Consider the following 520,183-nt stretch of genomic DNA (forward strand, 5'->3'; position numbering starts at 1 on the left):
ACGAGCCGTAGGCACTAAAGCCTTCACGACTAACACCAGTGAAAAGAACACAGTCACATGTGTGTTTTGTAAGAAAATAGGACATGGCTTACACAAATGTCACAAATTCATTGAAGAGCCAGTCGAAGACAGATTCAAATATATCAAGAGTGAGAAGTTGTGCTTCGGCTGCTTGAAGCCTGGCCATCTATCCAAGAACTGTACAAAGCGAATGGCCTGTGATATCTGCTCAAAATGTCACCCCACATGCTTACAGGCAGATCGCTCAAAGAAAGAACAAGAACTACTAGGACAACAAGAATCAAAGAAAGAACAATCTAAGGAAGTGAATAATAAGGAAAGAAAGTCACAATCAACACAACTACAAAACGACATCATGGAAGCTACGTCCCACAGAGTCGTACAAGATGGCAATAGCACTCAGCAATAATACCGGTCTGTGTCTCAACGGCAAGTGATTCAAACAAGTGCTTGTCTATGCTCTGCTAGACTCACAAAGTGACTCTTCATTCATTCTAGAGGAAGTAGCAGATGTTCTAGATGTGAACACAGAACAAGTAAAGCTGAAACTATCTATAATGTTGGCAAAGAAGACAATTGTACCCTGCAAAAGACTCAGAGACCTGCAAATAAGAGGGTTATTCTCAGCTAAGAAGATCATAGTGCCAACAAAGTACACTCATGAATTCATCCCTGCTAATCGGATGCACATCCCAACTCCGGAGACCGCCAAGGCATGGTCTCATCTGGAGCATCTTGCAGAGAGTATTGCTCCACCTATGGAATGTGAGATCGGTCTACTGATCGGTTACAACTGCCCACAGGCTCTTATGCCTAGAGAAGTTGTATGTGGGAAGGAGAACCAGCCATTTGCTCAGAAAACAGACCTTGGTTGGAGCATAGTGAGCTACGGTGACCCCGGCGAGCATGAAGGTGATGCTATAGGAGTGAGTCATCGCATCATTGTAAGACAAGTGACACTTGAGTCCAACCCAACAGTCAAGCTCAAAAGTGAAGTGCACTATGTTTGCAACACTCGGATCAAGGAAGTTGTCACTCCAGGTGATGTACTGAAAGTGCTGGAGTGTGACTTCAGTGAAAGAGTTGGAGAAGAGGCACCTGTCTCTCAAGAGGATCTCCACTTCCTGACCAAGCTGAAAGGTGGAATCAAACACAAATAAGACGGTCATTATGAGATGCCCTTACCTTTCAAACAATCTAGACCAAATCTTCCCAACAACATGTCATGTGCTGTTCAGCGCCTGAAGGGTTTAGAAAGGAAGCTCAAGAGAGAACAGAAGTACTGCTCAGACTATGTGAACTTCATGCAAGACATTATCACTCGTGGTGATGCAGAGCGAGTCCCAGTAGAAGAACTTGACAATCAGCCAGTGTGGTATATTCCCCACCATAGGGTTTATCACCCTCAAAAACCTGGCAAAATATGTGTGGTCTTCGATTGCTCAGCAAGGTTCCAGGACACAGCATTGAATGACCACCTTCTCACTGGGCCAGAACTCACAAACACCTTGGTGGGAGTTCTTTGTAGGTTTCGCAAGGGCCCAGTCGCTGTCATGTGCGATGTGGAACAAATGTTTCATCAGTTCCACGTAAGGCCTGAAGACTAAGACTACCTGAGGTTCTTATGGTGGGAGAACGGGGATCTAGAGTCACCACCATCAATTTTTCGGATGCGAGTCCATCTGTTTGGCGCAGCCTCCTCCCCCGGCTGTGCCAATTTTGGTCTTAAACATCTAGCCACTGAAGGTCAAGAGGAATTTAGCCAAGACGCTGTTAAATTCATCCAGCGGAACTTTTATGTTGATGACGGGCTGGTGAGTGTCGCGTCTGACACTGAAGCAGCTCGGCTAGTCAAAGAGGCTAGACAGCTATGCAGCACAGGTAAACTCAGACTGCACAAGTTTTTCTGCAACAGTAAGAAGGTACTGGAATCAATACCAGACGAAGAGTGTGCAGAAAGTGTCAAAGATCAGGATATGGCCTTGGGAGAGCCACTCATGGAAAGAGCTCTTGGCGTTCAATGGTGTGTATCCTCTGATGATTTCCAGTTTAGAGTTACTGTCAAGGAGCACCCACTGACCAGAAGAGGAGTTCTATCCACTGTCGCTTCCATCTACGACCCATTGGGGTTTGTGGCACCTTTCATTTTGTTGGGGAAACAGATCTTACAACAAATGTGTCGAGATAACATCGGTTGGGATGAGCCACTCCCAGAAGAGCTCAGAATACAATGGGAAGCGTGGATACAAGATCTACAAAACCTGTGTAGAGTAAAGATCAGAAGGTGCTATATCCCAGCGCACTTCTCAGATGTGCAGACGTATGAGCTCCATCACTTCTCAGATGCTAGCGTCACAGGTTGTGGAGAGTGTAGTTATCTTAGAGTAGTCAACACAAATGGAGAGGTCCATTGCGCGCTAGTCATGGGCAAAGCGCGTGTTGCACCCACCAAAGTAACCACTATACCACGGCTGAAGTTATCTGCAGCAGTGGTAGCGACAAGGATAAGCGCCATGCTCAGAAATGAACTCGACATCGATAGTCTCCAAGAATATTTCTGGATAGACTCGAAGGTTGTCCTGGGATATATAAACAATGACGCCAGACGGTTTGATGTGTTAGTGGCGAACAGAATCCAAAGAATCAAATCTGCTACAGAACCCGAGCGGTGGCGATATGTGAAGTCCGAAAATAATCCTGCAGATCATGCTTCGAAGGGCCTTGGGGCAGACCAGCTCGTTGCCTCAAACTGGTTTACTGGACCAGCCTTTCTGTGGCAGAGGGAGCTGCCCACAAAGGATATTAAGGTGGGAGAGATCATTGACAATGATCCAGAGCTACGAAAGGTCCAGGTGCTCAACACCAAAGCAAATGAGGAGAGAACTTTACTAGACCATCTATCAAGGTTTTCTGATTGGAAAAGAGCAGTCAAAGCCATAGCTTGTCGGAAGCTTCATGCTAGGCAAATCAAGGGCCTCAAACCTAAAACAAGTGAAGCCACAAGTGTTGAGGAAAGACAAGAAGCAGAGCTTTTCATCATCAAACTCGTCCAAGAAGAAGCATTCAGTCATGAAATCAAGTGTGTCAAGCAAGGCAAGGAAGTAAGACCCAAAGACAAAGCAAACAAGCTCCACAAACTAAGTCCCTTTGTAGATGAGCACGGTGTACTCAGGGTTGGAGGACGTTTGACAAGATCCAGTCTCCACCCTCACGTCAAGCATCCTGCCATTGTACCTAAAGCAAGCCATGTGTCTTCCTTACTTATAAAGCATTATCATGAGAAGGTGCAACATCAAGGAAGTGGTATAACTGTCAATGAGTTGCGATCCAATGGTATATGGGTCACAGGCTGTAGCAGTGCAGTTGCCTCTCAAATCTACAAGTGCACAACCTGCAGAAGGTATAGAAGGAACACACAGGATCCAAAGATGGCAGACTTACCTGAGGACATAATGGAAATTACACCTCCATTTACATATTGCAGCATAGATTGCTTTGGGCCCTTTTATGTAAAGGAAGCCAGGAAGGAACTGAAGAAGTATGGTCTTATCTTCACATGTATGTGCTTGAGAGCTATACATATAGAGATGCTTGATGATCTCTCTACAGACGCTTTCATCAATGCCTTGCGTGCATTCATTGCAATACGTGGCAATGTAAGGCAGTTGAGGTGTGATCAAGGCAACAACTTTGTAGGTGCACGGAGAGAGTTCCTGAATGCAATGAAGGAGCTGGATCAGGAACAGATGAAGGAATATGGATGTGAGTTCATAATGAATACCCCATCATCGAGCCACATGGGAGGTGTATGGGAGAGACAAATCAGGACAATAAGAAGTGTCCTAACAGCAATCCTTGATCAGTCTGCTAAGAGACTCGACAGTGCCTCGCTTAGAACCTTTCTGTACAAAGTGATGGCTATCATAAATAGCAGACCCTTGACAACAGAGCACTTGAATGATCCAAACATGGAATCTCTTACTCCGAACCACATCCTGATGATGAAGTCCAGCATCATCTCGCCGCCTCCTGGTGAATTTGTGAGTCAGGATTTGTACTTACGCAAGAGATGGCGTCAAGTGCAGTTCTTGACCAATGAGTTTTGGAGAAGGTGGAAGAAAGAGTATTTACTCAGTCTACAGCAAAGACAAATCTGGCAAAAGGACAAGAGAGATACAAAGGTTAATGACGTAGTTATTCTTTGTGAGGACAGTTCTCCTAGAAATCAGTGGAAGATTGCTACTCTTGCTGAGGTGCACAGATGGAAGAGTCAGAAAGGTAACTATTACTTAGTAACTCCTCTCTGGACAATCAGGGTAAACGCACCACTAAGCCAACCTATCTTGATAGGCCTGTACAAAAGACTGTTCTATTGCTTGAAGCAGAGTAGTTGTCGTTTAATTTCTTTTCATAAATATGGAGCTCTCTAAGTGAAAGGAAGTGAGTGATATGGGGAAGTGAAATCACTATAGCTGTGATTTGGTGGGAGTTTGACTGCCAAATTATTATTTGTCATTATTTTAGTTATTTTATTCTGGTTAAGCCTAATTAGAGTATTTGAATTTTTGGTTGTTATACATATTAATATGCAGACTTTTTTTTCTGAATAGTGATTTGGTACATTATATGTGACATTACTGATTTGTGACATTTGTTGCATGGAGAGATTTTTTGTTGTTGTAACACTTCCGGTTAACCATGTGTTGCGCAATTTTGGAAGACGAAAAACATCCATGCGACAAACTGACGTTACCAAAGAAGCAGACAAGCTGCGTTAATAATTGTGTCATCGTCAGCCTAAGTTTAATGTCTCATCTTAAGTTTGAGTGATCGTTTATTGCTCATTTGGTGACAAGGTTTATGTTTCACATTGATGTTGTGAGTTTTGACGTGGAAGACGGATTTCTGTGATTCTTTGAAGTGGACTCATTCCCCCGCGGTTGTATGCAGCCAGTGAGGTACGTTGCAAGCAAGCATGCTAGCAAGCATTTGTGTTTCGTTGTACATTTTATGTTATTGTTTTGTGTATATTTATTCTGTACTTATGAATATTTGTGTATGTATTTGTAGTTTGACGGTGGATTTGTGGACGGTGAAAAAGGGACAATAAATTAATCTGTATGAAAAACCATGGTGCCGTTTATATCCCGGAGGGAGTGATAGTCATGACTAGGACAGGAACAGGCAGTCTAGCTGAGGGACCATCAGATAGTACAGCTGTGCAGGATGAAGAGAAGGTTGTTCATATTTGTCAATACCTTAATCTGCATACAGCACCGCCTAACAACCCAATTATATATTTTTTTATGTTTATGTTAAATATCTCATGGTTATAGTTTTCAGGTGCACATTCATCAGTTTGGAGTGTTTTCTGAGTGTTTTTTACAGACAACTGTCGTTCCGGGAGTGACGGATGAATGCCGAACCTGTCGGAACCAGGAGACGCACGGGACCGGAGGTGGAGATGGAGGTTACCGGCCTGCTTCCCTATAGATGGGTGACACCTGTGGGTCGTGGGATGCAGGGCCAACGCCATGTCACCCGACTCACCGTGGGCGACAGATAAGTATGACATAGGGAAGATTGTCAAACCCAAGAGACCATTTCGTCCGAAGCGTGCCCAATACTCTGTCCTCAAATGCAGAAGAGGGAAGTTTTAGATAATTGATATTTTGTTAATTGTAAATGAAGCGATTTAATTTTAGTGTTATTTTATTTGAGTAATGCATTTTTTCCCCCATCTGTTTCACCCTGACTTCAGGGAATTTTCGTTTTCACCCTTAGGGGGCATTGTTTTGTTGAGACTGAGAATGTTTTTTATTTTTTATTTCATGAAATGGCCACAGAAATTCTAAGAGCAAAATCCAATTGGTGCGTTAACAGGTCAATTACCTTGATCACGACTGGGGACTGGGTGTGTTAAAGTAATTCTTACACTGGCCCTGATGTCACTGCAGGCTACTGCAGAGCCTAGATCCCTGCTACTGTCCGATTCGGTAAATGAACAAAAGCTAGGTCCCCACTGACAAACTACATGGACTGACGAGCCCGAGTGGCTCTAACGACACTTAAACAGAGACTGACCAACGCATCCTGTTAATTTTTCCTGACTATGACTAACACCGTTTTCCCCAAAGCAGGATTAGTCTCCTGCCAGGAAGAGGAGATGATAGAATATGACTTGCACTTAACAATGTTTCTGAGAATATCTTCAACAGACTGCTGATAACCATTCCTGACGAAAGAGGGGTTCCTGCATCACATCAAACCTGGGGATTGGGTCCTGTTCCGCGACCTGGGGCCATACCAGATTCAACTCACCACGCAGATGGCTGCCAGAGTAGCTGAGAGAACTTCATGGGTCCATGAGAGCCGTTGCCGGGGCGTCCCAGACCAAGGAGCAGACGAGCAGCCTGAGAAGAAGAGGCCAGAAGACATGGAAGAGAAGTAGAAGTAGCGGGGTGAACCTACCCGTAGACAATGGAACAATCAGGACCATGGCATTCAGACCTGTGTGGAATAGCTGTCAAAGTAGCTGAGAGGATTTTGTGGGTCCATGCGAGCCATTGTTGGCGGGTCCAAGCAGCAGAGGACGGTCCATGCAGCCGAACCAGAGATCTCAAGGGCACACACTGGAACCAACATTGAACATTCAGAGACGCAAACATGGAGAGGAGTCGCCTTGTTTCCCCCAATGACATTCGATTGTTCACAACAGGAGTGAATGAACTTTGAAATTATCTTGAAGAAGTGTATGATGATGTTTTAGAAGAGTTACAATGGTTGAAACATGAGCTGATAAATGAGTTTTAAGGGTTATTTCTTTGGGTTTATCCTCTAAATTGACCAAGAGGTTTTTTGCCCTTTTCAGAACTTCAACTGTTTTACACTGGTAACCATGTCATCTTTTTACCTTGTTTCTGTCAAGCTTTAAATCAAGGTTTTTTGGTGAATGGTTGTCCCTTTTTTAGACTAGTAATCATGTAATCTTTTTGACCTTGTTTCCTGTCAAATTTCTGAATCAAGGAGTTTTGGTGCATGATTTGCATGTGGAGAGAAGACATTGTAGTCTCATCACCTCCCTCAACCTTTCACATAGCTGTGCTAATCTAATTCATGACAGGATGACCTCCAGGAGGTCAACACACCTAGACGTTGTCTACTCCAAAATAACCATCCTTTGTCCCATTGTCCCTGCAAGAATTACCGCCTTTTCTTATGTCAAGTGTCTCTATTCTCGACCACTGTTGATGACGCCTGCCATTTAATATGATGTGTACAATGGGTTAGCCAATCACATCCTGGAAGCAGTATACCTGTGTATTGCTTGAATATAAGCCCACACAAGACCAGACTGGGGGACTTCTCTTGGATGAACCACTCATGTGCGTTGTCCTGAAGTCCTTGCGCTTGTATGTTTTCTCAATAAACCAGACTTAACCTCGTTGAGCGAATCTTGGCAAATCCTTTTTGACTAGATCAGTTAAAAAATCTTCTACAATAGGCCCAACTGTCCATTGGGGTACTGTTTTGACATGTGAGACTCTACAGGGGGGTGTCCATTTGGGAATCTTTTGACATTTCAGATTCAAAAGATAGGGAATGACAGTTGGTGACTTTTGCATGATTCTAAACATTGTCATGGCTTCATGACCCTTTCACTAAAGCTAGACACTTGCAACCACTTGTATGTTAAAGTGGACATTACAAAGAACGTGTGATCAGATTTTTGTGCACATTGGTCAATGGTAAGACCTTCAAAATGAGTTCCAAAGTTTGAATTTTCGTCCAGGATTCCCAAATGTCAGTGGTGTACATTTGGGACTCTATCATGGGTAAATGACTCTTGATAATAGAGCTAGACATTGGTAAACGTGGACTTTACAAACAATGTGTGATCTGATTTTTGTGCACATTGGTCAATGGTAATACCCCCAAAATTCACAATGTAGGCCACTTCCCTTACCCCCCGAAAGTGTGACCCCTGACTACAAGGTGACCACAAGGCTCCCCACGGCTCTTGGAACAATGGGGGATCCAATGGGGATTCCCAAATGTCAAGAGTCCCAAATGGACGATTCACAAATGTCAAGAGTCCCATATGGACGATTCCCAAATGTCAAAAAGATACCCCAGTGGACAAGATGCCCAAATGTCAAAAGGATCCCAAATGTGAGTGTGAGTCCCATGTGTCAAAATGATCCCCAAGTGTTCCCCATTCGAATCCAATGGGGATTCTCAAATGGCCAAATCATACCCCAGTGTAAGATTCCTAAGTGTCAGAAAGATTCCCAAGTGTACGGCCCCGTTCGGCCCCGGTACACCCTCTGGTGGCCGAGCCCGGTAGTAAAGATTCCCAAGTGTCAGAAAACGAAATCCTCCACGAAAGTCCTAACCCGAAGTCAGGGACAGTACAGTGACCTCCGGGTAATTTCCATGCATCCACCATTAAAGACTGTGTCTCTAGCCCACTCAGGGGCTGAAAAGTGAGTTCTGTGGCGTGAATAGTGGCGTGGTGGCGAGGCTCCACCCCTTTTGGTCATAACCAGTCAGGGACGGTGTACTCCTCTCCGGGCTACCTACCGGCCCCCACCAGTGAAGATCATGTGTCTCTATTCCACTTTGGCTGAGTTCTGTGCTACCACATTAGTTATAAAAGGGTGCCTGTACCTTTAAGAGAGGCTGCACATGCACACAAATTCAAAAAAAGCAACAGCTGCCACCACTCTAATCCCAACTGACACTCTGATCCTAGACATGGTCCGCTTCAGACAGCTCTATCGCGAAAACTATAAATGTTACAGCTTATATATTAACACCATCGGAATCCTGAGAACTTGCAGAACATTTTTATGTATTATGTCCGTATAGTTTAAGGGGAGACACCCCAGGTGAATAGGAAAAAAAAAAAGCATTAATAGGTATCACCATCAAACTCCCCCAGTTTGTTAGGTACATTAAGGAGCATCTTTTTTGTATTACAAGTTTTCTGAAATCTTATGTATTAATATGCAAATGAGGCATTATATGCGCTAAATATGCGCTAATTTGCATAATTTCGGGACATACATTTTTTAAATTGGTTCAAGCCAGATTCAAAATTCTTGTTTCATTTGGTTCACATATCCCTATTCAAAACTTTGGCCAGGGGGATTTTTGATATCTCTTTTCTTCACTTCAGAAATCAGAAAATACTGTCAACAGTCATAAAAAGACCAATTTTCGCCATGTTTTAGGGATAAACTGTCATATAAATCACCCTTCAGAACATGGATTGGAACAAAACTGGAAAGTTAGGTGTATGTAGGTGCTACTCAAGTGGTGGTTTTGATGTCCCTAAGATAAGAAATAACTCATTTTGAGAAAACGGGCTTTGAAAATTTGTATTGTAAAAAAACATACATTTGCATTGTAAACCAATATTTACAAACACAATATCCAATCACATCATTAGTAACAACATTACACAACATCTGAAAACACATAGAAACTGAAAACTGAATAACACAACATGTTGTGGATTCAAAATAGTCCAGGAGTAGACATTTTGTATAGAGAAGCAAGACCTGTTTAGTTGGGAGCCCACTCACCACGTCAAGGTACAGCCCACGAGTGGGGTGTTGGTAAGACGAGACTAGAGACGAGACAATGTTAGTAGGGAAGAGAACATTCCCTTTTAGAAAGCTTGTATTATTTTGTTAAACAGATCATGGACAAAGATAGACACATTTGACGAGGACATGCATGAGAAAACAGATTATCTAACTTTTTGTGTTTTTTTAAGCGTTTTACATGGAGAAAACATGAATGAATGAATGAATGAACATGAAGAGTAAGCTGATTCATAAATACACAGGACAAGATGTGGTAAACAACGCAGGGTAAACACCAATAGAAGCTAAATATAGATTGCCAAACAAACAAGTGATATAACCATCGTCAAAAGCAACACCATAGGAGACATCAGGCTACGCCGTCATAGGTCTACAGAGTCACTCCTCAGATGGCACCACACTAGCTATCCACAAAACTGTTCTAGGCAGCTGGTTTGTAGAACCCACTCAGCTGCAGTTCACAAAACTGTTCTAAGCAGCTGGTCTGTAGAACCCACTCAGCTGCAGTCCACAAAACTGTCCTAAAACCACAATATGTTCCTGGTGCGCATGGGGTTGTCATCAGTGAAGCAGACTACCCCATATTGCCGCCTTCATGTTGTCCACTGAACGCTGGTTATTGAGAATTATTGTAATAATTCTAAATAACTGTAATAAATTTTTAACATTTTGCATTTATTGGCAGTCAGCTTACCTACCTCTGGGTCCACATCTGCATATGCCTGCCTAATCTGCTCTCTGCTTCTGTGCAAGGACTCCAGACCTCTCTCTATTTCAGCAACTGAAATTAAAAGTTTATTTGGTCAGTTTATGGATGCATGTAGAAATGCCACAGGTAGAGAGAGGGAGACTACTGTGCATATGTATAGGCTTCTGATATTGGCTAGAGAGAGAGAGAGAGAGAGAGAGAGAGAGGGAACACGTTTCAATAGCCTACCTGTCACCCTCTTGTCATGTTTCTGATACGTTTTCAGATGAAGCCCTGGGATCCAACACTTTACTAATCTTTTGGAGAGCTGCATACCCCAACCCTAACTCGTGCGCTAAGAGGACCATCCTCACATTGACATCAAATGCGACATCATTCCTAGTTGTATCATGAAGCCGAGTCGATGTGTAGACACTTTTGCGATAGCCATTTCTCACAAAGACTGCACTCTAAGAGCAAAGTACTACAGAACCCACTATTCTGAGGATCTATGTTAATTTTAAGACCAGTCCCTGCACAATTAGGACAAATCAACCCAGTTATCAGCTCATTCAAATGCGCCGCATCTCTCTGCTGCTCACTGGACATGCTAACGCTAGCCTCAGCTCCCTGCTGCTCACTGGACATGCTAGCACCGGCTAATGACAACTTGCGCGAATAGGCACTTTATATCTCATAAATGTAAACCTTTCCATTGAGTTTCTCTTGTTTTCTGTTCAACCTTGCGGGCAAACACTTGTCGTTGTTGCTTATTACGTTTAGAACGCTTTACAGACGGCATTGTTTGGATTAGATATAAGGAAGTGGAAACGTGTCACATGACGCGCTGAACCAATCACGTTTTCAGAAATCAACAACAGCCAATGAGATTTCATTACGTTTAGCATCAAACCCGCCTTTGTATTTCCACGATTGGTTGCTGATACAAATGAAACTATCAGGTTTGGTTGCGATAACATCGCGCTCAAGAGCCAGATCTTTCAAATGATATATCACATGACCGGGTCCAAATAACGCCCGCGGTTCGGCTCGTTTCGAAAGAATGCTAACTTTTGGTGATTTCAGGAAGAATCTACAGACGCAAACAGACTAAATGAAGTAAAATAAACATCTAAATGCGTATTTTTGATGTTTTATTTCCACTAGTATGAAAGAAGACATGTTATGGAAGCAAACTAGCACAAAATCTCAAATTTGACCAGGGCGTTGAAAAACGATGTTTTCACCTACCGTGTCTCCCCTTAAACACTGTAGGCATGGCGACAAGTTAGAAAAAAGGTAAAAATGCAAAATTAGCAGCTCAAAAGTTAGTGTGGCACCATATGTTTCAATGGGGAGCGCAGTTGCCGAACAAATCGTCATAACTCAAAAACGGTAGGTCACACAGCTTAGATACTTACATTGTATGAATCAGCACAGTTGTGTGAACGTTTTGATGTCTATGTATATGAGCTGTTAAAACTGTAGGCATGATGACAAGTTAGAAAAAGGGTAAAAATGCAAAATTAGCAGCTCAAAAGTTAGTGCGGCACCATACCAATACCAATGGGGAGCGCAGTTGCCGAACAAATCGTCATACCGTGAAAACTAAGTCACACAGCTTAGATACTTACATTGTACGAATCAGCACAGTTATGTGAACGTTTTAAAGTATAATGTGTGTGAGCTTTCAAAACTGTAGGAGTGCCAGCAGTTTACAAAATGTGTGAATATTTTCAAAGCAACAGCTGCCGCCACTAAAAACATAATGATACTGAACATTCCACCAGCAGTTTCAATAGCACAAAAAATAGTTTTAAAAGTTACATTTCTAAAAAACTATAAAAAATCTGAATGGATCCGTTAAAGAGCTAAATATGATGAACATTTTAAAGTTTGAATGAAGTTTCTAGCACAAAGTATGAAGAAGTAGTTAAGGGCCAAAAAACTGGGGAGAACTAGAATAATAACTAGAAAATTGCATTTCCTGCAGAAAATGCGTGTGAATGCTGAGCAGCTGAATGGAATAGCAAAAGCATTGCTGAAAATGCATGAATGTAAAAGAAATCTGAAATGTCAAATGCATCACAACTGAACAGCCCTGAACAATCCTGGAAGCTGAAAATCCTGGAAGCTGAAAATCCTGGAAGCTGAAAAACCTTGAAGCTTAGCTGAACTGTGAAACTGGCAGAATTGGAAGCTGAAGTGCATTACATACAGAAGCTAAGAACTTAAATACATTGCTACAAAAGCTGGAAGATAAACTGTTATACTGTAATGATGGAATGTATAGCTAAAAAGATTGGAAGCTGAAAACCTGGAAGCTAAGCTGAAATATGAAACTGGGAGAGTTGGAATATGAACTGCATTGCCTAAAGAAGCTAAAAATGTAAATACATTGCTACAAAAGCTGGAAGATAAACTGTAATACTGTCAAAGCTGAAACATGGAATAAATGGTGGAATGTATTGCTAAAAAACTTGTAGGCTGGAAAACCTGGAAGCTTAGCTGAAATGTGAAACTGGCAGAATTGGAACTGCATTACCTAAAGAAGCTAAGAACTTAAATACTTTTAAACTTTTCAGCCTGAGTAGTTTAAACCTTGAACTGAGTCTTTAGCTTGAAAGATGAGCAATAGAGTAATACTGTCAAAGCTGATGGAATACATGATGGAATGTATAGCTTAAAAGCTTGGAAGCCTGTCAAGGACATTACAGTGACCTGTGGGCAATCTCTATGCACCAGATGGTGAAGACCATGTGTCTCTAGCCCACATGGGCTGAGTTCTGTGGTTCATGGCGTGGTGTAGACTCCGCCCCCTTGGGTCAGAGCTGGTCGGGGACAGTGCATTGACTCTGGGCAGTCTCCTTGCACCCACTGGTGAAGACCGTGTGTCTTAAGCTCACTCGGGGGCTGAGTTGTGGGGTCTGTGGCGTGGATAGTGGCGTGGTGGCGAGACTCCGCCTCCTTGGGTCACAACCCTTCGGGGACAGTACAGTGACCTCTTGGCAATCTCCATGCACCAACCTATGAAGACCATGTGTCTCTAGCCCACTCAAGGGCTGAGTTGTGGTGTCAGTGGCGTGGTCAATGGCGTGGTGGCGAGTCTCTGCCCCCATGGACAGTATAGGCCGCGCCGGGCTACCCACCTGCCTTCACCAGTGAAGACCATGTGTCTCTAGCCGCCTCAGAGGCTGTGTTGTGAGGTCCGTGGCGTGTTAGTGGCGTGATGGCGAGACTCCGCCCCTTTGAGTCAGAGCCGGTCTTGGATAGTGTACGCCGCTCTGGGCCTCCCACCTGCCCCCACCGGCGATGACCCTGTATCCTTAGTCCACTCAGGGTCAGAGTTGTGGGGTGCATGGTTTGGTGGCGTGGCTCCGCCCCCTTGGGTCAGAGCCGGTGTGGCGAGACTCCGCCCCCTTGGGTCAGAGCCGGTCGTGAACAGTGTAGGCCGCGCTGGGCTACCCACTTGCCTTCACCAGTGAAGACCATGTGTCTCTAGCCGCCTCAGAGGCTGTGTTGTGAGGTCCGTGGCGTGATAGTGTTGTGGTGGCGAGACTCCGCCCCCTTGGGTCAGAGCCGGTGTGGCGAGACTCCGCCCCCTTGGGTCAGAGCCGGTCGTGAACAGTGTAGGCCACGCCGGGCTACCCACCTGCCTTCACCAGTGAAGACCGTGTGTCTCTAGCCACCTCAGAGGCTATGTTGTGAGGTATGTGGCGTGGTGGCGAGACTCCGCCCCCTTGGGTCAGAGCCGGTAGTGAACAGTGTAGGGTCCGTGGCGTGGTAGTAGCATGGTGGCGAGACTCCGCCCCCTTGGGTCTGAGCCAGTAGTGAAAAGTGTAGGCCGCGCCGGGCTACCCACCTGCCTTCACCAGTGAAGACCATGTGTCTCTAGCTGCCTCAGAGGCTGTGTTGTGAGGTCCGTGGCGTGTTAGTGGCGTGATGGCGAGACACTGCCCCCTTGGATAAGACCCGATCTTGGATAGTGTACGCCGCTCTGGGCCTCCCACCTGCCCCCACCTGTGAAGACCATGTGTCTCTAGCCCACTCAAGGGCTGAGTTGTGGTGTCCGTGGCGTGGTGGCAAGAATCCGCCCCCTTGGGTCAGAGCCGGTCATGTACAGTGTAGGCCGCACCGGGCTACCTACCTGCCTTCACCAGTGAAGACCCTGTGTCTCTAGCCACCTCAGAAGCTGTGTTGTGAGGTCCGTGGCGTGTTAGTGGCGTGGTGGCGAGACTCCGCCCCCTGGGGTCAGAGCCGGTCGGGGGCAGTGCACTGACATCCGGGCAATCTCCATGCACCCACCACTGAAGACCGTGTGTCTGTAGTTCAGTCAGGGGCTCAGATGTGGGGACAGTGGCATGGATAGTGGTGTGGTGACAAGACTTCACCCACTCGGGTCAGAGTCAGTCGAGGACAGTGTACTGCTCCCTGGGCCACCTACATGCAACTGTGAAAACTGTGTCTTTAGCCAACTCAGGGTCTGAGAGGTGGGGACCGTGGCGTGGATAGTGGCGTGGTGGCGAGACTCCGCCCCCTCAGGTCACAGGTTGTGGGGGGCAGGCATTCATGTATTAATAGAACCAAGCCATCCCCATGCACCCCTCATTGGAGACCGTGTGGCTATAGCCCACTCCGGAGCCGAGCAGTAGCTGTGGAAGTGTTGTATGGAAGTTGAGGTGAGAAGCAGTAGCAGTGAGAAGCAGAAGGTTTGTTATAAGTACTGCTAGTACTACACTCAAAAATAGATTAGACCACTCATCATAACTCATAGTTTTATTGAGTTCAATAGCTGAAAGAGTAGAAATGAGTTTACAGCCTGAAAAAGTGTCATTCTGAATATTTATTTGAATATAAGGAAGGTAGGAAGGAAGCTAGGAAGGAAGGAAGGAAGGAAGGAAGGAAGGAAGGAAGGAAGGAAGGAAGGAAGGAAGGAAGGAAGGAAAGAAAGAAAGATGGATGGAAGGAATATGAATGCTACCACAGTAGTCATAAAAGGGTGCCTGTACAGAGAGCCTGCATGTGTCCCCAAATTCCAACTGCCAAGTGACAGCTTGAGCTGCTCTTCATTCACTTCAATGTAAAGGCATGCCGGCTTCAGACAGCTCTCTCTCAAAAAGTATAAAGGCTACAGCTTAGCTATTGACATCGGAGGAATCCTGAGAACTTGCTGAACCTATGTATAATTGTCCGTGTAGGTTAAAAACTGTAGGCATGGCTACGAGTTAGAAAAAGGGTAAAAATGCAAAATGAGCAGCTCAAAAGTGTGTGGGCCCATACGTTTCAATGGAGAGCGCAGTTGCCGAACAAATCGTCATACAGCGAAAACTATAAGTCACACGGCTTTGATACTTACATTGCACGCACAGTTGTGTGGACGTTTTAATGTATAATATGTGTATGAGCTGTTAAAACTGTAGGAGCGACAGCAGTTTACAAAACGTGTAGATGTTTTCAAAAAACAGGCTGCCACACTAAAAACTCAACATTCTCTTCAATGTTAAAAAAGGTCCAAAACAACTTAAATTACATAAAAACTAAGGAATTTTAAAAATCTGAATAGATCGTTTACTCAGCTAAAGGTCCTGAACATTTTAAACTTTGAAGGAGGTTTCTAGCACAATAAATGGAGGAGATAGGTTTCAAAGCTGAAGAGGATTTCAAGGTCCGCCCATAGACTGCCATTGTAAAAAATTTTGGAAAAAAGCTGAATAAGTATAAAAGATATTAAAAATCTGAAAAGTACCCCATAATGACCTTAAAGAGTTGAACATTTTGATAGTTGAATGGTTGCTGTAGCTCAAAGTATGAAGGAGTTGAAGGCTGAAGGAGGTTTCAAAACTCCCCCATTGACTTCCATTCAAAAAAATTGTTGAAAAAGTTGAATATTTTAAAAAGTATAAAAGGTATAAAAAATCTGAAGTCCGCACATGTCCTTAACAACCTGAACATTTTGATACTTGAATGGTTTAAGTAGCTCAAAGTATGTAGGAGCTACAGAGCCAAAAAACGTACGGAAGAAGAAGTAAAAATAAAGAACTGGATAACAATAGTGTGAATGCTCTAAAGCATTCACACTAATAAAGAAAGAAATAGTGGGAATATCACAAGTTGGGCTAGCTTCTGCAAGCTAGCCCACCTAATAATAAAGAAATAGTGGGAATATTACAAGTTGGGCTAGCTTCTACAAGCTAGCCCACCTAATGAAGCGATATGGCGGAATACAAGACGCATTTAAGTCAAAAACAGTCAAAGTCTATTTCAGGCTTCCTCTTATGGTGTCAGAACGATGGCTTATGATCAAGTTTTCAAATCAAGTTTTATTTGGATTTGTATGGGTAAACCAGGATTACCCTGGTTTATAGGAGCAATCGCCACTGGTAGGGGTACCAATAATTTGCAACACTTGGGACAATTTAATTGTTCCTATAAAAACGTAAACAACTATAATTCCGCACCAAAACAAAGTCCATTAGGCTACGACAACTCGTGCTCAAACACCACAATGCCTTTTATCAAACTGAAATAGCCCTGCCAGTGCTAACCATCTCTGGGCTACTGTATTTAACATAATAATAGCATTTATAAGCCATCGTTCTGACACCATAAGGGGAAGCTTGTCAAAGACATGTAACAACAGGTCCTTATCTCGCACATAGCAGCAAATTCACACACATTGCCAACATGATCAATCTGAAATGCATACGGTTGCGTGTCCACCGACAAGCTGTATTTTAGGGCGCTATAGGGACGAGAAAATAACTTACCTGATATAAAATGGGCACCGCAAACGCGGGCATTTCTGATTATGTCCTCAGTCCAGTCCGTAGGCTATGCTTAGCCACAGGCGACTCCAGTTCTGAAAAGGCCGGTTTCCTCTTGAAACGAATAAAGTTTGTCACTAGAGTGCCGATTTGTGGCCTACACCTGTAGACGCAACAGCCATACATATTGATGGTATATAAAATACTAGTCTTTGCACTAAAATACGGCTCGCTCTGAACTCGTCTGTCTCCCCCTGCTTCCGTTTCAAAAATGCGCACGCATACATAGCTGGGTCTATAATGAATAACCCACGCTCTTTTTTAACAAATGTTGGATTGAAGCCTCGGCGCTACCAATAAATAACTTATTTAGACGCGTTCTGTCCGAGTGAAATTATTTTTCTGAGGTAGTCTTCTTCTGTGGTGGTGGCAGTGCTTTGAAGCTTCAACCCAGCATTTGTTAAAATAGACCCTTTTGCTTAGGTAAGTGAAGTTACATGTTTATCTGACACTTGTAGACTAAATATGAGCGCCTCTCCTAACTAGGCCGACACCGATTTATTTTGACGGAAAAGTGAATGGACCAGCAAAGGACTGCTGTCTGGCATGAGCGAGCGGAATGCGACAACGGGACTGAGAAGGGCTACATTTCAACCAGACATTCCAGTGAAACCGGGTAGTCAAAATAACTTACTTGATATAAAATGGGCACCGCAAACGCAGGCATTTCTGATGATTCTCAGTCCAGTCCGTACGCTTAATAATGGCGATTTTGTCTGTCTTCCTCTGCTACTGTTTTAAGAATGCGCGCGCATACTTGTGCTGACTAGGCTGTAAAAGGGTCTATAATTAACAAATATGACCCACGCTCGTAACATAACTTCTACAACATCCAGTGACAAAATATGTCATGGTACCTTGGTATGTACACACCAAGGATTAAAGTCACAACCTTTGCGGTGATAGGTAGCGCCAGGCCCGCATTAAGGCACCCATGGGCCCCGGGGTTAGGCATTTTCCTAGCCCCCCCTCCCCCCCTCCCCCAGTAACAGTACCCTCACCACCACCAGCAACACCACCCCCGCCACTGCTACCAACACACACACAATTTCACTATATTGTAACAATCTCTGCAACTCAGCATATTGTATTATTAATTTGCTTATTATTTGAGCCAAGTTTCATATTTATAAGTCAAAATTTACAATTATACTCTTAAGCCTGGCGCACACACTCATATCAATAGAAACGCGTAGGTAGGCTAATAATGCCTTAGGTTTAAATTTGATTTGCATTCAATGCATTCTTACCTTTAAAAAGGCTTCTTCCTGGCTTTACGCCTGGCAAAGTTCTTAATTAAGGCGGTAAAGTGCTCTAAGAATGTCATTTTCCAAAGACATCAATGTCAAGTGGTTGAGTCTTTCTTGTCCCATTGTAGAGCCCAGTCTGTTTTTGAGGTCTGAGTTTTGAAAAGGAGCGCTCTCGAGAGGCATTGGATACAGGCAGAGTTAAGTAAATCCTTAAGGCTATATCCATGTTTGGAAATACTGAAGACAGGTCCATCTTTCTTATTAATCTGAATGGTATTTCTTATGAAGCATTGCAGCAGCTGAATTTAGCTAAAGCTTTCGCTACATTTTCAAAAACGAGTAAAGCTATGCTAGCTATAGAGCATAGCCCTGTTGCACAGCCAGGCAGGTACTTTGCATCGGTGTAATTAATAGCTTTGATTACGGCCCTGTTACAATGGAGTAGAACGTTAATCAACCTTATTAATTAAACTTGTCATTCTCGTTTACAAGCTCAAAATATCTGGTGTGCAAAAGGCCTAGCCTGCTTGTGGCTGATGTTGCCCGTCTCCTCAGCTCTAACTGCCGGCGACTCATCGGCCAATGTTGACGCAGGGTCTCGTCCTCAGGCCCAGCACTTGCAGCTACTTTGAAATACCCCGTTAACTTTGGGATTTTTGTCAGTAAATGTGTTTCCATTTCTAATTTATCTCTTTGTTTTTTTACGTTTAGTCGACCCACTTTCACTTTTCTTTGAGTTTCCATTGACATCTTTGGCTATATTATGTTGTCTCTCAAGTCGAAGTCGCTCACAAAACTTCACTCAAGCAGCCAGTCAAATCACTAGCTAATCAAATCACGGTATGTAAATACTCCAGTCACAGAGCCAATCAAATCACGGTATGTAAATACTCCAGTGACAGAGCCAATCAAATCGGCAATCGAATCGCGCTTATATTAGCGGAGCTTTGAACTTGAGCCACTTCGAGTCCGCTCCAAGGAACGCAGGACGCCCCTAGCGGGCTGTGGGGCCCTTTACGCCGTCGGGCCCCGGGGCTCAAGCCCCGGTAAGCCCGTGCATTAAATCGGGCTTGGGCAGCGCACTATCCACTCGGCCACCGCTGACCTGGGAATTCTGTGGAGTTTTTTGGTTTTGACGTTCTGGGACCACTGCCTCTTATGGTAGCAACAATAGAACTGCAGGTCAACAACAAGAAGAAAGGAAGGGAGCGACAAATAGGATTCCCTCTTCTTGGGATCAAAAATTAGCAATGCTTCCTGCAGTTGAGTCGGATCGAGGTGCTGGGTCAACATTCTGTGGAGCAGATGCCACTGCAGTGATGATTAGGCTTGCACAACTTTCAGAATGTTTTGGAGAATTCCAATTCTTTGGCGTTGTAAATTATGAAAGGAAAATAACTTGACTTAATATCTCCACCCACCCCAAAATGTAGTCATAATTTTAGCACAATAGCCTCTATATGCGCAGCACAACGCTGCAATACAAGACCTTGGGACAAACGATTGAGTACAGTTGTGTTTGATCAAGTCAAGATCTCATTGTGAGAATAGGCCGTTTTTTCTAGAATAAATACATGACAAAAAACTGCATGGGTACTGTAGGCTTACGTCTTTATTTTCCGAGGTAATTGTTGCGCATACAACATGACCTTAAATTAAGACATAGGCTGCTTTCTCATAAAACAGGGGGGTGTTGTAACATATGTATGATAATATAATTAGGAGACATTGGCTGCAACCTGCCCTCCAGGACCTGCACACCTCCAGAGCCCTGAAACGCGGGACCTGGACCTTCCAAGTCCCAGTATTGGAAATGTAGTTAGTGAATGTTAGTTAAAAACTGTTGCCAATTACAGCTAACGTTATGGTTCGTTTATCTAACATTATCTAGGTTGGCGACTAATCAGACATGGATATCATGGTAAAAACTTCCCAATTTGTATGACAACCACAAATACAGTTATAAAACATATGTATAAATTAAATCAAAATTAGAGGTGGGCATCATTGAGTGCAACTATTCTCAAGATGAGGAGAAAATGTTCAGGACTGGGTTGCACCAGCTGATCGTAAGTTCAAACTTAGCCTAGTTCGAACTTAAATTCTAACTGAGGGTGGAGTTTACGTCCTACTTAGATTTTTGGGTTGCACCAGCTGAAATAAGTCCAATGTAGGCCTAAGTTATAACTTACATGTTACACCTAGCCCTAGGTGTAAGTATTCAGTTGGTATAATTTTAACGGTAGCCATGGCACTTCGTCGAGAGAGATATTTTGAGGAGGATCATGAACAAAACGCTATTTTGCCACGGTAGCGTTTTGCGCGATAGGCTACACCCCTTAGACACTTTTGATGACATTAATTTGTACTCGCGTTTTCGGTTCCCAAGAACCCTTATATTAAGGATCACTGACCTGCTAGCAGTTGACATCCAGCATCTAACGGACAATAACGGGGCACTCAGTCCATCCCTTCAAGTCTGTCTGGCACTTCGATATTTTGCTACGGGATCCTTCCAAAACCTTGTTGGCGATTCAATTCAAGTCCACAAATCAACCGCCTGCAGAACCATCCGAGCAGTCGCTCTGGCATTGTGTAGATCCTTTGACGAGTATGTAAGGTTCCCAACAGACCCCGAGCAGCAAGCCACAACACGGCAGAAACAACCACCGAATAGCCCTGACATTCTAGGCTGCATCGACGGCACTCATTTCCGCATCAAAGGGCCCAAGGAGCATGAAAATGCATTTGTCAATCGAAAGGGATACCACTCCATAAATGCACAGATAGTCTGCGATGCCGACCTCCAAATAACAAACGCTGTCATCAAGTGGCCCGGAGCGAAACATGACAGCTTCATTATCAAACAGTCTGCCCTGTGGAGGGATTTTGAGGCAGGCAGGTATCCTGGGAGGCTTCTGGGGGATTCGGGGTATCCTCTGAAAACGTGGCTCATGACCCCGTACCTTAACCCGACCACTGTGGGGGAGCAGCGCTACAATACAGCTCACACAAGGACAAGGAATGCGGTGGAGCGGTGTATAGGCGTCCTAAAAAATCGTTGGGCTTGTTTACAGAGAGGTATTAGATTATAGCCTTTTCATTCAAACATAATCAAACATCGTTAACCCAATAACCAGGATAAGTATCCTACTATGGCACTGTCCAGATTTGTGGTGCTGAATGTCAGAGCAGTGCAAAAAAAACAAAAAACACCAACACGTATAGAGTCCGAAGTAGGCCTAAAGACATCTTTGGAAAGATGAAAGCCTTTTCTCCGAGTGGCTACACTTGCACCTGCATTTGATATATATATATATTTTTTTTTAAACACACGTCTTGCACTTAAATAGTGTCATACAGTAGGCCTATCCATCTAACCTTGCTGCACACTATTGTAAGCCTGGTGCTATAATAGGTTACACTAGAGGACACCACTAACGTTATTGTCCCCAAGCTAATATACATGTCATCCTTTGGTCATAGGCATCTTAATGGAGCCAGATAGAGCTGCGGTGGTCGCTGGCGCCTGTGTGGTTCTCCACAACATGGCCATGCAGTGGAAAGTGCCACCAGTGGAAGGAGAGGAAGCGGAGAGAGAGGTTGCGTTCAATAACCCGTTCCAGGACCACGAGATGCAGGCTGCCACCGTCAGGGCCTACCTCACTGCAACTTACTTCAATTAAACATAGTGATTTAAAGTTATAATAACATTCAAATATGCTGTAAATACCAAATACTAATAATTAGGCCCGATCGCAATAAATTCATCCATAAACAAAAGTTTCATTTTCATTCTTTAGGCTATCTAGCCTACATGTCATTAGTAACAATAGGCCTAGCGTAGTCGATTATTGTAGTAGCCTAGACCATCTTAACTGTCAGTAAAAACATATAATTTGTATAGGCTAGTGTCTTGCATTCGTTTTGCATACAATGTTGCCGGTCGTAACAGTCCTTGAAACAGTAGGCTAAACAGACAGAAAATGCTGCATTTTTGTATTTAAATGTTTTATTAAGTAGCCTGGTCAAATATGTAGTATGTATATGAATATTATGATATAATAAAAATACAATAATTAAAATAGGCCTAATAATAATCTTGCATGAATTTACAATTTTAGACTTCCTTTAGTATGACCGTGTATCTTGCTGCTTTCAACTCCTCTTGTAATTTATATATCTCTATGTGTAATTTGGTCTTTTCTAGCTCAATTTTCTCTTTCAGCTTGATTTTTTTTTGTTTCTTCTTTTACTTTCTCGATTTCTGCCGCATACAGTCGGCGCCGTAGTGAGTCTACATCTTCAGGGGGGCTTCTAGCTTTTGCACGCTTGACTGGTGGTGGCTGGCTGCTGGACTGGTGAGGCTGGTTGCTGGTTGTCAGTCCAGTGAGCTCTGGAGGCTGGTCAAGTTCAAGCAGCAGGAGGGCTGGTGTTGGTGGGAGGACTGGTGCTGGTGGGAGTGCTGATGTTGATGGAATGGCTGGTGTTGGTGGTAGGGCTGATGTTGATGGCATGGCTGGTGTTGGTGGGAGGGCTGATGTAGATGGGAGGACTGTGGCCGGTGAAAAGGGCTGGTGTTGGTGGGAGAGGTGCTGGTAGGAGGGCTGTTGCCGGTGGAAGGGCTGATGTTGGTGGCATAGCTGGTGTAGGCCTAGATGCCGAGACTGCTGTTCCACTCTCAACCCCACCTACAATACCAATGACAGAGGGGGAATCTTCTCCAACAATGTCCAAAACCAGTGATGAATACGGCCCCATATCTGGCTTTGGACCACCTCCTGTTGGGACAGTTTTGTGACAAGTCCTCCACCGCCTGCATCTTCAGGTCACTCCACTTCTTTCTCACATCTTTGATGTCCCTGTGCTCCACTCCCTTTGCGCTGATAGCCTCTGCCATGTCTTCCCATATTTCTTGTTTTTTTTTGTTTATATTGAAGTTGTTGAATTTGGATTCTAATTGCTCTTTGTTTTCTTTGTATTTCGCCAATAAGATAATTCTCATCATGTGTGAATTTTTTTTTTCTTGGCCTACGATCAGACATGTCGACCAAATCCCTGAAACAGTAACGTTATACAGTTAAAGTCCCAGTTAACCAAAATCAGAGATTTGCTTGAAAACACATTCTGTGTGTTAGTGATGCATTGCTGATAACATGTAAAAATGGGATGAACCATGTGTAGTACTGAATTGTGAAGTTAGACCAGTTTTGTGTTTTTGACCAGTTTTGATTTCTGGATTTTCTGGGCGGGCTTAAAACGGTACCGGATGACGTAGAGCGGTGTTCTTAGCATATCCCCGCCCTAACACTATATAAAGCTAGAACGGATTTGAAATCTTCGGTTCTCCTGCTCAATCTTGAGTCTAGAATTAGCTAGTTTTAACCAGCAGTCTAGAATTAGCTAGTTTTTCTTAGTTAGCAATGCCTATGCATAAAACTAAACGAAAATGCATCCTTCCTGGATGCCAGCAGGAATGGGATGATAAGGTCTCCTTCTTTCAACTCCCGAGTAAAGCTGAAATGAGAAGCAAATGGTTAGCATTTTTGAAGAGCCATGGTGTTACAGAGGAGTCTGTCACCGCTAGCGCCCGCCTCTGCAGCAAACATTTCACTCCCGAAAGCTTCTGCAATTATAATATGAGGCTTTTGGGTTTCACGGACTCACGACTGGTCCTGGTGAATTCAGCGGAGCCAACCATCTCCCTCCCCGGCCTCCATTCTCCTCCTGTCGCATCAACCTTTGGTGCCGACACCGCTGCCTTGTGTGCTTATAGCTAATTAACGTTATAACGTTAGCTAGGTAACGTAAGCAATAGGAAAATACACTGCTACGTTAATCTACAAAATATGTGTCTTGACATTTATGTGGTAATGTCAGCTATGATGAATTATATGTAATCTTAGGAGGAATTATAGCTAACATTAGCTATGTAGTTTGTTGCAGATGGGAGTGTGTAATAACCTTAGTCTAGCTAACATAGCTAGCAGCACCGACCAGGCGACCACCCACCAAATAACGTTACGGATGATATATTATGACTATAAGCGTTAACTATACAGAAACTGCCTGCCATATTTGTGGCACCTGATGTGCGTATGGGTTCACCGGTAATGGTTACAGTATATTTCTCCAGCGGGAGGCGGGAGCGAGGGGGATGGTTAGGTAGACCAGCTGCAGCTGGAGAAAGACGCAGCCTCTCCCAGTGAAGCGGTGCTCGGCGGCTACTGGCTGAACATTCCAGTTCTGTTGGATATGTTGCAGGAAAGTTGAAGCCGAGTGCTTGTTATTCTCACACACAACATTGCCAACGAGAGTGGATGAGTCTGTCCCGATTATCAACTCCGGTAGTGTACGCTTCTTCGCGCTATCAGCGCTGTTCAAGCCAGTGACTAAAAGGTACATTTTAAACAACTTTTTCCATTGATCCCAAGGGACGACAGGATCGCCTGGGAGGGATAAGAATGGGTCCGGAGGTGGCAGGGAGAAAATAGGGACAGACTCATACATTCCTCGTTGCCTGTTTTTGTATTTTGCATCTAAGGGCAGTAACACTGGCGCGTTGGTATAGCTACAGTTTTACCTGTGTTGTTTGTCAGGAGGTAGGTTAGGAGGAAGCATCTGTGCGTTTGACTCATTAGACAAGTGTAATTTCAACTCCTCTGTTTTCACAAAGCTGTGCCTTCCTACCACAAAAGAGACGGCATGCCAGTGTGACAATATGCAGACCAGAGAATGGTACTATTTGACAGGTTCTTCGCTTCACAACCCCTCCCCACGCAATTGGGTGTGGCTTCGGTGCCTTCAGCAGACACGCCCCCACAGTCTCAGACCAGAGAATGCTGCTGACTTTTAACCGATTTTGAAGCCTTATTTTATATACTTAGCGACATTTTTAATCACTCAGATTTGGCTGGGTGGTTAATGACATGTTTTCCTGTGGTGTGTAATGCTCATAACAAAAATTTGAACTGGGTTAACCTGGACTTTAAGAATTATACGACCTATAGACCTACATTTTGGGGCTATAAAAAGTGACTACAGTTGATTGATTGGACATTATAGTTAACGTTGGGCCTCTCTGATTTTTATTAGCCTTATAGCCTACCTTTCGTTTCGGTTGCTACGTTGTTGTAGTAAGCTTATGTTGACCGTTAATTAGTGTTCAAAGGCATGGGGCACGAGACATGTTATTGATAATCGTTTATAGTGTTCAAATTGCTATACTGACACGAGACATATGTACACAATCATGACATGTTGAACTTACATCCTATAGCCAACGTTAACATGTTACTGTACATTAAAAATGACTATAACGTTAGCCTACACAGCGATTGATTAGGCTAGCCTACTTGAATTTCCGAAAGGATCACATCGTTATTGTGGTTAATTATAATGCAAATAGGACAAGTATGCCATCGTCCACTCGCTACAAGTAGGTTAATCAATAGGATATAATAAACCATAGCCTTTTAAAACAATTTGGTAAATAGGGGAAAAGGATTATCAAACGTATCGTCTTCTTGCTTGCTTCGTGCTTGCTTCACTCCGGAGCGACTGCAACGTTGACAGCGCAGCCGGCCTGAGCCGGGTGGCGATGATTGGCTAAGACGGCGAAAACAATACCATTCTGCGACAATATTTTGGTTAGTGTGGACTTTATGCCAGTGTAACTAAGATGAAACTTACGTCTCCGTGGTGCAACCAAAGATAAGCACAACCTTAAGATCAAACTGACTAGTTTGAACGTAGGGTTTAGTATGGACTTTAGGACGGAACTTAAGGTGGAACTTAAGATCAGCTGGTGCAACCGGCTCCAGAGCTGCCTTACCATGTTGGATAGATGGTGAAATGGCGCAAAGACAGCAGGTGTGCGAGCCAGACATTTTTCTGTTGGGGGCGGGTGTAGGGGAGTGGAGGCGGGTTTTTCAAACTTTAGGGTGACGTCAACAATGTGAAAAACGTCACGAATTGGGAGCATTTTCAACCCGAGTCGAATTGGACTGAAAATGTTAAGCTTCCAGTGTCTCCAAAACTACAAAGCCTATATATTTAATGTTTTTCTTATGTTTCTTCAATGTCCTCTTGTGCAAATAGCACTTAAAAAAAAAAAAAAATAGTGAAAATGACCATGGTATACTTTTAATGCCGGGTGCAGACTAGAGGATTTTAAGCCCGATTTTACCTACGATTATCCCCTCCCGACAATTGAAGGGGCGTTCCCGAATCAAGGCTTGTCGGAACCGATTATCTGCCCAAATTATCCTGTAGTGTGAGGTGTTTACTGACCTAAAGCCTTCTGTACACTGTACGACTGAAAATCTTAGATCGGGGATCCCTTCCCACTGTACGACCGGGACTCGGTTTGTATTCACACTATACGATTTCTGATTTCTATGTGATCTGCGATCAACGACAAAAATATCTGACATGCCATATATTTTGTCAGGAGGTCGTAGCCTCGTCGTAGCAATGAATCGCAGATTGTACACCTCAGACTGTGCGACTTGCGAGTCCCGATTTTGCATACGATGAGCTATGATCGTCTGTGACAAACCATGACCACCTTACGACTTCAGAATCGTGGGTTTTATTGCAGTTTACATGCGGCTTAATCTTAACGTTCCCGACTGATCGGAGTCTCTCCGATTTTTAATCGTAAATATCAAACGTTTGATATTTATCCTTGGGACAGCGATGGAATGCTGAGCGGAAACCCACAATGGCCAATGAGATCGCATTTCCCTGGTATGAATCACCACTCAAATCGTGTAGTGTGCTGTCCTGTGTCTTGACTGAATCGTGGTGTGCGTTCTTACGATTAAAATATAAAAAAATCCATTAAGATGATCGTTATGTCTGTGGTCTCCCACGTTTATAAAATCGGTTACGATTTGAAAATCCTCTAGTCTGCAACCGGCATAAGGTGATCCTAGGGAGGTGGGCAGTCGTCACTGCTGGAGGGTGTCGTTCCAGAGTCCGCATCTACCGCCTTGATCATGCCCAGGGGATAGGAGGTGGCCAATCGTTTTAAAGTCAGACAATGCAGATATAATCAGTCTGAAAATGTAGTCACAGCGAAAATGACATTAATGAAACTAACTCATCAATAGGCATAGGATAAATCTTTATTGATAAATGTACATGACTTTAAAATGTCCAGTGTTCAGTGTTTTAACAATGAGCACTTGCATAATGAGACATGATCAATAGACAAATACAGAGGGCCACCTACCCAGCTGAGTCTTTGTGGAAAAAGTGGTTAGTACAGTAAATCAGCATTCATGTTAGTTATACATCATACTGTTTTGAGAAGAGTACAGTTAACAATTCACTGTGGAGAGCCTTGCACATAAATTATTACTTTATGGAGCACTGGGTGTTTTCATACAAGTCTTCATATTTGACCTAGAGGATAACAGAAAGAACAATATAGGGCAATATCATTATTTTCACATCTCTCTAGAACAAGATTGTAGAATAGAGCGTTAAAAAAGATCTTCCTTATTTTACTGATGCGACAGAGAATAGAAGGGTGAAGAAAAGATTGCAAAAAGAGAAAGAAATACACAAAAACCACAATCTACCCCTGTAAGAACCAGCAATGGCTTTTGGCCAAATAGACCACGTATACTGTACATTCGGAGAACAAAGCATTAAGACAAACTGGCATAGGTCTGAATCAAGCTTTGGTGTGGAGAGGACAGGGCAGAACTACACAGAAAGCAGCAGGGAGATGTGCGTATGGTCACTGATGTGGTGGAGAAACATTTGTTTTATTCTGTCAGCGAATATATGTCAAAAAAAATTTGGGACTCTGAGAATCTTTGAGACAACAACACTGCAACATTGGTCACCACATGAAGCCATTGTCATTCGGATTATATTGATAAACAAGTGTGTACAACTATGCACCAGCCAGCGTTCCCATGATCCTATCCCCATGCAGTGTCTCAGAGAAGCCAGAAAATTCCAGAAAGTAATTCCAAGATCTTCTCCACAAAACACAATGTGACCACAGCAACAGAATTTCAGATCCTTTCTTCACTCACAGATATTTGGAGGAGTACATCTCTCTGGATCAAGCTACATGGTAAAGTGCCTTGTGTAGTCGTATTCTATCGTGGGAATGACTGCTTGGACAAATTTCAAAAAAATTAATAGATACCTGGAATTTGAAGTTAAGAAAGGATGACATGCTGAAGACAGACTCATGTCAGTAGCATAGCTCTACTGCAAGTTAATACAGTATAATCAATATCCATTGGCTGCTCAAATTTGAGATATTAACATAGAAGTGATTATCTGCAATCATTGATTTTATTCACATTGTCAAAACTAAATAAAACCACCTGATATCATTGTTTCACTGAGCCATAGTGTCCTAATGGTGTCCTATTTCAATGACTCATCCCTACTGATCTCCTGTCTGTTGTTGCCCCAGTTGTCAATAGCTGGCCTGTGCCTTTGCTCTGCTCCCCATGCCTTATATGGCTCTGGCCATTCATTTTAGCCATTCGCTGATAAACAAGTCTCTTACTGACATCTAGTGGTATTTATTTGTAAAATAAAACCACTGATATCTGATCAAACTACATCAACTCAAAGGATACATATGCACCCCGAGTTCTCCTCCTCCTTCTGCCACTGTCTCAATAATTTTCTTCATCACTTCAGCATGTCTGGGAAAAAAAGGGATTGTTAAAATGATCTCGCAAGCTTAATTAAATTATATTAAGAAATGTAATGTCTGTAATTAAACAATGATACACTTTGTTTTTGGCTATTAATGGCTCAGTGGTGGCGTGGTCACTTTGCCTCAGCATTCACGAAAGTCAATCATGGCCATAATTAACTCCTTTAAGTGTATTTTGTGTCCACTTTCCAAAAGAAAATGGTAATAATAAAGAATAAATTCAACAACCACAATAGAAACTGAATTCAATGTCCATCAACATTAAGGTGACTGATAGGGAGTGCTACAATTGGTAAACAATCCTAATATGGCTTAGATTATTAACCTACTGTATAAAGGGTTTAAAGCTGGCTTCATCATTTAAGAATGATATGATATAAACAAGCCCCCTGCATGTTCATGATTCACCCACTCTTGTGAGGAGTCTGGAGTCAAGCGCCACAAAACATGGGCAGAGGGGAGGATACATCGCCTACCTTTCAAATCCAGCAGCATTTGAACATTATTTTATCGGGAGCATAAAGTCGGGACTAAATGAAAAACTCATTTAGGTAATACATTTTGCCGTTTGTGTAATAAAAACCTCTGTGAAGCTAGACTTAATGTGGAAGAAAGTCCAAGTAAATCGCACCTTGCGTGCCAGATATGCTACAGTACTGTCAGCTCACTAGAGTGCAGGACTCGTTATTTGGAAAGTGGAAAGCTGTGGGCTAATCAGAGGCCAATCAGCCTCTCCACACAGCCCACTATCTGCGCCAGCCAACCAGCCTCTGATACAAAATCCGATCGTATTCTCGTTGGTGTCTATGAATATCATTGCTTGTTCCTAGAAGTTCTCGCCGCGGAGACTCAGACTACCGTGTGAGTAAATGTAAAAGGGGAGCCTCTTGCAATTTTGGTTCAGAGGAAAACAAACTGAAGTTTATACACTAAATCCACTTTGAACATTGCAGCTTAACATAGTGACTGCGTGCTGAAGGTGAAGTTTCCAGACCTGTGCTCAGGAGATGTACGGAGCTGGCTTTTACACCGTCCCTCTCACCTGCAGGGGTGGACAGAGCACATAGCAGGTGGCGGCAGGTGGGGGTGGTTCTCTATGGTGACTGTCTTCTTCACATGGTCCTGGCTGATGTCTTCATACATTTGATCAACTGTCAGCGGCTGTCTATCCTGGGGGGTAAGACGGAAAATACACACACAGAATCAATAAACCAGTTTAGCACAACACTTAAATATGGCTGTTAAAAGAGTGGCATGCAAAGTACAAAAGGTTGGAGAGTTCTTTTAAGAGATATACAAGTACTACCTCATCATATCCAAATAGCCACAGTCGAGGGGTCTGGTAATATTTGTCGTATGTGATGTAGAGGTCATAGGTTCGGGTCTGGAGAATGGCATCTTCACTCCCAGCCTCAGGTTTAGATTTGGTGGATTCCACCATTTTACTGGTGTCCAAGGTTGCCTGAGCACAAGACAAGGCCAAGGGTCATATTTACCTCCGCCCCAGCGACAGCGCAGGGTAAGAGGTAGTGTTTTCGGTGGCGTGCGTGTTTGTCAGCACGATTACGCAAAAACTACTTTCAGAAAAACACAGTGGAAGGGTGTAGCATGGTCCAACTTAGAACCCATTACATTGTGTAGCAGATCCAAGCACGGTTTGGGTCCACGGGCCGCCTAAACACGGCCAGCCATTCACCTCGATAATTTTTGTTGAATCCTTTACTTTGTGTGGACCTATTTTCTCTGTGGAGTATAGCAGCGTAGCGATACCTGCTCGAGTGGTATAGCTGTATGTATAGGACAAGGAATGTTAAAAATAATTAAATGAAAAAAAGCTATTTTTTCTCCCCAAGTACTGTAGCCTATAGTGCAGGAATACGGCAAAATATTGGTGCCACCAAATCACGTGTTCATGCCACTAAATTAAAAGGTTAGTGGCACTAGTGCCACCAGAGGAGCAGTTAGCCTGGAGCCCTGCATTAGTGGGTTGCATGTTCTCAATCTAGTTGTTCAATATCATTAAAATAAACAATCTCTTCTAGTTCAAAGTTAGTTAGTTCATGTTTAGCCTTGTTTTAAGGTTACTTATGATCATATACAATGGTTCAGATCAAAAAGTTGATAAAACTAGCACTTTTGATAAAGTTGATAATTGCTCTACCACCGTTTAGGTCATACAATGGATGTGGGTGGGCACCGTGAAATCATTCAAAAACATGTTAAACTCTCGATTTCAAAGACAAGAAGCTCAACGAGGGGGTAATTGGTGTCCGTTGGTGTTCTGACATAAAATTTGCCGCAAAGTATGAATCCTGTAGGGTTTTATTGATCATTTTATGAAATCCATTGACTTGTATTGACGCGATCATTGTAGATGTGTAGATCAATCCGCAGAGGCGATTCAGGAAGCGGAACTACTTACGGTAGCTATTGTTATTGTTTCTGTTGCTAGGCTACCTAGTTTGCGGAAGTTTACACATGTATATGCTGCGACTAAACAGTTCTATGCTAAATATTTTAAAAAGTCTTTCCAGATGAACTAGAATCTTACTTTATGGCGAATTATGTCAGAACGCTAACTAACACCTCGGTGAGATTCTTGTCTTTGAAATTGAGAGTTTAACATGTTTTTTGAAAGATTTTTCACAGTGCCCACCCACATCCATTGTATGACCAAAACGGTGGTAGAGCAATTATCAAACTTTCTCAAAAGTGCTAGTTTTGTCAACTTTTTGATCTGAACCATTGTATATGATCATAAGTAACCTTAAAACAGGGCTAAACATGATTTTTCCCTTTACTACTCCTTTAATGATTAAGTCTGTTTATATATAAACAGACTCCATCTATCCATCTATGCTTAGGGATTTTTGGGAGTTTGATCATTGCTCAGCAGCAGGAGAGTAGAGCATAAAGACAGGATGTATAACATGGATACTTTTTATGCCCCCCTAAGACCATTCAATTGTATCAAGACTCAATTTTACCTCATCTGTTTCCAAAAGACCACTTTCCTCATATTCTGAAAGGGAAGTACAGGAGACACTTTCATTCAACTACAAGCATCTTGAATATTTTGTGCGGTAATAAAGGACAAACTTCAAATTTCTAGTACATTATGAGAACAGTACTTTTCTTTGGAATTAAGGAGGTACGGTAGATTCAATATTTGTTTATTAGCCATGTATATGGTTCACATACAGTCATCCGAACTTCATTCGAAAACATTATTAAATTGCCACTTGTTTTAGAGGACTGTTCGGACCACTCCAGACCACCTCCTTATTCAGCGTCGCCAGGAGGCGTAGTTGAGCAAGCAAACTCAATTCTCCTGGCAGTAACTGCCTATATTTTAAACCAGTAGGCTATATTCTTTGCATTATATTATGTATATTGTACATCGTATTGTATATTCTGTAGGCTATATTGACAGTCAATAAGCAGGACGAAGGCAACACATTATTATTGAAGTTGCTACTGGGACTTTTGGGAATTTTGACCCTCAAGATCCAGAGTAACTGTAGCAAATCACTTCCTCTTTTTTTGCTGTCACTTCTAAGGAAGCATAGAAACAAGAGATGGTTTGTAGATGCGATCTATTGAAATGTAGCTAAACATTGTAGCCTATCAGCGCTGTTTCCAGCTAAAGTTAGTCAGCTATCCCCGCTGTAAAAACAGCCTTGATCGCGCCTCAGATTTAGGTGCTAATAAAACATTTGCTTTCATAATCTGTGGGAATCGGTTCTAATTCCAACTGGGAAATATAGTTAGAGAGGTGGATTTGTAGATGCAATCTATTGAAATGAGGCTCATATACGTAGCTAATAATTGACTTAATCCACTTAAACAATATCTTGGCTATCATCTGTGTGTTATTGTCCAATTCAAATCGTATTTTAAAAGCGTATAAGCGTAGCGTATAAACGTGATTCGGTCACTGACTGAATGAATGAATGAATGGCCTTTCAGTCTCTGGGGCTGCGACGGTCTATAGATGCACTGTAGGCTATGTAATTGCCCAATCGTGTTTGATGGTTATTGTAATAGGCTATCATGTTCATCAACCGTGGCCATGTCCGGTATAAAAAGTTCACAAAATTGTTACATCAGCATCTTTTTTATAACAAGCCTAATAATGTGCAGAGAAAATTGCGAGGCTGCTAAACATGAATGCATTGGGATCTTCGAGGGAATGCAGCTGATCGGTGATTACTACACCCGTCAGTCCTTCGACTGATCAATGTTGTCGGACAGACTCTGACTTGGAAGAGGTGCCTGAGGTGATGGGAAATGTAGGTCATGAGTGCTGCAACGTGGGTATAGCGCAGTATTTCAGTATACTGTGGTGTACCTTATTGTATCTATCATACATTGCCGCTATGAAAATCAAAATTTCCCCCACACTGGGGAATAATAAAAGCTATCCTATCTGAAAACCAGCAATATTCCTACTGCTGCGAGGTAACGCCCACTCGCATTTGTTATTCAAACACTTCTGCAATGAATGGACTAATATTCATTCATGAATATCACAAACTGGTCCATAGCCTATGTGAATGAGTGTGAATAGGCTGTCGTCAATAGAGCAATTATCAAACATTTGAATAGATTTCCTCCCCTTCGTTCTGTGACGTTCGCCTATCCGACCATACAAAATGGATTGTGGGGGGAGAGGGTGCTTCTAGTTCCAGCCAGGGTTGGATGCGCTCAGTTTCTCCATCTATTGCACACTGACCATTTGAAACATAATCAAATAATTAAGTTAGGATTTCTTAAGCAAAAGATACAATTGCCTATGATATCTGAGATAGACTATACTAACACATAGATAGACAACAACCATGAGTTTGACTACTGCAATAAAAAAAACGATTTAATGGAATTCTAAAGGTAGGCTACTACCTACTCAAACATCAAATGGTAGGTCTGGGAGTTGAACTCGCGAGCCTTATGTTACAAGTCTGCTGTACTAACGGTTGTAAGTAAGTAAGTAAGCAAGCTTTATTTCTATAGCGCTCTTCACAGCACAGGTGCACAGAGTGTTTTACAGTAATAAATTAAAATCAAAGGCAATACAACATGAGACAAAATTAAAACAGAACAGGAAAAAACAGAACATTGCGACCAGCAAGGTGTTATAGATGGCCGAAGGCCTGTCTGAACATGTGTCTTAAGAAGTTTTCGGACATAAGTTCAGTGGGTGGCTCTCTCAGGGCCCGGGGAAGAGCATTCCAGAGTCTTGTCTGTCACCCTGGGTTTTTAGTCTGGTCCGGGGCACCACCAGGAGACCCTGGTCGGATGACCGCAGCGACCGACTCAGAGTGAGGGTGTAAACGTTCTGAGATGTAGGCCGGGGTCCGTCCGTGAAGAGCTCTGTGGGTCTTTGAACTGGATCCAGAGGTAAACTAGGAGCCAGTGCAGGGAGGCCAGGATGGGGGTGATGTGGCATGTCTTCTATGACCTAGTGAGTAGTCTTGCAGCGGCATTTTGGACAAGCTGAAGTTGTCCCACAGAGGATTTGTTGAGGCAGGTAAACAGTGAATTACAGTAGTCAAGTCGTGATGAAATAAATGCATGGACAGACTTTTCTAATTCAGTATATGATACAATTGACCGGAGTTTGGCAATATTTCGGAGGTGAAAAAAACAGGAACGCGTTAGGGATTTGACATGTTTGTCCAAGTGCATAGCTTGATCAAAGAAGGCACCCAGGTTTCTAACAGAGGGACTAACATTTCCCTTAAGGGACCCCATGTGGTTTACCACTGTAGCGGCAATCTTGTCATTCGCAACAACCAGCACTTCAGTCTTGGAGGCGTTCAATTGCAGGAAGTTATGCGCCATCCATTGGTCGATGGCCGACACTCATGTAGGATGCTGAGTCCCTCGACTTTACCGGGTTTAAGAGAGAACTGGAGTTGGATGTCGTCAGCATACAGATGATATTTGACACCCTTGAATGTGCTGATGAGAAGACCGAGGGGGAGCATGTACAGTATAGGGCAAACAGAGTTGGTGCCAGAACGGATCCCTGTGGCACACCACACGACAAGTGATGGGGGTCAGATTTAAAGGGATCAACAGCCACAGAGAAACTTCCCTCTCTGAGGTACGAGGCAAGCCAACTAAGAGCACTACCTGTGATGCCCACCAACTCCCTGAGCCTATCCAGCAGGATGCCATAGTCCACCGTGTCGAATGTTGCGCTGAGGTCTAGCAGGACCAAGACAGAGCATTCGCCGACGTCAGATGACATCATAATGTCATTGGAGACCTTGAGGAGGGCAGTTTCCGTGGAATGTTGCTTGCGGAAACCGGATTGAAATTTGTCTGAGATGTTATGGTTGGTTAGGTGGTGAGCTGGTTTGCCACCACTTTCTCCAGCACATTCGAGACAAAGGACAGCTTAGAGATGGGCCTGTAGTTGGTTGGTAGGGAGGGGTCCAGATTGGGTTTCTTGAGCAGCGGCTGAACAACCGCCTGCTTAAAAAGGGCTGGAACCGTACCTGAGGCTAGGGACCTATTTATGATGGTGAGAAGGCTGAGGCCCACAGAGGTCATAAGTAGTTCAGTACTTCAGCATCGAAAATGTCTAGAGGGCTTGAGGAAGATTTCATGGAAATCACCAAGTCTGTTAGGTCCTTAAAGGAGATACAAGAAAAGCTGCTCAGAGCCGAATCCCTGACTTGACAGAGAGGGATGGAGGAGGGGGAGGAGGGAGGGGCGATGCTAGCCATCACATCAGCAACTTTGTTTATAAAGAACTGGAGAAAAAGATTGCAGTCTTCATTAGAAAGGATAGGTGCAGATGGGAGAGGGGGGCTAACAATACTATTTATAGTACTAAACAGCACTCTAGGGTTGTGCTTGGTGGAGGATATTAGGTTGGCCAAATATGCGGCTCTAGTACTCTTGACCAGTTCATTAAAATCAACTAAAAGCTCTGAGATAGAGACGATGCACTTGGAGGTTGGTAGCTTTCCACAGAGGAGATCACAAATCTCATCATTCAGCCACGGGGATGACAGGACTTTGCGAGTCACAATGGGTGCTACGTCATCTAAAACAGCCGTGCAGCGCGAGTTAAAAACATGGAGCAGGCGGTCTACGTCATCGCCAGGCGACGTTAGAACATTACAGTCAAAGTTAGCAGTGAAATTCTCTACAGCTAAGCTATTCACAATGCGTGAGCTTTTCATGCGCTTCTCCGGCACAAAATCGGTCAAAGGACAGACTAAACAGAATACATTTGTGGTCAGTCATCAGCATCTCTTCAGTGCAAACGTCACTGACTGTTAGACCTAACGTGAACACAAGGTCCAAAGTATTGACCTTGATGTGCGTAGGACCAGCAACATGTTGGCTAAAGTGGAACCACTCAGTAACGTTAAGGAAATTCACAGCAAATGTGTCTGAGCTATTTTTTATATGAACGTTAAAGTCGCTGATCATAAGGATTCTCTCCAGGCGAGTGATGGAAGCTAGGAAGTCACTGAAGAATGAACTATTTCTGCCTGGGGGGGCGATAGATTAAAACACAGCAGAAGGGATTCAAGCGTCCGATCTTATTCGTAAGAACTTCAAAGGATGAGTAGGATCTAGAGCTCTCCATCCATGAGGAAAAAACGGTCCCTGTAGACCATAGCCAGTCCTCCTCATCGGCCTGAAGATCTGGGGGTGCAGGAAAAAGCGCAGCTGGGGGGGCAGAGTTCAATTTTGCCAGGTTTCTGAAATCAGCAGAGAGTCCTGGGGCCTCATTTATAAACGTTGCGTAAGTACAAAAGCGTGCGTAACCCATGCTGAGCAACTTTCTACGCAACTTTCGGTATTTATAAAAAACGAGCTGAGCGATAAGTTGGCGGAAGGTGTGCGTAACTCCTTTAACAACGATAAGCACGTTTCTGGAGAGAGGGGAAAACGCGACTCCGATGGCAGAGAGATGAAACTCGGGAAAGTCTGCGAAACACATGACATATTGAATAATAAATACATCGGTCGCTGCAAGAAACCCTCCAATGTGTCACACAGTTTAAACGGAATCAATCGCCACCGTAGCCTAATCACGAAATAATGTCGGCATTGCTTTGGATGTGTCTGTGAATTGACCCATTTGTGTATAATGTTATGTTGTAGGCCTATTCATTTATAGGCTATCCCGAGAAGCATCACGGGCAGTAGCCTATGAATAAAAGCCACATATTACGTTGATAACACAACACGACACGAGCCTATAGGCTTATCATAGTAATGATTCCGTATGTCGATAGCCTACAACTATAAGGACTACGCACCAAACAAATGTTGCATTCGGCGTTGAAGTATATTTATTCAGTTAATCATTTATTTAGTTAATTATTCGTATGTTTAATATCCACCTATTCATTCGTTAATGTATTTATGTATTTATAGCCTATATTTGATTAGGCTTTTATGTAAACCCGAATGACCACTGAGGCAAGCCGCAACAATGATGTTGAGCGGTGAATGGAAATGTCCTACTTGAGGCAACTGTAGGCTACATTAGGCTATATTGTACATCATATATCCTCATATTGTCGTATGATTGTCATGTAGCAGGCATACGAGGAATGTGGGCCTAAAAACGCATGTCATCCCAATGCTCACATGCCGCTTTGGTAGAATTAGCTGTGCGCAAAACAGCGCATGGAGTTGATGCGTCTCCAAGTTGTAAGAACACAAGGGAGCAAGTTAGATTATAAATTTGCCGAATCGTCATGTGTGTAGCAATAATTACCCTTTATAGAATCACATGAAACTCATCCATGGACCCCATATATTTACAAGACCTCGATACAGGCACTGATATAGCTGGATTATAGTAGGCCATGACGCACGGGGCCTTGGATATGCCGGGACTTGGCACAGATGTTCTAATATGTGCTTGGCTATCCCGCAACATCCATTAGAACACGCAGCTTCTATATGCCTACAGAATGTTTTGAGAAAGTATGTGAAATGCATGATATCCCGGAAAATACACAAATTGGCTGCTGCAAAGAACCCTCAGATCTGTCGTACAGTTAAATTGGGGATACTTGCCTTAAGTAGTCACTATAGGCCTACATGTTTGCATTGTTATGGATGTCATTGTAAATTGACCCGTTTATACATTGATAAGTTAGGCATTTTATTCATGGGCCACCCTGTGAAGCATTAGATTACGTGCAATATAGATCCAAACTCCATTACCCATGCAACAACACTATAGGCTTATAATGATTATCAGTTTGGATATAAGCAGCCACCTAATAAGGCCTACCGCACTAAAGGAATGCCAATATAGCCTGCATGATAGATAATTCATTATCTAACAGACCACTCAGGCCTAACAGGTGCTCTTATCAGTCGTGCACATGTGAAATCATCGTTCCGAAAAGATACTTTTGCGGCGTCTCTACCTCGTTGACCAATACCTCCACCTCGCATCGGTAAAATGTATCTTTCTCTTTCTGCCTTTTGCACTCGGCTCCATTGTCGTTGCATATATATAGGCGTATCACTGACCATTTATAGGCAATTGTGGGCGTTAATTGGGGTGTGATCAGAACGCGCGTTCACGTGCGCCAAGTTAAGTGTTGATTGTGATTTATAAAGGGCAGCTGGCGTAGGCGTGCCTGAGTGAACACGGGTTGTGATACGCAGCGTTTTATAAATCGGAGATTTTTTGTGCGTATATTTTAGTAATCACTTAGCTAAGCTAACTTAGTTACGTGGATTCTACGCAATGTTTATAAATGAGGCCCCAGGTCTTTAGTTGTAAAGAGGTCATTCAAGTAGAACGATTTGTTCGCTATGGATCGAGCATTTAGTAATCCGAAGGAGATGGCGTCGGAGCCGGCTCTACAGAACGTTGAGGCTCGAGGCAGCGGCCACAGGCACCCAGGCCGGTTCCTAGCTCACCTACACGCAGGCACAAGCCACACTTGTGTGTTGTTGGAGGCGAGTTTCTGGATCGCTGGCGCAGGACCGTGGACATGCAGGTACCCAAGCCACACTGTGCCACTTGTGCTGCTGTGTTTGGATGTGCCTTGAATCAAATAAGTATCATGCGTTGGTAGCCTCCCTCCGCCCACTGCAGCTGGAGCAAACTGACTAGGCTACTGCCGTTTCTCTCGTTCTACTAGGTTACTCGCTTTAAAAATGGCTGAATGACTTGTGCAACAGCTGTTTCATTGTGAAAACATAACTGCGGTCACTCCATCCCCGCTTCACAGAAACGCAGTCGCGCTATCCCTGGTTTAAATCCGAGTGAGCATCTACATCGCGTTCTACGATAAAGCGTGTTAGAGCCGACAGGGATTTCGTGGTGCATTTCAAAACTTTATTTGGGGAGGCTGTAGCTCAGTTGGTAGAGCGGGTCATTCAGTGATCGAAGGGTCAGTGGTTCGAATCCCAGCTCCGACTGTCCACATGTCGAAGTGTCCTTGAGCAAGACACCTAACCCCAAATTGCTCCCAATGAGCAGGTTAGCACCTTGCATGGCAGCTACCGCCATTGGTGTGTGAATGTGTGAGAATGGGTGAATGAGAGGCCATTGTAAAGCGCTTTGAGTGTCGCTAAGGTGGAAAAGCACTATATAAGTGCAGTCCATTTACCATTTATTTTAAACAGGAAATGTTTTGTGTGCATGCGTGTGTGCGCGCGTGCGTGCGCACGAGGGCATGTAGTGCTGCAAAAACTATGACTTTTTTCTAACACAACCAGGCAGATTTCAATTAGAATCGGAGGAGGGGTGTAGCATGGCATGGGCCAACTGAAGTTATACATTTTACTACTCTCTCTCTCTATAAAATGGACCCATAGACTAAGTCTGTGTTATACAGGCCACACCCCCTCAATTCTGATTGGTCCTTGTTTTACGGCAATAACTTTGGTTCTACAGGTCCTACAACAATAGGGACTTTAAGCAACGACGGTTTTCAGGACTGCTATGGTGGCCGGAAATAGATCTGCTATGACGCCATTGCTGTAGCGGTCAAAATCGTTAAAGGAGTAGTAAAGGGAAAATGCATGTTTAGCCCTGTTTTAAGGTTACTTATGATCATATACAATGGTTCAGATCAAAAAGTTGACAAAACTAGCACTTTTGAGAGAGTCTGATAATTGCTCTACCACTGTTTTGGTCATACAATGGATGTGGGTGGGCACCTTGAAAAATCATTCAAAAAACATGTTAAACTCTCAATTTCAAAGACTTAAGTCTCATTAAATTGGAAAATCTAATTGTTTTAAGCACACACCACCATATCCCTTTTCTACAAGGTATCAAGTATATCTGTGAGCATTTTCAAATATTTTTACTGTAGCATTTTTAGGGCCCGAGCACTGGCGGTGTGAGGCCCTATTGAAGTTGTAAGGATTATTATTCTCCTACCTTCTCCCTTCTACCTTCTTCTCCCCAAACAAATGCCATTTTGGCGGCCTAAACAAAGATGAAAACGCATGACACTTTGCAGATATGTCGGTCCCGGTGAAAATTTTTATATTTCATGGGTGACGGAAATGGGCGTGGCAAAACGGCTCAAGAGCGCCCCCTGGAAATTTTAAAATGGCGAGCCCCACCTTTCAGATTGATGTAGGCGAACGAAATTCGGTGGGCATATGTAGTTTGAGACACACTAAAATGTCTCTTGGAGCTATACCCAACATCCAACAGGAAGTCAGCCATTTTGCTTTTAATGTGACATTTTGTCCTTGTTTTTACCATTTCCATGCCTCGTACTTCAACGAACTCCTCCTACAGATTTCATCCGATCAACTTCATATTCGGTCAGCTTCATCTTAAGACCTTTGTGATCAAAAGTTATCAAAAGTAAATTTTTCTCACCACACCCTTGCCGTGGCGCCCCGCCAAAATTTGACATTTCGCCATAAAACAGGTAAGTTCTCATATCTCCTCCATACATTATCCAATTTGTCCGATATTTCTCATGCTTCATGAAGGTTCTGTCCTGAACACAGCTATGTGTCAGTATTGCGACACACTTACAGCGCCACCTACCGGTGAAAGAGGAAGTACTCATAACTCCTACATACGTTATCCGATTTACTCCAAATTGCTCATGCTTGATGAAGGTCGCATCTTGAACACATCTGTAAATCAGTATTGCATCATACGTACAGCGCCACCTACTGGTGAAAAAGGAAGTCCTCATAACTCCTACATACATTATCCGATTTACACCAAATTGCTCACGCTTGATGAAGGTTGCATCCTGAACACATCTATGAGTCAGCATTGAGTCATACTTATAGCGCCACCTATTGCTTACAGGAAGTCCTCATAACTCCTACATACGTTATCCGATTTACTCCAAATCGCTCATGCTTGATGAAGGTCGCATCTTGAACACATATGTAAGTCAGTATTGCATCATACCTACAGCACCACCTACTGGTGAAACAGGAAGTCCTCATAACTCCTACATACGTTATCCGATTTACTCCAAATTGCTCAGGGTTGATGAAGGTTGCATCCTGAACACGTGTGTCAGCATTGAGTCATACTTATAGCGCCACCTACTGCTTACAGGAAGTCCTCATAACTCCTACATTCATTATCCAATATATCCAAAATTGCTCACGCTTGATGAAGGTCCCGTCCTGAACACATCTGTAGGTCAGTATTGAGTCATACAGGTCAAGCAGGAAGTCATCATAACTCCTACATACATTGTCCGATTTACACATTTCTCACTTTCATCAAGGTACCATCCTGAACACATCTATGCGTCGGTATTGAGTCATGCTTAGAGCGCCACCTACTGGTGACAGAAAGTTTCTCTCAGTACTGGACACCGAAATAGCACACCCTTTAACGGCGCCGCACCCCGACACGCGTGGGGTGCGAAGGCCCGCTCACTGCTGCTCGCAGCCCTAGTTTATTCATTGGATTTTAAATTTAAATTAATTTTAAGATTTTAAAGTCTCACTAAATGAGAAAATCAAATTGTTTTCCAACACACACCACCATATCCCTTTTCTAAAAGCTCAAGTATATCTGAGCATTTTCTAATATTTTTACTGTAGCATTTTTAATTAATTGGATTTTAAAGATTTTAAAGTATCACTAAATGAAAAAGTCAATTTTTTCTCAGCACACAACACCATATTCTTTTTCTACAAGGTATCAAGTATATCTGTGGGCATTTTCAAATATTTTTACTGTAGCATTTTCAATTAATTACATTTCAAAGATTTTAAAGTCTCATTTAGTGAGAAAATCAAATTGTTTTCAGCACACACCACCATATCCCTTTTCTACAAGGTATCAAGTATATCTGTGAGCATTTTCAAATATTTTTACTGTAGCATTTTTAATTTATTGGATTTCAATGATTTTAAAGTCTCACTAAATGAAAAATTCAAATTGTTTTCAAAACACACCACCATAGCGTTTTTTTTACAAGGTCTCAAGTTTATCTGTGAGCATTTTCAAATATTTTTACTGTAGCATTTGAAGTGGGCAAAACTTCACCTTCTGCTGTTTTAGACACAAATCACTATTGATAACGTAAACTTCAACAGCTGACCTGCCTAGGCCGCAGTGACTGGCCGACTGTGTATGAATAGCCACACAGCTTTAAGTCCAAATAGGGAACTTTCCTGGCAGCATTTATACTGACCAGTCGTTTCACTAAGTAGTAACAGCAGGTGCAATTGCACAACCAGACACTGGACAGTCCATAGCCTAGAAGGTTCCGGTCGCCTAGGCAACGGAGTTTAATCTTGACCTAGATACATTTCAATACATGATCGCTGTCTGCTACATAACTTGATATCTTTGAAATCCAATTACTTAAAAATGCTACTGTAAAAATGTTTGAAAATGCTCCGATATACTTGACTTTTTAGAAAAGGGATATGGTGGTGTGTGTTGAAAACAATTGGATTTTCTCATTTGTGAGACTTTCAAATCTTTGAAATCTAATTGAAAGGTATGTAATATGTGGATTAAAATAAACATTTTTTTCATCATCCATAGGGCTTTGTGAAGGCTGCAGAGTAAAAGTATTGCTTTTCCATAAAAAATGATATTGTCTGAAATTATTACATGAAATTTTGATGGCCCGACAATGACACAGTTGATATCATACCAGCCAATAGTATTACAGTGTTGGTACTGCGCGCTGGGTTGCCAGGTACTATTCTAGCTTCACCACTGTGAGATTAGCAGTAGTCAGCTAACGTTATACTTCCATTATAGATGTTGGTTAGTGTGTGTGCGACTATAAAACGGCAGCTTTTCTGTCCGCTTCCGCTCACTCTTTTCAGCTAAATATTTGGTAAAATGGCCGAGTTTTGTCGTCCTGCTTCTCCGCCTGAGCCCTGGCGAACTGTGAGATACGAATCTCAAAAGCTCAGTGACCAAAGAGGGAGCACAAGTCAGATAGATATCAAGCCAGCCTTTGCTCGTTGGACGGAGTTTACAGAGTTTCATGGGATAAAGTCACATGGTGACATGGCTACTTTTCTACTAGACCGGTAAGCTAGCTAACTAGCTATTGTCATCTTTCTTGGAATCTGCATAGCCAGACCTAACGTTATCTCCACACTACAGCATCTAACGTAACTTATTACATGGCACTCTGAAATACTTGATTGTGATTACTGATTAGTGTAACGTTATGTTCCTCTTGGAGTGAAGATGTTATCACAGTATGACTGAAACAGTGCATTCTCTGGCATTTTGGCAACCAATATTTGTGTTGTTGCAGTTCTTATCTTTAGACACTAGATGGGGGAAATAATCCACATATAACATATTATACCTTTAATTAAATATGCTACAGTAAAAATATTTGAAAATTCTCACAGATATACTTGAGACCTTGTAGAAAAGGGATATGGTGGTGTGTGCTGAAATCAATTCGATTTTCTCATTTAGTGAGACTTTAAAATCATTGAAATCCAATTACTTAAAAATGCTACAGTAAAAATATTTGAAAATGCTCACAGATATACTAGAGGCCTTGTAGAAAGGGGATATGGTGGTGTGTGTTGAAAACAATTAGATTCTCATTTAATGAGACTAAAATCTTTTAAATCCAATTAATTAGAATTGCTACAATAAAAATATTTGAAAATGCTCACAGATATACTTGAGGCCTTGTAGAAAAAGGATATGGTGGTGTGCTGAAAACAATTTGATTTTAGCTAGGAGGCCTGTAGTTCCAAAGTTAGACAAAAACCAAGACCCAATCAACATTTAGGGGCGTGGCCTGTGTATCATGGATTGATCTATAGGCTTCGCATATCACTCACCGTGTTATTGTTGTAGGACCTGTAGAACCAAAGTTATTGCCATAAAACAAGGACCAATCAGAATTGAGGGGGTGTGGCCTGTATAACACGGACTTGGTCTTTAGGTCCATTTTATAGAGAGAGAGAGGTAAAATGTATAACTTCAGTTGGCCCATGCCATGCTACACCCTGCACGCGCGCGCACACACACACACGTGCACAAAACATTTCCTATTTAAAATAAGGTTTTAAAATGCACCACAAAATCCCTGCCGGCTCTAACACGCTTTACCGTAAAACGAGATGTAGATGCTCACTCGGATTTAAAGCGGGGATAGTGAGACTGCGTTACTGTGGAGCGGGGTTGGCGTGACTGCAGTCAAAAATAGGGCCTATATTTTGATAGGATTATTTTTTGGACTTTTGAATTAGAACATAATTATTTCGATAAGACTGACTTGACTCAGAAGAAATGCAACCGCTTGACTATCAATTGCGACTGGATGGCTGCCCTGCAATACTGTTACCTGTTCATATTCAAATTACCTGGATGGGTGTGTTTCATACCCAGTGGGCTAATGGATTGTGGGGGAGGGGGTTGCTACAAATTTTCAAGCCACGGCTTCGACCGCTCCATTCCATTTCAAATTTTTGCCCGTCTGCCGCAGGTATTGGGCTGAATTCGATAGTTTGATTGATAGAGGCCAGTCCAGATTTCGATAGCAACTAGCCATGAATGGAATGTACTGCATTTACTGTGCAACATCAACTGTTCAGTTGTCAAAACGAATTGCCAACAAACTGATTATGCTGGCCAGCTATTTTTCCACTCAACCTCCCTCTGTCCACTGCAGCTGGAGCAAACTAACCAGGCTACTGATGTTTCTTTCATTCTATTAGGATTGGGACGGTTTGAAATTTTCATATCACGGTTATAGTGACCAAAATTATCACGGTTCACGGTTTTATTACGGTTAGGGATGGGTCTCGTTAATTTTTATCGATAGGCCTACTGATACCATTATTGAGACTGCTTAACTATTCAAGTCTTTAAAGATCCCACTATCGATACCCTACTTTTCTACAATTTGATGGAAAGACAAGACAACTATAAATTCTTAAAATAACTGAATTGGAATTGTTAATTTGTGACACTACTTCTGCACAGGGCATAACGTGAAAAGACAAAAAATAAACTAGGGCTGCGAGCAGCATTGAGCGGGCCCTCGCACCCCACGCGTGTCGGGGTGCGCCGTCGTTAAAGGCTGTGCTATTGCGGTGTCCAGTACTGAGAGAAACATCCTGTCACCAGTAGGTGACGCTCTAAGCGTGACTCAATACCGATGCATAGATGTGTTCAGGACGGTACCTTGATGAAGTGTGAGAAATGTTGAGTAAATCGGACAATGTATGTAGGAGTTATGATGACTTCCTGCTTGACATGTAGGCGGCGCTATAAGTATGACTCAATACTGACCTACAGATGTGTTCAGGACGCGACCTTCATCAACCCTGATCAATTTAGAGTAAATCAGATAACGTATGTAGGAGTTATGACTACTTCCTGTTTCACCAGTAGGTGGCGCTGTAGGTATAATGCAATACTGACTTACAGATGTGTTCAAGATGCGACCTTCATCAAGCATGAGCAATTTGGAGTAAATCGGATAACGTATGTAGGAGTTATGAGTACTTCCTGTTTCACCAGTAGGTGGCGCTGTAAGTGTGACTCAATACCGACTCATAGATGTGTTCAGAATGCGACCTTCATGAATCCTCAGCAATTTGGTGCAAATCGGATAACGTATGTAGGAGTTATGAGGACTTCCTGTTTCACCAATAGGTGGCGCTATAAGTATGACGCAATACTGACACATAGATGTGTTCAGGACAGAACCGTCATGAAGCGTGAGATATATCGGACAAATTGGATAATGTATGGAGGAGTTATGAGGACTTTGTGTTTTATGGCGAAATGTCAAACTTTGGCGGGGTGTCACGGCAAGGGTGTTTGGTGAAAACTAAATTTTATGATAACTTTTGATCACAAAGGTCTTAAGATGAAGCAGACCGAATATGAAGTTGATCAGATGAAATTTGTAGTAGGAGTTCGTTGAAGTACGAGGTATGGAAATGGTAAAAACAAGGACAAAATGTCACATTAAAAGCTAAATGGCTGACTTCCTGTTGGATGTTGGGTATAGGTCCAAGAGACATTTTAGTGTGTCTCGAACTACATATGCCCACCGAATTTCGTTCGCCTGAAAGTTCAAACTGAAAGGTGGGGCTCGCCATTTTTAAATTTTCCAGGGGGCACTCTTGAGCCGTTTTGCCACGCCCATTTCCTTCACCCATGAATTATCAGTTTTTTCACTGGGACTGACGTATCTGCAAAGTTTCATCCGTTTTCATTGATGTTTATACCGCCAAAAAGGCATTTGTTTTTCAATAGGAAAAATGACGCCAGTGCTCGGGCCCTAATAATCCTTCGAATTTCAATAGGGCCTCGCACCACCAGTGCTCGGGCCCTAATAATAATCCTTCGAATTTCAATAGGGCCTCGCACCGCCAGTGCTCAGGCCCTAATAATAATCCTTTGAATTTCAATAGGGCCTCGCACCGCCAGTGCTCGGGCCCTAATAATCCTTCACATTTCAATAGGGCTTCACACCGCCAGTGCTCGGGCCCTAATAATCCTTCGAATTTCAATAGGGCCTCGCACCGCCAGTGCTCGGGCCCTCATAATCCTTCGAATTTCAATAGGGCCTCGCACCGCCAGTGCTCGGGCCCTAATAATAATCCTTCGAATTTCAATAGGGCCTCGCACCGCCAGTGCTCGGGCCCTAATAATAACCCTTCGAATTTCAATAGGGCCTCGCACCGCCAGTGCTCGGGCCCTAATAATCCTTCAAATTTCAATAGGGCCTCACACCGCCAGTGCTCGGGCCCTAATAATCCTTCGAATTTCAATAGGACCTCACACCGCCAGTGCTCGGGCCCTAATGATCCTTCGGATTTCAATAGGGCCTCGCACCGCCAGTGCTCGGGCCCTAATTATACTGCATATAAATTAAATAAAGTAGCCTATAGGCTATGCTTTACATAACAACATAACACGCCATTACATAACAGCTCTTAACTAAACAGTATTAGAGAAAGACAATCTCCCTCCCTCTTTCCATCCCCTTCTTCCCTCTCTCCCTCCCTCTCCATCTCCCTCTCTCCCACTCTGTCCCACTCACTACAGTACACTTTACACAAACATAACAACAATGTCAAGACCAGCACTGCAGCTTGCTAACGTTAACCAGCTAGTGCTATAGCATTGTACATGCAAGTGCTATACTATACACTATTAGGCTATTTTACGTTGACATTGACAGTCCTTAAATCTAGATGTCTTCTTTGCAAGTTAGATTCACTGTCATCTGCTTGCTAAAGGCTACAAAAATGTCATAGTATAACTAAGACTACAGTGGGTCATTCATTCATTCACTAGTTGTGCCCAGTAACGTCACTGCACTGAGCTAGCAAGCTAACGGTAGCTAACTTTGGGTATAGCTGGCTAGCTGCAGTACGTTACTACTAGTCTAATGAATGAACCACTGTAAGTTATAGCGTTAGCAAGCCGATGACAGAGGGAATCTAGCTAGCAAAGAAGACATCTAGCACTAGATTTAAGTACTGTCAATGTCAACGAATGGGACTTATTGAGGTGCGCACAGCATGCATACCTGGGGTGGTAGAAGAGGACGAGTGAGTTGGTCTGTCTCGCACTTTGAGACTATCAAATGTAGTGCAAGTCCCAATTCTAATCTGATGGGCACCATTTAAGTTCTTTAGCATAGACGTATTTCCCCCCTTGCAGGAAAATATCTTAGAGCACAGGTTGCATTTCGCCTCCTCCTTTTCTTTCACTTTTGCGAAATGTAACCACGCCTTAGATCGCTTTGTGCGCTCAGCCATTCTCCCCGCCAAAATACATCTCACTTTCGGCCATGCCGCTAGTGTTGTTGTTTTCACCTGAAGTCAAAACTCTACATACGCGCTGCTACCTGTGTGGCTTTTCCTCAGAAAGTGAACGGGGATGAGGGTCAGAAAGCATTTAGCATGTTTTTCAAAGTCAGACAGCATTTAGTATGATTTTTCAGTGACGTAGTCATGCACGGTTATCTTTTTTGTATTTTTATGCACGGTTATCTTGATAAATGAAAATTTAACCGGTTGTCCTGTTTTCACCGCGGTTCACCGTGACACCAGTAACCGTCCCATCCCTAATTAGGATACTCAGTTCAAAATTCATTACACCTAGGCTACAGAACCACCAGACCGATTTTAAGTGTTGATCAGACAATCTGCCCCAAATATTCCAGCCCAGTAAAATAGAGAAACTATCAATTCAAATGCAGACCGACCGTTTGAGATAGAATTGAGTTCTAGCTCAATTGTAGTTGAACCCGTGACCCTTGTTTTACAAGTCTGCTGCACCAACGAATGTGCCATTTGGGCAGCCGTATTTGTGTGCCTTGAATCGAATAAATGCATCATGGGTTGGTAAATACGGGTTGAAATGAATAGTCTTCACTTGTTTAGTGGTATTTATTGATTGTATATTTAATGTCGTTACTCTGACTGCATCGCTGAAAACAGGGATTGAAAATGTGGGATTTCTGAGTTTCCGTGTTTGAATCTAAAGAATGAATGAAGTCCGATCAGTTGGTAAAATGATAGCCCCTCAACCAATTTTATGTAAGCTACTGTCTCTGCTGTAGCCAATTTAAAAAAGCAGTTTGCAATTCAGACTGGTCAAACTGAGTAACGTAGCCTACATTACGGCTATAAGCAATGGCAACCAGATTGTCAGAGAAGCCTAGTAGCCTACTACACTGTAGCAGTGCTTTACTGCCCCTCGTGGTAGCGTGTTGTAATAATTATTTTAGCACCGCTGCCACTGTCGTTGTTGCTTTCGCCATGAGGTGTGGCGAAGTATTGAAGTTCAGACGACTGTATAGGAATTTGACTAGGGTTAAGGAATATGCTGTTGCAGACGACATAGGACATGGTGCAGAACATTGCACAGACATGACGGTGCAGCATAGTACAAAAACAGTGCAAAAACAAAACAGTACAGTGTACCTTCCATATCTGCTGCTTCCCCATCTTCGTCATCATCATCATCGTCACCTCCGTTCCCACAAGCACCGGAGTTGACATTCATGTTCATGTTGTCCTTAGAAACAAAGAGGTCCAGTGTCCCAAACATGGCTGCAGTGATATTTGTCATGAAATTTAAAGATACTGTATGTAACAAGCCTGCTACAAGTTAGCAATTAGCGTAAATTCTGTCTGACGAGTAAATTTCATCTGCTTCACACTCACAATTTGTGGGTCTGGTTACGCCCACACTCCCACATAAGGCCATAGAAGAATGCCTCTGTTGCTGACTGAATTTCAGCACACGTACACGCTTTGAAACTGGTGTGGGTACACTTCTATAGGAGGCACCCTCAGCTCCAAGGTTCTTTTTTATGCTCTAGTATAACAGTTCCCTGACGCCACATTGTAGAACTGCTGTAGTGGAGCCAATTAGCGGCCTACAAAGAGTTTTCACAGCGGAGCTCATCCACTGATCCCTCTCATTTCGTCACTGCAATACAGCAATATTTTAATGTTTAAAATCTTACATGCTGTAGCTTTAACACTCATCAAGATGACAAGTTTATGATGACATAAGTAATCTACCTTGTTGTCCAATGCTATTTCTCGCACAGCTTCTGTTACTCCTGTTACCCCTAAAAATGAAGAGAAATGTTTTACAGAGCAATATTTCATATGTTGCATATTGCTCAACTTAAAACAACAAAACAAGAATCATCACAGGAACGTTACACTGAGAAGTTGAGAAGGGAACCTGAATTGTGGTAGGTGTCAACCCAGCCTCCATCTCCATCGTCCTCCTCTATGATGGCCTCCAGCTCGTCAGAATACTCCATCTGTTTACAACGCTTGTAGCAGGGGACTGCAGGGACATGCATAAGATCATATAAAAACATAAGAACAGAGTTATAATATACAGTTTTCTGTATATGGATCCCTAGTTTCGCACTGTGCTCCACTCACCATTACGAGTCAGGAGAAACTGCTTGTCTTGGGGCAGGTATGGTTTCACCTTGGTCTCTTCCCCCGATGCCCTACAGACAGGGGTGAAAATTAACTTTTTGGCTCACGTTGAGTCACCTGCCAAGGGGACTGTAGATGAAAATCTACCAGCCAAGTATATATTTTTTTCAGATAGCCTTCCGAAATCTAGTCGCCAATTGGAAATTTTACCTGCATTTGGCCGGTGGCAGGTGTTAATTTTCAGCCCTGCCTACAGAGAATAGATATTAAGTGACTTGATTCCAGGGCTGTCAGGACATACACAAGACCTCAGATGTCATTTTATTGGCCACACGGCAATTACACACCAACACACGGAAGTGAGCGGTGACACGGAAAACACAACGCCCAAACACATGCATTTCAGTGGTAGCCAGTGGAATTTGTCCTCTGCATTTCACCCATCCAAGCTGTCTTCCTCCAGGGCAGCCTCGTCAGTGGTGCCCAGAGTATTCCAAGTGCTCAGTCCAGGTCCTGGTCAGGACTGAAGAGCATAGTCTTTTGCATGTTTTTCATACTGGGTTCTTGGGAGATAACCCTTGTGAACACGGAGAGAACATGCAAACTCTGCACAGAAAGGCCCAGGTGATACCCCACCTGAGTACCTGACAACCCTGGAAAGAACATCCTTAGTGCCGACATTGTCGTGAACGGGAATCGAACCCATGACCTTCTCGTTGTGAGGCAACGGTGTTAAGCACTGTGCCACTATGGCTTAAAGCAAAAATTACTAATTGATGTAGCACTTGATTCTAAAGATGCAGTAAGTAATAACATACAAATAATCTCACCATTTCCATGTAGGACAGTGGTGAACGAGGTGATCTCCCGCAGCTACAAACTAGAGGGGGTTAAAATTAGGTTCTGAAAATCAATAAATCATCAAGGGCTAGGATTGCTACCATTCAATGTTTTGCAGATGTTTGCCTCAACTTCAATTAGAGACCACTCACCTCCTCCGGTGTGATCACCCCTGTCTCTTTGAATTTTGATTCCTATAAGACACAACAAACGCAACAGATATAATTTAACGAAGAGAGCAGCTACCTGCAATACTCTATGGAATATGGACTCAGCTCGACTATGAATGTGACCGGGTGAATTTGTGCTTCCAGACTAACGTCAATGTCAGAAACGCCAGCAATGTGACTGACTTGAATAATTCATGGAGGCTAGACATTCCATTCCATTCCTTCTACAGCGTTCACAGTTGTGTGGTGGCTATAGCACGTATCTAGCTGCTTATCTAGCTACGCAATCCAGCACTAGCTGGCCAGCACTATCATGAAAGTGCTTGTGACGCTAGCGGCCAGTCAACACGGCCAAAATACAGGCTACGTTAGTCTACATTATACAATATAAAACATTATCACCCTAGAAAGAACGAAAACCGCCAAACTTAATAGTTAGGAAATCGGCATATAAAAACGAGTGTAACTTGACAGTCCTTCGACGCCTGGATACCGTTAGCTCGTTTTAGTCTGGGACTGGATAACGTTAGCTAACTTTTAGGAACCACGAGTATAGCTGCTAACGTTACAGAGCTAGCTGACTGGCTGGCTTTTAATTCAATTCCAACACGACTTCCCCATGTATCAAGCTCAGCTAGATGGCTGTTAGGGCTAACTGTTCGTTAGCTAGCTAGCCAGCCAGACAGTTAGCTTACCTTAAGAACCGGAGTGAGAAACTCGGCCACACCGAGGGCCGTGCCTTTCACAGAATTTATGACGTTCTGCATGCTATAATAGAACGCCTCGCTGACAGTATTAGACGTATACTAAGACAGATGAAGGCTCGAGGTGTGTTTGTCTGAATCAGACGTCGACTGCAGTTGACAGCACCAGGTCACATGACTTGTTTATATCCCTTCCGTTGTCCTTCTTCTCCTCTCAGTTTATTGGCGGATTGCGCACCAACGTTAAAAGTGCATACCGCCACCTACCATACCGGAGTGTGCAACATCACGGCAAATAAAACATCAGCTGCGTTCCGAATCGCTTACTTCTACTTCTTACTACCAGTACCTACTCTAGACCTGGTCCAGGGCGATATCTATACAGATAACGCCCTGTTACTCTCAATGCAATTTGCCTATGAAAGCGCTTCATCGGCCCGGTCGTCCGAGTGTACAGACAAAACCGTTTCGCTACTCACCAAAGTAAACACATCGTTGGAAAGATGAAAGCCTTTTCTCCTAAAGCGCTACAGTTTGTAGTCCCCCACCTTTCAAATAAAGGCAAATTTGTACACTTAAATGTTTTATATCCACAGCGCATCGGCTGTCTTCTTCTACCGGCGAATCAGCGCTCTCAGCTTTGTTTAGCCTACTCACTGCTGCCGCCCATGTCGGGGATGATGCATTACATCTTAAAGTCTCAACACCATTTAAGATGTAATGCATCATCCCCGACATGGGCGGCAGCAGTGAGTAGGCTAAACAAAGCGGAGAGCGCCAATTCGCCGGTAGAAGAAGACAGTCGATGCGCTGTGGATATAAAACATTTAAAGGACAATGCTCGTTTTTGACAACCTGGACCTTATTTACGACATATTATAAGACGTTTGACTCACCGAGATCACTTTGGTGTAGTTCGGAGGCCTGTAGAAGAAATGTAAAATCCAGCGCGAGCCAGTATATCCATGTAATGGCGGTGATCGGGGCAACGAGAATGCAGCTTCCCTACTAACACACGCAGGTTGCGCAAACGTTCTACATACGGCCGCTATAGGTGACGATTCGTCTGCGCCGCGTGCGGAAATTACGCGGCCATTTACGGAAACGTGAGATCTGCCGTTTAGTAGACGCTACGTTAGAACGACACGTCATTCCGAAGTTGCGGCCGCGTGCAAAGAACGCACGTGATCACGTGGGCAGGAACCTCCGTTATAAACTCACTTGGCTGACACTAGATTTACAGGTATTTATATGACTTGGTCTGCACGTCTTTTTCGCACGGTGCAAATATGGTGCGGCCGCGTGCAAAAAACGTGGGCAGGAACTTCCGTAATAAACTCACTTGGCTGACACTAGATTTACAGGTATTTATATGACTTGGTCTGCACGTCTTTTTCGCACGGTGCAAATATGGTCACTTACTGACCACTGGCTATATTTAGCATTTGCAGTACCACTGGCTATATTTAGCATTTGCAGTACCACTGGCTATATTTAGCATTTACCAGTACAAAAACGAATTAATGCTATATGGGGATATAGCAGCAAGCATTATGATACAAACCAATATAAGACTGAACAGTTTAGAACATTTTATTACACAAAGTACATTACAAATTAAAAGTATACATATTTACAAGGATGAGGTTTAAGGTCTGTCACATTACGCATAGCCAGAAAAGCAAAAAAAAGCATGTACAAGCTCTGGCTAGCAACCCATTATCTGACAATTGCAAAAGTTCTAAAAACAAAAATGAAACAAAGTGCGCATTCTGTGGCAGGCAGACCGGGAACAGACCGTTGTATCCCACAAAAAAAAAAGAGTTAAAATTTACAAAAACTATTTACAAAAAAGGCATCCATCCTGGCAGGCTGGAAAGGCAGGTTTAGGGAGACGGGCTGGGCTGGAGGTCACCCACATCTGAATCGAGGGTCTGGGCTGAAGAGGTCATCCTCATCTGAATACTCCACTGTGGTCAGGGCTGGAGCTGCGGTCAGGGGCTGGGCTGGGGAGGTCAGCTGGGCTGGAGCAGATGCCTAAGGACATAATGAAATGGCTGTAAAAGCAAGTCGCATACGTTCATTGGAAGCGTGCCATGTCACTGGATACGAGAAAATTAACTGCCTGACATCACATACCTTTTTGCATCGAGCAGGGGCATGTTTCAGCATCTCCTGCAGCTGGGCAGACACCTCCGTCACAGTGGTGCTTGGCTAACAGGCCATAACTGCACCTTTTAACCAAAAAGGGAATGGTTTCAATGCACATGGCATGAAGCAAAGACAATGTATTATTTTGCGAAAATATGAACAATCCCTTACGTAATATGACATTGTAGAGGGTCATATTCTTCAGAGGCTTCTTCCCCCTCTTCCCATGGACGCTGTAGACACACCACACTCTGTGTATGGCAATGGCTGACAGCACCCGCCGGACCACATCTGGCAGATCTTTGCCGCCAATGGAACTCAGATATCGTGTCTGCAAAACATAAAGACAATCATTTACTTTTACATTTCCTTAACACTTCCCTGCAAAAATAAGGAACAAAGTTCTGCCCTGAAGTTACTCACCATCTTCCTTTGATGATCCTTGTCCTTCAGCTGCTCCTCCAAGACCAGCGCAGGTCATCCAGTACTGCTCCCCGATAGCTGTCTTCAGACTCGCCGGACAGTCTCTGCTCCAGCCTCTGCTCCAGCCTCATCATTGTCTGTGCCATCTCCCTCAGACTCTGCATGACGCTGGAGAACTGCTGACACATCATCCTCTGGAAGTCTGGATATTAAACACAGATGTGGCTATAAGTAATTGTACGGTCCCATAATGGATATTCAACTCAAAGTATATCCCTACATGCAGCATGAAGTAGTTCACAAAATTCAGCATACCAGCATCTGCAGAGCTTGATGGCAACACTGCTGGAGCTGTTGGTCTCACAGGCGATGGCATCAGAGAACTACCTGAAAACCAGAGGATAAAGGGATGAGCAGGAAACTATGGTGCTGGCGGCGTAGTGATTCTGGCATAAGGGGAAGAATCAACTCGACATGAGACATGTCAGACCCTGACCTGGTCTGGCCGGGGTGCTAATCGCTGATGCATGCTGCTCGTGCCTGGACGTCTGAAGGGCTGAAGGGCCTGGGCTCACAGCGCCTTGGCTCAAAGGACCCGGGCGATGAACATCTACTGCCGAGTAGTGAGATGTGAGATGAGCGAATTAGTGAACTGAGTACATGAGTCTTCAGAAAGTCCTGAGTTAACTGTCAGTGTGCAAATATGCATAGACATTTCACCAACACAAACATGCATGGATACCTGCATTGATAACTGGCAGAGCAGGCCTTCCGGCTCTGGCACCTGGCATAGCTGGTCTGGTCTGAGTTCTGCCGACCGGCTGCCTGGGCACTGGAACATATAGTAGAGGTAAATTAGCTCAGATTAGTCAACTCAAGTAGTACTCTTTTGGGACTGTTGAATGCACTTTATTATATTATCTTCGTCACTGGAGTCATAGCGCGTGTTGCGCTGTCTCTTCCTTGTGTCTTGGGAGTTAATCCATTGATGACTGCTGCTCAAACACCTTCGCCAAGGCACTGGCTACTTCATAATGCTCTGTGTGTTCCTCAGCAGAGACAGAGGTTGTCATGGCTCCTCTTGATGTGCTTGTGGAGGTAGATCTGGGAGGTATAGGAGAATGGGCACTCAGAGCAGGAGAACACCCAAGTCTTGCACAACTCTAACATCACAGCTAGGAGAGCGAATGAGAGAGACCATTAAAAAGGATTATCTCACCTGTAGTACAAGTTCAAATATAGTGATTATACGTCATTGTAAATGAGAGCTTACTCTCAATTGATTCACGAGGCTAAATAAAGATTGAATGAATATGTAGCTAGTGGGGGGTAACAACCACACAACTGTGGAGAGAGAATGAGACACTTGGTTCCCTCCTCTACTGGTGTTCATGGCCATGGCATGGATATTCCCATTTGTTAATCCGGTCTATGGAAACGTATGTGCATTTGTACTTACGTGTGCCTGCCTATATTGATGATCAGGTGTTTCTCCACCTAAGGGCTGGCCAGACAGAACCATCAGAGACCATTGGGCTGAGCTGAGGAGAGAGCGACATGTTAGAGTGTATGTGTGCTCTTCTGTTAATACTCATGAGGGCATTCAACTGAACAAGACTCACAGAGCCTGTGGTGCTGTCCCAGGACTGCCCCTGGCCACGCCTGTCCCCGTCTTAGCGCCTCTTCCTGTCCCGCTCACCTGCTTCTTGCTCAGTTCAAACAAGAACTGGGAGGTTGGCAACTGAGAGCATGGGAGGGGAGAGAGGGAGAGAGAGAGAGAGTGGGTGAGTGACCCTCTCGTTGGCTGACATGCACACTCCACAGGACCACGTGATTTCTGACACGTTTAGAGGAACAGGGCAACATGTCTACCACCCTTCACACTAAGTAATTAAATAGATTTTGCAAGACACTATATTAGTAGTCCACATCATGAGTACCTATTATGCCAAATTTGGATTTGTATGTGAGTGAAAACGTAGTACACAATTCTTTACCCGTTTGACAGCATGAGCAACCATTTCAACAGTTAAGAGTAACATGAAATCACATCCCAAAATCACCAAGATGGTTGTGTAACCAAAAAAGCCAAGATGGCTGCTATAACAAATCCTGCTAGCTAGCCTAGCTCCGTTGTTGGGGCTTCTAGTATTCTGTTAACGTTAACTTCGGAAAAATGAATGCCTAAAAACAAACACATACTAACGGTGTCGTGGGTTAATACGAAATCAATGAGTAAGCTAATTATCGCATTTTATTCCAAGCGATGAAACAGTACGAACGTGCAGGAGCTCGCGCGAGCCTGCTAGACTCGAGAAGACTCCACCATTGCCCGTAATTAGGAAACAATGGCCCACGACAACACTTCATAAAAGTTATAGTGTACACAACTGAAATATTCTCAAGTTGCCAAGCCAACATTATAATTTAAGCTACAAAACACAAAAGCGAAAGTTATAACAATAATTGCGACAGAGTAATTTTCCGTAGGCTACTTAGCTAGCCATGATGTACAGAAAAAGGCTAATCACGTTAGCTGGCTAGCTAGTTAGCTAACATTGGAAAGAGAGCATCTGCATATAGATAATCATTACAAAAGGGTAGCTTGCACATAACGTTGGTGTTTTATCTGGGACGATACCAAAATACATAGCTAGCTATGTATACATTGAAATTGAGATACTTACAGGATCTGTGTTGTCGCGGGGACAAAGACAGCGTGTTGGTCTTTCTCAATCGTTTCTGTTTCAAACGGAAAGGAAGTGTAACCCGTCGTCGTTTTCTTCTTCTTCGCTGGGTTTAGTGGCGGATCGCAAACAACTTTAATGTGCATAAAGCCACCTACTGTACCAGAGTGTGTAACTTGTTTGTCTAGTTCTTCAATTGTGTCACCTAAGAAAGTAGCCCAATGCCTTGCATTCTTTGTTTTACGTTCACTGCTCAGCGTTCATTGCTCACATTTAGGTTGCAAAATTAGGACTTTATTCATAGGCATATTTTTTATCATTATTTTCATTAGGCCTAGACTGCAAATCTTTAGTGTTAATATTAACTGTAAATGAGAAATTACACACAAAACAGACATGCAGGATTTCTCCTCATTATTACAATTCTGTAACTGTATGACTTCAAAATTTATTTTAAAACCTAAGTAATTTACAAATGTTCTGACCCACTGTGACACATTTCCAATAAAGTCAGATTGGGACTGTGATGTAACCACATTGTCACGTTATTTAATTACATCGTAGTTACGGATTTAAGCAGCAGTGGCGGCTACGTTCCCTTACAGTGTCCTTGAGGACGGCTATTTTGGTTATTTTGCGACTGAAAAGGCAAGTGTCAGCTAGGTGTCAGCTAGGTCCGCTGCTGGTACCGTCGCAAAGTTACCACAATACCACCAATGTGTCCCGTCAGTTTTACGTACTGTGTTAGTAGGGCTGAACCGGCCAAATATGACCGGAACAGGTGGCTGTGTGATTACTAAAAAGAATGGTGCAATAATGTGTATGCATTAGGGCTGTCTTCAACTCAGGATTTTGTGATTCGACTCAGACTTGGTGTTCAAAGCGATGCGTCGAATCGTCAATGTGTTTTTTCTCTTTCTCCTGGCTATTAGAAAATCACTTGACATCAAGTTTCCGTGATTATTTTGGTTAGGCCTATATTGGTAGCCTATAGAAAGAACCAATTGTTGCCGAGGCACATTTCTGAGTAGGCTAGGCAATTTAAAATCAACGAGAATGACAGTTACATAATTACAGCATTTTTAAATAGCTAGAATAGCCTGGCTATTGGTTTGTGGAATAAGATGGAGGGATGCTTCATTTTGTTAAATCTTTTTCTGAACGAACTTTCGTCCATTTAGGTTATGCTTGAATAGCCTTTATTGGGCCATTTTACCTTGATTGGTGTTTATTATTTTCCTTTGAACAAAAAACTAGAATAAAGTTTCAAAATAAATTATTAGGCTTGCTCATATTTCCGCTCCGCTAAAATCCTCTCCGCTGCCTCCGAATGTGTTTGATAGCTTGTTTCAAGTGCAGCCCATCCCTCTTTCTTGCATTGTCCATGGTTTGGACCACTAATAATCGAGATAATTAATAGACAGGTTTTCAATATCTTAAACATTTTGTCTTCATATCCATTTTGTGTCATGTCGGGAGATTCGTTGCTCCCCCCCCCCCATATGTCTAGGCTGAGGGGAGACCGCCGGAGTCGGGAGAGCTGTTAAACTTTAAACTCAAAATTGCAGGCTCCACAATAAAATACACCTGTTTTCTTGTTATTAAACATGAATCATCTAGCATTGTCCATCTACTTCGGATGCCCCCATGTTTTTATACAGTTTTCCATATCCTAGAGTTGGGCAATTTGACGATAATCTCCTCAACTGCGCATTTGCGCGAATAGGCTCATACGTTGGGCAGCAGTCAACAAGGAAATGTTTTGGCTGTGACTAAAGCATTTTCACAGACGTTAGAGCTCAAGCTGTCTATGGGAAACCCTATTTTTACCATTGGATATACAAGATGATTGATCTGGGAAAGCGTGATATTCCATTTGGGAAATGCAGGTGATTGCTGGCGCATAGTAGGCTAGGCTAGGCTAGACGCTTAGCGGAGGGGAGAGGGGCTCCCTGCCTTCTTCCCTTTGCTATATCAGTCTTAACTCTCCTTTTACAGCCCAACAAATAGCTACGCTAATAGCCTAGGTCTAAAACGAATGATTGGCCTGTCCTATAGAAATCACAAGGCAGGTGAGTGATCTTAGTCCACCTCCTAGTCCTTGACAGTGAAGCAGAAAACGACTGCTCGACTTAAAGAATCTCAGTCGACTTAAGGGTCTCCGACTGATGATTCGACGCGTCGACTTTCAAGGGGCAGCCCTAGTATGCATGTCATAAAAATAGCTGTAACAATGCTTGAAATGCCTGTCCCCGTCTTAGCGCCTCTTCCTGTCCCGCTCACCTGCTTCTTGCTCAGTTCAAACAAGAACTGGGAGGTTGGCAACTGAGAGCATGGGAGGGGAGAGAGGGAGAGAGAGAGAGAGTGGGTGGGTGACCCTCTCGTTGGCTGACATGCACACTCCACAGGACCACGTGATTTCTGACACGTTTAGAGGAACAGGGCAACATGTCTACCACCCTTCACACTAAGTAATTAAATAGATTTTGCAAGACACTATATTAGTAGTCCACATCATGAGTACCTATTATGCCAAATTTGGATTTGTATGTGAGTGAAAACGTAGTACACAATTCTTTACCCGTTTGACAGCATGAGCAACCATTTCAACAGTTAAGAGTAACATGAAATCACATCCCAAAATCACCAAGATGGTTGTGTAACCAAAAAAGCCAAGATGGCTGCTATAACAAATCCTGCTAGCTAGCCTAGCTCCGTTGTTGGGGCTTCTAGTATTCTGTTAACGTTAACTTCGGAAAAATGAATGCCTAAAAACAAACACATACTAACGGTGTCGTGGGTTAATACGAAATCAATGAGTAAGCTAATTATCGCATTTTATTCCAAGCGATGAAACAGTACGAACGTGCAGGAGCTCGCGCGAGCCTGCTAGACTCGAGAAGACTCCACCATTGCCCGTAATTAGGAAACAATGGCCCACGACAACACTTCATAAAAGTTATAGTGTACACAACTGAAATATTCTCAAGTTGCCAAGCCAACATTATAATTTAAGCTACAAAACACAAAAGCGAAAGTTATAACAATAATTGCGACAGAGTAATTTTCCGTAGGCTACTTAGCTAGAAATGCCAGGCGCTACAGCTATGCTAACGTGCTAAAACTTAATCATGAACTAAAGGCCAGCTGATTTGAGGAAAGGGCTATTATAACACTTTTGAGAATCGTTCGAGAATCGCTCTTGACGGTACAAGAGATGAGAGGCTGGGAAGAGCAGAAATCTGCCTGTTGGGTGTGTGCGTAGATGTGCGTTAGCCTTGGTTGTGTGTGAAAGCATGACGAGCAGTTGTCTGTCTGCCAAGGCACCGAGAAACTATTAACAGCACAGGCTCAGGCGGGCAACCCCCACCTCTGCTGCTCCCTCTCTGTCTCTCCCTCTCTCTCTCAAACTACTGTAACCCAAAGAAGATCACAGAAGAGTAATATTGGATTAAGCCAAAACTATGATTAGTTGTTAGCTAATTATGATATTAAACTATTAAAACTGCAATTTGAAATACCCTGAATATATATATATATATATATTATTTAAAATAATGGGAACTTGCTAATGATGACTGAGTACTGCCTGCAATAATGGGCCTTGTCTCCCCAGACGCTTGGGACACCTATTGTCCTGAGAAACAAAGGGAGGACAGTTCACCCATGGTGTTCTGCAGGACATGTTGTAGATGGCTCGGTTGTCATGAACCAAGAAGGAAAAAGTATAGCCCCCCCAGCACAGCCGGAAGACACTCAGCGGCCACAACAGGTATACAGTACTGTTTTAAGAATTGGCACTGTAACGTGTGTGGAGTAACGTAACAATACCAACGTTATAAGAATCTACAGAACAATAGACTACTTGAGGAAATATTGCTGTAATGTGTGTACAACATAACGATAATATGACTTCCTAGGAGTATTGTTCCAGAGTAAGGAGAGATGAAGTCGTGAAGAGTAAGGAGAGACGAAGTCGTGAAGGAGAATCGACACTTTAGGGAGGGGGATTGGGCACCCCTGGACCTAGGGTGTAGCAGACGGGGACGGAACCGTAAGGTCCCAAGGGCACGTTAAATAGATTTATAGTGCTGGGCTGAAGGCCCCCGTGTCTGGTGAAGTATGAATCAACATACTGTTCTGGTACCGTCTAGTCAGCACTGTGTCGCTGTTAAGGGTGGTTGGCACTGTGTGGTACGTGGATGACAGTCCACACCTAGCAGAGGGGCGTGATAGACGACCTCTGTGAATAGGCAAGGCTGGTGAAAACGGTCAAAGTTCTAATGTCCATAGCCAAGTGGAATTAGGATCAGTGCGTCGGTTCTGAACTGGGTGACTAACAATCACTACAGTGTCCGGGATCGCTATTGACTGGGTCACCGGCCGGTCGGGTCGCAGATGGCAGTAAGACCACGAGATGGCCGCCGCGCTCGGCTCAATGTACAGTCAGGCCACTACAAGCCAAAAACGAATGTGTTAGTAGGCAAGTAGTGCTTCTGTGATCGGTGGGCTTTGAAAAGAAGACACCGGGAAGCAGAAGGTTGAGTGCTCAATCTGGGGGAGCCCGGGCTGAGGCCTCAAAAGGGAAAGGGGTCTAGCCCAGGACTGCGCCCTGGGTGGGAGGTCCGAAAGACTCAAGCGGTGCGTCTACCAACGTCGTTTGATTGGGCTAACGCCGTCACCGGTGGTGAATGGCGCGCAGATTAAGACAAATCACTGACCCAGTGATTAATTGTTTAACTGCTTGGGTGCCACCGCTCCACGTCTTCCATCTTGCAGGCTCGTAGGAAGGCACGTGATTAAGGTTTCTGATCAAAACTTTAGTAATACCGCAACGCTGTTTAACATCTGTGAAGTGTATTTTTACCTGCAGGATGGACAGAGCGGCCGTGGTGAACCAGGCATTGGGTCAAGCGAATACTACATGATACCGTAAGAAATGTTATCTCCACTGGAGAGAAATATTTCTATTGACATACAATCTAATAAATGACTGAACTAACTTGTGAGGTGCTCTGGAGCCAAGGTCCGTTCTACGATGGGATTGTATTGTCCATCGTGGCCTGACGTCCGAGAGCTGGAGACTAACCATCATGACTACACTGAAGTAAGAGAGGATCAGGTGAGCTTTGAGTGAGTAGCCAATTAACCAAGTAACACGCTTAACCTGACTGGAATTTACTATTAAAGAGTAATAGGGGAAGCGTAGTGACTATAGTGACGACTATAGTGACTATTAGCATATCCCTGATGGAAAGGTAGGCACTGACTATTATTTGAGTTATAGGGAAAGCAAGAAGCAGTAATCAAGTGAACTATTTAAACTCAGTAGTATAGGAGGGACAAAGAAAAGACTAGTGTGTACATCAGGGCAAGGAAGAGAGAGTAAATACTATTTGCTAAATTATATTCTAGACTAAACATCCCACGTGAGAGACTCATTGGAAGTCTAGTGCCCTGCAGGGGAAGAAATTAGTAATATTTTATTTTCAGTAAAGTCATTTAGCAAAGAGAATTATAAAATCATTCTTTTAATAAAAACATTGTCCCAATTAGTGTTTGCTCTTAGCCAGTGTAGTGTTAAAGAGCAGGGCAAGACATTGTTTAGTATAATTTAAATTTTTATTAGGAAATAGATGTAAAATATTAGAAATAAGTATAGAATGTTTTTTAGAATGATAGCGATAGTTTTTATAAGCTGAATTTTTGCTAGACTAATTTATATTTTTGAATTTTTTATTTGAACTGTCCAAATCATAATCATTTTATTTTTACTTACTATTATCACCATGAAACAATGAGAGAAAGGTACGCTGAGAGAAAATCAATGACTATATGATAAATTGAACAAATTGTTATATTTCACTGTTGTTATACAATTGTACTATTGAATAAGGAATTTGTTAATCTGTTGTTAAAGTCTCTGTGTGCAGATGAAATAAAATTGGAACCAGATCAGTCGCGCAGCAATGGAGGTCAGGACCGTCTGTATGGTAATTAAGATTTAAGCGCAATCAATTATCATCATTATCATTACCATTGAGATTGTTGTATTTTTACTTTCATCTTAGCGCTGTACTAACAAAGTACTATACTGTGGTGTTAATTTGTGTGTTTTTTAATTCAATCCAAAGGAAGATAGAGCAACATGGCAGAACCAAACCAGAGCAATACACCAATGCCCAGACTAGTGTTGAGCACACATGCGGAAATTGTCCTGGAAGAAAGGAAATTAGATGTCACTCATGACGCCTGCATTTACCACTGTGTAAAAGACAAGTGGGGGAGGTGATTGACGGGTGAGCCCGGCGGCTGGACTGTGGGGTTCCGGCAGCTGGACGATAGGGTTCCGAAAGGAGGTCTATAGTTCAGGTGCGTGGAACATGGAATGTGATCCTGCAAGGGGCAAGGAGAAAGGAGAATGGCGCCTTACCCCCAGCCAGACCTCAGGGAGGGACACAAAGGGAAAGCCAGGGGATGACTCCACGCGTCAGACTGTGAGGGGGTCTACTACCACTGAGTAGCATAGAACCTGTGGCATCTTGTGTAGTTTTCTTTTAATCCTGATTTAATCCTGTTTTAAGCAGTTTTTGATACTTTAAAAGGCTTTTATTTTGAAATGGCACATCAGAATCTCGTGAAACTCCACAGGTCAGACCCAGAGGGGGTCTACTACCACTTTTTAGCATAGAACCTGTGGCATCTTGGTAGTTTTCTTTTAATCCTGATTTAAGCGGTTTGTGACTTTAGAAGTCTTTTATTTGAAATGGCACATCAGAATCTCTTGAAACTCCACCAGTCAGACCATGAGGGGGTCTAATGGCACTGTGTAGCATAGAACCCGTGGCATCTTGGGTAGTTTTCTTTTAATCCTGATTTAATCCTGATTTAAGCAGTTTCTGAGACTTTAGAAGTCTTTTATTTTGAAATGGCACATCAGAATATCTTGAAACTCCAGGCATCAGACTGTGAGGGGGTCTACTACCACTGAGTAGCATAGAACCTGTGGCATCTTGTGTAGTTTTCTTTTAATCCTGATTTAATCCTGTTTTAAGCAGTTTTTGATACTTTAGAAGGCTTTTATTTTGAAATGGCACATCAGAATCTCGTGAAACTCCACAGGTCAGACCCAGAGGGGGTCTACTGGCACTGTGGTGCATAGAACCCGTGGCATGTTGGGTAGTTTCCTTTTAATCCTAATTTAATCCTGATTTGAGCAGTTTTTGATAATTTAGAAGGCTTTTATTTTGAAATGGCACATCAGAATGTCGTGAAACTCCACAGGTCAGACCCAGAGGGGGTCTGTTACTACTATGTAGCATAGAACCCGTTGCATCTTGTGTAGTTTTCTTTTAATCCTGATTTAATCCTGTTTTAAGCAGTTTTTGATATTTTAGAAGGCTTTTATTTTGAATTGGCACATCAGAATCTCTTGACACTGCACGAGTCAGACTGTGAGGGGGTTTCCTACCACTGTGTAGCATATAACCCATGGCATCTTGGGTAGTTTTCTTTTAATCCTAATTTAATCCTGTTTTAAGATGGTTTTTATACTTTAGAAGGCTTTTATTTTGAAATGGCACATCAGAATCTCTTGAAACTCCACGAGTCAGACCAAGAGGGGGTCTACTGTCACTGTGTAGCATAGAACCCGTGGCATCTTGGGTAGTTTTCTTTTAATCCTGATTTAAGCAGTTTGAGACTTGCGCACGGGTGAGACCCATAGGGGGTCTACTACCACTGGGTATCATGGAACCCGTGGCATCTTGGTTAGTTTTCTTTTAATCCTAATTTAATCCTGTTTTAAGCAGTTTTTGATACTTTAGAAGGCTTTTATTTTGAAATGGCACATCAGAATCTCGTGAAACTCCACAGGTCAGACCCAGAGGGGGTCTACTGGCACTGTGTCGCATATAACCCGTGGCATCTTGGGTAGTTTCCCTTTAATCCTAATTTAATCCTGATTTAAACAGTTTTTGATAATTTAGAAGGCTTTTATTTTGAAATTGCACATCAGAATCTCGTGAAACTCCACAGGTCAGACCCAGAGGGGGTCTATTACCACTATGTAGCATAGAACCCGTGGCATCTTGTGTAGTTTTCTTTTAATCCTGATTTAATCCTGTTTTAAGCAGTTTTTTATATTTTAGAAGGCTTTTATTTTGAAATGGCACATCAGAATCTCTTGAAACTGCACGAGTCAGACTGTGAGGGGGTTTACTACCACTGTGTATCATATAACCCATGGCATCTTGGGTAGTTTTCTTTTAATCCTGATTTAATCCTGATTTAAGCAGTTTGAGAATTTAGAAGGCTTTTATTTTGAAATGGCACATCAGAATCTCGTGCAACTCCACAGGTTAGACCCAGAGGGGGTCTATTACCACTGTGTGGCATAGAACCCGTGGCATCGTGGGTAGTTTTCTTTTAATCCTGTTTTAAGCAGTTTTTGATACTTTAGAAGGCTTTTATTTGAAATGGCACATCAGAATCTCGTGAAACTCCACCAGTCAGACCAAGAGGCGGTCTACTGGCACTGTGTAGCATAGAACCCGTGGCATCTTGGGTAGTTTTTTTTTAATCCTAGATTCAACCCTGATTTAAGCAGTTTCTGAGAATGTAGAAGGCTTTTATTTTGAAATGGCACATCAGAATCTCTTGAATGTGCACACGTCAGACTGTGAGGGGGTCTACTACCACTGAGTAGCATAGAACCTGTGGCATCTTGTGTAGTTTTCTTTTAATCCTGATGTAATCCTGTTTTAAGCAGTTTTTGATACTTTAGAAGGCTTTTATTTTGAAATGGCACATCAGAATCTCGTGAAACTCCACAGGTCAGACCCAGAGGGGGTCTACTGGCACTGTGTCGCATAGAACCCGTGGCATGTTGGGTAGTTTCCTTTTAATCGTAATTTAATCCTGATTTAAGCAGTTTTTGATAATTTAGAAGGCTTTTATTTTGAAATGGCACATCAGAATGTCGTGAAACTCCACAGGTCAGACCCAGAGGGGGTCTTTTACTACTATGTAGCATAGAACCCGTTGCATCTTGTGTAGTTTTCTTTTAATCCTGATTTAATCCTGTTTTAAGCAGTTTTTGATATTTTAGAAGGCTTTTATTTTGAAATGGCACATCAGAATCTCTTGACACTGCACGAGTCAGACTGTGAGGGGGTTTCCTACCACTGTGTAGCATATAACCCGTGGCATCTTGGGTAGTTTTTTTTTAATCCTAGATTCAATTCTGATTTAAGCAGTTTCTGAGAATGTAGAAGGCTTTTATTTTGAAATGGCACATCAGAATCTCTTGAATGTGCACGCGTCAGACTGTGAGGGGGTCTACTACCACTGAGTAGCATAGAACCTGTGGCATCTTGTGTAGTTTTCTTTTAATCCTGATTTAATCCGGTTTTAAGCAGTTTTTGATACTTTAGAAGGCTTTTATTTTGAAATGGCACATCAGAATCTCGTGAAACTCCACAGGTCAGACCCAGAGGGGGTCTACTGGCACTGTGTCGCATAGAACCCGTGGCATGTTGGGTAGTTTCCTTTTAATCCTAATTTAATCCTGATTTAAGCAGTTTTTGATAATTTAGAAGGCTTTTATTTTGAAATGGCACATCAGAATGTCGTGAAACTCCACAGGTCAGACCCAGAGGGGGTCTGTTACTACTATGTAGCATAGAACCCGTTGCATCTTGTGTAGTTTTCTTTTAATCCTGATGTAATCCTGTTTTAAGCAGTTTTTGATATTTTAGAAGGCTTTTATTTTGAAATGGCACATCAGAATCTCTTGACACTGCACGAGTCAGACTGTGAGGGGGTTTCCTACCACTGTGTAGCATATAACCCATGGCATCTTGGGTAGTTTTCTTTTAATCCTTATTTAATCCTGTTTTAAGATGGTTTTTATACTTTAGAAGGCTTTTATTTTGAAATAGCACATCAGAATCTCTTGAAACTCCACGAGTCAGACCAAGAGGGGGTCTACTGTCACTGTGTAGCATAGAACCCGTGGCATCTTGGGTAGTTTTCTTTTAATCCTGATTTAAGCAGTTTGAGACTTGCGCACGGGTAAGACCCATAGGGGGTCTACTACCACTGGGTATCATGGAACCTGTGGCATCTTGGTTAGTTTTCTTTTAATCCTAATTTAATCCTGTTTTAAGCAGTTTTTGATACTTTAGAAAGCTTTTATTTGAAATGGCACATCAGAATCTCGTGAAACTCCAGAGGTCATACCCAGAGGGGGTATACTACCACTGTGTAGCATAGAACCCGTGGCATCTTGGGTAGTTTTCTTTTAATCCGGATTTAAGCGGTTTGAGACTTTATAAGTCTTTTATTTGAAATGGCGCATCAGAATCTCTTGAAACTCCACCAGTCAGACCAAGAGGCGGTCTACTAGCACTGTGTAGCATAGAACCCGTGGCATCTTGGGTAGTTTTCTTTTAATCCTAGATTTAATCCTGATTTAAGCAGTTTCTGAGAATGTAGAAGGCTTTTATTTTGAAATGGCACATCAGAATCTCTTGAAACTGCACGCGTCAGTCTGTGAGGGGGTCTACTACCACTGAGTAGCATAGAACCTGTGGCATCTTGTGTAGTTTTCTTTTAATCCTGATTTAATCCTGTTTTAAGCAGTTTTTGATACTTTAGAAGGCTTTTATTTTGAAATGGCACATCAGAATCTCGTGAAACTCCACAGGTCAGACCCAGAGGGGGTCTACTGGCACTGTGTCGCATAGAACCGTGGCATCTTGGGTAGTTTTCTTTTAATCCTTATTTAATCCTGTTTTAAGATGGTTTTTATACTTTAGAAGGCTTTTATTTTGAAATGGCACATCAGAATCTCTTGAAACTCCACGAGTCAGACCAAGAGGGGGTCTACTGTCACTGTGTAGCATAGAACCCGTGGCATCTTGGGTAGTTTTCTTTAATTCCGGATTTAAGCGGTTTGAGACTTTATAAGTCTTTTATTTGAAATGGCGCATCAGAATCTCTTGAAACTCCACCAGTCAGACCAAGAGGCGGTCTACTAGCACTGTGTAGCATAGAACCCGTGGCATCTTGGGTAGTTTTCTTTTAATCCTAGATTTAATCCTGATTTAAGCAGTTTCTGAGAATGTAGGAGGCTTTTATTTTGAAATGGCACATCAGAATCTCTTGAAACTGCACGCGTCAGTCTGTGAGGGGGTCTACTACCACTGAGTAGCATAGAACCTGTGGCATCTTGTGTAGTTTTCTTTTAATCCTGATTTAATCCTGTTTTAAGCAGTTTTTGATACTTTAGAAGGCTTTTATTTTGAAATGGCACATCAGAATCTCGTGAAACTCCACAGGTCAGACCCAGAGGGGGTCTACTGGCACTGTGTCGCATAGAACCGTGGCATCTTGGGTAGTTTTCTTTTAATCCTTATTTAATCCTGTTTTAAGATGGTTTTTATACTTTAGAAGGCTTTTATTTTGAAATGGCACATCAGAATCTCTTGAAACTCCACGAGTCAGACCAAGAGGGGGTCTACTGTCACTGTGTAGCATAGAACCCGTGGCATCTTGGGTAGTTTTCTTTAATTCCGGATTTAAGCGGTTTGAGACTTTATAAGTCTTTTATTTGAAATGGCGCATCAGAATCTCTTGAAACTCCACCAGTCAGACCAAGAGGCGGTCTACTAGCACTGTGTAGCATAGAACCCGTGGCATCTTGGGTAGTTTTCTTTTAATCCTAGATTTAATCCTGATTTAAGCAGTTTCTGAGAATGTAGGAGGCTTTTATTTTGAAATGGCACATCAGAATCTCTTGAAACTGCACGCGTCAGTCTGTGAGGGGGTCTACTACCACTGAGTAGCATAGAACCTGTGGCATCTTGTGTAGTTTTCTTTTAATCCTGATTTAATCCTGTTTTAAGCAGTTTTTGATACTTTAGAAGGCTTTTATTTTGAAATGGCACATCAGAATCTCGTGAAACTCCACAGGTCAGACCCAGAGGGGGTCTACTGGCACTGTGTCGCATAGAACCGTGGCATCTTGGGTAGTTTCCTTTTAATCCTAATTTAATCCTGATTTAAGCAGTTTTTGATAATTTAGAAGTCTTTTATTTTGAAATGGCACATCAGAATCTCGTGAAACTCCACAAGTGAGACACAGAGGGGGTCTTTTACTACTATGTTGCATAGAACACGTGGCATCTTGGGTAGTTTTCTTTTAATCCTGATTTAATCCTGTTTTAAGCAGTTTTTGGTATTTTAGAAGGCTTTTATTTTGAAATGGCACATCAGAATCTCTTGAAACTGCACGAGTCAGACTGTGAGGGGGTTAACTACCACTGTGTAGCATATAACCCATGGCATCTTGGGTAGTTTTCTTTTAATCCTTATTTAATCCTGTTTTAAGATGGTTTTTATACTTTAGAAGGCTTTTATTTTGAAATGGCACATCAGAATCTCTTGAAACCCCACGAGTCAGACCAAGAGGGGGTCTACTGTCACTGTGTAGCATAGAACCCATGGCATCTTGGGTAGTTTTCTTTTAATCCTTATTTAATCCTGTTTTAAGATGTTTTTTATACTTTAGAAGGCTTTTATTTTGAAATAGCACATCAGAATCTCTTGAAACTCCACGAGTCAGACCAAGAGGGGGTCTACTGTCACTGTGTAGCATAGAACCCGTGGCATCTTGGGTAGTTTTCTTTTAATCCTGATTTAAGCAGTTTGAGACTTGCGCACGGGTAAGACCCATAGGGGGTCTACTACCACTGGGTATCATGGAACCCGTGGCATCTTGGTTAGTTTTCTTTTAATCCTAATTTAATCCTGTTTTAAGCAGTTTTTGATACTTTAGAAAGCTTTTATTTGAAATGGCACATCAGAATCTCGTGAAACTCCAGAGGTCATACCCAGAGGGGGTATACTACCACGGTATCATGGAACCCGTGGCATCTTGGTTAGTTTTCTTTTAATCCTAATTTAATCCTGTTTTAAGCAGTTTTTGATACTTTAGAAAGCTTTTATTTGAAATGGCACATCAGAATCTCGTGAAACTCCAGAGGTCATACCCAGAGGGGGTATACTACCACTGTGTAGCATAGAACCCGTGGCATCTTGGGTAGTTTTCTTTTAATCCGGATTTAAGCGGTTTGAGACTTTATAAGTCTTTTATTTGAAATGGCGCATCAGAATCTCTTGAAACTCCACCAGTCAGACCAAGAGGCGGTCTACTAGCACTGTGTAGCATAGAACCCGTGGCATCTTGGGTAGTTTTCTTTTAATCCGGATTTAAGCGGTTTGAGACTTTATAAGTCTTTTATTTGAAATGGCGCATCAGAATCTCTTGAAACTCCACCAGTCAGACCAAGAGGCGGTCTACTAGCACTGTGTAGCATAGAACCCGTGGCATCTTGGGTAGTTTTCTTTTAATCCTAGATTTAATCCTGATTTAAGCAGTTTCTGAGAATGTAGAAGGCTTTTATTTTGAAATGGCACATCAGAATCTCTTGAAACTGCACGCGTCAGACTGTGAGGGGGTCTACTACCACTGAGTAGCATAGAACCTGTGGCATTTTGTGTAGTTTTCTTTTAATCCTGATTTAATCCTGTTTTAAGCAGTTTTTTGTGAGGGTTTGGTTAGGGACCCAGGCGCAACAGGAAAGGAGGAGGCAAGGGACGGTAAAGCCCGGAGGGGCGATTTAATGAGATAACACAAAGGGGGACGTGGTAGTCGTACAGCCGATGGTCAGGCAGGAGCGTGGTAGTCGTACAGGCGATGGTCAGGCAGGAGCGGGGTTGTCGTACAGGCGATGGTCAGGCAGGAGCGTGGTTGTCGTACAGGCGTGGGTCAGGCAGGAGCAGGGTTGTCGTACAGGCGTGGGTCAGGCAGGAACTGGAGAGACGAGGAGGAGAGGTAGGGTGAGTGATAGTAATCACAAACGGGGAACGGGAAAAAACACTACAAAATACGGGTAAGGAGATTGTAGGCTAGGCTATACTTTACCACATGTGGGTTATGGTAAGATCTGGCGATGAGTGGAGTGTAGACCAGGTTCTTGTAGAGGTTGAAGGTGATTGCAGAACGAGGGACAGGTGTGGTGATGATAAATGGAAACCGGTGAGTAGAGCCGCGTCATCGTCGGAGACGAGCGCGCCGTTCTTGTCTTTGCGCACCGGCCGATGTGCTGGGCATGTCGGGATCCGACTCTTCGTCACCGGAGAGGGAGGAGACTGCCGAGTCCGCGGAGCTGGCCGGAGACGGGGAACGCCCGGCAGTGGGGGGAAACTCCGGAGAGTCATAGCGTTGTATGCCCGGGCCGATGCGACGTGCGGTAGAGCGCGTAGGACGCCCCGAGCGCGCAGCGGGCCCAGAGGGGAGAGAGGGAGGCGGTTGTGGAGGCGAGGGCATGCGAGCCGTAACATTTTTGATACTTTAGAAGGCTTTTATTTTGAAATGGCACATCAGAATCTCTTGAAACTCCACAGGTCAGACCCAGAGGGGGTCTACTGGCACTGTGTCGCATAGAACCGTGGCATCTTGGGTAGTTTCCTTTTAATCCTAATTTAATCCTGATTTAAGCAGTTTTTGATAATTTAGAAGTCTTTTATTTTGAAATGGCACATCAGAATCTCGTGAAACTCCACAAGTCAGACCCAGAGGGGGTCTATTACTACTATGTTGCATAGAACACGTGGCATCTTGGGTAGTTTTCTTTTAATCCTGATTTAATCCTGTTTTAAGCAGTTTTTGGTATTTTAGAAGGCTTTTATTTTGAAATGGCACATCAGAATCTCTTGAAACTGCACGAGTCAGACTGTAAGGGGGTTTACTACCACTGTGTAGCATATAACCCATGGCATCTTGGGTAGTTTTCTTTTAATCCTTATTTAATCCTGTTTTAATATGGTTTTTATACTTTAGAAGGCTTTTATTTTGAAATGGCACATCAAAATCTCTTGAGACTCCACAAGTCAGACCAAGAGGGGGTCTACTGTCACTGTGTAGCATAGAACCCGTGGCATCTTGGGTAGTTTTCTTTTAATCCTGATTTAAGCAGTTTGAGACTTGCGCACGGGTAAGACCCATAGGGGGTCGACTACCACTGGGTATCATGGAACCCATGGCATCTTGTTTAGTTTTCTTTTAATCCTGATTTAATCTTGTTTTAAGCAGTTTTTGATACTTTAGAAGGCTTTTATTTTGAAATGGCACATCAGAATCTCTTGAAACTGCACGCGTCAGACTGTGAGGGGGTCTACTACCACTGAGTAGCATAGAACATGTGGCATCTTGTGTAGTTTTCTTTTAATCCTGATTTAATCCTGTTTTAAGCAGTTTTTGATACTTTAGAAGGCTTTTATTTTGAAATGGCACATCAGAATCTCGTGAAACTCCACAGGTCAGACCCAGAGGGGGTCTACTGGCACTGTGTCGCATAGAACCGTGGCATCTTGGGTAGTTTCCTTTTAATCCTAATTTAATCCTGATTTAAGCAGTTTTTGATAATTTAGAAGTCTTTTATTTTGAAATGGCACATCAGAATCTCGTGAAACTCCACAAGTCAGACCCAGAGGGGGTCTATTACTACTATGTTGCATAGAACACGTGGCATCTTGGGTAGTTTTCTTTTAATCCTGATTTAATCCTGTTTTAAGCAGTTTTTGGTATTTTAGAAGGCTTTTATTTTGAAATGGCACATCAGAATCTCTTGAAACTGCACGAGTCAGACTGTGAGGGGGTTTACTACCACTGTGTAGCATATAACCCATGGCATCTTGGGTAGTTTTCTTTTAATCCTTATTTAATCCTGTTTTAAGATGGTTTTTATACTTTAGAAGGCTTTTATTTTGAAATGGCACATCAAAATCTCTTGAAACTCCACAAGTCAGACCAAGAGGGGGTCTACTGTCACTGTGTAGCATAGAACCCGTTGCATCTTGGGTAGTTTTCTTTTAATCCTAATTTAAGCAGTTTGAGACTTGCACACGGGTAAGACCCATAGGGGGTCGACTACCACTGGGTATCATGGAACCCGTGGCATCTTGTTTAGTTTTCTTTTAATCCTGATTTAATCTTGTTTTAAGCAGTTTTTGATACTTTAGAAGGCTTTTATTTTGAAATGGCACATCAGAATCTCGTGAAACTCCACAGGTCAGACCCAGAGGGGGTCTACTGGCACTGTGTCACATAGAACCCGTGGCATCTTGGGTAGTTTCCCTTTAATCCTAATTTAATCCTGATTTAAACAGTTTTTGATAATTTAGAAGGCTTTTATTTTGAAATTTCAAATCAGAATCTCGTGAAACTCCACAGGTCAGACCCAGAGGGGGTCTATTACCACTGTGTATCATAGAACCCGTGGCATCGTGGGTAGTTTTCTTTTAATCCTAATTTAATCCTGTTTTAAGCAGTTTTTGATACTTTAGAAGGCTTTTATTTGAAATGGCACATCAGAATCTCGTGAAACTCCACCAGTCAGACCAAGAGGCGGTCTACTGGCACTGTGTAGCATAGAACCCGTGGCATCTTGGGTAGTTTTTTTTAAGCCTAGATTCAACCCTGATTTAAGCAGTTTCTGAGAATGTAGAAGGCTTTTATTTTGAAATGGCACATCAGAATCTCTTGAAACTGCACCCGTCAGACTGTGAGGGGGTCTACTACCACTGAGTTTCATAGAACCTGTGGCATCTTGGGTAGTTTTCTTTTAATCCTGATTTAATCCTGTTTTAAGCAGTTTTTGATACTTTAGAAGGCTTTTATTTGAAATGGCACATCAGAATCTCGTGAAACTCCACCAGTCAGACCAAGAGGCGGTCTACTGGCACTGTGTAGCATAGAACCCGTGGCATCTTGGGTAGTTTTTTTTAATCCTAGATTCAATCCTGATTTAAGCAGTTTCTGAGAATGTAGAAGGCTTTTATTTTGAAATGGCACATCAGAATCTCTTGAAACTGCACCCGTCAGACTGTGAGGGGGTCTACTACCACTGAGTAGCATAGAACCTGTGGCATCTTGTGTAGTTTTCTTTTAATCCTGATTTAATCCTGTTTTAAGCAGTTTTTTATACTTTAGAAGGCTTTTATTTTGAAATGGCACATCCGAATCTCGTGAAACTCCACAAGTCAGACCCAGAGGGGGTCTACTGGCACTGTGTCACATAAAACCCGTGGCATCTTGGGTAGTTTCCTTTTAATCCTAATTTAATCCTGATTTAAGCAGTTTTTGATAATTTAGAAGGCTTTTATTTTTAAATGGCACATCAGAATCTCGTGAAACTCCACAGGTCAGACCCAGAGGGGGTCTATTACCACTATGTAGCATAGAACCCGTGGCATCTTGTGTAGTTTTCTTTTAATCCTGATTTAATCCTGTTTTAAGCAGTTTTTGATATTTTAGAAGGCTTTTATTTTGAAATGGCACATCCGAATCTCGTGAAACTCCACAGGTCAGACCCAGAGGGGGTCTACTGGCACTGTGTCACATAGAACCCGTGGCATCTTGGGTAGTTTCCTTTTAATCCTAATTTAATCCTGATTTAAGCAGTTTTTGATCATTTAGAAGGCTTTTATTTTGAAATGGCACATCAGAATCTCTTGAAACTCCACGAGTCAGACTGTGAGGGGGTTTACTACCACTGTGTAGCATATAACCCATGGCATCTTGGTAGTTTTCTTTTAATCATGATTTAATCCTGATTTAAGCAGTTTGAGAATTTAGAAGGCTTTTATTTTGAAATGGCACATCAGAATCTCGTGCAACTCCACAGGTAAGGCATCTTGGGTAGTTTTCTTTTAATCCTGATTTAAGCAGTTTGAGACTTGCGCACGGGTAAGACCCATAGGGGGTCTACTACCACTGGGTATCATGGAACCCGTGGCATCTTGGTTAGTTTTCTTTTAATCCTAATTTAATCCTGTTTTAAGCAGTTTTTGATACTTTAGAAGGCTTTTATTTTGAAATGGCACATCAGGATCTCGTGAATCTCAAGAGGTCGTACCCAGAGGGGGTATACTACCACTGTGTAGCATAGAACCCGTGGCATCTTGGGTAGTTTTCTTTTAATCCGAAATTTAATCCTGATTTAAGCAGTTTCTGAGAATTTAGAAGGCTTTTATTTTGAAATGGCACATCAGAATCTCTTGAAACTGCACGGGTCAGACTGTGAGGGGGTCTACTACCACTGAGTAGCATAGAACATGTGGCATCTTGTGTAGTTTTCTTTTAATCCTGATTTAATCCTGTTTTAAGCAGTTTTTGATACTTTAGAAGGCTTTTATTTTGAAATGGCACATCAGAATCTCGTGAAACTCCACAGGTCAGACCCAGAGGGGGTCTACTGGCACTGTGTCGCATAGAACCGTGGCATCTTGGGTAGTTTCCTTTTAATCCTAATTTAATCCTGATTTAAGCAGTTTTTGATAATTTAGAAGTCTTTTATTTTGAAATGGCACATCAGAATCTCGTGAAACTCCACAAGTCAGACCCAGAGGGGGTCTATTACTACTATGTTGCATAGAACACGTGGCATCTTGGGTAGTTTTCTTTTAATCCTGATTTAATCCTGTTTTAAGCAGTTTTTGGTATTTTAGAAGGCTTTTATTTTGAAATGGCACATCAGAATCTCTTGAAACTGCACGAGTCAGACTGTGAGGGGGTTTACTACCACTGTGTAGCATATAACCCATGGCATCTTGGGTAGTTTTCTTTTAATCCTTATTTAATCCTGTTTTAAGATGGTTTTTATACTTTAGAAGGCTTTTATTTTGAAATGGCACATCAAAATCTCTTGAAACTCCACAAGTCAGACCAAGAGGGGGTCTACTGTCACTGTGTAGCATAGAACCCGTTGCATCTTGGGTAGTTTTCTTTTAATCCTAATTTAAGCAGTTTGAGACTTGCACACGGGTAAGACCCATAGGGGGTCGACTACCACTGGGTATCATGGAACCCGTGGCATCTTGTTTAGTTTTCTTTTAATCCTGATTTAATCTTGTTTTAAGCAGTTTTTGATACTTTAGAAGGCTTTTATTTTGAAATGGCACATCAGAATCTCGTGAAACTCCACAGGTCAGACCCAGAGGGGGTCTACTGGCACTGTGTCACATAGAACCCGTGGCATCTTGGGTAGTTTCCCTTTAATCCTAATTTAATCCTGATTTAAACAGTTTTTGATAATTTAGAAGGCTTTTATTTTGAAATTTCAAATCAGAATCTCGTGAAACTCCACAGGTCAGACCCAGAGGGGGTCTATTACCACTGTGTATCATAGAACCCGTGGCATCGTGGGTAGTTTTCTTTTAATCCTAATTTAATCCTGTTTTAAGCAGTTTTTGATACTTTAGAAGGCTTTTATTTGAAATGGCACATCAGAATCTCGTGAAACTCCACCAGTCAGACCAAGAGGCGGTCTACTGGCACTGTGTAGCATAGAACCCGTGGCATCTTGGGTAGTTTTTTTTAAGCCTAGATTCAACCCTGATTTAAGCAGTTTCTGAGAATGTAGAAGGCTTTTATTTTGAAATGGCACATCAGAATCTCTTGAAACTGCACCCGTCAGACTGTGAGGGGGTCTACTACCACTGAGTTTCATAGAACCTGTGGCATCTTGGGTAGTTTTCTTTTAATCCTGATTTAATCCTGTTTTAAGCAGTTTTTGATACTTTAGAAGGCTTTTATTTGAAATGGCACATCAGAATCTCGTGAAACTCCACCAGTCAGACCAAGAGGCGGTCTACTGGCACTGTGTAGCATAGAACCCGTGGCATCTTGGGTAGTTTTTTTTAATCCTAGATTCAATCCTGATTTAAGCAGTTTCTGAGAATGTAGAAGGCTTTTATTTTGAAATGGCACATCAGAATCTCTTGAAACTGCACCCGTCAGACTGTGAGGGGGTCTACTACCACTGAGTAGCATAGAACCTGTGGCATCTTGTGTAGTTTTCTTTTAATCCTGATTTAATCCTGTTTTAAGCAGTTTTTTATACTTTAGAAGGCTTTTATTTTGAAATGGCACATCCGAATCTCGTGAAACTCCACAAGTCAGACCCAGAGGGGGTCTACTGGCACTGTGTCACATAAAACCCGTGGCATCTTGGGTAGTTTCCTTTTAATCCTAATTTAATCCTGATTTAAGCAGTTTTTGATAATTTAGAAGGCTTTTATTTTTAAATGGCACATCAGAATCTCGTGAAACTCCACAGGTCAGACCCAGAGGGGGTCTATTACCACTATGTAGCATAGAACCCGTGGCATCTTGTGTAGTTTTCTTTTAATCCTGATTTAATCCTGTTTTAAGCAGTTTTTGATATTTTAGAAGGCTTTTATTTTGAAATGGCACATCCGAATCTCGTGAAACTCCACAGGTCAGACCCAGAGGGGGTCTACTGGCACTGTGTCACATAGAACCCGTGGCATCTTGGGTAGTTTCCTTTTAATCCTAATTTAATCCTGATTTAAGCAGTTTTTGATCATTTAGAAGGCTTTTATTTTGAAATGGCACATCAGAATCTCTTGAAACTCCACGAGTCAGACTGTGAGGGGGTTTACTACCACTGTGTAGCATATAACCCATGGCATCTTGGTAGTTTTCTTTTAATCATGATTTAATCCTGATTTAAGCAGTTTGAGAATTTAGAAGGCTTTTATTTTGAAATGGCACATCAGAATCTCGTGCAACTCCACAGGTAAGGCATCTTGGGTAGTTTTCTTTTAATCCTGATTTAAGCAGTTTGAGACTTGCGCACGGGTAAGACCCATAGGGGGTCTACTACCACTGGGTATCATGGAACCCGTGGCATCTTGGTTAGTTTTCTTTTAATCCTAATTTAATCCTGTTTTAAGCAGTTTTTGATACTTTAGAAGGCTTTTATTTTGAAATGGCACATCAGGATCTCGTGAATCTCAAGAGGTCGTACCCAGAGGGGGTATACTACCACTGTGTAGCATAGAACCCGTGGCATCTTGGGTAGTTTTCTTTTAATCCGAAATTTAATCCTGATTTAAGCAGTTTCTGAGAATTTAGAAGGCTTTTATTTTGAAATGGCACATCAGAATCTCTTGAAACTGCACGCGTCAGACTGGGAGGGGGTCTACAACCACTCTGTACTAAGAATCCGTTGCATCTTGTGTAGTTGTCTTTTAATCCTGATTTAATCCTGTTTTAAGCAGTTTTTGATATTTTAGAAGGCTTTTATTTTGAAATGGCACATCAGAACCTCTTGAAACTGCACGAGTCAGACTGTGAGGGGGTTTACTACCACTGTGTAGCATATAACCCATGGCATCTTGGGTAGTTTTCTTTTAATCCTGATTTAATCCTGATTTAAGCAGTTTGAGAATTTAGAAGGCTTTTATTTTGAAATGGCACATCAGAATCTCGTGCAACTCCACAGGTTAGACCCAGAGGGGGTCTATTACCACTGTGTAGCATAGAACCCGTGGCATATTGGGTAGTTTTCTTTTAATCCTGACTTAAGCAGTTTGAGACTTGCGCACGGGTAAGACCCATAGGGGGTCTACTACAACTGGGTATCATGGAACCCGTGGCATCTTGGTTAGTTTTCTTTTAATCCTAATTTAATCCTGTTTTAAGCAGTTTTTGATACTTTAGAAGGCTTTTATTTTGAAATGGCACATCAGAATCTCGTGAAACTCCAAAAATTATACCCAGAGGGGTCTACTGGCACTGTGTCGCATAGAACCCATGGCATCTTGGGTAGTTTCCTTTTAATCCTAATTTAATCCTGTTTTAAGCAGTTTTTGATACTTTAGAAGGCTTTTATTTTGAAATGACACATCAGAATCTCGTGAAACTCCAGAGGTCATACCCAGAGGGGGTATACTACCACTGTGTAGCATAGAACCCGTGGCACCTTGGGTAGTTTTCTTTTAATCCTAAATTTAATCCTGATTTAAGCAGTTTCTGAGAATTTAGAAGGCTTTTATTTTGAAATGGCACATCAGAATCTCTTGAAACTGCACCCGTCAGACTGTGAGGGGGTCTACTACCACTCTGTAGCATAGAATCCGTTGCATCTTGTGTAGTTGTCTTTTAATCCTGATTTAATCCTGTTTTAAGCAGTTTTTGATATTTTAGAAGGCTTTTATTTTGAAATGGCAGATCCGAATCTCGTGAAACTCCACAGGTCAGACCCAGAGGGGGTCTACTGGCACTGTGTCACATAGAACCCGTGGCATCTTGGGTAGTTTCCTTTTAATCCTAATTTAATCCTGATTTAAGCAGTTTTTGATCATTTAGAAGGCTTTTATTTTGAAATGGCATATCAGAATCTCTTGAAACTCCAGAGGTCATACCCAGAGGGGGTCTATTACCACTATGTAGCATATAACCCATGGCATCTTGGTAGTTTTCTTTTAATCATGATTTAATCCTGATTTAAGCAGTTTGAGAATTTAGAAGGCTTTTATTTTGAAATGGCACATCAGAATCTCGTGCAACTCCACAGGTAAGGCATCTTGGGTAGTTTTCTTTTAATCCTGATTTAAGCAGTTTGAGACTTGCGCACGGGTAAGACCCATAGGGGGTCTACTACCACTGGGTATCATGGAACCCGTGGCATCTTGGTTAGTTTTCTTTTAATCCTAATTTAATCCTGTTTTAAGCAGTTTTTGATACTTTAGAAGGCTTTTATTTTGAAATGGCACATCAGAATCTCGTGAATCTCAAGAGGTCATACCCAGAGGGGGTATACTACCACTGTGTAGCATAGAACCCGTGGCATCTTGGGTAGTTTTCTTTTAATCCTAAATTGAATCCTGATTTAAGCAGTTTCTGAGAATTTAGAAGGCTTTTATTTTGAAATGGCACATCAGAATCTCTTGAAACTGCACGCGTTAGACTGGGAGGGGGTCTACAACCACTCTGTACTAAGAATCCGTTGCATCTTGTGTAGTTTCCTTTTAATCCTGATTTAATCCTGTTTTAAGCAGTTTTTGATATTTTAGAAGGCTTTTATTTTGAAATGGCACATCAGAATCTCTTGAAACTGCACGAGTCAGACTGTGAGGGGGTTTACTACCACTGTGTAGCATATAACCCATGGCATCTTGGGTAGTTTTCTTTTAATCCTGATTTAATCCTGATTTAAGCAGTTTGAGAATTTAGAAGGCTTTTATTTTGAAATGGCACATCAGAATCTCGTGCAACTCCACAGGTTAGACCCAGAGGGGGTCTATTACCACTGTGTAGCATAGAACCTGTGGCATATTGGGTAGTTTTCTTTTAATCCTGACTTAAGCAGTTTGAGACTTGCGCACGGGTAAGACCCATAGGGGGTCTACTACCACTGGGTATCATGGAACCCGTGGCATCTTGGTTAGTTTTCTTTTAATCCTAATTTAATCCTGTTTTAAGCAGTTTTTGATACTTTAGAAGGCTTTTATTTTGAAATGGCACATCAGAATCTCGTGAAACTCCAGAGGTCATACCCAGAGGGGTTATACTACCACTGTGTAGCATAGAACCCGTGGCATATTGGGTAGTTTTCTTTTAATCCTGACTTAAGCAGTTTGAGACTTGCGCACGGGTAAGACCCATAGGGGGTCTACTACCACTGGGTATCATGGAACCCGTGGCATCTTGGTTAGTTTTCTTTTAATCCTAATTTAATCCTGTTTTAAGCAGTTTTTGATATTTTAGAAGGCTTTTATTTTGAAATGGCACATCAGAATCTCGTGAAACTCCAGAGGTCATACCCAGAGGGGGTATACTACCACTGTGTAGCATAGAACCCGTGGCATCTTGGGTAGTTTTCTTTTAATCCTAAATTTAATCCTTATTTAAGCAGTTTCTGAGAATTTAGAAGGCTTTTATTTTGAAATGGCACATCAGAATGTCTTGAAACTGCACGCGTCAGACTGTGAGGGGGTCTATTATCACTGTGTAGCATAGAACCTGTGGCATCTGGGTTAGTTTTCTTTTAATCCTAATTTAATCCTGCTTTAAGCAGTTTTTGATACTTTAGAAGGCTTTTATTTTGAAATTGCACATCAGAATCTCGTGAAACTCCAAAAATTATACCCAGAGGGGTCTACTGGCACTGTGTCGCATAGAACCCGTGGCATCTTGGGTAGTTTCCTTTTAATCCTAATTTAATCCTGTTTTAAGCAGTTTTTGATACTTTAGAAGGCTTTTATTTTGAAATGACACATCAGAATCTCGTGAAACTCCAGAGGTCATACCCAGAGGGGGTATACTACCACTGTGTAGCATAGAACCCGTGGCACCTTGGGTAGTTTTCTTTTAATCCTAAATTTAATCCTGATTTAAGCAGTTTCTGAGAATTTAGAAGGCTTTTATTTTGAAATGGCACATCAGAATCTCTTGAAACTGCACGCGTCAGACTGTGAGGGGGTCTACTACCACTCTGTAGCATAGAATCCGTTGCATCTTGTGTAGTTGTCTTTTAATCCTGATTTAATCCTGTTTTAAGCAGTTTTTGATATTTTAGAAGGCTTTTATTTTGAAATGGCAGATCCGAATCTCGTGAAACTCCACAGGTCAGACCCAGAGGGGGTCTACTGGCACTGTGTTACATAGAACCCGTGGCATCTTGGGTAGTTTCCTTTTAATCCTAATTTAATCCTGATTTAAGCAGTTTTTGATCATTTAGAAGGCTTTTATTTTGAAATGGCACATCAGAATCTCTTGAAACTCCACGAGTCAGACTGTGAGGGGTTTACTACCACTGTGTAGCATATAACCCATGGCATCTTGGTAGTTTTCTTTTAATCATGATTTAATCCTGATTTAAGCAGTTTGAGAATTTAGAAGGCTTTTATTTTGAAATGGCACATCAGAATCTCGTGCAACTCCACAGGTAAGGCATCTTGGGTAGTTTTCTTTTAATCCTGATTTAAGCAGTTTGAGACTTGCGCACGGGTAAGACCCATAGGGGGTCTACTACCACTGGGTATCATGGAACCCGTGGCATCTTGGTTAGTTTTCTTTTAATCCTAATTTAATCCTGTTTTAAGCAGTTTTTGATACTTTAGAAGGCTTTTATTTTGAAATGGCACATCAGAATCTCGTGAATCTCAAGAGGTCATACCCAGAGGGGGTATACTACCACTGTGTAGCATAGAACCCGTGGCATCTTGGGTAGTTTTCTTTTAATCCTAAATTGAATCCTGATTTAAGCAGTTTCTGAGAATTTAGAAGGCTTTTATTTTGAAATGGCACATCAGAATCTCTTGAAACTGCACGCGTCAGACTGGGAGGGGGTCTACAACCACTCTGTACTAAGAATCCGTTGCATCTTGTGTAGTTGTCTTTTAATCCTGATTTAATCCTGTTTTAAGCAGTTTTTGATATTTTAGAAGGCTTTTATTTTGAAATGGCACATCAGAATCTCTTGAAACTGCACGAGTCAGACTGTGAGGGGGTTTACTACCACTGTGTAGCATATAACCCATGGCATCTTGGGTAGTTTTCTTTTAATCCTGATTTAATCCTGATTTAAGCAGTTTGAGAATTTAGAAGGCTTTTATTTTGAAATGGCACATCAGAATCTCGTGCAACTCCACAGGTTAGACCCAGAGGGGGTCTATTACCACCGTGTAGCATAGAACCCGTGGCATATTGGGTAGTTTTCTTTTAATCCTGACTTAAGCAGTTTGAGACTTGCGCACGGGTAAGACCCATAGGGGGTCTACTACCACTGGGTATCATGGAACCCGTGGCATCTTGGTTAGTTTTCTTTTAATCCTAATTTAATCCTGTTTTAAGCAGTTTTTGATACTTTAGAAGGCTTTTATTTTGAAATGGCACATCAGAATCTCGTGAAACTCCAGAGGTCATACCCAGAGGGGGTATACTACCACTGTGTAGCATAGAACCCGTGGCATATTGGGTAGTTTTCTTTTAATCCTGACTTAAGCAGTTTGAGACTTGCGCACGGGTAAGACCCATAGGGGGTCTACTACCACTGGGTATCATGGAACCCGTGGCATCTTGGTTAGTTTTCTTTTAATCCTAATTTAATCCTGTTTTAAGCAGTTTTTGATATTTTAGAAGGCTTTTATTTTGAAATGGCACATCAGAATCTCGTGAAACTCCAGAGGTCATACCCAGAGGGGGTATACTACCACTGTGTAGCATAGAACCCGTGGCATCTTGGGTAGTTTTCTTTTAATCCTAAATTTAATCCTTATTTAAGCAGTTTCTGAGAATTTAGAAGGCTTTTATTTTGAAATGGCACATCAGAATGTCTTGAAACTGCACGCGTCAGACTGTGAGGGGGTCTATTATCACTGTGTAGCATAGAACCTGTGGCATCTGGGTTAGTTTTCTTTTAATCCTAATTTAATCCTGCTTTAAGCAGTTTTTGATACTTTAGAAGGCTTTTATTTTGAAATTGCACATCAGAATCTCGTGAAACTCCAAAAATTATACCCAGAGGGGTCTACTGGCACTGTGTCGCATAGAACCCGTGGCATCTTGGGTAGTTTCCTTTTAATCCTAATTTAATCCTGTTTTAAGCAGTTTTTGATACTTTAGAACAGGGGTGTCAAACATACGGCCCGCGGGCCAAAACCGGCCCGCCAGATGGTTCAAACCGGCCCACGAGACGACGTCCAAAATTAATAAAAAGGAACAGATATTCCAAATTTGTCCAGCAGAGGTCGCACTGACATAACGAGAGATCCGGAAATAAACAGCACGTGACAGCAACGCGCCCAGAATCATCTGGCAATCTTGCCTTATCGTTATTAAGCTCTTGTTGTCAAAATTACCCACGGTTGCACCGTCATTACCAAAATGTCTGTCAAAACGGAGAAAAGTTGACACAGAGTGCAGAGTTTTCCAAGAAAAATGGACTGATTCTTATTTATTCACAGAAGTGAAAGGGAAACCTGTGTGCTTGGTGTGTAATCAGCAAGTTTCAGTGCTCAAGGAATATAATATTCGACGCCACTATGAGACTCATCATGGTGAAAAATACAACCATTTGCGAGGACAACTGAGAATAGAGAAGATAAATGAATTGTTAGTAGGTCTGAAGAAACAGCAGTCTGTTTTTACCCGTAGCCGAGAGGTCAGTGATGCAGCGGTGAAAGCTAGCTACCTTATTGCTAACGAGTTAATGTTAGGATCCAAGCCATTTTCTGAGGGCGAGTTCGTGAAAACATGCTGAAGGCTGCAGAAACCGTGTGCCCTGAAAAGCGACAGGCCTTTGCCAACATTAGCCTAACGAGGAACACTGTCGCAGATAGAATTTCAGATCTCTCGGCAGACTTGGACAGCCAAATGAATCACAAAGTCAAGTCATTTGTTGCATTTTCGGTTGCAATTGATGAGAGCACTCTGAAGAATACAGTTCTGTTAAAAATAACATTTACTGTGGTAATGTAATATTTAAAGACCATGAACATTGTGCAGTATAATATCAGTCAGCAGCTTCAGCACAAAATAGTTTGGTCTGGTGTAACTCTATTGCTCATGCACTGCTATCACTTTTATGGGTTTTTGAAATGTACAAATTTAATACATTTACAAGGCAGGGTGATAACGTTCTTCATAGCTCCCACTTTAGTTTGTGCATAGTGTGGTGAGTCAGTTCAGGTGGTCAGATGTGAAAATGTATCTACTGTACATTAAAATAAACAAGTTGTTTTAATCAAAGTGAAATGCCATTTTTTCAGTTCCATAGGCCTATCTGTGAATAAATGTTTTGTGCCTTTGTAGATCCACTGTGATCTGTGAGTTATAATGCACATATATAGGCTAAATGATAAATTAAGGCATAATATTGAAATATTGAAAAACAAAGGTAAAGATTTGGAGTTGACGTTATTTCTAGGTTATTTTGCTATTATTTTACTGGCCCGGCCCACTTGAGATCAGATTGGGCTCTATGTGGCCCCTGAAGCAAAATGAGTTTGACACCCCTGCTTTAGAAGGCTTTTATTTTGAAATGACACATCAGAATCTCGTGAAACTCCAGAGGTCATACCCAGAGGGGGTATACTACCACTGTGTAGCATAGAACCCGTGGCACCTTGGGTAGTTTTCTTTTAATCCTAAATTTAATCCTGATTTAAGCAGTTTCTGAGAATTTAGAAGGCTTTTATTTTGAAATGGCACATCAGAATCTCTTGAAACTGCACGCGTCAGACTGTGAGGGGGTCTACTACCACTCTGTAGCATAGAATCCGTTGCATCTTGTGTAGTTGTCTTTTAATCCTGATTTAATCCTGTTTTAAGCAGTTTTTGATATTTTAGAAGGCTTTTATTTTGAAATGGCAGATCCGAATCTCGTGAAACTCCACAGGTCAGACCCAGAGGGGGTCTACTGGCACTGTGTTACATAGAACCCGTGGCATCTTGGGTAGTTTCCTTTTAATCCTAATTTAATCCTGATTTAAGCAGTTTTTGATAATTTAGAAGGCTTTTATTTTGAAATGGCACATCAGAATCTCTTGAAACTGCACGAGTCAGACTGTGAGGGGGTTTACTACCACTGTGTAGCATATAACCCATGGCATCTTAGTCGTTTTGTTTTAATCATGATTTAATCCTGATTTAAGCAGTTTGAGAATTTAGAAGGCTTTTATTTTGAAATGGCACATCAGAATCTCGTGCAACTCCCCAGGTTAGGCATCTTGGGTAGTTTTCTTTTAATCCTGATTCAAGCAGTTTGAGACTTGCGCACGGGTAAGACCCATAGGGGGTCTACTACCACTGGGTATCATGGAACCCGTGGCATCTTGGTTAGTTTTCTTTTAATCCTAATTTAATACTGTTTTAAGCAGTTTTTGATACTTTAGAAGGCTTTTATTTTGAAATGGCACATCAGAATCTCGTGAATCTCAAGAGGACATACCCAGAGGGGGTATACTACCACTGTGTAGCATAGAACCCGTGGCATCTTGGGTAGTTTTCTTTTAATCCTAAATGTAATCCTGATTTAAGCAGTTTCTGAGAATGTAGAAGGCTTTTATTTTGAAATGGCACATCAGAATGTCTTGAAACTGCACGTGTCAGACTGTGAGGGGGTCTATTATCACTGTGTAGCATAGAACCTGTGGCATCTGGGTTAGTTTTCTTTTAATCCTAATTTAATCCTGCTTTAAGCAGTTTTTGATACTTTAGAAGGCTTTTATTTTGAAATTGCACATCAGAATCTCGTGAAACTCCAAAAATTATACCCAGAGGGGGTATACTACCACTGTGTCGCATAGAACCCGTGGCATCTTGGGTAGTTTCCTTTTAATCCTAATTTAATCCTGTTTTAAGCAGTTTTTGATACTTTAGAAGGCTTTTATTTTGAAATGACACATCAGAATCTCGTGAAACTCCAGAGGTCATACCCAGAGGGGGTATACTACCACTGTGTAGCATAGAACCCGTGGCACCTTGGGTAGTTTTCTTTTAATCCTAAATTTAATCCTGATTTAAGCAGTTTCTGAGAATTTAGACGGCTTTTATTTTGAAATGGCACATCAGAATCTCTTGAAACTGCACGCGTCAGACTGTGAGGGGGTCTACTACCACTCTGTAGCATAGAATCCGTTGCATCTTGTGTAGTTGTCTTTTAATCCTGATTTAATCCTGTTTTAAGCAGTTTTTGATATTTTAGAAGGCTTTTATTTTGAAATGGCAGATCCGAATCTCGTGAAACTCCACAGGTCAGACCCAGAGGGGGTCTACTGGCACTGTGTTACATAGAACCCGTGGCATCTTGGGTAGTTTCCTTTTAATCCTAATTTAATCCTGATTTAAGCAGTTTTTGATAATTTAGAAGGCTTTTATTTTGAAATGGCATATCAGAATCTCTTGAAACTGCACGAGTCAGACTGTGAGGGGGTTTACTACCACTGTGTAGCATATAACCCATGGCATCTTGGTAGTTTTCTTTTAATCATGATTTAATCCTGATTTAAGCAGTTTGAGAATTTAGAAGGCTTTTATTTTGAAATGGCACATCAGAATCTCGTGCAACTCCACAGGTTAGGCATCTTGGGTAGTTTTCTTTTAATCCTGATTCAAGCAGTTTGAGACTTGCGCACGGCTAAGACCCATAGGGGGTCTACTACCACTGGGTATCATGGAACCCGTGGCATCTTGGTTAGTTTTCTTTTAATCCTAATTTAATACTGTTTTAAGCAGTTTTTGATACTTTAGAAGGCTTTTATTTTGAAATGGCACATCAGAATCTCGTGAATCTCAAGAGGTCATACCCAGAGGGGGTATACTACCACTGTGTAGCATAGAACCCGTGGCATCTTGGGTAGTTTTCTTTTAATCCTAAATTGAATCCTGATTTAAGCAGTTTCTGAGAATTTAGAAGGCTTTTATTTTGAAATGGCACATCAGAATCTCTTGAAACTGCACGCGTCAGACTGGGAGGGGGTCTACAACCACTCTGTACTAAGAATCCGTTGCATCTTGTGTAGTTGTCTTTTAATCCTGATTTAATCCTGTTTTAAGCAGTTTTTGATATTTTAGAAGGCTTTTATTTTGAAATGGCACATCAGAATCTCTTGAAACTGCACGAGTCAGACTGTGAGGGGGTTTACTACCACTGTGTAGCATATAACCCATGGCATCTTGGGTAGTTTTCTTTTAATCCTGATTTAATCCTGATTTAAGCAGTTTGAGAATTTAGAAGGCTTTTATTTTGAAATGGCACATCAGAATCTCGTGCAACTCCACAGGTTAGACCCAGAGGGGGTCTATTACCACTGTGTAGCATAGAACCCGTGGCATATTGGGTAGTTTTCTTTTAATCCTGACTTAAGCAGTTTGAGACTTGCGCACGGGTAAGACCCATAGGGGGTCTACTACCACTGGGTATCATGGAACCCGTGGCATCTTGGTTAGTTTTCTTTTAATCCTAATTTAATCCTGTTTTAAGCAGTTTTTGATACTTTAGAAGGCTTTTATTTTGAAATGGCACATCAGAATCTCGTGAAACTCCAGAGGTCATACCCAGAGGGGGTATACTACCACTGTGTAGCATAGAACCCGTGGCATATTGGGTAGTTTTCTTTTAATCCTGACTTAAGCAGTTTGAGACTTGCGCACGGGTAAGACCCATAGGGGGTCTACTACCACTGGGTATCATGGAACCCGTGGCATCTTGGTTAGTTTTCTTTTAATCCTAATTTAATCCTGTTTTAAGCAGTTTTTGATATTTTAGAAGGCTTTTATTTTGAAATGGCACATCAGAATCTCGTGAAACTCCAGAGGTCATACCCAGAGGGGGTATACTACCACTGTGTAGCATAGAACCCGTGGCATCTTGGGTAGTTTTCTTTTAATCCTAAATTTAATCCTTATTTAAGCAGTTTCTGAGAATTTAGAAGGCTTTTATTTTGAAATGGCACATCAGAATGTCTTGAAACTGCACGCGTCAGACTGTGAGGGGGTCTATTATCACTGTGTAGCATAGAACCTGTGGCATCTGGGTTAGTTTTCTTTTAATCCTAATTTAATCCTGCTTTAAGCAGTTTTTGATACTTTAGAAGGCTTTTATTTTGAAATTGCACATCAGAATCTCGTGAAACTCCAAAAATTATACCCAGAGGGGTCTACTGGCACTGTGTCGCATAGAACCCGTGGCATCTTGGGTAGTTTCCTTTTAATCCTAATTTAATCCTGTTTTAAGCAGTTTTTGATACTTTAGAAGGCTTTTATTTTGAAATGACACATCAGAATCTCGTGAAACTCCAGAGGTCATACCCAGAGGGGGTATACTACCACTGTGTAGCATAGAACCCGTGGCACCTTGGGTAGTTTTCTTTTAATCCTAAATTTAATCCTGATTTAAGCAGTTTCTGAGAATTTAGAAGGCTTTTATTTTGAAATGGCACATCAGAATCTCTTGAAACTGCACGCGTCAGACTGTGAGGGGGTCTACTACCACTCTGTAGCATAGAATCCGTTGCATCTTGTGTAGTTGTCTTTTAATCCTGATTTAATCCTGTTTTAAGCAGTTTTTGATATTTTAGAAGGCTTTTATTTTGAAATGGCAGATCCGAATCTCGTGAAACTCCACAGGTCAGACCCAGAGGGGGTCTACTGGCACTGTGTTACATAGAACCCGTGGCATCTTGGGTAGTTTCCTTTTAATCCTAATTTAATCCTGATTTAAGCAGTTTTTGATAATTTAGAAGGCTTTTATTTTGAAATGGCACATCAGAATCTCTTGAAACTGCACGAGTCAGACTGTGAGGGGGTTTACTACCACTGTGTAGCATATAACCCATGGCATCTTAGTCGTTTTGTTTTAATCATGATTTAATCCTGATTTAAGCAGTTTGAGAATTTAGAAGGCTTTTATTTTGAAATGGCACATCAGAATCTCGTGCAACTCCCCAGGTTAGGCATCTTGGGTAGTTTTCTTTTAATCCTGATTCAAGCAGTTTGAGACTTGCGCACGGGTAAGACCCATAGGGGGTCTACTACCACTGGGTATCATGGAACCCGTGGCATCTTGGTTAGTTTTCTTTTAATCCTAATTTAATACTGTTTTAAGCAGTTTTTGATACTTTAGAAGGCTTTTATTTTGAAATGGCACATCAGAATCTCGTGAATCTCAAGAGGACATACCCAGAGGGGGTATACTACCACTGTGTAGCATAGAACCCGTGGCATCTTGGGTAGTTTTCTTTTAATCCTAAATGTAATCCTGATTTAAGCAGTTTCTGAGAATGTAGAAGGCTTTTATTTTGAAATGGCACATCAGAATGTCTTGAAACTGCACGTGTCAGACTGTGAGGGGGTCTATTATCACTGTGTAGCATAGAACCTGTGGCATCTGGGTTAGTTTTCTTTTAATCCTAATTTAATCCTGCTTTAAGCAGTTTTTGATACTTTAGAAGGCTTTTATTTTGAAATTGCACATCAGAATCTCGTGAAACTCCAAAAATTATACCCAGAGGGGTCTACTGGCACTGTGTCGCATAGAACCCGTGGCATCTTGGGTAGTTTCCTTTTAATCCTAATTTAATCCTGTTTTAAGCAGTTTTTGATACTTTAGAAGGCTTTTATTTTGAAATGACACATCAGAATCTCGTGAAACTCCAGAGGTCATACCCAGAGGGGGTATACTACCACTGTGTAGCATAGAACCCGTGGCACCTTGGGTAGTTTTCTTTTAATCCTAAATTTAATCCTGATTTAAGCAGTTTCTGAGAATTTAGACGGCTTTTATTTTGAAATGGCACATCAGAATCTCTTGAAACTGCACGCGTCAGACTGTGAGGGGGTCTACTACCACTCTGTAGCATAGAATCCGTTGCATCTTGTGTAGTTGTCTTTTAATCCTGATTTAATCCTGTTTTAAGCAGTTTTTGATATTTTAGAAGGCTTTTATTTTGAAATGGCAGATCCGAATCTCGTGAAACTCCACAGGTCAGACCCAGAGGGGGTCTACTGGCACTGTGTTACATAGAACCCGTGGCATCTTGGGTAGTTTCCTTTTAATCCTAATTTAATCCTGATTTAAGCAGTTTTTGATAATTTAGAAGGCTTTTATTTTGAAATGGCGTATCAGAATCTCTTGAAACTGCACGAGTCAGACTGTGAGGGGGTTTACTACCACTGTGTAGCATATAACCCATGGCATCTTGGTAGTTTTCTTTTAATCATGATTTAATCCTGATTTAAGCAGTTTGAGAATTTAGAAGGCTTTTATTTTGAAATGGCACATCAGAATCTCGTGCAACTCCACAGGTTAGGCATCTTGGGTAGTTTTCTTTTAATCCTGATTCAAGCAGTTTGAGACTTGCGCACGGCTAAGACCCATAGGGGGTCTACTACCACTGGGTATCATGGAACCCGTGGCATCTTGGTTAGTTTTCTTTTAATCCTAATTTAATACTGTTTTAAGCAGTTTTTGATACTTTAGAAGGCTTTTATTTTGAAATGGCACATCAGAATCTCGTGAAACTCCAGAGGTCATACCCAGAGGGGGTATACTACCACTGTGTAGCATAGAACCCGTGGCATCTTGGGTAGTTTTCTTTTAATCCTAAATTTAATCCTTATTTAAGCAGTTTCTGAGAATTTAGAAGGCTTTTATTTTGAAATGGCACATCAGAATGTCTTGAAACTGCACGCGTCAGACTGTGAGGGGGTCTATTATCACTGTGTAGCATAGAACCTGTGGCATCTGGGTTAGTTTTCTTTTAATCCTAATTTAATCCTGCTTTAAGCAGTTTTTGATACTTTAGAAGGCTTTTATTTTGAAATTGCACATCAGAATCTCGTGAAACTCCAAAAATTATACCCAGAGGGGTCTACTGGCACTGTGTCGCATAGAACCCGTGGCATCTTGGGTAGTTTCCTTTTAATCCTAATTTAATCCTGTTTTAAGCAGTTTTTGATACTTTAGAAGGCTTTTATTTTGAAATGACACATCAGAATCTCGTGAAACTCCAGAGGTCATACCCAGAGGGGGTATACTACCACTGTGTAGCATAGAACCCGTGGCACCTTGGGTAGTTTTCTTTTAATCCTAAATTTAATCCTGATTTAAGCAGTTTCTGAGAATTTAGAAGGCTTTTATTTTGAAATGGCACATCAGAATCTCTTGAAACTGCACGCGTCAGACTGTGAGGGGGTCTACTACCACTCTGTAGCATAGAATCCGTTGCATCTTGTGTAGTTGTCTTTTAATCCTGATTTAATCCTGTTTTAAGCAGTTTTTGATATTTTAGAAGGCTTTTATTTTGAAATGGCAGATCCGAATCTCGTGAAACTCCACAGGTCAGACCCAGAGGGGGTCTACTGGCACTGTGTTACATAGAACCCGTGGCATCTTGGGTAGTTTCCTTTTAATCCTAATTTAATCCTGATTTAAGCAGTTTTTGATAATTTAGAAGGCTTTTATTTTGAAATGGCATATCAGAATCTCTTGAAACTGCACGAGTCAGACTGTGAGGGGGTTTACTACCACTGTGTAGCATATAACCCATGGCATCTTGGTAGTTTTCTTTTAATCATGATTTAATCCTGATTTAAGCAGTTTGAGAATTTAGAAGGCTTTTATTTTGAAATGGCACATCAGAATCTCGTGCAACTCCACAGGTTAGGCATCTTGGGTAGTTTTCTTTTAATCCTGATTCAAGCAGTTTGAGACTTGCGCACGGCTAAGACCCATAGGGGGTCTACTACCACTGGGTATCATGGAACCCGTGGCATCTTGGTTAGTTTTCTTTTAATCCTAATTTAATACTGTTTTAAGCAGTTTTTGATACTTTAGAAGGCTTTTATTTTGAAATGGCACATCAGAATCTCGTGAATCTCAAGAGGTCATACCCAGAGGGGGTATACTACCACTGTGTAGCATAGAACCCGTGGCATCTTGGGTAGTTTTCTTTTAATCCTAAATGTAATCCTGATTTAAGCAGTTTCTGAGAATGTAGAAGGCTTTTATTTTGAAATGGCACATCAGAATCTCTTGAAACTGCACCCGTCAGACTGTGAGGGGGTCTACTACCACTGAGTAGCATAGAACCTGTGGCATCTTGTGTAGTTTTCTTTTAATCCTGATTTAATCCTGTTTTAAGCAGTTTTTGATACTTTAGAAGGCTTTTATTTTGAAATGGCACATCCGAATCTCGTGAAACTCCACAAGTCAGACCCAAAGGGGGTCTACTGGCACTGTGTCACATAAAACCCGTGGCATCTTGGGTAGTTTCCTTTTAATCCTAATTTAATCCTGATTTAAGCAGTTTTTGATCATTTAGAAGGCTTTTATTTTGAAATGGCACATCAGAATCTCGTGAAACTCCACAGGTCAGACCCAGAGGGGGTCTTTTACCACTATGTAGCATAGAACCCGTGGCATCTTGTGTAGTTTTCTTTTAATCCTGATTTAATCCTGTTTTAAGCAGTTTTTGATATTTTAGAAGGCTTTTATTTTGAAATGGCACATCCGAATCTCGTGAAACTCCACAGGTCAGACCCAGAGGGGGTCTACTGGCACTGTGTCACATAGAACCCATGGCATTTTGGGTAGTTTCCTTTTAATCCTAATTTAATCCTGATTTAAGCAGTTTTTGATAATTTAGAAGGCTTTTATTTTGAAATGGCACATCAGAATCTCTTGAAACTGCACGAGTCAGACTGTGAGGGGGTTTACTACCACTGTGTAGCATATAACCCATGGCATCTTGGTAGTTTTCTTTTAATCATGATTTAATCCTGATTTAAGCAGTTTGAGAATTTAGAAGGCTTTTATTTTGAAATGGCACATCAGAATCTCGTGCAACTCCACAGGTTAGGCATCTTGGGTAGTTTTCTTTTAATCCTGATTCAAGCAGTTTGAGACTTGCGCACGGGTAAGACCCATAGGGGGTCTACTACCACTGGGTATCATGGAACCCGTGGCATCTTGGTTAGTTTTCTTTTAATCCTAATTTAATACTGTTTTAAGCAGTTTTTGATACTTTAGAAGGCTTTTATTTTGAAATGGCACATCAGAATCTCGTGAATCTCAAGAGGTCATACCCAGAGGGGGTATACTACCACTGTGTAGCATAGAACCCGTGGCATCTTGGGTAGTTTTCTTTTAATCCTAAATGTAATCCTGATTTAAGCAGTTTCTGAGAATGTAGAAGGCTTTTATTTTGAAATGGCACATCAGAATCTCTTGAAACTGCACCCGTCAGACTGTGAGGGGGTCTACTACCACTGAGTAGCATAGAACCTGTGGCATCTTGTGTAGTTTTCTTTTAATCCTGATTTAATCCTGTTTTAAGCAGTTTTTGATACTTTAGAAGGCTTTTATTTTGAAATGGCACATCCGAATCTCGTGAAACTCCACAAGTCAGACCCAAAGGGGGTCTACTGGCACTGTGTCACATAAAACCCGTGGCATATTGGGTAGTTTCCTTTTAATCCTAATTTAATCCTGATTTAAGCAGTTTTTGATCATTTAGAAGGCTTTTATTTTGAAATGGCACATCAGAATCTCGTGAAACTCCACAGGTCAGACCCAGAGGGGGTCTTTTACCACTATGTAGCATAGAACCCGTGGCATCTTGTGTAGTTTTCTTTTAATCCTGATTTAATCCTGTTTTAAGCAGTTTTTGATATTTTAGAAGGCTTTTATTTTGAAATGGCACATCCGAATCTCGTGAAACTCCACAGGTCAGACCCAGAGGGGGTCTACTGGCACTGTGTCACATAGAACCCGTGGCATTTTGGGTAGTTTCCTTTTAATCCTAATTTAATCCTGATTTAAGCAGTTTTTGATAATTTAGAAGGCTTTTATTTTGAAATGGCACATCAGAATCTCTTGAAACTGCACGAGTCAGACTGTGAGGGGGTTTACTACCACTGTGTAGCATATAACCCATGGCATCTTGGTAGTTTTCTTTTAATCATGATTTAATCCTGATTTAAGCAGTTTGAGAATTTAGAAGGCTTTTATTTTGAAATGGCACATCAGAATCTCGTGCAACTCAACAGGTTAGACCCAGAGGGGGTCTATTACCACTGTGTAGCATAGAACCCGTGGCATATTGGGTAGTTTTCTTTTAATCCTGACTTAAGCAGTTTGAGACTTGCGCACGGGTAAGACCCATAGGGGGTCTACTACCACTGGGTATCATGGAACCCGTGGCATCTTGGTTAGTTTTCTTTTAATCCTAATTTAATCCTGTTTTAAGCAGTTTTTGATACTTTAGAAGGCTTTTATTTTGAAATGGCACATCAGAATCTCGTGAAACTCCAGAGGTCATACCCAGAGGGGGTATACTACCACTGTGTAGCATAGAACCCGTGGCATATTGGGTAGTTTTCTTTTAATCCTGACTTAAGCAGTTTGAGACTTGCGCACGGGTAAGACCCATAGGGGGTCTACTACCACTGGGTATCATGGAACCCGTGGCATCTTGGTTAGTTTTCTTTTAATCCTAATTTAATCCTGTTTTAAGCAGTTTTTGATATTTTAGAAGGCTTTTATTTTGAAATGGCACATCAGAATCTCGTGAAACTCCAGAGGTCATACCCAGAGGGGGTATACTACCACTGTGTAGCATAGAACCCGTGGCATCTTGGGTAGTTTTCTTTTAATCCTAAATTTAATCCTTATTTAAGCAGTTTCTGAGAATTTAGAAGGCTTTTATTTTGAAATGGCACATCAGAATGTCTTGAAACTGCACGCGTCAGACTGTGAGGGGGTCTATTATCACTGTGTAGCATAGAACCTGTGGCATCTGGGTTAGTTTTCTTTTAATCCTAATTTAATCGTGCTTTAAGCAGTTTTTGATACTTTAGAAGGCTTTTATTTTGAAATTGCACATCAGAATCTCGTGAAACTCCAAAAATTATACCCAGAGGGGTCTACTGGCACTGTGTTGCATAGAACCCGTGGCATCTTGGGTAGTTTCCTTTTAATCCTAATTTAATCCTGTTTTAAGCAGTTTTTGATACTTTAGAAGGCTTTTATTTTGAAATGACACATCAGAATCTCGTGAAACTCCAGAGGTCATACCCAGAGGGGGTATACTACCACTGTGTAGCATAGAACCCGTGGCACCTTGGGTAGTTTTCTTTTAATCCTAATTTAATCCTGATTTAAGCAGTTTTTGATAATTTAGAAGGCTTTTATTTTGAAATGGCACATCAGAATCTCTTGAAACTGCACGAGTCAGACTGTGAGGGGGTTTACTACCACTGTGTAGCATATAACCCATGGCATCTTAGTCGTTTTGTTTTAATCCTGATTTAAGCAGTTTGAGAATTTAGAAGGCTTTTATTTTGAAATGGCACATCAGAATCTCGTGCAACTCCCCAGGTTAGGCATCTTGGGTAGTTTTCTTTTAATCCTGATTCAAGCAGTTTGAGACTTGCGCACGGGTAAGACCCATAGGGGGTCTACTACCACTGGGTATCATGGAACCCGTGGCATCTTGGTTAGTTTTCTTTTAATCCTAATTTAATACTGTTTTAAGCAGTTTTTGATACTTTAGAAGGCTTTTATTTTGAAATGGCACATCAGAATCTCGTGAATCTCAAGAGGACATACCCAGAGGGGGTATACTACCACTGTGTAGCATAGAACCCGTGGCATCTTGGGTAGTTTTCTTTTAATCCTAAATGTAATCCTGATTTAAGCAGTTTCTGAGAATGTAGAAGGCTTTTATTTTGAAATGGCACATCAGAAGTCTTGAAACTGCACGTGTCAGACTGTGAGGGGGTCTATTATCACTGTGTAGCATAGAACCTGTGGCATCTGGGTTAGTTTTCTTTTAATCCTAATTTAATCCTGCTTTAAGCAGTTTTTGATACTTTAGAAGGCTTTTATTTTGAAATTGCACATCAGAATCTCGTGAAACTCCAAAAATTATACCCAGAGGGGTCTACTGGCACTGTGTCGCATAGAACCCGTGGCATCTTGGGTAGTTTCCTTTTAATCCTAATTTAATCCTGTTTTAAGCAGTTTTTGATACTTTAGAAGGCTTTTATTTTGAAACGACACATCAGAATCTCGTGAAACTCCAGAGGTCATACCCAGAGGGGGTATACTACCACTGTGTAACATAGAACCTGTGGCACCTTGGGTAGTTTTCTTTTAATCCTAAATTTAATCCTGATTTAAGCAGTTTCTGAGAATTTAGAAGGCTTTTATTTTGAAATGGCACATCAGAATCTCTTGAAACTGCACGCGTCAGACTGTGAGGGGGTCTACTACCACTCTGTAGCATAGAATCCGTTGCATCTTGTGTAGTTGTCTTTTAATCCTGATTTAATCCTGTTTTAAGCAGTTTTTGATATTTTAGAAGGCTTTTATTTTGAAATGGCAGATCCGAATCTCGTGAAACTCCACAGGTCAGACCCAGAGGGGGTCTACTGGCACTGTGTTACATAGAACCCGTGGCATCTTGGGTAGTTTCCTTTTAATCCTAATTTAATCCTGATTTAAGCAGTTTTTGATAATTTAGAAGGCTTTTATTTTGAAATGGCACATCAGAATCTCTTGAAACTGCACGAGTCAGACTGTGAGGGGGTTTACTACCACTGTGTAGCATATAACCCATGGCATCTTGGTAGTTTTCTTTTAATCATGATTTAATCCTGATTTAAGCAGTTTGAGAATTTAGAAGGCTTTTATTTTGAAATGGCACATCAGAATCTCGTGCAACTCCACAGGTTAGGCATCTTGGGTAGTTTTCTTTTAATCCTGATTCAAGCAGTTTGAGACTTGCGCACGGGTAAGACCCATAGGGGGTCTACTACCACTGGGTATCATGGAACCCGTGGCATCTTGGTTAGTTTTCTTTTAATCCTAATTTAATACTGTTTTAAGCAGTTTTTGATACTTTAGAAGGCTTTTATTTTGAAATGGCACATCAGAATCTCGTGAATCTCAAGAGGTCATACCCAGAGGGGGTATACTACCACTGTGTAGCATAGAACCCGTGGCATCTTGGGTAGTTTTCTTTTAATCCTAAATGTAATCCTGATTTAAGCAGTTTCTGAGAATGTAGAAGGCTTTTATTTTGAAATGGCACATCAGAATCTCTTGAAACTGCACCCGTCAGACTGTGAGGGGGTCTACTACCACTGAGTAGCATAGAACCTGTGGCATCTTGTGTAGTTTTCTTTTAATCCTGATTTAATCCTGTTTTAAGCAGTTTTTGATACTTTAGAAGGCTTTTATTTTGAAATGGCACATCCGAATCTCGTGAAACTCCACAAGTCAGACCCAAAGGGGGTCTACTGGCACTGTGTCACATAAAACCCGTGGCATCTTGGGTAGTTTCCTTTTAATCCTAATTTAATCCTGATTTAAGCAGTTTTTGATCATTTAGAAGGCTTTTATTTTGAAATGGCACATCAGAATCTCGTGAAACTCCACAGGTCAGACCCAGAGGGGGTCTTTTACCACTATGTAGCATAGAACCCGTGGCATCTTGTGTAGTTTTCTTTTAATCCTGATTTAATCCTGTTTTAAGCAGTTTTTGATATTTTAGAAGGCTTTTATTTTGAAATGGCACATCCGAATCTCGTGAAACTCCACAGGTCAGACCCAGAGGGGGTCTACTGGCACTGTGTCACATAGAACCCGTGGCATTTTGGATAGTTTCCTTTTAATCCTAATTTAATCCTGATTTAAGCAGTTTTTGATAATTTAGAAGGCTTTTATTTTGAAATGGCACATCAGAATCTCTTGAAACTGCACGAGTCAGACTGTGAGGGGGTTTACTACCACTGTGTAGCATATAACCCATGGCATCTTGGTAGTTTTCTTTTAATCATGATTTAATCCTGATTTAAGCAGTTTGAGAATTTAGAAGGCTTTTATTTTGAAATGGCACATCAGAATCTCGTGCAACTCCACAGGTTAGGCATCTTGGGTAGTTTTCTTTTAATCCTGATTCAAGCAGTTTGAGACTTGCGCACGGGTAAGACCCATAGGGGGTTTACTACCACTGGGTATCATGGAACCCGTGGCATCTTGGTTAGTTTTCTTTTAATCCTAATTTAATACTGTTTTAAGCAGTTTTTGATACTTTAGAAGGCTTTTATTTTGAAATGGCACATCAGAATCTCGTGAATCTCAAGAGGTCATACCCAGAGGGGGTATACTACCACTGTGTAGCATAGAACCCGTGGCATCTTGGGTAGTTTTCTTTTCATCCGAAATTTAATCCTGATTTAAGCAGTTTCTGAGAATGTAGAAGGCTTTTATTTTGAAATGGCACATCAAAATCTCTTGAAACTGCACCCGTCAGACTGTGAGGGGGTCTACTACCACTGAGTAGCATAGAACCTGTGGCATCTTGTGTAGTTTTCTTTTAATCCTGATTTAATCCTGTTTTAAGCAGTTTTTGATACTTTAGAAGGCTTTTATTTTGAAATGGCACATCCGAATCTCGTGAAACTCCACAAGTCAGACCCAAAGGGGGTCTACTGGCACTGTGTCACATAAAACCCGTGGCATCTTGGGTAGTTTCCTTTTAATCCTAATTTAATCCTGATTTAAGCAGTTTTTGATAATTTAGAAGGCTTTTATTTTGAAATGGCACATCAGAATCTCGTGAAACTCCACAGGTCAGACCCAGAGGGGGTCTATTACCACTATGTAGCATAGAACCCGTGGCATCTTGTGTAGTTTTCTTTTAATCCTGATTTAATCCTGTTTTAAGCAGTTTTTGATATTTTAGAAGGCTTTTATTTTGAAATGGCACATCCGAATCTCGTGAAACTCCACAAGTCAGACCCAGAGGGGGTCTACTGGCACTGTGTCACATAGAACCCGTGGCATCTTGGGTAGTTTCCTTTAAATCCTAATTTAATCCTGATATAAGCAGTTTTTGATCATTTAGAAGGCTTTTATTTTGAAATGGCACATCAGAATCTCTTGAAACTGCACGAGTCAGACTGTGAGGGGGTTTACTACCACTGTGTAGCATATAACCCATGGCATCTTGGTAGTTTTCTTTTAATCATGATTTAATCCTGATTTAAGCAGTTTGAGAATTTAGAAGGCTTTTATTTTGAAATGGCACATCAGAATCTCGTGCAACTCCACAGGTTAGGCATCTTGGGTAGTTTTCTTTTAATCCTGATTCAAGCAGTTTGAGACTTGCGCACGGGTAAGACCCATAGGGGGTCTACTACCACTGGGTATCATGGAACCCGTGGCATCTTGGTTAGTTTTCTTTTAATCCTAATTTAATACTGTTTTAAGCAGTTTTTGATACTTTAGAAGGCTTTTATTTTGAAATGGCACATCAGAATCTCGTGAATCTCAAGAGGTCATACCCAGAGGGGGTATACTACCACTGTGTAGCATAGAACCCGTGGCATCTTGGGTAGTTTTCTTTTAATCCGAAATTTAATCCTGATTTAAGCAGTTTCTGAGAATGTAGAAGGCTTTTATTTTGAAATGGCACATCAGAATCTCTTGAAACTGCACCCGTCAGACTGTGAGGGGGTCTACTACCACTGAGTAGCATAGAACCTGTGGCATCTTGTGTAGTTTTCTTTTAATCCTGATTTAATCCTGTTTTAAGCAGTTTTTGATACTTTAGAAGGCTTTTATTTTGAAATGGCACATCCGAATCTCGTGAAACTCCACAAGTCAGACCCAAAGGGGGTCTACTGGCACTGTGTCACATAAAACCCGTGGCATCTTGGGTAGTTTCCTTTTAATCCTAATTTAATCCTGATTTAAGCAGTTTTTGATCATTTAGAAGGCTTTTATTTTGAAATGGCACATCAGAATCTCGTGAAACTCCACAGGTCAGACCCAGAGGGGGTCTATTACCACTATGTAGCATGGAACCCGTGGCATCTTGTGTAGTTTTCTTTTAATCCTGATTTAATCCTGTTTTAAGCAGTTTTTGATATTTTAGAAGGCTTTTATTTTGAAATGGCACATCCGAATCTCGTGAAACTCCACAAGTCAGACCCAGAGGGGGTCTACTGGCACTGTGTCACATAGAACCCGTGGCATCTTGGGTAGTTTCCTTTAAATCCTAATTTAATCCTGATATAAGCAGTTTTTGATCATTTAGAAGGCTTTTATTTTGAAATGGCACATCAGAATCTCTTGAAACTGCACGAGTCAGACTGTGAGGGGGTTTACTACCACTGTGTAGCATATAACCCATGGCATCTTGGTAGTTTTCTTTTAATCATGATTTAATCCTGATTTAAGCAGTTTGAGAATTTAGAAGGCTTTTATTTTGAAATGGCACATCAGAATCTCGTGCAACTCCACAGGTTAGGCATCTTGGGTAGTTTTCTTTTAATCCTGATTCAAGCAGTTTGAGACTTGCGCACGGGTAACACCCATAGGGGGTCTACTACCACTGGGTATCATGGAACCCGTGGCATCTTGGTTAGTTTTCTTTTAATCCTAATTTAATACTGTTTTAAGCAGTTTTTGATACTTTAGAAGGCTTTTATTTTGAAATGGCACATCAGAATCTCGTGAATCTCAAGAGGTCATACCCAGAGGGGGTATACTACCACTGTGTAGCATAGAACCCGTGGCATCTTGGGTAGTTTTCTTTTAATCCTAAATTGAATCCTGATTTAAGCAGTTTCTGAGAATTTAGAAGGCTTTTATTTTGAAATGGCACATCAGAATCTCTTGAAACTGCACGCGTCAGACTGGGAGGGGGTCTACAACCACTCTGTACTAAGAATCCGTTGCATCTTGTGTAGTTGTCTTTTAATCCTGATTTAATCCTGTTTTAAGCAGTTTTTGATATTTTAGAAGGCTTTTATTTTGAAATGGCACATCAGAATCTCTTGAAACTGCACGAGTCAGACTGTGAGGGGGTTTACTACCACTGTGTAGCATATAACCCATGGCATCTTGGGTAGTTTTCTTTTAATCCTGATTTAATCCTGATTTAAGCAGTTTGAGAATTTAGAAGGCTTTTATTTTGAAATGGCACATCAGAATCTCGTGCAACTCCACAGGTTAGACCCAGAGGGGGTCTATTACCACTGTGTAGCATAGAACCCGTGGCATCTTGGGTAGTTTTCTTTTAATCCTGACTTAAGCAGTTTGAGACTTGCGCACGGGTAAGACCCATAGGGGGTCTACTACCACTGGGTATCATGGAACCCGTGGCATCTTGGTTAGTTTTCTTTTAATCCTAATTTAATCCAGATTAAAGCGGTTTTAGACTTTATAAGTCTTTTATTTGAAATGGCGCATCAGAATATCTTGAAACTCCACCAGTCAGACCAAGAGGCGGTCTACTGGCACTGTGTAGCATAGAACCCGTGGCATCTTGGGTAGTTTTCTTTTAATCCTAGATTTAATCCTGATTTAAGCAGTTTCTGAGAATGTAGAAGGCTTTTATTTTGAAATGGCACATCAGAATCTCTTGAAACTGCACGCGTCAGACTGTGAGGGGGTCTACTACCACTGAGTAGCATAGAACCTGTGGCATCTTGTGTAGTCTTCTTTTAATCCTGATTTAATCCTGTTTTAAGCAGTTTTTGATACTTTAGAAGGCTTTTATTTTGAAATGGCATATCCGAATCTCGTGAAACTCCACAGGTCAGACCCAGAGGGGGTCTACTACCACTGTGTAGCATATAACCTATGGCATCTTGGGTAGTTTTCTTTTAATCCTGATTTAATCCTGATTTAACACTAGCAGAGCCAAGCATTTGAAACTTACCAGCTTAGCTGGGGGGTGGGTCAAATGCCCCCGCAGTCTTTAGAATGGGAGGCTGTTATTGACACACAATGGCCGCTAGATGGCGCTCGTGTGTGTGTTTGTGACACCAAATGCGGCTGTATCGGCTTGGGCTACAAATAGATACACCTGTCTAGAAATAAGATGGTCGTGTCTGGGACTACGTTTTCCCAAGCCCTATTATCAAATAGAAAGCATATCACTGATAACACTTGAAAAATAAGAACACATTGGCGCAGTATGATGTAGGACTATTCACCTATTGAGCAATTTATGGATAGATTTATGGATGAATTCTATGTTTACTCAGGCCCGGTCGGATTTCTGGCTAAGCCGCTGGGTCCGTGTACGTTTTAACCGTTTGTTTTCGGTCAAAATCCAAATAGGGAAAAAAGCGGAATTGGGTGGTGTTTTTGCATTATTCATTTTAAGCCAAAATCGAATAAACAGAAATACCGACTCGTTTCCCATTTTTCCAATGGTCATGACCATTGAAAATCGAGTGGAACAAAGTAGGAAAAACGGGCGGTTGGTATTTCCATTTCTCAATTCTCCCTTTCAGACGAAAGAATGATCTGTGACTGAACGCAAAGAACCGAAAGTAAGATGAACCCTTCGACATAAAAGTCTCATGCGTGCGCACTTCACTGTCAGGAGAACCAGGCACTTTGCGAAGGAATTGGTTGCCTGTAGCTTCAGATTAAAAGTTAGTTAGCTAGTTAGTGTGATATAAAAAGATAGGCTACTACTATTTTAATTGAGTGGCATTCATTCATGCTGTTAATTAATTGATACTGTAGGTTACCCCAGAACATCTACAAAGTCACCAGCAGAGGTCGCCTTTACAGACCGTGAAGGCATTGGTATGATATGGTTTATAATAATTATAATAATAACCATATTCCTCTCTCATTAAATGTGGTAATACAAGCTAGTAAAATAAATGATGATCAAAGGGCTCAGAGCATTATCTTTTTTTATTGCAAGTCACATTTATCTCCCATTGAACATTTGAATGTTTAAATCGAGTGTCTTGCAGACAAACGTGGGCCACATTGCAAATCTCTGTAGCATATTAGGCCTAGTGAAATAGCTGCCATGTGTCTTTCAGCTTGGTTCAGTTTCCTCCTCGCTGCCCTGTGCGTTGAGGCCCTCCAGACTGGCCCGCTGTGGGCCTGACCAGTTCACGGTGAGGGGCCTGTGCCTGGATTACCCGTCTCATTAGCTTCAGTGTTGATAACCTTCAACTGCGCCCTCCATCCCATGTCTGATGTCTTGGGGGTGGGTGTTCTCTGCCGAGTCAGTGGCCCTAGCTGAGGTACATACTACCCACGTAAACAGACACATACAGGGTTACCGTCACATGCAGACTAGGCTATTCGTACTGCATGCAACTACGCATTAAGAAGAATTCTTTATTTGTCGTGTGGCATTTGACACACACACAACTCGACACAGGTGCAGTGGGCACACACATGCATTAGGGTCGCTGATGAAATGCTTCTCTTGCTCTTCACCCATCCTATCGTCCTTCCCCCCAAGGGCAGCCGGGAGCAGACAGTAGGCAGCATGCACGGGCCACGCCCAGGGACCAAGTGCTCCTGTCCGTCTTCATCAGGGAGAACGACGCGGTGTTGTTTCTGTGGGCTCACTCCAGCTCACAGCCAGAATACTGCCCTCCCAGAGTACCTTTATGTAAATTGTAACAGCATGTGTGCACTACTAGTCCCGGTTTTGTATTTTACCATACATTTGACATTGTAACAAATGTTTTCCACTCCCTGTGCGCATAAAGGTTCCTCATACAAATGTAAACAAACGGAAAATGTATATTAAATTATGAAATGATAAGTCATGGATAATGCCTCATTATACTGCTATGGTCTGTGTCCTCTCTCGCTGCTGTGACAACCCTAGTTTCCCCAAGTGCAGCGTTGACTGACCGTGAGTTTACACTTTTTTTCCAACTTGAAAGCAAAACATGGCTGGTGATATGGATAACAAGTGCTAGAGACACTGAAAACATTTCATTGCATTGTTTTAAAGCAGATGCACACCAAGATTGCCATGGAGACAGTCCCTTATTCAAAACTAGTCTAAGCTGAGAATCGCACTCAAGAATAATCATTAAAAACATATCCACCAAGCAGAGCAGACAACTTTATTTTCAGTGATAACAGCAAACCTTAAAACTTTTAAGTGGGCAAGGGGATACAAAAACACCTGAACCTACACACTCTACCCCTCACCCCCTATATCCTTAAATCCTCTACACCTCACCCCTATATCCTTAAACCCTCTACACCTCACCCCCTATATCCTTAAACCATCTCCACCTCACCCCCTATATCCTTAAACCCTCTACACCTCACCCCCTATACTCCTACCCCTCACCCCCTATATCCTTAAACCATCTCCACCTCACCCCCTATATCCTTAAACCCTCTACCCCTCACCCTGTATACTCCTACACCTCACCCCCTATATCCTTAAACCCTCTACCCCTCACCCCCTATACTCCTACACCTCACCCCCTATATCCTTAAACCCTCTACCCCTCACCCTGTATACTCCTACAACCTCTACCCCTCACCTCCTATATCCTTAAACCCTCTACCCCTCACTCCCTACATCCTTAAACCCTCTACCCCTCACCCCCTATAACCTTAAACCCTCTACCCCTCACCCCCTATATCCTTAAACCCTCTACCCCTCACCCCCTATAACCTTAAACCCTCTACACCTCACCCCCTATAACCTTAAACCCTCTACACCTCACCCCCTATATCCTTAAACCCTCTACCCCTATAACCTTAAACCCTCTACACGTCACCCCCTATAACCTTAAACCCTCTACAACTCACCCCCTATATCCTTAAACCCTCTACCCCTCACCCCCTATAACCTTAAACCCCCTACACATCACCCCCTATAACTTTAAATCCTCTACCCCTCACCCCCTATAACCTTAAACACTCTACACATCACCCCCTATAACCTTAAACCCTCTACACCTCACCTAAAATATAAAAAAAAAGTGAGTGTGTGTGCTAGGGATGTGCATGGAAAAAATAATTGTGGCATCTACAACTCTGTGCCCCCATAAAGCCTTCCAGCTTACCCCAAAAATGTACAAATAAAATAATACATCAAATAAAAAAACAAGGCTGTCAACGCTGAGAATGTCTTCTTGTGATGTCAATCAGGCCACTAAGCTCATATTTAAAATGTTCTGGCTGATTATTTACAGCATTGTTCAACAGTATGCTCACATCTGGGCACCGCAGAGCAAATTCTCTCTCTGCAGCTTCCTGGTCCTGGGCACTCTGAAAAGGGTTGGTGCCAAAGTGTGAAGCACGTGTCAGCGATCCCCCCTCTTGCTCATACCAGTCTGCAGCCACTGATGCATCTGGCAAAAGGTCTGAGGACACTCGATTTGGGCATCCCTCTCTGGCCAAGGAACTGGGGATCCCCCTCCCTAAAATAAGTTGAACAAAAAAGGATACATTAAACATGTTTCAGAAACACTCAACAAAACCACCAATATGTAAAAAAAGGGGAAAAATAGATTTTTTAAAAGGGGGTGCACTCAACACATCATGACTTGACAAATTTGATGACTTTAGACTTTTACTCAAAGTGTATGCAATCAGACTCGACTTTATTACACCTTTGCTTGAGAGACAAACCCCAACACAAACCTGGAATCCTGTGTGCATTCCATGCTTCAACCACACGGTCAACCCCAAGCTGTGCCAACTGGCAAGTCAAGGATGACACGCAGAATTTGGTCAGGCTGTCCTCCATATCCAGTGCCTCCTGATCGACCAGATGGACCAACGCTGTTTTCAGTGGGTAGTTAACCCTGTTGTTCATCTCCGGCCAAATTCGTTCAATTCTGTGATTCTGTCAATGTAAAATAAAGATGTTTTTCAGATTCTTTACATTGCATTAGTCATTTAGCAGACGCTTTCATCCAAAGTGTCTTCTAATAATTGCATTTAACGTAGGTAGTCAGTGTACTACTAGGACTGTATGTTGTGAGTCAGCCTGGTTCGCACTCCCCTGACCTCCACCTCAGCACGCAAACCGAGACCGCGGCACTGGCAGCGGCGCACCGGTGAACAATCTGCTATCAGCACACCTGGCGCTGATGAGCCGGCGCCTTACTTAACCCAGCCAGACCTGCAGCTCGGTGCCAGAATGTAGCTTTGCCCTCGGTACGCACATATCCAGCCTTGGTTTGTTTCAGTACTCTAGCTGTGTTTTTTCCCAGTCGTTTTTTCCCTGTCTTATTCTCGTCTCCCCTGAAGGTCCTCATCGTTCGTTTCCTACGCTCCCACCGTTCCTCCCTGTGTCCCTCAAGCTTCCTGGCTACCTCCTGTGTCTCCTCGCCTCCTCTCGTCTGTTCCGATTTCCTTCCCGGTCTCGACCCTCACCTCCCAGTGGACTATTCTCTCTCGGACCTGGACTGTTGCAGATACACGCACTCTCAACACTCCCACCTAACATTTCCTGCACTCACAATAGTGACATGGCCTACATTCCGCACACACATAGCTTAGATACACATCCCACAACCATTCCACTAAACACACCACGCACTTCCGCATTTCCCCTACCCTGATCTCAAACGCGCCCACGGGCTTCTTGCATACGCTGTCTCAGTCACCTCCTTGGGCCCATTGCCAACCAGCCTAACATTGTAGGGCTTACACACATTTTAGAATGATCTCATTCTCAAAGCATGAATTACATGTTGATTAACTTAGCTTCACTATATATATATATATATATATAAATATATATATATATCTCAAGTTGGAGAATCACCCTTGTTGATGGTGTTTGCAGATATGGTGGTCTCTCCGTGTTGTGGCGGTGGTTGGCCAACTTCTCCTGCATAAAAAGTGTTAGATAGAACTCTTTCCCATGATCGACTCTGACCTGGTCCCACATGCCATGCTCCAGTACCGCACTTCTGCAAGAAAACAGAATAACATTGACAAGCTGGAGACAGCAGTATGGAGGGTGAGGGTATCCGTAGACCTGTTCCTCTATAGACAAATTATAGTGGGGTCTTTGATATCCACAAGGTGGTAGTTATTGAGATGAGTATTTTGGGTATTTTGGGTAGGGACAAAGGTGAACGATTACTTGTTCATTACCTGTAAACATCACTGTATATGGTGAGGTTGTTTTTCACAGGCATGGTAGATCGTCCAACAATTTTGCTGGAGAAGCCATCGATCGCCAGCACATGAGTTACACCAAACATCGCCAGTTTTTCATTTTGGTCCATATGTATTTTGTGACCCACATAGGCAGCAGTATATGGAACTGGATTCAGGTTCCTGGCTCCCTTAAAGACACAAAAAGAACATCAAGACCTTATTACATAGTAAACCATACTCAAAGTTGAGAAAACAGCACAGGTAGATATAAAGCACACCCACCTCACTTTAATGAAGTGGGGGTGCTGCTTAGGTGCCTAGGCATAACCACCTGTAGCAACTACATAGAAGAAACTCTCCAGCAAGTGCAACCACCTGTTACAGCCGAGCAACCACATAACACTAGTCAGCATGATACCCTACTGATTGAAACCATTACTGCTAAACAAAACACTACTACGATTATTACTAGTACTATTAGGCCTCCCTAAAACGGCTACGATTGATGGTGATGGTACTCACCACTACTGCTGCTGCTACCATTTATTCTACTGCTGCAACAACTGAAACAGCCACTACTTCTAATGTTAAAATCAAAGCAGGGTAAACAGGTGTAATTGATCAAATTAATTATGTACCATTCTATTTAGTGTGTCACAGCCATTCCATTGAGCCAGCATGCACAATATCCTGCGTCCTAATACCCTGCATATCACGCTATGAATCGAGATATGTCAACCTCCTGTCCGGCTAATCGGGTGATTTATGTTGATTTTCCCCGATTAAATCGGCTGATTCATGATGTATCAGGCATTTTTTTGTTCCTCTGCTCCAAGGACCTCTCAAACTGTGGAAAAAGAATAATTAGGCTACATTTGATAAAACCTACCTGACACCGTGCCTCATGATAAGGCTGATGAATGTTGCGCAACACGTGTCCCACACGACCCTCTGATGCACAGGTTCCCGCGGCTGCAAGATACCCAGTCATCATCTTCCTCCCATACGTAGGACCAGTCTTAAGGTAAAGATAAAATGGTAATTATTAGTCATTTAAATTCTGAAATAAAACAGACAGACATCCAAGTTTCCAATATCATACTGTGCGGTCCAAATGTCCAGCAGGTGCGACGTTGCCAGACTTTCGGTGCGACGCGATGTTGGCTGCTCTAAAATATTTGTGCCAGAAGGTGTAAGTAGTGTACAAAGCATTATACGAGTTCTCGAGTAATGAATCTATTTGCTATACAATGTGCCTAGAAGCCTCAGTGTTTCAGAAAGCCTCATTTCGCCATCACTAGGCCTACTAGGTTCCCCAAACACTATAACACTCGTGTTATTTGGTTAAACTGATCACAAAATGGTAATGTAGCCTACATGGTTACTTGAAACTTAAACTTAATAAAGTGACATATTAACAGTCGTAGAGGCAATGGTTTGATTGGCTGCCTGGATCAGTGAGCAGTGCAACGCGCGTCTTGAGTTGAGAATTTCAACTTTTAACGCGCATCTAAAAACCGCTAGAAAAACGCGCCTGGCGAAAGAAGAGAGGAGTGTGCGCTAGGCGCGCCGCACCAGAGGAAAACCATGGTTATGCTGGCGGTGCGTTTCTAGCGACGCGTCTCGGTGTGGCGCCCCTCAGGCTAATGTAGGCCTACTTTCCCATGAAGATAGGCCTATTATTTTCAAACATTAGGACGCAGAACAATGCCGCGGTCCAGTAGAATGTGGTGAAAAGGGGGTCTAAAACAGGTCTAAAAAATATACAACAACACGAGAGGGAGTGCTGGTTATTAGCACAGCTTGGCTACTTGGAATAATTGCATCAAATAAAAAGTTATCTGTCGCCATCCAACCAGGGGCACTAAAAAAACGTTGTCTCATTTGTAAACTGGCCCCTACAGCTCAGTTCCTTTATACAAAGGGTGGCTAATCTAGGGGTTTACTGGGGCTTACTGGGGCAACAAAACGTTTCAGCCTAGCCTACCTCTTGGACTGCATCGAAGACTGCGGCTTCAAGTTGGTGGTCCGTCACTCGCAATCTTTCAATCCCATGATCTTTACAAAAACGGCGAATGTTCGTAATAGATGCTCCTCTTTGTAGCCCACATTCCAATACCAAGTAGTTTTTTATGTTTTCATCACTACAGCCACTTTTTATCATATTATCTATGACCGCCAAGTAGGGCAACAGGCTGGAGTCCATTTTGCTAATTTAACTCAGTGCGTTTCCAGTTGGCGCCATGGGTTTGCGCAATAAAAATCCAGCGCTCACCGCAGTAGGCTACCTACGAAAGCCGAAATGGCTCAATTGTGTAGCTGGCAAAACTAAAAAGGGAACTTTTTTGGGGGGAAAGAGGATAGCCTACCTGAACCAAAAAACAAACGCATACATCATAACAAGCATAGCCTATAACTAATCAACAAACATCACTAATCAGAAACAACGTAGCCTATTGAGGGCAGTTAAAAAAACGTCCCCCATCCCACTCAACAAAAATACCATGCCCCAAAAGTTTCATCCCGGCATTTGGGGCAGGTTTCCGAGGTCTGGAGCGCCTCTCTGATGCACTGGCCCAGGGCTGGACTGGGTGAATATTTCCTACCGGGAAATGTAGCCCCAGTCAGGCCACTAGCCGAGCCGACGCGGTGAGATGGAACACCTTCAGTTTCGATTTGTTGAGGGGGGGGACAGGGGGGACAGGCCATTCACTGCGGGCCAGGCCAGTTGGCTCTCTAACGGCCCACGCAAATGACACCTGAAACTAACAGAGGGAGGGGTGGGGCCTGCATATGATTGGGCCAGCCCAGTGTCAGTATAGAAAATGGACCAATGGGCCGCTGTCCCTGCTCTATGGGCCGTTCGTTAGCTCTTTTTTTTTTTTAGATCGGCCCACAAGTAGGTCCGGCCCACCGGGCATTTGCCCGGTACGCCACATGGCCAGTCCAGCCCTGCACTGGCCGCATCCCACCAGGCTCCTACAGCAGGCTGCGACAACAATGCCATTCATACGTCCTGCAAGGAAATGTATAAATGATCAGAACAACCGCTTTCGGTCATAATAAACCAGCCCGGAACGGGCTCTGTCTGAATCCAGAGAACACACATCAACGACTGTTTAGAAAAATAAGCCTCTTTATTTGTTACGGGCCATCAGCAGGTCAGGACAGGAATAGTAGGTCATATGGCTAGCTTGTAGACAGGGCAGTTTTCCCGAGCACCGTGAGCTTAAACCAGTGTACAAAAAAAAAAGCACGCTCCTTAGAGCCACGGCACACACAATGGGCCAACGCAGGGCGCACGCTCCTTAGAGCCACGGCACACACAATGGGCCAACGCAGGGCGCACGCTCATTAGAGCCAGGCACACACAATGGGCCAACGCAGGGCCTGACACACACCACCTCAATTTCACCGCAATCGTTAGCCAACACAGGACCAGGTAATCCCACTACACTAATAAATAGGCTACGCTATACGGTGACCTGGGTCATGCTACACAATCCCCCAGCATAGCCTATCTATCCCCTTTGGTCCTGCCCCACAACTGATAATTAAAATACATAAATTAATAAATGCATAGGCCTATACAATAATAACATTTAAATGTGAGAAGTTAAAAGGCACTTAACTTTCCAAATGTTCGAGACCCCCCCCTGGGGTCTGAGCGGTTGACTGCGCCGTCCGATCGGCTCAATGTAGCAGGTGAGTGTTTGGCCTGTTATATATTTGTCCTGTATAGAGCTTACTGTTTGCTTGTGGTGTTAAAAGCAGTCAATAAACAGCAATCTCACATAAATCCCCCTCCCTTTGTCCAGGTGGGATAGGGGGGCAGTGTGGAGGATGTGGGCCATGGCGTTTTCTGGCAAACTAGAGGGTCTAGTGTGCTGGGCAATTGGGCGAAGATGTAGGTCTTGACCAACATCTCAAAACACTTCATCACCACAGAGGTGAGCGCTACTGGGCAATATTAGGTACGGGCATAATAATGGACTCCATGAAGCACGTGGGGATAACAGACTGGGCTAGAGACATGTTGAATATCACTGTAGACACTGGTGCCAGTTGGCCAGCTCATGACTTGACCAAAAGGGATTTAAGATTCAAGATTACTTGATTTGTCACATGCTAAAGTAACATTGTAGCCTACAGTTGCAGTGAAATGTTGCTACGTTGCTAAGTTTACACATTTATAGTCTAATTTAGGCTACATACATACATACATACACACACACACACGCACACATAAATACGTACGTACCTGCATACATACATACAACCATACCTACATGCATGCACCCATCTCTAACACTCGGGAACACAGGAAAAAAAAAACAGGCACTGTTATAGAGTCTGATGGCCGCTGGCACGAAGAAGCGCCTGAAACATTCTGTCTCAGTCTAAATTTCAGTCTAAGTCTAAGTCTAGTGTACTACAAATGCTACGGACGATAGATAGATAGATAGATAGATAGATAGATAGATAGATAGATAGATAGATAGATAGATAGATAGATAGATAGATAGATAGATAGATAGATAGATAGATAGATAGATAGATAGATAGATAGATAGACCCCCATCCTATCTAAAACCAGAGGATTGTGAGTTTGCAGACAGCCTCTACTGGTTTGATATGCTCAACTTCACACAGGTAAGACTAACCACCAACCTCCTTTCAGATGCACTCATACAGTAGGGCCTATAGCCTAACAGTTGTATCACTATCAGGTTTATCAATTTGAATGTTTTGTGTTTAATGTGTAATGTCTTTGTATTCTGTATTTGTATTTTATTTAGTTTGAATGTATGATGTTATTGTAGCCTATTTATTTTTAGAAAATCTACGCAGAGTATTCTTAAATTTGAATTTACAAAAGGGCCAATAATGTCACCCTTTTGCGCGCTCATTAGCCTTAAAGCCTATATACGCCATTGCCCGTCATACCTTTCTCACATGTTCGCTATTGCAAGTGCTGTCTTAACCTAAAGTGAAGTGAATCTATCTATCTATCTAACCTTGTGCCATAATGAGAGTAGGACTGAAGCGCGGCGAGAGGATTCTTAAGGTCAGGGAGGAAGACCTTACTGTCGCAAACTTGGCAAGAATATTTAAGGTTGGTGATTATAGAAAATGTAGGCTAATAGACAATTAGCAACAACCCGTTTAGGCCCAGTAGACTAGTGGTAGGCCTATAGTAGCTTCCCACCGAGCTCTCACGCCCTTTGACTGCAGGCCTACAGTGCATGGTTATAGTGTCTCGTTCGTCTAGAATATTTAGTTGGTGCAAATGTAAGGAATAGGCATATTAGGTAAGTTATATATAGGCCTAGATGTTTAACAATGACTGTTTATATGCGTCTTACAGAAACACAAATATTTGCTAGCCGAATTGTAGGCCTATCTCCACGCACATCAAACCACAAACCGCCATGATGGAGTAGGCTAGTTCAGACACGTGGAGAAAGGACGGTGCTGCAGATGCGACCACCGACTTAAATGCGGATAATTTGTGGATTTGTATCATCACTCTCTGTAGACATGGTTATTAGCCTAAATTGCCTATTACGTTTCTGTCAGTTAAACCTGTTCATGCTTGTCCAATCCTTTAAGTAAAATGTAAAGACAAAGCCTAATCTTTATTCATAATTAGCCTATAGCCTATATTTTACTCAACTTAGTAGGCCTAGCCTATATTTTTTTCGTTTGATGAAAAAAGAGGTTGATTGTCCATGATGGGTGATGCTGCACATTTTTAAAGGTCTGGTGAAATGGGTGTAATTCTTACCTGGTTCCAAGTCTTTGAATTATATTAGGCTACATACAGTAATTTAGCTGACGCTTTTATCCAAAGCGACTTACAATAATTGCATGTTAACATAGGAAGAGTCAGTGCCACTAGTTGCCATAACTCACAAGTGCATCTCCTTTCCAAAACAAGTTACTAAGAGCATAATCTAGCAATTGGGTTTATTCTAATTTATTTGAAGATCTCAACAGAGTGTAACAAGTTGAGAAGATCTCTTCAGACATCAGACAAGTATGCAGTAATTCCTCATATTATATTTATGACGTGACAAGAGTAAGGAGAGGGAGAAATGGCTCTAGTTTACAGATTGCCTCATTAATAATGTTATCAGGGTCCCTATTACCTGTAGCCTTGGGTTTAAATCCGAAATATTGCCAAATAGGTGCTTTTGCTTTTGGAAATCCTCCGCCACCGTCTAGTGTAACCAATTTGAGCAGCGCTTGCAACTCGAGACTCACTTTTACTTTCACTCGCGAACGTTCTTTGCAAACTATTTTAATATTTTTTTTTCCGTTAAGGTTTGTTTTCGCAAACTTGTAGAGTGCGGTGCTACAGGTGAAAAGGTGCATGGGGATTCACACAACATGAGCCGGCAGGAATCACTTGTGGAGTCATTCCAGCAGACAACGTGAAAGCACACACACGGCACGTGGATCAGAAATTTTCCGCAGGTGCATCGGAAATTTCCGATTCGTGGATTACGTTAGTATCGGCACCCGATACTGGATCGGATCGGTCCCATCCCTAATAATGTCGTCATCCTTGTATTTTCAGTTTAGGCCAGAAACAATCCACCTTCAGACGGTGGACCATGATGTCATCATGCCCAGCGAGGACGGCGGGTATATTGACGTCCACGGGACCATAGGACCCAATTATGAGGTGTTTGGCGAGGAGGCAGATGCTGCCACTGCCTCACAGAAAACACCTCAACCTCATCCCCACCAGGGGACAGGGAGGGGCTTCTCCTTTGCAAGCCAGCCCTCTGCTTCTGCTAGCAGTGCTGCAAGCCGCCCACCAGCTCCAGGCCCAGTGGAGAAGACGTACACCAAGTATGGAACCAAAGAACATTGGAAAAAATGGTTCACCCAAATACCAGATGAAATAGACCTTTATGGTCCATTGCAGTGCACGCCTTGTACAAAAGCTTTTGAGTATTCATGATTTAAGAACTTAAATTATACTTGTTTGTGATATGAATCCAAATGCACTGGCATTTAGTTTGTTGTCTAAATTAAGTTGATGTCATTTTCAATATAAAAACTAAAAGAACTCTGGAACTCTCTCCCTCCCCCTCCCCTGTCTCTCTCTGTTTCAAGGAACATCGCTCTAGGAACGGTAGAGGGAGGACAGCTGATTACTGATGACACAATGGTCATCAGCTTCACAGAGAGGGAGGCGACCGTTGCAAGTATAGTGGCAAAAGTAAAGGCTGACCTCCATAGCGAAGACAACTTCTTCATCCTCGATGTGCAGGGGAACCGTGTACTCATGGGGGCTGTGACATCAGGTACGATAGTCTAAAGAGTATTTAGAAAATCAGTTCCAAAATTATTTGGTCAATTACAGTGGCTAGGCTGAATGCTTGGTAGCTCAGAAGCTTTGTTTGTTTCAGCCGGTCGTGCCTGCCACTTGTTTACAAATCAGAGGAAAAGGGGTTGGGAGTAAGGTTTGAATGGAGATTGAGAATCTCCATTTAAAATTCAATTTGGTCAGTACTGTACTATACTTAATCTGTGTCTACGAAATCGGGCCGAAGGTTCTAAGAGATCGATCAATTCTCAAACCATTATCCTTCTTATTGAGGTTTCTATTAGGTATAGATGCTTGTAGAGGTAAGTAACTTTGTAAAAAGAACACTTCACTGTCCATATATATATTTGTTGTTGTTGTTTCTCTAGGGGTGCTCTACTGGAAGCAAAGTGCCCGCAAATTTATTGCCATTAGGGAAGAGGACTATCTGGAGCTGCAGAGGAGGAAGAGGAAGAGGTCTAGGGGGTAATGTATTGGTAGAGTGTTACATTGATCATAAGGTCAAGCAGAATTGGAAATATACAGTAGATCAAATTATTGTTTTCTTGTGCGTTTTGCTTGTTCGCCTAGTCGAATCCAAGATGACACTGAGGTCTTGGACAGGGTGGAGGAGCTGGTGCTGGCAGCGCAGGAGCTGCCAGCAATTTCCCAAACAATGCGGGAGATGGCTGCGGTTGCTGAGGGGAACCGAAGAAGGACTGTGACCTTGACCGAGGCCCAAGCCAGGGCGGTCAAGGCCACATTCCAGTGTCTCATTTGCAGAGGTTTGTAACCTACATGTTAATCTACTCACCCCTGGAAAAAATCGCAAGCCGCCACTGTTTGTAAGGCTGGTTTATCCAAACACAGAACAATTATGAGCAAATACCATGTGAAGTAAGCTCTATAGATTTAGGGACAAAGAAGCTATTGCTATTATTGGGTGAGCCTAATGTGTGATTTCCTTCTGCAAGTTCAGTGGGTTTGAGTGAAACTTTTTATAAACCATGTATTGAGCTTATTGAGCTCTGTTCTGGGATGTAGTGGGGCAAAAAAGTATTTAGTCAGCCACCAATTGTGCAAGTTCTCCCACTTAAAAAGATGAGAGAGGCCTGTAATTTTCATCATAGGTATACCTCAACTATGAGAGACAAAATTAGAAAAATAAATCCAGAAAATCACATTGTCGGATTTTTAAAGAATTTATTTGCAAATTATGGTGGACAATAAGTATTTGGTCACCTACAAACAAGCAAGATTTCTGGCTCTCACAGACCTGTAACTTCTTCTTTAAGAGGCTCCTCTGTCCTCCACTCGTTACCTGTATTAATGGCACCTGTTTGAACTCGTTATCAGTATAAAAGACACCTGTCAACAGCCTCAAACAGTCACACTCCAAACTCCACTATGGCCAAGACCAAAGAGCTGTCAAAGGACACCAGAAACAAAATTGTAGACCTGCACCAGGCTGGGAAGACTGAATCTGCAATAGGTAAGCAGCTTGGTGTGAAGAAATCAACTGTGGGAGCAATTATTAGAAAACGGAAGACATACAAGACCACTGATAATCTCCCTCGATCTGGGGCTCCACGCAAGATCTCACCCCGTGGGGTCAAAATGATCGCAAGAACGGTGAGCAAAAATCCCAGAACCACACGGGGGGACCTAGTGAATGACCTGCAGAGAGCTGGGACCAAAGTAACAAAGGCTACCATCAGTAACACACTACGCCGCCAGGGACTCAAATCCTGCAGTGCCAGACGTGTCCCCCTGCTTAAGCCAGTACATGTCCAGGCCCGTATGAGGTTTGCTAGAGAGCATTTGGATGATCCAGAAGAGGATTGGGAGAATGTCATATGGTCAGATGAAACCAAAATAGAACTTTTTGGTAAAAACTCAACTCGTCGTGTTTGGAGGAGAAAGAATGCTGAGTTGCATCCAAAGAACACCATACCTACTGTGAAGCATGGGGGTGGAAACATCATGCTTTGGGGCTGTTTTTCTGCAAAGGGACCAGGACGACTGATCCGTGTAAAGGAAAGAATGAATGGGGCCATGTATCGTGAGATTTTGAGTGAAAACCTCCTTCCATCAGCAAGGGCATTGAAGATGAAACGCGGCTGGGTCTTTCAGCATGACAATGATCCCAAACACACCGCCCGGGCAACGAAGGAGTGGCTTCGTAAGAAGCATTTCAAGGTCCTGGAGTGGCCTAGCCAGTCTCCAGATCTCAACCCCATAGAAAATCTTTGGAGGGAGTTGAAAGTCTGTGTTGCCCAGCGACAGCCCCAAAACATCACTGCTCTAGAGGAGATCTGCATGGAGGAATGGGCCAACATACCAGCAACAGTGTTTGAAAACCTTGTGAAGACTTACAGAAAACGTTTGACCCCTGTCATTGCCAACAAAGGGTATATAACAAAGTATTGAGATTAACTTTTGTTATTGACCAAATACTTATTGTCCACCATAATTTGCCAATAAATTCTTTAAAAATCAGACAATGTGATTTTCTGGATTTTTTTTTCTTCTCATTTTGTCTCTCATAGTTGAGGTATACCTATGATGAAAATAACAAGGCCTCTCTCATCTTTTTAAGTGGGTGAACTTGCACAATTGGTGGCTGACTAAATACTTTTTTGCCCCACTGTATAGCAGGTACAGCAAAAGCACAGAGATGCAAACTGCAGCTTGAAATTGACATGAAAATTATGACCGAAAGCAGTTTTTCTGATCATTTATATATTTCCTTGCAGAACGTATGGATGGCATTGTTGTCGCACCCTGCTGTAGGAGCCTGGTGGGATGCGACCAGTGCATCAGAGAGGCGCTCCAGACCTCGGAAAACTGCCCCAAATGCCGGGACCGAACTTTTGGTGCTAATTATTTTGTGTTGAGCGGGATGGAGGAGGTCATGATGGGCCTCCACAACATTATTTCTGATTAGTTCTCTCTAGGGATTTTGTTTGTTTGTTTGTAGGGGGTGAGGGGTATAGGGGTGAGGTGTGAGGGGTGTGGTGTAGATGGTGTAGGGATATAGGGGGTGAGGTATAAGAGGGGTATATAGAGGGTGAGGGGTATAGGGTGTAGGAGTATAGGGGGTGAGGCGTAGGTATAGGGGTGAGGTGTAGGGGGTTTAAGGATATAGGGGGTGAGGGGTAGAGGGTTTAAGGATATAGGGGGTGTGGAGTATAGGGTGTGAGGGGTAGGTATAGGGGTGAGGGGTAGAGGTATAGGGGTGAGGTGTAGGAGTATAGGGGGTGAGGGGTGTAGGAGTATAGGGGTGAGGTGTAGGAGTATAGGGGGTGAGGTGTAGGAGTATAGGGGTGAGGTGTAGGAGTATAGGGGTGAGGTGTAGGAGTATAGGGGGTGAGGTGTAGGAGTATAGGGGGTGAGGGGTAGAGGTATAGGGGTGAGGTGTAGGGGTATAGGGGGTGAGGTGTAGGTATAGGGGTGAGGTGTAGGAGTATAGGGGGTGAGGTGTAGGTATAGGGGTGAGGTGTAGAGGGTTTAAGGTTATAGGGGGTGAGGTGTAGGAGTATAGAGGGTGAGGTGTAGGAGTATAGAGGGTGAGGTGTAGAGGGTTTAAGGTTATAGGGGGTGAGGGGTAGAGGGTTTAAGGATATAGGGGGTGAGGTGGAGATGGTTTAAGGATATAGGGGGTGAGGTGTAGAGGGTTTAAGGATATAGGGGTGAGGTGTAGAGGATTTAAGGATATAGGGGGTGAGGGGTAGAGTGTGTAGGTTCAGGTGTTTTTGTATCCCCTTGCCCACTTAAAAGTTAAGGTTTGCTGTTATTACTGTGAAAATAAAGTTGTCTGCTCTGCTTGGTGGATATGTTTTTAATGATTATTCTTGAGTGCGATTCTCAGCTTAGACTAGTTGTAAGTAGACTAAGTGACTGTCTCCATGGCAATCTTGGTGTGCACCATCTGCTTTAAAACACTGCAATGAAATGTTTTCAGTGTCTCTAGCACTTGTTATCCATATCACCAGCCATGTTTTGCTTTCAAGTTGTCACAGCAGCGAGAGAGGACACAGACCATAGCAGTATAATGAGGCATTATCAATGACTTATCATTTCATAATTTAATATACATTTTCCGTTTGTTTATATTTGTATGAGGAACCTTTATGCGCACAGGGAGTGGAAAACATTTGTTACAATGTCAAATGTATGGTAAAATACAAAACCGGGATTAGTAGTGCACACATGCTGTTACAATTTACATAAAGGTACTCTGGGAGGGCAGTATTCTGGCTGTGAGCTGGAGTGAGCCCACAGAAACAACACCGCGTCGTTCTCCCTGATGAAGACGGACAGGAGCACTTGGTCCCTGGGCGTGGCCCGTGCATGCTGCCTACTGTCTGCTCCCGGCTGCCCTTAGGGGGAAGGACGATAGGATGGGTGAAGAGCAAGAGAAGCATTTCATCAGCGACCCTAATGCATGTGTGTGCCCACTGCACCTGTGTCGAGTTGTGTGTGTGTCAAATGCCACACGACAAATAAAGAATTCTTCTTAATGCGTAGTTGCATGCAGTACGAATAGCCTAGTCTGCATGTGACGGTAACCCTGTATGTGTCTGTTTACGTGGGTAGTATGTACCTCAGCTAGGGCCACTGACTCGGCAGAGAACACCCACCCCCAAGACATCAGACATGGGATAGAGGGCGCAGTTGAAGGTTATCAACACTGAAGCTAATGAGACGGGTAATCCAGGCACAGGCCCCTCACCGTGAACTGGTCAGGCCCACAGCGGGCCAGTCTGGAGGGCCTCAACGCACAGGGCAGCGAGGAGGAAACTGAACCAAGCTGAAAGACACATGGCAGCTATTTCACTAGGCCTAATATGCTACAGAGATTTGCAATGTGGCCCACGTTTGTCTGCAAGACACTCGATTTAAACATTCAAATGTTCAATGGGAGATAAATGTGACTTGCAATAAAAAAAGATAATGCTCTGAGCCCTTTGATCATCATTTATTTTACTAGCTTGTATTACCACATTTAATGAGAGAGGAATATGGTTATTATTATAATTATTATAAACCATATCATACCAATGCCTTCACGGTCTGTAAAGGCGACCTCTGCTGGTGACTTTGTAGATGTTCTGGGGTAACCTACAGTATCAATTAATTAACAGCATGAATGAATGCCACTCAATTAAAATAGTAGTAGCCTATCTTTTTATATCACACTAACTAGCTAACTAACTTTTAATCTGAAGCTACAGGCAACCAATTCCTTCGCAAAGTGCCTGGTTCTCCTGACAGTGAAGTGCGCACGCATGAGACTTTTATGTCGAAGGGTTCATCTTACTTTCGGTTCTTTGCGTTCAGTCACAGATCATTCTTTCGTTTGAAAGGGAGAATTGAGAAATGGAAATACCAACCGCCCGTTTTTCCTACTTTGTTCCACTCGATTTTCAATGGTCATGACCATTGGAAAAATGGGAAACGAGTCGGTATTTCTGTTTATTCGATTTTGGCTTAAAATGAATAATGCAAAAACACCACCCAATTCCGCTTTTTTCCCTATTTGGATTTTGACCGAAAACAAACGGTTAAAACGTACACGGACCCCGCTGGGGTAGGCTTGTGTTGCAGTTTTATTTTCGGAATTTGAGCTGAAAGGCATTTTTCTTAACATGTATTATGATATATAGATATATATTATACTAAATAAATATATAATATTTGGGCGGGTTTTTATCGCATTGGGGGGATTTGGAGCACTCGTTGGGGCTGCAGCACCAATCTGGCAATCCGGCTTGTTTACATCCGGACGTGAAGTATGTAGCAACATTCTGTGGAGGGCAGTAATAGTTGCATCGACACTGGCCGTAAGAAGAAGTGATTGAATACATTTTCCGCATGTTTGTTGTATTCTATTTGACATGTTCCTTTGCCTCATTTAGCACCAGCTGCAACAATCTCCTCAAAATCCGTTCTCTCCGTTAGCAGGGCTAACGTTGCACTCAGTAGCTTGTGCTTATTAGCTAGGTTTGGTAAAAAGCTTGTGTAGTGGAGGGGTTCTTTTGGGGGAATTATTGGATTATGCAGCTAACGTTAGTTCCCAAGCTTGTTTGATAACTATTTGATGCAGTCTGCCAGGCTAGTGCCTGTCGCCGTCATGAATGAGACAGCCCCACTTTAGAGACGGCCCCAGCTTTTGTTAGCTTTTAACTTCAAATGAACGTTTTTGTGTTTTGGGGCAAACTCTTAAAATAATATAATACGGCATGCATAGCTAGCGAGAGATATGCCCCCGCATCATTTTACAACCTGTATTGTTCGACTTTGCAACTGCTTGCTTGCTAGCTAGCTTAGCTAGCCTAACGTTGGGTGTATGAAGCTGGATAGTGGCCATGATTGCACCACCCTCATCCCACGATGGAGGCTATCAACTGGGCTTGGGACTTTGCCTCTCATCGCTAACTGGCAACTGTCCCGGTTGAGCTAATGGTAGGTAACGTTAGCTAGCTCAAACGTAGTTTTTTATTAGGCTATTATTAGCCTATCCAACCAATGTTATGTAGTTGTAGGTGCTGCTGTATGGGTGGGGTTGGTATTTGCAGAGGGCTACAAACACAGCGTGACACATGAGCACAGTTTTCTATGCAATATAAAGGCTACTGAAAAATAAATTGACTCCAACAATAATCTGATTCAGTTAACACTTTATTTTTGAATAAGTGGCTCTTGTGGCTTAGAATAAGGGTCTGCAAGTGCAATGGGAAAATATCGACTATTCTAGTAGGCTAGAGTTTGTCCATGTTGCACATTAAAATTCAGGTATTGCTTAGCCTATATTCACATTTACTGTAGCTTCCTCAATGGGTCAAGACAATATACAATGTAAACATTTACTCGGTACAATAAATATCACAGCCAAGAATAGATGTGAAAGTTGTGATCAAGATGCATTGGACTTGGCCGGCTTGTGGATTTATAGATCTTTCAAACCTTTATTTATGCTCGAGAGGCACTGAGGTTGCCCTCATTTACAGTGACGACGAGCGATCTTGCACCCAGCCACTGCAAAACTGTCAGCTAGCAGTCTAAAACTGGCAGCTAGCAGCCTAGCCTATTTGCAAAACTGCTGCAAAAGTGTCACCTACCATCCTAGGCTATTTGCATGTCAATGTAGGCTCATTGAGAATTCTGTGAATGGTGGGGGTTGTAGTGAGCCTGCCCACTGACTGTGCAAAACGTTGGGTTAGTGGACGAGTGTGCCTGACAAATGTGAAATTAGCAGAATCGTATTGTCTAACTCAGTAGTGGCGACCGCCCATGACTGTTGCTCTCGATGTAATTTTGTGTGTGGAAAAACGAGACAGTGCCAGTTTCCAGTGCAATGTTGTTGTTTTTTTGTTGTTGTTGTTTTAGGCTTAGCCTAGCCTAATGTGTGGCTGAACAGCCAGTCAGCCCCGTTGTGATTTCAGATTATTTTCAATCTCACGCACCGTTTCTTCATGGATCACGAGGGTAGCCTACCTACACCGAAACCAATTCAATTGGGTGATAAGTGATATATATTATAGTGATATAAAAACATACATGTTCCAATAAAATGCCACATCAGATGCCACAAAGTAAACATCATCTCATCACTTAGGAGAGTTGGCTGAAATAAAAGGTTGCTCCCTGTCCTTTGACATTCGCTACCAGCAAACAGACAGCTAGGCCTATTTGCATGTCAATGTAAACCAGTGGGTGTTGGGGAGGGCTACAAGGTATGGCTTGGTTAGGGCATGCTGTGGCTGAGGAGATGGATGAGATCATGGAGGACTTCAGCATCCAAGAGAAGGTTGTGGCAGCCACAGTTGACAATGCCTCCAACATGGATGTTGCTATAAAGAAGCTCCACCTTGTCAAATTTGGGTGTATATATATATAAATGAAATAGCATAGAAAAGTTAGTTAAAATAGCCAAATTCATCTTTAATCAAAGCCTAAAATACAATTATGTAAAATACATTTTTTTGTAAATTGTTGTTTTTCACTTTACTTTCCCCAAATGTAATACTGGGATGTAATAATACTGAATAATGACTACACACCACATAAACCTTCATGGAATGTCTGGAAATAAAAAGACCAAGGAAACAGGTTCTCTTTCTCCAAACGTATCATTTACTTGTAATTTTTCACTAGAATTAACAAACAAACAATGGACTTGTTACTCCATAAATTAATAAAATCAATAAATAAACCATCTCATGAGTGTATCAAGCTATGAACAAGATATCTGATAGCAAAGCCGGTGGTCTTGAACGCATCTCAGCAGAACCAACTAGGATGGAAACTGGCGTGGATAACGTGGCTGGTGTGTGCTTCTCTTTTCTGAAAAATACAAAACAGAGAAACAACATTAATGATAAATTAGATTTATAAAGCGCTTTTCAATACACCCAAGGACGCTTTACAAGAACAGAGAAGACCAATGAGACAAAACAACAGGCAGGACTAACAACACAGGGTAAGCTAACCGAGTAGGTAAACTGGCCAACTAAGGCCTGGGCCTGGGCGCGCGCACACACACACACACACACACACACACACACACACACACATTCAACTCCATGTTGGCGGAAGTAGAATGCGGAAGTAGTCTAAGTTTGCTGCGCTCGCCAGCTCTCCCAAAGTGTATTGTTTTATCCAGTTTTCTAAACTTGTATACCATATCTCCGTGTTTAAAACCGCGCACTAACATTGGTGGTACACAATAATTCGATTTTTTGGATCCGACGCTTGGACATCGAGCCCCAAGTCTAGATCAAAACAGCTACGCTGCCGCAGCTAGCCGCGGCTCGCCAGCCCTAACCAGCTCCTGACTGGGCTAGCCCATTAGCCAACAGGGGACAGCCGTCCCCTGCCTTCCCAGTACCAACCCAACACACCGGAGGCCGTGCCTTGCTCCCAGTAGATCGCGTGAGTATTACCAGCACTACTAGGTAAGTAGCCCCACTCTCCCGGCTAGCACTGCTAGCTAGCAGCCCCCACTCCCCCTGCTAGCACGGCTAAGTAAGTAGCCCTACCTCCCCGTTAGCATTACTACATAAATAGCACTCCCTCTCCCCGCTAGCATCGCCTTTAGCAAATAGATTGGCGGTTTTATCTTAATTCCGCAATTATTTTAACGAGTCTCGCGATGGCTCCACACCCTCCCGCCCCTAACTGCTCGGGTTGCCTCCAGCGTAGCCAAAAAATCTCAGAGTTGGAAGGAAGGATCTCTACTCTACACTCTATACATCAATCCGAAAATTACCTGGACTCAATGCTACCCGACCCAGATGTCGACGTCCAGCCTCCCACTGCTCCACCGTCGGCGGCATCCGAGGGTGGGAATGTGGATTTAGATCTCCCCCTGAGTGAGAAATCCTGGCCCAGACTCGGAGCAGAACCCAAGCATTTAAGCTCCACCCCTTGGACCACTGTTAGGAGGAAACGAGGAAGGGAAACCTCCAGGGTCCCCTCCCAACACTCCGACGACGACACCCTCCAACTGAGGAATAGCTTTACTTTACTGGCCGAGCCTGAATCCAAGAGGTCCAAGGATACTAGCATCAGCTCCTCGTCCTGGCTCCCTGCAACTGAGGCTCATTTCACACCCAGCCCTCCTCAATACCATACCCATACTCCGCAGCCCACCCACACCTCTCCGGTTAGTGAGCGGCATTATAGCCAGGCTAATAAGCCTGCTCCCCGGCCTAAGCATAGCCCAGTCCACCGAGGGGACCCCCGGCCCCCACCCTCTACCACTTGGCCTTCAGGTGTGAGGCAGCAAAGGAAGTCCCCTAAGCCCAGTGGGCCCGCCACTGAGCCCGCCCCCCCATCTGTGCTCGTCATCGGATCATCCATGGTGCGCAATGTAGTGGTCCCGAAAGCCCGGACGTGCTGCTTCCCAGGAGCTAAGGTCTCGGACATCAGGACTGTTCTGCCATCTCTCCTCGCAGATTATCCCCTGGCCTCATCCATTATCATCCATGTCGGAACAAATGACATCAAGCTCCAGCAGTCTGAGCGGCTGAAGGAGGATTTCAAGGACCTGATCTCCACTGCTCAGGCACCAGGAAAGACCTGCATCATCTCTGGCCCTTTCTCCTCCCCCCGGTATGGTGATGCCAAATATAGTAGGATCCGTCAGCTCCACATCTGGCTGAAAGGCTACTGCTGCCAGTTGAAGCTTCCCTTCATAGATAATTTTACCACGTTTTGGAACCACTCGGACCTCTTCGCCAGGGACGGCCTCCATCCTAGTAGGTCAGGTGCCCGTCTGCTCAGTATGAATATGGACCTGACGCTGAGATCCTCCAGCGTCTGATGTGGGGTTAGCCTGACCCGTCTCAACCACCCTACTGCCAAACATAAACCTCCTGTACCCGCGGGTCGGGCTACACCAGCTCCATCTCACCAGCGCCCCATCACCATAGACCTGGACTCCCTGCCCCTCACTGAGACCTGGCATAGCGACGTTTATATTTCTATAAACAAATTCTGCCCACCTGAATATGCCATTCAGCGAATTATCTCCCACCGCACCCCTATTACCATAATGAAAGTCAGGTGGATCTAATATAAAAAACCTGATATCCGTTCCAGTGAATATACTATCCAGGCCTACTAGACAGGCGAGCCAGCCCTTTTCTCCGGAAGCTATTTCAATGGCGATTCTAAATGTCAGGTCCCTACCAAGCAAAACCTTTCTCATTAATGATCTTATATGTGAACGTAAATTAGACTGTATGTTCCTAACTGAAACCTGGCTAAATATAAATGGACCAGCAGCCCTCATTGAAGCCTCTCCTCCTAACTATAGCTTTTTTCAATCTATCAGAAGTGGGAAAAAAGGTGGAGGTACAGCCACCATAGCTACAGATGCCCTCAGCTGCAGGACCATCTCCTTTGATGATTTCGCCTCTTTTGAATACCACGCTATTGTCCTAAAATGCCAGCCCCCAGTTCTGGCAGTAACCGTGTATAGGCCTCCCAAACAATGCTCTGCCTTCTCTACAGAATTTTCAGAACTCCTGTCCATCATCCATACAAATTATGATAAGATTATCATCACTGGAGATTTCAACATACACGTAGACACTGAGGCGGACTCGAAAGCTAGGGACTTTATCAACCTCCTAAACTCCATGGATTTTACCCAACATATCTCTGAGCCAACCCACAACCGCGGCCACACCCTTGATCTAGTTATTACTAAGGGCCTGACTATCACTGTTTCCTCTATTAGTGACCTCGCTCTCTCCGACCACTTCTGTATCTTCTTCACTGCATTGGTTCCTAAAGTCAAAAGTAGTACTGAGCGCTTTATCAAGAAACGTTATCTTACCTCCGCAGTAGCCGATAGCTTTAGAGAAATAATGACCACAAACAATTTATCAACCCCAGAAGTGGGGCCCTTAGGACATATTGAAGACTTGGCAACCACCTTTAACACCAGAGTAAGGGCAGCCTTGGATTCTGTAGCACCTATTAAACTGAAAAGGATCACAACCAATAATAAAGCTCCATGGCGAAATAAGGAAACATATCAACTAAAGAGAACCTGCAGAAGCTCTGAGCGTATATGGCGAAAAACCAAGCTACAGGTCCACCATAATATTCTCAAAGAACATCTCTCTGCTTTTAATAAAGCAATAAGAAATGCAAGGAAAGACCACTTCTCAAAATTGATATCTATCAATCGAAATAATTCAAGAGTGCTCTTCTCAACAATTGATAGCCTAATAAACCCTGCCGTAAAAACACCTGATAACCTGCTCTCTACCTCCAAATGTGAGGAATTTGCAGCTTACTTCAGAGATAAGATTATGAATATTAGGAGAAATATCACCCAGGAAAGGCCATGCATCCCGTTTACAGATCCTCTCCCTCCATGCAATGAACATATGAGCCTGTTTACACTGATTGACACAGAAATGTTGAGGAAAGTAGTATCCAAACTCAAAACCTCCACATGCCTGCTGGATCCCATCCCCACCGATTTTTTCAAAACAATTTTTGACTCTGTATCCCATGACATTTTATCCATTGTTAATGACTCCCTATCTACAGGTGTCTTCCCACCAATACTTAAAACTGCTCTGGTGAGACCCGTACTGAAGAAAAACAACTTAGACACTTCAGTTTTTAGCAATTTTAGACCAATCTCCAACCTTCCCTTTTTGAGTAAAATTCTGGAAAAAATAGTTTTCAAACAGATTAATGATTTCCTAGCTACAAGTTGTACCCTTGACCTTTTCCAGTCCGGCTTTCGCGCCCACCATAGCACAGAGACGGCATTAGTCAAAGTTGTAAATGACCTCAGAATTAATGCTGACTCCAAAGAGCTTTCTGTTCTCGTCCTCCTGGACCTGAGTGCAGCCTTTGATACTATAGATCATGCAATCCTCATCGAAAGACTGGAAAAGTGGGTTGGCCTCTCTGGTCCAGTCCTAAATTGGCTTAAGACCTATCTAACCGGTCGGGATTTCTTCATCGCCCTCGGTGATTATAGCTCAGGAAAGATCCCAATGACCTGTGGGGTGCCCCAAGGATCGATCCTAGGACCTCTACTCTTCAGCCTGCACATGCTGCCCCTTGGCAGTGTCATCAGGAGGCACAACATTAGCTACCATAGCGACGCAGATGATACCCAACTCTATATTTCTGTAACACCCAGTAACTACAGCTTGGTTGACTGCCTTGTCAAGTGTACTACATATATAAATGTATGGATGTCACATAATTTCCTCCAACTAAACCAGGACAAAACAGAAGTACTGATCATTGGAGAAAAAGCTGAAAGAGAGAAACTAGCTGCACACTTAAAAACTCTGGAAATTGACACCAATTGCCAGGCTAAAAACCTAGGTGTCATACTTGACTCAGATCTTAATTTTGAAAACCACATAAAGAATATTACAAAGACATCTTTCTACCACCTAAGGAACATTGCCATTGTGCAACCCTTTCTCTCTCAGGCTGACACCGAAAGATTAATGCATGCTTTCATCACAAGCAGGCTGGACTACTGCAATGCTCTACTATCAGGCCTACCAAAGAAAGCAATCTCTAAGCTACAAATGATACAGAATGCTGCAGCACGAGTCCTCACTAAGACTAGACGAAGGGCACACATCACACCAGCCTTAAAATCACTACACTGGTTACCAGTCAACTCTAGAATAGACTTTAAAATACTACTACTAGTCTATAAATCTCTCCACAATCACTCACCAGAATATATTTCAAACATGCTTGTTAAGTACATGCCCAACAGACCACTCAGATCCTCAGGTACTGAACTTTTAACAGTTCCAAAAGCCAGGACCAAGAAACACGGAGAGGCAGCTTTTAGTTTCTATGCCCCCAACCTCTGGAACACCCTACCGGAGTGCCTAAGAAGGGCCGAAACAACGGCTTCAAGCGAGACCTCAAGACATACCTTTTCGACCTAGCCTACAATCACTAGCTAGGAACTTGAGACACAGAAAGGCAGCCTCAAACCTACCTGTGAATCCTCTGTATACATTGGTCCAGTAGATGCCCCACTGTCGCCCGCAGACAATAGATACCCCCGTGTCAGCTGTGGATGTTGTAGTACTTAGTTAACACACACACGTACACATAGACACACACCAGTCCACATCCAGCTTAGGCCTGGACCTGGGCCCAGTTCCCTTTCCCCTCACCCTACCCCGGGTCCGTATCCTTTTCCCACCCCCAACCCTACCCCCGACCCCTGCCTCTAACTGGACCCAGGCACACCTACACTCACGCTCACACACATACAGACATACACCAGTCCTGGGCTCAGATCCCCTCACCCTAACCCGGGTCCGTATCCTTTTCCTACCCCAACCCTACCCTGACCCCTGCCTCTACCTGGACCCAGGCACACTCACACACACACTGACATACACCAGTCCTGGGCTCAGATCCCCTTCCCCTCACCCTAACCCGGGTCCGTATCCTTTTCCTACCCCCCACCCTACCCCAACCCCTGCCTCTATCGGGGCCCAGGCACGCACACACACACACAATTAGTGTTTGCCACACCTCTCCCATGATGCTCTTAGCCTTTCTTGCTCTGAAAATGTAGTTTGACGTAATGTATTGCTCTATATATGGCTCCGTGTGCTACTAACCCTGTTCTGCCTCCCCTCTCCCTAGTGCCTCTCTCTCTCCCTCCTATCTTCTAACCAGGTCCAGTGGATGCCCCACTGTCACCAGTAGACCACCCTGAGTCCGATAGATACCCCTGTGTCTGCTGCAGATGTCGTAGCAAATTAGTTACACACACACACGTACACACAGACATACAACAGCCCACTTCCGGCCTTAGGCCTGGGTCCAGTACCCCCTTCCCCTCACCCTACCCCGGGTCCGTATCCTCTTCCTACCCCCACCCTACCCCTGACCCCTGCCTCTACCTGGACCCAGGCACACTCACACACACACTGACAGACACCAGTCCTGGGCTCAGATCCCCTTCCCCTCACCCTAACCCGGGTCTGTATCCTTTTCCTACCCCCCACCCTACCCCAACCCCTGCCTCTATCTGGGCCCAGGCGCGCACACACACACACACACACACACACACATTAGTGTTTGCCACACCTCTCCCATGATGCTCTTAGCCTTTCTTGCTCTGAAAATGTAGTTCGGCGTAATGTATTGCTCTATATATGGCTCCGTGTGCTACTAACCCTGTTCTGCCTCCCCTCTCCCTAGTGCCTCTCTCTCTCCCTCCTATCTTCTAACCAGGTCCAGTGGATGCCCCACCGTCACCAGTAGACCACCCTGAGTCCGATAGATACCCCTATGTCTGCTGCAGATGTCGTAGCAAATTAGTTAACACACACACACACGTACACACAGACATACAACAGTCCACTTCCGGCTTTAGGCCTGGGTCCAGTACCCCCTTCCCCTCACCCTACCCCGGGTCCGTATCCTCTTCCTACCCCCACCCTACCCCTGACCCCTGCCTCTACCTGGACCCAGGCACACCCACACACACACTGACAGACACCAGTCCTGGGCTCAGATCCCCTTCCCCTCACCCTAACCCGGGTCCGTATCCTTTTCCTACCCCCCACCCTACCCCAACCCCTGCCTCTATCTGGGCCCAGGCACATTTATGCACACACAGACATACACCAATGTTTGCCATGTCTCTCCTATGATGTTATTAGCCTCTCTTACTTTGAAAATGTAATTTAATGTTATTTATTGCTCTATAAATGTTCTTAGCCGGTAGACAAACATACTCCAGGAGCTTGCTCGATCGCCTCGTTGAGAGGGGTCAGGGAAGAATTTTTACAGCTCACTTATCTGGCCCCCGGGTGATTACTGTTTTTTTGCTTCCCTCTGGAATATGTAGGGGTGGGATGTCTGCCCACCTCCCTTGTTCTCTGTAAAGCGCATTGTGTTGCCTCTGGGTATGAAATGCGCTATATAAATAAAGCTTTGATTGATTGATTGATGTAGTGCGCACCAATGATGTTTCCATGACGACGGCTGTAAACAGGAGTAGACCGGCTTGAGATGTAAACAAGACGTAAACATGGAGATGTTACAACGCCTGTTGCTCATAGCACTAGTGCTTATTTATGTCTCTTGTCCTCTTATTTCGGTTATTAAAGTTATAATATTTCAGTTATTCAGTCCCTCATCACCTTTGCGCTAGCTCGATAGCTAGCTCGATAGCTAGCTCGCACTCCACTGGAGAGTCAAGTAAACAAACAGTGCGCCCCACAATGCACAGCGCATCTGACTACGGGGTCTTTTTAGGTCAAACATCCGAGAACGGGCAGTTTCACACAACTGGAGCGCCCTAGAAATCGGTTGCGACCCATGGATGTAGGTTGTGACCGCTCCGAAAACACCTCTTCAGGAGGGTCTCGGGGCGGCTGTTTTAGTGCACACTTGTCTGCGATTGTTGTGTTCACACAGGCCCATACAGAGCGCTCTCGGGCCCAAAGCTCGTTTGGTGCGCACAAAACTATATGTGTGAAACCACCCTAAGTTACTCCCTTTACGCACAAATATAATGAGCGGATATTTATTCTTGATAAGTTCATGAGGTAACTTACAGTAGGATTGATAATTTTGTGTGCATAAACAGTGGCTAAGCATAAAACATAAACAAACAGAGCTAGCTAACATAAGCAGTCGGCAACATTACAGTAACGTCAACATTACGGGTAAGAATGGGCTAACGTTAGCGAAGCTAGCCAAACTTACATCATCGACGAGATCCAAATTGTTGTCACGTCTCCAAATCCCCCCAAGCTCCTCTTCTGATGAGCTGGACTCAAAGACAGCCTCTAAACCCTCAGCACATCTCCTGTTTTTGTGTTTGTTTGCTCATTTTATCTTCTCCGGTAGCCTAAATTCATTCATGTAACGTTAGCCCAGCCGGATTCAAAACATCCTCCCTAGTTGTTTGCAAACCACATGGCCCAGGTTTATCCAATGGGGGGCTCTGTTGATAGAAAGTGGTGAATAATGTGGATGGTCATTGGTTTATTATGTCTGAGACTGATAGACAGCTGAATCCATGGGGAAAGCTCCAACCAATGGATTCAGAGAAGGCGGCGTATGATGCCTTCAGGAACCAATCATAAACGCTGTAAATCTCAAGACACGAAACAGACGTCTTATACACAAAACAACGGTGTAAAATTTTGTATATGATTTCTGTGCGTGTTGATATGGCTGAAAAATCTATAAGAACGTACGACGCCGCGCCACCGCGGGCGCAGACTCCAGAGGGATAAAGCACAGTTCTTTTTACTCACACCAATGCTCCTATATAATTATAATTATATTATACTCCCAGTTATATTATATATTTGCTTTGTCCAGATTGCCAGTTGAACAAAAACGACCCAAGTGCCAAGTGCAACATTGTAACATATTATTCCCTGAACCAATGCAAACGATCTAGAGGGTTGAATAGCCTGCACCCCTAGTAATTTTGCATGCATTCAATAGCCTACATAAGCATTCACATCCATAAACATAAGGCTGTGTTTTCAAGACATTTACAGCATTTCAAAATTCAACATTTGCATCATAGACTATTGAGTGCTATTCGTTTGAAGACATTTGACCTGTGTTGAGCTGATAGCATACGTTTTGAGATTAAACATAGTTTTATCTAAATGAGCCATTGTGTGAGTGTAACCTTTTGCATTCATTGTTGAAGTCACATATAGTCTACCACAAAAATATTATTGCTGTGCACATTCTTATATCCATATGTAAGGATGGATTATTCATTCAACCTTGATTCCTATAAAAAAAAAATATATTGATGAACCTAGGCGACATCTGCTGGGAGAAAGTAGCATTGCAGCCTAAAAGTCAGGTAAAAAAAGATGGCTGACCGGCTTTTAGCCAGAATACACTAAAAAAATGACCAAACTACCTTTTCCTGGTGGGATTTCGAAGTTTCAAAAACACTGACACGTCAAACGCACATATCTAGGAAAAGTCATGAAAGCAGGGCGCTGTAACTTGAACGGTTGCAGAGAATTATTTTTTAATGTAGTTGTATGGGTCACCTTGACCCACCCTCAGCTATTCTAGTGTTAAGATCCATTCATTTTCCATCTAAGATATTTAACATTATCGTTATACAGTATATAACATTATATATATATATATATATATATATATATATATATACACTTGAACTTCAAAATTAGATCAAAAATAGTCTAGGCACATTCAATAGTATCTCCATTGACATGTGGTCTTGGACTAGGCATAGGCATGATAGGGAAAAATGAAGTATGGAATGGAATGTACTGTATAGGATTATTGGGAGAAAAACCAAGCCTCATATTGAGGAATGTTCCTTTATCAAAATGAATGTTTTCAATGTCAGTTCTTTCAACCTGCATTATTAATGCCATCCCCATGAAAAGCACTGCTGATTACGAGGGTCCTCCCATGCGGTGGCACATGGTTTTCATTAGTGTGCAAGACCAGCATGAGTTGTTCAACACATTTTCTTCTAAACAATTTTCAAAACCCAAATACCAAACATTCTGCTGAGTCTCCAGAGACGTTTCTCTCGGCAGGCCTGTGAGTGTTCTCTCTCTTAGCTCTTAGCTGCAGGCATGTCTCAACCTAACCCTACAAAACCCCTACTACAGCAACAAATAATCACAATGGAACTGCTTTCAAATATCACTTCAACCACAAAATACTATATATCACTAAATAAATATGGATAAAATGGTCAATTGTTAAAGATTTAGTACCCAGAGAGAGAAATGTAACAATATGGAAGGGTCCCGCCTAACATCTGAAAAGGATACATTGTTGAGTAAATGTGAATCATGCTTCTTTGGACCTCAACTATGATCCAGAGTGTTCAGAGCTAATGGATGCCTAAGTAATTAATGAGAGACATTTGGGAGTGGAATATTCCCTGGGGTAATACTGTCAACTTTGAAGAAGGATTTCTAGATGTGATGGTCTGCTTGGTGTCCGTGTTGTTGATATTCTATGTTTGTCTTCAGTGGTGTACAGGCCTGCACCTGGCCGGCTGTCTGGCAGCTGGGCTAATCAGTCTGGATAGCCCACATCTGACCAGATGGCTTCAAGAGCAGGCTCTCCGGATCCACTGGGAGATCTTTCTCAATGCTGACCCTGTTGTTTAGTTGTGGCATTTCTGACCGTATGGCAGTTTCGTTTCACACCTTACAACACCTCTCATTCATACTATCCATGCGCCCACTCACTTACACCACTGATTACTGATGGACACACCTCATCCTTAGTTTCTGTAGCTTTGTTAGTTTGACTTTAGTTTATAAATATCATTTGTTATCCCTGCAGCCTGGCACTGGTCTCCCCTGCTTGTCAGGGCCTCTGTGCCAGGTGTGGACAATTAAGATTCTCCCAAAAGTACAGTTGGGTTCGAGACTAAAGCTGCCCATAGTGTGGCAACACATTCTCCACAATTGAGTGCAAAGACAAACACTCGAAGGGCCCTGTCAGATCATCATGAAACGGACCATTCAGGCTTGAGACAACATTGTGAACTCACCCAGATTGCAGGCCTGACTTGTAAGGGCATGGAGCTGCTGCTGATAGGCCCACTCCTCCTCCTTGGGTGCTGAGATCACAAAGAACCTACGCCTCCAGCGGAACCTATGACACAGCAAACAGAAAGGGACAAAGAGAAATACTTTAGATTTTTTTTTTTCTAAATCTTAACAATCAAAACAAAGATGGATAAGGATCACAAGGCACTACTGAATTTGCTAATTTCAGACGCTGTACAAATAAAGCAATTTTTACGCAGTGTCTTTGTTTAGAAATCATTGTCTAAGCGCTCATATGTCCAAGTTTTTAACACAAGAAAATAATGTGATTGATTTCATTTGACCAAAGGTGCAAGAGAATCAAAACCACAATGTTCATATGAATGAATACAACCCAGAATTCCAGTACCTTGAAAGGAAGTGTTACGGCTCGCATGCCCTCGCCTCCACTCCCGTCTCCCTCTCTCCCCTCTGGGCCCGCTGCGCGCTCGGGGCGTCCTACGCGCTCTACCGCACGTCGCATCGGCCCGGGCATACAACGCTCTGGCTCTCCGGAGTTTCCCCCCACTACCGGGCGTTCCCCGTCTCCGGCCAGCTCCGCGGACTCGGCAGTCTCCTCCCTCTCCGGTGACGAAGAATCGGATCCCGACATGCCCAGCACATCGGCCCGTGCGCAAAGACAAGAACGGCGCGCTCGTCTCCGACGATGACGCTGGCGCGGCTCTACTCACCGGTTCCCAATTATCATCACCACACCTGTCCCTCGTTCTGCAATCACCTTCAACCTCTACAAGAACCTGGTCTACACTCCACTCATCGCCAGATCTTACCATAATACTCTTGTGGTAAAGTATAGCCTAGCCTACAATCTCCTTACCCGTATTTTGTAGTGTTTTTTCCCGTTCCCCGTTTGTGATTACTCTCACTCACCCTGCCTCCCCTCCTCATCTCTCCAGTTCCTGCCTGACCCACGTCTGTACGATTACCCCGCTCCTGCCTGACCACCGCCTGTACGACCCCGCTCCTGCCTGACCATCGCCTGTACGACAACCCCGCTCCTGCCTGAACATCGCCTGTACGACAACGCTCCTGCCTGACCATCGCCTGTACGACAACCCCGCTCCTGCCTGAACATCGCCTGTACGACAACCCCGCTCCTGCCTGACCATCGCCTGTACGACAACCCCGCTCCTGCCTGACCATCGCCTGTACGACAACCCCGCTCCTGCCTGACCATCGCCTGTACGACTACCACGCTCCTGCCTGACCATCGGCTGTACGACTACCACATCCCCCTTTTTGATCTTATTAAATCGCCCCTCCGGGCTTTACCGTTCCTTGCCTCCTCCTTTCCTGTTGCGCCTGGGTCCCAAAACCAAACCCTCACAGTAAGATCTGGCCCGTTTGGACCCAGCCAACATGGAGGAGAGACCTGCACCTCCCGGACTACTCCAAGCCCTCCCACGGACCCAAGCTGAGCAACGGCAGCAGGTATCCGCCCAACAGCACGCCCAGGACGAGCGACTGAGGGGCCTCGCTACTCTGGTCTGCACCCTGTCCGACCAGGTCACCGCGGTCAGTGCCCGCCTGGCTCCGTTCCTGAACCCCACCGCTCCACCAAACCGGGAGCCCCATCTCGCCTCCCCGGCCCTCTACGACGGGACGTTCACCCTCTGCCGGGAGTTCCTCATGCAGTGTGAGTACGTATTTGACCTCCAGCCAAGCATGTACTCCACTGCGTCGGCTCGGATAGCCTACATTGCCAACCTGACCACGGGACGGGCTCGCCGTTGGGTCATGGCGGGTCGCGAGGGCGCAGCTGCCTACATGCAGGACTACACTGCCTTCGTGGCAGAATTCAGGACTGTGTTCGACCACGACGTCCACGGACAGGACGCGGACGCTGCTCTCTCCGCCCTCACCCAGGGTTCCAGCTCAGTAGCGGACTACGCCACGGAGTTCCGCATCCTCGCTGCCCGTTGCTCCTGGAACGAGTCTGCCCTATACAGCGCCTTCCGACGGGGTCTGGGGGACGCCATGAAGGACAGCCTGGCTGGAGGAGACAGACCAGCGACCCTGAACCAACTCGTCTCCCTCTCCATAGCCATAGACGAGCGCCACCGGGAACGCAGGCGCGAGCGGGCGCACCAACACCACAGCGCACCCAGACCGTCTCCGCCTCCCTCTGCCGGTCTCTCTCGGCCTGCCCCGGCCTCCCTCGCCCCCCCAAACACCGCTGGAGAGGAACCCATGCAACTGGGTTGGACCCGACTGACCCCTGCAGAGCGTGAGCACCGGGAACAGAACGGACTATGCATATACTGCGCTAGCCCAGCGCACGCCGTCGACTCCTGTTCCTCTGCACCTCCCAGGGCGGCAAAAAGAGTAGGCTCACTCGCCAGGGGGTACCGAGTAAGCCGGCTCATCCATCCTCTATCCCGGACCCGTGCCGCCAGGTTCACTGTCACCCTCGCCTGGCAGGGGCACACGCTCTCCGTCCCTGTCCTCATCGACTCCGGTGCCGACGAGAACTTCGTGGACGTCAAGTTCGCCCACAAAGCGGCGCTCCCTCTCTCCCCTCTGGAGAGGCCCCTCTCGGCTTTCGCCCTGGATGGCCATCCCATGGGTCCCATCACGCACCGGACCCTGCCCCTCACTCTCACAGTCTCGGGTAACCACGTGGAGAACGTCCGCCCCTTCGTCATCCACTCTCCCGACGCTCCGTTCATCTTAGGGAGGCCCTGGCTGGAACTCCATACCCCTCATGTCTGCTGGAGCTCGGGGCGCATCCTCAGCTGGAGCACCACCTGCCACGCCCGCTGCCTCCGAGCTGCTCAGACCTCCACTCGGGTTGACCGGCCCCGTCCCGCTCCTCCTGACCTCTCCACGGTCCCTTTGATGTACCACGACCTCGGGGAGGCCTTCAGTAAGGAGCGCGCCCGCACACTTCCCCCTCATCGACCCTACGACTGCGCCATCGAGCTCCACCCTGGCGCCCCTCTCCCAGCCAGTCGTCTCTACAACCTCTCCCTCCCGGAGAAAGCTGCCATGGACACCTACATCTCCGAGTGCTTGGCCGAGGGCCTCATCCGACCATCTCGTTCCCAGGTGGCAGCGGGGTTCTTCTTTGTAAAGAAGAAGGGAGGAGACCTGAGGCCGTGCATCGACTACAGGCTGCTCAACAACATCACGGTGAAGAATAAATACCCACTCCCCCTCATGAGCTCCAATTTTGAACCCCTCACCGGTGCCACCATCTTCACCAAGTTGGACCTCAGAAACGCTTATCACCTGGTGCGTATCCGTGAGGGGGACGAATGGAAGACCGCCTTCAAGACCTCCCGTGGCCACTACGAATACCTCGTCCAGCATGTCTACCGGCTCCACGGTCTCCCCGGAGACATTGTCTCGGACCGTGGGCCTCAATTCACCTCCCAAGTCTGGAGGGCCTTCTGCAAGGAGATAGGCGCCACCATCAGCCTCTCCTCTGGCTACCACCCGCAGACCAACGGCCAGGCCGAACGGGCCAACCAGAGCCTGGAGTCCGCTCTCCGCTGTGTGTCGGCTCTCCACCCCACCTCCTGGAGCAAGGACCTGCCCTGGGTCGAATACTCCCTCAATGCCCTGACCAGCGCTGCCACTGGCAGGTCTCCGTTCGAGTCATCCCTCGGGTACCAGCCCCCGCTGTTCTCTCTCCAGGAGTCGGAGGCCTCCGTCCCCTCCGTCCAGGCCCACCTCAGCCGCTGTCGCCGTGTCTGGAGGGAGGTCCGCAGGGCCCTGCTCCGCTCCAACGAACGCTCCTGCCGCGGTGCCAACCGCCGCCGCACTCCTGCTCCGGCGTATCGGCCCGGTCAACGTGTCTACCTCTCCACTGCTGATCTTCCGCTCCAGGTCCCCTCCAAGAAGCTGGCTCCGCGCTTCGTTGGGCCCTTCGAGATCGACCGTGTCCTGAACCCGGCTGCGGTACGTCTTAAGCTCCCTGCTTCCATGCGGGTACACCCTGTATTCCATGTGTCCAAGATCAAACCTGTCTCCTCGAGTCCTCTCATGCCTTCTGCCCCAGCTCCTCCGCCTCCCCAGATGGTCGACGGGCATCCCCAGTGGACGGTTCGGCGGCTGCTGAAGGTGCGCCGCCGGGGTCGGGGGTTCCAATACCTGGCGGATTGGGAGGGGTACGGCCCCGAGGAGTGCAGCTGGATCTCCAGGCAGCTCATTATGGACCCGTCTCTCCTCCGGGACTTCTACCGGGCCCATCCTGACGCCCCCGGTCGGTCGCCAGGTGGCTCCCCTCGGGGGGGGGGTCCTGTTACGGCTCGCATGCCCTCGCCTCCACTCCCGTCTCCCTCTCTCCCCTCTGGGCCCGCTGCGCGCTCGGGGCGTCCTACGCGCTCTACCGCACGTCGCATCGGCCCGGGCATACAACGCTCTGGCTCTCCGGAGTTTCCCCCCACTACCGGGCGTTCCCCGTCTCCGGCCAGCTCCGCGGACTCGGCAGTCTCCTCCCTCTCCGGTGACGAAGAATCGGATCCCGACATGCCCAGCACATCGGCCCGTGCGCAAAGACAAGAACGGCGCGCTCGTCTCCGACGATGACGCTGGCGCGGCTCTACTCACCGGTTCCCAATTATCATCACCACACCTGTCCCTCGTTCTGCAATCACCTTCAACCTCTACAAGAACCTGGTCTACACTCCACTCATCGCCAGATCTTACCATAATACTCTTGTGGTAAAGTATAGCCTAGCCTACAATCTCCTTAACCGTATTTTGTAGTGTTTTTTCCCGTTCCCCGTTTGTGATTACTCTCACTCACCCTGCCTCCCCTCCTCATCTCTCCAGTTCCTGCCTGACCCACGTCTGTACGATTACCCCGCTCCTGCCTGACCACCGCCTGTACGACCCCGCTCCTGCCTGACCATCGCCTGTACGACAACCCCGCTCCTGCCTGAACATCGCCTGTACGACAACGCTCCTGCCTGACCATCGCCTGTACGACAACCCCGCTCCTGCCTGAACATCGCCTGTACGACAACCCCGCTCCTGCCTGACCATCGCCTGTACGACAACCCCGCTCCTGCCTGACCATCGCCTGTACGACAACCCCGCTCCTGCCTGACCATCGCCTGTACGACTACCACGCTCCTGCCTGACCATCGGCTGTACGACTACCACATCCCCCTTTTTGATCTTATTAAATCGCCCCTCCGGGCTTTACCGTTCCTTGCCTCCTCCTTTCCTGTTGCGCCTGGGTCCCAAAACCAAACCCTCACAGGAAGTTCTCTAACGATCTAGAATTGTCTTCTCTTTTGCAGGTCAAACCTTGTTTTTTCTGTTGCTCCATTTCCTTGATCTGTGAGGGAAATGTGTCTATGTAGTCAAACACAGCTTTCATGGCAATGGGCACTTCATATTCTTGCTATAAGAGACCAGACATAATACATATATTACATGTTTGTTGATGACAAAGTGGGCGGCAGTACACAGTGCAAAGAAAATTTCGAAATAAATAAAAATGTTTTTAATGCTATTAATAAACATTCATTTTCAGTCAAGTGTAGTAGGTTTTGTTTGTGGTGTTGGTTTTGTTGTCGATAGTTTCATACATGGCCTCCAGCCTGACAGGGTATGGGTACCTCTCCTCCACGTGGAGGTTCTTTTTGAGGAGAACCATGTCGAACTTCCCCTCCTCCAGCTTGAGGAAGTTCATTAGCCTGGGGACCAGGGTCGGGTCCAAGGGCTGCTCCAAGACCTGCCCCCTGCTGTTGACCTGACGCACCCTCCCACCCATCTCTCCTTCCTGGTGGAACATGATGATCTGCTGCATGTGACGCTCTGCCATCTCACAGTGCACATCCTGTCTGAGCAGGGTCATCATCAAGCGGTAGTAGCCGTCATTGCTGCGCGGGGCCGAGATGACCAGGACACGGTTCTTCCCTGCAAAGCTGGCCAAGACGTTGAGGGAGCTGAGGGAAGCTGAGAGTGCTCTGGTTGGAGGGTTTGGTTTACCTGGTTGGTTTTCCTGTGTACTGGACAGGCTTGCAGCGGTCTCTGGTATGGTTCTTTTTCTCCCTTGCATCATATTTCTGATCAGTCCAGTTCCTCTTCTTGTAGAGTTAGATCTCTGATCTTCCTGCATATTGTCATGATGGCCTGTCAAATGAAATGTCCTTGTACTGCCATCGCCAGTGGAAGAGGCAATATCGTCCCCATCCCCATTGGTCACAATTTGTTGTGAACTCTGTGCTGTTGAGTTTGATATTACTCCTTGGAGAGAAGTGCGTTTAAGAATGGTTCTTCTGTAGACTTTATCATAAGCTCCTGCACTCCATGCCAACAACAATATCAATACTCCAAAATGTAGTGTCCACTTCATGATTGCAGCGTCAATGAAAAACAATCGATGAGATTACAGGATGGAGGACCATTGGCTGCTGTAGTTCTGTTATTCTAATGTCAAACTTTCAAACACAAATGACGTCATTACTCCATGCAATTTGCTGTTAAATTCGCAGTTTGTGTTGTTTTGTTGTCATAACTGTACACAAAAAGAAAATGATGCAAAATACGCTATTATGTAATACAAACCCTTTAGACATAAGGAAAATGCCCAAAAAAAGTCCTCAAACTAAAATATTAATCTCAAAACGACCATCTGATAGCCTACTTCAGTTACGAGATCTAGGCTATTTGACATTCCTTAAATTTCGTATCAGAAGCCGATACTAGATTCTCTGTGGATTTAGGCTACATAAATTGTCCGTTTTTTAACGACTGAAGCTTATTTCCACGTATCCAACGACTTGAAAAACGAATATTTTTGAGTTTCGAGTTTTGACTAGGCTACTATAAAACCTCCTTGGTCTGATTACCTTGCAAGGTATGGCGAACCTCTGCGTCCCCCACCAACGCTTCTAGTAACCGGAGAAATTACTCACCCTCTGGACCATGAAGACGTCTTAGATCTCACAGCCCTCTCAAGATTCGACACCGCCCACCTATAATCTCCTGGAAAACAAAACAAAACACGATCCATGAACCCAGGTAGAGAATATAGGATTATATGGCTGTCATGTGATTGAATAATGTGATTTATTTTGGACTGAATATGATAAATAATGATAATTTGAGAAATAAACATAATAAAGTTATCCTACATGATTGTTTACAGTGAGATAGCCTACTATATCAAAATATGTGTAGGTCGATGTGATCTCTAGGCCTGTTTAATTTAAACTATTTGAAGGTGTGTTGCATTAGCATTCTGCAAAATGTGGGTTATAAAAGAGAAGGTACTACCATCTACTGGCTGGATCTTGAATTCTCGTTTCATATTCACTACATGATAGAGAATATGTATTCGGTAGTAGGCTATAGTCAGTAACTGAAAACTCAAGGACAATCCTCAGTCAAATTTGTGATGACAAATATATATTGAAAACATATCAATGAAATGAGCTGGAACAATGTTCTTCTGAGAATTCAAGTAGGTAAGGCCTACACTACTTTTGTATGTGTGTATTTAAAGATATTGGGAGTAATTTGTGTAATGTCATCCAAAGGAAGAGGGATCTTCACTCTTCTAAAAAGAGACTCATAAAGAGCACCCTAATTGCTGGTGGCAGTAACTGCAAAGAGAACCCGCTTGTACCAATAAGCCTCTTACCCTAATGCTCTTGTTGCTGAGCAGACACCCAGAGCAGAGAGGGACAGAGGGGCACTCACACTAACATTGCATACCAAGAAGAGACTTGTCTTCGGCTAGGAAATTTATATGAGCTTTCAGATATCTTGTGTCTTGGTCTACTAGAAATACCGAGTTGACATGTGTGGGGACGTGGTGGGTGTCTGGGAAGTGGCGCTAAGTGATGGTGTTTACAGAATTGAGTTTGTTCATGGCACAACGACGGGGAGGCGGGTTGTTTACATTAATGGAAAGGTAGGCCCTGGCATGTTTCTTGTTATCTGCAATGCTTTTCAGTCTGTGTCATACAGTTGTTTGTAGCTTATACACAATGAACATTATTTAAGAGAACAGGCTGGCTGCATGTACTGTATTTCTCTCTCAACAGGAGGTCATTAGAAAAGATTGGATGTTTAAGCTCGTTGGAAAGGAAACCTTCACGGTCGGAGGCATGGACACCAAAGCAACGATACAGATCGAGGCTGTTAGTGGCTTTGCCTACGAGTACTCCTTGGAAGTCAGTGGCAAGAGTCTGGAGAAATTTGTTGATGACAAATCCAAAGTCACCAAGACATGGGTAATGCAAGTGGATGGTGTTGACTGCAGAATTGTCTTTGGTAAGCATCAACAAAATGTGTTATACTGTAGTCCAACTGACAGGCTTGGTTACATATCATATGGGTTTTGTACAATACATGCTACATTTTCTGTATTTTTAATGGCTACCGATATGTAGCTTACCTAACAGTAGCCTGTGCCCATGTAGGCCAGATACTACAGTACAATAATCAACTATTAAGCTTGAAAATGTGCCGATATATGTAACTCAAAAGTTTCAGGTAGAACATTCGTGATTATCTTTCCCATATATGACAGGTATTAAGTAATGTGATATGTCGATAGAACAAGTCTGTTTCCTAGCTCTCCTCCCTTTTTCATGGAGTGTGCATTTGTGGCCTCTGTCACAGATAAAGCATAGGGATGGTCCACAGAAGAGCTTACATTCCCTTGCTTTTGAATCACTGTGGGAGAGGGTCAATGTGGAGGAGTGGAGGAGTGCACAAGTGCACAATCAAAGGATATAAGTGGATCCAAGTGCCCTAGTGTGCAGGAAAACAGGTTAATGCTGTACTTACACGTAACAGTAGCATAATCTACTCAGGTTATGAGAGGGTATTACAACATCTCTGTACTGTCATAGTTCAGGAAACGTGATATCTCTCTTTGTACAGAAAAGGATACGATGGATGTATGGTGCAATGGGCAGAAGATGGAAACCATGGTAAGTGAGATCACAACAAGAGACTATACACTACGTATATCTGACATTCATTGTGTTCATGTGTAAAATAACTACAGCCAAAGTACATCTAGGCTACAGTTCACATACATTAGCCATTATAATCACTATTCCAATAGCATATTGAAATGTGATGTGAAATCTCTAGGGAGAATTTGTGGATGGTGGCACAGAGACACACTTCATGCTAGGAGAGCACGAATGCTGCATCCAGACCATGAGCAGTGGGAAGAAACAAGGAGGCATCGTCCACAATTTGATAGTCGACGGAGAGAGGGTCGCAGCATTGAGGCCTGCATAGAGCTGAAGGAATAGGCCTGGATGAACGATCATTCTGTAAAATTGAGGACTGTTTGATGACAAGAATTGTTTGAAAATATCAATCAACCAATAAACATATACTTGCTTGTTAATGGAGTTAATCAATTAACCAGACCAGACCAACATTGCAATGAATAAACTGAAAGCAATAATAGCCTTTACTTTGCAATTGTATGTTTTCTGCAATTATATGCGCACACCCTACGCAATAAGTACCCTCATGAGTTCAAAACCAAGGGACGTATTCCAGGAGGAAACATTCAGGAATGACAAGGATACAGACGGGATGGAACTCTGCACAGGAGGAAGGGAAAATGCCCCTGTGTTTGTGGATAGCAGAGAGCACTTTGTAAATATTGATTGATCTCATCACACACAATTATTTTGATCGCACAGACTTTTTTTTTCTCGCGAACCATTGTAGTTTTGAGCCAGCTGTGGTCTGAGCGCGCGGTCCGTGTGCTGCTGCACGCGAAACAAACCAACGGACGGTTGGGACTGCGCAGAAAATACACATCCAGCCACGATTAGTAGCTAGCTAACTGATTTAGCTGTGTTATTAGCGTGGGCAAATGATTTCTGCTTTTAGTACCAGTGTGATAATACTGCCCCGGTGGTTTGATCTTCTTTAAGAATAACTGCTATCGTTGCTCTATCGGTCTGTTATTGGAAGCGGACTGGGTCCGATAAATTCGCGAGTTTTGTGTCCGGCTTGGACGTCGCTAGCCTAGCCAGCTAGCAGGAGGGCCTTTCTAGGCAGTGTTTCTGAACCTGGCCAGGTTTGTTCGCTATGTGACTATTCGTCAATTTCTGGATGAGATTAACCAAGCAAATGTGAATCATAGTAGCTAACGTTAGCTTGCTGCCTCCCCATTTTTGTACAAATCTCTAATCCGCAAAGGACGGAGAAAGGATATGGGGAAGTATTGCCCATCCGACCACACAACTGTCACTCCTTTAGGATTCCAAGTCTGGAGAGCTCGGGTCGTTTTGTTGGAAACACTAGTGGGAACGTTCGCTAGCTAGCTAACAGTTAGTTACATGGGCATTTTTTCTCTTAAGCTTTCTACAGACAATGTTTCTTATATATGTTAACTTTACCCGTTAAATTAAAATTGACAAGATAAAATACCATTAACAAGCTTAGTTGTGGCATAAGAGGACTAAAGGCTAGCTTCACTTTGCAACTGTGAGCAATCCAACCTGCTTGCTTGCTAGCTAACGTTACTATTTTGGAAACCTGGATCTGAGGCTGAGCTGAAAAGGCGACAACCAGCTTGCACCATGAACTATCAGCAGCACCTTGCGAATTCTGCAGCGATTCGATCTGAGATCCAGCGGTTCGAGTCCGTCCATCCGAACATCTACTCCATCTATGAGCTGCTGGAACGCGTGGAGGAACCGCTTCTACAGAATCAAATACGAGAGCATGTCATCGCCATTGAAGGTAATAGCCGACAGATATGAACGCATTGACTGCATTAGTATTATGCAAAGCCTGTATTTCAGTGCTGTTTGCTATGGCACTGATATAGGTTTCTGAATGTATTTGTGAAACATTTGCAGTTGTGCTTTGCTGTTGTAGGCTATTCTTTAAACAAACCTACATTTCATTCACTGATATATTAAATGTATACTATATGTAGAAGAATTATTGTAGCTAATCGTAATGAGGTTTATTCTACGATCACGCAGCTGGCCCAATGTGTGGCTAGATATTAAGAGTAATCTGACATGCATTCTGTCATAACCTTTGAGGGTTTCATTTGTTTTGGTAGTGTATTTATCGTCATGCATTGCTTGAAATGATCTTGAACAGCGAGTAGGCCTGTGGTACTCAATTCAAACCTCACTGAGCATTCATATGTGCTGCTACCATACAAGCATTGTCATGCAGGGCACGTTGTTGACATGAATTAGGCTACAACCCCACAACCAATTCCCTGACTGCATTCATTTTGCACAGAGGCTGGGTGATGTGTGTGCTGGGGGACTTGCTCAGGTGCAGTTGACCCACTTACCCCGGTTAGAGGGAGCCTCAGCAAAGTCAAGTGAATCCACTTTCTCCACTGAGTTTGTAACCTTCTCACAGCAGATTCATACCTGCCTACACACAGTAACTGGTATCCAATCGTGTGGCCACTGTGATGGAAGTCGGCTTGCAGAGGCTATTTGGACACTACCTGGCAGAGACAGGACAGATCATGGTGGCCTTTGTAAGGGGTTTTGGTCTGGGGCAGGTTTTGGCCTAGGTAAACTTGGTCCCTGCTAGTACCCTAAATGGCTATTCTTCTAATAACTGTTGGATCAAACCAATAATTGTTACAGACCTGATATCATCCAACAGTAGCCCGTAACACTTAATGCCCGGCCTTTCTCTGGCTCTTCATCAAAGGTGGCTTTTTGTTATCAGTTGCATAGTTGCATTATAGTAGGCCTAGATTGAGTTTTGGCCCTGTCCAATAGGACATTTGTACATTTGAGCATGTTTGAGTGATGCATGTTCATTATGTCATCTTACAGTAGCTCTCATGTTTCGTCCGACTGTACTATTCAAATGCCGAGCTTCTACGTGCCCCTTACATGTCCAATGAGCTTGCTTATCTAACTCTCCCATCATAATTAAGTAGCCAATATATGGATTATAGATCAAATTGGGATTAAGGATTTCGTTTTACAGTCACCTTGAATGAGTGTACCTCCCCGGCCTCTCTTCTGGCCAATCTGCTTGGAAAACTGATATGCCAGCCACACCCCTTGAATTCTATCCCAGGACTGTGTGATTCCCATTGAAATGGCTGATATTTCGTGAAATAGAGGGGGGGGGGGTGCGTCCTGTAACAGTTAACAATAAACATGAGATGCTTTTACATACATAAGGCTGTTCAACTTGACCTGTTGCCCTGATCTCTCGGCACCCTTTGTTCCATGCTTAAAGGAGTAGTAAAGGGAAAATGTTTAGCCCTGTTTTAAGGTTACTTATGATCATATTAGTGTTGCACGGTGTATCGATACTAGGAAAGTACCGCGATACTCGGTACAAAAACGTTACAATACTCAACTTTAAAGTATCGATACTTTAAGAAAGACAGTGTTTTAATAAGAGCCGTATATATTGAGTCGCGTTCATGCGACAGTGAAGCCGTTTTTGTTTGTAGGCTATAGCGCTCTGCTTCTCTCTCCCAAGACCCCCGAGTCGCGGGGCAGTATGTGTGTGTGTGCGCGTGCTCTCTCTCTCTCTTGCTCTCTCACTCTGCAGCGAGCAGCGCAACAGTTTTCCCCCCTCATATGCACGCAGCATGTTCGAGAGGACGGTAGCTAATCTGAGATGGCTACAAGTACAAATGTCGACTGTCCACAGCTTGTCGATAAAGCTGATGCGCGCAGAGAAATCTGGCATATTTTGCTTACAGAGCGGACAGTGAGGGCAAGCCCACGGACATTACAAGGCCCATCTGTAAACAATGCTACAAATGGGAGCCAATACGACCAACCTAGCAAAGCATCTTGCAGACAGACATGCCAACTTACACAAACAATTCAAAGAGCAACAGGTTAGTGAATGTGATAGAAGATAAGATGCACACAACAGCAACACCAGTACTGAATACAACCGAAGGATATTTTTACGCTACCTTATGTTTAGTTTCATTTTATTTGTCAGGGGGAATGCACCTTACATTTACCTTATGTTTGATGTATGAATGCTAGGGCTGTCTTCGACTCAGGATTTTGTGATTCGACTCAGACTTGGTGTTCAAAGCGACGCGTCGAATCGTCAATGTGTTTTTTCTCTTTCTCCTGGCTATCAGAAAATCACTTGACATCAAGTTTCCGTGATTATTTTGGTTAGGCCTATATTGGTAGCCTATAGAAACAATCAATTGTTGCCAAGGCACATTTCTGAGTAGGTTAGGGTATTTGAAATCAACGAGAATGACAGTTACATAATTACAGCATTTTAAATAGCTAGAATAGCCTGGCTATCGGTTTGTGGAATAAGATGGAGGGATGCTTCATTTTGTTCAATCTTTTTCTGAACGAACTTTCGTCCATTTAGGTTATGCTTGAATAGCCTTTATTGGGCTATTTTACCTTGATTGGTGTTTATTATTTTCCGTTGAACAAAAAAGTAGAATAAGTTTCAAAATAAATTATTAGCCTTGCTCATATTTCCGCTCCGCTAAAATCCTCTCCGCTGCCTCCGAATGTGTTTGATAGCTTGTTTCAAGTGCAGCCCATCCCTCTTTCTTGCATTGTCCATAGTTTGGACCACTAATAATTGAGATAATTAATAGACAGGTTATCAATATCTTAAACATTTTGTCTTCATATCCATTTTGTGACATGTCGGGAGATTCGTTCCTCCCCCCCCCCCATATGTCTAGGCTGAGGGGAGACCGCCGGAGTCGGGAGAGCTGTGAAACTTTCAACTCAAAATTGCAGGCTGCACAATAAAATTAGGGATGCACCGATCCACATTTTTTCACTTCCGATCCGATCCCGATACCTGAATTTGGATGTCGGCCGATACCGATACTATTCCGATACCAGAGCTCTTTTTGCTTGAATATTATTATTATTATTGTTTATTTTATGAGGCTGTAATAAACTCCTCTCTACAGGCAAGTATGACATGTACTTGAGGGAAGTATAAGCTCAGAAAAGCAGGTCAGAAAAGCTTAAAATTGATTATCAATATTTATTAAATTCCATAAAAGTGCAACAAATACACTCTCCAGCAGCCACAAGGGTTTACTTGTCTGACTTGAAATAAAATGTGTAACAAGGCAGCGTTTACTAGTGCAAATATATACACAATCAAAAAGCAAAGAATAGCCTACCTGTCATATAAATGTGAACAGCACAAACACAAATCAAGTAGAGACTACTATGCAGCAATGCGGTTTTCAAGTGTCAAATATGAAATAAAGTGTAAACATCTCTACACTGCTCTCCCTCCCAATAAAAGAAAATGCATACAATGGGCTGCTTCATCTGATCAGCACAAAGTACACTGGCTGAAGCACCGCACTCTGTAGGATGTGTGCGCCAGAGTCAACCCAGTGCACTGTGAGGCTGATTAGTGACATTGGGCACACATCCGAGGTCCAAATATCTGTGGTAAAGCTCAGGGCTGGAACTCCTTTTAACTTATCAGCTAACTTGGACGACACTCGGCTGTATAGTTTGGGTAGCGCAGTCTCTGATATATATTTTCTGGATGGTAGACTATACCTTGGCTGCAAGTGCTCCATCAGGCTGCGAAACCCCTCGTTTTCCACCACACTTAATGGTTGGTCGTCGACTATGATAAAGTTGAGCAACTTCTCTGTAATCATTTTGGCTTTTACGTTGTCTGCTGGAAGTTTAGCCTGCTTTTGGAATGACTCCAGGAGTGATTCTTGACGTTTCGTTTCATCTTTCTGCCCCCTGGCTAAATATTCGCTGTGCTCTTTTGGGTGGTGCTTTTTCAAATGTTTGATTAGATTAGTAGTATTGTACGTTGCGACAGAGCTTCCACCTCTCGGAACGACGGCTTTGCAAACATTACATGTTGCTGTCTTGCTTTGCGGTGTTTCAAGAGTAAAATAACTCCATACAGCGGACATGTTGTGAAGTTTAGCCTACAGGCTAGCTCGCTGCAAACTGTGGAATGGACCTTCCTGAATGGAGGCGTGTCTCATAACTCCCATTGTTTTTCATTGAGACACGCCTCCGTTCTAGGAAGTCCCATTCCACAGTTTGCAGCCAGCCAGCAGGTTAGCGTGTAGCAGCAAAATTAAGCCGGCAGGAATCACTTGTGGAATCATTCCAGCAGACAACGTGAAAGCGCGCACACAGCAGGCGGATCGGAAATCTCCGCACGTGGATCGGAAATTTCCGATCCATGAATTACATGAGTATCGGCACCCGATACCGATATTGGATCGGATCGGTCCCATCCCTAAATAAAATACACCTGTTTTCTTGTTAAACATGAATCATCTAGCATTGTCCATCTACTTCGGATGCCCCATGTTTTTATACAGTTTCACATATCCTACATTAGGGTTGGGCAATTTGACGATAGTCTCCTCAACTGCGCATTTGAAAGCTTGCGCGAATAGGCTCATATGTTGGGCAGCAGTCAACAAGGAAATGTTTTGGCTGCCACTAAAGCATTTTCACAGACGTTAGAGCTCAAGCTGTCTATGGGAGACCCTATTTTTACCATTGGATATACAAGAAGATTGATTTAGGAAAGCAGTGTGATATTCCATTTGGGAAATGCACGTGATTGCTGGCGCATAGTAGGCTTGGCTAGGCTAGACGCTTAGCGGAGGGGAGAGGGGCTCCCTGCCTTCTTCCCTCTGCTATTTCAGTCTTAACTCTTCTTTTACAGCCCAACAAATAGCTACGGTAATAGCCTAGGTCTAAAACGAATGATTGGCCTGTCCTTGATCTTAGTCCACCTCCTAGTCCTTGACAGTGGAGCAGAAATCGACTTAAAGAATCTCTGTCGACTTAAGGGTCTCCGACTGATGATTCGATGCGTCGACTTTCAGGGGGCAGCCCTAATGAATGCACAATACATTTATTGCACCAGATGATAGCTAGAGAAGCTAATTTTCATCCGTAGCATGATACTTTTAGCTAGCATAGCTGCAGCCTAGCTGCAAGCCTAGCTCTCTGCCTAGCGCATGTGACAAAAAAAGTCAATACCTGCTCCAACCTCCTAGGGCGAGAGAACTGTGAGACAATTATCTCTTCTGATAATCTGGAATAGCAAAAATGCTTCAAAAGGCCTGGGTTAATTAATTAATAATAATAATAATAATAATAATAAAAATAAGGTTTTCAAGTTCTTCTGATTATCTCACAGTTTGCAACAACATAGGCATAATTTATTGATTTCTCCCCATACAGATTTCAGATACCAACACAATCCCAAATCACCCAGTCAAGGCAGCCTTCCCTTCCAGCTGTGTTTGAAAGCTACAGGAAATATGATAAAGACTCAAAAGATGCAAAAAGACTGAACAGAGCACTAAAAAAAAAGTTCCATGTTCTGTCATCTATTATTCCATCACTTTTCCCTATGCTTTAGATTTTCACCGTGGTATCGTTTCGGTATCGATATCGAGATATTTTGGGCAGGTATCGTATCGAAGTCATAATTTTGGTATTGTGACAACACTAGATCATATACAATGGTTCAGATCAAAACGTTCACAAAACTAGCACTTTTGAGAAAGTCAGAAAATTGCTCTACCACTGTTTTGGTCATACAATGGATGTGGGTGGGCACCTTGAATTTTTTTTCAAAAACATGTTAAACTCTCGATTTCAAAGACAAGAAGCTCACCGAGGGGGTAATTGGTGTCTGTTGGTGTTCTGGCATCAAATTCGCCGCAAAGTATGAATCCTGTAGGGTTTTATTGATCATTTTATGAAATCCATTGACTTGTATTGACACGACCGTTGTAGATGTGTAGATCAGTCCGCAGAGGGGATTCACGAAGTGGAACTACTTACGGTAGCTATTGTTATTGTTTATGTTGCTAGGCTACCTAGTAGGGATGGGAATTTCGACTAATTTTGAAATCGAGTAACCTAAGCTGATCCTACTCGAGTAACCGATTACTCAAAAAAGATACTGTCCAGACAGAGCGCATTTAACCCCGGCCCCCTCGGAGGGGAAAACGTTTTTTCCATCGACATTAACATGGCGGTGCTTTCATGTCTCTTCCATGTCCTTGCAAATAAACATCTTCAAAAGCTGATGTGTGGTTGTATGCATTAGGGTACTTACCATCAGATTGAATAACCCACAACCAAGTTTTCATGAAGCTATCGGAATCGAAAAACGCAGCCTTTTAATGTGGATGCACTGCCCAGCTCATAGCCTAAGCCTAACGTTAGGCTACTCTGAAAACTCAAAAATGTAAATTATTGTCATCAACCTTTTCCCACTCTAAGCCTACAATATGCAACCAGAACTCTAATTTACTAATCAAAATTAAGTATTAAACCAAGCCTTTACTGCTGATGCCGGATAACAAGTGAATTAATTTTTAGTGTTATCTAAAAAAGCAGAAGAACCGCGACACTCACTGTCTATTTCCAATTTATTGGACAATAATGGATGTTTCAGCGTCAAGCCTTCATCAGAGAAATGTCCATGCAAAACTAAATAGATTTATTGAACAATAGGCCTATTCATTCAATATTTATTTATACCAGGCTGGAAAACTATAGGAGTAGGCTATACGCACATGGACCTGTGCTGGTACTCGCTGTCTTTTTCAGCACCACCTCAGGGCTGAAATGATTAGCCTACCACAAAATGATGGGAGTGCTGCGAGTACAAAGTCCACTCACACCACTGCCTACTATGCACAGTATGCAGATAAAATCAGAGACCCGGTACCAGCGTTTAATTGTCAAAACAAAACAAATGAAGTGGTGTGTATATATATATAGGCTATACTCACTAGTTCTCTCACAGGCTACTACGCTGTAACAGATTTGAAAGTCTGAGGCTCGATCCATAAAATGCTTTAACACTATGCAAAACCACAGTGTAGTTTGATCCTAAAATTCTTAACAGTACGGAAAACCGAACCATGGACAGCTAGCATTAGCAAGCCCATGGGCTAATTATTGCTTGTTTCGTGACCACTTAACTTTGCACCCAAGAACTGTGTCCATGTAAATAAATATAGCTTTTAAAACGTAACCAGATAGCTTGCTAGACAATAGTCAGCTATTAATCAGTCATCACTGCCCCTGACAGCTGGCTGCATTGATTATTTCTACGACTATTTCCACTTTCAGATATTCCTTTTAATAGCCAGGCAGGCTATTAAATATTTTTAATTAATAGTTAGGATTGTTAGAGGATAGAGCGTTGGCGGCTGCCTGGAGAAAAACGCTGTATACAGTCTTTTTTCGAGCGCTCCGGCTTTTTGAAAACATTGCCATCTCAACTTTTCAGAAAGGCGCTGCCAACGTCACTGCGGCTCTTTCAGGGCATGACTCGTCAGCTGTCTGGGGATCCCGGGGGACCCCCAGACAGCTGACGAGTCATGCCCTGAAAGAGCCGCAGTGACGTTGGCAGCGCCTTTCTGAAAAGTTGAGATGGCAATGTTTTCAAAAAGCCGGAGCGCTCGGAAAAAGACTGTATACAGCGTTTTTCTCCAGGCAGCCGCCAACGCTCTATCCTCTAACAATCCTAACAATTGAAAAAGGGCACAGGCGCTCAGAAATGCGCGCTTTCACGGCCAAACAATTAGGATGTAATCCATTTTGTAGAGAATGATCTCTGTTATATATTGAAATAATATACAACAAAACAACTACTCGTCCTCTCTCTGTATATGAATGTTATCCTATCACCACCACAGATATACTCAAAACATATCTTCATTATTTTCGCTATTATTGCCATCTAGGTGTCAAATAGACTAGCCTAGAGCCTAGCTATGCATCGTAACGTCTGATCAGCTGTTTTGTGCAAACTACTTAGAGGCCACTAGCCTCCTAAAGCAGGTCACTAGCTATAGATAAAAATGTCCAATATTTGATATGACATCAATGAGCTAGCTAGCTCATCAGCAATCAATAACCTTTATTTATCCAGACAAGTAGTTAAGAACTTCTTATTTATAACAACAGCCTGGCAGGAGGCAAGATAACAGACTGGCAGGAGGCAAGATAGGCTCCTGCATGTGGGAGAAAAATAGTTCCATTCTTAAACCCAGTCATTAAACGTATCATTTCAAATTAATTTGAGTATTCGCTTCCCGCACATGTCCCACTGTTATTGACACTATAGCTGCCGAATCAGATTCAACAAGTAGTAAATCCCTTTCCGGTTGACACATTTCTAATGTGATTTCTGGTTATTGTCGTGTTTTTGGGAGTTGCAATCGTGGTTTCCAATTTGCGATTGTGTTTTCTCTCTTGCTGTTGTGTATTCTGTATTGCATTTGTGTTTCCGACTTGCAGTTGTGTTTTCTGACTTCCTGTTGTGTTTTTTAACTTTGTTGTTGTGTTTGAACTTTATGGTTGTGTTTTTTGAACTTGCCGTTGTGTTCCGGATTTGCAGTTGTGATTTGCACGCGTCGGCCACCGTAGTCTTCACATAGGCTAACGGCGTAATGCTGTTTTCACATCCTAACAACAAACAGGTGATTTACGAGTTTGAGCTATAGCAATCAGCTTCATAGTCTAGCTATATTAGCCAGTTCAAGTTTAGACACGACAAGGCCACGTCTTCATCAGTTAGATCGTCATGACACAAAACTGGATATGATTCGGTCATAAACGCCCTTGTTTAGAGGAGCATTAGGCTAGCCTATTTCAAAACAGATTTTGCTATAGTAACCACTATGACAAACTACAGTGTTGTGATGTGACCCATTAGGTGTAGGCCTACTCTGTCAAATGAATTGAATGGTCAAATGATCGAATTACCCTATGAACATTTCATGTTTTTGTTTGTTTTATTTATTCATGCTTAAAACACAAGGTAGAGCATTTGTGTTATAGTCGGCTCTAGGCTAATGAGCAGTTTTGACTATAGCCTACTGTAGTGGCCTATAGCGGGACTATAACGATGAATAGAAACCTGATATGGACAACAGTGACCTATGCAAAGGTGAGCCTGTAGCCTACTCTATATGGTTTTGTAAATAAATAGATATAAAATGATATCACCGAATCGAAAGAGACCGGCCATACGGGGGAGCTTGGTCAGACTTAGCCCCCTCAGTTTTAATTTCAGCCCCTCAGTTTATTGTAGGCTAAATTTTATGTGACGTTACACTTATTCCACCGCAAATTATCTACCATATTTCGCCAAACGCAGGTCATCTGATAATATGAATCCCGTGCGAATGGACACCCTGTGATTTGCGATTAAAATCAGCTGTTTTTCTGTTTTCCAAGGTATTTGTTTCCCCCCATTCGTTCATAGCCATGCGCCCAGGGTGCATGCACATGCTGGGCCGTACCGTGCGCTGCAGGAACGAATAGCGGAACGCTCCCTGACACATGTCTGTAGCTTACATTTCCACGCACCATCTGCCAAATGTTTACTTCAGCTGTTATCAGCCAAATACAGACAGATAATTAGTTTGAGTCTGTGGTTTGGTGCGCCTCTGTAGCCTACATTTCCAAATGCCTGCGCTGCAGTTGAGTAGGCCTAACTTGAGGCTCACAATCTCATCTTTTTTGTACATACGGAAGCCAAAATGATAATAAATAACATCTGATAGGCTTAATGATGTGTAGATAATGTGTAGATTTTTATTTAATAAAAAGATTGGGCAGTGACATAACCGGGAGATAATGAGAGGGAGAGAGCTGCATGAATGAATTTCATTTTGGGAGTCAGTGTTCCGTCTGTGCTATTTGGCGATTCATTAAACCAGACCTTTCTGAGTTTTAAGCTACGCCTCAGTCTACCTTATTGATGACATTGATATTTGTTGTAGCCTATATGTAGGCTATATGATGCTTGCTGGCTGTTATATTTTGTTGATTAGTCATCTCTCTGTGTGGATAGAATGATCGTTCATAAATCTGTCTGTGTCTTTTTGTAGACACTCCGCTGTTAGGCTAGATAGCCTAATGTGGCTTATTTCATCTTCAAACAACTAGTCTTGTGTTGTTGTTTAGCCACTGTATTGCCACCCACACAATGAACAAATGCACCAATAGGAATATAATGATGACAATCTACTGATTTACTATAGAAAAATATAAGCCCCCTCACTATTTTTGTTAGCACCCTCAGTCATTTCATCCTGGGGCCGGGCCTCGTGTAGCCTATTACGCGCCCAAAGGCTAAGGCTTCGCCTCTGCTGCATGGTCGAATTTGTTTAAAGTCACTTGAAATTGTTAATGAATGTAGCTTACTGTTTCTCTTCCTTATATTTCCTTCCATTGTTAATATAAATGGTCAATGTATAAAATGTATTATCAATGGCCCTTATGGCCGTTCTCGGGAGCGCTCTATTGGTTTTCTAGGAAGTGCGCAGAACGGGGAGAGGCCGGAAAAAAAGACGCTCTAGAATGTCGCGCCAGTTTTAAATACTGCAGCAATGAAGATCCACATTACCAGCTTTAATGTAGCCTACCTGTAAAAGCATTGAGTTGAATATTGAGTTGGGTAGGCCTATTATGTTGTCCGCGGAGAGCGGAACATACAGCATACGGCATGGGGAAACGGGAACGTTCGGATTAAAAACAGCTCTTTTTTTCATCTCCCCACCACTGACCACCCGGACCAAAACAGGGGGAGCAGGTCACGATTCCTCACTCTGACCATTCATGATTCCCCACTCTGACCTTGTAACCAATCACGATTCCCCACCCTGACCTAACTAATCAAACCCCTCGGATATGGAGAGAAATCTGAGACCGGACAAAGAGGAGGAGATGGAGAGGTTTGATTGGAGGAATGTGGCCCGAAGATGGAGGGAGGATGATATAGACGAGAGTGCTCTTGCTTTACAGACAGATAAGGTATGGATCTGTCTATTGAAGGAAGGGGAATATTGATGCTGCCGAGACTGAAGCTACTGCATGAGAGAAGCTGCACTAGCAGTAAAAGGTTGTTTCTAACCCGCCCCCCCCCCCCGTGCAATGCATCATGGAGCTGTCTCCCTGCTCTCTCACTGGATGCAGCAGTGGAGGTAAGGTCACCTATGAGCACCTATGAGAGTGCTAAATATAGCCCCTCCTCATGCTGATGGAGATGAGTGGCTGGGTGAAAGTGGCCCATCCCACCCTAGCCTGCCTCCAGGGCCCCGTTAGGAAGATGCAGTTATCATGTGTTTGTTAGCTGTGCTCCACTAAGTTACACGGATGATTCACGCCGGCATTGGGGTTCAGCTACGGCCTGTACTTAGGCCAAGCAGCATCCTCGGGGGTAAGGTTGAGGCTGGAAGCCATCCCATCCACACCAGTACAACTGCTCACATTTTACAGGATAGCCTGTATCCTCTCTCTCACTTTTTTGCTGACGTGTTATTTTGTTGCCTTTTTGGTCCAAATTGTATTGAGCAGTTGGCAATTGCTGGTGCTGGCATGAAAAGCTCTTCAGATTTGATGATCAGGCCCTGGAGTGGTGCCATACTGGGTCAAGCCAAGCTGGGTAGCAGGGGCAGGGCGTATGGGGGTCCATATGCTAAAGTGACTCCACTCTCTAGACCGAATTGAGGGATTATCAAACTGGGAGGAGGACAATACAGTTGCATGACTGTGGCCACAGTGGGGTATTTGCAGCAATGCATGAAGAGAGGGCATCATGGTCGCTGGTCGATTGCCATTCAAAGGTACTGGTCTGGACTGAGTGGGATATAAACACAAAACAGCAGGAAACAAATCAAAAGCTTAATCTCTTTTTGTGCATGGCTGTAAGCCAGCGCGCCTAGAATAGCAAATGTCCAGCAGTGGTCACTCCCTGGCTTCCTCCCTGGTTCCCTCCCTGTGTGCCTCCGTCCCGTTGTTGACCTGCAGTTCTATGTTGCTACCACAAGAGACGGTGGTCCTAGAACATCAAAAGATCTGACACTTCAGGTTTCCCAGATATTCAGTGGCTTGGTGGTTAGGGAGTTCGCCTCTCAAACTCAACGTCGCGGGTTCAAACCCCGACGGGACAGTATTTTGTCACTGGATGTTATAGAAGCTATATAAAAATGCGGTTACCTGGTGGTTCTATGTCAGTTATTGAATTTATGTGGTAGAACCACCGCCCATAAATAAACGAGCGTGGGTCATATTTGTTAATTATAAACCCTTTTACAGCCTACATCAGCACAAGTATGCGCGTGCATTCTTGAAACAGTAGCAGGGGGAGACAGACAAATTCAGAGCAAGGAGCAGTAAAGAGCAGGATTTTAGTGCAAAGACTAGTATTTTATATACCATCAAGATGTCTGGCTAAGGGTGTACAAATCGGCGCTCTAGTGGATTCAAACTTTATTCGAACTTTATTCGTTTCAAGAGGAAACCGGCCGCCTGTGGCTACAAGCCATTAAGCATACAGACTGGACTGAGGACATCATCATTACATTACATTACATTACAGTCATTTAGCAGACGCTTTTATCCAAAGCGACTAACAATAATTGCATTTAACGTAGGAAGAGCCAATGTACTACTACTTGCCAGAACTCACAAGTGCATCTTCTTTCTAAAACAAGTGACTAAGAGCATAATCTAGTGCTGAAGGCAAAGTGCAAGAATCGCAATCTAAAGTACAGTGCAATATAATATAATACAATAAGTGCTTAGGTGGGAGGATTGTTGTAGTACTTCTTGAAGAGATGAGTTTTGAGCCTGCGATGAAAGATGGGCAGCGACTCTGCTGTCATGACATCAGTGGGCAGTTCATTCCACCACTGCGGGGCCAGGACAGAGAAGAGCCGTGACAGTGTCGATCGACCGCAGGAGCCTCGGAGTGACGGGGCATCCAGTCGCCCTGAGGTAGCAGAGCGTAGCGGTCTGGAGGGGGTGTAGGGTTTGACCATGGCCTAGAGGTAGGAGGGGGCTGTTCCTTTCATTGCCCTGTAGGTTAGCGCCAGAGTTTTAAACTGGATGCGAGCCGCTACAGGGAGCCAGTGTAGGGAACGGAGGAGGGAAGTTGTGTGGGAGAATGTCTGCGTTTGCGGTGCCCATTTTATATCAGGTAAGTTATTTTGACTACCTGGTTTCACTGGAATGTCTGGTTGAAATGTAGAGTAATAGGCTATCTGAAGTAAACAGTGACCCATAACCTGGCGGCACGCTAAGCTAAAGCTAAGTTCAGGAATTGAAGCCTAATGATAGCTAGCTAAAGTTAGCTAGTGCTAGCTAACATGCTAGCTAGTGTTAGCTAGCTAACTCAAGGCCCGGGGAGTCAGAGATACTGTGCACTTTTCTCTCAAAGTGCTTTAGCTAAGGTTGGCTACTACAAGCTAGCTAGTCCTTGTTCTCAACCCTTGCCTCCCAACGTATGTAGCTAAACTATTCACAGCAAGCAAACTTGTCATCTAAAGCTATGCTACGTCAGCTGACTGGGACTGTCTTGTGACTAGCTAACGTTAGCTAGCTAATGTAGCTAACCGTATTGTGCCAGACAGCCAAAAGAAGCGTCACATATAAAGGGTTTTCACGGCCGGCCATTTTGGAGGTTTAAGCTTAGGTTTAGCAGGTGTAAGCTCAGGTTTAGGCTAACGACTAGATAGATAGGTAGATAGGTCTATCTATCTATCTAACGCCCTTTGCAATCTTCATTGGCTCATAGTTTCTGTTTTATTCAACTTTTAAAAAATGTGCCGAGATGGAACTGTATATATTGTTCCTTACATTATGTTTACCGAGCATGATGTGAATCGGTTAAACTTTCTAGGAGGAGATAGATTTTAAGCGTTTTTCAAAAAATGCAAAATAGAAGAAAATTACCATAACCGGAAGTTATAGGTTATTGAGGCAAATTTGTTCATTGTGAGGAGAGACATATGTGGGCAAAGTCTCATGACTCTAGGTCAAACGGCGCATGAGATATGTCTGTCATATACCTTTGAAAGCGTGATGGTATAAGCAAAAATGCTTATATCGATATCAAATTTTAATCTGGTAATTTCGAGTCCAATGAGTAAGTTGTAGAACATGAGATGACCTACCAATACAACCAGTAGGAAACCCATTTGGCCACAGGGGGCGCCACAGCAATCGATTGCGTTTTGGCCACTTTTAAGCATTTTGGCTTCTTATAGCGCCACCTTGTGGCTAATCTGCTTCATATTTCTCAAGGTACCTTACATTATGCTGTCGTATAACTGTATTAAGTTTCTGAAGAATCGGCTTGGCGGTAAGGCCAAAACAGGAAATGAGCTCTCTAGCGCCCCCATTGGGTTTGATTGGGCCAATAATGCATGGCTAGCTATATTGGGTTATAGGTACGCACATGCGTGCACAATTTCATGGTGTTCTGGATAACCCTTCAGAAATTATATTCCTTTACGTGAAAAGCCATGCAAAGCCATGCCCTCTGCAATCTTCATTGGCTCATAGTTTGTTTTATTCAACTTTTCAAAAATGTGCCGAGATGGAACTTTAGATATTGGTCCCTAGATTCTGTCTACTGAGCTTCATGTGAATCGGTGAAACTTTCTAGGAGGAGATAGGAGATTTTAAGCGTTTTTCAAAAAATGCAAAATAGCTGAAAATCTACATAACCGGAAGTTATAGGTTCTTAAGGCAAATTTGTTCATTGTGAGGAGATACATATGTGTGCAAAGTTTCATGACTCTACGTCAAACGGGGCATGAGCTATGCCTGTTCAAAGTTCGCAATTTCAGTGGGCTGCTATTGCGCCCCCTATTGGCCAATCGATCTGGGACTTGCTCCATTGGCTCATCGCATGATCCTCTACCATCATGCAAATTTTCATAAAAAGCGACCAATCGGTTCTATAGGCTGCCATTGACTTCAATGGCAGAAGAATAATAATAATAATAAAACTACCAATAACAATAGGGGCTACGCACTTCGTGCTTGGCCCCTAAAAAACCTCTGGCTATCAAGGCGACAATAACGACAATTAAATTTGTTGGTGACTATTTTAATTGTCGATTTTTGTCAACAATGTCGACTAATCGTTGCACCCTTACTGTGCTGTGGCACCAGGAATCTGCTCTGACCACTGTTTTTATTCACCACCATATCATTTTATTATGCAGATTAAATGTGCTCTACGCGACACAAAAAAGGCTTTATAGGTCATTGACAAATAAGGGTGGGAAAGATGGAAAACACTTTTGGGGGAAATACTGTTTTAAAAGCATGCATCAGGTGTGTTAATATGTGGATTTTGTATTTATGTTAGTTTTATGTCATTTGAAATAGGGCTGTCCCTAACGACTATTTTTCTAACGATTAATCTAGCGATTATTTTTCCGATTAGTCGATTAATCTAACGACTAATTTAACGATTATTCTAACGATTATTTTTTTACTGTTCGATTAATATATCACTTAATTTTCCCCAAATAAATCTCAAAAACTTCTCTTATTAACATTTCAGTATTTTATTCAATTATTCTTGTACAAATTAAAATAAAATTATGCTTCTGCACTGCAGGGCAATATTCCACAACAAAAAAAATCCTCTCTGTCTTACAGTCCAACATAAAATATAATATTATAAAATATAAAAGTTAACTTCAAATAAAAGGAAAAGTGCAAGTAATGCAGTAGGCAAGTTCAAGTCATTTTCAGTAACAATAACGATCTCAGTAACAATATAAAATGCTCCCCCTCTCTCTGCTCTCCCCCTCCCACGCTCCTCTCTCTCCCCCCCCCCTCTCTCCCTCCCCTTCTCTCTCTCCTCCCCTCTCCCCTTCTCTCTCCTCCTGCGCTCCTCTCTCCCCCTCCCCCTCTCGTGCGCTCCCCCCTTCGCTCTCTCCCCCCCCCCTCTCCCTTCTCCCCCCTCCACCTTAGGCATTACTGTGGAGGAATGTGAGCATGTCCACATCTTTCTTTCTTTCTTTCTTCTCCATCAAATTTGTGAAGTGGTGCCTGGAGGGAAGTGTATACCCTGGGTGAAATGTGTTGATCATCTCACGGAAGCCTTGACCCTCCACAATAGCAACAGGTCTCATGTCCTTGACGATCATCTGTAAGATGCAGTTAGAAAGCTGAGCAGCCATCTGGGGTGTGCATGGAGTTGTGTTCTTTTTGTGGAAAAAGTCCTCCACACTGCTTTGCCTCCTGAAAATATTAAGCACATTAGTTAATTAAATAGCTAATGCTAATAGTGGCATATTTAACAAATAAGACTAGTTTTAATGTTTTCTCAGGCGAGAAAGTAACCATGTAGATTCCCAATATGTGGTCAGTTTATCCAAATAACCTGTTTTGGGAGATTTTAGCACCGTTCTTCAAATGCTCCGGTAGCTTCCCTGTTGCCTAGCAACATGTGCTTGTAAACAAAACGCTCTGCGCCTGCGCCATTTCTTATCATGTGTGGGCCCCTTAATCTCCACCTCACTGCTATGTTGAGCCAACTTGAATGCCAACATGGCCATTTAGAAGTCTGTCCATCACCACAACACATAGCTAGCTAGTAGCTACATTGCTAGCTAACGTTACTCTCGCTGCTATGTTATGATTAGCTCAATTGATGCTAACGTAGCCATTTAGGTGCGAGCACCACAATGACAATAGGCCACCGTAGCTAGCCAGCTCCATAGCTAACGTTACTAACACCAGAAGACATACACACTGTGGTGAGCTACATTGCTTGGGTAACATTAGCTAGTAGCTATCCATTTTTCACTCATACACGGCCGGAAAAGTGAACAGAAATACAACGCGGTGACTTACGGTGCTATCTTGCGGCTGTCTTCACAAAGAGCTCCGGGATGGTTTTTGTCTGAAGTACTCCCACACTTTGGACGATCGTGGGCGAGGTTTTCTAGCTGCCGGCTCTACTCCGGGGACCTCCATGTTTCCACTGGTCGCAGCCATGTTGTTTATTTGCGACGCATCGACGCACATTAAGGCAAGTCGACGTATTGACGTAGTCGATTACGTCGACGCGTCGTCCCAGCCCTAATTTGAAATTACATTTGCACTTTTTTTTTCCAAAAAGTAAGACCAAATGCGCCTGAAAATGTCAAGTGGTGTAACCATAGAAAAGTGGTAAATATTCAATATTTTCTCAACCTATAGAACAACCCAGTTTTGCAACATCGAGCGGGATATATGGTATGCTGAAAACACCTTGGTTTTTGTTTTAATCTATGGAAATGTATGTCAAAATGGCTAAAAATATGTTGCACTACAGTAGAATATAATGCTTAGATAGGAATAGGAATATAATTAATATTTCTATATAATTTCATATTTTCATGAACAAAGACTGGCTACACCATTTGACACAACCCAGTGTCAATTGGTGTAACCATCCACATTTACCACATTTATTATATTGTATTAATGATGAAATGGCAGACAAGTATCTGACTTATTAGGCAGGCCATCTCTGAGTCTCAACACAACATAGAATGTCTGGCCAAATAACATGTAGGCTATGATGTAAATGACAATTCCCCTTTTCTCGAAAGAATACTTGGAAAACAAATAAAACTGACTAAAACTAAACATTTCTTCTTAAGATGGCTAGTTGTCCTTGTGCTGCATCATGAAATATTGGTCCTTGCCTAAAATAGCATCAAACAAAGACTTATAATAGGAGTCATATGATTATCAGTATGATTATTAGTTGACCTAGCTACTTTCAAACATACTTTTTAAAGTAAATGCTTGTTTTTATGATAAAGATCAATAATCAATGTTTTTCACTGGTTACAACATTTTCCACTGGTTACACCATTTGACATGTAAACCTAATCATACCTGACCATACCCTAAAATGTCAAATTATCTCAATATTTCTAAGAGAGTTACTAACCTTGACATGCAACCATGAAGAGCAGAGAGGGGTCCTTCTCTGTGATATATTTCCCACCAAAATTGTCGTCTTGTAAAAAAAACAAAACTCCTTATATGGTGGTTACACCATCTAGACACTTATGCAAGTTGACCTGAGGCTGACATGATTCCCCGGATTATTTATAATATCCAGAACAATATAGTTCCACTTCTTTTATTAACATTTAAAATGGTTCTTATTTAAGATTATGCCAAACTAGTTTATATGTTTGTTTTTTTTCAAGACTTTCAGCTCTTTTGAGCAATTTGAATTTTTCTGTACTCAGTTTTTATGGTTACACCACTTAGACATTTTTGGCATTTTTACTCAATAATTCTCTCGAAATTAATTAAAACCACAACATCTTAGGGCAGGTTGTCAGAAAATAATGTATGCAAGTAATCTTTAAGTTTATTTTCAATGTTTAACCTAAAAATGTAAACTTAACCAAAGGGACACAAAAAACAAGCGTCACATCACCCTTATATAAATGTTATTTTTGGCTGGGGAAAAAAAGGTTTGGTGGGTACAATTTTTCATCTACCAGACATTTGGCTGGTGAGCTAAAAAGTTAATTTTGACCTCTGTATGTATGTAATTATGTCTTAAGTTTAAAGTCAGTCCCTCGAGGAAAAACGCGATTATGCGATCGCATAATTCATTGCATAATCAGACAAAAGGTGCAGATTATGCAAGGCTCACACAATTTTAGAAAGGGCGCATTTTCACCGCGATAATCACTGAACTCTGCGCAAAAAACATGGAATATGCGGGGCTCGCTTGATTTCATACTTCCCGCATTTTTCTGCTTCAAGTTTGAATGTTTTTCACCTCGTTTGTAGGGTTGCCACCTTCAATGGGAAAAAATAAGGGACACCTTGCCAGCAGTCCCATGCTCACGAAACACAAATCAAGCAGGGGTCTGGTGGTCCTCCCCCATGAGATTATGAGTGTCAGACATCTAATTTCCTGCATTCTAGTGAAATGCACCAATTTATGTTTAATGCATCAAGTTCAAAGTCCTCTGCTATTCTCATCATGAATGAAGGAAATAGATAGCCAATAAGAGTAGGCTTAAGCACAGCTGCATCGATTATATTAAGATCAAATCAATAAACATCAGATCATAGACATGGGCAAAATGTTTGGTCTGATAAACTTGGAAATGGCAAATGACCTGGACAACCACAGAGACCAGACATCGGGGATTGTTTATAAGTTCCAAAGCTGCCTTTTAAGGCTGCCTTCAATCATGACACCGGTCTATTACCGTACCTAGTCTAGGCGCTCTCGCATAGGCTATGGTTTTGTTATTTCTCGTATCATTCCAAGCATGTGAAGACTTAGTGTAGACTATATGCATTAGAGTGGGGTGTGCACGAAAATACAGGACAGGTTCTCGCTTTTTTCACACATTCTCACAATATTCACAAGTTCCCGCAACTTCAGAAAATCCCTGCATTTTCAACGCATAAAATCACATAAAAACCTGCATATTCCATTGCATAATCAAGGATTTTTGCCTGCATAATCAACGATTTTTGCCCGCGTTTTTCTGGAGGGACTGTAAAGTGAAGGGATTAAGAGAGGATGTTTTTCTCCAGTAGGTATTAAGCAAATCGTAACCCATAACCTACAATTAAGATGGGATCTCCACACCAAGCCTGGTGCTTTGGCCTGATCAAGCAGCGCTATAGGAAGACCAGAGTGGACACTTTTACTGACATTGCTGGGGTGGTGAGAGACAGCGCTCCTGTGAAGAAAGTCAACATCCCACAGCTTGTCGGGCTTGAGGACGGCACAGTGCATTTTGAAAGCTACAACTGGCACCAGCATCAGAGTAGCTATTTCAAAAAGCTCCCAAACATTAAGAGTTACCAGCACTTCAGGTAATTATCATTGTCATCTATTAGCTATTCCATTTTATGGACATGGTATGGGGTATTTTATTTGTGGCCAATATTTTAATGCACTATATTAATGCACTATCTCCCTTCTGTTCTGTTGCAGCTTTGATGCTGGGATGCCTGGTGTGGTTGAGGCCAGAGAACACTGTGATGCAACACCAGTCAGGTGTCAGCTGCTATGCAATGCTGAAGTCCAGCCCCCCCAAAGATGGTCTTCGGGTGCAAACGCCACCCGGACTGGACATGCAGTATCTGATCATGGATGGCTGACTGTGTCCATGATACAGGCAGCGCAATTACATAACATGTCAAGTATACTGTACAGTAGTATACAGCAGGGCTCTAAGGTGCGACCATTTTACTCGCATTTGCGACTAAAAATAGTTTTGTGCGATCAGAAAAAATAATTTGGGAGCACACTGTGCGAGTACTGTTTTCAACTATTTCACTCGCATTTTTTGCCTAAAATAAATCCATGCAAATTGGATGAAACTATTCAAAGTTTCACGCACCCGTATACAAAACTACAAGTCCCACAACTTATTTTATTTTATTTTTTATTACAAGTCCCACGACTGCAACTTGCAAAGCGCAGAACTCTCGTGATGACACGCGATGACAGCTCAGCTGCCCTCACTCAAAAACGACTGTGCAGACGCCGAATGCCACTGTCAGTAACATTAACAAAATTAAGAAATTCAATCGTATTTTGCCAGGCAAAGTGGAACCAAGGAGAGAGAGGAATTCGGTGAGGCCCGGAGGGAGTCGAATCAATTGTCCCTCAAAAATCTTTGTTTACACAAAGTTCTATTGATTCGATTAGATTCAACATTGCACCGTAGCCTATCAGCCTATCGACAATTCGCCTGCCGTTTCTAAATAGCATACTTTTTATTTGGGTTTGGGTAGGGCTGCCCCCTGAAAGTCGACAGGTCGAATCGTCAGTCCGAGACCCTTAAGTAGAGTTGAGATTCTTGAAGTCAAGCAGTTTTTGTTTTTTTTCTCCACTGTCGATGCGCTGATGGGCTAAGACCACTCACCTGCCTTGTGATTTATATAGTCCTGACAGGCAAATCATTCATTTTAGACCTAGGCTATTACTGTAGCTGTCTGTTATGCAGTAAAAGGAGACTTAAACTGATAGCCTATAGTGGAAGAAGGCAGGAATCCCTCCCTCTGCTGTGCGCCTAGCCTGCTGTGCGCCAGCAATCACGCACATTTCCCAAACGGAATATCACAACACAAAACTGCTTTCCTACATCAATCTTTTTGTATTAACTGAGATATCCGCTGGAAAAAATATTTTTCCCATGGACAGATTGAGCTCTAACGTCTAACGACAGCCCAAACAGTTGTTGACTGCTCCTCAATGCATGCGCCTATTCAAGCATGCTTTGAAATGCGCAGTTGAGGAGACTATCGTCAAATAGCCCAACCTTAATGTAGGCTATTTGAAACTGCATGAAACATGGGGGCATCAGAGGTAGTTGGACAATGTGGGCTAGATGATTCATGTTTAGCAAGAAAAACAGGCGTCTTTATTGTGCTGCCTGCGAGTTTGAGTTAGTTTGACAGCTGTCCTGACTCCCGCGGTCTCCCCTCAGCCTAACGTTAGACATATGGAGAAAAAAAGGAGGAACGAATCGTTGAATCTCTGGTTTGAATAGGCGAATCAGATTCGACTTACAAAATTCAGAGTCGGGGACAGCCCTAGGTTTGGGGAAAAGTATCAAGTAATTTCAAGTCAAAAGGCCCAAGTCCAAGTGAAGTCACGAGTCATTGGTGTTAAAGTCCAAGTTACAAGTCTTTTGACATGTTGTCAAGTCTAAAGTCATCAAATTCATGACTCGAGTCTGACTCGAGTCCAAGTCATGTGACTCGAATCCACACCTCTGCTTACTTCTAATTCTAATGATGCTTAGCAGCAGGTGGCGAAAAACATATCTCCATGTTCATTATGACTTTGCATTTATAATTTGGAGCTGAGAAATGCACGGCAGTCTTTCTTTTCTGACATCATCACCAAAAACAATAATAATAATAATGCATGTGCTCTGTGCCACTGTCGAAAGGCTAACAAACCCTCCTGTGTCACTAGCCTCTGAACTTATAGCCACCAGGGCCTGCAATGAATTTGCCTCATTCTTAACTGACAAAATTCAGAAAATTAGACAAGCAGTCAGTGCCTCCATATCAGGTACAGGATATGTGTTCACAGTGTCCACTTAAAATCAATACCATGATGCAATTTTATCCAATCAACCATAAAACCTTGGAGGACATACAATATCTGAAATCCTCCTCCTGTTGTCTTGATATTCTGCCTAGTGCCTACAGGCTTTTTCAAAAAATGTATCTAACTGCATAGCCTCTGATTTACTCCAAATTGTAAACACATCTCTTATTTCAGGTGTATAAACCCTGAAAACTGCAGTCGTCAAGCCACTCTTAAAAAAGAATAATCTAGACACCTCACAAATGAATAATTATAGGCCCATATCAAACATCCAATTTTTAAGTTAAATCATTGAAAAAGCAGTTTTTCAACAGCTGAACAACTTCCTGGCACTAAATAATTGTTTTGATGTCTTCCAGTCAGGATTTCGACCACACCACAGCACCGAGACTGCTCTTGTTAAGGTCTTCAATGACATCCATTTAAATGCAAAGACAATGGCAGAATTTCAGTCTTAGTATTACTGGATCTCAGCGCTGCATTCACGGACACGGTTGACCACAACATATTACTAGGCCGACTGGAAAACTGGCTGGGAATTTCTGGCACAGTGCTAGACTGGTTTGAATCCTACTTGAAGGACAGGGACTACTTTGTGTCTATAGGCAATTACAAATCCGAGCGGACAAAAGTGATGACCTGTGGAGTTCTCCAAGGCTCCATTCTGGGGCCTCTTCTGTTCAACATTTACATGCTCCCACTAACTTAAATTATTGAAAACAAAAAAATATGCTGCCACAGCTATGCAGACGACACACAAATTTATATCACCAGGGGACTATAATCCGATACAAGCGCTGATTAAGTGCATTGAACAAATCAACGATTGGATGTGCCAGAACTTAATTCAACTAAACAAAAATAAAACTGAAGTAATTGTCTTTGGAGCCAAAGAAGAAGGACTAAAAGTCAGTGCTCGGCTCCAATCAGTAATGCTAAAAACCACAAATGAAGCCAGAAAACTTGGTGTAGTCATGGACTCAGACCTGAATTTCAACAGTCACATTAAGACAATTACAAAGTCAGCCTACTATCACCTGAAGAATATATCAAGGATTAAAGGATTTATGTCTTAGCAGGATCTGGAAAAACTTGTCCATGAGTTTATCTTCAGTAGACTCGACTACTGTAACGGTGTGTTTACAGGTCTCTCTAAAAAATTGATCAGACTGCTGCAGCTGATTTCAGAACGCTGCTGCTTGAGTCCTCACTAAGACTAAGAAAGTGGATCACATCACTCCAGTTCTGAGGTCCTTACACTGGCTTCCTGTCAGTCAAAGAATTGACTTTAAAATACTGCTGTTGGTTTATAAAGCACTGAATGGTCTATTATCTAATATATTTCTGATCTGCTGCTACGTTATGAACCATCCAGACCTCTCAGGTCGTCTGGCACAGGCTTGCTTTCTGTCCCCAGAGTTAAAACAAAACATGGAGAAGCAGCATTCAGTTTTTATGCTACACATATCTGGAACAAACATCCAGAAAACTGCAGGTCTGCTGCAACTCTTAGTTCTTTTAAATCAAGACTGAAGACTTTTCTTTTTGCTGCTGCTTTTTATTAAATCAAATAATTATTTATTCATACACTGCACTGTAACTTTTATTCCTGTATTTTATTTTTCCTGTATTTAGTTTTAAATGTCCTTTTTTTGCATTTCGTTTTATATGACCTTTTATGTGTTGAATTTGAATTGCCTTGTTGCTGAAATGTGCTATACAAATAAAGCCCACCAGTTTCAGCTGCTATAGCAGCTGCCTCCAACCTCCTCGATTTTTGTTAAGGGTTCGGTGTGGTCGTCATCAACGAAACCACCCACACACACATTATCAGAGTTGAGAGGATGCTGATTGGTCCAGCCATATGGCGGATGGGGAGAAGTGGGCTGAAATCTGTGCGGCCAGACTGTATCCATGAAACAGAATAAGCTTTCTAGGTCAGGATGGCTTTACAAGGCTATATTTTCTTCTACTTTCCCAAGCAAAGAATCCCGCCATGAATACCACAGATGGAGCTTCTCTACCGATTGAAACAGCCCGGCACAATGAATAGTGAATAAGAAGTGTCTAGGCCATGCATAACGTATGCCAAGTAGGTCCATCAGTCTGATGAGAGTCGTGTTGCACATAACACAAACACAATCTTGACATAAAGACGGATATGACATTACACAGAATCAGAATTCTGAATCAGAATCGGTTATTGCCATTGTAATTTTTCAACATACTAGGAATTTGCTTTTGGACGTGGTGCATAACATTGAGACAACATTGGACAGGGTGCAGGAGGGAGAGAGGACAGTGCAAAGACAGGACAGTGCAAAGGGCCAAGTACAAAATGCTAGTGCAAAAAAAGGGCTAAGAGAGAAGAACAATACAAAAGTAGTGCAGTCAGTGAGTATGCAGAAAGGCACAGAGCTCAAAGGAAATAAAGGAATGTGCAAAAAAATCCTGAAAATGTTTAATTGAAGATGGTATGAGAACAACGACATGCCCATAACACGGATTTCACAGGACCCTACTGTTTTCACATAGGTTACTATAAAATGTAACCTGGCAGTTGAGACCCAGACGTAATCTATGGCACACAAAGGATGGTCTCCTCTCCTCCTCCCATCCTCAGCATGCTCACTGTCTAGAAACCTGTGTTCCTGAATATGCCTTCTCTCTTTCCCTCTCCCTTATTTTCAAAACATGACACTCATTTTTGTCTCTCCCACATTCTCTGAACACTTTGCTAATTTATTGGGTCATTGTCCTTTAATAATGCAGTGCTCCCTCCAGGCATGGATTAGTTTGGTTATTCTTGGCAGTGTTGCTGTGGAGTTTGGATATTGCTCTCTATCTCTCCTCTCTCTTTCATGATTTTTTGCTTGGCTGGCACAAGTTGTTGCAATAGGAAAATTGCTCCTGAGACTGAGTACATTTTAGGCCATTTTTCCTGTCTGAAGTGGATGGGCCAATCGTTCCATCATTATGAGTTTTGCATAGCCTGTTCCCCATGTTTTCTACAATGCAGAAATGTAGCTAATAATTTTGAAGTTGATTCTATTGGAATGTTTTTCAGTGGGCGGATGAGATGCGTAGGCCTACATGTCAGTGGCCAACTCTGTAGGTCTGTCATTTCATTTCGAAATCGTCAGAAAGCATGACAAAAAAATAAATTTGGCTCTGATTGTAAAACACTGTTGCTGTAGAGATGAAGTGAAACCTCTGTTTGGGGAGGTTCTACCTGTCTGGACCTGTGGAGAATACCCTGAGGGGTTGGCTTCATTCATCATGGCCTTGTTTGTTTTGTTTCTGCTAAGATGCAAGTGGACAGAAGAGGACATGCTGTCCTTCCCCATTCCTTCCCATGGTGTCATTCATTTCTAGTATGGAAAGCATTCACAGGGATGCCCTCATTTCTTATTCAGCTTAGAGAGAATGTCTGCCAAAATAAAGTAGGGGGTTATGTCACGTTAAAGGACAGGTTCAGAATTTAGCATTATAAGCCATGTTATAAGGTTATTTATCATATACAATCATATACAACGGCTTAGGTTTGCAAATTGTAGGCACATCCCTGAATCGATCATTGGTAATGTCGATTAGTTGTAATAAAAATACCAAAATTTCCAAACAATACCGAAAGCGGTTTTTTTTTCTTTACGCTTTATTACAGATGGACTGGGTTATTTTTTCTGCCTGCTGTGCGTCCTCGCAAACACTGAGCTGATGGTGGGTTTGTTGCAGGTGAGATGAGGAGGAGAGCGAACTTATCCGAGTGAACGTTCAAGTGATAGAGCATTGCTATTGTCGTTGTGTTGTACGGGTACACAGCATCACACTATTTCCAAGTGGCTTCTTGTCCTTTCTTTTAGAAGTGGTTCCACACAATGCTTTGCTTGGCCCGCTTAATTTCAGAATATGCCGCTTTTGATTTCTCTGCATTTCTCCCGAGATGGCTGCTTTGCTACCACGTTGTTTGATAGTAGATTGTGTAAATTTCACATGCTCGAACAAATACTTAATGATCAATGAATCGATTTTCGATTAATTGTTTGCATCCCTGCCAATATCAAAGTTTTGCCAAACGGTGTCCATTGATGTTCTGGCAACAAAAAAAAATCGCCACAAAGTATGCTTCCGATCGGGTTTTATTGATCATATTATATCCATTGATTTGTATTGACAACAAAGCCAGAGATGTTTAGATTCACCCGCGTCCCATATTTGTTGTGCGTTGAGCCAGCACAGCTAGAAGAGCCAATGTCGGGTTGTAAGTATGTCCTGGTCATGTATGTCCTGGCGTTGTTGACCTACAGTTCTGTCGCTACCCAGAACATCAAAACAAAAGACACTGACACCCCTGGTTTTCAAGAGCTCCGGTGGTTAAAGGAGTAGTAAAGGGAAAATGCATGTTTAGCTGTGTTTTAAGTTTACTTATGATCATACATACAATGGTTCAGATCAAAACGCTGACAAAACTAGCACTTTTGAGAAAGTCTGATAATTGCTCTTCCAACGTTTTGGTCATACAATGGATGTGGGTGGGCACTAGGGCTGGGTATCATTTCTAAAATTACGATACCAGTACCCTTGAAGTGATACCGATACCAATTGAATACTTCAATCGATACTTTTAATTTCTTTTTGGCACTTTTTCCATTCCATAACCATCATGTGAATGGAAGCATTGTTGTGTAAAATGCCATCAATCCTCCCACATTCAAATAATTTTTACAAGAATACATTTTGAAAGTGTTTAAAAGAGTATCAAACTGAATTTATTACAATATAACTGACAGTGACTACTCATTTTTTTGTCATCCGTGACCTTGCAGCTAATGTGAACGGTGTGTCAAGGCTGCTGCTGGGGGTGGCAACATCAGCAGTAGCAGTTGTGGGAGTAGGCCTAGGGGGTTCTTAACATTAAGCATAACATTAGTTAATAACGTTGGCCTTAACACATTTCGCTGCTACAGAAGTTAAAACTACCACTAAGTAACCAATGCTCTAAGCAATGCATTACAGTAGGGTTGCTAATGCTAGCTAGGAATATAATGGGTGAAATCTGCATTTTTATGCATTTATTTTTACCATATGCCATAGGCGTGTAGTATAACCATTTTGGTGGCATTACCTCAGCGTGCTAAACTGTGTCAACAACTCGCAGTTGCAGTCGATTTCTCCAGACGGATTGTAGCTGTCTGCCATAATGGGCCAATCACGCGTCGCATTAAATTGAAGAACGCTTGCGGTGATTGGAATATTTAGCATAGAACTATTTAGTCGCAGACAGGGCTAAACATGCATTTTCCCTTTACTACTCCTTTAAGGAGCTAGTCTGCCATGCTGAAACTGCGAGTTCAAGACCCACAAAACTTGTGGGTTCAAAACTGGTGTTGTGGACAGTTTTTTTTTGTCACTGGATGTTATAAAAGCTATGTAAAAATGCGTTACCTGTTGGTTGTTTGTCTATTGATTGATTATTCAATTTATATACAGTAATTGAACATTTGAAATACTCCTTATACCTACAATATGTGTCTTACTAATTACCCTTTATATATAGACCCTTTTACTGTTGGTAAAAGTAGGTGTGCACATTTTGGCAACAAAAGAATGAACTACGGATGCCACCAGGTCCAGATCAATCAAATACATCTATTGAACGGTGTCATTATAGCGATAATAGGATGATGATGTTGCACAGATTAGGTTATAGACAGTGTGCGCATTTTGGCAACAAAAGAATGAACTACGGATGCCACCAGGTCCATCAGTCAAATGCATCGATTCTATTGACCTGGTGGTGCTATGTCAGTTATTGAATTCATGTGGTAGAGCCATCGGCCATAAAAACGAGCGTGGGTCATATTTGTTTAGACCCCTTTACAGCCTTCGTCACACGCATTATTATGCGCACGCATTCTTGAAACAGAAGCAAGGGGAGACAGACGAGTTCAGAGCGAGCCGTATTTTAGTGCAAAGACTAGTATTTTATATACCATCAAGATGTCTGGCTGTTGCGTCTACGGGTGTACAAATCGGTGCTCTAGTGGCAAACTTTATTAGTTTCAAGAGGAAACTCCTTTTCAGAACTGGAGTCGCCTGTGGCTACAAGCCATTAAGCGTAGCCTACGGACTGGACTGAGGACATCATCAGAAATGCCCGTGTTTGCAGTGCCCATTTTATATCGGGTAAGTTATTTTCTCATCCCTATAGCGCCCTAGAGCTCATTACTGATTGTAAACTACGAGAAAACAGCGCCAGCTCTAAAATACAGCTTGTCAGTGGACATGCAACCTTTTGCATTTCAGATTGATCATGTTGGCAATGTGTGTGAATTTGCTGCTATGTGAGAAGGACCTGTTATTGCATCATGCATGTCGTTGACAAAAGCTTCCCCTTATGGTGTCAGGACGATGGCTTATGAATGCGATGTTATACAGTAGCCCAGAGATGGTTAGCACTGGCAGGGCTATTTCAGTTTGATAAAAGGCGTTGTGGTGTTTGAGCACGAGTTGTCGTGATGGACTTCGTTTTGGTGTGGAATTATAGTTGTTTACGTTTTGATGGGAACAATTAAATTCTCCCAAGTGTTGCAAATTATTGGTACCCCTACCAGTGGCGATTGCTTCTATACGACAGGGTAAGCCTGGCTTACCCATACGAATCCAAATAAAACTTGATTTTTGTGCCTCCTTTCAGTGAAAGGCGGCACAAAAATCGACTTTCAGACTGTTTTTGACTTAAATGCATCTTGTATTCTGCCACATCGCTTCATTTTCATCCGTGTTTAGCAATTTGGTAGTGCTCCGTCGCCCCCTACAGTCCAGTCCACGTGACGGTCCGTTGACACTGGTCTTACTAGCTCGTTATTCACTTAACATTGTAGGCCAGGTAAAATGATTCTAGCTTACGGAAGTCAAGACCAAATCAAATCAAGACCAAATAAAGACCTGGAGCGGTGGGCTAATACGCCTAGTAGCCTAAACACTGATTAGTGGAGTAGGCTATTGAGTGCTGTGCCCTAAAGGGGGGGATTTTATCGTCCTGTCATTCTCTTTGTGGTGCTTGGCCATTGTTGTCATATAATGGCTCTGTAGTTTATTTAGTGTGTCCCTAAAAGCTTTGTTGTTTCGGCCTAAATATTGCCCTCTTATTCGCTCGCTCTCAAATTATTGGCCTTTGTTGATGTGTTAAAAAAAACATCAGTAGCCTAGGCTACTATAGTTTTCCTGTATGTTTTTACATATAATGCCAATGCTCAGCGCCCTTCTGGTGCTGTGAAACCCATCAGGGCATGCTTTGAAAGCGCACCCCTCTTAAGCTTAAGCGTATTGATCCTTTTTGTGCATGGCTGTAAGCCAGCGCACCTAGTATAGCGTTCGTCCGGTTATCACTCCCTCCCTCCGTTACTGCGGACAATGTTGGCCTGCATTTCTCTGTTGGCACCACAAGAGGCAGTAGTCCCAGCACACCAAAATCAAGAAGGACACCAAAATCAACCCGCCGATCTCCACTGCACAAGTAGAGTAGTGGTGAGAGCATTGGACTCCCACCCTGGAGACTGGGGTTGAAGACCCGGTGGGGTTGACTTTATGGGACTATACCCCAAACCTCCACATGTTCATCCTTTCACTCCAACCTTTACCCCTTGCCTTATAAATCAGATCCTGTCCCAACCCCAACCCACACTATGGACTGGAAGAAGGGCACCAAAACCCACCCGCCGATCTCCACTGCACAAGTAGATTAGTGGTGAGAGCATTGGACTCCCACCCAGGAGCCGCTGACCACTACCATTAATGTTATGGAAGCTGCTGCTAATTGTTGTGAGCCCATGAGCTAACTGGCTATCCCGCTCTCATTGTGCTGGATTAGCATTGGAAGCATTGGAACTGATGTGTCCAGATGACAAGACCCATCTTTATTTATCAGACATTATTTCATGTAATTTCAATTCACAGCTATTTCAGTGGCATGACTAGCTTCCGTCCTACCAGTCCTGTACAGAAACAAGCCAACCGACGCACATAAGCCAGGCTTGACCTGGTCTGGTTTTGATCAACAAACACTTCTACCTAACACTATATATTAAATACTAGCTGCTAGTGTTGTCACGATACCAAAATTATGACTTCGATACGATACCTGCCCAAAATATGTCGATACCGAAACGATACCACGGCGAAAATCTAAAACATAAGGAAAAGTAATGGAATAAGAATAGATGACAGAACATGGAACTTTAAATTGTTGGCTTTTTTGTGCTCTGTTCAGTCTTTTTGCATCTTTTGAGTCTTTATCATATTTCCTGTAGCTTTCGAACACAGCTGGAAGGGAAGGCTGCCTTGACTGGGTGGTTTGGGATTGTGCTGGCTTCTGTTTGTTTGTGTGGGGAGAAATCAATAAATTATGCCTATGTTGTTGCAAACTGTGAGATAATCTGAAGAACTTGAAAAGCTTATTATTATTATGAATTAACCCAGGCCTATTAAAGCATTTTTGCTATTCCAAATTATCAGAAGAGATAATTGTCTCACGGTTAACAGTTCTCTCGCTCTAGGAGGTCGGAGCAGGTATTGATTTTTTTTGTCACTTGCGTTAGGCAGAGAGCTAGGCTTGCAGCCAGGCTGCAGCTATGCTAGCTAAAATTCTCATGCTACGGATGAAAATTAGCGTTATCTAACCTGTCAAAGCGTAAATCCAAATCTGATGGGGCGCCGGCCAAAAGAAGAAAAAACTTCAGCAGTGCTAAAGTGGAGGTACTGCTGGAGGAGGTCAACAATAGACGGGCGGTCATATTCAGTAGTGTCAGCAGAGGCTATAAAGCAACACAAAAGAATAAAGCATGGGACGCGATCACCCGTGCAGTTAATACAGTATCAGGAGAAGGGCACACAATTGCTGAAATAATAAAGAAATGGGCTGATGTGAAATTGGACAGCAAAAAAGCATTGTGAAACATAGGTACCCTACTTATCTGATCTTATCTACATACTGTATAGAAATGGTCCTTATTGTGTCATTTGTACATTGAGTATTGGAGTTTCTGTAATGACCATAACCTTGGAGCCGGCAGCAACATTTCACTGTGACTGGACATTAGGCAGCATGTGACAAATAAATATGCAGGCCACTGGATGGGGACTGGTGTGCCCACCGTTGTCCGAGTTCGACCAGCGCATTGGTGCCATAATAGGGACAACAGCACTGTTGGGTGTGCCCGTCGCTGGCGATATGGATACAGCCACCAGGGACACAGACTACCACCCCCTCTCCGCAGCAGACTCTCCGTCTAGCGCACTTTGCATCCAACTGTAGAATTGAGGTGACCGCAATCACCGATTGATGAAATGTTCATGGATTTGTTGGTATTATATGTAGGCCTCAGGGCTCTTAAGGTGCGACCATTTGCGACTAAAAATAGTTTTGTGCGATTAGAAAAAATAATTTAGGAGCACACGAGTACTGTTTTCAACTATTTCACTTGCATTTTGCGCCTAAAATAAATCCATGCAAATTGGATCAAACTGGAGTCAACGTTTCGCGCACCCGTGTACAAAACTACAAGTCCCACAACTTGTTTATTTTATTTTTTTACAAGTCCCACGATTGCAACCTGCAACGCGCAGAACTCTCGTGATGACGCGCGATGAAAGCTCAGCTGCCCTCACTCAAAAACGACTGTGCAGACGCCGAATGCCCCTGCCAGTAACGTTAACAAAATGAAGAAAATTAAGCCCATTCAATTGTATTTTGCCCGGCAAAGTGGAACCAAGGAGAGAGAGGAATTCGGTGAGGCCCGGGGGGAGTCGAATCAACTGTCACTCAAAAATCATTGTTTACACAAAGTTCTATTGATTCAACATTGCACCGTAGCCTACCAGTAACTTACTGGATGCACATCGAAACACAATGAAATGCCGTTGTCATCGTAAAAAAATGATTTTTTTTTCTGAAATGCGTGTCATAACGATCCAATGACATGTTCCTTTGCATCTACATTACACTAAGCTTTTCCATGGATTTTACAATTTTTTAATGATTATTTGCGAAGATGTTGGGCTTTCTTCCCATGTTTTTTCACGGCACCGGCAGCTATGTTTCATCCCTGCCTAAGTTCACAAAGCATTTTCATCTACCCCTCGGTTTCAAGTCGGCATCTGAAAACCCTCGTTTTGGAGGGCTGTTTGAACGTCCACTATCCCTCAATATGCCCCCTAGCCCTAGAAGCTAAAATGAATGGGACACACTACCCTACGTGTGAACGAGCAAAATGTAGGGGTAGGGCCAAGGGCTAAGGGGGGTATTGGGATTGGGCCATAGTCTTCATTAGGACCAATGCACATGATGAAGTGTGTGGGAATAGTATAGTCTTCATTATGACCAATGCACCTGATGAAGTGTGTGGGAATAGTAGGCTATAGTCTTCATTAGGACCAATGCACCTGATGAAGTGTGTGGGAATAGTATAGTCTTCATTAGGACCAATGCACCTCATGAAGAGTGTGGGAATAGTATAGTAGGAGAGGATGAGAGCTCCTATGGTGTGCATGTTATTATTGTTTGTTCTTGTTGGCAGTAGGCCTAATGTATGTTTTGCTAATAAAAATGTGTTATTTAAAATTTTTCGTTACACTCCTAAATTTCTTTCTGTGCTCCTAATTTTTTTCATTTAGGAGCACGTGCTCCTAGTGAAAAATGTTAGCTTAGAGCCCTGGGCCTATGATACAGCGAAATCTCACGGTGCTTTTGCAGAACGGTCAAAGAATTAAAACAAAACACAACACTCATTAATTTAGACCAAAATCACAAATTATTAACACACAATCAAATACTTCAAGACTGATCAACACGAATAACAAGCAATTCGGAGCGAAATTACTTAAACGATGACATATCAGATATTCTGACGCACCCGTTTACAATGGAAATTATGGTTATGATTAGGACACGTTATTGGGAATTATGCAAATATAATAGCTTTTTTTTTTTTTTTACGTAATTTTTATTTGGAAATATTGGCAAGTACAAGATAGAGACATACAGAGGTACATTTCCTCAATTTTGTTTTTTAAGCAAACAACCCACCCACCCATCCACTCAAACACAAAGAACACCCACCTAGGTGTACATAAATGGAAATCAATCAATCAAAGCTTTATTTGTATAGCGCATTTCATACCCAGAGGCAACACAATGCACTTTAACAATAACAAAATACAATTGTGCATCCATTTGTGCAGATACTCTCTCACAAAATAAATAAGCAAATAAATAAAAATAAAGAGAAGAAATGCATAAAATCCAAGCAGTGCACTACTAAGAGGCATCAGGCATCATACTAAGTCCACGCAGTTGCATCAAAACTGGACCCCAGATGGAAAGAAACTTATTCTTGGACCCCCTAACCCCGGGCTCACACGCTTGCGTTTGATGCGTCAACATTGACGGATGCCATTCACTTTCAAAGGCTGCAGCCGAATGGCATTCTGGTTCCGTTGTTGTCCCGGTGCGTTGCGTTGCCTGCGTTGCTAGCGTCGAAAGTTGAAACATTTTCAACTTTCAGATGCGTTGCCGGAGCTGCCGACCAATCAGATGTCTTGACGGAGAAAGACGTCATCGCAAGGCGGGATTTTCACATTTTTCGATACCAAGATGGAGGACAATCGCTGTTTGTTTGCAGGATAGGATGTACCCAATACCTGCGGGCACCACGTTCACGTTGCCTCAACCACAATGCATAGACGATCGCCACACGTTCGACCAGATTAGCATCCATGACAGCACTAAACGAAAAGCCGGGTGGGTTTTCAAAATAGTGCGCGCTAGCAGGTTCGGAGAATCTACTCGGCTGTTGCGAGCGCAGTTTCGGACAATGTGATTCGTTGTTGTTGCGTGCGGCAGACATGCCTTCCGCCATACGTTGACTGACACGCATCAAACGCAAGCGTGTGAGCCCGGGGTAACGGGCTGCTCACACACTTCCGTTTGATGCGTCAACATTGACGGATGCCATTCACTTTCAATTGATGCAGCCGAATGGCATTCTAGTTCCGTTGTTGTCCCGGTGCGTTGCGTTGCCTGCGTTGCTAGCGTCGAAAGTTGAGAAATGTTCAACTTTCAGATGCGTTGCTGGAGCTGCCGACCAATCGGATGTCTTGACGGAGAAAGACGTCATCGCAAGGCGGGATTTTCACATTTTTCAATACCAAGATGGAGAACAAACTTATCATTGCTGTTTGTTTCCGGCAGGTTTGCAGGATTGGATGTACCAAATACCTGCGGGCACCATGTTCACGTCACCTCAACCACAATGCATAGAGGATCGCCACATGTTCGACCAGATTAGCATCCATGACAGCACTAAACGAAAAGCCGGGTGGATTTTCAAAATAGTGCGCGCTAGCAGGTTCGGAGAATCTACTGGCTGTTGTGAGCGCAGTTTCGGACAATGTGATTGGTTGTTGTTGCGTGCGGCAGACACGCCTTCCACCATACGTTGACGGACACGCATCAAACGGAAGCGTGTGAGCAGCCCGTAAGTGAAAATTTGATCTTCTCTAATGTATAAATTGCATTAGGTCACTCGGCCACATAGATACTTTGGGTGGATATTTTGATTTCCAATGTAACTAGATCCTTCTGCGCGCAAGCACATTGCTCTTGTAAAAGCAATGATGTCCTTATGAGCTTTCCTCATCAAAGAATGTTTTCTATTTGTGATACCAAATTTGGCTGCTGCTGCATTGGGTTGAAATCAATATTCAGTGCCTCTGATCGCGTTTTAAAGATCATAGACCAATAAGTCACCAGAGCAGGGCATGACCAAAACATATGGGTTAAGTTGGCAGAAGCATAATGACACCTGTCACAACTTGCATCTGCATTGGGATATATCCTAGCTAGTCTTTCTTTGGAAAAATGAGCTCGGTGTAGAACCTTGAACTGTATTATACTAAGTCTTGCACAAGAAGTACTACCATTTACACGCTGTAGCGCAGAGTCCCAGATATCGTCTTCCATGCCCTTATCTAGCTCATTTGCCCAGGTCGTCCTAATCTTTACGAGATTTATATTTTTAAGGGAAAGTATATAATCATGTATTCTTGAGATTAACACTTTTGAATGACCTGGAATCTGTAATATATTGTCTAAAATTGAAACGGGAGATATATTTGCAAAATTGGGGTCTTGACACTGAAGGAAGTGGCGGACCTGGAAATACCGAAACAAGCTGGAACGCGGAAGGCCGAATTTGTGTGACAACTCATCAAAGCTTGCGAATATACCGTTTATGTACATATCCTTAAATGTAGAGATTCCTTATCTTTTCCAAAAAGAAAATGCAGAGTCAAATCTAGCTGGAGGGAAAAGGTGATTATTGCATATAGGACTTATGTGAAGAAAGTGTTTGAACCCAAAGTTCTTTCTCAATTGAAACCATATCTTTAGAATATTGATGACAATTGGGTTGACAGTAAAGTGTGAAATAGAAAGCGGAAGACTAGAAGTGACCAGGAATGTAAGAGAAGTTGAGAGGCAAAATGTAGCTTCAAGGTGACACCAGTCTGTGTCCGGGATATGCAGCCAATATATGAATTTTTGAATGTTTGCAGCCCAATAATAGTAGCAAAGATTTGGAAGAGCTAAACCACCTTGTAGTTTAGTTCTCTGTAATAGTTCTGTGCGTACTCTAGGACTGTTATCATTCCATATAAAGGAAGTGAAGGCTTTATCAATAGTTTTAAAGAAAGATTTGGGAAGATAAAATGGAAGACATTTCATTCATTTTAATACAATTCACTCTACCTGCTAAGGACAAGTGAAGTGTTTTCCATTTTACCAGGTCCAATGGGGGAGAAAAATGTTTTGGTAATAAAATGGAAAACATTGAAACAGATAAAGGAATTTCGGGAGCGCATTCATTTTAATACAATTCACTCTACCTGCTAAGGACAAGTGAAGTGTTTTCCATTTTACCAGGTCCAATGGGGGAGAAAAAAAATGTTGGTAATAAAATGGAAGACATTGAAATAGATAAAGGAATTTCGGGAGCGCATTCATTTTAATACAATTCACTCTACCTGCTAAGGACAAGTGAAGTGTTTTCCATTTTACCAGGTCCAATGGGGGAGAAAAGTTTTTTTGGTAAAGGTTCTTTACTTCTCGTTAATGCGCAAGTATTTAAAGCCATTTCTAGACACTTGTAACGGTAAGATATTATCCTGGATTTGAAGAGCCAAGTTATTAACAGGGTAGCATTCACTTTTACTAAAATTCAATTTATACCCAGAAAATCTACCAAATCTCTCTAAGGCGTGAATAATATGAGGTGTATTTGAAATGGGGTCCGATACATATAATAATAAATCCTCCGCTTATAAAGATAATCTATGCTCCACTCCCACTTATTGAAGGCAGTGATTTAAGTGTAATAGATAAGGGCTCTATAGCTAAAGCAAATAATAGTGGACTGATTGGACAACCCTGGCGGGTCCCCCTTGATAGCTGGAAATACTGAGACTGCTTACCATTTGTAACTACAGAGGCTTTGGGAGAGGTATAGAAGTTTAACCCATGAAGTATAATTATGACCATACCCAAAAGTTTTTAAGACATGTAAATAAAAATTCCCATTCGACCCTATCGAAAGCTTTTTCTGCGTCCAGTGAAATAACCACCTCTGGTACCTCACTGGACGCAGGAGAGTAAATAATATCTAAAAGCCGATGGATATGAGTAAATTAGTGTCGCCCTGGGATGAAGCCGGTTTGAAGGCCCTTGGCGATTGTTTAAAAAATTTACCATATCAGTACTTTCATCTGTTACTTCTGATGTATAGAGTTTTGAGTAAAACGAGGCAAATGTTTCATTAATTTCTTTTGAATCAATAGTTAGCTCACCATTTGGTTTCCTTATTTTAGGGATTAGTTGAGCAGCTGATCGACACTTGAGCTGGTGTGCTAAGAGGCACCCAGCTTTCTCGCCATGCTCATAGAAATATCCACGTGATTTCAATAAGAGTCGTTCTGTCTTTTCAGTTGATAACAAGTCATATTCGGTTAATATAATTCTATTTCAAACATATATCATCAAACTGTAGAATTTAGGTGACCGCAATCACCAATTTTGCATAGTCTACATTTCCGCACTCAAATGGCCTACTTGCAACTGCTATTCAGTGTTCGTATATTCTGTTCTTAGCTGAGAACAAATCCCAGATGAGAAACCATTGGTGAATGCCAGAATTTTCTTAGAAACGGCGTAAGTACAGTTTAAGAAGAAATGCTTCTTTAGAATTTCTTTACTTTGTTGGTGAATGAGGTCCAATGGCCCCTCATTTAAAAAGTGTTCTTAAGAAACCTACCAACACAAAAACAATGTTGGATTTACTTAAGAGCATACAATAACACACAATTGAAGAACAAATCTGTTCGTATGCTGTAATGGATTTTAACTGATCTAGTCAAAAAGGATTTACCAAGATTCGCTCAAAAGGTTAAGTCTGGTTTATTGAGAAAACATACGAGCGCAAGGACTTCCTGGACAACGCAACATGAGTGGTTTATCCAAAGAAGTGAAGCCTCCTGATCTTGTGCTGACTTATATTCAAGCAAAACACAGGCACGGCGCTTCCAGGATGTGATTGGCTAATCCATTGTACGTCATGTGAAATGGCAGGCGTGGCCGAGAATACAGACATGTGACATGAGAAAAGGCGGCAATTTCTTGGAGACAAAAGGACAAAGGATGGTTATTCTGGAGTAGACATTTCTAGGTGTGTGGACCTCCTGGAGGCCACCCTGTCTATGTGAACGGTTGAGGGAGGTGGTGAATTACAAAAGGAGAGAGAGAGAACAAAGGTTTAAGGTGTTTGGAATAGAAAGTTCTTGAGGCCAGATGTAAATTCTATAACAATGCCCAGTATTTAATTTCCAATCTCTTTCATTACACCTTTCATGCTCCTATTTAGGCTGCATCTCCCAGAAACATAGAGGAAGAGTTCTCAAATGAACCCAAACAAACAGGTATTAGGTCTACATCAGTTTCCAGCACTGAAACGGCAGAATAACCAGAATATTTAATTTACAGCCCACAGCAGGAGATAAGTGGAATAGTAGTCCAAAGTAGAGGTCTAGTGCGTCTAGCTAATTGAATCTTGTCCTGGAAGCCAGACGTCCTTGCAAAAAAAAAGGTTTTGCGATTCAGTCTGGACTTCTAGCCACCGAGAACATTTTCCAGAAATTACAAAATAGCGGGCCAATCAGGGACTGAGTTTTAACTGCTGTTCTACCCCCTAGTGGGGATGCAGCCCCTGATTGGTTCCCATAGTTGAAAATTAAATACAGGCTGTGGGCACAGCCATAAGTGCAGTTATTGCCGAAATAGACTCAATAACAACAATTAAACAAGAACAAGAGTATGGACTAGCAGAGCTTCTCAGAGAAAGACATTTTCGCCGTTCTTCTGACTGGATTTAAAACGTTTTGTTATGCTGGCTGAAGGGGGAGCTAAAGGCAAACTCCGCCCAGTCCCCACTAGCATCGTTCTGGGCGGCTGGAAGTCCAGACTGTATCTCAGCGTTTCCGCTGTTAAGGTTTTGTCGTGGCGCACCGCCGCCTTGTCCTTGCCGCCACACCAAACATTTGATACAAAAAACAATAATACAAATTAGGCTATATATAAATACAACTTTCTAAATATTTCTGCCTAAATGCACTTTCAAAACCACTGTCGCGGCCACATTAGGACTATTTATTTTCAATAAAGAGCCTATAGGCCGCGCGCTCTGTGCCGCTCCATGCTGCTCCTTTCTGAGGTGATCGGAAGACTCGGCGCGTGAAGGGATTTTTTCTTCAGTGAGCGGCATGAGGTTACAACGAAAGATAGGTAGGCTATTCGCCTTATTCAGCTGGCAGCCATATTGGCAAGGGCGTAGGTTTGGTTTCAACATTGGTAGGGACCATATAACAGTGTAGCCTGCATACACAATTTCTGCTGGGGACGAGAGGTTGAACCTCTATATCTATATGCATATATTTATGAAATTGAATAATACTAATACAATGTTCTTAGTGTATCACATCCTGCCTGCTGCATCCCTCACTCTCTCTCTCGTTTGCTGCTGCATCCCTCCACTCTCTCTCTCTTGTTTGCTGCTGCATCCCTCCACTCTCTCTCTCTCTTGTTTGCTGCTGCATCCCTCCACTCTCTCTCTCTCTCTTGTTTGCTGCTGCATCCCTCCACTCTCTCTCTCTCGTTTGCTGCTGCATCCCTCCACTCTCTCTCTCTCTCTTGTTTGCTGCTGCATCCCTCCACTCTCTCTCTCTCTTGTTTGCTGCTGCATCCCTCCACTCTCTCTCTCTCTTGTTTGCTGCTGCATTCCTCCACTCTCTTTCTCTCTCAGTTGCTGCTGCATCCCTCCACTCTCTCTCTTTCTCTCAACTGCTGCTGTTTCATATATAAAAATTATTTGATAATTTCGATTTTCATGGGATTTTTAGACTGACATTCAACTCATTAATTGATATATCTGTCCATTAGGGGAGTCACAAAATACCAGACATTTAGTAGGCAATACTAATTGAGAAACAACACAATCCTGGATACCCAATTTGATACCATAGTTAGAAAAAATAAATCCCATGTACTTAAACATACACTACTTTATTTAAAACACCCTCCGGCCAATATAGTGAGAGCAAAATTATGAGATTCCAGTTAGCAAGTATATGTTAGCTAATAACTGTAAGAAAACAGGCTACACAGGGACGGGCTTGTATAAAGAAAAACAGACCTGAGTCCTCATAAATGTAACGTTAACGGCTCTCACAGGCTGGCTAACCTCTAGATAACGTTACCTTATGAGTATTCAGTTTCCCGTATAATTGTAACAAGAACTCGTCAGGCTAAAACAATGTATTTATTTTTTAAATCAAAACTTACGACTTTAATGTCACTGACGTTTTTTTGCACAAGTTAATGGGAATTTAATATGCCGAAAATTAGCATCACGTCTAGCACAGACTGGGTTTGACAAAGCTATAGTTAGCTAATAGCCCATCGGCTAGTATGCTGACACTAACGGTCGTTAGTTGTGAGGACGCCGTGATGTCCCATTCAATTAAATCTCTGGTCGGCAGCTAATGTATAGTAATGTAATGGCTGCTGCTATCCTAATGTTACAGGATGATAGAAGCCATCTTAACCGTTCGCTAGCTAGCCAGCTTATATCACTAGTTGATAATTTCCCACAATGGAAAGACAAGTGATGTTAGTTTAGGTAACGTTAGCTAGAACCAACCTAGCTGGTTTTCATGTGGCTAATGCCAAACTTTAGCTACTTACCAGTAACTAGCTACATTACAGTCAGTCATTTAGCAGACGCTTTTATCCAAAGCGACTAACAATAATTGTATTTAATGTAGGAAAAGCCAATGTACTACTACTTGCCAGAACTCACAAGTGCATCTTCTTTCTAAAAAAAGTGACCAAGAGCATAATCTAGTGCTGAAGGCAAAGTGCAAGAATAGCAATCTAAAGTACAGTGCAATACAATACAAAACAATACAATAAGTGCTGAGCTAACCTAGCTAACGCTACTTACAGTTGCGGAGCAAAAGCTCCTGATATCCCTCATCCTCTTCGGAGGGGGAGGCGACATTGTGGTGGTTGTACCCAAACGGCTGTCAGAATCACAACTGTACAGTATGGCTTGCTGTCAGCGTCTGTCTGTAAGGCTGTTGGTCTTCAGATCCAGCGAAAATGCAACAATCTATCTCAGCCAAATGAGCCAATCAAACGTGAGTTTAAAAAAAATACTGGGATGGCACATTCACGGTGGAGGAAAGGGATAGGTTAACGGTCTAATGTAACTCCGAACATAATGCAAACTAACTCACTCAAAATGGTACGGCCAATTCTGTCCTTCCAAACTATGGGAAGGCCATCTAAATGATCTAATATAACTGCATTCCAAAGATAATGCGAACAAGGTTGCTTAAAATTTGGTAGGGACAATTTGGGCCTCCCAAAATGTTGGTAGGGACATGTCCCGACCGTCCATACGCAAACCTACGCCCTTGCATATTGGTCAGTCTGGGGTGTGGATGCGGAAGTGCCAGTTGACTTCAATGTTAAAAGTTCACAGGAAAAACACCACTTGAAGAACCGAAATAGTCAAAATAACAGGCTGAATACACTATAGAGGTTACAAACTCATCATTACCAGACTCTGATTGTTTTTCACTGAAGTTGTTTTCGCGTTTGGAAATACATTGAGATGAATGAGCCATAGTTAGCTGTCAGCTGCATTCACAACGATGTATTTCAAAACGCGAAAACAACGGCAGTGAAAAACAATCGGAGTCTGGTAATGATGAGTTTGTAACCCCGATAGTGTATTCAGCCTGTTATTTTGACTATTTTGGTTCTTGAAGTGGTGTTTTTACAGTGAACTTTGAACATTGAAGGCAACGGGCACTTCCGCATCCGGACCCCTCATTACGTCAGACTGACCAATATGGCAGCTGAGGTGAATAAGGCGAATTGACGCTCAAATATTACCATAGTGTTAACCAGTGTTTGAATTGGGCCAAACACTGGTGCTGGCACCTAGGCCTACTCCTCAAAATGCCTAGCCTACTGTCTAAAATACATTTATGTTAGTAATCTAAGTGCCGTTATAGACGTGCCGACAGCTCCTGCCCATCTCAAGCACGTTGGTAAAGCCTTTGGTTTTATAATTCCCTGATGACAACTAGTGGATCCTATAACCTAATATCAATACAATTTTCCAGATGGGCATACGACGATTTTTGAAGAGGAAGAGAGAGGAGAATGATGAGACCAGTCAGGTAGGCTAGGTTATTGCCGGCTAGCCATGATTCACACCGGGGGATTAAGGAACAAGGCAAGCTACCTGTAGTAGGCTAACAGTTGTGCCCGCTTCCCAGGGACCAGTAAACTCTGTTTGGGCAAGAGGAATGCCGCATGCAGTTGTCTGATCGGACAAGTAAAAAATGAATATGATAAATTGGCCTTGTGTTGCTAACATTCCGTAACGTTATCTGAAAATACAGTTTGAGCCGAAGCAGAGCCTGCTACATTTGAGCTACGCGCTGCTGTCTGTCTGTCCGTCAGTCAGCCCTTCAAGCGAGCGTTGTCAAGGAGACGTACACCACAAGCGCGAGTAGGTTCTGCAACTTTCGTGCGAGTCAGGTGCAGCGCTGCCTGATGGATTGTGCGACGGTCTTTTTTGGCAGGCTGAACTAACACTAGCTTGCGTTAATGTTCCTCCAGCCACCTAAAAAATGCCAATCAAAATAACAGAAAACAGCAGCTGTTACAATTATAACAGCTGCTGTTATAATGGTAACCTACAATACATCTGATTAAAATATGTCTAAACCATATGATTTATTAAGTGCCTGTGTGGTTACTGTTTTATCTCGTCCAGTTACATGTAATTAATTACATTTTAAGCTCTAGGACTTTACCAGCCTTACGAGATATGTTAGGCCATCTGTACAGGTCTACTTATAGGAAGGGGACAGGAGAGAGGAACAAGGGAGGAAGAAGGGCCGTCTCCGATCCCCCGCTTTGGTTTTGAAATCGGACTCTTTTTTTCACACACCACCACACCAAGAGATCAGTTCCACAGGAAACACTGTATCTCAAAAATGTTTGGTTTTTTTTGCGAGGAGGTCTGGCTTCCAGGCTAGTGTGCATCTAGTGGAATCTGGGAGTGAAGAGGGAGCTGGGCCTTACTAGCTGCTGCAGCTGCACCGGGGGTTCATGTCCCCCAGAGACAACCATCACCGGGAAGGGAAGCCCTGCTCGGGAGCCAGACACCAACCTTACCAAAACAATAGCCGCAGAGTCGAGCGCAGATCCAGCAGCGGTTTAAAAATAGCTACTAAGCAAACAGGCTTCCTGCTGAGCGCAGTGATTCATACACCCCTCCCCCTTCTCCTCCTGAAGTCCCCGAGGAGGATGATGTCACTTCCTGCTCGGCTGATTGCACCGTGTCGGGGTGTGGCACTTGTGGCAGCTCGCCCGTCCTGGTGTGCTGACCGCGGATGATCTTGCAAACACAGCCCTAGTCCGAGCAAACGGGTGGTTCAGTTGTGCTTTGCAAATGTGAACAACATCAAGCACCGTTTGCATCACATGTTGTATTGTGTATCATACAACAGATGCTAACGACCCTCAAGGCCTTGTCTCATTCACTGATAGATGATTTTTTCGATGACGTCGATTTTACTGGGGCTGAGCCCTTCGGAGTTCAGCTGCAGCTCCGCCTGTGGCAGCTGAACACCAGCCCGGGTGGTGGCCCTCAGTTGGCAGACTTTGCTTGGCGTCGTCCTCTGCCTCGGCCCCTGGATCAGGGCTGTACATTAACTTTTTTAGCACATAGCACTGGTGCTACAGGGGTTGATAGTTCTGTAGCACAGATCTAGAAAGTTGTAGGACAGGTATAAAATGTCCATTATCACCTCTACTGAACACAAGTTATGCAGTTCATCACTTAAAACCACCTGGAAAGGGATGTTACTGTACGTATACAATATGAAATAATAAATGTTTTCAGACGAGCATCTTTAGGTTTTCCCGGCTTTTGATTTTGTTGTTGGTGACGGTGTCTTCATGATTTGGGTTATCTTCTTTTTCATTAATAATTTCAACATCTTTTTCCTTTGCTCATTTGTTTGAGTTTTTCTCTATGATCTGAACAAGGAACCATGGTTTCCTGTGGAATTGATCTCTTGGTGTGGTGGTGCCAAGCTGAAGACAGCCAAAATAAGGAGGATTTCTTTACCAAAGCGGGGACTGGACGTCCTTCCCCAAAAAAGCTTCAGAGACCTAGTTTCCTGTATTCTGGTGACTTTTAAAGAATGAAAATAACAAAATCGGGAGACATGTATAATTGAAAAGTATACTGAAACAGCATGTTTAGCCTACATGAAATATGCTTTCTTTCATTTTGAGTTATGGGGTGAGAATAATAGATAGAATGTTTTATTTAATAAACCAGGCCAGGTCAAGCCTTGCTTATGTGTGTTGGCTGGCTTGTTTCTGTGCGGGACTGGTAGGACTGTAATGTCTGATAAATAAAGATGGGTCTTTTCACCTGGACACATCACTTCCAATGCTAATCCAGCACAATAAGAGCGGGATAGCCAGTTCATGGGCTCACAACAACTAGCAGCAGCTTCCATAACATTAATGGTAGCGGTCAGTGGCTAAAGCAGTTACACTGATGATAACAAAGTCATCCCCACCAGGAACCCCGGTCTCCTGGGTGGGAGTCCAATGCTCTCACCACTACTCTACTTGTGCAGTGGAGATCGGCGGGTTGATTTTGGTGTCCTTCTTGATTTTGATGTGCTGGGACTACTGCCTCTTGTGGTGCCAACAGAGAAATGCAGGCCAACATTGTCCGCAGTAACGGAGGGAGGGAGTGATAACCAGACGAACGCTATACTAGGTGCGCTGGCTTACAGCCACGCACAAAAAAGCATCAATACATTAAGCTAATTTCTCCATCACCACCTAAAGCTGTGCCAGTCAACAGTCAGTCTAATCACTGAAAATTAACCACATAGGCGTAGAGCGACTGGTGAATCACATCCTATACAAAAATTAATTACTATAGGATTTGAAGTGTCCTACTCCTATTGTAATGAGGACTGTCTGTCTATAATGCAGTAGCGTACCGTGGGGTCTTGCACAGGGTCTTCTCCGACATTGTTATTACAGTAGGACTCCACTTATCCGAACCCAACGGGACCGAAGGTCGTTCGTATCTCTGAAATGTCCGGATGACTGAAACTTATGTTAAAATGCACCAAATACAGTAAGTGGTATTCATATAGACACTTGTTTCATATAGACTCATAATAGACCGATAAATACCCTTAATTACTTGTGAAAATGCATCAAAATTGCAATCAAATAGCCAACTAAACTCATATAGCCTAGCTTATAATAGGCCTAACAGTAGCCTATAATAAAATAAACAAATTTCTACTTGAGTGCGTGATTTGATCAAATAAAGTACTTTATTCTCAAATGAGGCCTACGCTGCATCGGCTACTGTATCGGCAGAACAAAATGGTATAGCCTAAAAACAACCCAACATTAGAACAATTAGAGAACAAATAAATGAAATGACAGACAAGTTGTCGTGTCTTAGGCTATTGTAGCCTAAAAGAAAGTCTCTAAAACAACCGATGTAGGCTAACGTGGCCTAGACAAGGCTATTTAACAAATACAATAGGCCTAGTAGGCTAGGTGTTCTTGAAGTCCATTAACTCAGAACGAAAAATGACTTGATGCTCCTCTGCTTCAGGTTGCTGACGCGCTTTCTGGCTGCCAAGGAATGCAGCTCTCGCAGCTGCATCAAATCCATTGGTGTGGCCTCACTCTGTTGCTCTGGCCACTTCAAGCTGGTTGACAGGCTCGCTGCGGCTTCCGCGTGGGAGATTTTTGGATCAGCTTGGCCCTCCCTCATTCGTGTCCTGGCGGATCCATTCTTCCACCTCATCCCTCGTTAATGCAAGCTGCTCCCGTTCCTGGTCCGTGAGGTTATCCCCTTCCTCCTCCACCTCGCCACCATTGATCCGCTCTAGTTCCTTTGGCATCACCTTAATAACAACAAAAATAATAATGATTTTTTATTTGAATATTTTAATTGGCATTTGTGTGTATTCAAAAACATATGGACAACACACCTTGTTCCAGGCCCTTTCGAGAGACTCCTGCTTTATCTCTCCCCAGACTTTTGCGCTCATGTAAAGCGCATCTTTCACTGTGAGTTGTTTGCCAAATTCTGTGTAACTCCAAAACTCCTCATTACCCAGCAACAATCGGCGTAGGAGGTCCCGCTTGTATCTCCGCTTCAGGTTTTCCAAAACCCCCTGATCCATTGGTTGGATGAGGCTTGTGACATTTGGAGGCATATAAAGCGCCTGGATGCATCCATCTTCGGCCTCGTGCGTAAGGCTGTCAACGGATGGATGTGACGGAGCATTGTCCAGCAGTAGCAGGGCACACAGTGGCAGAGATTTACCCTGGAGATACTCGGTGACCAGTGGGACGAATTGCTTGTAGAACCAGTCAGCGAATATGTCCCCACTCATCCACGCGCTTTTCTGACTACTAATGGCACGGCAGAGATGACATATTGACATGCTTGAAGCAACGTGGCTTGGCAATTTTATGGATGAAAAACAGTGGTAGGCGCAAGTCCCCGCTTGCATTAGCCGTTGCCATCAGTGTGACTCTATCTTTGCTGGATTTCACATTTTTGGCCTGCTTCTCATTTCCACCTGCCAGCGTCTTGTTTGGAAGGAGGCGCCAATACAGACCTGAATTAATGGACGAATGAAGGAATTAATATTTCTGAATGGGAGAATTAGGGCGTTAAAGGGTCCTTAGGCTACTGTTGGCTAGGCCCTACCAACGTTTGAACAAGCCTACATGTTTGGAATATCCTACCTGTTTCATCTGCATTGAAGACTTGATCACGGGTAAGCTCATTCTCTTCCACAAATTCTTTTAATGTTTGTTTGAATGTGTCAGCAGCATTTGTGTCGGCTGACAGACTCTCCCTGCATGCTCAGACAGCGGATTCCATGGCGTGCTTTAAACCGATGCAGCCAGCCATTGCTAGCTTTGAAATGACCCTCCGGTCTGTCAGGGTACAGAGCTGCATACATTAGCTTGCCCTTTTCCATAACCACTAGGCCACTGAGTGGTGTACCTTTTGCTCTTTCCTGACTGAACCACAAATGGATAGCCTTATCAAACGTATCATCATCTGCCTTCCGAACGATACCGTTGTTTTACCGAGCCGCCGTCTTTGGCCTCCTTCACAAACTTCTTTATTTTGTCCTGGTTTCTCTTCAGATCTGAAACAGTCTATTTTCCTACATTGTATTCATTAGAAAGCATAGCTAAAGTCGCACCCTTGTCCAATTTGGCTAATATTTCAAGTTTCTTCTCAATTGTGAGGACGACTCGTTTGCGTTTTGCGCTCGACATTTTCCCGCTTTAAAGTACAGTAACGAAATTAAATGTGACAGTACATTGACAGTACGTGACATGTAGGTCTACATACAGTTCTGTTTTTATTCACAGTAGGATACAGTACATGTTTAATATGACAGATTTAAATGCAAGTACAGAATTGTAATGAAAATCCCACCAGTAACCAGATAGCAGGCAAAAAAAGTTTTTAAAGCCTGTCCGGTAGACCGGGAGGTTCGGATCTCTGAAGTTTGGATGAGTGGGGTCCTACTGTACTCCCAATGGCCCCCAAACCCCCCCCCCCCGCCCGCACACCCCGTACACACACACAGATAGGGAGAGAAACTACGCACGTAGAGGTCAGTGGAGTCTGGTGGGTCCTAGAACCGGGTAAGCCAGGACCAACGAAGCATGCACGCGCAGCGCACACGATTTTTTGGGGGGTGCACTGTCAAAGCATGCCCTGATGGGTTTCACAACACCAGAAGGACGCTGAGCATTGGCATTTATATGTAAAAACATACAGGCTACTGATGTTTTTTAAACACATCAACAAGGGCCAATAATTTGAGAGCGAGCGAATATGAGGGCAATATTTAGGCCGAAACAACCAAGCTTTTAGGGACACACTAAATAAACTACAGGGCCATTATGACAACAATGGCCAAGCACCACGAAGAGAATGACAGGACGATAAAATACACCCCCTTAGGACACAGCACTCAATAGCCTACTCCCCTACTTCACTAATCAGTGTTTAGCCTACTAGGCGTATTAGCCCACCGCTCCAGGTCTTGATTTGGTCTTGATTTGATTTGGTCTTGACTTCCGTAAGCTAGAATCATTTTATCTGGCCTACAATGTTAAGTGAATAACGAGCTAGTAAGACCGGTGTCAACGGACCGTAACGTAGACTGTATTTTCATGAGGACTGTGCGCGCAAAGATCTTTCAAGGTGCCCACCCACATCCATTGTATGACCTAAACGGTGGTAGAGCAATTATCAGACTTTCTCAAAAGTGCTAGTTTTGTCAATGTTTTGATCTGAACCATTGTATATGATCATAAGTAACCTTAAAACAGTGCTAAAAATGCATTTTCCCTTTACTACGCCTTTAAACTTTCGGTTCAGCCAGCCAAAAAGACGGTCGCTCAATCAGTCAGTCAGGGCAGCGCCTCTGATTCGCATGTTGTAGGCTACTCGCGCTTATACCATACCATACCATTTTATTTATAGAGCACATTTAAAAACAACAAAGTTGACCAAAGTGCTGTACAAGTCAAACAACAATAACACACAAAGAGCACATAGTAAAACATACGCAGTATGTCACATGAAAAATGACAAGTCTCTTAGGCCATGTCAGGAAAACGCCAAAGAATATAAGTGTGTGTTTGTGCTTATGGTGTGGGCCGTCTCCTTGACAAATTCTGCTTGCTGACTGACAGACAGCAGCGTGTAAGAGGCTCCGTTTCGGCTCAAACATAGGCTAGGCTACTGGGTGTAGCTCCACGTCTTGTTTCTAGACTGTATTTTTTCGATAACGTTACATATTTATCACACCAACTATAGGCTATTTTTTACTTGTCCGATCAGACAACTGCATGAGGCACTTGCCCGAACAGTGTTTACTGGTCTGGGGTAAGCTATAGGCTAGCCTACCTGACTGCTCTCCCTTCATTTCACCTCACTCGTCCTCCTGGCTTCAACACGGAAAAAAACGCTAACGTTACATACAAGCGGCTCGCTGTCTGTTGCACGCGTGCTACAGGGCAAATAAACTAATCGCACAGACATTTTTTTTCATAGCACGTGCGACATATATGTCGCAATGCACAGCCCTGCCCTGGATGCACAGATGGGGCTTGGTATCCTGTGCGGCGAACGAGTGTGGCGCCGAGGAACAAACCGCAGACCATGTCATCTAGGACTGTCCGATATATTGGACACCCAATGGAATGCATGGCCTGACAGTTGTGGATGACAAAACGGTGACATGGCTCCTGGAGGTGTGCCCGGATATATGGCCCGGGCAACCCCTCACCCAGGCTCGGGGTGGTAAAAGGATAGCCCCTCGGCCCCAAGCCTGGGGGGGAGTGAAACATCGACACCCACATGAGGAAGATTTATTGAGCAAATCTTTTTTTATTTTTTGATTATTTTTATTGGGCATTTCACGTAATTACAAAGCGACATAAAGTACACAAATAAACAGTAAGAAAATACAAATAATATACAAATGACAAATTCGCCATATCTATCCAACAATTCTTCCAAATGCTATTTTGGTATATAGGTATAGAGTTTGTATCCAATATATTCCTATTCCACAGAAGTGCAAGACATTCAACATAAATGTGCCGTCTGTAATTCACATCTTCCATTCAGTTATACTCTACTACTAATACGTATAGACACGTAAGTCAAATATAGCGAGTAGTCAGGTATGTAATCATATGTACACCATCAAACACAAAAACATAAACATGTACAAAAAGCCTGCTCGCAAGCACGCACACACACATACATACACCTGCGTACCTACATACAAACAAACACAGGCATACGTAACATACCCATATCTACCCTTAAACACAAGTACCCTCATGTACATCTACATGAGAACCTAATAGTCCATGGGAAGAATGTAGTGTCAATATAAAAAGTAAAATGAGTAAAAAAAAAAAAAAAAAAAAGAACAGAGGGAAGAAAAAGAAAAAAGGAAGAAGAAAAGGAAGAAAAAGTTAAAAACAAAAGGTATAAGTCATATTAATACTAATAAGGAAACCAAGCGGAGGGGCAGTACAGGTTCACACTCATGTTTCCAGGAAGTTAATCCAGGCTTGCCATACTTTTTGAATCTCTGTGGATTACCTCTTACACTATATGAAATCTTTTCTAAGGGCATACAGTAGTTGAGCTCATTCACCCATTGTGAGTGACTAGGCGGGTCTTCAGCAATCCATTTAGACAAGATACATTTCTTTGCTGCTGTCATGGCCAGCCCAAAGAAATTAGCTGATTGTATTGAGTTAAACTGGATGGTAGAGTAATCTCCAAGAAGCACTATGGAAGGTTATAGGCGAAATTCCATATTTTGTCTTGAGTGTATTTTCTATGGCCTCCCACCAATTTTCTAACTTTGAGCAAGAACAGGTCATGTGTAGGAGATTACCAATCTCAGTTTTACACCTTGTGCAATGTGGAGATGTGTTGCCCTTGAAGCGGCTAACCTTTTCAGGAGTGTAATGGACCCTGTGAATAATTTTAAAATTACACAATTTGTATCTAGCATTAATAAAGCCTTTTTGTGCATCTGTGAGTATCAGGGACCATTGATCATCCTCTATCTGAATTCCAAGGTTGTTCTCCCATTTCTCTTTAACCAAGTTAGTATTAGCTTTATTATTTGCCATTAGAAGGTCATAAGTAATTGAAATATGTTTGCCGTCAATTCCTCGGGTTAGCAGTGATTCCAGTTGAGAGAGCTTAGGCCTCTTCAAGGGTTCACCCAGCTGTGACTGTATAAAGTGGCGCAATTGTAAATATCTATAGAAATGTGCGGCAGGTATTTGGAATTTGTCCTTTATTTGTTGAAATGACAATGTGTCCCCATCATACAGGTCATCCACCTTAACAATATTTTTCTGAGCCCATAACTTAAATCCTTGGTCTTTGTCGACAAATCCTAAAGATGGGTTGGACATTATAGGAGTAAGTGGAGATAAAGAATTGTCACCTCCTAAAAAATTATTCAATTTGGTCCAGATTTTAATTGAATGGATTATGATTGGATTATCTGTGCATTTCTTTACACTTTTATTATCAAAGCAATATGGGATGTGAGCTAGAGCTTCTATGTTAAGAATATGACTCTCTATTTGTGTCCATGAGGGGGTTTCATCTCAGCTGGACAGCCCAGTAATATAATTGCATATTTGGAAGCCCTAGACCTCCTCTCTGCTGGTAAGTACAAAGTCGATCTTTTAATTCTAGAGACCTTATTATTCCATAAAAACTTCCCTGCTATGTTATTGTACTTATTCAAGATGGCTTGTGGAACATCAGTAGGTATAGATTGAAATAAATACATCAGTTTAGGGAGTTCAATCATTTTAATAACATTTACTCTGCCAATGAGACTTAAGGGGAGGGAGGACCATTTTAAGTCTTTTTCAATTTTTTGCAACAGGGGTAGATAAAGTTTATATAGGTTATTGAGATTACTATCTGTCATAATTCCTAAATATTTAATTTTGAGTTTAGTCTGAAAGGGTGGGTAGGCTTTTAATGTCGATGTACCAGGTTTAGTTATTGGGAAAAGCTCACTTTTCGCCCAATTAATTTTATAACCGGAAAAACTGCTAAAGTCATCAATCAGGGTCAGCAAAGATTTGAGAGAGGTATCAGGATAAGTCAAAAACAAGAGTATGTCATCAGCATACAACGTAATCTTGTGTAGTATTCCCAATTGACATTCCAATTATATTAGCGTCCTCTCTAATTCTTTGAGCCAGCGGTTCCAGAATGAGGGCAAAAATCAAGGGGGACAAGGGTCATCCTTGCCTTGTACCACGCCCAACATCGAAAGGGCTTGATACCATCCCATTGGTACTTACTCTGGCACAAGGTTTATTATATAAAAGTCTAATACAGTCAATGAAGTATTTACCAAAGTTAGTGTTCCAGGACCTTAAACATATAACACCACTCAACTGGGTCAAACGCCTTTTTCCGCATCTTAACGAAACAATTACCGGCGTATCATTCTTTGACCTTTCTGCCTCTGATAGTATATGAAAAAGCCGCCGTAGATTGTTGAGTGATGTTCTATTTTTAATAAATCCGGTTTGGTCATTATTAATGAGAGAGGGGAGATATGTTTCCAGTCTCATCGCCATAGCCTTGGCAAATATCTTACTCTCCATTGAAGCAAAGAAATAGGGCAATAAGAGCCCATGAGCTCCAGATCCTCGTCCGGTTTACAAATTAATGTAATAAGGGCTTCCTGAGTAGTTGGAGGTAGAGACTTGTTATCGATCGAGTGTTGGTACATGTCCATTAAAGGGTCCAGTAAATACTGCTGATATTTTCTATAGAACTCAGGCGTGAACCCATCCAGCCCTGGAGCTTTCCCAGACTGAAGAGACATGAGGGCTTTCAGGATTTCATTTCTGGATAGTGGTTGTTCTAAAAGGGCCTTATCTAACTCAGGTAGTTTAGGTAAGTTCAGGGATGATAGGAATGACTCACATTTATCTGCAGTGTTTTCACATTCTGATGAGTAAAATTTTTTGTAAACTTTAGAAAACAATCATTAATCTCTATTGGGTAGCATGTGCTGGTAGAATCTATTTTTTTTATTCTCTGAATCATGGAAGTCGAAATTTGTTTTTTCAGTTGCCAGGCTAATAATTTATTTCCCTTGTCCCCCAATTCGTAGTACCTCTGTCTAGTCCTAAGTAGTGCTTTGTCAGTTTTGTAGGTGTGAGAGATATTGTATTGACTACGTTTTCTCATAAGTGCCTTATAGACCTTCTGATCTCTTTTTTCCAGACGTTTTATCTCTGCCTCCAGCGATTCCAGGTGTTTCCAGGATTATTTTTTCAAGTGACTAGAGAAGGATATTATCTGCCCCCTCAAGTAGGCCTTCAGAGACTCCCATAAGATAGAGGGTGAAGGGGCTGTCTCGGAGTTGGTCTCGAAAAATAATGTAATATGCGCGGTAATAAAATTATCAAATTCTGGGTTACGTAGCAGAATAGGGTTAAATCTCCATTTGTGGAATCTCTGAACGCTCTCCTTTGGAACCACTGTCATGGAGATCGGGGCATGATCCAACATAATACGGGGTAAATACTCACAACTACTAATTCTGTGGACCACGTCATGGATATAATAATATAGTCAATTCAGGTAAAAGAGTTATGTACAGGCGAAAAGAACGAGTACTCCCTGTCTTTGGGGTGTGTGTATCTCCATATTTCAGTTGACTAATTGTCTTGATCTACATTTTGATGGCTTATTTAACTGAGGAGCGGTCCATCTCAGGCTTTAAAATTACATTAAAATCACCTGCCATGATTATTTCCCCCTCCATGTCACTTAGTTTTAGGAATAGGGACTGAAAGAAGTTCAAGTCATCATAGTTCGGGGCATAAATGTTTGCAAGAGTGATGACTTCTGAAAATATCTTGCCCTTCACCAGTATAAACCTACCATTTGGGTCCTGTTCTATCTTTTCCATTATGAAGGGAAAGTTTTTATTTATGAGGATACAAACACCCCTGGAACTAGTGCTAAATGAACTGAAGAATATTTGCCCTCTCCAAACCTTTCCTAATTTCTCATGCTCTTTAGCATTGAGGTGCGTCTCTTGCAAAAAGCATATATGTCTTATTTCTCTTTAAATAGGTCACGATTTGCTTTCTCTTCACTGGATTATGTATACCATTAACATTCCAAGATAAAAGTCGAAAGCTAGACATTAAAGTGATTTGAGGGTACTTGATATTTTAAACATATCTTCCTTAGAAACAGTTATATGAACACCTTGCCTAGACAACATTCCCTCCTGGTATTAGATATAGGTTCCTCTGTACTGCCCCAAAATGAGATTCCCACAATAGTGTGGACAATGATAAAGAAATAGGTAAGAAAAAGAAAAGAAAACAGAAATGTACGTGTAAATGCCTAACAAACCCTCCCCTTCCACCCTCCCCACCCCTCCCCACCAACCCCCTTCCCCGAACTATGGGAGTTGGAGTCCCTTGAGTGGACACAAGCGCGTGTATGCACTTCTCTTGGGTGCATCTAGTGCACATTGTTGGTGGCAACGTAACAGCAAGTCCCTTATTGTAAGTACCGATTATGCTGTATCTTTAAAACGCTTAAACCAACTAAAAACAAATTAGCCTACTATTTCAGAGAGCCGAATAGGTCTCGAAGCAGGAGTATTCGCTAATGGTATGGCATATTATGAACGGCCTCCAATTAACTAGTTTAAGTCAGAAGTGACTTTCTGATCCAGCGTAATCACGATCATTTAGTCTAACAATTAATGATAAAATAAGGTAGTCTAAAATTAAAGGCATGGGTCGCATGTAGGCTTGGCAATAGGGGGAAATAATAGCCTATTGAAAACATAACTAACCAATAGGTCGCCAAACCGTTAATAAACACACAAAGTACAATAATGTAAATATATAAAATATATCATACCATAAGATAAGCATGCCCCTCTCCCTCCAGTCGATTGGGACTAACGGATGAATAAATCCCTGTACAAAGTCAGAGGCCCGTGTTTCTCAATTAGGCTATCTCAAGTCCAGATGTGCCCAACTAGAGAGAGGCTACTATCTGTTAACAAACACGCGAGTAACAGCAAGTCTCTTATTTTAAGTACCCTAATGATTATGCTGTCTTTAAAACGCTCAGACCAAGCAAGAGCCGATTAGCATTTTTGAGAGCTGGATATTATAGGCCAATGCAGCCCCAAGACTGTTCAATGGATCAAAGATGACGGTCTCAAAGCGGGAGTAGGCCTATTCCCTATAATGGTAGGGTCTATGAACGGCCTCAGATCAACTAGTTCAAGTCAGAAATGACTTTCTGATCCAATGTGATCACGATCATTTAGTCCAACAATTAAAGATAAATAAGGTAGCCTCAGATTAAAAGCTTGGGTCGCATGTAGGTTAGGCTATAGGAAACAATTGTGAAAACATAAAACTCACCAACAGGTCGCCAATCCGTTGATAAACACACATAGTAAAATAAAGTAAATATATAGACTAAAATAAATCATAAGCTCAAGTCCAGATGTGCCCGACTAGAGAGGCCATCCATCAATAAGAACACAGAGTAAAATAAAGTAAAGATAAACAATATATTTATATCCTTGGCTGGTCCATCTCCCTCCAATCGACCGGAACGAACGAATAGATCCCTGTATGAAACCATCGGCCCATATGCTTCAATGTCTCAAGTCCAGTAGATGCGCCCGGCCAGTTTAGGGTCTGTGGGCATAAAAGGCATTAATAGAAAGTTGGGTAGCAAACAACATGCCCTCTCCAAATGACAGTTTAATTTGAAAGATTCTCTGCGAATTTGCGGGCTTCATCCACATCTGTGTATGCCCTGTCTTTGCCAGCGTGTTTCAGTAGCAGGCGAGCAGGATAGACCAGCCGGTACCCCACTCTCTTCTCCCGCAGGATTTTCTTCGTCTCATCGAACATTCGTCTCTTCTGCTGAAGCTCGAATGAGTAGTCAGGGTAGAGTCGAATGATGTTGTTCTCATGCCGCAGAGTGCCTCGCCGTCGTGCCACTGCCAAGGCCCGCTCTTTATCCTGATACCGAAAGAACTGCATTATTATCGCCCGTGGAGGCTGGCCTGGCATCGGCCTCGGAGCAAGAGTCCTATGTGCGCGCTGGATCTCAATGCCATTCGGAAAGTCGTCAGTTCCCAGGACCTCTTGCAGTAGCTTCTCCATGAATTTGGTGGGGCTATTCCCTTCCTATCCTTCTGGTATTCCTGTCAGGCAGAGATTGCATCTCCTGGCCCGATTTTCCATATCATCAATTTTTGCTTTCAGAGTCTCCGTCGCTTGTTCCGCCTGGGCCAGCCACCTGGACATGTCATCCACAGCACCATCAATCCTGTTCAGCCCGTCTTCCATTTCCCCTTGTTTACTCTCAATCAACGTTGTTTTCTGTTGCAATATCTTTAGAGTTGAGTTCAGTTCCTCAATCTTGCTGGTTATCGTTTTGTTTCCTTCGTGAATGGCTGCCATTATTTCGGCTGAGCTGAATTCCCTCTCTACAACGGTGCTTTCTTTTCCGGTAGCCATGACAGGTGGCATGTGCTCTTGGCTAGCTATCGGAGGTCTGGGTTCTTTTTTACTGGACTTGCTTCTAGTTCTAGTCATATATGAAAATGAAATTCGAGCCCTGTTGCTCTTAGAAAGCGATATACGCGAAATTTTAGGATATCAGTACGTTCAGATCACTTATTTAATCAATATGTACGGAGCTGTCGTTTCTCCGTCCGTCTTCTAGCTTGCCATCACGTGACCTTCTATTGAGCAATTCTTTATCCTACATTCCACAACCACCAGCTCGCTTAATTAGGCTAGTTCTGTACCCGAGTACTTCACTTACATCTGCCTCACTTCTCAGACTGATGAAACCATGGCCGAGCAAATCAAGGTATGCAAAACATCCCGGATTCACAGTAGTTGAAGACCTCTCCGAGCATGCTTTGCGCAATCACGGGCATACAAAAACGACTCAGAATGCCATTCTATTCACCCCACACTAGAGGATTTGATCACCCCATGCGGGTCTAAGTGGCTGTAAGCTCAGGAGTAGGATGGCTGTGCTAGCTGGTTGTAAACTCAGGAGAAGGATGGCCGTGCTATTTTTGAAAGTGGTTTCGCTGGGTCAATAGGAGCCATTCTCTCCATCTGGTCATGAAGGAAGAAAAATCAATGACCCAGCATCGTCCTCTTCTCCTCCTTGGACCCTCCTTCACTCTGGATTATGAAGGTCACCATCTGGCACTGGAAACCTCTGTTTCCTTTAGCTCAGTATGTGATTAATAGCGTACACACACCTCATGCCCCTGTTAAGGGCATTGCTCTGTTATGGCCAACAGTCCTCTCATGCTCGTTAGCTCAACTCTATGAAGCTGTGTTGTTGGATCTCTTGGACTACCCCTTGGACTGACAAATATGATATACTGAGTGACCACTGTAATGGAATAAATGGATGTTGATGTCTGGTAAAGTTAGCGGGAGCAACACAGTGGCCAGGGCATGCTTTTTACTGGTGAAATAATTGGTGGTAGTTGTCAGATGATCATCAGTTCTACATCACACCACAAACATGAGTTCTGAAAGCAAATATATTTGGCCCATCTGCGCACTGGAACTGTGAATTCAAACCCACATCAAAAAATTAAATATAAATATAGCTGCAAGCAGCAATGACGGGGCCAAGCCCTTACACATCAAAGACAACAAGACACCTCCTCCCCTACACCTCCTCCTCTACCCCTCCCCCCTCCTCTACATCTCCTCCTATACTCCTCTATACCTCCTCCCACCCCTACACCTCCTCCTCTACACCTCCTCCCTCCTCTACACCTCCTCCTCTACACCTCCCCCTACTCTACACCTCTTCCCTCCTCTACACCTCCTTCCTCCTCTACATGTCCTCATCTACCCTTCCCCCCTTCTATACACCTCCTCCCTCCTCTACACCTCCCCCCTCTACACCTCCTCCCTCCACTACACCCCTCCCCAACACCTCCTCCCTCCTCTACATCTCCCCCCTCCTCTACACCTCCTCTTCCCCTCCTCTACACCTCCCCCCTCCTCTACACCTCCCTCCCCTATACCTCCCCCCTCCATTACAGCTCCTCCTCTACACCTTCCCCCTACTCTAAACCTCCCCCTCCTCTACTCCTCCCTGAATGAATGAAAGCGCAACCGGGGTATTGCTGCACAAAAACGCTTATATCGACATCATACTTTAATCTGATTTTGTGTCCAATTAGGAAATTGTAGAGCATGCCATCACCTACAAGGAAAATAAGCCCCATCCGGCCACAGGGAGCGCTACAGCAATTGATTGCATTTTTGCCACTTTTAAGCATTTTGGCTTGTTATAGCGCCACCCTGTGGCCAATTTGCTGCATATTTCTCAACTTACCTTACACTCTGGCACTACTGTACCAAGGAAAAATCGGCGTAGCGGTTAGGCCTCAACAGGAAATTAGCTCTCTAGCGCCCCCATTTGAGTTGATCGGGCCAATAATGCAGTCATAGCCTTGGGGTATATGTGCGGACATGCTAGCAAAGATTTGTGGTGTTTTGTACAACCCTTCAGAAATTATACCACTTCATGTGAAAAGCCACGCCCTCTGCAATCTTCATTGGCTCATAGTTTCAGTTTTATTCAACTTTTCAAAAAATGCCGAATCAGAACTTTAGATATTGGTCCCTAGATTCTGTCTACCGAGTGTCATGTGAATCGGTGAAACTTTCTAGGAGAAGATAGATTTTAAGCGTTTTTCCAAAAAATGCAAAATAGCGGATAATTTACATAACGGGAAGTTATAGTTTTTTGAGGCAAATTTGTTCACCGTGAGGAGAGACATACTTTTGCAAAGTCTCATCACTCTACATCAGGCATTCCCAAACTGTGAGGCGGGCCTCCCCTGGGGGGCCCCAAAGAAATTCAGGGGAGGTGCGGAGGGATGGTTAGAAAAAAAAAAAAAGGAAAAACATTTATTTTTAAAATGTCTATGGTTTTTATGAATGAAACGTGATTTTAAAGGTCAGAAGATCAAAATAAATAATGGGAGAGATGTATACTAAATTTGTGGATAGTGCAGAGAGAGCCTCCCCCCACAGGCATGAATGTATTGTGCGAAAACGTCATAACGTTAACTAGCAACAGCTGCCACCGAGCTAACTTAGCTGTGTAACGTTATGGGCTAGCTAACGCTGCCTTGCATAATGAACAAATTTGGGGGTTTGGGGGGGCGCGGGTGTGTCACTGTTTTCAGAGGGGAGGCCCACATTGATGGAGTTTGGGAACCCATGCTCTACATCAAATGGGGCATGAGCTATGCCTGTTCAAATTTCGCAATTTCAATGGGCTGCTATTGCGCCCCCTATTGGCCAATTGATGTGAGACTTGCTCCATTGCCTCATCATATGATCCTCTACAATTGTGCACATTTTCATAAAAACCGACCAATCGGTTCTATAGGCTGCCATCAACTTCAATGACAGATGAAAGAATACTGTAATACCATCAATTACAATAGGGGCTTCGCACCTTCAGTGCTTGGCCCCTAATAATCACCACAACAAGCACAGTGAAGGATTTGAACCAAATCCAAGTGGATGTTAGGAACATATTTGAATGATAATGGCGTATCTGTTTCCATCTCTCATTTGTCCGGCCTAGACCAACTCTCCTCTGGGAGCTGGGAGCTGTAGTGCTGATGTGATGACTGAACAGTAGCTAATGGTGTGTCAACATGATCTGGTCAAATGTATCATGTATATGGACTTGCAGTGTATAGGCCTATAGCATAGGCCATTCAAAGGCTTTTGTCTGGTGGTCTTCTAGTGATTTAATTTGATTTAGCTCCCCTGCAGTTTAATCATGTCATGATATTGTAATCATAATCATCATATGGTATAAATTGTTCTACATAACCAGAACTTTAAATGCTAATCTGCTCATGAGTGATATTAGATGAGACCAACAATGAACTGCCCAACAGTAGTATAAAAAGTCACCACCAGGTGTAGCCACAGGGAACGGATCTGTAAAAAATGGAGTTCCCCTACTTAGGTCAGCAGTTTAAAGATTGCTGAGGCTAGCATTACTAGGGTGGGAAGAATAGTGTGTGCCCGGCCAGAGCATTCAAAATATCCCAATATCTACCTGTTAGATTCCCAGTCTTCCCCTCTTCCCTTCCCAGAGTTGCTAAAAGGTTGAATTAATGCTGGCACTGCAGTCTTGTGTACGAAAGCAGTCTACAAGTGCCCATGTACCAAAGGGGATTTCCCCTGACGGGAAATAATAGGGGTACGATGTGGACATATTTGGACATAGGTTATTGCTGAGCCAGCAAATTAGACACCATTTGATTGGTGGCAAAGCAAGTGATGTATGGAAAGTGGGATGTGGTCAAGAAAGGGGGGGGGTGGTGATGAGACTATAAAAGTCAATAACACAAAGGACGAGGTGTTCTTTCCCGGGAAGCTCCGACTTTTCTGCTGTTTGTTTCTGAAGAGCAATAAAGTCAAATCGCATGTGGACTCTTGGTGCCTCAAGTTGATTTTCTTCTCGGACTCTGAAGTTATTTTGAAACTTTGAAACCAATCTGGACTTAGATTTATTTCTTGAATTTTGACCTAAGACATTTTAAGACCTAAGACAAATTATTTTACACGACAGTCTCTTGTTTCAACTGAGCTAGCCAGTGTCTGTTTGCCTGGCCAGATGAATAGTGTAATATTGAGATCATTATTAATGTGCCTCAGCTGTTAGTTGGAGAAGAACAACACTGGGTCTGTCCCAATTCAAGGGTTGCATTCTACCTTGGCCGGATTTGAAGGCTGCTATGTCACAGCGGGGCGACAAGTGCTGTCCCAATTCATTCAGCCTACGAAGAGTCCTCCGAATGCAGCCCACAAATGCGGCCTAATTTTGACGTATTTGAAGGATACAACTGATGGATCCTTCGCGGCCTGCCTTCGCGGCCTCCCTCCCAGAATTTGTTTCGGTCCGGATGAATTCCTGTACCAGCCGCCATTGCTCGGATTTTAAAACGTTTTTAAACCGCTTTGATGTTAATATTATTACGTTTTAATAAAGATTCATGCCTGATAGTACCACCATAGAATCCCAATATGTGGAAACTTCATCCAAATTACGCCTGTATCTACGAGTTTAGATAGACGATTTAGATAGGCCTTTTCTGTGGTGTTTCCATAACAACAGGACAGGTCGCGCTAAGTTACCTCAGGACAGGTCGCACTACCGGCACGCGGCGGGCTTGGCACGCGCTTGGGGCTGCCTAGGCAACAAAATAACGAGTTGGGAATCCTCCGTAGGCTAGACCGTCCCATTTCACAAAACGTTTACATCCGGCATAGCTGGTCTGAAGGACGCGACCTATGTAGACCGCGTAGGCTGCGACCTAGGTAGGATGCAACCCTTGAATTGGGACAGACCCACTGACTTGGAGAAATGGAGCACTGTCATTTTTGGCATCAGGAGCTGCACCCTGGCGCAGCACTATTACTATTCCTACTAAGCTGTTTAGGCTGTCTCTCTCTCCCTCTCTCTCTCTCTCTCTCTCTCTCTCTCTGTCTCTCCCTCTCTCTCTTTCTCTTCCTCTCTCTCTTTCTCTTCCTCTCTCTCTTTCTCTTCCTCTCTCTCTCCCTCTCTCTCTCTGACTCTCTCTCTCTCTCTCTCTCTCTGGACAACCTGTGCCTCAGGTGTGTATTGTCTGCTGTGCATGCGTGTGTGATTACTATGGCTCGGGGTCAGGCCGAGAGCAGAATTAACCCCAGTAGACATGGCACCTAATTCTTACCCTAACCCTGCCCATGATGAGGCTGAGACCTGCTGCTTAACTAACCATGTGCCTCGTGTGTCCTCAGTCCTTCAATCTCGCACCGTACCTTGATCATACACGCAGTCTCGTGTACCACAAGTCTTTGTGTTTATTCATTTTTATTTGAATGCGCTAACTTTTTATTTGAATGCACCATCTAACTGTAGCCCCAGAACATGAAGTGGTAGGGATTACGAATGGTGACCCAGAGAGAAAAGGAAACGGATCCAGCTATCTGCTGCTGCTGTTGCTGCTGTCCTTTCTCTGCCCCCCCCCCGGCATGTTTTCATGCGGGAGACGCACTGGGAATCAGGCACCACATGAGGGATGGAAGAGGAAACCGCGACAGGCATCACACACACACACACACACACACACACACACACACACACACACAGGCACACCGCACACACACAGGCACACCGCACACACACGCATGTATGCACATACACACAAGCACGCACACACAAACACACCTCTCAGCTGCCCTGGTGACCTCAATCATGTGTGTGGTTCTTTAGTGTTTCCACTCCAATGTGATCAGTGCTGAACATGAAAACATATGAAAATGAATATGTCTATGCACCACTATTTGCAATCTGCAGCATCACAAAATAGTGAGATTATGTGACACACATCTGCTGCTAATCGTGGCATTTATCACTCAACATTTATTGATTGGGTTTCATTGCTGTAAGCTAATATTGTTTACATGTTGAAGTGTGAGCCTAGAACGCCTGTGTGTTTTAAGCTTATATGGTGTATGTTGAAGTGTGAGCCTGGTACTCCTGTGTGTTTTCAGTAACCAGTGATTAAGTGACATTCCTCCCTACTAGCCTAAGTGTGAACCACTTTAAACCAGGCCAGGTCAAGCCTGGCTTATGTGTGTTGGCTGGCTTGTTTCTGTGCAGGACTGGTAGGACGGTAATGTCTGATAAATAAAGATGGGTCTTGTCACCTGGACACATCAGTTCCAATGCTTCCAATGCTAATCCAGCACAATGAGAGTGGGATAGCCAGTAAGCTCATGGGCTCACAACAACTAGCAGCAGCTTCCATAACATTAATGGTAGCGGTCAGTAGCTAAAGCAGTTACACTGATGATTCCTGTAATGTTAGCCATTTTGCTGCAATGGGTTCTACTTTTGTTTCTGGATAAAGGTCAAGACTTGCTGTTTTGCACTTCCCTTTAGGTGGTGAATAGGTAGACCCAGGACACAGTGGGTTATTTGGACATCTACTAGGATCTTGATATTATTATTGATATGAACATATGAAAGTAAAGTATTTGCCCTTAGAAGTAAATTGTAATTAAAATGGTTCTTAGCTAAGTAACCTAAGTGTAGGCAGACTTGAAAGGTCAATTGTAATAATATCATGAACAATTGTAAACATGGTACTCAACAGAATAGGAAGGCTAATACTCAAGTCTTGATTGAAACTTTTCCTCAATGCTTTATTAAACATACAGACATGCACATTAAAAGTAGCCATAAGTTATTTTGCATGTGCTCTCAGGACATGTTGTGGTTGTGACCATCTTTGTAAAGAAGAGAGGCATGTAATGCACATGTATACAGTAGTACAGAGTCAGTTGTCTATTGTATAGACAAGGTGTTCAATTGCTCAAGTGTTGTCAGGTGTTTGTTCGACTGTACAGTGGTGCATAGTCAGTTGTCTATTGTATAGACCAGGTGCAAGGTGTCACGTGTTCAATTGTTGGTCCAGGGGGTGGTATGTGTGCCATTGTTATAATTAGAGTGAGGGCCTATGTATAGGACAACCAGAGTACTATAAACAACTGACTCTGCACCACTGTACACTCGAACCAACACCTGACAACACTTGAGCAATTGAACACCTTGTCTATACAATAGACAACTGACTCTGCACTACTGTATATTACTGCACAGTATACTTGATCTGTTATGTAATTGCACTGCCTGTATCATGGACACAGTCACAGCCATCCATGATCAGATACTGCTGTCTGGCCATGTCCTGTCCGGGTGGGGCTTGCACCTAAAGACCATCTTTGGGGGGGCTGGACATCAGCGTTGCACAGCAGCCGACACCTGACTGGTGTTGCATCACGGTGTTCTCTGGCCTCAACCACACCAGGCATCCCAGCATCAAAGCTGCAACAGAACAGAAGGGAGATAGTGCATTAAAATATTGGCCAAAAATAACATTTATATGAAGCCTTTTTTTGTGTCGCGTAGACATACAGTACATTTAATCTGCATAATAACATGAGATGGTGGTGAATAAAAACAGTGGTCAGAGCAGATTCCTGGTGCCACAGCACAGGTGGTGTTGTAGTCCTATCCCCAACTGAAAATATTGATCAAGTGATTAGTCAACCCATTGCTAAATCACAAACTACTAAGCTATCCCATAGGAATGAACCTATAACCATACCAGCTGGGCAAGCTGACTTTGCTAGCTACCTAACCTAGCCCTAATGATATTGTCCTGCTCGATTGCTGTGCAACATATCAACTGACAAGTTGTTAAATGTATTTCACAACACTGGTTATTCTACTCACGAGACAGTCCCAGTCAGCTGACGCTGCTAGCTGTGTGAATAGTTTAGCTACGTACGTTGTGAGGCAAGTGTTGGTGACAAGGACTAGCTAGCTTGTAGTAACTAACCTTAGCTAAAGCACTTTGAGAGAACGTGCACAGTATCTCCAACTCCTCGGGCCTTGAGTTAGGTAGCTAACACTAGCTAGCGTGTTAGCTTGCACTAGCTAACGTTAGCTAGCCATCATTGGGCTTCATTTCCTGAACTTAGCTTTAGCTTAGCGTGCAACCAGGTTATGTTTCATGTTTATCTGACACTTGTAAATATGAGCGCCTCTCCTAACTAGGCCGACACCGATTTATTTTGACGGGAAAGTGAATGGACCAGCAAAGGACTGTTGTTTGGCATGAGCGAGCGGAATGCGACAAAGGGACTGAGAAGGGCTACATTTCAACCAGACATTCCAGTGGAACCAGGTAGTCAAAATAACTTACCTGATATAAAATGGGCACCGCAAACGCGGGTGATGATTAGGGCTGTCGCGGTTTGCGGTTAACCACACAACCGCGTTCCTGTGAAGCAGACCGCGGCGCTTTACAGATGACCGCATCTACCGCGGTCACTAAGGTTTTTTCATTTTATTAGGCCTATGTTCCATGGGGCTTTCCAAGGGCTGTCAAATAAAGTCATAGAAACTCAGTCATAGAAAATATGTCTAGCCTCATCATTGTAAAAATGTATCGACTAGTAAACTGAGATTCTTATAGCTTAGAACTATGTCCGCGAAGTCAAAGGAACGCATTGCGCGGAGCAGAACGAGAACGATATTCAAAATAAGTTGATCAATTTCAAATGGAAATGTATTTCCATTAGTAAAAATCACGTAGGCTATTTGCAATTATGTATTTAAAAATTAACATTGGCATTCAGCTGTGTAGACAGTGGTAAATGAAACGGACCATATAGGATAGGCTATGTCCAATCTGCCTGCCGCTTTCGTGTTTCGTTTTAAAGCAGAATGCTCGTTTTTGACAACCTGGACCTTATTTATGGCATATTATAAGACGTTTGACTCACCGAGATAACTTTGGTGTAATTCGGAGGCCTGTAGAAGAAATTTAAAATCCAGCGAAGCCAAGTATATCCATGTAATGGCGGCAGACGGGGCACTGAGAATGCAGCTTCTAAAAAATCTATTTTCTGCCGCAAAACAGTTGTTTTCATCAATCTGTCTTTATGAATCGCTAGTTGTGCTTACATAGAGCGAGGGATTGTTGTGGTTTTTCACATGCCTCTGTAATATGATCTTTAGAAACGAAATAGCTTCCCCACTTGCTCCAGCACGCATGCGCACAGCGCGCACACTGGCTATTCTCCGTCTGTAGGCTACACTCGCAGCTCACATTCTCTACGCTACGGTCGGCGTCCATCATATTCTAAGTCATCTTCTATATCCTCAAAATCGGATAAATATTCAGGCATATTGCACACAATATTCCAGACACCAACAAGCCGATTGTAGAGTAGAGAATGTGAGCCGCGAGTGTAGCCTACAGATGTAACGGAGAATAGCCAGTATGCGCTCTGTGCTGGAGCAAGTGGGGAAGCTATTTCGTTTCTAAAGATCATATTACAGATGATTACAGAGACGTGAAAAACCACAACAAGCCCTCGCTCTATGTAAGCACAACTAGCGATTCATAAAGACAGATTGATGAAAACAACCGTTTCGCGGCAGAAAATAGATTTTTTAGAAGCTGCATTCTCAGTGCCCCGTCCGCCACCATTACATGGATATACTTGGCTCGCGCTGGATTTTAAATTTCTTCTACAGGCCTCCGAATTACACCAAAGTTATCTCGGTGAGTCAAACGTCTTATAATATGCCGTAAATAAGGTCCAGGTTGTCAAAAACGAGCATTCTCCTTTAAGATTAGCCTACTTTAAGCCTTGATAGCCTAATTCATGGATGTGCATATGCCACATATTTTACACGGTTTAGTTTACGAACACCTTAGGCTATAGCCTACACAATTGTCAAAAGACAAGTTCAAATTGGATTAGAAAGCTGTAGCTGATCGCGCCAAAAAGTATGCTTCCATACATAGCCTACCCATTCAGACCAGAGATTAAATCTTAAATGGTGGTGGTGTAGCCTACTTTATTGTAGGAAGGGACATTCATGTACTCTCATTTATTTAATGTATTTTGTTTGATAAAAACAAATAATATAGGCCACAACTAGGCTACACACAGGATATAGATAAAATGTAGTGTAAAACTAAATAAAAAAAAAAACAGCGGTAAAACCGCAGACCGCGGTTGAAATCTATCAATTTGAACCGCTCAGGATAATTCCTAACCGCGACAGCCCTAGTGGTGATGTCCTCAGTCCAGTCCGTACGCTTAATAGCGGCGATTTTGCCTGTCTTCCCCTGCTACTGTTTCAAGAATGCGCGCATACTTGTGCTGACTAGGCTGTAAAAGGGTCTATAATTAACAAATATGACCCACGCTCGTTACATAACTTCTATAACATCCAGTGACAAAATATGTCATGGTACCTTGGTATGTCCACACCAAGGAATTAACTCACAATAACTCACTTTGCGGTGATGGGCAGCGCACATGGAGGTATAATATAAACAGCGCACTATCCACTTGGCCACCGCTGACCTAGGAAATCTGTGGAGTCTTTTTGTTTTGATGTTCTGGGACCACTGCCTCTTGTGGTAGCAACAATAGAACTGCAGGTCAACAACGACAAGAAAGAGGAAGGGAGCGACAAATAGGATTCCCTCTTCTTGGTGGTTGGCTTACAGCCAACACAAAAAAATACAAATGTTGTAACCAAAGCACTGGTGTTTGTTGAGCTCTGTGTGGTGCTGTTGGAACCAGAGCACTGGTGTGTGTTGAGCTCTGTGTGGTGCAGTTGGAACCAGTGCACTGGTGTGTGTTGAGCTTTGTGTGGTGCTGTTGGAACCAGATAACTGGTGTGTGTTGAGCTCTGTGTGATGCTGTTGTAACCAGAGCATTGGTGTGTGTTGACCTCTGTGTGGTGCTGTTGTAACCAGAGTACTGGTGTGTGTTGAGCTCTGTGTGTTGCTGTTGGAACCAGAGCACTGGTGTGTGTTGAGCTCTGTGGTGCTGTTGGAACCAGAGCACTGGTGTGTTGAGCTGTGTGGTGCTGCCAGCGCCAGAGAAACAGAAGGGGAGGGGGCCAGGGCCTACAGCTGAAACCTGAGCCCCTACCCCGCCCGTCAAAAGCATTCTGGGAAACAAAACAAAGCAAAAACTGTCTGAAATGGAACATTGTGTGGTAAGCCATGCGTCATGTAGATTCAAACTCGTTGGGGGGGGGGGGGGGCTTGTTTGTAACTGGATGGCTTCTGAACAGTGTTGGGGAGGAGAGTGTTGAAGAAGTTTTGATCTTAAGTCAAAAATAAAGGATTTGCCCAGGTTCGCACAAAAAGGTTCAGTCAGATTTATTAAGAAAACAATACGATTGCAAAAGGACCTCAAGATAAAACACAGAGTGGTTCATCAGAAAAGAAGTGAGTCAAAACTTGTCTGGTGCAGCCTTATATGTGCTCAATACAAGGATCTGACGCTAGCAGACATTTGGTTGGCTGACCCATCTATACACGTCATAGTAAGGTGACGGACATCAAACAGTGGTCGAGGGATGCAAAGAAAAGCGCGGTACACTTTGAATATAGACAAAGGAACAAAAGGCCTGAGCCAGGACGGGAAGGTTGAAGTGTGAGGCCTTCCTGTCCTGGTGAGGATACAACAACAGGTGTCTCTGTCTTAAAAGAGAAGTGGGGAAGACAGAGGTTCAGGAGGTGTTTGGAATTACAAAAGAGAGAGAGAACAAAGGTTTAAAGTGTTTACAATAGCAAAAGGCAGGGGACTGGATCAATAGGTTTTTAAGAACAGAAAGCTATCTGAATAGTCTTGAGGCTAGTTGTAAAATTCTATGACGAGCATGGACACTGAAAACAGAAGCCAGGAGAACACCTCAACGTTTGTGACCACAGAGACAGTATCCAATTGAATTATCCTCCAAATCACATCTGGCTCTTTGCTCCTCCGGGCTAGGGCTGGATTGGTCGTGTTCAGAGAGAGAGAGAGCCCTTCACACAGACCCTTGATTCTTCTCCACATTAGCCCGCCGTCCCGCTGGAATGGAAATACCCCGGCTCCCATCCCATCTAGATTTATGTCTCGGGCCAGAGGAATGCAGATATGTGCTTCTCCATCTGAGGCTGGGTGAAGTGATTGACCAAACTAGATTTGGTAATTGAAATGTGACAGGATTCATTGAGGCAGGCATTTTCAGTTTTGCTGTCCCGCTTCGCCGTAAACATTGGGCTCATTTAAACATTCACATTTTTAAACCCGCCGTGCACACTACAAACTCTTATTTTTCTCTCACACACACCCACCTCCGGGGGCATGCCCCCTCGTCAGAATTTGTAATATTGTTAATTTAAATGCATCAATTTGGCGCTCTTTGAGAGCAAAATCAAGAAGCCATAGCAATTTAATCATCGGACCACATTTGGTTATGAAAGGGGATGGCAAAGAAGTAGTCATACACAAATCATGGTAAACGAGACAGGACTTTAATAAATAAAAATCAATATTAAATAACATCCAGTGTCATTAAGTCTTTTTTTAAGTCTTTAAAAAAAAAATAATAATAATGAAAATAGGGGTAACACCCTGACAAACAACTCAATGTGCCAAAGACCACATTTCCATCTACTGTACAAAAGGCTATTTAATGCAACATACTGCGGGACATGAGCCCTTAAAAATGTCAGTTCTAAAAAATAAAAATCTGGGAGAAAATGTCCCAGTGGAAGCTGAAATGACTGCAGTTGCTAAAAAGAGCCAGCTGACCATCATCTAATAGAGATCCCTCAGAGATGGCAATCATGCAGTCTGAACGAGGCTTCCTCTATGACACCAACAGCTGCCACACACCAGGGCAGAGGACCTGGACCTGGACATCTTACTGGTCTAATATATCTCCCACCCTTCTCCCTCCTTCCTACTATCTAATGAGCCTCTGACACTTAACAGAGTGAGTGTGTGCGAGTGTGTGTGAGAGAGAGAGAGAGAGACTGCTGGCTGCTGGTTGAGGCTGCTGGCTGGAGAGGAAGCTCTCCTGCCTGAGAGTCAGAGTCAGTCCCTCTCTCTCTGTCCCTCTCCTGCCACTGGCTCTGCTGCTGGCTGGAGAGGAGGCTCTCCTGCCTGGAGAAGCTGTCTCTCCTGTTGTAAATAAACAATTTTTTTTGACAAAAGCGTATAGGCAATATGTTTGGCTATTGACTTGGCATCTATTGCTACGTTATCCTAGCTAGCAAGCCAACATTGCCTCAGGCTCCACAGCAGTTTCTTCATCTGCTTCTACTCTCACTTTCTTCTTGAAGAATGTGTTGGTCTGGTACTTATGACCTGAAAGTCAAGGGTACATATTGGCTAAGCTTAAGACAGTCCCGTTTTTCAATGACATTGGCCTGACTAACATTACATGCAAACCTATAGCTAACGTTAGCTAGTGCTAGCTTAACTTTAGCTAGGTAATGTTGCTGGTAGCTAATTAACAGTCTAGCTTGCTAGCTGGAAAATTCACTTTATATAGACTGGAAAATGAACGTTGCAGCATAGCCCAAAATATGTTTGGGGCAATTCCAGCGTTATGGATGTGACAGCCGCACTCAAAATGACAACCAAAATGTCTCAGTAAAACTAAAGTTTTTAGAACATTTACATTTGTAATGCATATTCTCAGACCACACAATGGGGAGAACAAATTTGAACATATTTTTAAGCCCAAAAAAAAGACAAAAAGGCATGTGTTATTAGCCTGGTACGACCATCCCGTTCTCGCGAGCTCACATTCTGTTTCACTAACGCAGAACGGTCTGGCCTTCGCCTCCTCCAGAGCGATAATGCCAAAATCCAGACCATACCGGGCCAATCAGGGACTGCGTTTTAACTGCTGTTCCGCCCCACAATGGAAAGCAGCCCCTGATTGGTTCGTGTCCCTGCTGCTCGCTAAACAAACATGGTGGCTCCCAAAGCAACGAGTGGTAACGTTAACTTTAGAAGAATAAACACAGCTATAAGTGCAGTTATTGCAGAAATAGACTTAATCACAACACTTAAACAAGAACAAGAGTATGCACTAGCGGAGTTTCTCGGTGGAAAAGACGTTTTTGCCGTTCTTCCGACTGGATTTGGCAAAGGTTTGCTGAACGCTCATTGGCTGAAGGTTTTTGTCTGTCAAGGCAAGTACCCCCTCCCACATAATCGCTCTCTATGGGGCAAAGGCCAGACCAATATTGTGGAGCGAAGCAGTGAGCTTGCTAGATCGGGATGGTCATACCAGGCTAATGTGTTATGGAAGTGACAAAAAAAGAGTCATTTTCTGGACACTATACTTAAAACGTACTTATACTATAAATAACATTTTAAAAAAAGAACTTTTAAGTCTAATGCAGAAATGTTGATATCCACATGATGGAGTCTTGGATGAACATGAAAATAGCAGGATTTAAAATATTTAATTTATTTAGAATTGTATGAGGAATAAACAGCGTTATGGATGTGCCGTTATGCCGTTATGGATGTGACGCATCTGAAATGCACATAGAATCAGTTTGGGAAATCAACAATCAAACTATCACAGCACTTGTATTGACATCTAAAATGTCAGTTTTGACATGAAGAAAACCATTTTAAATGGCTCTGAAGATTTTCAAGATGGCCGCCAAAATAGTAGGCTATTGAGGGGATTGTGTCTAAATGCATTTTTGTGGGTGGCGACGCACCAAAGATAGCAAATGTCCGGTTGTCACTCCCTCCGTCGGGTTGTTGACCTGCTGTTCTGGCTGTAAGCCAGCGCACCTACCACAAGAGGCAGTGGTTTTTTGTGCATGGCTGTAAGCCAGCGTACCTAGACAAGAGGCAGTGTTTGTTTGTGCATGGCTGTAAGCCAGCGCACCTAGACAAGATGCAGTGTTTTTTTGTGGATGGCTGTAAGCCAGCACACCTAGACTAGCATTTGTCTGGTTATCACTCCCTCCCTCTGGTCAATGTTGATCTGCATTTCTCTGTTGGCACCACAAGAGGCAGTAGTCCCAGCACACCAAAATAAAGCGGCCTCTCGCTAGAGTATTCCTTCAATAATTCACTTAATTGGTTATCTTATCTACAATCTACACCATCCATGAATTATGTTTTTAACCATGAAATGCAATATAAATTATACCTTTTTACTATTTTCAGTCATGATATTTGATATTTATCATGATATTTATTGAAGCCTAATAATTTATTGTGCACTGAGAACCTGCGTTACAATCTCCTTTTGTTTACTTGGACTGAAAATAGGTAAAGATAAAAACTGAAAAATTTATTAAATATCTAAAGTATGCTAGAGTATTCCTTCTATAATTCACTGTGCTGCAGCATGCACAAAACTCGAATAGCATTAGTGTATAAGGTGGTTTTAATGCCCGCACTCGGGAGGGGTGGTCGGAACGCCTAAACGCAGTGACAAGACTGATTTCTGGGCTTGTGTTGCAACAGAAAAGTAACTGACTCTCCAACAATTACTTATCATAGAGAATCTTTAGCTTATGTACACATTTAGTTATATAAAAACGACCACAACTGATCACTATGAATTCTGTGAAGTGTTGCCCTGAAAATATTACAGATGTGGGAAATTAGAAATGTCACATGCTGCAGCATTTCACTTTCGCGGTATTTGGCAGGGAAATCCCGTTGGAAATCTTGTGGCATTTCAGACGGGTGTTATTTCGTTTTAGTGATGCACCACCGCCAGGTGGCGTCTTTGAGTAGATTTAGCAGGCTGGGCTCAGTGTTTTTCTCCTATAGTCTACGAATGAAGCATCATTAAATTTCACATTCTTTAATTTAAATGCTCTGTTGTAAAGCACTTTGAGCTGAATTTATCTGTATGAAAGGTGCTATACAAATAACGTTTAATTGTTATTATTACCTTGTTCTCAAACACATGTTTTCTCCATCTGGATGTAATTTAATTATTACGAACACCTATATCTAGGCCTACAGTAGCCTATCTATCTCGGTAACTGACGTCGGGTCAAGACGTGGTGGCTGTTAGGTCAAATGCGCAAAATAACAGTATTGTAATATTTGTTAGTAAAGATGTGGTGAACGTGGGGGTTTTGCGTTTTGTTTCTGGAACGCATTGAACTGGTAGGCTACTCGTAAACCCCGGAAGTAAATTTGAAGACGGGGCACCAGCTAATGTAGCCAAGTCTGAGCGCAGTAGGCTATATGGCTTCAGCACGATACAAAGAAAAAATAAGCTTGATCGACTTGTGGATCCATACAAAATTGACATAGTCGCCATGAGTAAAGATCACTCATTGCCAATCATATCCGGACATTAACTATCTTGTGCATAGATAGCGGCAGGTTTGACAGTGAGTGCGTTCACATTCACAATATACACAATATTTTATTATTTGAAGGATTTTGAATATATATATATTCAAGATCATTCAAATAAGAAAATATTGTGTATGTTTTTATTTATTTATAGCGGCCGCCAGCCGTTCAATGAACGGCTATAGGGAATGCGCAGTTTCGCGCTGGCTACAGCCTATTATATGCACAGTTTCGCGCTATGTAGGCTATTATAAATAAGTATTATTCATTGGGGGAGCTTGGACTCGCTGGGGACTGGTGGAGAGACGCAGAGCCTCCCCAGACGCGACATCCTCCAGTTGGCTGAAGAGCTGCGCGCTCTGGTGTCCAAACAGCCACCGGCGGTGCCCCTCGCAGTGTCCACAGAAGAATACCCCCACCAAAATACCTGCATGGTGAAGACAAGCTGCAGCAAGAACAGAACTGTCTACCAATGCATGAAGTGCACCATAGCTGTCTGTGGCAGTTGCACTGCCAAGGTGCAGAGGATATGTGCGAAGTGTATTTGAGCTGCCGCCTCAACCGTGCGTAAGAGCAGAGCGCATCAACTCGTGTATAGCTACAACTAGTAGCCCATAGCGATTAAAACGGCTTATTGTTTTTTCATATGTCAACTAGATAATTCGATAATAATGAGTAGCCTAGTAGGCTATAAAAGGAATTCAATAGGGCCTAATAAGCCTTAAGTTGTAGCCTAGGCTACAGTACAATCACAAGACGCATAGCCTATCGTAAAAAGCGTTGCGTTCTCATAGGCCTATATTAACTTAGATAATTATTAATTATGCTCAGGTCATAATGTCTGTTGAAAATAATTCCCTCTCAGCAGAATTTGAATTGTATTAAAATAGGCTAAAATTAAATTTCCACATATTCTGATTCCTTCTAGGCCTATATAAAAAAAAAACTTTTTTAATGTGCAGCCTAGGCTATAGGCTTCTGCGATGAACAAAACAGCCACAATGTAGCCTGCTTAGCGAGCGAGAGGGCAGTCTACCATAAAGTGTAGGCTATAGCCTAACCATAATGTAATATATCTGTACATGCATTGTGGTATTTCTTTATATAGCCCAGCCTGCCTATCAATTGTTTCTCAATAAACAGTTATGCCATCCTCTGAGTCCGAATAAGCAGGCTTATAGACCAGCAGCTCTAAATGCCTTCCCAATCAATGAGACATGGTTGTAAAAATGATGTTTTATTGATGAAAATGGTAAAACTGAAAAACATGTTGAGAGTCATTGCATTGATCGATGCAGTCCGTTCAAATAGGCATCAAAAGATAAAGTAGGCCCATTTAAAATGACCAATTACATCTTCAAATCCCTTCTAATCTTGGCCTTTGATAGGGTTTTTCCCCGCCCTACTGCCATTGTATCCGAACATTAACTATCTTGTGCATACAGAGCACAAACAATGAAACAATGAAACTAATAGATTTCCTCCCTGTCTGTCTGTGGCTTTCGCTACCAGCAAACACTGAAAATACAGGTCCTCAATTTATTTAGATAAGACTAGCCTATCCAACTGGACCACTCCAATGAATGTTGAACGTAGCCTACTTCTATTCTTTAGGTTTTAGAGAACAGGCCTACAATGTCCACACATGCATGCGCCATCTGACTAGCTCGCCACTCGCCAGCGAACCTGGACTACACTATTGTACCCCCCCCCCCCCCAATTTTTTTTATTTTATATTCAAATAAACTGGATGGACCGGTTTCCTAGACCTGGATCGTGAGGGAGGAGGGTAGCCTACGTTAGCGGGTGCTTTGCCATGACCGGGCCATTCCACAGGTGTTGGATTGAATTCGCTAGTTTGATTGATAGATGAATGGATTTAACGTCCAAAGTAGATTGTGCAAGTATTGTATAGGTCCATGTGTAAGAGATGAATGGTTGTAACCATGAACTCAGCCAGAGGTAGGCCCTAGCTACTGTAGATTATCAGCATTATCACCAGTCTCAATTTATGTTTTCCTCTAGGCTACATGTTGCAATTCATTTAAACCACCATCTCATCTAGACTACTTCTGTTGCTGCATTTTTACATTTATGCTTTTATGATTTTAGAGCACAATAAACATTTTCCAGGATTAAAATAAGTCCATCCATTCATCCAACTTTGTGCTGAGCGCAGCGCAGGCTAGTAGCCTACTGTCAAGGATCACGACTGATGCACTCCCTTAACACGTCTCGCAACTCCCCAGACCATCAAGGAAGAATTTCAATATGAAAGACCTTAAGTGGGGTATTCCAGGAGGTAGCCTAAAGGCCGTTTCAGACGGGGAGCGATATTCCGCCTGCGTTCTCGCTCGGATCAGCCGGGGACGCACGCATCCTGCGCGCAGCGTGGAAAGCTGACTACAATTCAGCTCTTATCGCGGGCGGGCGTGTGCACGAAACAAGCAGATTCAGCCGCTCCGCCCCAGATTGTCCGTGGCTCTCAAATTGTCCGCTCGCCTCTCTCATTGAAAATGAATTGCAATGCGCGGATATCGCTCCTCGTCTGAAACGGCCTTAATGTAGCAAGTCGTCGGTCTTCATGACGCATTGTTATGCTTGTGTAGATCCAGTCATAGAAGTGGGCATCTCGTCCGGCGATTTGAAACAGCAATTCATCCCAACAAGAATAGCCAAGAGAAGGACAAAAATGAAACCACAAACGTTACTACTGGTCTTGAAACAACTGTGTTAGCCTAGTTCCATATGAGAACACTCCTCGGTCCAATTCCGTATAGTAGATCAGCCTGTGTCCACGTAGTTGCTAGCTAACTGGTGTGTACATTCCATGAATATCCGAAGCAATTATTTCCTATGTAGTTCACTATGGGTAACACTACATAGGGAATAGGGAGCGAGTGAACCATTTCAAACACATCCCTAGTCAGCCCCGTTAGCTAGCTTACTCGTCCTGATGCCATGTTCCATATGAGAACACTCTGCTAGCTAGCTAGTTAGCCTACTGTATTAAACCTCTACTTGTCCCGATACCTTGTTCCATATGAGTTAACAGATACAGACCCGACGACAGTTACAGAGATAGATACTATAGATAGATAGTCTTTGTTTGTAATAATTAAAATTACAACCAGACAGAGAACAAGGAGTTTGAGTTCACATAGTTGTTAGCTAACTGGTACAGTTGTTTACGTTGCAGTCTAGCTTACAATAGCTTCTCACGCCATTCACTACCATTCCATATTTTTTCTGATTTAAGGACAGGTTTCTCTTCCTGCTTCAGCCTAAGCACTCCACAATACCACAATACAACAGTGTCATGTTTTACCGAAGGAGAAGTGAAGAAGACGGTAGCTATCAGTGGCTAAAGCAGTTAGCTAATTTAAGATTCCTGTAGCTGCTTTGCTGCTAATGCGAGTTCGTCTCCGTTCCTGCCCGAGAAACAGAAGTTGAACTAATAGCATCAAAATCAAAATAGCTACAGGAATCATCGTTGTAAAGTTAGCTATCTGCTTTTTAGCCACCGACAGCTACCGTTAATATTATGGAAGCTGATGTCGTGAGCTAACTTGCTATCACGGTCTTATCGTGCAGCTTCACAGCCTGCTATTAGCAGACGGCACTAAAGTTGACAAAATCACACTTGCACATCATTAGAATTCCAACCATTTATATGGGATTTATCATTCAACTAAAAATGGAACCTGAATACTACCTGATATTTCAACCTGCTGCCATCAGTGATCGGCGCGTCTGCTTGTTTGAGTCATGAATATCTTACGCAGTGACATTCCATGTAGTGTCCCAAAACTGTTAAATCATTCCCCATGTAGTTCACTATGAGTCACACTCAATACATCCATGGTAGCACTACATAGGGAATAGGGAGTGAGTGAACCATTTCAAACACATCTCTGGTCAGCTCCGTTAGCCATCTTACTCGTCCTGATGCCATGTTCCATATGAGAACACTCAGTTAGCCTACTGTATTAAACTTCTACTTGTCCCGACAGTTAACAGATATAGACCCGGCGACAGTTACAGAGATAGAAACTATAAATAGATAGGCTTTGTTCGTAATAATTAAATTACAACCAGGCGCTAGACCATGAAGCACTTTGTAGATCAGGCACACAGAGGAGAAGTAACTGAAATTGTCAAAGCTTAGCATGTTGTATTTTGCTAAAATGTTGCAGTGGTGATAAGTAAAAGGTTTTCTGTCCAGAATCTTTAAAGCTTTTTTGTTTAGGAGTTCAACTGGTTTCAATGTTGTTGCACCTGACATAGACCAACTGGTTATACAGTAACTCACATGTGATAGGATCATAGAATGTAGAAGGGTCATTGACGGATAAGACTTTTGAATAGGCCAATTTTAAAATACTAAAAATAAGGATATATTTGGCCATTGTTCAAACATTTGGAATGTAGTGTACACATGCATTTATGCAAAAACCCCAAATTAAGAGATTTTAGTGTTTTTAAAGTTGAATTAGCCTAATAGCACACGGCTTAAAAAAATTCATTTGGGGCAACCGGAATTTATCTCAAAATTAACATATTTCCTTAACATTACTAATATTTTAACAAGTATCAGTAATTAAATAAACAGTTTAAGAAAGACAGGCTTGTGTATCCTTTCATTTTTTGTAAACCATGATTTTTTAAGTTTATTCTATAGTGGCAGTGTCTCCCTCGTAATGCAGTTACAATACTAATTTCTACTCTAAAAGCCATAAAACTGATTTAAAATGTGTACAGATAGTATCTACTTAAGCATAGTATACCATTGATTAATATTTGAGTTTAAACTGATGGATATTCTATTTTGAATTTAGTACAGATATTGCCAATCGCTGGTTACCCCACATGACAGATAGTCGCCCCAAATGATGAGAAAACCGCAGGTAGTTAAAAGTCTATTTAAAATGTACATAATACAGTTCAGACAAATGAAAACTGAACAAAGCTTTTATTACAATATTCCCAAGTGGTCAAGTCAAAAATATTCTTCAATTCATTCAAATATCACAAAAGTAAAAAAAACCAGTTAAAACGTGAAACGCACGGTAGGTTACATGCTTCGTCAGGAACATAAATATATCACAAATCTTAAAGGAGTAGTAAAGGGAAAATGCATGTTTAGCCCTGTTTTAAGGTTACTTATGATCATATACAATGGTTCAGATCAAAACGTTGACAAAACTAGCACTTTTGAGAAAGTCTGATAATTGCTTTACCACTGTTTTGGTCATACAATGGATGTGGGTGGGCACCGTGAAAAATCATCCAAAAAAACATGTTAAACTCTCAATTTCAAAGACAAGAAACTCACCAAGGTGTTAGTTTGCGTTCTGACATAATTCGCCATAAAGTAAGATTCTAGTTAATCTGGAAAGGCTTTTTAAAATATTTAGCATAGAACTATTTAGTCGCAGCTCATACGTGTGTAAACTTCCGCAAACTAGGTAGGCTAGCAACATTAACAATAACAATAGCTACCGTAAGTAGTTCCGCTTCCTGAATCCCCTCTGAAGATTGATCTACACATCTACAACGGTCGCTTCAATACAAGTCAATTAATTTCATAAAATGATCAATAAAACCCCTACAGGATTCATACTTTGCGGTGAATTTGATGTCAGAACACCAACGGACACAAATTACCCCCTCGGTGAGCTTCTTGTCTTTGAAATCGAGAGTTTAACATGTTTTTGAAAGATTTTGGGTCATTGACGGATAAGACTTTTGAATAGGCCAATTTTAAAACACTAAAAATAAGGAAAAAATTCGGCCATTGTTCAAACATTTGGAATGTAGTGTACACATGCATTTATGCAAAAAACCCAAATTAAGACATTTTAGTGTTTTTAAAGTTGAATTAATAGCACACGTCTTAAAAAAAGTCATTTGGGGCGACCGTAATTTCTCAAAATTAACATATTTCCTTAACATTACTAATATTTTAGTATCAGTAATATAAACAGTTTAAGAAAGACAGGCTTGTGTATCCTTTCATTTTTTGTAAACCATGATTTTATAAGTTTATTCTATAGTGGCAGTGTCTCCCTCGTAATGCAGTTACAATACCAATTTTTACTCTAAAAGCCATAAAACTGATTTAAAATGTGTACAGATAGTATCTACTTAAGCATAGTATACCATTGATTAATATTTTAGTTTAAACTGATGGATATTCTATTTAGAATTTAGTACAGATATTGCCAAACGCTGGTTACCCCACATGACAGATGGTCGCCCCAAATGATGAGAAAACCGCAGGTAGTAGCGATTCATCAAGACAGATTGATGAAAACAACCGTTTGCGGCAGAAAATAGATTTTTAGAAACTGCATTCTAAGTGCCCCGACCACTGCCATTACATGGATATACTGGCTCGCGCTGGATTTTAAATTTCTTCTACATGCCTCCGAACTACACCAAAGTGATCTCGGTGAGTCAAACGTCTTATAATATGTCGTAAATAAGGTCCAGGTTGTCAAAAACGAGCATTGTCCTTTAACAAATCAATTCGTTGTTCAATTATCATACAGATCTGATAATAGGCCTAAATCATGTTTGCCCATATCTGTGGTTAGGTTTAAAATAGTAAGCCTATTTATCTTTTGAAGGTGACAGAGTGACAACATACGGGACGGGGACAGCCTATTTATTCACAAGTAGGCCTACAGACTTCTGCGTCATTACTGAAACCTGTTCCATACGTCTCGTCATATTCAAGTCTCGTTATAATATGGGAGCTTTAGCCTAACATAAGGGAATGGATGTGAAGGACTTAAAACGAACTGATTATAAGGACTATATATTGGAACATTTGGCCTGAATTAGATTATTGAATTAATAATATTATTTAAAAAGAAAAGGGCAGATGCCCATAAATTCAGGAATGTGACATGGACGGTTGCCTCTGTGTCTGAAATGAATGAATGAATAAAGCTGTCAATGAATGCAAAACATGTTTGAAACTAGTGCTGCGAGCAGCAGTGAGCGGGCCCTCGCACCCCACGCGTGTCGGGGTGCTGCGCCGTTAAAGGCTGTGCTATTTCGGTGTGCAGTATTGAGAGAAACTTCCTGTCACCAGTAGGTGGCGCTCTAGGTGTGACTCAATACCGAAGCATAGTTGTGTTCAGGACGGTACCTTGATGAAGCGTGAGAAATGTTGAGTAAATCGGATAACGTATGTAGGAGTTATGAGGACTTCCTGTTTCACCAGTAGGTGGTGCTGTAAGTGTGACTCAATACCGACACATAGATGGGTTCAGAAGGCCACCTTCATGAAGCGTCAGCAATTTGGTGCAAATCGGATGATGTATGCAGGAGTTATGAGGACTTCTTGTTTCACCAATAGGTGGCGCTATACGTATGACGCAATACTGACACATAGATGTGTTCAGGACAGAACCGTCATGAAGCGTGAGCTATATCGGACAAATTGGATAATGTATGGAGGAGTTATGAGGACTTCCTGTTTCACCAATAGGTGGCGCTATAAGTATGACGCAATACTGAAACATAGATGTGTTCAGGACAGAACCGTCATGAAGCGTGAGATATATCGGACAAATTGGATAATGTATGGAGGAGTTATGAGGACTTCCTGTTTCACCAATAGGTGGCGCTATAAGTATGATGCAATACTGACACAAAGATGTGTTCAGGACAGAACCGTCATGAAGCGTGAGATATATCGGACAAATTGGATAATGTATGTAGGAGTTATGAGGACTTCATGTTTCACCAATAGGTGGCGCTATAAGTATGATGCATTACTGACACATAGATGTGTTCAGGACAGAACCGTCATGAAGCGTGAGATATATCGGACAAATTGGATAATGTATGGATGAGTTATGAGGACTTCCTGTTTCACCAATAGGTGGCGCTATAAGTATGACACAATACTGAAACATAGATGTGTTCAGGACAGAACCGTCATGAAGCGTGAGATATATCGGACAAATTGGATAATGTGTGGAGGAGTTATGAGGACTTCCTGTTTCACCAATAGGTGGCGCTATAAGTATGACGCAATACTGACACATAGATGTGTTCAGGACAGAACCGTCATGAAGCGTGAGATATATCGGACAAATTGGATAATGTATGGAGGAGTTATGAGGACTTCCTGTTTCACCAATAGGTGGCGCTATAAGTAGGACGCAATACTGACACATAGATGTGTTCAGGACAGAACCGTCATGAAGCGTGAGATATATCGGACAAATTGGATAATGTATGGAGGAGTTATGAGGACTTACTGTTTCACCAATAGGTGGCGCTATAAGTATGACGCAATACTGACACATAGATGTGTTCAGGACAGAACCGTCATGAAGCTTGAGGTATATCGGACAAATTGGATAATGTATGGAGGAGTTATGAGGACTTCGTGTTTTATGGCGAAATGTCAAACTTTAGCGGGGCGCCACGGCAAGGGTGTGTGGTGAAAACTCAATTTTTTTGATAACTTTTGATCACAAAGGTCTTAAGATGAAGCTGACCCGATATGAAGTTGATCGGATGAAATCTGTAGGAGGAGTTCGTCGAAGTACGAGGCATGGAAATGGTCAAAACAAGGACAAAATGGCACATTAAGAGCAAAATGGCGGACTTCCTGTTGCATGTTGGGTATAGCTCCTAGAGACATTTTAGTGTGTCTCGATGAACTACATATGCCCACCGAATTTCGTTCGCCTACATCAAACTGAAAGGTGGGGCTCGCCATTTTAGATTTTCCAGGGGGCGCTCTTGAGCCGTTTTGCCACGCCCATTTCCGTCACCCATGAATTATCAAATTTTTCACCGGGACTGACGTATCTGCAAAGTTTCATCCGTTTTCATCGATGTTCAGGCCGCCTAAAAGGCATTTGTTTGGAGTAAAGGAGAAGAAGGAGAAGGAGAATAATAATAATCCTTCGAGTTTCAATAGGGCCTCGCACCGCCAGTGCTCGGGCCCTAATTATGCCAAATAGGGCAAGGGATATATTTAAATCAATTTAAAGTGATTTTAAACCGGTTGTCCAAATAGAAGTCAAGGCTGGACGGTCGCCCCACATGATGTTTTGACACTTCAGATAGCAGTAAAATGACCAATAACTAAAATGTTTGGTGAGGTTAGAGTGGGTATGTATATGGGGAAGGTATTAGAAATACATGTTATCTTTTTAAGTATTTTGATGTTTTTTTTAAGGTAAAAAATTCAGTTGGACAGAAAAAGTAGGCGTCATTGACCCAGAAACATCAGGGCAGCTATATCAGAAAGAGAACCCCTAATTTGCTTGAAATTATAAAGATGGAATTTTACTTTTTTTGTCAACATTTTCACATGGTGCTTGAAGGAGCGTTTAGAGTCTATGAACACATCTAGATATTTAAACTCGTTAACAACATCCAATTCTTCTGCACCCAAGAAGACACCAGAGTGTGTGAGCATAGTGGTTGAATGTTGCTTTGATAAAAATAAACATAGTTTTTTTGGCATTTAAAATAAGACAGGACCTGGTGAGCCAGGTTTGAATGTGAATGAGAGCTGTAGAGAGCAGACGTGCTGCCTCCTCTGGGTTCTTAGCCTTAGTGAAGATTACAGTGTCATCAGCGTAGAGCTGGACATCGACATTGAGACAAAAATCAGGTAAGTCATTAATGTATAATGAAAATAAAATGGGTCCCAGTATTGACCCTTGGGGAACCCCTACTGGACAGCACAGGTACGACGAGCTGACGCCATCCACCACAGTGCATTGTTGCCTACATGACAGGTAGGATGCGAACCATTCGATGGTTTCGGAGGAAAAATTAAACCCAGCCAGTTTGGATAAGAGCACCTTGTGGTTGACGGTGTCGAAAGCTCTTTTCAAATCCAAAAAGACAGCACCAACACAACTATTTTTATCCAAATTACATTTGATTTTTTCCATGAACATAGCCAGGGCAGTCTCAGTAGAATGGTATGGTCGAAACCCAAACTGCATGGGATGTAAAGGAGTTTGGCTGTTACTGAGGAATTCTATCCTTTGTTTTGCAACCCATTTTTCAATGATTTTGGAGGTGATGGGTAAAATGCTGATAGGTCTGTAATTATTCATATCAGACTTGTCTCCAGCTTTGAATACTGAAGTAACTGGGGCCAGCTTCCACGCTGGTGGAACAACAGAGTGCTTGATAGATAGATTAACCAGGTGCATGATAGGGAGAGCTAGCACTTCCTTATGTGATTTCAAAAAGCTGGTATCAAGCCCATAAAGATCCTTGGCTTTAGAGTTGTTCAGAGCACTAATGACATTAATAACTTCTAGTTCTGTAATCTCTTGAATATGGAATTTAGGCTTAGTTCTATCTACTAAAGAGAGAACCTGATTGTTGGGTTCCTCCAAATGTGTAAACTGTCTAAACAAGTCCTCAATTGATTTTATAAAGAAAACATTAAGTTCCTGAGCCAGGGTAACCGGATTGCTCACCAGCTAAATGGTAAATGGACTACACTTATATAGCACTTTTCCACCTTAGCGGCACTCAAAGCGCTTTACAATGGCCTCTCATTCACCCATTCACACACACATTCACACACCAATGGCGGTAGCTGCAATGCAAGGTGCTAACCTGCTCATTGGGAGCAATTTGGGGCTAGGTGTCTTGCTCAAGGACACTTCGACATGTGGACAGTCGGAGCCGGGATTCGAACCACTGACCCTTCGATCATTGAACGACCCGCTCTACCAACTGAGCTACAGCCACCCCTAACCAGCTGATTGTCAATTCTTAGTTCTAAGCCCTTTGTATCCTGCTTATGTTGTCTCCCTGTCAATTTGTTAATATTCTACCATATTTATTTGCTGTTACCTCTTGCATTCTCAATTATTTGGATAAAAAAAATTGCTTTGGCCTTAGGTAGTTCTGAGGTCACTTTGTTTCTAGCTTCTGTAAAATTAAGTCTGTCTGTATAGAGTCCAGACTTAATGGATTTCCTAAGTAACTGATCCCTTTGTTTCATTAGTTTCAGACAGGCAGAATTGAGCCAGGGGAGAGAGGTGGAATTCTTCCTCCCCTGTCTCCCCCTCCTGGAGAAGGAAAGGATTACCTCTTTGACTTTTGCCAGAAATTAGTCATTACCGATATCTACACTATCGCATTCCAAAAGGGTTTCCCAGTTGATATCTTTTAGGGCTCTTTCCACATTTTGTAATTGGTTCTTGGGGATTATCATGTTAGTTGAACGGTTAACGGAAGTAGTATGGAGCGATTTTTCTGAGCTATGTTTGAGTTTTCTAGAAAAGAAAATTGCGTTATGGTCTGAGAGCCCTGTTAACAGGTTGTGGGTGTTAGTGATTCTTTTTGGTTTATTGGTGAAGACTAAGTCAATTCTGGAGTGTGAACGGTGTGTAACTCTGGAAGGTTGTTATATGAGCTGGGTAAAATTAAAATAATCCGTTATATTTAAGGTTTTTTCTTTCCGTCTTGTTATCCCAATTAACGTTAAAATCTCCCATAAGGATGATTTCTTTTTTGTGATTGCATGAGCTGAGGAGTGCCTTAAACTTGTCGTAAAAATCCTTATTAGCTGTGGGTCTGCGGTAGATGCAGATTACCGTCAGAGACATCTCACTCGAAAGAGAGATGTTTACACCAATACATTCAAGTGCGATGTTACTGGGCCAAACAAACTGAGTGCATTTCAAGTTGTTCTTTACATATAAGAGTACCCCCCCTCCCCTCCCCTGACCCCTATCTTTTCTAAACGTTTTGTAATCTCGTAATGTCACAGCAGCTTCAGGTGAGGAACCTAGTTAGCCACGTTTCGGATAAACCCATGAAATCAATATTAGAATTACAAAGCAGATGTTCAATCTGTTCTCGTTTTGGTACCAAGCTGCGAACATTTAAATGTCCCCCAAGCAACCCCCCTTTCTTACACACTGGGTCCCAGACAGTTCTAGCATGATTCAATGTCTTAAAAACTTTGAAGCATAGGTGTCTTTTGAGAACTGGGTTACGAATCTAATCTTTGTTGATATGCGGGATCTGTCCTGTAGGTCGAAGCGCAATGTTCTGTCGCTTCGCTGGTTCCAAGCTCGAAACCGGGGGAAATTTCGCTGCTGGGTCTCGGCTCAGTCCTGTCGGTTGAGCCGCTGGTGTGTTGATGTTGGCTGGTCATAGAATCTGCGCCTCGCTGGTAGTATCCAGGTGTAGCTTCGCTGTCGCCGTGATGATATTGGTCGGGGAGGTCAGGCGAACGCTCAGCTGTCGCTGCTGCAACGCTGGTTCTTGACTCGGTTCACCTGAGTGAGCCACAGGCCGACTGATGGTAGCTAGGTTCGGCATCTCCGACCCCATGAGTGGCGTAGTCGGACAGTCGCTGGATTCCCGCTGCCGCAGTGCTAGGCTCAGCCCTGCAGGTGTAGGGTTATCCACCGACGTGGAGTTGACAGCCATGTCTGCTCGCCGTGTTGGCCAGGCTAACTGGGTGGGGTAGGCTAACAAAGGCAGCTCACCAACTATGTACGCCGCTACTGCGCTGGTGGGAGGATTTAGCCAGCAGTTGTTTTCCTCGGGGGACCAGGGCCCTGGAGGAAAAGACCAACTGAGGAATGGAGAATGGAAGGTCATGACTGCTGGCTGTCGCGCTGGCCATGGCGGCATTGGCCGCGGCTCCGTTGGCCATGTTAGCCAGTTCGAGTGGACCAGCTGAGGCTGCTGCGGGGATGAGTTAGCTTGGATGTTAATGTCCACGGGCTGTGGGCCAGGATTAATCTCAACGTCGCCTGCCAGTAGTAACACAAGCACCAGATGTAAAAGTCTCGCAGTCATGCTGGCTGGGTTGTTAGTCTCATGCGCCGTGGAGGGCACCCTAGCTCGCCCAGTGCTTAGGAGAGCAGAGTATAGGAGGTACTGACTTCCGCGTGACGGGGAGCAGACATCGCCGTTGTTTTCGATGGGTAGACGCTGCCGTAATGTTAGTAAAAGCAGACATATATAAAAACAGCGTTAGGTAGGGCTGTCACGGTTAGGAATTATCCTGAGCGGTTCAAATTGATAGATTTCAACCGCGGTCTGTGGTTTTACCGCTGTTTTTTTATTATTTAGTTTTACACTACATTGTATCTATATCCTGTATGTAGCCTAGTTGTGGCCTACATTATTCGTTTTTATCGAACGAAATACATTAAATAAATGAGGGTACAGGAATGCAATGGTGCGCGCAGCACACAAACAGGCAAATCATTCGACATAGTAAAATAATAACAAAAGCAATAACAATTAGGCTACAGATATAAAGGGACCTAAAGGGCAAAGGAAATGTTTGCGCTGCACTAAAGTAAGCTTAGGCTAGGCCTAACACGTTATACATACCAAAAGTTTAGTGCCATGCATTTATTAATCGTATAGCCTTTGTCTATAGGCGTATTTGACAGTCCTGGAAAAAGCCCTGATATCCTACCAAAATGAAAAGAAAATCCTTAGTGGCCGCTGTTGTCTGTATTTTGTTATTGTATTTTGTGGCCTGTGTGTAGTTGTAGGCATACCTATTATTCCTACAATGAAGTAGGCTACACCACCACCATTAAGATTTAATCTCTGGTCTGAATGGGTAGGCTATGTATGGAAACATACTTTTTGGCGCGATCAGCTACAGCTTTCTAATCCAACTTGAACGTATGATTTTGTTTGTGGTCATTTATCACATTTTCATGATGATAATAGTCCTTGTTTACAGGCTAATGTTTGGCTATCCGCCTTATTACCTGCCCAATGTAGTAGCCTAATAGAATTGCCATAACATCTCATTTCTAGATCTAGGCTATACAGTAACACTAGGCCACCATTTCCATTTGAAATTGATTAACTTATTTTGAATATCATTCTCGTTCTGCTCCGCGCAATGCGTTCCTTCGACTTCGCGGACGTAGTCCTAAACTATAAGAATCTCTGTTTACTAGTCGATACATTTTTACAATGATTAGGCTAGACGTATTTTCTATCTCAGTCGACGGCTGAATATTTATTTGACAGCCCTTGGAAAGCCTCATGGAACATAGGCCTAATAAAATGAAAAAACCTTAGTGACCGCGGTAGATGCGGTCGTCTCTAAAGCGCCGCGTTCTGCTTCACAGGACCACGGTTAACCGCAAACTGCGACAGCCCTAGCGTTAGGTATCCAACTAAAAAGTAGAAAAGTTGGATAGGCTTTTTTGACGGCTATGGCCGGGTTAGTAGGCAACACACGCGGAGCACCTGCCGCACCATGCGTGTGCTCAGCAGCCATGACAGCAACGTTTCCCAACCGGGGAAAAAAAACAAGTGAAAGCATAGGACTCCCACCCGGGAGACGGGGGTTCAAGGCCCTGGTGGGGATGACTTTATTGTATACCCCAAACCTCCACACGTTCATCCTTTCACTCCAATCTTTTTATACCTTACCTTTGTCCAGAAACAGAAGTTGAACCAATTGCAGCAAAATAGCTAACTTTACAGGAATCATGAGTGTAACTGCTTTAGCCACTGGCCGCTAGGGCTGTCGCGGTTACCGCAATATTGCACGGCCGCGGTACTGTGAAAGAAAACTCGCTTCTCCTCAGACAACCGCGGTAACTAACGTTTTTTCATTAGGGCCCAAGCACTGGCGGTGCAAGGCCCTATTGAAATTGATTATTATTATCCTACCTTCTTCTTCCTCTTCTCCCCAAACAAATGCCTTTTTGGTGGCCTAAACATCGATGAAAACGGATGAAACTTTGCAGATACGTCAGTCCCAGTGAAAAAAATTATATTTCATGGGTGACGGAAATGGGCGTGGCAAAATGGCTCAAGAGCGCCCCCTGGAAAATTTTAAATGGCGAGCCCCACCTTTCAGTTTGATGTAGGCAAACGAAATTCGGTGGGCACGTAGTTCATCGAGACACACTAAAATGTCAGTTTTCACCAAACACCTGTGCCATGGCGCTCCGCCAAAATTTGACATTTTGCCATAAAACACGAAGTTCTCATAACTCCTCCATACATTATCCAATTTGTCCGATATATCTCACGCTTCATGAAGGTTCTGTGCTGAACACATCTATGTGTCAGTATTGCGTCATACTTATAGCACCACCTATTGGTGAAACAGGAAGTCCTCATAACTCCTACATACATTATCCGATTTGCACCAAATTGCTGACGATTCATGAAGGTCGCATTCTGAACACATCTATGCATCGGTATTGAGTCACACTTACAGCGCCACCTACTGGTGCAACAAGAAGTACTCATAACTCCTACATACATTATCCGATTTACTCCAAATTGCTCATGCTTGATGAAGGTCATATCTTGAACACATCTGTAAGTCAGTATTGCGTCATACCTACAGTGCCACCTACAAGTCAAGCAGGAAGTCATCATAACTCCTACATACCAGGGCTCTAAGCTAACATGTTTCACTAGGAGCACATGTGCTCCTAAATGAAAAAAATTAGGACCACAGAAAGAAATTTAGGAGCGCAACGGAAAATTTGAAATAACACATTTTTATTAGCAACAAATACATTAGGCCTACTGCCAACAACAATAAAACATTATTATTATTTTTTTTTTTAAACCTGCTCACCATAAGAGCTTTCATCCTCTCCTACTATACGTTTTTGAGTGAGGGCAGCTGAGCTGTCATCGCGCGTCATCACGAGAGTTCTGCGCGTTGCAGGTTGCAGTCGTGGGACTTGTAATAAAAAAAATTATAAAATAAAAAAGTTGTGGGGACTTGTAGTTTTGTATACGGGTGCGCGAAACTGACTAGTTTTAACCAATTTGCATGGATTTATTTTAGGCAAAAAATGTGAGTTAAATAGTTGAAAACAGTACTCGCACAGTGTGCTCATAAATTATTTTTCTGATCGCACAAAACTATGTTTAGTCGCAAATGCGAGTAAAATGGTCGCACCTTAGAGCCCTGCATACATTGTCCGATTTACTCAACATTTCTCACGCTTCATCAAGGTACCGTCCTGAACACATCTATGTATCGGTATTGAGTCACGCTTAGAGCGCCACCTACTGGTGACAGGAAGTTTCTCTCAGTACTGGACACTGAAATAGCACAGCCTTTAACGGCACCGCACCCCGACACGCGTGGGGTGCGAGGGTCCGCTCAATGCTGCTTGCAGCCCTAGTTTTGTTCTTATGTTTCATGAGGCTTTTCCCATTAGGGCTGTCAAATAAATATCAGGTATGGACTTGCTTTTTCCTCACTTAGCCTACCCTTAACAAACACACCATTCCGACAGGCCGTGTCTTCAGCATTACACAGAGTTGAGACAGATATTTGAAATTTGTTAATCAATTTTCAAAGCATTTATTTCCATTTGTAAATCAATTTCTGAAGCATGTATTTACAATTAGGCCTCACTTGTCAGTAGGCTGTGTAGATAAGTGACACAATAAATGGGACACGCATATTGTTTTTTTGTCCAATAAACGCAATTTCGCTTCCAATCCATGTTAGGGTATTTATGATTCTGTGTGTAATAATTCTGAACAGATTCAGGTTCATAACGGCTTTCAGAAGTCTGATTGTTAATTCCTTTCGTCAGTTATGTTTTTTTTATCACCAGTGAATCAAAGGTTAGCGTACTATTTGAAATGTAAGGGTTTTCGCATGCCTGCTGTAGCCTATGCCACCTGCAGGTAGGCCTACTACACTTTGCGAGTCCATTGCGAGAGGAAGGCTATATGTAAGAAGATCTAGCACGTAGCGTAGTTCTGTCATCCAAACAACTCGGAATGAATGACTTATAAACAGCCAATTTAGAAAGAAAATGTCGGGTTTTAATCAGACTCGGGGCCATAAATGTAAATTATAGTAATAAAAGCGCTTGGAGAGGAAGAGGCGCAAGAGGAGCCACCTGCAGCAAAGAAGAGGAGGACACTTGGAGACATGCTGAAGTCACACGCAACCACCCCCGTGCGCATTCCCAAGAGAGCTCGAGCAGACAAAGAACTCACATTACCTGCAGGAGGAGCCCATCATCCCCTCGCCTGGTTGTGCAAAAACAAAGCTAGATGTCCCCTGCTCTCTAAAGTCACGCACAAGTATTATGTGCATTTGTGCAACGAGCACGCGTTCAGAGAGAGTTTTTAGTGCTAATCCTCGCTGAAACCACACAAAGTAAATATGTTGGTGTTCCTTCAGCGCAACAAGGACATGAAAACCCCTGTCTAATTCAGTATAGCCCGTGCCTTCTCATGTAGGCCTACACTCTACCATACAAGTTAAGTTGTGCTATAAAGAAGTCTTTCATTGTATGTTTGTTAGGCTATTGTTTAATTATAGGCTAAATGGTTCGGATGTTCCTATTTTCTAGAGCCTACTTTAATTTACAGTTTGTCTTGTCTTTCTTTGGTAACCATTTAATAAAAGAAGCATATTTATTTTATAGCCTATTTATTTTGCTTTATTATTACATTTTTATTCTGTGTATTGCCTGTTTGTGTAATAGGGCACCATTGCATTCCTGTAATAAAAATCAGATTGACTGATATTGCTACTGTATTTATTTATAACAGGTAGGCTACAGTACAAACACTATAAAAATCTCATTTATAAAGCACAGGGGGGAAGAAGAAAAAAATAGTGCAATAATACCGCATACTGCGTTTGAAAGCCACCCTTTTGTACCACTGGGGACATTTCTTCACCGCGACAGCCCTACTGACCGCTACCATTAATGTTATGGAAGCTGCTGCTAGTTGTTGTGAACTCATGAGCTAACTGGCTATCCCGCTCTTATTGTGCTGGGTTAGCATTGGAAGCATTGGAACTGATGTGTCCAGGCGACAAGACCTATCTTAATTCATCAGACATTATTTCCTGTCATTTCAATTCACAGCTATTTCAGTGGCGTGACTAGCTTCTGTTCGACCAGTCCTGAACAGAAACAAGCCAGCCGCGCACATAAGCCAGGCAGGACCTGGCCTGGTTTTAACAATGCAATGGTCCTTATAATCGTAGCCATTAATCGTAGCCTACATTTTGGTAAACGGGAGCTTCTCTAAATGCTTCATGGACATCGCGGTGGTAATTCTTAAATGTAACATGTCTTTCAAATAAACCAGCCTACCTACATCCCGCGGTCTGCTGGCAGCAGACAAGGAAAGTGAATTGTGTCATCGTGGAGACTATAGCCTAGACTGTGCTCGCTGATATCACCAATTAGATCATCTAATAGCCTTGCTTCTCTAACAAATGCTTCATGATAGACAACGCGGTGAATGATCTCAAAAATTGCTTGAAATAAATCATAATTTACTTAACTAATGTCAAGACTGCATGCCAGCCAGAATGTGTAATAAACTATAACGGGACTGGCAATTTGGTTATTTGCGAATCTAAAGTGAAAGCTGCGCTTAGCCATGTTGGGCTTTATAATGTCACGTCCATAACGGTCACATCCGTAATGTGGAAAATACACATTTAGAAAGAGATTAGAACAACTATATGATGATCATATATGACATCAGTGAAAGTTAGCTTTGCACAGAAAGTTTGGGCAATATTGCATGTAAAATGTATTTTTTATAACAACTTTTGCTGAAAAACGTTACGGACGTGATATTGGCTGTCCTGTAAAAGCGCGTCATCTTAACATGGCGCAACCATTAAAGGGATGAACTCAAATGACCCAATATTATATATATTGCATCACAAGTATGGAGGTAGATTTATATCATAAATACACACGTACGAAAGTATAATACGCAACCGTGTTTTGCTATCCATCCGCACACATCTCTCGAGTCGTGTGTCGTAAAAAGAATTCATGCGTGCGTGAACAGATCCACGCGCAAAACCCCCTTGTCATACGTGCATAAACAGATCCACACGCAAGCGTGTTTTGCTATCGACCCGCAAATATCTCTCCATTCGTGAACCGTGTTTTGCTATACACCCGTAAACATCTTTCGATTCGTGCTTCACACCCCTCTTCGTACATATGCAAAGAGAATCCGCACGCAAACACCCCAAACGCTTTGCTTGCAAACTGGCAAGACACGCTTGCTCTGCTTGGATTTACGTATGTATTTTTGAGTGAAACATTTCCCTGTTTGGCCGTCTCGATTCGTAACTCGTAATATTCATTAGCTGATTATAAGGCGCTATCTGATTGGCCGGTGACTGCCAATCATTCTAGGCTGGAAGTGGAGGTTGTTTGAAAAGTTATCAAGGGTACGCCGGTCTGCTGAATAACTTTTGCTAGCCGCTATCTGGTGTGAATGACATTACGTTTGCCATCTTAACATCAACCAGATGATCGGTAGTCTACTGTAACTGGGAAAGACTTGTATTGATTTGTGAGTAACGTTGTGTTGTGAGCTGGTTATCTCTATCTTTACGTTAGGCTAACTAACGTCAGCTAAACCTGTTCACCAGAGCTGTCGGCATTGAATAGGATCATGACGTTGAACTAGCTTTGGGAGTATTTTGAATGGGCAATAGCATGTTAACGTTAGCATATCAGCTGACTAGAAAGTCAGCATTACATTCCAGATAATAGTTGATCTTTAAGCTTGATTAGCAATCAGCACCCCCCTGTGTTAGGGTACATTGTGCTAACGCTGTGCCCTCTCCAGTTCCGACTGCTGTCTGTTGAGATAACGCTGCCGACAAATTTCCACCCGGTCTGTCCATTGATAAGGGGTTGTTTTTCTCTGTCTCTTTCGCCTGGAAATATAATTAAAGAAATCTTCACTCAATGATTGTTTGCTTTTTAATTGTTAGTTGTTTGGGTAGGCCTACATTTGCTGATTACTAGCCTACCATATGCACTGACAACAGGCTACTTGTATAGTGTAGCGTTCCTACCTCATAAGGCCCATTGGCAGCAGCGCCAGTGGGTTATCCCTCTTGGCGTTGTTGGTAACGCGGCTGCTTGAGGAGCGGGAGACCGGAGTTCGAATCCCGCTCAGGGCGTTCCTACACTATCATTCCGCTGCACAGGTGTTCTAATGATCGTCGTAGCCTAATCTAAACATTCAATTAAAGAATTAAAGCGTGTCCTACAACGGAATTGCTTTTGACACAGTTTAATAGAGTACAGTAGCCTAATGCTCACGCCATACCTCGCATATAGCCTACAACCCTATTTCAATTAGGCTAAGACAATTACAATTATCAAGAGTACATTCCTGAAGTTTTCACCATACCCTTACATTAATTTAGAGTGACTAGACCATGAAGTGTAATTTCATTTTGCAGGCTATTCCGTGCAGATGGTGCCGCAAACATGATGGCCTACTTGACCAGCTCAACCCACACTGTCAGAACTCATAAGCATAGTATGTGGAAACAAAGTGAAACCATAACCCATAAGGTTTTCACATGTTCTAGTTCCCGCTGGCCACCTGTTCCCCCTGGCAGCCTTATTCTATGCTTTTTCTAAAGCATAGAATAATAATGCTTGTTTTCTTTATTCCACTTAGAAAAAACCTTGGTGTCATATAGGCTATAGCATAGCATCATACCATCAGCACATTGAGGGTTGTCAGGTGCTCTGTTGAATATTGAAAGCGGGTTAATGCAACTCACAAACAGACTGAGCAGAGCCAGGAGAGGTGAAGTATCAAGTGTCCCGTTTCTGCATGCCTTTACATTCATTTAGAGTGACTAGATCGTGGAGTTTAATTTAATTTTGCAGACGGCGCAGAAAACATGAAGGCCTACTCTCCCAAATCAGTCCAAACTAGTATCTTGACACCATAACCCATAATTGCCATATTTTCTTTCTAGAAAGACATGACATCTACCCAGAATGACCTTATAGATCACGCATACCAATGGCCAAGCCGAGGTATGGACAGAGCAGGCCATTGATTTTGGAATGCTAGAGTAGAATACTAGAAAGTATGGATTGAGGGCTCGACAGTTGAAACAACTTGAATGAAATGGGGGAAAAAGCCATCTAGTAGCCTATACAACTCGGGGAGACAAGTGATGCATTGTAGGCTATAGCAGATCACCAGGCAAGGCCATTGATTCAAATGTCTGACATCAGGTGAAAAACAAGACTTAAATTACAACTTTATTACAACTTTTTCACCAGAATCGGTATGGTTTAAAAGAGGTGGACATTTAGGCCCACCTAACATTAGCTGGTTGTGCTGGACACATAAGTAGGCTATACCAGCGATTTAAATGAGCTGTCACAGAAAGTAGACACAGCTGTTCAATTTGCTTGACTGACTTACCTCAGGTTATACAGGACTCCATGCAACTCTAATTACAGTAAAGGATTTACACTGTAATCATTGTCTTGTACAGTCATTCGTTTCGTAGACCTTCCAACAATGGACCTTTAAAATAACAGGTCAGCTGGCTCTCAATTAGTAGCCTACTTACAGTAGTGTAGGCCTATGTTAATATACATGTAGCCTGTTGTCAATGCATATGGTAGGCTAGTAATCAGCAAATGTAGGCCTACCCAAAGAACTAACAATTAAAAAGCAAACAATCATTGAGTGAAGATTTCTTTAATTATATTTCCAGGCGAAAGAGACAGAGAAAAACAACCCCTTATCAATGGACAGACCGGGTGGAAATCTATCGGCAGCGTTATCTCAACAGACAGCAGTCAGAACTGGAGAGGGCACCGCGTTAGCACAATGTACCCTAACACAGGGGTGTGCTGATTGCTAATCAAGCTTAAAGATCAACTATTATCTGGTTGTAATTCTGACTTTCTGGTCAGCTGATATGCTAACGTTAACATGCTATTGCCCATTCAAAATACTCCAAAAGCTAGTTCAACGTCATGATCCTATTCAATGCCGACAGCTCTGGTAAACAGGTTTAGCTGACGTTAGTTAGCCTAACGTAAAGATAGAGAGAACCAGCTCACAACACAACGTTTCTCACAAATCAATACATGTCTTTCCCAGTTACAGTAGGCTACCGATCATCTGGTTGATGTTAAAATGGCAAACGTAATGTCATTCACACCAGATAGCGGCTAGCAAAAGTTATTCAGCAGACCGGCGTACCCTTGATAACTTTTCAAACAACCTCCACTTCCAGCCTAGAATGATTGGCAGTCACCGGCCAATCAGATAGCGCCTTATAATCAGCTAATGAATATTACGAGTTACGAATCGAGACGGCCAAACAGGGAAATGTTTCTCTCAAAAATACATACGTAAATCCAAGCAGAGCAAGCGTGTCTTGCCAGTTTGCAAGCAAAGCGTTTGGAGTGTTTGCGTGTGGATTCTCTTTGCATATGTACGAAGAGGGGTGTTGAGCACGAATCGAAAGATGTTTACGGGTGTATAGCAAAACACGGTTCACAAATGGAGAGATATTTGCGGGTCGATAGCAAAACACGCTTGCGTGTGGATCTGTTTATGCACGTATGACAAGGGGGTTTTGCGCTAGGGCTGTATATCATCTTGGATTTCGCGATACGATACGCATCACGATACACAGGTCACGATTCGATACGTATCACGATACAGAGGTCACGATACAATACGATACGATACGTATTGCGATACACACATCATTTACAGAAAGATTTTAAGTGTTCAAGACTGAAAACTGAATGGCTCAAATGCACTATATAGATAACTCAAACTCAATGACTGGACAGAGAGCTAGCTAATAAATATTTTACATTTGATATCCATGCTTTTTAAACTGTCAACATTGTAGTATTTATGGTTTTTCAAAATTATTTATGTATGCTTTTTAAACTTAATATTGTAGAATATGCTTTTTAAACTGGATTTAAAAATGTAAATAAAAAAAAAATAAAAAAACTTTTTTTTTTTTTAAATTTTACAGCGCCCGGCTGTATCGATACTCCGGGCTGAAAGATCGATACAGTATCGCAAGACTACGTACCGCGATGCATCGTTGTATCGATACAATCCTACAGCCCTATTTTGCGCGTGGATCTTTTCACGCACGCATGAATTCTTTTTACGACACACGACTCGAGAGATGTGTGCGGATGGATAGCAAAACACGGTTGCGTATTATACTTTCATACGTGTGTATTTATGATATAAATCTACCTCCATACACAAGCCCCTTATCTCCACATGAGAGGCTGTGGAACCCGTGTTAGTAATAAAATAGGCCCTTATGCCCTTTCAACAACTCATACAATTAGGTTAACTGAAAATGTTATTTTTTAATTACTGTGATACCTGTTGTAATGGGTGAAAATATGCAATTTATTAAATGATCTGGTCGGATGAATTCAGTACACCAAAATATAGACCTTGATATATTTTAAAGTGATTTTGTTATGTATAGTATAACTTTATTTTTTCATGATGAGGTTGACATTTACATGGAATTGCCCTTTGGACAAGTAGACAACTAGTGGATATTCAATATGGATTGTATTGTATATTGTAAGTAGCTAACGTTAACTTACCTCAAACAACCGTGTCTCAACTCCGTGTGGAATTCCAGCGTGAATCAATGCAGCTGTGTGCAATTCACACTTCCAACAAGTGTGATTGGCACGCGACCTATTTCAATCCACGCGATTTGCGGGGGAGGGGGAGTAGCCCAGCAGAGTACAATGAACACAGCGCAAAACACAACAGCGTTTGAGTTTTGTAATTTATTTATGAGAAGTCAACATTTTTGATAACCTACATTTTGCAGCTATGACAAATTAACATATGGGAAACACTGTGGTTATGTGCTAACAGGTAAACGATGTAGGGCTAAGATAACGTTAGTACACCATTGCACTCTTTATGCCAACGCAAATTGCCCGTCTCTATCCACTCACAGGAATTCACGTGGCTCTCCTTTGTGTACAAGGCTTTAATTGGACTGCTACCCTAGGTATACTCCTGTGCATTAAGCAACATCGTCATGGCCTACGTTCCCAAGACACTGTTCAGTTGGTGGTTCCCAGAGCAAGAACTGAATTGGGAAAGAAGGCTTTTAAATATGCTGCTCCAACGGTTTGAACGACTTGCAGAAGGACCTGAAATTACCAGGATTGAACACAATGGGTGAATTTAAATCAATTTTAAATCAATTTTAAAGACAATGAATCCAGGTCGCTGGGACAGTGCACCTGTGTCGGACATCCTGTGCTTGAAACTTGAAACTTGCTTGAAAGTATGTGTCTATTGTTTGTTATATTTTCTTTTAATTGTTGTAACTGGCAGCAGGCCTTCTTGGCCAGATCGCTCTTGAAAAAGATTTTTAATCTCAACGATGCCTATCTGGTTAAATCGCCTATGTAGACCCCCATGCTAGTTCCTTTGTTAGAATAGAGTATTTCATTGTTGACTAGGGTTGGGCCGATGGTTGATAGATGGTTGAATCGCCAATGGTTGATAGAAAAATACGATGGTTGAGAACCATCATCACATCGGCGCTTTTTAAACACTTGAGCTGTGAAAATGGAACAGTTGGGTGTTATATATGTGTAGGCCTACATTAATGAAGACCATTTAATCCCGTTTCCGACAGTTATTGTGTCCTTCGATCGTGAAGAATTTGGACAGCAATCTGAGCGAGAGGCATATGAGCCGACGCCCTATACCGGAGTTATTTCTGCTGCTTTAAACATTGTAAATAATTAGATTAACTCATTTGAGTCGTAATCTACTAATTCTAGGCATATGTATCATAAAATGTAACAGATTAGAATGTATCTATAGCTAAACAAACATTATCTCAATTTTGCACATGGAACATTTTACGCACGGACACGGAGTGAACATCATGTTTGTTTAGCTGTATACATTCTAATCTGTTAAATTATATGACACATAAACAATGTAGTGGAATGGCATAGGCAAACATTTGCAAATTCTTCCCTCAGTCATTTATGATACAAGACTAGGCCTACAGGCCTATGACTAGGCCTATAATAGTAGGGTCTTCAGACTCGACTTGATAAACGATTTCATCAAACTTAGCCTGCCATGATCAGCCACATGCAACTTAAATATTACCTGTTACAACAATAATATAGCATTAGCCAATTTTTTTGCAATTCTTACCCTTTCGCCGCATTGAGATCATAGGCCTACGGCGCTTTTCATTAATGAGTCCAGTTCAAGGTTCTAGCGAACCAACTATCAATAAATGACACACTAGGCCTACTGTAGAACAGAAAATCTTTTGTTTCGTTGCTATTATAACTCCTACATGCAGGCAAGCTAAATGCTCATTTCTGGGCAGAATAACAACCTAGAAAGAGCCAATCAGAACCTAGACTCGCCAACGGGAACTGAAATGTAGATACCAAATAGGCCTAGGCCATCCAGGTTAAATAATAATGTCCGGGTTTCCCGAAAGCGTTAAAGGAGTAGTTAAGGGAAAATGCATGTTTAGCCCTGTTTTAAGGTTACTTATGATCATATACAATGGTTCAGATCAAAACGTTGACAAAACTAGCACTTTTGAGAAAGTCTGATAATTGCTCTACCACCGTTTTGGTCATACAATGGATGTGGGTGGGCACCTTGAAAAATCATTCAAAAAACATGTTAAACTCTCAATTTCAAAGACAAGAAACTCACGAGGTGTTAGTTGGCGTTCTGACATACAGTATAATTCACCATAACGTAAGATTCTAGTTCATCTGGAAAGGCTTTTTAAAATATTTAGCATAGAACTATTTAGTCGCAGCACATACGTGTGTAAACTTCCGCAAACTAGGTAGCCTAGCAACATAAAAAATAACAATAGCTACCGTAAGTAGTTCCGCTTCCTGAATCCCCTCTGCGGATTGATCTACACATCTACAACGGTCGCTTCAATACAAGTCAATGGATTTCATAAAATGATCAATAAAACCCTACATGATTCATACTTTGCGGCGAATTTGATGTCAGAACACCAACGGACACCAATTACCCCCTCGGTGAGCTTCTTGTCTTTGAAATCGAGAGTTTAACATGTTTTTGTATGATTTTTCAAGGTGCCCACCCACATCCATTGTATGACCTAAACGGTGGTAGAGCAATTATCAGACTAGTGCTAGTTTTGTCAACGTTTTGATCTGAACCTTTGTATATGTGACAGCGGCTGGTGATTTGGTCCGCAACTCGGCAAACCCCGAAATGCGCTAGGGGGCAAAATAAAAAAAATAAAAAAAATTGTTGTTTTGTATTACCAAAGTTGAAGTTGTGAAGAACCCACTTACTATAACAGACAACAGTTTTAGGTTCACGAAATACGTATAATTAGTCTGCAAACCAAGCTCGTTTTTAGCTGATTTCGAGTCGGGTTTGGGGGCGGGCAGATCGATTAGCATGATTTGGTTTCATTGGCTATTGCTTCCGGGTTCTCCGCCCCCACACCCTTCCCCAACACGCCGGCTTTGTTTACATTCAGTCCCAAGTTTAACCATGGATGCTACAGCTTTTGCTAAAGAGAAGACGGGGATGGCATCCAGGACATGGAAATAGTTTTAAGAGCAGCTAAAACTCCAGCAGAGCAGGACTCGTTCGTACACGGAGTTTTATTCTTGATGATCTGTGATACAGAGATGACTGTATCAACAAAGCAAGTTGCTACCAAGCGAAAGTTTTGTCGAACGACATACCAGATTCACACCACTGTTGTCTGCCGCCAAGCATTCTGCTTGGCTTTGGGGTAAGCTATCTTTATACTATCTGTGTAATGTATCTTTACATTACATTAATGTTAGTCGTTTAGCAGTAGCTCCTTTCTAAACAAGTGACTAAGTCTAGCTAGCATAACAAAGGCACTAGCACTAACTAACAAAGGCTAGCTAGCTAACGTTAGCTAACATGCTAGTTAGCTGAGCTGTCCCTTCGTTCCTAAACTAGTCAGCTACCTAGCACAGGGACATGGCTATAGCTAGTGAGCTATCCCTTTGTTCCTAAACTAGCCAGCAAGGCAGCTAATATCTAGCCAGCTGCCTAGCACAGGGACATGGCTAGCGAGTGAGAAAGCCCTTTGTTCCTAAACAAGCTAGCGAGGCAGCTAATATCCAGCCAGCTGCCTAGCACAGGGACATGGCTAGCTAGTGAGCTAGCCCTTTGTTCCTAAACTAGCCAGCGAGGCAGCTAATATCTAGACATGAAACTGTTGGATGTTTAATGAACTTTCTTCCTTCTATTCTATTGCAGTTTTGATGCTGAGAGACCTGGCATGGTTGTGGCCAGAGAACACCGTGATGCACCGGCAGTCGAGTTTCAGCTGCTGCGCAAGCCTGATGTCCTGCCCCCCAGAGAAGGTCTTCTTGTGCAAGCCCCACCCGGACTGGACATGGCCAGACAGACGTATCTCTTTGACAAGATCAGAGAGTTCTGTTCTGATGAGGGACCAGACGTCACATATCCCCCGCCAAACTCCACAGCAGCTCAGAACAAGACTGTCCGCTTGTAGATTCACTGCAGATCATCAGGACGGACAGCACTGCAGGAGAAAGGCCACAGCCTTTCCTGTTTTCCTGTTTGTATACTGAAGCGTTGCTTGTTCTCTTGCACAGACTTGCCCACACTTGCACAGACTCTATTGTTAGAATATTGAATACTGAGCTGAGTACTGTTGTTATTACCTTGAGTATTGAGCTGGGGACTGTTATTACTTTGTTGTACACTTGATCACAATGAACACTATGCACCTTGTCTATAAAACAGACAACTGACTACACTTTAACACTTAGACTGTTTCCTTTTTTTGTACACTTTACTACCTATGCTTGTACTTTATATCATGTATGTGACAATAAAGAACGTTACATTTTAACTTAATCTTATATTGTGTTGTGAATGCAGTTAAGAACAAGATTAATACTGACTCAAAGAGTGTGGGGTCATCAGTGAGAGAGCACCCCACTTGGCAGCCACTCTCAGGTAATACCCCAAGTTGACAGCCACTCTGACAGATAATGACAGATTGTCCAGTGGGGGAGTGGCTGGGGGTGGGGTTACCAGGCTATTGTTCACGCCCATTACCTGGCAGTCAGAGGTGTGAAAATGTTGGAGAACTTTGGAGGAGGATTTCTCAGCTAAGTTGATTTGGCAGTACTAGCATTCAAATAAGCATATCTTCTTCAACTATGTTCAGATTTCAATGTATGAGACCTAATTTGAAAGCTTACAATCTGCACTTTCATAATCTGTAAAAAACTGAAAAATGACCTTTGCCTAGTTGAGGACCAAATTACCAGCGGCGGTCACATATGATTATAAGTAACCTTAAAACAGGGCTAAACATGCATTTTCCTTTTACTACTCCTTTAAGAAGCACTTAACTCCGAAGTACCTCTTAACTCCCATGCAGAGGGTTGCTTAAGAAGGGTTTCTTAAGAAGGTTCTTTATCGGGAAAGCCGGACAATTTCTTAGGAGCAGCAGCGCTGGACTGCTGATCTTTCTGCGTGGTGGGACTGACTGGTCGTTGTTGCTACCATCTCTGCAACCAGCTCGGTCTTGACGTGGTTCAGCTCGGGTGGCTGCATGTGTTCCCCTCGGTATCTTGGATCAAGCAGTGCTGATTTGTGCAAGATAGCCTACTCATGGTGGCGTCTGTAATGGATTTTATCTGATCTAGTCAAAAAGGATTTACCAAGATTCGCTCAAAAGGTTAAGTCTGGTTTATTGAGAAAACAATACGAGCGCAAGGACTTCCTGGACAACGCAACAAGAGTGGTTTATCCAAAGAAGTGAATTCAAAGCTTGTCATGCACAGTCTTATATTCAAGCAAAACACAGGTACGGCGCTTTGAGGATGTGATTGGCTAACTCATTGCACGTCATATAAAATGGCAGGCGTGGCCGAGTATACAGACATGTGACATGAGAAAAGGCGGCAATTTCTTGGAGACAAAGGATGCTTATTCTGGAGTAGACATTTCTAGGTGTGTGGACCTCCTGGAGGCCACCCTGTCTATGTGAACGGTTGAGGGAGGTGGTGAATTACAAAAGGAGAGAGAGAACAAAGGTTTAAGGTGTTTGGAATAGAAAGGTCTTGAGGCCAGATGTAAATTCTATGACACGTCATTATCATATTTGTTCGAGAAAAAAAAGTAAAACATGTTTTATAGGCCTATTACGTATCCCGGGTAGGCTATTGCAGACTTGCATTTTCTCTCAATTAAATCTAAATTATATAAAGTGACTGCGTCACATAGCTAGTTAAATATAAATTATATAAAGTGACTGTGTCACGTAGCCAGTTAATGTTAAGCCTGATTCTACAATAGCCTACCCGGGATACGTAATAGGCCTATAAAACATGTTTTACTTTTTTAAAATTATTATTATTATTATTATTTCCACAAAATGACGATATCGTCCATTGCGATGTCTGGATGGCCACATCGTGATGTCATATTTAAGCACACATGGCCCAACCCTATTGTTGACGTAACCATTCAGTGTTGCTCTTGAATGCTGTACTTGTGTACACTCGGTCGTCATTTTAGTTATTTCCATTTGTAGGCTAGCCCCTATGATGGTACATTGTTAGCCTCTTGTAATAGTGGCTTCCCTTATGTTTAGGGATGGGAATCGAAAACCGGCTCTTGTTGAGAACCGGTTCCCAGTGAATCGATTCCTTGGAATCGTAAGCCAAAATCCTTAACGATTCCTCTATCGATTCCTATCGTTGTTGCGCATGTGCAATGTCGTCACACGCACGCTGCCTTGTTTTGTTTTATTAGACCGTGGTAGAAGAAGCCAGCAACATGTCGTCTACGCATAAACGTTCGAAAGTGTGGCCTATATCATCAAAGGGGGTAAATACTACAAATATGCAAAACATTTGGCCACACAGCATGCGATAACTTTGCAGGAATGTCACGTTTTTTGATGCGCTCCGGAGTGACGACAGCAGCGCAGCTAACGTTAGTGTAGTCGAAGGTAAACTCCTCCAGAGTCCCTGTCTATTGTGTTGGTGCCATTTGTTTAATTGTGTAAACCAGCTTTCACTATGAATAATCTCCATTTCCATCCATGTAATTTAGATGATGACGTTCAGAGTCAGGCTGGTGGTAGTCGGTCTGAAAAAATACTGATTTGTTTGTCAGTTTTTAGTTCAAGGTGAATACACCTAAAAAAACAGCACTGTAATTGGCATGTTCAAAGTAGTACATATAAAAGAAAATGTATGTTAATAAACCTGTTTTTACTCTTTTTTGCCCAATGAAAAAAAAACACTGTTAATGTGACAAGTGAACCCATTGTATTTCCGTTCCTCTTAGACCACACACAACAAGATGTAACTAAGGCCAGCTGTGCACTGCTTTAATAAACTAGAAAGTACATTTCCTGGAGAAAATGTGAGGTGGGCTAGCTGCTGCAGCTGTAACAACTACTGCTAGTACTACTACGGACCAGGCAATCTCCATGCACCCACCGGCGAAGGCCTTGTGTCTCTAACCCACTCAGGGGCTGAGTTGTGGGGCCCGTGGCGTGGAAAGTGGCGTGGTCGGGAGACTCCGCCCCCTCCTCTCCGGGCCACCTACCTGACTTCACCGGTGAAGACCGTGTGTCTCTAGCCCACTCAGGGGCTGAGTTCGGGTCAAGGGCAGTGCAGTGACCTCCGGGCAATCTCCATGAGCCCACCGGCGAAGACATTGTGTCTCTAGCTCACTCAGAGGCTGAGTTGACGTGTCTGTGACATGGTTAGTGGCGTGATGGCAAGACTCTGCCCTCTCATGTCATAGCAGGTAGAGGACTGTGTACCCCTCTCCGGGACACCCACCTGCCTTCACCAGTGAAGACCATTTGTCTCTAGTCCACTCACAGGCTGAGTTGTGTGGTCTGTGGCGTGATGCTACTGTACCACAATAGTCATAAAAGTGTGCCTGTACCTTTAAGACAGTTAGCTTGTGTCCCCAAATTCAAATCCCAACTGACACTCTAAACATCCCATCATTCGCTTCAATGGGAGTGCATGCTGGCTTCAGACAGCTCTCTCTCAAAAAGTATAAATGCTACACCATAGGAATCCTGGAAATATGCTGAACCTTTTCATGTATAATATGTCCATGTAGCTTAAAAAGTGTAGGAGTGGCAACAAGTTATAAAAGGGGTATGAATTCAAAATAAGCTGCAGAAAAGTTAGAGTGGAGAGCCATTCATTTCAATGGGGAGCATAGTTGTCGAACAAATCGTCATACCTCAAAAACTATAAGTCACACAGCTTAGATACTTACATTGTACGAATCAGAACAATTGTGTGAACATTTTGATGTATAATATGTGTACAAGCTGTTAAAATTGTAGGAGTGCCAGCAGTTTACAAAATGTGTGAATATTTTCAAAGCAACAGCTGCCACCACTCTAAGGACCCTTTCACACCTACGTTGTTTAGTCCGGACTTTCAGACTTTCCAGTTTGATCCGAACCAAATTGACAGGTGTGAAACCTCCTGGAACACGGTGCGCGGATCTGACCTCAAGGTGGTCTCGGTTCGAACCAAGGTTCGCTGCTGCCTAATGTGAAATCAAAGGTTCGCACTTTCGGATCAAACAGACGCGCGTGCATCCACAAATCAATCAGTGTCAAGTATAGGGAGACGCACCCCCATGCAAGCGATGATGACAATGTAGGTCTGCCACCAAAAATCCTTTGGTCCGCTGGTGTGAAAGCGAAAGTTATGGAACTAATCAATAAAAAATAACAAATGTGAAAGCGCCAAACGGGATTCTGGTTTGGACCTTGGTTTAGACCTTTAGGTGTGAAAGCGCCCTAAAAACATAAAGTTTCTGAACATTCCACCAGCAATTTCAATGGTACAAAATTACTATTAAAAATTAAATTACCTACAAAACTATGATTAAAAAAAAAATCACATCTGAATGTATCCCTGAAACAGCTCAACATCATGGACATTTTAAAGTTTGAATGACATTTCTAGCACAAAGTATGAAAAACTAGTTAAAGGAGTAGTAAAGGGAAAATGCATGTGTAGCCCTGTTTTAAGGTTACTTATGATCTTATACAATGGTTAAGATCAAAACGTTGACAAAACTAGCACTTTTGAGAAAGTCTGATAATTGCTCTACCACCGTTTTGGTCATACAATGGATTTGGGTGGGCACCTTGAAAAATCTTTCAAAAACATGTTAAACTTTTGATTTCAAAGACAAGAAGCTCACCGAGGGAGTAATTGGTGTCCGTTGGTGTTCTGACATCAAATTCACCACAAAGTATGAATCCTGTAGGGGTTTTATTGATCATTTTATGAAATCCATTGACTTGTATTGAAGCGACCGTTGTAGATGTGTAGATCAATCTTCAGAGGGGATTCAGGAAGCGGAACTACTTACGGTAGCTATTGTTATTGTTTATGTTGCTAGGCTACCTAGTTTACGGAAGTTTACACACGTATGTGCTGCGACTAAATAGTTCTATGATAAATATTTTAAAAAGCCTTTCCAGATGAACTAGAATCTTACTTTATGGCGAATTATATGTCAGAACGCCTGTGAGTTTCTTGTCTTTAAAATTGAGAATTTAACATGTTTTTTGAATGATTTTTCAAGGTGCCCACCCACATCCATTGTATGACCAAAACGGTGGTAGAGCAATTATCAGACTTTCTCAAAAGTGCTAGTTTTGTCAACGTTTTGATCTGAACCATTGTATATGATCATAAGTAACCTTAAAACAGGGCTAAACATGCATTTTCCCTTTACTACTCCTTTAAGGTTAAAAAAAGTGGGGAGAACTGGAATAATAATAAGAAAGAAAGAAAGAAAGAAAGAAAGAAAGAAAGAAAGAAAGAAAGAAAGAGAAATAGTGGGAATATCACAAGTTGGGCTAGCTTCTACAAGCTAGCCCACCTAATAACTGAAAGAGTATTCAGTGGTCCATCTCCTACCTTGTGTCCTGACCGGCACCCCTCTATGACACCACTAATCAGCAGTAGTCAACTTCAACTCCATTTCACACACACAGAGTTCACACAGTGCAGAAGATCCATTCCTACTTGGGCCATCCTGCAACAGTCAGCTCGATGCTGGCTGGTGACTAATGTGGAGACAGGGAGAGAGACTGACGGAGGGAGAGAGACTGACAGATGGAGAGAGACTGACAGAGAAAGAGAAACAGACAGACAGAGAGAGCATATGTGCGTGTGTGTTTGTGTGTACTCTGCTGGCTGGGCGGTAGACCGGGGAGATTGGCTTGAATTCATATGTTTGATTGGAGCGTGTGGGACATGTCAGGGGATATCAGACTGCTCTGGCTACACTTCAGTTCATGCATGCCTGTGTGTAAGAATCAGTGAGTGTGTGTGATGATCTTGATATGTGTGCAGACTGAGTCGGTGTGTGGCAAACCAAAAACATTGAACTGCCTTCCGTCATCACAGTAAAGAAAGGAGTGTGTGTGCATGCGTGCGTGCGTGCGCTTGATGTGAGACCTTGCTAATTGAGCGGTGTACCTCTGTGTCAAGCTGTTCCATATTCCCACGTTAGTATTTCTGTAGAAAAAACATCCAATCCAGTGTTGTCAATATCCCATGTGAAACCATCGACTAGATGTGTAATTTATTTTGTGTACCCCTGGTATTCCAAATGCACCAAACTGAAGCAACACTTCATATGATTATTTATTTTATTTTAATTTAGAATTGTGTTGACCTAGTAAAACACAATGTAACAGCACGCTCTGCTGGCAGACTTTACGGGTCCAACATGTAACCCTAACCATCAGCAACCATTTGAAGCTATGTCATCCAGCTAATTTTTTTGGACTGAGGTTTTGTCTCAGATGTCGTGCTGTTTCTTTGAATAAACACGAATGTGAGAGTAGCAAAACGATCTGCCTGGCAACAACACTGATACGAGCAGGAAGTTTAATAATGATATAGCTACGAATTTGAATAGATGTCACACCAGTGTTTAAGGGGAGAAAAAACATCCTTGTTCTACTACTGACCCCACCACCACCACCCCATGGGAAATCCCCTCAGATCTTTCTTCTAGGTGGCGACAGAGAGCTGTGTGGTGACTGGGATGAGGGCATGTCTGCCTGGCCTGTGGAGGCTTGTGGAAGTGAGAGCATCCTATCACACAGAACCTGACTTGCTGATCTGGGGTCAGCTCTCACCGCCTCCGCTACACTGGAGACACTGACTCATTTTGATGTGAGGTACTGTTGTAATTATGCAATTATCGTAAGTCGCTTTGGATAAAAGTGTCAGCTAAATGACTAATGCAATGTTTCTTGACTATTCAGGATTTATTCTGGTGTTATTCTATTCACAAAGGAGGATGCGAGTTAGCCTGGAAGCCAGACTTTCACGAATGTGAACACACGTGATCAGGTTCAGGATGGCCACGGCCAAAACAGGGGAGAATGTGGGCGACAGGCATTAGCAGCGCAGCTCTGCAGTGTTTGATTGCTGCTGCTCACCAATTCAAATGAGGATTACTTTGACAAACCCAATCTGAACAATTTTTAGAGCTACGAATAAATCGTTCTCCACCATTTAGGCCCCCTAGTTGCAAGTCTGTTGACGTAGACCACACATTAACATGGAGACAACCACCTGGAATCCTGATTATTTATGTAGCTCAATAGCGACTTATAGCAGCTGAACTCAAGTATTTTATTGGTGAATACATTGAGGTCTGGATGTGTGAAGAGCGTAGGTGCTAAAGCAGCTTATCTGGGATTGTGTGAATTAGACTAGCATGAACGATGAGACGAAACCTCTGTCAGTTTCACATACAGTATGTTCCTTGTTTCATTTAACCCACTCAAAGGCGGCTTATGCCTACATACCATGTAGTCATTGCACTTTCACGTCTTAATACACACACACACACAATCATTCTCTTCGCAGGCAGTGAATAACGAATATATCTCCCTCTCTCTGCTCTCTAATCACAGGGTGTCTGTGTGTGTGTGCATGTGTGCATGCGACTTCTCCCTCATTGAAGGGCTGTCAGAATGCACCAGCTGCCCCCCACTGGCCCAACCTGACACACACATATACACACACACACACACAACACACCACCCCCTCTTCAGTGACGTTCCCTGTCCCCCTGCCTGACAAATGGATGTATGTGCAGTCTGAGTCCCATCTCTCTTGCCTGGCTGTGATGTCCGTCTGTCTGCTCACCTGACCTCACAGCATCACACGCCACAAGTTGCGAGACATTTTGTTACCCAGCACCTGTCATGCTGTTCTGCAATGGGGTGAGGTAGTGGTGTGATGAGTGTGTGTTTTGGGGGTGCACACTGAGGAAAGAAATTCAATCCAGAACATTTAATTTGATCTTGTTTACTAGTCAGACGACAGATGCTGTTAAGATTGATTTAGGTTGAGTGGCCTTTTCTTGCCCCTGACATATTCCCACGTCTCACTAGATTCTTGTTACACACTTGTACATTTCCTTCAGTCACAGAACATTTCTCTCACAGCCCCTGAGGGAGAGTTTCTCTGGCGCACAACCACAGCCGCTTGACTGTATGGAGCACTTCCTGTTTGGTGTGTTACATCGATTATGTCCCCCCTTTTCCAGTCTTGTGAGAGTTTCCTATCCAATTCCCACTTAAATGGCCCCTGGTGTAGGGGAAGAGAATTGATTGGGCCGGGCCACGGGATATCTCTTGTGCTCGGTGACATCATTGATTTTGAGGATGTCATTGATTTCGTGTGCTCTGTGTGTGACTCATTCATCCATACCGGAGCCTGGTTTCCCACATCATAAACTAGACTGTCGCTTAGTGAACACACAGATGCTTCGCACACAACTTCTTTCTTATAACTTAAGAGTTGTAATGGGTGTTCATTTTGTTAATGCCTGTATTGAGACATTCTGTAAAGTGGTTGAAAGAGACATTGACAAATTAGGCAAGAGAGCGAGAAATATTAACCGCTATGAGTATAATACAGGACATTGTTTGGAAACCTGCCGTTGGTGGTCTGGCTCTTATCAATTAGAAGTAGGCCCACTATGATGACTAGATACATTCTCAACTGAACATAGATCCCTCATACTATACCAAATTGGATAGGGATCCGACTGTCACATTTAAACACATTTTCTTTCTGATTTTTTCATAGAGGTTCTTGACTAAGGACTATCCTAGTATCTATCATGTATGCTCTCCCAAAGGTACACAAGTCCTTGGAAAGACCTCCTGGTCGCCCCATAGTAGCCTGTGAGATCGATCTATCTTAACAGATGCTTATGCCCCGTGTGGTGCATCTTCCATAGCATGGATGTCATCCAATCTGGAAATCAGAGATCTTGCAAATAATTATTCATATGTTTTTGTGCTACCTATTCCCCTCTTAGTATGGATATCAAGGGCTAGGGCTGGGTTAAAAAAAAAAGATTAATCGATTCTGAATCGATTCTGAATCAAATGATTCCTAATCGATTCATGAATCCCCAAATCAATATTTTATTTACTGAATGAATGAATAAATGAAGGAATGAATAGTTATTCATTCATTCATTCATTTTTGGAAATAAGTATCGATACCTAGCCATAGTAGGCCTGTTGATGTGTTGCATAACTTGGCAGTCATGTAATTAAGGTTACAGCAAAAATAAACAGGTTTTAGTAACACTAACCGAATCGATATCGAATCGAATCGTGATAATCAATTCTGAACCTTGTGAATCGGAATCGAATCGATTCTTGAAATTTGAATCGATACCAAGCCCTATCAAGGGCATTGTTAGAAAACACTGGGATGTTCTATCTGTAGATCCTGTTTGCAAAAGATTGCTCTCTGATCCTCCTTTGTTTTCTCACTACAGAGCTAGGAATGTGAAAAGACGTTATGGTACGTGCGGATGGACACTTCCATCCGATCTGTTCCTGTCCAGAGACGTTTGGGATGACTGGGTTCTTTCCTTGTCGCAACTGTATGGCATGTGATAACTCTTTTAAGAGAACAGGCACTTTTACCAGCCATACCACTTCTAAGACCTATGACATTAGGCAGTGCCCCCAATGCACATGCAGAGTTATTTCTTCTGTCATGTCCAGGTGGTCTACATTACATAGGGAAAACAAACAGGCCTGCAATAGACATGCATCATTCTGATCATAGAACACACAAGTGCTATACAGCTCATTATATTAAATAATCCTTTGCTAGACACTTTCCAGTCATCCCAAGTCAATACTCTCATTCTGTCACTTTTAGACATTTTTAGAACACGTAGAGGGGGGGAATTGATCGGAGGCTGGTCAAATCTGAATGGAAATAGATATTTTTCTATATATGAAGACACTAGCTTACATCCAGAGGGTTTTAATGAGGAGTTACTATCCCTCTCTCTCCCCAGGGCCTCTATCCTTGTGGATCTGCCATATAGGTCATTTTGTGCACTTGTGTAGTTGCCTATTGTAATAATATTTATGGAGTAAGTCGTGTATGTGTATTCTGTCTGACATCCTTTGATAAACCAACCTATTTCTTCTTCGTTGATAGTACAGCAATGTTTGATTCCAATATATAAGTATATTGTTGTATGGGTTGGCTATATTTCCTTGTAGACCTCTTGGCCCTAATATGGCTGATTGAGTGATTGATTCGTCCCCATCAGCCTTCATTTCTATTGGCTACTGCCAATAGGCTGGCTGCCTATTTAAGCCCTGTTTACACTGCGATTTTGGGCTGTCCAGGAAGAAAGATTACCAATCATGGCAAAATCTGTGGTCGTGGCTCCAAAACGGTGGACTTGCTGTCCATCACACTGTGGGAGAGGTTCAAAGATTACCGATGTCACCGTCTTGCAACCAAAGATAGCCTACGACAAATATCAGACAGTGTCAGATATTTACGATGATCTGGGATGATCATCTCGCAAAGTGAATGCTGCTACGTCTACGTCAACGTACGTATAGAAACCATTGAGCCTACATCAAAAACATGTAAGTATTGTTTCTGGCTCTTGTGTGAGATCCAATTCCAAAGAAAAAAGTCTGTTCCCGCACACACACGATTTAGTCGACGTTTCAGTCACGATGACCTCTCTCCAAGTTTTAATTGTGTGCGGGATTTGACTTGATTGGGAATTTGACTATCTTGTACTGTACATGACATGATCCACCTTGGATCATATCTAGATGCTAAACCTTGCATCATGTACCACATGGTGGTGCTGTTACGAGTGATCTCCCAGCAGATAGTTAAACAAGTGGTGTAGGAGTAATGTGTGTGCTGCCTGTGTGTTCACTATACAGAGAAAGAGTTCCTGCTTAGTGTGTGTGTGCCTGAGCATGCCAGCAGGGGTCTGCTCTCTCTCTCTCTCCTCTCTCTCTCTCTTTTTATCTCTCTCTCTCTCTCTCTCTCTCTCTCTCTCTCTGCTGACCCATTTTCATGAGCCTCTCGGGGGCAGGGATGGGGGGTGAAAGACAGCACGGGGATGCTCTCTTTGCTCATCATCACACCCTGGCTCTTTGATGAGGCAGCTACACAGCAGTTGAGGGGAAGGGGCTGCACCTTAACACTACAGGTTCTGCTGTGTTGACATATCACTGGCTATTGGCGCATATGATGATAATTTTGAACGTGTTTTTATTTTCATCTCTTTTATTGTGAGTGTGTTTAGAAAGAAATACCTACAATGCTTGCATGCGAGTGTATGGTTGTGCACAGACGTGAATGGGTGCGTGCATGCGTGCGTGAACATGCTTTTGCACTGTCTGCAGAACAGGGAGTCCACATGCATGCATATTTCATGTGTGCGGTGGAGACCCGAGGTGGCATGTCATGTCATGTGTGGGTATAAGGGACATGGGCATTAAGCCCCCCACACACACACACATCTCCCCAGTGCTGCATGCATTACAAAATTTTCATTGGTCCTGAAAGAAGCTCTTGGTCTTGTTGTAGCTCTGACCTACTAAACTCTTTCCCTCCCATTCTCTCATGGGGGCCAGGCCTCTTACATTACATTACAGTCATTTAGCAGACGCTTTTATCCAAAGCGACTAACAATAACTGCATTTAACGTTGGAAAAGCCAATGTACTTCTACTTGCCAGAACTCACAAGTGCATCCCTTTCTAAAACAAGTGACTAAGAGCATAATCTAGTGCTGAAAGCAAAGTGCAAGAATAGCAATCTAAAATACAATAGGTGCTTAAGCGAGGATCGTTGCAGTACTTCTTGAAGAGATGAGTTTTGAGCCTGCGACGAAAGATGCGCAGCAACTCACGTGCGCTGTCCGGACGTCAGGGGGCAGTTCGTTCCACCACTGCGGGGCCAGGGCAGAGAAGAGCCGTGTCGATGTCGATCAACCACAGGGGCCTCGGAGTGACAGGGCTATCAGTCGTCCCAAGGTAGCAGAGCATAGCGGTCGGGAAGGGGTATAGGGTTTGACCATGGCCTGTAGATAGGAGGGGGCTGTTCCTTTCATTGCCCTGTAGACTAGTGCCACAGTTTTAAACTGGAAGCGAGCTGCCTGCTACAGGGAGCCAGTGTAGGGAACGGAGAAGGGAAGTTGTGTGGGAGAACTTTGGGTGGTTGAACACCATGCAAGCAGCAGCTTTCTGGACAAGTTCTAGGGGTTCAATGGCTGACGCCGGGGCCCCAGCAAGGAGGGAGTTGCAGTAGTCCAGGCAGGAGATTACCAGGGCCTGGATGAGCACCTGCGCCGTTTCATCATTGAGGAAAGGGTGAGTCCTCCTGATGTTGTAGAGCATGAATCTGCAGGAGCGTGTGACGGATGTGATATGTGCGGAGAACGACAATTGGTCATCCAGGGTCACACCTAGATTCCTTGCAGTCCGAGTCGGCGTCACCACTGTGTCTTCAATGGTGATGGCCAGGTCCCGGTGCGGGCAGCCCTTCCCCGGGAGGAACAGCAGCTCAGTCTTGTCCAGATTGAGCTTGAGGTGATGTATTGTCATCCACTCCGAGATGTCAGCCAAGCACCCAGCTATGCGTGCCTCCATTTGTATGTCATAAGAGGGAAATGACAGTCCAGTTGGGTGTCATCGGCATAGCAGTGATAGGAGAAGCCATGCGAGCGAATGACAGAGCCCAGAGATGGGTCTGGGAAACCGGTCTGTAGTTTTTTACATCAGAGGGGTTGAGAGATGGTTTCTTCAGGAGGGGGATGACTCTTGAGTGGAGGGAAAGCATCCAGTTACAAGAGATGCTTTGATGAGGTGGGTTAGGAAGGGAAGGAGTTCGGGTGCAACAGAATGAAGGAGAGTGGAGGGAAAAGGGTCTAGGGAGCATGTGGTGGGGCGGTTAGATGTTACAAAGTTGAAGACCTTGTTGGCGGAGAGGGGAGAAAAGTGGGATAAGGTGGGATGTGGAGAGGAGTGGGGGAGCGGTGGGGGTGGTGAGGGGAGGTGAGGGGAAAGAGGATCTGATATTGTTAATTTTCTTGTCAAAGAAGTTGCCGTAATCGTCAGGGAGAAGGGAGGAGTTGGGAGTAGGAGGTGGGGGCTGGAGTAGTGAAGAGAAGGTCTCAAAGAGTTTTTTAGGATTGGAAGCAGAGGTTAGATTTTTAGAGTGCAAGAAAGCAGCTTTAGCAGCAGATAGGGAGGAGGACAATGTGGAAAGGAGAATGTGGAAAGAAGAGATTGGAAATTAAGAAGGTCCTCTGGGAATCTGCCTTTTCTCCATTTACGCTCAGCTATTCTCAGGCCTCGTCTATCTGTACGCACTTAGTCCGACAGCCATGGGGCAGGTGGAGTTGGGCGTGCTGGCCTGGAGGTGAGGGGACAGCTTGTCCAGAGAAGAGGAAAGAGTAGAGCGGAGAAGATCAGTGGCAGTATCAGAGGGTAGGAGAGAGAAGGATTCAGGGGCAGGGAGGCCAGAGGTAACGGCAGAGGAAAGGTCAGTTGGGGAGAGCGAGCGGAGGTGGCTACGGGTAGTAGCCATGCGGGTAGGAGGAGGAATTACGGGGGAAGAGGGGAGGGAGAGGGAGTATCACATGAAATAGTGGTCAGAGAGATGGAGGTGAATGACAGAGAGGTTAGTGGTGTAACAGTGTGGGCTGAAAATTAACACCCGCCACCCACCAATAGCGGGTAAAATTTCCATTTGGCGACTACATTTCAGAGGCTATCCGCCACGCTGGCGAGTAAATGTTTGTACCAATAGAGTCATGTAATAAATTATGCGTGCGATGTCACCACATCCATGCCATAGACCGGCGTTCTGTTTGTTGTGTGTTGCACTTAAATAGCTCCCCCGCTGAACCACATAAAGTTTTCAGTCACATGACCTCGCGCCTCGCGCACTAGGAGAGACTGGTGACGCGAAGCTACTTGCGCACAGAAAATCATTCCCATTTACCTCAGAGGATGCGCGCTACTACAGTCGACACCTGTGGAGAAGGCGAAGTCAACAAATGCTAGGATGTGGCGACACTTACCTGGTGTAGTTAAACTGACGACAAAACGACAAAAAACAGAGCATGTATTCAACATAATACTATTATCTGAATGAAAAGTACTGAAACAGATGTATAATGTGACAAAATAGACCATTTATAATTTTGGCCGGTAAAAAATATACTTGGCCGGTGGATTTTTTCATCTACCAGTCCCCTTGGCAGGAGAGCCAAAAAGTTCATTTTCAGCCCTGAGTGTCTAGTAAAGATGAGATCCAGCTGGTTGCCGGCTTTCTGAGTAGAGGGAGAAGAACAGAGGTTGAGATCGAAGGAGGAGAGGAAAGAGAAGAGGTTCCAATTTCTCACTCTGGACGTTTAAGTCACCGAGAAGGATGAGTGCGGACCCATCATCAGGGAAGTGTGAGACTAGTGTATCAAGCTCCTCTATGAACTCACCAAGGGGGCCTGGTGGGCAATACACAACAGCAATGGTGATATTGACTGGATACATGACAGAGACAGCATGGAATTCAAAAGAGGGTGGGGAAAACTGGAATAGAGAAGAGAGTATTTCCATTTTGGGGAAATAAGCAGGCCAGTACCAACACCTCACCTCACAGCTCTGGGAGTGTGGGAGAAAGAGCACACCTGACAGGGCTGCGGGTGTGGCAGTGTTCTCTGGTGTTATCCATGACTCGGTGAGAGCAAGAAAGTTGAGGGAGAGCGAGGATGCATAGCCTGAGAAACTCAGCTTTGGGCAACGCCGACTGGCAATTCCAAAGTCCCCCTGTCACCACTTGCTCGCTATGAGTTGAGACAGTAGGATAGATGAGGTTAGAGGGCTTACAGAGTCTGGGGGTGACCCAATGTCTGCGTGACCCCCGGAGAGGGGACACAACAGGAATAGGATGCAAACACATGGTGATAATAAAACAGGTACAGAAGTAAATGTAGACATACTACTTTCCTGACACAGTCAGTCTTTCTCGCCGTCTAGGGCAGCAGTGTTTAAGGCCTGTTGCCGTTAATTGTTAATCGTCTGCCAGGAGAGTAAGCCACTCCCTCAGGGCAGTCACTAGGGCAATTAGTCTATCTCAGGCAGAAACTATCTCTCACAATAGAATTGACTATCAAATAGGGATGAGACGGTATGGATTTGTACGGTACGGTATCTAGTTACACGGTACGGTTTACGGTATTTCACGGTATACGGCATTTCACCTCCCCAACACACAAAAAAAACAAGTATTTTACTTGAAGGAAAACAACTTTATTGCTGAGTTCTAGAGCCCTACAGTGCAACACATGATGGAAAATACACACTATTGTAATTAAGCTCAGTTTATTAATAGCAAGCTTATATTAAATTACAAAATTAACTGTTGCAAGCAACTTGAAATGTGAAGTTTCAGCAGCGCATTATTGTGTAATACTGTAAACGTAATACCGTAAACACAGGGAATGTCACGGTTCTAATACCGCGGTTCACGGTTTTACGGTATACCGTCTCATCCCTACTATCAAAGCAGCTTCACAACCGACACTGATGACTTAGCACTTACTGTAGCACTACCTATTAGAGTAAGAAAATTAAAGCTGCTTCGCAGCGATGAGGCGGGGCCAGGCAATTTCCGACAAGTTTAGGAGCAATAAGCGAGAGAATAGGAGGACAACAAGAAAGTTGACATTCCAATGTTAATTTTGTACATTCATATCGTATCGTAAAACATTTGTAAAACATTTTGATGCATTGTAAGCTCGATTTTGATAATTCAACAATCTGGTCAATGAGTTTGTGAATTACAGTCTGAACATCCAGTGGAGCAAGTTGTGTGGTGTTAATTGATTGAAAAATGTGGGATGAGATATGTTTATTAATTTTTACAGGTTTTGTCTGCTTTTCTTCATAATTGAACATTAACTTCAGCAGCTGTGTACTCAGTCAGTTGCCAATCAATCGATTTAGTCATTGTAATCCTCGGCGGGGGCTGGGTAGGGTTGCCAACAGCGATGTCTCTGGAGCTTGCGTTGGATTGTGGGTAATGTAGTTTTCTCTGTATGTAGTGTTGGTTTCAGAGGACAGAATTAAACATATTTTTAAAAATTCAATTTTTTAGATAAAATTCTGAAATAAATCACACTACATCTTGGATATGTGGCCAATGTTGTCACTTTTTATGAGGATGATAAGACATTGATTTGGCGAGAATTAATAGGAACTGTATACAGAACTGTTTACAGTAAAACCTTTTGATGTGCTGTGGGCTCAATTTTTCATATTTCAATAATCTGTAAGGATCGTTTGGTATGGACCGTCTGAAGATACAGTAGATCAATTTTGGTGTCAATTGAACAAAAGATGTGGGAGGAAATATGTTTGATAGGTTTTACAGTTTATGAAAAAATCAGAGTGATGGACTTCAAAATTCCTGCAAGGTCAGAGTGTATGAAAGTTTTGTCTCACTTGGGACTACATTCATGTCGTTGTTTTACAGTGATGGCACCTATGGCTGATTTGTTATGATTTTTTTAAGTTTTAAACTTTAGACTGTTGCTGTAGCGCCACCTTCAGGTTTATTGACCTACAATGCAGGTTGAGGACTTTGGGTATAGTACTGGAGCTATGTGCAAATTTTGGTGATTTTTTGTCCACAGGAAGTTAGACTTCAGTGGAAGATGGAGAATAATAATAATAAGTAAAACATTTTGATGCATTGTAAGATCAATTTTGATAATTCAATAATCTGGTCAATGAGTTTGTGAATGACAGTTTGAAGATCCAGTGTAGCAACTTTAGTGTTAATTGATTGAAAAATGTGGGTTACAGGTTTTGTTAGCTTTTTTTTCATGATTGAACATTAACTTCAGCAGCTGTGTACTCAAGTCAGTTGCCAATCAATCGATTTAGTCATTGTAATCCTCGGCGGGGGTGGGGTAGTGTTGCCAACAGCCATGTCTCCGATTCGTGGAGCTTGCGTTGGATTGTGGGTAACGTAGTTTTCTCTGTATGAAGTGTTGGTTTCAGAGGACAGAATTAAACATATTTTAAAAAATTCAATTTTTGAGATAAAATTCTGAAAAAAATCATACTACATCTTGGATATGTGGCCAATGTTGTCACTTTTTATGAGGATGATCAGACATTTATTTGGCGAGAATTAATAGGAACTGTATACAAAACTGTTAACAGTGAAACCTTTTGATGCGCTGTGGGCTCAATTTTTCATATTTCAAAAATCTGTGAGGATCCTTTGGTAAGGACAGTCTGTAGATACAGTATATTAATTTTGGTGTCAATTGAACAAAAAATGTGGGAGGAGATATGTTTGATAGGTTTTACAGTTTATGAAGAAATCAGAGTGATGGACTTCAAAATTCCTGCAAGGTCAAAGTGTATGAAGGTTTTGTCTCACTTGGGACTACATTCACGTGGTGGTTTTACAGTGATAGCACCTATGGCTGATTTGTTATGATTTTTTTAAGTTTTAAACTTTAGACTGTTGCTGTAGCGCCACCTTCAGGTTTATTGACCTACAATGCAGGTTGAGGACTTTGGATATAGTACTGGAGCTATGTGCAAATTTTGGTGATTTTTTGTCCATGGGAAGTTAGACTTCAGTGGAAGATGGAGAATAATAATAATAATAAATATACCTGCAAGCAGGAATGTGGGGGCCAAGCTGTTTAACTGCAAGCAGACAAGGAATCAGCTAGACTGACGTGGTGACATGTTTGACAAGGGTCAAGGATGGGCCCGAGATTTTCGGAAGTCAGACATGGTTGAACGGGATTCGATCTCTGTACCTGCTGCTTGCAAGGCCGACACGCTAACCACTGTGCTACGCAGGCTGTTGCGAAGGTGAACCACCCTAGTCCACAAGGCATGTGAGCCTTCCCTAACCCCGTGTGTCTGAGTCCTGAGCACTTAATTAATATCACCTGGTAGGGTTGCTTCCTCTCGGTAGAGTGAGAGGGGGGGTGTCGTTGTTTAAATTGGCACACAGCGAAAAGTATACATAGCATAGCTCAACTATTTACTTCTTCAGAATCCAGACAATCACGCGAACATTTCCATGTATAAAATGTCCTTCGGTCTTCAGACGTGTAGGAGAGGTGAAGAGTTAGAAACAGTTAGAGATTCTAGAGCGAAGAGAGATTTTCTAGAGCGTGGCTCCATTGATTATAATGGAGGGGGGGGAGTCATTATTCGAACTGTCACAGAGTGAAAAATATACATCGAAGAGCTTAGCTTTTTTGATTTTATTAATCCCAAGAGTCGTGTGAACGTTTTGATATGTAAAATGTGTATGAGCTGTGAGAATTGGAAGAGGGATGGCAGTTTAGAAAATGTGTGACTTTTTCCAAAATGCGCCTTTCACCACTCTGAAACTGGTGAAATTGTGCAGAAGACAAAAAGTGTTCCTTTCATTCTGCAATCAAACAAATGAAGTAATAATGAAACCACGGGGTGTTTTGAACTCAGCATGAGCCAGGGAATCCATTGCTACCATAATTTTGAAGATTGGACATACAGCTCAAAAGTTACTGGCATAAACGCAACTCCAACTTTGACACGCTGGTGGCGCTAGAGTGCACAAGATGTCAACATGAGGCTTGGTGACAGATGTCATGGGTATGTCCCGAATGAGTGTGCCAAATGTGGTTTTGATAGATTAAAACATTACTGAGATATGACCCCAGTTCCTGTTTTGCAGCTTTTCTGCCAATTTTGATTGGCTGTCACGAGCGAACGCAATGGATGATCAAAAATCCCTGTACATTCTTTGTAGACATTGGTGTATAGATGACATCCACCGATTTTTTTGCAAATTGGTGAAAGTTCCTAGGAGGAGATACATTTTAAGGGTTTTGCACATCATTCAAAATGGCGGAGAAGCCAAGATGGCCACAATGACGTCATAGAGTGCGTTGAATCCGGCTTGAGCCAAGGAATTGAAGGACACCTGAAGTTTTAAAATTGGACTTGCTGAAGAAAAGCTGCATGCATAAATGCACCTCCAACTTTGACACGTTGGTGGCGCTAGAGAGGGTGAGGTGTGGACATGAGACTTGGTGAGGAGGGTCAGGGCACTGTCCCAAATGAGTGTGCCAATTTTCATAACTTTCTACTATAAGCTTATATGGGCTGCCATAGACTACAATGGCAGAGGAATAATAATAATAAAGAAAGAAAGAAATAAGAAAAGGTAGAAACTTAGTGGTGGCCTACGCAGCTTCGCTGCTTGGCCCCCAATAATAATAATATAGGCAAATACAATAGGGTTCCGGCAGCTACGCTGCCTGGCCCCTAATTATACTTAGTAAATTCTAGTTCATTCGGTAGATCCAAGTCCCTTCCAGAAGTTAATAGCAGTCTCTTACACCGTACAAGATCACAGCTGCATCATTTGGAGCATTTTATCGTAAGTGTATTCCAAAATAGCTTGGGGATTTCTGAGGAAAGGGCTTTTCAGCTGGGGCTGTGTTCAGTGGAGAAAAACCGGAGGAAACAGAGTTTTTACATGTTCTGGCGCATGCATGCATGTTTCACTATGTTGTGGGCCAAGTGAATACTGCACTTGTCTGAAAAACGTGTGTGTGCAGCCAATAGCTGACAGCTGGCCATCAGACAAATTAACAGACGTCTTCTTGGCTCATGAACTAGGCCTGAATTTAAACTCGCCGCCTGAATTGACCCCCGTTGAGATGGACCTGACCTGGTCTATGGTGGGTTTTGAAGACACGGGGTATTGAGATAGTTGCAGCAGGTGTGTGAGAGCAGTGACTGTCGGCTGTGATAAGGGAGGCTCCAGGGAGGCGGGATTATGGCCTATGGAGAGGCCTGTTGAAAAGCCCTATTAGTGGCCTTGTAGCAGCTGATCTGTCCCACCTGCGCCATCTCCATCCCTCACCGGACGGTTTTGAGGATGTAGACGTGTTTTGTGTAATTAAGCCTACAGCATACTCCAACAAAGCTAGCAGATTGTGCTGCTGACTTGAGTTTTTGAGGCAAGAAATGTGCAGTGGTTTCTTGAGGACATTCTTGAAACATGTTCGTTTGTGTGTGTGCCTGCGTGTGTGCACGCATGTGTGTGTGTGTGTGTTTTACAGTAGCTGGTCTTTGTGGTCCCAGACCGCCACTCTCAGTGAGTGAGTCTCTCTGTGTTAGTGTCCCTCTGGGTTTTCCCCTCAGATCTGACTATTGTGTGTGTCATTATGACATCTGTCAGTGTTCCCTGTGTATACACTCTCTCTTTCTCTTCCTCTCTCATCTGTGTGCTTACTTCTCTTTGTCTCTCTCCCCCCTCCATCCGGCCCCCTGGCTCTCCTCTGATCTGCACTCCTCTGTCCCTGCCCTGCTAGTGTTCTCTCCATCACCTCTGAGCCCTAACAAAGCAGAGCACTGTTTCCTCCACGCTGCATCTGTGTCCGCCATTCAGCGTCCCTAACAAGATCCTTCCTCCTCCCGACACGGGAGAGCAGCGCTCCCCACGCCGGCTGATCATGCCTCTGGCCGTCTACGGGCCACTAGAGCTGTCTGCTACAGAGGGATTTTCTTACTAAGCCTTTTATCTTTTACCAGCCGCCTCAGCCCTGGCTAGCTGCTGCACAGGACGTATGGAGAGAGAGAGAGAGAAGGAGAGAGAGTCAGGAAAGAACACCTGCAGACAAGTGTAAAACAAAAATGAATGTCCTACTACAGCTCATATATCCTCTACTACAGTACATTATTCATTTTTTTCCTCAATGGCCCTCTGTAGACCTTAGGCTACTCAACACTATCTGTCAATTAGTCTGCTTTGAAATCAAATCAAGACAGGCATAGGCCAACCTTTGAGTTGAAAATGTAATATTCAAGCTACAGTGTTGGTGCTCCATACTGCACTGTATGTTGCTGCATGCTCCGTTCTGTGCAGGGCTAGGGTTCGTGTCACAGGTGTCACTGGGTCACTAGTCAGTATGGCTTCCACCCTCACTTGCCCACACTGGGTTTCATCTCGGGTCCTCTGACCTGCCAATGCACATGACCACCTTATATAAATACCGCTTTAGCCAGCTCTCCACTGAAAAGCTAGCGATTCAATGGTGCCAGTGGGCGGTATTTTATTTATACTGAGGAGTGAGTTTAACCAATTCCACTTGGTGACATCTGCAAAGAACAGGTATTCTCCTGCCCCATCCTCCAGCTCTCTCCCCCCTCTGGCACACTTCAAACATGGTTTTAAAGGGCTAGTGTTCTATTTTGGACATTTAGCCCTATTTGTGGTCTGTCTACCATGAATCTAAAACATAGAGACCATCATTTCATTGATCGTTCCAGTATTGAGCTAGCTGCAGTTTTTATGCCGGCTCTCACTGGGCTACAATGGAAGTCAATGGGGCATACGTAGAGGGGTGGATTACAAAAACTATGAGGAAGTGGTTTTCCAAGACAGGAAGCGCAGGGTGTAGTCTTACCAGTCTCAGTATGCTCTCCTGTGAAATATATCACAATCTGAATGTGAAATATATCACAATCTGAATGGTTTTACATGTTTGGCATAGCTTGGACATAAGCATTCCCCTGGCGCTTGTTTTCACCATTTCACCATCCAGAGGACTACAGTATGTGTAAGTCATGCCAAACACCTAAAACTATTTGGATTGCAATACATTTCACAGGAGAGCATACTTAGACTAGTAAGATTACACCCTGTGCTTCCCATCTCTGAAAAGCACATTCATCATATTTTTCAATGCATTTACGTATGCCCCATTGACTACTTTTGTAGCTCAGGAAGAGCCTGCATAAGAACTGCAACTAGCTCAATACTGGAACAATCAGTGAAATTATGGTCTATATGTTTTAGGTTCATGGTAGACAGACCACAAATAGGGCTAAATGTCAAAAATGGCACACTACCCCTTTAATTGAAGCAACTTTCATGGTCTGGTCTGCAATTATGGAAAATCCCTTGTCTTTTTTGAGGCCATAAGGTACATTGTACACAGTCAATAAAGTGATGCCTTGGAATATTCCTGTGCTCACTTGTCAGCGCTGACGCACAATCACAGAGGGGGATCGCCGTTTCTGGAAGAGATCAGGTGAACGGTTGTCAGGTGAGTGGTAACTTGTGGTAGAACAAATGTGTATTATGAAGTAGCCATGTGAGCTTGGAGTTGAACCCTACATTAATTTTCTCATGGATACACTCTGCCAGACACTACAGTTCCTGTTAAGCCTATGAGCCATATACCTGGATTGGATTTATGATGCCCTTTAAAGGCAATTCACCAGATCCACGTTATTTTAATAAATTTGCCCAGTTCATATAAGTCCCATATTTTTACACTTCAGGTGATGCAGGTGGCAGCGTTGTCAAAACGGTTTGTTCATCTGTCTAAACATCATTCTGCCCTGTTACTGTATGCAGCAGCGCTCTAGCCCATGTTTTCTGAATAAATAAAACACATTTTCCATGGGGATGGTGGGCAAACAAGATATTGGCATATTGCCAATTTTAGCTAGAGAGGTTTCAGTTATTGTTACACCTCTTAGCTATAATGTTCCACATATTCCCAATTAGTAAAACAGAATGCCCCATTGACTACTTTTGTAGCTCAGGAAGAGCCTGCATAAGAACTGCAACTAGCTCAATACTGGAACAATCAGTGAAATTATGGTCTATATGTTTTAGGTTCATGGTAGACAGACCACAAATAGGGCTAAATGTCAAAAATGGCACACTACCCCTTTAATTGAAGCAACTTTCATGGTCTGGTCTGCAATTATGGAAAATCCCTTGTCTTTTTTGAGGCCATAAGGTACATTGTACACAGTCAATAAAGTGATGCCTTGGAATATTCCTGTGCTCACTTGTCAGCGCTGACGCACAATCACAGAGGGGGATCGCCGTTTCTGGAAGAGATCAGGTGAACGGTTGTCAGGTGAGTGGTAACTTGTGGTAGAACAAATGTGTATTATGAAGTAGCCATGTGAGCTTGGAGTTGAACCCTACATTAATTTTCTCATGGATACACTCTGCCAGACACTACAGTTCCTGTTAAGCCTATGAGCCATATACCTGGATTGGATTTATGATGCCCTTTAAAGGCAATTCACCAGATCCACGTTATTTTAATAAATTTGCCCAGTTCATATAAGTCCCATATTTTTACACTTCAGGTGATGCAGGTGGCAGCGTTGTCAAAACGGTTTGTTCATCTGTCTAAACATCATTCTGCCCTGTTACTGTATGCAGCAGCGCTCTAGCCCATGTTTTCTGAATAAATAAAACACATTTTCCATGGGGATGGTGGGCAAACAAGATATTGGCATATTGCCAATTTTAGCTAGAGAGGTTTCAGTTATTGTTACACCTCTTAGCTATAATGTTCCACATATTCCCAATTAGTAAAACAGAGAGCCGTTTCTTACAGGCAGTAGGCTTTAAGATCTTAACAGTCAGTATGTATTCTAGCTGGTGACGGGGCTCTCTGTGATGATAAAAGGTGAGAGAGCTGTGTTTGAAGTCGCTACTTTGCAGCCAGCACGGGTGTATAATTTACCTCTTCTCCACACCCTGCACTCCACCAGTAGGTCTGAATCACTCCAATTATTTCAGAGTTGAAAGAGTGCCAGTGTGCTGTGCTGGTGCTGTCAAAATGCTGTAGGAAGACATGGTGCCATGAGAGATACGCAGATGGAAAAGATGGTGCTTGTAGCATGAAGGTTAGGCTAGTGAGCGGTGAGGATAGGGCACAATCACAATCGCCAGATCAGTAAACGCTCATGTCTTTTGAAAAAAGTCATTACATTCCCCTTGAACAGTTCAAAATACTTGTTTTGGAGGTATGTTATGTATCTTATCGACTATGGAGGACCAAACCTGTCAAAATTAAAATAAAATAAATACAAAAAACATAAATAAATAAATGACTCAACAAATGACCAATAAATAAATTAATGAATAAATATGCACAAAAATAAATAAATGAATGAATAAATGCATGCAGTAAAGTGTAAATACATTCAATTTGATATGTATAAAATTATATATTTATTGTTTGATTCACTATTTCTTGCATTTATTTCCATATTCATTTATTTATTTATTTATTTATTTCCACATTCTTTCCCACATTTATTTTATTTATTCTTTGTTTGCTCGCTCCTTATGCTAATTAGGGCGGCGTGGTTTTCATATCCAGGCATTAGTAGCCAAGCCCAGAGTGCTCAAACGTCGATACTCTTTACACCAGCCCACTAGGTGGCGGAAAAGTCCCAAATAGCTGCTGCCGACCGATGTGCAACCGGATTAGAAGAAGAAGAGTTTCGAAAGGAGAAAGGTGTTGTGGCTACAATGACGTGATGTAAGCAACCATTATAAAATAATAAAAAGAAAAATGTCTGAACGACGGTCACTCTCAGACCTCCTCCGTGACGCAGCCACTCGCCTGGACGATATGGAACAATGTAAGTATGATTATGCTAGGTAGCTAACATGGAATCAAGCACTTTCCAGAGGTAACTGTGAAATTAAATGTAGTCTGTCATCCACATGCACGTTATGCTAGACATGTCAAGAATTCGGTTAAGTCCGTTTCAGAGTGACCTGCCCATTTAATATGTCGTCAGCGTCAGCCACCAGTTCTGAGCAAATAATGGGGATATTTGGATTCGACCAGTTTGATGTTTGAATGGTTTCAATGGGTGGCGGCGAGTTCAGAGAACCTTGCGACTCCATGGCTCCGATCTGGTCGGTTATCGTCAGCTACCTGAGCAGCCAGTGAAGGATAGATGATCTTGCTGCCACGTTGTTTGAATGTTTCTCAGCTGGTGGCGGCATTCGCTCTGATCTGGAGGTTGACAACGACCGTGTCATTTTTTCGTAATGTGAACTGGGGAATTGTAAATAATAATTTACATTGTCAAAAACACATCAAAAGATGTATGGTAGCACTCACCAATTAAAAAAATGACGTGGACAATTCCTCTTATTTCACCATTTATTTCTGGCCTTCAAGTTAGCTGTAAACATTGAAAATACAATCAGGTGACATACTGCTTCACAATAATTGAAACCACCTGTGGTGCAGCCACAGGTGGTTTCAAGAGTCTCTCTCTGGGAAGGCGCATCCAACTCTTCCACTGCAATAATAATTTATATTATATCAACAGCAAACAAGTCAGGAACCTCTGCCAGTGGAAGTAGCACAGGTACTACTGGATCTACCAGCACATCCAGCACACCTGGGATTGGCCCATCTGCTCCTGCCACATCCAGACAGCCCACACACCCAGTTGATGGTAATGTACAATTTACCTTAATGGTTTCTGTAGGGGTGACTACATATAATATTAATAATCATAATAATGATAATAAACTAAAATTGAATTAATTTGGGGCGCTAATTTGGTGGACAAGATGTTCAACCGATGCTGCTGGCCGTTGCCGGTGTTTGTTTGCGGAGGTGAATTCATGCTGGTGTTTCCTGAGAACCAAATTTGAAAGATGCCCAAGAGAATATCTTTGAGACACACGTCATGCGCTATGCGACCATTATGCCAATGTGTTGTAGATGCACACAAAGTGCTTCTTGCATGGATGTATATGCACGTGTCTCAAAGGTTAGTAGGGTAGTGGCTTTCCAATTTTAATGACGCATGCCGTTGGGCATCGGCTGTGTACTGCGGCATAAACCACTCACACTGTCCAGACATTTACCATTGCTTGATTCTCAATGTATTGGTCAGAGAGGTAGATGATAGATCAAATATAGGTGATATGCTAGCTAACTGAAAGAGCCTACGTCCAGACGAGTTAACTCAGAGGCAGATTGAGTGGGATCCGATTGGTTTTGCAGCAGTTGCACCTGTTGGGGCGGGACCCATTCAATTTAGTGTGTCAGTCATTCCAGTGAGCCAGCATGCACAATATCAGGGCTCTGGACCACCTAATTCCTAAATAATCACTTATCGATTACACATGTGTTTACCCTACTATGACACGTCAAAATGGCTGCTGGGAAAAGGGTCTATTGGATCAAGGACAATTTTACGTAATAACTTCTCGTGGTGCATACCACGTCCAATTCAAATCCACTGACAGTATGTTATCATGCTTCTCCAAATCAACTTCCTAAATAAGATGTTTCAGTGCATAGGATAACATTTCTCCACAACTTTAACAAAAAATAATTATCTATTTCCCTCCCTCCCACTCGTTTCCTTTTTCATACCCTATCTAGAATAGAGAGATTGTGGAGGGATGTGTTTGGGGAGTGTTGGACCTCTTCTATCACATCTTCTGCAACCTGGAGAGGGAGAGATTGTTGAATACCGATGACGAGATCCACATCTATGCCCTCCACTGGACCTTTATGCCACACATTCAAAGGCATCTACGATTCTTCAAGGATGGCTGGAATCACCATCGACTGCGCACAGAGGGCAATCAGTCACCACTGCAGCTGTGGACTACAAACCCCCGTGAAGGAGATCAGGACCCTGCCCAGGTTTGTACTTTGAACAAGCACAATAGGCTCTATGCACTACTGTAGTCCAGCTCCAGTACTTCCTGAAAGGAAGAGATCATCTTTATTTCCTGCCCTACACTATTGGATGAAGTGATTAATCAGGTGTGCATGAACATTGTGTTGCAGTCAGACACACCTGATTAATCACTTCATCCAATAGTTTAGGGCAGGAAATAAAGATGCTCCCTTTCAGGAAGTACTGGAGCTGGACTACAGCAGTGCACAGAGCCTATTCCAACATGTTATGGATATCAGAACATATTTGCGGTACAAAAATACTGGAAAACAAATTATAAAAAGCTGCACAGCTGTGTTTTTGTAATAAATGAAATTTATTTAAATTTAAATTTAATTTTGAAATAATAATTTCAGTAATCAATTCATTACATTTCATTGGCAACTATAACTTTAGGTAGACCAGGAGTATGGGATTGATTGGGAAGGTCCACACGGTCACCACCAGGAAGGAGTCCACATCCCTGACTGAAGCTCGCATGAACACTGACTGAAGCAGAGATCCAGAGATTGCCAGATCCGCACGGTTCTTTGGTGAATGCAGTACTTGTGTACAGCGAAACAGTCGAGATGCTAACCAGCCTAATTGATCAACAATAACAGCGATCTACTTTGTATCTGTTGTGGGGGCCGGGGGCTGGCACTCCCCGGAATAGCCACCAGGAATGGCCAAACCTAACCAGAGAGAAGTTGGAGGAGAAGCACGCTGTTGTAGTGTGATTTGTGTTCTTCTCTTGTGCTGTTTGTACAATAGAGTTTTTGTTTGCTTTATTAAAAGGCCAAGAAGGCCAAGAAGGCCAAACGGCGATCTTGACTCCTGGTTTCTCTGTGTGCAACGCTGCCCTAGTCTATTTGTGGCTGACCCAAACCCTATGGGCTGTCACACTGTGCAGCAGTGTTTTGTGTTAAGGTCAGTGAACTGTATAATAAATAGTTGCACACTGAACAAAAATGTCTGATCATGGCTCTTTAAAATTTCTATTAGAATAGATCAGGGTTTTTATTCCCTCCCTGAGAGACTGTGAGAATTATGTAATACCATCAGTGGCCGGGTGATTGTGGGACCTCACTGACATTTATGTCCACTGTCCCATTAACCAACATAGGCCCCTGGGGCAGTGTGATTATCAGTCAGCACCATTGATTCCAGTCAGCCTGTCTGACCTCATCCGACTGGTTGATCAGCACTTTGTCAGTCCTACCCGACCAGAGTTAAGATCCTTGCCTAACCTGTCCAGGGTAAATTCACAATAACCTGTCTGTGTAAGGTGTATGACAACAGCAAAGCAGGGAGAGAACTGAATATTACTGGATGACAAAAATCTCTGTGACCAAGGAGTCACCTCTCTACATGTCTAACCAATACTGCCTATGTAGCAGACGTTGTTTTGAGGTACCGAGCAGCCAAAATATCACCCCCAGATCTTAGGGAATTATTTTTTGGTCTATCAGTACATGTTTGGCTTCATGTAGAAGGTTGGTCATGTTTTGGGAACATTCCATGAATATCCCCCAATATAGCAAAAAAAAAGGACAAAGGATAGGACGGTGATCAGCAATAAATATTTATTGTTTATTGTCTCATAGTTGCATTAAAACGTGGAGACACCTAGGATAATATTTGTATTACACATTCAAAATGGATGCTGAAGGACCTATATCCATGTCAAAAACATCCAATACAAGTACAGCACACATACTGTAAACCTATTACTGTATAACCTATGACAGTGCTATACTGTTATACATACAAAGAGTACACTACGAAGGCATAGCACTCCCTGTTGCAGAACTTGGCCCGGCATATCTGGGTGTCTGTCACACACTTGTTATTGGGATTCTGGAAAGGAAGAGATAGTGAGAGTCAGAGTGCATGTTGGACATCCTCTGCATGTGTACTGTCTGTTTATGTGTGATCTAGAGGAGGCAGGAGCCTGTAGACATTTAGTGTGTTTATCATCAATGAGACAGCATTCTAAGAAAGAGACTGTCCAGGCTGCAGTACAAGCAGCTAGCTAACGCTACTAGCTGGCTAGCGTAAGAGCTAACGAAAGCTAATGTTAACAAACGTAGCTAGGTAGTGCAAGCTAAAATGGCCAGACACCTGTTAAATTGTTTTCTGATGAAAATGCAGAATATTTTAAATAATTGATTTTATAGCGTTATAACGTATAACGTTACCTTAACGTTCGAAAGACTGGCAAACTCATCGGCAGCTTCAAATTGCGCTGTAGTTGCTATGCAACCGATCCACAGCAGGCATGCACAGTCGATCTATGAACTCTGATACTGATTAACCAATGGGAATAAGGGATCACCATGATTGACATCCCTGGACAGGCCCCTAATTAGCATATAAGGAGCGAGCAAACAAAGAATAAATAAATGTGGAGAAGAATGTGGAAATAAATAAATAAATAAATAAATAAATGTATATGGAAATACATGCAAGAAATAATGAATCAAATTAAAGCTGCTACGCAGCGATGAGGCGGGGCCAGGCAATTTCAGCCAAGTTTAGGAGCAATAAGCGAGAGAATAGGAAGACAACAAGAAAGTTGACATTCCAATGTTCATTTTGCATCAGTTGAGGATTGAACTTGTAACCTCTGACAACAAGCAACATCCTCTATCTCACTGAGCTAATTAGCAACAACTCACGTTTGGCTTCACAAATTGACTAAGCCTGTCACCAGGGTGCATGATAAGAGGTTATAATCTGTTTCATCATAAAACACTGAACGTGTGGTATGTAAAAGCCCATGAAAATATGTTTGTTAATTAAAGTATACACACTGAAACAAAGGATATAACAATAGAAGTTGCATCATATAATAATGATGGTATGCCCTTCAAAATGTGGATGAGTGGCTGAAGTGATCAGAGTCTCATAATATACAACAAAGGAAAGAGAAAGCTGTTGACAGTACTGTGTATTGTAAAACATTTTGATGCATTGTAAGATCAATTTTGATGACAATCTGGTCAATGAGTTTGTGAATGACAGTCTGAAGATCCAGTGTAGCAAGTTTGGTGTTAATTGATTGAAAAATGTGAGATGAGATATGTTTATTCATTTTTACAGGTTTTGTTTGCTTTTCTTCATAATTGAACATTAACTTCAGCGGCTGTGTGCTCAGTCAGTGGCCAATCAATGAATTTAGTCATTGTTATCCTCGGCGGGGGCTGGGTAGGGTTGCCAACAGCGATGTCTCCGATTGGTGGAGCTTGCGTTGGATTGTGGGTAGTGTAGTTTTCTCAGTATGAAGTGTTGGTTTCAGAGGACAGAATTAAACATATTTTTTTAAATTCAATTTATGAGATAAAATTCTGAAAGAAATCACACTACATCTACCCTTTCATGACAATTTTGCCCTGATTTTTCATGAACATTGGACATTTATTGAGCGAGAATTTGTAGTAAATGTACAGTATTGCTAATAGTAAAACATTTTGATGCATCATGCACTCAGTTTTTGATATTTCAAAAATCTGTCAGGATCGTTTGGTGTGGGCTGTCTGATGATGCAGTGTGTGCATTTTGGTTGCAATTGAAAAAAAATGTGTGAGGAGTTGGGTTTAGATATGTTCTTTTCCATTGACCGTTTGAGGGTATAATTCAGAATACTGTAAAAAAAAAAAATGTTGACATAGAATTCTGAAAAAAATCACACTACATCTTGGATATGTTGCCGATATTGTCACTTTTTATGAGGATGATCAGACATTGATTTGGCAAGAATTCGTAGGAACTGTATACAGAACTGTTAACAGTAAAACGTTTTGAAGCGCTGTGGGCTCCATTTTTCATATTTCAAAAATCTGTGAGGATCCTTTGGTAAGGACAGTCTGAAGATACGGTATATCAATTTTGGTGTCAATTGAACAAAAAATGTGGGAGGAGATAGGTTTGATAGGTTTTACAGTTTATGAAAAAATCTGAGCAATGGACTTCAAAATTCCTGCAAGGTCAGAGCATATTATAGTTTTGTCTCACTTGGGACTACATTCACGTGGTGGTTTTACAGTGATAGCACCTATGGCTGATTTGTTATGATTTTTTAAAGTTTTAAACTTTAGACTGTTGCTGTAGCGCCACCTTGAGGTTTATTGACCTACAATGCAGGGTGAGGACTTTGGGTATAGTACTGGAGCTATGTGCAAATTTTGGTGATTTTTTGTCCACGGGAAGTTAGACTTCAGTGGAAGATGGAGAATAATAATATAGGCAAATACAATAGGGTTCCGGCAGCTACGCTGCCTGGCCCCTAACAATAACTAGAAAATGTGTGTGAATGCTGAGCAGCTGAACTGAATTGCAAAAGCATTGCTGAAAATGCATGAATGTGAAAAATCTGAAATGTCAAATGCATCACACCTGAAAATCCTGGAAGCTGAAAAGCCTGGAAGCTGAAATGTGAAATTGGCAGAACTGGAAACTGAACTGCATTGCCTAAAGAAGCTAAAAACTTAAATACATTGCTACAAAAGCTGGAAGATAAACTGTAATGCTGTTGAAGCTGAAACATGGAATAAATGATGGAATGTATTGCTAAAAAGCTTGTAAGCTGGAAAACCTGGAAGCTTCGCTGAATTGTGAAACTGGCAGAATTGGAACTGCATTACCTAAAGAAGCTAAGAACTTAAATACTTGTAAACTTTTCAACCTGAGTAGATTAAGCCTTGAACTGAGCCTGTAGCTTGAAAGATGAGCAATAGAGTAATACTGTCAAAGCTGAAAGATGGAATACATGATGGAATGTATAGCTTTAAAGCTTAGAAGCCTGTCGGGGACAGTATAGTGACCTCTGGGCAATCTCTATGCACCCAACGGTGAAGACCATGTGTCTCTAGCCCACATGGGCTGAGTTTTGTGGTCCATGGTGTGGATAGTGGCATGGTGGAAAGACTCCGCCCCCTTGGTCACCGCTGGTCAGGGGCAGTGCATTGACCTCCGGGCAATCTCCTTGCACCCACTGGTGAAGACCGTGTGTCTCTAGCTCACTCAGGGCCTGAGTTGTGGGGTCTGTGGCGTGGATAGTGGCGTGGTGGTGAGACTCCGCCTCCTTGGGTCACAACCCGTCGGGGACAGTACAGTGACCTCTTGGCAATCTCCATGCACCCACCTGTGAAGACCATGTGTCTCTAGCCCACTCATGGTCTGAGTCGTGGTGTCCGTGGCATGTTTAGTGGCGTGGTGGCAAGACTCCGCCCCCTTGGGTCAGAGCCGGTCGTGGACAGTGTAGGCCGTGCCGGGCTACCCACCTGCCTTCACCAGTGAAGACCGTGTGTCTCTAGCATGGATGTATTAATAGAACTGGATACAGCCACTCCATTCACTGACTGCTATCACAAATGAAGCCCTATTGAACCGCGCCATCTTGGCAAATTTGTAGTCATTTGACTATTTCCGGTGACTTTTGTACTTGCGCAGTTGTGCTTTTCTGGCCTACGCGCGTCCACGAACAAGTTCACAAAATGTAGACGCACGTTCCCGGCTCTCCCCGCTTTGATTTAGCAATGAAAACCGGCTTGCATATTAAGCTGTTTTTGTCAAATATATCCATTGGAGACATTATTTTTTTATCCAGGCATCTTAGTTTTAACAGGTTAATTATAGCTGAACATGTTTTGTTTGCTAGTAGATGGTATTCATTCCGTTCGCGATAACGTTATTGCAGCCAGGCTAAATTCCTCCAGGGAGCCAGTGACAGGCGAGTTGAAAAGCTTCACTCCCCGCCAGCAGGAGCTTTGGCCGCTGCTACCGCATCTCGGATAACCCCCTGAGTTCGTGGCTGCTATTTCACACTCGCCCTTGATCAATCCCAATATCGATCCATGGTAATAATAATAATAATAAACAGTGGCGTGGTGACGAGACTCCGCCCCCTCGGGTCAGAGCCGGTCGAGGACAGTTTACTGCTCCCCGGGCCACCCACATGCACCCAACCGTGAAAACTGTCTTTAGCCAACTCAGGGTCTGAGATGTGCGGACGGTGGCGGAGATAGTGGCGTTGTGGCGAGACTCCGCCCCCTCAGGTCAGAGGTTGTGGGGGGTAGGTCAGTAATTGCCAGGCCATCCCCATGCACCCCTCATTGGAGACCGTGTGTCTATAGCCCACTCCGGGGCCGAGCAGTAGCTGTGGAGGTGTTGTATGGAAGTTAAGGTTAGAAGCAGTAGCAGTGAGAAGCAGTAGGTGTTTGTTATAAGTACTGCTAGTACTACACTCAAAAATAGATTAGACCACTCATCATAACTCATAGTTTTATTGAGTTCAATAGCTGAAAGAGGAGAAAAGGTATTATGAATTTACAGCCTGAAAAAGTGTCATTCTGAATATTTCTTTGAATATAAGGAAGGTAGGAAGGAAGGAATGAATATGATCGCTACCACAGTAGTCATAAAAGGGTGCCTGTACAGAGAGCCTGCATGTGTCCCCAAATTCAAATCTCAACTGACACTGTGAGCATCCTCTCATTCACTTCAATGGAAAGGCATGTCGGCTTCAGACAGCTCTCTCTCAAAATGTATAAAGGTCAAAGACTAGATATTATTGACACCCTAGGAATCCTGAGAAAATGCTGAACATTTTAGGCTATGATATGTCTGTGTAGCTTAAAAACTGTAGGCATGGCGACGAGTTAGAAAAAGGGTAAAAATGCAAAATTGGCAGCTCAAATTTAGGGCCCTTAAATAGTCGGCGTAAGCTCCGTACGCGAGGCCGCAAGGTGACATTGACACGGCCTCGTGGAGCTCCGTGTGACATGCTCAAAATCAAAACGCACCGCAAGCCACGAGTGCAATTCCACGCGTACCGATGGGGCGCTAGAGGGGGATTCTGATTGAAACAGCGAAAAGACAATCGTAAACAGAGCTAGTTTTGAATAGTGGCGACAAAGTATACACTGCAATTGACAGCGGAGAAGGAGGAGCAGCTCTGTGAGCTAGTTAGGGCTCACAGACATATTTATAATACGGTAGATCGCCTGTATTCAGATCGGGGGGCTGTGGAGAATGGGGTCTGGAGAGTTCTTCTTCGTCTTCTGTTCAGTCTGGAGAGTTCATAGGTCACCGGACTATAACCACTGATTTCCCCCTGCTAGTAGGGCGGTGTAGTGCACCTGACAAGATGCTTGCAGCATTCACACTAAATAAATATATAATTTCATACATTTATATCAAATTTAATGTATTTATTTACACATTACTGCATGCATTTATTCATTTATTTATTTTTGTGCATATTTATTCATTCATTTATTTATTGGTCATTTGTTGAGTCATTTATTTATTTATTTATTTGTGTATTTATTTTACATTTTGACAGGTTTGGTACTCCATAATCGACCAGCTCGATATTGCAACAGTGGATTTTCCTGCTGTCTCCTATTTCTTTTGTTTCGTATGTTGTATTTATTCTGTTCACAACTTCGCAATCAGCCAGGCTACAGAGCTCCAGGAACCCCTATGCCAAGCCGAGCTGGATCACATTGTGGCCGGCCCAGAGTCTTCTGCTACGGCTACGGTTTCTGGAGCTCTGTACGATCACGAACTTGTGAACAAAATAAATACCACATACAAGCAAATATGACATGTAATGAAACTGTTAAAACTAAGATGCCTGGATAAAGAAATAATTTTTCCAAACGATATATTTTACAGAATATAACCAGAATATAAAATAACCACAGGTTCGAGGTCTGGGTAACTGAACGCCTTTTCGCCTCAGCGTAACGACGTAACCCACGCATTCCCGTTACCTGACTCAAGTAGCATGCTACATTTTTCTCGCCTGCTATATCGTTTTTGTGGAGTAGTAGGTACTATATAGCATGCTACTTCTCGCCTGCTATATAGCAAGTAGCAGGTAGCAGGCATTTCGGACACAGCCATAGTCTTTTGTTTTGATGTTCTGTGACCACTGCCTCTTGTGGTAGCAACATAGAACTGCAGGTCAACAAGGGAACACAGGCAAGGCAAGTTTATTTATATAGCACATTTCAGCCACAGGGCAATTAAAGGTGCTTTACATGAGACATGAAAAGCATTAAAACAAAAAGCAAGACATTATAGACATTTAAAACAAAAAGCAGGACAAATAGAATACAGGAATAAAAGTTACAGTGCAGTATACAGATAAACATAACTCCTCTTAGAAAGCAGTGGCAAAAAGAAAAGCCTTCAGGCTTGTTTTAAAAGAACCAAGAGTTGCAGCAGACCTGCAGTTTTCTGGAAGTTTGTTCCAGATATGTGGGGCATATAAACTCAACGCTGCTTCTCCATGTTTTGTTTTAACTCTGGGGACAGAAAGCAGACCGTTGCCAGATGACCTGAAGGGTCTGGATGGTTCATAGCATATGAGCAGATCAGAAATATATTTTGGCCCTAGACCATTCAGTGCTTTGTAAACCAACAGCAGTTTTCTTTGACAGACAGGAAGCCAGTGTAAAGACCTTAGAACTGGTGTGATGTGATCCACTTTCTTAGTCTTAGTGAGGACTCGAGCAGCAGCGTTTTGAATCAGCTGCAGCTGTCTGATCGATTTTTAGAGAGACCTGTATACACACCGTTACAGTAGTCGAGTCTACTGAAGATAAATGCATGGACAAGTTTTTCCAAATCTTTCTGGGACATAAATCCTTTGATCCTTCATATATTCTTCAGGTGATAGTAGGCTGACTTTGTAATTGACTTAATGTGGCTGTTGAAATTCAGGTCTGAGTCCATGACTACACTACATAGGGATGTATTAATTGGGAAGGGAGAGAGGGACAACCCGACATTTGCTCTCCATGCTGCGCTGGCTTTCAGCCACGCACAAATATGTAGTTGTGTGGAGTGTTGGGCTGTAGTGTGCGATTGTGTGTGTGTGTGTGTGTGTGTAGACACAGGGAATGCCGAGGACAGATTCATGTGCTGATCAGCCTTCTCTAATCTCCCTTAATCTTAATGATCCGGAAGATGTCAGGCTGAAGTTGAAGGCAGAGAGAGGCGGGGAGGGTTTTGGAGGGAGATAAGCCAGGTAATCTGCTACACCCACCAACCTCCCTGGAGACCCAGGCAGGCCAGAGTATAGAGGAGGGGGGGCAGTCAGGGTGAAGGAGCGGCTGGCTGGAGACCTGGACAAATGCTCATCTGAAGTGTGTGTGTGTATGGCGTGTATGTATTTCTAAGCCCTATTATTGCAGTGTAGCCTAACATGAAATAGCCTACATTTACTTAAATTTGTGTGACTCAGTCCTATTTTACTCTAGAATCTTTGTAGAGTCTGCATGTTGTTGAGATGGCTTTGGTTGTTGAGATTGGCTACACGTCAAACTGGAAAAGCAAATTAACATTTTGTCTCGACATCATACTAGTGGGCTATGCAGACTCTAGTTGCTGATTGCAACTAGACTATTGGATCTTCTGTAAACAGCAGTTTGCAGATGAGTGGACTGGTTTGATCTCTTTCTTCATTGTTTGTATCGATGGGACAGCGCGGGTGGCTTTAAAGATCTTGATAGACGGAATAAACCGGCAGGCTCCACCCCTCAAATCACTGACAACTGGAAGTCCCGTAGTGATACACACGGGGCATTTTATGTTTTTAGCAACCTGATATCCTTGTAATATACAAACGTTGATTATATGTAATCGATGAATGTAATTTGATGTCACAATGAATAATATGTTCTGATTTAGATATTTTGTGAAAGGCTTATGCGAAATCATGTAAATCCATTCCCCGAGTGAAATCCATTTCGTGCTTTGCTTCCTGTCTTCGTGCTGGCTGAGCCGTGTCTCTCTCGAGTAAGTGAGGAGAGAAGTGGAGGGGAAAAAGGATACGGAACCGTGGCTCCATTTGTTGGTTTCAGCGGGGAAATTGTCTGTGAGAGGAGAGCTTGGTTGTTGGGTTGTCAGTTACTCATTTGTATCACAATCGGGGCGGACTGCGATGAAAACAGAACCACTTAATCAGTGGCAGAGAGCAAGCTGACTGCGCTGCGGGAGATGCGCCAACACAATGGGAGACATCGCTCTCCGTTTGGGATACAACGGGCAATGATGCTTTTTCCAGAAGGGCTATACTGTCCTAGTGGATATGGTAACAACTGATCAGCTTCTTGGAAAACAATATCGGGAGTGTTTTTGAGGTGTACCAGTTAGCCTACTCTGAAAATAAGTCTTTTTACACGACCGACCGTAGGCGTTTTGGGTTAAAACGATGAAGCTTGGCAGCCTGTTTTAGAGCAGACTGAAGCCGGACATGCGCTAAATGAAGACGCTGTTACTGTTGTTGCCAGTTAAAATCAGAATGTAGTAGAAAGTATTTCCAACGCCGAGTCCCTCTGCCTGTTTGCATGTCTGGATAAGTAAATGGCCAGTTACATTTTTCTTTATTGTTGTAATGGTTAAGATTATTTATTCGCAGTCATTACCGAATTTTACGTTGTGTAAGGGCCGCTGAACACCGATTGTCCATTGAGTCGCGTCTATCCCACTTGCTAGTTCAGTTCATGCCCCTAAATAATGTACCTTCTTGACGGTAACTACGCTGAAAGGATGGAGCGAGGAACGCCACAAAGGAAAACCGTCTACCGGATATCTCTCACCTTGGTGAAGAAAGAGAGCTTGCAGGACGGGAGCAACGGGGGCTCTTCCGCTCACCGGCGTCTCGAGAACCCCAAAGTCGGCGCGTACCGCCGCGAGGCCTCGCTGGATATCCAGAGGAGCTGCGTGCTGGAGGAGCTGAGGGAGATGGACGAGACGGACGAGTTCTCCTCACACTGCAACATGAGGAGCTTCAGGACCTTCAGCACCGGCCAGCTGGAACTGGGGAGACTCAAACTATCAAGGAAGGTGCATCATTTACACAAAGACCTGAGGGAAACTGACAGCCCTGTGACGGAACATGGTAAGGGCTCTCCTGAGAACGTGTCACCACAGGGCCAGAAGAACAGACGTGGGGTACATGTGGCACAGGAAGGAGCTGGGATGGACAGACTTAAGGCGGATATTTGCACTAAAAAAGATAAAACTTCCAAAACATCTGCTGCCAATATGGAAAATGGAAGCATTAATAAAAAGGAAATTCTCCTTAAATCCAAGAGCACAGAAGAAAGGAGCTCTCAGGCTCCAGTAAACGGGGATGGGAAAGACGGCAAGTCGTCCAGAAGCAGTGGGAAAGTGGCCAAGGCCCCTTCCGGTGCCGAGACCCCCCCTTTGAAGAGGCACCCGAGCCTGCTGCGCCGAAGCTTCAGTTTCCGTCACTGGACGGGCGGGGAGCTGCTGCGAATCCGCGCCCTCTCCAGAGACGAACACCACAGCAGCTCCGGGTGCATCAGTCGTGGCGGCGCCAGCGAGGGCATTGGAGGGGAGGAGACTGCCGCTGGGTCCCGCTCGGCCACGGTCCTCCAGAACCCTGGCTATGATGACGGGTCGCGGCCCGCGGCGAAGAGAAACACGCTGGAGGTTGGCGCTGTGTTGAACAAAACGGACTCCATGTCCGAGCTGAGCCGCTGGGAGCGGGCCAAGGGCAAGAACCGCACACTGGACAACAGCGACCTCCTCCAGCTGTCGGAGAAGGAAGGGTTCCTGCGGGGGGGCGGCGGTGAGCAGTCCAGCGGCCACGAGAGGCGGCTGGTGCGTTTCTTCAGCGGCATCTTCTCCAGGAAGGATGGGGCATCCACCTCCACGCCGATGGGCAGTCCCAGCAGCAGCCACTCTCTCTGGAGAGGGCAGAGCAAGAGGAGTGGCCTGGCCTACTCCCAGTCCAGCACGGAGAGTGTAAACGGAGTCCAGATGGATGGTAAACGACTCCCTCATCTCTCCCTCCTTTGGTCTCTATCCCTCTCTTTCTCTGTCTCTCTCTCCACCCCTCCCACACACGCCTTAAATTCACTCAACTAAAAACCAGATAGCTCAATTAATGGGGTGTTCACAGGTATGAGCCAGATTATGCATACAACATGGTGATGGGTTCAACTGCCTGTTAGAGTTAGTTTCTTATAGTTAGCTTCTAATAGTTGGCTTCTAATAGTTAGCTTCTTATAGTTAGCTTCTAATAGTTAGCTTCTTATAGTTAGCTTCAAATAGTTAGCTTCTTATAGTTAGCTTCTTATAGTTAGCTTCTTATTTGCTACTCAGGTCCTGTTTAGTGCCTGTCAGACTGTCAGACTCGCAAAAACAGAGCTCAAGTCTGCCCAGCTGACGGAGGGGGCAGTATGTTTCTCTGTTTGACGGGAGAAGACAATTATTTGTTTTGGACAGGAGGGTGACGTTTGGTCGCTCCACTGTTGGCTGCTGCCCATGTTTGTCTTTCATTACAGCCTGCTTTTGTCACTTGCTTTTGGGCTGGTCTGTAATTCTCCACATCTGCAATAGATAATGCCATTCAGGGGACGGTGAGGAAAAAGATTGTCGTCTTTGCCACAGATTCATCCAATGTACTCTGTAGTAGGGCTGCTCGATTATGGCAAAAATCATAATCACGATTATTTTGATTGAGATTGAGATCACGATTATTAAACACGATTATTCATAGAATTTTTTTTTTTAATCAAAAGTTTTAACATTTTCTTAACAAATCAAATTATTGACTTTGATAACAATTAATTTATTAAATGTTGACAGTGGCTTTTCTTTTTAACAATGTTCTTTGGGAGACAAATAGTGAACCTTGACCTTGAAAATAAATTAATAAAAGTGCCAAAACTGATAAATAAAGAAGCTTCAAAGCACCGCCACCACCACAGAAGAAGACTACCTCGGAAAAATAATTTCACTAGGACAGAACGTGTCTAAATAAGTTATTTAATGGTAGCGCCGAGGCTTCAAAACCCAGCATTTGGTAAAATAGACCCTTTTGCTTAGGTAAGTGACGTTTCATGTTTATCTGACACTTGTAAATATGAGCGCCTCTCCTAAATAGGCCGACACCGATTTATTTTGACGGCAAAGTGAATGGACCGGCAACTGTTGTCTGGCATGAGCGAGCGGAATGCACTGAGAAGGGCTACTTTGAGGGGCAGCTACGACTGTGTAGCAAATTTTACACACCGTGTCAACTTGGTCCAAATCTGTCTCCGCGAACCCATAGTGTTTCCACACCACTGACGTTGTTTTAGCTCTCTTGTCCACCTCTCTTTCTGCTGCCATAATCTTCTTCTTGTCGTGTTTTGTTCGAGAGGAGCATGCGTGCGCCTCGATTGACAACTCGTCTCGCTTTGAAGTGTTTGTTTTGGGGCTTTGGGGGGTGGGGGAGGGGCCAAGCACAGTATAGCTCTGCAGTGTAGGGTGCACTTGATTTGTGCAAAATCGTTTTATGGCGATTATTTAGTTTTAATGATTGACAGCCCAAATCGTAATCTAGATTAAAATCCGATTAATCGAGCAGCCCTACTCTGTAGGAATCTCTCTTTATCTCACTCACATATACACACCTCTCTATATCCTCTTTCCTGTGTGATGGGTGTAGTGGAAAGGAGGATTTAATGGAGGAAGTACGTATGTTCCATTTTGGCACAGCAGACCCACTGTCCGCTTCCTCCCTAGTGTGGACCTTCTAAATGCACCAGCTAATGGCCATTTGCTATAAGTAGTAGAAATGCTGACAGTAGTCTGTCTGCACTGCCTAGACATTAGCACGTTTACCTACTACCTACTACCTGGCTTTTATTGTATTGCGTACCATCATCCACCTATTGTATGGTCATAACAATTTACACAATTAAACTAGTGTAACGCTAGATCAACATTCCTGAATGGCCCTAGGAACCTCTGTAAGGCTCACAGATGACACTTACCAGATGGAATGCTCACAGACTACACTTACCAGATAGTATGCTCACAAACTACACTTACCAGATAGTATGCTCACAGACTACACTTACCAGATAGTATGCTCACAAACTACACTTACCAGATAGTATGCTCACAGACTACACTTACCAGATAGTATGCTCACAAACTACACTTACCAGATAGTATGCTCACAGACTACACCTACCAGATAGTATGCTCGCAGACTACACTTACCAGATAGTATGCTCACAGACTACACTTACCAGATTGTATGCTCACAGACTACACTTACCAGATGCAGTCAGGTTAGAATCCTGGTGCTGGCCCCTGTTTGAGAAGGGGAAGGAGAGACTGATGGGTAAGGGCCAGTGGAGGACATGAGCCTGAGGGGTTTGGACTAGAATGTATCTCTGTCCACTGAACCAACCCATTGTCAGTGTCTACATTACATTACATTACAGTCATTTAGCAGACGCTTTTATCCAAAGCGACTAACAATAATTGCATTTAACGTAGGAAGAGCCAATGTACTACTACTTGCCAGAACTCACAAGTGCATCTTCTTTCTAAAACAAGTGACTAAGAGCATAATCTAGTGCTGAAGGAAAAGTGCAAGAATCACAATCTAAAGTACAGTGCAATATAATATAATAAGTGCTTAGGTGGGATTGTTGTAGTACTTCTTGAAGAGATGTATCACCCTTTGCTTCAGTACACACTCCACCACAACACAACAAACCCCGTCTCCCTTCTACCAGCCTTTTTCTTGACTTTCTGGTTAATGGTGTCAGGTGTGTGTGTTGGAGGGGTATCATGGGTGTGGGTTTGTGAGTGTTAAAGTATGTATGTATATGTGTGTGTGTGTGTGTGTGGTAGTGTGTTTGTGACCTATATCCACAGCCATGCAGAAGTAATGCGGTGGACGTGCGTATCAAAAGGCAGCCGTGTGTGTGTGGTTCAACGGAGAGCACCCGGAGGAGGCGCTCCTCTCATTGCACACTCGTTCAGAGCTCCAGACACACTCACACCCAGTCATACCCTCACTACTAGGTCACATACATTGGCATCTTGCATATCCATACTCTTTCTCTCTTACACACACACGCACGCACACACGCGCAGTGTCTCAGTCGACTTGCAGCGTTATGCATGAGGTGCACGATCACTGAGGGAATGAGGGAAGTTCTTTTTTTTAATCACAACTGCTTTGATCTTTTCTTCTCTCTAGCGAACATACTCTGTTACACACACACACACACACACTCTCTCTCTCTCTCTCTCTCTCTCTGTTGAAGTGAGCAGTGATATGTGAGACCCAGTCCTCCGGTGGGTATAATGGGAAGAGACTCCGCTGGGCAGAGGGGATACAGTAGATGTGAGCGTTCCATTGGATTCCTGCAGCTGTGTCTTTTCTACTGGCTTTCATTGCCCTTCTGGCAGAGAAGCACAGCAAAGTGGAAAAAACACTTTTTGTTTCCCATAGTTGGCAGGGTGGAAAATGAAACCCTATGGCTCACATTATTATTATTTATATCAGCCACTTTTTTTTCCGGGAAAAGGAAGAAATAAATAATGTTATTTTTCTGACGTTTTGAACAGGGTGTAATCTGCTGTTTGGCGTTTCTCCTTGTTGTAGATTGATGTAGATTTCCAGTGCTGGCCTTTTAACACCGGCAACATAATGGCACATTTCTGCTGCAGGCTAGCTAAACACAGATGCTTCTCTAGCTCTGGTAGTGTCTCTCGTTCTGCTAGTTTCAGAGCAGGACTTCGTTTTGTTTACCAAGCAGGTGTTATAACAGGACCCCTCTGGCTTTAATTGAAAGGTTGACTTGATGTTATCAGAATTGCACTGGAAATGAATCAACGGGCCTCGTTGATCGTCCAATCGGAAAGCTGGATGGGTGGAGGAACACAGGCCTGATGGGGGCTCCTCCCTGTCCTGTGGTCCTCGGTCCTGACCGCTGTGCTCTGGACACCTCAGTCTCTCCTTTAGACCCAGCCTGTCGTCCTCGGTCCTGACCGCTATGCTCTAGACTCCTCAGGCTCTCCTTTATGACCCAGAGAGTTGGCAGAGTTAGGTAGGAAGGTTGTGTTTTTCCTGCAAAAAGGGAGATTGCTCTCAATGTACAGGCTTCATGCCTGTCTGTCCTTCTTTTGCTCCGTCTCCTCCTCCATGCACTCTCTCTCTCCATCACTCTGCACTAATGGTAAAGTTTCTGGCGATGCAGACCAGAGAGAGGAGAGGTGGAAGCAGGCCGGTGTGACAGGGCAAGGCTCACAGTAGTAACCATAGTCAACCATAGCTAACGGCCACAGGTGCCCAGGAAATATACTGGCTCGCTGTCAGGCAGCCTGCTGTCAGGCCCACGATGACCTCCAGAGCTTAGACGTGTCCATTCTCTCTCTCTCTCTCTCTCTCTCGCTGTACAGAACATGAGGACATGCAGACTGGTCTTGCTGTGGTGGTTTTATTGCTTGTTTTGGCGTCCTATCTCACTGCAGCTAGATGTAGATTCTGTAGTGGAACGAACTGCCCACTGACGTCAGGGCAGCAGTCACTGCCCATCTTTACGCAGGCTCAAAACTCATCTCTTCAAGAAGTACTACCAGGATCCTCCCTCTTAAGCACCAATTGTATTTTTGGTTTGCTTTTCTTGCACTTTGCATTCAGCACTAGATTATGCTCTTAGTCACTTGTTTTAGAAAGGAGATTCACTTATGAGTTCTGGCAAGTAGTAGTACGTTGGATTTTCCTACATTAAATGCAATTATTATTAGTCGTTTTGGATAAAAGCATCAGCTAAATGACTAATATAATGTACTGTTGGCCATAGGGTTCTGTAACATATGTGAGTTTTTGTGTAATTGTGGTGCTGTGTGCATTGCATTGTATGAGCGTGACATTGGTCCGCTAAGCTAAGCTGTCCAGCCTTTCTGTTTTTGGGCACAGTGGAACAAACACACACACACACACACTCTCCCGCCCCCTCCTTCCACACACACACACACACACACGCTCCCCCACCCCCTCCTTCCACACACACACGCTCCCCTTTCTGTGCTTATTAGCCAGCCACTGTGTTGGCCTGTGGTCACATTCACCGGGGTCACTCAGGGGTTAAAGAGCATGTGTGTGTGAGAGAGAGCAAGGGCTGCTGAAGGACAGGCTGCTCACCGCAGCGCTGCTCCGCCTCCTCTCCCTTCCCCCAGCGTCTCTGGCCCGTGAGAGGGCGCCTCCCTCACATACGCCAGGCTGTTCTAAGGTGTGTGTGTGCGTGCCCTTCTCCCCTCCTCTCCCCAGCAGTGTGGCCTGGCTCCAGCCTCTTCCTGTGGCGGGCTAGCCTAGCATGCCTCCTGGTTAATCCCTTTATGTAATGCTCAAATCTGCCGGAGGGCAAGGACGCTCCCTGATGCAGCAGCACCCAAATTCCAAATATGAACAGCATTAACATCAACCCTGCTCCATGCATGCTTCAACAACTGGCCTGGCCCTCCGCCCACTACCAGCCGCACACATACACACACACTCACTCAATCATTCATAAGGAGTACACGTCGCTAACGACACAAGGGTCCTCTGCCCTGCCCTGTCTTGCCCTCTGCCCCTTGCCCCCTGCCCTGCCTCTCCTCCCTGCCCTGGCAGCCAGCCTCCCTCCCTGCCTCTCTGCCTGGGTGGGGATCAGGGACCCAAAGACCCCCTATAGGTTACTAATGCTGTCTAATTCTGCTCCCACCCACCCACCAGTGGTGAATGACCAGCAGATAATCCCTGTGATTAAATTGACTTCTAGTCACCCCACTGTTAACCCCACTGTGTGTGTGGTGGGAGGAGGACGATGGGAGGGGGGGCTAGTTAGTGTAACGTGATGTGGGATTTTTTAGGTTGGGGATAAAAGCACAGGGCAAACTGCCACGGTGTGTGCCACGGTGTGTATGTGTGTATGGTGGGGGGTGTCTTTGTCGTTTTTCTTTACCAATTACAAGCCTGATATTGAGGTCAGTGTGTGTGATCACGTCATAGTGTGTGTGAGTTTTGCAGTAGATTAGGGCTGGGGCACATGCTCAGGGGACAGCCAGGGTGGGCGGCTGGGCCATGCATGCCTAAGATTCAGGGTATCATGCATGTTGTTGTGTATCATGCATGTGGGCCCACTGAGATGACGGAGCATCTCAAAGTTGTCTGGTACTGTACTGGACTAGGCTTGGGGGGCTATAAAATATGGACGGTCTCGTCAGCAAAACCGTCTAAAGAATTATGCAGCAATTTCTGAATAAAATATATTATTTTTGTTGTTGGTGGTGGTCGTGGTGTTATTATCATCATTTAATCGTGTTAACAACACTAGAACAGTTTAGAACGCATGCACCCTCCGCAGCGGACAGTCAGAATTGTAGCTTCCGTAGCCGGTAGGCCCTACACAGTATAATACACAACAACGATGACAATAATAATAATGCTTAGATAAATGTACCCCAGACCAGAACGGCAGGATGTCTTTTTCGGAGGCTCTGAGTTTATTGTCCAACAAACCGTAAAGCCTCTGTCAACGAAGCCCCTCTCGCTTGGCCTACTGTAGGCTACAACAAATGCGCAAAGGAACTAAATCCTATAGGCTATTATTATAAAACTAGGCCTATAGGCCACCTATGCATTTGATGGTAAAGTGCACATAGAAACAGCCTACAGTAACAAAATGGGTATTATTGTAAAAGTAGGCCTACACTATTGCATTGATTGTTGTTCACATATATAGGCTAGGCTATAGACATTTATTTTCGAAGGATTGGCTATTCTAAAGCCCAGACAAATGATTCACGAATGCTTGCAATTGCGATCACTTCGGAATGTTCTGAAATGGGCTACAACTGCTATTTGACAAAGTAGGCTATCCTCCCTTTTTTGAAACGCTTCAGTAACAAGACCTCAATGCAACCGCTACAACAACATTACAAGTCTAGGCCTACTCTGCAACTTTCAACCATAGTTTTGTTGCTAATCTTTGGTCTGAACTGGCCATAAGCAAAACATTTAGTCAATAATAAAATCTAGCCCCATTCTAACTCGGTCTATCTTTTGTCAATGTCAAATCTCTCCCGTCTCCTGCATCTCAAAAATGCACTCCCTCGCTCAAGGCTTTGCCGCACATTGAGCGACTACGGCACTCAGTAGTAAAATATCAATAGCTCACTTATGATTTATCACAGAAGTCTAAAACGTTGATAAAACAGAAAACACATGCTGTGTATGTATGGATGGGACTGTGCGTGTGCAGCACTGACACGAGACGAGCCGTGCGCATTCTTCTGCTTAAAGGTGCTCTGTTCGATTTACTGCACTTTTTGTAAGAAAAAAAAAAAAATCCAATATATGCAATACATACAGTAGGTCCAGGGGATTCATAACTATCTGTACAGAAAATATAGCCAACAGTGTAGTGCCTGTGGAGCAACTGCAGAATTTCATTTTATTATGAGGGAAGCCGGCCCGGTGCTGAGCCCCACCCCCTGAACGGCACCGTATATAAGAGAGGGGCACAGTCAGTGGCGATTTTAGCATGGCATTTCTGGAGGGGCAGTTTTATATTACGTCACCATCACAAGAACTAAAGGTAGCCAATTAGTCTACGGTAGGTACATCAGAGCAGAGGCTACAACACACAAAGATAACGACACATTAACACACGCAGAGGGCTAATTAGACCCATAAGAGAGCGCATGCCCGGTCCAGGGTTCTGAAAGTGACAAGTGCGCCCATCAGACCTGGGCACTACGCATAACCTAGTACTCCACTTATATCACAGCCAAATAGTCTACTACAGTGACGGCGCACTGTCCACATTAGTCATCATGTCCAACAAACTATGCTATCAGAGGTGCAACAGAATCGCCATACGAACCGATATGCGCGCGCGCGCACACACTCACGCACAAAGATGAACTCACCAATGCAGCTCACTTCAATAGGAAGGTAGCGCGGCGGTTCTTTGCGTGCGCAAACCTCTCGATGACTTTACTGTTGAAGTCAATTTGTCCCTGGATGAACGGGTTTTCAATGGAAAGCATAGCCAGGGCGTTCAGTCGCTGTTGTCCCATTGTGTTTCTTGCGAATGTTTTGATTCTCTTTAATGTTGAAAAGTTCCTCTCTGCCTCGGCGGAGGTCATGGGAGTTGTGATGATGATCTTCAGCAGGGTGCAGGTTTCAGACAAGGCCTCTTGCAGGTTGTTCTCGTGAATGGTCTGGAATAGAGTCAGTGCTGATTTTCCTGTATGCAGCTCAGTGTGTCGATAGAGAGTAGCCAGCTCTGTTTGCAACTTCTCCTTCTTGTTAAGGGCTGTGGGCCAGAGCTTGATAGCACAGCTGAGTTGAGCCAGCGACAAACTGGGTCTCTCTCAATTGTGCGGCCACTTCCTCCCTGTAAACCTCATACATGCAATCCAGGAGTTCGTTCTGTATGGTGCTAGATGTTCCCTTGAAGTAAGGTTGCGCGTCATAGTGTCGTTTTAGCCGGGTGTCCCCCTCACACATCGTCTCAAAAATGCACCGAAAAATGCCTGGGTTCAGTGAGTTCGCTGACTCGTCGTGACCACGCAAACCCATTTCACACTTCCCACAGAGTTTGATACAAGTGATCAGCCTCCCCAGAACATACCGATTCTCCTCGGTCTGTTTGTTGTGCTCCGCGATGGAACGGCGAAACGCATCAGAGCTGTGCCTGGACGTTGAGCTGCCCCAGTAAACCCAGCTTCATGGCACAGTTCAGATGGGACGCAGAGCTTTCATGCTTCGCTGTTCTTTCTGAAAGATGTTTAATGTCTTTGAATCCAGACGATGCCCAAACAGAGTCTCCACCAAAAAGAATACACGGGAAACAGAACAGCGCACTTTTCGAGGTGCTAGCAGTTAGCCACTTCTTTTTTTCAAACCATTCCTGTTTGAAGGTACGGGTTAGCTTTTCTCCAGCCTGAAGCAGCACCAATTCTTCTGGTCGTATGGCCCTAAACGTTTTATTTCCAGTTTCTCTTCCAGTTTCAATGTACTAAACCGCACATTCAACAAATAATCTACACTATTCATTTTTGTTGCACCTGAAAACACTTTAAATCTCTACAAAACTTTAGCTAGCAGCATTGGCTAACGTAGATCGACAATGACGGTGACCCAGTAGTTCAACTTTGATCAACGTTGTTTTATTATTCCCTCGCTAAACCTGTTGCCAGGTAGATTTCGTAGGGGCAGAGACTTTTCTGCCCCTCCACCCAATGAAATCTGCGTGATATTTTTTCACATTACTCCCGACCACGCTCACATTGTCGCTATAGCAACAGTAGGGGAGAACGCTTCGGTGCCCCTCTGCCGAGTCAGAGCAGTCTGTGACACGCTCATACAAAGGGAATTACTGCAAAACAGCACTATACATAGTGTCAGTCAGGTTTATTATATTTATACATGCTATTTTAACCACTGAATCACTATTTTGTATTAATTATAAATTAGATTTTTCCGAAACACAGTTGTAGGCTAAGATGCATCTTGCACAACAGCGCCACCTCTGGTGGGGCACTGCCCCACCTGCCCCTAATGTAAAATCGCCACTGGGCACAGTGATGCCAACTTAGCGACTTTGTCGCTAGATTTAGCGACTTTCCAGACCCCCCTGGCAACTTATTTCATGAAAAGCGACTAGCGACAAATCTAGCTACTTTTTCTGTTCATTTGGGGAATTATTGTGTTGACAAGGAAGCGAACTCAGCTCACGAGTCACGATGAGATAACTTTTTTAGCTGCCTTCACGTCTCTCTCTCCCTCGCTCGCCCACACGCGCTGGGATCCCTCCCGCAACAACCAATCGTATTGTCAGAAACGGCTAGTTTACCTAGATACTCCGACGTTAGGTTAAGTTTTAATTAAGCCCTGTAGGCTATATTATTTTTCCGTTATTCTTTAGGTCTACAGACCTACGTTGTTTAAAAGAAAAATGCTAATGTTATACAGCAACAAAAAAAAGTTTGTAAATAAGTCAATAGTTTGATTGTTTGTTCCATGCCCATCATCATCACATGGCTGATGTAGGCTACTAGGGTTGCACTGTGAAAAAAACCAAAACGAATGTTATACAGCAACAAACAAAAAACAAGTGTTGTAAATATGTAAATAGTTCGTTTGTAAACCCCCCCCCCCTCGCCATCTAGCTCCTTCTAGCGACTTCTGGGACAGCCAATAGCTACTTCCCTTACTGAAGAGTTGGCAACACTGGAGGGGCAGCGTCATCTTGATTGACGTTTGAGACATGTCCGTTGCTGAATATGGCTGAGAGAACTTATACTCCTGGAGCAAAGACACCACAGTCTTCGGCTAAAAAAGAGTCAGACAAAAGAATATCATGTACACTAATACATATTGGACTGGCTTTTACTATCTGGAGAGAGGTTGGAGTTACTTTGGGCATCAAAAGCAACTCGGATCTCACCTTTCTTCTCCTCGACGCGTAAGTAGCTAAATTCAGGTTCATAAGCAACGTTAGCCAGCCTAGTCCCCCTAAAATGTTAGCTACCATGTATTTCTGTATTATATTCCCCCATAAAGAACCCAGTATGAAAAACATGCAGAAGAACAGCTCGCTAATGCTGTCCGTCCCTGGCGAAGACAGACAGGAGCACTTGGTTGGCCCCCATGAACGCTGCCTACTGTCGACTCCCGGCTGATCCTGCGGGGAGGACTATGGGATGGATGAGGAGCAGAGAAAAATGTCATCGGTGGACTCTTATGTCACTGTATGTGTGTGCATAATCACCGTATGCTTTGAAAAACCCAGCGTATGACAAAGTTGTTTGTTTTGTTTTGTCATGTTAGTCTCAGTATAATGGTGACTAAGCGGCCTGGAAGGAATATTTGGTGTAGATAGACAGGCAGCTGTTGCCTCAAAGCTCCCCCTTGTTCTGGAATAGCCATGGACGGCGCTAGGATTTTCTCTCTCCAGGGGCTAAGGAGGGGCTTGACCAATACATGGGGGTGCTAAGAAAAAAGTTGATTTTCATGACAAGGGCGTAGGAATGATTTTGACATTAAACCCGCCGTATAAACACACCATTTTCATAGCTATAATACGCTGTTGTTGCTGGTCAGCTAGACCTGGTCCAAGGCGATATCCTACGGATAATGCCCTGTTACTCTCAATGCAATTTGCCTACTCTGCTGCCGCCCATGTCGGGGATGATGCATTACATCTTAAAGTCTTTCAACACCATTTAAGATGTAATGCATCATCCCCGACATGGGCGGCAGCAGTGAGTAGGCTAAACAAAGCGGAGAGCGCCGATTCGCCGGTAGAAGAAGACAGTCGATGCGCTGTGGATATAAAACATTTAAGTGTACAAATTAGCCTTTTATTTGAAAGGTGGGGGACTACAAACTGTAGCGACTTAGGAGAAAAGCCTTTCATCTTTCCAACGATGTGTTTTTACTTTGGTGAGTAACGAAACGGTTTTGTCTGTAGACTCGGACGACCGGGCCGATGAAGCGCTTTCATAGGCAAATTGCATTGAGATTAACAGGGCGTTATCCGTAGGATATCGCCCTGGACCAGGTCTACTGGTCAGCCAGCTTGGTCAGTTAGCTCAAGTTAGACGCAAGTTACTTATGCTAGTGCTAGTAGGCTAAAAAACAGTCGCAAGCCATGAAACGTTCTGATTCAAAACTCATTTGTTGATTTAATCGCATCCAATAGGGAGGTCCCGGGCCGATACTGGCCCAGAACGCTGGATCAAGATCGGATCGAAAAAAGAAAAAAAAGCTCCGATCCACGCTCAGATGCACACGTCACAGTCGCGCGCCGCGCATTCATCTTCTAATCAACTGTGTGGGGGGAAAAAGTAGGCTAACGTTACTAGGCAACGTTACTAGCCAGTCACATCAATAGGGGATATCTGCAGGTCGCGTGCAAAACTGGAAGGAAAAATGTCAGCGGTGTGGGAATATTTCACTCTGCCAGAAGAAAAAAGTGTAACAGCTGAATGCAAAACTTGCAAGTTAAAAGTATCGAGGGGTGGCAGCGTTGCCAGTCGATTTAACACCACAAACCTAATCAAGCACTTGGAGAAACACCACAAGGAGCAACACCATGCATTTCTATGCTAATATTCCTAAAGAAGAATCTGCCCATCATGCTCATGGCTAAAGCCTAATTTATGCTTCTTGAAAAGTGTCGCTCGACAAAATAAGTGTCGCTCGGCATGTTGCATTTATGCTTCGGGTAACACTTCGCATCGTCTCTATGGAAACAATCAGCCGCGCGCTTGTCATTCTGTTGCGCGTTTGTTGTCATTCTGAGAGAAGCGGCTTTCTGAGGGAAAGAGTTTAATCTGCGGTAAAGAGGTTATTCAGAGAGCGGTTTTCATTGTGTTTTGTTTTCATTCTTTTCTGCAGTACTTGGTAGTGTTGTCACGATACCAATATTTGACCTGCAATACTATACCAGCCAAAGTATCACGATACCGCAGCATTAACATTTTTATTTTATGAATGTGCAATGTATTTACAGTACATTACAGTACAGTGTAATCACTTTATACGAGTGGTGCATGAATAACATGCAATTAATGCATTACATTGTAGCTCTACCTGTAAGTAAAAAGATATTATGCATATTATGAATTATTCATATTAAATATTTAAAACACATATCTAAAACAACTACTGAATCAGCCATGTATACACACAAGTGTAGTATCACCAACCACCAGTAAAGGTCAGCGGAGGGCCACTGGGTTTTGGTTGATGGCAGTGACATCAACATGCTTTATCTAGCTTTCACTTTTGTGAAAGTCAAAACCAGAACAAATGACCAAATGTCAAGAGGTGGATATCATTGGATTCGTATCAGCCTACACAATCTAGCTCACATTATTTTAAGGCGTTTGGAGTTGGTATAAGAGGACGACAATTTTCATTCAACAGCTGTGCATGATATGACAGCAGGTAGGCTAACGTTACTTTATTAGCTAGCCAGCTGGCTAGCTTTGGCTGGCTAGCTAGCAACAGCAGCACACGCTTTAGCTAAGAGTAATATTAGCTAATGGCAAGAACACTGCTAAAGTCATACTAACCTCATTAGCTCATCTGTATTCCAGTGCAAGGTCTGGATGATGAGATTCTAGATGCTTTATTAAGTTTGATGTGTTGCCTCCTTTTGCCTGTACGACATTGCCGCATCGCCTGCACAACGGACGGCCATCATCTATAGCTTTTTCTTGTTTATCTGGTTTAAAACCCAAATAGTTCCATATTAAACTTATGTTATGTTAAGTTATGTTTCTTCAATCACTTTGATGGTGCGGACTCGGAGCTAGGGAACGCTTCTGCCGTTACGATAGCCTACTGAGAACAAGACTGTCTCGCGCCCAGACATACAGATAACGTCAATATATATTGTGACTGCGGAGTTGCATGTGTGCGCAAGCCAACACATTGGGAGCTGCCACAACGGTGTCGCGAGCCAGTGACTGCGGAGATGTGTGCGCGAGTCGTCAAATTGGGAGCTGCACAACGGTGTCGCGAGCCAGTCTTCTCATTAGCAGAAACCAATGAATTTGGGAACAGAGGTAACATTTCCCCCCTGCCGTGTTCAATGGTAGTACAGTATTCCACGGTTGTACTGTTGTATAGCTATAGTATAGTTGGCACCGTCACGTTTTTGGCACCGCGGTAGACCGTTGGTACCGGTATATCGTGCAACACTAGTACTTGGGCATCTCTGTGAAGTGGCAGGGATGAATTGTATAGGTGGGGATATCTCCTCACAAGCTCGTAGAGCCGTTCCTCTACTCCTTCCATGACAGCCAAACGTCAAATGACAGCCAAAACTAAAACAAGGCTGTGGAACAAGCATATCCATAGCACCGCACAAGCCTTCTATCTAGCTATCCAATCACACTTGAGCAACAATTTGTGACGGAGTCAGCGACATTAGAAAAAACCGTTGGTGCGCGACAGCCCTCAGCGACACTTTTTTCCCACAAGAAGTGTCGCCCTTGACGTCAAGTGTTGAGCGACGGTTTTAAAAGTGTCGAGCGACAGTTTTAAAAGTGTCAAGCAACAAAGCATAAATTGGGCTTAAGTAAGCAATGTGTGTTCTATGTAAGCTTGTGTGAACAAGCTCTATGTTCAAGAGCTTTGTTAAAAAGAAACGGCACCTGTTTAAAGGAGAATGCTCGTTTTTGACAACCTGGACCTTATTTACGGCATACGTTTGACTCACCGAGATAACTTTGGTGTAATTCGGAGGCCTGTAGAAGAAATTTAAAATCCAACGCGAGCCAAGTATATCCATGTAATGGCGACGGACGGGGCACTGAGAATGCAGCTTCTAAAAAATCTATTTTCTGCCACAAAACGGTTGTTTTCATCAATCTGTCATTATGAATCGCTAGTTGTGCTTACATAGAGCTAGGGCTTGTTGTGGTTTTTCACATGCCTCTGTAATATGATCTTTAGAAATGTCTTTAGAAACGAAATAGCTTCCCCACTTACTTCCCCACGCATGCGCACAAGGACTGGCTATTCTCCGTCTGTAGGCTACACTCGCGGCTCACATTCTCGCACACGCACTAATAGGCCTACGCTATTCAAACACGGGCATAAATGGCACAAAACACAAAATAACATAACAGCCTAACAACTATATTAATTTATATAGTAATTACATTTAGTAAGCTTACCTAATGCGATGGATGGGCACTATGCTTGGAGCACAGTAAGTCCAGTCTGGGTTTAATTTTGGAGACGGCAACTCTGAGATCATCCTCCACGTTCAGTCGCGATCTGTACTTATTTTTTATGTAGGTCAGTGCCGAGAAAGTATTTTCGCATAAGTAGGTAGATCCAAACGGCATCAGTACCTCCATTGCGGCCTTGGATAGCTGTGGGTATTCCCTCTCGACTGAAATCCAGAACTCAGCCAGCGTCTTGGACTGAAATACTGTCTTCAGGGATCGATCGCTTGACAGTTCAATCAGTACGTCCTCCAGGTCGGATCGCAGGTGTTGTCCAGATATTACAGTGAATGGTGATCTTATCCAGTCATATTGTTCCGGAGCCGTTTCCTCTGGGAAATACTTCTTAAAGCGTTCCAGGACGGCTTGAAGGTGGGTAGTGATAAACTTCTTCACGGTGTTAACGCTCAGTTCATTTTCCTCCATGAATTCGTCCAGCTCAGGAAACATATCTATCCTTCCCATTTCAACTCGCGCAGTCCAATGTTGTAGTTTCCTCACGAATACGTGGATTTTATCATTCAGCGACAGAATGTTTGTGTTTTCACCTTGCAATGACATATTAAGCCCATTCAGTTTGCCAAATATGCAAGACAAATACGGTAGCCTTGTTAGCCAGTCAGGGTCAGTCAGGTGGTCAGCGAGCTGGGACCTGTTCTCCATCGGAAATAAGCGCACCTCATCCCGCAGCTCATACAGCCGGGTGAGAACTTTTCCCCGGGAAAGCCACCTCACCTCAGTATGGAACAGTAGGCCCTCATGCTCCGAGCCCAGTTCGTTTCAGAGAGTGGCAAACAGTCTGGTGTTGAGTGGCCGTGATTTTATATAGTTGACCATTTTTACCGCAGTATCAAGAACACTTTTAAGCTCTGGGTCGAGTGTTTTGCTTGCAAGAACTTCTCTATGTATCATACAGTGCGTGAACTTTACGTGAGGCGCCACTTGTATGACTTCAGTCCATTATTTTTCCCCAGCATCGCCCCAGCACCATCAGTACATACACTGATGCACTCGTCCCAGGACAGTCCCAATTCCTTTAGTTTGTTGTCAAGTTTTGTGAAAATGTCCTGGCCTGTGCACGTCCCATCCAGCGCAGTGCACATTAGCATGTCCTCCTCGAGTTTTCCATCAAAACTGTATCTGACGAATACAAGCAGCTGGGCATCGTTTGCTATATCTGTGGTTTCATCTAACTGCAAAGCATATCTCCCTGCTTTCTTGAATCTGTCAATAAGTTGAGCCTTTATGTCCTGGGCTAGGTCGGTGATGCGCCGGGCAATGGTATTGTCAGACAGCGGCACTGATTCAATCTCACGGGCCAGTTTATCCCCATTAAGTACAATTAAGTACGCCACCTCATATGATGCCTTTTGCGCTTTGGTGGGGATTGTTGCTTGTTCCGTTAGCACTTTCTTTTGGCCTAGCAACTCTCGCTCCTTTCGGCGGAAAAAGTCTGATGATTTCTCAGTAAGGGACGGGTGCTTGGTTTTCAAGTGTCAAAGCATTTTTACGGGCTTTAGGCTTTCATTTGCAAGCACCTCCATGCACACGACACACTGGGGATGTTGTACTTCGTTGATAACGATGCATGCGAATCCATACCGGATATATTCCTCTCTATACTTTCGACTCTTGGAGGCAGACTGGTGGTCCGACTGCTTGTGGGTTCCCTTGGCCTTAGCCACACGGTGGTCTCCTCCCGTAAAGTTACCACAAGACTCGGCATTCTCAGGGGTCGGTGGCCTCTCTGGTGGAACTGCTTCCCCGCTCTTCTCTGCTGCCCTCTCTGCTTTATCTTTGGTTGGTATTAACCAATGTTTCATTTTAGGAAAATAATGCAAGCTTTTTAAGATTTGGCTATTTAGCAATTTGCACGCGTTAGCAATATATTTATTTGACGCAGCAAATGACCTGATGGGATGTTGTCGCCTCAGGGGTGACGTGTGGACAAAGAAGATCGTTATAGGCTGATGACATTTAAAAAAAAATCTGTATCTGCATTGTGTTATTTATAATGTAAATATTATACTTTCTTAAATGGTCGAAATAGGGTATTTTAATCGTTTTTAAACGAATGTACAAATGAATAAACGAATATCAGAATGTATTTCACACATTCTGATAGTTGGCACCAAAAAAACACACTTTCTGGTAATTATCTCGCAACCCCTGGGAGTCATCTCGCGACCCCCCGAGGGGTCGCGACCCCCACTTTGGGAACCACTGCTCTAGGCGGTGGCGGAGGATTTCCAAAAGCAAAAGCGCCTATTTGGTAATATTTCGTATTTAACCCCAATGCTAATAGCTGGGGAACCTCATAACATCAGTGAGTCATTCTGTAAACTCTGGAGCTCGTCATGCCGTAACGTGAACACCGTTGCTCTGTGCTGCGAGGCTTCGACCCGCTCTGCTGCGCGCGGACAGAATGAAGGAGAGGATCAGTTGCCTGGCTCCCGCCCCTGAATCTGAATATCAATTAAATCTGTGTCAGACTAGTGGAGCACAGCAGATACTTTCAGCTTATAATTGTAGCATCCCAAGCTTATTATTTTACAGAGTAGAGATTTTTTTCATTTAATGAATACAATAATAAAATAAACTATACCATATTTATATATGTAATTTATTTAGTTTAGTTGACATTATTGCTCTGCCTCTGCAGACACCAAACAGATCAGTAGGCTACACCTGACATTGTATTATTCCATTAGCCTACTTTTCCTGATGTTTTAGGTTTTTGCCATGGTATCGTTTCAGTATCGGTATCGAGATACTTTTAGCAGGTATCGTATCAAATTTATAATTTTGGTATTGTGACAACACTAGTCAGAAGAGGCAGCAAACATGTCGGACGACAATGAGAAGATCCATGCTGCACCTCCACAATTCAAATCGCACATCTGGAAGAAATTTGTCTTTCATAACTCACCAGGTTAAAAAAAAAAATCGTCATATCGAATTGCAATATTACAGAATCTTTTCGCAATGTAAATCGAATCGGCACCAAAGTATCGGGATAAAATAGAATCGGGAGGTCCCTGCCAATTCCCGTCCCTAATATTTAATATCCAACTTTTGCTTATTTATTCAGGAGTAAAATAAATAAATATCGGATTGGTATCGGTATCGCAGATACCCAAAGCCCAGGTATCGTATCGGAAGTGAAAAAATGGTATCGGGACATCCCTAGCATCCAATGTCTAATTTCATAAAGTTTGCTAGTTTACCCTCATGACTGAGAGACATCTACCTCATCCAAATGCAATCGACCTCAAACTCACAGCGGGAGAAAGAGTCACATTAACGCTCGACAAGTGAAAGAGAAGTGAAGTTGGTGGTGATTGGCCAATATTCAAACACTGTCAAAACGAGCTACCCTCGTCCCTCGCGTGTTGTGTTCAAAATAAGTTTCAAATGTACTTTTACTTTTTTATTTTATTTTTAAATAAAATATATACCAAAATGTTTGAGGGGGCTTAAAGGATAAGGACACTGAATTTCATGTTGAGCCCTATTCCTGGCTTCCCTGGCATGTATCTGACTAGTACAGGTTAAAGCAATACATCACGATATTTGAACCTTTCTGTTTTGTGCAGTACAGAGTTCTGTGTCAATAACGTTGGCGCGCGCACCCTGGCTCGTTGCTAGCATACATACAACAGCCATCCCTTCACGCTGTAAACCTCCGTGAAATTCATCCGAATCCGAATTTTGCGGAGGTTTACAGCATGAAGGGATGGCTGTTGTATGTTCGGTGAAATTAGTACTGTTTACAAGTTACTGTTGTTTCGAAATGCAGAGGCGAAAAGGACCTATGGTGTTTACAGGACGACTTCAGAGCTTGGTAAGCATAAACCATGTAATTCCTGAACTTGAAATCCATGTATATCATACTTTTTAGAGTTTTTCGATTGTTACCATAGCTAGCAACGAGCCAGGGTGCGTGCACCGACGTTATTGACACAGAACTCTGTACTGCACCTAGGGGTGGGTGAAATTGCATATTTTCCTTTCCGGTATAACAGCCATATTTCTTCTGGTTAACCGGTTACCCGTTGAGCAATTTGTGACGTGACAAAAACACCACGATGAAGAGAGAAACACGCTTTAATAAACAAGCGCTGCTGTAGCACCAAAGCTGTAGGCTACAGATACAAAAACGGACACGGAGACACGGAGCCTGCATTGTGCATTCAGAAAATTATAGCCCATATATCAGAAGTTGTCGGCTCGAAAAAATCACGGACACAAGTCTGATTAAATCTCTAAAATAAAACACTATAGGCCTATAGGCCAACTCGGTCAAACAATCTGCACTTGATCCCATCTGGCCTATCCGCATATGAGCTCTGTCAAAACCAACAACGAACTACTCTTGATATGGCAAAACAATAAACATTTGTCAGGAATCAGGATCAGTCAATATATCAATATATTCGGTTTAGTGTAAGATGAAGCTGTAGACTTCTTCACTCGTCCCTACTCCCTAGCGAGTCTTCCTATGAAACAAAAGACGACGGAATAAAACAGCATTATTATAACGAACGAAGAAGAACGGCTGAACGCGATCACATTGTCACTTGCATTACGTCCATAGAAACAGACTCGACAGATTAATTTAATAATTATAGAGGCTGGTTAGCGGTATTTTTTTTATTATACATGATTTAAATTGCAAAAAAAGAAAAAAAACGAATACAGAGTGATTTTTAGTAACCGGTAAGGCATTCTAAGGCTCTCCAATCCGGTTAACCGTATTACCGGTTAACCCTTCCCACCACTAATTGACACAGAACTCTGTACTGCACAAAACAAATATTTTAACCTGTACTAGTCAGATACATGCCACGGAAGCCAGGAATAGGGCTAAACATGAAATTCAGTGTCCTTATCCTTTAACCGGGGCTAAGCAGATTTGTGACGGGGCTATAGCCCCGCCTAGCCCCGGTGTAGTGCCGTCCCTGGGAATAGCACAAGTGGCCTTGAATAGCCCAGACAGGCAGACAGTGAACAACAGAGCCCAGTCTGAGTAGTCTAGTCTGTTTGCCTATGTGAGTGTGTGGTGGGTGTCTTTGTCGTGAAGCGTGGTGTGATTGATTGTTGTTGACATCCCCAGAAGCCCCTGGTGTGCTATAATTGAAGTGGCCTCTGCAGTTCACGGTGTGTGTGTGTGTGTGTGCTTTAGAACATTTTAGAATTTAAGAAATTAAATGGGTCGTTCTCGATTGAGACTACTACCAAATGATGTGAAAGGGAAATGAAATGATTCCTTAGCCGTGGTGACGGTGCCGTAGTTTCACCTAGATAACAGGAACACTGCCTCTGTGTGTCTCCGCGGCTGAATGGACCTCCGTTCTCTTCCTGGTCCACTTCCCCCCTCAGGCCATTTTAATCAGAGGAGCCGTTTTCTCTGTAACACTGACAGATGAGCTAGTGGTTCTGATGTGTCCACTCTGAGAGGGGCCAGGCCTCAGGGCCAGCAGACATGGTGCTGATGGATGGGTATTATTAAAAAGGCTCCTGGCATAGATATTTGTTTTGGCTCTGTGAATTTATTGATTCCTAATATGTAGCCCATTCAATTTTTTTGAGTGCGAGCGTCTTGAGACATCTTCCTTCATTGTTAAGAAGATAAATACATTCCTTTTTGTGTGACGTGGGTTACCGGTGGCCCAATCAAATTGAATACTGACCACTGACCCATGACCTGTGTGTGTGAGTGTGTCTGTCTGTCTGTCTGTCTGTACGACACAGTACTGAAAAAGAGATCCAGGGGACATCTCTCCCCTATCACCTATCCTCCCTCTGCGTTGTGTGTTGGGGTCCTGAGGCAGGTCTAGAAGGGTGCTTGGACACCTGGTCCATACCCACCCAGTCTGCTGTTCACACTAGCTGAGACTAGCTGGCTGTGCAGGAAAAGACCAACCGTCGCCTATATCATCCATATAGATTCACTTGATTGATTTAATCGTTTGATGTTTGTCGTGCTTCATGACTCTGAAGACGAGGCAGTCTGCCGCACGGTTAGGGTTAGCGCTGAGATGGCAAGCATCTTCGCCCCTAGATCTGTTATCTCTAACCGCAAGTTAGCACAGTAACGATGTGTGAATGTGTCAAGTGTGTATAGTAACTTGCCTGATAGGTTGAATTAGCTGACGATAAGTAAAGCTACAACCCCCCCCCACACACAGGCCTAACCAAGTTGGATTGGTGAAACTCACTTCTCCAATTAAATCACCGCCCACCCGTGGCATGGGATCGCTAGCTTTTCAGTGGCGCAGCTGACATAAAGCGCTGTTTGTGAGGTGGAGCTGGAGCCCCGCATGGGCAGGTGAGGGTGGAAGCCATACTGACAAGCGACGCACTCCAACCTACTGTAGACCTGTGATATTGTGAAAGCTCATGACAGCACACCTGTTCTCTGCAAGTTCTGATTACTGATAGTAGCTTATTGTTGTGTATCGTGTAGCCAGGGATAAAAATTAAGTCTATTTACACGCCAATGGCAAGATTATCTACCTCATGAATAGTATACGTGGGCATTTTGACCTACGTCACCTACTTCATGAATAGTATGTGTGGGCATTTTGACAGCAAAAAGAGGCAGCTTCTCCAGTCGTGCGTAGCTACACGATTATAGATTTTTGATTGATTGATTTTTAAAATGTCATCTTGTTGTGTTGTGGGATGCCAGAACAGGTCTAGCAAAACAAAAGGTCTTAATTTCTGCTGCATTCCATCAGGGAGAAGACCGTTGGTAACACTTTACAATAAGGGTACATTAATAAGCATTAGTTAATGCATTATTAAGCATTAAGTAACAGTTAACTAATGTATCTATTAACCATTTACTAATGTTATTTATGTTAACTAAGGTTAACTCACCTAACCCTAACCTTCACTAAGGTATTAATTAACATTAGTAACCTAACCTAACTAGGGCTGGGATAAATTATTATTTTGATAATCGACTAATCTAACGATTATTTTTTCGATTAGTCACGATTAGTCATTTGTTCCGGTCATGCCTTGAATCTCTGCTTTCTGTAGGAACTGCTCCTCTTCCAGCCTCTAGCTAGAGTATTCCTTCAATAATTCACTTATTTGGTTATCTTATCTACAATCTACACCATCCATGAATTATGTTTTTAACTTTTAACCATTAAATGCAATATAAATTATCCCTTTTTACTATTTTTTTGTCATGATATTTGATATTCATCATGATATTTATTGAAGCCTAATCATTTATTGTGCACTGAGATAACCTGTGCTACAATCTGCTTTTGTTTACTTGGACTAAAAATAGGGAAATATACAGATAAATGTATTAAATATCTAAGGTATGCTAGAGTATTCCTTCTATAATTCACTCTGCTGCACTGTACTCTCCTACAATTACTTATCATAGAGAGTCTACATATTTTCAGCTTATGTACATATTTAGTTATATAAAAATGACCACAAATCATCACTATGAATTATGTGAAGTGTCGTCCTGTAAATATTGCATAGAGATGCCTCGTCATTGTATGAGAATTCCATATTAATGTACCAACGTTACTGTACATAGGAGTTGGTGGAATGGGAGTTAACGCAGCCCCCTCCAGGATTCCAAGTCGCAGCGCTATTGTCAAAATTAGCAACCCAGTATAAAACCGACACAACGGCGCTAGATTTGAAAACCGGAATTGTTTAGAGGACACTTTGAGCTACAAAGTAAGCTAAATTGTTATCACCAAACATTGTCTGGTTGTATACATTTACAGTTTTTGTGACGTTGTCGCCTCAGAGTGTGTGTTAACGTAGACCCTTCCTAGCGTTCTCTAGGAGGCACCACGAGACGTTTGTTTTGCAAGCTTTATCATAGGCTACACTTCACTAACGTAACCTACATGGCTGTCTCCCGGCATTCAAACCAGAGTTGACTTTCAAGGAGTGTAACTAGTCTGTATGATATCTGGCTAAATAAAATTTATAATACACCAGACCAGACCATAATAATACACAACTAAAAGGCCTATGTATGTATGCGTCACGTTACGATACGTTAACTAGCTACACATCTATGCTGCTGTAACGTTACTCTCTGCAGCTGGCTTGGAATGGACACTCATCTGCAGAGCTACTGAGACATATAACAACATAGCCTACTACCTGCAGCCTGTAGTACAGGACATGAACTAAGCTAGAAAGATAAAGAGGCATATATCTCAACTCGCCCGTCCTCCGAAGAAATAGCCCCCGTACTGTTCAAGGGCTCCCGCATTGTGGTGGTGCTGATATCCAACTGGTTTTTACATAGTTTGCATCGCACCGTCTCCCACACTTTTGATACCTTACGTCGCACCTTTTTCTCCACGTCTTCACCCTCATTTTCTGTCTGTTCGGCATTAACGTAAGTCGTTTTGTTACCACCAGCGCTCATCATTAACGTTATAGGTATCTATTTCGCACCAGGATCTTGCTCTGGTTAACAACCACGTTGCTCCTTGTTGATACTTTCTTCTTCTCTGTGTTAAATTAACAGTTGCGGCAGAATCGAAGCGATACTGCTTCCAGTAGCGGCCCGTGTATTTACAGGTAGCACTACCTAACTAGGTAGCTAATGTGTTAAGCGGCAATGAAAAAAGGACTTGAGAACAGACAAAATGAGGGTGAAGTGGAGAAAAAGGCACGACCTAGACTTTAGAATGTGTGGGAGTACATCACCCGAGACGAGCCCAAAAGGATGGTGCGAGGCAAACACATACACACAATACAAAAACGAGTGAGCATTGTGTAGCATCAGTTAGCATCATGTACTTTTGAACTTAGAACATTAGAACCGACTTCATCGACGCATAAATTTCACCGTTGACGAATTTGCATAATCGATGACGTCAACGATGTCGACGAAACGTCCCAGCCCTAAACCTAACCCTAAATAAGCATTAGTTAACAGTTAACTAATGATTTTTGTGACCCTTATTGTAAAGTGTGACCAGGCCGTTCAATGCAAACAGGCAGAGTTTTTGTCATCCACCCCATTCCCTGTTTGAATATGGATTGGGACGTTTGATTCCATCGCTTAAAGTTAATTTACTGAGGTAGCATCCGTGATCTTTAGGGTTAAGCAACTGCATTGCTTCTGCCATTTTTCTGCTGTCCAAATGTGCGCGCACACGAAATGACGTCATCATTGTTTACCAACGGTAACGAGGTCTATACTATCCATTAAGAGAGCCCTATTATACAGCTTAAACTCGTAAATCAAACCTGTTTTATTTTAATAATGTGAAGTGAACACAGCGTTACAGTGTGCCTATTCCTAGAGTTTTTTTTTTCCAAAAACCTCCGGATCTGCCTATTACACTAGAACGCAGCTCTGGATTTCTAGCGCCAAAACGTGGCTTCAGTCGTATCCAAAGGCCTTCGAGGGTTCGAGGTTCATTTTGGCTGGGGTAACTGCTCAAGGGCCCTTCTGGTGCCTAGAAACCTCCCATCAGGGCATGCAAAAAATGTCTGCGCGCTGTGCTTCGCTGGCCCTGGCATACCCGGTGCCAAGACCCACCAGACGCCACTGCATATAGGCAGCCTAGACAGTATCTTGAACGGCTCCTACCAAATAAAACATAGATTTTATTATTCATTTATCCTGCAGTATCTGACCCACGATGTTGGATCTGAACCTTACCATCATCAATGGAAGTAGAAAGGAACAGCAGAACAGTGGTTATATTTTGCATATGTAGCCATATGCTGTGATAGGGTGGATAAGCATGGGTTTAGCAGGGGGCAACTGCTTTATTATGCATCTGTAATGACTGTAGAAAAGAGAACGATGGGGGGCAGGGAGAGAGGAGGAGGAGGGGGGGGGGGGCAGTGGGAGGAGGAGAGGAGGTTGAGTGGGGGAGAGAAGGAGTGGGTGAAGAATGGAATAATAGTGTGAAGGGTGAGGGGCATGATAATATGATGTCACATATGGCAGATGTGAGAATGCTCGGCTGATTTGTCACCGTCAGTTTCTTGTTAACCCCCAGCGCATGCACATGCGCGCACACACACACACACACACACACACACAGGGCTGAAAATTAACTTTTTGGCTCACCTGCCAAGGGGACTGAGATGAAAAAATCCACTGGCCAAGTATATTTTTTACCGGCCAAAATAATAAATTGCCTTTTTTGTCACATTATACATCTGTTTCAGTACTTTTCATTCAGATAATAGTAATATGTTGAATACATGCTTAAGGAAGAGGCCAAAGTAAAATTTCAAATAAATTAGTTTAATTCGATGCCTAGAAACATTGCAATTCATAGAAATTCAATTATTAATTTCCATTCACTTCCACGGTGTAGAATTATCCATAACTACCTTACCCTACACAAATGAGATATAAATGATCCAAGCCTTAACCTCATGGTCTTTATGTGTTTATGAACAAAATACATATACTGTAACATATTCACAGCCTGTCATCATGTAAAGTTAAACCTGAGCTGGATGACCAGTGAAGTCAGTCAAGGAGGAACCAGTACCGTCTATAGAGCATAAGCTACATGACAAGCGATCAAAGACATCCTTTCTGAGAAACAGTGGCTTGGTATGCTATGGAAGCCCAGAGACAGGATGGTACACATCTACTGTAGGTGTCGCCCATGGATGTAGGAGTCGCCACATCCTAGCTTTTGTTGACAGCCTTCGCCACAGGTGTCGACTGTAGTAGCGCGCGTCCTCTGAGGTAAATGGGAACGATTTTCTGTGCGCGAGTAGCCTCGCGTCACCAGTTTCTCCTAGTGGGCAAGGCTCCACAACAGTCATGTGACTGAACTTTATTTGGTGCAGCGGGGGAGCTATTTAAGTGCAACACACAACAAACAGAACGCTGGTCTATGGCATGGATGTGGCGACATCGCACGCATAATTTATTACATGACTATTGGTATAAACATTTACCCACCAGCATGGCGGATATCCTCCGGAATTTAGACACCAAATGGAAATTTTACCCGGGTGGCAGGTGTTAATTTTCAGCCCTGCACACACATACACACACAGCATTTGACACTGGCTTCTTGTCTGCTATCTTCTCAGGGGATGATCAACGGTTGGCTCCACCCATGATTCCGACGTGTGGGTGGTTGTGAGTGAGTGTGTGTGTGTAGCAAGTGCCACCTTCCAGTATTTGTGATAGTGTTGGGGGTGCCCTGTGGGTGACTGCTGAGACAATAGTGTGATTAGTCCTTTATTGTGTACCATACGCTGGGAGTAGGACCGATCATTCCTGTGATGCAGAAAACACAGACGGATTCACAGAATCCAGACATGAAAACAGATTGTAGTAGACTATACAGTTGCAAAATTCTGGCAAACTTCAATTAATGGGAATTAACAAGAATACATTGGAAATGGAGGACTTACGGTCTGATGAGGCAGTGAACAGACCTGTGCGCGGAGGGCTCCGACAAAACCTTTCATAACTTTTCCGTTACCTTTCCCATCTCTCAAAACTGTCTACATTTACGACAGGTTCGCATTGGACTTATAAAAGGTGTTATGGGGCAATGAGCAACTTGAAACAGAGACAACCATCGACAGCAACCAGAGCTCAGCATCTCGGCTAAGCTAGTTAACATGGCCGCCACCACCTCGGCTATCAAGGAAGGTTTGCCCACTGACAGCGGGAGCACTGACCCAGTCGCCAAGAACGACCTTGAGGCTCTCCTCGGCAAGCAGCGTGAGAGCTTCAAAACAGACATGGCTATTTTGATGCAAGAATCAACTGAGTCCCTGAGGGTGGCGGTGGATTCATTGGGACAGCAAGTCGCACTGTTCAACAGCCGTCTGGCTAAAACTGAAGTGCTGGTGGGTGAAAACTTCGGAAAACTCACCGAGATGGAAACCGCTGTCGAGTCCCTGCAGTCCCAGACCACGACACTTCAGGAGCGGGTTGATGATCTTGAGAATAGATCCAGGCAATCAAACTTGAGAGTAATCAACATACCTGAGGGAAGCGAGAGAGGTCAAAACCCGGCGAAGTTCATGTCCGACTCGCTAATGGAGGTAACAGGTGGCCCTGGTGTTCCCAGCAGCGCTCCGGAAATAGAGCGAGCTCACCAATCCCTCAGCCCCAGACCTGGGGATGCCAACGCGGGCTTTCATTGTCAAGTTCCTCTGTTTCCAGGAGAAGGAGGCAGTCTTAAGATGGGCCAGGCAAAACAAGATGGATTACAGCGGAACGGAGTTGAGAGTGTATCCTGACATCAGCACCTCTCTAGCTAAAAAGCGGGCTGCGTTCAACCCAGTAGAGCGCTCTCTATCAAAATGGAATACAATTCTTCTTGCTCCATCTAGCCTGTCTCCAGGTCTCGTACAAAAATGAGGAACACTACTCTGACTCCCCGCAAAGCACTCAAGACTTGGCGCGTCGCCTCCACTGGCTAGTGGATCGCCTACGGATCAATGAAGCACCAGCCTTGCCTGGACTGAATGCACGGCTGCTGGACACCTGTGACAGCCCCGGAGAAGTTGAACCTTAGAGACACTTTGTTTTTTGTTTTGTTTTTCTCTCCTCTTCTTTGTTTCAGCTAAATAACATGGTAGCCTTTTTTGTGAAACAATTGAGGTATGTTTATTTTTCAGGTATGCTACTGCATTATAAGTATGTGGGCCAACAGGGCTTGTGCACTGGGTTCATTGTCTTAACCTCCCAGATTTTAATAGCTGAATTGAATTCCCTTTAAGAATTTTTTTTTTTTATCACTTAATTATAAGACGTGAAAGGGGGGATATACATATGTAGGAGCGGGGAGGAGAAACAGAAAAAAAATAAAAATCTAATTCTAACTTGGGGGTAACAGCTATGGCCCATATAGGGATGGGACGGTTACCGGTGTCACGGTGAACCGTGTTGAAAACAGTACAACCGGTTAAATTTTAATTTATCAATATATCTGTGCATAAAAAAAAAGATAACCGTGCATGACTGTCACTGAAAAATCATACTAAATGCTATCTAACCCTCATCCCAGTTCAATTTCCGAGGAAAAGCCACACAGGTAGCAGCGTGTAGGCGGAGTTTTGACTTCAGCCGAAAGTGAGATGTATTTTGGTGGAGAGAATGGCTCAGCGCACAAAGCGATCTAAGGCGTGGTTACATTTCACAAAAGTGAAAGAAAAGGAGGAGGCTAAATGCAACCTGTGCTCTAAGATATTTTACTGCAAGGGGGGAAATACAACTATCTATGCTAAAGAACTTAAATGGTGCCCATCAGATTAGAATTGGGACTTGCACTACATTTGATACTCAAAGTGCGAGACAGACCAACTCCCTTGTCCTCTTCTACCACCCCAGGTATGCATGCTGTGCGCACCTCAATAAGTCCCGTTTGTTGACATTAACAGTACTTAAATCTAGTGCTAGATGTATTCTTTGCTAGATAGATTCCCTCTGTCATCGGCTTGCTAAAGCTATAACTTACAGTGGTTCATTCATTAGACTAGTAGTAACGTACTGCAGCTAGCCAGCTATACCTAAAGTTAGCTACCGTTAGCTTGCTACAAGCTTGGTGCAGTGACGGGTTATCCGAGATGCGGTAGCAGCGGCCAAAGCTCCTGCTGGCGGGGAGTGAAGCTTTTCATCTCGCCTGTCACTGGCTCCCTGGAGGAATTTAGCCTGGCTGCAATAACATTATTGCGAACGGAATTAATACCATCTACTAGCAAACAAAACATGTTCAGCTATAATTAACCAGTTAAAACTAAGATGCCTGGATAAAAAAATAATGTCTCCAATGGATACTAATATGCAAGCCGGTTTTCATTGCTAACTCAAAGCAGGGAGAGCCGGGAACATGCGTCTACATTTCACATAAACGTAAACCTGTTCGTGGACGCGCGTAGGCCAGAAAAGCACAACTGCGCAAGTACAAAAGGCACCGGAAGGCCAGAAAAGCACAACTGCACAAGTACAAAAGGTACCGGAAGAACTACAAATTTGCCAAGATGGCGCGGTTCAATAGGGCTTCACTTAAGATTTTGAATCCTGGGGGCCTGGTTGTTATGTTGTTATGTAAAGCATAGCCTATAGGCGACTTTATTTAATTTATATGCAGTATAATTTATTTTTTGTCTTTTCACATTATGCCCTGTGCATCAGTAGTGTCACTAATTAACAATACCAATTCAGTTCTTTTAAGAATTTATAGTTGTCTTGTCTTTTCATCAAATAGTAGAAAAGTAGGGTATCGATAGTGGGATCGATAAAGACTCAAATCGTTAAGCAGTCTCAATAATGGTATCAGTATCGCAAAAAATTAATGAGACCCATCCCTAACCGTGATAAAACCGTGAACTGTGATAATTTTGGTCACTATAACCGTGATATGAAAATGTCAAACCGTCCCATCCTTAGGCCCATAGTATGGGTGGGTAGTCCATCTACTCACTATATATATTTACCATTATGTTGCGCTGTTTAGGCCTACCTAACTGTTGCGCTGTTTAGGCCTACCTTACATTACATTGTATGGTGTGCAGTTGACATTGAGTTTATACTTTATACCACAGACAGGTTTGTAGGGATAGGAGCCCTACATGGTAAGTTACATTAGAAAAACTAATAGGTCTATGTCATATGGAAGTGACACAGTTTCTGGAGTCCTGCTGCTTGTTCTCGTTCTTAGAACAAGCCTAGGAGTGTGTGAGTATGTTTATACGCTCTCTGTTCTGAGAGCTTTGTTTAGGGGGGGTTATATGTTAGGTTCTACTACTACATGTCTAATTTTATATCTTATTTTTATTTTATTCATCACCTTGCTTCAATAAGGCCCTCTTCATACAACATTCTGCACAATATTGGCTATGGCTAATCAATCAATCAAAGCTTTATTTGTATAGTGCATTTCATACCCAGAGGAAACACAATGCGCTTTACAGAGAACAAGGGAGGGGGGCATACGACCCACCTCTACATATTCCAGAGGAAAGCAAAAAAACAGTAATCACCCGGGGGACAGATAATTGAGCTGTAAAAATTCTTCCCTGACCCTTCTCAACAAGGCGATCGAGCAAGCTCCAGGAGTATGTTTGTCTACCGGCTAAGAACATTTATAAAGCAATACATTACATTAAATTACATTTCAGAGTAAGAGAGGCTAAAAAAGCATCATAGGAGAGACATGGCAAATACTGGTGTGTGTTTGCTATGGCCCAGGCCTAAAGCCGGAAGTGGGCTGGTGTATGTCTGTGTGTACGTGTGTGTGTGTTAACTAAATGCTACGACATCCACAGCAGACACAGGGGTATCTATCGGACTCCGGGAGGTCTGCTGGTGACAGTGGGGCATCCACTGGACCTGGTTAGAAGATAGGAGGGAGAGAGAGAGGCACTAGGGAGAGGGAAGGCAGAACAGGGTTAGTAGCACACAGAGCCATAAAAGCAACACAGATATTAAAACAGGCAACCTGGAGCAAGCTCCTGGAATATATTTGTCTAACGGCTAAGAACATTTATAGAGCAATAAATTACATTAAATTACATTTTCAGAGCAAGAAAGGCTAGGAGCATCAGGTCCAGGCCTAAGCCGGATGTGGACTGATGTGTGTCTGTGTGTACGTGTGTGTGTGTGTGTTAACTAAATACTATGACATCCACTGCTGACACGGGGGTATCTATCGGACTCAGGGTGGTCTGCGGGCGACAGTGGGGCATCCACTGGACCTGGTTAGAAGGTACGAGGGAGAGAGAGAGGCACTAGGGGAGGCAGAAAACGGTTAGTAGTACACTGAGCCATTGAAGCAACACAGCTGTCAGAACAGAACAAGCCTGTTTCAGGGTAACCAGCTTCTGTACACTACTTGATATACATACAGTGCATAGCAGGATAAACACCAATGTATACAGAGTATTCACAGGTAGGTTTGAGGCTGCCTTTCTGGGTCTCAAGGTCCTGGCTAGTGATTGTAGGCTAGGTCGAAAAGGTACGTCTTGAGATCTCGCTTGAAGACCTCCGTTGTTTCGGCCCTTCTTAGGCACTCCGGTAGGGTGTTCCAGAGGTTGGGGGCATAGAAACTAAAAGCTGCCTCTCCGTGTTTCTTGGTCCTGGCTTTTGGAACTGTTAAAAGTTCAGTACCTGAGGATCTGAGTGGTCTGTTGGGCATGTAGCTAACAAGCATGTCTGAAATGTATTCTGGTGAGTGACTGTGTAGACTAGTAATAGTATTTTAAAGTATATTCTAGAGTTGACAGGTAACCAGTGTAGTGATTTTAAGGCTGGTGTGATATGTGCCCTTCGTCTAGTCTTAGTTTGGCCTCGTGCTGCAGCATTCTGTATCATTTGTAGATTAGAGATTGCTTTCTTTGGTAGGCCTGATAGTAGAGCATTGCAGTAGTCCAGCCTGCTTGTGATGAAATCATGCATGAATCTTTCGGTGTCAGCCTGAGAGAGAAAGGGTTGCACCTTGGCAATGTTCCTTAGGTGGTAAAAATATGTCTTTGTAATATTCTTGATGTGGTTTTCGAAATTAGTCAAATAGTTCACAAATGTATTACTTTTTTATAGATAGCTACTTTCTCCCCTCTGTCGCAAGCACAGAATATTCAACCATAGTATTATCGGATCATGCGCCATTGTTACTTGACCTCTCATTCACACTCTTACGAAAGACATGCCCTACCTGGAGATTGAACTGTCCTCTGCTAAAGGATGAGGGGTTCTATGGAATGATCTCTAGGGTGATCGATGATTTCTTAATAACTAATACTTATGACCATGTTTCTCCGTCTCTACTTTGGGAGACTTTAAAGGTAGTAGTTCGAGGAGAGATTATATAGTATTCGGCGAGCCAAAACAAACTGAGAAAGCAAAAACAGGAACATCTTTTGAGTAGTATAGCAGGTCTAGACAGTAAACTGTCAATATCCCCATCCCCTGAATTATAAAAGGATAGACAAAATCTACGGATGAACTATAACCTGCTCTCAACGCAAGAAACTAAGAAGTAAATTTTAAGATTGCGTGGATTTTTATATGAGCATGGGGAGAAGGCGAGTCGCCTTCTGGTGCACCAAATTAAGATCAATTCGGCCTCCCATCAAATTAAACATATTAGGACACCTCCAGATGAACTCACAGTAATTCCATCAGTTATTAATGACAAATTTAAAACATTTTACTCTGGGCTGTATGCCCCGCAATCCCCAGCTGATAATGCAGACAGGAGAAGAGAAGAGGTGGTGGTCTCCTTGGATGCAGAAAAGGCATTCGATAGGGTGGAGTGGGGGTATTTGTTTGAGGTCCTTGAGAGGTTTGCCATCGGTTTGTCAGTTTGTGCCCTGGATAACATTATTATATTCTTCACCTAGGGCTTCAGTGAATACTAATGGAATGAACTCCCAATATTTCACTCTAGATAGAGGAACTCACAAGCCCGTTATTATTTGCTATAGCAATTGAGCCATTATCAATCGCACTTAAATCTGCAAGTTTCAGGCGTGGAATTATCAGACATGGATCAGAACACATACTCTCATTGTATGCGGATGATTTATTGTTGCTTGTTTCGGATCCCATGTCTACAATTCCACAAACAGTTGAATTATTAAATAGATTTGGAACCTTTTCAGGTTATAAATTGAACTATTCTAAGAGCGAATGCTATCCTGTGAACAACTTAGCCCTTTGGATCCCTGAAGGTAGCCTCCCATTTAAACTGTCGAGGAATACATTTAAATATCTAGGTGTGAATATCTGTCAAATTGTCAAATCTTTACAAGGACAACTTCCCGCCCCTGATCGAAAGGCTTAAAGTAGACCTGGAAAGGTGGAATAGGTTCTAACAATTGCTGGGAGGGCGTTTTTTGTACCTTTTCCAATGTCTGCCTGTCTTCTTACATACATTTTTTGTACAATTAATAAATTGTTCTCCTCTTTCCTATGGCAAGGCAAGACTCCCAGGATCAAGAGAGAGTTCCTACAAAGGCATAGGTCTGAAGGTGGATTGGCTTTTACTATTACTGGGCAGCCAACATCCACAAAATGATTCTATGGATTAGAGAACCCTAGAACACTAAGTTGGTGTGAACTTGAAGCCAAATCCTGCCAGTCTACTAGAAGCACCGGTTAGTTTAAGCCCTACTAAAGCGGTGGATCATAGGCATTAGCCAACTACAGCAGTGGATCAGAGGCAACCATGTACTGCATAGTGTGCAGTGTCACTGTCTCACATAGGCTAATAATAATAATAATAATGTAGTCTAGCCTATTATAATTGCTGTAGCGTATTAACCATGATCTAATAATAAAATTACCACAATAATAGACTACCAATAACCTGCTTATGAATACAGGTTAATAAATATCATGATTATCATATACCCTATTCTAGGTATCTCCACAACCCGGTGATAGTCAATCCCGGAGATGCGCTCTTCGCTATGCCATCCAGATCTATGCTACTGAAGACGGCACTCATGCTACATTCACACCGGGCGCGGTGAGAAAATTTGCGCCGCCCAGTTCGCCCCAATCTCGCCGCAGGATCCAATGGGTTGCTGCGCAAATGGCCACCTTGGCACTCCAGAGCCTCTGTTGTGTTGCACCAGAGCAGCACATTTAACACACTGCGGACAGGGTGTTTGTGTGAGAGGGAGGCTCATTTGCAAGTATGGCCACTTGGATGGCTGCCAAGTCTTCCTTTCTCCGTGTATCTCTGTCTCCCTCCCCCACCAAGTTCACTTCCTGGCCTTGTTCCCTGGCTTTATTCCCCCCGCGCACCGTGACACGCTTCTGGATCTCGCTGCCGCCCCCACACCTGCCCTGTTTGACCTAGTCACAGGGTGGAGCTGTGCCATAACCCTGACGGGTCTAGGACTGAATACAACTTATTATGACTTGATAACATTTACTCCCGCTTTGTTTGCGTTCAGCTGAGCCTGTCATCGGTTAGGCCCCAGTCCAGCCCGGCTGAGCTCTGTCCAGAACTGTGGCTGTAGTTCAGAACAGAACAGCTCACAGCAGCTCACAGGCCTTAATGACTACAGACCTGTCGCCCTGACCTCTGTAGTCATGAAGGTCTTTGAGCACCTCATCCTGGCCCATCTCAAGACCATCACAGACCCTCTCTAGGACCCCTTGCAGTTTGCATAGGCTAATAATAATAATAATAATGTAGGCTAGCCTATTATAATTGCAGGTCCGTGGACGACTCGGTGAACATGGCGCTTCACTACGTCCTACAGTACCTGGACACCGCAGGCAAGTATGCCAGGATTCTGTTTGTGGACTTCAGCTCTGCCTTCAACACCATCCTCCCGGCCACACGAGCATGGGCTCTCCCTGCTACGAGTGCCTGACTCCACCTGCAGGTGGATTTTGAACTTCTTGTCCAACAGGACACAGTGCGTGAAGCTGGGGAAGAACATCTACGACCCCAGGTCCCCCAGTACCGGCCCCCCACAGGGCTGTATTCTTTCCCCCCTACTTTTCTCACTGTACACGAACAGCTGCACCTCCAGCCATCAGTCCGTTAAGCTCTTGAAGTTTGCAGATGACACCACCTTCATAGGTCTCATCTCCAAGGGAGACGAGACCGCCTACAGGTGAGAGATTGAACAGCTGCTGACCTGTTGCAGCCGGAACAACCTGGAGCTTCACGCTCTTAAGACTGGAAATGGTGCTCGAGAACTCAGCCCCCATCTCCCCCATCACCCTGTATGACTCCCCGGTTGCCACCGTGTACTCCTTCCGCTTCCTGGGAACTGTCATTTCCCAGGACATCAAGTGGGGAACTGAAGATCAGCACTCTGATTAAGAAGGCACAGCAGAGGATGTACTTCATGTGACAGCTTAAGAAATTCGACCTGCCACCGACCATGATGGTACAATTGTACACCTCCATCGAGTCCATCCTCACTTTCTCCATCACCACCTGGTTCCCCACCACTACAGTCAAGGACAAGACTAATTTGCGGCGGGTGAACAGCTTTTTCCCCTTGGCCATCAGCCTTATCAACAAGGCTCCCCTCTGACTCTCTCCCCTACCCCCTGCAATTGTTGCACTATACTGACAACTGGACTGTCTCTTTTGTAGGCAAAATGCACTGGTAGTTTTGCACTTTAATTCCGGCAATATTCACAAAGTTCCCAAAATTCCTAACAAGAATTTATGGGAATGAATGAGAATTAACAGGGAATTTCAGGGCATATTTGACATCTCGGCCATCCCTTGATCTTTGCCGTGCTCTAGATGTTCTTAATTATATTGGTAAACCAGACTCATCACAATTTTATTTTTACGTCTTCACTGAGTCTGGACCAAGTTTATAATAGCTTTGCTTTTTTCATTATTTTGTTATTTTTATATTGTTCTAACTTTTTTTTTCCAATTTCAGTTTAGTTTTAATTAGTTTTTAAAGCGGGTTTGCTAGTTTAGTTTAGTTTTTATTTTTAGAAAATGCTTAAGCCACAGTTTAGTTTATATTAGTTTCAGTATTAGTTTTAGTCTTTTCTTCTGCGCTAGCCTCATGAGACTATCCTGATCTCGCGAGCTTATGTTGTTTCACTCCGTGCAAAACAAACCATTAGGCTTGTCACGGTACCAGAAATTCAGTAGTCGATACCGGTACCAGTAAATTTCCACGGTACTCGGTACCAATTTCGGTACCACGGCGTACGCGCGTGCGTGCGAGTAATACATGCACGCGTGTAAAGTACAATGTGCATGAGTACCGCAAGCAGCAATTCAACTGAACTGTGTAGCGTTCTTGCTCGCTCATCACATAGCTTCGACCGAATGACGACGCGTTTTTTAGACATTATTTTGGCATCTCCCCAAACTTGGGTCTACTAGCACCGAAACATAAAACAACATGCTACACGCTGTCAATCCCACAGCCCAAGTGTCAATACACAGTGCCCTACACAATGTCAATCACTTATATTTTCACATTATCATCTACATGAATTATCCTTACCAAATGGCTAATGGATGGCTTCTCTTACTCACGTGCTTACCTGTTTCTAGCCGAACTCGGTCGTCATCGTAGAGTTTTGTAGTGACAGTCTTAAGTAGGCTAATCAACGAGTAACGTAACGTTATTGGGTTGAACTAGTCAGTTGTGTCGGGCTCGGGCGGGATCGACAAGGCGTGGGGGTTCAACAAATCATAGCCAGATGTGCGGAAGGATTTTTTTTTTATGCTGACAATAAGAGACACGGTACCTTCGGTGCCATGGCAAATTAAATAGAAAACACGGTACTTTCGGTACCATGGAAAAACGGGTATCGTCAGGACCGCAGCAGTGTAAGTACCAAATTAGTACCGGAGTACCGTGACAAGCCTACAAACCATCTGGCGCACGTCAGGTTACGTCTATGCAGGGACACAGCAAAAAAAAATGGAGGATAGATTTCATATCCACCCAAAATACTAGGCTTATGTATGAAAAAGACTAAAACTAAGGACATTTTCTCTATAATTTTAGTTTATTTTAGTTAGTTTTGTAAACACACAATACAGTTTTAGTTAGTTATTGTTTTTTTTGTAAAGCCTAGTTTTTATTTTTATTTCAGTTAACTAAAATGTTTTTTCACACCTAGTTTTCGTTTTTTAGTTAGTTTTCGTAAACTATAATAACCTTGGTCTGGACTTTCACCCGCCCAGAGCGATTTGAGTTTTCCCAGAAAATAAGGCAACAATCAGGAGACTGCATTTTAACTGCTCTTCCGCCCCCAGACCATGATTGGTTCCCGTAGATGATGACACAAAATACAAGAGTATGCTAGCACTATAATGGCAGCTCCAAAAGCAACGAGAGGGTAACGTTAGTGTTTAAAGAATAAAGGGCTGAAAATTAACACCTGCCACCGGCCAAATGCAGGTAAAATTTCCAATTGGCGACTAGATTTCGGAAGGCTATCTGAAAAATATATATCATTGGCCAGTACATTTTTTCATCTACAGTCCCCTTGGCAGGTGACTCACCGTGAGCCAAAAAGTTAATTTTCACCCTTGAGTGTAGTTATTGCAGAAATATGAATGGTAACCTGAACCAAACATGAACTGTAACATCAACCTTGATCATAACCAGCTGCTTATTTAGCTGTTCGAGGTGGGAGGTGGGATTCCTGTTCAGAAATAGAACTGTCTCTGTCCTAGCTGTAGTGTCCTGCCTCTCTCATGTGTTGCTTGATCCAAGTTGTTGTGAGTGACTGGGTACTACAGAGCCCATCGGCTGACTCTCCTGACTGGCCTCGCTGACTCAGCGACCAACTGTGAACCACATAGGGACGATGTGAGACTGTGAGCTACATAGGGACGATGTGAGTCTGTGAATCACATAGGGACGATGTGAGACTGAATCACATAGGGACGGCCTGAGAATAATAATAGACGCAAGAAAAAGAGAAACTGACTGTTGGGGTGGTGTCAAGTGCCGATGCTTCGGAGTGGATGTTGTCTGAGAGCTGTGAGAATTTTTTCTCTCAGTATGAATGAGCCAGACGGCTGCTTGGCTCTGAGCTGAGGAATGCAGGGTTGAGTGAGTCGTGGCATCCCTGCATGATCACCATGTGCACATGTCCCACACCGGCCCCAGACCCATCACTCCCCTTACCAGGATATGCTGAGCAGCACTATGCTGACCAGCTGCAGGCCAGCCCAGGCTTCTATCTCTCTGTCTCTCCCTCTCCCTCTCTCTCTCTCTGTATCTCTGTCTCGCGGCCTCAACCCATTTCCACCCTGCCCCCCCCTCTCTGGTTTGATGAGGAGCAGACATCTAGTCTTATCTGTTCTCTAGCTCTGGAGAGAGGTGACATGCTGGAACACTGGCTGAAGGGAGTGGCTGTCAATTACTGTGTTGGCGAACAGTTTTATGTTATCCTGTGTGTGCCCCATGATATGCTTTAATGCTGCAGGAAATATTAATGGTATGGGGCCAACATCCATTTTACTCAGCAGCCTGGAGTCACATGGACTTACATGTTAATGACTGATTAGACCAGAGAGCTGAGTGTGAAAATCCCCATTCCTGTGTGTGTGTGTGTGTTGGCTGGGGAACACGTCAGCGATGGCAGGACAGCAGGAGTTGTGCCATCCGGTTGGTGTGTGTGTGGAGAGGAAGGACTTTGGCAGTTACTGTGTGTGTGTGTGTGTGTGTGTGTGTGTGTGTGTGTGTGTGTGTGTGTGTGTGTGTGTGTGTGTGTGTGTGTGTGTTAAGCAGTCGGTTGATGGATTCATATGCTGCATGTGTTGCTCTGTCGGTTTCCCAGCCATCCTCAGACATACAGGGTTAGGGTTAGGCCATGATCCAGGCCATGATCCACTTAGTCCATTGAGTCTCTGAGTTTTCCCATTGCTTGCTCAGCAGAGTCCTGAGTGACACCATTGCCAGGGTTTCGTTTTCTGGTTCAGTGTATTTGGGTTGAGTGTTAACTAGATAGGCCTAGAAGAGATAGCTGGTCAGTGGGTTATGGTTGCTAGATACTTGCTCTACATTACATCTCCTTCATGTCTTAGCATGTTAGGACAGATGATCGGTCATCTTCTAGGTAACTCATTCTACTACAACTCATTCTACTAGACAAGTCATGCTACTTGACAAGTCATGCTACTTGACAAGTCATGCTACTAGACAAGTCATCCTACTAGACATAGCATCATGCTACTAGACAAGTCATTCTACTAGATAACTCATTCTACTAGACAACTCATGCTCCTAGACAACTCATGCATTGTCACAGTTGAGATCAGCGAGTTAACGAGCTAGGTAGCTTAGCAAGCTAGGTAGCTAGCAGGTCATTGGCGTAGGGCACTGGGGGGCTACCCTCCTTTACTGGGAGCCACTGGGGAAACTGGAACGGTTGCCCCCGCCCCTCCCAAAGCTCTCAAAACAGGAAACAGCTGTAACAACATCCTGCCGCTCAGAGCCCAGTCCACAGAGAGAGGGCCAGGAGAACACAGTCGGCCATTTGTGATCCCCAGCAGCACCCCCAACAATGCGCTCATGTGTGCCAGCCGGCCGATAGGGAGCCCCTGTTACGGAATTATTTCCAGCCGGACTGGTCCCTAATGGGCTTTTAAACTGGGACGAGTTTAGGTCTGTTTTTAACCCCCAGTACGCGGATAAAACATAAAAATAGAATGTACACGTGTGTGTGTGAGAGTGAATTAATTAATTCATTTATTTTTTATTTTCGTGTCATGTCATCTATGTGGCCCATCCCATATGGGATTATATGACACATAATTTGTTATTAGACAACAAAACAAACAAACCGGTTGTCAAACTAATCCATATAAACAAACAAACAAATACAACTCACAAATACTGTACATAGTAACATTAGGGTTGGGCCGATGAATGATGTCATCGTCCATCACCAATGTTTAATAGCCAAATATGATGGTTGAGAAAACATCGTTACATTGTGTTAAAATAATTGCAGGGCACTTTTTAAACACTTAGGCTGTCAAAATGAACAGTTGGGTATTATATTTCTGCAATTAATTAGTCCCTGTTAGTTATTTTCCATATTGTGTCCCTCTTGAAGAATTAGAACCATGAACTGGAGCTAGAGGCAGGCGGCATGCATCTTAAATAGGAGTTGCTTAATATATAGCATTATTTCTGCTTAATTAAACATTCATGTTAATGATTAGATGAACATATTTTTATGTTGCAAAACTTAACAGATTCAAATTTACCTATAGCTAAATTTACATGATCTTAATCGAATGCCGTTCAACAGCCTGTGCGTAATGTTCCATTAGCCTATTAAGACTAGGCCTACGTCTTTGGATTCAACTGTCTTTATCTAAACAATTTTATGAAACTTAGCCTATGCGTAACCTAATGCCAAATAAATACTGCGCTGTTACAATAATATAGCAGTAGCCTAATTATTAGGTGTGGTTTCTTACCCTTTTTCCATGACAAATATGACCTTCCAACTCTCCTCCGTGCAAACTGTCACATTGAGACCATAGGGCATCCATTCTCCGGTTCGGATCAGGACTGAACAACTGTCTCCAGATGGAGAAAATATAGGCCTACTTTTCATAGTATTATTTCTGAGACATTGCAATGCAACGAGTCAAAATTCTCCACTTTCTCCCCTGCAAGAATCACTTTGAATGTCCTCTGATTTGAGGGGTTTGCTTGGCAGTGTTGCCAGATTTGGGGGCTTTCCGTCCATGTGGGCTACCTTTGATGGTATTGTGCGGTCAGGAAATTGTCAATCCGATCTGGCAACACTGGGGTCACATGAATTGACAGCGCAGATGAGTTGACAGCGCAGCCAACGTTAGTTCCGTCTGCAGCTAACTAGCTAGTAGCTAGCCTGACGTTAGTTTTAGCCCCAGTTATTTCGAGTGTAGCTGGCATGTTCAAAGATAGAAAGAAAAGTCGACAGTGAAAATAGACAATGCAGATGAATGGATAAAAAAATATGGCTTCATCCTCTCTCCAACGAGCACCAAAACTTATGTGGTTAATATGCCAACAAACGGTAGCTCTTATGAAGTGGCAATTTGAACGGCACTATGAAACTAATTTTGAAGTGACCTTTCCAGAAAAATCAACAGGATGAAATTGGACAGGAGGAGAGGATACAGAAGGTGAGGAAATAAGACAGGAGGTGAGGAGAGGAGACAGGAGGTGAGAAGAGGAGACGGAAAGAGAGGAGACAGGAGGAGGAGACAAGAGGTGAGGAGGAGATAACGAAAGGAGGTGAGGAGAGAATAGACAGGAGAGGAGACAAGGAGAGGATACAGGAGGTGAGGAGAAGACAGGAAGTGAGGATACAGGAGGTTGAGAGGATAGGAAGTGTCATAGAAATTGTAGTTTCAGTTTCACCACCTCCCTTGTAATTTCACCACCTCCCTCAACCTTTCACATAGCTGTGCTAATCTCATTTATGACAGGATGACCTCTCTTCAGGAGGTCGACACACCTAGACACGTCTGCCCTAGAATAACCATCCTTTGTTCCATTGTCCCTGCAAGATTTACCGCCTTTTCTCATATCACGTGTCTCAACTCCTGACCATTTTTGATGTTGCGTGCAATTTATTATGACGTGTACAGATGGGTTAGCCAATCACATCCCTGGAAGCGTCATACCTGTGTATTGCTTGAATATAAGGCGGCGCAAAACAAGCCTACTCCACTTCTGCTGGATACCACTCACGTGCGTTATCCTGGAAGACCTTGCGCTCATGTTTTTTCTCACTAAACCAGACTAAACCTCTTTGAGCGAACCTTGGCAAATCTTTTTACTTTCGATCGCTTTTTAGGCAACAACAAAACAAATGTGAATACATAATGTGAGCCTAGAACAGCCTTCAGCCTCCTTTCACTTTTTAAACTTAAGTTGTAAGTACGCTACCATGTCCGTGTATGTTTAAAGAGGAGAGCAAATGCAAATTTTCAACAATTTAAAATAAGTCTTTGGGGTCCCCAATACATGTATTTGAGTATTTTACCAGAAAATACCACTCAGATTGAGTGTTATACCAAGCCAAATATGCCTATTTTGAGCTGCGCTCCAAATCGCCAGGATTGAGTTTTTTTTTTCCTATGCAATTGAGCTGCCCCTCCTCCACGCCCACTCCGTGATGTCATTCCATTGAGAACGAAAGTGTGAGAGAGTGTAGCTACGATACTGAAACAGTTTACAAGTACCAAAATGGACGGAATTCAGCCCTATATTTACGATCCTGAATCAGATAGTTTTCCAGAGCATGGCGAATGTTACACTAGGGTTACACAAACACAATATCATACAACATCGAATCCTTACATTTACTTTCACATTTGCTGGCTAACAGCAGTCCAATGACTGGAGCTAGCCATCGGACCTCAGGCAACTGCAGTCGACAGGCTAAAGAACGAGGACTGTTGACGACGCTATGCTACTAAAATTATCAATATCTAACAAAAACATAATGTTAGCTGGCTAGCCTTGACAATCTCCACTCAAATTCCATTGTCCTCTGTACCTAAGTCTATTTTAACATGCTGGGTTGAAGCTTCAAAGCACCACCACAGAAGAAGTCTACCTCGGAAAAATAATTTCACTCGGACAGAACGCGTCTAAATAAGTTATTTAATGGTAGCGCCGAGGCTTCAAAACCCAGCATTTGTTAAAATAGGTCCTTTGAGCAATTGAACACCTTGTCTATACAATAGACAACTGACTCTGCACTACTGTATACATGTGCATTACATGCCTCTCTTCTTTACAAAGATGGTCACAACCACAACATGTCCTGAGCGCACATGCAAAATAACAACTTATGGCTACTTTTAATGTGTACATCTGTATGTTTAATAAAGCTTTAAAGAAAAGTTTCAATCAAGACTTGAGTATTACCTATTCTCTTGAGTACTATGTTTACAATTGTTCATTCATGACATTCATTCAAGTCTGCCTACACTTAGGTTACTTAGCTAAGAACCATTTTAATTACAATTTACTTCTAAGGGCAAATCCTTTACTTTCAATCTTCATCAATATAATATCAAGATCCTAGTAGATGTCCAAATAACCCACTATTCTTGCGTATACTTATTCACCACCTAAAGGGAAATGCAAAACAGCAGGTAAATGACCTTTTTCCAGAAACAAAAGTTGAACCCATTGCAGCAAAATGGCTAACATTACAGGAATCATCAGTGTAACTGCTTTAGCCACTGACCGCTACTATTGATGTTATGGAAGCTGCTGCTAGTTGTTGTGAGCCCATGAGCTTACTGGCTATCCCGCTCTCATTGTGCTGGATTAGCATTGGAAGCATTGGAACTGATGTGTCCAGGTGACAAGACCCATCTTTATTTATCAGACATTACCGTCCTATCAGTCCCACACAGAAACAAGCCAGCCAACACACACAAGCCAGGCTGGACCTGGCCTGGTTCTGCTATGCCCACATATCGGTCTGTCTCTAATGTAGGCCAAGTATCCCAACTCTAATCTGAGACCACAGAGACCGTATTTTCTTCGACATGTTATACATAGTTCTCAGTGCCATAAACATGTTTTATTTCACAGAAAGTGCGAAGTTTTGGTTTAGAATATATATCTAACACGTTTGTGTGTGCGTGTGCTGAAGGCCCCATATATGGCACTCAAAATGTATCTCCTTCTTAAAGCCAATCCATGTTTTCTTAATAGTCCTTACAATAAATTGTGGTAGACAGAGTGAAATATTTATGGTGACTTGGGCAACACTGCGTTTGACGCTCATCTTTATGTTAACTATGCACCAACCAACCAATCAGACTATGCCTTCATGATAACTGTGCACCAGCCAACCAATCAGATTATGCCTTTATGGTAACTATGCTCCAGCCAACCAATCAGACTATGCCTTTATGGTAACTATGCACCAGCCCACCAATTGGACGATGTGACAAGCTATGACGGCATCTGCGACCTTACAAAATTCTGGAGGTGTAAGACTGTGACACCCAATCTGACAAAAACTGTTTTTTTTTTGTCTAAAGACTTCCCATCAGCAGCGTTGGCCGCGCATACCCTATCCTGCACCTCCTGGCTTGCAGCTCTTAACTGCTAATTGCATCAGTCAATGGCTGACACAGATTGGCCATGATGAATTAATAACGCTAACATACATCCAAATGGAGACCTAAATGGAACATGTTTGTGTTGGCACTCAGTCTTGGCTCCTGGCTGCCCTGCTGGCCTACTTAGACCAGGCCCTCTTAGACAAGCAGTACTTTGGGAGGTGTCGTTAGGAAGGAGTTTTTCTGCTTGTGTTTTTGCAGAGAGGGCTCAGGCTGTGTGGAGTGCTGTGGGGGGTGGTTCTCATTCCTCTTATTGTTCCCTGAAAGATGATGACTCCTTAATAGAATGATGACAGCAGATATGGGTCATGTCGGTATCAAGACAAGACGGCTAGGGGAAGAAGGATTGGATGTAAGAAAGAAACTGTCCCTTGGGGTACACACACACACATAGACATACACACGCAGACATACACACACCACACACACAGACACAGACAGACACACGCAGACATACACACACAGACACACAGACATACACACACAGACATACACAGCACACACACACATACCACATGTGTGTGTGTGTGTGTGAGAGAGTGTGAGATAGTGTGTGTGTGTGGAGGGCCTGACTCCAGTGTCTGTGTACCAGAACCAGTGCAGAGGTGAAGGGGTCATGGGAAATGAGGGGGGTTGGGATTGATGGAGAGGGAGTCCATAGAGTTTATTCCTCCCACGCACACGCACATTAAAGACACGTGCTTGCACACGCACGTGCACACACACACACACACACAGTAGTAAAATGAACAGCAAATTGAGCTCATGGACACTGATGCAGTGCAAAAACAGTTGTCTCTTGAGTGTTGGTTGGGACTCCACATATAACCCAGGCTCCAGAGCTCAACTCTATGGGACTGAACCACTCCCACATGCTCCATATTCACTGGTCACCTTCATCCTTCTGAAGGATCCGTTCTGACTCTGTCGTCACTAGTGTCCCCTGCCAGAGCCACGCTGAGACTGAACAGAGCCAAGATGGCGGCCAGTCGCTAAGCAGCTGCTCCCAGATTAAATATGAAGAAGTGCGGTCCTGGGCCTGCATGTGGGGCCAAGCTACCTGGCCCTGGCAGCCACGCTGTGCAGCTATCATAGGTCTCCAGAACCCTGTGCGCGTCTCCATGGGTGCGTTCGTAATGCGTTCTGAGAATCTGCTCTGATTTCAGAGTGCTCGGGTTTCAACGTCATAGAGCTCTGCAATCAGTTAATTTACGAACGGTCAGTTTTTTCTGACAAACTGTCTTTTCAGTCAGAGTACCCAGTGGACGCTCTGAGTGCTCCCAGAGCGCAGTGCTCTGAATTTTCAAACGGGGAAGCTCGGAGCGCTCTGAATTTCCAAAACGACCAGAGAGCACTCCGGGTGAACTTCGAGCAGATTTACGAACACACCCCCATATTGGGGTCCTTCCTTTGTCCCTCGTACCTTAGAACCACAGCCTGCAGCCATACACACAGCTAGATCTGTAATGTCATTGTGCTTTGGCACAGTTTGTTCTCTTTGTTGTTGTTGTCCCTGTTCTTGTTGGTGTGATTTGCCATTGTAGACTGCAGATCAGTAGACTGCAGATCAGTGTGCTTCTCGCTGACACGCTCTGCCAAAGACACGGCCTCCTGCCACGGAGGGACATTGTTTTGATGGTATCCCAGCATGCTGTCACTCAACTGTCATCCCTAATGAGACACTCTCTTTCCTGCCCGACTGTCTTTCCATGCCTACAATCCCCCCCCCCCCCCTTCTCGTTTGATGCTGTCTGTCGATCTACTTCTCTATTCATTAGATATGGGCCTCCTGAGCAGGAACAGATTGGTTCACTTGTTGTGGTGACATATGAAGGACACCTACTTACCTCTGGCAGCTCTGCGTATGTGTGTGTGTGCGCGCGCACGCATGTGTGTGTGCGCGTGTGTGTATGTGTGTGTGTGTGTGCAACTGACTGACGGACATTTTTCCTTTCCGTTGCAGACGCCTTTGTGAACAGCCAGGAATGGACCCTGAGCCGATCGGTACCAGAACTTAAAGTGGTTAGTATTTAACAGTTGACGACTGTCCAATCCCAGTCCTTTACTGGATACGCACGCATGCATAAAAAACAACAACAACAACCTATACATACACAAACCCCCGTGTTGAGATTCAGTGAGTCAAACACTCCACTGTTCTCAGTCGTACAGCATCCTGCCTGAGGCATATAAACTTGTCTTCTCAGGCTTTCCTACAGTAGGTGGACTAGACAACCAACCAGTGTGTTCCTTGCTCAGAGTTGACGTTCTTCCTCCTTCAGGGCATTGTGGGTAACTTGGCCAGTGGGAAGTCAGCCCTGGTCCATAGGTACCTGACTGGGACGTACGTGCAGGAGGAGTCACCTGAAGGTAAGCCCCACCCACCACAGTCTGGCTGTGTCACTATGGTTGGGTTACCTAGTCCACACAATACACGGCAACCTGTTTGCTGAGCTTACATCTAACAGGGCCCACGTTCCAGCTATGATTGCCCCCTAGGGACAAATTAAGTTTATTGAGAGGGGTTTTTATGTAGTTCAAAGTGATATTTCCAGTGTTCTGTTAGGGAGCATTGGAGTACCTTTTGATGCATTTAAACTGAAGTAGGATTGAGGGCCGTGGCCAAATCAAGCACAGAGTAATCTTCACAGATGCTTTTGAGGTTATTATTTGCTTTCTTACCGGTAAATCTCTTCGTCCCAAAGCTAATTCTTCCCACGCAGCCAAAGCTGAGCCTGAGGAGATCTCAGTGGTCTCAGAGATGCTGCTGCATCTGCTGCATTTCCTGGTCTGGTTATCCTCACTGACTTTGAAGAGCTGGCAAACAGAGGGGACGCCAAGCACCCGGCACCCTGCTAATGGAAGTGTTTGGTCGGCATTAACACAGAACAGGAACGGCCCCAAAGAAACGGCCATATTCCCCATCCCTTCTAGAAACCTCCGAGGGGCCCCTGCCACCCGCCCAGGCATGGGCTGTTCCCAGCTAAGTCTCGCTTTTAAGGCCTCCGTTAATATTTCAGCACTTTTACTAGCGTTCTCACGTGAAGAGGCCTGTGGAAAACCCATTAGATATTGTAGATGGCCCTTTTAAGGTTTCAAGACTGACGGATGTGTGAATGATGGAGGCCTGTGACTGCGCACCTGTGCTGCCGCCTGCCTGTGAGACCAGTTGTGTTTCTGCGGCAGGGCAAGGAGAGAGAGGTCAAAGGGAGGGTCCCTCTGCTCTGTGATTGGCCCTCTCGCTGCGTAGCTTCCTCGAAGGGACTCACTCTGCTGGCTCCAAACTGCAGGTCACATACCGGTGGCCAGCGATGGGAACAGCCCAGAACTAATGTCACCAGGGTGTTTTCGCTCCCTTGCCTCTCGATTATAACGCGGCCTGCCAAGAGAAACACAATATGCCGATTTCAAGCGAGCAGAATAGTGTGTGCCGCGAGGTTGAGTCAACAGCAGCCTGGATCTCTCAGCAGGCCTACATACTCGGCACCGTCGCCCATCCAGGAAGTAGTGTTTCCACCTCAAAAAAGAAAAAGTGTTTAATAGCATTACAAAAAACAAAAAAAGAAGTCACGTTTGATCATGTACACTATGTCGTTTTAAAAACGTCTAGCTAAAAATATCTCGGCCCTAAATTCTCATGATGATTGATTTGGAGTTTTGCATACTTGCTCCCCATGACTGGCCACAGAACCACAAAGCCACTAACCAGCGCTATTCTTAGGCTACAGACTGGAGCCTTGAGATGGGATGGAGGCTAAACGCTGTGGTCGTCTATTTTCTCAGCCACTCAGAATGCTAGGTTTTTAGGTTATTTATTAATGAGCATATAATACTAGAATACAATATCATTCCTTTACATTATTTTGCATTAGTGCTCAAATCAGGGCTTTGTTAAACAAAGGTCAACCTCTTTTTCGTGGGTCTCATGTCCCTCAGTGTATGAATGGCTACGTTCTTACAACCCACCACTCGGGCAATTACAGGGGCCCCTAAATAGTTTGTGAGGTTGTGTGTGCGTGCGTGCGTGTTTATTTGGATCCCCATTAGCCATTATCTAATGGCTACTATTAGTGTGTGTGTGAGTTTAGTTAGGCACCCCTTTTAACTACTCTAACCCAAACACAGTTCATGTTTAAGCTTACAAGAACTTTGCCACAGTTAGACATTAGGTATGATGTCTGTATCTTTTAGTTTTTATTTATCACCACAAATAATATGGGATTATGTTGATGATGATGATGATGATGTGAACTTTGTCATGGTAACACCACGCCCCCTTACAGCTTCTTACACAGCTCAACCTCTGAGCTTCCTTCTTTGGCCTGAGTGACCTGACTGAGTGACCTGCCTGATAAATTTAGCTCTAGTCTTTCTCTCCCCTCTCTCTATGTAGCTCTAGTCTCTCTCTGTCCCCCCTCTCTCTTCTCTCTCTCTCTCTTTCCCCCCCGCTCTCTATGTAGCTCTAGTCTCTCTCTGTCCCCCCTCTCTCTTCTCTCTCTCTCTCTCCCCCCCGCTCTCTATGTAGCTCTAGTCTCTCCCCCCACCTCTCTCTCTATGTAGCTCTAGTCCCCCCCCCCTCTCCCCCCTCTCTCTCTCCCCCTCCCCCCCCCCCCCTCTCTATGTAGCTCTAGTCTCTCTCCCCCTCTGTCTGTCTTCCCCCTCCTCTCTCTCTCTCTCTGGCTCTCCTTTCGTCTCTATTTTTCTGTTTCTGTATCCATTCTCTCCTCTCACTCTCTCCCTCCCTCTCTCTGGATGTGACCTTGTGCAGTGTTTAATTGTGACTGTGCATGCATAACTGGCCTGCACCCTTTGATTTGCTTTTTATTTCCTCTCTCTCTCTCTATCAATCTCTCTCTCTCTCTCTCTCTCTCTCTCTCTCTCTCTCTCTCTCATCTTGGCTGCACTTGTAACTAGCTGACGTGGATGCAGGTAACTATCCTCTCTGTTTCTCTGTCTTTCATTCTGCGTCTTCCTGCTCCATGCTAATGAGACTAACCATAGCGCACTAGCGTCTTGGCAATGGCTCAGGTTTCTCGTCATCTCTCCTGCTAGCTCAAGAACAATACATTTAGTTAAAGTGCTATTTTAAATTGAGTGCCTCAAGCCAGGCCTTTTTCTAAGTTAACAGTCATTAGTTTTAGTCCAACCTGGGGCTAGTCCAGTTGTTTCTGTGTGTTATGCACACAAAGCGCTCTTCACTCCATTTATTCGCTGTCTGTCTTTCTTCATCTGTAGGTTTAGTCCATCGCTCCCCACATCCCCTATGGTGTTTTCAATCATCAGCACTACTGTACCACACACACACACACACAGCTGACTCAGTAGGTAAGGTCCAGCATCAGAGCTGCAAAGGCGTGTGATTGAGGCGTCCAGCAGAACCATACACTCAGTGGACACTTTTACTAGGTACACCTGCTCGCTGACACAAACAGCCTGCTCCTCCAAACTGCCAATCATTTTGGTTTGACTCAATATATAAAGCATGTCGATATGGTGAAGAGATTTAGCAGTTTGACCGAACATTAGAATGGACAAGAGATGCGTGATCTAAGCGACTTTGACTGTGGTGTGATGGTTGGTGTCAGACGTGGTGGTTCTAACATCTCAGGACCAACTGTCCTCCTGGGATTTTCACGCTACAGCCTCTAGAGCTCACAGAGAATTATGCAATAAACAAAAGCCCTCCAGTGAGCGTCAGTCCCTGATGAGAGAGGCCAGGGGAGAATGGCCAGACGCCTTTAGGCTAACAAAGACCACACATGTGCAAATGTGCAGAAGGGCACCTTGTTCAATACTGCCATGAAGAACTCAGGCCTACCCGATACGAGATACCATAGGTCTACCTCATAAAGAGGGTCCTACCCTGTACTAGATAGGTCTACCTCATAAAGAGGGTCCTACCCTGTACTAGATGGGTCTACCTCATAAAGAGGGTCCTACCCTGTACTAGATGGGTCTACCTCATAAAGAGAGTCCTACCCTGTACTAGATAGGTCTACCTCATAAGATAGTCCGACCCTGTACTAGATAGGTCTACCTCATAAAGAGGGTCCTATCCTGTACTAGATAGGTCTACCTCATAAAGAGGGTCTTACCCTGTACTAGATGGGTCTACCTCATAAAGTGGTCTCTGAGTGCATACACTCCATCAAGAGTGGGCACTGATTTGAAGGTAAATGCACCAGGCTGTTTGAAGGTTTAAAGGAGTAGTAAAGGGAAAATGCATGTTTAGCCCTGTTTTAAGGTTACTTATGATCATATACAATGGTTCAGATCAAAACGTTGACAAAACTAGCACTTTTGAGAAAGTCTGATAATTGCTCTACCACCGTTTTGGTCATACAATGGATGTGGGTGGGTACCTTGAAAAATCTTTCAAAAACATGTTAAACTCTCGATTTCAAAGACAAGAAGCTCACCAAGGGAGTAATTGGTGTCCGTTGGTGTTCTGACATCAAATTCGCCGCAAAGTATGGTTTTATTGATAATTTTATGAAATCCATTGACTTGTATTGACGCGACCGTTGTAGATGTGTAGATAAATCCGCAGAGGGGATTCAGGAAGCGGAACTACTTCAAGGCATTGCGCGAGATCGGAATCCTTTCAAGCGGAAGTTTACACACGTATGTGCTGCGACTAAATAGTTCTATGCTAAATATTTTTAAAAAAGCCTTTCCAGATGAACTAGAATCTTGCTTTATGACGAATTATATGTCAGAACGCCAACTAACACCTCGGTGAGTTTCTTGTCTTTGAAATTGAGTTTAACATGTTTTTTGAATGATTTTTCACAGTGCCCACCCACATCCATTGTATGACCAAAACGGTGGTAGAGCAATTATCAGACTTTCTCAAAAGTGCTAGTTTTGTCAACGTTTTGATCTGAACCATTGTATATGATCATAAGTAACCTTAAAACAGGGCTAAACATGCATTTCCCTTTACTACTCCTTTAATGTGTTTGCCGCGCATGGACCTTTCATGCTGCTGACTTCAAGAGCAGATTAGCTGAGAGGCCAAAGGATCCAAAATACCCACACTTCAGCTTCAACCAGGCTTCACCTTTGACTGGTGCTGTGTGTGTGCGCATGTGCGTGCGTGCGTGGTGGCGGCAGTGGTAGTGGGTGGGCATGTGGTGTAAAGTGTAATGTGTGTGCGGGTGTGCCCCCCCGTTCTACCTCCCCTCTCAGACTGATTGGCGTGGGCTTCCTTCCACAACTCTGCAGCTGGAGGAGAGGGGGGGGGGGATTATAAATAACCAGGGAAGTGTTCTGTGGCCCAGTCCAGCCTCTTCCTTTTCCTCATGACAGCAGCACAAACAGCCACTGTGTCATTATGGAAAACCCACTTGGCCTCTTACCTCAAGCCCCACCACGGCTCATTCCCCAGATAGAGAGCACAGCTTCTATAGCATCTTAGACACTTTGGCCGCAGCTGTTTGTCCATTGGTAAACATGCGGTGTTGTGAGGGTCCTCTGGTCTAACAAAAGAGGATGTTTTGGGGGAGGCCGTGGATGCGCTCATCACGCGTGTGTTGGTGTGAGACTGCAGCCCAGTCTCTCAGTAGGTGCAGGATACAGACAGCACACTATGTTGTTCCGTTCAGTCTCGTTTACTGCTACATGCAGAGTCCGTTATCTGTCAGTGCAAGAGAAATGTGAGACAAATGCTGCAGCTCAAGTTGCAAAGCCGCTGTCCTATATAGCTTTGTTTTGCTACTCAGACCACAGCTACAGTGTCCTCAGTAATGAGAGGAAGGCCAGATAGGGAAAGGGCTTAAGATGAAGGGTCAGAAAAGCCTCCCCCCCCTACCTCTGTCTCTCTCTTTCTCACTCACACATACACACACACACACCCCTAATCCTCTCTCTTTCTCTCACTCCTAACCCTCTGTCTCGCTCTCTCACCCCTAATCCTCTAACGATCTCAGTAATGCTCCTCTCACTCCTCTCTCTCTCTCTCTCTCTCTCTCTCTCTCTCACACACACACCCCTAATCCTCTTAACGATCTCAGTAATGCGCCTCTCTCTCTCTCTCTCTCTCTCTCTCTCTCTCTCTCCTTCCCTGTGTCTCTCTCACCCTAACCCTCTCACTAACAATCTCAGTAATGCTCCCTGCTCCATGACACAGTGACAGCCCTCCAGCTCTGTCTTGGCAATGCTGTTCTGTGGAACCGTTTTTTAACGGTTTTGCTCCCAAATGAGCTTTCTGGTAGGTTAGTAGGTTTTGTAGTAGTAGGTTAGGTGTAGGCTTGTTGGTTTCTAGTAGGTTAGTAGGTGTACTAGTAGGCTTTTTGGTTTCCAGTAGGTTAGTAGGTGTAGGCTAACGGGCCGTCCCCACTGGAGAATTTGAAATCACGCGTCCCCTCTGCGGTTTCCACGCTTGTGGGCGTTTCTAGGGGAGGAGTGCCAGCGGACAGCATCATGACGACAGTGTGTTAGCCGAATTCCTGTACCGCAACAGGAGCGCTCTGTTCCGGCCGCTCCTCTGCTATGGCTACAAAAGCTCTGTAGCCTGGCTGTACAATGGCAAACTTGTGAACAAAATAAATACCACATACGAACAAATATAACCTGCTCCGCTATAATGAAACTGGTAAAACTAAGATGCCTAGATAAATAAATACTTTTTCGAAACGATGTATTTGACAGAATCGTGATTTGATGGCAGGTACTTAACAATGCTAATGCAGGGACATGCAATACAGAGGGGAGAGCAAAAATCCACATGAACTTGTAATACCCTCTCCTGATTGGACATCGCGCGGGAATTACCATAAAATAGGATCGAGGTCCATTTTATGCTAATTTCATCGCGTCAACGCGCCGCCTAGCCAGAGCGCTCCGCCCGCCATCTGAAGATCATTCACCCCGCCTTTCCGGCACCCGCTCAACATTGGTTTTGAATTGGAGGCGTGATTTTCCGCGCGACACAAATGCTCAGTGGGAAGGCCCGTAAGGCTTGCTGGTTTCTGGTAGGTTAGTAACTGTAGGCTTGTTGGTTTTAGGGCCTCTGACTTTCAGGTCTTTGCAACACAGATACAATATGGTCATTGTTGTGGACCAGGAATGACGTGCTGGAATGTGTTAAAAACATACAGTAGACCTACACACACACACACGCACACACCCTCCCTGTCATCTTCGTGTGTGGTTAGCTGTAGAGGAGCATTCCTCTTGTTCACCTGTGAGTGGTCATCGTATCCTGGATCACTGATGTCGTCATGGTTATGGTTTCTGTGTGTTAGTGGGCTTGCCTAGTTTTTGTGCATCAGCGGTGACATGAATTCTGCCATTTCTCCTACCATCTTTACAGTATAAAGTATTTATTACAGCCTAGTTGGACCTGAATCTATTCTATGGTCACACAACACCATATTAATTATTGCTTACTGCCCATATTTTTCTGTTACACATTTGCCCTTCGAACGAAGTGCTCTTTTTCAATCTGTTCATTTCACGTAAAAACTGTGACTTGCTTTTCCCATCCATTTTTTTTTTTCTGACTTGCTTTTATGTATACTTAATCATTCTGGTATGTCTAACTCAGTTGTTTATATATATTACTCAATTGTTTATATACTGTATATTAACTGACCAGCTTAATATCATCAAAGGAAAGTGTGTAGCCTATATCTGGAATAATCTATAAATTGGTCCGGTCATAAATTCTGGTTCTGTTTTTGGATATCCTGCCCTTTCTTCCCAGCGCCTCTGCTCTGTCTCACACGTGTGCTTTTTGCATTCTTGCAGGGGGTCGTTTTAAGAAGGAAATAGTGGTGGATGGGCAGAGCCACCTACTCCTCATCAGAGATGAAGGGGGCCCTCCGGAGGCACAGGTTGGTATGGCACACTCACATATGTGTGTGGATTGCTATACATTTCTCCAACTCTCTCCTTCTCACCACCCCTTTCCTGCTTTCATTACTCGAACGTATCTTCTCCTCAGTTTGCACTGTGGGTGGACGCGGTCATCTTTGTGTTCAGTCTGGAAGATGAGATCAGCTTTCAGACGGTCTACCACTACTACAGCCGCATGGCCAACTACCGCAACACCGCAGAGGTGCCTCTGGTACTGGTGGGAACCCAAGGTGAGCCACACGCAAGGACGCACACACACGCACACACAAAAAGTTCACAAACACATACTCACTTACAGCCTGTACTGTATGGTTGAATGGGAGATGCTGTGCTGTGTGAAGTGCTTCCTACAGCAGAAATCACCTTCTGAATCCTTCTGCCACCTACTGGGCATTTGGAAGTGCTACAGTTAAGATCAGGGAAATGTGTTAGTTTGGATGGATGGATGGATGGATGGATGGATGGATGGATGGATGGATGGATGGATGGATGGATGGATGGATGGATGGATGGATGGATGCATGGATACTTTGGATGGATGGATGGATGGATGGATGCATGGATACTTACATACCTTTCTTTCTTTCTTTCATAGTAGACAATAAGCATAACAAAGAATGAAATGAAAGTGCTCTCCATCTGCCACAGCTCATGGGAAGGGAGGGGTAGGAATAGAATAGACTTCAGTTAGTGGTAGGAATAGAATAGACTCATCCTCCTCTCTACCACAGTTGTTGCCCCACAACAGAGCTGGAGATGTAGAATGTGAACAGGAAAGGTGACAGGTGACTTGGGTGGCACCCGTGTTGCTTATCACCACGTCTGACAGGCAACCCTGCAGACGGTGCAGTACCCGTGGTCTACCCGCATAGCGAGAAGCTTCTCCGCCAGCTTCAGGGGACAGTTTGTGTTGAAAGCACTGGAAAAGTCAAAGAACATGACTCTTACTGAGCTTCCTGGCCCCTCCAGATGTGAGCTGGCTCTGTGGAGTAGGTAGATGATGGCATCGTCCACGCTGATTCGGGCTTGGTTAGCAAACTGCAGCGGGTCCAGGAAGTCGCTCACCATGGGCCTCAAGCGCTGCAGAACCAGTCTCTCAAATACCTTCATGACATGAGATGTCAGCACCACTGGCCTGTAGTCATTGAAGACGCTGGGATGTGCTTTTTTTGGCACCAGAACGATGCAGGAGGTCTTCCACAACTGTGGCACCTTCTTCAACCTCAGGGAGAGGTTGAATAGGTGTTGGAACAAGCCAGACAGCTGTCTCGCACACTCCTTAAGCACCCTGGGGCTAATTCCGTAAGGGCCAGAGGCCTTTTTGATTCGTAGCCTTTGGAGTTCACCCCTTACCTGACTCTCTCTGAGATGAATGTCTGGTGGGGGTAGAGAGGAAGGAGAGGGGCAGGGGCTGAGGCATTGGGCTGTCTACTAATTACACAGGGGAAGAAGGGGGCAGTGGCGAGGGTGTTGGGCTGCCTTCTACCCTCACAAGAGTGGGGGTGGGGGCTGTGTCGAACCTGTTAAAGAAGAACTGGTTAAGCTCGTTGCCACGTTCTTGTTTAATTTCTAGTTGCGTTGTCTGTCTGTAACTGTTTTAATGATGCTGCAGCCTGTCTTGGCCAGGGCTCCCTTGGAAAAGAGATTCTCAACAGGACCTTCTGATTAAGCAAAGGTTAAATAATAAAAATAAAAGGAACACACACTAAACCTATTAATCTAGCTTGCAGATTGCGTGGAGTTTGGGGGCTTGTCTCAGCTTTGATTGATATTATCCTCTCCTGGAGCCTTGGCTGTTTTCAATTGGCTCCATGTAAACTCACGCACACACACTCGTAGATAGACATAGATTTTTAGTCAACAATGGGACTGCTATCATACTATAACTGTTAGACTACAGTGGTTACACGCTTTGGAGGTATTTCTTTGCTGCTATGTCTCCTGTGTCTTGATGCTGCTGCTATCCAAATGTCCTAATGTCAACACCAGCTCGGTAGCTTCCACATGGGGATGGTTACAGTACAAACAAAATGATCTTACTGGCCTCTCTAAATCAACAGTACAAAGTGATGTTAGTTAGACCCTCTTCTCTAAACCACACCCGTTTGAAACTTTGGGATTGACCAGGAAGATGAGAGTAATGCTGTGTTCACACCGGGCGCGGCGAGAAAATTCACGCCGCCCAGTTCGCCCTATCTCACCGCGGGATCAATGGGTTGCCGCGCGAATCCGCTGCAGAAAGTTAAAAAAAAAAAAACTTTTGCGAATGTCGGCGCGTGGCGAAATCCTGGCCGCCGCACGCCGAATCCTGGCTGCGGCGCCGCCGGGTTCGGCGATTCGCGCCTCCCGCCGCACCAGTTCGCGCGAATTGTATTGACTTTCTATGTAAACTCGCCGCGCCGCAGGAAAAATTCGCGCCCACATTTTGTAATCACATTTTGGTCTGATAATTTCACGCCGAAATACAAATCATGGATTTCACAAACTGGGGCCTTTAACAGAATTATAGTAATTTGCTTTCAATGCAACATATGCAAAACAAGACACACACAATGCACACTGATGTTTGTACTTATTTAGTAAATTATAATAATAATAATACTGGCGTTAATTGTTATTGTAAATTATATGAATGTGTATATAATTATTATAATTATTTTTTTAAAGGTATTTGTATATTATTTACTATGTAATAAAAAGGCTTACTTGTAAATGAGAAGATTCTAAATAATGAAAATAAACACATCTGAACACTAGAGGGTGCCAAATAATATTGTCTATCACCTCAAACTCTGTATGTGTGTCTCATGTCTTCAGATGCCATCAGCTCAGCCAACCCACGTGTCATCGATGACACGCGAGCGCGCAAGCTGTCCAACGACCTGAAGCGATGCACCTACTACGAAACGTGCGCCACCTATGGCCTCAATGTGGAGCGAGTCTTCCAGGACGGTAAGACTGCACTGAAGACCGTATAGAACACTGCCTCCTCTCACCATGACTGAATAACATGGAAGGAATCAATCAATCAATCAATCAATCAATCAAAGCTTTATTTGTATAGCGCATTTCATACCCAGAGGCAACACAATGCGCTTTACAGAGAACAAGGGAGGTGGGCATACGAACCACTCTCTACATATTCCAGAGGGAAGCAAAAAACAGTAATCACCCGGGGGCTAGATAAGTGAGCTGTAAAAATTCTTCCCTGGCCCCTCTCAACAAGGCGATCGAGCAAGCTCCAGGAGTATGTTTGTCTACCGGCTAAGAACATTTATAAAGCAATACATTACATTAAATTACATTTCAGAGTAAGAGAGGTTAAAAAGCATCATAGGAGAGAGAACATTCTACGGACATGCTACGACATCCACAGCAGACACGGGGGTATCTATCGGACTCCGGGAGGTCTGCTGGTGACAGTGGGGCATCCACTGGACCTGGTTAGAAGATAGGAGGGAGAGAGAGAGGCACTAGGGAGAGGGAAGGCATAACAGGGTTAGTAGCACATAGAGCCATACAGACCACACAGATATTGAAACAGGCAACCTGGGGCAAGCTCCTGGAGTATATTTGTCTAATGGCTAAGAACATTTAAAGAACAATAAATTACATTCAATTAAGTTTTCAGAGAAAGAAAGGCTAAGAGCATCAGGTCCAGGCCTAAGCCGGATGTGGACTGATGTGTGTCTGTGTGTACGTGTGTGTGTGTACTAAATACTACGATATCCACAGCTCCACAGCTGACACTGGACCTGGTTAGAGGATAGGAGGGAGAGAGAGAGGCACTAGGGGAGGCAGAAAACGGTTAGTAGCACACTGAGCCATTGAAGCAACACAACAGTCAGAACAAGCCTGTTTCAGGATAACCAGCTTCTGTACACTACTTGATATACATACAGTGCATAGCAGGATAAATACCAATGTATACAGAGGATTCACAGGTAGGTTTGAGGCTGCCTTTCTGTGTCTCAAGGTCCTAGCTAGTGATTGTAGGCTAGGTCGAAAAGGTACGTCTTGAGGTCTCGCTTGAAGACCTCCGTTGTTTCGGCCCTTCTTAGGCACTCCGGTAGGGTGTTCCAGAGGTTGGGGGCATAGAAACTAAAAGCTGCCTCTCCGTGTTTCTTGGTCCTGGCTTTTGGAACTGTTAAAAGTTCAGTACCTGAGGATCTGAGTGGTCTGTTGGGCATGTACTTAACAAGCATGTCTGAAATATATTCTGTTGAGTGACTGTGGAGAGATTTATAGACTAGTAATAGTATTTTAAAGTCTATTCTAGAGTTGACTGGTAACCAGTGTAGTGATTTTAAGGCTGGTGTGATGTGTGCCCTTCATCTAGTCTTAGTGAGGACTCGTGCTAAAGCATTCTGTATCATTTGTAGCTTAGAGATTGCTTTCTTTGGTAGGCCTGATAGTAGAGCATTGCAGTAGTCCAGCCTGCTTGTGATGAAAGCATGCATTAATCTTTCGGTGTCAGCCTGAGAGAGAAAGGGTTGCTCCTTGGCAATGTTCCTTAGGTGGTAAAAGGATGTCTTTGTAATATTCTTGATGTGGTTTTCGAAATTAAGATCTGAGTCAAGTATGACACCTAGGTTTTTAGCCTGGCAATTGGAGTTTTTAAGTGTGCAGCTAGTTTCTCTCTTTCAGCTTTTTCTCCAATGATCAGTTCTTCTGTTTTGTCCTGGTTTAGTTGGAGGAAATTATGTGACATACATTTATATCTGTAATACACTTGACAAGGCAGTCAACCAAGCTGTAGTTTCTGGGTGTTACGGAAATATAGAGTTGGGTATCATCTGCGTAGCTATGGTAGCTAATGTTGTGCCTCCTGATGACACTGCCAAGGGGCAGCATGTACAGGCTGAAGAGTAGAGGTCCTAGGATCGATCCTTGGGGCACCCCACAGGTCATAGGGATCTTTCCTGAGCTATATTCACCGAGGACAACAAAGAAACCACGACCGGTTAGATAGGTCTTAAGCCAATTTAGGACTGGACCAGAGAGGCCAACCCACTTTTCCAGTCTTTCAATGAGGATTGCATGATCTATAGTATCAAAGGCTGCACTCAGGTCCAGGAGGACGAGAACAGAAAGCTCTTTGGCGTCAGCATTAATTCTGAGGTCATTTACAACTTTGACTAATGCCGTCTCTGTGCTATGATGGGCACGAAAGCCGGACTGGAAAAGGTCAAGGGTACAACTTGTAGCTAGGAAATCATTAATCTGTTTGAAAACAATTTTTTCCAGAATTTTACTCAAAAAGGGAAGGTTGGAGATTGGTCTAAAATTGCTAAGAACTGAAGTGTCTAAGTTGTTTTTCTTCAGTACGGGTCTCACCAAAGCAGTTTTAAGTATTGGTGGGAAGACACCTGTAGATAGGGAGTCATTAACAATGGATAAAATGTCATAGGATACAGAGTCAAAAATAGTTTTGAAAAAATCGGTGGGGATGGGATCCAGCAGGCATGTGGAGGATTTGAGTTTGGATACTACTTTTCTCAACATTTCTGTGTCCATCAGTGTAAACAGGCTCATATGTCCATTACATGGAGGGAGAGGATCTGTGAACGGGATGCATGGCCTTTCCTGGGTGATATTCCTCCTAATATTCATAATCTTATCTCTGAAGTAACCTGCAAATTCCTCACATTTGGAGGTAGAGAGCAGGTTATCAGGTGTTTTTACTGCAGGGTTTATTAGGCTATCAATTGTTGAGAAGAGCATTCTTGAATTATTTCGGTTGATAGATATACATTTTGAGAAGTGGTCTTTCCTTGCATTTCTTATTGCTTTATTAAAAGCAGAGAGATGTTCTTTGAAAATATCATGGTGGACCTGTAGCTTGGTTTTTCGCCATATACGCTCAGAACTTCTGCAGGTTCTCTTTAGTTGATATGTTTCCTCATTTCGCCATGGAGCTTTATTATTGGTTGTGATCCTTTTCAGTTTAATAGGTGCTACAAAATCCAAGGCTGCCCTTACTCTGGTGTTAAAGGTGGTTGCCAAGTCTTCAATAGTTCCAAACGGCCCCACTTCTGGAGTTGATAAATTGTTTGTGGTCATTATTTCTCTAAAACTATCGGCTACTGCGGAGGTAAGAAAACGTTTCTTGATAAAGCGCTCAGTACTACTTTTGACTTTAGGAACCAATGCAGTGAAGAAGATACAGAAATGGTCGGAGAGAGCGAGGTCACTAATAGAGGAGACAGTGATAGTCAGGCCCTTAGTAATAACTAGATCAAGGGTGTGGCCGCGGTTGTGGGTTGGCTCAGTGATATGTTGGGTAAAATCCATGGAGTTTAGGAGGTTGATAAAGTCCCTAGCTTTCGAGTCCACTGTAGTCCTCAGTGTCTACGTGTATGTTGAAATCTCCAATGATGATAATCTTATCATCATTTGTATGGATGATGGACAGGAGTTCTGAAAATTCTGTAGAGAAGGCAGGACATTGTTTGGGAGGCCTATACACGGTTACTGCCAGAACTGGGGGCTGGCATTTTAAGACAATAGTGTGGTATTCAAAAGAGGCGAAATCATCAAAGGAGATGGTCCTGCAGCTGAGGGCATCTGTAGCTATGGTGGCTGTTCCTCCACCTTTTTCCCCCACTTCTGATGGATTGAAAAAAGCTGTAGTTAGGAGGAGAGGCTTCAATGAGGGCTGCTGGTCCATTTATATTTAGCCAGGTTTCAGTTAGGAACATAGTCTAATTTACGTTCACATATAAGATCATTAATGAGAAAAGTTTTGCTTGGTAGGGACCTGACATTCAGGATCGCCATTGAAATAGCTTCCAGGGAAAAGGGCTGGCTCGCCTGACTAGTAGGCCTGGATGGTATATTCACTGGAACGGATATCAGGTTTTTCATATTAGATCCACCTGACTGTTTCATTATGGTAATAGGGGTGCGGTGGGAGATAATTCGCTGAATGGCATATTCAGGTGGGCAAAATTCGTTTATAGAAATATAAACGTCGCTATGCCAGGTCTCAGTGAGGGCCAGGGAATCAAGGTCTATGGTGATGGGGCGCTGGTGAGATGGAGCTGGTGTAGCCCGACCCGTGGGTACAGGAGGTTTATGTTTGGCAGTAGGGTGGTTGAGACGGGTCGGGCTAACCCCACATCAGACGCTGGAAGATCTTAGCGTCAGGTCCATATTCATACTGAGCAGACGGGCACCTGACCTGCTAGGATGAAGGCCGTCCCTGAAGAGGTCCGAGCGGTTCAAGAAAGTGGTGAAATTATCTATGAAGGGAGGTGTTGAGCTGACGGATCCTACTATATTTGGCATCACCATACCGGGGAGAGGAGAACGGGCCAGAGATGATGCAGGTATTTCCTGACGCCTGAGCAGTGGAGATCAGGGCCTTGAAATCCTCCTTCAGCCGCTCAGACTGCTGGAGCTTGATGTCATTTGTTCCGACATGGATGATGATGGATGAGGCCAGGGGATAATCCGCGAGGAGTGATGGGACAACAGTCCTGATGTCCGAGACCTTAGCTCCTGGGAAGCAGCAGGTCTGGGCTTTCGGGACCACTACATGGCGCACCATAGATGATCCGATGACGAGCACAGATGGGGGGGCGGGATCAGTGGCGGGCCCACTGGGCTTAGGGGGCCTCCTTTGCTGCCTCACACCTGAAGGCCAAGTGGCAGAGGGTGGGAGCCGGGGGTCCCCTCGGTGGACTGGACTGGGCTCAGGCCGGGGAGCAGGCCGATTAGCCTGGCTATTATGCCGCTCACCAACCACAGAGGTGTGGGTGGGCTGCGGAGTATGGGTATGGTACTGAGTAGAGCAGGGTATGAAATGAGCCCCAGCAGCAGGGAGCCAGACCGAGGAGCTGATGCTGCTAGTATCCATGGACCTCTTGGATACAGGCTCGGCCAGCGGAGCAAAGCTATTCCTCAGCTGGAGGGTGTCGTTGTCGGAGGGTTGGGAGAGGACCCTGGAGGTTTCCCTTCCTCGTTTCCTCCTAACAGTGGTCCAAGGAGTGGAGCTTAAAAGCTTGGGTCTGGCTCCGAGTATGGGCCAGGATTCCTCACTCAGGAGGAAGCCAAAATCCACATCCCCACCCCCGGATGCCGCCGACGGTGGAGCAGTGGGAGGCTGGACGCCGACATCTGGGTCGGGTAGCAGTGAGTCCAGGAAATGTTCGGCTTGATGTATAGAGTGTAGGGTAGAGATCCTACCTTCCAACTCTGAGATTATTTGGCTACGCTGGAGGCAACCCGAGCAGTTAGTGGCGGCAGGGTGTGGAGCCATCGCAAGACTCGTTAAAATAATTGCGGAATTAAAATAAGAGGATAAGAACCACCAATCTATTTGCTAAAAGCAGGGCTCAGCTGCTGGCTTGAGCAAAACAACGCTCAGCAAGCTGTAAGACAAACGAAAACCAGAAGACAACCAACCCAATCTACTTGCTAAAAGCAAGGCTCAGCTGCTGGCTTGGCTTTAGAAGTGGTTTGCTGAATCTCAGAAGGCCGATGGCTGGGAAGGGAAGGCTGACTCCAGTCCTCCCTGGTCCCCAGCTTTGCTTATTTCATTCTTGTGTGAAACAGAGAGAACAGCCTTAACCATTCCTAGTGGTGAGGGTTCCTGGTAGAACAGCCTTAACCATTCCTAGTGGTGAGGGTTCCTGATAGAACAGCCTTAACCATTCCTAGTGGTGACGGTTCTTGGTAGAACAGCCTTAACCATTCCTAGTGGTGAGGGTTCTTGGTAGAACAGCCTTAACCATTCCTAGTGGTGAGGGTTCTTGGTAGAACAGCCTTAACCATTCCTAGTGGTGAGGGTTTCTGGTAGAACAGCTTTAACCATTCCTAGTGGTGAGGGTTCATGGTAGAACAGCCTTAAAGGGATATTCTGGAACTTTTGAACTAGGGCCTCATTTTCTATGGTGTTTTTGACTGATGGAGATCCTTTTCAGTTAATTCCATGCTGTAGATAGCTTTGGGTTGTTCCAATTTCTACTGGTGGCTAATGCTAGTGCAACCCTAAAGTCACATTAGCCTGTCCAAAAAACACCCCCAAACACCCAAAGCGCAGCCAAAAACAAATTAAATATGAGTAAAGTCTCTCAGGGATTCTTTTGTGTCCATTTACCATCCCTTTTGAATTCAAACTATCTTGTAATCTGTTCTGGTTTGGGGACCTACAGTATATTATTTTCTACAACGGAGAGTTTGGATACTTGATTCTGATTGGCTAGCAGCCGTTGTAAAATACTCTTTCTACAACAGAGAGTTTGGATACTTGATTCTGATTGGCTATCAGCCGTGGTAAAATACTCTGTAACCCATGGCTGCGACCGCATAACAATTAGTATTAATGCACCGTCAATCTCATTGACGGGGCCATTGATAAGATCAAGCGGTAGGCTACTATGCTTTGCGTAGCAATAACTCGCAGCAACCTTGCCTTTTTCATATCCTATTACAAAAACGCACTCATCAGTCCGACTCCAACACTTCCACACCCCTACCAGCAAAAACGAGTGCTCTGGAGAACTGTTTTAATAACTGTACCATAGCTGGAAATATTCAAACAAACGTGAACCACCCGAATTATGGCTTATGTGAACAAGGCCAACCCAAATAGGTGAGATAGCCTATGTTGCCTGGCAACCATTTAGTTCAGAACTATAGCCTAAGATTATGTAAGTACTAAAATTATAAGAATGATCTGTAAATAAATGATTGAATGTTACTATTATTGTGTGTTTTTGTGAATATAGATATGTAGTAACCGTTGTAGAAAAGCAATTGACCACTCGAGGCAGTGGGTTACACAGGATTTTACAAACGTTATGGGGGTTTTAGGCTACGGGGGTTTTCTAACAATGCCCCGTAGCTGTTGTAAAATGCTGTGTAACCCATTGCCTTGAGTGGTCAATTGCTTAAATATGTTCTAGCCAGATCAGTGTTACTCCGCCTGCCGACTCACAGGCAGAAATATAAATTCTACAAACCAGAACAGATTACAAGATAGTTTGAATTCAAAACAGATAGTAAATAGACACAAAATAATCCCTGAGAGACTTTACTCATATTTAATTTGTTTTTCGGTGCGCTTTGGGTGTTTGGGGGTGTTTTTTGGACAGGCTTACGTGACTTAATAGGGTTGCACTAGCATTAGCCACCAGTGGAAATTGGTGGAAAACGACCCAAAGCTATCTACAGCATGGAATTAACTGAAAAGGATCTCCATCAGTCAAAAACATCATAGGTAAGTCGAAAATTAGGCCCTAGTTCAAAAATTCCAGAATATCCCTTTAACCATTCCTAGTGGTGAGAGTTCCTGGTAGAAAGACACGCTGGTACTGTAGTTCAGTAGTTCAGTTCAACTTCTCTCACCCCTCAACATCTGCCATCTCCCCCTCGGAGGAGCTATCCAGTCCGACACTCCACTTCTTTATAATAAAAACCTGTGGGAAGGTGACATTCCCCCGACGATGGCCGTTTGCCTGCGCTTAATCATGTATCAATTAGGTATTAAATGGACCCTCTCACCTATTTAGCTCAACCGAACAGCAATTAAGTTTTATAATACGGGGAGGAATGAGTCACTGGGTACGAGGTCCCAGCTCACAGGCTACAAGTGTCCTGGCACCAGCCATTAGCTCAGGTCTGTCCAAACTATCACACAGGGAACGAATGGGAGTGATTGTCAAATGGCATGGTGGATCTCAATGAGAACATTTTATTAACCCGTTTTTCTGAAGTGGAGTTGGGAACGTTTGTTTCTAGCTCTTGTGTACAGTATTACTTGGGATTAAGATATCTTGAAAGTATCCAGGTTCTGTTCCTCCTACGTTCCGTCACACGGCAGGTTGTAAATCCTGAGGTAAATAGTAAATTCTGTGTTTTTTCTTCCCCTGGGCGTATTAATCAGTGGCGGAAGTCATTAATAAAGCTGAGGGTGTCAGGCGGGGGGGCAGACATGGGGGGGGGGGGGGGTTGAGCCCATAATTAGAGAAATATACGGCCATGCAATCAGTGGTTAATTACCAGCCCCTGCTCCACTAACTCACCCAGAGGGAGAAGTGACATCCTCATCGTCAGGGGAACGGGCCCTCTATCAATATTGTATCTTCTAGCTCTGTGTGCTTGGAGCATTGAGCAGTTTGTGGGATACGAAATGTTGATTCTTGGTAAATTACTTATTATAGAAAATGTGACTTTTGTATGCATACAGTTATGCTCTAAAGGTGAAGGGGGCTCTTCTGATGAAAGGCCATTTGACATGGACTTAACAGGGCGCTGTCAATGAGGAAGTGTTGTCATTGCGTTGACTGACCACAAGAGAGCAGTGCATGAATAGGAATAAATCCCTGTTCCTCCACCACCTCAGCTAGCTCTCCTTTACAGGCCCGGATGTAAACATGACAGAAAAACACAAAACAACTGGCTGTGTTGACGCTCCTGTCTGCGTAAATGTCTTGGTTCAGAATAGTTTTGGGCCGTGTGTTTAGTGATTGTGGGGAAATACTTATAGACTTGAAAGCCCAGTTGTGTTGTAACTGTCTGTGGGGTGACTGCTGACAGACAGCAAGCTGCCTCCAGAGCCACCTCTCCTGGGAAATCAGCTGGAGAACAGGGCTGTTTCCCCTGGTTCTCCCTCTTACACCTCCACCGCCCTGTAGGGAGGGGCCGCACACACACACACACACACAGCAAAAGTATGTGCACAAGTAATAAACACAAACACACACGCAGGCTCAAAGGTGATCACCGTCAAAAAATCTCAGAAACCAAAAAGAACATAAAAATCCCGGATACTTGTATGCATACTTTTGTGGTGTCTGTGTGCGTGCGTGCAAGAGAGAGAGAGAGAGAGCGGGAGAGAGAGAGATGAGGAGCGTAGCAGATGTAGCCAGAGTCTGGCCAGCTCCTGGCTGTTCTGGGTGCTGCACTGCTGTCGGCCCAGGAGGGAGATTTACACACTAAGCGCTGGCCTATTATCCTGTTAATTATCACACTGTTGGCTGAAACCAAGTCTGCTCTAATTCAATGTTTGTGTGTGTGTGTGTGTGTTCGCGTGCGTACATGTGTGTGTGCGTGTGTCTGATGTGTAATGTGTGGTGTGAATGAGGCTGATTCCTTATTATTTATTATTAGTGACATTGTCTCCTTGCATCTCTCATTTCATTATCCTCAATTAATCACTCTTTTTTAATTAACCACTACGGTGGAAGTCATTGATGAGTACGAAAATGATTATTTTAATGTTTTGTACTGCGACGGTGCCTTGACACAAAACACACGAGGGGTGTTTGTGTGTGTGTGTGTGTGCGTGCATGTCCTTGTGCGTTCTCCTAACTCTGTGCTTGGGTGTGTACAAGTGTTAATATTTGTGTGTTGTACACGCATACACACATGCACAGTTTAGTTAGCCTGAATTAGCCTCCCTCTTGTGTCTGAACAGCACGTTTTGCCGTAATGACTACTTTACATGACCTTAATCTGGAGACGAGGACTCTGGTCATGACAGCGGGGCCTCTCTGCAGGCAGAGCAGCGCAGCAACATTTAAGATGCTCGCTAAAATAATTGGTCTTTGACTATCGCATGATCACAGCCCCCCCACTAATTCATACCCCCCCCACACACACACTTAGACACCTCTCTTCCTCTCTCTCTCTTTCTCTCTCTCTCTCTCGCACAGTCACACACACAGGTGTAAGCTCTTGATAAAGCAACAATAGTACCGTCTACCTCCTTTGTCCTCATCTTCTCTCTGTCGCCACGTGGCTTCGTTCCGTCAAACAAAAGGTAAGGAGAGCGAGGCGAGCGCCGGCCTCCCGCAGGACCCCGAGCACGCCGCTCCTCCCACACCCCCCGGCTCCAGATGGCTCTGCCGGTTGAAGTGTGCTTCTGAGCAGGCTAGCTACTCCCAGGTGGAAGCCTGATGCTCTGGCTGTGATCATGACAAAGTGCTCATAAGATGTGGTGTGTGTGTGTGTGTGTGTGTGTGTGTGTGTGTGTGTGTGTGTGTGTGTGTGTGTGTGTGTGTGTGTGTGTGTGTGTGTGTGTGTGTGTGTGTCAACCAGCGGAGAGGTTGTCCTAATGAATACGTTTATCCATCCGACATTCAAAATTCAGTTGCTCCCCCACAGATGAATGGCTTGTTAAAACACAAATGTATGTTGTTTCGACCGCAAATTTGTTCCCCATCCTCAATTTATTGCAAGAGGAATAGTTGTAGCAGTCGATTGATGATTGAACTGGGTTTTATGAAACGGAAATCATTCATAAAAGCATTATGTTTATGGATTTTCTTCTGGCAGTGCATGCATATTCCATGATCAGACTGTTCAGTGTGGATTGATTTTAGCCTGTCCTGTACAGGCGACCGTAATTACTGCCTGCACATGGAAGACACACTTACATGAGTGTATTTTATTTGACATCTCTGCCCCGGCCAGAGAATAAATGCTGATTTGTACTAAATTGCCACGATCCCAATCGGAGCGTCAGTTCCACGGATGCTGGGAAATTAAAACCAGGGAGCACATGTGGTAAATCAAAACGAAGCCAAGCCAGCGAGTTACACACGATGCGCTAGGATAAAAGAGGGCCCCCGTTGGATGAATGAACAGGACATTTAGCATTAAAACGGAGCGGCCCGGTCCTCCATCTCCATCACACGAGTCCATGGGGGGAGGGGGGAGGTGACGTGGCCAGACATGGACGGAGGAGCATTGGTTTTTGGTGTCAGGGTCTGGTGTGGTGAGCATGTAGCAGGGCAGGGTTGTGGACGCAGGCGTGTGACGCTGGCGGTCTGCAGCAGATCTGGGTATCAGGTCTAGTACTGTTGTTGGCGGAGGAGTATGGAAGACAGCGCAGTAAGGTTTGGGTGTGAGGTACATTTGTCTGTGTTCAAACACTTGTGTAGACGTGTGTTAGTGGATTTAGCTGCAGATTTATAAAAGACCTATAATGTAAAGGGATACAGTATCACACTGTGGTGCGTGTGGTGGTGGAGGGGATGGTCTGGGAGGCTTGGCCAGCCTGTCTGTGTGAGCGATAGGGGGGTGGGAGCAGAGGGAAGGGTCCTGACAGCCCCCTGGCCTCTCTTCCATCAGAGGGCTAATTTAATTATCCTAATTACAGCGACATGCGCGCACCGCGGCCCCGTGTCAGAGCGGGGGACGCGGGCTCTTCGTTAGCACACGCTAACGAGCTGCGAAGACCGCTGTCCTGCTCTCCCCCCTGTCAGAGGTGCCAGGGCTAATGTCCTGCCCCTCCAACACACACACAGTCTAAGCACATTTCCTGCTAAGGGGACACTGATTAAGGGTATTGTCACTGTCATATAGTTGTCATATAGTTTTATTGCTGTAATTAGGTACTGTGTTGTTTTGGTATGAGTGGACACAGTCGGGACTAATGACTTCACCAGGCCGCCCCAGATCAGAGAAAGATCCCTTGTTCCAGACTCCTCCCACAACAAGGTGAAGTGTTGAAAACAACCGGTCCAAATGAGCAGGGAGAGTTTCGGAGAAGAGGAAATCGGTAGATTCTTCTGCTGTTGTTACCTGTGGCTATAACAATGATAATTAAAGCTGCTACGCAGCGATGAGGCGGGGCCAGGCAATTTCCGACAAGTTTAGGAGCAATAAGTGAGAGAATAGGACAACAAGAAAGTTGACATTGCAATGTTCATTTTGTACATTCGTATCGTAAAACATTTGTAAAACATTTTGATGCGTTGCAAGCTCGATTTTGATAATTCAACAATCTGGTCAATGAGTTTGTGAATTACAGTCTGAAGATCCAGTGTAGCAAGTTTGGTGTTAATTGATTGAAAAATGTGGGATGAGATATGTTTATTAATTTTTACAGGTTTTGTTTGCTTTTCTTCATAATTGAACATTAACTTCAGCAGCTGTGTACTCAGTCAGTTGCCAATCAATCGATTTAGTCATTGTAATCCTCGGCGGGGGTTGGGTAGGGTTGCCAACAGCGATGTCTCCGATTCGTGGAGCTTGCGTTGGATTGTGGGTAACGTAGTTTTCTCTGTATGAAGTGTTGGTTTCAGAGGACAGAATTAAACATATTTTTAAAAAATTCAATTTTTTAGATGAAATTCTGAAAAAAATCATACTACATCTTGGATATGTGGCTAATGTTGTCACTTTTTATGAGGATGATCAGACATTGATTTGGTGAGAATTAATAGGAACTATATACAGAACTGTTAACAGTAAAACTTTTTGATGTGCTGTGGCCTCAATTTTTCATATTTCAAAAATCTGTGAGGATCCTTTGGTAAGGACAGTCTGAAGATACAGTAGATCAATTTTGGTGTCAATTGAACTAAAAATGTGGGAGGATATAGGTTTGATAGGTTTTACAGTTTATGAAGAAATCAGAGTAATGGACTTCAAAATTCCTGCAAGGTCAAAGCGTATGAAAGTTTTGTCTCACTTGGGACTACATTCACGTGGTGGTTTTACAGTGATAGCACCTATGGCTGATTTGTTATGATTTTTTAAAATTTTAAACTTTAGACTGTTGCTGTAGCGCCACCTTCAGGTTTATTGACCTACAATGCAGGTTGAGGACTTTGGGTATAGTACTGGAGCTATGTGCAAATTTTGGTGATTTTTTGTCCACGGGAAGTTAGACTTCAGTGGAAGATGGAGAATAATAATAATAATCAAAATTCCTGCAAGGTCAGAGTGTATGAAAGTTTTGTCTCACTTGGGACTACATTCACGTGGTGGTTTTACAGTGATAGCACCTATGGCTGATTTGTTATGATTTTTTAAAATTTTAAACTTTAGACTGTTGCTGTAGCGCCACCTTCAGGTTTATTGACCTACAATGCAGGTTGAGGACTTTGGGTATAGTACTGGAGCTATGTGCAAATTTTGGTGATTTTTTGACCACAGGAAGTTAGACTTCAGTGGAAGATGGAGAATAATAATAATAAGTAAAACATTTTGATGCATTGTAAGCTCAATTTTGATAATTCAATAATCTGGTCAATGAGTTTGTGAATGACAGTTTGAAGATCCAGTGTAGCAACTTTAGTGTTAATTGATTGAAAAATGTGGGTTACAGGTTTTGTTAGCTTTTTTTTCATAATTGAACATTAACTTCAGCAGCTGTGTACTCAGTCAGTTGCCAATCAATCGATTTAGTCATTGTAATCCTCGGCGGGGGTTGGGTAGGGTTGCCAACAGCGATGTCTCAGATTCGTGGAGCTTGCGTTGGATTGTGGGTAACGTAGTTTTCTCTGTATGAAGTGTTGGTTTCAGAGGACAAAATTAAACATATTTTTAAAAATTCAATTTTTGAGATAAAATTCTGAAAAAAATCATACTACATCTTGGATATGTGGCCAATGTTGTCACTTTTTATGAGGATGATCAGACATTGATTTGGCGAGAATTATTGGAACTGTATACAAAACTGTTAACAGTGAAACTTTTTGATGTGCTGTGGGCTCAATTTTTCATATTTCAAAAATCTGTGAGGATCCTTTGGTAAGGACAGTCTGTAGATACAGTATTTTAATTTTGGTGTCAATTGAACAAAAAATGTGGGAGGAGATATGTTTGATAGGTTTTACAGTTTATGAAGAAATCAGAGTGATGGATTTCAAAGTTCCTGCAAGGTCAAAGTGTATGAAAGTTTTGTCTCACTTGGGACTACATTCACGTGGTGGTTTTACAGTGATAGCACCTATGGCTAATTTGTTATGATTTTTTTAAGTTTTAAACTTTAGACTGTTGCTGTAGCGCCACCTTCAGGTTTATTGACCTACAATGCAGGTTGAGGACTTTGGATATAGTACTGGAGCTATGTGCACATTTTGGTGATTTTTTGTCCATGGGAAGTTAGACTTCAGTGGAAGATGGAGAATAATAATAATAATAAATATACCTGCAAGCAGGAATGTGGGGGCCAAGCTGTTTAACTGCAAGCAGACAAGGAATCAGCTAGACTGACGTGGTGACATGTTTGACAAGGGTCAAGGATGGGCCCGAGATTTTCGGAAGTCAGACATATGGTTGAACGGGATTCGATCTCTGTACCTGCTGCTTGCAAGGCCGACACGCTAACCACTGTGCTACGCAGGCTGTTGCGAAGGTGAACCACCCTAGTCCACAAGGCATGTGAGCCTTCCCTAACCCCGTGTGTCTGAGTCCTGAGCACTTAATTAATATCACCTGGTAGGGTTGCTTCCTCTCGGTAGAGTGAGAGGGGGGGTGTCGTTGTTTAAATTGGCACACAGCGAAAAGTATACATAGCATAGCTCAACTATTTACTTCTTCAGAATCCAGACAATCACGCGAACATTTCCATGTATAAAATGTCCTTCGGTCTTCAGACGTGTAGGAGAGGTGAAGAGTTAGAAACAGTTAGAGATTCTAGAGCGAAGAGAGATTTTCTAGAGCGTGGCTCCATTGATTTCAATGGAGGGGGGGGAGTTATTATTCGAACTGTCACAGAGTGAAAAATATACATCGAAGAGCTTAGCTTTTTTGATTTTATTAATCCCAAGAGTCGTGTGAACGTTTTGATATGTAAAATGTGTATGAGCTGTGAGAATTGGAAGAGGGATGGCAGTTTAGAAAATGTGTGACTTTTTCCAAAATGCGCCTTTCACCACTCTGAAACTGGTGAAATTGTGCAGAAGACAATAAGTGTTCCTTTCATTCTGCAATCAAACAAATGAAGTAATAATGAAACCACGGGGTGTTTTGAACTCAGCATGAGCCAGGGAATCCATTGCTACCATAATTTTGAAGATTGGACATACAGCTCAAAAGTTACTGGCATAAACGCAACTCCAACTTTGACACGCTGGTGGCGCTAGAGTGCACTAGATGTCAACATGAGGCTTGGTGACAGATGTCATGGGTATGTCCCGAATGAGTGTGCCAAATGTGGTTTTGATAGATTAAAACATTACTGAGATATGACCCCAGTTCCTGTTTTGCAGCTTTTCTGCCAATTTTGATTGGCTGTCACGAGCGAACGCAATGGATAATCAAAAATCCCTGTACATTGTTTGTAGACATTGGTGTATAGATGACATCCACCAATTTTTTTGCAAATTGGTGAAAGTTCCTAGGAGGAGATACATTTTAAGGGTTTTGCACATCATTCAAAATGGCGGAGAAGCCAAGATGGCCACAATGACGTCATAGAGTGCGTTGAATCCGGCTTGAGCCAAGGAATTGAAGGACACCTGAAGTTTGAAAATTGGACTTGCTGAAGAAAAGCTGCATGCATAAATGCACCTCCAACTTTGACACGTTGGTGGCGCTAGAGAGGGTGAGGTGTGGACATGAGACTTGGTGAGGAGGGTCAGGGCACTGTCCCAAATGAGTGTGCCAATTTTCATAACTTTCTACCATAAGCTTATATGGGCTGCCATAGACTACAATGGCAGAGGAATAATAATAATAAAGAAAGAAAGAAATAAGAAAAGGTAGAAACTTAGTGGTGGCCTACGCAGCTTCGCTGCTTGGCCCCCAATAATATAGGCAAATACAATAGGGTTCCGGCAGCTACGCTGCCTGGCCCCTAATGAAGCTAACCAACTAGAAAGCTTCTTGTGCCCACATGTCTGTCGGCACTATAACACAGTTAAAATATGTGCTTTCTACTTTCCCCTCCGACTACGGACGTTTGGGGGTAACCTGCTGTGTTCCCACCAGAGGGGCTGGGGTCTATGGGCGGGTTTGCCGTGTTCACACCAGAGGGGCTGGGGTCTATGGGCGGGTTTGCCGTGTTCACACCAGAGGGGCTGGGGTCTATGGGAACTTCATACCCCCCAAAAAGACCTCATGATTGAGGTGGTACTGTTGCCGGGGGACTGTACATTGTGGGTGGGCCGGCAATGCTGAACATTTCTGATTGGCTGGGTAGGGAGCCTACTGGCAGAGGTTTATTTCAACAGCGCCATTTTAAATTCACTGCGCCCAAAGCTTCTGTGTTTAGTGATCAAGTTAATTTTCCAAATGGAATAAATCCCACACACAAAACTGCTTTCCTAGTTCAATGTTGTTGTAACTAAGCTGATGGGGGAAAAAAGCCCCCCTAGACAGATTCACTGGATGAAAAGTGAGATTTTCGACCCCGTGAATGCATGTAAACTTCATGCAAACTAATTTTCGTCAGTTAACAGCTGGGCCCTGTACTACTAAACAGGATTACAGGGTTAGCGCGATAACTTCAGGTTCAAGCCTGGTTTATCCTTACTACGTAGGTGGTTCACTTTTCACTGTGCTATATTGCCGTGGTAATTTATGCTGCCGAGCTAACCTTCTCCGGGGCAGGTTAAGTTCCAGATTATGGATCAAAATGTATGAAGCACTGCCCGCTGACCTCATTAATTCACTTGGAAAAAGGCATATGGACGTTAAGATTCTATATGGAACTTCAGTGTGTGAATTAAAAAATAATCTGCAGTACGTGAGAAATTGCAGAATGACAGCTGCTTGAGACATATTTTGCCTTGTGCATTTACAGTCGTAGACTGTAGGCTATGCACTGGCTTGCGTTTAGCCTACCTGCAGTTTCGTGTAGGCTGTGGGTGATGCGGAGAAGCAAGTAAAAACACTCATTTTTAATTACATTTTCAAGTCTTTAATGTTGATTTATTAGACTAGCCTTCCGTTCCTAGGAACAAAGAGAGGTAGGCTACATTTTAATTGAATTGTGATAGCACCAATGCCTGACAATCAATGACCTTATAGGCCTACTGAAATAGGCTTATAGCCTACTTCTCCACCTTGAGCTTCACTTTTTCCATCTTAGCGCGTTTTATCTCTAGTTCCTCTTGTATAGAGACATCACATTGTCTACTCCAACCTGCAACTATTAACAACTATAGCCTACATTTGCTTTATTTAAGCGTCTCTTGCCAGTCTCACTGGGTTGCAATTGAAAGAATAAGATATATAGATATAGGCTACAATTGCTTTACACGCCATAAGAATAGGCATAGCCCAATGATTTAGCCTACTCGTGTTCATGAGGAGGATAATGATAAAATATAGGCAGTCGGCAGTATTTTTCCTGCTTTCCTTCCTGCCTTTGGCAGTAGCGAGTGTGTTGCACCTATAGTTCATATTTCTATAATATTGCTCCTCTTGTGTAAAATACGGTGGATGGAACTTGGTTATGTATTGTTTGCCTTGTCCATGGCCGTGTCCGAATACCCATACAAAGGTATGCAATTGGTCATTTCGAGCAAATACCTCCCCTTTTACCGTGCACGTGCTCATTGCTAGATTGGACCAGCTGGGTAGACTTAATCAGTTGATAGCCACCGTCGTAGTATCATTTATCTGTGATTGCGGTTGTCCGGTTTACTCGAGCGAGCTAGCGAAAAGTTATCCTGGATATGTTGAACAAGCTTCGTAGTGCGGGGCCCTGTTCTACAGCCTGTGAACTTCGCCCTTAACTTTAGAAATCATACCATTCCTCCACTTCCACCCCCCTGCAGAGTATTGAACGACTCAGCATTTGAACAGGAGAACCTCCTGGCTAGAACAATGGAGCCTTTTCAAAAGAAAAAGCACTTGTGATTGGTTGACAAATCTGTCTGGCTAGAATTGCATTGGATGAACTTCCACGGTAATTCACAGTGCTGCTTAATGACAAAAAACCCAGTTTTCATGCAGTGATTGTGGTTTATCAGTTCGTGATCACAGCCAAAACACTCCCATGTTTCCTTAGAGCATCGCAGGGATTTCTCAAACTAAACTGAATAAAAACACAAAACTGCTTTCCTAGGTCAATCTTATTGTAACCAAGACATCTGGTCGAAAAAATACATTATTCCCATATTAGAACTACAATTTTGAGTGAGGTATTTTCTGTCTGATGGCCATCTACATCTGGAGTTCTAGGGTATTTTCCCCCAGGGGAAAAGTACAGGGGGCTTTCTGGTAGGAAAGCGCTTAGTCTAGCCCATTGGTGGCTGCAGGGATCATAAATGTTATTACCTCTGCCCCAGGGGCAAAGCCCCGCAGGGCAGAAGGTAATGTTTTCGCCCCTGTCTGTCTGTCTGTCTGTCTGTCTGTGTGTGTGTGTGTGTGTGTGTGTGTGTGTGTGTGTGTGTCTGTCTGTCTGTCTGTCTGTCTGTCTGTCTGTCTGTCTGTCTGTCTGTCTGCATGCGGACAGGATTAAACAAAAACTACTGGCCCGATATGCATGAAACTCGGTGGAGGGGTGCAGCATGGGCCAAGGAACTCACCATTAAATTGACCATGATTCATTCATAGGTGGCTCTACAGTACCCATATTACTGTAACTTCAGTGTAGTGGGGGATTTAGGTTTCAGTTTCCTCATAGGTTTCAGGTTCTTGGCGCCACTTGCAATACCGAGCTTTGCCACTACGGCAAAAACTGTCTGTTCCTGGCCATGGGGGCTTGCTTCTTGCGCCACTGAGCAGCATCCATGATCCAGCCATGATGAGTTATGTTCGCGTCAACAGGCTGGTGTCTATTTACTTTTTCAGCTCGATCCAGGAAGGTAGAACGCTAGAGCCCGCCTACCATCATTTTTCCGTCCGGCGGATGGAAGATGATGCTGCAGCAGTGTTATTATTTAAATCAGCAATATTTAAATTTCGCCTTGCGCCTGACGAGACTACTGGCTGCAGTGTAGAGAGCGACAAACAAGCTGCTAAAACTATTGCTGATTATGGTGTTTTGTGCGCACAATGCCACTTAGTGCGTTATCAACTTGTTTGCTACCAAAGGCTAGAGCTACTAGTAGCTGTTGATAATGGAATCAGCTGTTCAATCAATCAATCAATCAAAGCTTTATTTGTATAGTGCATTTCATACCCAGAGGCAACATAATGCGCTTTACAGAGAACAAGGGAGGTGGGCATAGGACCCACTCTCTACATATTCCAGAGGGAAGCAAAAAAACAGTAATCACCCGGGGGCCAGATAAGTGAGCTGTAAAAATTCTTCCCTGACCCCTCTCAACAAGGCGATCGAGCAAGCTCCAGGAGTATGTTTGTCTACCGGCTAAGAACATTTATAAAGCAATACATTACATTAAATTACATTTCAGAGTGAGAGAAGCTAAAAGCATCATAGGAGAGAGAATATTCTACGGACATGCTACATCATCCACAGCAGACACGGGGGTATCTATCGGACTTCGGGAGGTCTGCTGGTGACAGTGGGGCATCCACTGGACCTGGTTAGAAGATAGGAGGGAGAGAGAGAGGCACTAGGGAGAGGGAAGGCAGAGGGAAGGCAGAACAGGGTTAGTAGCACATAGAGCCATACAGACCACACAGATATTGAAACAGGCAACCTGGGGCAAGCTCCTGGAATATATTTGTCTAATGGCTAAGAACATTTAAAGAACAATAAATAACATTAAATTAAATTTTCGGAGCAAGAAAGGCTAAGAGCATCAGGTCCAGGCCTAAGCCGGATGTGGACTGATGTGTGTCTGTGTGTACGTGTGTGTGTGTGTGTACTAAATACTACGATATCCACAGCTCCGCAGCTGACACTGGACCTGGTTAGAGGATAGGAGGGAGAGAGAGAGGCACTAGGGGAGACAGAAAACTGTTAGTAGTACACTGAGCCATTGAAGCAAAACAGCAGTCAGAACAGAACAAGCCTGTTTCAGGATAACCAGCTTCTGTACACTACTTGATATACATACATTGCATAGCAGGATAAATACCAATGTATACAGAGGATTCACAGGTAGGTTTGAGGCTGCCTTTCTGTGTCTCAAGGTCCTAGCTAGTGATTGTAGGCTAGGTCGAAAAGGTACGTCTTGAGGTCTCGCTTGAAGACCTCCGTTGTTTCGGCCCTTCTTAGGCACTCCAGTAGGGTGTTCCAGAGGTTGGGGGCATAGAAACTAAAAGCTGCCTCTCCGTGTTTCTTGGTCCTGGCTTTTGGAACTGTTAAAAGTTCAGTGCCTGAGGATCTAAGTGGTCTGTTGGGCATGTACTTAACAAGCATGTCTGAAATATATTCTGGTGAGTGACTGTGGAGAGATTTATAGACTAGTAATAGTATTTTAAAGTCTATTCTAGAGTTGACTGGTAACCAGTGTAGTGATTTTAACGCTGGTGTGATGTTATGTTATGTTATGTTATTTTTATTTATAATGCGCCCCCCAACCAACTGTTACATCACAGTGATGTGTGCCCTTCGTCTAGTCTTAGTGAGGACTCGTGCTGCAGCATTCTGTATCATTTGTAGTTTAGAGATTGCTTTCTTTGGTACATGTAGGCCTGATAGTAGAGCATTGCAGTAGTCCAGCCTGCTTGTGATGAAAGCATGCATTAATCTATCGGTGTCAGCCTGAGAGAGAAAGAGTTGCACCTTGGCAATGTTCCTTAGGTGGTAAAAGGATGTGTTTGTAATATTCTTGATGTGGTTTTCGAAATTAAGATCTGAGTCAAGTATGACACCTAAGTTTTTAGCCTGGCAATTGGTGTCAATTTCCAGAGTTTTTAAGTGTGCAGCTAGTTTCTCTCTTTCAGCTTTTTCTCCAATGATCAGTACTTCTGTTTTGTCCTGGTTTAGTTGGAGGAAATTATGTGACATCCATACATTTATATCTGTAATACACTTGACAAGGCGGTCAACCAAGCTGTAGTTACTGGGTGTTACGGAAATATAGAGTTGGGTGTCATCTGCGTAGCTATGGTAGCTAATATTGTGCCTCCTGATGACACTGCCAAGGGGCAGCATGTACAGGCTGAAGAGTAGAGGTCCTAGGATCGATCCTTGGGGCACCCCACAGGTCATAGGGATCTTTCCTGAGCTATATTCACCGAGGGCAACGAAGAAATCACGACCGGTTAGATAGGTCTTAAGCCAATTTAGGACTGGACCAGAGAGGCCAACCCACTTTTCCAGTCTTTCAATGAGGATTGCATGATCTATAGTATCAAAGGCTGCACTCAGGTCCAGGAGGACGAGAACAGAAAGCTGTTGCAACTGGAACGCTCACCTCGGGAGTGACCATTACCAGTTCCCACTCGCACCTCCCGAGACAAATGGAATGCACCATAATATTCTCATTCGTGTGGATAGTTGAAGCGATGCATTCTGTAGACTACCTCAATAGAGTCCGCTAAATTACCATGTTTAAGCTTTATGTATACTATCTGTTAGTGTGAAGTGTGATTTCTGTACAGCCAAGATCGAACCCAACATGGGCAAGTGAGCGTAAAGGCAATACTGCCAAGCAACACAGTGACACCTGTTACTGTATATAGACTAGTGTATCAACTTGCATTTAAACGATAATGTAAACTTCAAGCATTCAAAGTAAACTGCAGACACTTTCAGGTGGATGACAAAGTGTCTGCACATTAAAATGATTGACTTCATAGAAAACTATCTCGCCTATAGACTATACTGTAGATTTAACATGTCATTGGCTGTATAACTCCCATCTCAAATGTACATCTTGTAAACTACTGTCTGCAGACTCTGAACCAGCTCACTCCTCCCTCCACTACTGTTCTGCTTGGCTGTTAATTAATGTGAATGGGAAGTCTTCACAAAATTAGCAACGTTTTGGAAATCGGAGAGGAAAGATGTCAAGCAGAAAGAGGAAACTACAGGTGGTGCTACAGTAACCAATTCAAAAAGCCAGTAGGAGAGCACAGCACTTGGGAGGTGGGAGTAAAGGTAAAGGGGGGGACGGGGACAGGACGTGGAAGGGGGAGAGCAGTTGAGGGGAGGGGGGGGGGGGGAGGGGGTAGATGGAGCCAAGGAAATTCAAGGCAAAAATAAACACTGTGTCCTCACATTGGCAGGATGTGGCTGGTTAGTGAGACAGATTATCGGAGGATTGTTGTGATATCGTAGCTAAGGACCTGTCCTGCTGCATCAGTGTTCCTCTGGACCCTCCCACATGTCTGGGTTTAGTGAGGGCAGAGGCTCAGACAAACATATATATATATATATATATATATTGTGTGTGTGCGTGTCTCTTTCTATGTATGTTTGGACTTGTGTGTGTGTGCAGATGCGTGTGTGTTTTTCCATGTTTGTTGGTATCAGTGTGTCTGAGGGTTGGGTGTTGGGCATGTGTGACCTTGCAGGGACTCTGTGTCCATGGTTGGCCCCGTCTCTCTGGGTCGGTGCGGGGCCCCGTGACTGGGGGCGAGGCTGGGCAAGGGGAGCAGGTCTGGGGGAGGATGGTTTAATTACTGGGTTGTAAGTGAGGTAAAACTGTGACCTTTTCCCCGGATCCCTGGCGGGCCCAGCCCAGCGCCGTTCAGCGCCTCATCTGACACTGCTCTGCTTCCCACTCATTACTTAATATTTATGAGACGCCACGGCTAACCCACCTGACAGCTGCATAATACACTCACCAGGACACAATCTCGCTCTCTCTCTCTATCTCCTCTCTCTTTCTTTTTCTCTCTCTGCATCTCCTCTCTCTCTCTTTCTCTCTCTATCTCATCTCTCTCTTTCTCTGTATCTCCTCTCTCTCTGTATCTCTCTCTGTATCTCCTCTCTTTCTCTTTATCTTCTCTCTCTTTCTCTCTCTCTCTCTCTCTCTCCCTCTCTGTATCTCCTCTCTCTTTCTCTCTCTGTATCTCATCTCTCTCTCTGTATCTCTTCTCTGTATCTCCTCTCTCTCTCTCTCTCTCTCTCTGTATCTCATCTCTCTTTCTCTTTCTGTATCTCCTCTCTCTCTCTGTGTATCATCTCTCTCTCTGTGTATCTCATCTCTTTCTCTCTCTGTATCTCCTCTCTCTGTATCTCATCTCTCTTCCTCTCTCTGTCTCCTCTTTCTCTCTCTATCTCCTCTCTCTCTATCTCCTCTCTTTCTCTCCCTCTCTCCCCCTCTATCTCTGTATCTCCTCTCTCTCTATCTCATCTCTCTCTTTCTCTCTTTCTGTATCTCCGCTCTATCTCTCTCCGTCTCATTGTCTCTCACTGTTTTCTACTCAAGTTCTACTCTGATTCTCATTCACCCCACCATACTCCACCTGCCACCTGCATTCTTTTGTCCTGCTGTCTTCACCCCCTGTCTGGCCACCTGCTGTCCAGTTGGGTAGTGGATGGAGGGAAAAGGTTAGCTGTCTCTCTTCCTCTTTTATCCTCTTCTTCCACTCTGCTGTAAAGCAAATAAGAGCAGAGAAGTGGTCTCACCAGCCTGTCGTTTGGTACGGGCTCTCAACACGGCAACAACCAGCACTTTGTATCCTCCGTCCCCAGCAGTTACCGTACCAGCTACCTCTACCTCCCACTCTGTGAGAGTCTCTGTCGTAAATCTGATCAAACGGGAGACATTTCCATTAGAATAAATGGCAGTCTCTCAGAGGAGAACTAAGATTGATGGTTAAAGTTAAATTGTATTAGCCACACAGTTTAAATATTTAACACAGTCTTATCATAACTGTTCTTAACACTAAAAGTAATATACAGCTGGGCTTGACTGTGCATGTATATGTGGTGTGTGTCATGTATGTGTGTGGCTGGCCCAGTGTCAAGTCAGTCACAGCCATCATATAACCATGTTCTAACCACATTATGAACCAGGCCAGGTCCAGCCTGGCTTATGTGCGTTGGCTGGTTTGTTTCTGTGCAGGACTGGTAGGACGGTAATGTCTGATAAATAAAGATGGGTCTTGTCACCTGGACACATCAGTTCCAATGCTTCCAATGCTAATCCAGCACAATGAGAGCGGGATAGCCGGTTAGCTCATGGGCTCACAACAACTAGCAGAAGCTTCCATAACATTAATGGTAGCGGTCAGTGGCTAAAGCAGTTACACTGATGATAACATAAAGTCATCCCCACCGGGAACCCCAGTCTCCTGGGTAGGAGTCCAATGCTCTCACCACTACTCTACTTGTGCAGTGGAGATCGGCGGGTGGGTTTTGGTGTCCTCCTTCCAGTCCCTAGTGTGGGTTGGGGTTAGAATATGGGTTGGGGTTGGGACAGGATCTGATCTATAAGGCAAGGGGTAAAGGTTGGAGTGAAAGGATGAACATGTGGAGGTTTGGGGTATAGTCCCATAAAGTCATCCCCACCGGGTCTTCAACCCCAGTCTCCAGAGTCCAATGCTCTTACCACTATTCTACTTGTGCAGTGGAGATCGGCGGGTTAATTTTGGTGTCCTCCTTGATTTTGGTGTGCTGGGACAACTGCCTCTTGTGGTGCCAACAGAGAAATGCACGCCAACATTCTCCGCAGTAACGGAGGGAGGGAGGGAGGGAGTGATAACCGGACGAACGCTATACTAGGTGGGCTGGCTTACAGCCACGCACAAAAAAGCATCAATACATTAAGCTCATTCCTCCACCTAAAGCTGTGCCAGTCAACAGTCAGTCTAATCACCGAAAATAAACCACATGTAGGCGTAGAGCGGCTGGTGCATCACATCCCATACAAAAATGAATAACTATAGGATTTGAAGTGTCCTACTCCTATTGTAATGAAGACTGTCTGTCTATAATGCCGTGGGGTCTTGCACAGGGTCCTCTCCGACATTATTACTCCCAAAGCCCCCCAACCCCCCGCACACCCCGTACACACACACGCAGATGGGGAGAGAAACTACGCACGTAGGGGTCAGTGGCGTCTGGTGGGTCCTAGAACTGGGTAAGCACGCACGCGCAGCACACGATTTTTTGGGTGGTGCACTTTCAAAGCATGCCCTGATGGGTTTCAAAGCACCAGAAGGGCGCTGAGCATTGGCATTAAGATGTAAAAACATACAGGAAAACTATATATATAGATGTTTTTTTGAACACATCAACAAAGGCCAATAATTTGAGAGCGAGTGAATAAGAGGGCAATATTTAGGCCAAAACAACTAAGCTTTTAAGGACACACTAAATAAACTACAGAGCCATTATATGACAACAATGGCCAAGCACCACGAAGAGAATGACAGGACGATAAAATGTACCCCCTTAGGGCACAGCACTCAATAGCCTACTCCCCTACTTCACTAATCAGTGTTTAGGCTACTAGGCGTATTAGCCCACCGCTCTAGGTCTTGATTTGGTCTTGATTTGATTTGGTCTTGACTTCCGTAAGCTAGGATAATTTTACCTGGCCTACAATGTTAAGTGAATAACGCACTAGTAAGACCGGTGTCAACGGACCGTAACGTGGACTGTATTTTCATGAGGAGTGTAGGGGGTGATGGAGCACTACCAAATTGCTAAACACGGATGAAAATGAAGCGATATGGCAGAATACAAGACGCATTTGCATCAAAAACAGGTGCAACAATCAAGTTTTATTTGTATGGTTAAGCCAAGCTTACCCTGGCTTACAGGAGCAATCGCCACTGGTAGGGGTACCAATAATTTGCAACACTTGGGACAATTTAATTGTTCCTACCAAAACATAAACAACTATAATTTCACACCAAAACAAAGTCCATCACAAGAGTACGACAACTCGTGCTCAAACACCATAATGCCTTTCATCAAACTGAAACTAGCCCTGCCAGTGCTAACCATCTCTGGGCTACTGTATAACATCGCATTCATAAGCCATCGTTCTGACACTAAGGGGAAGCTTTTGTCAACGACATGCAACAACAGGTCCTTATCTCTCACATAGCAGCAAATTCACACACATTGCCAACATGATCAATCTGAAATGCATAAAGTTGCAAAGCAGGACTCACCATTTCATTAGGTTTTGCTAGCCGTTAGCCATCGCTGACTCCCCGGGCCTTGAGTTAGCTAGATAACACTAGCTAGCGTGTTAGCTAGCACTAGCTAACGTTAGCTAGCTATCATTAGGCTTAATTTCCTAGACTTAGCTTTAGCTTAGCATGCAGCCAGGTTATGGGTTACTGTTTACTTCAGATATTACTCTACATTTCAACCAGACATTCCAGTGAAACCAGGTAGTCAAAATAACTTACCTTATATAAAATGGGCACTGCAAACGCTTAATGGCTTGTAGCCACAGGCGACTCCAGTTCTGAAAAGGCTGGTTTCCTCTTGAAACGAATAAAGTTTGCCACTAGAGCGCCAATTTGTACACCTGTAGATGCAACAGCCAGACATCTTGATGGTATATAAAATACTAGTCTTTATCACAATCTTTGCGGTGCTAGGCAGAGCGCTAACCACTCGGCCACCGCTGACCTGGGAAATCTCAGTCTTTTTGTTTTGATGTTCTGGGACCACTGCCTCTTGTGGTAGCGATATAGAACTGCAGGTCAACAACGCCAGGACATACTTACAATCAGAACTGCAGGTCAACAACGCCAGGACATACTTACAACCCCGCCAGGACATACTTACAACCCGACATTGGCTCTTCTAGGTGCACTGCCTTACAGCCAACGCACAAAAAGGTGCAGTGGCATGAGGAATTTGCTTCACTTTTAACATTTAATTTCCATATTTCATTCCATAATGAGCTCAAATGTTCATTTTATATTATTATTATTTTATTTTTTTAAAGATATTTTTTAGGACATTTCTGCTTTTATTGGGATAGGACGGTGTAGGTGACAGACAGGAAAGGTGGGAGAGAGAGAGGGGGGAAGACATGCAGCAAAGGGCGTGGGCTGGATTCGTGCCCCAGCCGGCCCAGCTACCGCGGCGTCCCAATATATATTAGTATTTTTGATCCTGAACACTAGGTTTGCGAATGAGCATTGAACTGAGCCTTGAGTTTTACCACAGTGTTGTATTTATTCCATTTTCTGACCAGAGAGCAGGTTTCCTCTGCTGCCCTTGGCACGGCCCTCTCACCTGAAGGTAAATGTTTATGACTGGCTCCTCATTAAAACCCAGGCCTTTAATGGCTCCAATTAAAACAATGGCCTCATCTCCAACCAAATGAGACCTGGGCATGTTTATTGGGAAGGGGATAATGGAGTATGCCAGGTATAATTAACCCTCTACTGGCCAGCCATGGACAGCTTTCTGCTCATGTGTTGCCATGTCTGGGCAGCTATGGTTGTCTTCTGTATCTCTGCTCCATTTCTCAAGTACTTTGACAATATTTGAAGTGTATCTGTGTGTGTGTGTTTCTATGTGTGTATTTCTATGTGTGTGTGTGTGTGGTCTGTGTGTGTGTGCATGTGTGTGTGTGTATATGCACGTGTGTGTGTGTGTGTGTGTGAGAGAGAGAGAGAGAGAGAGAGAGAAAGTGCTTCAGCCCTGTACTTCCATGTCTTCTTGTAAAGAAACCATGTTAAAGAATTTCAACTCATCACCCATGTGTTCACTCCAAGATAGGTTTTCTGTTATCTTACTCTATTGATGTTCCTGTTTTCTCTGAGTTTATTGTTTTACAATGTTTGTGGAAAGCAGAAGCTAACTCCATTATCCACTGCCATCTGTTTTGCCAGAGCAACTGGCACAACCCCCTGTCACGACACTGCCCCTTTAAAAGGGCTCCGCCTCCTCATTGCGGGGCTCTCTGACTCGAATTCACTTCCTGTTGTGAGAGACCGCTTGCAAACGTATTGAAGAATAAAGATATTGTCTTTGTTTTAACCAGCTTGAATCGACCACTCGCGTGCTCTTATTCTTAATCCAAGTATTAAGGAAATAATTATTAACAACCACCAGCAGGTGGAACTCCTCAGCCCCCCCAACACCACACCAGGGATGAAAATCAATGGCCTTTGATCGCCACGGAGATGACGGACCATTTGAATACCCTTCCACAATTGGTCCAGAGGGTCCAGAGGCCCAGGGATCGATCTGAGCCAGCGCAGCACCCAGTTATTGACACTGCCCTTTTCCATAGCAACGATAGCACCAATCCAGGAGAGGAAGAGTGATACTCCCTGCTCTCCACCTGAACAGTCTAATAATTGTGAAATAATTGTGGGAGCTGTTAGCTGGTAACTGATGTGCTCGGGGAGTGTTTGTGGGGAGTGGGGGGCGGACAGGCGGGGCTGGAGGGCGGGGGGGTCTCTGGTCAGACAGATGAATAGGAGAATGACAGGACTGCCGGGCCAGCCTGCCTCAGCATTATGGGGAGTAATGGACTGGTGTGTGGAGTGGTCATACTGCTCAGCCAGGCTACTAACATCAGCGTGTCTCTCTCTCTCTCTCTCTCTCTCTCTCTCTCTCTCTCTCTCTCTCTCTCTCTCTCTCTCTATCTCTCTCTCTCTCTCTCTCTCTATCTCTGTCTTTTTCTCTCTTGTCTCTCTCTCTCACTCTGTCTCTTTGTCTCTGTCTGTGTGTCTCTGTCTCTCTCTCTTGTCTCTCTCTCTCATCTCTTGTAGCCCCAATTTTTTTCTTTCTTTTTCTTTTCTACATTTAGCTTAGCCCATATGTTTGAAATGCAGGATTCTGAGATGTAGGACTTCCAGTGAGCTGAAGCAGATAGAGATGTAGGTGTGAGAACAGACGTAGGTTGACGTGGCCGTCTGTCCGTCCATGTGTGTGTTTCAGTGGCCCAGAAGATCGTGGCGACCAGGAAGAAGCAGCAGCTATCGATAGGTCCCTGCAAGTCCCTCCCCAACTCCCCCAGCCACTCTTCGGTGTGCACCACACAGGTGTCAGCTGTACACCTAAGCCAGGTAAGTTACGCGTGCGCACACACACACACACACACACACACCATCTTAACTCTTCACTATAGAGTGTGTAAGCGTTCCCATGGAAACTTATTTTGGAAAAGTATGGTAGTCAGTGGCAAGAGACAAATAATTTCTTGATCCCATTTGAATTGTGCCATGACCATACACCTGATGTTCAAATCAAGAAGATTGCAATTTGTTGTAAAACTGTAAAGCAGATTCCAGAACGAGTTTAAAAGAGGTGAAAATCACTATTAGTCTGACTATGTTAAAGCCGCCTTTACACCATTGCGGAAAAATGACTGCGGTACGGTTCTGAAAAGACCGGAAGTCATTCATTTCCTATGAGAGTCCACAGACCAAATGCGACAGGGCTCCGAGGGATGCGGTGCAGACCAAATTCCGCTCCGGTGGACGTCCGTATGCGTTCGAAAAATTGAACTCATCTGGCAAATCCCAGTCCGGCAGTACGACCAGAAAATAGCGTTGCTATGGTTTTGGTAAACAATGGTGTGTGTAAACAATGATAGATCGCTTTCTTGTCACTTTACTTGAATAATTTAATGTTATAAACTACAGTGGGACCCCACTCATCCGAACTTCAGAAATTCGAACCTCCCGGTCTACCGGACAGGCTTAAAAAACGTTATCTTTTTTTTTTTGCCTGCTATCTGGTTACTGGTGGGCTTTTCATTACAGTACTGTAGGCCTACTTGCATTTAAATCTGTCATAATACACACGTATTGTATCCTACTGTGAATGAAAACAGAACTGTATGTAGACATACATGTTGCCTGTAGGCTGTAGCCTACTGTCACGTTTAATTTCTTTGTTACTTTAATGTCGAGCGCAAAATGCAAACAAGTCTGCTGCACGAGAGCTGCATTCCTTGGTAGCCAGAAAGCGCGTCAGGAACCTGAAGCAGAGGAGTAGGCTATCGAGTCATTTTTCGTTCCCAGTTAATGGACTTGCATGTAGATTAGCCTACTAGGCCTACTGTATTTGTTAAACAATAGCCTACAGCCTAGGCCACGTTAGCCTACATCGGTTGTTTAGGCTGCAAGCCTAAGACACGACAACTTGTCTGTCATTTCATTTATTTATTTATTTATTATCATTTGCTCTAATTGTTCTAATGTTGGGTTGTTTTAAGGCTATACCATTTTGTTCTGCGAATACAGTAGCCTATCGATGCAGCGTAGGCCTCATTTGAGAATAAAGTACTGTATTTGATCAAAGCATGCACTCAAGTGGAAATTCGTTTATTTTATTCTAGGCTACTGTAGGCCTATTATAGGCTAGGCTGTATGAGTTAAGTTGGCTATTTGATTGCAATTTTGATGCATTTCCACAAGTAATTAAGGGTATTTATTGGCCAAGTATGAGTCTGTATATCGTTTTCCAAACAGAATTAACAAGCCCATGTGATCTAGTGAAGCACGTTGTCAATACCGAATATAACCAGACAATCTAGCCAGCATAGAGCCGGCTTCGGCTATGGCTAGTTAGCTAAAGTTAGCTATAAGCTTCGTAGATTTGTCAAACTTAATAAATACGACACACACACAACCCAAAGCTGTCAAAATAGTTCAATATTGGTGTAACTAAGATAGCTGGGTAATAAAATATTTTTTCCACAGACCCATTTTGCTACAAAGTCTGTAACCTTTTAATATAGTTTGGCAAATTTGTACCGCTTCGATGTCCACCATGATTGTTGACAGATTTACTCACTGCTCGGTGATGTCGACACCCGACGTATCGTCCGGCAGTTTCAGTTCCCCGCATCCGAAAGTTTTGGGGATGGTGTACGGTGGTACGGGGTGTCCACCAGGGTGCGGATTGCGGAAACCGGAGTCATTTTTCTGCAATGGTGTAAAGGCGGCTTAAGAGTTAGTTCTGTACGAGCTGGCATGCAGGATCGGCTTTACAGTGTGTTACAGAGTGTTAAATGAGTGTAATGTCAGCTAGCTAATATTAGCTAGCTTGCGAGGTAACAGACATGAGTAAAATGTATGTTTTAAATCATATGTGGCATAATTCAAATGGGATTAAGAAACGATTTGTCTCCTGCCGTTGACTACTGTTCATATTTTTCCCGATTTAAGGTCCTATGGGGGTGTGCGCTTCCTGATTCTGCTCAGGCTCTCTATAAGCACTGTTTCCTGTGGCGCTCTCTTCCTGTGTCAACCCCCCCCCCCCCCCCCCCTGCATCAGTACCAGCAGCCTGGCGCTGAGCGTCTGTCAGGCCCACATTGACCCATGGCGCTCAATCCCCATTGATTTGCCATTAAAATGCCATCGTTCAGCTTGTCTCTGAAGCCCAGCTGCTCCCTGGAGAGGCGTGCTTGTTTCTGTACTCCACAGCAAGAACGGTTGTTATTCCTTACTTAGCGCCTCTTCTGTGAGTCTGGTGAGAGCAGAGATACTGTCTCTGGCTGGGGTTCAGACAAGTCAGAAAAGAGGCTAATCGTTTTTACTTTTTTCCCTCTACTTTTTATCCCTGCACTCCGTCCCTCTCAAAAACACAGGTCTGACCAACCTATCCACATAACAACTGCCCAGGACCTACAGTAGAGTTTTAAAGACCCACTTCTTCTCATTGGCATTCAGTTCAAGTTGAGCTAGGCCCCTCGACATCATGTTAAACTGTGCTGCTATTGTGTGTATGTATATATATATATGTGTATCATAATGTTGATTATGATCGCTTCCTGGTATTTTAGCCTGTTCAGCACTTTGGTCAACTATTGTTGTTTTAAATGTGCTATACAAGTAAAGTTTGACCTGACTTAACTTGAAGATTTGATTGCGTCGCTGTCCCTCCCTGCAGACCAGTAACGGAGGAGGCAGTCTGAGCGACTACTCCTCGTCCGTCCCCTCCACCCCCAGCACCAGCCAGAAGGAGCTCCGCATCGACGTCCCCCAGACCACCAACACCCCCACGCCCGTCCGCAAGCAGTCCAAACGCCGCTCCAACCTCTTCACCGTGAGTCTGCTCCCCATACACACACACACACACACACACACACGTACATACATACACACACACACACACTCACACACAGAGACACACATTTACAAACACAGACACACACACAGCTAGACAGATGATTACAAGTGCAGAGACACAAATACACACAAACACACAGCCAGACAGACTATGACACACACAGCCAAACAGATAATGACACAGACATCCGCACATATAGACACACACACACACACAGACAATGACGCGCACGCAGAGACACACACATATATAAAACATATATATAAACGTTGACATGCGCAGACACACACACACACACACACAGACAGTGACACGCATGCAGACGATGACACACATGCAGGCCTCAGCTAATGCACGGCATCCTCTTCATTGTGAATGTGTGTGACTGGCCTGACTATATTTTGTGGATATATTAACACGTATTCAAACTAAGTACATTTGCGACCACTTTTTACAATGCGTGTAGACACAGATCAGATGGAGATTATTCACAATCCCTCTGCAACTTAAAAAAGAAAAAGAAAAAAAAGAATAGTAACCAGAAACCCAATCACCTCCACCAGAAACCCAATCACCTTCACCAGAAACCCAATCATCTCCATTTAAGAGGGGGCTTTCTTTCTTTGTCAGACTGGAAAAATCCAACAGCAGAACAAAAAGTCGATCAATCCCACAGTGTTAAAACCTCAGTGGGACTCACAGCCGTGCTGCCTTGTTCTGTTGTTGCCCACAGTCCCGGAAGGCAGAGACAGACAAGGACAAGAGAGGACCGGAGGGCCGGGCAGACAGCATCGGGAGCGGGCGCGCTATCCCAATTAAGCAGGTAGGCTCTGGCCCCGTCCTGGCCGTCTGTGGCGTTGGGGAGATAATTAGGGTCTGGCGGTGGCGGGGGTAGCATTGGAAGGTGGGGGGGCCCTGTGATCAACCGTCAAGCACAAAACGCCAGGGCCCCCTTCCGTTTGATGCCTCCACCTTGATTAACAGCGAAAGCACACACTTGACATCAATTAGACTCAGGGTTCTCCCGGGTATCGAAATGAGATCATTAGGATAAGGAGTGGGAAGGGATTTTTCTCTCTCTCTCTCTCTCTCTCTCCACCCCCCACGACCCCCCCCCCTTCATTTTCGACAAGGAGCGAGGGCCAGAGAGCGAGAGAAAAGGCTGAACAGCCTAATGAAGTGCAGTCTGCCGGCTGGCATATGGACCCTGCTCCCCTTTCTCACTCTCTCCTTTTTTTCTTTTTTTTTTTTCAAAGCCTTCTCTTTTTGTGTAGCCTGAGCGCTTTGATTGGGGCTTTTTTTGGGGGGCGGGGAGGGGGGGGGTACTGAAAGTGTATAAACGCTCCAGAGCCCCCCCCCCCCCCCCCCCCATTCCCCTCCCACTGTGATCAGGGAGAGAATGTTTGAGTTGGTCTCAAACAAGAGCCTAGCGAACGAACAAGGGAGGGTGAGAGGAGGAGAGGGTGGTTGGCAGCATCTCCTGTGCTCTTCTCTCTCTCTGTGCTGGAGTGTTAGGAAATCAGGCAATTAGCGGGCGCTAATCACGGCCTCTCATGTCAGCACGGCGGCCTGGTTTGTAATCTCCTAATGAACAAATTGCATCTCTGATTAGCTCTTTCAGAACGAGCTCACTGCTAGTTAGAGGTAGAGAGAGAGAGAGAGCTCTGCCGCGGTGACTGGCGGGGGGTGGAGAGGGCCCTGTGGCGCAGCTTCGGGAGGCCCGGCGCCCCTGAACGAGACCAGGCAGTCGTCCTGCCAGCTGCGCCAGGAGGCCCCTGCTGTGGCAACGCCGCGGAGAGATCGCTAATTGTTGCTGGAGTCCCATGTTTACTTATGAAATTTGGCTTATCCTTCCCCTTTAAAGCGGGAATCCTTGGAATCAAACGTGTGCCGCATGTATTAGCCGTTGCCTTGTTCTTCTCTGAAATCACCCTGGTAGCATTGATAGCATCACCTGATAAAGGCTTCCACTAAACTCATCTGTATTGTTACACTGTATTTGTATTAATATGTATCAATTATTTGTATAGCGCATTTCATACACAGAGGCAACACAATGCGCTTTACAGAGAGGAAGGGAGGGGAGAATGTACATAATGATCCTACCCCATCCTAGGGCCAGAGAAGGTGAACTGTATAAACTCTTTCCTGACCTGTAAGATTAGTTCACATACTGTAGGTACTGTAGAAAAACCATGTAGTCACATGCAGCCCTGTTTACATTCTGACATGGTTGTAAGTGACGTGGAGAGAGAGAGAGCGCCTCTGCAAGTAAATGATGATGTTGGGGATTTAATTAGTCTGGTGAACTGGATTTGTCTACCATTTTTCATGCAATGAAGATGAATTGGATTGCTGCGATGGAGATTACCGGTTTGTCCTGGGTGCTTGTGTGCGTGTGTGTGTGTGGCAGCAGTAGAAACCTTGTGGGTCCAACTTCACTCTTGTGAAGTCAATGGCAGATAATGAAGTACAAATGAACAGGGACAAACGCACATTAACACATACACACAAACAAACGCACAAACACACGCACAGACACACACAGCAGTGGCCGATGGGAGGCGTGTCTGAGACAGTCAGTTTGTGGTAGGGCACTGCCACCACGGAGTGACCATATTTTCTTTAACCGGACCAGTAAAATGTATATTACATACAAACCTACAATTCCAATAATGTCCAAAACTGAATCCCCCAGTATCTAGGACTAGGGTCTCACAACAACCACACAAAGCATTGAAATTGAACAAACACACCATCATCAGATGGCTGTGCTAGTGTCTGTCCAGCAGTGTTTCACCAACATGACCAGCAGGGTCTGACGCGGCCATGATGAGTCTAACCACAGAGTAGAGCAGAGTGGACAAGCGCTCAGAGCCATGCAGGACACCACTTCTGTTTTTGGAACTGGATGCTAATTGATTTGATTGTTCCCTGTAGTCTTTCCCCTCTCTCTCTCTCTCTCTCTCTCCCACTCTCTCTCTCTCCCACTCTCTCTCTCCCTCTCCCTCTCTCCGTCTCCCCTCCTGCTTCCTCTGTGGCGACGGCAGGCTTGACGGGTGCCAGACGTGCTCCCTAATTAGTAGGGGTGGGTCCAATTAATCGCTCATGAGGGTAAAAGTCGATTTTTGGTCAGTAACCGATTTTGGTCGAATTGTCATACTTTTTTTTCATTCAAATAAACACATCCTTTAAAAAATATTTAAATTGAACTGAACTAATGTGGTGGATCATCCGTTCTGTAGCGCTATATTGATTGGAATGGCAGCTAAATTACAGTGTCAAAATCAATGGAATTATGGTCTTTACTTTTTTTCATTCAAATAAACACTTCTTTTAAAACGTTGGAATCAAATCTTTCGAATGTCGGCCAAAAAAAGATTAATCGATTAATTGTTCATACCACCCACTGATTAATCGACTATGAAAAATGTGAGTTGTGCACATCCCTACTAATTAGTTGTGCACATCCCTGCTAATTACACACTTTGTGTGTGTGTGTTTTAGAGCGACTTACAGATGTAGCTACCTGTCCCCCAATAGCACTCAGTTTACACTCCATTTTATTGTGCGCGTACAGTTGGGAGCTTTTAGCACTTATCAGTGCTCCAGCATTTCACCATCATGGTATTTCACAGGGAAATCCCATGGGATTTCAACTGGGCGTTTATTCATTTCAGTGATGCACCACCATCAGGTGGCGCCTTTGAGCAGATTTAGCAGGCTTGGTTCACAGTGTATTTCTCCTATAGTCTACAAATGAAGACATTAATAAGTGGGCTAGCTTGTAGAAGCTAGCCCAACTTGTGATATTCCCACTATTTCTTTCTTTATTATTATTATTATTATTATTATTCAGTTTTTTGCCGCTTTATAACTTCTTCATACTTTGTGCTAGAAACTTCAAACTTTAAAATGCTCATTATGTTATGCTCTTGCACGGATGTATTCAGATTTTTTATATTTTTATAGTTTTTTAGTAATTTAACTTTTAATAGTAATTTTTGTGCCATTGAAACTGCTGGTGGAATGTTCAGTATCATTATGTTTTTAGAGTGGTGGCAGCTGTTGCTTTGAAAATATTCACACATTTTGTAAACTGCTGGCACTCCTACAGTTTTGACAGCTCACAGAAATATTATATATCGAAATGTTCACACAACTTTGCTGATTCGTACAATGTAAGTATCTAAGCTGTGTGACTTATAGTTTTGGCTGTATGACGATTTGTTCGGCAACTGCGCTCCCCATTGAAACGTATGGCACTGCACTCTAGCTTTTGTGCTCTCTAATTCTGAATTCCTACCCATTTTCTAACTTGTCACCATGGCTACAGTTTTTAAGCTACACAGACATATTCTACATTTAAATGTTCAGCATGTTCCCATGATTCCTACGGTGTCAATATCTAAGCTGTAGCATTTATACTTTTTGAGAGAGAGCTGTCTGAAGCCAGCATGCATTCCCACTGAAGTGAATGAGAGATGTTCAGAGTGTCAGTTGGGATTTGAATTTTGGGATACAAGCTGGCTCTCTTAAAGGTACAGGCACACTTTTATGACTACAGTGGTAGCATCACACCACAGACAACACCACTCCCCTGAGTGTGGTAGATACAGAGTCTTCACTGATGAAGGCAGGTGGGTGGCCCAGAGATGGCTACACTGTCGCCGACCTGCTATGACATGAGGGGGCGGAGTCTCGCCACCACGCCACTAACCACGCCACGCACCCCTCAACTCGGGGAAGGTAGGTTGCCCAGAGAGGGGTACACTGTCCCTGACTGGCTCTGACCTGAGGGGGTGGAGTTACGCCACTATCCACGCCATGGAACCCACAACTCAGCCCCTGAGTGGGCTAGAGAAACACGGTCTTCACCAGTGGGGGCAGGTAGGTTGCCCAGAGAGGGGTACACTGTCCCCGACCGGCTCTGACCTGAGGGTGTGGAGTTTCGCCACCACGCACCGCACAATTCAGCCCCTGAATGGGCTAGAGACACACGGTCTTCGGCGGTGGGTGCATGGAGATTGCTCAGTCTGTAGTTGTAGCACCACTTCACATTTTCTCCAGGAAATGTACATTCTAGTTGATCATTAAATTTCACACATTCATGATATTAGACATGTCCTCATTCACGATATTAGATGAGTACCTTCTCAAACTCATCTTTGTTCTCCTTCTGGATATAATTTAATTATGATGAAAGTTAGGGATGTCAATTTTAGGCATTTTTCTTTATCGAAATTGGTAATATTAACGATCAGTTAATCGATTAATTCAAGAAAAATGCTATAATATTAATAATAATAATAATAATAATAAAAATAGTTTTTGTTCCTCAATCCGTTTTATTATTTTCTCATCAACATTCCACAATCAGTTTTATTCCTTTCGCAACATTAGGAATTAGGTTATTAAAAAGAAAATAAAACTAACTTAACATTCCTCCAAAATGAACTTGGTTAATAAGGAAAAACTGTAACAGAACAAATTATTCTGTTATTCTAACGAAATCTGCACATTTGACATTTAGCGGCCTACTTGTTCTTGTTAAGGAAGATCAGCATGTTGATGTGTTCGGGTGTGAGTTCTATTAATACATCCATGGTCGGGAGCGGAGCCTGGTAACAAGCAGTCCAGCGTTAGAAAATACCCTCTCCGATGGCACTGATGTTGCGGGAATGCAGAGGTACTGGCGTGCTAACTGTGTCAATCTGGGGAATCTCGTGACGTTAACATTCCACCAGTCTTCCCGATTTGTATCCAGTTGTGGGGGCATGTGGCGTACAAAGTTCTCAACCTCCATGTCTATGTTGCCAATAGCAGGAGCGGCTGCGTACTGCTCGCCCAAAAGAAGAGCCATGGCTGAGACATTATGCACGGCTGCAGCTTCAGCTCCCGCTGCTGGCTAAGCGTCTGCATCGAGAAAGCAGGGCGGAAGAAAGTTAGCTTGGAGCTAGAAGTATAAGGTGGTCTTAACGTCCGCACACGGGAGTGGTGGTCATAACGCCCGAACGCAGTGACAAGACTGATTTCTGGGCTTGTTGTGCTAGCGACATTTTCAATTGCAACGGAAAAGTAACCGACTCTCCTACAATTACATATCATAGAAAGTCTACCTTCATATTTTCTGCTTGTTATGTGCATATTCAGTTATATAAAAACAACCACAAATCATCACTATGACTTCTGTGAAGTGTCTCCCTGAAAATATTGCTTGGCGATGCCTCGTTATTGTATTAGAATTCCATATTACTCTACCAACATTACTGTCCATAGGAGTTGGTGGAAAGGGAGTTAATGTAGCCCCCCTACAGGATTCCAAATTGGCAACCCAGTTTAAAACCTACCCATCGCCGCTAGATTTGAAAACAGGAATTGTTTAGAGGACACTTTGAGCTACAAAGTAAGCTAAATTGTTATCACCAAAAGTTGTCTGGTTATAAACATTTACAGTTTTTGTGGCGTTGTCGCCTCAGAGTGTGCTTTAGCGTACCCACTTCCACTAAACTTTCACTTTCTGTTTACATACCGGTAGGCCTCTTTGATTTGTTTTGTTGGATGACACGGGGCATATTTTTTGGTTTGTGCAACGTTTTTGCAATAAAAGTTCTGAAATTAAGGGATTATGTCCATGAGAGTTTAATTTTAAGAAATTAAGGCCTGCCTCTAATATAGGCCTACCTCCAATAAAGGCCTGGGGCTCTCTGCAGCTCAGTAAATAAAGGCCCAGGCCACTATTAGAGGATTTACAGTACACAATCCTAGATCGAGTAAAATTCCATTATGAGTAAATCCTTGACGATCACTTAATCGATTTTCGATTAATTGATTGCATCCCTAATGAACGTATCTACCAGTTCAACATCGGTTAACACACTGTTCAATAACCTAGCTCAGTTGGTATGGAGCAAGCCTCCGATATGAGGTTAGTCCAAGCCTACCTCAATGAACTAGCAATTTTCAATTTTTGCATTTTGTTCAATGTCATTAAATGTAATGTAAATACATTATTTTCCAAACAGTTGTCTTGTGGTACTATTTCTGGAGTCTATTACGAATACTGAGATATTTGGCAAGTGGCACATTTTGGCATGACACAGCCACATATCACTAGCCTACCCTGTGGCACAATATATTATTTGTATTCAGGGGCAGCGCTAATGGTTCATTGCAAATACGGCAGATTAAACTAGCGGGCAACCAAAGATAGCAGGCAAATACACTGTTTAACATTCAATGATGTTGTTGGATGTCCAGCCACACAGCCGTATAGCCTATACAATCAAGCCACACCTACACACAACAAACTAAGTGTTCAAGCAATGTGTCACAATAATAGCAATAATCAAGAAGACAGCGGTCTACAACACAAGCAGCAACATTTTTGAAAAAGGTAGCCAGATAGTGTGATAGTATTTTAGACTGGTCTAGTCAAAAGATTTACCAAGATACGTTCAAAAGGTTGAGTCTGGTTTATTGTGGAAAACATTACGAGCGCAAGGACTTCCTGACAAACGCAACAAGGGTGGTTCAGTCAGCGAAGTGAGTTCAGCCTCTGCTAGCTGTGGCTTATATGCAGTCAAAACAAAGGTACAGTGTTTCCAGGATGTGATTGGCTAACTCATTGCACGTCATGTGAAATGGCAGGCGTGGCCAAGAGTATAGACATGTGACAAACAAAGGAAACAAAGGTCTGAAGACGAAGGTGTGGCCCTTCTGACTTAAACAAAGAGATGAGGAAAAGCTAGGCAGAGGGGGTGTTTACAATTACAAAGGGGGGAGAGTTGAGGTGTTTTCAATTACAAAGGGAAGACTGAAACTAGGGTTTGCAGGGGGCTTGATGAATACTTGGGGGGAGGTGACGAATTACAAGGACAAAGGTTTAAGGTGTTTGGATGTAAATTCCTGGACAATCCCCCATTTGTGCCTGAACAGGTACACAAAAATAAAATATAAAATCCAAACACAGTGTAAACAGTCAGCTATGCTATACATGTGGAAAGGAAATAATCTCTCCACTAGGTGGAGCAAAAAAAAAAAAAAAACTTTTTTTTTTTTTTATTATTTTCTTTCCATGTGCAAAATCAAGCACCAAAACCCCTTGTTTCAGAAATTTGACAGGAAACAAGATAAAAAAATGACATGATTATATACTATTTATAGTCTAAGAGTGGACAACCATTCACCAAAAAAAAAACTTGATTTAACAAGGCAAAAAAAAGATAAAATGGTTACCAGTGTAAGAAGGGCAAAAAACCTCTTGGTCAATTTAGAGGAAAAACCCAAACTTATTTATCAACTCATGTTTCAACCATTGTAACTCTTGTAAACAAATATGATATTTTTCAGATTATTTCAAAGTTCATTCATTCTTGTGAATAATCGCATGTGATGTCCTATGGAACATAGCTTCCATGTGTGCGTCTCTGAATGTTTAATGTAGGTTCCAGTGTGTGCGGGTGTGTGTTGTCATACCACAACCACAAGAAGGAGGTGACCGGCAAGGTCAGTCTCCGATTGCTCATCAGAGGAGAGGAGAGTGTGGCGGTGGCTGTCAAGGTCACTCTTGTTCACAGTGTATCCAACAGTCATTTAGGTGACACTTCTCTTTTTGGGCAATAGAATGTCATTTGGGGAATGCAAGGCGTCTTCTCTTCTAGATCGCAACTTCAATGTCGCGTTGTTTGAAATCAGTTATGTTCAATGTTAGTTGCAGTGTGTGCAGGTGTGTGTGCGTGTGTGGTGCATCTTGTGAGGAGGTGACCAGCAAGGTCATTTTTCCTCCGATTCCTCGTCAGAGGAGAGGACAGTTGTGGCAGCTCATGGCTTTGGCCTCTGAGCCCTCTGGTTCAGCTGCATCCTTGGCGATCCCCTGGTGGACCGTCCTCTGCTGCTTGGACCCGTCGGCAATGGCTTGCATGGATCCACGAAGTCCTCTCAGATAGCTGTCTGCGTGGTGAGTAGAACCTGGTACGGCCCGAGCCACCTCGGCGATTTCAGCTCCTTCGTCTGTGGTCGTGGACCAGGACCCAATCCCCAGGAGAGATGTGATGCAGGAACCCCTCCTTAGCCTCAGGAAATGGCGGTCCTCACTCTGTTGGAGACATCTGTTAACATCCTCCGCCACCCCTGTTTTTTGAAACATGATCTGGCCCGTGGGCTAGTTTGAAAGCATAATGAAAACATGAACGAGGTAGTACAGGTTTGTCATTAGGCCCTAGATACAGGTTAGTTTGGTGGTGGAATGTGCACTTATTCCTCCATTTCTTTTTCTCCGCAGGTGGAGCAGATGCTTGTAGGTCAGAAATGTCTGCCAGGGACAGTGGAGGAATCTTGTCAGGGTCTGTGGATGGTACAGAGAGTATAGAAAGCACAGGGGAGGAAGCAGAGACAGCCGCAGCTTTTGCAGCGAGCTCTCGGAGGGTGAGGAGGGAGTCCCTGTCCTGGTTCAGCAGGGTGAAGGTGCGGTGGGACACGGTGTCCGTGTGGAACCCACACAGCCAGGGCGCCAGCCGCACGTACAGGCTCTTGAACTGAACCCGGTCCATCCCTGTACTGCTCCACGTAGGGCCGGCCCGGGTCGTGCTGCTGGAGGGCTCACCTCGGCGCTCCCGCTCCCCCAGTACAGGCTGATGAAGTGCTCCGTCTGTGGATCCACAGATGAGAGAGACAAACAGAGACAAAACAGAAGAGCAAAAAGGAGAGTCCTCTGGTCTGGTCTCCCTGTTCCCCTCTTTGGTCAGGAACGGTTATTCAAAATCTGTTGGAGATTCTCAGAAATATGGTTAAGCGCAAGCTCCTGCTTTGGGGAAAAAATGTTGTTATTCAGTCAGGAAAACTTAAACAGGTTGTCTGTTCAAGTGTCATTTAGAGCCAGTCTGCAGTACCCTACAGTGACATCAGGGGCAGTGTTTAGAATGACTTCAACACGCCCAGTCCCCAGTCATGATCAAGGCAATTGGATTTGGCTCTAGAATTTCTCTCGCGATTTTATGAAAATAAAATAACCATATTCTCGTCTCAACAAAACAACACCCCCTAAGGGTGAAAGCAAAAATTTCCTGAAGTCAGGATAAAAATAGAGATGGGGCAAAGAAAATGACACTAAAATGAACTGGCTTCATTTACAATTAACTAATCAAAAAACTCCATCAAAGCTTCATTTGTATAGCTAAAATTTGTATATCTAAACCCTCCCTCTTCTGCATTTGAGGACAGAGTATTTGGGCACTGCTTCTGACAAAATGGTCTCTTCTCTGTTTCATACTTATCTGTCGCTCACAGTGAGTTGGTGACATGGCGTTGGCCTTGTATCTCACGAACCCCAGATCGCCCATCTGTAGGGAAACAGGCCAGTAACCTCCATCTCCCCCTCCGGTCCTGTGCCCGTCTCCTGGTTCGGCATTCACCCATCACTCCCGGAACGACAGTTGTCCAGTCAGGAATTCCTTTGTTCTCTGGCTCAATGGCGATCACCGGGACAGTTGTTGTCCTGCGTCTCCTAGGCAACCAGCTAGAATCTAGCAGAATTTTAACAGTCTAAAAAGTGTACAAAAATACTTACAATACTTTACTTGGATCCATGGCGCGCATAACAAACATACAATCAAGAGCCGAGGCTCCAACAGTGAACATATAAGACACAAGATGAAACAAAGGCCCACGTTTACAACAAGCATGCTCGGCTGCACTAGCAATTTGGTCCAGGCTAAACCGGATGTCTAGATCCTACCAAATATGTACAGCCACTTGGTCAAAACTAACGCTCGTTAGGTTTACCAAGTCACCCAGGAACAAAGGGACAAACGCTTATTTTTATATAGCGCTTAAACAACACATACAAGACAGAGCTGAAGTTCAAACAGTAAACACAGCAGCTAACAATCCCGTGCACATACAAGAAAGAAGACAGCAAACTCACACGGGGACACAAAAACAAAGAACGACCAAAAATGACGTACATACGACTAACACGCTTGAACTGCACCCCTACTTGGTCAAGGCTAGACCGTCCGTCTAGATCCTACCAAATACTGTACAGCCCTTGGTCAAAGCTAACGCTCGTTAGGTTTACCAATTTGATCAAAGCTAACTTCTCGTTAGGTCTACCAAACCACCCGGGATCAAATGGGAAAACGTTTCTCCAAGAAACGCGGATTGGAAACACCAATCACTCCCTGTAGCTACTTCTCTGCGGTTTTAATCTCATCCGCGACCGGCCAAAAGGGAAGCCTGTTCTGAACACTGCTTATACCCTCGTAACGAAACAAGGACGAAGTCAAAGGACAATACGATATAAATATCTATTGCTGTTCACAAAATCCTTAGATAGTTACTTTAACTTATAGTACTAAAAATAATACCCACGCTGGGGTTTTTGTTTTCAAACAATCCAGACCAACACAACTGAACCAAATCAAGGCAAATACAACTCAACCCATAAGAGGGTTCGTTTAAACATACCTGTGAGCCTCAAGAATCCAGTGGAAGAACTGAGGAAATAATCTCTCCGTGCGCTCTGGCGCAAGAGAGAAAATTGATTTTCCAACGCCCACTATGGACCGACACGTCTGTCACCAGTTCATCCACTGGAATCCCGGCAACACGCAGGCAGTGATCCCATCCCCGTCGCCAAACTGTGATAGTATTTTAGACTGGTCTAGTCAAAAGATTTACCAAGATACGTTCAAAAGGTTGAGTCTGGTTTATTGTGGAAAACATTACGAGCGCAAGGACTTCCTGACAAACGCAACAAGGGTGGTTCAGTCAGCGAAGTGAGTTCAGCCTCTGCTAGCTGTGGCTTATATGCAGTCAAAACAAAGGTACAGTGCTTCCAGGATGTGATTGGCTAACTCATTGCACGTCATGTGAAATGGCAGGCGTGGCCAAGAGTATAGACATGTGACAAACAAAGGAAACAAAGGTCTGAAGACGAAGGTGTGGCCCTTCTGACTTAAACAAAGAGATGAGGAAAAGCTAGGCAGAGGGGGTGTTTACAATTACAAAGGGGGGAGAGTTGAGGTGTTTTCAATTACAAAGGGAAGACTGAAACTAGGGTTTGCAGGGGGCTTGATGAATACTTGGGGGGAGGTGACGAATTACAAGGACAAAGGTTTAAGGTGTTTGGATGTAAATTCCTGGACAATAGCCAGCATCTATGCCAAGCCTATCACAAATAATGAATATGAAACTTCATTTATCTCATCCAAATCTGCATTGTTTTCCCACAGCTACCTGCACGTTGCTAGCTGCCACGTTCTCCTCGTCCTCGCTAACATCCCTTGCTTCAGTTGCTTGGCTAATGCTAGCAGCAGTCTTGGAGGGCTGAGTAGTGGAAAATAAATTTGTCAGGGAACACACCAGGCCACCAGATTTAGAATAGGGCTACTACTAACGCTACTACAGCTTAGGGCTGGGAGTCCGAACTTCGGGATTTGAATTCGAATATTGACAGAAATACTGGTATTCCAACGAATATTAGGCAGCCCTTAATATTCGAACCTGTTATAGGCATAATTTTTTGTAAATGTGTTGGCTAGCAAACGTTGCTTTTGATTCAGATTCAGAGGGTTTTTCACGCCTGGTGAAGTTGCAATCGCGAGCTCATTAGCAAGGCTATTGGACACCTGGGCTCCTGTAGGAGGTGACGTTAGTTAGCACTTAGTTAGCAGAACAATGGCTTTGCCAACGCCCACAACCACGCTGGAGGAGATCGAAATCTATACCCCTGACAATTTGATGAGCGACGTGTGGCATTACTTTGGGTTCCCCAAGAAAAGAGGAAAAATAACTAGCAAGGACAAAGCAATATGTAAAATATGTAAGGCCGAATTTAAATATCACACGACGACCAGCAACTTGAGGGCCCACCTGTTAACATTACATCCCGGCAAGCTAGAAGAGGAGGAGGGAGAGGGATCTGGGGCGAAGCAGCCCAGAATCGACTCCATGCTACCTCGCTCTGATTCACGAGGCTTCCCGGCTGCCCGTCAAAGAAGAGCGACAGAGATGCTGGCACGGGCCATTTGCAAAGATATGAGGCCTATTAGCCTGGTGGAGGGGAAGGGGTTTGCAGCTTTCATCCACGAGCTAGAGCCTAGATACAAGATCCCCTGCCACAAGACCATCTCCGACAAAATAGCGAAGCTGTACGACACAACCAAAGAAGGAATAAGAGAAATGATGCGTGGAGAAAAAATTGCGCTGACCACTGATGGGTGGACGTCTCTAGCTACTGAGTCCTATGTGACGGTCACAGCCCATTTCATAGACGAGGACTGGGAAATGAGAAATGTCGTTCTCGACACGTCTGAGCTTCAAACCGTTCACACAGCAGAGAATGTCTCCACGTGTATCGACCGTATTCTACGAGACTACAACGTGGACCGGGAGTCTGTGCTTGCCATCACAACAGACAACGCGACCAACTATGTCAACGCTGTAGAGAGGCACCTGGAGATCACCGATATCCCGTGCATGGCTCACACAATCAACATAGCAGTGAAGAAAGGGCTTGCAGAGCGTGCCATTGCAACACCAATCAGTCGCCTGAAGGCTGCCGCTCAGCATTTCAAGCACTCTGCTACAGACAGCTACCTCCTCGAATCCAAGCAGAAGCTCCTTGGTCTCAAACCTGTCCAGCTCATCAACGACTGCCCCACCTGCTGGAACAGTACCTACGACATGATCTGTCGGGCAGCAGATCAACAAGCCTCTGTTGCAGCTGTGATAATGGAGAAGAAACTCAGCCGTCTGGAGCTCAGCAGTGTGGAGTGGAGCCTGATGGAGAAGGTCAGTAGAGCCTAATGATGTTGGGTCTAATAATATACTTGCCTATTATGAGCCTAATGTTAACGTTACTGTTTACAAACGTAGCACGTTATGAGCCTAACGTAGCTAACGTTACAGTTTGTGTTTTGTTTACGTGGCTGACAGTACTGCGCTTACTAGCAGCATAGCTAGCTAGCTAGTGGCGCTAGGATTAGTTATCCTAATTGTATGTTTGTCCCGCAGGTGAAAGACGTGCTGAAGCCGTTCAAAGTAGCCACCTTGGCGTTATCAACCGAAAACTACCCAACAGCATCAGCGGTCCTCCCTCTGCAGTACGTTCTTCTGTCACAACTACAGCCCTCCACCGATGACCCGACAGGACTGAGGGAGATGAAAAAAATAATGTCAAGTGATATAAAGGTGCGATATGGCCCCGGAAAAGATGCCTTCTTGCTACTTAACACCGCCAGCTACCTCGACCCGCGTTTTCACCGGCTGGTTCATTTGAAACGAGAGCAGCAGCAGGCAGTGCGAGAGGTGGTTCGTGTGGAGCTGGCAAAGCTCAACGAGGAGACACACGAAGAGGAAGGCCAAGAGGAGAACGCAGTGACTAGAACGGATGAGCCACAGCAGCGCCAGAGGAAGAATGCTCTTAGCGCCATGGGGGACCTCTTTGGCGATGTGTATTGCCAAAAGTCACCAGGAGGTAATAATAATTACAAAAACATTTAAAGCTAATTTTATTGAGTGCCTTTCATAACTCAAACTCGCTATAGCCCTACATTGGAAATATAAAAAGTGCATTATGAAACTTAAACAGCACAATAACACTACTATTTTTTTTTAAACAGTTACTAAGCCAAATGAAGATGTGCTCCAAAGAGAGATGATGGTGTACGAGAGTGAGACCCTGCCCCCGTCTGACAGCAACCCGCTGTCCTGGTGGGAGGAGAAAAGCCTCAAGTACCCCCACCTCGCCCAGCTGGCACGGCGCTACCTGGCAATATGTGGGACCTCCGTGAGGGCGGAACGAGTGTTTTCCACAGCGGGGAACATAGTAACAAAGAAGCGCTCTTCTCTAGAACCAGAAAGTGTGAATCACCTTGTCTTTTTGGCCAACAACCTGTAAATGGTTGACGAGGGTTGTTGAGTCTTACATACTGCAGCCAGATAGCCCATAATGGCAAGTTCTGATTTAGCCTAGGCTACATGTTTGATTAATGGGATATACATCCTACTACCTTTATTTATCTTTTATTTGTCTTTCAGTACCTAGCCTGACTGTCTTATTTTTATTTATTTTTGTCAAACAGTGAAAACCTACTGTTCAAGCCAGGGTCTGACATAAATTAAAAGAACAGTTGTTGACATTGTGTTTTGTATTTGCTTCTGAAAACATCATTGCTTATCGATATTGCCTATGATACAATGCCCACTAGTGGACAGAATGTGCACAACTTTATTTTAATACCTAGGTAGGTCTTTCTGTAAGAATTTAATGGTAAAAATATTATTAATAATAATTCGAATATATTCGAATATTATTATTAATAAATAAACGAACTTCGAATATGATTTTGGGGCAAAAGTCCCAGCCCTACTACAGCTACAGCTCAAGTCTAACCGATCATCGCAGCACTGCACTTTCAAACAGTCACTGCTCACGAGCATCTCAGATAGGCGGGGCCCCTAGTAGGGGGGTATGCTACTAATGGGTTGTCAACAACAATACAAACATTTTTTTATTTTACTTTAACTTTTTATTTTTTGCCACAATCAAGACACACTAAACAAATTTCACAATTATTTTGAGATAGCCTACATTAGAAAGTCTTAAAATTATGCTATACTGGTGCTATACTGGTGACATAATTACATAGAATGAAAATTAAATGAAAAGCAATGGGTCGGCTATCCAGTCACCTATACCCAGCCCTATGCTACAGTACCTGACTCACTCATTTAAATCTCTCCCCTCGCAACCACACTGCTAGCCTACTGGTTGAAAGAGGATATTTTACGGGATGAAATTCACACAGGTCTTAGCTGTATGTTCTTGGCTGTACTAGTCGTATTAGTCTATGAATCTCCATGTCAAACTGCAAGGGCGAGGCCAGATTATAATTACGATTGGTTTCAGCTGCCACATTTATCATGCCTGATCATTTGTAGCCCACAATGAGATTGGCACCATACAAATGTTTGATGAAACAGACGTGAAGGCTGCCGTAGTATCATCATTTCTGCAATCAGATCTGCGCTGGTTTCAACGTTGATAAATTAGGTCCATTGTCTCAATGCGCAAGAGCCATTAGCCTATGCAGGAATGTCTTTGCTGGAATGTGGAGACCCCACAGCCGTTTAGATCACCTACAGTAGGGTGAATCTAAGAGTTATTGCATTATAGTGTTACAGTAGACTATTGATTCTTCTTCTTTGTTTGGGTGTAGATGTTTCACTCCCTTGCGGCTGGAGTGTGAGAAGTTTATGGAGTTTATGGCCTCCTCCCAGCGCTCTTCGGCTGAGTCTAGACAGCAAGGCTGAGGCAAGTCTGTCTGTCAGCTCCTGGGGGGGCACGGAGGAAGGCAAAGTAGAGACTCTCACACTCCGCATCCCAGCACGTTTTTTTTTTTAAGCTGCCAACGTCCACGCACAACCACTCAATCTCAGAGCCAGTCGGGGATTGGTCAATAAGAGTCCAGTTCAACCTTTGATTTGGGAGAACATTACATTACCAAATTTGGGAGAACTAGCTTACCTGCTGTTACGCAGTGGGTCTCCTTGTAGAAGCTAGCCCAACTTGTGATATTCCCACTATTTCTTTCTTTATTATTATTCTAGTTCTCCCCACTTTTTTGAACCTTAACTAGTTCTTCATACTTTGTGCTAGAAACTTAATTCAAACTTTAAAATATTCATGATGTTTAGCTGTTTCAGGAGTCCATTCAGATTTTTGATATTTTTTATAGTTTTTTAGTAATTTAACTTTTAAAACTATTTTTTGTCCCATTGAAACTGCTTGAAACTGCTTTTGGAATGTTCAGAAACTTTAGGTTTTTAGAGTGGTGGCAGCAGTTGCTTTGAAAATATTCACACATGGGGTAAACTGCTGGCACTCCTACAGTTTTGAAAGCTCACACACATATTATACATCAAAATGTTCGCACAACTGTGCTGATTCGTACAATGTAAGTATCTAAGCCGTGTGACTTATAGTTTTCGCTGTATGACGATTTGTTCGGCAACCGCGCTCTCCATTGAAACGTATGGGCCCACACTCTACCTTTTGAGCTGCTAATTTTGCATTTGTACCCTTTTTCTAACTCGTCGCCATGCCTACAGTTTTTAAGCTACACAGACATATCATAGCCTAAAATGTTCAGCATTTTCTCAGGATTCCTACGGTGTCAATATCTAGGCTGTGACCTTTATACTTTTTGAGAGAGAGCTGTCTGAATCCAACATGCCTTTGCATTGAAGTGAATGAGAGGATGCTCACAGTGTCAGTTGGGATTTGAATTTGGGGACACGTGCAGGCTCTCTGTACAGGCACCCTTTTATGACTACTGTGGTAGCATTCTTTCTTTTTTTCTTTCCTCCTTGCCTTCTTTCCTTCTTTCTTTATTTCTTTCTTTCTTTCTTCTCACTTCATAATAGTAATAGCAATAGTGTTTATAGTAGTTATTCAGTATTTACAATAGTTAGTAGTTATGATATTATTGGCAGTAGTTGTTACAACCATCTTCAGCAACTGCCCACCTCACATTTTCTCCAGGAAATGTACTTTCTAGTTTTGATTTGATATTTATTGATTGTATATTAGTTTAGTATAACACTATAGAGTGTTGTTAAAAACTGACGAGGGGTCGTAATCCTCAACACCGCTGTCATCAGTATAATACCAGTGAGTGTTATAAAAAAGTCGAACAGATCCTGTTTAAAGGAGAATTCAAGACTGATTTTGTAGCCTCTAAAGACATGTAATATGTGTCTTGTTTACAATTAACTTAAACCAAACCAGAAAATGTAATTATTGTGCGTGGCTGTAAGCCAGTTAATTTTCCTGATGGAAAAGGGCTAAGATTGAATTGCTATTCAGATTCAGGGGGGGAGCCAGGCTACTGATCCTCTCCTTCATTCTGTCCGCCCGTGCAACAGAGTGGGCCGCAGCCTCGGTTAGGCCCAGGCTAGGTTTAGGGGTGCCCAATCCCCCTTCCCTAACCAGTAGTGATGAACAGCAACCGGGTCCTGAAGCCGAAAACCAGCCAGTCACTGGAGCATCCTCTGTGCCGGCAGTCTAGCCCTGTAGGAGACAAAAGAGCTAGGAACGTTGGCGCTGGAACACGCTGGAACCTCAGCTGGCCTGATGGAGTCCTCCTTGGTTTGGCCCCTTTCTTGGAGATGTAGGCTTTGTCTGGACTGGAGTTGGCCTGGCACCTAGCTGCCATTGAGTAGAACCCGCGATGACGGTCAGTTGTCTAGAAGACAACTTCCGATCGCCATTCAGTCACTGGTGCTGGACATGACGCTGCTTCTTGGCCCCTGTTTGAAACAGCTTGCAATTCTGGAAAAAATATTATTTTAGAAGAGTTATGGTTGCACAACATGGAGTGTCTGTCTATAAAGTCATTTTTCCCCCATGGGGTGATAAGTCAGTTTATGTCCAGTGTTCCTCAATGACTTGATGACATTCGGATCAGTTTTTTTTTCCTTCATGTGATATCTCTTTTCAGCCTTCACCCTTCTATTGACACCATTTCTGACTGTGTCAACCAATGTAGTACAATTAGTAGGAGAAAAAACATTGTTGGAAAAAACTAAAATACAAAACAAGAAATGAAAAACTTTTAAAGGGTGAGTGTATAAACAACAGTACTTGCAACCACACCACTTGATGTCAACACAAGTACACTTCACCTTCAAAGGTCACACTCGGTCAACTGTTTAAAGTCCAGGTTAACCCAGTTCAAATTTTTGTTATGAGCTTCACACACCACAGGAAAACATGTCATTAACCACCCAGCCAAATCTGAGTGATTAAAAATGTCGCTAAGTATATAAAATAAGGCTTCAAAATCGGTTAAAAATCAGCAGCATTCTCTGGTCTGAGACTGTGGGGGCGTGTCTGCTGAAGGCACCGAAGCCACACCCAATTGCGTGGGGAGGGGGTGTGGAGGGAAGAACCTGTCAAATAGTACCGTTCTCTGGTCTGCATATTGTCACACTGGCACGCCGTCTCTTTTGTGGTAGGAAGGCACAGCTTTGTGAAAACAGAGAGGAGTTGAAATTACACTTGTCTAATGAGTCAAACGCACAGATGCTTCCTCCTAACCTACCTCCTGACAAACAACACAGGTAAAACTGTAGCTACTCTATACCAACGCGCCAGTGTTACTGCCCTTAGATGCAAAATACAAAAACAGGCAACGAGGAATGTATGAGTCTGTCCCTATTTTCTCCCTGCCACCTCCGGACCCATTCCTATCCCTAACAGGCGATCCTGTCGTCCCTTGGGATCAATGGAAAAAGTTGTTTAAAATGTACCTTTTAGTCACTGGCTTGAACAGCGCTGATAGCGCGAAGAAGCGTACACTACCGGAGTTGATAATCGGGAGACTCATCCACTCTCGTTGGCAATGTTATGTGTGAGAATAACGAGCACTCGGCTTCAACTTTCCCGCACCATATTCAACAGAACGTTCAGCCAGTAGCCACCGAGCACCGCTTCACTGGGAGAGGGTGCGTCTTTCTCCAGCTGCAGCTGGTCTAACTAACCATCCCCCTCGCTCCCGTCTCCCGGTCTCCCGCTGGAGAAATATATTGTTACCATTACCGGTGAACCCATACGCATATCAGGTGCCACAAATATGGCAGGCAGTTTCTGTATAGTTAACGCTTATAGTCATAATATATCATCCGTAACGTTATTTGGTGGGTGGTCGCCTGGTCGGTGCTACTAGCTATGTTAGCTAGACTAAGGTTATATACACACTCCCATTTGCAACAATCTACATAGATAATGTTAGCTATAATTCCTCCTAAGATTACATATAATTAATCATAGCTGACATTACCACATAAATGTCAAGACACATTTTGTAGATTAACGTAGCAGTGTATTTTCCTATTGCTTACGTTACCTAGCTAACGTTATAACGTTAATTAGCTATAAGCACACAAGGCAGCGCTGTCGGCACCAAAGGTTGATGCGACAGGAGGAGAATGGAGGCCGGGGAGGGAGATGGTTGGCTCCGCCGAATTCACCAGGACCAGTCGTGAGTCCGTGAAACCCAAAAGCCTCATATTATAATTGCAGAAGCTTTCGGGAGTGAAATGTTTGCTGCAGAGGCGGGCGCTAGCGGTGACAGACTCCTCTGTAACACCATGGCTCTTCAAAAATGCTAACCCATTTGCTTCTCATTTCAGCTTTACTCGGGAGTGAAAGAAGGAGACCTTATCATCCCATTCCTGCTGGCATCCAGGAAGGATGCATTTTCGTTTAGTTTTATGCATAGGCATTGCTAACTAAGAAAAACTAGCTAATTCTAGACTGTTGGTTAAAACTAGCTAATTCTAGACTCAAGATTGAGCAGAACCGAAGATTCAAATCCGTTCTAGCTTTATATAGTGTTAGGGCGGGGATATGCTAAGAACACCGCTCTACGTCATCCGGTACCGTTTTAAGCCCGCCCAGAAAATCCAGAAATCAAAACTGGTCAAAAACACAAAACTGGTCTAACTTCACAATTCAGTACTACACATGGTTCATCCCATTTTTACATGTTATCAGCAATGCATCACTAACACATAGAATGTGTTTTCAAGCAAATCTCTGATTTTGGTTAACTGGGAGTTTAAGGTGTGGTCATTTCGTGAGTATAATTTGTTTTCTTTACAACCACACTTTAGTGCAACATAACCCCATTACTTTATCCAAGTATCAAAAAGATCTTGAAAATAAAATAAAAGAACAACAAACTAATTATATTAATGGAAGCTCAAATGTCAGGATATCTGAAATGGAATTAAAACGGAACGGTTAATTCATTACAGAAGAGGAGAAAAGTAGTAGGTCACTACCTACTTGGAAAAAACAAAATAATGAAAAGAAATTCTCAAACAAGTCCCAAAAATTCACATTTAAATTCCCAAGTGGTACGTTGAAACAGATGTATAAAAGTAGATACATTAACAGGAACATAGAGAAATAATGAATAGCCAAAAACAATGGCTAAAAACAATGCCATTTGCATGTTTTAAGTGTTAAGATTACAAGGTGATAAAATGACACCCCCGTTCAGAGAAGGTTGGGGGGTGAACTGTGGACTCAACAGCAGGGGGTTGTAAAACAACCCAAATGGCTGTGGTTTTCTCTTCAAAGGAAATCCAGGTTAACAAGAGAGTAATTTTACCCCAAAATAAATTTAACTAATTTAATTTGTTTCCAAGATGTGAGGCACACATTAGGAGTCTATAAGACATAGCACATCAAACTATACACAAAGTCAAAATTACTCAGTTTGTATTCTTACAAACATCAAAATAAGATTTATATTCCTGTGGGTATTATTCTCTTGAATCCAAAGAAAAAATGGAAATTGGATGTAAAATTAAAAACGACCTAAAATAAATAAAATAAAACACTTCATTTCTGAGTTTCTTATTCATAAAGAAATAAAAATGAACAGAGTTGAGAATAAAAGGACAGAATATCCAAAACCTTAAAATTCCACCATTACATTGTAATGGTCTTGGACCCCAAAACAATGAATAAGTAATGTACAGTTTAATGCTAATTAAAAAAATTCTTAAGGAGTTTATAAACCTAATACTATCATTTAAAGTCAGGAGTACCATATTCCCTATGGAATCTAATGGAAAAAATAAGAGATGGAAATGCTGGTGATTTTCACACCCCTTGGCTGGATGGGGGAGTGTAATGGATACGTTTGATGTAACTATCTGAAGAGAAAACATTTTTTGCCGAGGTTCACTCAAAAGGTTCAAACTCTGGGTTATTAGCCAAAACTCAGATAACAGTTGCAACCGGCCCCTGTCAAGAATGAATCTCACAGAAATTTGTCTATTTTTACAGGTTAAAAAAAACGCTTGTCTCTAGGTCAAACTATTTCAGAATTATGCCGGCCTAAAGAATATATGGTATTTAGAAGCGCTGGCGCGCCCTGTGTATATAAGAGGGAACTCGTAACGAGATTTTCTAAAATATATTGCATTGGAAGATGGTGTCATACTGAATCGAGACCAAAGTTATATTAGGCTATGCGTCACTCCCTCTTGAGGCTGCAAGCGGTATTTCCCAAAACACCATTGAGATTCCTGTAAAATTACTACTCCCAAGGGCTCCCTACTCTGTGTGTGTTTGTGTGCGTGTTGTAGAGCGACTTAGAGATGTAGCTACCTGTCGCCCATTAGCACTCAGTGTACACTCCATTTTACTGTGTGTGTGTGTGAGGAGACGGTGGCTAGCCCCCTGCTTCCCCATTAGCAGGCTGTTTACGTTCTATTTCAATGATAGCCCTGCCTTCATCTGACTCCTAGCTGCCTCACACCGCTCACCCTGCTCCTAAACGTGGTCTACCCCAAATTGAAGCAGATGCACCATTACTCTAACTCTGCACACGCCAGTTTTTCCGAAGAGGGGTAGTGGAAGAATCTGTTCCTTAATACAAATGTGCAGCCCTAGCCCAGGGTGTCCTTCCTGGTTTTCCCTCTGCCCATGCTGGGGATAAATCGGTGCTGGTAATCACTTTGGCAGATGTCTGAATCTGTTAGGTTAGCCTCGCGCCTTGTTCCTCGGAGGTACGGTTGTAATTGTAGGCCAATTAATCACGCGAGGACGATGATGCTCCCTGAGTCGGTGGCACCGGCAGAGCAGCCGCCCTGGCGTTCTGGCGCCGAGTCTGAACACGTTGATCAGAAGACAAACAAACAAGCCCAGTGGATCGTTGTACAGGTTACTCTGAAATAGTGGTGCACAATTCTGGGAATATTCACTAACTTCCCTTGGGAATGAACTGGAATTTATGGGATTTAATGGGAATTAACAGGACTAAACTGGAAAACAGAATTTATTCCTGTTAATTACATACATTTCCAGTTTATTGCCATTAATATCCATTAATTCCCATAAATTCACAAACTTTGTGAATATTCCCGGAATTGTATAACCCTACGCTGATGTCCCACGTTATTGGTCTAAACTTTCTTGGCAACCTCCGTGTGCGCTTGTGTGTGTGTGGGTCAGGGTGTGTTTGTGTTAAGACATTGTGATTGTGTGTGCGTGTGTGTGTGTTCCAGCTCTGCTACACCCGTGCCTAGTTTATTTGCCGCTTGCTGTGATCTCATTATGGGTGGGGGCGGGGGAGGGCTGTGGGGGGCAGAGTGTTTCTGACTCCCCCTCTCAAGGTGACGGCACACTGCTCTGCTGCCATACAGGCTTTGTAGAGGAAATGCCTTCATTAGGACACAGTGCTCATTAAAACGTGCACAGGGCTTGGCCAGGCGAAGCAGCACACATACTGTACTGCAGGCTGGCCTGGTTGGCTATAATGAGGACGGGCCGTACTCCCACTCTGCAGCAATTAAGGCAGCCTGGAGCACAGGTCCACTGCCCCCCCCCCCACACACACACACACACTCAAACACACATTGACTTTTGTGTGGGGAGGAAGGGGTCAGTTATGTCACCAACTTACACGCGCCGGGCCATCTTGGGTCCCTTCAAACGTGGCCTATTTTGTGACCTCATTCTCACGAGTCCTCGACTGGTGTGTAGACTCTTCTCCCTGGGCAGTTGGGTACCGGCTTACTCCCCAGAGGTAGGGTGTTATGGCATGTTCAGGTGTTGTGTATGTTTAGTGGAGGTTGTTTTGGCTGGGATCTCCTTCTCGACAGGTTCAGTGAAAGGTCAGTGTCTGCTGTTTCTGCGGCTCTCTCTCTCAGGATGCAGGTTAACAGTTTTTTAGATAAAATACGTTATTGGTCACTGATGTTTTTTTTCTAAAAAGTGAGTGGCGAGCGGATGCGCAGGCTTTGTTTACAGACCCTGTTTTACGGCTCGGTCTCCGTCGACATCTGCTCCGTGCTCCTAATTAGCCGGTCATTACCGGAGAGAGGGAGAGACGCTCGCACATGTCTCTGTCAGCCGCCTGACGGAGGCACTTTGAAAAGCAACATTCTAACAAATTAATTTCCTCCGCCGCAGTGGCCTAGCCAGAGGGGTCCATGCTGGGCTGAGTGAGGAGCGGGAGAGAGGATCCACAGATTGGATAGCGGGGCTCCAAAGAGGGGAGTTGCTGATTGATTCTGAGATGACAGTGGTCTTCTCATTATGGAGATTCACTCTCACCTTTTCATTTCAGCTGGAGTTAAAAATCAGAGAACAAACTCTGTGAACTCCATCCATCACTGGAGAACACTATTGCAGACGATACAGTTTTGGGTGTTCAGATCTGCAACACCTGATCCATCTTTCCAAGCAGCCAACCATGCTAACCCAGTGGTTATCGGACAATTTCCGTCAAGGCAATAAAATGTAAAACAAACACTTCACTTGTAGGCCACGTTCATGTTGTTCTTGTAGGCTTACAGTCATCCACATTGTTCTACAGGCCTACAGTCATCCACGTTGTTCTACAGGCCTACAGTCATCCACGTTCTACAGGCCTACAGTCATCCACGTTGTCATTTCGGGTCTCGTGCTGCGTTTTTCCAAGTTCCTCCAAATGCGCCGGGCTGTGAGCGCGCCCCTTTGTTGCAGAGCTGATTAGTGTGATGGTTGTAATTGCCTGTTGTAGAGGGAGGCTGTGCGCGGGACCGCGTGGTGTTGAGCGAGGCTGCTTTGTAAGGAGTTAAATTGGATGGTTAACTCGGGTGTTATTTACCCTGTAATTCATTAGTTTGGCTGCGCCATTGGCAGCGGGCAGGCTGTAATTTCACGCTTCGCAATAAAAGATGTCTCATAATCTGCTTCATTTAGCAGCCAAAGAATTTAATGAAATTAACTGCGGTCCTAATTAAGACGGTGAATATTAAAGACCTGCTATCAAGTCTTTAACGAGTGTGACATGATCCGCCTTCCGCCGGATTGGAAAAATATAATTTCCCTGGGAAAGGTTGTCACCGCTTGGAGCCATTTTGGCCATGATGACATTTTTGTCATGCACACTAACCCCTGGAAATTAGATTTTTCGGAGGGGGGGATGGGGGGTTGTCTAAGTTTGAGAAATAATTAACGAAGGAACACAGGCGTCAATCAAAGCCTGTTTTTCAGATTTCTGTTCAGTAGATCTATTTACAGTAGTCTCCATGGAGCAGTGGCGTTTTTGTTTGATACAGCTTGCACACTGGAAGTGGCCCCATGGTGGTTTCGTTGGTTTATGGTGTGTGTGTGTGCGTGCGTGCGTGCGTGCGTGCGTGCGTGCGTGCGTGCGTGCGTGCGTGCGAGAGAGAGAGAGACACACACACACACCGGATCCACTATAGATAGAGAGGTTGGACTGCTCACTGATTTCAGTTGAATCAATCTCCCGTTTGATACACTATCTGTTATCACATGTTTACTGAGAAAGAGGATCTTCTTCTTTAAGGAGATGGACAAAAGCAATCAGTACCGACCTCCTGGGCCTGCTACTGAACGAGGGAAGAATGGGTCTCATTTTCAACGAGGGAAGAAAATAATAGAATGGGCTTCTCTCTTCACCCTCTCTCTAATCCCCCTCTCACTGTTAGCAACATGTATGGCTGAGGTGGTTTTGAACTCTCTAATCAAGTGAGAGTGCTGAAGTAAGGTTTGGATAATTGAGTCTAATTAATTGCCCAGAACTGCTAGTGGATAAATCAGAGGCAGAGTTGTTTTTGTTTAGTTAAGTGTTGGTGTTTTTTTGGTGTGGTGTTGGTCCTGCTCTTCTGGGGTTAGGGTTGGGGTTTAGTGTTGGTATTTTATTTGGTGTAGTGTTGGTCCTGCTCTCCTGGGGCTAGGGTTGGGGTTAGTAGGTGAGTATGCAACAATGAATTCTAAACCTAACACCCATGATTAATCTTAAGGCACTATGATAGATGGGGTCAAGGGACTGTAGGATAGAGGCTGAGGCGTGCATGTTCAGGGTGTCACCATAATCAAGAATTGGCAGGATGCTTGTCTGCATAATCCTTTTTCCTACTCTCCTGGGGAAACAAGATTTGTTTATATATAGAAATCAGATTTACGTTTAATTGTCCCCCACCCGGCGACAGCCGAAGGGGGGCGACTTGAGGTTGGCCGGTGTCAGTCGTGAGTGAGTCTGTCAGTCCCCCCGTAGTACCAGAATCCACCACAAAAGGGGCGCCTTTCCAATGTGTTTTTCCGTTGACAAGTACATTTAGATTTTTACATCAAAAACTATGCTTGGTGTCTCAGACAAGTTTACTCGGGAAACCATGTACTGTCTACATCCGCAGAGAGTAGAGCTTGAGGTGTTTAGTTGAGCTACATATGTCTGTATTTCAACATTCATTATAGGACTTAAGATCATACAGGTGCATGGACTTGTTTGCCCACTAGATGGAGACGTTATTGTCCTCTTTCTCACTCTACCATAGTTTGTAAAGAGCTTACTTTGGTCAATCATTGATACACATGATGTGACATTAGTAGTGCCAGATATGTCTGTATCTCAACATCCATTATGGGACTTTTGACCATACAGGTGCATGGGCTTGTTGGCTATTAAAACGGCGCTCATCCGTCGTTGCTTTCTACACAAAAAAACTGTGTGTCTCAGTGTAGAGACAGTCCATTGTAGCCAGGGGCCTTTTTAGCTTGACCAACCACATGAGCTGGTTAGAGCTCACGTAGTAGTACTCGTTGTTTTTCCCATTGCCAGTACATTAAGATTTGAAGACGGAAACTAGTATGCTATGTATTTCAGTAAAAGTATAGTCTATTCTACTGAGGGACATTTTTACTTTTTAGGAGTTTAGATGCTCAGATACTTAGATACTTAGATACAAAACTCATTGTTTTGCATGTTAGGGGTCTCATAGATTAGTAGTGTATCATATTAATTCAAAAAGAAATTCCATCTTTCCACTCCATCATTGCCACAAAGGAATATGCATCATTGGTGGGGAACATGTTTACTGTGCACTTGTTTTGTTTCTTAAATAAGTGATATGGTGGCAGGAGGATAGATTACATTCTAGCCACATGCCTAAATTCGGGTCCTACTAATCACCACAAAGTACCCCAAAGTACCCCAAAGTATACCCCGAAATACCCCAAAGTACCCTAAAATACCCCAAAGTACCACAAAATACCCCAAAGTACCACAAAATACCCCAAATTACCATAAAATACCCCAAAGTGCCTGGAAATACACCACAAAGTACCCGAAAATGCCCCAAAGTATACCCTCAAATACCACAAAGTACGTCAAAGTATACCCCAAAATACCACAAAGTACCACAAAATACCCCAAAGTTCCTGGAAATATACCACAAAGTACCCCAAAATACCCCAAAGTGCCCCAAAGTATACCCTCAAATACCACAAAGTACCACAAAGTACCACAAAGAACCACAAAGTACCATAAAATACCCCAAAGTGCCTGGAAATACACCACAAAGTACCCCAAAATACACTACAGTACACCAAAATACCCCAAAGTGCCCCCTAATACCCCAAAGTATACCCCAAAATACCACAAGGTACCACAAAATACCCTTAAGTTCCTGGAAATATACCACAAATTACCCCAAAATACCCAAAAGTGCCCCAAAGTATACCCTCAAATACCACAAAGTACCACAAAGAACCACAAATTACCCCAAAGTGCCCCATAATACCCCAAAGTGCCCCAAAGTATACCCCAAAATACCACAGAGTACCACAAAATACCACATAATACCCCAAAGTGCCTGGAAATATACCACAAAGTACCTCATAATACCCCAAAGTACCCCAAAATACCCCAAAGTGACCCCAAGTATACCCTCAAATACCACAAAGTGCCTGGAAATAAACCCCAAAGTGACCCCAAGTATACCCTCAAATACTGGAATTTGTTCAAAAATGTTATACTGTGTGTTCAATACAGATGTTATGACATTTGGAGAATATAATATATTAAAATAAACATTTGTTTTGAAAATGTGGTATTTTGGGAATGGGAAATGGACTGCACATATAAAGCACTTTCTTTCCTGCACAAAGAGCTTTATAATTGCCTCTCCTTCACCATGCACTCAGCGCAATGGCAGCCAGATGCCATGCAAGGTGCTAGCCTGCTCATTGGGAGCAATTTGGGGTTCAGTGTCTTGCCAAAGGACACTTCGGCATGTGAACAGAAGGAGCTGGGATTCAAACCAGGGGCGTTTTTAGGATCCAAGGACATCAGGGGCTTAGCCCCACAGGGAGTCAAATGAATGCGTTCAGCATCTCTCACTGCCAGTTAGAAATTTTCCACTAGCCGCGATGCTACTTTTCGCTATGTTAAACTCCATTGACTTATGCTAAAAATTTTAGCGATCTAAAAGTCCGCTATTTTCGGCTTTTGGGGTCTTTCAGGAGGGTGGGGTACGTTAGCTAACGATAGAGGTTAGCTGCTTTACTGTAACTAGATTCTAACTGAAGGTAGCCTGTTTGGCGAATTAATTTGAATTCATATCAAAGGTCAAAATTCTAGTAAAATTAAAGCTGCTACGCAGCGAAGAGGCGGGGCCAGGCAATTTCGACAAGTTTAGGAGCAATAAGCGAGAGAATAGGAAGACAACAAGAAAGTTGACATTCCAATGTTCATTTTGCATCGTAAAACATTTGTATAACATTTTGATGCATTGTAAGCTCGATTTTGATAATTCAACAATCTGGTCAATGAGTTTGAGAATTACAGTCTGAAGATCCAGTGTAGCAAGTTTGGTGTTAATTGATTGAAAAATGTGGGATGAGATATGTTTATTCATTTTTACAGGTTTTGTTTGCTTTTCTTCATAATTGAACATTAACTTCAGCAGCTGTGTGCTCAGTCAGTGGCCAATCAATGAATTTACTCATTTTAATCCTCGGCGGGGGCTGGGTAGGGTTGCCAACAGCGACGTCTCCGATTGGTGGAGCTTGCGTTTGATTGTGGGTAGTGCAGTTTTCTCAGTAAGAAGTGTTGGTTTCGGAGGACAGAATTAAACATATTTTTAAAAATTCAATTTTTGAGATAAAATTCTGAAAAAAATCACACTACATCTACCCTTTCATGACGATTTTGCCCTAATTTTTCATGAACATAGGACATTTATTATAGTAAATGTACAGTATTGGTAATAGTCAAACATTTTGATGCATCATGCGCTCAGTTTTTGATATTTCAAAAATCTGTCTGGATCATTTGGTGTGGGCTGTCTGATGATGCAGTGCATGCATTTTTCTTGCAATTGAAAAAAAAATGTGGGAGGAGTTAGATTTAGATATGTTCTTTTCCATTGACCGTTTGAGGGTATAATTCAGAATACTGTAATATTCTTATATTCCTGCACACATTCTATTTCTGTGTTATGTAGAGTGGTGAGATGCACCAGTGATCATTTTAGGGGCAAGGCCATTTGGCCTTCAGTGTCACTCAATTTTTTAGGGCACAAAGGCCACATGCCAAGGCAAAAAGGCCATTGAGAGACTTAAGAGGATTTGGAGCATACAAATAAATGACTGAAAAGCAGTAGTTCAGTGATCCCTTTATCTGAATGGTCTACTGAATTTTTACCACCCAGATAAGATACAATAGCCAAACTGTTCTCTATGCCCAATAAATAAGAAACATGAATGACATGAAAAATATAAATAGTCTACTTTATATTTTGTATCAAATGATCAGTGGCGATTTTACATTAGGGGCAGGTGGGGCAGTGCCCCACCAGGTGGCACTGTTGTGCAAGATGCATCTTAGCCTACAACTGTTTCGGAAAAATCTATTTTATAATTAATACAAAATAGTGATTCAGTGACTCAGTCAGTGGTGAAAATAGCATGTATAAATATAATAAACCTGACTGACAATATGTATAGTGCTGTTTTGCAGTAATTCCCTTTGTATGAGTGTGTCACAGACTGCTCTGACTCGGCAGAGGGGCACCGAAGCGTTCTCCCCTACTGTTGCTATAGCGACAATGTGAGCGTGGTCGGGAGTAATGTGAAAAAATATCACGCAGATTTAATTGGGTGGAGGGGCAGAAAAGTCTCTTCCCCTACGAAATCTACCTGGCAACAGGTTTAGCCAGGGAATAATGAAACAACGTTGATCAAAGTTGAACTACTGGGTCATTGTCGATTTCGATCTACGTTAGCCAATGCTGCTAGCTAAAGTTTTGTAGAGATTTAAAGTGTTTTCAGGTGCAACAATGAATAGTTTAGATTATTTGTTGAATGTGCGGTTTAGTACATTGAAACTTGAAGAGAAACTGGAAATAAAACGTTTAGGGCCACACGACCAGAAGAATTGGTGCTGCTTCAGGCTGGAGATAAGGTAACCCGTACCTTCAAACAGGAATGGTTTGAGAAAAAGAAGTGGCTAACTGCTAGCACCTCGAAAAGTGCGCTGTTCGGTTTCCCTTGTATTCTTTTTGGTGGAAACTCTGTTTGGGCATCGTCTGGATTCAAATACATTAAACATCAGAAAGAACAGCGAACCTGAACCCAGGCATTTTTCGGTGCATTTTTGAGACGATGTGTGAGGGGGACTAATGTGGACAGTGCACCTTCACTCTAGTAGACTATTTGGGAGTGATATACAGTAAGTGGAGTACTAATAGGTTATGCGTAGTGCCCAGGTCTGATGGGTGCACACTTGTCACTTTCAGAACCCTGGACATGCGCTCTCTTATGGGTCTAAGCCTACTCTGCGTGTGTTAATGTGTCGTTAACTTTGTGTGTTGTAGCATCTGCTCTGATGTACCTACCGTAGACTAATTGGCTACCTTCAGTTCTTGTGATGGTGACATAATATAAAACTGCCCCTCCAGAAATGCCATGCTAAAATCGCCACTGCAAATGATGCCTCCATAATGTTGTCATAAGTCATGCAATCTTGGTTGAATCATACAGAGCCGAGCCAGCATTATGCCCCTTCACTGGAAATGCTATATAGCGCTATAGTATAGCCAAGCAACTGACTGACAATCATCCATGCACTAAGCAGCACAATCTGTTTCAGTTGATGTAGTCTCTTTAGTCACATTCTAGAAAGGCACTATAGTGCAACGTACCGTAATTAGACTAGCTAGCTAGCTATCAATAGCCAGTGTAATCGGATTATATCTGGCTATGCTAGCTAACTAGCAAGCTAGTAGGGCTGTCAACTTACACAGGTATTAAAAACAAGGTTTGATTCAGTTAAGCACCCAATAAGTAATCTATCTACCTAGCAATAATTATGCAGGCTATCAATAATGTAACATAAGCTAACGTTAGCCAGCTAACTGAAGCTGTGCCTGTGGTCTGTGGAGTTAATTAGCTAGCCATCACGTTAGCCATCACCCGGCACAAAGAGAGACTTTCTCTGCTCTGGAAATTATTTTGTAGAAAAAGAAGAATAGATGGGCAATGGCTAGATAGCTAAGGCATTTTGAACCATGTAATTAATTAGCTATCGATATAGTAAATTCAGACCTTGTTTGCTTGCTTGCGCTCTTAACGAACTATAATGCAACAGCAGTCCTTGCAGCTGGTTGCACGTGCTAGTTCCACATCGCATCAAAGCCACTAGCAGGCTACAATTGTATACTACCGGTGTAACGTTTTATTGATATCAACGTAGCCTCAATTGAATTCATTTCAGAATATCAAGAAAACAGCAGGAGACCACTGATGCTTTTAAAGCAACCTTTAGATTTAGATTGTAGCAGGGGCACAAAAGCCATGGTGGCCACAGCGGGTAGAATTATTTTCGGGGCATCACAGCCAGAGGGAGCGGCATCGACGGCCATGGTCATCGTGTAATTCCCACCCTGCCAGTGACGGATCAGGGCTCTTGATGGAGAAGATAATTCATTTAGTTTTACTGGCAATTAGAACCAGTAACCAGCTAACGAGTGTTGAATTGAATTGAAATATGATTGAAGTAGCTGAAGGGCTTCATTGGTAGTGGGCACTGTTGTGTACAGTACCTTGTCATCAGCATAGAAATGAGCCGTACAGTAGGAAAGATGAGAAGCAATATCACTTATTTAAATGGTGAAAAGTAAGGGACCAAAAATAGATCCTTGAGGGACTTCTTTCTTTAGGGTCAGAAAGGAATATTTAAACTCATCTACTAAGACAGCTTGCATTCTATTTGATAGGTAATCCTCAAACCTTGCATGTATTTGCATCTAAGCCTATTTCGGCTTGTTGATGTCGGTGTGTGTGTGCGAATGAGCATTATTTTCTATTCAAATAATTATCTGCTTTGTGTGTTTATCCTTGTGTGAGTTTATCCTTATGACTGGTGGAGTGAATGGCAGTTATCGCTGTTACTGTCTTCCCACAGTCGGCAGGCTGTGAGAGTTGATAAGGGCTTTGGACACGTCAGTTGCCTGGCTGCAATCACACACACACTGACACACACACAAAAACACATGTACACACAACCCCTGTCGCGGGATGATGAATGACCAGTAGGTGTGCTCCTCAGGCTGGATCAGATGGCCCCCGCGATAGAGAATAGTGCAGCTTTTACCGACATGTCAGTCATTATGGCACCGAGCCCTCCCACGCACCCCTGACACCCCCTTGTCAGTTCCCTAGACCTGAGCTGCCTGTGTGGGGATGACACCCCTAATTTAGCCCCCTGCTCTCCAGAGAGGCCTGAGAACAAAAGAGCCACGGACTCTTCAGATCCCCTGGCTCTGAGGAGGTTTTGTCCGAAACTCTCAGGGGATAGTGCCTCCCCCATATCTCCTAAATGGACTGCTGTCATTCTCCTCAAGGGGGCAAGGGAGAGTCCATTGTTTGGGGAAAAAAGGGGGAAGGGGGTGTGATTGAGTGAATAAAGACTAGATTAGTCTGTTTCAATAGATGGTCAGTCTGAAGTTAATGAACCTGGGAAAAAGTTCCCTTATCAGATTGTTTGTTTACAACCATACTCACTGCTCTTCTGGTGGGCTCTCTGGAGAAATGGGAGAAGTGCGCCATGCAAACCTCTGTAGACACTACTGGACACGTTGTTTTTGACTACCATATATAATATGCCCCTGTTTTGTTGTGAAACTATAATCCCGCTATGGCTCGCACTAATTCCACTGCACATTTTTTGGAAGTTCTGCCGTAACAAATGACTTCATCTCCTCGCCCCTGAGCATGCAACCTTTTCCCGAGTAGTACCTTACCATACTTCACTCAGAGGGGCAAGTGGCGCAGAAGGAATGAGGAAAAGAGTATATATCCGGCTTGTATTTATTCCCTCCATTTATTTTCGAGCTGTGGAGACCTTGTGAGCTGTCATGGCCCCCTGAAGGTAAAATAAGAGGCGACGCATGTGTCAGGAGCCCGGGGAGTTGAATAATGAAAGATATTACCCATCAGGAGGAGTCCTCGACGTGGCGTTCTATTAGCTTCGCCTCGCAAACTGATCGCTTGTCATCCCCGGCAACGGATGGGCGAAATTAATACTCAGATTTCTGCCCCAAAACCTGGTTGGTCACCTAAGAAATATGGACGACCCTTGTTGAATTCAGCTCATCGTGTAGCTGGTCCTTCAGTGACTTGACAGGAGCCAGTGCCTTTTTTTTTTATTACCCTGCTCTTACTTCCTGTCCTCACACACAGCCTGATCTGTCACACCTCCAGTCTCTCCTCAGACCTCTTCATCTCCTACTTTCTCTCTCCTACTTTCTCTCTCTCACACCTAAACATGCATGCACACACATACACACTTCATCTCTCTCTCTCTCTCTCTCTCTCTCTCTCTCTCTCTCTTTCTCTCTCTCGCTTTCTCTCCCCTTCACTGTTCCTCTCTAACATACTCATGCCTGGAAACATGTTGCCGTTCTCTCCAAGAACAGGGGGCTATGGATGTGAAACGGGGGGTTATGGCTGTTGAGCTACACTGACAGCTGCATCAGGGCAAAATGAAGAAGCTTGTCGAGTTGCGTTTAGCGCGCAGCGGAAGCCCATGTTGTCGTTCCACTTTTGTACCAGGCACAGAGACACGGGCCTCAGCGCCGGTGTACACGCGCAAGCCACGCGCACGGCCTCCAGCCCCTCTCTTCTTGTTGGACTCTCGTGCTTCATTTCAATCGAGGCAGGCTGTTCCTTTCCCCCTAAGTGTCAAAGATGCTGGGCCTGCTGATCCTGTCTGTAGAATGTTGAATGCTGACACCGTCCCCTCTCAGACCAATGTGAGAACAAGCTGCATCTGTACCAGTACACATTGCAGTTCATCAAATCCACATCGTCCTCTGGGCAGGTCATTGGGGACCAGGATCTCTTTTCAGAAAGGGGTCATTCTCTGCCGTGACCACGCAGGTGCTGAGGAAGCGCTTATTGGTGACGCTCTCTATTACTCGTTCCTCAGTCATGTCGACACCGTGCGCCTCGCCGCCAATTAAACGACGGGCGCCATCATCCCCCAGTGAGGTCACACCTCACGCCGACTCCCTCCCCCCGTGTGTCTGCGGAGCACGTTAAAGCCCTCGCTAATGGAATTAGAATGGGGGGGAACGACCAAAAGCCGGGTTCTGTCCATCTTCCCCCACCCTCTCCCTATCGCGTGCCAGATAGCCACATCCAATCACCCCCCTCTCTCCTCCAGGCTTTCTCTATTAATATCCTTGTCTGTAGCCTTAATGTTGAACAGGTCCAGTGAAGTGACACGCGCGGTAGCCTGGCTGTAATTGCTAATCAGTGGACAGGTTTATCCCCCCACCTCTCTTCTTCTCTTCTCCCTCTCTCCCTTTCTCTCTCTCTCTCCCTCTCTCTCTCTCTCTCTCTCTCTCTCTCTCCCTCTCTCTCTCTCTCTCTCTCCCTCTGTCTCTCTCACCTAATGAATTTGGCTGAAATGAAGAGTGGGCGTCCAGAGTGGTCAGTGAGCCGCGGCTGATGTGTGTAGGAGAGGGAGAGTGGGGGAAAGAAGCGCGTTAACAGGCTTCCTCTCTCTTCTCTCACCACTGCTTACTTCTCTCTCAAAACGACACTTAAATTTAAGTTGTTTTCCTTTTCAGCGTAGGTTTTATTTTTTTTATTTTTTTTAAGTTCCTAGTCATGGAGTAAGCAGTAGTTTCTGTCACATGAATGCATTTGTGAGAGATTGATTTGTATAAATGCGTTTTCCTCTACGGTTGGCTTTCATTCATTTGTTGTGCTCTCTACACACAGTATAGGAAGGGAATAAAAGATAGTGTTGTTAAATGTGTCCATGCAGAGGGAAAAGCGTCCTTAAGGTTCCCACAGGGATAAATGTGAACAGTATAATTGAAAATTTAGTTGATCCAACTAGGGATGCACGATATATCGGCAATCATATCGGTATCGGCCGATGTTAGTCATTTCTTTATGACTTTTTTCATATCGGTATCAGAAAACATCTGCAAAACATGACGGCAATGTTAATATCTGTTATCAGTATCATCCAAAATATTATAAAAAAATAAAAGAGTATTAGTTGAGTATTCTGTCCTGTTTTCTTCATGAGGTAGAGTATTAGTTGAGTATTCTGTCCTGTGTTCTTCATGAGATGGAGTATTAGTCGAGTATTCTGTCCTGTTTTCTTCATGAGGTAGAGTATTAGTTGAGTATTCTGTCCTGTGTTCTTTGTGAATTAGAGTATTAGTTGACTATTCTGTCCTGTGTTCTTTGTGAGGTCGAGTATTAGTTGGGTATTCTGTCCTGTGTTGTTCATGAATTAGAGTATTAGTTGAGTATTCTGTCCTGTGTTCTTTGTGAGGTAGAGTATTAGTTGGGTATTCTGTCCTGTGTTCTTCATGAATTAGAGTATTAGTTGAGTATTCTGTCCTGTGTTCTTATAGGGCATGCTCCTGAAGAGGAGCGGCAAGTCCCTCAACAAGGAGTGGAAGAAGAAGTATGTCACGCTCTGCGACAACGGACTGCTGACCTACCACCCCAGCCTGCATGTGAGTATCACCTGTACACACACACACACACACACACACAGACGCTCTCTCTCTTTCTCTGTCACACACGCACGCACACACACGCACACACATACGCACACCCTGACCCAACACACAGTACACACTCTCCGCCTGACCCAACACACACTAACATACACTCTCCGCCTGACCCAACACACACCAACACACCCACCCCCCCCCCCCCCGCCTGACCCGACACACGCTAACACACACCCCCCGCCTGACCCAACACACACCAACACACACCCCGTGCATGACCCAACACACACCCCCCGCCTGACCCAATACACACTAACACACACCAACACACACCCCCCGCCTCACCTAACACACACCAACACACCCCCCCCGCCTGACCCAACACACACCAACACACACCCCCTGCCTGGCGTGGAACAGCAGTAGCGTCGCTCAGTAGTGGAGTCTGTCACAACGGCATCTGTGCTCGTTTAGCTCAAACTCGTGCTACCTTTAACCCTCTTCTTTATTACGGGTCTTGTCGCTGCCCTTGTTGCTAATCCGTCAGCCACTGTGTTTGCCTATTAGTGAAGATATAAGCAGTGGAAATGTGTGTGTGTGTCTCCACTGTAGCAAACATTCTGTCTTCCTAAAAGATAGAGGTAGACGAGGGGGCTGACACACACACACACACACACACACACACACACAGCCCTCTGCTGATGGGAGCAACATTAATTAGGACCCCCGCGTCATTTGTTTGCACACGTCTGACATTGATGGTGTGGAATATCACGCTGTAATGGCGTCCTCTAATTGCCCCGGCACGCTGCCCTGTTGGCACACAACGGCCACAATATCCCATCCCCTACGCCCGTTTATTGCTACTCCTCTCCTTCTCTCTCTCTCTCTCCCTCTCTCTTCTTCTCCCTCTCTCCTCCTCTGTGGCTCTGCCTCCCTCACTTTGTCTTTCTGTCTCTCTCCATCTCCTGATATGCAATCTGGCCTTATTGTTATTGTTAATTAAAACCGGAATCATTTTCCTAATGTGACACTGGTTCCCAGCCACACACACACGCACGCGCGCATGTGATGCAGACAAATGTACTAATGGACTAATGGATGGATGGGTGGATAGGTGGATGGGTGGGTGGGTGGATGGATAGGTGGATAGGTGGAGGGCTGGTTTTGAATAGATGTAATGGTGGAGGCACATTGATTCTGTCCCGTCAGCGTCCCGCCTCCTGCTGCAAGCGGCTGAGAGGCCTGGACAGGGAGGAGGCTGAGAGGCCTGGACAGGGAGGGGCTGAGAGGCCTGGACAGGGAGGGGCTGAGAGGCCTGGACAGGGAGGGGCTGAGAGGCCTGAACAGGGAGGAGGCTGAGAGGCCTGGACAGGGAGGAGGCTGAGAGGCCTGGACAGGGAGGAGGCTGAGAGGCCTGGACAGGGAGGAGGCTGAGAGGCCTGGACAGGGAGGAGGCTGAGAGGCCTGGACAGGGAGGAGGCTGAGAGGCCTGGACAGAGAGGGGCTGAGAGGCTTGGACAGGGAGGGGCTGAGAGGACCACTGACTGGACATTTCTGAAACGCTGATGGACTTCAGGTCCCTGCATGTCTGTTTGGGATTCACACGTCCTCTGAGCTTTGCGAACCTGCCTCTATTTTCTCAGCCTAAATGGTGCTTTATTTTCAGGAGGAAATGCTCTGCTCTTATTTCCTGTCCTCACACACAGTCTGATCTGTCACACCTCCAGTCTCTCCTCAGACCTCTTCATCTCCTACTTTCTCTCTCCTACTTTCTCTCTATCACACCTAAACACGCATGCACATGCATGCACACACATACACACTCTTCTTCTCTCTCTCTCTCTCTCTCTCTCTCTCGCTTTCTCTCCTCTTCACTGTTCCTCTCTAACATACTCATGCCTGGAAACATGTTGCCGTTCTCTACAAGAACAGGGGGCTATGGATGTGAAACGGGGGGTTATGGCTGTTGAGCTACACTGACAGCTGCATCAGGGCAAAATGAAGAAGCTTGTCGAGTTGCGTTTAGCGCGCAGCGGAAGCCCATGTTGTCGTTCCACTTTTGTACCAGGCACAGAGACACGGGCCTCAGGGCCCGGTGTACACGCGCAAGCCACGCGCACGGCCTCCAGCCCCTAGCGCTGAACCCCTCTCTTCTTGTTGGATTCTCGTGCTTCATTTCAATCGAGGCAGGCTGTTCCTTTCCCCCTAAGTGTCAAAGATGCTGGGCCTGCTGATCCTGTCTGTAGAATGTTGAATGCTGACACCGTTCCCTCTCAGACCAATGTGAGAACAAGCTGCATCTGTACCAGTACACATTGCAGTTCATCAAATCTACATCGTTCTCTGGGCAGGTCAGCGGGGACCAGGATCTCTGTTCAGAAAGGGATCATTCTCTGCCTCTCAGCCCCTCCTATTTTCAGGAGGAAATGTCCTGATTAAAACCACAAACTGAGAGACCATGGAGAGATGGCAGCGCAACGCAAGCAAAATGTTACGTGATAGAAGATGGTCTCATCTCAACACAAACACACACGCACGCTCACACACCTGCCTACACACACACACACACACACACACACACACACACACCCCTCCAGCACAGAGCAGGTTTTCTTGAGCATTATAATGCATCTGAAGCTCAGGCATCAATTAGAGTGTTTGCAGAGGCTAATAGAATGAGACTCAATCAACGCTCCTAATTGCCCGACTATGTGCAAAGAAATCACATTAATGTTGCTAATTAAGCGGATGGCAATAGATGCCACGTAATTGCTGAGAAAGTCTCCACTCCTCAAAGAAAACATGCTAGAGTGGTGCAGATGGTGAGAGCTTTACATTCAGACTGAGATCAGGTAGGTCTTTCCTGCACCCCCACCAAATACGACTAGAGAAAATTGTGCAGATGCATCGGGCTATTATTATTCTTTAGCCATTGATTATTTTGGTTTTAAATATCATTCAGATTCATGGATTTGTTTGTATATTCAGTAGCAGAGTCTGGCTACACACTCAAATAGACCCCCCCCCCCCACACACACACACGGCACTAGTACTCACGGATGCTGTTCCTCTGGTCTTGCTCGGTCTTACGGCCCGATGATGAAAGCTCCCCAATGCAAATGGAGATGCAATTACCTCAGTCAAGCTGTGTGCTCTGCGCTGCCCCCCGCTGGCCCCCGCTCCAGGGCTCTCCGGTGGCTTGTTACGCCGCCTTGAGAGTACTTGGCTTTGAATTGGCCTTTTGTCAGTCTCCTGTGAGATGGGGGCGGTCCAGGGACAGGCCTGCCTCTCAGCCTGCTGCTGCTGCTCGGGCCTCAATCACGCTAACGGACACATACACACGCACACACACATGCGCATACGTACTGTACATACATACATACACACACACGCGCGCACACACACGTGCATACATACACACACACGCACACAAACATGAACATACATACACACATGCACGCACACATGCGCATACATACACACACACACACACACACACAAGCACATACATACACATGGCACAGTTATGCTGATTTCCCACACAGATACATTTGCGTAATACGTGCGCGCACACACACATTCAGGCACACACACTGGAAAACAGTATGCACGCTCACACACACACACAAACACACTGGGTGCCCAGTGGGCATGAGAGCTTAGTTTCTGGTCATGGTCATGGCTGGTAATCTGGGAGAGGGTCTGACTGGCCCTGCTCCGGTCACTCACCACTGGGAACCGTGCGGCGGAAGAGGATTTTAACAAGGGCCTCCCTCCTGTCATTAGGGCCTCCATTGCTAGTGCAGAAACCGTCAGGAACCGTGGGTTCCACTTCACAGGGGCCTCGCTCGTACAGTATGTGAGTGTGATGATGAAGAACGCTAAGATCCTTTTATTATTTATATATATATAGATATATATATGTATATATATATATATATATATATATGTATGTATGTATGTATATATATATATATATACACACACACACACACACCAGAGTTTCTGTTAGCCGGTAATTACCGGTTTTTGTCCGGAAAAATCTGTTGAAGTCCGATATATTAAAATCTCTCCGGTCATAATGTCCGGACAAAATAATCCCCCCTAATTGTATTAGGCCTACAATAGGCTAAAATTAAATTTCCATATATCATGATCCCTTTTGAATATAAAAAAAACAATAGGCCTATTCATTTTGTTCCGTTAATGTGTAGGCTACTGCCTATGCGATAAAAAAACAGCCGTAAGATAAACCTGCCTATAGGCCAGCGGGCCACCATAGCAAGCGACAGGGAGCCTGATCGAGGTACGGTGCTTGAGGCGAAAATGGCGAAAATGCATAGGCCTATTAATATCGAATGGAAATAAGCCTATGCACGTTGTAAATTCTTACACTTTATTTAAGTAGGCTATATTTATTTTCAAAGAGTTTTGTTCTATTTTAGCCTATCTGATAAAAGGCAGAAATTAGGCTATAGGCCTAGCCTATGAATTCCAATCAGCGCAGCCGTAGGCCTTGAATTAAAATGTTACGAGAAGCCTACATGTTGCCAAACCTCTTGCACTTTTAAATAAAAATGTTATATCTAGACATGCATTGTGGCATTTCTTTATTTAGCCCAGCCCGTCTATCAGTTGTTTCTCAACAGTTATGTCCTCCTCATCCTCATAGCCTACTGCGATGTCCGTGGTTATAATGACGCTGTTTTGTTGATAAAAATGGTAGGCTAAAACTAGAAAGAGAAATTATTAAACACATATTACTGTCGAGAATCCCAAACCATTTAGCCTACATCCTCAAAACCGATTATGCAATTGAAATAAACATTAATGTTCTAGCCTACAGTCGCAATTCAAAGGTGACTATTTTTGTGGCTGTGTAATTACATATAGGCCTAGCGCATGGAATCATGACAGCCTATCACATTTAATCATACAGATGCGAAATGAGACAATAAATGGCATATATAAGCTACACAACGGCCAATCACCGTGACAAACACCTATAATAGGCCTAATATTATATTATAATATAATGACCGGAATTTCTCCAGTTTGTCCAGAAAAGTCTAATCTTCCCGGACACATTGACCGGTACCGATTTTCTCTAACGGAAACCCTGACACACACACACACACACACACACACACAATGAGGTATTGAGTAAAAGGGTATTGTCGTCTTCTCTTTGCGTTGGTGTAGCTCCCACTATCCACAGCCATGACTTTTCAGTTCATGGGTACTTTTGGACGTGATCTCATCAACAGCAGCCGCTTCTCCCTCCAGTCCAGTTCTCTGGTTTGTTTTTACCGTTCAACTTTGTCTCTGTCACTGATGCGTTGGGTTTGCATCTGCTGGAGGCCTCTGTGCATGTGGAAGTATTTGCAAGTGCAGTTGAACCTCAGAGGTCCACACACATCAGGAATGAGGGTTGTTCGGATCTCAAATGTTTGTAACTCTGAAAGCGACACCAAATTTACAACATATAATATTTATTTTGTTTACACTCAGAATAAATCAATAAACACCCTCTATAACAATCGTAAAGTAATTGAAATTGCAATAACTAACTATACTTTTGTGCCATTTTGTCACGTTACAGTTAAAAGTTCAATTTGACGGCTACTTGCAGTTTTGACACCTGTTTGGTTGACTGGACCTTTCGGTCCTACTGTGCTTCTTCTGTGCTGCAGGACTACATGCAGAACGTCCACGGGAAGGAGATCGACCTGCTGCGCACCACGGTAAAGGTGCCGGGGAAGAGGCCGCCCAGGGCTGTGTCCACCTGCACCGCTGTGCCCAGCCCCAAGACCAACGGCCTGGCCAAGGACATGAGCAGCCTGCAGCTGGGCCAGGCGCCTGGTGAGAGACGCACACAAACACATACACAACAAGCCCCTCACACACCCCATCCACACCCAGTGACGGTGTAAATAGGCCTGCGTGATTATTTATTTTGGAGACGTACAGAGGAGGGTAATTTGACCTTCAAACATCTCAGAACAGTAGAACAATTGGCTTTAAAAAACATCCTGCTGAGGGACAAACGCGAGTGCAAGCGCGCACACACACACACACACACACACACACACACACACATAGACGCGCACACACACTCACATACACACACACACACACACATACATGTACACACACACTCACATACATGTACACTAGGGGTGTGCCCGAATACGAATACGGTATTCGGATGAGCACAAATAGTAGCTTTTTCCCGAATAGTAAATTAGTCCGAATATTGTTCAAAATATTCGGGAGGGGGTAAAACAGTCAAATACTGTATGAGCGAGCGACATGACATGACAAGGGAGGGAGAGAGAGAGAGAGAGAGAGAGAGACAGAGGCGCACGCGCTTGCAGTCTCGCACCTGCTGTCTGTCTAGACAACGCGGAGATGGAGAGAAAGTTTGGAGCGCGCTGAGAAGCCAGATAGTAGGCAGGCAACGAACGTAAGCAGCACCGAGGGCTTTTGTCCCTAGTTAACTGGTTTATTGAGACAGTTATTGGATTTTGTTTTCTTGTCGTAGCCTACCTGCTGCAATAGCCTATGTGAAGTGAACTGTAGCGTTTGTTTGAGCAGAGGAGCACCGGTAGCTATGCTCAGCCTCTCACTAGCCTATATAATATAGGTATGGGGTCATAGAAATTATTTAAAAAGTGTATCGGTGTACAATAGGGCCCTTCGATATTTTCTTGGTGTACATAAATATGCCCCAATTCTATCTGTTGTAGGAGACACAGGGTGGGAGCCCTGTGAGGTTCGATGGAAAGTTAGTACAGTCATGTTATGGAATAGATTATTAGATATGAATACCAGTAGATTAACTAAAAAAATATTTAATTGGGACATACAACAAAAAGGACCTTGGGCAGCAGAAATGTGTGACTTGTTGTGTAGTAATGGTTTTGAAGAAGTACTCTATAACTTTGAAAAAATTTATATTGGAACAGTAAAGAGGGTTTTGCTTGAAAATGCCAAACACAAATGGGCAACGGAGATATGGAGTAAACCAAAGCTACGCACCTATCGTGAGATAAAGTATGATTACTTTTCAGAAAATTATGTTTTATTCAATCTGACAAAGAAAAAGAGATCACTCTGTGCCCAGATCAGAGGAGGTATACTGCCACTCCACATTGAAACAGGAAGGTATGTAGGGCTGGGAGAGGAAGATCGAACTTGCCCAGTGTGTGACCTTGAGGTGGTTGAAAATGAATATCATTTTGTTTTTTATTGTCCTTTCTATGGGGAGATACGTGATGGGTTGTTTAATAGCATAAAAACAGAGGTTGATCTGCTGAATATGGATGACTCCAAGAGACTGAACTGGCTGTTTGAGAATGAAACATTTAAGTTAGCAAAATATCTAGATAAGGCATGGAACGCAAGGAAGAGAGCATTGTACCAATAGAGATTCAGGGTTAACTGTCTGTATGTATGTATCTATATATCATATAATTTATTTATTCATCTCTTTTTTTGTTCATTTGAGCTTGACCAGCGACACTGGAAACATATTTTGCATGTTAATAGATGACGTATGTATAGAAGTAAGTCGTAAAGGTGTCTTATAATCCCATATGGGATGGGCCGACAGTAGGCATGACACTTAAATAAAAAAAAATCATTAATTCATTCATTCATTCATATCCGGCGATTTTGAAATATGAAATAATTATCTATATAAATATAGAAAGTATATTTTAACAACTGAAACACAACTGATCAAATGTTTGATCCATGCCGTTCAGTTATCAGCACAACAGAGTAGTCTAGTGTAGGCCTAGGATAGGCTATAATCAAAGTCCTTATCTCTGATATAACAGTAATAAACTATTTAAACAGATTTAAAAAATAATAAGAATAATTTCACTACAATACCCTACTTAGTGTCCTCTGTCCCAGAATCATCGCCTTGCTCAGACGCCGTCTTTTCCTGCCCAGCCCTCTCCCACGCCTACCAGCTCAGCTTGAGCCAGCCTCTGCCCAGGACTACCCCCCTTCTATTTCTCAATAAATCACCCATTTTGGGTTTCACCTTTTTCCGCCTCCCTGAGTCCAGTCATTTGGGTCCAAACTAACACAAACCATATAGGCATGTATTAGTTTAGAGTTTAGTTTATTGGTTTGAGTGTAAAATGTTTATCTTTTCAATTATATTTATAGTCATACATGTTTATTGCTGGGTTTGTGAAAACCATTACTAGTACCCCACTCTGACTGTGTCACATGGTTGCAGATAATATATTAGATATTATGACACAGGAGAAATAGAGCTACTATAGCTGAGAGGGGTCAGGGAAGAATTTTTATAGCTCACTTATCTGGCCCCCGGGTGATACTGGTTTTTTGCTTCCCTCTGGAATATGTATGCCCACCTCCCTTGTTCTCTGTAAAGCGCATTGTGTTGCCTCTGGGTATGAAATGCGCTATACAAATAAAGCTTTGATTGATTGATTGATTGATTGATATAGCTGTCCTAGCAAAGTTGCTTTGGGGACTTATATTTTGATTTAGAAAAATGTTTTTCAGTTTCTAACTAATTGTAGAATGTTCTCCAGTTAAGGGTGGTGGTGGGGTTCTGACACTTCATAGTTTGTTGAAATAAAAACATACAGGATGATGAGGAGGTGGAATTATACTTAATAATTAATATTAATAATATTAATAATAATAATAATAATATATAAACAGCAATTCTGATGTTGTGCGTTGAAAGCACAGCAATTGCAATGCCAATTAATATTAGGCTAAAGAAATGACATTTCCCCTCAGTTTAAACCGTTTTGAACAGACTTTCGGTTTAATCCTCGCCCACTTCCGGTTTCGTATGAATACGAATACGGATCCGAATAATTAGCTGTCAAATACAAATAGTGGGCTCCCGGCACACCCCTAATGTACACACACATTCACATACACACACACACACACTCACTCACATACACACTCACACACACTCACATACACGTACACACATACACATACACACGCACACATACGCACACACACTCACATACACGTACACTCACACACATGCAGGCAGGCAAGTACACACAGCTCCAGGAGGACCAAACTAATAGCATGAATATTCAGTGACCCATAATACATGTACTAATTATTGTCATGAATATTAATGCAATCAGAGTCTTCTCTCCACTCAGCCAGCGCCAGAAATGAGCTGTAATGAGAGAAAGAGGGGATGAGGGAGGGAAGGATGGAGGGAGGTGAAGGAGAGAAAAGAGAAATGAATCACTTGGTTCTGAGGCCACGGAAGCTCTGCTAACTCAAGGGTTTGATTTAAGCTGCTAGCTTGTAATTGCTTCCTTTTATGACTGTGTGTTTACATGCCTGTGCACGTGTCTGTGTAGTTTGTGTATGTACTCCGTGTGTGTGTGTGCGTGCGTGTGTGGGAGCAGTGTCATGCGTTAGCAGTGGAACCTGAGCCTTCAGAGTGTATCCTAAGCCCTGACGTTCTGCTCTGGGTGCTTCCTCCCCATCTCACTGCCATGCACACCTGGATGTTACTCACATAATTAACCCTTTCACTATCGGCATACATGTATAAGCATATCTAATGAAAGCAGGAGATTTTTATTTAACCTTTATTTAACCAGGAAAACGCCCATTGAGATTAAAAATCTCTTTTACAAGAGTGTCCTGGCCAAGACAGGCAGCAGCACTGTTACTGAGTTACAGACGACATAATTTAAAAACAATCGACCATATAACAATAAAAACAGGATCAATTTACAGAAACATTCATCAACAGTCAAAACATCTGCAACCAGATGTGCTTGATTCCATGTCACCCAAGAGCGTTTTGAAAGCAGCCAATGAAATGAGCTCCCAAAGATTTGGCTTGCATTGGAGATCATTCCTGGGGCCTGTTCCAGAAAGCGGGTTCAATAAAGTCTGGGTCTATCCCTGAGGTTTGAATTGATAAATCCTGACATCGGCAACCCTGAGTTTTCGGTTCCAGAAACGCGGTTCTCAACTGATTCGCGCTGGCACAATCAACCTTGACTATGTACAACTTGAGCTATGCTTGTGCACGAGAACTATAAAAAGCCATCATCAGCAGAGCTACGATACAATGATTCACCATGGCAACCGAAGACAACAAAAGATCGGCCTACGTCACCCCGGTGGAATTCGAAGTTCTATCTTGTGCATATGGTGATTTCGGGCACAAAATCTAGAGTTCTAGTTTATTCAGTGAACATGTAACCACACTGTTTTAATATTAGGCTAGCCTACATGTGAAAAGTGGTGGAATCTCATTGATTAATATTGATTAAAGTGTACTTGGCATATAAAAACCTAACGTTGGCCTACATTTGTTACAGTATAATGTGTGCAGCATCACACACAATCTTAAAAGTGCGGAGAATGAGGGCTAGTTTCGGAATCTGAATTGGTTTATTGCCAAGTAGTTTACAACATACTAGGATTTAGCTTTGGTCAATATACTGCATAAGATTGATGGAGACAAGGGTGCAGGAAGATGAGACGGTGCAAATGAGTAGTACAAAATACAAATACACAATATACAAATGGAGTGAAATGTGTAGGCCTAGGCTACAAAATGTAATGTGTGCGTGAAATTTAATGTGGAGGTGTGTGTAGGCTATGTACAGTAGCCTATAAGCCCTACAATCAGTGGTTATGTAGGCTATATTGTATACAGTTTATGAATGAATAGTGTTTGTAATTTTCAGACAGTAGCCTAGTCAATGTAGGCTACCTGCACCGATGACCTCCACATTAATGCTGTGGAACGACTTCCTGTTAACTCATTTACAGTAGGCATAATGAGGTTGCAGCATTACCAGAATGTTATGTAAAATATCGTCATTAAATGAGAAGGCTCTTTTTCGACAACCTGGACCTTATTTACAGCATATACGTTTGACTCACCGAGATAACTTTGGTGTAATTCGGAGGCCTGTAGAAGAAATTTAAAATTCAGCGCGAGCCAGTATATCCATGTAATGGCTTGGGACGGGGCACCGAGAAGGAAGCTTAAAAAAAAAGTATTTTCTGCCGCGAAACGGTTGTTTTCATCTATTTTTATGAATCGCTAGTTGTGCTTCCATAGAGCGAGGGCTTGTTGTGGTTTTCACATGCCTCTGTAATATGATCTTTACAAAATAAAGCTTCCCCACTTGCTCCAGCACGCATGCGCACAGCGTGCAGACTGGCTATTCTCCGTCTGTAGGCTACACTTGGCTCACATTCTCTACGCTACGATCGGCTTGTTGGTGCCTGGAATATTGTGTGCAATATGGCTGAATATTTATCAGATGAGGATATAGAAGATGACTTAGAATATGATGGAAGCCGATCGTAGCGTAGAGAATGTGAGCCTTCAACTGAATGCTTTCAACATACCTGCTATTCTGTGGAATTCCTCCTTCATGGTCGGAGGTTGTGTCCAGAGCAAGGGACATTTTCCTTAGGTAGGGCTCTACACACAGTAGCTTTCCCAATGTGTTCTGCATCGCCAATGTTATATACAAAAACTTCCTGTTTGCAGAAACGCAAGGCAGCCCACATAATTTGCTCTGATGTAAGAGCACGGCCACGATGTGAATTGTGTAGTCTAATAATAGCCGGCGATTGTTATTTAGATACATACTGGAGTTTGCGGAAAAGCGGTAATGTTATTAGATAATCCTCGGGGAATGATAGGACATCCCATCGCAGTCTTAAAATCGTCTCCCGGTGAAACATGTATGCATTTAAAACTTCACGAAGTAATGCGCTTCCTCATCTGATAGGGAGAGACGGGGAGACAGTCTGGGTTTTTAGAGTAAACCCCAGAGTGAGTTACCATGGTTACTGACCCATGCTGTCAGTGAACTCTCTTCCTGGAACGGGTTTGACTTGCCCTGCTTTCTCGAGTTTGACTTAACTGGGAAACCCAGGCTTTCCCTTATTTGAGGCCTAGCGAACTCAGGATTTGCACTAAACCCGCTTTCTGGAATACCCCCCAGGTGGAGGGAGCAGCATACCTGAAAGCCCTTTTCCCCAGTTCAGTACGGACTCGAGGGACAGTTAGTAGGAGACAGTCCTGTGAACGCAGAGAAGCTCAGATTTTCCTTTACATTTAACAACTATGTAGTTCCGTAGATGAATTGGAAGCAGACCAAGAATAGCCTTATAAATAAGGACATACCAATGCTTGAGTCTGCGGGCGGACAAAGCAGACCATCCAACGCGAGCATACAAAGTACAACGGTGGGTACGGGATCTAAAATTAGTGATGAATCTCAGTGCTCCATGGTAAACAGTATCCAGCGAGTGTAGGCATTGTGAGGATGTGTGCATGTACAGATGTGGGAAGTTAGAAATGTAACATGCTGCAGCATTTTACCTTCGCGGTATTTGGCAGGGAAATCCCGTTGGAAATCTTGTGGGATTTCAGACGGGTGTTATTTCATTTTAGTGATACACCACCGCCAGGTCGCGCCTTTGTGCAGATTTAGCAGGCTGGGCTCAGTCTTTTTCTCCAAGCATCATTAAATTTCACGTTCTTTAATTTAAATGCTCTGTTGTAAAGCACTTTGAGCTGAATTTATCTGTATGAAAGGTGCTATACAAATAACGTTTAATTGTTATTATCTTGTTTCTCCATCTGGATGTAATTTAATTATTACAAACACATATCTACAGTATCTATCTCGGTAACTGACGTCGGGTCAAGACGTGGTGTCTGTTAAGTCAAATGCGCAAAATAACAGTATTGTAAATATACTTGTTAGTAAAGTGTGGTGAAAGTGATGGTTTTGCGTTTTGTTTCTGGAACACATTCAACTGGTACTCGTAAACCCCGGAAGTAAATTTGAAGACGGGGCACCTAATGGAGCGCAGTAGGCTATGGCACGATACAAAGAAAAAATAAGCTTGATCGGAGGTGTGGATCCATACAAAATTGACATAGTCGCCATGAGTAAAGATCACTCATTATTGTGAATTATATCCGGACATTAACTATCTTGTGCATGAGCGGCAGGTTTGACAGTGAGTGCGATGCACACTATACGCCGATCATAACCCGATAATGGTAGGCTAATAATGCGATTATTGAAATGGTCTTGTGAATGCCTTTATCTGATTTCCAAAATCGGGCTAAGGTCTTAACACTAGAACCGCCAAAGACGTCCATTGGACGATTGTGGGTTTTCATTTGCACATAACTATATTTTAATAAAACATTGAAGTCCGCCAGTCAATTACTTTCCCAGAAATTGTGTTCTGTTGTACCCCCTATTGTTAAATATATTCAAGATCATTCAAATAAAAAAGTTTTGTGTATGTTTTTATGTTTTATAAAATTGTGTATGTTTTTAAATTTATACCTATATATGAAATCTAAAATGATGTTTTATTGATGAAAAGGGTAAAACTGAAAAACATGGAAAGAGAGTCATTGCATTGATCGATGCAGTCCGTTCAAATAGGCATCAAAAGATAAAGTAGGCCTATTTAAAATGACCAATTACATCTTCAAATCCAATTCATGCCGTAAACATCTTAATGTACCCTACAGCCGTAATTCAAAGTAGCAAAGGTGACAAAATGAAGTGAAAGGCTGCCAACTGGACCGCTCCAATGAATGTTGAATGTAGTCTACTTTTATTCTTAAGCTTTTACAGAATAGGCCTACACACATGCATGCGCTATTTGACTAGCTCGCCACTCGCCAGCGAACCTGGACTGGACTATTGCAACACCCCCCCCGCTACAAATTATTTTATATTCAAATAAACTGGATGGACCAGTTTTCTAGTCCTGGATCCTGGGGGAGGGGGGTAGCCTACGTTAGCGGGTGCTTTGCCTTGACCGGCCAGGTGTTGGGTTGAATTCGCTGATTGATAGATGGATAGATTTAACGTCCAAAGTATTGTGCAAGTATTGTATAGGCCTATGTTAAGAGATGAATGGTTGTAACCATGAACTCAGCCAGAGGTAGGCCCTACTGTAGATTATCAGCATTATCACCAGCCTCAAGTGATGCTTTCCTCTAGGCTAGCATGTTGCCATTCATTTAAACCACCATCTCATCTAGACTACTTCTGTTGCTATATTTTTACCTTTATGCTTTCATGATTTTAGAGCACAATCAACATTTTCCAGGATTCCAATAAGTCCATCCATTCATCCAACTTTGTGCTGAGCGCAGGGCGTACATTATGGCTGGTAGCCTACTGTCAAGGATCACGACTGATGCGCTCCCTTAAATCCCGCGACTCCCCAGACCATCAAGAGAAATTCAATATGAAAGACCTTTAAGTTGGATATTCCAGGAGGTAGGCTACTGTAGCAAGTCGTCGGTCTTCATGACGGGCTGCTATGCTTGTTTGCTGCGTAGATCCAGAAGCGGGCATCTCTTCCTGTTTATACCGGCGATTTGAAGCAGCTGGTCAGTTCATCCCAACAAGAATAGCCAAGCGAAGGACATAAATTAAACCACTAACGTTACTGCTGGTTTTGAAACAACTGTTAACCTGGTTCCATATGAGAACACTCCTGGGTCCAATTTCGTACAGTAGATCAGCCTGTGTCCACGTAGTTGTTGGTTAACTGGTACAGTAGTTAGCTAGCTAGCTGGCCCATGATGTCTGACCCCTGTGTCACGTGGATGTCCTTACGTTGCATATGAATACTCTGCTAGCCAGCTAGTTAGCCTACTGTATTAAACCTCTACTTGTCCCAATACCTTGTTCCATATGAGTTAACAGATATAGATCCGACAACAGTTACAGAGATAGATATTATAGATTGATATGCTTTGTTCGTAATAATTAAATTACAACCAGACAGAAAACAAGGAGTTTGAGTTCACGTAGTTGTGGGTGTTTGTTTACCTTGCATGTCTAGCTTACAATAGCTTCTCACGCCGTTCACTACCATTCCATATTTTTTTCTGATTCAAGGTCCCATGACGGTTTCTCTTCCTGCTTCTGCCTAAGCACTCGTCATGTTTTACCGAAGGAGAAGTCAAGGTCAACTTTATTTATAAAGCACGTTTAAAATCAACCGAAGTTGCACCAAAGTGCTGTACAATATATAAAATAAACTCAAACGAAAAACAGAATAAAGTGCACATAATCACAGAACAATAAAAGGACAGGACACAAAACAGGACAAGGGATGTAGGCTATCAGGCCTCAAAAGCCAGTGAAAACAAGTGCGTTTTAAGCTGAGACTTAAAGAGCCCTAGGTTCTGTGCGTGTCTAATGTGTTGAGGGAGGCTGTTCCAGAGCTTTGGGACAGCCACCGCAAAAGCTCGGTCACCCTTGGTCTTAAGTCTTGATCTAGGGACTGTTAAAAGAGTCTCGGAGGAGGACCTCAGGGTTCTAGATGTCGCCCGAACTTGAATCAGTTCAGCCAGATAGTGGGGGGCCAAACCATGTAGAGCCTTAAAAATAAACATTAAGATTTTAAAATCAATCCTGAAGCGAACAGGAAGCCAGTGGAGGGAGGCCAGCACCGGTGTGATGTGGTCCCGCTTCTTGGTTCCAGTCAGGAGGCGCGCAGCAGCATTCTGGACCAATTGCAGGCGCCTCAGTGACCGCTGGTCAAGGCCCACATACAAGGCATTACAGTAGTCCAATCTTGAAGAAATAAAAGCATGGATGACTGTCTCCAGGTCCTTAAGAGAGAGGTACGGTTTCAGTTTGGATAAGAGCCTCAGCTGGAAAAAAGAGCCTTTAACCACAGAGCCAATTTGTCGCTCAAAATTAAAACCAGTATCAAAAGTGACACCAAGACTTTTAATAAAAGAGCGATTCTTGGCAGCGAGGGGCCCTAGGTTGCTAACATGGCTGTCTTTATGACCAAACAAAATAACCTCGGTCTTCCCATCATTTAGACTAAGGAAGTTTAAGTCCATCCAGGTCTTGATGTCATTTAGCGCAGATGTTACAGGCTTAAAGGTAAGTAGAAGTAAAGAAGACGATAGCTATCAGTGGCTAAAGCAGTTAGCTAATGCGAGTTCGTATCGCTACAGGAATCATCGTTGTAAAGTTAGCTATCTGCTTTTTAGCCACCGACAGCTACCGTTAATATTATGGAAGCTGCTGTAGTGAGCTAACTTGCTATCACGTTCTTATCGTGCAGCTTCACAGCCTGCTATTAGCAGACCGCACTAAAGTTGACAAAATCACACTTGCACATCATTAGAATTCCAACCATTTATATAGGATTTATCATTCAACTACACATGGAACCTGAATACTAGCTACCTGATATTTCAACCTGCTGCCATCAGTGATCGGCGCGTCTGCTTGTTTGCGTCATGAATATCTTACGCAATGACATTCCATGTAGTGTCCCAAAACTGTTAAATCATTCCCTATGTAGTTCACTATGAGTAACACTACATAGGGAATAGGGAGTGAGTGAACCATTTCAAACACATCTCTGGTCAGCTCCATTAGACATCTTACGCCTCCTGATGCCATGTTCCATATGAGAACACTCAGTTAGCCTACTCTGTATTAAACCTCTACTTGTCCCGACAGATAGATACTATAGATAGATAGGCTTTGTTCATAATAATTAAATTACAACCAGACAGAGAACAAGGAGTTTGAGAACAAGGTAGGCTCATCTAATGTGCGAGATGAGCTACAGCAATGGGTCAATGAGTAGCCTAGTATTACTGCGCCCTCTATGGGCATGCGAGCGGTGGTGCGGAATGCCGTAAAGCGTCTGTTAAAATACCGGGGGTCAAGTTACATTCTTATGTTCTCACATCTGTATAACACATCGCCATAATCCAGCACAGACATAAAGGTGGCTTCAACAAGTCTCTTTCTGGCCTCAAAAGAAAAACAAGCCTTATTCCTAAAATAAAAGACCAGTTTTAACTTTTTGTTGCTGAATTTTCCTAGTTAACTGACTGCTGCTTAAAGGAGTAGTAAAGGGAAAATGCATGTTTAGCCCTGTTTTAAGGTTACTTATTATCATATACAATGGTTCAGATCAAAACGTTGACAAAACTAGCACTTTTGAGAAAGTCTGATAATTGCTCTACCACAGTGGCGGCTGGTGACTCAAAAAACTGAGGAGGACAGGAGGAAGAGATGCGAACCGCCCATGGGCACCAGGGGTCACATTCCCTTAGTCAGTTATTATTTGAAATATCAGCTTAAAAGTGGATTTACAGTCAATTTTAGCATATGAAAAACTTCTTTAACTACATTCAGCATTTATTTATCATATTCATGATAAAATATTACAAAACAACAATAAAACATTGTTGTGCAATAGTTGTTGTAATGGATTGTACTCTTCTCAAAAGAGAGAAAATAATTGATATTGGTGAGGTGCTGGAGAGGTTAGGTGATATATGAAAAATGTTTTTGATTAGGGGACACAGGTGTGCTGGCTCTCAAACAGTTTGTTGGCAAATAGATTTGACAACTGGACAATGGAATACGTTGCATTTTCCCTTTACTACTCCTTTAATCTGGGCTCAGACTTGCCCCTCTGCTCTCTCCCTCTGCTTTCCCCCTCTGATCTCCCCCTCTGCTCTCCCCCTCTGCTCTCTCCCGCTGCTCTCTCCCTCTACGTCTCCTCCTGTCTCTCCTCCTCACCTCTCCTCCTCCTCACCTGTCTCTTCCTCCTTCTCCTCCTCATCTGTCTCTCTTCCTCCTCCTTCTCCTCCTCCTCCTCACCTGTCTCTCCTCCTCCTTCTCACCTGTCAATCCTCCTCACCTGTCTCTTCCTCCTCCTCACCTGTCTCTCCTCCTCCTCACCTGTCTCTTCCTCCTTCTCCTCCTCCTCACCCATTTCTCTTCCTCCTCCTCCTCTTCACCTGTTTCTCCTCTTCCTCCTCTCAGGTTCGGTGACCAGCAGTTCATCTGCGTCCCAAATGGCCAGTGGCATCAGCCTGGTGTCCTTCAACAGCCGGGGCGACGGCATGCACCAGAGATCCTACTCCGTGTCCAGCGCCGACCAGTGGAGCGAAGCCACCGTCATCGCCAACTCTGGCGTCAGCACTGGTATGTTAGTTAACTGAACATACAAACACTGCGGGACACTAGCTAGCTAGCCCTCCCAAAGACTACCCTGTCCGCACCAGGTACGCTAGCTAGCTAGCCTACCAAAGACTACCCTGTCAGTCAGTACAGGTATTTTTGCTAGCCACCTTGTCAGCTCAGGTATTCTAGCTCCCAAATACTACCCTATCAACACAGGTAGTATGCTAGCTAGCTAGCCAGCTGCCTGAACCACCACCCTATTTGCAGGTTTCAGAACAGAGGTCCTGCTATATTGCCATTAAGAAGACTCTTCGTTATGCTGCCGTTGCTCATTTCCCCTGAACCGAACAAAGCTGGCATAGCGATAGGGTTTCAGACAGCATCCTGGTGCTCCAGAATCAGAGCCATTCCACCTCTCAAAGCTACTCTAGCTAGTGAACATTTGACACAGATGTTGATTCGGTTCTGTGATTATAGTACCTCTAGCACGGATGGTTTCAAACTGGCAAAACGATCTGCGATTACACGCAAAAATTGCACGTAAAGATCTCATCACACTAACACCCGAAAACGGATACGACACCACCATTAAAGAGCATATCAAACTGAGCATAGCTATAGCAAACAAGGGTGTATTTTTCGTGCCTTGTAACAGTCTGGAATGTTGTGAGTTTAAAATGCAGCTGTCCAACCAATGCCAAAAGTCACCAGCAAATACATTTCCATTCTGTTTGCGTTCCATATCTGGTGCGCATTCCCTGCTTTTAAAACAATCTTGAATCCAAAAAGATAACCTACTTACAGTATTCCAATCTCTAATTGTAGACTAATCCAAGTCAGCACTGCTGTGATAACATATTTGGCTACTACTGTTCAAATTATTTATGTATTTATATATATTGTAATGTAATGTATTGTAAATGTATTTATTTATTTATTTATTTTTGTTGCTGTTGTAAGAGATTAATGGTTGTAAGTCATGAACTCAGCCAGATATATTGGACTTAATTTAAACAGTTCCCTTTGCTTCCCAACCACCATCTCATCTACTTTATGTGGCTGAATTTTTTGTTTTATTGGGGGCCAAACAGCGAAGCTGCACAAACAAATTTGTGTTTGTACCTTTTCTTATTATTCCTTTTTCTGCCATGGGAGTCAATGGCAGCCCCTAGAACCGTATGGTAAAAAGTTGCGAAACCTGGCACGCTGATGGGGCCCAGTCCCATGACTCTTGTCAGCAAGACTCATGTCCACACCTTGAACGCTTTAGCGCCACCAACGTGTCATATTTGGCATACAACTTTTGAACCATATGTCCAATTTTCAAAAACAAGGTACCGTTGGAATCCTTGGCTCATGCCGAGTTCAACGTACCCTGTGCTGTCATTTTCCACCATATTGGATCTCCCGCCATTTTGGATTTTGTGCAAAACACTTAAAATGTATCACTTCCCCAATTGGAATTTTCCCCAATCTGCATGAAACTCACACAGTCTATAGACCAATGTCTACAAAAGGGATTTTCGATTTTCAAAAGTATTCGCTTGCTACAGCCAATCAAATTTGGCCAAACAGGAAGTGGGGTCATATCTCAGCGATGTTTTGATGTATCAAAACCAGATTTGACACATTCATCGCAGACACTCCAATGACCCGTGTCACCAAGTCCCATGTCGACATCTTGCACAGTCTAGCGCCACTAACGTGTCAAAGTTGGAGGTGCGTATGCCCACTTTCAAAAATGAGGTGCTGTTGGAATACTTGGCTCAAACCAAGTTCAAGGCACCCTATGATGTCATTTTCTTCCATATTGGATTTCCTGCCATTTTGGATTTTGTGAAAATTTTTAAGTGGTTTTCTCCACTTAGGGATTCAGTGTTTGCCTTTGATGTGATGGTCGCGCTTCCTGCTTGGCCCCTATATCGCTGCTTGCAGCTATATTTCTTTCATGTTTTAAGAGCGCAATCAAGTTTTACCAAGAGGACAAAGTCCATCCATTTACCCAACTTAGTCCTCGAGCACAGCGTTCCATAGCATAGTTCCAATACAAAACCATGGGTGAGGATATATTTTTTCTTTGATTGACACCTTTTTCACTGAGCATTCTCTGGACTGGAAGAGCTGCTCACATATCTGCACAGATGGAGCGGCAAGCATGACAGGTAAGAACCGGGGTCTGCTTTCTCGTATTCGACAGGTTAACCCTCACATCCAAACCATGCATTGTATTATTCACCGAGACGCCCTGGCCTCCAAGCGTATGAGCCCAGAGTTGCATGAGGTTTTGAATGACTGTGAAAGTGATCAATTTCATTAAATCGCGACCACAAAATTAGAGGTGGTTTCAAGCACTGTGCGACAAGGCAGGCACTGAACACCATCAGCTTGTGCTGCACACAGATGTAAGGTGGTTATCCAAGGGAAAAGCCCTCCAGAGACTGTTAGAATTACGGGAGCAAGTGCACAAGTTTCTCTCTGATCATGGACATGAACTCGCCGACAAGATGACAGACCACAGCTGGGTGGCCCACTTGGCTTATCTCGCAGATGTTTTTGGCAGGCTGAATGAGCTGAATTTGAGCTTGCAAGGGGGTGACAAGACAGTTCTGCATATGAATGACAGGGTTTCAGGCTTCATGAAGAAAATCGATCTCTGGTTAAGGAAATGTGAGGCTGGAGATGTGACCAGTTTCCCTCAACTCCACCACTGGCTGTCCTCTCACTGCAACACGAAGAAAAAGACTATGCATACAGTAAAATCCCACCTGGTCAAATTGTCTTCGGAGTTCAAGTCCTATTTCCCTGACATCGAGGAGGCCTCTGCTCAAAAGGACTGGATACGCAACCCGTTCATGCCTGACTGCATCCACACAGCACCTGAGGTAGGCCTATTTATAGTTTTACAATAACAATAATTATAATAATAATAATAAAATTTATACATAATAATAATAGCCTAGTAAAAATAATAATGTAGATATTATAATAATTACAACATTAATATATGCATTATTATTGTCTTTATTATTTTACTAGGCTATTATTATATTACTACTGCTGCTGTTATTATTATCACATGTTGTACATTCAACACATCATTTTCTTATTTGCCTTGCATAGCTTCAAATAGGCCTATAAGAATAATACAAATAATAATGACAATTTACAATAGCATATTATTAGGCAATTCATTTTTATTATCATTGTTACTACTACTATTGTTATGACCTGCATATTTTACATATTCATACATTCAACACACAATTTTCTCATTTGCCTTGCATAGCTTCAAATAGGCCTACATATTTATTGAAGTTGTGATGTCATTTTGTTGCAGAGTCTTCAAGAAAGCCTGGTGGACTTGTCTGCAGATCGTGGAATGAGGGTGAAGCATTCTGAAATGACACTGACACAGTTTTGGTGCTGTGTTGAGAAGGAATTCCCTGACCTTGGGAAACGTGCACGCCATGAACTGCAAGCTTTTGGGTCGCCCTATTGGTGCAAGGTCACTTTTTCAGCCATGTCGCATATCAAGACCAAACCGAGGAATAGACTTGACCTGGAGAGAAGCATCATTACAGCTGTAACCACCTTTGACCCTAGGCTGGAACCAGGCCAGGTCCAGCCTGGCTTATGTGCGTGGCTGGCTTGTTTCTGTGCAGGACTGGTAGGACGGAAGCTAGTCATGCCACTGAAATAGTTGTGAATTGAAATTACATGAAATAATGTCTGATAAATTAAGATAGGTCTTGTCGCCTGGACACATCAGTTCTAATGCTTCCAATGCTAATCCACCACAATAAGAGCTGGATAGCCATTTAGCTCATGAGCTCACAACAACTAGCAGCAGCTTCCATAGTAGCGGTCAGTGGCTAAAGCAGTTACACTGATGATTCCTGTAACATTAGCTATTTGCTGTAATTGGTTCAATTTCTATTTCTGGACAAAGGTTATAAACCCAAATAACACAAGGCTAGCGGACCTTCAGCGGGTCCCCAATGGACGAGTTGGCGGACCTCTGGTGGAATATAACAAGGCTAGTGGACCTACAGCGGGTCCCCGATGAATGAGCTGGCAGACCTCTGACTGAATCCGCTGGCGGATTCCTGGCCATTTGTGGTGAATAAGTAGACCAAGACATAGTGGGTTATCTGGACATCTACAGTACTTGATTGAGTCGGTAGGTAGCAAAGTTGTTTGTAAATAGTTGTTAATATGCCGCCTTTATATATATGATCTTGATATTATATTGATATGAACATATGAAAGTAAAGTTAAGTATTTGCCCTTGGATGTAAAATGTAATTAAAATGGTTCTTAGCTAAGTAACCTAAGTGTAGGCAGACCTGAAAGCCCAATCGTAATAATATCACAATTGAACAATTCTAAACATAGTACTGAACAGAATAGGTAATACTCAAGTCTTGATTGAAACTTTTCCTAAATGCTTTATTAAACATACAGACATACACATTAAAAGTAGCCATAAGGTTTTATTTTGCATGTGTCTCAGAACATGTGGTTGTGACCATCTTTGTAAAGAAGAGAGGCATGTAATGTACATGTAAATGTGCATAAAAGTAAAAAAAACAAAAACACAAAAAACAGGTATATACATATTAGGCAGTTGTAGCTTTCAACAAGCACTGTGCTGTCCTCAAGTCCGACAAGCTGTGGGGTGTTGACTTTCTTCACAGGAGCACTGTCTCTCACCACCCCAGCAATGTCAGCAAAAGTGTCCACTCTGGTCTTCCTACTGTATAGCGCTGCTTGATCAGGCCAAAGCACCAGTCAGGGGAAAACTTGGTGTGGCCTGCAGTCAGGAAGTGGAGGTCCAGCTTCAGGTGAAGCTTGTGCAAGGTCTGCCAAGCACAGTACCACAGCACAAAGTTGTTCTTGTTTTGTCCACTGCAGTTGTCACAATGATGGTCCACATGTGTTTCTCCAACTCCATAGTTGTTGAAGAAACGTAGTTGATGACTGCATTGCTGCTCTTGACGCCATCCCTTCATCGATCAGGTAGTTCACTTGCTTTTATGGTACCTAAACATAACAAAGCTCAATTAATGAACAGAAATACTGATCAGAAGCCATATTCCAAGACATTCCTAACTTGCACATCCCATCATAATTGTAGGTTATGGGTTACGATTTGCTTAATACCTACTGGAGAAAAACATCCTCTCTTAAATGAATAGTAAAGGGAAAATGCATGTTTAGCCCTGTTTTAGTGACCATATACAATGATTCAGATCAAAACGTTGACAAAACTAGCATTTTCGAGAAAGTTGATAATTGCTCTACCAACTGTTTTGGTCATACAATGGATGTGGATGGACATCTTGAAAAATCATTCAAAAACATTAAACCCTAAAAAGACAAGAAGCTCACCGAGGGTGTAATTGGTGTCCGTTGGTGTTCTGACATCAAATTCGCCGCAAAGTATGAAACCTGTAGGGTTTTATTGATAATTTAATGAAATCCATTGACTTGTATTGACGCGACCGTTGTAGATGTGATCAATCCGCAGAGGTGATTCTACTTACGGTAGCTATTGTTTATGTTAGCTAGGCTAGCTAGTTTGCTCACTGCTCACGCTACTCTTTAGCTCACAGACAAGGAAGCCCTAGGCTACAGTTCAGAAAACGCTTATCAAAATGGTTGATCTAGAAGAGTATGAATTTGATCGCAAGGAATTAGACTTTGACGGCAGCGCTTATCGTTTCGAGCCTGAATATAGTGAGGAGGAACTACAGCAAATGGAAGAGATGGAGGCTCGCAGAGCCAGAGACAGTCGATGAAGCTGTCGCTATACCACGAACCCACGGGTGTTTGGTGGTGTGCTTGTAAACATTGCCGACAGATGCCCACCGAAGAGGAAAGTTTGTGCTGTACCGAGTGGGACCTGTTGCTAACAGCTGACATGGCAAACCTTTCGGTCCTTGAGTCTGACTCCTTGCCTGTTGAAAGTGAGTCCTGCTTTTACCACTAGTATTTATGTCAGAGCAAATAAATTAAAACAGTTTTGATAATTTCATGCTGTAAGACCACTTCTTACAATTCTATTTTTCTAAAGTTAGTCTTAGCAAAGGGATTATTATTCTTCCACTCGTTCGTCTTCTGTCGTTCCTCTATGTAAAGTCGGAACAGCATCACGTTTGAGGAAGACCCTTTTGGGAGATTTCTTCGAGAATAGTCGAGGCTTATAACATTTGTCCTCAAAATGCAAAGCGCACACTGTGATCTAAGACCCAAAGAATATCCACGGGTGTGTTTACGTCCAAGTAAAGAGATTCTAGCCACAACTTCAATCTTGCGGGATCGTTGTAGGGAAGTCTATGACAAGTTACAGATGAACAGATTTTGCCACAATTGGCAATGGCACAATAGCGTCATTGTAGAGATCCCAAACAAATGCTTTGTACGAGCCTGTCTTGTTGTTGCGGCTAGCTTTTCAAATAAGGAAGCTGAGCCTACCGCGAGATCAAGGCATTGCGCAATATCGGAATCAGTTAAAGCGGAAGTTTACACACGTATGTGCTGCGACTAAATAGTTCGATGCTAAATATTTTTAAAAAGCCTTTCCAGATTAACTAGAATCTTACTTTATGGCGAATTATATGCCAGAACGCCAACTAACACCTAGGTGAGTTTCTTGTCTTTGAAATCGAGAGTTTAACATGTTTTTGAATGATTTTTCAAGATGCCCATCCACATCCATTGTATGACCAAAACGGTGGCAGAGCAATTATCAACTTTCTCGAAAATGCTAGCTTTGTCAACGTTTTGATCTGAATCATTGTATATGATCACAAGTAACCCTAAAACAGGGCTAAACATGCATTTCCCCTTTACTATTCCTTTCATCCCTTCACTTTAAACTTAAGACATAATTACATACAAGCAGGGGTCAAAAATAACTTTAGCTCACCAGCCAAATGTCTGGTAGATAAAAAAATTTACCCGCCAAACCTTTTTTTCCCCAGCCAAAAATAACAATAATATAAAGCCTTTTTTGTGTCGCGTAGACATACAGTACATTTAATCTGCATAATAACATGATATGGTGGTGAATAAAAACAGTGGTCAGAGCAGATGCCTGGTGCCACAGCACAGGTGGTTTGTAGTCCTATCCCCAACTGAAAATATTGATCTAGTGATTAGTCAACCCATTGCTTAATCACAAACTACTAAGCTATCCCATGGGAATGAGCCTATAACCATACCAGCTGGGAAAGCTGACTTTGCTCGCTACCTAACCTAGCTCTAATGATATTGTCCTGCTCGATTGCTGTGACATATCAACTGACCAGTTGTTATTTCACAACACTGGTTATTCTAGCCAACAATGTCACATATAGAGGGTTTTCACGGCCCGTCATCTGTCGGCCATGTTGGAGGTTGAAGATACTGAATAGCTAGATAGATAGATAGATCAATAGACAGGTAGATAGACCTATCTATCTACCTATCTATATAGTTGTTAGCTTAAACCTGAGCTTGCACCTGCTAAACCTAAGCTTAAACCTCCAACATGGCCAGCCGTGAAAACCCTCTATATGTGACGCTTGTTTTGGCTGTCTGGCACAATATGGTTAGCTACATTAGCTAGTCACAAGACAGTCTCAGTCAGCTGACATAGCATAGCTTTAGATGACAATAAGTTTACTTGCTGTGAATAGTTTAGCTACGTACATTGTGAGGCAAGGGTTGAGGACAATGACTAGCTAGCTTGTAGTAGCTAACTTTAGATAAAGCACTTTGAAAGAAAAGTGAACAGTATCTCCGACTCCCCGGGCCTTGAGTTAGCTAGCTAACACTAGCTAGTGTTTTAGCTAGCACTAGCGAACGTTAGCTAGCTATCATTAGGCTTCAATTCCTGAACTTAGCTTTAGATTAGCATGCAGCCAGGTTATGGGTTACTGTTTACTTCAGATATTACTCTACATTTCAACCAGACATTCCAGTGAAACCAGGTAGTCAAAATAACTTACCTGATATAAAATGGGCACCGCAAACACGGCCATTTCTGATGATGTCCTCAGTCCAGTCCGTACGCTTAATGGCTTGTAGCCACAGGCGACTCCGGTTCCTCTGAAAAGGCCGGTTTCCTCTTGAAACGAATAGAGCGCCGATTTGTACACCCATAGACGCAACAGCCAGACATCTTGATGGTATATAAAAAACTAGTCTTTTCACTAAAAGCTCCTTGCTCTGAATTCATCTGTCTCCCCTTCAAGAATGTGCGCGCATACTTGTGCTGACGTAGGCTGTAAAAGCGTCTATAATTAACAAATATGACCCATGCTTGTTATGCCTCCACCAGGCGATAGCCTGGTTGGAGGCATTATGGTTTCGGGTTGTCCGTACGTCCATCCGTCTGTACGATGTTTGTTAATGCAATATCTTGGGAACGCATTGACGGAATTTCTTCCCCTTTAGTACAAATGTTCACTGGCACTCAAGGAGGAACTGCTTAGATCGTGGGGGTCAAAGGTCAAGGGTCACTGTGACCTCCCAAATGGTGTTTTTCAATCAATCAATCAATCAATCAATCAATCAAAGCTTTATTTGTATAGCGCATTTCATACCCAGAGGCAACACAATGCGCTTTACAGAGAACAAGGGAGGTGGGCATATGACCCACTCTCTACATATTCCAGAGGGAAGCAAAAAAACAGTAATCACCCGGGGGCCAGATAAGTAAGCTGTAAAAATTCTTCCCTGACCCCTCTCAACAAGGCGATCGAGCAAGCTCCAAGAGTATGTTTGTCTACCGGCTAAGAACATTTATAAAGCAATACATTACATTAAATTACATTTCAGAGTAAGTTTTTGGCCTAGTGAACACGATATCTCAGGAATGGCTTGACGGAATGTGTTCATATTTGGCGAAAATGTCCAAATGGACTGAATGAAGAACTGATTCGATTTTGGTGGTCAAAGGTCAAAGTTTAAGGTCACTGTGACCTCACAAAATGTGTTTTTGGTCAGATGAACACAATATCTCAAGAAAGGCTTAACGGAATTTGTTCATATTTGGGTAAAATATCCAGTTGGATTAATTGGATTAGATTTTGGTATTCAAATGTCAAAGGTCAACTGAATGTTAACTGCAACTTGCATTGTTGGGCGGAGGCATTTAGCCGCTACGTGGTTTTTCTAGTTTATTTATGGGCGGTGGCTCTACCACATAAATTCAATAACTGACATAGAACCACCAGGTAACCACATTTTTACATAGCTTCTATAACATCCAGTGACAAAATACTGTCCACACCAAGGTTTGAACTCACAACCTTTGCGGTGTTAGGCAGAGCACTATCCACTCCGCCACCACTGACCTGGGAAATCTGTGGAGTCTTTTTGTTTTGATGTTTTACCAGAGACTCCGGTTCCTCTGAAAAGGCCGGTTTCCTCTTGAAACAAATAAAGTTTGAATTCACTAGAGCGCCGATTTGTACAGCCGTAGACGCAACAGCCAGACATCTTGATGGTATATAAAAAACTAGTCTTTGCACTAACACTAGTTTTGCTTGCCTGCTCTGAATTCGTCTCTCCCCCTACTACTGTTTCAAGAATACGTACACATATTTGGGCTGACGTAGGCTGTAAAAGGGTCTAAACAAATATGACCCACACTCGTTTATTTATGGGCGGTGGCTCTACAACATAAATTCAATAAATGACAGCACCACCAGGTCAATAGAATCGATGCATTTGATTGATGGACCTGGTGGCATCCGTAGTTCATTCTTTTGTTGCCAAAATGTGCACACTTAATTGTTTACCAACAGTAAAAGGGTCTATATATAATGGGTAATTACTAAGACACATATTGTAGGTATAATTTCAAAACAGGAGTATTTCAAATGTTAAATTACTGCACATACATTTAACAACTGACATACAACCAACAGGTAACCGCATTTTTACATAGCTTCTACAACATCCAGTGACAAAAAACTGTCCACACCACGAGTTTTGAAAGTTTTGTGGGTTTTGAACTTGCACGTTCAGCATGAGAGACAAGCTCCTTAACCACTAGGCCAGCAGAGCTCTTGAATATCAATGGTGTCATAGTGTTTTGTTGACCACTGCCTCTTGTGGTAGCAACATAGAACTGCAGGTCAACAAGGGAATTGGAGCTGCAAGTCAAAAGGGAAGGGAGGGAGGGACAACCCGACATTTGCTCTCCATGCTGCGCTGGCTTACAGCCACACACCAATGGTGCGCTGGCTGTCAGCCACGCACAAAAACTAGTAAGGAGTAAACAGGTCACACTGAGGCAAAATAAATTACAGAGTTAAATGAAATGGCACACAATAGTGTGAATTGGTGCACAAAATCTTTTTCTTATTTTCATCTTTTTTATTTGACTTTAAAGTGGGCTTAAATGGTACATGAACTTAAGAGAGACATTAGCCCCACTGATAGGCCTATGGCCTCCTGCAAGCATTGTTTTTATTATACATCTTGATAAAATGTTATTATAATGATAGGCCCATGTTCACTGTGCAGGCTTTTTTGTGTAAATGGCCTCCTGCCAGCATTGATTTTATAGACCCATTTCACTGTTTATAAAGAAATATTGTTGTATACTCTGATGAAAGTCTTGGTTGTCTGAAAGCTTAGCCACATTAAAGTGAACCAGCATAGATGTCAGTGTGCATACATTTTTCCTTATTAATGATACATCTTAATAAAAAATGTTTGATAATGAAAACATCTGTTGGCTGCTTACACAGGAGGTATATACATACTCTACGTATGGGTATATGCATAATATAGGCCTATATATTGATATTATTAGTTGGTGGTACTAACTGTTTACATTTTTTGGGTGGTACACAGCACAAGAAAGGTTGAGAACCACTGCCATAGGCCTATATGCTTGCTGTTCTCGCTTCACCACGGATCTTCCTAAAGTTCCTCTTTTCATTTTTTCCAGTAATCCAAACTCCATATCCAATTCCTATTTTGATTTTTGATCATTGACTCACACATGAACAAACCAATTCCTTGTTCAATGAACACAGATCTGATTTCAGACTATTATTCCTGATTACTGATGTATTTGAGGAGTTCTTTTGCAAAAACAAACATCTCAGTTTGCAGGCCTATAAGCTATCCTAAATCATGTTTGCCCATATCTGCGGTGAGTTTTAAAATAGTAGGCCTATTCATCTCTTGATGGTGATGTTACAGAGTGACAACATGCAGGACATGGACAGACAGTTGGTGTATTCATAAAAACATTCACACACCCTAATATTTATTCACAAGCACAAGCGTCAGTATTGCTGACAAACTGCTTCAATAAGTCTCATCCTATTATGGGAGCTATAACGTAAGGGAATGGAAGAGGGACTTAAAACGAACTGATTATAAGGACTATATATTGGAACATTTGGACTGAATTAGATTATTGAATAGAGAATATTATTCAAGGATATTAGGTTGGGAACACAAACTGACCTGGGGAGCCTACCCACACGAATAGCGGCATATCTCAATAAAGGCTTCATAACTTTTTGCCTGCTACTTCTCTTTGAACAAGGGAATATTATTATTTGAAGTGTCTACTATTGTTTGGGTTATAAATTGAAGTGTCTACTTTTTTGAGGGAACCTGTAAACACTGAATACAGTTTAAGTTCATCCTACATCTATGGCGTTATTCCCATTTCCAAATTGATATTAACTGCAGTATTCAGTAAGACACTATATAGCTCAAACTCAATCAAATCACTGTTTGATTGTTATAATATGAAGTGAACACCGTTATAGTGTGTGCCTATTTCTATAGTTTTTTCAAAAGCCTCCGGATCTGCTTATTACACTTGAACGCAGCTCCGGATTTCGACCTCCAAAACGTAGCTCCTACCGTATCGATCGATCGATCGAGCCTCTGGTTTGGAGCTTCGTTTTGGCCGTGGTAGTATAGTAAAAAGTGCAGTAGTATAATCCAGGCCTGTGAGGAAATACTAGCAGCTACGCCAGGCGGGATTTCGGCATGAAGACAGTGAAAAGCAACTTTTTGTTCTAAAACAACAATGGGGAGGTTAGCGTAGATGATTAGAGCATCAGTTACAGTATATCAGCATCAGTTATATCTGAACTTTTTAACAAGTACATCTTCATTGGAAGAAAAGCAAAGAACACTGAAGGCTTTTCTCTGTGGAAAAGATGTTTTCACTCTTCTGCTGACTGTTTGGGTTCATCCAGTCACCAGCTGAGTAGTTTTGAAAGTGCCCGCCCTTTTCCAAACAGTTTCCAACACCGCTTTCCCAGATGGTTGTGTGAAACAAACCATCTGGAGTGCGTCATTTTACACCCCGAATCCCTCCATGCAAATTTCAAGTGGCCCAGATGGGCCCTGACACGGAGCTCTGCAGTAGGGAGCCTGCTCTGGTCAGAGAGCAGCTTCAGACTGGAGCGCCACATGGGGGCCCCTCCTCCTCTGGGCCTCTCATCTGTCTCTTATTGATCTGCCTGCCAGAGTCCTAATACTGCCTTAACTGTTTATCAAGCTAATGGTCAGTGAGAGACCCGCATTAGCAACCCCACAATCGGTCGTGGGAGATTTACTGCTGTGTGTTGTGTGTGTGTGTGTGTGTGTGTGTGTGTGTGTGTGTGTGTGTGTGTGTGTGCGTGCGTCTGTGTGTGTCTGTGCGCGTGCGTGGACCTGGCACTGGGCTTGTTAGTTTTAATGAGGCGCCAAAGGATCATTTTTCATAAGCAGCCAATGATTTAAATCACTTACAAAATGCTGAAAGTGCTCAATAATTAGCCGTTTCGCTGTATGTGTGATGGCGACATGAACATATTTGCCCAAGCAACGCCAGCCTCTGGATCTACCCGCCACCTCACAGCCTCAGATGAACACTCTACTGTGGCCTCAGATGAACACTCTACTGTGGCCTCAGATGAACACTCTAGAGGGACAGCTGCCACATCCCGGGACGCACCACGTTGACCGCTGATATGAGTGACAGGGCTACTGCCTGCCCCTATGAAAAATAACGTTTAGAGTTGTGAAATGCTTAAACAAGCTCCTGAGGGCTTGGACGGCCTTCTGACACGCATACACACACACACACACACACACACACACACACACACACAGTTTATGCCAGTTTGAGTCACTCATTAGTGTTCTTTCACTGAATGCATATCATGTAAGACTAGCCAAGACTGTTTTAAAATGGAAGTAATTTTATTCGTGATTCAGTGTTTATAGGTGTGTTCTGTACAGTATATCATCCATATATATCATAGCATCAGTGCATATGGTGTGTGTGTGTGTGTGTGTTACAACCACTCTGCGCCGCCCCCCCCGCCCTTTTCCCCTCCTTTTTTTATTTTCTGATAACCTTTTAGCGGAGCCCCTTAACGAGGAGCTCCTTAACGAGAATGCTCTGCACCGCGGCCGGGGCTCTGGCCGTGACTGGGATGGGTTGTGATGGCTGCATGACTCACCACTCGCCTGGCTGATGGCTCCGTCACCTCTGCCGGCAGGAAACCACTGCCATGATACACGCACGCTCTCACACACACACACACACACTCACTCACTCACTGAAGGTATGCAACTGGAGAGACCGGCCCCCAGTGCTGCCAAGTGTTGTTTGTTGGTTCCGCGCAGCGACCGCCGGTCTATATTTTCAGTCGCATGTGTTATTTTGTTCGTTGGTTCGTTCTTTACCATCATAGCCACCACCAGAACCACCAGAGCGATTTTCACTCAACTCGGTGGAGGGGTGTAGCTTCGTCCAACGTGCCCATACTTGTACCATTCCCTCCACCTCATCCTTACGTCTTCTGCCAGGTCACCATACTTCCTGGTGGCTGAATGGTTAAGGCTTTGCAGCAATGATTTTTCGTCCCTGGTTCACCTCCTGATGGAGATGTTAGTTTGTTACAATGCAATCAACTTAGATATCAACTTTATTTGCTGTTTAAAGGACAATGCTCGTTTTTGACAACCTGGACCTTATTTACGACATATTATAAGACTTTTGACTCACCGAGATCACTTTGGTGTAGTTCGGAGGCCTGTAGAAGAAATGTAAAATCCAGCGCGAGCCAGTATATCCATGTAATGGCGGTGATCGGGGCAACGAGAATGCAGCTTCTAAAAATCTATTTTCTGCCGCGAAACGGTTGTTTTCATCAATCTGTCTGGATGAATCGCTAGTTGTGCTTACATAGAGCATAACTGTTGTGGTTTTCACATGCCATGATCTTTAGAAACGTCTTTCGAAACGAAATAGCTTCCTCCCTTTCTCCAGCACTAATGCGCACAGCGCGCAATCGTTGCTCCAGCACGCTGTGCGCATGCGTGCTGGAGCAAGTGAGGAAGCTATTTCGTGTCTAACGACGTTTCTAAAGATCATATTACAGAGGCATGGGAAATACCACAACAGGCCTATGCTCTCTATGTAAGCACAACTAGCGATTCATCCAGACAGATTGATGAAAACAACCGTTTCGCGGCAGAAAATAGATTTTTAGAAGCTGCATTCTCGTTGCCCCGATCACCGCCATTACATGGATAATGGCTCTCTGTACAGGCACCCTTTTATGACTACTGTGGTAGCATATTCATTTCTTTCTTTCTTTCTTCCTTCCTTCCTTCCTTCCTTCCTTCCTTCCTTCCTTACTTCCATCCATCCATCCATCCATCCATCCTTCCTTCCTTCCTTCCTTCCTTCCCTTCCTTCCTTCCTTCCTTTCCTTTCCTTTCCTTTCCTTTCCTTCCTTCCTTCCTTCCTTCCTTCCTTCCTTCCATCCTTCCTTCCGCCTTCCTTCCTTCCTTCTTTCCATCCTTCCTTCCTCCCTTCCTCCCTTCCTTCCATCCTTCCATCCTTCCTTCCTTCCTTCTTGCTTTCTTTCTTTCCTTCCTTTCCTTCCTTCCATCTTTCCTTCCTTTTCTTCCTTCCTTCCATCCTTCCTTCCTTCCCTTCCTTCCTTCCATCCTTACTTCTTTCTTCCTTCCTTCCTTCCTTCCTTCCTTCCTTATATTCAAAGAAATATTCAGAATGACACTCTTTTTCAGGCTGCAAACTCATTAATATGTTCTCCTCTTTCAGCTATTGAACTCAATAAAACTATGAGTTATGATGAGTGGTCTAATCTATTTTTGAGTGTAGTACTAGCAGTACTTAATAACAAACACCTACTGCAATACCTCCACAGCTACTGCTCCGCCCGGGGTGGGCTATAGACACATGGTCTCCAATGAGGGGTGCATGGGGATGGCCTGGCAATCACTGACCTGCCCCCCACAACCTCTGACCTGAGGGGGTGGAGTCTCGCCACCACGCCACTATCCACGCCACCGTCCCCACATCTCAGACCCTGAGTTGGCTAAAGACGCAGTTTTCACGGTTGGGTGCATGTGGGTGGTCCGGGGAGCAGTACGCTGTCCTAGACCGGCTCTGAACTGAGGGGGCGGAGTCTCGTCACAACGCCACTATCCACGCCACTGTCCCCACATCTCAGCCCCTGAGTGAGCTACAGACACACGGTCTTCACTGTTGGGTGCATGGAGATTGCCCGGATGTCAGTGCATTCCCCCCGACCTGCTCTGACCGAAGGGGGCGGAGTCTCGCCATCACGCCACTATCCATGCCACGGACCTCACAACACACCCTCTGAGGTGGCTAGAGACACACAGTCTTCACTGGTGAAGGCGGGTAGGTGGCGCGGAGAGGGGTACACTGTCCTCGACCAGCTCTGACCTGAGGGGGCGGAGTCTCACCACCATGCCACTGTCCACGCCACAGACCCCACAACTCAGCCCCTGAGTGGACTAGAGACGCACGGTCTTTACCGGTGGGTGCATGGAGATTGCCTGGTCCGTAGTAGTTCTAGCAGTAGCTGTTACATACAGCTGCAGCAGCTAGCCCACCTCACATTTTCTCCAGGAAATGTACTTTATAGTTATTATTTGTTTATCCAAATGGATTGTCGAGGCTTGAGACACTGGCCATCAGATTCTGTACAGTATGTAGGCTGATATGATGCCCCTAGAGTTTGGTCGTGAGGCTATAATGAGCCCTGTTAGAGAACAGCGAGAGGCGCACACACACATATTAGGACCCCTGCAGCTGTGTTCTACCGAGCCCACTGGCTTGGAGGGGGGGTTCCATTTTTTTTTGCCAGGCTTTGCATTGGACAACTACGCCAAGGTCCTCTGCAGCTACTCTCAGCAAACATGACCCTGGGCATGCATGTGTACACACGCACACACACATGCACACACACACACACACACACACACAAATATAGTGCATTTGCTCCCTCCCCCCTTCTTAACTATAGAAGAATGAGAGTAATAAGAGTGATGAGTGTGTCTCTTTAATTAGGGAGTCCTTACCTACCCCAGGGCAGCGAGGGGCCAGGGGGCAGTAGGGAGTCATGAGTGATGGGTGGGGGTGGAAGATAGAGGGGCGGGGGTAAGAGAGCTAGCGTTCTCCATACCGGAGGGGGCTGCTCCAGGGTCTAACGGCCTCGCAGTTTGAGGCCCACTTTCGCTCCCATGCTGACTCAAGCTCCTATTTTCATCGCCCCGTGGCCTGGGGGGGGGCGTGCGAGCGAGGCTCTGTCCCGAATGTCCCTCTCTCATTAGACTCAGGAGTCAGTCTCTAAACGCTGCACTCAACTACAGACTGAAGACATTTGTCCAGGTTTCTTCTCTAAAACTGGGTGGAAACAATCTGAGAGATTGAAAAAAAAAAGCATTACAGAACCAATCCAGCGTCTTTAGGGCGGCCCTTCCTAGTGGAGGGGTGAATGTTTTGTTTTGATTCTCCACTCCAGTTAGTTCTCGTCATGCTTGTCTTGAGCTGGTTCTTTGTTGGCAGACAGATAAACCCTTGTCCAAAGCCAGAGTGGGTGATCATAGGCTGTAATTAAAATTCTTTCAGGAGGTCTGAATTGACAATGTTTTAGTAGGTTCTATTGGTCATTTCAGGATCTGTGTGTACATGCACTTTTGTGTGTGTGTGTGTGTGTGTGTAAGGTCACACCATCACAGGAAGAAACGTAAGTTTGTGTGTGCGGTGGCCCTGTGAAAGAGCTCTTTGTTGTGTGAGCAGAGGCTCCAGCAGGTGTATTTGATTTGGCCGTCTGGAATGCCCTGCCTCCGGAGCTGTCCCTTCCTCTGATCTCCCTCAGACCGTCCACTTCCTGTTTACTACCTACCCACACACATTCACGCAAAATGCATATTGTCAGCATGATATTTACCTCAACAACACAGGGCGAGAGGTAAATATTTTGGGGGTGGTGTGTGCGGTTTATGTGTGTGTTTGTCTGTTAGCAGGATGACACAAAAACTACTGGACCGATTTTAATGAAACTTGGTGGAAGAGTATCATGTTCGAACTTAGAAGCCATAAAATTTTGGAGTGGACCTGAATCATGGGGCGGTTCCACGTTCCGTTTCCTGGTTTGTCCATTCATTTTTTGGACAAGGAACTACTGTACCAGACCAATTTTCGCAAAACTCAGTGGAGGGGAGTAGCATGGGTCAATTTAGAACCCATTCAATTTTGTTGTGCACAGAGCCACGAAATGCATTCATGGGCTGTGCTGTCTGAGCACCATTTCTAGTTTCTATTTGTGACCCGAATTCTATACCTTTTCAGCAATATCCTAATTGCAGTAATTAAGAGTTTTGTTATCCTTAAGAGGAAGGGTCTGCTCTAAGAACAGGTTGTGATAGGAGGAGAGGTCAGCTCTAAGGACAGGTTGTGATAGAAGGAGAGGTCAGCTCTAAGGACAGGTTGTGATAGGAGGAGAGGAGAAGAACATCAGAATGCTCTAAAAGGACAGCAGGGGATGAGAAAGCCAGGCAGTGAGGGTGTGAGGGAGTGATGGGGGTTGCAGATGGGAGAACCGTTAATCCATGGTGGTTAATTGCACTCCGGGATGGCATGTTGTCAGCAGAGATAAGTTGTCACGTTTTCCACTTGAGCTGAGACTAAACGATTGTAAAATAAGTTATGGGTGTCCTTGGGGCTGGCTGACGTTTCGGGCGCTAAGAGAGGCTGCGCGCGTGTGCACGTGGGTGTGTGTTTGTGCGCCAGCGTATGTGTGTGTGTGTGAGGATGGTCCTTGCCAGTCCCCACCCCATGTCCACATCACTCATTGCTCTGGGTGATATTGATGGCAGCTGAATGTTATTGTATTCTGCCGCTAGTCACAGCTGTCAGCGCCCAGCATGAAAAGTGAAGCCTGCTCCAGTCGCTCACTCCCCCGCTCTCCATCTCTCTCTCTCTCTCTCTCTCTCCATCTCTCTCTCTCATTCCCCCACTCTTTCCGTTTCTCTCTCACTCTCCCTCCCCCCCCCCCCCCCCACCTATCTGATCACAACCTGTCGTCGATACTGCGCGTGATCATACGGCCTGTGCAGACGACGGCGCTGTTACAGTGACATCAGAGCCCCCTGATAGTCGGAGGGGCTCTTCAAAACGCGACACGTCATCTAGCTAGCTACCGTGACCATCGTTGATCGATTCCCTTGTAGAGCGCTGTACTTTAAAAACACACAATGCTACTGTACCTTAGTTTTGAATGGTATCCCCCCCCTCTCTGTCTCATAGACACAGGGCTGGGTGACTCTGTGTGCTCCAGCCCCACCATCTCCAGCACAACCAGCCCCAAGACGGACCCCCCGCCCTCCCCACACGCCAACCGCAAGAAGCACCGCCGGAAGAAGAGCACCAGCAACTTCAAAGCCGACGGCCTCTCTGGTACTGCGGAAGGTAAGTGTCAATGTATGAACGGTCAGAAATGGACTGAACACACCTTAGACATGCTTAAATGCTCTGTTGGACTGTATCAAACGCACTCAGATTCATACTGGTACACACACCTGCACACATACACACACCTACACAGACACACACACACCTACACACACACGCATACCTATACACACACCTACACATACACACACACACACACACCTACACGTACCTACACACACACACGCACACTAACACTCACTGGTTGTCTGTGCTGTGATTGGGAGTTGGACAGATGTGTTTGGGTAGCAGATGTGTAACGTCCATAACAGAGCATGAAGAGACAGATATGTCCCCAATCTTCCCAAATGTGTGTGTGTGTGTGTGTGTGTGTGTGTGTGTGTGTGTGTGTGTGTGTGTGTGTGTGTGTGTGTGTGTGTGTGTGTGTGTGTGTGTGTGTGTGTGTGTGTGTGTGTGCACGCTTGTTTTGGAGAGAGAGAGAAAGAGACCCAGTGCACTTTAAGATGACAGTTTGCTTGATGAAACAATGGGCTTTCCAGCTTGCAACACACAACCTCCTCTCTCCCTGCCCACACACACACACACACACACTTTTTATGGCGATGTGCTCTTTGTGACCTCGTTCTACCCAGGCTGTGTGCATCCCTCCACCATTAGTCAGCACAGGCACTTAAGTGAAATATTATAAATAATCCACAGTATTGAAATCTTTTATCAGCTGTGTCACTTTCATTATTCAATAAGCGATTAGTAACCGTCTCCCAATTTAGCCATTAAGCAGCGGCGCGCAGGGCCACTTGGACGGCTGTCACGCTGGGGGAGGGATGAAGCATCAGCCCTGTCACCCACCAAACGTTATTCATGAGCCCCCCCCCCCCCCCCCCCCCCCCCCCCCCTCCGCAAGCCTCCTGCCCAGGTAGGGCCACCGGCACGGCTAGGTCCATTTCTCTCTCTCGCTCGCTGGCTCTCTCTCCCTCTCTCTCCATCTCTCTCTCTCCTCCCTCTCTCCCTCCCTCTCTCTCCCTCTCTTTCTCTGTCTTTATCTCTCTTTCACTTTCACTCTCTCTCCCTCTTTGTCCCTTTCACTCACTTGTACTATACAGTATATTCACTCTTTCACACATGCACCCGCTTGTTAGAGGCCGGGCAGCCTCAGCTGTCGGAACCCTCTTGTATTTGCCAATATTCTGAGTCTTCCTAGGAAGTCTGACTTCTCATGCACAAAACTTTGCGCATAAGTCCAGTCCTATGCCAGAAGTCCTCAACTTGCATAGGGGGACAATTGTCCTGATGGTGTCGTTACAGCAACAGTCTTAAAGGTGGGATAGGTAGTTTGCTTTTGTCTTTATTTGGTAAAATTGGCATAATAATCTTTCAGCTATGAGTAACAGAAGTGCTCTGAGAATAAATCTTGGATCTTGGATCTCCGTTTTTATCGCTGCCTCTGTATTTTGGATTCAAAGAATTCACCGCGCCCGAATGTATTGACCAATCAGGTCTCTATCTTGCCACACCTACCAGTCATGTTTGGAGGGAGGGACTACATCATGATTGACAGGAGGGAGGGGTGGGTTCTTTTGAAAAAGATGACCAATCGGAGGCCTTGTTGACGTCAAACTACCTACCCCACCTTTAAGTTTAAAACTTAAATGAATCGTAACAAATCAGCAATACGTGCTATCACTTTGCAATCACCACCAACATGTAGGCCCATGTGAGCAGAAACATCCACATGCTTTGACCTGGCAGGAGTTGTGAAGCCCATCACTCTGTTTTTCTCAAAAGCTGTAAAACCTAATCAAACCCTACTCCTCCCACATAAAATGCTAATGCATACTCAGGCATTGTGCTGTGACATGATTAAAAAAATAAAGATTTTTTTTTACTACAAAGGGTGCTCAGAGAGCACAGCGCTCCACCCTGCATGTTGTTGGTGTAATCGAGTTGAAATTGTTAACTCACTTCTCAGTATAAATATAGCACACTTGCACCATTGACGAGTAAGCTTTTTGGTGGTGTAACTGATTATGTTATGGTTTTTATTAGAGTTGGTCATGTATGAACACAACTGAACATACTTCTGTAATTTTTTTCAATCAGCCATTACAGACAATAACAGAAGACATACGTTACAAAACTATATACAGAGATTAAGTCCAATGTTCATTCCTCTGGGGGGTAAAAAGGACAGGCACTAGCCCAGTGTCCATGTCTCTGGGAGGGGCTAGATTCACTTTAAAATCCCATGGGTTTTTTTCACCTTAAAGGGGCCCCTAGCCTGTCTGTCAATCAAAAATATGTTTCTAATAATATATTCATTAAAATAGCCTATTGAATTTATCTTAATTTGTTCCAGCTGAAACATATAGCTATGATATACTGGAGCTATATAAAGTTATTTCTACATAAGAACGAGGACCGGGGATAACAAAAGACGTGTTCTTTATTATAGGGTTAGGACGAGACCAGACTAAACATGACACAGCACTTGCAGGCATCAACTGCAGTTACATAGTCACCAGTAGGCCTAGTATGTGCTAGAACTCCACAACAAATAGTATAGCCATACTAATGTACTGTAAAGACAAATCCCTAGGCTCAACAGGCTATAGGCCTACAGTATTTTCACTTAATTCGCTCAGAGGCAACATGTCATGGTAAAGCCTATAAGCCTAATAATCCAATGTAGGCTACTCAAAAAAAAGTTTAACACATGAAAAAAGACTAAAAATATTTAAATGTAGGCTATTCTTGGAATGTGTAGACTATCTGAACTGTGTTCTTCTTTTCTTCATCCTCACAAATGTCTCAATTAGGCCTACATTGCAGCATTACCAGAATATTATGTAAAATATCGTCGTTAACTTCAACTGAATGCTTTCAACATAGTCACCTGCTATTCTGTGGAATTCCTCCTTCATGGTCAGAGGTTGTGTCCAGAGCAAGGGACACTTTCCTTAGTTATGGCTCTACACACAGTAGCTTTCCCAATGTGTACTGCATCGCCAATGTTATATAAAAAAGACCCTCCCGTTTGCAGAAACGCAGGGCAGCCCTCCGCCCCCCTCCCCAGCGAGGGAGGAGCTGGGTCTGCCCCATGCACCGCCGCCCCCTTTCCCACCAGGGTCTACATCTCCAGGAGTGAGGTGAGGGCGGGGATGCAACGGCTGTCAGCAAGGAAAGCAGCTGGCCTGAACAACATCAGCCCGAGGTTGCTCAAGGTGTGTGCCAGGCAGCTGGATGTAGTTTTCCAACACCTCTTTAACCTCTCACTGAGACTCTCTAAGATCCCCCAAATATGGAAGACATCATACATCGTTCCTCTGCCCAAGAAGGGACGCCCCAATGTGCTCAACGACTACAGGACCGTGGCGCTGACTTCGCACGTCATGAAGGTTTTCGAGAGATTGGTCCTGCAGCATCTCAGGCGCGTGGTCAAGGAGTACCTGGACCCCCTGCAGTTTGCGTACCAGGCCAAGATCGGAGTCGACGATGCCATCATCTACCTCTTCCATAGGGCCTACTCACATCTGGAGAGGACAGGCGGCACAGTTAGAATCATGTTCTTTGACTTTTCAAGTGCCTTCAATACCATCCAGCCCCTGCGGCTGGCTGAGAAGCTCTCAGCGATGCAGGTGGACCAGACCTGGTAGCCTGGACGACTGACTACCTCACGGGCAGGCCTCAGTACGTCAGGCTGCCTCTGATAGCCTGTCGGAGGTAGTGATCAGCAACACAGGTGCACCGCAGGGGACAGTACTGTCGCCTTTCCGATTCACTGACTTCAGCCACAATTCTGGAACTTGTCACCTCCAGAAGTTCTCGGACGACTCCACCATCCTGGGCTGCATCGGTGATGACGGCGACGAGGAGGAGTACAGAGGAGTGGTGAGGGACTTTGTCGGTGGGCGTAGGAGAACCACCTCCAGCTCAATACCAGCAAGACCAAGGAGCTGGTGGTGGACCTACGACGGAAGAAGAACTCCCCAAGGCTCCCTCCAACCCCCGTTACCATCAGGGTGAGGAAGTTGAAATGGCGGACTCGTGCAAGTATCTGGGAGTGCATCTGAATAATAGGCTGGACTGGTCCGACAACACTGAGGCCCTCTACAAATAGGGGCAGAGCAGACTGTTCTTTCTAAAGAGGCTCAGGTCGTTCGACGTGTGTAACAGACTGTTGATGATGTTGTATCAGTCGGTGGTGGCCAGCGCACTGTTCTTCGCCATGGCCTGCTGGAGGAGCAGCGCCAAGAAGGGTGATATAGAGAGACTAAACAAGCTGGTGAGTAGGGATGGGGATCAGTGGTGATTGCTCCTATAAGCCAGGGTAAGCCTGGCTTACCCATACAAATCCAAATAAAACTTGTTTTTTGCGCTTGCTTTCAGTGAAGACGACTTTCAGACTGTTTTTGACTTAAATGCGTCTTGTATTCTGCCATATCTCTTCATTTTCATCCGTGTTTAACGTTTTGGTAGTGCTCCGTCTCCCCCTACAGTCCTCATGAAAATACAGTCCACGTTACGGTCCGTTGACAGCTGTTTTACTAGCTCGTCATTCACTTAACATTGTAGGCCAGGTAAAATGATTCTGGCTTACGGAAATCAAGACCGAATGAAAAATCAACCAATCAAATTAGCCCACACATACAAAACTGCAAAAAATGTCGTCATCAGTCGAAATGCAACCTAATCTGTCATTTGTTAAAATGCTTAAAAGTGGGAGTAGGGTAAGCCAGTTCTCAAAGTGCTTACATTGGAATTCCCATTGACATTTTAACATTGGGACGGTTTATCCAATCAAAACTTGTCATGACTGTCCCGTCATTCACGTCACCTGTCAATCACTTTACCCACTTTAACTATCTAGCTAGCATCAATGAACATGGAAAACGGAGATCTTGAGTGTTGAAAGTTGATTCCAAAATGAAGTGGATTAAAGGACTATGCTCGTTTTTGACAACCTGGACCTTATTTACGACATATTATAAGAAGTTTGACTCACCCAGATCACTTTTGTGTTGTTCGGAGGCCTGTAGAAGAAATTTAAAATCCAGCGCGAGCCAGTATATCCATGTAATGGCGGCGCACGGGGCATAGGGAATGCAGCTTCTCAAAATCCATTTTCGGCCGCTAAACGGTTGTTTTCATCAATCACATTGCATGAATCGACAGTTGATATTCCTCTACGCGAGCCATTCTTTCGGTTTTCAAATACGTGGTCTGTAGCCACTGTAATATGATCTTTACAAGCCTCTCCCCCACTTGCTCCAGCACGCATGCGCACAGGCCAGCGCGCAGCCTGCTATTCTCCGGCTCACATTCTCTGCGCTACGATCGTAGTTGGTGCCGAGAATATTGTCGTCGTCATTCGTCAGCAACAATCCGATCGTAGCGCAGAGAATGTGAGGGAGCATAGCCAGTGTAAAGATCATATTACAGTGGCTACAGACCACGTATTTGAAAACCGAAAGAATGGCTCGCGTAGAGGAATATCAACTGTCGATTCATGCAATGTGATTGATGAAAACAACCGTTTAGCGGCCGAAAATGGATTTTGAGAAGCTGCATTCCCTATGCCCCGTGCGCCGCCATTACATGGATATACTGGCTCGCGCTGGATTTTAAATTTCTTCTACAGGCCTCCGAACAACACAAAAGTGATCTGGGTGAGTCAAACTTCTTATAATATGTCGTAAATAAGGTCCAGGTTGTCAAAAACGAGCATAGTCCTTTAAATGAGTTTGGGTTACGATATAAGGTTGGTCTTTTGTGATTAATTAGCAGTTGTTATGGCTGTGCATTTTGCTTTGTCTAGATTTAATCAGCACTCGAGAGCGTGAACTTTGCTTCCTGGAGCGGTGGGCTAATAGGGCTAGTAGCCTAGTAGTAGCCTAAACACTGATTAGTGAAGTAGGGGCATAGGCTATTCAGTGCTGTGCCCTAAGGGGGGTGTATTGTATCGTCCTGTCATTCCTCTTCGTGTTGCTTGGCTATTGTCATATAATGGCTATGTAGCTTATTTAGTGTGTCCCTAAAAGCTTGGTTGTTTCTGCCTAAATAGTGTCCTCTTATTCGCTCGCTCTATATAAAAATGCCACTGCTCAGCGCCCTTCTGGTGCTGTGAAACCTCCCATCAGGGCATGCTTTGAAAGCACACCCCCAAAGAAATCGTGCGTTGGTCCTGGCTTACCCGGTTCTGGGACCCACCAGGCGCCACTGATGGGGATCATTCAATTTTTATTGATGTTGATACCGTTATCGAGTCTGCTTAATGATCCGGGTCCTTATTGATACCACTATCGATACTTTTCACTCTTGTGAAATGAAGCCAAGCACTTGACCATTTTGCACGTTCTGCCATTTTCGCAACAAGCAAACTTGTGAACGAGTGTGCAAGGCAATAAAATAACAGCGGTTGGCATGCAATTCTATTGAATTCAAAAACTTTATCAATCATATGTTTATGCACCACGATCGGACAGGACGTATAATGTGGGTGACCAGACGTCCCAATTGCCCGTGTCAAGCCGGTTGTACCGAGAAATATCTGTAGAATACTAGTTTTCAACATTCACTGCCAACGGGTTTAACCACAACATAATGTGATGCTTGTTAACAGTGCTCACATGACATTTATCAAGTTAATATGATCTTTACGTCGGCATTCCTACCTACAAGAATAAAGGTGTAGCCGAGTGTGTGCAGACCAATATGTTGCTTGCTGGGAAGCTGTCCATGATGCTGAAACTGAAATACTTGTATCATTCTGAATGAAAACGCAGGTGCATTCAAATTCTGCGAACATAGCGAACATTTGCGAATGTTAGCGAACTATTTTCCGTTAACTTTGTGTTCGCCACAAACGTTTGCTAACAGAAGCTAACAGTCTGGAGAGGTAGTTCGCCAGTAACGGAACGAGGATCACAATGGACCCAGGCTTACTGGAGATGTGCTCCCAGATGGGGATTGTTTTGATTTCGGTCACAAAACCCTCAACTCTACCAGTGGCTGGTTCACTAGATGGGAAGCAACACTGTAGCAGTGGAACAATATCGAACATCTCATCATCAAAAAATTAATCAATGACAAAAGATGCCGCAGCAAGTACCCCACTTATCCGAACCCAACGGGACCGAAGGTCGTTCGTATCTCTGAAATGTCCGGATGACTGAAACTTATGTTAAAATGCACCAAATTCAATAAGTGGTATACTTGTTTCATATAGACTCATAATTTCGAAGGACTGGAGTGGCCCTGCCCCCCAGAAAAGCAATTCGTCTAGAACCCATGTGAAAAAATCATCTTCCAGACTGTTAATACTGTTATTGCTTCTACTCTCTGGCAATGTTAACATTAATCCTGGTCCAGAGCGTTTTTCTGCTTCTTTGCAGCTTCTGCCAACTCCGTATGAGTTTAGCTGTAGGCAAGGGCTGGGTTTTCTGCATTTTAATGCTAGGAGTCTAGTGCCCAAATTAGATATTTTCAAGACCTGTTTTTTAGTTGCTAAGCCTGATATTGTAGTCAAGGTCAAGGTCAAGGTCAACTTTATTTATAAAGCACGTTTAAAATCAACCGAAGTTGCACCAACGTGCTGTACAATATATAAAATAAACTAAAACAAAAAACAGAATAAAGTGCACATAATCACAGAACAATAAAAGGACAGGACACAAAACAGGACAAGTGATGTAGGCTATCAGGCCTCAAAAGCCAGTGAAAACAAGTGCGTTTTAAGCTGAGACTTAAAAGTAGTAGTTTCTGAAACCTGGGTAAAACCGACCGCCACTGACAATGTTATTCACATTGATGGTTATAATGTTTTCAGAACTGACCGTAAGGGCAGAGCTGGTGGTGTTGCAATATACACTGCTGAGAATTTACAGTGTTCTGTCCTTCACTCGATTTCAATACCAAGGCAACTTGAGTTTCTAGCTGTCCAAATAACTATAGCAAATGCTCCTCTCACTGTTATTGGCTGTTATAGGCCTCCCTCGGCCATCAAAGATGCAACCACAAGCCTTACTGAATTGCTGTCTAAGTTTTCTTCTGAAATCATCTTAATGGGTAATTTAAACTGGGACTGGCTGAGTGATAAATCTTCACAATTTAAGCAGGTTTGTGATTCTTTGAATTTAACTCAGCTTATTGAAAGCCCTACTAGAATAAACCCTGCCAAACCCAACAGCGATACCCTTATAGATGTCATTCTAACAAATGCAGTTCATAAATATGTGTCTGTTGGTGTTTTTCTTAATGATATCAGCGACCACTGCACCATTGCTTGCGTTAGGAGCACTAAGTTGCCCAAAGCCAAGGCCCTTATTGTGCTCAGGCGCTGCTTCAAACACTTTTCTGAGCAGGCTTTCCTACATGACCTGGCGGAAGTTAAATGGCACCTTACAGCGTTAATTCCATCTGTCAATGATGCTGTCCATTTCTTTACAGATCACTTTTTACTAGAGAATTAACCAATCTTATTCATGATCGAAATAAGCAATGGTCTTTAGCCAGAAAGTCAAACACTGCTGATGACTGGCTTCTTTTTCGTGTCCTCGGAAATAAATGTTATTATTAAAAAAGCTAAAGCCGATTACTATCTGAGTTTAACCACTGATAGTTCTAACGACCATTCCAAGTTCTGGAAAACAATAAAATCACTCCAGAACAAGAAGGTTTCTAGTCTTCCACAAAAACTAAAGTTTTTGATTTTGCTTCCTTCTCGGTCTCTGAAGTCTTACACGGTTTGCAATCAATTGATCCTAAAAAGTCTGCCGGGCCTGATGGCCTAGACCCTTTCTTTTTAAAAATTGCAGCAGAGATTATAGCACAACCAGTTACTGATATTTATAATCTGTCCCTGTCCACTCATACGCTGCCAGTTGTGTGGAAGCAAGCTTTTGTATCGCCCCTCTTGAAAGCTGGTGATCCCACTGATTTGAATAACTATCGACCCATCTCAAATCTTTCTGTGTTTTCAAAGATTCTTGAGTCCTTAGTTTCTGCTCAGCTAAAGCTTTTTCTAAATTCACACAACATCCGTAACCCTTTGCAATCTGGATTCAGATCAAAGCACAGTACTGTGACTGCCAGTCTGAAAGTCCTATATGATATTAAGGCTGCTTTGGATAGGAAATCTTTTTGTGTTGCACTGTTTATTGACTTAACCAAAGCATTTGACACTGTAGATCATCACATTCTGTCTAATGTTTTGACGGTGTCTTGTTTCGGACACAATGCCATTAGTTGGTTTCAGAGTTATTTAGCCGACCGTACTCAATGCGTCAGGTTGGGCAGTACTGTTTCTGACCCTGTCACCCTGGAGAAGGGAGTTCCACAGGGTTCTATTTTGGGGCCCTTGCTCTTTTTATTATATGTAAACAATATTTGTAATCAGATGCAATGTTCAACCTATCATATGTATGCTGATGACACTATTGTGTACTCATGTGCTCCTCTGGATATTGCCGTTTCCAATCTAAAATTGGATTTTATCACACTGCAGCATGCACTTCTTGATTCCAAGCTGCTTTTAAACGGTATGAAAACCAAAGCAATGCTCTTTGCTCCTAAGTCTGTGTCCTCCTGCCTCTCCATTGACACCCTTGACGGTGTCTCTGTTGAGTTTGTCGACACATACAAATATCTGGGCTTTTGGCTGGACAGAAATCTAAACTTTAAACATCATATTAAAGCCCTAACTAAGAAACTGAAATTTACTCTTGGCTTCCTTAAAGACTTAAAGCTTGTTTTTCAACATCTTCTCGTAAAAGGTTGGTCTCTGGCTTATTCCTGTCCCAGCTTGATTACGGCGATACCATCTATAGATTTGCCTGTCCCACTGTTTTGGCCAAACTTGACCCACTCTACCATGCTGCACTGAGATATATATCAAACGCACCTTATAGGACTCATCATTGCACACTGTATAGCCTAACTGGATGGCCCTCACTTACTATGCGCAGGATGCAACACTGGTTTATATTATTGTATAAGGCCATTTTAGGCAAGCTCCCTCGGTACATATGTTCCAGTTTTGTACCAGTTTGTGACTCTCACAACCTCAGATCCAGTGCCTGGATACGGTTCCAGGTACCTGCTGTGCGGACTGAGGCTGGAAAAAGGAGCCTTTTTTATTCTGGTCCTTGGTCTTGGAATGACCTTCAGTCAAGCCTCAAACTGATGGCACTTATTCCTTTAGCCAGCTTTAAACTGAAATTATCAGAAGTCCTTACCACCAGCTGCTCATGTAGTAATATACCTTAATTTCTTATTGTTCCCACGTGGTCTACGCCTTTTGTATATTTAGTTGTGTTGTTCTCTGTATTGTATATGTCCTTGTGTCTTTCTATGTAAAACTTTGCTGCCTTCTTGGCCAGGTCAGTATTGTAAAAGAGATTTTATCCAATGCTTTTTATCTGGTTAAATAAAGGTTAAAAAAATAAATAATAATAGCAATAGACCGATAAATACCCTACTTTGAAAATTGCAATCAAATAGCCCACTAAACTCATATAGCCTAGTCTATAATAGGCCTACAGTAGCCTATAATAAAATAAACTAATTTCCATATGAGTGCGTGCTTTGGACAAATACAGTACTTTATTCTCAAATGAGGCCTACGCTGCATCGATAGGCTACTGTATTCGCAGAACAAAATGGTATAGCCTAAAAAAAAAAAAACGTTAGAACAATTAAAGCACATGATAATCAATAAATAAATAAATGAAATGACAGACAAGTTGTTGTGTCTTAGGCTATCGTAGCCTAAAAGAAAGTCTCTAAAACAACCGATGTAGGCTAACGTGGCCTAGGCTGTAGGCTATTATTTAACAAATACAGTAGGCCTAGTAGGCTAATCTACATGCTCACAACACGTATGTGTTCCTGAAGTCCATTAACTGGGAACGAAAAATGACTCAATGCTCCTCTGCATCAGGTTGCTGACGCGCTTTCTGGCTACCAAGGAATGCTGCAGACTCGTTTGCGTTTTGCGCTCGACATTTTCCCGCTTTAGAGTAACAAAGAAATGAAACGTGACCCATGCAATATGTAGGTCTACATACAGTTATGTTTTTATTCACAGTAGGATACGGTACATGTTTATTATGACAGATTTAAATGCAAGTAAAGTACTGTAATGAAAATCCCACCAGTAACCAGATAGCAGGCAAAAAAAAAAAAGCCTGTCCGGTAGACCGGGAGGTTCGGATATCTGAAGTTCGGATGAGTGGGGTTCTACTGTACTGTCTTCTTGAAGCCATTTTATGTGTAGCCTAACGGTAATTGGAACATTGTTGCATTTATGCGAACTATTTGGAACGTTCATTAAAAGCCATTCAAATGTTACCGTTTGGAGAAAACATGTTAACTCTGTTAGCTGAATTTGAACGCAGCCCAGGTTTTGGTGCTCGAGAATTCTCTATATATATGCCTACTTGTGCGTTTGCATGAACGTGCAGTAGCCTAGCCTACACTTTTGATTGTCCTGGTTAAAATGGTCACTCGACTGTAGGCTCAATAGCAGACCCGATAAGCTCCGACCTTATTGATTACCGGGTCTTGATAAATTTGGAACCGGGTCCTTTTGGACCTGGATTTTGATCCCCATCCCTACTGGTGAGGAAGGCCAGCTCTGTGGTGGGGGGAAAACTGAACAGCCTGGAGGAGGTGGGAATGAGGAGGATGGGGGACAAGCTGCTGTCCATCATGGAGAACCCCTCTCACCCCCTCTTTGAAGAGCTGAGCCGGAGGAGGAGCTGCTTCAGCCACAGGAGGATCCTGCCTAAAATTAAGACTGACAGGTTCAGCAGCTCCTTTGTCCCAGCAGCCATTAAATGGTTTAACAAGTGCCATTAACTTGCACTTTGGTACATGCTCATATTGTGGTATGTATAGTTACAGTGTATGTTTATATTTATGGATCTATGTTGAGGGACCTATGGATCGGAGTGTGTTTTTTTTTTTTTTTTTTTTTTTTAGAACTTGAGTATATGTTTATATTTATGGCCTATTATTGTATTTATTATGTATTATGATGCATTCTGACTGTAGATTATATTTTATTTTGGGGCTTATAGAGATGGACAGTTGCCTGTGTTTTAGTACTGCACATTAGGGCTGTGTATTGGCAAGAATCTGACGATACGATACGTATTCCAATACAGGGGTGACAATACGATATATTGCGATATATTAGGATACTATAAGCAAGGCAATATATATTGCGATTTTTCCCCAAAAAACAATCTAGGCCTACTACTTTTTGAAAAACCCATAGCATAAAGAACACACAATGTAATGCATAAACAAAAACAGTTTATATATATATATATATAAATAAATGCTAAATGCCTGCTACCATCTAGCGGCCGGAGGCTTAAATACAACATCAAAACATGTCACCACGTTGAAATATAAAAATCGATACAGTGCTTCAGAGAATTGCTACAATATTGCATCACGAAATATCGTGATATTTAAGTATCGATATTTTCTTACATCCCTACTGCACATACTGTGTTATCCTCGACTATCTACTCCCATACTTTCTGTGTGGCTGTGTATGCTGTCTGTATGCTGCTGAAAGAAATCGAATTTCCCCCTTGGGGATCAATAAAGGCTATCGTATCGTAATTTGTTCTGATGTAAGAGCACGGCCACGATGTGAATTGTGTAGTCTAATAATAGCGATTTCAGGCCGGAAAATGTTATTTAGTAGATACATACTGGAGTTTGCGGAAAAACGGTAATGTTATTAGATAATCCTCTGGGAATGATGGGACATCCCATCGCAATCTTAAAATCCTCTCCCGGTGAAACATGCGTGCATTTAAAACTTGACGAAGTAATGCGCTTCCTCATCTGGTAGGGAGAGACGGGGAGACAGTCTGGGTTTTTAGAGTAAACCCAGAGTGAGTTACCATGGTAACTGACCCACGCTGTCAGTGAACTCTCTCTCTGTGGAACGGGTTTGAATTGCCCTGCTTTCTCGAGTTTGATTTAACTGTCTTCCTGGAACGGAAAACCCAGGCTTTCCCTTATTTGAGGCTTAGCGAACTCAGGATTTTCACTAAACCCGCTTTCTGGAATACCCCCCTGCTTTCATGTGCTTCAATTGTTCAACTCAACCCGCCTGCCTTTTTTCCCCCGCCGCAATATATCCTCTAGGGGAACCCACGCACTCTATGCAAATTACGCTACTGGGTAGAAGGGCACTAGTCCTGTGTCCATGCCTCTGGGAGGGGTAGAGGGACACTAGCCCAGTGTCCATGCCTCTGGGAGGGGTAGAGAAGCACTAGTTCAGTGTCCATGTCTCTTGGATGGGTTCTAAGTAAGGGATAATCAACGAGTAGGTGTGCGTTAAACGGTTTTAAGGCACGACGTGGAGGCGAAGATTGCCTCCGCAAAGTGCCTTAAAACCGTTTAACGCACACCTATGAGTTGATTATCCAGCTTATACCATGACCCCACATGCCAAAGACAAATAAATATGTGCCATTTACTCGCATTTTCTACATTAAAATATAAAGAAATGTTATTTATGTGTTGCTCATTGCTCAGTTTCATTATAGTCCCTCACTGCTAAATCACGTTGCTATAGAATTACAAATTGAATATCATATTTCCTGGAGGAACAGTGATGACATCCAATAGTTAACATGGGCTTGGAACCGTAAGTGAAATGGAAAGTGTCCGTTACCTTTTCGTTCAGCAATGTCTCTCAACCCTGGATACGACCTAGCAACCAAACAATGAGCCAAGCAACCCAAACTAGCTAATTCCATAGCCTACTGTACCTATATATCTATGACTGTAGCTACCTGATATTGCTAGATAGCAATGAGCGAAGTGTAGGCTACTGCATATTTGCTGTGCAACATATAAATCGTCCAGCTGTCAAACCTAGTTGCCAACAAACAATGTATGATAGCCAGACACCTGATTGTCCTCAACTCCAAAAGTGTTGTTTTCATGTCATGGTATATCATTGTCAGTTGTATCTTAAGTTCATTGTGAGTTGATTTGCGAGGACGGAATGTGTAATATTATTATGTGAAGCAACTGGGTATTAGAGAATGTGACATAGCCTACAACTGACAGTGATAGGCTAACGTTATAACACGAAGTGAAAAAAACAGTTTTTGATTTGGGGACAGTGAGGTGTCTGGCTATCATAAAGAGTTTGTTGGCAAATAGATTTGACAACTGGACAATGGATGCGTTGCACAGCAAATATGCAGCATCCAACACCTCGTTCATGGCTAGCTAGCAATGGCACAGCAGGCTATGGGATTAGCTCATTTGGTTTGCTGTCAAAGCCGACACATTAATTTAGATTGGTAATTAAACTTCAGCCGAACTACGTGTGCATTTACACGGTTTTAACGCATGTCTGCTGGCCAATCAGAAAAGAGTATTAACCCAGGCCATGGTATAAGTTGGCTTATGCTACATCCCTCCATTGACTTTTGTGAAAACCGTTATGGTAGTTTTTGTATAATCCTGCTATGTGACGGATAATAATGTTTTTTTCATTTGCTTCAACACTCAAATTAAAAAGAACACATAGTTAGGGAAACCTGACACTCAAGGGGTAAAACCTCAGCCCAGATGTGCAGGTACAGTAGCTTATGATTTATATGTAGGCTAATACCACAGGATCCAGGCTAAGAAAATGTAACTTTTCCTAATACATTGTTTATCTGATTTAGTTTTCATGAATCATATATGATTTAGTTTTACATGCATAGAAACATAAGACAATATTGGGCGTAAACAGAAAAAAAAGAAGAATGGATATCTAATACCGAACCCGGGAACAGAACCGATGCATTGCTAGACTGATACATTACCACTCGACCACCAGCGGTATAGTAAGCCCGGCAGAAGAAGTAGACATAAAGGGAAGGAAGTTGGTCCAAGTATGACAAATGTTTTCTTTTAATTTGTGTATCCGCCCAGTGATTCTGATCCACACCAAAATTTAATGTGTTCTAACTTGGCCCATGCTACACCCCTCCACCGAGTTTCATGAAAATTGCTCTGGTAGTTTTTGTATTATCCTGCTATGTGACGAATGAACGAACGAACGAACGAAATAACGCACGACTGAAAATATACCCTCTGCCAGCGGTCGCTGGGTGGAGCCAATTAAAGGTTTAAATTACGGTCTGGGCAAATACATGAGCACACCCTCATGTATATGTCATTGTCTCCGTCTTCTTCCTCCTCTTATACCTCATGCACACTTCCTCATAGTTTTTTTGTATTGTGGTAACCCAGGGGACAGGGAATACCACATATGCCAAAATGTCAGTGGCACACAGAGACAAGGGAAGTAAGTTGCAGAAAATAGCCAGAGGTTGTCTCTTTAATAAACTTAACTTAGTGTTACAAATGAAAGATCTCAAACAAACTCCACACACGAGGCAACATGCTTTTTGCCTTACCCCTCTTCTCCCAGACTTCTTCTGGCCTGGGTTTTCCAGTTTTTGGTGCTTGATTGCTCTGAGACAGGTGTGGACAATCAGCCCAGGTACAGTCATTCAGCTGTGGGGTTCTGGGAACTGCAGTCCCACAGCTAGCGGCCACTTTGTGGCACAGGCGGCCATTTTGGGCTGTGAGGGCCCCGGGTTGCCACAGTATTCTGTCAAAATCCAATCATGTTTTCATGTAAAACAAAATGTGTGCTTATCCTGCTCAGTAGTTTGACTGAACCAATTTCAACCAATAATATGACATCCGCCCTCAATCTTCAACTTTCAGCAACACACAGCTAAGATTCATTATTTGGCTTAGTTAGCAACAGCATTGCATGTCTTTGGCTGTTCATATTACATTAGTCATTTAGCTGAAACTTTTATCTAAAGTTACTTACATAATCGCATTTAACATAGGAAGTTAGTCTACTACTATTCACCAGAACTCACAAGTGCATCTCCTTTCTAAACAAGTGACTAAGACTATAATCTAGTGCTTAAGGTAAAGTGAAAAAGTAAATAACGGAAAAAAAACAATAGGTGCTTATGAGGGACAACCCTGGTAGTACTTCTTGAAGAGGTGAGTTTTGAGCCTATGGTGAAATATGAGCAGTCCTGGGCAGTTCACTGTGTGGCCAGGACAGAAAAGAGCTGTGGCCATGTCACAACCTCAAACCTTGTTCCATCTCCTAACTGTAGCAGTTAACAAGAAAACATATGCATGCACCAGTTTGTGTATATATGTGTACACCTAGACCCTCATGTATTTGTCATTTGTCTCCGTCCGCTTACTCCGCCCGGCCCCGACCCAGTGCTGCGCAGCAGCTATAATCTTCTGTTTCTCTTTCTGCTGAGCTTGTGTGTCAGGCAAAAACAGATTTGCAGTCTGCCGTTGTCTCTTCATTTGAATATAATAATATGCTCAGATGTTAAATTATTTTGTATTTTTTTGTTGTTGACAAAAACAATTGTGTTTGTGCGTGTGACTGAGGATACATCCTGATTGCTCCTGAGGTGGACTGCGGTGTCGTGTATGATGGCCTCCTTAACTAAACCTGTCTTACTCTCTACCTCTACTGTTTCTCCTCCTCCTCTCCTAGAAAACACCGTCTTTCATACGCGTCAGTCCTGCCACCCAGCCAGACCGTCCTCTGCTAGGGTTCTGCTTCCCCCTAGACGCACACACACACACACCTGCACAAGCCCGGCAATTACCACACCACCAGTCTCTCTCCCGGAGCAGTCCTCGTTAACAAACCAAGCCTCTGCTCTGATAGCAGGGCTCCGTGCTGTGAGGGCGCTTTGAAACGGGATCCGGGGGGGGTAACAGAGCCTGAGATGGAACAGAGGTAGGCCTCACACGACGGCCAGCTGCATCCACAGCAGTAAGAGGAGGACATTCCTGTTAGCAGAGATGCCAGAACAAACGTCTCTCTCTCTCTCTCTCTCTCTCTCTCTCTCTCTCTCTCTCTCTCTCTCTCTCTCTCTCTCTGTCCCTCTGTCTGATAGATCTGACGGTGTCTTTGATCAGGTCCTTAGAATGTGGAGAGGGTGTTTTGACTGAAGGCTCCTAATTCAATAAAGTTATTGGAAGATTACCCCTTCCTCGTTCTCTGTCCCCCCACCCTCCGAACCCCCTCCACCCCCACAGGCTGTTTGAAGTGACTCCTCTATCTCTGGGTCATTACAAGCTAGTGACTAGTGAAAATAGTTTGGGCCCGCACAGTACCTGTATTGTTGGACACTTAAATGACCGATCTTAGAGATCTGCGCCCCTGAGGTCAACTTGTGTCAGTAGGTCGAGCAGGTGTGACATAGGGGGTCCACTGTAGTGTGGGGTCTCTGGTGGTGACATTCCAGATCACGGACAGCATGCAGAGGACACAAACGCACACACACACAATACACACACTTTAAGACTCATTTGATGTCGGATAAAGCAGTACAAAGTGTTCAAAATGTATCTTGAGTTCATGGACATCTCCCAACACACACACACACACACAGCCACTGAAAGTATTAGGTAAATCCCAGACTACTGTGTGTTTGCTGGAGATGAGCGTAGGTGCTGGAAGGGCAGATAGGCTGAGCCAGGTACAAGCAGTTTAACATTTAAACCCCGACATCCATTACCAGACCCACAACCTTTCCTATGCAGCAGGAGACTGAATGATTGTATCCCCCACCCACCTCCCTGCAATTGTTGTGTGACAAATGTTTCCAGTAGCCCGAGGGCTCAACAAAATAACAGTGGACATCTCATGTGGAGGGGAGGCGATGTGGAAGAGGGCAAAATAAGCATGCGTTTAAAGAGTTGAGTGAACCTCATTAAAGAAGGGGATATCAGAGGGCAGCGCCGTCACAGACAGGGGCGGGGCTGCACACAACCGTCTGGGTGGGAGGGGCGCTACCCGTGTGTGTGTGTGTGTGTGTGTGTGTGTGTGTGTGTGTGTTTGTGTGTGTGTGTGTGTGTGTGTGTGTGTGTGTGTGTGTGTGTGTGTGTGTGTGTGTGTGTGTGTGTGTGTGTGTGTGTGTGTGAGGGAGATAGAGAAAATGTTAGAATGTAAAGACAGTCAGTCCACCAAACCCAAACCATGAGGCAGCAAGCTCTGGAGATGGACACCAGCCCCCCCTTCCCCACTCACTTGGGGACATGTGGGAAAATGTGTCTAGATGGCGTTGATGGTGGTGTCACAGACGTCAGGTTGTTTGAGCATCGGTGTGTGGGTGTGAGTGTGTGTACAGTGCATGCATGTGTATACAGTGCTGTATTGCTTTCACACATGTTCTTGTCCCTTTTCCTCTGTATGGTATGGAATCCGACACAACTCAAACGTTGAACTCTAAACAGTAGTTCAACTCCCTAGTTCCCGCTTCATCTGGTCAAAAGTACAGAGTTCAGCTCATGCCGTCCTGTCCTCGTCCCTAGTCTCCATTATTATTTACTTGTAAAAAAGAAAAGAAAAGAAAAAGGGGGACGCGAACAATCGGCGGGAATATTTTCCAGGTTATTAATGTTGTAAAAGGGTGCGAATAATATGGGGAGTAATGACCTGTATCGCAAAGCAATACTGTGTGCGGCGACATTTAAGGCTTTTAATTTGAGTTTCCTGAGAACCCCCCCATCCCTTTCTCCCTTCACTCTATTTCCAAGCGTGCCCCCCCTCCATGCACCCCCCTCCTAAAACACTAGCCCTGCTCTATTACGCCCCCTTGCACAGTCCATAGCCAAACCCATACAATATGCATGTTTTGTGCTGCCCCCCCCCCCCCTGCTTGTAAATGGTCTATATTTGCTGTTTTGCTCTTAAAGGTTGCGGTGTCAGAGTTCACATTGCCTTGATGCCGCTCTCCCTCTGAATGCCTCCCGTAGCTGGGAGCGGTGGTGTAATTACCAAGAGGCTGGGTGACCGAAGAGGTGTGTGTGCGCGTGTGTGTGCGTGTGTGTGCGTGCGTGCGTGCGTGTGTGTGAGTTTGTGTTTTCCCGTGCAAGTGTGCTTGAGAAAGAGATACTATCTAATGAGACTTATCACCTCAGCTCTGAGATGTGTACATGTGCAAGGTGCTTTTGCGGTGCAGTGACACGCGCAACACTAAAGTCAGTGTTCTGAGGGCATTCCTCCAGCCCTAGTCCTCAGAATATTACAGTAGCTACTGTGGAGGAATTCAAGACCGTGAAACTATTCAGACAAATAATTTACTGTTAGAGACTTAGGGCCAAATCCACAAAAGGATTGCGTGGCGTTTGCAGCTGCAAAACCTGTGCAAATGAGACAAAAACAATAGCATCCAATCCACAAAGCACACGCAAAGGGGGAAAAGCATTGCAAACTGCACCAATGAGCAAATAGCTCCACGGCTAAGCCAGGCTCATTTGAATCTATGTACATTAGGTACTTCCATGCATAATTGCCCTAAATAACCCTTGCTTCTGATTCACAAACACCATGAGCTAACTGCCACATGCGGTTAGGGAGATGCAAATACTGCTTTTGAAAAGCTGGTATTAACTACAGCAGTCAGCGTGCACTCTCTCCTTCTGTCTCTCCTCAGAACTTGTGAAGTTTGAATGATAATGAATTGATATTGGATGATATTAAGGGCGAAATATATATAGAGGGGGATTTAAACAATATGATTATGATCTTTTCTGATTATTGGTCAAGTGCAGTAGGCGTTCACGGAGTAGGCTATCACGTTTCATGCAGCTCTTTCTCTCTCTCGCTCCCTCTCTCGCTGACTGAAACTTCACTTCCCTGTCATTTACATTCTGTGGATTGCTACAGTAACAGTACAATAGGAAATATAGAATCAGGGCCAAAAGTTATATTTACAGCCACGAAAAGCAAGCAAGGCTGAACCAAGTGATGTGTATTGTATCTATCCTCTCCATTTAGTACCAGGGACAGCGCACTATGCTAATAGCCTAATAGCCTAAAAGTAGGCTATATCTCCAGAATGCCAAACCAGCAAAATATAAAGACAAGAAAAATAAACCAGCTAAATTCTGTCCTACCTTTACTCAGTAGAGTTGTAGCTTCCTTGTTGCTGTTCCTTGTAGATCCTTCCAGACTTTTTCCCGAAATCGTTTTGTAAGATCCCTTTCAAACGCGTATTTTTACCGCGTTTTAATCACATCCCGTCTACATACTGAGAAGTTCAGATCTAATAAATACATCTCTTGACAGATCAGATAACAAGCGTCAAATATTTAATGGGGGAAAACTTCAAAAGTTTCTCATTGCCATCTCGATGATACCTATCTCTGCCATTATTTTTGTTGTTTTTGCTATTTTTCTATAAAGTTAGTGTAACATTACATTAAACTTACAGTAAACTGAGGGGGCTAAGCCTGACCAAGCCCCCTTGTATGGCCGGGCCCGAACATATATAAGGGGCTGACATGCCCGGGCTCTCCAGGAATCATGGCAGAAGTTATTGTAGCCAGACCCATGCCGCCATGCCAGGCGTGCGCAAGAACGCGTACATGGCTAATTGCATTCATGGGCGCAAATTGCACACAGTTGGCAAATTTCTGGGCGTGTTTGCCCGGGCATATCAATAGAGCAAAATATTTTGTGGATATCGTGCTAAACTGGAGCAGATTGCCGTTGCAATTGCTGTGCAAAAGATCAAGCTATTAGCGGGAGCAATCCATTCTTTGTGGATTTGTACCTTAATATTTTATTGTCAACTAGAAATGGGACTCAGAGAGCACAGACCTCTTACCTCGCAATTTCATTGCTCTGTGTACGCCAAAATTGAATGGGTTCTAAATTGGCCCATGCCACACACCTCGAACGAGTTTCATGAAAATCAGTCTGGCAGTTTTAAGTATAATCCTTGTCTAAAAAATGTATGGAGGTGAATGGCCAGTCCGGCTGTGTTTGGGTGTCTCGTGGAACCACCTTGTGATTCGGATCCGCTCCAAAATTACAAGTTCACCCATGCTACACCCCTCCACCGAGCTTCATGAAAATAGGTGTAGTAGTTTTTGTGTAATCCTGCTAACAAACAAACAAACCAAGAAACGAGCCATGGACCCGCCCCATGATTTGGATCCGCTCCAAAGTGTAAAGGGTTCTAGATTGACCCATGCTACACCCCTCCACAGAGTTTCATGAAAATAGGTGCAGTATTTTTTGCATAATCCTGCTAACAGACGTGCGTATGTACGCCACCGAAAACATGACCTCGCTCTCTCTCTCTGACCTCTCTCTGGCCTCCTGCGCTGTCGCCAGGGCAGAGCTAACAAACCAGGCCCAGGCTGCCTGTAGTCACAACTGAGGTCTCAGTGCAAAACCTCAAACATTTATAACATTTTGGAATTATGTTTTCGTCACTACCTGATTGGATAAAAAGAGTGGGGCAATACAGGGATACAAAGATGCATCACAGATGACCTGTCGTGACAGGTCAGAGCGTCCCAGGACAGACAGTGCAGTTTGCTGTCTGGCGTTCACTGCAAAGAAATCTGAGTACCCAGAAGCTCTCGCTCTGGAGAGGACTTCTGGGAAAGAGGGTTGATATTCGTGGACACCAATGAAAAGAGTCCTGACTATACACTCCCAATGACATTATGTTCAAATGCAGCTGGGTTTGAAAGGTACTGTAGTAGCTGGGCCGTCCCTATGCCCATGTTTTGTTGCTCTTTATTCCACACCAGCTCAGTTGCCTTGTGGTTAGAGTGTTTGCCCTGAGATTGGATGGTTGGGGCTTTGATCCCCAAAGACTATAAAAAATGGTACCCAATCCCTCCCTGCTTGGCAGTCAGCATCAAGGGTTGGATTGGAGGTAAGCTAGCGTCATGTCCAGGGGGGGTACTTGTGCATCAAGCGGCCTCACGCTAAGCAATCAGGAGATAGGCTCTTGCCCTATGGGCCACTAGGCTTGAGAACCATTGGTTCTCAAGGCTACTTACATAATTACTGTACAGTACTTACTTATTTCTGACTAAGTGCAAAGTACAACCATACACACAAAAAACTGGTGCTGCAGCATTCAGTTACAAAGTTCAGACTACATTAAATATTGGCATAAATTGGTACTTTAATATGTGGCTATGAATTATTGGTCAAAACCATACTATATCATATACAGAAAAAAACACTATACTACCAGAAAAGACACAGGCTGCAGAAGCTTTCATGACTCAGTCGCTCTCCATGTAATGGCCGCCTCATTTCAGGGTTTGCAGAGGAAAATTGGGGGTGGGAGTGGTAGCTGGGAGGGGTGGGGGGAGGTGGAGGCGGGGGGCGGTCACTCAATTGCACACCCTAATGCCCTCTCATTTTTATTTTGAAATTCATTAATGGACTTGAATGCGCAGGGGTTGGGTGGGTTTGTTAAGAGGGGTGGGGGTGGGGGCTTGGGGGGTTGGAACATTAATTCATGCCGTGAAGAGGCAGCGGCTTTCTGGATTGTTGGTTTCCATAATTGTCAAACATCCACCCCCTCCCCCCAAAAAAGGCAGCAGAATTTAATTATGATGGGAACATTGTTCCTGACCCCATGCTCTGAAACGTTTGAAGGGTGGGCCAAGTCTAGATTAATGAGACAGACAGAGACAGACAGACAGACACACATACACACACACACACACACACACCCATGAGAGGCTTGACGGTGGAAGATGTATTTTCTGTAAAAGTGGTTTGAACATAGTGATGAAGTTCTCTTAGGCGCTGACCTTAACAAACAGCTTTTCATTTCTCCCTAAACGGCTGAGATCAGAGCAGGGGCAGGGTAAGATGAGCCTGGATCTCTGCTCATCACCAACTTCCACCTGGAGCTTCATAAGAGGACCATTCATACTTTGATCTCTGAAGAGGTGGCCACCCCGAGCATCCACGTGGAGCTGTCTGAACTCCCATCTAACAGATGCACAGAGAGAGGGGAAGTGTTGTGTATTTAGAATTGGCTAAAAACCTGAGTCAGAGAAATCTGCCCGAAAAATTCAGGGAACTTCTGAGAAGGACTAAGCAGCTGTTTTCCCCTCCAATGTTGATATCTATCTATACAGTTCGCTGAGAGGCGTGTTCAGCCCAAATCCTACATCCTCAGTGTGTTCATAAGGGAGGCTGAAGGTTTTCCAGCCTCGGCTGTCGTCGAGCCACGGGGCGCGTCCCTCTACCAGCAGGTCTTTCATCGATGATCTGCCCTCCCTGAACCTGCCTGATGACCATTTTCCATCCATGATCCCCTCTATCAGCCCCCTGCTGACCATCTTCCCTCAATGAGCTCAGAAAGCCCAGAAGCCAGAGATTCAGCTCCACTGGTGTGGGATGTTCCCCATTAGTCAGAATGGCCGTGTGGACGGTCCTCCTCTGATTAAACCTGTCATCTTCTCCATGCAAAGAGAGTCTCCCCAGGCATGTCGGAGAGCTAGATGGTCTAGAAGCCTCTGAATTGACCAGGGATGAAATGATTGGTTTGTTCTGCAGTACCTCTAGCTCTGTCTCTTTTGTGTTTTTGCATACTGATAGTGCATGGGCGACTATGGCTCAGGAGGTAGAGCAGGTCGTCTAATGATTGTAGGGTCGGTGGTTCGAATCCCGGCTCCTCCTGTTCACTTGTAGAAGTGTCCTTGGGCAAGACACTGAACCCCAAATTGCTCCCAATGAGCAGGCTAGTACCTTGCATGGCAGCTGCTGCCATTGATGTGTGAATGTGTGTGTGAATGGGTGAATGAGAGGCCACTTTGGATAAAAGCGCTATATTAAAGTATATTATGAAGTCCATTACGATGCCTCTTGACCACACTCAGTGTGTGTGGGTTCACCAAACTCAAACTCAAATATTCAGTGGATGGATACTGCTATATAGACTTCAAACCTGCAGAATAATGAACAATGTTCAACATAGTTCACTGCTGCTCTGTTACGACTTCGAGCAGGACGCTGAGATGGATTGTTGATATTCAAGGATGTGTATCTCGTATGTACCAGATGCAGGTCCCGTGCGCAGCGGGATGCTGGCGGTCGTGGTGCAGGTGTGTACAAGGCCTCAGCGCCGCTAAACCTGTTCCTCAGGTGGCCCCATTAGGAGCTTGGCTCAGACTTCTAAGATGGCGCGGGAGTTTCCTGGGGAGGCCGTGAGATTTGCATCCACGCCGGAGGGCCAGGGAGAGGGGTGGGGGGACATCAGGTCCTGATTGCCTCTTCATTATGTAATTGCCCCCCACCCCGTCCTTCCCGTTGGAGTAAATTGTAAACAGGACCAAGTCCCTGTCTGATCTGGCTTGTCTAGGAGATTGGGGGGAAGGGGGGGGGGGCGTCTGTGCCTCCTTAGTCTGCCATTCTTCAATCTCCTCTTTTGTTGTTAACGGTTTCCAAATGTGACCTCTTCACGCGCATGCTCCCACACGCACGCATGCGTCCCGTCGCTAATTGACTCCTGATTGGCCCATTAACCTATGGAGGACTGGCTGTAGTAGATCCATATGTCCCCCTGGAGGAGCTCTGATTGCAATGACTGACCTTCCCTCCAGCCCGCTGACTGGGGCCCGGAATAAGGGGGATATCCTGGCCAGAGGGAGGCTTTGGGAGGCGGGGAGGGGTCAAAGGTCATTTGGGATCTGTGGCCTAGCTAACAGGTGCCCCTGGGTGTCTCTAAGGCTTGATTCTGTGTCTCTCGTTTTGATATGTCCTGTGAATAATATGGACATGTTAACAATGAAGTTGAGTTCCCTTGAGCGTTGGGGAGAGGTGAATGGATGTGGGACCTCCATGGGTAACTGACTAGAAGACAGCAGAAGGAGTGTTTTGTAGTGTATGTGTGTGTCTGAGAGGTGTCTTAGCGAAACACAAAATGTATGTCCTCACACTCTCCCCCCTCCCCCCCTCTCTCTCTCTCTCTCTCTCTCTCTCCCGCTCTATGGCAGAGCAAGAGGAGAACTTTGAGTTCACCATCGTGTCGCTGACCGGCCAGATGTGGCACTTCGAGGCCACCTCCTATGAGGAGCGTGACGCCTGGGTCCAGGCTGTGGAGAGCCAGATCCTGGCCAGCCTGCAGGCCTGTGAAAGCAGCAAGAACAAGGTAGCACAGCAGTCTGTACTTACTACTGGTCCATAGATAGTATATACTATTATACATACAGAACAAGGTAGCACAGCAGTCTGTACTTGTTACTAGTTCATCATATACTCTATTATACATACATACTACCCAGTACAAGATGTCTGTAGACTGTAGTGTATCATACAGTAGAACCTCAGAGATCCGAACCCATGGGAAATTAGGGTCGTTCAGATCTCTCAAAGGTTTGTGTCTCTGAAAGTGACGTCAAAATACACCAATTACGTTTACACTCAGAATAAATCAATAATTACCCTCTATAACAATCGGAAAGGCATTGAAATTGCAATCAAATAACCAACCACACTTGCGTTTTGTGCTAGCCGTTTTGTCATGTTACAGTAGAATGTTAAATTTGACGGCCACATCTGGTTTTGACACCCGACTTTTCTGATCTCGACTCAAGACTTGAGGTTCAGATCTGAGGTTCTACTGTAGTAGTGAAATACAGTAACACACACACACACACACACACACAAACACACACACACTGTCTCCTGTACTCATACACAAACACATGCTCTTGATCACTCACCTCCTCATGCGCACACACACACACACACATGCGCGCTCACAAATAATTGCAAATGGCAAATTACTGAAATATAACTGGAGCGTTGCCATTTCCCTCCATACAGGCAGGGTGGCTCCAGTCCGAGTCTCTGTTTACGCCCCCGGCCAGCGCTGGGGAATAGCCTTTACTGTTCTCCCTCATTCCCCTGTGTTTGCACTTCTTTTCCCTCACACACACACTCACACGTATATCTGTATATCCCCGTCATAGTCCTAACTGTGTGTGCACATGTGTGTGTGCGTGCATTTGTGTATGTGTGTGTGTGTGCGTGCGTGTGTGTATCTGCGTGTGTGTGGTTCTCAGTCTCGTCTGACCAGCCAGACGGAGGCCATGGCTCTCCAGTCAGTGAGGGGTCTGCGGGGGAACTCTCGCTGTGTAGACTGTGATGCCCAGAGTGAGTACCAAACACACCAGCCATCCGCTGACTCACATTGTCTCAGGGTTACTCTTCTAACCTGTGTGTGTCTGTGTGTCTGTGTGTCTGTGTGTCTGTGTGTCTGTGTGTCTGTGTGTCTGTCTGTCTGTCTGTCTGTCTGTCTGTCTGTCTGTCTGTCTGTCCGTGTCTGTCTGTGTCTGTGTGTGTGTCGTCGTCTTGTCCTGCGTCCATCAGACCCTGACTGGGCCAGTCTGAACCTGGGGGCTCTGATCTGTATCGAGTGCTCGGGGATCCACAGGAACCTGGGCACCCACCTGTCGCGCGTGCGCTCTCTGGACCTGGACGAGTGGCCCCTGGAGCTCATCAAGGTCATGTCCGCCATCGGCAACGAGCTGGCCAACAGCGTGTGGGAGGCCAACGCCCAGGGGAGTCTGAAGCCGGCTCCCGACGCCAGCAGGTAGGGGCGCCCTCCTTCTCTTGTTTTAAACCTGTCTGTTTCGCCATGCCCAGGGCAGGTTAGACCTCTCCTATTCAGCATGCCCAGGGCGGGTTAGACCTCTCCTATTCAGCATGCCCAGGGCGGGTTAGACCTCTCCTATTCAGGCAGCAAGTCTCACACACCCCTAGTTACAGTTGCTATGCCCCACAAGCTTTGCAGCACTTAACTAAAATGTCCACTGAACAGCACATAGGACTACCTGATGATTCTCCCTCAAGGATTGACAATATTGCTGTATGTTATTTTCCAAATTACACTACTTTGTCTAAGAGAGTTCTACAGAAAGGCAGGAACTATTTTACACAAGGATATACCTATGAGATTTGGGTTTCGGACGAAGCAGGTAACACATTGATGCTAGGTGTTGGGGATCTATGTGGAAGGCACAGACACCTCACAAACTCAAGATTGAAATTCATCTGGACAAAATCGTGGAGTCTAAGTGCACATGTAAAGCAGGTATATATCTAGATAGCTACGGCTAGCTACTGTACATCAAGCACCTAACGTTACTAGCTTCGTAGCTTTTAGTGTCAGTTCTGCGGTAAACTGATGTGTGGAGGGAGGTGTGGAGTATCGTACAGCTCGTCTTATAACATTATGATACAGCAGCCTGCAGGCTCTATGTCAGCGTTTCTGCTTCTCTACACTCTGGCTCCATCTCTAGCTCTGTATTTGTGTATGTAGACAAAGCCACAGTAGTGATGCCAGTACTGCTGACCGCTTCCCAGCTCACCCCTAAAGCTCTCTACTCCTGCTGATGTTAGAAGGGAGAGTATGTAGGCCTGTACTGTTTGGGTGTAATGGTGCAGTATCCATTGAAGTAGACAGGGGGCAGTAGCTGTGTGGTTAACTGTGGAGGTAGTAGGGCTCTCCCAGTGTGTGTGTGTGTGTGGGGGGGGGGTTAGCAAGTTAACAATAAACAATATTAACAATAAATCTTAAGTAATCAATGATATAATATTGGGGTGTTTGTGTGCGTATCTTCATATTTGTGTCTGAACTGTATTGGTCTAGAGTATTATGAGTGCAATTTGCATACATGTTTACGTATGTGTGCTTGTGTGTTTATGCGAGAGTGTGTGTTTGTGCATCTGGGCTGTGTAATTACGGGCAGTGCGGGCCCCAGACCCCAGCAGCCATCATAACAAATTAGAGCTGACTGCCGGCCACATAAATATCGACTTCCCATTTTCCCCTGTTCTCATTACTCACCAAAAGCACCTTCTAATTACCCGGCCCCTCCACCAAAAACCCCTCACTATGGATCCAGCAGTCTCCTCACCCCACAGCACCTCCCTCAGTCACCTAATGCATTCATTCTTGTTCCTATTCCTATTTATTTACGTATTTGGGCGGCATGTATCCCCTTTGGTGCCCAGGAGCAGATTAGAGGGAGGTCAATATTATCACAATTAACCCAGGATGCTCTGCGGAGCTGTGGAGACATTCCTCTCCGCTGGCCTGCCCGTCAATAGTACTTACTTGGCCATTTCTTAAGTGGCTGCTCACTGTCTACTAATCCCCCTCCGACTCCGCTGCCCTAATGTATCCCTGGCTTACACACACACGCACACATACAGTACATACACACACACACACGCACACATACATACACATGCACGCACGCACAAATACATACACACAAACACGCATACATACACACACGCACACACCCACACATACATACACACACACAAACGCATACATACACACACACACCCATACATACACGCACGCACACATACACACACACGCACGCATACATACGCACACGCGAATACACACACACATACATACATACATACACACGCACACACACATGCCTACATACAGTACATGGGTGTGTGATTGTCTGTTTTTCCTGCTGATGATCATGCTATGTCGTATTGTGTGCTATTACAGTGTATGTCTTGTGGATGTGTACATCAAACCCTGTTGGTGTTTTGATGGTGTGTGCTAATGCTTTGCTGTGTTTTTATGTGCTTTTAATGTTTGTTGAATTGTCTGTTTGTGGCTGTCTTGGCCAGGGCTCCTTTGTAAAAGAGACCTCTGTCTCAATAGGACTTCCCTGGTAAAATAAAGGTTTAATAAAAAAATAAAAAAGTACATGCACACACACATACACATGGACAGATTGTCTTAAAGGTTTGTGGAGTGTCAGTGAAAGGGTACATGTACAGACTTGTCAAGGGGATTTGTGAGATACTGTACCACACCATACCACCATATATGACGAAAGGAACACTTATCCTTAGTTCCACTGGGAACAAAATCAGTATTCTTTGTTAATCAAGTATGAATTGAATTACAGGAATTAGTGCTTGATTTAATCTTGGCTCAGTTATACTGTTTTCATCATCACAGTAGACTAGATAATACTGTACGTGTCAGGAAAAAGCCTTTTTTGCTGGATGTGTGGAAACAGAGGAGCCAGGCTAGTGTTGGCTAGCGGAGTATAAAGGCCAGCTCCGTGTCCAGGCTCACTGGCTGATGGATGGAAACACCCTCCCTCGTGGTCTCTCAAGTGAGTAATAGAGGCAGAAATTTCATTTTGCAAGTGGCTGATTTAATGATCCAAAGGGTAATTAATGGCCTGATTATCTTAATGTTAAATATGGCCAGCAGCAATTAGACTGACCTCCTGCCTGTCAAGGTCTGGCTCACTCCTGCCTTCCAATTAGGTCCTGTTTGGGGGAGGGAAGGGTAGGGGGGGCAGAGAGGGAGTTACGCTGGGGGAGGACAGGGAGGGGGGCATTAGTGTGGCAGTCAGTATTTAACACCTCCCTCTATTTCTTCCTCCTCCTCTCCACGTGGCTCTCTGGTCAGAGCGGAGGGAGGAGCTAGGTATGGACAGATCACTAGAATGCTGCTGCAGTCGCCACACATCTGGTGAGCTGATGACACAGCCAGACCAGATTAGTCCAGGCCAGACCAGACCAGATTAGTCCAGACTAGACCAGATTAGACCAGGCCAGACCTGACCAGACTAGACCAGACCAGACCAGACCTGACCTGACCAGACCAGAGGTCCCGGCTGCTGCTGCTGCTGCTGCTGGGGTTCACATCATCTCCCTCTGTCTCCTTTACCTCCAGGTCCTTCAGTAGCTCCAGATATAATAGTGGTCTCACTCTTTCGTTTGCCGTGGTCAGATCTCACCCAGTATAAGATATGCACCTGAGTACAGTAGAATACTAAGAAATTCATAGTTTTTAAATATGACTCATGTTTAGCGTCAGCGAAAGTGCACAGTCCAGCCAGTCGAAAGGACTGCGTCATTGTTTTGCAGTGACAAAAAAAATAATCATTGGTGTCAATACACAAAATGGTGCCCTTTTGAGTAATGACATGGATGACAAGGTTGTTCCCAGAGCAGCAGGACGTGGCAGCATGCTGTGGCATAGCTCAGCATGCTGTACAGCAGCACTCCCCTACCTTTTTTGCACCACGGGCCGGTTTTATGTTGACTATTTTCTTGACTAGCCGTCCGGGGCGGGTGGGGGTCACAGGCAGGTCTTAATTTGTGCCCTGTCCTGCCTGAACAAGATCTGGGACCTCCAAGATTTGGACCGGACGTATTTGACTGGATCCGGCACCTTGTTTGTAATTACCAAAATATCAATACGTTTTGTGCAAGCGTGTGAATTTTGTGAGAGCGTGGGAGTTTTGAGTAGGCTACGTTGTGGTAAAATGTCATATATTGTAAAAAGACAGTAAAATGTAATATATTTATTCTAAGTACTGTAACCTTAAGCACAGGCCAAAGTCATTTTGGCAGAACAGGGTGGCAAAACCATTGTATTATGTATTAAATGAGATGATAGGAATGAGAAGCAAGTGGGTGTTTTTGTGGTGTGAAATGAGTAGCTATTCTGAAACACGTAATGGTTGTGGGCGTTGGTGCTTCGCAGGGTTTGCACACGCAGTTGTTCCTTTCCGTGCGGTCCGGTAGGAACGGGTCACGGTGTGTTGCCGGTGGCTGGGGACCGCTGCTCTACAGCACTGTCACTGTACCAGGGGGCCAGCAGCACCACCACACCAGGCCAGAGGGGGGATAACTTCTATTCCTGTCTTCTACGCCCCTAAAACGTGTCACAAAAAGCCCCACCAAACAGCCTGGACTGTCTCTTAAATGCTCTCATTAACCTGTCTGCCCACAGTTAGCCGTTGTTGACCGACTTTGGCCCAGCTGATGCCCATCCCAAAGCGGATGTGCTAAGTATGTCCACGCCTCTGGGGCCTTGGCGCGGCCGTGCCGGCGTGGCGCCCAGGCCTCCGTCCGTTCCTCGCCCGCTTGTTGTGTTAGTAATGGGCTTTAGTACGCAGGAACGACCGCGGGGCTAATCGAGCCCTGTTATGGGAATCGTAGAAAAGAAAGAAAGATTGCAGAACCAATCCAGCGTCTTTAGGGCGGTCCTTCCTAATGGGGCGCTGAATGTTTTGTTTTGATTGTCCACTCCAATTTGTTTGGAAGACATCATTTCCGGTAACGCAGGTCCTTCACCCTATTGGAGAAGTAGGCAGTGGCTCTGATTGGTAGCATCTATTGGAGATGTAGGGAGTGGTTCTGATTGGTCTGTTTTAGGCGCTGTTCTAACGAAGATTTTCAATGGGGATGTGTCCAGACATTGGGAGGCGGAGCCTGGCCTCCCCGCCGCTCCTCAGCCTCTCTCCTGCGCTGTGTCCAGAGGTCGGGCCGCGGCCAGCCTGGGGGGTGTGGGCCCTGAAGGGCCGAGAGGGATCTGGTCGCTCCGAGGCCCTGCCTTCATTAGACGGCTGAAAAATGGAGACAAGGGACAAGGAGGAGGAGATAAGAGAGGGGCCGGCACACGCTTAACACAGCGCCATCATGACGAATGCACGGCCAGTAATAATTCAACAGCAGGTTGGCTGTGCTGCGGGGGGGCTAAAGGGCCTTTATGGGAACAGATCAGTCTTGCTCCCTTTAAGAAAGGGCAGCGGTAACATATTTAAAATTAGACCCCTGGCAAGGCTTTTTAATCTGGGCTGGGGTGCAGGTGCGGCGGGCCCCCACCAAAGTGACGGTGAGATTGGGCCCAGGGGAGCATCCGGAGGACGACATCATCACATAATTACCCCCCAGGGTAGGGGGCAAGCTGGGGGGGGGGTGCAGCAGCAGGCGTTGGGGGTGGGGTAGGGGCTCGGACCCCCGTCACCATCCCTCCAACCCCTGTATCACTCAGAGCTTAGGGGCCAGACAGACTCTCTCATGGGGATCATAGCACAGCCTGCTTCACCAGAGCAGACTCCCTCCGCTCTGACCATTAGACATGGTGCAGGACTAGACGGGACACTGCAAAGATGGGGCGCTACAAATGAACAGCCCAAAACAACATACATGGTAATAAAAGTAGTTGGGTTCATGCCAGTATCAGGGGATAGTGGTGGTATTATTAGTAAAGCTAAATGATTGTGTGTGTGTGTGTGTGCGTGCGTGCGTGCGTGCGTGCGCGCGCGCGCGTGTGTGAGAGAGAGAGAGAGAGAGAGAGAGACAATGACTGTGTGAGCTGAGCTGTGTGAAAGGTGTGCAGGTTGGCCTGACCTGGGCTATGATTTCAATTGAGTTAGTTGCTATCTGATCCCTCTCAGCCATTATCTGTCACACCACGAACACACACATGCATATGCACATGCACGCGCGCACACACACACACACACACACACACACACACACATCCTTGTGACAGGCAGGGCAGCTGCAAACATTCAAAATAATTGGCCGCTACATTCTAATTCGGCTGTAAAAGGTACTCCTTGATTAAATTAACCCTAATAGACATTTTTTTACATGACTGCTTACCATAGGCAGTAATCATGTCCCTCCAACTAGGTTAACAAGCCTTCCAATTTACTAACTGACAAGAGACAATCAGCAAGCCATCCTTCCCTTTGCCATCACAAGGAGCTACGCTAATACGAACTAAAAGGACAAACTAAAGGTTTTTTTTTCATGCCCGAGTCATCAGATTATCCTCCCATGTCTATCTTTTTACCCCAATTTAATAATGAAGAAATAATGTGCATATGCCTCTCTCTCTCTCTCCCCCCCCACTTGCTCTCTCTGTAGCTCTGAGTCAGTGGGGCATTCCTGGAGCACAGATTAATCTATAAACTGGAGAGTCAGGAAAGTGGTAGCCCCTTCTATAATTGGCGTAGTAGTAAATTGCTCATAGGATAGAAAATAAAGGGACAGGGCTAATGTGTTTGGACTGAATCAGCCCACGGTCAGTCCAAGCTTGCTGGTAAACATTTCAAAACTGACCATAACAGATCCATCAGCTTCCAATTCTCCCACTGTTTTTGATGGTTTGGAAATGTGGGGGTTGTGCGTGTCTGAAAGCTTTACAGGCAGAATGTAGCTATGTCTTTATTATCCGTCTTCAATATATTATTCATTTGTCCAGTTGAGATTTAGGCTAGAGAGCTCAAGCCATCCAGAAATCTGGTCCAGAATTGTTTTACTCAGAAAATTTAAATCTGAATAACATCCATTTCACTTCTGTTTAGGGTGTATAAACACTTTGACTGCTAGTATCTCTGTTGTCCAGAATCTGTCCATTTCATTGAAATACATCTTAAGGGAAAGAACATTTACCTGTTTAAGCTTTCCATAGCTTAAAGACTTGAGAGTGTGTGACCGTCTGATTGTCAGATCCAAGCACACGTAGAAGCTTAATGATGTCCATTTCACCCAGTCTGAATGCTAATCTCCAGCATGTGAGTAATAGAGGCACCTCCATCAGTGCTCTTTAATCTACTGGCAGACGAGCAGGTCTATTCTCCGCTATGTCATGCATGGTTGGACCGGCAGGACTCTGTTCACAGGAGACCCAGACAGAGAGGAGGAACAGAGCTCCATTAGAACAGGCCTGTCCGTCTCTGATATGAACAGAACTGAGAGGGTCCAGGCTGAAGCTGCTCTCTCTGGAGAGTCGGGTCCATGGGGGTTTGTCTGCTGGCGTGAGTGGGTCTCTCTCACCACACAACAAGGAGGTTGTATTCCCACCTTCATCTTAATCTCCTTCTGTCTCTTTCTACTATCTGAACCCCCATACTCACCCCAGTTCTACTCTGACTCCCTCTCTACCTCAGTCTCCCCTCATCTCTCTATCCTACATCCTCCATCTCTCCATCCTCCACCTCTCCATCCTCCACCTCTCCATCCTCCATCTCTCCATCCTCCACCTCTCCATCCTCCATCCCTCCATCCTCCACCTCTCCATCCTCCACCTCTCCATCCTCCATCCTCTTTTCTGTCCTTCCTTTCCTCTCTTTTGTTACCTCCCTCTCTTGTTTGCATGTCTCTGTCGGAGCGATGCAATCCGCTTTACCCTTTCTTTCTCTCTCTCTCTCTCTCTCCCTCTCTCCCACCCCCTATAGCAAGTTCCAGCCCAGGCCAGTGGTCCAATCACAGATAGATACCCCGACACATCATAAAACCCCCTCAGCTTAATTATCTGTGCCTATCCAAGGGCAGCTAACGACCAACGAGGACAATGTAATTGATTTCAGACCCTTTTTTTTTGTTCAGAAGCAGCGGTGGGGGGAGGGGTTCTGAGGAACTTTACTCCATAGATACACAGTCGCTCCTCTCTCTGATCTACATCCCCCTCCCCTCTGTTCTCTTTTCTGTGCTTTTACACAACATCAACACCCGTCTGTTTTAGCAGAGTAGAGTACTTCTGTCTCCCAGTCCCAGTCTCCCCCTCTCTGTCTTTCTCTCCTCCACCCTCACTCTTTCTCCCTCCCTTATGCAGTACTTATCTCCCCTCTGTCTCTCTCCTTGTCTCTATCTCTCCCAGTCCACTGGTGAGATCAGCGTGCTCTAAGCTAAGGTGATAGGGAGCTGTCCGGTTGACAGATTCCGCCTGTCAGAGCCCATTACCTGCGAGTCAGGAGAGACCTAACGAGCTGAATTAGAGGGCTAATTAGGCCAAAGGAGCCACGCACACACGCACGGACATACACACAAACACGCGCACGGACATACATACACACACGTGCACGCACACACACACACACACACATTTTTCAGCCTAACCAGCACTCCTCCTCTCACTACAGCTCACTAGCCTAGTGTGTTATTATTGATTTGGTTTTTACCACCCTTATACCCCATACATACCCCTCACCTTGCAGATGTGCACAGAACATGTGTGTAGAACTTGAATGTGTTTTGATGGTTTGATTATCATTTGCGCCCAAATGAAGAGATGTGTCCTTTTGTCATTTGGTTAATCTCCTTATAAAAGGATGACACTCATGTACAAATGTCTAGCTTTGAGCCTTCAGTGCTCTGTATAAGTAATGGACTGATGATCCCCCCTCTCTCTCTCTGTCTCTATCTACATCTGTCTCTCTCTTCCTCTCTCTCCATCGCTCTACCTCTCTCTCTCTGTCTCTCTCTACCTCTCTCTTTATCTCTCTCCATCTCTCTCTCTCTCTCTCTCTCTCTCTCTCTCTCTCTCTCCTTGGCTCTACCTCTCTCTGTCTCTACCTCTACCTCTCTCTCCGTCTCTCAACCTCTCTCTCTCTACCTCTCCATCTCTGTCTGTCTCTCTACCTCTCTCTGTCTCTCTACCTCTCTCTCTCCCTCTCTCTACCTCTCTCTCTCTCCGTCTCTACCTCTCTTTTTTTTTGTGTTAACAAATTTGTATTAATTTTCAACAACAATAAAAAAGTAACTGTGGACATATCGTGAAGTCAATTGTCAAAAGAACAATTGTAATTACTAAAAGTGTAAATTATACAATCAGAGCAAAAATTCCACATGGGGCAAAAAATCCATACAAAGATGTATTATGTGCAAATACTAGCTACCCAAACTACATACTTAAACACAAATAAGTACACCCATACAGACACACACGCACTGACACACCAACATACACATCTTCACCGGCCAAATGTAAATATCAAATAACTTCCATCAAAAATGAAAAGCTGTATACTCATCGTCATCGTATATCAAAATCGTCTGGTGGTATCAACACTGTTAAAATTACAATACACTGACAAATGTCCGCATGAAAAAAACAAAAACCAAAACAGGAAGAAAAAAAAACACCCACTCTCCCCCAGGACCAGGAGTCGAAGTACAGATCCATTGCATTCAGTTCAAGACATCTTTAAGATCCTCCAGAGCTAGTGTCTGTGGTGGTTTCCATCTGGTGTCTCACCATCTTCTTGGCGGCCATAAGATGGGACAAAAACACACGCTCTCAAGATTTTTGTAAGTGAAGTTGAGAGAGATCATTTAAGACCAGCACAGTCGGGTTCAGGGGCTCAGTCACCAGCAGCATAGCAGAGAGCTTGTCTGCTACCAGTTCCCAGAATCGAGTCACTCCCAGACATTCCCAGATCATGTGGTAAAAGGTACCAATCGCTCCCTTGCGCGGAGTCATATGTCCTGTGAATTAAATTAAAATGGATATGTTGATGGTCAGGGCACCTGGATGACTGCCCTACATTGGCCCAAACTGTCAACCAAAGTCTGGCTCCAGGTTAGGAATATCAGCCCGCCAAATAAAAGTCCAGGGATAAGGGAAAATATGTTTTCTCTAATATGTAACCATAGGCTTTAGTGACCAGCCCTTTTATACCCCCAACCCCACATTATATTTCAAGCAGTGGATTGTACTCACACCAAGGGACCCCATAGATCTTCATGGCTGTCCATAATTGCAAATAAAAGTAAAAAGTGGAACGATGTAAATTAAACTTAACAGACAAATCCTCAAAAAAGTGCAGGCCATGTTTGGCAAAAATTGATCCCAAGGGCAGCATGTACAGTAAAAAGAGGATGGGGCCCAGAATGAAGCCTTGAGGAACCCCACAGGTAAGAGGGGGCCGCAGCAGAGGAGAATTCACCTACAGTAATTGCACTGAGAAGCTCCTATAGGCAAACCTTAAATCAGAGTGGAACCAGCCTGAAAATACTAAATAAATATATCCTAATAAAAGGCTGTCAGTCGACCAACATTTTCTTTGGTTTTAGACTAACTATTTCGCTCATGTTAAAATGAGCAAAATATACATTTTCCTTTGGGTGAATTTTGGAACTTTCAGTGGCACATATTGTTTTGTGTCTTTCGTCAAACTGACCTACCTGGTAATGTAGCGGCTTCTGTTCACAACACAGCCATCCCGACAGATTCCAAGGAATTATACTAGGTCTTGACACGGGAAATTGGCTGTGCACATTCCCCGTGTAATCCAGTTCAAACATGCCCCCTTCTGTCTGAATGGGGTTTCTGTCCCTCTACCTCTCTCTCTCTCCGTCTCTCTCTCTGTCAAACAAACCCACACATGCCCCCCATCCCCTCCACCTGTGCTGGTGTTCCTGTTAGAGGAGCAGCTGGTGGGACGGCCGGAGCAGCGCACGTCTGTCAGTCGGCTAAACCCCGCCGGAAACGCAGCCTGTATGTAAACAGAGCTGCACAAAGCGCTCAGTCAGGGAGAACGTAGACACACACACACCTCTCTCTCAAAATGAGAATCACAATTACACAGGCACAATGAAGAACACATGCAAACACACACACACACCGGAAATCACAGATTTTCCCTCAGCAGTTCGCTCGGCTCCAGATGACCAAGATTGACACCATCCCCTGCATTTGTCCCTGGGTGACCCCAAACAAGCACATTCCACCCCACAGTTTCCAATGGTTTCCATCGGGCCCTACCTTAGCTCTCTGTGGGGTAAACACTCAAACTGAATGCGAGAAACAGAACACGGGAAAATGAAGCTGTCAATAGACATGTTTCAGTCACCAAACATGAGTGATAGTATTAAAGCCAGCCTATTTCTCAGCTCGGGAAAGCAAAAGCAGACATTCACAGGGTTTTCCTGGCTCAGAATGGGTCTTTGGGGGTGAAGCACAAACATTTTTTGGGGGGTAAACCTTTTTTATGCAGAGTAGCCTACCAGCATACAGTATATAGGCCTATATTCTTCGCTGGCATTCTGACTGAGATCACTTTTCACAATCATGGGAAATCTCCCGACATAACACCAAATGGATATGAAGATAAAATGTTTAAGATACTGATAACCTGGCTATTAATTCTCGATTACTAGTGGTCCAAACCATTGACAATGCAAGAAAGGGGGAGGGGCTGCACTTGAAACAAGCTATCAAACACTTTTGGAGAGGAGAAGAATTGCTATTTTTATTCAAAATCTTTAGCATTTTGGAACTGGTGATTTTCCTTTGGCTCTGGCTAACATCTCTTTGGGGGTTACCAAAAAATCCTCTATGCAGGAAAAACCCTGCATTCAGATTCCTCCATCTTCATTTATTTATTATTATTATTACTGTATCGTTATTATTATTATTATTATTATTATGATTATTCTTATTTATTAAGCAAAGTGATTATAATTGTAATGAAGCACCTTGTTAATGTGTTACCATCATCTCCCATAAGTGCGCTAATGGGAAACATTGAGCTGCTGCTGTTGTGCTGTGTGTGTGTGTGTGTGTGTGTGTGTGTGTGTGTGTGTGTGTGTGTGTGTGTGTGTGTGTGTGTGTGTGTGTGTGTGTGTGTGTGTGTGTGTGTGTGTGCGCGCGTGCATGTGTGTGGTCAGGGCATTTCCTGTGCGAGGCTTATTGCATTCAGACATGTGGGGAGCCTGGCTGGCATGATCTGTAGTGTTTAATTAGACTAGCGAAGAAATCTGCCTTGTGTGATTATTATTCTCTCTAACCCACCCCCCCCCCCTTCTCTATGTTCCCTTTTAAGTATGTGCTGTAGGTGGTGTTTGTGTGTGTCCCTTCGTGATTTTGAATGAGTGTTGTGTGCGTTTGTGCAGACATGTTGTGTGTGTGTGTGTGCGTGTGTCTATTTGCATTTCCCTGTCAGCAGCCATCTCAGAAGGACCTGTGCTTAATTATCTCCGTAGTGCCGCTGTGCTATAAGCTGCGCTGCCTGATTGAATGTGATAAGTGAGACAAACACAATGTAACAGTGAACCACAGTCTCAGACAGGTACCTCTTTGAGAGACAGTGAGCCCTCGGGTACAAGCACACACACACATACACACACATACACTTATAAAAACACATGCACGCTTATAAAAACACTCTTCAGCTTTCAGCGGAGAGCTAATACTGAGCTGCTAATTAGTCCATTTACCCTCTACTATCCCAGTATACTGTATACTTCTTAGACGTAAAAGAAAAAAAAGTTTCGTTCTGCTTCTTATTGCTAACATACAGGTCCATCCCCAAAAAATTGAATATTGTGAAAAAGTTCATTATTTTCTGTAATTTAATTCAAAAATGAAACTCATGTATTCTAGATATTACAAACAGGAAGTGTGTTGTGATGTATCAAAACCACATTTGGCACACTCATTGGGGACAGCAACTTGGTCACTGTCACCAAGCTTATGCTGGCACCTCAAACTCTCTAGCGCCACCAACGTATCAAAGTTGAAAGTGCGTTTATGCTGAGCCGTATGTCCGATTTTGAAATCTGCGATATGGATTTGAATGTGGCCATGGCATGTTTCACGTCGCCTTTGATGTGCTGGTTGCAACATCTGCATGGCCTCCATATTGCTGCTTGTAGCTATATTTTAAGTCAGGGGTTCTCACCCTTTTGTAACTTAAGGCCCACTTTTGATCGATAAAAATATTCTGAGGATCACCTTCCCAAATACATGAGAAGAAAAGGTGGTCCGTTTTTCGCATCCGAGAGTGAGGGAAAGTTTGCATCCGAGGGAATGTTTTATGAACACATTCGGATGTGATTGGCACGGTGATATTCAAACGTAACTGGTCATTGAAAGTATGCATTTTAACTTGACATTTTCAATGTGAATTTTTGAGTATAATATAAAATAGCCATTTGACAGTAGGCTACCACTGCCTCTGCCGTCCACTGGATGGTGCTCTGCAGACCACCAGTGGGCCCTGGACCACTGGTTGAGGCTGTTTAAAGGCTGTTTTAAGTTATTTTTTGAAAATGCTTAGTTTTAGTTGAGGTTTTATTAGTTTCAGTATTAGTTTTTTAGTTTTTATTTTTATTTCAGTTAACTAAAATGTTTTTTCACACCTAGTTTTCATTTTTTCATTAGTTTTCGTTAACCTTGGTGTGTGTGCGTGTGCTTGCGTGTGTTTGTTTGTTTGTGTGTGTGTGTGTGTGTGTGTGTGTGTGTGTGTGGGGAGGGAGGGTTGTATGTGTGTGTGTGTGTGTGTGTGTGTGTGTGTGTGTGTGTGTGTGTGTGTGTGTGTGTGTTGGACTTCATTTTCTCCCTTACGCTGCCGTGTGCCGTGTCATCATGGCGCCCTGACTCTTGTCTGCTCACATTGTGTTCACCATACCTCTGCGCCTGACCGTGACCACACTGTGTGTGTGTGTGTGTGTCTCAGGCTCTGGCTCTGGCTCATAGCAACTCCAGCAGCAGGGGAAGGCATGCATGGCCCGAGCTGGCTGGGCTGGGCTGGGCTGGGCTGGTCCGGTCCACAGAGCAGGGAGGTGCTCTTAACTTCCTCTGAAACACAGAGACACAGGGCCAGCACCCCTGCCGAGTACCCTCCCACGCCCACTCAGCACACACACACACACACACACACACACACAGGGCTTTGTTCTGGCTCTCTGGGCCGTAGACATCTGACCAGCCTCCCAGCTCTCTCCCTGGGACCAGCAGGAAGGAAGGCGAGGGACATTCCGTGCAGCTAGATCCCCCCCGCCCCACCTTCCAGCCCCTCACAATGATATGGCTGGTGTTTCTACCTATAGGAACCACCACCACCTCCACTTTCCAGGGATTCTGCTGACTTTCCACACCAGTCCCAAGTGTTTCTCTCCGCCCGTCTCTCTCCCTCTCACAGTCTTTCTCTCACATCTCTGTCTCCAGGCATCGTTCTCAAGTTCACTAGCGTGCTCAGATGTAGGCTTTTATACATGTTCAGAAGGATGCAGCCAAACCATTGATCCCCAGGACCACAGATCACCTATTTTTATCAAGCCTGGTGCTCCAATTAAAAACGTGGCTGGCTCTGAGGCAGGCCTCATGGAGACCCTGCACGGCCAATCAGTGACTACGTCTCCCAGCGGGCTGTGTGAGGTCGGCCGGGGGGTTATGGCTGACAGAGAGAGACCTGTCAGTAAACCTACCGACAGTGAGAGACCTGTCAGAGCCATTGTTTTCCAAAGAGATTGTTTGAATCCCGTCTTCACAACACTGTTAGGAGCTCTTGATGTGTTCTGTTGTATTTGGCAAACAGCAGGTGAGTTCCAGTGTCGACTTGTGTCTGTAGCCAGAGAGGTTTGTTATCAGGCGTCTCTGAAACTGTTGGGTCCAGTATCTTCCTCCTCCTCCTCCCTGCCTTCTACCCCTGTCCATCCGTCGCTCCTGGTGTTCGAGTGTATTACACACCATTTCCCAGCCTTTGACCTACACACACACACACACCACACACACACACACACACACAGGAAGTGTCCACTGGTGTGAGCCACTGTTCCAGCCCGTTGTCCATTTCCTGGGAGGTGAGGGTCCACCCCCCCACCCCCTGAGGTGTAGCTGTTGTCTTTGGAAGCGGAGGGGGGGGACAGCTCAATATCCTAGTCCCCCCCCCCGACCCCTGCTGACCTTCCCATCCTCTCCCCCGGGGTCATTCTGCTCCACCTCTTACAGGAGGAGTGAGCCACAACTAATCCTGCCGGGACTCAATGGTGCTGTTTACATGGCAGGGATTAGGGAAGAGATTAGCGCTATCACGTCACTGGATTAGATGGAGTACCGTAAATGCCATTCTCTTCGTACGGGATCTCTGTCTTTCTCTCTCCTCTGGAAGACTCTGTCCATTGTCGTTTTTGTCAGCGACGTTGATGGTTGTATCCCAGCTACCTGGCTGGGAAGAGAAGAAATATCACCCCTGACATTTGTAACCTTCTCTGACCACTATAACCCTCTCTGACCACTATAACCCTCTGACCACTATACCCCTCTGTGTAACCCTCTGACCACTGTAGCCCTCTCTCTGACCACTATAACCCTCTCTGTAACCCTCTCTGACCACTATAACCCTCTCTGACCACTATAACCCTCTCTGTAACCCTCTCTGGCCACTATAACCCTCTCTGACCACTGTAACCCTCTCTGTAACCCTCTCTGACCACTGTAACCCTCTCTGTAACCCTCTGTAACCCTCTCTGACCACTATAACCCTCTTTGTAACCCTCTCTGGCCACTATAACCCTCTCTGACCACTGTAACCCTCTCTGTAACCCTCTCTGACCACTGTAACCCTCTCTGTAACCCTCCCTGACCACTATAACCCTCTCTGTAACCCTCCCTGACCACTATAACCCTCTCTGTAACCCTCTCTGACCACTATAACACTCTCTGTAACCCTCTCTGACCACTGTAACCCTCTCTGTAACCCTCTCTCTGACCACTGTAACCCTCTCTGTAACCCTCTCTCTGACTACTGTAACCCTCTCTGTAACGCTCTCTGACCCCTGTAACCCTCTCTGTAACGACCTCTGACCCTTGTAACCCTCTCTGTAACGGTCTCTGACCCCGTAACCTCTGTGTGTCTCCAGGGAGGAGCGTGAGCGCTGGATCCGGGCCAAGTACGAGCAGCGTGTGTTCCTGGCGCCCCTGGCCTGCTCTGACCTGTCGCTGGGCCAGCAGCTGCTGAGGGCGGCGTCCGAGGAGGACCTGCGCTCTGTGGTGCTGCTGTTGGCCCATGGCTCCAGGGAGCAGGTCAATGAGACGTGTGGGGAGGGAGATGGGCGCACCGCCCTGCACCTGGCCTGCCGCAAAGGCAACGTGGTCGTCACCCAGCTCCTCATCTGGGTAAGGACTATTACAAACAGGTCTGCTCAGATCACAGCAGAGGACAGTATTCGAGTGTGCCACTTTATTTCCACAATTGATGTTCCATTAGGCCATGTGTCCACCAAAGCTTTTTTTCCTGAGTGCAGCGTATGTTTTTAATTGTTTACAATGGGAGCGCCGCATTTTTGGAAACTCCAGCAGCATAGCGTGACACTGAGCGTATTTTCTGCGCCGTGCACGACAAGCTTTTTTTATCAGCCTGCTCGAATTGAAAAATGTTCAACTTGGGCTGAAAAGCTGAAAAGCCAGCTGAGCTCATCAATGTCAACTTTTACCTAGCCGACCAATCACAGTGGAGAAGGGGCGGGACAAACACAAGACGGCTCTCTCGACAAAACAACTCTAGCAACGTCAACAACAACAATGGAGAAAATTAGCTTTGAGAACTTGATATTGAAACATATTTACTTCGATATCACCAATCACTAGAAATGAGTGTCAATTTCTGATATGGACACAAGACGCTATGTTTGGTTGCTATGACAATAAGCACTCAGCTGAAAAAGCGCTATACGCTTCCCCAGCGCCCAGATGAGCGTTTTGAGCAGAGCACCCAGCGTTTTAAGCCGAGAAAAAAAGCTTTGGTGGACACACAGCCTTAGTCTGCACTCCGGTTGTGCTCCACTCTGTATGTAGATAGGCGTTGAATAGCCATGGCTATCCTGCTGAAGGGAGGTGAAGGGTTAATTCTTCTGGTTTCTTTCTCCATCTTCTTTCTGTCTCCTGTTCTCTTCCCCCCTTCTCTCCCGGTCTCCTTTCCACTCACCTCTCCTTCCACCCCATCATCCCTCTCTCATCATCCCTCTCTCTCATCCCTCTCTCCATCATCCCTCTCTCCCTCATACCTCTCTCATCATCCCTCGCTCCATCATCTCTCTCTCCCTCATCCCTCTCTCCATCATCCCTCTCCCACATCCCTCTCTCATCCCTTTCTCCCTCAACCCTCTCTATCATCCCTCTCTCCCTCACCCCTCTCTCTCTCTCTCTCTCTCTCAGTACGGGGTGGACATCATGGCGCGGGACGCCCAGGGGAACAGTGCTCTGTCGTACGCCAGGCAGGCCAGCAGCCAGGAGTGCGTGGACACGCTGCTGCAGTACGGCTGTCCGGACGAGCGCCACCCTCTTATGGCCACGCCCAACCTGTCGCGCCGCAACACCAACCGCAACAACAGCTGCAGCAGCACCGGGAGCTCCGCCCTCATATGACGCTGAGGTGGCGAGCCAGGCTAGTACCACGCCCGCAAAAAAACAATAAAAACACACCTCCTCGGAAACCAAGAGACACATGCTCACATAGAAGCACAGAGACGCTGGAGCCACGCTCCCCGCAGGAAAACATCCATCTGGCTTTTGTGACTTTTTTGCGAAAGTGAAACTTTAAAAGCCCGACATTTTGGGAGATATGGACGAACTATTTTGGGAACCACTACTTCTGCACTCATGTTGTAAACCTTTACCCCTCCACCCCAATCTCTTAATCCATCCTCCACCTCCTCCAATACCACTACTCTCTCTCACAGACTGTTGTTGACATTGTAAATCATGACGATTCCTTAGTGGTAACGCTCTCTTCCCTTCACAAACACATGCTTAGTCCCCAACTCCCCATCTCCACACCTCCCCCATATCCTGAGACAGTATTGGTCCAGTCGTCCAATTTCCTCACTCGGCTGTTACCTCTCTGAAAGCGTTTTGGTAGTTTTGCATCCAGGACGAGTCAAGCCCTCATGATCGCTAGCTTTCAGGCTGCATGTAACCCAATGCATTCTTGGCTGTGGAGAAAAGGCACTACAATCCCCCTGCCTGCAGCATGTGACTAAGAAGAGCCTGCAGACGCCCACCTTGACCCGATCTGCACCCTGCTGCCCAAACACCCGTCTACCCCACACTGGCAGCCCATCCCCCAAACACCCGTCTACCCCACACTGGCAGCCCATCCCCCAAACACCCATCTACCCCACACTGGCAGCCCATCCCCCAAACACCCGTCTACCCCACACTGGCAGCCCATCCCCCAAACACCCGTCTACCCCACACTGGCAGCCCATCCCCCAAACACCCGTCTACCCCACACTGGCAGCCCATCCCCCAAACACCCTCACGCACAACCCTTCACACACATCCCCACACCACCATATCGCACTATGTCACCTGTATGGAAACACTATAGCCCTGTGATCTGAAGCAAATAGGGACGCGCACCACAAGGGCCTCTGACGCATGTCGTAACAGCGGCTCATCATCATCATCACCACCAATGGAGACCTCTACTGCAGGATCAACCCACCCTTCTCTCCAGGTCTCTCTCAGCAGGTTCCAGCTCTCTCTTCTGTCCGTCAGACTCCATCTCTGTTCAATTATGAGAACGCTCCCTCCGGTGTATGTTTCTTTTTAAATGAAATGTGAAGAATTATATTGATGTAAAAACATTTTAGGGGACAAAAATATGTCCAGATGTCCAATATTTCTTTCTGTAGAAACACTAAAAGAAGTGTGATAGATTGCATGTCTTAGACCATTGTCCCCTCTGTACTCTTTAATTTAAATGAGCATCTTTCATGGTGTCTGAATTGTGTAACTATCTATATCATTGTGCATTGCTGGACCAATGGATGAATACTAGAGAGAAGTGAGTTTGTCATGTCTACATACATAATCACTTACTAATGTTCAAGTTATTGCCAGGCTCAGGGACCAGAGACTGTCAATTCCACGTGTGAATCTTGAAGCCCCTATAATTCCACTATCCTCCACACACACACACACACACACACACACAAACACATCTTGTTTTTACTCTGTAGTCGTTCAGTGCAATAATTTATTGTCCACTTCAATGGATAGGCATTAACCATACAGTGACATTTAATGTGCTGTCTACAAAACATATTATTTACCAGATACTCTTCCTTAGTTCATTGACTAACAAACCACCACTCATAAAAGAGCAAAAGGGAAAACTGTCTTTTAAAAACATTATTTTAATCCTTCCTTTTCATTTGTCTGCTTATTGGTTTTTTTAATCCAGTCAGCAAATATATGATAGGCTGTTTATGCACAAACAGATCCTGGTTATTGTGTATATACAGTAGTAAGAGACAGGACTGGAGGAAAACGTCTGTGATACCCATCACATTTATATCTCATCTCGCAGCCAACATTTTACCATAATCTTTCACAATCAACAACATTGTGTAATTGAGTACATGGACTAATGAATGTCCAATCCATTTCAGTATATATATAGATGTTAACAATTTACTGTTGGATCCAATTCAGCCATTCATTCTAGAAAGATGAGGATTTGGAGGGCATGTTTCCTCAGCGGATTTGATTTTTGCTTTCCTAAATTTTCCAGAATTTTTTAGGTGGGAATTGTTCAGATCTGCTCTTCTCCCCACAGATCATTCTAGGTACTCAGTCCGTTTTCCTCCTCCTCTAGAATCAACTTCTTCTGTTCATCAAATGTCAGTCTCTGCCTCCTGTACAGTATCTCTCTTGCTCAGTGAATCAATGCGAAGGGCTCCTCTGGGTCTGAATCCTCCTGTGTGTAAATAGTATTCCCCCTTCCGCTCTGTCTTATCTCTGATCTTCCTCTCTTCTTATGAACGCTTGTTTGGTGATGTCAAATGAATTAGAGCTGCAGGATGTAAATGTTCCTCTGAGAGGGGTTGTTTTATCCCCCTTCCCTTTGATCTCGGGGTTTGAGTGGACGAATTGCTGATGTGACTGATTCGTTTTTTGAGGGAAAGTTCAGCATCAAGACCATCGGTTCAGGGCCATCAGTTCAGGACACTCCTTCACCCCTTTCTTGCCAATTTGTGTCTGCTCTGCGCTAGACGTGCTGTCCTGTGGAGCAGTCCACCTCCCTTTGCCTTTACCTCCTTGAAAACACAACCTGTATGTGTCTTTCACCATGTGATGTGCACCTTTGTTCCAAACCCTCCCCTGAGCATGAAATGCTGCCTAATTTATGATTTCTCTCACCCTCAATGTCACCTCCCTCTGTGTGTCCATGTGTCCGTCTGTGTGCGTTTTAAGAACTAAGGAGTGACTCCTGACTGACTTTGTATTCAAGCAATACCCAGGCATAGCCCTGCTGGATAGACAGGTGATGATCACCATCCCAGCCATGAGCATCTCTCCACTGAGGTGTGTTTAACACTGTCAAACACACACTGCAATATTCCCATTCGCCCACAAAGAACACCCCCCCCCCCTCCCGCACACACACACACACGCACGCACGCGCGCGCGCGCTTCTCTTCCTGACAGCGTTTCATAGAAATGTGAAGAGAGCTGTGAAATGAAATATCTTGATCAGACAAACACGTGACAAAGGGGGTTGATGGCCTAGCATTGTTTTTGCAGCCAATAAGGCACTGAAACACTGAGGTGCACCTGCCCAAACATACCTTACTCTTCCTTACTGTTTCTTTGACCTTATTGTTGCCGTGCCATGTTGCTATAGTGATGTCTATTGTCCCACTAAGTCCTGTTATTGGAGTGTGAATATTCAATTGAGAGATTAGCTAGTTTAACAACAACAAAAATGAACTGCTTAGTGTGATGTTTGTTTCTTAACTCTTCTTGTGAGGTTGAAGTCAAAGATAGGACAGGAAGTCTTTTATCTTTGACAAAAATGCACTACGTCTTTAGTTTGGAGGCCCATGTCACTCTCTCTCCAGAGGTGTGTGTTTTTGCATGAATGGATGTTTGAGTAGTTTCTCCAGTTCCTCCAGCTAGTCTGGCAGTGAAATGACTCATTTTCAAAGCGCCTAGCTGTTGGAGATATGAAGAGGCCAACATAGTATTAGATACGTCTTCATTTGTGGTCTAGCTTAGTCTTGTTTCTCTCCTCTATAGCCCAGCTCTGTCCTGTTGTCTAAAGGTCCACTGTTGATCCCACAGTTTAGCAAGGATCACGAAGTGAGTTTAGATGACAAACCCGGGGTTGGCCCTGAGAAGTCTTTGTTATCTTACTGAGTTACTGTAAAGCCTAGGTCTTCATTTGGTGAGCCAAAACACAGACCTTTGGGTGTTCAGGTAGACTGATGTATTGTAGAGCATGGCTTACTGACTCACGCCTGGAAGATGGGAGACAGCTGGTATGGCCTGGTAGATGGGACCTACTAGGGAGACAGGCTGGATAGTGGAAGGAGCTGGCAGAAGAGGGACCCATGTCAATCTTGTTTTGCATTCAGTTACACAGCAGATGATACTTCAATGCCTGTAGACGCTACACACACTGTGCCACCTGCACAGCTTTTCACCACGTACATAGATCTAAAGAAGATGAAGAGAAAAAATACATCAATACAAACGGTAATAAACACTCAGTACAGTCATTGTTTGTTTGTTTATTGAGTTCCAACGTGTTTCGTTACCTCATTGTGGTCCGTGCCCCATCATGTAGCCTACGCCCGGCCCAGAGAGGGCTGCTGGGCTTATTTATGGACGTATCGTGGTGTTGTATCACGGTACCTTAACAGGGAGAACCTCTCTTCAAGCTTTGGGTTTTTGTATATCGTTCAGTTATCCAGTCCATCCATGTTTATTATGAATTATCAGATACATTATTGTTCTTATTGTCATTGTTATTCTAATTATTATTATTATTAAGTTTGTCAGCTGTACAGTACTGTGTTGAAAAATTATACCTAATACAGAGTCTTCTACTGTAATTGTGTCTCTTTTCAATAAAGAAAAAATAATGCTTCTTAATACAAGTCTTGATTGAACAGTTGCTTTATATTGTGTCTGTGTACATGTGACTTGTGTGTGATGGTGTGTGTTATTCCGTGTGTGTGTGTGTGTGTGTGTGTGTGTGTGTGTGTGTGTGTGTGTGTGTGTGTGTGTGTGTGTGTGGTGTGCAGATGAAGGTGTTAGAGCGGGGCTCTGTGTGTTTGCCGTTGGCTGTAATTGGATAAGACCGCTCTAATCCCTCTTCAGCCTGTGTTGATCAGGAAGGGGTTCGGGGACACGGGCGGGGGGCTGCCCTCACACACCACGGCAGGCAAGGCAGCAGGGGCCCGGTAGACCAGAGACGCAGATGCAATTAAACATTATGGGGAGCAAGAAAAAGAACAGCGATGGGAGCTAGCGATCAAAATACTATCATTCACAAACCCCTTTACCAGACAATTCAAACGGCATTGTTGTAAGAGCTTTTTGGCAGCTGCTGTTTGCCTAATTTTCTCCCTACTGCAATATTGTTAACTCTTGACATGTAACCAGTCATGTGTTGCAACTAGTAATTGAGTAAAATTTGAAAAAAAAGATGGCGCCCATGACTCTGATTGTCTAGAGATTCTGTCAGATAGCAGGTGTCTCTAAGGAGGGGATGACCATGTGCAGTAAATGATCTGGACATGTTGGAGCTGGAGCCTGGGCTTCTACAGATACAATCCCCATCATGAATGCAAGGGGAGCACCCAAATAAGGTGTTAACTGCCCCGTCAGACTTAATTCACACTGATTCTGATCAACGGTCAGAGACCTAAAGCCTATGAGCTCAACAGACAGCGAAGTGTCTATCTGGCCTTCATAGTTTAGAGACACCAAACAGTCGTGATTGACAGAGTATTTTAATTAAGTTAGTAATAAATTAACAATAAATTAAAGTTAGTTTAAGATAAATGTCTATTTACATTAGGCTACATTAGTCATTTAGTAGATGCTTTTATCCAAAGCGACTAACAATATTTGCATTTAACGTAGGAAAAGCCAATGTAGGCCTACTACTTGCCAGAACTCACAAATGCATTTCCTTTCTAAAACAAGTGACTAAGAGCATAATCTAGTGCTGAAGGCAAAGTGCAAGAATATCAATCAAAAATACAATAGGTGCTTAAGAGGGAGGATTGTGTACTTCTTGAAGAGGTGAGTTTTGAGCCTGCGACGAAAGATGGGCAGTGACTCTGCTGTCCTGACGTCAGTGGGCAGTTCGTTCCACCACTGCGGGGCCAGGACAGAGAAGAGCCGTGACCGTGTTGATCAACCGCAAGGGCCTCGGAGTGACGGGGCAAACAGTCGCCCCGAGGTAGCAGAGCGTAGGGGTCTGGAGGGGGTATAGGGTTTGACCATGGCCTGGAGGTAGGAGGGGGCTGTTCCTTTCATTGCCCTGTAGGTTAGTGCCAGAGTTTTAAACTGGATGCAGAAAGGCCTATGTAGTGGCCTACTACTAAAGACACAGACCTTGCATAATCAAAGCTATATAAATAGATTTTCATGAAATGGCTGGACAGCTGTAGTTTAATATTAATTTGGAAAGGATTTGCTCAAAGGTAGGCAGATGGACAAAATATGGACATAATTCACTTTAAAACCACTTTTTGGTCAATTAAAGCTAAACTTGAATAATTTTGTTTTTATATTTGAAGTGATTTATTTGTAAAATAGGATTATACTGTTTCGTTTCAAGCAAGTAGCCTATAATTTACTGGAGAGTATTAAATAACTGTTATTGGACAGAAAGTTGTGCCGATTTTCTCTTTTGATGTATTTCTGTTGTTTTGTTCTTTAAATGTGAATTTACTAAAATATGAGGAAGTCTGAAATATGAGAAAGTGATACCATGTTACAGCAGAAAGATCAACAGCTCACTTATTAAATAATATCAGATCAGATGTAGGATGGGCTACTCGGAATAACAGCTCACGCGTCCTATGAACTAAACTGATTTATGCCTTTGTTCGCCAAGAGGCGTTATGGTCTTGAAAACATGTAGGCATAACAACTCTCTGAGCTTAAGGAATAATATCAACAAGTATGGTAGCCTACTGGTTTAATCATGAATGAATAAAGCACTCTCTTCTGCCTGTAGGCTGTGTGCAAACACGTGCATGCGGGAGGCGTGTCCAGCAGCGTCCTCGAGTCAGCGCCTATTAGGACACGCTAGTCTTAGGGCTCGCTCTCCATCAGAATTAATCATTGGGGGTTAATTTGAAGCTCAGACAAGTTGCTGTTAATTTAGTCCAGGGGGGACATGCTAGAGTGAAAAGCTGAGGTCCCGGACTATCCCCCCGGGCCTCATTTATCAGCCAACCGCGACGGCCCGGCTTGATTACAATTTGCAAAAAAATTCATTAGAGTTAGAGCAATTGTCAGATCTCTCTCTCTCTCTCTCTCTCTCTCTCTCATGCGCTCTCCCTCGAAATGTGGCATTGTCCTCTAATTCCTTCCATAGTAAAAGTTGTCTACATTTTGTGTTATGGTAAATCTAAATGTGTAACAATTCGAATTGCCATGAATGAATAAATTTCGCTGTTTTTGTTGCGGTTGCAACATAAAAAAAGAAAGAAAAAAGGTGTACGGCACGTGTGTGTGTGCGTGAGCTAGCTCATCTGTGAGGCTGTCCGTATGGTTTAGCGCGAGCTGCCCTCATAAATCTGCGCTTTACAATAATTCACTCTTTCTGCTGGGATGAGTTGGGATTTCAGATAAATAAAAAATGTACTTTAAGATTTTCCAACGATGAATTACTAAGGAATAGGCAAGATGCTACATTTTACAAAGACTGGAAATATCAATCCACCCATTATCTTTTTTATTATTGGCTAAACTCGCATATATGCAAAGCACCATTAGCCTACTTGGTCCATATGATACGTTTGCAGAACATATTTGTGTCTAAATCAATGCAATTGGTGTATCCTTTAGCCTATTCAGGCCTCAAAAAGTTCTATTTGATTTAATCTTATTTCCACATATAGTTGGCATTATGCCAGTTCTGCTTGGCCTTGCAGTTTGTATTTTGTGCCTGGTATAAATGATGCGAGGGACCACGGTTGCCCCGGGGAACACGCGCGCGCTATGTAAAGGATGTAGGTCTACAGTGCCACATACAGCCAACATTTAATATATATATTTTTTTTTTTTTAAGGTAAAAATGTATGAGGTATTTTGAGAACACTTGTTATACGAAATATCCTACACCGAGGCATAGCCCATAACCTCAAAAGCCTACTTTCTTCCCACCACAATTAGGCTTTGGCTTGTAAATGAACACTGTAAGGTGACTAACTGTAGCATCAGCCTACTGTAGCTGTATGTATGTTGTATGTATTATAGATATTTGTGTTTGAGTTTTTTGTTTACAGACCTATCTGAAGAAATACTGCATTATAGTTTAGTTTATAGTATTATAAACACAATATAAGGAGCAATAAAAAGTGAAACGCAAATTACGCTATTTGGGTTGAAAGTGTAGTGTAGGCTACAAGATCAGAAACATTTAATCGTTGGGGGCATGCACGGGAAGTTCAATGGGTAAACATAAGTTCTATTCAACCGTGGATGTCATCGAAATGCACAAAACTGCCGCCTCTAAAGGTGGGAATATTAATAGGAAAACGATTGGCGCGCGGGGGCTTGCCAAACTACACGTACGGGTCGAGCTCAAACCACCATCGTTGTGTTAAATGAGGCGCTTGGGGCAAGGTGAGGCCGGAGATCAAGGCTGACACCGGTATGACACTGGGCCACGACCCCCCAAACACCCGCGCTTCTGACGTTTCACTCCATGGGGAATTAGTGCTCTTCACTGCGCCTAACCTTGGGCTTTCATCCACCTCAGATGGTGTCCCCCACCCCCTGCCATAACACCAGATTACGCTGGCTAGCCAGATCTTCCTTAACATATTTAAAGCTTGACATGCTTCAGGTTGATTTGCTCCAACATACGCGACGAGCTCAGCCTCAATTTCAGAGAGGTGTAAAACTGTCACCTCCGCGCCGCCACGGCCTACTGTCGACTAACAGTTTGCCCTGCCTCTCCAATAACGGTAGCCCTGCACACCAACAAAAACATAATAAATGATAAATGTGTATATGTAAAACATAATATCTGCAAATAATCATTCTAATTTCATATTAGGCCTGCATACAAACAAAAACATAATACCTGCAAATTATCATTCTAATTTCATATTAGGCCTACACACCAACAAAAACATAATACATGCAAACTATCATTCTAATTTCATATTAGGCCTACACACCAACAAAAACATATTATCTGCAAATAATCATTCTAACTTCATATTAGGACTGCGCCACCAATTCTTCTTGAAGCCATGCAGGCATAGTCAAAGAATGTATCGCAAACTATTGAATCCCTTATTTATTATTATTTATTAGTTAGCCTATAATGCATCCTGCAAATAAATTAGTTGATACATGGGAATGGGCCACAATTCTCAGTTAAATGCAACGGTAGGCCTATTGCATCGAAATTAATGTATGCCTATTTCATATTGGTGGAATTCAAAATAAAAGTAGCAAAAATATTCTATATTCTATTCAGAATTACCCACAACATTCAATGAACAGTTGACAAACAAACATCAAACAGCAAATAATTGACATAAACGTTAATGGTTTGCTTTAATGCACACTATATTATTTACTCAATACGTTATGGAATGTTTTGTTATTTTTGTACAATATTAAATAAATTAGCAGCGTGTTTCCTGGCTGTTCAAACTGTAACAAGAAAGAACAAACAAAAACATCCCAAAACTGTCCACGGCTTGAAAAACGATTAAAACTGAACTCACTTTTAGATGAGTTGAGGATTTGTTTGCATGTGTAGTGTAGCCTATATGATGATAGGAGGGGATAATGTAACTTATATAAAAACTAAGCACGGGAACTATAAAAGTGCTCCTTTTTGGGAATGGGTGTTCATTCTGATATGCGTCAGCAAAAACACCGGGCTATGAGTAGGCTACGCTTCTCAGCAAACGTCCATAAAGTAACAGAGGTAAAGTAGCCCCTAATGTTTTCATACTGAAATGTACACTTTGATTTTATTTGTCTCTGTGTATTATGTCCTCGAATTGGTCCCATGTCGATTATAGTTGTGGTCCTCCTTGATATTTACATGCGTAACGGTGATAAATTTGTCACCATGTTGTTGTTTTTTAGTCCTCTTGGTAATTTAACAGGGAGTCTCACCAAGAACGGATCGATTCAGCAGCAAAGCAGCACAGTTCATTTAAGGGTGCGCTCTTCACCTTTCAATCAGTGATTCCCCAAAGGATAAACTTGTGTGCTGTGGTTTGTCGTCCAGCTAGGCTAATCATTTGAGCCTTTTTGGTGTTTCTGAAACGTATACTATTAACAAATGAATCTATATTTTGGTCCACAGTATAACATAAACAATATTATGGTCTGGCTTGCTCCAACTGTTGGTGCTGACTCCTTATTGCGAAACGGCTGACGTGCACAGGGATGGGCACCACAATTTTGGGGTTTCTCGAGGGCTCGCCGGTTTTGGAGTTGACATTGCCAGCTTTGACGCGTTTCCATTTGGCCCTCCGGTTCTGAAACCAGATCTTGACTTGCACTTCGCTGAGCTTTAAGGCGTGAGCGATCTGTGAGCGTTCCGTTAAAGACAGGTATTTCTTACAGTGAAATTCCTTCTCCAGTTCCAAAAGCTGCTCGCTCGTGAATGCCGTCCTCCTGCGTCTGTTCTTGCCGGTAGACGTCGTGCTGCCGGTGCCGCTGGACCCGTGGATTCCCTCATCCAAGCCGCCATTGCCGTCCCCGTCCTCTTTCTGACACATCGAGTTACCGGTCATGTTGTCGTCGGAGCTGTAGTCTAAATCGCTGTCCATTGAGAAGCTCTCGTCCTTTCTGTTGTTGCACTCATCATCCTTGGCGTCCTCTTTCCCATGGGCTCTGGCTGGACAGAGACAAACACAATGTTATGGTAATTAATGTGCACAAAATGGAACAGCATATAATTAGATTTCCGAAGATATAGCCTACACAATATGAGCGAGGGATTCATTTGACTTGTATTGAACTGACACATGCTTTTGTATTCACAATTAGCCTACATTTAGAATGGACGCAATGTATGCGCAATCACGCATGAATAGGCACTACAAATGAAAATCGTTTAATGCGTATCATTTCCTGAAAAATTTAGGATGTGTGATATTCAGAATATAGCTGAATCACTGAGACCATCCGCTTATGATTACTTTAACTTTGATATATAGACCTATCCTTATTGTGATTACTTTGATCAGTTAGCCTATATATATATTATATATTATTAAAATTCTGCGGCTGCTTTTCTCACCCTTCAATTCAGACAGTTTATCCGTGAGCAATCCCTCAGAACCTTGATTCGCGCCCTTGATAAACGCAGTAGCTATAGGCAGATCTCACACCTGAAATTAGTTTAGTTTAGTTTAGTCGAGACGCGTCTAATTATTAAATTATTTGAAACTGGGTAGGCCTACTCCAGGGAAACAGTTTTAATTTGGTCTTAGATTCAGAGGGCATAGACGAGTTATGATAGCCTATAGACTAAACTACCAGTGCTGATTTGAAAATTTATCACAGGTGATCTGTGATCAAACAACCCTCTCATCTTGAACAATAGCCTGATAACAGGATATAAAAACATGACAGCATACAAATGACAGACTAGGGTCCCGATAAACATAATTACCCGTGGATGGCTGCAGTTGCTCTGAGTCGTGGAAGGGAGGCAGAGAAACACACTCCTTCCCAAGAAAAGTTTTTCCGTCGTCCCCATCCAGACGAATGTCCTGAGTTTTGTCGAAGACCGCGTGGATTGACTGTGAGCCGAACTTCCTCGCCGCCTCCTGGTGTTGCTGGGAGGCGGGGAAGCCGCCGGGGAGAGTGGCCATGAGGGTGGAGGTGAGCGCCATGCCCTGGGCCAGACTGGAGCAGAAGGTGTTCTGGAGGCTGGGGATCTGGTGGTGCGGATGAGTGGCCGAGAGGCCCTGCTGGAGAGCGGACTGGGGCAGGGTAGGGGGTGGTGGCGGGGGCGGCGGCAGCACCACTGACCGGTACGGCATGAACATCGGGTAGCCGGTGTACACGAAGTGTCCTGGGCTGGGTTGCGGTGGTCCGCCGATCAGAGAGTCGATGCTGAAAGCGGTGGTGCTTCCCAGAGGGCGCTGCATCATCATAAACGACGGACTGAACGCTGCACTCATCTGATGTAAACTGAGTAATGTCAATAAAGAAAATGTTACTGTAGACAAGAGAGCGATGCCGTCGCTGTCTCGCTGGATTGATTGTAGGCTACTCAATCCACTTCACAATATCGCTATTCGTCAGACCGCAGACTTTAGAACATCAGTAATCCCGTAGGCTAGTCGGATGTGCGTTTTTCGCGTGTGAATAAAACCATTCCATCAACTTTGGAGTGAGTCGACCGGACGCAGATATTTGAAGCAGTAACCAGGTCAATATTAGCCCGGTAAAACAAGTCAAGTAAGGTGCCGAAAACTTGCTAGAGCAACGCATGAGATCCGTTTTGGTTCGTCTTGCAGCTGATACGGCGATGTGCGCGATTCACATCAATATCCTTGCTGTCACTGGTGTTTGACAACTGATCTCTGCAACTCAACACGACTCGCTGCTGGAAAGTATAAGAAGCTCACTCTGCGGAGAGTGAAAAAGTGCCGTACCATTCAACTACATCCAGATGGTTCAGCAGTGAGTTTAAATTGCGCTCCCTCGGTTTAATCGCCTCTCCTCTGCGCAAGCACCGCCCCCTTATCACACTCTCTCATTTCATTGGACGTTAACATAGGCTATAAGGGCTTTGCTTTGGTCTCGTGAATAAATGTCAATTATATGGATTTCCTGAGCATCCCAGGGGACCACATACCTAATACTAATTTGATTTCAACATGCAATAAACTGGAATTCTGACCACGTTCTTTGCATGCAATATAACACAGTGAGGTCACATTCCTCCAGTGCGATAAGAATCTACATGACCAAACCATCCTACTCTCCACCGGCTAATGTAACTAGCCTTCACAGGAAGTGAGGGATAAGGTGACAGAGAGCCTCTTGTGACACTTCATCCAGCTCCTCTGTCATCCTGCGGTGCCAGCCATGACATACCCGGGGCAATCCCTGGTGAATTATAAATAGTCGTTTATCTTCCATAGCCACTGCTGTTAGTGTGAGTTGATACACACAGGAAGTGGATTAAGGAGCCTGGTCCACAGAAGGCACCGCTGATGCTCCACTGCCCGTCGTCAGAGAGCTTTGATTCATGCAGGATGGAGATAATATGTCTGGTGATGGTCATGTTTGTATGGGGAGGGTGACATTCTAAGCGAAGATAACAATCAAGTGTAGAAATATCCAGGAAGGGGTGGGGTAGGGATGGGGCAGGGTAGGGGCAGGGGTGGGGTAGGGTAGGGTAGGTAGGGGTAGGGTAGGGATGGGGCAGGGGTAGGGTAGGTAGGGGTGGGGTAGGGTAGGGAAAGGGTAGGGTAGGTAGGGGTGGGGTAGGGGTGAGATGGGGTGGGGTAGGTAGAGGTAGGGTAGGTAGGGGTAAGGTAGGTAGGGTAGGTAGACGTGGGGGTGGGGTAGGGATGGTGTAGGGTAGGTAGGGGTAGGGTAGGTAGGGGTATAGGGTGGGGATGGTGTAGAGTAGATAGGGGTTGGGTAGGGGTAGGTAGGGGTGGGGTAGGGATGGTGTAGGGTAGGTAGGGGTAGGGATGGTGTAGGGTAGGTAGGGGTGGGGATGGCGTAGAGTAGGTAGAGGTAGGGTAGGTAGGGGTGGGGTAGAGATGGTGTAGGGTAGGTAGGGGTAGGGATGGTGTAGGGTAGGTAGGGGTGGGGTAGGGTAGGTAGGGGTGGGGTAGGGATGGTGTAGGGTAGGTAGGGGTGGGGTAGGGATGGTGTAGGGTAGGTAGGGGTGGGGTCGGGATGGTGTAGGGTAGGTAAGGGTGGGGTAGGGATGATGTAGGGTGGGTGGGGTAGGGATGGTGTAGGGTAGGGATGGTGTAGGGTAGGTAGGGGTGGGGTAAGGATGGTGTAGGGTAGGTAGAGGTGGGCTAGGGATGGTGTAGGGTAGGTAGGGGTAGGGTAGGGATAGTGTAGGGTAGGGAGAGGTGGGGTAGGGATGGTGTAGGTTAGGTAGGGGTAGGGTCATGGCTTCTTATTAAGACATTTCCGTGCACGCCAGTGAAACCCTCTGGACCACATTTCAGGTGTAAAACTTCTCTCATAATGTGTTTGCTACAATGTAGAGGCCACACCTGCGTGGTTAGTCTGTGCTCTTGAGTTAACAAGCAATCAATCGAACACATGGGCAGAACTTCATTGGTGCTGGGTTCTCCAAAAACACGTGTGTGGGCTGGTTTTCCCCTCTAACCCGCCGAAAACTAGATCAGAGCCTCTTGAGCCAAACCAAGGGCACAGCCCCGCCCCTTCTCTCCAGGGTCACCGAGACACATTCTCATTAATAGGATGTCTGATGCACAACGGCAATGCAGACATTAAATAGCAGTATTTTTCAATTAGGGCTGACAAATTCAATCAAAATTCCATAGATTAGGATGAAATGAGGCATGGGTCATTTACAAGGGAATTTAATTGCACAGCCATTAGACAAATAGTACAGCAGTCAGTGTCTCATTATCAATCATGTGGGGGCATCAATAGTAAAAGGCTGTAGAATGTGTGTGGGGGAGGGGGCGTGTGCGCCTGTGTGTGTGTGTGTGCGCACGTGTGTGTGCATGCAAGTATGTGTGCATGTATGTGTGTGTGAGGGTGGTGCTCAAGCTCACTATTAGACTGTAGTACCACCACTGCAGAGCAGCTAATAAATACCCTCTTTTGTACTTATAAATTATCCAGTTTAATTAACAGTGTGGATTATGATTGGAATATGATTTAATTAAACCTTTCCTGCATGCCAGTGAGCATGATAATCCATTATACCCGGAGAAGGGGAGTATAAATACGGACTAAATGAACCTGAGCTCTTTAAAGAGCTGCTTACTGCTGGAGCATGGAGCAATAACATCAAAGTACTACCAGCTTAATAACTAGTGATGGTAATACTATAGTAATAGTAATAATAATAATAATAATAATAATATATTTTTCTGTTTCCGAATTGTCACAGCTGTGAATATTATGCATTCATCGTTAGTTTACTAATATCAGGGTGTAAGTTGAGGTGTTGAAATGGATAAAGCAATTATATAGATGCTTTAGCTGCAGGCAAAAGTTTGAAGAAGGAAAAATGGATTGGGAAGTGTAGCCTCGGGCGTTCGACCATTCAACATTATTTAGTTAGATCGCTTCGGACTCAACCTTTTCATCGGATCTAAATGTCACAAACAATTCATTCCGTGGAATCAGTTTTATAAAAACATATTTATTTGTTTGACTCTGTCCATTTGTTGGCCCATTCATGTAAAGCACCTTAACTAATCTCATAGTTTCAGCACTCCTGCTTTTCCATCAGCAGATCAATGAACATTTAGTTGCAATTGGATTTTTGATTATTAAAGCTTAAACGAATGAAATTGATTTAACTTTATGCGTGTCGCAGACGATGACTGATTCGTCGAGGGAGGACGCCTGATCTGCAATGGCAACTCTTGAAGGGAATCGAGTTTCTGAAATATCTCGAGAAACACAAGCGGTTGAGTATTGACTCACCTCCAGTTCCATGGGCTGTTGAGGTTTTACCACGTCATCCATTCTAGAGACAATCAATGGTTCACACGGGGGAGATGGTGTGTAGGCCTATGTGTGCGTTTGTGTTTAAACCCCATAGTAGGATACAACCTACTCCACCCCACCCTGCCCATCGCAATAAAAAGCGAGGTGTCCCTGACTTATGCTCCATGTGTTTAAATGAATGTGCAGAGTGCACAGCATGATATATGTTCCATTCTTCTTGCTCTATTAAAGCAGGGAGATTTCGTGAAGCGTCAGTGATCAGTGCCTTCGGGGCAAAGTCTTTTAACCAAATGAACCACGTGGGCAAGAAAAATGATATGCTACTACACCAGGATTACCTACCACTGCTGTGACCCGCTGCTTCTCATAGATACAATGTAATCTAATTAGCCCACACCGCCCTCTGCAGTTTAGGGAACGGCTACTACACCAAAAGCGGCAATAAAGCCAACGGTCAATTTTCTCTATGTCCCACAACTCCCACCGTACAGCTACCGTACAATGCCGTTCAATACAAATAGGCAATAACAGACATCCGAGTTAGGCTATATGGCTTCAAGACAGGGGCGGTCTATAATTGCTGAGGGATTTTGAGGGACGCTCCGTCTTGGGGGGGGGGTCTGTGACAGTTTTACAGGGCCTTAGGGGAGAGTGGAGTGTGTCAACTCAGAGGGGATTTAAGCCTAGGTTTTTCATCTTAAATAGATGATGCCCGCAAGCTACTGTTGAGGGTGAGGAGGATTGGGATAAAATCAAATCAGCGGGAGGCCTAGGCAGGTTAAATACAGGTGTGGGAGTTGGGGCATCGTTCAGCTAATTTGGATTTAAATACACTGACTAAATGGATGAATCAACCTCGTACAGCGGGTAGCCTACCACTCAAAGACATCAATCACAACAGCATCCACTTGTTTATGCACCTAAAGAAACAGAAACAGATGTCCGAGTTGTAGGTAATGACAGTCATTCAACAGAACCAGCCTCCCCTTCTCTGGCCATAGTCAAATGGTTAAAAGGCACACAATACATACAAGTGACATTTCACCCTTTGCCCAGAGAAACATATGTTAAATTATCACTCCCAAATGCGACAGCCCCAGAGAATGAGAGACATCCGCGCGCCAGACAGACACGGGTTCATCTGTCCAGACGGTCACCGTCTCGTCTGCTACCCGAACATTTACAAGGGGTTCAGACAAGCTAATTAGATCTGGCCAATGTTCACCTCTAGCCCCTCACACACAGCCTAAAAGACAGTTATTTAATAATTACACTCTTAATTAGGCTACTGTTACAATCAACGGGACCGAAATAGAACGAAAGTAGACTGCGGCTAAAATTGGGTTAGAACTGTGCTAATTCCGCTGGTTTCCTTCTTAACTCTGTCTGGTTCCATTAAAATTTGTAAGCGGCCGAAGAAATGCACTTCTCCCTTCGTCTGGGAAAAGTAACACGGGGTTCTTTTATCTCTAACAAGTGCCTGAGAAGACAGTAATGGATCTAGCCACCCCTTTTCTCTCAGGAGTCTCTACCCCCCTCAATGGCAATGCAATTCTCCCACCCCCTCCACTGTCTCTATATTGAACACAGTCTTTTCAGCTTAATCTGGGTGATGAGTTTTCTTCAAACCATGATATGTAACTAATCTTTATGTCAAGTCTTGATCTGTACAACCCTGACTGCGAAGCGTTGGGCTACAGTATGAAACTAGAAATGATGCTCGGTGAGTAGGCAGACCTCCCATGAATGCATGTCCTGGCCCTGTGCACGCGCGTGTGAGTAGGACGTGTTTGGTATTGGACAGCTTTACTCCTTCCCATACTTCCCATGTCGGTCCTATCCCCCCTCCATTTACAATGAAATAGTAATCCTGCTAACAAATAAAGGAACCAACCAATACATAAATAAACAAACAAATACACATCACCGAAAACATTGCCTCTCGCCTTGCGCTGATTTACCGTTTACTGGGCTGCAGATATATTTGGTATTTTGGGGTAACGTTAGACCTATTCTGACTTCCAGGCGTAGCCTCTCTGTTCATAGTAGGCCGTCTAGTGACCATTTAGTCAAAGTGTCAGGCCTTATTGTTGCCTGTATGCAACATAAATGTTTTGCTATTATGAGCATATTGTCAATGTGATATCATTTATTTTTTATAAGCTGTTGTGGTGGTCACAACCAACCTGCGTGCTATTCTACAGTATTCACAGGTTCGTCATAATGTGCCTTCTTGCCAGCGTTTGGAGTGGAGGTGAAAGAGCTGTGACAGATCGCTGGCCAAATCACAGTCAGCATTTAGTTCTGCTTCATTGTGTCAGGTAAGAGTCCTTAATGAAGAGTGAACTACTGTGGCTGGGTGAATCACAGGGCCTGAGAGGGGGGGTGAGGGAAGAGTAGGCCTAATGTAACAGTATCAGAGAGAGAGAGAGAGAGAGAGAGAAAAAAGGGTAGAAAGAGTAGAAAGAGAGACGAGGAGGCAACAGTGACGTTAACCCCTGGACAGGACGTTTGATGAAGCGATATGCGCCGGACTCCCCTCACGGTGGATCCAGCATCATTAGCCGGGAGAGAGACAGTATGTTTCGGCCCGCGCCGCTGGTAATGAGCTCGCTCTCTTCATCCCTCATAGCGTAATTAGCGCGAGGCCAGCGCTCCGAAGCCACTCGCGCTAATGGAGTGAGCAGGAGCAGAAAACGAGCACTATTAGGTTGGCCATGAATCCCTCAGTCCCGAAAACATTACCATCTTCATCATTCAGTACTCTTTACTTCTCAGGCCGCAAGTGCCTGCATCTTTGTCCGTGCGCTGTCTTATTGACTTCCAATCAAAGCAGGCTAGACTAGCTGGACCGACAGGCGCTTCACTGAAACCCGCTGACACGTGGATGACCTTCGCGTCGTTTAAAAAAAGGAAAGGAAATGTCCTCACAGATATGAAGGCTATATGAATATAAAGAGAGTTGAAAGGTGAAGGCTGTGTCTGTGTGTGTATAAATGGTTGAGTGTGTGTTCTGTATGTGAAGCTATTGGTGACAGGGGGTGGGGAGATAGGCCTAATGGTTGGCAAGGTCAGCGAGGTGATTGGGCCCATGATCTAGTGATGATGACATCAGGGCCTCAAGGTTACACTGGATGAGGGTTATGACGCGGGGAGGAGTGGGAGGACACGCCAAGGATTTAAGAGGGAATGATGTTGGATCTTTATCATAGACTACAGATATAGCCTCTCTACATCGACAGAATATGCTGTAGGTGTGTGCTATTCCAATGTTAGTGGAATTAACTGCCCACTGACGTCAGGACAGCAGAGTCACTGCCCATCTTTCGCCTCAGGCTCAAAACTCACCTCTTCAAGTAGTACACAATCCTCCCACTTAAGCACCTATTGTATTTATATGTTGCTTCTCTTGCACTTTGCCTTCAGCTAGCTAGATTATGCTCTTAGTCACTTGTTTAGAAAGGAGGTGCACTTGTGAGTTCTGGTGATTAGTAGTACACTGACTTCCTACTTTAAATGCAATTATTGTAAGTCACTTTGATTGTAGTGTTGATAATAGTCTTTGCTAAATGACTGTAAATTCTGTAATGTAATGTTATAGCCAGACATATTGGAAGTACAGGAGTCTACAGACAAACTAGTTTTCTCTCTGTCTACTTGTACCAATGGTGGGTTTAGGTGTGACCTGTCTGGAATAGTGATCATCTCTGACTCCAGGGAGGGAAGATGAGCCGGGGGGGCCCAGGGGACCAGGGGGGTTATGTGGATAATTACCCCGGCTTCTGTTTCGGGGAGCCATAAAAACACACAGTCAAGTTAACACCGCCACACCCCTGCCCACAAGGCCTGCCACAGCCCTGTGATTACCCAAACTGCCCTGCTGGAGCGATGACCTTCGCTGACCGGGCCCACCAATTAACCAGGGCCTGACGCAGTGTAATTGAGGGGGATAACATCTGCCGTTTAACAGCACCTTCACCTGTTTTAGTGCACGCAAACCCAAACAGCACAGCAGACCCCCTTCTACTCTGTGTGTGAACCAGGGGCCGACACTCAAACCACACCTTGCACACAAATGTGAGAGGGATTTAAAGTGTCTACTGCCCTGTTCTCCTCCCTGCGCTACTCCTACTCACAGCAGCCCACACCTGACCTCCCCTCTGTCCCCTGGTCCAACCAGACCCCTTTACTGCTTGGCTGGGATGGCGCTGCTCAATCAAAACTGGAAACAAATCAAAACTACACATGTCATTTTCCAGCACAATAAAATATTTATCCACTTTCGCTTGATTAGAGCTCCAATCTAGATTTGACAAGCTCAAACGTACCTTCTTTTCCTATTATCTTAAATTTATTTATCCCAACTGCCCTGTTTGCCTCTTGTTTCTGAATCTTATTGCTGTTGATGTTTAGCTTGTGGCTAGCCAGGATACCTTAATCTCCTTGGAGCATGAGGCTAATCTCACTCATGCGATGAGAGGTCCGAGCACTGGAGGAGTATAAATGAGCTGAGTAAGACCATCACCAAGGAGCCCAGACCAGCCTGTAAGACCATCAGCCAGGAGCCCAGACCAGCCTGTAAGACCATCACCCAGGAGCCCAGACCAGCCTGTAAGACCATCACCCAGGAGCCAAGACCAGCCTGTAAGACCATCACCCAGGAGCCAAGACCAGCCTGTAAGATCATCACCCAGGAGCCCAGACCAGCCTGTAAGACCATCACCTAGGAGCCCAGACCAGCCTGTAAGATCATCAGCCAGGGGCCCAGACCAGCCTGTCACACCACTTTATCAGCAGGGCTTTGTGGGGGGAGGGGATCCCATCATCGCCATTCCACATCTGAATTTCATTTTTATCCTGGGCCATGTGAGACCCAACATTAGCACATAACTGTGACAAACAGTCAAGCTGAACCCAGGACTAAAAGTTATCCCATTAAACTCGTTTGTGGTCTGGTTTTCTGGACATGTTGAAGTGTAGACTAGGACTTTTCAATTTCATGTCAATTGACATGTTTTTAGAGCAGGACTTTCTTGTGGCTTCTGATGGTTTTGTATTTTCAAGCGTGCGCAGAGGCTATGAGACTGAGTCATCTGTGAATCTGATTCTGAATGTGAATGATGATGTTCCAGACACCAGTTAGAATCACAGCAGACTGAGCAGAGAACCCAGCCTGTTTGAACTGCTGCTGAGCAGAGAAGTTTGTTAAATACCACAAGCTGTCCGATTAATCACGCATAATTTGATGCACTAAAAAGTCTGACTAATTAACAAATGATTAGCAAATGATGGAGAATTCCATGAAATCAGATGTATTAGCATAGCATTAACTGCTTTGTTTTATACCCAGCTGGCTAATGGTTCTCATTTCCAACACACTGTAATTATTCTTGAAATGAGGTACTGTTACTATAAGCACTTCTCTCCTTCCCACACAATGTCCCTGTGTGCAGGAGTAGGTGTCTATGTGTGTTTGGGTGTGTGTATACGCAGGCATGTCTGCTATGCTATGTGTGTGATTGTGTTAATTCTTGTATGTATTGTGCATTTGTGTGTGTGTGTGTTTGTGTGCGTGGTTTTATGTGTGAATTTGTTCATCGTTGTGTCATCATGTATGTTTATTGTTTCGCTTGTGTGTCTGTGTGTGTGTGTTTGTGTGTGTGTGGACCAAATGTCCCCAAAAGAATAGGTAAACAAGAACAAGTTAAACAAGTTGATCACGAAGGTCCTCACAAGTTTAGGGTTAATTTTATGGTCAAAGGTTAGGGTTTAGGTCTTGGATTACGGTTTGGTTATGGTTAGGGTGTCAAACTGTATTTTTACGGTTAGGGTTTGATTTATTGTCTCTGGGGGGTGGGGGGGGGGGTGGTTTTGGTTAGGTTAGGGATCAAAGGTTATGTTCAGGGTTAGTTAAGGCTTTAGTTTAGGTGGACCCCACAAATATATTAAAATATGCTGTGTGTGTGTGTGTGTGTGTGTGATTGAGACATAGATGCTTTCCTCAGCAGTTGGGCCACAGTGGGAGGGCTAATGTCCTTGGACTGGAGGCCATTACAGGTGAGTGCTACTGTACAGTGTCTACTGTACACCCCATCAATCTCCCTCCCCCACATCGGTCCTGGAACGAAGGCTGAGCAGCGATGTGTCCCGGCCAGCAGAACCCAGCATCACCATCTTAACATCTACACTTGCATACGTGTAAAACACTGTTACAGTCTAGATCCGTGTAATACAAGGGAAATCTTCCACATCTCTTAGAATGTATTAAAATGGATGCCTCGAGAGAGCCTAACCTCATAGTGGTTGGATGTGACAGACAGTGGGGGAGAGAGGGAGGGAGGTCCCCCAGAGTCAGTCACTCTGCCTCGGTACAGCCCCCCCAGTACAACAGCTCCATCTTGAGTCTGTCAAAGTACAGTATCACCACTGTGGGGCTGCTGGGGCACACAAGCAGGCTGAGGCTGGGGTTGGAGATGGGGCTAGGGCTAGGATTGAACCTGCAGCTGGGGCTGGTGGTTTGGAGCTGGGTCTGCAGTTCTGGCTATAGCTGTGAGTGGGCTAATGCAGGAAGCTGGTTATTTGTTATGACTGGGTCTGGAGTCTCATCTGGGCCTAGAACTAAGGCTGAGACTGGGGTTGGGGGTGAGGCCTGGGTTTCTCTACCTCTGGCTGGGGCTGAGGCCTGGGTTTCTCTACCTCTAGCTGGGTAGTCTCGCCATGCCAGACGTTCGAGATCTCCGCAACCCAACATCTGGAGACATCTCCATCAAAAACTTTCACTAGAACAGCGCCGAAAACCGACGCTACCAGTCAGAACCACTCCCTACATCTCCAGCAATGTGAAGGACCCGCCTTACTGGAAATTATGTCCTCCAAACAAACTGGAGTGGAGAATCAAAACAAACCATTCAGCCCCATTAGGAAGGACCGCCCTGAAGAACGGATTGGTTCTGTAATGCTGTATTTTTTTCAATTTCTCAGATTGTTTCCACCCACTTTTAGCGAAGAAACCTGGACGAATGTCTTCAATCTGTAGTTGAGCACAGCAATTAGAGACTGACTCGTGAGTCTAGGACCTGGAAGGACAGACTGCATCACCATAAACAGGAAGAATAACCCAGGGGCTCATCTTAAGAGAGTAGAGTTGTGTAAGAGGCCTCTAGGCTCTGAGGCAAAGAGGCAGGGAGAAGAATACTAATTGCAAACCAACGGTGTAAAGGCGCGATGAGTAGAGGGAGGTTTCAGTCTGACACCCAGGACCACAGGGCAGAATCACCCCTGCATGCTGTCATCACATCGCAACAAGCAGCTAACATGAATAATAGAACTAAATAATGCTTCATAAAATAATGTTTCACATCATAGCCTATAACAAGGCTCCCGAGAACAGAAGATCCAGATACATAAATATGAAATGTTAAAGAAGAAAAAAAGGAGTCCTCTGTCTGAGAATCCCAGCTGAGGTTCAACCTCCAAATCTGTTCTGTGAACAAATTAAATGAACCACTGTCATTCGGCGTTGCAGAATGACAGTTGAATTTATCTGTGCATTAAGACGTTGTGAGTGCGTTATTCTGGATAAATGCTTGCTGTGCACCTCAGCGAATTTTACAGCAAATAGGTCCCAGTGGGACCACAACTGGAGTGAATAAAGCACTCCGTCTTGGCGTGGAACGCTGCTGGAGGCCCTTTCCTTGGTCCACACACCTATGAATAATGCAATTAGATGTTAGCTGAAGCTACAAGGAGCAGGAAAGGTGACAACGTTTGTTCCGCTCTGTGAACCCAGCTGGCAGGAGGTGGGAGGAGATGGAGAGAGAGAGAGAGAGAGAAAGATGGAGGGAGAGAGACAGATAGAGATGGAGGGAGAGAGAGAAAGATGGAGGGAGAGAGAAAGACAGATGGAGGGAGAGAGACAGACAGAGATGGAGGGAGAGAGATGGAGGGAGAGAGAGATGGAGGGAGAGAGGGATGGAGGGAGAGAGATGGAAGGAGAGAGGGAGACATAGATAGAGTAAGCAAGAAAAACAAAGAGGAGGAGAGAGGGATGAGAGAAAGACGAGAAGAACAGAACGGGGGACCACAGACAGGAGGGGTGCAGGACGGACACAGTGCAGCTCAACTATGGTGGACACTGACTTGCCGAACCCTGGCTGATAGTGGTTTGGTTTGAGTAGCGGGGGGGGGGGGGGGGGGGGTCCTTGGGGACAGGGAATGCTGGGAAGTGGGTCAGCCGCTTGGCAGGGCAGACCGCCTTGTTAGTGACGAATGTAAACACACACACACACACACACACGCAGAGCAAACCTGGGACAAGGTGCCACACTGAAGCCCCCTGGCTGTAATTGGCAACAATGAAAATTACACAGGCTAATTAGCAGCTCCCTGGCATAGAAAACCACCATCAGGCCCACGCCAGGGAGGGAGAGAGAGGGAGAGAGGGGGAGAGGATCATTTCATCAATTCATTTATTCGTTTGTGTGTTTTCCTCATTAGAGCGCTTGATAGCAATCCTGCTGTCGCTGCATGCTCTCATGGTTCTGGACGTGGTCACTGGTGATCTGTCTCTGGGCAGTGGAGAAGCCTGAGGCTGGGCTGGGCTGGGCTGAGGGGGGGGGGGGGTGGTGGTTAGGGTGGGGTCTGGTTGGGTGGGGAGGGTGAGGAGGGGTGAACAAGCCCCTCTACAGTTATGCAGATCATGGGCTCAATGCCAATTTCTCCCTCAAGGTCCAAAAGTTACAACTCAACTGAGCACTCATGTACTGCACGAGTGAAGCCTGGTTCATTACCCATCATCAAAATAGTCGATATTTTCCTGGAAGATTATATCTCCTTCATTGAAAAAAATATATAATTGTGTCTGAGACACAATTTGTATCTTAAAAAACTGATGATGATTTAAAAGTTCATAATTCAGCCAATATCTATCAAAGGTTGACCTTTCCATTTTAGTATTACGTAGTCACTTCTTTTTCTTCTTGGTCTTCTTGCTCTTTACATCCTGTTTCTGCCCCCTGGCCTTCCTGTCTCTGCTGCCCCCTGCCCTTCTTGTCTCTCCTTCCTCCTCCACAGCCTTGGCCGCCCGCGCCCTCTTCTTAGCCAGGGGTGTCCTGCTGTACCACGTCTGCCAACACAAACCAGACACAGTTGAGAGGAGAGCCTCGACTCCACACTCCCGTTCAAATGCCACAAAACCAGAAAAATGTAGGAAAACAGCGCCCTCGTGTGGTAACGTTGGGCCAAGGATCAAATATTTTCAAGTCGGATCATTCAGTATTTTTTCTAGTAATGAAAATTAAGATGTGGTGTTACTTTGCATGCAACTCACATTACGCTTTACAGACTGATGTGCTGACTGCTCTGACCTTGAAGGCGTCCTCCTCCTCCCTGAAGACAGGGTCCTGTCTGGCCAGCGGGGGGATGAACTCCGCAGCGCTGAGGGACCAGCTGCTCTGCCTGGCCAGGCGCCGTGGGGTCAGCACCATTCGCACGGCCTGCAGGATGTGGCCCTGCGTGTAGCCGTCCGTCACCTTGGCCAGTGAGCTCAGGTCCAGGCTGGGGCCCAGCTGAGCCCCGCCTCCCTGCAACAGCGCCCTCCACAGGACTGGAGGCCACCCGGCAGGGCAGGGCAGAGGGACAATGGGCCATCAGATAGATGACATTACAGTCATTTAGCTGACACTTTTATCCAAAGCGACGTTCAATAAGTAATAATAATAGTAATTAATAATATTTATAAAGCACTTTTCATTGAGAGACAATGTCAAAGTGCTCTGATGCGTGTCAGAGGCGCCATGGTACGCAAAAACAAAAAAAACGGCTTCTTCAGAAGGAAGGACAAATCCAAAACAGACAGAGGAACAAGGCCACTACCGTGCAGAAGATTCAATGAACTCTCTCCAAGGAGCAGATTAGGGTTTAAAACATGCACAAGCAACGACATGCTCTTATTTTCGTAGTACATTATATCCACTGCATCACCATGGTGACGCAACACAAGTAGACTTCCTGGACGGCGCGCTCACCTAGTCTGGAGGCGTAGTCGGGTCTGGGGATGAGGACGATCTTCCTGTAGACCTTGCAGAGAGCCTTGAGGTCTGCGTCGAAGGGCCGGCGCGTGGTCCCCACCACCAGAACGCGGTCCTCGGGCTTTATGGACTTCAGAACTTTAGGGAGGTCTTTCTTCAACCTCTTAGGCTCCATCTGGAGAGAGGGAGAGAGAGGGTGGACAGATGAAAGAATGAATAATAGGTTTTCCTGAACACATCATCAAGAGAGTGAAAGACAAACTGAGATGGAGAGAGAGCTACTGTAATAGTATCCTGCATATGAGCTGCCCTGTGAGAAGACTATGTCTGGACAACTTTGTACTTTTTGCCACAAGAGGGCAGCCTAATCTTACAGTAATAGCGAGTTACAAGTTGCGAGTTACACACCTGCTATGGTCTCACAAACCCAACTATAGATGTCGGAGTGACCACACCTTATTCACACGCAATAAAGAAATGAGGTAGGATTTCTGAACGTTTATATTTAAAGCTGCAATAGATAACATTTTAATGTAAAATGTAGACAAATCACACACAATATCTAACAAGGCTCATGAATCAGCAGTATTAGGACTCCTGATCGCTCCCTACGCAGAGATCCCGTGTAACCCTAACCTAACCCTAACCCTAACCCTACCAACGTCGTAGTACTACTGGCTCACAAGCCTTGTTAGTGGTGGGAACCAAACCTCAGACGTCTCAGATAGATAAACACAACATTCATTTCAGACCCGTCGACATTTTTTAAATTCTAAATTCATAATCAATCATATTTTTTGGGGGAAAAGCAATACTTTTATACCGCACCTTTCTAAAAGCTCTGTCGATTATGCTATTTTATATTTTCAATGATTTGTCTACATAAAAATGTCTACAGTATATCAACAACATGCTGTGTCAGTCAGCAGTGTGGCTTGGTCCAGTGCTGACCATAGACTGACCTCTTTGTCCGACTTCGGGACTTTCTTATAGAAGGTTTTCTCTGCGTCTCCGATCCAAATTACAGACGGCTGCATCTGGCGAGCCACCTGCCAAACCAAAACAAGCCAACAAATAACCTGAATAAACACACATACAGCCAGACAAAAATAAAGCAACTCCCTACACACCCAGCCCACAACCACAACAACAAACACACACACACACACACACATGCACACACACACACTTTAATGACACAGCCCCTATATTTAGTCAAGCCCATACCAGTGACACATGACAAAGGCAACTGTGGAAGTCCACACAGTAAACCAGCAGTCGCCATAGTTACAGTGACAACAGCCCCTTGAATGATCTGGGATGTGAAGTGATGGAGACTGACGCTGTCAACAGGTAGACTTTTGCCGTTACTGATTATAATATTACCACAGTACTGAGAGGTGTGAGGTCCAGTATAAATAACTTAATGCATATGAAACTGTGTGTGTGTGTGTGTGTGTGTTAGTGGGTACTCTATATTGTTACACAGACTTGTTGTCAGGGGCGAGAGTGTCCAGGCATTTAAACAGCCTTCATGGCGGCGTGGGGCAGACAGTCTCCCATGCCCCACGGTCTCCAGCCCCATGCCTTCACACGCACAACATCCTGTCAGGACTCGCTCCTTGTCCCAGAATGCACTTAAGAGAGGGTGCTGACAGGCCAGAACCAGAACAATGCGGTCTAATCAGCCAATGGCTTTTGGGTCCAGGCCCTGTTTGCCTGTCAGGCTGCCAGCTGCATAGAGAGCTGTCCAAGCAGATCGACTCGACTTTCTCTTCTATTCCGCATCAGAGCAGTAAACAACAACAACAACAACAACAGCAGCAGCAGCTGTGTTTACCCACAGAAATCTGATCAACACCTCGAAATAGCAAGTATTTTCAGCCTTTCACAACAGCATGGTCGTGAGGCAGCAGAGAGAGTGACATGATATCAAATCAACCATAACAGGTTTTTTTGTGTAGTTGGTGCCCGAGTGAAACTGCCACCTTGAACACCATGTGCAGCAGGTACTGGAGGCCGCTGCGGCCGGGGTACTTCCCCGCCAGGACGCCAGGGGACAGGTTGAACAGGTTGGCCCCAGTCTCTGTGCACAAAGCATGGACCAGCATCTTCTTCCCCACCCCGGTGGGTCCAGCCAGCAGCAGAGCCTTCACCAGGGGAGCCTTCTCATGGACGGCCTGGGAGCCTGGGGCAGGAGAGAGAGAGGGAGGGAGAGAGAGAGGGAGAGAGAGGGAGAGAGAACGAAAATTACAGTATATGTTTGTATGTTCGTAGAAATTCAGATAGTCCGTTAAGTTTCCCCCCTATCCTTGAGGCTGTGCTCTGTGTGTGTGATCCTATAGGTGTTAGTTTGGTCAAATATTCATATAAGATCAAGTCTTCTACAGCTGTTGCAGGTGCAGATGTTCTGGAGACTGAGTGAGCCGCTCACTAAGCCTGCGTTCCTACTCACCGACAGGCTACATTCTGCTGCATTATGATGCATTCTGATTATAACCTTGATTAAAGAAACACATTTGGCCAAGACCCTGGACACAGAGCGTGAGAACAAACACATCCGCTTAACACACACACACACACACACCACACACACACACACATCTCTGCACCCAGAGCAACAGCTGCAGCCATGTCCCCAGGAATTACCTCCCATCCTGGTGTTAGCCTTCCAAAAGATCGGAGTTTATAACTACAATAGCTGGCAAAGGCTCTGGTCTCATTATTAGCAATGACCTTTCTGATGTTAGATAATACCACAAAGACCACATGTCTGCGAGTTCAGTAAGTCGGCTATAAAAACTGACCTCCCTCCTGTTCCTCCACCCACCTGCTGTCCTCAGCTGCTGGATCATGTACTGTACACGCTAGGCTCAATTTCCAGGTTGCAATATTACACAGATCTGGGCAGCAAAAATATACCATGCTGTACTGTTACTACACTCTGAGATTTACCAGCAGTTCATAGCCAGAAGGGGGCAGTGCATCTATAGCTATGTGACCATATGTGACCACTTGCTAGAACAGTGCTCAGCATGTTCTGCCAGCGAGCGGCATCTTCTTGGCGGTGGTGTGCTGGGGTAGTGGGATCAAAGCAGTGGATGCTAACAGGATGGACAAGCTGATCAGAAGGGCAGGCTCTGTCCTGGGGGGTCAGCCTGGCTCTGTCCTGGGGGTCAGCCTGGCTCTGTCCTGGGGGGTCAGCCTGGCTCTGTCCTGGGGGTCAGCCTGGCTCTGTCCTGGGGGTCAGCCTGGCTCTGTCCTGGGGGGTCAGCCTGGCTCTGTCCTGGGGGGTCAGCTTGGCTCTGTCCTGGGGGTCAGCCTGGCACTGTCCTGGGGGGCCAGCCTGGCTCTGTTGTTCTGGGGGTCAGCCTGGCTCTGTTGTTCTGGGGGTCAGCCTGGACTCAGTGACTGCAGCGGCAGAGAGAAGAGTGCTGGCCTAACTGAGGGCCATCATTGACAATGTCTCCCCTCTTCATGATACTCAACAAACAGAGGAGCACCTTCAGCAGCAGACTGATTCTGTCACAAGTGTTTCTGTATGCCCTTCCCACCAACCACCATCACTGTTCAATGCATCCCCTCACTGGCTGGACACCATGGACCTGAGCCTGGCTGGACACCATGGACCTGAGCCTGGCTGGACACCATGGACCTCAGCCTGGCTGGACACCATGGACCTGAGCCTGGCTGGACACCATAGACCTGAGCCTGGCTGGACACCATGGACCTGAGCCTGGCTGGAGGGAGCTCAGACGACCTGCTCTGGCGCCAGTCGTTTCTTGTTAGGAGAGTTAGCATTAGTATTAGGTATTAGTTAGTTAGCTAGCTTACAGCTACTGGCAACCTCAACTTCACCATTGAACTTTATAGATTTTAGAATTCTTGTATATTTCGGGTATACCTTGCACACTGTATAGCCTACTATATACTGCATACTGTGCCTTTTGTGTGCCTTACTGCACTACCCCCCTTTGTACATTTCTGTGCCTCTCTGCTTTTTGTTCTGTGTTTTGTATTGCATTGGATTGGATTCTATCTATCTATCTATCTATCTATCTATCTATCTGTCTGTCTGTCTGTCTGTCTGTCTGTCTGTCTGTCTGTCTGTCTGTCTAGTGCAGACCATGTTTTCCCTCAATGGTGAACAATATTATCCACAGCCAATCCCACAAGAACAATAAAGCTGTGTAGGAAGTGAGTCTCTGAGCTGGTGCCAACTCTGTGAGAAAGACGTTGAAGTTCCGGGAACACCACAACAATATCCCATTGTGAGTTATTCTAGAAGAGCACTGATATAAACACAGCAGCAGGTGGGTGAAAACACACACAACCGCTCCTCCTGCTTTGCGTCTCTCACAGGTGTCACGGAGAACACTCCATCCCCACTGAGATGCGCAACTCTCAGCTGTACCACAGGACCATTCCCCTAAAGTCCTTCTATACAGACAGATCCTACACACACCACCTTCAAGTGGATCCAGCATGGCCACGCCCGGCCTGTAGCCAGAGAGCTATTTGATTATGTTGGAGGTGTTGAGAGATGAGCTCTGTTCCACCAGGGTGGGTGGTCTGTTGGTTCAGGAGCCCCCCTGGCCCGGCCCCCAGATACCAGGTTCTGCTGGTGCGGTATAGGGTGCTGTGAGTGGGCTCGCAAGGTGCTGAGTGATGTGAACTGGGAGGCAGGGGATTGGGGTGACGTGTGTGTGTGACCGTGTGTGTGTGTATCTGTGTGTGTGTGTGTGTGTGTGTGTGTATGTGTGACAGTGGGTGTGTGTGTGGCTGACTGCTTTTTTTTCTTCTTTTTTTGAGATCATACTAGAAGTTGGAGATATATGGGTATAGGATGTGCATTGGTAGAAATATTTACTGTGATTTACAGGCAAAAAAGTTGGTAAAATGGTGGGAATTGACTGTTGCCAGGAGTGTTGTAAATATTTAATATTTACAACACTATGGCTGTTAAATTACAGCAAACTAATGTGAAACATTTCACAATACTTCACTGGCAACTGATACTGTATCTTTTTTACAGCCTCAGTCTGTCGTCCTACACCATCTATCTGTCTAACTCTGTTTAGTCTGACTCAGTGGATGTAGGTTTTGAGGATAAGCCCCGTCATTCATTTATTACTGACCAATCAGTGGCGCTGACTAACCAATTCATGTGGTCGGCCAATCAGTGGCGATGGGAGATTCTCCCAGACTACGTGAAACAGCAAAACCTAACCACCGCTCTGCCGAAGATGATTGTGATTGGGACCTACGGTATTTACCACTTTTATCCAAAGCCACGGCCTTTCATTCACACACACATTCACACCCCAATAGCGGCAGCTGCCATGCAAGGTGCTAACCTGCTTATTGGGAGTAATTTGGGGTTCAGTGTCTTGCCCAAGGACACGTGGACAGAAGGAGCCGGGATTCGAACTGCCAACCTTCCCTACCTCCTGAGCCACAGCCGCGCCACAGGTCTGGCGATGTGAGACTAAACTCAGTTTATCCAGTAGTGGGGGATTAACATCAGGCACAGCTGTACTATGATGGTCAGAACTATTGCTTGACTGAAAGTTCAACAGTAACACGTTTGACAGTCCTTGTTCTCTGTAAAGCGCATTGTGTTGCCTCTGGGTATGAAATGCGCTATACAAATAAAGCTTTGATTGATTGATTGATTGATTGATTGATTGACAGTGGAAGTAGGTGTTCATATTCAGACGTGAGTAGAGGCTTCATTAGTGTTGTTACGGTGATGCAGAGGAGCTGCTTTCTATCGCCCATGTTTGTGGATCTCCTACCCCAAACAACCACCATGGTACATTCCCATCAGCCACTGGGGAAACAGGAATTGAAAGCAATTTTCTGTTGAATAATGTAATACATAAAGCATTGTGGTTTACAGTAATGTGTTGTTAAATGACACAGCAGCGCATACTATAAGGATGTACTGGCTTTTACAGTACAAAGTGTTGTGTTACAGTGTGCAGTTATGTTCCATTGGGGTAACATTATCCTTTTTTATCCTTGGATCCCTCTGGATCTGGTTGGAACCCCGCCCCAGTCCCTCAGATCAAAGGTCACTAGGGGGTGGATCAGATCGTTATAAAGCAGAACTATGGACAACATAAACCAAAATGAGTTGTTCAACAGTCTTCAGTCTCCATGCGTAAACCCGTCTTTGCACCAGAGATACCCGCCCCCCCCCTCCTCTCCTCTGCTCAGGGACAGCGGGGACACACACACAAGAGAGTGACGAACGCATCGGAGCAACACGGATTAAGCACTGCCAGGCTCACTCACTCACACACACACACACACACACACACACACACACACACACACACACACACACACACACACACACACACACACACACACACACACACACACAAGTCGTAAATCTGATTTATTATTATTATTATTATTGGGGGCCAAGCAGTGAAGCTGTTCCTTGTACCTTTTCTTATTATTTCTTTCTTCTATCTTATTCTTCTTCTGCCATGGGAGTCTATGGCAGCCCATAGAACCGTATGGTAAAAAGTTGTGAAAATTGACACACTCATTCGGGACAGTGCCCTGACCGCCCTCACCAAGTCTCATGTCCACACCTCGCACTCTCTAGCGCCACCAATGTGTCAAAGTTGGACGTGCGTTTAGGCATTTGACCTGTCAGCCCGATTTTCCAAAACGATGTACCATTGGATTCCTTGACTCGAGCCGAGTTCAATGCACTCTATGACATCAGTTTCTGCCATATTGGATTTTCCGCCATTTTGGATTTTGTGAAAAACACTTAAAATGTATCTCCTCCTAGGAATTTTCACCAATCTGCATGAAACTCGGTGTGTCATCTCTAGACCAGTGTCTATAGGAAACTTAAAGGGATTTTTGATTGTCCATTGCGTTCGCTTGTTACAGCCAATCAAATTCGGTGGTGAAGCTGCCAAACAGGAAGTGGTATTCTATCTTTGTAACCGTGTGAGGTATCAAAACCTAATTTGGCATACTCATTTGGCACCATCCCATGACCCTCCTCATCAAGTCGCATGTCCACACCTCGAACCCTCTAGCACCACCAACGTGTCAAGGTTGGAGGTGCATTTGTGCATGCAATGTAAGCCCGATTTTCAAAAATGAGGTACCGTTGGAATCCCTGACTCATGCTGAGTTCATCGCTTAAACTTAAAATGTATCTCCTCCTAGGAATTTTCAGCAATCTACATGAAACTGGCTGTACACATTCTCTAGACCAATGTTCATAAAAGGATTACAGGGATTTTCGTTTGTCGGAGGCGTTCGCCTGCTAAAGCCAATCGAATTTGGCAAACAGGAAGTGTGGTCATATCTCAGTAACGTTTTGATGTATCATAACCACATTAGGCACACTCATCGGGGACAGTCCCGTGACCCCTGTCACCAAGTCTATGTCGACACTTCAAACTCTCTAGCACCACCAACCTGTCATTGGAAGTTGGAAGTGCGTTTATTCTGAACTGTATGCCCGATTTTCAAAACTGCGGTAGGGATTCGATAGGGCGTGTTTCGCTTGAAAAATAATAATAATAAACGCCATGCATTCAGTGCTGCTCTAGGGTTTGTGTCCCTGTTTTAATCCTGCCATCACAGGGGGGTCGTGGTGCGCTGGTTGGGGTCCGTTCTACGTAACTATATTCAGTTCAATAGGATTTGGTTCCTACTGCAATTCAGATGAAGATGTCCCACAGCAGAGAGAGACCACAGAATCAAACAGCAGTGTTTTCTTGGCCGTCTAAGAGAACTGACGACTCGGATTCTACGTGCTGAGCCAAGGTGTGAATGAGGTGTCAGTTTGGGGAGTGTGTCAGAGTGTGTCAGAGAGTCGGAGTGTGTCAGAGTGTGTGTGCGGATGAATCAGACTTGTCTGACCAGATAACGATCAGAGCGAGATGAATGAGTGAGTGAGTGTGTGAGTGTGTGAGTGTGTGTGTGTGCGTGAGTGTGTGTGTGTGTGTACGTTCTCACCCAGGGGCAGGATCCCGTAGAGGGTGAGAAGCTGCCTGACGTCAGTGAGGGAGGGCATGGGCTCGA

The 520,183-nt window shown here is 43.9% G+C and overlaps 6 protein-coding genes across 8 annotated transcripts in view; 2 read left to right on the top strand and 4 right to left on the bottom strand.

Annotated features, from left to right (window-relative positions):
• Window positions 1-27,516: 27,516 nt before the first annotated feature.
• On the bottom strand, window positions 27,517-52,320 carry atg3 (autophagy related 3). Of its 2 annotated transcripts, XM_084446655.1 has the most exons (13): window positions 52,186-52,320; window positions 51,473-51,514; window positions 51,311-51,360; window positions 50,481-50,551; window positions 50,272-50,379; window positions 50,103-50,152; window positions 49,497-49,590; window positions 32,084-32,118; window positions 30,403-30,558; window positions 30,139-30,266; window positions 29,014-29,082; window positions 28,453-28,568; window positions 27,517-27,808 (listed from the first exon to the last, which is right to left on the bottom strand). In XM_084446655.1, exons 1-12 carry the CDS (start codon window positions 52,255-52,257, stop codon window positions 28,487-28,489), a joined length of 957 nt encoding a protein of 318 aa, XP_084302781.1. In that variant the 5' UTR covers window positions 52,258-52,320; the 3' UTR covers window positions 27,517-27,808; window positions 28,453-28,486. The 2 variants fall into 2 exon arrangements, with proteins under 2 accessions (XP_084302781.1, XP_084302780.1); XM_084446654.1 differs by having other exon boundaries at window positions 27,517-28,568.
• Window positions 52,321-103,697: 51,377 nt separating this feature from the next.
• On the bottom strand, window positions 103,698-109,970 carry LOC311315770 (uncharacterized protein; the record flags this gene model as incomplete). Its single annotated transcript, XM_084446470.1, has 6 exons — window positions 103,698-103,765; window positions 106,292-106,496; window positions 107,424-107,571; window positions 107,759-107,952; window positions 108,654-108,782; window positions 109,752-109,970. The coding sequence occupies 6 exons, from the start codon at window positions 109,968-109,970 to the stop codon at window positions 103,698-103,700; spliced, it is 963 nt and encodes a 320-aa protein (XP_084302596.1).
• Window positions 109,971-141,977: 32,007 nt separating this feature from the next.
• Window positions 141,978-143,437, top strand: LOC311315771 (fas apoptotic inhibitory molecule 1-like; the record flags this gene model as incomplete). Its single annotated transcript, XM_084446471.1, has 4 exons — window positions 141,978-142,091; window positions 142,225-142,453; window positions 143,069-143,118; window positions 143,285-143,437. The coding sequence occupies 4 exons, from the start codon at window positions 141,978-141,980 to the stop codon at window positions 143,435-143,437; spliced, it is 546 nt and encodes a 181-aa protein (XP_084302597.1).
• A 481-nt stretch (window positions 143,438-143,918) lies between these two features.
• On the top strand, window positions 143,919-486,896 carry agap1 (ArfGAP with GTPase domain, ankyrin repeat and PH domain 1). Of its 2 annotated transcripts, XM_084446818.1 has the most exons (18): window positions 143,919-144,904; window positions 328,140-328,198; window positions 328,459-328,546; window positions 335,930-336,015; window positions 336,126-336,267; window positions 338,855-338,989; window positions 367,407-367,534; window positions 370,369-370,524; window positions 371,282-371,371; window positions 406,306-406,410; window positions 412,107-412,275; window positions 424,287-424,448; window positions 443,041-443,202; window positions 468,067-468,221; window positions 469,138-469,228; window positions 469,445-469,667; window positions 485,300-485,555; window positions 486,594-486,896. In XM_084446818.1, the coding sequence occupies exons 1-18, from the start codon at window positions 144,742-144,744 to the stop codon at window positions 486,801-486,803; spliced, it is 2,580 nt and encodes an 859-aa protein (XP_084302944.1). In that variant the 5' UTR covers window positions 143,919-144,741; the 3' UTR covers window positions 486,804-486,896. The 2 variants fall into 2 exon arrangements, with proteins under 2 accessions (XP_084302944.1, XP_084302945.1); XM_084446819.1 differs by lacking the exon at window positions 424,287-424,448.
• Window positions 486,897-496,765: 9,869 nt separating this feature from the next.
• gbx2 (gastrulation brain homeobox 2) lies at window positions 496,766-498,580 on the bottom strand (the record flags this gene model as incomplete). Its single annotated transcript, XM_084446772.1, has 2 exons — window positions 496,766-497,286; window positions 498,067-498,580. The coding sequence occupies 2 exons, from the start codon at window positions 498,578-498,580 to the stop codon at window positions 496,766-496,768; spliced, it is 1,035 nt and encodes a 344-aa protein (XP_084302898.1).
• A 12,470-nt stretch (window positions 498,581-511,050) lies between these two features.
• drc11 (dynein regulatory complex subunit 11) overlaps window positions 511,051-520,183 on the bottom strand; it is a gene marked incomplete at both ends in the record, with an annotated part of 28,251 nt that continues 19,118 nt past the window's right edge. The window contains 6 exons of the mRNA XM_084446472.1: window positions 511,051-511,212; window positions 511,454-511,692; window positions 512,114-512,291; window positions 513,079-513,165; window positions 514,105-514,304; window positions 520,118-520,183. The exon at window positions 520,118-520,183 is cut by the window's right edge and continues 42 nt beyond it. Coding sequence (XP_084302598.1) covers window positions 511,051-511,212; window positions 511,454-511,692; window positions 512,114-512,291; window positions 513,079-513,165; window positions 514,105-514,304; window positions 520,118-520,183 — 932 coding nt within the window. The remainder of the gene's footprint in view (window positions 511,213-511,453; window positions 511,693-512,113; window positions 512,292-513,078; window positions 513,166-514,104; window positions 514,305-520,117) is intronic.

This window comes from Borostomias antarcticus (genome assembly GCF_949987555.1).
Source record: "Borostomias antarcticus genome assembly, chromosome: 12".
Taxonomy (NCBI): Eukaryota; Metazoa; Chordata; class Actinopteri; order Stomiiformes; family Stomiidae; genus Borostomias; species Borostomias antarcticus.

Coding starts and splice junctions, on each gene's coding strand:
- agap1 (XM_084446818.1), top strand. CDS start 144,742: ATGAACTATCAGCAGCACCTTGCGAATTCTGCAGCGATTCGATCTGAG. Junction 443,203..468,066: donor CCTCTCTGGTACTGCGGAAG/GTAAGTGTCAAT, acceptor GCTCTATGGCAG/AGCAAGAGGAGAACTTTGAG. Junction 468,222..469,137: donor GTGAAAGCAGCAAGAACAAG/GTAGCACAGCAG, acceptor TGTGGTTCTCAG/TCTCGTCTGACCAGCCAGAC.
- atg3 (XM_084446655.1), bottom strand. CDS start 52,257: ATGCAGAACGTCATAAATTCTGTGAAAGGCACGGCCCTCGGTGTGGCC. Junction 50,153..50,271: donor TGACACCTACCACAATTCAG/GTTCCCTTCTCA, acceptor CTTCATTTTTAG/GGGTAACAGGAGTAACAGAA. Junction 32,119..49,496: donor GGAAGCAGCAGATATGGAAG/GTACACTGTACT, acceptor CTTCCCTTTCAG/AATATGAGGAAAGTGGTCTT.